The following is a 508525-nucleotide window of genomic DNA, read 5'->3' as shown; positions in this document are numbered from 1 at the left end:
CACTCTAACCTTCTTCTCTTCAACTACTTGATGATTCTAATGATAATGATACCTAGTCTCTTAAGTGTTTTGATTGTTCGTAAAATCCTGATCCATTAATGAATCTGATAGCACTTTCGTTACCAATTTGCAAAAAAGGAACTGAATACTTGTCAACAGCTGACATTACTCTCAGGAGTTCCTCTAACAACACAAATGATTTGCAAACTTCACTTGCTGACACAATATGCACAATGTAGTTTTGTTTAATTATTAGCATGTTGCATGTACCATAATTGCGTTTTCTCATTATGATGTGGAAAGAATCTATGCTACAGCTGTAGTACATATTTGCAAAGAAAAACATGGCAACATACTGCTCATCTTCATGTTGATTACCTTAAATAACTTTTTTTCTTGTATAGTGACCCGTATTCAATCCCTCTTGCTCTCTCAAACACACACATACAATATACAGGGTATTTCACAGCATCTACTACTATTTTTTATGGGTTGCAGGGATATTTTATTACATGTTTTAATAAGGAAATGTAGCATTTGAATGTGAAGTTACTCTGAAGACCAAATCACTGGATGTAAGTCCCTTATCAAAACTGTATCTACTAACATGTAACCTCCACAACTCCTAAGAGTCTGCAATGGCAATTGTGAAATACCTGGCAAATACATTCAGAAATTCTGCTATGGAATTCAAAGCTTTGTCAAGCAGATAATCTCAGATTGTGTTCGTAGTTAGTTTTATTATCTATTACATTCTTTGCATAACTGATTAGGTGGTAAAATATATTTATGAGTGAACACCTTACTCCCTTCTGTGCCACCATTCGCGCTATCAACAGAACAGCCTCTGCTAACGTTATACTACGCCTTCCACATCGCTGGCAACGGGTTCTACACGACGCTGGTGACTACTTTGAAGGACAGTAACAGGTGCAAACATGTAACTCTTTTGTATCGGTTGTGAATAAATAGTTGCCACTATTTAAGTTCCAACCCTCGTACATTCTGGATGTTCAAAAATTAGTATCATCTGCTGCATAACAGTTATGCTTATCAACAAGCTTATACAACTGCAACCACTGCCAGTAACAATAACAACAACAATAATAATAATAATAATAAGATGTTTAACTTATCTGAGAAAAGAAAGAACTGTTTTGTAGAATTCTGTTGTTATGTAAATGATGAAGTATAGTTCAGGGCAATAACGAAATAATGTGTAAGCTTTCGCGGTTCTCCATTTCACATTTTTGTGTAAGCGAGAGTTTTCTTACTTTCCCATTTTTTTGGACAAATGTACAAGATCGCTAACAGATGCATTAGTTAACGAATTCACTTCTGGGCCCAAAATTCTTACGCTGCATCCACAAAAGTTGTACTGACCGACACTTCATTGTTAAATGTTCGCTTGTAGTCACGCTTGTTTGATTTTGTCACTCTCTCAACCAAAGGATCTCGGAGGCCCTAGTTCCTTTGCGGCTAACTTTTCCTGGTAATTCTCTCTTCCCTTTCCAGAATAAGATTTTTACTCTGTAACGGAATGTGAGCTGATATGAAACTTAACACTTAAAATAGATTCAACATAGTTCACGTTTACACTGCGCACGATAGCCGATTCCCACATGGAAAACAGCCAACTCCTAACACAAAAAGCCATTTGTGGGAATGATTAAACTCAAGTAGTAATGTCTGTCGGTATGGTCACCTGACTAGAATGAAAGTGAGGCGCTGGGATCTATAATGTCCTATAGCACACTGCCGCCGATCCCACATTCCTGAATTTTCATATATACAATTTGGACCAACAACACAAATAAACCTGATCCACCATAAGATCAACAGATTTCAGAAGCATAAATAAATACACTCTCACAATCGATAGTGAGTTGCTTTAGGCCCTTAAGATTTTCAGCCCCTAAAATGGATTACTGTATGATAAAATTCGTAATTGAATAAACTACAGCTCATTCAAAAACCCACTACAGTATATAGTGAGTGAATTAGCATATCTCAGGAGTGTGCTACATCTAGCAGGATGTGTGCCGAGCGAACAGGATAAAAGTCTGCCACAGTGTGCTATCACCTGGTTGAGTGTGAACATGTGCACGTTGTTTATCAAATCCGTAAGTATTTCGTCCATAAGGCAACTACATCACGAGAGTTGCGCAAGTGGAAAAGCTCCTTAAAATGTGCACAACTGAAGGTGTACTCGTGACCCAGATGCCAAGTTTCACAAAGTCTAGAAGAGCAGTAGCACAGTAGATTTAAGTGGTATATCTTTAAGATTGCAACATTTATATTACGTTTAACAGCATTCAAAGAAAAATAACCTATAAATCTGCAAGGTGTCGAAAGTTAAGATGTTCACGTGATGATGTGCTCTTACACAGTAGCCGCCATTGCATATGACTAACAGGCTTAGTCTTGGTGTCATCTTCAGGGAATATTGATCAACTCTTTACTCGTGGTGCACTAGTTCATAATCATACTACAGCAAGCACTAGCGTCAATTACTGCAAACATGGCTGCCCTTATGGATACCAAGCATGCTTGCTATGTGGTTTGGTTTGAAGAGTTTACTTAGATGTGCTGGAAAACTTTGTAATCCAAATTGACTTTGATGACCAATAATGCAGCAAACAGTTTATACAAGTTGGTGCATTGCCTCGCTACCTCTCACGATTTACAGGATTTCTTAAATACCGATTTCCCAGGCAAGTAGATAGGCTGAGGTGCGCCAGTTGCATGGCCCCCACATTCGCTGGATCTGATATATCTTGGCTATTTCTTTTGCGAATTGTTTGTTACACTCTTACCAGCTTCTCTATCACAACTCATATACTAATTTACCTCACAGTTGAACAAGTAATGCCTGACATAATGCAACGAGTTTGGCAAGAAATCGGCTTCAAGTGTGAGGTACGACACATAACCAATGGAAATCAGTTTCAACCTATTTAGGTGTATGGTAAAAAAATTTTTTTTTTTATAAAATGATGCCAAAACCACGTCTGTAGGTTAAACGAATAAGTCAATCGTTTTCAATGTTGTAAAATTATTTTTGATACACCCGATACTATGAGACTCTGGCTAGTATGTCGACCTTGTTATAAAAAGCTATCTACATCAAGTTCTATAATTAACACATGTTATGTCTACTACATGCTTCTGTGTAAAAAGACACTATCCTCTTCAATGCTAGATAACGCTAGTATGTGATATCATGAGACATTAGTGAATGAAAATAGGAAAAGTAAGTCAAATTTTGATCGCTTCACTTCCAAATAGTCGCATTTTTCACTGTCAATTCACTACCTCATTCTCACTACCGGGTTTACCTGCGCAGATGGCATCAGTAGCGAGCATGTCTCCCAAAAACTGAGAAATTAGTGGTGAAAGCAGGCTACAGCCAGAAATGCAGCACACATCAAAACTTGAAGTTCGGGCACTTTAATAGCAGTTAAATTTGTCTGAATCCTTTTTTTTTGTTCTATTATCCCAAGAATTAATTTGGATAATATTTTGAAAAAGATGGATTGCTACTCACAGTGAAGATGACATCTTGAGTTGCAGACAGGCACAATGAAAAGACTGATAAACATTGAGTTTTCGGCCAAATCCTTCTTCAGAAGAGAAAATGCACGCATATTAACATAAGCAAGCAAACCTCACACACACACACACACACGCACACACACACACACACACTCACTCACACACACACATACACACACACACACACACACACACACACACACACACACATGCATGCACAACATACACTGGTGTCCAAAATTAAAGCAACAAACCGAAATTTTGCAAGGTTACTTTTATTTTTCCACAAAACTGTATAATCAGGTGATAATAAAGTAGAAACAGTATAAAGCATACAGAACGTAAACAACTGGAACATGCATAATTGTAGACAAAAATGTTCTTCGTTTTTTCCAACTTAACAGATTTGCACACATATTCTGAAAACTGGTTAATGCACTCAGTATGGCGTGTGACCATCTCTGGCAGCATTATGGGCCTGACAAACGATGAATCATGCTGTGAGCGAAGACATCAATTTCATATTGAGCCAGTAATGCCCATTCTTCCTGCAGTGCTGCTCATATGCCTTGGTGAGTGGTTGGTGGATGCTGACATGATGCACCCGTGTCCCTAGTGCATCTCAGACTTGCTCTATGGGATTCAACTCGAGAGAGCGAGCAGGGCACTGCAACGTCTTCCATTTCCAAGAGAACATCAGCCACATGTGCTCTATGAAGTCGAGCTTTATCTTCCAGCAATACGACATCTGGGACCACAGCACCTCACAACAATCACATATGAGATCCTAAGAGCTCGTCACGATACCTGAAGCACTTAAACCTTACCAATTTCACTGTGGAATTTCATGAAGATATGTTCTAATGGCCAACCTAACCCCTGCCACAACATTAGGGATCATCCTCAATATCAATCTCTTTCAACAATGGTTGGGGCCCGAAATCGTGTTCCATGTTCCTTCCAGATGCGAATCCTTCGGGAATCACTGTCCAGACCAAACTGAGACTCATTTGTGAAAAGAAAATTAACCCACTGTTCGACTGTCCAGGTGGCATGTTGACGGCTCCAATCTAGACATTCATCTCTGTGTAGAAGCGTCAGTGATAAACAGTAGATCTCCGACAATAGAGGCCACTCTGTTGAAGCCTTCTGTACATCGTTTGCCTCACTACAACACGCCCAGTGGATGCTGCGAGGTCAGGCTCTTATAACCAAGTAAAGGTTCCCTCCTTCTGATGTTACACGGGTCCTGCCCTGGTCTCCAGTTTCGATCTCTATAAACTGTCGTCATATCCGAAAAGAACAGAACGATTGATATTAAGCCATTGGGCCTTAACAGTTTGCGAGTGTCCTTCTTCCACTCTTCCCATGGCTCTTCTCTGCAGAGAGCCTGGTGGCCGTCTTTTCTGGGCCATAGTGTACTGTCTGTGACTGTACAGAGCAGTTGTGGATGTGGACTACCCAGCAAACAATATTCCCGTTTGATAGGTGCCCTGACGCCATCGTTGGTTGGCGTCATTGTCATCTTACAGGCAGGACATGATCGTACAGACATCTGTTGACATTTTTTATGGTTATATCGTGAATTAGACACATGATGGAGAAATAGTGTTTTGTTGCTTTAATTTTTGACACCTGTGTACATGATTGCTATCTCTGGCTGCTCCAGCCAGAATGCAACAGTCGAGTTCAACAAAAGCAGGAATCTATAGTAGGGTGGGAATGGGTGACAGATAGTAGGGTTGGGGAAGAGAAGTCAGTGCTGTCTGGTGGAGCCTGCAGGGGCTAGGTGGTGGCAAGACAAGGCTGTGAGGTGCAATGATGTGCTGGGGAGGGGGGGGGGGGGACGAGTAGCCAAAAAGAAGAGAATTGGCTAAGGGGTAAAACACTAGCAGGTACATTGGTAATGATTGACATACAATGAGGGTGAGGGATTGTCAATGGGGAGGAGGTCATAGCACACAAGGCAGAAACTATTGGTTGGGGGACTTTTGGTACTGTAGGATACTGTAAATCGAGGCTGGGATAATTTTGGAAGTAAGGAATGTGTTGTAAGAATAATTCCCATCTGTGCATTTCAGAAAAGCTGGTGTTGGAGGAGAGGATCCAGGTTGTGAAGCAGCCACTGAAATCAAGCATGTTATGTTCAGCATGTTGTGCCACAGGGTGGGCCACTTTGCCTTTGGTCCATTTGATGGTGACCATTTATCCCAGTGGGCAGCTGGTTGGTTATTACACCAGTATAAAAAGCCGCGTAATGATTCCAGCAGAGCTTGTATCTAACAAGGAGGCTTCCAAAGTATCCCATCCTCTGATGTGGTAGGAGAAACCTGTGGGAGGACTGGAATAGGAAGTGCTGGGTGGATGTATTGGGCAGGTCTTGCACCTGGGTATTCCACAAGAAAGTGATTCCTGTGGCAAGGTTTTGTGACTGTGAGTGCTATAGGGATGGACTAGGATGTTCGGTGGGCAATGGGTTACCACTTTAGGAGGCATGGGTTGGAACTTGGATAGGATATCCTTCATGACAGACCTTGACAATAGATAATCAAAGCCCTGATGAATAACATAGTTCAGTTGTTCCAGTCCATGGGCTGGGTGATGAATGGGTTGCTCCTGTGTAGAGGAAGGTGTAGTAAGATGATGAACTTAAGCTTCAGAATTTTTCCCACAGTTTAGTAAATTGTTTAAAAACCTTGAATTTAAATGTACAGTTATTCTGATCTTTTATGTTCAATAAAATAATATTTAAACGCTGTTATCTCTTCTTCATGAAAAATACTTTTTTTTAACCTAAGGGATAAGATGAAGAATGGTGATGGGCAAGCTTAGATCGACAGAGAATTTTTTTTTTTTTTAAGTTCAGAGAAAGAGATTCATTTACTAACCTGTGGAATGAAGTATGAAAGTCAAAGATGAAACACTAAATGTGAGATAAATGATTTCTCGTAATGAAATTCTGTTGTGAAACGTCAGTCACTACAAAAGTTTCGAATAATATTGATTAGGTAGGCAATATATTTTATATATAAAACTCAGTTGCATCAAAAGTTTCGAATAATATTAATTAGGTAGGCAAACTTTATATATAAAACTCGCAGTTTCCACGGTATGTCTTTCGCTTCAACACCATCTCAACCAAAACAAGCAGAATGTGTCCAAGATTTGCAAATGAAGCACTGATACCGCAATTCTTCTTTTCCACGTTCTCCACAAATAATGCAGTCTTGTTCATCTTCTAATATTATTTCAGTACCAGAGCTCTCGTCCTCCATACAAGGAGTCTCTTGTGGGCAACAGATGATGAGTAGTCCAGTTGATAGTTTTTAGTTTTCTTTACTTTCAGTTCTTCTTTACTTCGGAACACTTGGATTTCTTCGAAGTTTGTTTTCAGATTTTTTCAATCTGTCTTTTCTTCGTTCTTGTCTTCAAGAACTCGTTTCACAGAACTTTCAGAGATCTGGTAAGAAGGCAGTTTCTTCCTTGGTTTCCTGGATGTTTTTTTGCCAGCCATCAGAAACTGAGCAAGAGCTGAGCAATTGGGTAGTTGTGGAGGAAGTGTCAAGGAATTTGAGGGATGTCGAGGAACAGTTGAGGAAATGGTCGGCTGTGGAGGTGGGTTGTTTACATTGTGAAGTCTACTGAAGGGTTGAGGAAATGTGCTGCTGACCAACAGCAGGAGCAGTCTGCTGATTGTTTTCAACACTATCAATGGTGAATGAGGCTTGAAAGTCTTCAACTGTAAAAGCGTAGCTAACTAGAGGCTTAATGCCAGTAGTCTGAACCCGTTCACAGTAGTCTGGGTAGTATTCACCCTGAGTTATGCTTTGTCAAATATCCTGGCTATCTCCAGATTGTATCACAGCTCCTGGATTAGACAATAAAGAACTTTTGCAGCCTTGAAAATAGGTAGACGTCAGCGGACCATATAAAGACACATCGAGTGGCTGCAACCTATAGCCTGTATTAGCTGCAAGTCCTATTAGGCATGTCCCATTATTTATACAAAAATCAATGGATCTGAGAGTGACATGTGATGTGCGATTGTCCATTATAATTACGACTGGATTTTGTTTCCTTAGGTGAGCATGACTGGTAAAGTGGAACCATAGAAAATTGTGAGCAGTCATCCATCCTGATTCATGCGCCACTCCAGTGGTGCCAGGGAATGCCCATTAAAAAAAAAAAAAAAAAAAAAAAAAAAAAAAAAAAAAAAAAAAAAAAAAAAACTTGGGTGAGATCACTTTTGGAGTTTCGGTTGAAACTGTGGAAAATCCTATTTAACCTATGTTGTAGATATTCTGCTCCTTGAACAGATGCTTCAATCTAAGTTCTTTAAGTGTTTCACAAAATTTCTCTACATTAACTCGACTGACAGACATGAGTCAAGGTACTGATGTTGCCTCTGGCTTTTTCAGAGTCCGTTTCCAGATGTTTCGAAAATATATTATGAAGTCGTTTCCAGCTCTTGTGGTTCAGTGCGTCTTCCGGCATGTGAAAACACAGTTTCCCAAACTTTTTATTTGTTATCCCAAATGCTCTTTTGTCTTTTACATATCGTCTCAGCTCTTGTATTTGAAGGCAGTAAATTTGGTTTTAAGTTTGCCTATGTTTCGACGCTACTCCTAAGAGAAATAAAATTTTTGTCCATAACTTTAAAGATGTATTATTTTTGGGGCATTTCCTTAAAAATTTTTAGTACCTTAGCCCACAGCTGCATTTACACTGCTTCCTTATCCCTGTGTCCCCTATCACTTTCCGTGGTAGAATATTTTGGCATTATGTTTATAAAACATAAAACATTAGTAGATGAACAGCAATATAGTAGGACTTAGAAAAATCCTACATCTAAATTTCAGTTTCAAAATCAATTATTAAATAACGACAAATGGCTTCTCCATTTGCTTGTTCGTCATCCTACCCAACCTGCCATTCTACTTCTTACTGCACACCACAATTTCGATTTTGAACTTCTTTTTAGTTAGCCTAGTTTAAGATCAACTACATACAGCATACATTATTCTTTAAATTACGAGCTGTATTTTGAGAATAGTTTATGGAAGAACTGTTAAGTCCAAAAAGCTGCTTGCGAAACAATCACTCCCAAAATCCCGTTCGTCGAACCTCGTAACTCATCGCCTGAGTATTATAGACTGCTTGGAGATGTGCTGTTATGTATGAATGTGTCGGAGAAATGCCGTGATCATCCTCTTACCCACTTTGTCACCTTACTTCACCTTCCCCTTGCTGGGGGTGGTGAGAGAATTGGGGGTGTATGATGATATGTCAAAGGAAATCTGTTTGCAGACTTCTGGGGAATAGTACTTGTCTGTGTGAGACCTTCACCATACTGAGCAGTGAAGTTATTGTCATTGCAGATATACTGGTATAACTGCTGGGTGGAAATACTTCATAGGAGAGATTTTTTGGTGTAAAATGTCTGGCAGCTAATGAAATGCAGGTGTTGTTGGTGGTTGGTGGATTTAATGTGGACAGAGGTGTATATGGAGCGAACATAGAGGAGGAGGTCAACGTCCAGGAAGACAGCACACTGGAGAGAACTATTTGAAGTGGATGGGAGGGAAGGTGTTGAGGTTGTGAAGGAATAAGTATAGGGTGTCCGGGCCCTGAGTCATAGTCATGAAAATATCATCAATGAACCTAAACCAGACCATGGGTTTAGGGTTTTTGGAGCCTAGGAACGTTATTCTGGAAGGGCCATAAATGGGTTTGCATTGGGGGCAGAGGGGATGGGGTGGCATGTGGGTGCCAATGGCTCTGCCACAGATTTGTTTGTATCTCTTCCCTTCAAAGCAGAATTAGTTGTGCGCCTGCAAATTAAGTTAAAGCAACAATAAAAAGTGATAAATGTGCATGAAATTTAATGCTAAGTGTAACAGGAAGTATTTTCCCTTTACTATAAAGAACCAGTGGGAGAAACCTATGTAAATGAGGTAAATAATGTAAAAGAGACCATGTGTATAGTGTCTACGGCTACTGGCATTTTCTGTCACCTGTCAAAAGCCTTTGACTGCGTGAACCACAGCATTCTCATAAGTAAATTAGAATATTATGGTGTCACTGGCAATGCTGCGAAATGGTTTGAGTCTTATCTATCCAACAGGATACAAAGGATGTCGTTGCTAAATACCTGTGCAGTAAGGAGTCAGTCTTCATCTGACTGAGAATTAATTAGATGTAGTGTTCCTCAAGGTTCCATCTTGGGTCCATTACTTTCCCTTGTGTGCATTAATCACCTCTCATCTGTTACACGGTCAGACGCTAAGTTTGTTTTGTTTGCAGATGATACAAACATTACAGTAACTAGCAGATTTATAAATAGCTGCTAATTAAATTTTCACTGACATTAATAAGTGGTTTGAAGCTAATTCACTGTCATTAAACTTTGAGAAAAACCACTATATGCAGTTCAGAACGTGTAAGAGATTTCCTTCAAGCATGTGTATGATACTAGCCTATGTTAGATCTAGGAATGAGTACAAAAAAGCAATTGTGGAAGCCAAACAAGCACACAATCTCAGAAGTATTGAGAAATCCACCAATAAGTGCAAAGCAGCATGGACTCTAATAAATAGTGTCGCCAAAGATAAAAGAAGTGACAAAATTAGTATCTCTCCCCAGGAATTTAATGACTTTTTTATTAAATCAGTTGAGGAAGTAGGAAGTGCTATAATTAAACCTGAAATCAGCTAATCACAGTTACTGTCAAAAAATGTTGCTAGGTCATCAACAAACACAAGTACTTTCAATTTTTCTGAGATCTCACCTGGTTTTGTGTTAAGAATAGTGAAGCAGTTAAAATCATCAGACAGTGTAGACATATACGACCTGTCTTGTAACATGCTTAAGAAAGTAATAGACTGTATAGTGTACCCCCTAACGTATTGTATAAACAAGTGTATACTGGAGGGTTTTTTCCCTGATGAGCTTAAACTGTCTAGGGTAGTTCCAGTACATAAAAAAGGAGATAAAAATTGTGTCTCTAGTTACAGGCCAATATCCATAGTCCCAGTTTTCTCAAAAGTTCTAGAATGCATAATTTACCAACAATTATCTGTTTACTTTGATAACATAGGATTAATAAGTGGATCACAGTATGGCTTTAGGAAAAACCTGTCAACCATTGATGCCATAGACAATGTTGTTAAATACATCCATCAAGTATTTGAAGATAAATGCTTTGCCCAGGTGACTTTTTGTGACCTAAGCAAAGCCTTTGACTGTGTAGAACATACACTGCTACTCGAAAAAATGGACTTTTACGGTGTTAAAGGTAACAGCCTTAAGCTATTAAGATCATATTTACAAAACCGTAAGCAAGCCGTCTGTGTTGGGAAAGAAATGTCCAGTACAGAACAAGTTGAGGTAGGTGTTCCGCAGGGATCCGTGCTGGGCCCTTTCCTTTTCCTAATAATGATAAATGACCTGCCATCATTTATCAAATCCAGAACAGTACTCTATGCTGATGATACAACATTTCTGAGCAGCAGTAATGATCTTAATAGCCTTAAAACATGTGTTACAGAGACAATTGAGCAAGCTTCACTCTGGTTTAAAGCAAATGGGTTCTTGCTTAATGAAAGCAAAACCCAGCAGATGGTATTTAGTTTAAAAGACAAGTTTCCATCAGATTATCCTAGTTGTGTTAAATTTTTGGGGGTATATTTGGATGATAAACTTTCTTGGAATCCACATATTAAGTATATTAGCTGTAAATTGTCTAGGGTAATCTATTTGTTAAGGCGATTAATGCACTGTGTACCTAAAAATTATGTAAGAGTATCTTACTACACATTTTTCCAAAGCATCATATCCTATGGCATTATTTTATGGGGAAACTCCACTTGTGTGCATGATATACTACTGCTGCAAAAGAAAGCTATTAGGATAATTACAGGCTCACCATACAAGGCTCATTGTAAACCTTTGTTTACTCAACAAAAAATCATGACAGTAATAAACCTATATATTTATTATGTTTTAATCTACACAAAAAAGAACTTACCTAAAGTAAAACGCAGGGCAAATATACATTGTTACAGCACTAGGACAAACAGCTCTATCTATATGCCCTACCACAGACTGTCAAAATCAGTCAACAGTTATGAACTTATGGGCCACAAATTATTTAACAAACTTCCACAAGGTATACAAAATTTACCAGAGCAACAATACAAACAAACACTTTATGACTGGTTAGTTATAAACCCATTCTACAATGTAAAGGATTTCATGACCTGTGGTATTAAACTGTAAAGTTTTTAACAATTCTGTCCTTCTATAGCATGTACTGTACTGTATTGTATTATATGTATGACTTTGTCTATTGCTGTAATGGCTTAAAGACAATAAAATTATTATTATTATTATTATTATTATTATATGAAAACATGCAGATCGAAGAGGTTGACAGTGTTAAATTTCTGGGGTTACAACTCGATAATACGTAAATTCAGAATTGCTTAAGTGCTTAAACGAGTCTGTATTTGCAGTTAGAATGATATCATGTGTAGGAGATATAAATATAAAAAATATGCATATTTTGCTTACTTTCATTCTATTATGTCATATGGGATCATATTCTGGGGAAACTCATGAAACTGAGCAAAAGTTTTTAGGGTGCAAAAGCGTGTGATACGAATCGTTTGTGATGTAAATTCAACATCATCATGTAGAAATCTATTCAAGGAACTTTGTTTCCTAACCACTGCTTCTCAATATATTTATTCCATAAGGTCACTTGCTGGTGAATCTGCCTCAAAATTTGAATATTTTTCTGTCTTAAAGCAATATTTAGAGTTTTGTGAACAAAATGGTATTTAAATGAATCGATACTGGCATCGGAAGCATCTTTAAAAACAAATTTAAATACATGTCGGTATGCGGCAACGACCGTGTTTCCGCTGCTGTCGGATGTCAAATGGCGTCATTATTATTTTGCCACTTCGAAAAGATACGCTGTGTAATCGTTCTTTGAGTTGGCAGCCCTGTTAGCACACATGCTTTCCGATGCTCTTTTGTGTTCCTTTGTATATCTGTGGTACGTTGCTTTGTTCTTGGTGCTGTGTCATTCTTGGAAGTAGTACCGATAATGTCTTCAAAAAAGTGTGTAGGAACAGGAAAACCTAAGTTCTGTGGTAATCGGTTTACTTTGTTGGAAGGTAGAGAGTGTGTAATTACATCCACAAACTAACTGGATGTTATGTCAACTCCACCAAAGTGCCTCAAGACAGAAGCTAAAATATTTGAGTACCCAGAGTGACATTTCTATAAAATATGATCAAAACACTGTAACATAATATGTTTCCATAACTGCTGAACTGAGTGTTTTATGTTCGCTTCTAAAGAATGCTGCTGTGTGTGCGCTTTGTGGGAAAGGTGGTATTGAAATCGTTGAATATTTTTAAGGCGGGAAAAGTGTGGCTAGTAAGTTACAAGTGTTTTGTGATGTATGTGGAGTAACTAAAACTACATATTCTTCTGGATTCTGAAAAGGAAGAGTTTATAACACAAATATTAGACTTGCATATGGAATGAGGTGTATTGGGAATGGTAGAAAGGCAGCTCAAACATTTTGTGCTATTATGAATTTGCCCCCACCTACAAGATTTGAGAAGTACACACAGTTACTTCTTGAAAGTTTTGATCAAGTGAGTGCTGTGTCAATGAAGAAAGCAGTAGAAGAAACTGTGTTATGCAATGAAAGTGACACTGATATAGTTGCAGCCTTTGATGGGACATGGCAGAAGCGTGGTCACCTACCACTGAATGATGGTGTCATCACAACAACCCTAGAAAATGGGAAGGTGATTGACATAGAATATATGACAAAGCACCGCCATGGTTGCAAAGGAAATAACCAGGAGCATGTTTGTGTTCAGAATTTTTCTGGGTACAGTGGTGAAATGGAATCAGAGGCAGTTCTCAGAATATTTCAAAGGTCAGAAGAGAATTATGGTGTATGTTATGTGAAGTACCTTGGAGATGGAGACTCCAAAGGTGTGCAAATGTATTGGAAAATATGCCTTATGGAAGAACTGTAAAAATAGATAAGTCAGTGTGTGTTGGTCATGTCCAAAAGAGGATGGGCACACATTTACGTAAGCTAATAAAAAATATGAAGGGGAAAAAGCTCAGTGACGGCAAACCAATTGGTGGTCAGGGTCATCTTACCAAGAATGAGGTGGACAAACTGCAGTTGTATTACGGTTTAGCCATAAGAAGGAATAGAGACAATATTGGCGCTATGAAGAAAGCAGTATGGGCTACCTTTTTCCATAAAGCTTCTATGGATAACCACCCACAGCATGCTCTCTGCGACAGTGGTGTAGACACATGGTGTGGATACAAAAAGCAATAGCAAATCGTGAGACTTATGCACACCAGCACTCCCTGCCATTTGAGGTATTGGAAGCAATTAAGCCCATATACAGGTACCTATGTAACACCAAACTATTGGCATGGTGCATGCATGGAAAGACACAAAATGTTAATGAATGTTTCAACCAGGATGTGGAATGGGAACGCATTCCTAATACTGTGTTTGTTGGTTTCAGTACCATGAGATTAGGTGCATTAGATGCAGTTATATGATTAATGAAGGGACAGTTAGCAGATGTGATTATTTAGAGTTGTTTCAGTATGAGACAAGCACTGATGGCATTTGATTCCTTGAGCATGGCAAAAGGCGAAAAATTGGTTCTTGAGGCAACTAAAAAGGCCAGAATAGCAAATAGGATATTTTATGCAAAAAAAAGCTATTTGACCTAGAGGTGTGAAGTTTTTTGTGATATTTCAGGCTACCATATGGATAAAAGTGGATTACCGACGACAGCATACTGCCACCAGGAGCAAAAATATACCCTTATTAATTATTAAAAAATTACCTTGATTTTGATTGTCTAATTTATGTATTTATAGTATAAAAACTATTGAGTGAAATCATTTGATTGTAATCTACTTTTTAGATAACAAAATGTGTGCACAAAGTTTTAAGCATGTAAGGAAAGTAGTTAATAAGTCTATAGACATCAAACATAGACTGGCAGGAAAAATTTTAAATTACTGACCGAAATAAATGTTTATATAATAAAGTTTATATCAAAGCAATTCTTATGCCAAAATCTTCATCCTTAAAACACTTTCATTGTCCTAAAATTTCTTTGTGTTCAGTGTTCACATTATGTAGTTAGACCCTCATAAACTTTATGAAAATTCTTACTGTTTTTCCAGCCGTTCACTGGCAAGTTACCTTAATGATATTTGTTGCGAGTAACATATCTCTATTTCCAACCAATAGCTCAATACATAACATCAATACTAGGAATGAGAACAGTCTACATAAGACCTAAGTCACTTACCTCAGTCCAAAAAGGGGTCCAATATTCAGGAATACACATTTTAAATAAATAGCCAGTAACCATTAAAAACTTGGTTTCAGATAAAACACAGTTTAAACAGAGTTTGAAAAACTTTTCGATGGGCAAATTCTTCTACTGTGTAGATGAATGTCTTAACAGAGACTGTTAAGCCAGCTTAAGTCAAAATGTCTGTTAGATTTGAGTTTTGACAGCACTTGGTCACAACAGTCAAGATTAGATACTTTGTGTATGATAAATTTATTAATGGTGCATAACAATGTTTCATTCTAACAGCGTGTTAATTCAATGAATATTAGCTGTTCCAGTTTACTGCATTGTATTCACCTATTCCAACAATCTCCTGACAAATGATCAGGGTATTAAGTATTATATTCAAATGTTTTATGTTATACTTTCTGACATGTTCCACATGCACAAGAATCATCTCATTTTTTGGGTCTATGGAACAAAAACTGAATCTAATCTAATCTACATCGCAAGATCAGTTACTGCGGATGGAAGAAATAGAAACTCTCCCATTGGCCACTGTGAAAAACAAGCTGCAAAATGTGTTTCTGTGTAAAATTATATATTCATAAATACTGTACATAAAGTGATGTATAAGAAATCTGCCCGCTGTGAGAAACTGGACATAAGATGACAACGGGAACTGAAGTTATAAAATGTTGGAACAGTTTGGAAGTAAACTTGACAGATGTGCTGTTGCAGGAACTTGCTGCCATTACAGCATATGCTTAAATGTTGAATTACATGGTGCAATGTGTATCCAAAAGTTGTGAAGAGACAGAGTCTAAAATATATAACCAACGCAGTACCGCTACCGGTAACACAAAAAACTATTTAAACCATAAAAGTTCGCGAGACTAGAGTGCTTTAACACACAAAACAACATTTGTCTGGTGAAAAATAGTGAATGTTCCAGTATAATAAATAGTAATACATTTAATGACAGAAAACCCAATTTTCCAACTCATGATCGTATAAAAGAACACTTAATTCCATTTATGTGTGATGTAAACAAAAACTTCACTTCTGTGAAGAGATATGAAAGTGTGCTCATAGTGAAAAATATCCCGAAAGACCAATTAGAAGTGAAATGAGTATTAATGGAGGTAATTTAAGACTAGGCATTGTGGATAATAAAGCAATGGATGTTGGCTTCTATGTGGATAGTAATGGAAGAGGCTTAGCTGAAAGACTGCAATATCAGGAAGAACTCGAAGATATAGGTTTTGTCAAACCAAGTGCTTGTGTGAAAGAAATATTAAAAGACTGTAATTACAGATATCAGGAATTGCAAAATCAGTGCACAGTAGTATTCGGTGGTGCAAATTACGTATACGAAAATGAGCTTGTTGGAGGTACTCACATACTGAAGACAGTCTTAAACAGAATAAAAGATAAAGAAGTTGTTGTAATAGGCTTAATTCACAGGCATGATCTAACTGGGTGGTCTTGGGTTGATTAAACAAGAAAATCTAGAAGGCCAATAGGGTTTACCACAAACCTGCAGATCGAAGTTTTCTTTTTTGATACCATTGATTTGGAAAGAAAGTGATTCATGAAACATGGAATTCAATTAGAAAGAAGGGCAAATCCTATTAATGTAAAACACTTGGGGAGTTATTGAAAACTATTTACAGAAACAGTGAAATAAACAAGCCATTTCCACTGGGAACACTCAGACTGAAGAGGCTCCACTCAAGGATGCAACCAACAACTGGCTAGTGAAGATAAGCCTGCCCTCATACATGTAGCGTGGATGCCACAGAAGCAAGAGCTGCAAGTGAAGCAGCCTTAATACCACTGGCTGAAGAGGAATTACTGTCAGCATCAGTAACTACAACTACAGTACTAATAACAAGGAATGCAAAATTCATAGCAATGGCTGATCCAGTGAAGTGGAAAAAAGGAGAAGAACAATGGGGATGGGACCAGCATCATTACCACAAGCAGGACAGGAATCAACAGCTACAGTGTCACTAACATTAGTAACAGTAGCAGCAACTGTAGGAGAACTAACATGTAGCAGTATGAGTAAAAGGAGATCAGTACCTTTTTTAACAGAAGGAAGGAAGAAGAAGCACCCCAGATAAGTAACTTTAATTATTTAACACTATTTCACAAGAATATTCAGTCAATAAGAAACGCCGGCCAGAGTGGCTGAGCGGTTCTAGGCGCTCCAGTCTGGAACCACATGACTGCTGCGGTCGCAGGTTCGAATCCTGCCTCGGGCATGGATATTTGTGATGTCCCTAGGTTAGTTAGGTTTAAGTAGTTCTAAGTTCTAGGGGACTGATGACCACAGAAGTTAAGTCCCATAGTGCTCAGAGCCATTTGAACCAATAAGAAACAAAGTGCAACAATCAGAAAGTTAACTGGGAACCATAATTAGCTTGGTTGTCTGCATTACTTAACACTGGTGCTAAGACCTAATATTGAGTACATATGTTTACATTCTTATGAATTATTTTGTTACTAAAATTGAGTACATACATTTATGTTCTTATGAATTGTTACTACAGCAGAACATTAAACAGGAATGGAGGTCCACATATTTATGTTGAAAGAGGACTTCATAGTTAGAAGTGACATGATGTCTTTGAGAGAAGAAAAACATTTAGAATTCTCAGTAGTAGAGTTAAAATAGTGAAACATAATTAAAACCCTGCTTTTACTGTGATTATGATGACTCTGAAACCTTTTTTTAAATTAACACAAGTACTGTAGAAGATATGTAATTCTAAAGGACATTATTTGCGGAGAAATAAATATCAATATGATGACAGTGGATGAAATCAGCAACAGATTCTTGACTATCCTGTATAGTTATGGTATCTCACAATAGGTAACAAATGCTACAAGGATAACCACTCACTCACCATCAATTATTGACCATGTTTTAACAGATATCAGCCATAAATGTTGTAAAGTAGCTGCTGAAAACCTTGGGGTATCAAATCATTTTGGTCAAATTGCAGAACCCAAAATATCTACAAAGAAACAAACATAAGTGCTTAGCTTCAGAATTGTGTTTTTGAAATGAAAAGGGTGCAATTGGCAATGCAAATGACAGCCATACATTGTCAGACGTTTATTCAGAAACACATGTAAATGAGAAATTCAGCAAATTCATGAAAATATTCAAATTAAGATTTGTTGGAGAACCTAGTACAAATAACTGAGTAGCAAAAGGAGTCAGAAAATCCCCTGTAAATCTGAAATATCCAAGCTCTATTAAAGAAAATAAGGGTGACACAGCCTTCTTATAGGTCTTTCTCAGATACAAAAGGATGTAAAGAAAACTGCTGCAGGAAGCAAAAAGATTCCAAAGTGATAAGACCATACAGAACTCAAACAATTTAAACAAAGCAATATGCAGTATAGTAAATCATAAAAATTAGAAATAAAGATGGTTTAATAGATAATTCTAAGGACCTGACCAACTTTAAGCAACTACTTTGGTTATGTAGCAACCTAACTACAAGAATAGATTCTAAAAATATAACATTTATCTACAAATAACTAGCTTGTACCTTACACAGTGCTGCTGTTACCCACCAATGGGGAGGAAATCAGTAGGATTGTATATACATGTAAGAGTAAAATGTCCATAGGTCCAGATGAAGTTCCAATGTCTCTACTAAAAGACTGCACCAGCAGAATTATGACTCATAACAGATATTATAAATGAGTCATTTTCTCCAGGTTGCTTCCCTGATTAGCTAAAGCATGCAAAAGTTCTTAACACAGATAAAAAGGGTAATGCAGAACCTAAGCAGAGAATTACGGACCAGTTTCATTATTGTCTTACTTCTCGAAAATACAAAACTGTCATTAAAAACAGACTCAAGAATTATTTAAACAAGTACCAAGTTCTGTGCAAAGAACAATTTACCTTCATGTTTGGAAAGGGACCAAAGTTGCTGTGGCCAAATTTACAAAAGTAGTTTAGAAGCCTGAGATAAGGAAGAACAAGTAGTGGGCATTGTTCTAGACCTCAATAAAGCATTTTTCAAAGTTTGTCATAAAATAGTTCTAGGTAAACTTGCAGAACTAGGAATGACAAGCGTAGTAAGTAAATTGTTTAGATCTTAACCAGCATACAGAGTGCAGAGGGTAGAGATAGCCAAAATTTCCAGTGGTTCTAATTATACGGTGAAACATGTCTCAGATTCCATATTAATATTATGTGAACACTGGAGTCCCTCAAGAAAGTGTATTAGGCCGAACATTGTTTCTCATTTACATTAATGACTTCCCACCATGGGTCACACAAGCAGAAATTACACAATTTTCTGATGACAGCAGTATAATTATTATAGATAGGACACCAGAAATATTAGAAATAAAAGCCAAAATGGCGCTTATGGCAGTCCACAACTTGTCAAATAACAATGAAATAACTCTCGATGTAAAAACGACTAATAACATGAACTTCTACACATTTAAGAAAACCTAATATAACAAAACTTGAAGTACATAATGAAACCATAGAATGTGTAGCTGGCACAAAATTTTTAGTTATGTATGTTGATCAACAATTAAAATTAAATAAAGATATCAAGGTACCAGGAAAAATAATTAGCACAGCATGCTACTATGCCTCACAAAAATTAAGCACAGTGTGTTATAGCTCATGCCTAAAAGCCACATACTATGCACACATACATTCCATCATCAGTTACAGCATAATATTCTGTGGTGTAAATGCTCAGAATGTGGAAAATGTGGTCAAACTGCAACAGTGAGCCATCAGAATAATGATCAAGAGACTAAAAGGGCACAATGCATTGAGCTATTAAAAAAATTTGGTATTCTGACAGTTCCAAGTGAACACATATTGTGAACTGCAGTTTCTATAGAAAAAAAAATATTGAGCATTATGCAACAATGAGCTCCATACATGACCAGCACCAGACACCTGAATAGAAGGAACAGAGCAAATACACTAACCAATATGTTTTGGCAAAGAGTCAATATAAATAATAAACTTTCAAAAGAAATAAAAAACACAAGAGAATTCTATAAATTTAAGACCTATCTTAAAAAATATTTTAAAAAAATTACTCCATTAAAGACTTCGTGCAACATAAAATTATTACAAGTAATGAATTAGGTTGACCAATTACAAAGCAGGCAAAGAGGATGGTATATGCTTGTAAGCAACACAATACACTGTAATTTGTAATTTACTCCATGCAGTACAAAACCAAGATGTTTGCCTGCAAACTATTAATGAGGCTTATCAAAAGTTAAAACAAAGCACACTGGGCATATAACTGCATATGGGTGAGGGGGGTTGAAAAGAGAAAGTAAAGAACAGTGAAACACAAATGTGCACCTGTCAGCTACATCATTTAAAGTAGTTAGTGTTTAACTTCCACCCCCATTTTTCAGTCAGTATAGCAACACAGTACATTGACACTGAGGACCATCAGTGAGGAAATAAAGCAGGAAAATGTCACATATGGTGCCCCAGGTGAGGACTATTGCATGTGGGCACTACAAACTAGAACTTGCAAACTCTGGCAGTGAACTCAAGAGTAGTTTACAGTAGAGTTTCAATGAAGGAGATGCAACAGTCAACCAGTGCTAGGGTTTCATGGCCACAGTAGGACAGCAGCCAATCAGCAAGTGGTTTCTATGGAAGCAGGCACTAAGCACAGGGGCAGCCAATCAGCATGCAGGTTGATGCAGCTGACCGGGATAAACAAGACACCTCACCAAGAGCATTACAACTTGCAGCAGCAATTCAGATGACAAATTGGAATAACAACCACAGCAGCAGCAGCAGAGTAGCATCAGGAGAGTGAATAAGATAAGTTAATTCATAGCAAAAGCCATTTTATATTAAGTGATACATAATGAGTGGCCTTAACAAACAAGACAGGGTTATAGACGAGAATGGACAACAGGGAAGTGATGTGAAAATTGATTATGAAGCTGTGGAGGTTAAGTTTTTAAATGAACAGAAAGACTTAATGGGGACTGGTTCTGTAGATTATAGTGGTTATAAATCAGGCATGAATGTAACTTTGAATAATGGGGATGAAAGACCTATTGTAGATGCAATGATAAAAGTGTCATATACTTTGCATGGTGATGTGAGCAAAATGGATGAAAACAGTACTGAAGTGGATGAGATCATTAAGGTCAAGGAGGAGGAACCTAGTAATAAAAGTCAGCAAGAGCAAAAGTTTATGGCAGATGGAAATTTGGAAGTGATGTTAAGGCAAATTATGAGTAGTTTGAGTTGTTTCAGTAGTATGTGTATGCAAGAAGACATTAGTAGGGTGGAAAGTAGTATGAAAAAAGACATCAGTAGTATGAAAGAAGACATTAGCAGCATGGGAAATACTATGAAAGAAGACATTAATAGGGTGGAAAGGAAAACTGATAGCATTAGAACTGACACGGTTAGCTTAAAGGATGAACTGAAGAAAGAAATTAAAAAGCAGACTCAGGTAGTCAGCTCTTAATTTTTCAGAATTAAATAACAGGGCCGAGGCAGTAGCTAAAGATTGTGATGGAAGGATAGAGAAAGTAGTACATAACAATAATGAGAAATTAAGATTAATGAGTAGTAAATATGTAGAAGAGAGAAAGGAACTTTATGATGACTGTAGGAGGAAGGTGGAGACTGCTGTAAAACAGTGTAAAAATGAAGCCAAAGCTGCCAGGAATTTTTGTGCTCAAAACAGGGTTAAAATTGAGAATCAAATCGGTCAAATTAAAAATGATTTAGAAGCAGAGGTAGAAACCTAATTTACAGTATTGGTAGAAGAAAAACTGTAAAAGTAAATAAAAATGTAATTTAAAAATTGGCTGAAAGAGAAAAAGATGGAAAATGTACAAAATCTAGAGCACAGACTATGTAGTGTCCCAAACAGTCCTTTATTTGTTAGTTGTAAGAAATTTAATAATTTTGGACCATATGGGGAAGTTCATCTACTGGATTTCATTAGAGAATATAATGATTTGCCTGAAACAATGAATGACAAAAAGAAAATGTCATTTGTGAGAGGTTTTTTGAAAGAGGATGCTTATGGATGGACAGCTCAGGTGGCTCATAGCTGTACTTCATGGCAAAGCTTTGAGAAAGCATTTTTAGATGAATATTGGTCCAAAGAGAAGCAGCAGAGAATTTTGAATGAATTTTGAGAAGGAAAGAGATCTTAGTGAATCGATAATTATGGCTTTGGAAACTAAGTTGCCTCAGAAAATTAGAGAACTGCCCGTAGCTGCCCCTAGGGGTAATATTAGTGATTTCTTGGATTATGTTGACAAAGTGGAGAGGGTGAAGCACTCAGTGATAGATCGTAGAAGGAATTTTGATGTCAGTAATCAACCAGGGAGAGAATTTCAGGTAAATAGGATGAACAGGACTAATTACAGTAGAAATTCAAGGAATGTTTGAGTGGACAATAATCAGAATGGGCATGGAAATGGTTGGAGAAATTCAAGTAAAAGAAATGGATGAGATGATTTTAATTCTGCATCAAATCATTTAAACTAGATAATGCTCCAGTATTGGCTCACACTTGAACAGGTAGTGATGAAGAGCCATTTGTATATAAATGCGCTGTAATCACAGGTAACAGTAATGTAAATGATAGTAGTAAGACACGTGTAATTTCTAATTCTAGTGAGATGTTGACTTATCGTGTGGGTAGCAATGTTTATCCCATAAAAGGAGAGGAGGAACTTACTATGATAAAGTGAAGTGATGAAACAAATTGTGTTACTGTTGCTCAGGATGTCCAAATGTCAAAATGGATGTCAAATTTTTAAGAGAACATAAGGAGTTTGGTGTTTTTCTTTGTGGTCTAATACTGGAAACAAGGATCAACTACTTAGCCAAGTATTTGAGGACAATGAAAGTGACAGTAGGTCTGATTCTGACAGTAGTTCTAATGATGATAGCAGTGATGAATCCAGTAATGATGAGGACTAGGTTTTTGAACTTATGATTGATAATGAAGACAATGTGATAAGTAAAGAAAGAATAAAGGAAGATGATATTAGGCCTAATGAAGAGTTAGAGTTTGAGAGTGGTAACGAGGAAGAGAACCATGCTACCTGTCATTTGACCAAGTCTAGTAATTATTTTGGTAATCAGGATGATAGTTTTTCCAGGGAGAGGATTAATGAGGATTTGTTGTATGAAGGAAATCACATGGTAAGTAAAAAGGAAGTGTGGCATCCTGTAATAACAGCAAGGGTAGAAGGTATACATGTTAAGTGTTTACTGGACAGTGGTAGTGATTTGAATGGTATTTCACAGGCAGTTTTTGAATCTGTTAAGAACACAGAGGGTATAGTAGTGATGCATGTTTCTGGAATAAACATTATTGGTGCTACTGGTAAGCTGTTAAAGAGTGTGAAATAAGAGGTACTATTAACTGTAGAATTGGCAGGATAGCTGTTAGAGTGCAGTTTCTTGGTAACTAGAAATATCAGCATTGATAGGGACCAATTTCTTGTGATTATGGTGTGTAAATATTGATTCTGCTAATGGTAAGTTCAGTTTTAAGTGCAACGGAAATAGATATGAAGTATCATTTTTGGGAAGTATGGATGGGTGTGTGCAAATTGAATTAGATTTACCATTAAGAGTTTTGATACAGAGCAAGTTACTGAGGAAGAAGAGGAGGTGAGAGTAAGGTTGCAAATAATAAAGAGAGTTGAGGATATTGAAGGTATTACAAATAATCAAAGGGAGGGATTAAAAAGTATTCTCCTGAACAGCTGTAAGTCGTTTTCAGACAGGCCAGGTTTAGTAAAAGATTTTGAGTGCAAATTAAAGTATAAGGATCATGAACCATTTTTCAAGAAACCTTATATTGTTCCATTTCCAAATAAGGAAGCATTGAGAAATGAAATTCAAAAGATGGTCTCATGGAGGGTTATTGAAAGGTCAACCAGCAGGTATAATAACCCACTTGTGGTTGTAAAGAAGAAGAATGGTGGTGTCATGTTGGTTCTGGATGACAGGAAGTTGAATGTAGTTGTAATAGGTGAGAGTGAAAGACTAGCTAACATAGATGAAATTTTGCAAAAGTTCCATGAATGTAAATTTCGGACCTTTTTTTGATGTGTCTTCTGGCAATTTGAATATCAGTTTGGCCAAGGAATCTAGGCCATGTACAGCATTTTTCATGAAGGTAAGAGTTACTAATACTGTGTGGTGCCATTTGGTCTGAACTTGTTTGTAGTTGTGTTTATCAGAGCTATTGATAATGTGCTAGGTGAGATATTAACCAATGAAATAATGGTCTTTATATATGATATCCTAGTAGCGAGTGCAGAATGGTTCAAGCACTGTATGATTCTGAATGAAGTACTGAGAGCTATGTATAGCGGAGCTATGAAACTAAAATTAAGTAAATCTGGATTTGTAAAGAAGGAAATTTCATTTTTGGGTCACAGGATTAACGAAGAATATATACAGCCTGATACAGAAAAACTTGCTCCTACTGCATATTTCCCACCACCAAAGAACAAGAAGCATCTTAAAGCTACATTTGGCTTGTTTGGATTCGACCAAAAGTTCGTATCAGATCAGTTATTTAACCATCCTTGACTTGGTAATTTGTTGAAAAAGAATGTGGTGTGTAATTGGACAGAGGAGTCGAAGAGGCATTTCAGAGTTTTCAGAAAGAATTAGTGAAAAGTAAGATGTTATGACAACCCGATTTTTCACCACCTTTCTGTATGAGTACTGATGCAAGTTTTTGTGGTTTTGGGGTAGAAATTTTCCAATTAGTACCTACTGAGATAGGGGTTGAACACAGAATTATTGCTTTTGCTAGAACATTACAGTCATACAAAAAGAACAATTTCATTTCAGAATTAGACACTTTGGCAATTATTTTTGGATTTAAAAAGTTTGAGCACTATTTGCTTGGACATAAGAAAATAGTGTATACAGATCATAAGGCTTTGAGCTACCTTTGGAAGTGCAGGCTGAATTGCACAGGTTAATTAGGTGGGCTTTGTATTTGCAATAGTTTGGTTTGGAGGTAAGGTATGTAAAAGGAAAAGACAATATTGTGGCAGATGCATTATTTAGTATGCCACCAGGGAAAAAGGATGCTGACAGTAGTGAGAACTGTGAAGAACAAGTAAGATTGTTTAGTTTGCAGGGAGTTAAGGATGAGAAGCTTATTAGGAAAATTTGCAAACAAATGAGAAGGGAGCAGAATGAGGATCGAAATTTAAGGTTGGTTAAGCAGTATTACAATTCAGACAACATACCAAAGGTGAAACAGTACTTTACTATACATAAAGGATTGTTGTTTAGGAGGAAAAATTTGAATGATCGGGGCTGAAAAGTTATGCTTTCCTGACCAACATGTTGATAAATTTATTTACTACTTGCATGAGAGTTAAAGACATTATTGGACCAGAAAAATAGTAGCCAAGATACAGAAGACAGTACTATTTAACAACTTGTGGAGAAGAGTTAAGCAGAGACCAGAAAGGAGTGATAAATTTCAGGGATTAAAGACAACTGGTGTGTCATCAAAAGGCTTAATGCATTCTGTCCTTCCTAGAGCTTATAGCAGTTGACCTTCTAGGTGCATTGGCTGCATCTACTGGAGGTTGTAAATACGAAGGTTGGAACTTTAATAGTGGCAACTATTTATTTATAGCTCATGCAAAATAGATACATGTTTCAAAGTTTTGCTGGCCTTCAAAGTAGTCACCAGCATTGTGTATAACCTGTTGCCAGCAATGTGGAAGTCGCAGGATACTCTTATCAGTGTCAGTTGCGTTGACAGTTCGAGCGGCGCTGTCTATTGCCCAACGAATTTGTAGCAGTTTTCTGAAGCAAATGCCATGAAGTGTTTCCTTCAGTTTAGAAATTGAGTTGAACTCACAGGGATTAAGTCAGGGGAGTGCAGTAGGTGGTATAGTACTTAGCAGCAACATCAGCCAAACAAATCAATAACAGCTTGCACTGTATGTGCTTGAGCACTGTCCTGTAAAATGATGGTCAGGTCCTGCAGAAAGTGTCATCACTTCTGTCTCTAAGCTGGTCATAGGTTGTGTTCCAAAAATGAACAGCACAGGATGAAAAGATCAGATTGGTTAAAGAGATGATGAAAAAGAAAGCAGCGAGAAGGGAGAGAAGGCATGACAAAGGGGTGAATGCAACTAGTTTCAGAATAGGTGACCCTGTCTTTGTCAAAACCAAAGAAAAATCTAGAAAAGTAAATGATGAGATAAAGAAATTTTTGCATGTGTGTTATGGTCCTTTCAGAGTGGTACATATTGCCCATGACAACTCTTATGAATTAGCTTACACAAAGACTAAAAGGATTATTGTATTAAAGAATATTACTGACTTGAGACCCTGTGTATCACTAATTAGATGTATGAATATCAATCCATGACATTTTAAAACGTTTCTAATCTTGGGTAGTATTACTCTTGTAAGAAGAATGGAGTGTGCATTGAAGCAGAAGTGAGACTTACGAGCAAGTAGGGGGTTCAACAATCTGTGTTGGATTCATTTTGTGGTGATAATGCTTACTTCTGAAGTCTGTCTCATTTTTCGTGTTTCCTGAGGCAGTCAAACTCTTTTCCTATCCTGTCTGTAGTTTATAAGTGAATCAGAGACTTTCTACTTTGATTTGATGTGATTTTGTACAGTACGACACTTCAGTATAGGAATATTTTAGAAAATGTTTCTCCAGTGTTATCTATTTATATTATGTTGTGTTAGTTATATGTAATGGAATCATAAGAGGATGGAAGAAAGTAAATTGGTACCACAGTGAAATAATTTCGGTCAAAGAGGTAAGGTAAACAGAAAATGAAAGGTGTCAGCATATGTGGAGGATAATTAACATCTGAAGTAATCAGCTCATGTGTGAAGTTTGTGTAATTTAGTGCAGCAGCAGAGGCAATATGTGGTAAAAACCATCTTGAATAGTAGGTATTAATATTAATTGTGGTACAACAGAAGTGTCTGTGTTCAGTGCAGTCAGTATATGGTTATAACTATCTACCCATAGAAGTGTCTTGGTACAGCTTCTTCTAACATTAAGGAATTACAACATTAAACGTAATTGCCTGGAATAATAAGTGTGGAAAAAATAAGCAAGATTTGTATGTATGTCACCCTTCAGGCTAGAATCTCAAGCAATTTGGTGGAATACAGTGAAATAATAGAGTTTGTAAGTGATACTTTTGTGAAGAGTTAAGTTTGCCTTAGCATAAGGATCCGCTACTGTGGAGTGTTTTCCAGTAGATTCAGCTTTGCATTGGGTAAGCAGAGCAGGTGTTTATTTATTAATTAATGAATCAATAAGGAAATAATAAAATAATGAATAATTTTTGGGTCTTAATGGTTAGGGAGCCTGTCTCTGCAGTAGGGATATTTTTTTTTGAATGCGCTCCACTAGTTAACAAGGTAAGTAAGGTAAATAAAATAATGTAGCTGACAGACATGATTGAGTAATGAAAAAGATGACTGTATACAAACAAATGTGGTGTGACTGTACTGATGATCTAATTTTGAACTAGGCAAAATTGGGTACTGTTTATGTTGCGCAGTTCATGACACTGTAACTTGGAATGAGAACTTACCAGAAGGAGCAATATTTTAGTGAGGTGCAAGTCATATAATGCTGTATCATTGGATCAACAGGTTATCTGAAGACTTCTATTTGCGTTCTGAGCAATTATCAGTTAAAGGGGTAATACTGGGATGAACAATCATTTTGCTGATTAGCTGATAACTGTGATGCTAGGTCAATTAATTGGTAACATTTTGTGAGGATTTAATTTTCTGGTTGAATGAGGGTAGTGCTCAGAGTTGAGAAGAGAAGTGGGGCAATGATCCAGTACACCTTCCATCCCCTTAATTTTTATTTGAGTAGTGAGTAAATTATTTATGTGATGGTGACTAATTTTTTTTCATAATGTAATGATTAATAAATCTATGCTACTGCACATCTTCAGTTTTTGCTATTTTGCAAATGGGAAAGAAACCCAAATAATTCAAGTTTGGCCAGTTTCAGATAGAGTTATGACTTGAGTATGTTTTGTAGTGTAATGTGCACTTGATTTTAAATTTTTACTAGTCCACACTTTTCATAATGTTTTGTAGTATAATGTGCACTTGATTTTAAATTTTTACTAGTCCACACCTTTTGTAGAATACTCAATTTTAGTGCTAACTATTGTGATTTTATGATAACTGTGTAATGTATCTGTGGCGACCATCAACTGTGAGTAACTGCCACCTACAAAGTGCAGAGTAAACAATCTTTGGCAACTCATTGTTCTTTGGTTCAGTCTTGTGGACTTCAGTTGCAATGAGTGTGTTGTGAATTTCTGTAGTGTTTTCTTGTGTTTTTTTGTAATTGCACAAACTTAATAAAAGTGCCTGATTGTAATTGGTTGGAGTTCTCTGTGCACGATCAGTTCCTACAGCCAGAAAACCAACTTTGGTGACCCCGAGTCACGAAAATACATTGCATTTGCTCCCTATGTACCACTGGTTTCACACCAATAGACAATGTCATAACCTTCAGTTTTTCCAGCAGTGCAGGATGCTGCGACTGCAGAATGGACATTCAACTGTGAAGCGCAACACTTTACCATGTGTGTTACTAATACACCAGAAATATTCGCATCTCCAGTGTTTGCTTCAGCTGGCCAGACGACCCTAACCTCCACCAGCACACCACACCGGGCATTGTACACATCAGTGCGGACACCTTCTATGGCATTCTATGCTCGACAGAATGCTCCTCCAGCACAAGATCCCAGACCCCTTGCCTGATTTTTTACCATACAACATGGACCACACAGCTGTCCAGTTTTGGAGTCCACATACATGGCCGTACCCTCCTCAGAGTGGTCCATCGTTTAATGTGTCCCCCACCATTCCAGTTGAAGGGACACTCGTGTCAACCGTGCCAGGCCATGTATACAACTACCCATCCTGTGGCAACATGCACACCTCGAGTGGTGCACCTGCCATGGTTCCACCCTATCACTTGGTGCTCAATCACAGTTTCGTGCCTCTGCTCGAGATTTCATCTGCATCGGCCATTGAGCCTTCTGCACCTGCCGTGCTGCGCTTGTCGTGTGGCCATACAGATTTCCTGCCTATGTGGACTGGATATACGTCTGCTTGTACAACTAATGGACGTCCAATGCAACACATTGCCCATCACTGAAACACAGTTCGCATCAGTAAACACCGTGTAGAATCCCCGTATGATTAGTGCCTTTCCTACACCCCCGCAAGCACTTGTGCGTGGTCATTTTCCGAAGGTGCCACCATTACAACCGGACAACCCAGTGACATGGTTTACCTTGGTGGACAACGTGTTAGAAATACATGATATTGCTGATGACAGCACTTGTTTGTGTGTTTAGTGAACCAGCTGCATGATCACCCTTATCTCATCAGTAACTTGTTGCTGAACCCACCCAAAAGCAACAAATATGCCTGTGCCCATGCACTGCTCATCAAATGCCTTTCCTGTCTGCCTGCCGATATGATTCACAACATTATTTATGATGGGACTTTAGGTGACAGAACCCCCTCACAGCTGTGACGATGCTTGCATGCACAGGTCAGTACCAAGATCTTGCTGAACTTAGCGCTCTGGGCATTGTGACTGGTGAAACTGCCACAAGAACTTAAATTACATATGCTGCCACATACCACAGTGTCACTCAAGGGTAAACTATGGCTGGCAGATCAGGCATACGCCATTATTCGGCACTGCCACCTCCCTCTGCACAACACAATGCCTAATACTGCCAAGGTTGGTAATCCTGTGAGTACACTTCCACCATTGGGCGATAGAGGCCAGGCACATGCGTATTGCAGACAGCACATGGAACAGCAGCCATCTAGTGACCAAGATCGGGAATCACAAGCGGGCCAGCACCAGCCTCCACCCCCCCCCCCCCCCCCCCCCATCCAACCAAGCTAGTGCCTGCCCGCCCTGCTTTCCCCTCGCCTGATGCTTTGGCTGGCACTCTGCTCACCACTGCCACCCACCCTGTACATTCCCAGACACCGCATGTGGGCCGCAGTAGGTGCCAAGCCTCACAGATGCATGCAAGGGCACCCACAGACATTGCATTCTGTCAGATCCCCCACCTCATGAGGTCATCTGTACACCTTGGATTTAGGTTAGTGCCGGTATTTTCTCATTGATACCGGAGCAGACGCTGGTGTCATACCTCCCACATTTACGGTAAGGGACATGACACCTGCCAAACTGTTCCTTCAAGCAGCAAATAATTGGCCACTTTGTGTTGACGGTTTGGCTGAGTTACCTATTGAACTCATACCAGGCAAACAGTTCACTAAGTCCTTCTGTGTGGCTGACATAGAAGACCCAGTATTAGGCATTGAATTCCTTTTTCACTTTGGACTGTCTCCAGACATCCAGTCAGCTGCATTATTTATTGCACCATGCCTTGTCCACTCATATTGTGTGTTCAGTCACCTCCTTGGCCTCCCTCCCCCTCAGCTCCCTGACAATTTTGACATGGCTCTCATTGAGTGCTCTTCACTGGCAGACGGCCCCACAACTTCCATTGCCCAACTGCAGTTCGAGCGCTCTGCAGTCGACGATCTCCGCGCTCACAACACTGAACTGAACTGCGCCATATCATCAGCTATGCAAGCCCTCCCTGAGGCACGATGCCTTGTACAATGCCTGTCAATGCCACCACCCTCCGACACCAGCAAGGCACCATGTGGGACTTTGACGCTGCTTCTCCCCAAGGCCGGAGACGCACCTGGTGGAACTTTGTCACTGCCAGTGTGGACAGCTTCCCCAGCACATCAGGTTAGTGACTCTCACATGCCACTGATTCCCATTTGCAATCACCCCCAAGTGAGTTCGCCAGCCCGGCTGAATGCTATCACGAATGGCATGCCACACAAAACTGTCATAACAGATGGGCCACCAGTGCACCATAAAGTGCGCCGACTGCCGCCACATAAAATATGTCTCGCTAAGGCTGCAGTCTAGGAACTTCTGTGGGCAGGTATTGTTCATCCATCGGACAGTAACCGGTCTTCGCCCATACATTTAGTTCCCAAAAAGGACAGCACAGCGCACCTCTGCAGCGACTATCACAGTCTCAACATGCAGACTGAAGTAGACAATTATCAGATACACAACAGACATCCATTACATAGGGTTCACCTTGTCCGTTACTTACGTAATCTGACATTCCATTTGAGATAATTTCGAATAGTCACACCCAGATACTTGATGGATGTTACCACTTCCAAAGACCGGGCATTTATTTTGTGCTTGTACTTTAATGGGGATTTATGCCTTGTTATACGCAGTAGGTTCATCATCATCACTTATCTGCTATATTAGCAGGTCCTTTGCCTCTCCATTTTCTGTGATCCATTGCTTCCTTCTTAAGGCTGCTGTATGTTGTAGTGTCCATCATGTCATCCAGTATCTGGAATCTCTTCCTTCCTCGCTTCCTTTTTCCTTCTACATAACCTTCTAAACCTGTTTTTATCAGTCCGTCTTTCTTTCTTAATATATGCCCAATCCAATTTCTTTTTCTTCTCTTTATTACATCTAGTAACTGTCTTTTCTCTCCCACTCTTCTCAGTACCTCTTCATTTTTTACTCTGTCCATCCAACTTATTCTTTCCATCTTCCGCCATGTCCAGATCTCAAAAGCATCCAGCCTTTCTCTGTCTTTTTTCCTCATAGTCCATGTTTCAGCACCATATAGAAGAACACTCCATACAAGACATTTTATGAGTCTCTTTCTGAGTTCTCTGTCCAGACCGCTGCAGAAGATTCTCCTTTTCTTATAAAACACCTCTTTTGCCATTGCTATCCTTGCTTTAATTTCTGTGGTGCACTTCCAGTCGGTGTCTATCCTGCTTCCAAGATACTTAAAATTTTGCACCTGTTCTAGTGTTTCTCCATTCAGCATAATTTTTATTTCCTTTTTTCCTGTTAGTGCCAATACTTTTGTTTTATTTGTGTTAATTTTCGTTCCATATTTTTTTCCATTAGTTGCAATGGTGTCCACCAAATCCTGTAATTCTTTTTCTCCTGTGGCTAGAAGGACCATGTCATCAGCAAATCTCAAACACCCTACTGTTCTTCCTCCAATTTCTACTCCTTTGCCATCTAACGGGCATTGGTCAATCATATTTTCCAGTAGTAGGTTACACTTGCTAATATTGAGAGATAACTACCAGTTATTACACCACACATTTATTTTCTGCAAATCCTCATTGATTTGTTCACAACTTTCATGTGATACTACTTTCCTGTAGACTACAGCATCATCAGCAAACAGCTTAACACTGCTGTCAATACCATCAACCAGATCATTTATGTAAATTGTAGAAAGCAGCGGACCCACTACGCTGCCCTGAGGCACACCCGAAGTTATGCCTGTTTCTGTTGAAGTCACCCCATTCGGAATGACATACTGCTCTCTGTCTGTTAGAAAACTTTCTATCCAACCACATATTTCATCAGATAGACTGTAAGTGCCCTCTTGTTGGATCAAGCAACAATGTGGAACTGAGTCGAATGCCTTTCGAAAGTCGAGAAATAGGACATCAACCTGGGAGCCGGTATCTAGAGCCTGTTATATATCATGCCCAAAGAGGGTCAACTGTGTCTCGCATGACCACTGTTTCCTAAAACCATGCTGGTTTTTGCAGATGAGCTTCTCAGAGTCTAGAAAGGTCACTATGTCTGAACACAAAATATGTTCCATGATTCTACAACAAATGGTGTCAGTGAAATTGGCCAGTACTTATGTGCATCTGATTTTCTACCCTTTTCAGATTGCTATGACCTGGGCTTTCTTCCAGTCCCGTGGAACTTTCCACTGTTCCAATGATCTCTGATAGAGGATGGATAAGAATGGTGCTATATTTGTAGCATAGTCAACATATAATCTTACAGGGATACCATCTGGGCCAGATGCCTTCCTGGCGTCTAAGGATCTTAACTGTTTGACAATCAAAGATACACTAAACACTATGTCAGCCATCCTTGCATTTATTCAATAATTGAAAGGGGGAATGGTGCTGCAGTCCTCTACAATAAATGAGATTTGAAAGCTAGGTTTAGAATTTCAGCCTTCTGTTTATCATCATCAGTTACATTACCCGTACTGTCAGCAAGAGAAGGTATTGAATTATTTGTAGCATCCATAGATTTGATGTAAGACCAAAATTTTTTGGGGTTGTTTTTAGAATCTGCAGATAAAATATTGCTTCCAAATTCGTTGAAAGAATCCCTGATTGGGCTTTTGACAGCTGCTTTCATTTCACATAATTTCTGTTTGTCAGCAGAGCAGTGACTACATTTAAAATGACTGTGCAAAATTATCTGCTTTCTCAACAACTTCCTAATATGTTTGTTGTATCAAGGTGGATACTTTCCCTCCCCTATATTTTTGCTAGGCACATACTTCTCTAGCACGTGGTGGACAATACCATTAAATTCCGATCAAAGATGCTCAATATATACTTTTTTTTTTTTTTTTTTTTTTTTTTTGCAACTTTCACTGGTTGCTAATACTTTCTTCTAGGATAACTTCCTCAAAAAGATCCGGTCTGTTAGTCCCCAAGATATCTAATATGTTCCCATCTTGAGTTGGTTTCCTAACCAGTTGCTCAAGGTTGTGTGTAGAGAGCATTCCTAGAATAACTTCACATAAGTCTATGCTTCTACCCCCTGTGATAAACTTGTAATTTTACCAGTCAATGGATGCCAGATTAAAGTCTCCACCTATAACTAATGGATAATTTGGATATTTATTTTCTGTGTACTCAAGATGTTCCCTGAAACGTTCTGCTATGTTTGTTGTGGATACTGGTGGTCTATAAAAACATCCTAATACAATGGTCAATCCTTGTCTGATTGACAGCTTTATCCAGACTATTTCACAGTCCGACCCGGCATTGATCTCAACTGCATTTAAACAGCTTTTAACCGCAATGAACACACCACCTCCCATAGCATCAGTCCTAGCCTTCCTAAACTTGTCTAATCTGAGTTCAAAATTTCACTGCTATTTATGTCTGGTTTCAACCAGCATTCAGTACCTAATGCAATATTGGCATTGCTACTGTTCATTTAGGAGAGTAACTCGAGGATCTTGCTACAGACACCTCGACAATTTACTAACATGAGATTTAGAATATTCAAATGCTTTGGAATGACCTGTGTAGGCGAACAACAATTTTTGCAGTTGGCACACGTACATCAGTGTCATGAACTGGCAATTTTTCAGGCAAATGGTTTGTTTCCCATGGGGAGGAACCTAATCTAAAAAACCCGCATATGCACACCACAGGTACTGTGCTACCCATGTAGCTGCTTCCTGTGTGTAGTGCACCCCTGATCTATTGAGGAGTGTCCTACAACCTGCCACCTCATATCATAGATCGAAGAAGCTACAACCATTTTCATCACAGAATCAACATAGTCTCTGGTTTAGATTCTCTACTTGACTCCAAACCAAAGGACTCTAGTCCACCCTGGGTACAACGCTGCAAATTGTCAGCTTGGCTTCTGCTCCTTGAGAGATGGAGGCTGCGTTCACCAATTTAGCCAGCCATCGAAAAGACCCAAGGATTTCCTTGGAACCCCGATGACATACATCATTGGTGCCAACATGTGCAACAATCTGCAGCTGGCTGCACCCCACATGCTCAATAGCTACCGGAAGAGCCTCTTCCACATCCCAGACAAGGCCCCCCTGGGAAGCACACCGACTGAATGTTGGACTTCTTCCCCACCCCAGCTGCTATGTTCCCGAGGGGCTCCATTACCCACCTAACATTGAAGCCCCCAATAACTAACAAACCCTTACCCCCACGTGCCTGTCTGGATCTTGCTGAAGGAGTGGCCACTATCCTGGCAGAAGGTGCTTTCTGATCCGACTCAGCCTCCCCCCAGCATCAGATAGCGCACTGAATCTATTAGCAAAGTGCATGGGATTTGGCAGGAACCTGTGCCCCCCATGCAGCCTTCGCTTGGAGGCTCAAGATCTCGACACAGTCTGCCACCCACACTGAGGTGAGAGTGGGCTGGCCAGCTCAGTCGCACTTGTCTTTGGCTCAGTGACAGAGAAGACAGAGAGCTATGTCGTCCCCCCCCCCCCCCCCTCTGCACATCTAGTACAGCAGAGGCTGCCTCAGGCACCGCATCCACACCGCACCTCAAGGTGGCACTCTGGAGCTTGTTGACTGTGGCCAACAAAGCTTCCAGCTGCGTTTGGACTGTGGCCAGCTCCTCCTGCATCTGCACACAACAGACACAGTCCATATCCATCTAGCTCATACTGTGCCTCTGAGTACCATTCCTGGTGTAACTGATATTGATGAACTATAATTAGCCTGTGAACTGAATCAGGTCATTGTTAACATTTGCCGCCATTCTCTTTAGTTGCTAACTCTAACTTCATTGATAATCAAAATTGCAATATGGTAGAGAGGCGGTGCTAAGTGGAAGGATACTATGCCACATATTTATTAAAAATGTAAACCAGTGTATTAAAACACCAAAAATGATGAAAGACAATCTGAGTGGGGCAGCGGAGGTGTCCGATCCCATTCGTCAGCTCTGACCCATGACATAAGGGTTTTGTGTTGTGTGATGTCATGACGGCACGGAGTTTAGTTTATGAGTGTGTTGTGTTTGTAGATATCATCTTGTTGCAGTTGGTGGTGTCCTCTGTGGTGTATTGGGATCATTTGGGAGTTGGTGCTTGAAGTGTGCATTTATCGGTCATGACTGTTACAGAAGAATGGAAATTAGTTTCAGTGAGGTAGGAATTAAGTTTCCGTTGTGTTTATGTTATTGTGCTGTCATTTGACTTTATTGGTTTGCTGTTTGTCGCACGGTAAGTAGTTAAATTCAATTTGTGGCTTCTCTTGTTAGGTATGGATATGACTTCTTAGTTTAATAGTGCGCGTGTGCGGGCTGAAATGGGGGACAACATGTTGTCCATCATTAAGTTTCTGCAACTTTTTGGGCTTGTGATGGAGATAATGAAATGCGGAGTGTGCAAGCAGAATATGTGAGTGTGTAGCGCTGGAAATTTTTTATGGTAAGTAGTCATTTTTTTGAGTCTATTGCTCATGTGTTATGAAGTTTCTGTGGGGTTTTTATGTGTTGTTAGGTCGGTGTTATTTACTGCATGTGTTGGCGGTTGATGTTTTGGTATCGGCACTTGTGGTTGATTTATGTATCTTAGGGGAACCACATTCTCATATATGGAGACCTAAATGTAGATAAACTGAATCCTGATGCAACATGGGACTCATTACTAAGTCTTGCTCAAAGTTTCAATCTAGTTCCAATGGTTAACAGTGCAACAAGATAACAAAATACTCAAAGACAGCTGTTGATCAGGTATTAACATATTTAGGCAAAGAAAACTGTGGGGTGGTGGTAGCACAGTTAGGATTATCTGATCACTCAGGTTAATATAAAAATGGCACCAGAAGAAACAAAGAAAATGCATATTTACAGTTGAATTTTTTCTAAACAAAATAGATATGAGTTTGTCAAACAGATAGCAGGACAAACATGGGACTCAGTATACTCAGAGTTAGATGCAAATGAAAAATTCAAAAATTTCATGACATTGCTTGGATTAAATTTTGAAGAAACATTTCCTAAAGTGTTATATCCATTATCAACAGCAGGAAAAAACAAGTGGGTCACAAAAGCATCAAAAAATTGTCTGAAACACTAAAGTACCTGAGCTCCATTAAACACAGTCAAACTAATCCTGCTTTCTCACTCTTTTATAAAAGATATAGGAAAACATATAGGAAAATATTGCTTGTAGCAAAGAGAGCTCATAACTCCAAACTGGTGCTCTCTGCTGAAAACAAAAATAAGGCAGTATGGAAGATTGTAAAGCAGGAAACTGGTACCAGGAAAATGAATCTGTCAAACTTGAAAATCAAAGAGGAGGAGACTCTAATAAAAGATACAATATATTTGGCAAACTATATAAATGATTATTTTAGTAGCATAGGAATAAAATTACAGGAAAATTTCTAACAGCCCCTCAGGTCAAAAAGCCAAATAATGGTGTATCGCACTCAATGGTGTTATTCCCTACAACACAGGAAGAAGTCTACAAAACAGTCAGCAAACTGAAAAACAAAAACTCAGCTCATCTGGATGAAGTCCCCATTTTTATAATTAAGGACTGTATCAAGAGCCTACTTCCACCTTTAGCTGATATTATAAATCAATCTTTCAAGCAGGGCTACTTTCCAGACTATTTAAAATATGCTAAATTACTACCTCTCTTCAAAAAAGTTGATGCAGGAAAAATTGAAAATTACGGTCCAGTTTCTCTACTCTCATGCTTTACAAAAATATTGGAAACTATTATGAAGGATAGGCTAATGAATTATTTAAGTAAATACAACTTACTCTCTGTTAACAAGTTTGGATTTCGATCAGGGAAAAGCACAGAATCAGCAACAGAACACCTCACAAAACAGATTCTAGAAGCATTGGACAAAGGGAACTACAGAACAGGTATATTTCTTGATCTAACTAAAGTGTTTGATACAGTGGACCACAACATTATGTTAAATAAGTTGGATGAACTGGGAATAAGGGGACTTGTGAAAAAGTGGTTCCAGTCATATCTAAAAAATAGAAGACAGATAATTGAAATCTCACATATTTCAAGTTGCTCAAACTATATTTTAAAGTATACTTCAGACCCAAATTATGTAAATATAGGTGTCCCACAGGGTAGTGTCCTTGGCCCAATACTATTCCTCATTTACATAAATGACTTCCCATAGAGCAACAAACATGGACAAATAATATTGTTTGCAAATGAATCAAATGTTCCAATCAGTGACAAATCACCTTATGCACTGAAAGAAATAGCCAAACAAACATGAAACAGTGTACATGAGTGGGCATCCAATAATAAACTAACACTAAATTTAAAAAAAAAATGCTGTCAACTTCTATGTCTGCAAAAAACCACATTATAACAACTTTAAGTTAAATGATGAAACTATAGAATCTGTGGACTACACAAAATTTCTTGGTATGCATGTTGACAATCCGTTAAAGTGGGAAGAACATATTAAAATACTTAGTAACAGAATCGCTACAGCATGCTATGCTCTTAGAATTCTGACTGCAGTGTGTGATACTACATGTGTCAGATCTGTATATTTTTCATTTATCTACTCTGTTATTACCTGTGGAATAATATTTTGGGGAGTCAACAGTAAAAATATTCAAATAGTTTTCAAATTACAGAAAAGAGCAATTCATGTAATAACCAATAGTGACAGGAGGACTCACTGCCTTGAACATTTCCAAAAGCTGGAAATCCTATCTTCTTCTCTGTGAGTAAATTTTTCAAAGGAAAAATAACGTTAAAACTTGACAGAGCTTGTTGTACAATGCCGTTGAATTATATAATAAATTACCCCAAAATATAAAAGATATTGACACAATTGCACAGTTCAAAGCAAAACTAAAAAACTTTTATCAAATAAAAGTTATTACACAGTAACGGACTATCTGAATTAAAACATGTAGTGTAACTAAAGTAGCCTGCATTGTAATACATGAGGAAATCATTATAATATGAAATCCAGATTTGTACAGTACTACAAGAAAATTACATAAGGATATAAAACTAGTGTAAGATGCTTTAAAAATGTATGTAAATATTAATTTTATGTGTATAAATTGTAGGTGTATTGTATTGTATATGATTTTGCTGACAAAATCCACACACTGTAAATTGTTACATGGATTAATAAAGAAATCAACCAATCAATCCATCAAACTCGATTTCAATTTTTTTGGTATCATCAGTTGTATTTGAGTTGCATAGATCATGGGAAGTGACTGATTGCAATTTGTTATAGTAGCTATGTGTGTTTTGGTATTGTGAGCTGTTTTTGACCTATATATAATTCAAGAGGGGGGGGGGGGGGGGGGGGGGGGTGTATGAATACAATGTGTTGTAGCTATGCATTCTGATATCGTGAGTTGCTGTTGACCTGTATAGGTCAAGGTAAGTGTCCAATTCCAATTTTTGTAGTTTTAGGTGTTAGTTTTGTGGTATAGATACTAGCAGTGTGATTATAATTTTTGGAGTACTGTAGTTGGTTTTTATTTTGTGGTATCGACAATTGCGGTTGAGCTATGTAGGTGAAGGGAAGTGACCGATTCCTGTCGATATTGTAAGTGTAGCAGAACTTGGGAATTTTGAGGTGTTTTTATGTCATCATTTTGTGTGGCTTGGGATTGTGGCGTGTGTCTGTATGTGTTTATATTTAGTTTGTCCACATCCAAAAACCCAACTTCATGTGCTGGTCCTGTTAGTTTGATTGTGTTTTTGGAGAGACATTTGTGCATTGGTTTTATATGTATTTTCATGTTTGTTGTCCTGTTTATGTAGTGATGTCATAGGTGCCATATTGTAGACGTTGAGAATGGTCGTTTCCGCCATATTGGTGACGTCCCGGGTGAAAGCAGACGGGTGGTATCGGACGTTTCTGTATTCCAACCTGAGCAGCTACTCCCAGTATTAATTAAGTCAATTTTCAAAATCACAATATTGGTAGATATTACATAACTTTCAGATATCACTGAATGAAATAAACAAAATATGTTTCTTGAAACAACATTAAGGTAAAAAGAATTGATTGATGCTTAGGATAGTGGTCTAATGAGACTGTAAATCTATAAAATTAACCTGCATATTCTACATTACAAGTTTCAAAATCATATTGAAATAGATGACAGACATAAACATCAGCCATCCACTATTGTGTGACTGTTGCAGATAATTAGAAGGAAGACTACTGGTTGCAAGCAAGCAGAACAACCTGACAACATTAAATTAAAAGTATGATAAAAGCGGGAATTTCAGAGTCAAGCAATTTCACTTTCTTCACTTAAGCATGAATGGTGGTCACCACTAGAGAGATACACACTCCATCGTCAGGCCACGAGTGGTCTACCGGGACCATCCGAGCGCCGTATCATCCTCAGTTGAGGATGCGGATAGGAGGGGCGTGGGGTCAGCACACCACTCTCCTGATTGTTATGATGGTATTCTTGACTGAAGGCCCTACTATACGGTTGAGTAGCTCCTCAATTGGCATCACGAGGCTGAGTGCACCCCGAAAAATGGCAACAGTGCATGGCGGCCTGGATGGTCCCCCATCCAAGTGCCGACCACGCCTGACAGCGCTTAACTTCGGTGATCTCATGGGAACCACTGTATCCATTGTGGCAAGGCCATTGCCAGAGAGATACACACTCTCAGTGAATCCATTTGTCATACACGTGCCTCCTTAGCTGGACCCACAATACAAACAACAAGATACATCAAGCTATCCTGCAACATATGAACCACTAAATTAACAATTTATATTTACAACATTAGTAGATGCTGTAAATACACCCGAAAAAAGTGAACTTTGTGTGTGACATACCTGATTCGAAAACAAACAACAAATTTTAATTACATGTGTGTCCAAACTTAGTCAAACACCTTGAGCACCACTAACTTAGTCGCACACATTCACAGAAATGTAACTTGAGTGAGATCATTTAAAGTTTTCATGAATGAAGATTTTTACATGTCATGATGGATAACCAGGATGGGAGTTTGAGCAGCCACTGTGTGACACAACATAATCATGCACACTGTAATCAGATTCTCACCATAATTTCTTGCAAATCAAAGCATAAATTGAGAACCATTCGACCAAGGTCTGCAATTAAGTAGGTGTTGTGATGAGTTTACTAAGAATCAGGAACCAACAGATGCTATTAACCAGATACCCACTGCACCTGGTTCTTGAAACTGGCAGACAGGAGCCCAATCCATCACCAAAATGGCCACAGGCTTCTTGCAAACTCAAAACCTGTGAACAAGTCAGGTTCCATGCATTGGGCAGAGATAGCTTTTTCAATAAGCAAGTTTCATGGCCATACCTGACACTCAATCCCACTGAACCTGCAGTAACCAAAAATGCAACTTATAGTAGCCAGCCAAGGATACTATTGGCACTACACAGGGTAGCTGCTTGGACTTAGGCACCTTGTCACAGTCTGTGTGGCTCCCCCTGTCGGAGGTTTGAGTCCTCCCTCGGGGATGGGTGTGTCTGCTGCCCATAGCGTAGGTTAGTTTAAGTTAGATTAAGTAGTGTGTAGGCTTAGGGACTGATGAACTCAGCAGTTTGATCCCATAAGACATTACCACAAATTTCCAAAATACTATTGGCCATGATGTCATGGCATTTACTCCAGCCACTGTAAAACATCTGTCAGTCACCCGTCATTATGTAAGCAATTTCTGGCCATGACAATTCTTAAGTCTTGGCCCACAGACCTGCTGTCTGCAGGTGAAAAACTGCTCAAGAAGTTGCTGTGGCCAGAGAAGTTAATAATGAATGGAAACTACAGATATCAAAACGTGCCCGCCTAGCATAATTCTTCCTCCCTGAAGCATGAACGGCTGTGGCAGTGTGAGTGAATGGCCTGACTCTGTCCCAGCATCCAGATTACCCTTGGCCACTTTGAATTGTTTTATATGGGACACAATAAGTTTTTGTGAAGATGGATTCTGGATGAGGAAGCTGACCAGAGCAGTAGCCCTAATGACCTCATAAGGCCTCACAAACCTTGGAAGCATCTTAGGGATGACCTTCTGAACTCCTCAGATTTTGCACAGAAATTTCTAAAAAATACTGTACTACCAACAGGTAACAAGACCAGATGCCTCACCTAGTTATAGCGAGCAGCTTCCCTTCTGTGTGCCAGCTGAATATTCTTATTTGCAGCCTCCCGGCTTTTGTTTATGATCTGAAGATTACTGTCCTCCAAGAGCAAATCGTTGATCCCCATATGGAAGAGGGGGGAGAATTTCTGTATAAGTCAACATCAACCTTGCAGGAGTCATCTTATGTACTCCACACACCTAGTGTTCAATGCAAAATTTAACCAACTAATTGATTGATCCCACTTGGATTTTGACTGTAAGTGAAAGATGATAAGCCCAGACTTCAAACTTTGGTTCACTTGTTCAGCAAAAGATGGCTGAGGGTCCCCACTACCAAAACACAATCTCTTAAATTCTTTAGACACAGACGGCAGCACATTATCACTCACTAATCCTCTAGGAGGGCCAAACACAGCAAATACTTGAGCATAAAGCTGACTTGCGCAACATTAACCACAAAACCTAGAAAAAGAATTAACTATCACAAGGGAGTAAAGGACAAACAGCGAAGATAATCAACCAAATTCTGTCCATGGGGTATGCGGCATGGCAGGGTTTGGAATTCTGTATGCTGTGCGGGATGCAAATTACAAATTCACCTACATCAGAACAGCATCTGCTCGATGTTCCTTCACTCAGAAACATAGATACTTACAAGATTATGTAAAAGCAGCATCGATTAAAAAAAAATCTAATATCTACAATTAATGAGGCCAAACAGTTCTAGTAATGAAATAAAGTTCTGTAGAAAAACTGTCAATAGAGAATTTATTGGGTGGAAAATAATAGATTGGCTTCTGGAAAATAATGCCCAAAATTTCCACTCAAACATGTTTATTCATTCTTATAACCAAAGAAATGATACTATTTGGTCCACATTTAAACTATTGGTTATTTTCATCAAGTTCACAATTCATACACTAATTTTGCATGCACAGCAGCCAGAAATCAGTCCAAATCCAACCTGAGTTAAACAATGTTTCCACAGTCATTAATTCCACCACTGACATGAGTTATTACATTTGGTCTTTCTGGAGGATTTCAAAAAAGAAATTGCTCACCAAAAATGCTCAGTGGCTGAACACTGAAACATGCCACATGGATACTACGAAGGCCATATTTCCCCCCCTAGCATATAATTCCAACAATACAGTTCTAAAATTTCCAAATTGCACAAAACTGTCTGTAACTGCATCATCATTACTCACAAAACACATCAAATGCAAGGAACTCAATATTCCTTCATTTTGCACATTATTTTAACTTGCACTAGTAACATGACTGTCTGCATTCAAAGCTAGCGAGAGACTCCCTTCTTGTGGCCTCACCCCCCATATAACTATCAGGTAATGAGTGGAAACTGTCTCAATTGTGATTGGATAACCATACTTGCTGCCAATCAGAATGCTCGCTCATGATCATACTTGTGCCAAAACTGGCCTGCACCAGTCCTTACATACAGACGCATCTACGTCATTCTGATATACAAATATTTAATAAACAAAAACAAAAGGCAATAAATCTGTAAATATCCTTTGGATACAGATAATACTCCTGCTGACTTTCTGGCTGCTCTGTTACAATAGCGATCACACCTAGACATACATCATCAGCAAAGTGGGTAAATTCCCTATGAACATTTTCCCACGAGAGGCTTGCGTAACTCTTCCAGGTTACATAAGATGGCATATAATGCAACATTAAAGTCTGATGAAAGTCCCACATACACACTCTCATTCACTCAAATACACTCCCACAACAATCTTAGACACCAATAATAATTTTGTCTAATTTTTACATTCCATATACAGTTCCACACAGTAAATGGAATGACACCATTAATAAATATGGACTTTGATCAGAAATCGGTAGCTAAGATAGAACATTCAAAATTTCTAGGTGTATGCATTGATGAGGGGTTGAACTGAAAAAAGCATACTGAGGGTCTGCTGAAATGTTCGAGTTGAGCTACTTATGCTATTAGAGTCATTGCAAATTTTGGTGATATACATCTCTGTAAATTAGCTTACCACACCTATTTTCATTTTCTGTTTTCATATGGCATCATATTCTGGGGTAACTCATCATTGAGTAAAAGAGTTTTCATTGCACAAAAGCATGTAATCAGAATAATTGCAGGAGCTCATCCAAGATCATTCTGCAGACACTTATTTAAAGAGCTAGAGATCTTCACTCTAGCCTCACAAAATATATATATATATATATATATATATATATGTATGTATGTATATATATATATATAAATAATAGAGGGAAACATTCCACGTGGGAAAAAATATATATAAAAACAAAGATGATGTGACTTACCAAACGAAAGCGCTGGCAGGTCGATAGAAACACAAACAAACACAAACATACACACAAAATTCTAGCTTTCGCAACCAACGGTTGCCTCATCAGGAAAGAGGCAAGGAGAGGGAAAGACGAAAGGATGTGGGTTTTAAGGGATAGGGTAAGGAGTTATTCCAATCCCGGGAGCGGAAAGACTTACCTTAGGGGGAAAAAAGGATGGGTATACACTCGCACAAACACACATATGCATCCACACATACAGACACAAGCAGACATTTGTAAAGGCAGAGATGTCAGTCGAGGCAGAAGTACAGAGGCAAAGATGTTGTTGAAAGACAGGTGAGGTATGAGCGGCAGCAACTTGAAATGAGCGGAGGTTGAGGCCTGGCGGATAACGAGAAGAGAGGATATACTGAAGGGCATCTCCGGAGTTCTGACAGGTTGGTGTTAGTAGGAAGTATCCAGATAACCCGGATGATGTAACACTGTGCCAAGATGTCATGGCCGTACACCAACACATGTTTAGCCACAGGGTGATCCTCATTACCAACAAACACTGTCTGCCTGTGTCCATTCATGCGAATGGACAGTTTGTTGCTGGTCATTCCCACTTAGAAAGCTTCACATTGTAGGCAGGCCAGTTGGTAAATCACGTGGGTGCTTTCACACGTGGCTCTGCCTTTGATTGTGTACACCTTCCGGGTTACAGGACTGGAGTAGGTGGTGGTGGGAGGCTGCATGGGACAGGTTTTACACCAGGGGCGGTTACAAGGGTATGAGCCAGATGGTATGGAAGGTGGTTTGGGGATTTCATAGGGATGAACTAAGAGGTTACGAAGGTAAGGTGGACGGCGGAAAGACACTCTTGGCGGATTGGGGAGGATTTCATGAAGGATGGATCTCATTTCAGAGCAGGATTTGAGGAAGTCGTATCCCTGCTGGAGAGCCACATTAAGAGCCTGATCCAGTCCCGGAAAGTATCCTGTCACAAGTGGGGCACTTTTGTGGTTCTTCTGTGGGAGATTCTGGGCTTGAGGGGATGAGGAAGTGGCTCTGGTTATTTGCTTCTGTACTAGGTCGGGAGGGTAGTTGCGGGATGCGAAAGCTGTTTCCAGATTGTTGGTGTAATGGTTCAGGGATTCCGGACTGGAGCAGATTTGTTTGCCACAAAGACCTAGGCTGTAGGAAAGGGTGGCAGCTGTCATAATGGAGGTACTGGAGCTTGTTCGTGGGTTTGATGTGGACGGACGTGTGAAGCTGGCCATTGGACAGATGGAGGTCAACGTAAAGGAAAGTGGCATGGGATTTGGAGTAGGACCAGGTGAATCTGATGGAACCAAAGGAGTTGAGGTTGGAGAGAAAATTCTGGAGTTCTTCTTCACTGTGAGTCCAGATCATGAAGATGTCATCAATAAATCTGTACCAAACTTTTTGTTGGCAGGCCTGGGTAACCAAGAAGGCTTCCTCTAAGCGACCCATGAATAGGTTGGTGTACGAGGGGGCCATCCTGGTACCCATGGTTGTTCCCCTTAATTGTTGGTACGTCTGGCCTTCAAAAGTGAGAAGTTGTTGGTCAGGATGAAGCTGGCTAAGGTAATGAAAAAAGAGGTTTTAGGTAGGGTGGCAGGTGATTGGCGTGAAAGGAAGTGCTCCATCGCAGCGAGGCCCTGGGCGTGCGGAATATTTGTGTATAAGGAAGTGGCATCAATGGTTACAAGGATGGTTTCCGGGGGTAACACCCGTCAACTTCTATCCTTAATAAAAGTCCTGAGTCTTTCCTCTCCCACATCCACACCAGCTGTTCAGAGCATCCTCCTACAGGCCAACCGCAAATTAGAACAGCATGCCACTCTCCACCTCAAAAAACTATCCATTCTCCTGGTTTCCCACATCCGGAAAGGCAACTGACTCACCCTTCACAACCTTTCCAACAAACCTCAACCTCCTCTCATTGCACACAAACCCAGTCTCTCCCATCTACTCAATCTCCCACTTCCAGCTCCACTCCCTCCAAAACCTCAAAATTCCAATCAGCACAATCTGGAACCACAACACCCTAATTCAGTAGTTAACCTTTCCTCCAAACCTCTCTCCCAATCTGAAACCTCTGTCCTATCCAAAGGCCTCACCTTCAGCCTCACTCCTAGATTCAACCAAACAGCCCTTGTCAAAGATTTACTGTCCTACACTCATACTCTCTGCTGGAAATATCACTTTGCCACTAAGAAAAATGATCGTAATCGTACTCCTAATGATCCAAATCCCCAAGACACTATCTAAATTGAACCCTGCCTGGAACAGTTCCGTCCTCCGTCACAGCGGGACCCACCTCCTCCTCCTCAAAATCACCCTCTCCAAACCTTCCAGGAATTTCTGACTTCCAGCCTTGCGTCTCAATCCTTCTTAAAAAAACCTTAATCCTACTCCCAACATCACCACTGCTGAAGCCCAGGCTATCCGTGATCTGAAGGCTGACCGATCCATCGTCATTCTTCCGGCGGACAAGGGTTCCACGACCGTGGTAATTGATCGTTGGGAGTATGTGGCTGAGGGACTGCGTCAGCTTTCAGACAACACCACATACAAAGTTTGCCAAGGTAATCCCATTCCTGATGTCCAGGAGGAGCTTCAAGGAATCCTCAGAACCTTAGGCCCCCTACAAAACCTTTCACCTGACTCCATCAACCTCCTGACCCCACTGACACACCGCACCCATACCTTCTACCTTCTTCCTAAAATTCAGAAACCCAATCATCCCGGCTGTCCCATCGAAGCTGGTTACCAAGCCCCCACAGAACGTTTCTCTGCCTACGTAGATCAACACCTTCAACCCATTACATGCAGTCTCCCATCCTTCATCAAAGACACCAACCACTTTCTCAAATGCCTGGTATCCTTACCCAATCACTTCCTTATACACAAATATTCCACACGTCCAGGGCCTCGGTGCGATGGAGCACTTCCTTTCACGCCGATTACCTGCCACCCTACATAAAACCTCTTTCCTCATTACCTCAGCCAGCTTCATCCTGACCCACAACTTCTTCACTTTTGAAGGCCAGACATGCCAACAAATAAAGGGAACAATCATGGGTACCAGGATGGCCCCCTCGTACACCAACCTATTCATGAGTCACTTAGAGGAAGCCTTCTTGGTTACCTAGGCCTGCCAACAAAAAGTTTGGTACAGATTTATTGATGACATCTTCATGATCTGGACTCACAGTGAAGAAGAACTCCAGAATTTTCTCTCCAACCTCAACTCCTTTGGTTCCATCAGATTCACCTGGTCCTACTCCAAATCCCATGCCACTTTCCTTGACATTGACCTCCATCTGTCCAATGGCCAGCTTCACACGTCCGTCCACATCAAACCCATGAACAAGCAACAGTACCTCCATTATGACAGCTGCCACACTTTCCACATCAAACGGTCCCTTTCCTAAAGCCTAGGTCTTTGTGGCAAACAAATCTGCTCCAGTCTGGAATACCTGAACCACTACACCAACAATCTGAAAACAGCTTTCGCATCCCGCAACTACCCTCCCGACCTGGTACAGAAGCAAATAACCAGAGCCACTTCCTCATCCCCTCAAGCCCAGAACCTCCCACAGAAGAACCACAAAAGTGCCCCACTTGTGACAGGATACTTTCCGGGACTGGATCAGACTCTTAATGTGGCTCCCCAGCAGGGATACGACTTCCTCAAATCCTGCTCTGAAATGAGATCCATCCTTCATGAAATCCTCCCCACTCCACCATGAGTGTCTTTCCGCTGTCCACCTAACCTTCGTAACTTCTTAGTTCATCCCTATGAAATCCCCAAACCACCTTCCATACCCTCTGGCTCCTACCCTTGTAACCGCCCCTGGTGTAAAACCTGTCCCATGCACCCTCCCACCACCACCTACTCCAGTCCTGTAACCCGGAAGGTGTACACAATCAAAGGCAGAGCCATGTGTGAAAGCACCCACGTGATTTACCAACTGACCTGCCTACACTGTGAAGTTTTCTATGTGGGAATGACCAGCAACAAACTGTCCATTCGCATGAATGGACACAGGCAGACAGTGTTTGTTGGTAATGAGGATCACCCTGTGGCTAAAAATGCGTTGGTGTATGGCCATCACATCTTGGCACAGTGTTACACCGTCCGGGTTATCTGGACACTTCCCAGTAACACCAACCTGTCAGAACTCCGGAGATGGGAACTTGCCCTTCAGTATATCCTCTCTTCTTGTTATCTGCCAGGCCTCAATCTCCGCTCATTTCAAGTTGCCGCCGCTCATACCTCACCTGTCTTTCAACAACATCTTTGCCTCTGTACTTCTGCCTCGACTGACATCTCTGCCTTTACAAATGTCTGCTTGTGTCTGTGTATGTGTGGTTGGATATGGGTGTGTGTGCGAGTGTATACCTGTCCTTTTTTCCCCCTAAGGTAAGTCTTTCCGCTCCCGGGATTGGAATGACTCCTTACCCTCTCCCTTAAAACCCACATCCTTTCATCTTTCCCTCTCCTTCCCTCTTTCCTGATGAAGCAACCGTTGGTTGCGAAAGCTAGAATTTTGTGTGTATGTTTGTGTTTGTTTGTGCGTCTATCGATGTGCCAGCGCTTTTGTTTGGTAAGTCACATCATCTTTGTTTTTAGATATATTAACAATCCCAGAAGGGGGTAAATTATGCTGCCTTTGGTCTCTTACCTAATAGCATCAACAGTCTGACAGATAGCCATATATCATTTAAAAGAAAATTAAAAGAATTTCTTAATGACAACTCCTTCTACTTATTAGACAAATTTTTGGATATAGTAAGTGGGTAATTTCCCCCCCCCCCCCCCCCCCCCCCCCCCAAAAAAGAAGTGTCATGTAATATTTTGTGTATGTAATATGTTGTATAGACACCTTTTATTAACCTGACATGTTCCACATCATTACGAAGTGTAGTATTCATGATCTATGGAAGAAGTACTAATCTAATCTAATGAAAATTAAAAATAATTAAAGTTTTAATATGAAAATCTCAATTAATGAATTCTGCACCCTGCGAGTTCTGTTTATGTTTTTAGATAATACCAAAGGATAAACTATTATATTTCCTAATTGAATTTAGTTTCTTAAGTGTCAGTTTTTGACTTTTTTAGCAATTTTTTTCTGTCTATGAAAGTGTAATAGTTATAAAGCTGAACTTTGGATACAATCTTCTCCTGAATGTCAAAAGGTAGTGTACCAATTTTGAAAATGATTGAATAGTAAATCAATATCATTTATTTAAGTTCTTATAGGTGGTGAATGTATGTGTCCAGTAAGAGACGTTGGAGTTGTTGTCACGGCAGGTAGTGACAGATGCACGTGTGTCACCCAGTTAGGCCAGCAGATGTCAGCCCCTGAAGTTACATGCAGCTACCTACCTCAAAACAAACATTTGCTTGGAACAAACTTGCGATGCTACAGGTTTTCCTCCTGGTTTGAAGCTATTTCCCCTTTATGGGCATTCTGAATGGGTTTAGCATTGCGACTTTCTTGGCTTTGGCCGACTGACTTCCAGACTCTCCATTTAATGTAGGATGGTTAGGGGTTGTTTTATCTTTGTATTGGTCTTATATATACCCAAATTATACCCACTGAAGGACTTACGAAAATACAGGAATATGGTAGGAACCAACTCCTTGGGAACACACAACTTTCTTTGTCATTATAGCAGGTAAAGAAACAAAGTCTCCCCTTCTTAATGGAATATTCTAGGACCTCTTCACCTTCACACAGCTGCTGCTTTGTTGGAACTAACTGAGGATCTTCATCCTGTTGCTCATCCAGTTTTCCAAAAAACCCTGGAATCTCCTCTAACACTGCTTCCATACAAAAAATACTCCTTGTTACACTTGCTAGATACACCTGACTTGTCTTCAAAAAACGTGCAACTTGATGCATTGGCTATTTGATTATCCTTGCCCTTGATATAATGCACCTGAAAATAGAACACTGGAATTCATACCATCCACCTGGCTACATCTCCTGGTTTACAAGGCTGGGCTCGAACCCACGGCACTCGGTTATGTTTCCAAACAGAATAATTTATGTTCAAAATAAAGTGTGAAGTGCTCCAAACTGACTAACACCACCAATGCCTCTAATTCATACTTAGAATACTTCTTTTCTGTAGGGAACAACGATCTTGAGGCATGGCCAGTTGGCCATCTTTCTCCCTTATTTTCCTGCAAGAGGACTGCAGAAAACCCAGAATTAAAAATGTCCACACCTTCAGTGCACTGAAGAATGCTTGCCAAGATTAGCCCCAAACAAATTTCTCTCCCTTCCACCTCAGTTGATTAAGGGGACCCCCAGTTATGTGCAATGCTGCACAAATTTTCAGAAAAAGTTGGTCATCGCAACAAATCTAGCAATATCATTCTAATTTTCTTAGTACTGGAAACTGATGAATGGTTTATGTGTTCTCTTGGTCTATCATTACTCCATTGGCAGAGGATATGTGACCCATGAAGGAAATTTACTTCCTTTCAAGATTAACCTTCAATGGCTTAACTGTTAATCCTATATCCAGAAGTCAGTGTTAGACCTAACTTAAATGTCTTAAGTTGTCTTCAAAGGTCTTATTATAAGTAACAACATCATTTAGATAGTTGTAGATGCTCTTGAACTTTACGTTGCCCAAAACAGAATATAAAAGACAAAACAACAGTGCACCTCCCATGACTGAACCAGAGGTACATGGTTAGTTACAAACAAAGTCCAGTCTGTACAGAATACTGTCAAGGGCTTCAACTCCTCTGCTAGTGGTGTCTCATGGTATGTCTGATCCAGATCCAGGACTGAAAAATACTGTGTGCCTGAAAACAAGGTAATGCAATAATGTATATCAGGAAGTGGAACTGATTCTAAAATCACCTTTTGATTCAACTGATGGTAGTCAACCATGGGTAGTACCCATGATCTCCAGCCTTTGCCAGTAAAAATATCAGGAAATCATAGGGAGATACAAATGGACAAACTGCCCATCACCCAATTGCCAATCAGTTATCTTGTGAAGTTCTTTCTTTGTAGGAGGTGATAGTTGATAAGTCAACTGCTGCACTGAAATGCTATTTGTCAGCTGAATGTTGTACTCACTTTTATATGAGATATCTAATCTATCCATCAGCTCCTCTGGATACTGATCTGACACCTTGTATGAGGGTGAGTCAAATGAAATCTGAAATATTTTTTAAATATTATTTATTGTGCAGAAGTGGTACAAAGCTGTATTACTTTTCAACATAATCTCCACCATGCTCAATGCAAGTCCTCCAGCGCTTACAAAGTGCATAAATTCCTTTTAGAAAAAAATTCTTTTGGTAGTCCACACAACCACTCATGCACTGTGTGGCGCACCTCTTCATCAGAATGGAACTTCTTTCCTCTCATTGCGTCTTTGAGTGGTCCAAACATATGGAAATCATTTGGAGATGAGGAATGATGCCATTCGTTGCTCGCTCTCTTTCTGGTTGGTGGAAGTGAACCCAGGTTTTGTCCCCAGTAACGATTCTTGCAAGAAAGCCGTCACCTTCTTGTTCAAAGTGCTGAAGAAGTTCTTCACAAACATCAACACATTGTTTTCTCATTTCAGGAGTCAGCTGCCATGGCACCCATCTTGCTGACACTTTGTGAAACTGGAGCACATCATGCACAGTGTACTGTGCTGACCCATGACTAATCTGTAAACATGCTGCAAAGTCATTCAGTGTCACTCGGTGGTTTTCCTTCAATATGGCTGCTCCCAGAATCTAACATAGCATGAACAAGTTCATGACCTAGAGTGGCCTACACAAATGGCAGTGGATGGTCTAACTTTTCATGTACTTTTAATTAATTTGGGCAGACTTCTGCAGGAACTTGCATGCTTCTGGCATCAGCTCTACTTATCTTTCTCTCAGAGCACTGGACATTTATGTATAAAATTTCTTGTCTTGTTGCAGTGAAAACATGTACCTGCCTTAGGGGTCTATACTATGATGGTCTCTCCCTTTTTCAACCACTGGGCTAGGACCATTACCAGTGGCACTATGCCTCTCATTGTGGAAATGAAACTTCTCAGTTTTTGTCACTAAGCCATTCAGTTCTGAAAAGCTATGTGGCCTATCAAGAAAGAGTTCTTGAAAATAATGTTGTACATAACCTCCACTCCAGGTACGTTAAGGAACTGCAATTCTAATCTCCTCAATGTATCAGGCTAAGTGCTCCCCTTGCCCCTCGACACGGTAAACACAATGATTAACAAGTTCATAATGAAATGTGCTGGACAAACTATTTTCTAATAACCTTTGCCAGAACATCTTCAGTGACGTTCCTTCCACAATAGTGTCAGCAATCATTCTACTAAATTTAGCCTGAGCCAATGGATACATAATCTGAAAAATGACAGTATCAGCAAGTTGTAACACCATTGCCTGTTTCTGTAAGCAGACCATTAACCACAGGTCAACAATTGGCTTCTTTATGTCCATAGACAGATTAGAAATACCCTGAAATACACTCAGAAGAGGATTAGACAATTTACTAAATAAATCCCAATTATACAACATATTCCCTTCCATGGTACCAACTACTTTAGAACCCTGACCTTCCCTGGGATGAGAACCCTCTTCTTGGCTGCTTTCATTTATCAGTTCAAGAGCCTCCCTTCAAGCTGAAGCTTAATTACTTTATCCTTTAACATTTCAATCACTATTTTCTGTTTAGGGTCTGAATTAATGATACTAAGGCAACTAACACAATTAACAAGATGTTTTATCTGTACCTGAATGTGAAATAGTTGAGTGCATTGACCACCCTGCCCTGCAATAACTGGAGGCTGGCCTGCAAGCTGCCCAGGAGGCAGTCAAAAACAAAGCAAGTACCACATACCTCACCTACAGTGTCTGCGTTGACAACAATCATATGGTCCAGCATGCTGTGCCATCACAGTCATGCTGCCTTCCTGGTTTTGCCCACAGATGGCCAACTAATATTTAATGTGTTCCTATGCCAAGAAAGAAATTCAGACCACCAGTCTCAGATCCACAATCTATCTTCAATAATGTGTACATCTGTAACAGAAATGTTTAACATTGTAAACTATTCAACTCAATCTTAAACTTAAAATCCAGTTAGACAGGATCAAAACCCTGCCACTAGATCACATCAATGCTCTGCTAACATTGCTGTGGTAGGGAGCTAGACTTGAGTGAAAGGATACAGGGACACAAATTAGTTAACATATTTATTAAAAAACAAATCAATTTACTGAAACACAGAAAATGTTACAAACCTTTATTAAACTATGGCAATTGAATTTCTTACCTGAGTGACAGATGCCAGTGTAAGCCTTATTGACAACATTTTTATTGATAAGTTTTGTAGTAGTTGTAGTACTGTAAGTCAAATTCTCTATGGTCTGACTGACCACAGTGGACAGTTGCTTACTCTTAATGACACATGTTTTAACATTAAACCTAAACCAGTTTTTAGGTCTTTTAAAACAATTTGGACACACTGGAAAATTTCAACCAGCTTTTGTGGCAGACTGACTGGAGCCCAGTATGTAAGTCTCAGATGAATTCATGTCCCTGTTTGAAGCAGTATTTCACAAGAAAACTATAAAAATTAATATCCAAAATGAAACCCTGAACTGCAAAAGGGAAATTTCATGCAAGACCAAAAAAAAAGAGTTGTATACATCAGAAAGAAGTTTTGATGAGCCTGCAATAAAAGAACACTGAAGATTATATTGTAAAATCCTAAAAAGAATTATAAAGTGCTCCAAATCCTTACATATTAAATCTGAAATAGACAACTCAAACAATTAAATAAAAACCATCTGGTGTGTCGTCAAAAGAGATCTAGGGGAAAAAGATGGTAGTGTATCCAGCATAAAAAAGGTGGTAATTTGATTATAAAAATGGATGCAGTTGCAAGTATCCTTAATGAGCAATTTCTAACAGCTTCTGAGAAAACCAGCTGTGAGGGCTCATTCCACAGTGCTACGGACCTTCTGAAAGTATCTTGATTGTGAAAAATAAGTCAAATGCGCTTATCCCCTTTATGTTCAGTGAGGCTGTAGTAAGACTGCTTGCGGTGAGATAAATGTACTAACTGAGGTTGAATCAAATGAAATGAACAATACCTTACTGAAAACATAAAATCCAAAAACAACTACCACACATCTATGTCAACCTTTATAAATACTTGATGTAATTACAATGATGATTAAGGACTTTTCAAAAAAGATACATAAGTATTTGTATTTTATTTATGAAATGTATGCTCCAAAGATTATTGTGCATAAATAGATCAATACAGCGTACTAATTTCATTTGGTGCATGTTGTTAGAATTAAATCTTCATTTCTAGTTCAGTTGGCTGTATGAGTCTGAAGTGTGAGAATGGAGAATGAGTTATGTGTGTATAAAATTTGTGTTGTGAAGTCAAATGACTGAAATACATGCGCAATTCTGCAGAAAGTCCACCAGTCTTAGCATAATTCTTGAAGTAGTAACCCAGTCATCCTCTAGGCAATCATAAAAAGTTAAATCATAAGGATACAGATGTTGAGCCATCAACACACAACAAAGAAGAGCAACAAGAAACACAAGTATTATTATTAATAAAACAGGTTATTTAAATTCAACCATCACTATCACTTGATCCAGTGTGTCACTATCTCAGCATGGCAATTGCTGAGAAAATGTGACCAGCTGCCCAATTGCTAACTTACTTCAAAAATTAATAAATCAACTTTGGGCAACAAGATGGTGAGATGGTCATAGGATGGAAAGGATCATCAGTAAACTGCAACATAAAAATTGGTCTGGCTTTGATAATACAGGGTGATTCAAAAAGAATACCACAACTTTAAAAATGTGTATCTAATGAAAGAACATAATATAACCTTCTGTTATACATCATTACAAAGAGTATTTAAAAAGTTTTTTTTTCACTCAAAAACAAGTTCAGAGGTGTTCAATATGGCCCCCTCCAGACACTCGAGCAATATCAACCTGATACTCCAACTCGTTCCACACTCTCTGTAGCATATCAGGCATAACAGTTTGGATAGCTGCTGTTATTTCTCGTTTCAAATCATCAATGGTGGCTGGGAGTGGTGGCCGAAACACCATATCCTTAACATACCCCCATAAGAAAAAATCGCAGGGGGTAAGATCAGGGCTTCTTGGAGGCCAGTGATGAAGTGCTCTGTCACGGGCTGCCTGGCGGCCGATCCATCGCCTCGGGTAGTTGACGTTCAGGTAGTTACGGACAAATAAGTGCCAATGTGGTGGCGCTCCATCCTGCTGAAATATGAATTGTTGTGCTTCTTGTTCGAGCTGAGGGAACAGCCAATTCTCTAACATCTCCAGATACTGTAGTCCAGTTACAGTAGCACCTTTGAAGAAAAAGGGACCAAAAACTTTATTGGCTGAAATGGCACAGAAAACGTTCACCTTAGGCGAGTCACGTTCATACTGAGTTGTTTCCCATGGATTCTCAGTGCCCCATATACAGACATTGTGACGGTTGACTTTCCCGTTAGTGTGGAAAGTTGCTTCATCACTAAACACAATCTTTGAAACGAAAGATTCATCTGTTTGCATTTGAGCAAGGATAAAGTCACAGAAATCGATTCTTTTAATCTTATCAGCTGCAGACAGTGCTTGAACCAATTTCAGATGATAAGGTTTCATAACTAACATTTTTCGTAGAACTCTCCATACAGTTGATTGTGGAATTTGCAGCTCTCTGCTAGCTCTGCAAGTCGATTTTCCTGGGCTGCGAACAAATGCTTGCTGGATGCGTGCTACATTTTCATCACTCATTCTCGGCCGTCCAGAACTTTTCCCTTTGCACAAACACCCATCCTCTGTAAACTGTTTATACCAACGTTTAATACACCACCTATCAGGAGGTTTAACACCATACTTCGTTCGAAATGCACGCTGAACAACTGTCGTCGATTCACTTCTGCCGTACTCGATAACACAAAAAGCTTTCTGTTGAGCGGTCGCCATCTTAGCATCAACTGATGCAGACGCCTAGTCAACAGTGCCTCAAGCGAACAAATGTACAACTAAATGAAACTTTATAGCTCCCTTAATTCGCCGACAGATAGTGCTTAGCTCTGCCTTTTGTTGTTGCAGAGTTTTAAATTCCTAAAGTTGTGGTATTCTTTTTGAATCACCCTGTATTTCCACTAATGTACTTAAACTTTGTCATAAGGCCAATTGTGCAATACTTTGTCATATATTTAATGAATTCCTGAACAAGGTATTGTCCCATACTGAATAAAGTATTCTGACCACTGTTCCAGAAAGGGGTTCTTCAAACTACCACCTGATTTCACTTTTAACATGCTTTTCCAAACTTATTGGAAAACTTATATGTAGGAGAACTGTGGGACAGTTGAGCATGCACAAGGTGCTTAGTTATTGTCTATTTGGATTTCAAACAGAGCTATCAACTGATCATGCTCTATTATCCTTTACCAATAATGTTTTAGAAGCACAGAACAATAGATTGGATTCAGTTCATATATTTGGGACTTAACCAAAGCCTTAAACTGTGTGAACCATGAAATCCTCCTTTCAGAAGCAGTTTGTTACAGTTTTAGTGACACAGTGGGAATGCAGCTTAGACTGTACCTGACTGATAGAAAGCAGAGGGTATCATTGAATCATCTAGATGGCACAATAGCTTCATCTGATTGGCAAACAGTAATACAGGAGTGTTGCAAGGTTCTGTGTTCAGCCTCTTGCTCTTCATTATTTTTATTAATGACTTTTCACTTTGCACCAAAGCTACTAGTAAATTTACTATCTTTGGAGATGATGCACTTCTTTTTGTTGAAAAAACACCTGACAGTGGTATCCACAAGTGGTTCATCTGCAATGACCTGACTTTTTTTTCTTAAAAAAAAAAAAAAGATTAATGAACCAGTACATTAATTTTCATGTCTCTCAGAAAGTTCAGGGGGACATAAGACTATACTGTAATGATCATGATATATAACAACTCTATTCTCCAAAATTTTTACATCTCCACATTGAAAAGAAACTAAATTGGTCTTGTCATATTCTGGACTTTAGAAAAAGTCTTAGTTCAGCAACATATTCTCTATGTATTATAACAGCAATTGCTAATACTGATGCTACTGAGGCTGATTATTTTGGCTGTTTTCACTCATTGTTGTCCTATGGCATAATATTTTAGGATATCCAATCAGTGGCAAACGAAGTATTTGTCACTCAGAAGAGAGTAATCCAAAGGAGGAGATAACAGAAATAATTCTTGTAGAAATATTTAAAAAAAAGTAAGATATTAACAATGACCCCACAATACATGTTTTCCCTTATGTGCTTTTTAATTAAGAACCTCCATATCCACAAAACCAATAATGTTTTCATAATTAGGACACAAGATCAAAACATGAATTCCATGTTCATAGAAAAAACTTGAGTCTAATACGAAAGAGGGTACAGCACTCAAGTATAGGCCTGTTTAATGCACTTCCATTGCATGTAAAAAATCTTGCTAGTGTAATGTCAGAGTTTAAAAGTAAATTAAAGGATTGTCTTCTGAAAAACTCTTTATGCTTTCTCAATGAATTCTTTGAAGTAAACATTCCTTCATTGTAACTTAGATATGACACATTTACTTGTAATATTTGCTATTATGGCTTTATTACAAAACATGATAAGCTACATTAATGTGGAAAGTTTTGCTCATGCTAATGATGTACTTCAGTTCTATCAAATTTGTAACTTGTAATGTGGAATAATTGTAATTTATTATTTGATTGTTCACAACTGGAAATGCCTAAGCTTGTTATTACTAGCTTATTTTCTTCCTGACATATATTATAATTTGCATCTATTAACATCTATATGTACTGACCCCATGTATAAGTATCACTTGTTCCGTAACCTTCCAATTCTCTTGTGTACTGGATCAATGGAAAACAAATTAATAAGTAATAATGAACTTCATCATGGAGCAGAAAATGCAGCCAAGTTTTGTGTTAAAGTCATGTAGTCATAACTGTGTGTATAATACATACGTTTCTGATACAAGAATAAATAAAACTCAGGTATAAGACAAAATGGTATTACAAGCACAGTCTTAGCAATTAATGTATTTTGGTCTAGCAGTGGGGTGCATATAGGTTACATGAGGCTAAAATTTACAAAATTAATCACGAAACACAATACTAAACTCAGTTCTGGTGTTCTGTCAATTTATCCAGTATTAAGTATAGTATAGTACTATACAGAAACTTATATCAGTATTTGATATTCTCATATTCAGAGCACAGTATTATCTTCCACACAACAACCATCATCACAAAAATCATGTATACATAATTATTGCACTGTCATGAAAATGTGTGAGTTGCATTTTCTCTTAAAAACATGCAGTCTTTTTCAGAGTTGCGCAATATTTTCCAAAACAGCATTTCATACAAATAAGTACCAGTGTATAAGTTTCATGGACCATTCAGAACAGTCTTGCAGTATCATCATTCTCATTAACATTTTAAATTCATCATATGCAGATAAGATACACAACATTTCATATACAGGTTGGTCAGAAATCTTCATTACAGACTTCTAGGACTTGCAGAGGGGCATGATTGCATAACATTTTGAATAGGAACCCATATCCACAAATGTACTATTTCCATTCTAAGACAGTTTGACTTTGGATGTGTAATGCATCAATGTCTTCTGAATAGTAGGATGAACAGTATGATGTGTGCTAAATTAGATGGTCACCAGATATCACTTAACATATGGCTTGCGCAGTTTAATTTATGAGACTCCTGCAGAGACAGAGGAAGATCTGCTGGCACGAGTTCCAGCCACCACACTAGAAATTGAAGACACCTGAAGCAGAATGGAGAGTGTGTACCAAAACAAGCTCCATAGGCACAATGTGTGTAACAACATTGCTATTCACCACATCAAGGCACTGCCATAATGCACCATTACCATTCTGTACATACAGTATGCTGGGTTTGTTTTTGTTGGAAGTAATACAAACACATAATTTTTAAGTGTTTATACAAACAAATGTGTTTAAGTGATAAAGGGATGTTTCCTTTTGAATTTTTACCTAATAACTGTAGTGTGTCATGCGTAATTGATTTGCTCAAGTGGAAGTGGATGAGTTAAACAACTGAACTGAAAACGTCCTTGAAGACAAATGGTAAATTTCTGAACTTTGGCTCCTATTCAAATATTATGTACTCACTCCCCCCTACAAGTTCTAGAAGTTTGTAATGGGGATATCTGAACACCCTGAATGTAGTGAAATATGTGCAGTATACATGTACATCAGAGTAAAATCGAAACACATTTTATCATGTGTAAACTTATGTTAATTCTCTTTTCGCAAAGATGTAGCTCATTTGTCATAACAAACATCTCTCCTTTCCTTTGTATACCTCCACAACTGTAATAAAACTGTTGTATCCACATCTAAAATAATCCACATTTCCTTCATTAGCCTGACAGTGGAATCAGTGAGACATGGATGCATTATATATCCAAAGTGTAACTGTCTTAGAATGGAAATACTACATTTCTGGATATGGGTTCCCATTCAAAATGTCACGCAATCACTCCCCTCTGCAAGGCCCAAAACTCTGTAACGGAAATTTCTGAACACCCTGTATATGAAATGTTACATATCTTATCCGTATATAATGAATTTAAAATGTTAATGACAATGATGATACTACAAGACTATTCTGAGTGGCCCATGAAAGTTATACACTGGCACTTATTCGCATGAAATGCTGTTTTGGAAAATATTGTGTAACCCAAAAATAGACTGCATGTTATTAAGAGTAAGTGCAACGCGCACATTTTCATGACGATGAAATGATTACGTGTACTTGATTTTTGTGATGATTGTTGTGATGTGGAAGATAATACTGTGCTCTGAATGTGAGAATATCAAATACTAATATTATTTTCTCTACAGTACTATACTATACTTATACTGAATAAATTGACAGAACATCAGAACTGAGTTTAGTACTACATTTCATGATTAATTTTAAAAACTTTAGCCTCATGAAACCTATATGCAGCCCTTTTGCTAGACCAAAATACACTGTTGTTAAGATTGTGCTTGTAATATCATTTTGTCTAATAAGGGGAAAATCTTCACAAAATCCTTGATTCATATGGATGTGTAAGTTACTCATAAGCAGAATGATATACAGGGAAATTAGAATTAAAATTAAAGTTTCAAACTGCTGTAGAAGTAACACCACTGGTCAGAATGACATCAAATTGCAACGGAACATAATCGGAGAAGGAGGGAAAAAATATGCCAGAAGAAAAATAAGTTGTTACAAAACATAGCAAATAGATGGCACTGTAAGCATCATAATTTAACAGTGGCTGACTACAAATGAGAAATGAATCATACAACAATGCCTAAGGTGTACACTTCATGTTAAACAAAGTGTATTACTTGGTGTTCTTTGGTGTACAGGTTACTGTCACTTATGTAAGCCCATCCATCATGGCAAGGTCATATCACATCAGATGGGTAAAATTGGTTTTCAATTGTCCTGAGGCCAAAAACTGCACAAAAAACATGAAACACATCAGTTTTTAATTGCCCTGAGGCCAAAAACAGCAAAAAAAGCATCAATCAAAATCAAATCAGATTATTAATTTCTGTGTGATGCGCAAAACATGTTCAATATGCGGTCCACTGTTTTCTGCAAGTTGAAATCAAGAAACAGCATGTTCCACAACTGATTGAAGTGTTTCTGGGGTCACGTTCAGAATGTGTTGCACAATGCATGCCTTCAATGCAGATAAGTTTGCAATCAGAACACTGAACACAACATCCTTCAGAAAGTTCCACAGCCAGAAGTCACATGGATTAAGATCAGGTGATCGGGATGGCCAGGCTGTGGGGAAATGGTGACTGATAATTCTAGCATTTCCAAAATGGCACTTCAGCAGCTGCTTAACTGGTTTTGCAATGTGCCAAGGTGTGCCATCTTACACAAAAATGGTCCTATCCACACATCCACACTGTTGGAGGGCTGGAATGACATAGTTTCACAAAAGACACTCATAGCACTCGCCAGTGACAGTACAGGTAACAGGACCGGAACCACCTGTTCCTTCGAAAAAATATGGCCCTATGATAAATGATGCCATAAACCCACACCACATAGTAATCTTTTCAGGATGAAGTGGTAGTGGTCGATTTGCATGGGGATTTTCCATTGCCCATATCTGACAATTCTGTGTACTGACATATCCTGTCAGATGGAAGTGGGCTTCATCTGTCCAGAAAATCTTCCATGGCCACTCATTATCCACTTCCATGTGAGTGAGCAAGAAATTCTAGAGCAAAGATCTCTCTTGCTGGCAGGTCAACAGGAAGCAACTCATGCACATGGGTAATTTTGAGTGGATAGCAAAGAACAATGTTTCATAGTATTTTATGCACTGTGGTCATGGGTATGTGCAATGTTTGGGCAATTCTCCATGCACTACATGTTTGCACACCTGCACCCGTCTCCTCCTGGAGTGCTGTGGCCACTACTTCCACTGATGTCAAATCGATTCATTTCCTCCCTCTACCAGGTTGCACTCCAAAAGAAACCCATCTTTTTGAATTTCCAAATCGTTTTCTCCAGACCCACGGAAGTCATCGGTCCAACACTTTTTTTCAAACCCTTCAGTGTCTGGAACTTCTGCAGAGTGATGTGTGCACAGTCATCATTCTTGTAATACAGCTTTACAAGCAGAGTGTGATCTTGCATTGAGACAATCACAGCAAACGTCACAGACTCCATGTACCTGGTGTGTTTATACCAACTTCAATGGGTCACACGTATGACAGAGATGTTTTCGTTTATGTATTCTCAGACTTACAGTGTGATCTATCAATCAACTTTTTTTTCTTCTGCCATATGTTTTCCCCCTTCTCCAATAATGTTCCATGGCAATTTGACATCATTCTGATCAGTGGTGTTATTTCTACAGTGTTTTGAAAGCTTAACTTTAATTATAATCATAAGGCTGGTGTACTGGTCCCAAGAAAGATGAAAACATTAATATAATGTCAAGAAAACTATTGGAAGAGGAATGCTTAAAATCAAAATGGATTAAAGTGGACACTAGCAAACAGACCAGAACAGAAATTAAACAGATCAAAGTCATGATGAAGAAAGAAGTGGAATGTGAGGATGAAATGGGAAAGCTGAACAAGACAGAAAATTTACAATTGTTTCAAAAATATGTGCCATGAAATAAAGAATGAAACATATTTTGTGACATGAAGAAGTGTGGCAGAAAAGGGAAGAAAGACAGACTGGGAGCCTTGTTACAGTGGTTTTTAATAAAAACTTTGTGAGTGTAAATTATATTGCCTATTTCCAAAATGTTATTTGCGAGCAGATGCTTAGGTATAATTTGCTTGACTTCTTGTTTTCAACACTTCAAGTGCTAATGGCAACAGCAAGTACAGCCAACAACTTCATGCAGGTGCAGGACCAGGCTGCACCAGGAGTGGGGACAAGGACATTAAACGTGCACAGGTAAGGGGTGACTCAGCTTGCCCCACCAATCTGTTAGACATGGCATCACCAGGAGTGGCTCTGCACATGCATGGGCCAGCCACAAGCCACACAGCCAGCAATGAGTGGAGGAAATGACCTCCAGTGCCTATGTCTAGCTAGAGGTTGTTAGCAAACAAGACTACACATAGTGGAGTACAGGCACACAAACTGGAACTCACCCCATCATGACATACTGTGAGTGGTGTAGCATCACCCTATAACAACAGAGTTTATATGTGTAAGTAGCAGTGTGATGAAAAGTGTATTTCATGTTAAGTTTTTGTTAATTTTCCTGCTATTTTTTTTTCTTTCAACAAACAATTGAAAATAATAGAGCAGATGTAGAGCACATGAAAATAACAACCAAATGATGGACTAGACTCAATTGGGTTTGGGGTAGTAATACATTATGAGTGATAATATGACTGTTATATAATAACTGAATTGTTAGTGGAATAAAGTTTCATGTCTGACTATTTTGCTTAATGCATAATCCTACTTCACCTTTTGTCTCTTACATTACTGTTACATTAAAATCAGAGGACACTGAATAACATGTATAGGGTTGAGTTATTTAGTGTCTCTGTCTCCTTCCCTTGTGGCCTGACTGCAGACTGTGAATGCATCTGAAGAGGAGTTATGGGGTAGCAGGGTAGGGATAGGAGATGATGATGTGCTGCCTGTGAGAACATACAGGGACGTGGTGGGGACAGCATAGTCCTGCTGGTTGCAGAGTATAGAGGCTGCACTAGGGGAAAGGGGATGGGGGTGGGTAGGGGGAGGCAGAGTAGAGGACATGTGTAGTGCTGGAGGGGTGCATGGAAGGGGATAGGCAACTGGAGGACAGGAGCTAAAGAAGGTTGAGGCCATGGTGGTTATGGGAACAAAGGATATGTTGCAGTAAGAGTTCCTAGCACAGTTCAGAGAAGATGTTAGTAGGAAGGATCCAGATGCTCAGCCGGTGAAACAGTCATTGAACTGAAGCGCATTATATTGGGCAGCATTTCCTGCAAATGAATGGTCCAGCTGCCCCTTAGCTGTAGTATGGCAGTGGCCAGTCATTTGGACAGACAGCTTGTTAATTGTCATGCTCACATAAACAGCAGCACAGAGTTTGTAGCTTACTATGAAGATCAAGTGGCTGTTTGCACAGTTATCCCTGCCTTTTAGAGGGCAGGAGATCTCGGTGACAGGACTGTAGTAGGACTGGTCTTGCATCTAAGTCTATTGTGACCTATGAGGCAGGGTTTGGGAAAGATGGGCTGTGGAGAAGTGTGAATGGACAGAAATATTGTGTAGGTTTGGTCAGTACTGGAATACCACTGAGGTAGGGGTGGGGAAGATAGTTAGGATATGCCTCATTTCAGGACAGAATGAGAGGTATTAAAATCCTGGCAGAGATTGTGATTCATTTGCTCTTGTCCCAGGTGGTGTTGAGTACTGCAGAAGTGCTTCTTAATAGCAGGACAATGGGTCTGTAGGAGGTGGTACATGACTCGGGAGACAAGGTATATGAAATCTATTTCTGGACTAGGTTAGCATTGTAATTTTGGTCTGTGAAGGCCTCAGTGAGGATGTTGGCATATATGAAGAGAGACTACTCATAATTACAGATTGTGTATGGAAGTGACTTCTTGGTATGGAACAGGTTACAGCTCTCTACTTGGAGGCATTGTTGGTGGTCCAGATCATGAAAATGTCATCAACCAAACAAGTGAGGAGTTGGAATTCTTGGTGGTTAGGAAGGATTCCTCTAGAAGGCCAACGAATAGATTGGCATAGGATGGTGCCACACTGAACTCCCTCCCAGAAATTCAGCAAAATCTCCAGTTCCTTCTCTAATCCTCAAGCCCATCCCAGAACTTTTCCCCAGAGCCTATTTCTTTCCCCACTCCTACCACTCCCCACATTCCTATCTTCCACGCACTACTTTAACTCTATAAACCTAATTACCCAGGATACCCCATTGTGACTGGTTACTGTGCACCCACCAAGAGAATTGCTGACCTTGTGGACCAACACTTTCAGCCCATTACTTGTATCCTACCCTCCTATGTAAACGACAACATTTATTTTAACACCAACTCTTCACAGTATCTGTTTCTTGACCACATGGCATCCTGGTCCTCACTGCCAATGTCACCTCTCTCTAAACTAACATCCCCAATGTCCATGGCCTTGTCACAATTCATCACTAGATTTCCTAATGCTCTGCTATCTCCAAACCCACAGCCTCCTTCCTTGTCACTATGGCCAGTTATATCAGGGCCTCTCAGACATTTGTACCAGCACATGAGGCAGTGCTGAGTGCAGAAGGTAACTTTACTATGAAGATGACTGTGCAGCTCCCGAACTGTTCAACTTTGCACAACAGTGCTCTCTCTGTCTCTGTTTCCTTACACTTGTCTCACTTACTCCATCTGTCTTGACCTTTTCCAAGACTTCAACTTTGTATTCTCTGTCATTGTCCAACTTTCATGTGCAGTGGAGAAGTTAGTTCGGTGGGACAAGATTACTGATGCAAAAGTGAATTTAATAATAATAATAATAATAATAATAACTTTAATTTCATTTGAACACGAAATTGTCTCTTTTATTTTGAATTATGCTGCTAAGATCTGGAATGAGGGATCATCCGAATTCTTAGAGCATTCTTTCAGATATATTTGTACACATTCTAGTTTTCATACAATTCAAAACTGAAAAAATGTTTCACATACACATATGGAATCATACATAGAAATAATCTTCACTGTTTATCTGTGTAGCTTAGGAAAAACTTCCTTCAACAAATTGAGAGAGAGAGAGAGATAGAGAGAGAGAGAGAGAAATGAAAAATGAGACAGACGGCTGGGGTAACCATTATCTCCACATAATGAATCCACTATAGAATGTTGAATGCCCTACTTTCAATTTGCATGAGAAATTTGTCTCAAATATTACATCAATGCTAAGATTTTGAATCACCAAGAAATTGCACTCCAAGAGCTACCCTGCCAATTCCACAGTTAATCGTACCTTTTGTTTCACACTATTTGATAGCCAACCAGTAGCACGAAAAATTTTTATTAACCAGTAACACGAATAACTTTTATTCTGGAAACATGCCTCACTACTATACCCTCTCTGTTCTTAATAGATTCAAAAAAATGGCTGTGAAATGCCATTCAAATCATTACCACTGTCCAGTAAACACTTAACATGTATACCCTGTACACTTGCTGTTATTAGATGGTGCCACACTTCCTTTTTACTTACCATGTGATCTTCTTCATACAACAAATCCTCATTAATCCTTTCCCTGGAAAAACTATCATACTGATTACCAAAATGATTATCAGACACAGTCAAATGACAGATAGCATGGTCTTCTTCCTCATTGCTACTCCCAAACACTAACTCTTCTTTAGGCCTAACCTTACCCTCCTTTATTCTTTCTTTACATAACACCTTGCCATCATTATCAATTATAAATTCAGCTACCTCATCCTCAGCACTAATGGATTTGTCACTGCTATCATAACTACAACTACTAACAGAATCAGACCCACTGTCACTTTCATTGTCCTCAAATACTTGGCTAATTAGTTGATCCTTGTTTCCAGTATTAGACAATAAAGCAAAACACCTGAATTCCCTATATTCTGTTAAACAATCTACCATCCATTTTGCCACTTTGGACATCCTGAACAATAGCAACATATTCTGTTTCATCACTTAATATTATAATACACTCATCAAAAAAAGTTTTCATCACTCCAGTTACCAGAACTCCTCAAGACAGACATTGACTGTGGATATTATATCACAGACACAGACCCTTTGACTGTTCAGAGATGTCACTAAACCCACCCAAAGATGTAAACAGCCATGCGTGTCCAGAGTCTATAAGACGAAGGGGGTCCGACAGCCGATCAGTTCCCATCATTCCACCAGGAAGGCCACACACAGCTCCTGTTGTCTGTAGTTCAACAATGCCTAGACAGTCAATACCATGATTTGCTCAAATCCAAGTTGTTACTTTGTGCCAGGAAGGGCTCTCAACAAGGGAAGTGTTCAGGTGTCTCAGAGTGAACCAAAGTGATGTTTTTCAGACATGGAGTACATACAGAGAGATAGGAAGTGTCAATGACATGCCTCGCTCAGGCTGCCCAAGGGCGACTACTGCAGTGGATGACCACTACCTACATGTAATGGCTCAGAGGAACCCTGACAGCAAGGCCTCCATGTTGAATAATGCTTTTTATGCAGCCACAGGGCATCATGTTATGACTCAAACTGTGTGTAATAGGCTGCATGATGTGCAACTTCACTCACAACACACATGGCAAGGTCCATCTTTGCAACCACACCATGCAGGTTGGTGCAGATGGGCCCAACAACATGCCAAGTAGACCACTCAGGATTGGCATCACGTTCTCTTCACCGATGAGTGTCGCATATGCCTTCAATCGACAATCGTCGGAGAGGTGTTTGGAGGCAACCCGGTCAGGCTGAATGCCTTAGATACACTGTCCAGCGAGTGCAGCAAGTTGGAATTCCCTCATGTTTTGGGGTGACATTATGTGGGGCTGACATACGCTGGTGGTGGTTATGGAATGTGAAGTAATGGCTGTACAACACAAGAATGCAATCCTCTGACCGATAGTGCAACCATATCGGCAGCATATTGGTGAGGCATTCATCTTCATGGATGACAATTTGCACCCCCCTCATGCAAATCTTGTGAATGACTTCCTTCAGGATGAAGACACCTCTCGACCAGATTGGCCCGCATGTTCTCCTAACATGACCACTATGGAACATGCCCGGGATAGATTGAAAAGTGCTATTTATGGATGACGTGACCCACCAACCACTCTGAGGTATCTATGCTGAATACCTGTTGATGATTGGGACAATATGGACAAACAGTGCCTTGATGAACTTGTGGGAAGTATGCCATGACGAATAGAGGCATGCATCAATGCAAGAGGATGCACTACTGGGTATTACAGGTACAGGTGTGTACAGCAATCTGGACCACCACTCTGAAGGTCTCAAGGTATGGTGGCACAAAATGCAATGTGTGGTTTTCATGAACAATAAAAAGGGCGAAAATGATGTTTATGTTGATATCCCTTCCAATATTCTGTACAGTTTCCGGAACTTTCAGAACTGAGGTGATGAAAAACTTTTTTGATGTCTGTAGTAACTTCCTCCTCTCTTTTTACAGAATAAATATTGCTACATGCACCATCATTCAACATCTCATCAGGATTAGAACTTACACTTGTCTCACTGCTCTCATTTCCATTGCCCTTACTTGTGATTACAGCATATTTATATACACACAGCTCTTCATCATTACCTGCTCTAGTGTGAGCCAAAACTGGGGCATTATCGAATTTAAATGGTTTGATCCAGAATTACCATCATTTCCTGTATTTCTGCTTCTTGAATTTCTCCTACCATTTCCATGTCCGTTCTGTCTATCCTCCACTCAACCATTCCTTGAATTTCTACTATAATTAGTCCTGTTCATTCTGTTTACCTGAAATTCTTTCCCTGATTAATTATTGTCATGAAAATTTCTTCGACAATCTTCCACTGAGGGCTTCACCCTCTCCACTTTATCAACATAATTCAAGAAGTCACCAATATTACCCCTAGGAGCAGGTACAAGCAGTTCTCTAACTTTCTGAGGCAACTTAGATTCTAAACCAATAATTATTGATTTATTACCTAGTCCTTTGTCCAAATATTTCAGTTTGTTTATCCAAATCTGACAGAAACCTTTCACAGTACCCTTCCTAGAGTCAAATTTCTCTTCTCCCCAAAAGTCACTAAAATTCGCTGCTGCTTCTCTTTGGAAGAATATTCGTCTAAAAATGCTTTCTTAAAGCTATGCAATAATGTACTGCTATCAATTACCTGAATTTCCCATCCATTAGGATCCCCTTTCAAAAAACCGCTCACAAATGACATTTTCTCTTTGTCATTCCATGTTTCAGGCACCAAGTTAAATTCCATAACGAAATCCAGTGGATGCACTTCCTCATATGCTTCAAAATTATTAAATTTCTTACAACTTACAAATGAAGGACTTTTTGGAACACTACATGCTTATTGCTTTAGATTTTGTACATCTTTTTCTCCATTTCAACCAATTTTGGATCTCCATTTTTATTTACTTTTCCTCTACCATTACAGAAAACTTGGTTTCTACCTCCATTTCTAAATCATTTTTAGTCTGATTGATTTGGTTCTCAAGTTCAACCCTGTTTTCAACACAAAATTTCCTAGCATCTTTGACTTCATCTGTACACTGTTTCCCGAAAGCCTCCATCCTCCTACTATAGTCATCACAAAGTTCCTTTCTCTCTTCTATACATTTACTACTCATCAATGTTGATTTCTCATTAGTGTTAGGTACTACTTTCTTTATCTCTTCATCATAATCTTTAGCTACTGCCTTAACCTTCTTATTTAATTCTGAGAGATTAGAGCTGACTACCATAATCTCCTTTTCAATTTCTTTCTTCAGCTCATCCTTTAAGCTAACTATGTCAGTTATAATGCTATCAGTTTTCTTTTCCACCCTACTAATGTCTTTTTTCATACTACTTATGTCTTGTTTCGTGTTACTAATGTCTTCTTTCATACCCATATTACTAATAATTTACTTAACATCACTCCCAAATTCCTGTCTGCCATAAGCTTTTGCTCTTGCTGACTTTCACTACTAGATTCCTTCCCCTTAATCTTAATGATTTCATCCATTTCAGTACTGTTTTCGTCCATTTCACTCATATCACCACACAATGTAGGTGACGCTCTTATCATTCCATGTAGAATAGTACTTTCATCCCTATCACTCAAAGTTGTATTCATGTCTGACTTATAACCACTATCACCTACAGAACCAGTCCCCTGTTGTCCATTTTCTCTCATTACACTGTCTTGTTCGTTAAGGCCACTCTTTGTCTATCACTTAATACAAAATGGCTTTTGCTATGAAATTACCTTATTCTTATTAACTTGCCTCCTGCTGCTGCTGCTGTGGTCGTCATTGCAATTTGTCATCTGCACAGCTATGGCTGCTTCCATAGAACCCATTCATTGATTGGCTGCTGTCATACTGAGGCCATGAAACCCATGAACTGATTGGCTGTTGCACTTCCTTTGTTAAAGTCACTGTATTGTAAACCATTCTAGAGTTCACTACTTAGAGTTCCCAAGTTTTAGTTTATTGTGCCCACATACAATATTCTTCACCTGGAAGGGCACCATATGTGATGTTCACCTGCTTTATTTCTTCATTCATAGTCCTCGGTGTCAATGTACTGCATTGTTATACTGACTGAAAAATGGGGGGTGAATTTCAACACTGAGTACTGTAAATGATGTAGTCAACAGTTGCACAGTTGTGTTTCACAGTTCTTTACTTTCACTGTTCACAACAGCCCCAATATAACACAGTTATGTGGCCAGTTCATTAATGGTTAACTTTTGATAAGCCTCATTCACAGTTGGCAGGCAAACATCAGCATACTGCTATAATAGTTTATTGTTGAGTATCTATGAGCAGTAAAAACTGAACCACACAGTTCACAGTCTTTCAGATAAATTGAATAGACACTGTCTTTTTTTTTTTTTTAGAAAATGACCCACTTGTGTTTCACTTATTTCACATTTAGGCTGATGCATTGTTGTTGATCTAACCAACACAGGTACCTCATCTGAAAATTGACTGTGGAGTGACTGAATTGGGACCAAAATTTGGGCCTTTATATATTCTCACAATAATAGGCACTGAAACTATACATTGTTTGATGTTTTATTTACAGAAATTACAATTAAAATATGATTCATTCAATTAACTGAATATATCGAAAAATTCTTTCTTTTTATCAGTTTCTTCTACTACGAGGATTAAGACAAATTATTTGTTTAAATGATGGTATTAACAAATATACTTATACAAACAATACTTTTGACAAAATTGGTCATTACTCTGGAATTAATTAAGGGCTGGCTTTGCTAACATTTTCGAATAGAGCCAATAGATACTTTAAGAATACTAGTATTACTTCTTCCAAATGTTTATAATTATTAAAGAATTTATATTAGTTTATAAGTCAACAAAAGAATTAAGTCACAAAACAATTACTGATTGCACCCTATAGCAAAATTTATTAACTATGAATGATCAAAATAAATCAGGAAATTAATTACATACATAAAATTAAGCACAAAATTAGACCTGGTGCTATATTCTTTAAGACTGAGAGCAAACCTTTCTCTTTTATGAAAATGTAGATTACACTCACGTATGTTAATAGTTATTGGTTAAAAACGAAAATATTAATTTAAGGAGTCAGACACCTTAACAAGAGGGGAAGTAAAAAAAGTCCCAGCTTGCTTCGTCAGAAGTTCAATCTACAGTGTAGTAGATGTAAACCCTCTGGGAAACTATCATGCTTAGGCAATACTTTTGTTACTTTTAAATGTGCTCAAGATCAATATGTTATAATAATGTTCCCCTTGTCTGATCACAAGTAAGTGTCCTTAATATACACTAATAGAATGGGCCGTCAGTCTTAGTGGTGCCTTGGCCAGCTCAAAAATGATGATAGCTAGGTCAATGAGCAATGAAAGAATCAACAGGTTCAAGAAATCCCTTGCAGAGAGAGACTGGTTTTGCTAGAGAAATAATAGTAATCATTGTCCACCAAATAATGTGACAGCTAAGATAATTTTTGAATGTCCTTTGAACACATTTCTGCAAATATTTAATGACAGCATTCCCATTAGAAGAAGTAAGGTAACAGACAGGGGCTGGAAAAAGAAGGTGCTGATAAAGAAAAGTTCTTGGTACACTAAAACACAGTTCAATATCAAAGATAATGTAATGATACTGTTGGACAAATGAGGTCCATTCAAGAAATTCTGCAACTTTGTTCATAAAATTTTTCTACACTTACCTCTCACTTATTGTGCATGGTCTCCTTTATTATACTCTCCTCCACAATTGACACACCACTCCCAGTGCCATTTCAACTTCCACAAGCAGTCTTGGTATGCCACTTGCTGGATCATGCAACCACTGTCTGTGAATTTTCTTTTATCTTGTCTATCATTGCAAATATTTGTACTTTTAATGGAATTTTCAACTTTGGTAATAAAAAAATTCTGCAGGGGCCTGGTATGGAGAGTATGGAGGATGAGGCAGCTCAGTAACATTGTTTTTTGTACAATAGTCACTCATCAACAGGAATGAATGTGCAGGTGCATTATCAAGATGCAAGAGCCATGAATTGTCTTGCCACAGTTCAGGCTACTTCCTTCTTACATTTAGTGGTGCAATATGTACCGATAGTATTATAAATTAACAGTTTGCCCCTGTGGCATGAATTCATGATGAACTAATCCTTCAAAGCCAAAGTAAACCATCAGCATAGCTTTGACATTTGACCTGGTCCGATGCACTTTCGTTGGTCTTGAAGAACCTTCCCCAACCCACTGTGAGAACTAAACCTTGGTCTCAACATCATAACCATAGGCTCACACCTCATTGCCAGTTATGATTCTCTTAAGCAACATCACATTCACATTTGCATGATCCAAAAGCTCTTCACATATTGCGAAGTGAAGCTATTTCTGGTCTCGACACATAAGCTGTAGGACAAAGTTGGTGCCAACATAATGCATTCCAAGATGCTATGTCAGGATTTTACAACATGATCCAACTGAAATGCTACATTCTTCTGCAATATCTTGGACAGTCAGTGTTTGATTAGCATGCATAATCCTGTTGACGTTCCTGACATGAACATTGCCAGTAGACATTAAAGTGCATCCTGGATGTGATTCATCTTTAGCTTGTGCCCAACCATTTTTAAATTATGTGAACTATGAGTATGCTTTAAGCACTCATCACTGTAGGCTTCCTGCATCACTTGGAATGTATCTGTAAGGGCTTTCTTGAGATTCATGCAAAATTTAATGCAGGCACGTTGCTCCTTTGACTCTGCCATCTTGAAATTTGTGAACTGTGTGACACAATGTTCTTTTCAATACAATACTGAACAATAACTAACATGCACACAATGATGAAACTTGCAGCAGTTACACACTAAACACAGCCATGTGCCGGAATGCCAACCGCATTTCACTCGAACATACCATTTGCGTGAAATTATGAATGTTCCAGAGCTTTTTTAACAGACCGTGTATACAATAATACTAAATTTGAAATGCAAAATCCTTGTATGTAAGATGGAGAAATGATTATAAAGAAAGCAATTATTGAAACACGAAAGTCACACAATGACCAGTGCATTGGAAGTTCTAACAATAAATGCCGAGCTGCTTGGAATCTGATAAACGATATTGCCATAGAATCACATAAAGATAAAACCAACATCTCTTCACAAGAGTTTAATTGTTATTTTATTAAATCTGTTGAGAAAGTAAGAAATAGCAGCATTAAGCCCAAAGTATGACCATCAGCACTCCAAAAAATAATTATCATGGAACACCTTTGCAGGATCCCTCAATAAGTTCCCATGATCCCCAGTGAGCTCTATAGCTATTGACCAAGAGCAGTGCAAATAAGCACTGTTTTCCATTTAACTAATTCAAAAACTAAAAGAGAATCATATCTCATCAACTGCAAAGCTGATATCCTTTGATGTAAAAGATATCTACACTTCAGTACCACTTGATGATACAGTTAACATTATAAGAGAACAACTTACAGGAAACTCAGAAATATCAAAGACCACTACAACAGAACTTATAAAACCATAAAAGTGATCAGTGAGAAAATTACTTTCAGTTTAACAATTCATTCTGTTTACAAAAAGATGGCCTGCCAAGGAAAGGCCAGCCTCATGTACACTAGCAAATATCCTCACAAACCACACTAAAAATGTTATTTTTGTAGAAACAATAAAAACAAAAAGTATAAAGTAAAATACTGGTATCGATATGTGAATGACATTGTATTTGTATAGATGAGCCACAAGAATATACAAACAGTTTACACAGAGAAATAAATAACATACATCACAACATTCAACTTGCCATGAAAACAGAAACAGAAGAGGCAACACACTGTCACAACCTGAAATTCATAAAATATAACAACACACACAGCTTCAAAATTTACAGAAAGGAAACAGCAATGGACATATTTATTCCCCAGGAACAAAACCACTCACATTGTGAAAAGCTTGCAGCCATCTGACATATGGTATACAGATTACGCAGAATGCCTCTAAGCAAAACAAACTATCAAGAAGAACTAAACACGATTATTGACATAGTATGAAACAATGTATATACCAAACACAGCACTAAAACTGCATAATAGCATTAAAAAGAAAATACAGACAGAAGGCAGCAAAATTAAAAACAACGCAAACATATCAACAAATAATAATACACAATGTCCACTCTCACCAGAAAACACAGCCTTCAACAAAAAAATGGCACCCCATGACATACCATAAATATATCCCTTCTGTCACAGTTTTTAGTCCCTTTTGTATTATGCTGTTTATCTTGAAATAAATACTGATTTTTTTATGAAGATGCCATTTATTTTGCATATCATCTGGTTGCGGTATGTCAGGGTGTGCCATTTTTTGTTGAAGGTTGTGTTTTCTGGTGTGATGGACATTATGTATTATTGTTATTTGTTGGTGTGTTTGAACTGTTCCTAATTTTGCTGTCTTCTGTGTGTATTTTCTTTTTAATGGTATCATACAATTTGAGTGCTGTGTTTGTTATATCAATTGTTCATGTTATGTTAATAATTTTATCTTGATATAAAATTATTAACATAGCATGTAACAATTGATATAACAAACAAACTACAAAAGAATCATTATAAATCTCGCATCAAAATAAGTATAATTAAATTTTATATATATTATAAGCTACTCAAGATGCCTAACATGAACAGGAGGAACATGTCTAATTTCAGTTGCAGAAATGTGAAGTATATTTTTTTTTTCTTTTTTGGGTAATCAGTCTTCTGACAGATTTGATGACCCCCACCATATATTCTTCTCCTTTGCCATTCCTTTCTCTCAGAGAAACACTTGAACACTTGCAGCCTATGTACTCAATTATTTGATGGAAGTATTCTGATCTCTGTCTTCCTCTACAGTTTATACTCTTTAAAGCTGCCTGTAGTACCAAGGCAGTTATATCATGATGTCTTAACAGATACCTTGCCATCCTGTCCTTTCTTCTTATCAATGTTTTCCAAATATTCCTTTCACCACTGATTCTGTGGAGAACCTCTTCATTGCATATGTCATCAGTTTGAGGAGGAAGTTCGGGTTGGTTTCAGCAAACAACACTCCCATTTTGCAGTAGTTCATTTATTCACCTCTTTATACAAACAAGGCTTACACAGAAATGAATGGCGGAACTGCACAAAGATAATGTTTAGTTTAGTTCAAAGACGATACTTAGATCGATACTGTTGTTGATCTCATCGGCGCCACATAGCGCCCCCCCACAGTACGGAGTACTCTTGAGAGGCCGGGAGAGGGGGGGGGGGGGGGAGGTGACTATGGCGGCGGCAGGGGTGGTCCGGGGGACCCAGATCACGGTCAGCTCGACAGCATCGTTGGGGAGCTGGGTGCGTAGGTGTCGTGATGCAAGGATCCGGCCACCGAACCTGGAAGTCGCTGAAGCACACCAGGCGTCATACTGGGCATGCTGGTCGAGCGGCGACAGGTAGGCCAGTGGTTTGCAGGAGGAACGGAGCGATGACGACGATGTGTCTGGTGGGCGTGGCGAACACACAAAGCATGTCCAGATCGACGTCGGGCGAGAGGGGAACACATTTCACCAGGTGGCAGTGAATGGTGGAGATTGTGTCATGAGCACCAGATGAAGGGAAACACATAAAGAACAGTGTATCATCGTGTAGTATTATAGAGATGTCGTGGATTATGCCCGGGGGAACAGACACAAACAACTTGAGCGAGAGCATGTTCAAGATGGGGGGCTTGAGAAACCTCAACGGGGCGAGGCAGGTGAAGGGGGAGAGGAAAAAGGGACCGGCAAAGGGCCCGGCGGCGAGGGTGTGATATTAGGTAAGCTCGATGTGGGGAGCATGTGATCACTTGATGGGGTGCATGAGACCAGAGTAGAAGGCGAGGTCAGAGAAGAGCTCGGCTATTGGAGCTGGAAGTCACTCGACTGAGTGTGTAAGTCCAACGTGGAGTGAGTGGTTGGAGCGTCATGAGCGACAACAGTGAGTGGCGTGGTCGTGGCCTGAAGCGGGGTAGAAGCGGGCCTGACATGAGCAGCCTTATTTCTGTTGAGAGAGACTGTAACAGCTGAATCTTTTATCAGGATGTCATAGGTATTGGCTGAGCGCTGGAGAACTCGGTACAGGCCAGTATAAGGAGGTTGGAGGGGAGAATGGACAGTGTCATCTCAGAACATGACCTACTCGCAATTGTCCAGAGATTTTGGGATGTGAACCTTAGGGCAGGAATGGCTGGCGGGTGGAGGGATGTGGAGGTTGATGAAGTGGCATCTGACGTGGTCCACGAAGGAAGGTAAGTCAGACTGAGAGAGGCAAGCGGAAGGGCTCACAAGTTCGCCAGGGAGAACAATGTTCTGGCCGTATACAAACTCGGCAATTGTGCCTTTGAGGTCTTCCTTATAGACCGCACGAATGCCAAGTAGCACAAGGGGAAGGGCCTCTGTCCATAGAGAGTCGTGGCATCGAAAAGCCACCTTGAAAGTGCGGTGCCAGCACTCAACTAGCCCATTACTTTTCATGTGATATGCTGTGGTATGGATGCACCGGATGATGCAAATGTTACAAATCTCGTTGAACAGGACTGACTCAATTTGTCTGCCCTGGTAAGTCGTGATGATAGTTGGACATCCCAAACATGATACCCATGATTCGACGAAAGTTCGAGCAACAGTTTCTGCCGTGATGTTGGGGAGGGGGACAGGCTCGACCCAGCGAGTTGTTCAGTCGATAGACGAGAGAACATAACGAAAGCCGTTAGAGGGGGGAGAGGGCCAACAATGTCAATATGAATATGCTGGAAACGCCAAGGAGGGATCGAAAAGGCGCCGAGGAGGGGGGGGGGGGTGAAATATGCTTGTGTACTTCGTAGCATTGGTATGCAATGCAGGAGCGTGCCCATTGCTGGCAGTCCTTGTTGACATTTCTCCACACAAAGCGCACCACTACAAGGTGGGCGGACGCACGACCACTGGGGTGAGCTAAATTATGCAGAGAGTTGAAGACAGTTCGACAGAGCCTGGTTGGGATGAGGGACCGTAACGTGCCTGTACTGTCGTCGCACCAGATCTCACCAGAAATGCCAGGGAAGGTGGTGCAAACGAAGTGTAGTGAAGAGGTTGAGTCTGAAATCAGGTTTTGCTTGTCCTCGTCAGTGGGTAGGAAGTTAGGCAGTTCAGAGAGGTCTAACAGCGAATGAACGGCGTCGATTCGTGAAAGAAAATCAGCAACTATATTGTCAGCACCCTTTACGTGGCTGACATCGGTGGTGAACTGAGATATGAAGTCCATGTATCTGAAGCGGCGAGGAGGCGGGTCAGCTGGCGGGTTTGTAATGGCCACAGCCAGGGGTTTGTGGTCTGTTAAAACATAGAATGGGCGCCCCTCAACATCAGTCTTAAAATGCTTGATCGCTTCGTAGACTGCGAGCAACTCCCTGTCAAACGCAGAATATTTCCGTTGTGCATTGGTGAACTTGTGCGAGAAGAATTGCAGAGGCGAAGTTTGGCCGTCAACTGTCTGGCTAAGGATAGCGCCGATGGCAGTATCGCTCGCGTCTGTGGTGATGAAAAGCTGCGCATTGGGATGAGGATGCGCAATGGTGCATTCCTCGGCAAGAAGATTTTTGAGGGCAGTGATAGAGGCTCAAATAGCTCTGAGCACTATGGGACTTAACATCTGTGGTCTTCAGTCCCATAGAACTTAGAACTACTTAAACCTAACTAACCTAAGGACATCACACACATCCATGCCTGAGGCAGGATTTGAACCTGCGACCATAGCAGTCACGCGGTTGTGGACTGTGTGCCTAGAACCGCTAGACCACCGCGGCCGGCGCAGTGATAGAGGCAGTCATAGCAGGGGTCTATGGAATGGGCTGAGATCCAGAAGTCTTGGTGCCTGCCAAGGCGTCCGTCAGTGGAGCCTGAATCTCCGCAGCCTGAGGTAGATGTCGGCGATAATAATTAACCATCCCCAGAAAGCGCCGGAGCTCTTTGAATGACGAAGGTCTGGGTTGGTTTAGTATTGTTTGTACTTTCTCAGAGGGCGGTGAAATGCTGTCGGCAGAGACCCGAAAACCAAGAAAAGTGACAGCAGGTTGATGTAGCTGCAATTTGTCCTCTTTGGTCTCGACGCCTGCTGCCACAAGAGTTTTCATAACAGTCTGCACATGTCTAATGTTGTCCTCGACGGAGGAGCTGAACACAAGAATGTCATCAAGATATGCAAAGCAGAATTTTAGTTCGAATAGCACTTAGTTGATGAAATGTTGCCAGGTATGGGTTGCGTTTTACAGACTGAAGGGAACGAATCAAAACTGAAATAACCCAATTGGGGTAGTCGTTGCTGTCTTCTTGATGTCTTCAGGAGCCATGGTAGGCCCGTTTGCAATCAATGACAGAGAACGTGGTCGCACCTGCGAGGGAACTGGTAAAGTCAGCAATGTTGGGTATGGGGTAGGTGTCCATAATTGTTCATGCGTTTAGTCGATGGTAGTCTCTACACATGCGCCAGGACCCGTCTTTCTTGGGTGTCATATGAATGGGCGTAGACCAGCTACTGGCAGAGGGTTCAATGATGCTGGAGCTTAGAAGTTCATAAATCTGCTTTTTAAGGTCGGGGAGGCGCTCGGGTCAAAGTCGACGAGGTTTACTGGAGATTGGGGGGCCTGGCGTGAGGTGAAGCTTGTGAACAGTGCCGTTGGTGACGATGGAAACGTTGCCAGTGGCATGAAGGCGGTTTGTGTACAATGTGTAGCGGGCAGGGCAGGCGAGGCATGGTCATGGCGTTCGGAGCCAATCGGCGGCTCCGACGGGAACCGACGCAGCGAAGTGTCCCAAGAGTCAACATGACAAGATGGCCGCAGGCCCAAAGCAGTGGCACCGTGGTTGGTTGAGCTCGGTAGAGCTCGTGAAGCGTTAGTGAGTCCATTGTCGGAGGGCGCGGCCTGTGGCAGCAGGGTCGTGGGCAAAATGCTTGGCGCGAGTGCACTATTTGTGTTGTCAGTGGTGGTCACACGGTAGCGCGCAGGAGCCGAAGTTGCATTGTTTGAGGTGCTGTCCGCAAGTGGCGGGGTAGGAGCTGTCAGTTCGGGAACACGTGACACTCGTCGTGCAGGCACACTTGTGTCCGGCCGAGTGTCAAATGCTGCCGTGTTAGGAGGGTGTGGCCCTGCGGAACTGGTAGTACAGGTTATGGCAGTCTTGACTGTACAGTTGCAAGGGGCAGCGGGAGGTAAACACACGGAAGCTCGATTGCTGGGATTGCATGCAGATTCGGCGCACTTATTGACCTTGCTTTGTCCTTGCTGTAGTGTCTGTAATTCCTTTGCTTCATCAGAGAGCTGGAGCTGTGTTTCGTGGAGCCAGAGGGAGAGCTCAAAGTTTCCCTTGTGTAGGCGAGTGACGCGTTCAAGTTCGACAAGGCACTTATGTGTGGTTTCTTGTAACGTCGTCAACAGAGACAAGCATGTACAGATGAGATGACCCCAGACCGATGTGTCACGGGGTGGGTTGCTCAATGGAGCACAGGGGAAGTGAGTCTTGGACGGGTGATGAAACACGGGGTTTTGCACTAGGTCTGGTGAAAGTTTGTGGTGTCGCAAAAATTCAATGCCTAGTATAGGTTCGTCGATTTCGCACACTGAAAAAGTCCACTCGAGTTTGCAGTTTGCGGAGAGTGAGAAGACATGTGAGGTTGAACCCGAGCATTGTAGTTTAGTGGAATTCACGGCTTGCAATGAAGTATGATGAGGGCAGATGTTCGACGACGCTAAGGACGGGGGCAGCAGTGAAACTTTGGCGCCTGTGTCCACTAGGGAAAGGTGTCCTGACGAAATGTCTTTAATGTAAAGTCATCCACAATTATCTGGTCGTTCCCGGACAGAATGGAGCACTGGAGGGTGCCTGTCATGTTGTGCGCATGTGGTGGCGCCCGAACCTACCTGCGATTGGCGTTTGAGAAGTAGCAGGGTGGTCTGCAGTTCCGTGCCACCTCACCAAACCGTGTGTGGAAGTAACAGTATGGGTAGTGCGGTTGCATTTCCTGCGGAAAGTTCGTTGCCAGTGGCGGTGGCCAAGGTTCAGTGGTCGCAGCAGGTTCGGTTGCAGGAGGGGGCGTGACCGCGGGAAGAGCCGGTGACGCCCCAGTTGCTTTTTTACTGCTTTCCAGGGCGAGTGGAACATCGGCACAGTATGGCCCCGGCCGCGTCCGGCCGCAGGGCGATGAGCCTGAACCTGAGACTTGTCAGGTAGGCAGTGGCTAGCGAAATGGAGCAGTGATGCATCGTGTAGCTTGTCAGCGATCGTCATTCTTTGCTCGACAGGTTCTGGAGGCCTTTGAGCCAAAGCAAAGCGGATGTGAAGAGATAGTTTATCTGACCAGATGGCGAAGAGAGCTGTGTCAGAGAATAGATCGGCGCTGACCAGGGCTGGGAAGGTTTGTCGTTGCCTAGTTGCTCAACTTGGAGCACTTGCCGTATTGCTGCCTCAGTTGAGCGTGCAAGCCGACGTAGAACTCTCTCTTTGGCTAGAGTGTACCGGGTAGATGAGTCCCAGGCATCGACCAGGTCAGCAATCAAGCCCTCCTGGTCGTGCAGGTGGGTGATGAGGCACATAAACCTGGTTGACTCGTCGAGTTTGTAATGGTTGAACACTTCGTCCACATTGATTTTATCCATACTGGATGAGAGGTTTCATGTTTCAGTGTTGTGTTTGGCTACATGGTGTGTGGTATCAACGAAGACGCACAGGCGGTTTACAACGATAGAGGAGAGAGCCATGTGGTTAGATGTTGAACACCACAGGCGACACCATTTTAGAGTTTTTTATATTTTGACGACTATGTGGAGATGCATCTTGGAAGACACAGCTGCAACAAGGGAAGTAGCCATGATGTTTTCATTTTATTATCAATTTTATTGTGCCTGGTGCATGTTCCATTTTAGCGAGTTTTAACAGGTTACTTTACTTTTTATTATTCTGATGATGGAAGCTTGATTACCGAAACGCGTCAATCTTAGTGTTTTACACTATAAACAAGTGGTTGAGCCAATATATTTTTTAACATCGACTTTGCCCACAATTTTGAATCAGGTTGTTGCTCTGTCGGGATGAAATGGGGGCAGCGTCGGTAAGCGTTGTAGAATGTTCGGGAGAATAGGTTGAGTTGAGTTCGTTGGGGTACTGCCTGAATCGAGTTGTTGTTGCTGTAGTATTCCAGGAGAGTGTAGCAACGACGGCTGTTCAGGTGGCAGCGTGAAGGTGACACATTGTGGTTGAGTGCCATCTGTCACGATGCGGAAGGCCAATGGGGGGTGAGACACCGTAATGTGTTGATTGCTGTTTTGGAAGCTCAAGACGTTGCAGGTGTGCTCGAATTGACGTGCTGCGGAAGACTGACGCGGATGAGGCACCGAGATGTGCCGAGAATGGTAGCGGAAGCTCGAATGGAGCCGGTGCTTGGGCGACAGGTGAAAAAAACTTCAAAGTTTTAGTTTGTGGAAAGCTCAACGTTTGATCAGAGCCAGGGCCACCTGAGATGCAGGGAGGCTGTGGAGATGTGGGCTGTCCAGAAGCACAATGTGGAAAATGATGTCGAACATAGGACGGAATGTGTGAATGTTCACTGTTCATAGTCACTCCACTCAAAACGGTGTGCGGATAAGGTGAATGTTGTCTCACAAAACACTGAGGTGTAGCAGTGAGACGGAGGTGGAGGTCAATAACAAGTTACTGTTTGTGTTGCAGTCCGAGGTATCGAAGTAGGAAGGCATGTGCTGATGCTGAACCGAGGCAGGTACGGGTGTGGTCAGATGCTGAGGTTGACCTGTGAAAGAAGCAGTTCCGGCCGTGTGGCAGGTATCTGCATGTTACAACACGGATTGCAGCGTAGCAAATCGTTGTCCTGGCGGTGGTAGGTTGTCCAGCGAAGCATTTGCAGAAATCGGCATTGGTCCCGCACTGCACAGAGATCCGTAAGAGGTAACTGCACAGTCGATGAGGGAGGGCACATGTGAAGGGAACAAAGGCATTTGATAGCCGGAGTCATGCACACTCCTAACCTCACTTATTGTCGCAGGCTTGAAAACGTCCGGCGAAATCGGCGTAATCATCCAGTGAGAGGCAATGTGTTGCAGTCCTGGCAGGTGTACACCACCCACAACACGATGCATGTCGATCACAAAATCCGATGTTAAGCATTGGGCCGAAGTCATTATTCGAATGTTGTGTTGATGTAATACACATGAAAAGAACTGATGCGGAGGCTGTGGACACAGTAAAAAGGCAAAAACGGAAGACGTTACAACTCGGGGTCACCAGTGTGGAGGAAGTTTGGGTCAGTTTCACCAAACAACACTCCCATTTTACAGTAGTTCATTTATTCACCTCTTTACACAAAAAGGCTTACAGAAAACTGAATGGCAGAACTGCACAAAGATAATGTTTAGCTTAGTTCAAAGATGATACTTAGATCGATACTGGTGTCGATCTCATTGGTGCCACAAGTTCACACGATTTTCAATATTCTTCTGTAGCACAACATCTCGAATGCCTCAATTCTCTTCTGAAACATTATTCTGCAGTCCATATTTCACTACCATACAATTATGTGCTCCAAATATACAGTCTCAGAAATTTTATCCTCAAATTAAGGCCTATCAGTTAACTTCTCTTACCTGGGAATGCCCTTTCTGCCAGTACTCGCCTGCTTTTTATGTTCTCGTTCTCCATTCATCATTTGTTGTTTTGTTACCTATGTAGCAGAATTCCTTAACTTCATCTACTTTATGATCACCAATCCTGATGTTAAGTTACTCATTGTTCTCATTTCTGCTACTTCTCATTATTTCTTCAATTAACTCTCAACCCATAGACAGTTCATTCTGAAAATCCTGTAATTCTTCTCTGCTTTCAGTGAGGATAACAATATCATCAGAAAATTGTATCATTGGTATCCTTTCACCTTGAATTTTAATTTCACTCTTGAACTTTCCTTTTACTTCCGTCATTGCTTCTGTGATGCCCTTCATTTTTGGTCTTCCACTGTTATCTTTGCCTCTTGGTTCTTGTAAATATTGTATATCACTCACCTTATCCTGTTGTTTACTCTATTTTTCTCAGAATTTCGAACATCCTGCACCATTTGACACTGTCAAATGCTTTTTCCAGTTCAACAAATCCTCTGAATTGTCTTAACTTTTATTTAGTCTTGCTTCCATTGTCAACTGCATTGTCAGAACTGCCTCTGTGGTGCCTTTATCTTTCTGAAGGCCAAACTGATTGTCATCTAACGCATCCTTAATCTCCTTTTCCATTCTTTTGTGTATTATTCTTGTCAGCAACTTGGATGCATAAGCTGTTAAGCTGATTGTGTGATAATTCTCAAACTTGCCAGCTCTTGCTCTCTTTTGAATTAAGTGGACGATGTTTTTCCAAAAGTCCAATGGTTATCTTGCCGGACTCATACATTCTACACACTAATGTAGTCATTTTGTTGTCACTTCCCCCAAAGATTTTAGAAATTGTGATGGAATATTATCTATCACCTCTGCCTTATTTAATCTTAAGTCTTCCAAATCTATTTTAAATTCTGGTTCTAGTACTGGATCCTCTATCTCTTCCATATCAACTCTTGTTTCTTCTTCTATCATGTTACTGGACAAGTCTTCTACCTCACAGAAGCCTTCAATGTACTCTTTCCACTTGTCTGCTTTCTCCTATGCATTTAACAGTGGAATTCCCATTGTACTCTTAATGTTACAACCCTTCATTTTAATTTCAGCGATGGGTGTTTTGAGTTTTCTATATACTGAGACAGTCCTTCTGACAATCATTTTCTTCACATTTTCCATGGAACCATTTTACTTTAGCTTTCCTGTACTTCTGCTTGCTTCACAGATAAATTCTTTGTACCTTTGTTTTTCTTCATAGATAAATTCTTTGTACCTTTGTTTTTCTTTACAGATAAATTCTTTGTACCTTTGTTTTTCTTTCCATCTTTGGCGACTGCCCTTTTTAGAGATATCTCTTCCTCTTTGATTGAACTGCCTATTGAGTTATTCCTTATTGCAGTATGTATAAGCTTAGAGATCTTCAAGCATATCTCTTCATTCTAAAGTATTTCTGTATCCCACTTCTTTGCACACTGATTCTTCATGACTAGTCTCTTAAATTTCAGCCTACTCTTCATCAATGCTAAAATTGTCATCTGAGATTCTATCTGCTTATGGGTACATCTTAAAATCCAGTATCAGATTTCCAAATCTCTGCTTGACCATCATGTAATCTAAGTGAAATCTTCCCAAATCACTTGTTCTTTTCCAAGTAGATCTCCTCCTCTTGTTATTCTTGAATAAGGTATTCACTACTAACTGGAATTTGTTGCAGAGCCCAATTAGTCTTTCTCTTCTCTCATTCCTAGTACCAAGCCCATTTTCTCTGTGAACCTTTTTTCTACTCCTTCCCATACAACCACATTCCAGTCCCACATGGCTATTGGATTTTCATCTGCCTTTATGTACTGAATTACTCATTTAATGCACTCATACACCTTATTTCTCTCTCTTCAACTTCAGCTTCTGACATCAACATGGATACCATGTGAGGTGGCACAGTGGCTAGCCCCCTGGACTTGCACTCAGCAGGTCAATGGTTCAATCCTGCATTGGGCCATCCTGATTTAGCTTTTCTGTGATTTCCCTAAATCACTCTAGGCAAATGCCGGGATGGTTCCTTTGAAAGGGCACAGCTGACTTCCTTCCCTGTCATTCCGTAATCCGATGAGACTGATGACCTCACTGTCTGGTCTCATTCCCCAAAGAACCCAACCGATGGTTGCTGAACTATCATTGTCAGTGTTGGATTGCTGTTGATTCTGATGAGGACAACCATATCATTAAACTGCTTACATTAACTTGCTCTCTGCTCACCTTTCTATTCATAATGAACTGTGCTCCCATTACACCATTTTCTGCTGTTGTTGATTTTACCTTATTGCAAATGAAGTCTTAACTGATATCGCTGTGGACATGTCCATCCACCAAGACTACCAAACCAGCTCTATTAACAAACCATAGATTACTAACAAAGACTTAAATAACAATAACTGCGGCAAACAACATGTCTGTCCTCTGACACTGCCAAACCAGCTCTGATCTTACCAGCACTTCACTCACCACCCCATTTAGGTGCAATCCAAAGATCACCGAAGTGCTTCGTCTGCCTTCTTGTTTCACAGTTGTTTGTTATTCTGCTGGTCATTGTGAAATAATCAAATGATAGCACACTATTAGAGAAGTTTTAAATATGAAATGCAAGTAAATATGCTGTTTAATTTGTTTAATATTGATAACAGAACATTGTCATTTTGGCACACAACTTCCAAATGCAGTAGCCAATCACAGAGAAGGACCACAATTTAGGCAGTCTTTCTCATGATACCCATGCTAAACAATCCATCTGTTATCTGTAGCTCACGCCACAGCAGCTTTCTTAACTGCTCTAAAAAGAGCTTCTTGTAGCTGAATATTATGATGGTTGTAAAGCCAAAAAAATTATGGTAGCAAGTAGGCAGTGGAGTGACATACCATGAGCTCAACAAGCTTGGAGAGCATGTAATGTAGCAGAATGGAACAGTACATTAATAACAGGCTGATACTACATCAACTGAAGACAAGAGCACCACCACAGTCTGGTATGTCTATGTTTTAAACTTACTGCATTAATGTTTGTGATGTTACAAGTATGTGAGCAATTTATTCATCCACCTAGGCCTCACATTGAGGAGAGATGAATTTGTTGCATGGCTGAATGCTAGTGGGGTCAGGGCACAGCATGCACTACAGCTAGCATGGCTAGTTGACAGTTTCTGGCCAGTCATAAGCAGTGATGAGCAGTGTCACCTGAAATAGGTAAACCCAAATGCTGGGAATTTGGGTGGCTGTCACTCACATGGCCTTTTTGCAACAATTAATGCTTCAGGAAATGGTGGAGTGACAGACAATCTTAAAGATGGCTAAGCTACAGCTCTCTGTACTTCAACAATAATTCACAGTTACACATGAAAGTGGATCTGAATGCATCTGTGATCTCAAAAAAATGAGGCACATCCAATGATACAGCAACATTTCAATATCTGTACTGCAACAGAAGTTAATATTTTACTGCAAATAAACATTTAATCAATGAACCTCTAAACTAACAACTTTTAATTGTTTCATGCAATTTCAACAAACAATATCTCAGATGATAGTATTGCACCATAGCTGTCATCACCGAAAGCTACATATCTGTATCTACTTCATCTATTGATTTACTGTTTCTTTTGTATCTTTCTCATTATACAAATGTTTGTCAGAACATTCTATTCCCCACATTTACACATGAATACAGCGTGAATACCTTACATATTCTCATACTTGTGCTTTTATTTTATGAACAGTTCACCATTTTTCCAGTAACTTTATTTAAATGTTGATTGCAAGTGTTATTAAAAAGTGTGATAATTTAAAATCAAATGTGTTAACAGACACCACAACTGACAAGAGAACCAAAATATGCTTCTGTCAAGAAGGTATAAATAATTCTTTAAATTATATTTCACAGCAATTCATTGTCACTTAATATGAGTACATTTGTGGGAGAATACCGGATCATTTATTTATGAACAATACTTAATTTGAAATTGTGAATGGTCTGAGTGTGACCAAATGTTTATGACATTTCTTTGTTTAAATATTGTTGTAATACATTAGTTTAATCTGTGAAATGGTCAGTTTGAATCAGATATCTGTAGATCTTAAGGATGACAGATAATGGAAGGGATGGTCCTCAGCCAATGGAAACACAGGCAGTAGCAGAACACTACAGGAGTCAAGTGGAGACTGGAACTTTTTAAATGAATAGTTCAAGGGGGTAGTTCTAGACACTTCATTTTGAGTTCTTGAAGAAGGCAGACCTACCTGTGGCAATGTGTGTGTGATTTGGTCATATAGATGACTGATTCTGGGTTATGAACTTTTGAAGAAATGTTATATTTTGAGAGGTCTGAAAGTGCTCCAGAAGAGGACACTAACATTTGTCACTTGATCTACAGAACTGCAGACAGACAGACTATGAGTTACCATTCTTTATATCATGTGAGTTGATTTCTAAATGATTATGTTGAACTCTGAACTGTTCTGAGCTGGTGATTATTTCATGCATTGCGATTACAAAATTGACTTTGTTTTCAAATATCTTTGATGCTTATTTAGTTAAAGGACTTTGTTACCATTCTCATAATTCTCTCAACATAACTTTACTGCATTTGATAAAGGTAATTTCTGTCTGTATTTTAATTGAATGTCACTACATTACTTCACATTTATTTGAGATTTTCTCTCCTGAATAAACCTAATTCTGTGTTGCATGCATCAGTTATTCATTTAACTTTTATTTTGTATTTCTGAGGATTTTATTAACTTGCAATCCCAGTCAATGCATGAGCTATTTGACTGCAGGATCACAGCTACAGGTTATTATTTGCAGCAAATTAGGTGTGGGGCATGAAAGAAGATGTGCAAGGCTTGACCCTATGATTAAATTGAGCTATTCTTTTTAAACTGAGCTCTCATAGCCCAAGTACTTGAATTATGATTAATCAAAGGAAAGAGACAACTGGTTTGTTCATGTGGACTGCTGGTCAACCACTCAGCAGTAACTGTTAAATACTGTTGCAAATAGAGGTTCATCTGGGATATGACTCTTTAGAGTTGTGATTATAATTCCAACACATTAGAATATTCAGTGATACAGATACCAAATCTATTGCATGATGGGCAGTTTTTGTGTGGTTCTGAGCACAAGATTAAGCAGCATTTGCAACAATTGTTAGCAAAAGCTAGATGTGGGGAACTTTGCTGCAGACCTCCTAGGAAGAAGAAGATAGCCTCACAGAGGTGTGCTGAGTTCGAGTCTGCAGCAGCCAGCAACAGTGCATACCTTGATGACCACATAGCAGCAGTGGCAGCCACAGCAAAGGATGCCATGGGTGGTGACTTTGAGTTCATTAGCAGTCACACTTTGAGCAGCAGCAGTACAGCAGAAGTAGCCAGCATGACTGATAAAATAAGTGCTGCCACTGATAGTCTTAATATGTGTGAATACGCAAGGTAACAGAGCTTCCAACAACCAAGCAATGATGCAGCATGTGGGTTCAGTTAATGTTCGTGGGCCAAGTAGTCCAAAATTTGAAAGAGGCTACAGATTCCTTGATAGGGACAATATTAGTGGGGCAAATAGTCCAAAAGTAGAGAAGCAAGATGTAGTTGTGGATGATTCAGTGGCTTGGTTAAGAGAAATTCTGATGACTTTCTACTTTAAAATGTTGGTATTTTATACAGAGGCAGGTTCAATAAAACCAGAGACAGGTTCAGTAGAGACAAGTATAGGAGAAACAGTAAAGGATGAAGTGAACAAAATTAAATCAGATATAGATGAGATGATTGATTCAAAATTAGAAGCTATAAGGGCAGATGTAGGTAAAATTTCTGAGGAGGTTGGCCTGGTTAACACCAGATTCAAAAGAGTTGAAAAAGATGTTGGGGGCAAGTTGAAAGAGATACAGGATTAACTGGATGGTGATATCAATAATTGTGTGCAGAGGGAAAATGCACTTGAGGAATTAATCACTAAATTAGTTAGCAATTTGTCAGGTAGAGTACTAGAATGTGAGAAAGAGTTGCTTAAGAACAGATAACTTTTAAAAGCTCTATTAATTGAAGATGCTGTGCAGCATGAACAGCTATTTAAAGACATGAGGGCAGAATTAAATTCTTTATGAGTGAATCAGGCCACCACCGTGGTAGATGTTCTACAGGTTAATTCAGAGACACCAAAATGTCTTGAAAATTATGGAAGAAACAAACTATTTTACTTTCTGGCTGCCTGTTGAGAGATGAATGCCAGAAGAGGCAAAATCTAAGTTCTCTAGAAGACATCTTGAGGCCAATGCACAATCATGGGCAAATTTATTGAGTGCTTCATTTACTACCCATGAAGTGTTGGAGACTGTTTCCTGAACAAATTCTTGAGTGAAGTGAAGCAAACGAGACTTCAGAATGAGTTCATGAATGGACCAAGTTTCAAACACGGAAGTGGGTTGATGCAGGATTTTTGTGTGTGGGCTCACTAAGTTGCCGGATGTAAAACGTTTGCTGGGAGTGATGACTGAAATCATGTCACTCAAGAGACACTTACTGGCGTATTTACAATGAGATCTTATCTATAATCCAATACATTCCATTGATGAGTTTTTATATTTTAAGCCTGTTCAGGCATTGAAATTCAAGTCTCATATTTGGAGCAGTAGACAGGAAAATGGGTACCAGAATGGGAACAATAATTATAATGATTGCAACGTAATTATAACTGTAATAACAATTTTTAAAGGGGAATTGGAAACAGAAACTTTCAAAATGGAAGTTAAAACATGGAATGAAGATCAGAAGGGCAGGAGCCTCACAGAATCTAATGCCAGAGTATGAGGTTGCTGCATATCAGGTTTGGAGGTGGTGAAATAAACTGATGTTGAAAAGGACACGTTATTTTAAATATTATGTTGGTGTCAAAATTTGGCAAATAAACCACAAATGTTGGAGATAGAGGTTATGAGAAATAAAAATGTAATGAGGAATAATTAAAAGCAGTGCAACCAGAAAAGGTCACAAGATTTAATGTAAAATGTGTAGAGAAATATGATAATGAAGATACAGTGCTGAAAAATTTATTTTGTAGAAGGGAAGTGAAAGTTGGAATGAAGGTAGGTGTGTTGAAAGATTTTGTGACCAAAGAAGATGGAGGCAGAAGTGGATCTGAACTTGATGGAGGTGGAGTTTATTACAATTCTAATGAGGCACTAGGTCAGTAGCAACAATTATAGTAATGCAGGTGAAGGAAATGTAGATGATTTTGCATTGGAGGAAGTAGGTGAAGCTATCTATGAAGGTGGTGAAGCTGTAACCTCATCAGCTGGAGATGAATTTTGTGGTATATTGACAGAAGAATGTTAAGGTATTTGTGAAGGTGGAAGAGTGGTAGTCTTGCTGGCTGGTGATGAATTTTATTATATATTGGTACAAGTGGGCAATTTATTGTTAAAGGAAAGCAAAGGCTGAAGGTGCAAAAGTTGAGGCTACTGATTTACATATCTCGGGGGAAGGAATTTGTGCATTTATTTCTGTTGATCAAAGTGAACCAATGGCTCTTGATGGAAGTGAAAATTATGAATGGCTGTGGAAGGTTGAACATGAAAGTAATGTGTCAGGTAGTGGATCAAAATGCAAAGTGTCAGAGAAATCTGACGAGAGAGAAAATATTATGGAGACAGAGGTAGTTCCCAATTTGAAAGAACAGGAGAGTACTGTGAGTTATGATGTGGTAGGATGCAGTAATGACAGTTTGAGTGCTGAATTGGAGGAGGTTGATGAAGTTATTGGTGGTGATTTGTATAATGCACTGAAAGATGTAACAGATATTTCAAGTAATCATTCTTGTGAGTTATTGGTGGACGTTAATGGAGTTACTTGTGATAAACTCTGTAGTGACTTGGTGGAAATAAATGAGATTTTCTGGAAGGGAGGTGAAGTTTTAAGTTGTGTGGTTAATTGTGAGAATGTTGCAGCAACTGATGTAATTACTTCAGAGGAAGGGGACAGTGTATTTGATGCTTACGAGGATGATTTGGAGGGTGATTTGAAGTGTATGGATGATTTAGAGGTGGATTAGGAGAATATAGCAGTGGATGAGGGGCAAAGTATTTGCATAGAAGATGTTGTTAGTACTGAGTACAGCAACAAAGAATGTGAGTTCTCTATAGATGATTGGAACTGGTATTGGAAAATTTTGAAGTCATTACTACTTCATGGTGGCCACAGGAGAAATATATAGTAGCAAGAGATCTTGAAAGGAGCAAAGATGAGACTGGGGTGAAGGAAGTGTTCAATGAATTGTTCAATGCTGATAATGAATTTCTTATGACAGTAATGGACATGTCATGTCTATATGAAGCTTACATATACACAGAGAATACAGCAATACATACCAATTAATGTGTGATTACATGAATAATCTGTAATCAGGATTTTCTGTAATTCTCTGGTCTCCACTCAGCACTGCCAGGAAGCAGGGATAAAGTAAAGGACAACAGTATCAGCATTTTGACACAGAATATTATTTCATACATCCCAACATATTGGAAGTTATTCTATATATCGTTTCAAATTTTACAGCTTTCCTTTCCAATGTATACTGACATACTATTTAACTTTTTGTTTCAAGATATTCTTTAACACTGTAAGAACAGATATTGATCAAATGGCTTTTTAATTTTCTTTTCAAAAGAGGCATGCTTTCTATCATCTTTATACACTGTGGTAAACTGTTGTACGGTATGCCTCCAGCATTTAGAGGTCATGTGTCCATTTATTTTAGCCTACTTCCTTCTATATGATAGTCATTTTTTTCTTGTATTATCTTCATGATAATGTCCTTTTAGCAATGCAGTGCAGTTAGTTTTTAAGTAGATAATTTTTAGTTCAGTGAATTTATTTCTGCAGGAGTCTCTAGGTGATACTTTCATGATGCATTGTATTGCTCTCTTTTATAATCTTAATATTCTTTGCATGTACACATCTGCAGCATTTCCCCAAACCAGGATGCTATATGAGAGGTGTGAATGGACTAGCTCATAGCATGTTGTTCATAAAGTGTGTCTGTTTACTGACTTTGACATTTTTTTCATCAGGAATATGCTTGAACCCATTTTGCTGCAAATATTATTTTCCATACATAATTGTACCATGTCTTATACCCATCTGCTGTTACACCTAGAAATTTGTAGCTGTCTGTCTCCTTCCATTTATAAAAAGATTGCTTTTCCTGAAATAATTGTTTCTACTTTTCATATTTAGCAAACTCTTCTCTTGCAAGTTTTCTGTTGTAGAACTAGCAACATAAAATTAAGTGTCATCCGCATACATGACTACACAATCAGATCCTATTTTGGACACATCATTGACATGCAGAATGAAAAGTAGTGGACCAAGGACGGATCCTTGAGGAATTGAATATTTCACACTTTCAAAAGCCACTCGTAATATTGTTGTTCACTTTTTGCTTTATTTCTACGCATTGCTTTCTATTTTCCAAAAATGATTTAGTAATATCTACTGGTTGCCCCCTTATATCATAAAAATGAAGCTTTTCTAATAAAATATCATGGCATACACAGTATAATGATTTACATAGGTCAAGAAACATTCCACAAATTTTATTCTGTTCATAAGGTGCATTAGTTGCAAGTGTTACAATTTCAGCTATTGTTGTTTTGGCAGATTTGTCCTTTCTGAAGCCGTGTTGTTCATCATTGAGAATATTGCACAGTTGTACAAAATGAAATATTCTGTCTTTTATTGTTTTCTATTATTTTGGAAAGTACATATGTAATAGTTATTGGTCTGGACTTGCTTGGGTCTCTTTTGCAGCCCCCTTTATACATGGAAGCACCAAAGAAACTAGTATAGGCATGAGTATTCAAGTACAGAGATACATATGTAATAGTTATTGGTCTGGACTTGCTTGCGTCTCTTTTGCAGCCCCCTTTATACATGGAAGCACCAAAGAAACTAGTATAGGCATGAGTATTCAAGTACAGAGATATGTGAACAGGCAGAATATGGTGCTGCAGTCAGAAATGCCTATATAAGAGTATGCAGTTGTTAGATTTGTTACTGCTACTACAATGGCAGGTTATGAAGATGTAAGTGATTTTGAACATGGTGTTATATTCAGCGCATGAGCAATGGGATGCAGCATTTCTGAGATAGTGATGAAGTGGTGATTGTCCCATACTACCATTTACCAAGTGTACCACCATGAATATCAGAAATTGGTAAAACATCAAATCTCCAACACCGCTGCAGCCGGAAAAAGATCTCACAAGAATGGGACCAATGATGACTGAAGAGAATCTTTCAACATGACAGAAGTGCAACTCTTCCACAAATGGCTGCACATTCCAAACTGGGCCTTCCACAAATGTCAGTGGGCAAACCATTCAATGAAACATCATCAGTATGGGCTCCCAGAATCAAGGGCTCACTCATGTACCATTGATGACTGCATAACAAAAAGCTTTGCGACTTGCCTGAGCCCATCACCACCGACATTGGACTGTTGATGACTGGAAACATATTGTCTAATCAGTTGAGCCTCATTTCAAATTGTATCAAGCAGATGAACGTGTACAGTTGGAATTATATGGGACCCATGATACATCTAGATACGATTCTGACAGGTGACATGTACATAAAAATCCCTCATGGTCATCTGCATCCTTTCATGTCCATTGTACATTCTTATGAACTTGGGCAATTTCAGCTGAAAAATGCAACACCACACACACCCAGAATTGGTACAGAGTAGTTCCAGGAACACTCTTCTGAGTTTAAACGCCTCTGCTGGCCTTGAATTCCCCAGCCATGAACATTATTGAGCATATCTGGGATGCCTTGCAACATTCTGTTCAGAAGAGATCTCCACCCCTTGCACTCTTACAGAATTACTGACAGCCCTGCAAAATTCATAGTGTCATTTCCCTCCAGCACTACTTCAGACATTAGTAGTTACCACGCCACGTCTTGTTGTGGCACTTCTGTGTGCTCACGGGGGCTCTCCACAATATTAGGCAGGTGTATTAGTTTCTTTGGCTCTTAGAGTATGTAGGGACTGCTTTACTCTTATTCAGGCACATTGGAAATATTCCTTTTTCTATAGACAAGTTTATCTGGACAGGCTAATTGCTTTACTACCCACTGCAAACACCATTTAATTAGTTTATTAGGAAATTGGTAATTTCTGGAAAGGTCTTAAGGGACCATACTGCTGAGGTCATTGGTCCTTAAGCTTACACTTAATCTACCCCTACACTTCTTTTCCAAGAAACTGACTAAGAGCAAGTGCAAGTGGTCAGCATTGGACAGTGAGCTACTCGGTGTGTATGAGATGGTGAAATATTTTCGTAGTGACCTTGAGGGGTGACCCTTCACGATCTATACTGATCACAGGCCACTGGTGGACACTGTTTGTAATCTGGATACGGAACTTCTGCCCAGGTGTTTCTGCCATATGGACTACATCTGTCAGCACTCTTCTGATGCTTGCTATATCTGCAGAGCAGGGAAATTTGTGGCAGACTGCCTATCCTGCATCTGTGTGCTAACTGCGCTGCTGAATCTGGAGGAACTCGCCCCGACCACAAGCTGACGATGATGACATACAGCGAATAAAATCAGACAATGACTCATCGCTCTCTATCCAGCCCCATATACTACCTGGTTCGGCAATCCCTGTCCTTTGTGATACCTCTATGGGCACACTTCACTCCCTGGTCTTCACCACCCTTTGCCATTGGGTCTTTACTGCCTTGCATAGCTTAGCTCACCCTGGGATGCAAGCCATGACACAACTGGTTAAGGAGCACTTCATCTGGCCACGACTGTTGCACTTGGAGCTGTGCGTGCATTCCATGCCAGTGCAGCAAGGTCGCCAGGCATGTTCAACCTCCTCTGGGTACATTTGACATCCCAAAGGGGCATTTCTGGTATGTCCGTATGGATGTCATTGGTCCCTTTCACCCAATCCAAGGGCTACAGATATACCTTATGGATCATTGATAAGGTATATGTGACCATTGCCCGTTCCTTTGTCTCAGCATGGGTTGCTCACTTTGGCTGTCCCCTATCTCTCACCACTGATCAGGGATGTCAATTTGAGTCCGCACTCTTTGCATGACTATGGAAACTCTGAGGCGTCCCCCAGTTTCATACCAGAGCATACCACTCGAAGTTGAACGGCCTCATTGAGTGGTGTCACCATACACTCAAGGCCACCCTAATGTGCCATGGGGGCCTCTGGTCAGAGGCCATCCTGTGGGTCCTGCTGCGTATTTGCTTGGCTCATAAGGAAGATCTTAATGCCTTGCTCGCAGAGGTTCTGTATGGCGAGCCTCTCCTTCTCCCCCCTGAATTTGTTGAGGACTCATTTTCCCCTACATCAGAGGGTCTCCCTGCCCTTGTTGAGCATGTCCGCATGCACGTCACACAGCTCTGCACCCCCATGCCCCACCCCCACACTACCCCTCCCACCCAGTGTTCATACATAAGGACCTAGCTATGTGTGACTTTGTTATGCTGTGGGATGGCTCTGTGTGGGTAGTGCTTCAGCCACCCTATTCAGGCCCTCACCATGTGCTTCATCACGGTATCAACATGTTCGTCATCCACCTCCATGGATGGCCACAAACATTCTCAGTTAATAGATGTAAACCAGTGTGGTCCCTCATTGATGATCTACCTCCTGATGCAGCCATCCTACTTTGGCTGATTCACCTCCGCCCGCCATCACTTCTCATGTGCAGCCATTGGAAACATTGGGCTGCAGCACTGTCAACACTGCTGCCCCCACTTCCCACTTTGGCTGCTGCCTAAAACCACCGCATTGGCACCATGATTATGACTTCATCTCATGAGGATTCCCTCCGCCATGCTCCGCACTACTGGGGGGGGGGGGGGGGGGGGGCGAGGGTGGTGCCGGTGGGGGGAGGGGGAAGGGGGTCCTCTGTGGCATCTCTGGTGCAGAGTGCCCTATCGCTGGAGCAGTTACACGAGCGTCGAGAGTCGATGGAACTCATCTGCCAGTGTCCATCCACCGCTCTGGAGTCTCAAGATGACTTATGAAAGAGTTGAAACTGGTCACTTACAACAATAAAAAAATTGCAGTCACGACTGTTTTAATTTTAACAAATTTTAAGATCGCTGATTATGTTTTCAAATATTAAAAAAAAAAATTTATAGCCATCCTTTGTTATATGTACGAGTGGCCAATCAGTGTGTATTCAATATTAAGTGTGTTATCTCTCTACTAAACTTGAATGATAAACAAAAATGATTGCATTACCTATTAATGTTTCTGTATCTTTACAGCAACTTGTGGGACTATCTACTTGTAAATTAAGTCCATATGTTTTAATCTGATCTTGGAAAGTTGCATGAATAGTTTACTATTTTACTGGTAACTTTTTTTAAATGTTGATTGCAAGTGCTAATTTAAAAGTAGCCAATCACTTGTGTTAACTGACACCAGAATTGTCAAGAGAACCAAAATATGCTTCTATCAAGAAGACATAAATAATTGTTTAAATAATATACAACAATAATTTGTTTCCATTAATGTGAGTGTAATTGTGCAAGAATACTGGCTTAATTATTTATGGTCAATACTTTATTTGTAATTGCTGTGAATAATATGAATGTGACTGAATGTTCATGATATGTCTTTGTTTAAATATTGTTGTAATATATTAGTTTAGTCTGTGAAATGTTCAGTTTGAATCATATCATATCTGTAGAGTCTAAGGAAGATGTATTTTGGTAGGGATGACCTTTAGCCACTGGAAAAGTAGACAGCAGCGAACGCTATAGGAGTCAGGTGGAGACTGGTACTTTTTAAATGAAGAGCTCAAGGAGGCAATTATTGACATTTCATGTTAAATTCTTGAAGAAGGGATACCTGCCTGCAGTAACATGTATGATTTGGTCATATAGGTGACTGATTCTGGGTGATGAACAGCTGATACAATATTTCAAGTTTTGAAGAGATTTTATATTTCGAGAGGTCTGAAAGTGCTCCAGAATATGACTCTATAGGACTCTAACTTTTACCACTTGATTAACAGAACTGAAGATAGCCAGATTGTCATTTGAATCAATTTGTAAATCATTATGTTGAACTCTGGAGTGTTCTGAGCTCGTGATTATTTCATGTATTGTGATTATGAAATTGACTTTGTTTATGCATATCTTTCATGCTTATCTAATTTAAGGATCTTGCTACAATTTTCATAATGCTCTCAATGTACGGTGCTGGATTTGATTAGGGTAGTTTCCATCTGTATTTTAATTGAATATCATCAGACCATTTTCCATTTAATTGGGATATTCTCTCTTGAATGAACATTATTCATCATAATTCTCTGTTGCCTACATCAATTACAGACATAAGAATATAATCCTTATCAATAAATTATTCTTTTAACTTTTGTCTTGTATTTCTGCATTTTTTTAACTCTAAACTCTAGTCAGTGCATAGACTATTTAACTGCAGTGTCACAGCTACAGGTTATTATTTGCAGCAAATTAGCTGCAGGGCATGAAAGCAGATATGCGTGGCTCAATCTTACAACTACATTGAGCTATTAATTTTAAACTGAGCCGTGTATAGCCCAAGTAACAACAGATAAAGGTGCAACCGGATTGCTCATATGGACTGCTCATTAGAGAACAACTGCTCAACAGTAAGTGCAAAGTACTGTCACGTATTAAATGAATGTCTGAAATGTAATGAGTCAACTTACTTTGTGTATCTCAATCAGTTCACACAAATGTTGTTGTGTAAATGTCATCAGCTTAATCTGAATGTAAACAAACAACTGGACTACAGCTTTTCAAAACAGCAGACACAAGAAAAATAATAATAATTAAATTATTTATACTGATGTTACTGAAAACAAGTTAGTGCTGAAATTTATTGAGTAACTGTGATGTAATTAATAAGTAATCTGATGTAATTGTTTACAGACTTTATTTCATAAATTTTTGATGTGGAAACATATCTATATCAAATTACTGATTATCTGAGAGTTGTTTTCAAAGCAGAATTAGTAATCAGATTCATGAAGAACCATAAATTTCAACAGTAAGTATAATTATGTACAATTCAAACATTATGGAGAAAATATTCATAATTGTTGCATGTTATATAAGCACCAGTGGTGACAGCCACATTAAGTCAGCCCTAGTTCACATTTTGTGACACATAGTCCACTTATACCATGGTGCCAATAAATTTGTTAAGAAACGAGAAATGGTGAACTAATTAATAGCTGCACAAGAAGGGTGGGCCTTTCCGTGGAGAGGTAGGTGGGGGGGAATGTGTCTAGTGTGACTGCCATTTATGAGCAAATGAGCAAATCTGTGTGAGTACTGGTAGCTGGTAAACGTAGGGTGTTGTCACTTCAGTTACAGCAATTGAGCTGTTGAATTATTTAAAGACTTCCTCACTGAAACCTGCTGGTGAAGCAATACTGCCCAGTTTTTATGGCACATTCAAGGGGATTTCTCCACCGAAGGGCTCCAGTGACTCGCTGAGGGCGTGACTAGAAGCCACATTGCACAAGTTAACTGTTCTTTTTGTAGGAGTTTCATTTGCATCCCAACAGTTCTACATGATGTGGGATTTGGCCAGGTAAGGAGACCAGATAAAGCTGCAACCAGCAGCCATGAGTTTGTTGCTGTACCAACTTCTTGCACTAAGTCTACCTCCCAAAATTGTGCCATTGCCCAATGGGCAAGCCCAGGCTCACTCCATCAGCCAGTCAGACTCCTGTCCAGGGGCAGTGAATTGTATCCCATACATAGCAGGCACTGAAGTGAGCCTGCCACCATGCCACACAAGTGCTACTGGGATACTGTCATTCACCACAAAGATGGCTACCATATTAAGATTCCTGACTATCTGCATGCATTGATGATGCAAGATGTCTGTGATGTGACACTCATTGGAGTCACATGACACATACTGAGCGCAGGCATCAGCAAAGTGGGGCACACGTGTTGCAGCCAGTTGACTGGATGTTGGTTGTTATCTCATCAGTCACCCAGCTTTCCTCACATGGAGTGAGGTTATGGTTGTTACCCCACACCAATGTAGCAGAAATGTATGAGTAAAGTAAAGTGTTGAGCCTCCTGATCCTTCACCTTCTTGCTATCCCATCTCATCCCTCTGTTGCCTGTTGGTAGTGCATGCCTGAGCTATTAAAGGAGAACCTACTGTTGTGCACCTGATGGTGGAAGTGAAGAAATTTGCATCTGATTCCATCGCCAAGTCCTCTGACCCTCTAGTTGAGACACCCATCCAGAAGACCATGATCAGCCCTGGGTGCAATGATTCAAATAGGCAGTTTAGCCAGCAAGTGGTGTGCGATGCTAGTCACCTTCACCAAATCAGGCATCTGCCAAACGGAGCCAAGGTTGCCCTCAGAACTCAAGAGGCAGGCATCATTTGTGCAGACAAGTGTGTCTATATGCAGCTGGTTGCACTCAGTGTGTAATTTGCTAAACACTAGTCTACACAGTAAAATACATGGATATAGTTCACTTTTTTGTAGAAGCATGTGAAGAAAAAGGAAAAAAAATACTGTGTACCAGACAACTGCTGCTGCTGCTACTGCTGTTCAGCATCTGCTGTTACAGCTATTATAAATTCACTAAATATCAAAACATTAAGTTATTTTGGGCTGTAGCACTACATCTAGTTTTGAAACAAATATTGGTATCTACCATCAGATGGAAAGTAGAAGAGTGTAACTAACAGCTTCATGAACTTAATCCCTCTTGTTACATGTTCAAAATGTTTTTCATAGTTCAGTCATTTGGTTAAATTTTAAATGTGGTATTATCCTCTGTGCTGTCTCTGGCAAGAATTTGACAGCCACCCTTTTTCGTCTGTTCTGCAGAAATGATTAACACAGTGTTAGTGTGGAAAGGAAAAACTGGCAACTTCATAATCTTTGAGCCAATGCTCAGTTACACAAGCCAATCTACAATTTCTAAGGGATTTTCTGAGAATATTTGTTGCACAAAACTTTTGTTTATTATGCTTTGCACATTTTGGATGAAAACACAAAATTCTACTTTTTATTCAGGGTTCTGCTTTTAGTCAATATTTCTCCCACCTGTAATTACTTTTTAATGAGGTATGAGTGCCTTGTTTATTTTAATTTGATGGAAGATGGATTTGTTTGTGCTGTTACATGAGCTAAATTTGTCTTTTTGTTAGGGCAGAGTACCAAAAATTTTTAAGGCTTTGTTAGGACAGAGTACCAAAAATTTTTAAGGCTTATGTGTTTTCTGATTCTAGTAATTCTTTTACGATTCTTCTATGGTGTGGTGGGAAATGCCTCTGTTTGTGGTGCTACTACTTTTGCTGCATATGGTGGTGGAGTTTCTGTTGCAGGTTCTGTTTCGTTGCACTGCTGCTCCTACTATGTGTGGTAGAGATGTTTTATTTGGACACTTCTTGTTTTTCTTGACTTTGACTAAAAAACAATGTCGATGATGAATACGTATATCTGTCTTGCCATTCATTTTGCTGTCCCCTGCTGTATGTGTTCTTTCCTCAGTTTCTGGTATGAAAGCATTTTTTCTTGGCAGTGCTGCTACTTTTGCATTATTTTGGTAGTGTCTCCATCTCTGCTGTTGTGGTGGATGATGAACTTGCTACTACTGCTCTTATTTTAAAATAATTTTGGTATTTTCTATTTCCTCCATTAACAGGATCACAGATATTCTTCACCAAGTTGATTAGCTATAGTCAATGTTGCATTTGGAATCTACATCCTGTATTGCTTATATCGGAGCATTTCACATTTTTAAAATGTCTCCCAATTTTCTCAGACTGTGGTACACTGTACTTCTGCATTCACACAGTTGTCTCACAAGATCATTAGAACATTAGTATGTTTAAGGTGGACTATGGAGTTAAGGAATGAGGTGGTTCTCCACAGAATTGGCAAGGAAAGGAACAAATGGAAAACACTCACAAAAGAAAGGGACAGGATGATAGGACATGTGTTAGGACATAAGGGAGTAACTTCAATTGTACTACAGAAAGCTATAAAGGGTAAAAATGTAGAGGAAGACAGAGATTGCAATACATACATACAATAAACAACTGAGAACATAGGTTGTGAGCGCTAATCTGAGATGAAGAGGTTGTCACACGAGAGGAATTTGTGGTGGGCAGCATCAAACCAAGCTGAAGATCAATGACTTAAAAAAAATCTGTTTAAGTTCACATGTAGCACTGGAAGTTTCAATTTCATATACATTGTCTGAGCCCCCTAGAAGGATGGTGAAGTTTTATCATATAGATTTTTAACCTCTGTAGAAGCAATGATTTTTCTAATTTCAGCAAGAGGGGCTCCTGGTTTCATTACACTAAACAGTTTTGTATTAGTTTTCTCTTTTAGTTTATTTGCAAGTCCATGATCATGACTGTCTGAAAGCACAAGGAGTTTGCCATTATGAGAGTTCTTAGTTTCAGTATTTTCTGTGAGGCACTCTTAAGACTGTGGTTCAAGTTGCTACTGGAAAATTAGAGGTGGACTTTATCATATAAATCCACTTCTTGACTGAAATACTGTAAGAGCAGATGCACTTATTTCACTATGTGCATCTTCCTTTGTACCACCAACAGACACCTCGCAATCTGGATGGCGGTCAAACTTAAAAGCTCCTTTTGTAATTTACTATGCAGTTTGATACTCTTCTTGAATTTTTAATAAAATATATAATACTGACTCTCCATATGTGGCTTCGATGCCATAATGTCCAAACCAAGAGCTTCCAGACGTGGGTTGCTAGTTTCTAAATTATCAGTGGATTACCATTTTTATCTACAGAAAATCTGTGAACCCACCTTACATTGCCGGATAATGTAGAGGCACACTTCTTGAATTTTTAATAAAATCTCCATATCTAACTCTGATGCCATAGTGTCCAAATTGTATATTTTTAGACTTAGTGTATTATCATTCTGCTCCACATACTAACCATTCTGCAGGGCAAGTCCACGAAGCCACCTTATATTGATGGTTAATGGCTTGTGTAACTAGTTAGGAATTCAGATTCAGACACAGTCTGCAGAAGCTCGAAGCCTGTTATTAAAACTGAACATAATGTAGTACCAAAACTATGCATGTCCTGTCAGGATTTCCTTTCTGAAAAATGAACAGTCTGGCATTCCACAAAACATGGAGCCATAAGCCTTTTGTAGTACAGTGTATTATATTGTGCATACTTGGGCAAATCTATTTACTTGAACAAACAACTGCCTTCTTTCCAAATGCCACATATGAAAAAATTGTTTAGTGCTGTACAAACTTCTCCATAAACAGCATCTGAATAGCAAACAACTGTAAGTGCATCATTTTCAAAGTAACATAACTTCATACAGTTCATAAATATTACAGGTGTAAATTCAGAAAAGAAGACATGCTTGACTGCTTTTCCATAACTGAAACTATCAGTAAAGTTGGCCGTCTGTTAATATTTAAAGCAAAAGTGGATTATGACAGATACCTTTTAACTTCTCCCTGTTTCTCATATTTTGCATACTGGGATGTAGATAACAAATTCATACATCTTGAAGGTTCAAGTAATGAAAAATTTGTGAGGAAGAGTTTTCCATACATATACGAGAAAATATAGAGGGTGAGATATAAAAATGTAAGAGTTTTTAATTAATGACTTACTATCTATAACATGATATTTTAAGATATATCTAAAAACACAGATGGTGTGACTTACCGAACGAATGTGCTGGCAGGTCGATAGACACACAGACAAACACAAACATACACATGAAATTCAAGCTTTTGCAACAAACTGTTGCCTCATCAGGAAAGAGGGAAGGAGAGGGAAAGACAAAAGGATGTGGGTTTTAAGGGAGAGGGTAAGGAGTCATGGTAAAGAGGAGAAGGTGAATACAAAGTGAAACTACTTGCAAAAACAGAAAGAGAAAATAAGATGACAGGAAAGATTTCGAAATGCAACAGTGACAATAACAAACGTAATTGTTGGGTTCAAATTAATGATATGAATATAACAGAGGGAAACATTCCATGTGGGGAAAATATATTTTTCCCACATGGAATGTTTCCCTCTATTATATTCATGATATATTAAGATGTTTATTGGTAAAAAATATTGGGGTTCATGTGTCATGTAACAGCCATAGGAGAGAAATTTATATAACAATGTCAGGATTTCAAAATGACATCATCATGGACTCAAGGTATCCTGTTGAAGCAGTCAAAAATGATTATGGGTAGCAGAGATCTACTGGGGAATGTCACCTTAAAGTTCATTCTGTTTGTTTCTTTCTGTGCATCCACAGTTCAACATACTCCACAAAAAATTCATGAGATCTAGGGAATATGTGGGCATAGCAGTGCCAGCATTAGAAGAAATAAACTGAACTTGGAATTAAACCTAATAAGGACTTGTGGCATCTCTGATGTGAAGTGATACTTCTTTGATTACTCTCTTTGGTTTTGTTCTTCCTGTCTTTGTTTGCTCACACCATGTTCGAGATCCATTTCTGTATTCACAATGTTCAGTGCCAAAATAAATGTTAATTATTACTCTAAACATGTGTTGTTAAGGTTCTACGCCACATAATATCCACAGTGGTGACCCTGTCTTCAACGTTGTGCATTGTGGAATTATTTTGTGCTTATTTTCATCAGTAATGGACTCCGTGTGTCAGCCCACATTGTCTTGAAAACAATGGATCTACCCGTGTCATTTTGTGCTAGTGCATTGAATCCTAGCAATTGAGCTTGTGTTTTTAATAGTGTTCCTAATGCATAGTTGGTTAAAAGTGAACAATTTTCTGGCCCCTGCCGTGCCAGCGGCCACTTGACCATTGCCAGAACAACATGGGCACCGTCAAATGCTACTACACAGCAGGGCCTGCTGCCTGCGCAGTGCATGCCACTTACCAACATGGTGAACGATAATCATGTGAAGGACATTGTGTTTCACCCACCGGTTAAGCAGTCACCTTTCAGGTGGTTCGATGTGCAGTTGCAGTTCGAGAACTGTACTCCGATAGGTCATACATGTGGGGTCACACATGCTTACTTGTCTGACGTCATTGCACTCCCCCCTCCCACCACCACCACCCCCACATGCCATATCAGCAGCACTGGTCGAGTCAGCTGCACCGGTTGCTGCAACCATCGCTCCATCAAGATCACTTTCCACCCGTTCCCGTAGTGGCACTGGCCATTTCTTCTGCACCAATTTTGGGATCAGCTCCCCCTTGGCTGTATCGCGACCACCTTCTGCCAGCTGTTATAATGGCACCGGCCATTACTACCACACCGCATCTGCCTCTGGGCCTGCAGTTGGGACACATTGTGCCATTGGTTGCGCCGGCCCACTCTTCTTCATGTGCTGCTTATGGCCAGCCCCCCACGTAGACCTCTGGCGGTGCATCGCCCACAGCTATTGCATTCCCGGCATCCCTCAACCACCGACAGGGATCTTTGCTTGCCTGTGCTACATCAACGTGTGTTACCTGGCAGATTTCCTAAGCTGCCTGTGTTGCAAAAGGACAACCCTAAGACTTGGTTCGCCCTGGTGGATCATCTACTGGACATCTACAGGATCTTGGATGATTACGCACATTTTGTCTGCCTTGTGAGCCACCTCTACGACCACCCTGAGCTAATCAGTGATCTGCTACTCTCACTGCCCACTTCACCCAAGAATGAGAAGGTGAAAACTTAGCTTTTTGAATGCCTTTCTCACCCTCTGGCTGAGGTAATCCACCAAATCATCCATGACGAGCACCTTGACGACCGTACACCTCTGCAGCTCTGGCGGCGCCTTCGTACATTGATTGATGACCAAGCACTACCTGCGCCATGCTGTGGGTTCTGTGGATGATCAAACTACCATCAGACCTACAGCTTCACTTGCTATTGTACGTCGCCAACCCTCTTGAGGTCACCTACGCAAGGCCAATGAGGCCTATACAATCACCCATCACCAACATCGCCTGTCAAGGACGACATTACCTTCGACTTCTGTTGGCACACCGGCTTCGCCCATTCCACACGCCACTGGTAGACGTCAGAGCGTGCACCACAGTAGCTCAGTGACCTAACAGGGGCTGCCTCCTGGTGGCCTACAGCAGGTACTACCTGCACCCTCCCGACAGCAGCCGACTTTGCCCGAGCAGCAGCCCGAGTGTTCTCGAGCTACCACACAGCCAGCTGCGTCCCCCACTCACCCTGCAATGCCTCCCCTCCAAGCTTACCCACTTTAATGGTACCATGCAACCTATAAGGACATCGCTCACAACTGCTGTGAGCCTTGTGCGTACCCAAATGACTTTGGCAGGCACATTTAAGTGCCACATCCCGCCATGATCATCAGTGGCACCTACCTTCTGATGCCGCACCACTTGCACCAATGGTGCAGAGCCTCTATGTTACAGACTTGTCATCGGGCATGCTCTTTCTTGTCAACACTGGCACTGATGTCAGTGTTATCCCAGTTAAGCACTGGGCAACATGCTTTCTCCTGCTAACTTTGCACTGGTCATTGCGAATCACTCTCATATCACAGACCTCAGCTCCATCAAAATATTGCTTCATCTGTCCCTGGGTGCAACATTTCCTTGGAACTTTCACATCACCGATGTTGACGAAACTGTGATTGGGTTGGACTTTCTCACTATTACAAGTTTTCACCTGACCTATAGGCTGCAACGCTCCGTCACACGTCTGGTTCTACCATTTCCTGCTCGAACGGATGCAGCATGTCCTCACTCTCCTTGGGCTTGGCCACATTTTTCCACATGTGCTTCTCTGCTCGAAGATATTATGGCTTGCCTCTCTGATTTATCAGACGTCCACAAGCAAATTGATGAACTACGCACTCATAACGCGGAGTTATGATCTCTCATTGCTACTGCCTTCGCTGAATTGGCTCATGCATGGATTACCTTACGCTGCCTCTCTGCAGAGCCATTCCTGTCAACACAGCCTCCCTCTCCTACAGTGTCTTCTCTGTGCTCCACTCCTGTGTCGAGCTGCACCTTTCATACTGCCAGTTCCGCGCGGATGCAGCTGCACCTGTAGGATGCACAACTTCGTGGGATTCTTTGCATTGCATGGCTGTAGCACCATGCCCACTGTTGCTGTCTCCTTCTGATGCTCTGACCACGTCACTCCAGCCCGGCTCGGACGTCCATGTTCCCACTTTGCAGGATCGCTCCCTTTCGGTGGCTACCGTGCTGCATGCGCAGCCGTCGCCTACTGCTGATGCTTTGTATACACCATCTTGGCACTCCAAGGTCAGTCAACCACTACCGCTTGTACCACCCCCTCCCCTCCCCTCCCCCCTCTTGCCACACTATGCATGTCTCCCGTCGCGGGTCTCGGCAATCAGCAACGGCACCTGCCACCGAATCCGCACATCACAAAGCTCGACGTCTTAATGCATTGAAATTGTTATGAGAGAAAGAGATAGTTCAGGATTTACTGGTTTTGGCTGTGCTATGATCTGACAGCAACTGGTCCTCCCCCATCCACTGGTGCCTAAGAAAGACGGTTCACTCTGCATGTGCGGCGACTACAGGTCCATTAATGCTACGACTATTATAGACAACTATCCGATTCCTCATATACATGATTTCTGTCTTGGACTGTTTGAAGGCATATCACCAAATTCCAATGCACCCACCGGACATTCCGAAAATGGCAGTCATTACGCATTTCGTCCTTTTCAAATACTGATTCATGCCCTATGGTTTAAAAAATGCTGCACAGACATGGCAACTTTTCATTGATTTGATTTTGCTACCATTTCCTTTCACTTTTGCCTATTTGGATGACATACTTATCTTTTCCTCGTCTGAAGAGGAACACTAATTTCACCTTGACGCAGTTCATGCGGCCCTCGCGGCCAATGGCATGGTTATTAATGATGCCAAATCGCAGCTCTGTTCCACATCTGTTACTTTCCTTGGCCATATTGCCATACTTTGTGCACCGGACGCCGCCTCCGCCTGCCGCGCTGGTACGAAGATTTTTTTGTGGAGATGTGCAAGCTTCAGCCCGGCATGCTCCGCACTGCTGGCAGGGAGAGGGGGGGGGGGGGGGGAGGCTCTGTAGTGTAGTGTCTCTGATGTGAAGTGACACTTATTTGATTGCTCTCTTTTGTTTTGTTCTTCCTGTTTTTGTTTTCTCACACCATGTTTGACATCCATTTTTGTATTTGTTCTGTTCAGTGCTGAAATAAATGTTAATTCTTAATCTAAAAGTTTGTTATTATGGTTCTACGTGACATAATACCCACAGACTCATCACAATACTAGCTGTATGAGCTATTGGAATCTCATTTCATTGCAGATGAAGAGGTCAGCAGAAGGAAGTGCTAACCCACAAGAACATATTTTGAATTATTGCATGTTATATGGTAAGTTAAATTCAAAGAAAAAAACATTTACACAATAGGACAAAGCAATTTATTTAGATACCAATGCTTTCAAGCAGTAACTTACTTTCTACAAGCATGTGGTACATTAGAATATAGACCACATAATGTTAGCAGTGTTACCATTATTAAATTGAGGGCTATCACTTTCTTCTGCCAACCCCTTCATTTTAAGTGTTCTCTTCTTAGTTGGGTAACAGGAAATGTTCAAGGATTGCCAGGTTTTCCTCTGTAGTCACTACCCCTCTCTAAGTATGCCAGCTTACATATTTATTCATAACACCATGGGGTTTTATCTGCTACAAAAATATAATTTCTGATTCTTAATGTAAGAGATAAACTGAAATGAGCTTCACTGCTCACAATGAGAGTCAAGTCATCACCATCACTTGAAGCCTTTGTTCTCAAAATGTTACTTGTTTCACATAATACTGTGTCATTAGTAACTGAAATGTGCCCATTATTAAGGGTGAAAGCATAAATTATACTGATGTATTTGCATTACACTGTGGTCAGAGAGATGGGTAGTGAAGAATGCTTATTAGTTGGCTTCTATGGACTGGTCTTCATAGTGTGCATTACCTACTTAATATTTTCTGGTGTTCTGAGTATTGATAAATGACTTCTTGAGCTTCATTTTAGAGCTGAACCTATTTATTTGAAGTTTTTCACTCATAACAAAACTGTGATATGGGATGGAACACATCCCCCTGACCACACACAAGTTCTGGGAGATTGACACCAAGCTGTAATACAAGAATCACCATTTAAAAAATGATTCCACAATCAATGAATGGTGGTTACACGATCACAGCTCCATGGCTACTTGAATAGTATTGCATAGGCAGCAATATGTCACCTTACAATAATGATTATACTGAATACCAGTAACATATATGTTGTTATTAATTAAGAACTCAACTGATTTTACTGTGTCCTGTACTTTGACAAGGCTGTTAACAAATTCTTGTTCTAAGAATTCTACACAAGTATTTGGCGAAAGAAAAAATATTTAATTTATCCATTAGAAACTGGATATTGAAATACTAAGAGTGAAAATTAGCACAACAGCCAATTACCATAACTCAGAAATGGACACTTAAGAATGTGCTGCAGTTTGTCACATGTTTACATGTTATGTTCCAGTACAGGAATGAAAATATCTATTGGTATGGGATCTGATATATTTTACAAAATACTCTTATTTACAGCAATAAATGGCTTAAATATTAATTGCATTACAGTAAAGGTATTTTCAACTATATTAGTAATAGCGAAACAAAAAATCATATGCTCAGTCTGATTTCAGATCGTATGTGAATAGCAGCTGTATGTTGGATGAATGTAGAAATCTCTCACCAAAAGAAGTTTACATGTACCAGTTTTCTACCTTTGGTACCATTTGAAGTGATAAGTAACAAACTAGCATAGGTTCTGTGAAGCTGTATAAGATTTATTTACCTGCTGTGATCTACTCTTGGTTATAGCATATAAAATCTGACAATGTGCAGACATATTCTGTTGCAAAGGAAGAGTCATGTTGTCTTCAGATATGCTCTGCTTTTAATAGGAGTCAGAAGATATTATTTTCCATAATTTAAATTTCATCATAATTAAAGCAAAAAGTGAACACAGCAGTAATCTTTTTTGAAAATTTTAATCATCTCCTTTGTATTATTATAATAAGAAATCTTTTAACAAATATACAGTCAGCCACACTATAAAAATAAGGACACATTCATTCAATAACTTACATAGCTTTTTATGGAAACATTAATGACAACAACTTTCATGTATCTGGTAGTGTACTTAGAAAAACAGCTACAGTGATAAAAAGGGGAAACCTAAACTGAATTCATTCTATGACTGACAGAAATGTATTACTTACAAATTTGCTATTTACTTAAAACATCATTAAATTTGTAGTTACTGTGAACAGTATTTCCACAAAAAACTCTCTATTTAACAGTAGTAAATTCATCTCATGACATTGTACTGCATAACACTTATTATGTTGTGTCGCACACTTCAGTTGCTCAGTTAATTTAAAGAACTGATTAACCAACACAGGTAAATGGAGGAAATTCTCTGATTGGAACAACATGGCAAAATGTGATACATCAATGGAAAACAAACACAAGGAGAGATGAAAAAGCCATCAAATATTGAGCAATTTCCCAATAGTTTAGTTGTGATCAGATAAGTATAAAATAATAAACAGAACTGCAGAATATGTATCAAATGCACTTTTTGAAATATCTTTCTCTTTGAGTAGTAAGTCTTGTCAGTTATAAATTTTAATTATGGCTGTGAGGCGATGAGTTTTCCCAAAGTCTAACAGGTGATCAAAAAGTTTTAATTTGATGGTGTTCCTGCAGTGTATATACAATGTAGTTGGTATATAAGCACCAACATGTAGGCAAGGGATTGCTGAAGTGTTCATGTCTTTCTGACACATGAGGTAAATGAGGAAATGTGAACTATGGTGACATTATTAGCAAATTAGTCTAAATAGGGCCAATCTGCTGTTATTATTTTCCTGACTGATGAGGGACAAACAATGGAAGACATCCATCAGAGAATGAAGAATGTGTATGGGGCAGTATGTCTGCTGGAAACATCCGATATGGGACAGGGCTCCAAAAAGTACTGCTGTATCCTGATAACGTACATCCACATATCACAAATGTCATAACAAAGAAGCTACACCAAGTGAAATGGGAGACACTCAAGCACTCACAGTATAGTCCCTTAAAAAGTCCCTTAAAAAGGGCCTGAAGGGTCAAAGATTCCTATTGGGTGATAATGTGCAGCAGGCAGTAACGAACTTTTTCAAGCAGCAGGACACAATGGTTTATCAAACAGACATCTTCAACCAGGTGCATCAGTGGTATGATTGCCTCAGTGTTCATGGTGATTTTACTTGACTGGCATTCCCATATGGGGTGTGGACAGTAACTTTTTCGTCACACCAGTACCACCATATGAGTACACAATACCATGCAGAGAAGTTGATTTTGTGATTTTATCATCATTATATTCAGTCACATATAGTTTTCTCTAAATCCTGCCATGATGGAAAACCATCAGGGATGTTGCATAAGACAAGCCGTATCTTAAAAAGCACATGTAATGGACTCTAAAAATATATGGTTCCAGCATTTGGAATACATTACAAGAGTGTTGTAAAGCATGGAAAAATGGCATGAGTGACTCAAATCTTATATTAAGACCCAATTTCAGAAAATGATATTTCCAGGCTGTATCTGATAAATTGTTTCATTTCTAAGGAAGCAATGTATAGTGAGAGAAAATTTCATACTTAGGTTGACATTTGTGAAATATGAGTCACAAGGTCCTACTATATAGATCTGGTTGAATAAAGGAGGACCTGGATGGAACATTAAAGCACTGGTAAGCTGGCTAAATCCCAGGTGGTATGAGAACATTTAAAATGGGGGGCACAGACGATTATTGTAATGAAGATAATATTAGTTGTCAAAGTTCTTCTTGCAGACAGAAGTGAGAAAATAAAATTTAAAAATTTCATTGTTATTAATAAAACCAGAAAGGAACTTCAAGAGGAGATACATGCAGTTTTTGGTAGAACATTGAAGCCTTTCCATAAATTTAAGATCCTCAGCTTGAGTACAACAACGAAAAGCAAATGTCTGAACCATAATTCTCATGAAAACATATGGTACATGGACTCAAAATCTGTATGTAACAGATCAATAGAGGTGTTAATTTGACAAGATTTTCTGGAATTTATACCTGATATCTGCAAAGATAAAAATATTTAGCATTCAAGGTGAAAATCAAAAGGAATGAGATATTTGTTTTTTCAGTAATGTGGGTGGTAGGAATGTGTTACATAATGACTATCATCTAATTAGCAAAACATTGTAGTGTTTAGAACTTGGATAGCTTTTTTGGTCAATAGCAGAAAGAATGTCTTTGGAGTCCGTCTGATATCCATACATACATATTTTTCCATCTCCTCATCTTTCATGTTTCAAGAATGATGGATCGATTAGAGAAAATTTGCACTGTGCAAAATGCTGAAGTATTGGAAACACCGAAAATATTTTAAAAGAAAAAATAAATTCTGCAACACAAAGGAATAGAAGCAAAAAGACACAAAACAATGATTGGTTGGTAGAAGCTAGAAAAATTTAAAGTAATGAGAAGAGAAAAAGACACACGCACAGTAAAAGAAAAACAGAAAGTGATTTTCTTTCATAAAATCCTGGCTGTAAAGTGTTGAACAATGATAGAAATTCCTTTGTCTCATAATGAATAAATGTAAGACAGAGTGTTGAATAAACTGTGATACTTATAAAATTATGGTGTTATATTTTCTTTCTGCTGAATATACCAGAAATGTAAAGATCTGACGTGAGACTAGAAAAATAAATAAAATTAAGAGAGATTTTTGATAGTTGGTGGATAGGTAGTCTTGTCATAGTTTCATAAGATATCAAAACAACCATTTGTGACTTGTGAAATAAATTACTTCACAGAAGGTATTGTTTTCTTTACTGCTGTCCTTGTATCAATACAAATCTGAATCTAAATTGAAGAGCGCTTTAAATTGGTCTATGAGGTTATGAATGAATAAGCTCTCTTTAAAAATAAAGCAAGGTTGCCTTGCAAAAGATATTTTTAAATCATAATAACTGAAAGAATTATTTGATAAATGTTATGGCTTATTTGAAAATAAGATGTTGTATTGGTTTATTTACATATAGAATATTGCTTTTTTTCTGGCAATGAGTGAGTTATGATGAGTGGCACAAAAAATTCCAAGAATGATAAAATATGACAGAAAAGAAAAATTTTTAATTTTGATAGCTTATGTTTTTGTTTCTTTTCTGTCTGTCTTCATTACTATGTGACTGTTAAGGAATGTGAAACAAAAATTTAACAAAAGTCACTTATAATCTGAAGTCAGTTACTTTGATACAACATTGGGAAAATGTTTATATTATTCTATCTGTTCCATTTTCATATCTAAACAAGCTGTACAGAAATTTAATTGTAGCTTGCAAAATAATAAAGTGAAGATCAAGTGACTGAAGTTTTACAGTATATAATTGTTAAATTAAGAATTATAGTTCATACTGCTGTTGACTCAGTTTCCTTGCTGCTAGGAAATGCATTCAGCTCCCATGGATGATACTGCATGACAGCAGGAAGTTAATGTCATGTTATGCGTAACATAGAAAAAGAGATAACAGAAAAGTAGATGTTACACTGCACTATTTAAAAATACTTTCTATAACATAGGTTAAAGAGACTCTTTGGTAATTTTACAGTAAATTGTTACATCCTCCTTTATGGGGATTTGGTATAGTAACACATTTTGAGCTAATTTCAGAAGTCCTGCCTCCACAAGTTCACAACATGTGACTCTTTCATGTATTGCATTTTCATTTGTGAAAAACTTTACTTAGAGCTGTTTTGAGACTTTACAGTTTTGAGACATTCTTGAATTCAGAATTTGGTTTTTGAATTTGGTTTCTTCCTTGAATTAGAAACTAATTCACTAATTTTTTTCTTTTTTTAATGCTGCCAATAGTAAACTGTTTCAAAACTATTATATGTGTGCGTTAGAAATTAATTCAATGTTTTTCAAATTGTGGACATAGATGAGTTTCACCCATATCACTCATTTATCACATATTTTTGTTGATAAACACAATTTCTGAAGAAATGTTATAAAATGAAACAAAAATAAAGTTTCTGGCACAGAACCATACATAGTGTTGACAGTTATCTATATAGTGTACAGCTGTGGCTCCATAAGACTCACATTACATGACCACTCATAACCATGTGATCACAGAAACAATCTGATTACAGTTAGACACAGAGTATATACTTTATATGAATAGTTTGTTCTTTTACAACATTCGCATTAATAAATTATGAAAAATCTTTGCTATTAAAGACTCAATTTGAAGAAAACCTGTATCACATGTTCTTGCTTGTCACATAACTGCATCACTCACTTCTTTTAAATTTCCAATGCATAATGTTTCTATTTTCTTAATGGACTAGATATTCTGTACAGTACTTAAGGAGAGAGATCACAACAAATGGGTACCCTCTTGACTAGATAATATTTCACTTTCAACTTCTGTCTGAGCTACTCTCTCTACATGAGTTATGTGCTACATAATGGCAGTTCACTTAAGGTTTTCAAACCACTGCTAATTGTACAACACTCACTTATGTCTTATGGAAGGATCCTGAGGTCTTCTTGGTTTAGAACAGTGCCTTAATGTTAGTCGCCAAAATGCAATCCGGAAATCTGGACTGTAGAATGCATAGATGAAGGGATTAATGGCTGAATTTATCCATCCTGTAAGATGAGAAATATTCCATTAGCAACAGTAACAATATGAAATTATAATGACACACATTTCACAGAACTTATGGTTTCAAGCCAGAAATTAGGCAATCTTTAGTGAAATGTTGTGTAATTACTAATAACAGTAAAAGAATATTACATGCATAGTCCAGTGACAACAGAAATATTTTCTATTCAGTGTTTCATTTATGCAGCATCTCAGGAAATAAGACGAAAGCTGTTGCTATGGTGACCATTAGGAAAGGAAGATGGGGTTTCAATTGTCTGTTAATAATAAAGTGGTTAGGGGGGAGCACAGACTTGGAGAGGGTGGCAAAGATAAATGGAAATAAAGAACATGGAAGTCAGCCACATCATATTTAAGGGAATCATCTAAGCATCCAGTGTAATTGAACTATGGAGACCATGGTAAAGAGACCAGACCTCCAGAATGTGAGTCAAGTCCTCCAATGCCTGAATCACTGTCCCAATTTAGAAAACAACTCTGACCAATAATGCATGTTTCAGAACTGTTCTTTTATGCTTGAGTAATAGCAGTTACTTATCTCTTATGCCTTCTGGAACAGTGGTATTATGTTCTCAAGCAAAAGTCAGTAATGTGGATTTTCTTTGTTATTGTTGGATTCCACACTGCATTGATTAGTATGTATCATATTAAAATTACAAACCAGAATTGGATTTAAAGACAAATTTTTGCTTGTGGAATTTGAAAGTAACAAAGAGAAGTTAGTGGCAAGTTTAATCTCTGAGTCACATTGTGACACATGATTGGATGGCTTATTTGGTAAGAAAGGCAAGCAAAAGTCAATTTACTGGTTTAGCTCTGTTTATGTCTCTTCCTGCATAGTAATCTCTTTTACGTCTTGTATAAAATAATATCAGTTTCACACAACCTAATTTACATTTAGTAACAGCCCCATGCCCTGTAATGCCACTCATTCTAGCCTTCTGTTAACTGTTTTTATAAATGTAAATTATTTATACAGGTACAATCAGAAGTGGAAAACCAACATATTGATAAGTATAACATAGCTCACATCTTGTGAGGACAACTCTGCCACGGAAATCAGTGACATCATAGGCCATTCTCATATAGTTCTGTAGTGAGCCAATATATGGCTGTTTAGTGGCTGGCTTCCTTCCAGTTTTTTCTTTCACTAGCTGCTTTGTACGAGGTGCTTTCAAGTTCTAAGGCCTCCGAATTTTTTTCTCCGGACTGGAAAGAGATAGAAACATGCGCATTGTTTTAAAATGAGGCCGTGTTCATTGTCAATACATCCCAGAGATGGCAGCACCGTACGGTAAATGGAATTTTACCGCTAGCGGCGAGAATGAGAACTGTTTTAAGTACTTAAAATGGCGACGTTTTCCTTACTTGAACAGCGTGCAATCATTCGTTTTCTGAATTTGCGTGATGTGAAACCAATTGAAATTCATCGACAGTTGAAGGAGACATGTGGTGATGGAGTTACGGATGTGTCGAAAGTGCGTTCGTGGGTGCGACAGTTTAATGAAGGCAGAACATCGTGCGACAACAAACCGAAACAACCTCGGGCTCGCACAAGCCGGTCTGACGACATGATCGAGAAAGTGGAGAGAATTGTTTTGGGGGATTACCGAATGACTGTTGAACAGATCGCCTCCAGAGTTGGCATTTCTGTGGGTTCTGTGCACACAATCCTGCATGACGACCTGAAAATGCGAAAAGTGTCATCCAGGTGGATGCCACGAACGCTGACGGACGACCACATGGCTGCCCGTGTGGCATGTTGCCAAGCAATGTTGACGCGCAACGACAGCATGAATGTGACTTTCTTTTCGTCGGTTGTGACAATGGATGAGACGTGGATGCCATTTTTTAATCCAGAAACAAAGCGCCAGTCAGCTCAATGGAAGCATACAGATTCACCGCCACCAAAAAAATTTCGGGTAACCACCAGTGCTGAAAAAATGATGGTGACCATGTTGTGGGACAGCGAGGGCGTACTCCTTACCCATTGCGTTCCAAAGGGCACTACAGTAACAGGTGCATCCTACGAAAATGTTTTGAAGAACAAATTCCTTCCTGCACTGCAACAAAAACGTCTGGGAAGGGCTGCGCGTGTGCTGTTTCACCAAGACAATGCAACCGCACATCAAGCTAACGTTACACAACAGTTTCTTCGTGATAACAACTTTGAAGTGATTCCTCATGCTCCCTACTCACCTGACCTGGCTCCTAGTGACTTTTGGCTTTTTCCAACAATGAAAGACACTCTCCGTGGCCGCACATTCACCAGCTGTGCTGCTATTGCCTCAGCGATTTTCCAGTGGTCAAAACAGACTCCTAAAGAAGCCTTTGCCACTGCCGTGGAATCATGGCATCAGCGTTGTGAAAAATGTGTACATCTGCAGGGCGATTACGTCGAGAAGTAACGTCAGTTTCATCGATTTTGGGTGAGGAGTTAATTAGAAAAAAAAATCGGAGGCCTTAGAACTTGAATGCACCTCGTATGTGTTATATGATTCCACCTCTACAAAGTGAATTAAATTTGCCACTCTTGTGCCCCTGTGCTGAATTGAACTTGTGTTTGGATAATGTCTACCATGTTTTTCAATTAATTTGTAACTAGGCTGATGAGATTGTTAGCTGCCTCCATAAGCTGCTACAACATTTATACATAGTGTTTCTATTTTGTGAACACGTATTTTCCACCTCCGTAAGAGCTATTTGGAACTGTGCATAACATAATAACTGCAATGCCCATGCAAACTTACATCAATATCGGTCTGGAAATACAAGTATTATTGTTTCATTTTATGGACTGATCAACAGTTTAATGTTGTTTCAGAATGTTAACTCCATGCTCAACAAATGTTTGTTGGCCATAAAGTGAGCATTACAATTTAAACTCATTCTAAGCTATTCATTTTTCTGTTGAGACCTTTCTGTAGATTTACTGTTTCATCTATGTTCTATAGTACCTCCTCTCTCTACTTAGTTTTTTAAGTATTTCTGTATTACTAAATTTAAAATGATCACTGATTCTTCATTTATAATTTTTATGTGCTCCACATTTCATTTCCACAGTTCTGTGCTCCATATGTGAATTCACTAATGAGGCAATGTTTGATTGTAGAAGATAATTCTTGTTGGACATTTTCTGCATCCGTCCCACTCCATTTTTGATGCCTTTATTGCTTTAGTCTTGTATATTAAACAGCATGCTTTTATCATTTAATCTACTGTCTCTTTCACAGTTTGATACTTATCAAATTATTTCTATCTGTAATAATAAACGGCAGGAATCTCTCACCTATTCTTCGGTTGCTTCCTAACTTCTTTGAGATTATAAATTTATTTAGCTTTCTGTCTGCTTTTGAGTGTTCATAGTTTACTAATATTCTCTATTAAGTAGCATGCCAAATGCAGTTCAAATGTAGTTGTCTGTCTTTCTTGTTCCCAGTAAGAAATAAAAAGGTAGTATGGATATCTGTCACATCTTTCATTTTAGTTGCTTCCCTGATAAAAACCTTTATTACATGGCCATTATAAAATGATTTCTTGATGTTTGAGTGCCATGTCAACAGATATGACTCCAATGTCTGCTTTCACACAACAATAATGGAAATTCCTGGATGGAACAATACGTAAAACAAGAGAAAGTCAACAACTTACCTTTGGTCTACTGGTGCATGGCAAACAGAAACATGCAATTGAAAATAATTAACACTAGCTCTTGGTCTCTTTCTTGTAACAATACACACATTCACTTGCACAACCTCACAGATACCCAAAAATACACTCTACCAACGAGGTAGTGGTGAGACTGATTATTGAATACTAATTATTGAAACAGTTGTTTGGGTAGATGGAAGTGGGGAGGGGTATGGAAGGATCCACGAGGCAAGCATAGGGTAGCAGGGCAGTGTGCAGTAGATGTTTCGACTGATGACCAAGGGGGCTGCACAACAGGATGAAAAGAATTCAGAGTGTACTTTATATAGGAGACAGAGAGAAGGATAAAAGGTGGAGGTGTGTGAGTAAAGTAGTGATGAAGAGGGAGACAGAGAGGGGAGTAACTTAAGGAAGTAGGGTGTGAAAAAGTAGGAGGGGGGAAGGAGGAGATGGAGAGAGAGAGAGAGAGAGAGAGAGAGAGAGAGGGAGGGAGGGAGGGAGGGAGGGAGTTCACATTGGGGAGGGGGGGGGAGGAAAAAAAGGGGAGAAGGCTGTACAAGATCAGTATGGGGAAGGAGTTTGACAGAGGAAAGAAGGGAAGAGGTAAGGTGAGGCAGTGAGAAACAAGTTAGGCCAGGCTACTGTGAGAGTGCAGGATATGCTGGAGAGCCAATTCATACCAGTGTAGTTCAGAGAATCTTGCGCTGGAAGGGAGAATCTAAATGACCCATGCAGTGAAGCAGCTGTTTAAGTCAGTAATGTTGTGGTGCATAGCATATTTGTGAACTGTATGGTCAAGTTTGTGGTTCTCCACTTGTGGTGACCACTCATGTGAGTAGCCAGTTGGCTATTGTAATGACCACATCGAATGCTGTGTAGTAATGGCAGCATACTTGATACTGGACGTTTCTCCTAAGGGTCGTCAGCACATTTTCGATTGTGTCGCTGGTTTCAGCAGATAGCTGCCTTTTCGTTTCTGCAATATTTAACTCCAGTCATCTCAGACAAATATTGCTCACCACGTCTGTCATATGATGCCCAGTGTCACTGGAAAGCATCGGTTTGTTTCCTGTTGCAAACAAAATGATTTTTAAAGCAGAATTATATGTACACTTTCGATAGAGCGGTTCCAAATTATATTCGTTTTATTGATATGTATTAATGGGGACAGTAAAATGTGGAGAATAACCAGTGCTCCAGAAGCAAAAGCAGTGTTGACTGTTGACTGTGTTGACTGCTACCGTCAAGCAGGTTATTCATTCCTATTTTATTGTCCATATTAATAAAATTAATATTGAGCTGGATTAATTTGGAACTGCTCTATCAAATGGGCACATGAAATTACACTTTAAAGATAGTATCGTTTCCACTGGGAAACAAAACCAACACTTTCCGATGACACTGCGTGTTCCATAAAAGCAGTGGCGAGCAGTATTTGTTTGGGCTGATTCCAGCTAGACAGCACGAAAACGAAATTGAAAATATCTGCCGAAACATGAAAGAAAATGTACCTGACGGTTATTAGGAGAGACACACTGTGTAACAACGCTACCTTCACAAGTGGCCCTGTCTTTATTGTTTACGAGATGCCCATGGCAGGACTGCAGTAGGATGTGGTGGACGGATGTATGGGATATATCTTGAACTCGCTCTGACCACAAGGGAATGACCCATGTGGTGCAGGATTGGGAGCAGGATTGGAGTAGGGGTGGACAAGCGTATTCTGTAGGGTGGGTGGGATGTGCAACATTACTTTGGGTGATGTGGGTAGAATTTTGGGTAGGCTGTCCCTAATTTAAGGGGACAACAAGAGGTAGTCAAAGCCCTGATGAAGAATGAGGTTGGGATTTTCAAGGCCAGGATGATAATGTGTGATTAGAGAATACTGGTTAACGAGGTTAATGTTATCAAAGGAGGAGATGGCATAGAAGATCCGTTTAAGAATGAGATGAGCAGAAAATTGACTTTCAGTAAGGCTCTGGTAAGGTTATCAGTGCATTTCAAGAAGTCCTGCTTTCCACTGCAGATGCAATGGCTAGAGGTGATGAAGCTGTATGGAAGAGACTTTTTGACATGGAATGGGTGACAACTCTGAAAGTGGAGGTATGTTCGTGGTTGGTGCACTTGATATGAATGGATGTATTTACAGAGCCATATGAGAGGTGGAGATCAATATCTATCATTGACTAAGACTTTTGGCCTGTGGCTGTCTTCACGTTGTATATCTACAGCAGCTCCCCATTTACTCATATTACATGCACAGTAATGTTACAGGTCTACTAGCTTGTATCCATCTAGGGACACTTGTTCGATTCCTGCAACTACCAAATGATGTTCTGTTATGTACCGTTATATCCCTGAGTGGTGTCTATTCTATCAGACATATGCGACAGAAACAGACAACACCCAAATGTAAACATTTCTGAAAAAGAGGGCAACGGCTCCTCGACGTTTGCTTCAGTGTGAATGTGCAAATACCGTCCGAATTCCTATGGGAATCAAGATTTGCGAGTAGAGAATGTAATGGACAAGTTGGAAATTTGAGTCAGTCAGGGACGTGTCCAGATGGCTTGAAGTAGTTAAGCCCAGGTTCTGATTCAAAATCGTGGAACGTTTGTTTTTCTTTAACTGTGCTTTTTGAAAGGTGTCTAGAATGTTGGGACGAAAAGGTGCTGTAGTCAGTGCGTTACAAAAGTTTCTACAGCTGATTGTTCGAAGCAGTGTCACGGCCGCCCTGGGGCGCTCTCAGCCGGAGACGCCCGGCTCAAACAGAAAACTTGTCGTACCGTGACGCACGTCCACAAAATGATTTACATTGCAGTATGCCTGACTCCAGCTACACAGCACAAAAACGAAATTGAAAATATCTGCCGAAAAATGAAAGAAAATGCACCTGACGAGTCTTAGGAGAGACACTCTGTATAACAACGCAACCTTCACAAGTGGGCCTGCCTTTATTGTTTACGAGATGCCCATGGCAGGACTTCTCACATTCTCGTGAAAAAGATGGCGAACAATGTGTGCAGGCTGCCGAACGTCTCACGTCCAGCTCAGACTGACCTGCTTTTCACGCCAAGAAGAAAGTGAGAATTGCTCTCCAGGAACAATTTAAAGTTAGAGGAAGGACTGATGCACGGTCCTGGAATAGCAGACTAAATTTAAGTAACGAAAACACATTTTTTGTCAAATGTTGATCTAAATTGGTCAAAATATAATTTTTGGTCCGCCTTATTGGATTAGCCATTTTCAATTTTGAACATCTAATTTCAGAATCGTGTTCAGCGACATCAAAAATATATAGATACATATAGTTTTTATGCAAATTGAACTAATCATACTAATAAAAGTTTTCCCTAAACGTTTTCTTGAGAAACATTTTTCAAAACTGCATGCAGATAAATTAAAAACGGTTCAACCTAATAAATTCTACCTTTTACCCGAAAAGTAGGGCCTTTTCTTGTGTGCTTATACGTATAATATATGAAAGTTGTTGATATTAACTGCTTTTTGTAAAGCCATAAAGAGTGAAACAAACTCCTAAAACTCGACCTCAAAGTTTGAGTTTGCACCATATCGTTAAATTTAAGGTTACTTCATTATTGTTAGGGATTAGATCCCATAAATTTAATGTAGTGTCGACTGATGATATCCATTTTTGATTTCAAATAGCTCTTGATTTCAGATAGGTAGATTTTAGGGGCTATCTGCACGCCGTCTGCTTACTGCAGACTCGCAGACCCTTGTTGAAAGAGCACCATTTCTTTTTGTTTTGAATCAGTATGATCAATCCTAATCCCCAAAAGATCCACTGCATGTGTTTTCATCGTCTCAAAAAATTCTCCAAACTTTGCCTTTTTTCCCCTCATTTGAATGATAAATCGGCATTAAGTCAACCACCCGTGAGAAACAGTAAATCCGGGTTGAAGTCCAGGTTTGCTACAGATTTTCATCTTTCGCCACTGAATTATCACAATTCCCTGTGTGGCTAGCCGTCACGATATCCCACCGATCCTTTCCCTTTCCTTTTCTTTCCCCGTCTTATATTTAATTTTTACATGCGTGTTCTGTTAGATTGTTCAGTGTCCTGTATCTTGGTTTCTCTATTGGAGGTGTTTCCAAACTTCCCTCTGACGGAACATTTTGAGAGTCTTGGTACTCTGATGCAAGACCTTGCTTATTTTTAAGGGCCATAAAATATTTTCATGAAGTATATAAACTGTAAGAAATGCTAAATGTTATAGGTAATCACACGCAACTCAGGTTTCTTTGAGCCAACAGTAGTCGGTTGTGATATTTACATCCGTCAAAATAGTATCGTCAAAATGTTGGAAAGAAAGCGCCATATTATGAATAGTTTTTCGCCGGGACTTGCTGAACACCAGTATTCAGCGGAAGGCGTTTTGGGAAACCCTGTTCTACTGATTTCTGAAAGAGTGTCATAGTTAATCAGCATCTCTGTCTTTCAGAAACATCTATGGGTAGTATTGTTCCACAATGAATTTTACACTCTGCGGCGGAGTATGCACTGATCTGAAACTTCATGGCGGATTAAAATAGTGTGCTAGACCGGCAATCGAAACTGGGACCTTTGTCTTTCGTGGACAAGTGTTCTGTCAGTTGAGCTATCTAGTTCTTACATATCCATACCCAAAGACTGGAAAATTACACAGATCACACCAATATTCAAGAAAGGTACTAGGAGTAATCCACTAAATTACAGGCCCATATCGTTAACGTCGATATGCAGCAGGATTTTGGAACATATATTGTGTTCGAAAATTATGAATTACATCGAAAAAAATGGTCTATTGACACACAGTTAACATGGGTTTAGAAAACATCGTTCCTGTGAAACACAACTAGCTCGTTATTCACATGAATTGTTGAGTGCTATTGACATGGATTTCAGATCGATTCAGTATTTCTGGTTTTCCGAAATGCTTTTGATACTGTACCATACAAGCGGCTCGTAGTGATATTGCATGCTTATGGAATATCGTCTCAGTTATGTGACTGGATTTGTGATTTCCGGTCAGAGAGGTCACACTTTGTGGTAATTGACGGAAAGTCATTGAGTAAAACAGAAGTGATTTATGGAGTTCCCCAAGGTAGTGTTATAGGCCCTTTGCTGTTCCTTATCTATATTACCAATTTGGCAGACAATCTGAACAGCCGTGTTCGGTTGTTTGCAGATGACGCTGTCGTTTATCGACTAATAAAGTCATCAGAAGAGCAAAACAAACTGCAAAACGATTTAGAAAAGATACCTGAATGGTGCGAAAATTGGCAGTTGACCCTAAATAGCGAAAAGTCTGAGGTCATCCAGATGAGTGCTAAAAGGAACTCGTTAAACTTCGGTTACACGATAAATCAGTCTAATCTAAAAGCCGTAAATTCAGTTAAATACCTAGGTATTACAATTACGAACAACGTAAATTGAAAGGAACACGTAGAAATTGTTGTGGGGTTGGCTAACCAAAAACTGCGTTTTAGTGGCAGAACACTTAGAAAATGTAACAGACCTACTGAAGAGACTGCCTACACTACGCTTGTTCGTCCTCTTTTAGAATACTGCTGCGCGGTGTGGAGTCCTTACCAGATAGGACTGACGGAGTACATCGAAAAAGTTCAAAGAAAGGCAGCACGTTTTGTATAATCACGAAATATGGGAGAGAGTGTCACAGAAATGATACAGGATTTGCGCTGGACATCATTAAAAAAAGGCGTTTTTCGTTACGACGGAATCTTCTCACAAAATTCCAATCACTAACTTTCTCCTCCGAATGCGAAAATATTTTTTTGACACCGACCTACATAGGGAGTAACGATCACCAAGATAAAATAAGAGAAATCAGAGCTCGTACGGAAAGATACAGGTAGGTGTTCGTTCTTTCCACGCGCTATACGAGATTGGAATAATAGAGAATTGTGAAGGTGGTTCGATGAACTCTCTGCCAGGCACTTAAATGTGATTTGCAGAGTACCGATGTAGATGTAAATCTAGCATGACTAGCACTCCTGAAAGAAAGAATATTTAATGTTGCTGGAAATTAGTCGTGCAAGTAACTTACTAGAATCTGTAGACCATGTTGCATGTGACATCTCCGACCCCTGCATTCGGCTTATAAATACTTGTTATTCATAACCTAAGGTTTTTGTGGAAGTTGAGACTACTCACTCCCTAGCAGAAAGTGTCCACAGCCTCCAGAGCAGTGAAGCTGCTGGATATGTTTAGACTAAAGCTAGCAGGCTTGCAGGACGCATTCAACCTCCTGTCTCGTTCGACAACAGTCCAGTCATATACGAGTATTCTATTCCTGACGTTACTACTTCCAACTACAGCTCTCCACTCTTCTAATAAATTTCTACTCGTGCAACTCCCAGATCTGCATCAAGTTTCATGTTCAGCTGCGTTTCTCAATACTATTGAGCTATAAGGAATATTCCTACAGAGCCAAAGACTAGCCACTTTTCCATCCTAGCTGGTTAACTCATAACATTCCACTTCGAAAAAGCGTAAGTAGTCGTCTCGCTACTCTGGGGTAGTTCGTACGCTCGTCCATTGTGACTATAATTGTTTTCAGGCTGTTCAACGAAAAATGGAGGCTATGCGACTTTGTACGTTTTTATATAATAAAAAAAGCACTTACGGTACCAGAATGTAGTTTACAAAAGACAAACATATATGTGATATATGTCGAGCATCTACATATTTTCCCACGGAAGATGATGTGTATTATACGTGATTCAACTGTCACTACAGCAGAGATTGAGGTCAGGTTACAATGATTTCGCTAAACAAGTACAATGTGGACTAAATTTAGTAGCAAAATGTGGTACGGTACAGTAATTTGTCACTTTTATCCTCTCTACCTTGTGAAAAAACTCGTAAATGCGTTATTCACTGAAGAGCTACAGAAACTGGTAGGAACTCCGCGAGCACGCAGAAGTGCCGCAACATGACGTGGCATTGGACTCGACTAATGTCTGAAATAGTGCTGGAGGGAATTAACATGAATCCTGATGGCCTGTCCATAAATCCATAAGAGTGCTGGAGATCTCTTCTGAGCAGCACGTTGCAAGGCATCCAAGATATGTCAATAATGTTAATGACTGGGGAGTTTGGTGGCCAGCGGAAGTGTTTAAACTCGTAAGTGTGTTCCCGGAGTTACTCTGTAGAAATTATGGACGTGTGGGGTGCCGCATTGTCCTGCTGGAATTACCCAAGTCCGCCGGAGTGCAGCATGGCATGAATGGACGCAGATGATCAGGCAGGATGCTTATGTACGCGTCACCTTTCAGAGTCGTCTCTAGATGTATCAGGGGTCCAATATCACACCAACTGCACAAGCTCCACACTATTACAGAGCTCAGGCGAGGCGTACAGGTTTGTGTCGTGCAGTCATCAAGGGTACAAGAGTGGACCTTCTGCTCCGAAAGCCAATATCGATGATGTTTCGTTGAATGGTTCGCACGCTGCCACTTGTTGATGGCCCAGCATTAAAATCTGCAGAAATCTGCGGATGGATTGCACTTCTGTCACGTTGAATGGTGCTCTTCAGTCGTCGTTGTCCCCGTTCTTGCAAGATCTTTTTTCGGCCGCAGCGATGTCGGAGATTTGGTATTTTACCGAATTCCTGATAGTCACGGCACACTCATGAAATGGTCGTACAGCAAAATCCCCACTTCATCGCTACCTCGGAGATACTCGTGCGCCGGTTATAACACCATGTTCAAACTCACTCAAATCTTGATAACCTGCCACTGTAGCAGCAGTCACCGATCTAACAACTGCGCCATACACTTTTTGTGCTATGCAGGCGTTGCCGACCGCAGCGTCGTTTTCTGCCTGTTTACATATCTCTGCGTTTGAATATGCATGCCTACACCAGTTTCTTTGGTTCTTCAGTGAATAATTATCACAGTAGAAAATATGAAAACATTAATCATAGTTCACAACAATACTCCAGCGTTTAACTTTCTTGTCCTTGTACGATTGTTATGACTATATGACACTATATTACAGTGAATACATTTATGCTAAGGCTTCCAAAGTTGCAGATGCACTAAAATTAAACTTTTAATTGACTAGTGCTTCAACAGCTGCTTTTCAATTGCTAAATTTCAGATTTAGCTGCGTTACAGTGTTTTACCAGTACTTTAAAGCCAGTGCTGTCAACCAACAACGATAATACTGTTATTTCTTACGAACTCTTAAAGAGTACTGTAAGACTGAAACAATACTACGTGCTTACTATGGAAGAGTTCTCTACTTCTGGATAAAAAATGAGGACTTTTACAGATGGCAATAGTACGAAAACTGTTGAGATTACGTGACTGGCCTTCCTCATCGATTTCGGTTACTGTGGCGCCGACTTAATAATATAAGAAATGGAGTATGGCTTACACAAATTGCTCCAGGTACCCTTGAAAAACTTCTGTGGCCCTTGCAGTGCCAAATAGCAGCTTGGAAGGTATAGGTATAATCCAGATGGTATATTGAATATCATGAATGTGTGAGACTCTGCATCAAGGGGAAGTGAAAAGTTTGCTTCAGACAAGTCGATCTTTGAGGAGTGTTGTCTACTTGTTGGCGAGAGCATAAGTGAAAATTCCTGGCTGCCTGTGTGCTGTATGGGTCTCGAACCTGGGACCTTCGCTTTGCATGGGCAAGTTAATATGCTGGAAGCAATACCCAGGCTGTGACTGTGCAGTGTCTGCACAGTATCCTCTCTTCCATGAGTGATAGTCGTTCAAGGTTTTAGAAGAACCTCTGTGAAGTTTGGAAAGTAGAAGGAAAGGTACTGTCGGAAGTAAAGGAGTGAGAGCGGGTTGTGGGTCGTGGCTGGATAGCTGAGGTAGGGTACTTGCCAACGATGTCAAAGTTACCAGGTTTGAGTGCCGGTTCGGCATAGAGTTTTAATCTGCCAGGACGTTTCAGATCTGCGCATATTCCGCTACAGAGTGAAAATTCATTCTGGAGAAAAAATAAGTCATTGGGACATGGTAGTGGATAGGTTTCTGTTACAGTTTGGACATTGACTATTGCCTAATCGACAGAAATGTGAACAGATTCGTCTATTATAAAGCACTACGACGGTGGATGTCCAAAGAATTGATGGAATTGGGCACTGAACACCCAAGGCCACTAGCTGATCGAGCTTATTCCATGTGGTCCTAGGGCTGCCAGATCTACCGTATTTTTATGGGATCTCCCGTATTTTACCCACATTTTCTCCTGTCTCCCGTATCTTACAGGTTTCCCCATATTTTACCCATCTTTCATATTTGACATAATTGATAATGTGTTCCTTCGTATTTCATAAAGCTTTACTTATTTATTAATGCTAACATTGGCTATGATCCTATGAGAGTTGTTTTAATCAAAAATTTGTAGGTACGATGCGTAATGACGAATTCTCGCTAATTTTCAAGCTGTTTTGTAAAAGGAGTTTCAGTACGTAAGCTTTTCGGGAAAAACCAATTATTTGTGTACACTTTTGTGTACAGTTGTATATAACGGTCTACTAAATGTAAAACATGCAGATAATGCCACGACAGGAATATGTGAACGTCATTTTCAAAATCTCCCGTATTATTAATCTGGACCCCAATATAACCTAAGGTACAGGACGAGCACTTGTGAAGCGTGGAACGGCGTTTCTATGAAGTGTTAAATGCAGAAAACCCTTTTGCACAATCCATCCCTCGTTGAAAAAAGGAGGGGAAATTGTTACATATGTTGCTGATATCTTGGATGGAACCGATTTCTGATACCACACTAATAAAGTCTGTAATCGTGAAACAGAAGGCACTAAAAAAGCCCATGACAAATACGTTTGGGATATCCTGATGATTAACTGTTTGAAACAAATATGGCAGATAATGAACAAGATATGCCATACACTAAAACTGAAATTGGTGCTTCGCAATAACCAAGCAGGAGTATTGTACAAGGCAGGAGAGAGACAGAGCTAATTTTCTATTAGTCTCTATGAACAACGACGTTGATGTAGCGCTATTATCCTACCGAAATGGTACCCAACAGCTAGCAATGTGGAGGTGTACCCATAGGCCCCCCATCTTGGATCCCGTTCTGTATTGTCTGGTCATCAAACTCCATTGCTGGTGAGGATGTTGAGGTCCGTCATCTGGCGCTGTGACACACAGCGCCAATGTGCTGTACAAAGAGCTTAGCAGTGTGGGCAGGTGTCGCAGTTGTGGCGGTGGAAGCACTCTCGCCTTAGGCGCTGGTGAGGCGGGCTACTCCGTGTTGGACGAAGATGGCTCCTGTTGGTTGTAGGTAAAGGCGACCTATGTCAGATGCGATGTTGAACACAGGGGTGTGTAATTTGAAATGGCCTTGCAACATCTAGAACTTCTTCCAAGGCCGGCCGGTGTGGCCGTGCGGTTCTAGGGGCTTCAAAAAATGGTTCAAATGGCTCTGAGCACTATGGGACTTAACAGCTGAGGTCATCAGTCCCCTAGAACCTAGAACTACTTAAACCTAACTAACCCAAAGACATCACACACATCCATGCCCGATGCAGGATTCGAACCTGCGACCGTAGTGCTCTCGCAGTTCCAGACTGAAGCCCCTAGCCGGTCGGTGTGGCCGAGCGGTTCTAGGCGCTTCAGTCTGGAACCGCGTGACCGCTACGGTTGCAGGTTCGAATCATGCCTCGGGCATGGATATGTGTGATGTCCTTAGGTTAGTTAGGTTTAAGTAGTTCTAAGTTCTAGGGGACTGATGACCTCAGATGTTAAGTCCCATAGTGTTCAAAGCCATTTGAACCATTTTTGAACTTCTTCCAAGCTAGGGTCTGCAAACTTTAGTTTTAGATTTGAATTTGATGGCCAGCTGAATCTTGAACCGATGTGTTTCGTATGAGGCTCTCTGATAAGATTTAGCACAACATCTGCTCTGCAAGATAATGTACAGCACTGACCAATAACTTGGAGTTCAGTGGTAGATTGTAAGTTCGTCTATTCTGATTGTTTCACAATCATTCTGATGTCTCAACACTCGACATTCACAGCATAGGGCTAGTTTGCCCAAGAGTTCATCAAGGATGAGGGTGGAAGGATGCTGCTGGGGTAGGGGGAGGTGATCTGTATAATGTCAAATACTTCCAGTGCGCACCATGCAGGGATGTAGTCCCACACACATGCAGCATCAATATGTGCCCCGACGCAAGACGATGGCGCAGGGTTGCCGCAAACGAACTGCACTGCTCACGGTCGCTTTTGAATGTAGGGAATGAGGACAGACTGGGAAGGCTGTGGTCACTAAAAAGCGACGCGATAGGATCAACTAATGCTATAGCCCGTCGCATATTGTAGTTGTTTTGATGTTGTTCGATGATAAGTAATGCATCTTTGACACAAATCTTGCCCTTAAGAAACTGACTAGATCTAGATACTGCTCTGCACATGTCATTCTAATGGTCCCTGAAAGTTTAGCTGCTTTATGTGCACGAATCTAATACGTCGTCGCCATTTTCTGTTGAGAACTATAATAAACAGTTTTACAGTTACAGCATTTGCTGGCCATCAAACATTAAGGCAACTTAAAAACGCTGGATCCCTGTGTCCAAAGTCCACGAAAAACAAGAGAATTAGAAGAAACTGACCCTGAAGTACCGGAAGTTCATTGTATGTCACAGGATGCCATCAGTGACACTTGATAATAATGTGAACAAGTTCAGAGTGTTTCACACGGCATACGCTTTGGCAGAATACGTATAGAGAAAATGTTTGTGAGTCTATCATTTGAACTCGAACACTGCTGATATAGTCAGAATCACTTGTCAGTACAGCGGGACGAGACGACGCAATGTAGGTGATCTGCTTGAAATGGTTGCCTAAAGAGAACTGGCTTCCGCCTGCTCTGCAGCCGGTTATATTAGAATTTTGATTCTTGGCGTAGCTACCGCCATTTGAGTTAATGCACTAAACCTACGATGCCAAGGGTGTCTGCCATCGATATATTTTCTTCCAACATGGGAAAGATGTTAGATTATCTTTTACACCAAAATTTTTGTTTTTTATATTAACGTTTTAATAATTTTAATTTGCATGGATGACTTTGAATTCAAATGTGAACATCCCATTGTATTAATCGTGATGTGCCACTAGTGAAAGGCGCATGATGTCTTATTAATCTTGAATAGGAGACAGCTCCCCAGGAGAACAGCATAAAAGAGTGTACGCTGGAGAATGAGAATCTTAATTGAACGGAAATGGGCCCTTTTCCTGATATGACAACTTCCTTTGAAATTTTACTTAACGCCTCGTCCTCAGAGCGTTTGGGGTGTCGTTCATACCGAGAGGCTATAATTAAAGTGCTGCTTTTCACAGAAGTCCAGTGTGGCTGTAATTATTATATGGCAGTAAAACTTGGTAGATGTGCTAATGCGTTGATCCCGAACTGATTTTCGCTGCCAAAAATTAGTTCCAATTTTGGCCACCAGGTGCAAATCCGCTGCCGTCAACTGTCTGCATGACATTATGACATTCACGATGTCATTTGACAAGCCATAATGTGAGTGAGGAATATGGCTATAGAGAAGAGAGGCATCTTGCGCCGTTAGTGAAACCGTTCTTTGTGAACAACTGCGATTATAGTGCTGCAGTGAGAGAGTATCGCCGATCGAAAGGTCTGAGGAGAGGCCTGATGTAATTAAATGGTTGAAAGAAAATGACAATGAAATTCAAAAACAAGGGTGAACTTTGTGTGGTACCTGGAAGGAAAAGGTGTGCGATGACAGTGGAAGTTATTGACGAGGTTGCTGTTATTGTAACTGACCATTCAGTACGTGTTCCAGGTAGTGCTAGTACTCTTGCAGTGTCACGAAAATTGTCCATCCCAACAGTACGGAAAGTTCTGCGGTATATATTACACTGGTACAAGATCCAAACAGTGCAGCAACTAAAACGTCATGAACCGCAGCACCATTCTGAATTCGCTCTTTGGTTTCTGTCACGGAACGAAGACAATGACATGGGACCGGACAATATACACTATGTGATCAAAAGTATCCGGACACCCCCAAAAACATACGTTTTTCATATTAAGTGCATTGTGCTGCCACATACTGTCAGGTACTCCATATCAGCGATCTCAGTAGTCATTAGACATCGTGAGAGAGCAGAATGGGGTGCTCCGCGGAACTCACGGACTTCGAACGTGGTCAGGTGATTGGGTGTCACTTGTGTCATATGTCTGCACGCGAGATTTCCACACTCCTAAACATCCCTAGGTCCACTGTTTCCGATGTGATAGTGAAGTGGAAACGTGAAATGACACGTACAGCACAAAATCCTACAGGCCAACGTCGTCTGTCGACTGACAGTGACCGCCGACAGTTGAAGAGGGTCGTAATGTGTAATAGGTAGACATCTATCCAGACCATCACACAGGAATTCCAAACTGCATCAGGATCTACTGCAAGTACTATAACAGTTAGACAGGAGGTGAGAAAACTTGGATTTCAAGTTCGAGCGGCTGCTCAAACAACGCCTTGCTCGGTGTAAGGAGCGTAAACATTGGACGATTGAATAGTGGAAAAACGTTGTGTGGGGTGACGAATCGCGGTACACAATGTGGCTATCCGTTGGCAGGGTGTGGGTATGGTAAATACCCGGTGAACGCATCTGCCAGCGTGTGTAGTGCCAGCAGTAAAATTCGGAAGCGGTGGTGTTATGGTGTGGTCGTGTTTTCCATAGAGGAGGCTTCCACCCATTGTTGTTTTGCGTGGCACTATCAAAGCACAGGCCTACATTGAAGTTTTAAGCACATTCTTGCTTCCCAATATTGAGGAGCGATTCGGGGGTGGTGATTGCATCTTTCAAAACAATCGAGCACCTGTTTATAATGCACGGCGTGTGGTGAAGTGGTTACACGATAACATCCCTGTAATGGACTGGCCTGAATCCTATAGAACACCGTTGGGATATTTTGGAACGCCGACTTCGTGCCAGGCCTCACCGACCGATGCCTATACCTCTTCTTAGTGCAGCACTCCGTGAAGAATGGGCTGCCATTACCCAAGAAACCTTCCAGTACCTGACTGAACATATACTTGCTAGAGTGGATGCTGTCATCAAGGCTAAGGGGGGACCAACACCATACTGAATTCCAGCCTTACCGATGGGGGGCGCCACAAACTTGTAAGTCATTTTCAGCCAGGTGTCCGGACACTTTTGATCACATAGTGTATACAGTGACGAAGCACATTTTACATTATAGGACGCAGTGAATACAAAGAACTGCAGAATTTGGGGGTACTGTTAAAACGTGTCTTGTGTACGAAGAGCCATTGCAGTCGCCGTACGAGATTGTGTGGTATGGATTCACAAGCACCTTTATTCTCGGTCCAGTCTTCTTTGAATGGAAAACACCCAGAGGGCATGTCAAGTGTACCATGACATCTTGATGTCATCGAGACCTCTTTGTGCATCAAATGACTCCTGCTCTGGAAGAGCGCAACTGTGTGAACACTATTGATTTCATGGAAAATGTTACCACACATCAAGTCTCTCACCTAGTGAAAAATTTGCATAATGCAGCCTTCCACGAACGTGTTGTCTCCAGATACTTTCCAGATGCACGGCCTGCAAGGTCACCTGATCGGAATTCGTGTGAGTTGGTTCTGGAGGTATATAAAAGAACGCGTTTACCAGGCACAAGTTCGTTCTCTACTTGATCTGGAGCTCAGTATCCAGGAACAAGCTGCTCAGATTCCACCGGAACTCCTGCAGGAATTGTTGATCACGTCGTTTTACGGATGCAGCGTCTCACTGACGTCACCGGTGATCCTATTGAACCAATTGTGTAAGACGTGGTAAATAACAGTATTAACACTATGCTTTATCAGGTGTTTGACCTTTTCTGCCCACACCCCTCTCCTAATCCATTACATATGAAAATATTTCTATACGTTTTTCTTGCAGTCACAGTACCAGAGTTTTGCCTTGTGGCGAAAATTGGAAATATTTTTTTCCAGAATAAATCCGTTCCGCATTAAAGCATTAGCATATCTACCAAGTTTTGCTCCCTTACGATGATTACTGCCCAGACTGGACCTCTTTGAATAGCTGCACTTTAATTATAACCACCCGGTTCCTCATTTGCGGTTGTGGGGAGAGCCCAGTAAATCACAGCAATGTGCAGCAAGTGAGACAAAATATGTGACTTAATACTTCAAAGATATACTAGGAAGGGTTTATTGTAGGACATGAATTCATTTTCTGCACAGCCCTACTATTGAAATCAGTCTCAGTATTGTTTGCAAGACTTTTATGACCCACATGGCAGATAAAAATCTGCCACTACTCCAAAACCAATAATTCGTGCCCTGCAGGTATGCAATTGCACTTAGATATAGTTCGAGGTTTAACCAGTGGAGTTAAAAGCTGCATCGATAATAATGAAAACGAAGCCTCCGTCACTCCTCGACCGACTGATTCCGAAAATTTCCACAGAAGGAGAAAGGGATACCAGTTTAAGGCCAATAGGGAAATATAATGAGGAGTTGCAGAAATGAGAATAGTAATGAACATAACATCAAAGTTTGTGGCCACAAATTAGAGCAAGTGAAAGAGTTCTGCTTCGATGGGGACAAAATGCCGCATGACGGACGAAAAAAGGAGTGTATAGGGGAAGAGGACTTTTATGGCCAAAAGAAGTCTGCTAGTATGAAACATGGGCCTCAGTTTGGGGAATAAATTTCTAAGAATGTACGTTTGGATCACAGCATTGTTTGGATGTGAATGATAGACTATGGGAGACCAGAAAATAACATAACTGAAGCATTTGAAATATGGTTCTACATAAGTATGTTGAAAATGTGATGTACTGATAGGACTGAGAAGGTTCTCCGCAGATTCAGCGAAGAAAGGAACATGGAAAACATTGACAAGACGAAGGGACAGGATGAGACGTCATGTGTTAAGACATAAGGGATTGACATTCACAGTACTAGAAGGAGCTGTAGATGATAAGAGCTGTAGGGGAAGACAGAGAGTGGAATACATTCAACAAATACGTGGGGCGTTCAGTAAGTAATGCAAAGTATATTTTTCTGAAAGCCGGTTGGTTTTATTCAGGATTCCAGTACATTATATCATACCCTACTCTTTTGGCTACAGAACCCTATTTTTCAACATAATCTCGGTTCAATGCGAATGCCTCAGACGCATTATTGGGAGGGCTTGTATGCGCTTAAGGTATCAGCCTACTGGTACACTTCGGTGCCAACGTCTTTCTGCATCAGTAACATCCCATCATCCACTTACTGCATCCCATGGAGGGAATCCTACATTGGGCCGAACAGAGGGAAGTCAGAAGTTGTGAGGCCCAGACTGTAAGGTGGGTGAGGAAAAGCAGACCAATGAAGTTTTGTGAGTTCCTCTCGCGTGTACAGGCTTATGTAAGGCATTGTGCTGTTATGGAGAAGATGTTCGTTTGCGTTTTTGTGGCTAAAAACACGCTGTAGTCGTTTTTTCAATTTCCTGAGTGTAGCACAACACACTTCCGAGGTGGTCGTTGCACCGTAGGAAGGACATCAAACAGAATAACCCCTTCAGAGACTCAGAAAACCGTCGGCATGACTTTATCGGCTGAGGGTGCGGCTTTGAACTTTTTCCCCAGAAGATATGTGGTGTGGCTCCACTCCATGGATTGCCATTTCGTTTTCGGTTCGAAGTGGTGAACTCGTGTTTCATAGCCGGTGACCATGTTTGACAAGAAATTGTCACAATCAGACAATTCCGTCAGATGGTCCTTCGTTGCCCCTTATTGTGTTCTTTTAGGCGGCGAGGCACCTCGCGGTCACACATATTTGAGAACCGCAACTGGTGGACGAGTGTGTCATCAGCATGGACAGAGACGTCCAGTTGAGAAACGAGGTTTTGGATTGTGATCCATCGATCACTTCGAATGAGAGCACTAGTACGTTCCAACATTACAGGATTTACAGGTGCGTGTGGGCGGCTAGCACACGGGAGATCGAGTAGATTTGCAATGATGACAGACGATTCGCCCAACGACTCACCATGTTTTCGATCACTGCCAGATCTCCTTAGACATTCTGCAAGCGCCTATGAATATCTGTGAAGTTCTAATTTCCCACCAAAAGAAACTCAATGACAGCTCTCCGCTACAGACGCCATTTTGAAGGCTACTTATAGCGGCACCACCTATTGGAATTCCATGAAACTATAGGGGCTGAAGCGGGTATGTTCCATGATGTCCCATAATTAATCTCACATTTTTCAACCGAAACTGGTCGAGAAGGAAATATGTTGCGTTACTTAATGAACGCCCCTTATAACTTAGGACGTAGGGGGGCAAGAGCTACTCTGAGATGAAGAGGTTGACACAGGAGAGAAATTCGTGGTGGCCCACGTCAAACAAGTCAGAAGACTGATGGAAAGGAAGTAAGGGAAGATTAGTATTCAACGAACTGTGAATGAAGCCCGACCAACAGGCATTACATGCATTGATCAAAAATGATAGTGCATTGAGAATGACTGGTTTCTAGCTGAAATCTAGATCTGCCAATAAAATTTCAAAAGGGCGACTGATAGTTGAAATCTATTACTTACAAGTCAATAACAGTAGCTGCGTGCAACAGCCTCTGAATGGAGGGCCACCTGAGTAAGCGAAGTGTTTGTGTGTATGTAGTGGTGCGAGAGAAGGGAGGCTGGGTGAGGGGTAAAAATTGCAGCTGGGGACTAAGCGTTTACTTTCAGTATGCATATTCAACTGGACATAGGTTGCAGAGGTTATGCATAGATGAGGAGATTTGTATTGGATACTCTAGGATGGAGAGCAGTCTCGCACTGAAGACCACAACAACAACGTGAGACCATGTCGGCATCAATACAGCGTCACGTACCCAGCCAGGTGAGGAAGATCATGAGCGGCGGTGCGATGTGGACCCACGGAAGGAGGATGTAACAGATGAAGAAGGGCAGCCAGCAGGCGATGAAGCCGCCGACGACGATGGACAGCGTCTGCGCCGTCTTGCTCTCGCGCCGGAAGGAGGAGACGCGGCTGGACACGTGCGGCAGCCCCGCCTGCAGCGCGGCCGTCTCCATCGAGGGCACGTCCAGCGCCAGCGACAGCGGCCGCGACGCGCGCCCGTAGAAGCTGGAGCGCGCCGACGCTGGGCCGGCCGAGTGGGCGTGCGCGTGGTTGTGGTCGGCGTTGGCAGCGCACGTCTGCGGCGTGCAGTACAGGTAGTGGGCGCGCAGCGAGCGCGTGCCCGCCGTGCCGGCGCCGAACTCCAGCACGCCGGGGCTCATCAGGCTGCGGCAGGAGGGAAGGGCGTTAGCCGCACAGATTACGAGTGCTAGTTATTTTTGTAGCTACAAATATAGGTCACTACAACTTACAAAAGTACAAAAAGTGATCATGCGAGTAGGCCTGTAAAAGTAACACCTAAATTTTTATGGTCTGTGTTGCATGTTTGTCGAGACAGATACCAACCCGTTACTCGTTACTTTTGTTATTGACCATCATTACTGGTACAGCCATGAAACACAAAAACACTTTTGATGTACCGGGTGATCAAAAATTCAGTATAAATTTGAAAACTGAATAAATCACGGAATAATGTAGATGGAGAGGTACAAATTGACACACATGTTTGGAATAACATGGGGTTTTATTAGAATTAAAAAAAAAATGTCCGACAGATGGCGCTTCATCTGATCAAAAGAGCAATAATTAGCATAACAAAGTAAGACATAGCAAAGATGATATTCTTTACAGGAAATGCAGTGATGACAGACCATTCGTCCAACGACTCACCATGTTTTCGATCAATGCCAGATCTCCTTAGACATTCTGCAAGCGCCTATGAATATCTGCAAAGTTCTAGTTTCCCACCAAAAGAAACTCAATGACAGCTCTCCGCGACCGACGCCATTTCGAAGGCTACTTATAGCGGCGCCACCTATTGGAACTCCATGAAACTATAGGGGCTGAAGCGGGTATGTTACATGATGTCCCATAATTAATCCCACATTTTTCAACCGAAACTGGTCGAGAAGAAAATATGTTGAGTTACTTAATGAATGCCCCTTATAACTTACGACATGGGGAGCAAGAGCTACTCTGAGATGAAGCATAACAAAGTAAGACAAAGCAAAGATGATGTTCTTGACAGGAAATGCTCAATATGTCCACCATCATTCCTCAACAATAGCTGTAGTGCCGGCCGCGGTGGTCTCGCGGTTCTAGGCGCTCAGTCCGGAACCGCGCGACTGCTACGGTCGCAGGTTCGAATCCTGCCTCGGGCATGGATGTGTGTGATGTCCTTAGGTTAGTTAGGTTTAAGTAGTTCTAAGTTCTAGGGGACTGATGACCACAGATGTTAAGTCCCATAGTGCTCAGAGCCATTTGAACCAATAGCTGTAGTCGAGGAATAATGTTGTGAACAGCACTGTGAAGCATTTCCGGAGTTATGGTGAGGCATTGGCGTCGGATGTTGTCTTTCAGCATCCGTAGATATGTCGGTCGATCACGATACACTTGCGACTTCAGGTAACCCCAAAGCCAATAATCGCACGGACTGAGGTCTGGGGACCAGGGAGACCAAGCATGACGAAAGTGGCGGCTGAGCACACGATCATCACCAAACGACGCGCGCAAGAGATCTTTCACGCGCCCAGAAATATGGGCTGGAGCGCCATCCTGCATAAACATCGTACGTTCTAACAGGTGTTTATCAGCCAGGCGTGGATGATGCGATTCTGTAACATATCGGCGTACCTCTCACCCGTCACGGTAGCAGTTACAAAACCAGAATCACGTATTTCCTCGAAGAAAAAAGGCCCGATAACGGTAGATATGGTAAATGCAACCCATACCGTGACTTTCTCGTCGTGCAATGAAGTTTCCACGACAGTTCTAGGATTTTCGGTAGCCCAAATTCTGCAGTTGTGGTGGTTGACAGACCTTCGGAGCGTGAAGTGAGCTTTGTCGGTCCACAACACGTTACTCAACCAATCGTCATCTTCCGCCATGTTTTGAAAGGCCCACACCGCAAATGCCCTCCGCTTCACTAAGAGGGTACGCCTAAGTGCCAACCAAACAGTAGTGTATGGAATGCCGGTGCGACGTGCGACTGCACGAGCGCTGACTTCCCCGTGCATAGACGAACCCGCTACAGTCTCCATTTCTTCCTGAACTGTCTCAGCAGCATTACGCCTTGTGCTCGGTCGGCCACTACGGGGTCTATCGCCTAAACAGCCAGTGGCTTCGCACTTCGAAATCATTATCGCCATAGCTGCATTTGTCAATGGACCTTTACCCATTCGAATCCTCTTCCTATGGCTATAGGATCGTAATGCTGAACTGGCACATTCCACATTCTGATAATACAGCTTCACTAAAAGCGCCTTTTCAGGTAACGTCAACATGCTGCGACTGCTGGCGCATCTGATTCTCTCTCACGTTACAGCTCCTTTTATTCACGACTGTCATGCGCAGTCACTGACGTTTTGCTGTCCAGCGCCATCTGTTGGAAATTTCGTGAACTTTGTTTTATTCTTGGTTCTAATGAAACCCCGTGTCATTCCAAGCATGTGTGTCAATTTTTACCCCTCTATCTACATAATTCCGTGGTTTATTAAGTTTTCAAATTTATACCGACTTTTTGATCACTTGGTATATATGTGGACAAAACCGACGAATGAAAATTCTTACCAAAGACGCGATTTAATCCTGCTTAGTAGGCAGATGCGCTAGACACTGCGAAACAGTGACACAATGAATTCGCACATCTGCATGGATTACCCCGGCACACCTTCCTTCTCAATCTAAATACCCATTCAAGCCTCAGCTCACTTGGTATTCCTCCCCCCCCCCCCCTCCCCAAATTCAATTAGCATAGCAGAGATTCTCCAGCTATATTGGAATAACACCTCAGTGTCGAACGTTGAATCCCAGGCACAGGTGCTTTAATCATATGAAACTTTTTGGTTGCGAGTCTCAAATATCTATCATCCACACTGATCAGCCAGAACATTATGACCACCGACCTACTATCGATATAAACCCGTCTAGGCGATAGAAGCGTCACCTGGCGAGGAATGACTGCTAGCCAGACGCACTCATTATGCATGTGGTATCAGTGAGCGTGCTGTCCGTATGTAGAACGGGTAAGGTGTGTGATCTATGTGAGACTGACCGAGAGCAGATCGTGATGGCCATGTGGCTTGACACGACCATTTCGGAAGCTGCACGACTTGCCGGGTGTTTGATGAATGCTGTGGTGAGTGTCTTCAATGCGTGGCGAGAACAAAGTGAAGTCACGTCCAGACGTGATGGGGCCCTCATTACAGATGTCCTACGATATAAGCTGACGTAGCGTTTCTCAACGAGATCTGCTGCTGCGAAACACATATGGTATTACCGTGTCCTTTAACTTACCGAGTTAGTAAGCAATACAGAATTCATGACCACGGCAAACATAATTAAAAGGACTCAACTTAAATAAGAGGAGCAAACAGTAATAAAGGAATCACTAAACCAAACGATAAATGAAAGTCAATTAACAAAAGTACGCAATCACATTAATAAAACGCTCATTAAATAATAGAGAAAATAAAAATAACAACTTGAAACTGAGCAGAATGGTAAAACAGGACAGGCGGCGAACTGCGGTGGAACTAACATCAGACTTCAGTCCTGGGCAGAGTACAAGTGTGTCTGAACACACTGTGCCCCAACACTTCTAACGATGAGCTTCCACAGCCGACGACCTATGCATGTGCCAATGTTAACACCATGACATCGGCAACTACGACTGAAATGGGCACTTGACTTGCGGCACTGGACTTTGGAACACTGGCAGAGCGTTGTGTGGTCTGACGAATCCCGATACATTCTTCATGATGTCAATGGGAGAGCGCGAATCCGTCTTCTTCCAGGTGAAGAGCTCCTTGACGCCAGTACTGCGCGACAGAGACAAGCTAGCGGCGGCTCAGTCATGGTCTGGGAAACATTCACGTAGCCATCCATGGGTCCAGTGGACCACGTACAAGGCACTACGATGGCCAAGGAGTATTGTACACTGGTTTCAGAACACGCACACTCCTTCATGACGATCCTGTTTGCTGATGGCAGTATCATTTTTCAACAAGATAATGCTCCATTTCATAAGACCAGAAGTGTGTTGAAACGGTTCGAGATACACAGTGGCGCGCTCCAATTAATGTGGAGGCCTCCCAACTTGCCTGATCTGAACCTGATCAAACACACCTGGGATATAACTTTACGCGGCGTCAGAGCTCACCGCCCCCCCCCCCCCCCCCCTACATGGAATTAATGGGACTAGGTGTTATTTGTGCAGATGTGGCGCCATCTCACTCCAGCGACCTATCAAGGCCTCATTGCTTCCACGGCACGAAGTATCAGCGCTTTCATCGGATATTACTTATGGTCATAGTGTTCTGTCTGATCAGTGTATACTGTATTGAAGGCTATTTGGAAAGTAAGGTTCGACTGGGTCCGAAATGGAAACCATAGTGAAAATTTGATGAAGCTTTGCACTGTTTTGTTGGGCGCTGTCTGTAGTACGCCCATCGATTGCGTCACGTATATCTTTTCAGTTCCTGAAGACGCAAAGATCCCTATAAAATATTGTTTCCTTCCAAGTTTGAAGGCCTGATGAGGGATTCGCCTGACGTCATACATATAACATAACATAACTGTCATGCATTTCATTGTTCAGGACAATTTTCGGCCGCATTCTGTTGGGACAAGTAAGATACTCCTGCAGCGTTTTCGATAGTAAGTGTTTGATCATCCACAATACAGTCCGTAATTTATAAATCTACATTTATATTCCGCAATCCACCCAGCGGTGTGTGGCGGAGGGCACCTTACGTGCCACTGACATTAGCTTCCTTTCCTGTTCCAGTCGCGTATGGTTCGCGGGAAGAACGACTGCCGGAAAGCCTCCGTGCGCGCTCGAATCTCTCTAATTTTACATTCGTGATCTCCTCGGGAGCTATAAGTAGGGGGAAGCAATATATTCGATACCTCATCCAGAAACGCACCCTCTCGAAACCTGGACAGCAGGTTACACCGCGATGCAGAGCGCCTCTCTTGCAGAGTCTGCCACTTGAGTTTGCTAAACATCTCCGTAACGCTATCACGGTTACCAAATAACCCTGTGACGAAACGCGCCGCTCTTCTTTGGATCTTCTCTATCTCCTCTGTCAACCCGACCTGGTACAGATCCCACACTGATGAGCAATACTCAAGTATAGGTCGAACGAGTGTTTTGTTAGCCACCTCCTTTGTTGATGGACTACATTTTCTAAGGACTCTCCCAACGAATCTCAACCTGGCATCCGCCTACCAACAATTAATTTTATATGATCATTCCACTTCAAATCGTTCCGAACGCATACTCCCAGATATTTTACAGAAGTAACTGCTACCAGTGTTTGTTCCGCTATCATATAATCATACAATAAAGGATCCTTCTTTCTATGTATTCTCAATACATTACATTTGTTTGTGTTAAGAGCCAGTTGCCACTCCATGCACCAAGTGCCTATCCACTGCAGATATTCCTGCATTTCGCTACAATTTTCTAATGCTGCAGCTTCTCTGTATACTACAGCATCATCCGCGAAAAGCCGCGTGGAACTTCCGACACTATCTACTAGATCATTTACATATATTGTGAAAAGCAATGGTCCCATAACACTCCCTTGTGGCACGCCAGAGGTTACTTTGACGTCTGTAGACGTCTCTCCATTGTTAACAACATGCTGTGTTCTGTCTGCTAAAAACTTTTCAATCCAGCCACACAGTTAGTCTGATATTCCGTAGGCTCTCACTTTGTTTATCAGGCGACAGTGCGGAACTGTATCAAACGCCTTCCGGAAGTCAAGGAAAATGGCTTCTACCTGGGAGCCTGTATCTAATATTTTCTGGGTCTCATGAAAAAATAAAGCGAGTTGGATCTCACACGGTCGCTGTTTCCGATCTTAAGTCCCATAGTGCTCAGAGCCATTTGAACCATTTTATAGCGTGGATGTGGCCCGTCGTATATTCCATGCTCATCAACATTACATAGCTTTGTCGCCTATATCAGTAGTGCTACAATTAATGTCAATTATTACTAGTTTTACTACTTTTAAGGGCTTCTCCACTCTTTCGCAGTTGCCCTGTATTCCCATTTGCCAGCTCTCACGATCATGGCCGTCTTCTCCTTTCAGATTTCTCTTCTTCATCATCGTAATGACTCCGCTTTCCACATTAATCTCGACCGTCAAGCTTCCTCCTTCCCGGCGGCGACCATTCCAGGATTGCTTTTGACCATCGTCCTTGCTCCAAACACCATACATGGCCATACCATTGAAGAGATCTATTCTAAATTTCTTGCACCACTGTTTGTTCCATACTTATTATCCTCCTAATTTCCTCGTTTCTTCTCCGCTCTGTTTTGGATATCCTGGTTGCCCTTCTTATTTCATCCATGTCTACTGCCTGTGATATGCTTCTCTACCGCTCCTTCTGAGTCCATCCTTCGGCACGGTACGTTAGTATACTTTCCACTACTGTTTCCAGAATACTCTTCTTTGTTTCTTTTGATATTCCTCAGCTCCACAGAACTCCATTTAGCATTTTAATTGCTCCTCTTGCCAGCTGGATCATGCGTTCCACATCTACTTCACAGCTTCCATAGAAATGCATTATCGATCCTAAGTGTTTAAACTGCTTAATGTCATTAACAGTTCCTTGCGGCAATATATCCCTTCCATCTTCTCCCACTACTAGATATTCGATTTTGCTCATGATTATTCAAAGCCTGCATCATTCAAATGCTTACACTAACGTCTTTATCATAAATCGGACGTCCTCTCTACTTTTTGCTATCAGTATTTGATCATCGGTAAATAATAAAACGTAGGTAGTGCCATACCGGAATGAAATTCCCAGACCACCATATGATTTATTCCACCGTTCCATTATATACTGCATATATATTTTAAACAGGGTCGGCGACGTATTGCAGTGCTGTCTAAGTCCTTTCGACGTTTGGAACGTGTCACTGAATTACCTCCCTACTTTAACTACTGTTTACGAATTGTTGTATATACTCAGAATTAGGGATATTTGTTGTGCTTCTACACTTATGTACTCCATCGTTTCCCATAGTGCGTTGATACGTACAGAATCATACGCTTTTTCTAAATCCACAAATGTCAGTGTACTTCCTAACCCTTAGAATACGCCTTCTCACTTAATTGTTTAAGCCTAAAAATATGACCAATACAGGATCGTCCAGCTGTAAAACCTGCCTGTTCCTCTCGCATCTTTCCCTCAATCTCTATGCTGAAAAACAAGTTGGAGTATGAGATTGAAGGGATGTCTATTATTCCTTCATGAATTCCACCTGCACAAGAGCATGAGCATAATAAACCCTTTTCACTCGTTATTGCGTTTCGTTGGCAGGTTTTTTGAAAAACAGTAAGTGCTAAACTTACATTTGGAGCCCACAGTTACCCGTTTTTGCAGAAAGAGACACATTGGTAAAGTTATGGACGCCCTCATCGAAGCTCTATAGGAAAAAGCAAGGGGAATTTTTACATGTCAGCAAATGGAAAAACGGGGGGACCGTGATTTGAGTACCAGGTAGTGACGAAATATTCATTTTCCTATTTATTTCTTGAGATCTGTGTGGAGTATATAATTCATCCTCCCGACAAGGACAGTAGTGGATTTGCTCGATCTCCTGGTGCAACACACGGCAATAATATTAAACATTACGTAAACATCTGAGAATATTTGCCAGTCTGGAGTTGTGTTGGTTTATTCCGAAATCAGAAAAACTTGAAAAGTCTTCGACGTTGCAAAAAAAAAAAAAAAAAAAAAAAAAGTCGTTGACTCGTGTTAGAGGTTGTCCTTCACATACAAAATGTTCTCATTTCTTAGCGCTTGCAAGGGTTACGTGTGAGAGTATACATTATAGCTTATGGGAAAATAACAGTGAGACACTGAAAAACTGCTTTAACGTCATTCAAGGTGTGGTAGGTACACTGGCTGCGAATTTTCAGACGGTTGTTGAGGACAGTAAAATAACATGCGATCGATCGCATTCCATGTTAGACAGAATCGTTAATAATCATGATTAGCGTACAAAACAGTACATAATCTCGACAATGCATCTGCTGACACATTGGCTGTCGCGACTGTTGAAGTGCATCAGCTGTGCTGCAAAAATACTTCCATTCAACCATACTGTTTAACGTAGTAAACACCTTTTACTAGCTCAAATAAATTAGGAGTAGAAGAAAGAATTTTCATCAGATGAATTTCTCATTTGTCACTGAAACGAATATTATGCAATGGAAACTATTTCAACCTCTGAGGGATAAGGGAAGTTGAATCCGCTTGGATAAAACGCATTGAGACCCATGAAGAATATACTGAAAAAACGAATTAATGTTTGCACAAAAAAGTACTTTATTCTTTTTTTACTTAACGTGTGACATCACCAACATAACCAATCTCGCAAAACTTTTGGTTTAATTATTGTTTACTGAATAAATGTTTAATTGAGTCTTATCTCTAAAATACAGTCAGAGTGTGTAGTTTCCTTGAGGTGCCTAGCGACCTACAGAGATACATAGCACCCCGCTAAACTCACATTTTTTACGTAATCTTCCTTCTCTTTAATGTGCAACGAACGAAATGTTTCATTAACAAAGAGTAAAGCATTACACACAGTTGGGCTCTTGACCTGGTACGTCTCACCCGTATTGTCCCCCAGATTGCGGACAGAGGAGCCGTCAATAGCAGAGTGTAATAGTCCTGTAATGAGACGCAGTAAAGAAGGTCTGGCTAATACAATACGCACGGTGCCCTAATTATGCCAACGGCACCAATTAAAAATGCAAGAGCGGACTGCTTTGAGTAAAGAAAGAAAGCGTTCCACTCTCGTTTTGTACCTACAGGTTTCGCAAGATGTCAGGCCCATTACATGAAGCTCTTAAGTGCTCTTAAGCGCCACAGAAAACTAAGATTCTAGATCTTCGTCATAGTGAGTGATAAGGAGTTATTACGACATCTTAGCAGCTGATAAAACTTCACATTACCATTTATTTTTGTGCCGTCACATGCATCTACATTCGCTCCTTCCACTGCTCAAATTACACTGTCTGATAAAAAAACGTGAAGTACCTTTTATTGGAGAAGGGAACGAAATCAAACTTTACGGGTTGATGTTATGGCAATGATTACAAAATAAAGTCAAATTTACAAACAACTTGGCTGTATGAGCCCACTTATCAGTATGACATTGCACCCAATCTGGGCTGAATGCACGAAGTCTTTCATTTGGGAAGAGTGTCATGAATGAGGAAAGCAGGCCCACAACTGATGTGATTGAACCTTCATAACCTGGATACCGGCACTGGGATGCAGCTGACTTTCAAGCTGGTCCCACAGATATTTTTCTATCGGGGACGACAGATTTGGGGATCTCACTGGCTACGAGAGTACCTCAGCATCACACACACTATTAGTAGAGACACATACCATGTGTGGACGAGCGTTGTCCTGCTGAAAGGGGGCCCCACAATACTGTCGCATGAAACGTAACAAATGAAGATTCCTGATGGGTGGCCATGACATACCACTGTGGAGTCAGACTTCCCTCCATCACTACCAGCCATGACCTGGAACCATACTTGATGGCTCCCCACAACATGACACCAGGAATAACATCACTGTGCCTCTGTAAAACATTTGAACAATGGGACCTCTCCCCATGTCGCCGCCATACTCGGCGACGATGGTTGTCTGGGGTAGTGCAGAACCGAGATTCGCCGCTGAATACTGTGCAACGCCATTCATTAGCAGTCCACGCTTCCCAGTCAAGACACCACCCCAAGGTAAGTCGTTTGTGTTAAATTTAGCGTACACAATAGGACAGACTGGCTCCAGATAGTCTCCGACCAATTGTGCTGGATGAAATAGAATGTTGCAGTGAGTCCACTACTTGATCTCGAACGACAGGCACAGACGTGAAAGGGTTATGACGTGCTTCGTGCATATCAAGGTGATCGTCTCTTGCAGTGGTTAGGCGTGGTCGATTGGAACCTTGACGACGAAGTATGCCTATCCTCATGTTCCCATTGAGCTCAACATTGGACCATTGTCACATCTGAATGCTCCACAACTATGGATCTTGCACAATTCGACCAACCGGCCAACTGCTATTATGACGTGCTTGGTGCATATAAAGGTGATCGTCTCTTGTAGTGGTTTGGCTTGGTCGATTGGAACCTTGACGACGAGTATACCTACCCTCAGGTTCCCATCCAGCCCAACATCGGACCATTGTCCCATCTGAATGCTCCGCAAATATGGTTCTTGCACGATTCGACCAACATGCCAATTGAGAGACACACAATGAGGCCCCTCCCAATTCTTCCAGGTGCTGCCTCACATGAGTGCACGGCACGTCCATGTCTTTCACCATAACTGCTCTACATCAAACGCTGTTCATGTCCATTACATCCTTACCAGGCTCATGAACGACACTAAACACGAAACATCTGGTGGCCGTTCTGCTACAGAGGATTACAACTCCAATCATTCACATATGTGCCGAGTGTGTATATGTCGAAGTTACAGTGACGTTTGAGCATGTGTTCTGGGTGCTTTGCGTTTTTCGCCAGCTGTGTATCACCTCAAGTCATTTTCAAAGAGGCTGCCCAGCAACTCCGCCATCTTATTCTTCGTGCAGGCCACAAGAATGCACTTAAATAAACTGCTCGTCATCTGGCATTGAGATGGTCGATTTTGTTGAAGGCTATCGCAGCGTACAAACACATTTTATCGTAGAGAATCTGTTGCCTGAACAGGTAAATACCAAACGACGCCTTGCTTGGTGTAAGGAGCGTAAACATTGGAGGATTGAACAGTGGAAAAATGTTGTGTGCACTGACGAATCACGGTACACAATGTGGCGATCCGATGGCAGCGTGTGGGTATGGCGTATGCCCGGTGAGCGTCATCTGCCAGCGTGTGTAGTGCCAACATTAAAATTCGGAGGCGGTGCTGTTATGGTGTGGCAGTGTTTTTTACGGAGGGGGCTTGCACCCCTTGTTGTTTTGCGTGGCACTATTACAGCACAGGCCTACATTGCTGTTTTAAGCACCTTCTTGCTTCCCCCTGTTGAAGATCAATTCGGGGATGGCGATTGCATCTTTCAACACGATCGAGCACCTGTTCATAATGCACGGCCCGTGGCGGAGAGGTTAAACGACAATATCATCCCTATAATGGACTGGCCTGCACAGAGTCCTGACCTGAATCCTACGGAACTCATTTGGAATATTTCGGAACTCTGACTTCTTATCAGGCCTCACCGACAGACATCGATACCTCTCCTCAGTGCAGCAGTCCGTGAAGAGTGGGCTGCCATTGCCAAAGAAACATTCCAGCACCTGATTGAGCCGGCCGCGGTGGTCTCGCGGTTCTAGGCGCTCAGTCCGGAACCGCGCGGCTGCTACGTCGCCGCAGGTTCGAATCCTGCCTCGGGCATGGATGTGTGTGATGTTCTTAGGTTAGTTAGGTTTAAGTAGTTCTAAGTTCTAGGGGACTGATGAGCACAGATGTTAAGTCCCATAGTGCTCAGAGCCATTTGAACCAACCACCTTATTGAACGTATGCTTGCGAGAGTGAAAGATGTCAAGAAGGCTAAGGGTGGGCCAACACCATACTGAATTCCAACATTACCGATGGAGGGCGCCACGAACTTGTAAGTCATTTTCAGCCAGGTGTCCGGACACTTTTGATCACATAGTGTACATCTCAGGACGGATTTCATCGTTGGGAAGTAGGAGTCGGTGAAAACTCCGGCGGGAAAGGATGGATAAGACGTGGAGGTGCATGGAAGGTGGAATGTGGATGTAGCGGCGTAGCAGAGAACCTGGATTGGTGATTAGTGGATCGGAAATTGTGTGCTGGGACTGGGTTTTGCGGTTTATGTATTCGATTCGAAGGTGCTGTAGGAAGAGAAGTAGGTATGGGGAGTGGATGAGTTGGTATAGGTTGCGAGTTGGGGAAAGTATGTGGATTCGGAAGGTGAGGCGGAGTGAATTTCTTTCCAGGATTTCAATATAAACTGCAGCTGTGGTGGTAGTGTCAACGTCTGCGCTGGTGGCGCCACCGATCCCGTAGTCGCGTAAACATTGCGGCGAATGTCTCTGCCTATTTGAATCGAGAGCTCGCTTCCATACGGCGCTAAGATTATGTCCGCTGCCACGGTTGAAGTTGTTCTCACACATTCTTATTTCCCCAGCATGTAGGAGCCTGGGCAAAATTAATATTTTGTCATACAATATTTTGTGTTTGTAAGGTTTTGCTCAGCAACAATATGCCATTGATATTCTTCACAGCAGTCTGAAATTGTACGGATGGACTGACCGATGTAAAGGCTTCCTCACTCGCACGCGAAGTTATAAATCTCAACTCTCCTTAGGCCGATATTTTCCTTAACTGCGTGCAGATGGGAAGACATGGTATAAGACCTATTTTCCGACCTCCTAAGAAGATAAAGGAGATGTAACGCCCTGTTACAGACAGTTTCGGCATCAGGATTCCTGGAATTTACAACATCCCTTGTATGTGAACAAGCAAATACATCGGTCAGTTAATCCGTATGGTTTCCGACCGTTGCGAGGCTTATTAAAAATGGAGAACTAAAAAAATCTGCAGTTGTTAAGCACGGCCTTACAAACACCATACATTGTTTGACCAAACAACATTTTTGTCCCAGATTCCCACATGCTGGGATTCTGCAGTTAAAGAGGCTGTAGAAGTAAGGATGTGAGAGAAGAACTTCAACTGTGACAGAGGATGTAATCTTAGCGGTTCACGGAAGGGAGCTCTCGATGCAGAGAAGAGGTAGAGATATTCGTTGCATTGTTTACGCTACTTTGGGAGCGGTGCCGCCATTAGGGCAGACGTTGACACCATCTGTGACAGCATTAACTAATTACCGACCAATAACAAGCTATCTATGGGTAATAAAAGGCCACCACTGCAGCAGTTTAGACAGTCAGTTTCTCCAGACTAAGACGATGGAGGTAATCGTCGAAAGCTTGAAGTTTTACCGTGAAATGAGGCGGCAAGAGGTCTGAGAATGTCTTATACATACGATCATAAGCGTCTTTATTTCTTGAAACTTATATTTGGCCAACGAGTCATTCAGCCAATTAGCTTGTTTATTAAAGTTCCTGTCATGAAGTTGTAAAGATACATGCATCTTAATTGTTTTAAAGTATTAATTTACTTTATATTGAGTATTTCATTTACAATCACCGCATATTCATTAGATTTCTGTAAATATACAACAAACCGACGTTGATGAATCTTTTGAAACCCACATTCATCACTGCTGGGGACGGATTCGAACCGTGAAAACCACTTTACAAGGAATCTGCATTAGAATTTCCACTCTCAGCCATGGGCTGACTTTTGTAAGTTTCCATCAGCAAAAGGGTGAAATCAACCCGTTTCTAAACTCGCACCCAGTGGGGATCTAATCTTTTTTCGAATATATGGCAGTCCTCTTACAAATGTAATCTCACACTCCACTTAACTCCTTGTAGCAAACCGCAGCTGCTCTCTCTGGGACAGACCCAGGACTAGAGCCAAAGTTCTGTTAACGTTAAGGAATACCGCTATTTGGCGAAAGGGCCAAGTGTGAGTTCCTGCCGTACTAGTATTTGAGCTAATGGTGGGCATCCCGAGGCATTCCAAAATTGCTGTTCTCCATTCCACATGCAGATTTCCAAGCTCATTCATCCCCGTATCATGCTTGATAGCCCACAGGCCCTGGTCTCTCCTCTGTGTAGATGTTTTCGATAATTCCCTGTATGGCAAACGTGTACGTCCTTTCAATCACTGGTTAGGCGAACAACCGATCCGCAACAAACTGCTCTAGAGTATGAACTAGAGTGTTGTTATAAATTCTTATCTTGAACCAACTAATAGTTACTACTCCGTTTTCTTTTTAAAATATTTGTACTCATCATTCTTTGCACGTTGAAGAAAATCTCCATCTATTACATTCTTCGGCACTAACTTGGCGTCGAGTGAGAATTCTGTAGGCGCCTTGCGACGCGGTGTTTCGCCGCTGTACAGACTCACTCGTCTAAGTTTAAAATAGCTTTTAGCCGACGGCTTACCTCGTACACCGGATGTGGCCGTCTTCACACTCGGAGGACGCCCGCTCCATGTCCGACTCGTCCTGGTTGCTCACCAGCCGGCTGTTCCTCTGCGAACATGTGATTCAAGAATGAATGCGTCGTCAGCTCTCTACTTGCTACATGCAAATCACAAGCAGACAACAATATGATAAATGGATAATCGATTGCTTCTTCAGGAAAGGAGTACCCACAGAAAATTCAGTTTATACTTTTGTGTGTAGTGCGGCAGGAGAGTTAATCGGTGGGTTGAGGATAATTGATATTTTCTTTGATTTAATAAAAAAGCATTTTATTGTGTGGAGCTTACAGCTCTTTCGCCTAAGTTGGAAAATTATGGGACAACTGGGAAAATGCTTCTATTAGACCACAAAAAAGGCCCCTGTTTCAAAGACCCATACTGAAAAGTGGGCACCAGCTGATTCATTCCATCTTCCTCAGCATCTTTAAAATTTTGTCCATAAATTTTGGCATAAGAATATATTCGCGCTCTTTTTAACACGCAACTCACCTTCCACTTCCACAAGCTCCTCTAACTATAACTTGCTCACACCCACTAGTCCATCACTGTAAGTGGCTCTTACCCATGCACTCCCACTTGCCTGTTTTCACTCATTCATTCAGCTCAAATCATTATCACTTTGTGTCGGCCTGTCACTGTCTCTTGTCTGTCAGGCACAGTCTCTTTCGTTCTGTCCTACCACTACTGTCTCCTCTCACTGTTCGTGTCTTTCATTTGCTCTCTCTCTCTCTCTCTCTCTCTCTCTCTCTGCTGCTATCTCATTCATTCCTTCTCACTACCGCTGTTCCTCCTCGCTTTCACTATCACTCTCTTCTTCTCTAGTGTTATCATAGACTCTCTCTATCCATATCACCGGCTCTCATCCACTTCCACTTTCTCCTCCTCTTTATTCCTCTCCCATCAGCACTAAGTCCTTCGCTCATTTCCTAGCACTGTTCTATGACTGTCAACTATATTCCTCTGCCACAGTGTTCTTCTCCCTCTCTCACACTGTCTCTCTCTCGTTCGCTCTTTCTGTACGACAACCACTGTCTACTATTTTCTTCCGTCTCCATCCCATTGCGATTGTCTCTTTCTGTCTCGGCATAGAAAGCACAAATATGTTCGTATACCAAAATTTATGGGAAAAATTGTAAAAGTGTTGAGGATGGAAGAATGAGGCATCTGGTACCCATTTTTCAGTGACAGTGTTTCAAACATGAGGATATTCGCCTTTTTTTATTCCGAAGGGAGCATTCTTCCGCTGATTCCCTTCTTTTCCCTGCTGTAGCAGGGCACGTCATTCATACGAAGAGAACTTTAGGGGACAATAAAATTTTGATAGTTTATTTATGTGAAATTTAAATAACACAAACCTAATTTTACTCATCAGAGCGGATTTTGCCTGCACAAATACCTTCTATGTGCTTCAGCACTCAACAGGGTTTTCTCAGAACCGCTCTGAAACTCTTTACAGCATACTTCTCTGTGCTGCATCACATTTTCGCCTCAGACTAGACATTACGTGCGTATTTTACGCATGCAAGAAGGGTAACTTTGAAGCTCTTTACACTGGAAGTGGATGGAGATACTTGATATTCGAGATCGGGATTTTAGAAATAAATCAATCGTAAAAATTACGTCCATTTGCTGTGCATAGCCGTCTTGTAATCTGCGGCTTGGTTTTGGTTCCCATAAACTATGTTTGTGGGATGTTTCCTGATAACTGATCAAGATTTTTCAAAACAGTTGGAACTTCTAGATTAGTGTCTAGAGAATATATCGTTAAAATCTGGGCAATATGCTGTCTCCAGTTATTTAGATATGAGGTTCTGAGAAAATGGTGAAAACGCTTTTTTCGAGTTTTCTCAGGAACCGCCCATGAAGTAAATTGTGCCTCCATAATCCCGTTGAGGCTCACCGTAGACCACAGCTAATGCAGAAAGAACCAACTGATTTGCTCCGTTTTCTCCATTTGTCTAAGCTGGAGGAGGAGTGTAATATTCACATTCTGACCCTGTACTGAAGGATAGTTACAGTAAGACAATCCTTCTGCTGGATATACAAATGGTCTATAGCCCAAGGGCTATGGAAAACAGTTAACCTTACTCGTCTATCACATACCCGAGACATGAGCCCCGGAATGATACTGTTTTCATGCGCAGCGTTATGGTATGTATTGGTAGTCTATGCTGTCGCATGGATACAGATTAAGGAAATGGCTCAACAATGGTTGACTTCATATCTGGCAAGAAGGAAGAAGAGGGTTATCCGCCATCGTCAACGGAGATGGAAAATGTTTGAATACGAATGATGTGCTGACTAAAAAATTTTTCTCTTAACGGATGTCATAAGTGTTGTAGCGAAAGCCGTGAACTTTAATGTAAATGGTCTAGCTAAAAGTGTAGTCAGTAACATCAGCATATGTCTTTCAGAGTAAAGATAAACTATTACCTGCAAAATTTTATTGTGTCATTAAGATCAAACAGTCGGTAAAGTCGGCCATTCTAATTTCTTAGGATTGATGGTAGATGAAAGCCGTTTTTACAAGTACCGCGTTCATGATTTTGTGCAGACATTGAATGCCGCTATCTTCACTACAAGAATGATCTCTACTATCTAACACTGAAATGCGAAGACAAACGTACTTATCAAGAATATTCGTAGCCTAATAAAGGGTAGACTGAGAGATATGCGGCGTGTTGAAAGTCGTGTAGGCCGTTGTTCAGGTGTCTCGGAATTCTAACTCTTTCCCATTCCTATACATATATTCTACCATATGTGTTTCTTGCTGACAGTATTGAAGGATTTGAAAGAAACTGTAACAATAATTCAGTGAACACTAGACGGAAAACGAAGTCTTCATGGTTAACACAAACTTAGGAATTCTACATGAAGGTGTGAACTATTCAACGGGTGTCAGAAAATCAGCTAAAATTGAGAAACAATCCTAAATTACTCAATACAGGTCGAAACGTTTCCTTGTGGCACCGGCCGGGTGGCTAGTTTTTTTGTAAATATTCAAATCAGTAATCTGTAAACTGTGTACCGACTCGCTCCATCTCCAAGTAGCTTTGGTTTAGCCCATTGAGGCTAATAAATAAATAAAAGATGAGCCCGCTTGCACAGTTTCCTCAAGTGATACTTCCTGCCGATAACACACAGAAATACAAGTTCAAATTACGTCATCTGTAAAAATTTACAAGCTTGATCCGTAAAACTGAGGGCATTCAGCCGTAATAAAACTTTGTCTGCTGCTAATACTTGAGCTGTAAGCTGTTTAGCTACCTTTGGAGGGAGCCGGAGATAACTGAGCAGTTTATAGATCAAATATTAGCAGCAGACAGAGTTGGCTTAGGGATGAATTCCGGGAATTTTAGAGACCAAGTAATACGTCGTAAGAACATGAAGATTCACATCAAATTTATAAGATTCTTGCACTTATTCTGCAACTGATGCTTTACTGTACACACACACAGATTTCTGCAAGGCAGGGCTCAAGTAGCAAAATACTCGCCGGCATCTATGTAGACGATGCAATCAGCTGAATGTGTGACGCTTATTGACTTTTGTCAACCAGTTACAGTCACGTACAGATAGTGAGTGAGAAACAACCGACAACACCACACAATACGAGCAGACGATTTGTAGAAACGTGTAGCCAAACATTTCTTACCTGTCTCCAACACTCTGCATATTCATATACACTCCTGGAAATGGAAAAAAGAACACATTGACACCGGTGTGTCAGACCCACCATACTTGCTCCGGACACTGCGAGAGGGCTGTACAAGCAATGATCACATGCACGGCACAGCGGACACACCAGGAAACGCGGTGTCGGCCGTCGAATGGCGCTAGCTGCGCAGCATTTGTGCACCGCCGCCGTCAGTGTCAGCCAGTTTGCCGTGGCATACGGAGCTCCATCGCAGTCTTTAACACTGGTAGCATGCCGCGACAGCGTGGACGTGAACCGTATGTGCAGTTGACGGACTTTGAGCGAGGGCGTATAGTGGGCATGCGGGAGGCCGGGTGGACGTACCGCCGAATTGCTCAACACGTGGGGCGTGAGGTCTCCACAGTACATCGATGTTGTCGCCAGTGGTCGGCGGAAGGTGCACGTGCCCGTCGACCTGGGACCGGACCGCAGCGACGCACGGATGCACGCCAAGACCGTAGGATCCTACGCAGTGCCGTAGGGGACCGCACCGCCACTTCCCAGCAAATTAGGGACACTGTTGCTCCTGGGGTATCGGCGAGGACCATTCGCAACCGTCTCCATGAAGCTGGGCTACGGTCCCGCACACCGTTAGGCCGTCTTCCGCTCACGCCCCAACATCGTGCAGCCCGCCTCCAGTGGTGTCGCGACAGGCGTGAATGGAGGGACGAATGGAGACGTGTCGTCTTCAGCGATGAGAGTCGCTTCTGCCTTGGTGCCAATGATGGTCGTATGCGTGTTTGGCGCCGTGCAGGTGAGCGCCACAATCAGGACTGCATACGACCGAGGCACACAGGGCCAACACCCGGCATCATGGTGTGGGGAGCGATCTCCTACACTGGCCGTACACTACTGGTGATCGTCGAGGGGACACTGAATAGTGCACGGTACATCCAAACCGTCATCGAACCCATCGTTCTACCATTCGTAGACCGGCAAGGGAACTTGCTGTTCCAACAGGACAATGCACGTCCGCATGTATCCCGTGCCACCCAACGTGCTCTAGAAGGTGTGAGTCAACTACCCTGGCCAGCAAGATCTCCGGATCTGTCCCCCATTGAGCATGTTTGGGACTGGATGAAGCGTCGTCTCACGCGGTCTGCACGTCCAGCACGAACGCTGGTCCAACTGAGGCGCCAGGTGGAAATGGCATGGCAAGCCGTTCCACAGGACTACATCCAGCATCTCTACGATCGTCTCCATGGGAGAATAGCAGCCTGCATTGCTGCGAAAGGTGGATATACACTGTACTAGTGCCGATATTGTGCATGCTCTGTTGCCTGTGTCTATGTGCCTGTGGTTCTATCAGTGTGATCATGTGATGTATCTGACCCCAGGAATGTGTCAATAAAGTTTCCCCTTCCTGGGACAATGAATTCATGGTGTTCTTATTTCAATTTCCAGGAGTGTACATACACTCTGAGACAAAAAAAGAGCGATGCACCAGGAAAGAATTACCTGAATGGGACGGAAATTGGAAGATGTGATGTGCATGTACATCAGAAGAAGACCCTGACAGTGGTGGGATATCAACCTGATTGTCATCCGCCATACAGTCCGACAACCAGGAGTGATGGTCTAGCGTGCAATTCCCCTTCTTAGCGCGACCCCTTGTCATCCGCAGTATCCTAACGCATAGCGTTAAGTCGATGACATCCCACGCTCCATTTTGTTGTCCTGCGTAGCAAGACATCCTGGCCCTACATTTCAGCAAAATAATGCCAGCTCGCGCAGGGAGTTCCTACTGCTCGTTGTCGTGTTTTCCAAACCCTGCCTTGGCCAACAAAGACGCCGGATCTCTCCCCAAATGAAAACGTTTGAACCATTATAGGTAGGACCCTCCAACCATCTCGGCATTTGGACGATCAACGCGCCCGATATCCGTCAGGGGGACACTGGAAATTTGTGGTAAGTTCCTATGGGACCAAACTGCTGATGTCATAGGTCCCTAGGCTTACACACTACTTAATCGAACTTAAACTAACTTCACAACGGACAACATACACACCCATGCCCGAGGGAGGACTCGAACCTCTGACGGGGGGAGCCGCGCGAACCGTGGCAAGGCGCCAAGACCTCGCGGCTACCCCACACGTCTCAGGGGGACATCTAACAACTCTATGGATCAATGTCAAGACGAACAGCTGCTAGCATAAAGGCCGATGGTGGACCAATGCGTTATTGACTTGCTCAGTTTGTGAAGCTCTTTCTCTTTAATAAATCAGTCGTTTTTATTGTCTGTACGTGTTCATCACATCTACCGATTTCCGTTCCATTCGAATGATTTCTTCGTGGTGCGTCTTCTCCTTTTCTATTTCTTTTTCTTAGAGTGTATGTAAACTGCTGATGGAGAAATCAGGCATCGAAAATCATAAGCATCGTTTTAAAAATGTTCAGTAAGCACATCCTCTGTATTTTTATGGACAGATGCTTTTCTGTCTTGTGCTAATATCTAATTCAGTCTTTTCGCATACTACTTAAGTCATGATTTCACCGAATTTTTGAAAAGTTTGAAATTAATATATTCAGTAAATTGCTTTTTTTAAAAGGTTTGGTATTCGTATTTGCCTTTTTTAATTTTATTTTTGACACTCTCGTGCCTGTGGGGGTTTTATAGCAAAGCCTTTAAGCATGAGGAACTATTCCTTAGTTGCATCTTATCCATCCGTACGAAGGGCGGTACTATCGCCTCACTCTAAAAGGCACAGCCGTCTTGTAAAACAATCCAGGCTAAATAACTTTTGTATTTTATATGTGGATGGAATGTCAATAAAACCGATACTAAACATTGCGGTACTTGGGCCAGCGTCGTATCTAGCGATGTTGTGATTATATGAACCTCTCTCAATTTGCACACGAGAAGATTCTTTAACTTTGCATCAACGCGAGTCGATTAGAATGAAGATAATTTACACACCCAAACCACACATTCAGTAGCCCCCGGACTTTTTAGTGAGTGCTTGTTGTGGCCTTGGTAAGTCTATCAGACTGCTGTCTTACTCTAAACCGTAATCTGAACTATACCGCACACCACTCTCTCTCGCAACTGACGCGAACGCTGCATGGCTGCTGAGTCACTGTTGCTGCGTACACATAACTTCTGTTTCATAAATGTAAAAAATATCCGTAGTCTATGTCAAATATACGAAACTGATAAAATAAAACATACTGTCCATCGGTTGTCCATACAACTACAAAAACAAATACTGGATTAGATTGTCATATCTGAATGAAACGCATATGCTTCGTTCTTTCACGTGTCTTTTTGTTGTGCTCGCGTTTCTGAAGTACATAACATCTTTTTGTTGTGCTCGCGTTTCTGAAGTACATAACATCATTTTGTCTGGTGAATTTATCATGCGTTTCATAATTTTATTTGTTTCAGTAACTTCAAGTACTGCAGTAAGGCAGTGATGAGGGGTATCAAGCAGAGCGAGTTCATTTGAATCCTGAATTTGTTGCAAAATTTAGAGGACTCAGATCACTAAATGTTCCTTGTCTGATGTTTTCCACTGCCAGTAAACACTCGGCAGCAAGCTGTAGCATGCTGTCTTAACGAGTGTAACGACAGAATAAAAATCTCAAAAATGGTTCAAATGGCTCTGAGCACTATGGGACTCAACTTCTCAGGTCATTAGTCCCCTATAACTTAGAACTAGTTAAACTAACTAACCTAAGGACATCACACACATCCATGCCCGAGGCAGGATTCGAACCTGCGACCGTAGCGGTCTCGCGGTTCCAGACTGCAGCGCCTAGAACCGCACGGCCACTTCGGCCGGCAAGAATCTCATTGTTTTCACTTTCAGAGACGTGAAATAATGAACTGTTATCAGTAGCTGCCTACCCCCGTATTATACTATATTGCAGACGAAATGCAGGATAAACCGCTTCTTAAAACATGAGGATAGTGACATAGCCCACAATAACGTTTGCAGAGAAACCTTCCGCAGAAGTAGTCGAGGCATACGCGATATTAACGTTCTACATCTTTATTGTTCATGTCTACATATTTATATATATTGTCACCTTAGCGATGAACACATTTCTCCCAACAAAATACCAGTTTGTTAATACCGTCGCTACAGGAAGTTTGACATCGTTGACAGAGCCACAATGTCACCTCTTATTGCACCGCTTCATCACTATCAAAGTAAAGCCCTCGAAGGTTTTCTTTAAGTTTTGGAAACAGATGAAAATCGGTTGGGACCAAATCGGGACAGTATGGAGGATTTTCGATGACAGTGAATGCATGCCGTTTGATTATTGCAGATGTGGCAGCGGTCGTGTGGTCTGGCATTGCCATGCAGACGGAGAGCGTGCTCCATGTGTGGACGATTACAGTATTTTTCCTCACGCACCAACATACACTACAGAAAAAAAAAACAACCTGGTGCATCTGGAAACACAACGTCGACTTTGACCACATAACGGTATGTGCCACCTGGTGGGGGGGGGGGGGAAATAATAGACGTCCTGATAACGGTTTCAACGTCGTCCCCTAACAGATAAAGTAGTGGCATAGTTACCAGAGCACCATCTGTGTCCACCCTTAAATACGAAATGCTCACAGCCAGAGAGCTCAATGTGCTGCAGACGTGTGAAGCAAGCAGGCAACCATGACACTGGGATGCACTAGTGCTTTCTACTCACCAAATTAGCGGGTTTGAAAGGGTCAGATTGTGGCCTCCCGAGTGTCAGGATGATCCTTTCGGGGACCTGCCACGCAAGTTGGACGTGTTGTGTCAGATATGCAACGATGCTGGTATCAGTGATTCCGTGAATATTACGACAGCCGTAGGTGGCGTTCTGAAAGTCCCTGCAGCACAGAAGCCGGCCAGGATCGTCGTATCGTAAGGGCAGCAGTGGCAGACCGTACAGCTACCACAGTCCACATAAGAGGGCTTGTTAGTGCAGACGTGTCAACACAAATTGTTTCGAACTGGTTATTACCAATGGTACTACGGACACGCACACCTCTAGACCGTCTTCCACTCACGCCACTCTTCGCCGTGCACGGTTCGCCTGGAGCCGGCAGAGGCAAAATGGAATGGCGCGAGGTGTTCTTCACCGATGAACGCAGGGACCCAAATAATGGTCGCTTGCGCTTACGACGTATACCTGATGAGCGATGTCTCGTGTAGTGCATTCGTCCTTGACACACTGGCCGCATACTAGGCCTTATGCCAAATTCAGAAGAACGCAAAATCCCCAAGACCGGCAAAGTTTCACGGAAGCTCGAAATTTAGTGCGGACGTCAATGCGAGACACTTTTAACAGTATCCATAATGAAATATTGTCTCAAAATATGGTAGAAAACCCAAAGAGATTCTGGTCGTATGTAAAGTACACCAGTGGCAAGAAACAATCAATACTGTCACTGCGCGATAGCGATGGAAATGTCACCGACGATGGGACCACTAAAGCAGAGTCACTAAATACAGTTTTCCGTAATTCCGTCACGTAATAAAACAGAATTCGAAATCAGAACAGCTATTAGCATGAGTGACATAAAAGTAGATACCTTTTGTTGTTGTTGTGGTCTTCAGTCCTGAGACTGGTTTGATGCAGCTCTCCATGCTACTCTATCCTGTGCAAGCTCCTTCATCTCCCAGTACTTACTGCAACCTACGTCCTTTTGAATCTGCTTAGGTGTTGCGAAACAACTCAAATCACTTAAGAAAGGAAAGTCTTCCGGTCCAGATGGTATACCAATCATGTTCCTCTCAGAGTATGCAGCCACAATAGCGCCTTTCTTAGCAATCATATACAACCATTCACTTGACGAAAGGTCTGTTCCTAAAGACTGGAAAGTAGCACAGGTCACACCAATATTCAAGAAAGGAAATAGGAGTAACCCATTGAATTACAGACCCATATCAGTACCTAAATTTGCAGAAGGATTCTGGAGCATATACTGTAATCGACCATTATGAATCGCCTTGAAGAAAATGTCTTATTGATACATAACCAACACGGCTTCAGACAATATCGTTCTTGTGCAACACAGCTGGCTCTTTATTCCCATGAAGTAATGAGTGCTGTCGACATGGGATCTCAGATCGACTCCATATTCCTAGATTTCCAGAAGGCTTTTGATACCGTTCCTCACAAGCGACTATTAATCAAATTGCAGGCATATGGAGTATTGTCTCAGTTGTGTGACTGGATTCGTGATTTCCTCTCAGAGAGGTCACAGTTCCTAGTGATAGACGGTAAATCATCGAGTAGAACAGAAGTGATATCTGGCGTTCCGCAAGGTAGTGTCATAGGCCCTCTGCTGTTTCTGATTTATATAAATGATCTAGGTGATAATCTAAGCAGCCCCCTTAGATTGTTTGCAGAAGACGCTGTTATTTACCGTCTAGTAAAATCATCAGACGATCAATTCCAATTACAAAACGATCTAGAGAGAATTTCTGTATGGTACGAAAAGTGGCAATTAGCACTAAACAAAGAAAAGTGCGAGGTCATCCACATGGGTACTAAAAGATATCCGATAAATTTTGGGTATACGATAAATCGCACAAATCTAAGGGCTGTCAATTCGACTAAATACCTAGGAATTACAATTCAAATGGTTCAAATGGCTCTGAGCACTATGGGACTTAACATCTGAGGTCATCAGTCCCCTAGAACTTAGAACTACTTGAACCTAACTAAACTAAGGACATCACACACATCCATGCCCGAGGCAGGATTCGAACCTGCGACCGTAGCAGTCGCGCGGTTCCGGACTGCAGCGCCTAGAACCGCTCGGCACCGCGGCCGGCAGAATTACAATCACGAGCAACTTAAACTGGAAAGACCACATAGATAATATTGTGGAGAAGACGAAACAAAGAGTGCGCTTTGTTGGCAGAACACTTAGAAGATGCGACAAACCCACTAAACAGACAGCCTACATTACACTTGTCCGTCCTCTGCTGGAATACTACTGCGCGGTGTGGGATCCTTACCAGGTAGGTTTGACGGAGGACATAGAAAAGGTAAAAGAAGTGCAGTTCGTTTCATGTTATCGCGCAATAGGGGTGAAAGTGTCACTGATATGATACGCGAGTTGGGGTGGCAGTCACTGAAACAAAGGCGGTTTTCTTTGCGGCGAGATCTATTTACGAAATTTCAATCACCTACTTTCTCTTCCGAATGCGTAAATATTTTGGTGACACCCACCTACCTAGGGAGAAATGATCATCAAAATAAAATAAGAGAAATTAGAGCTCGAACGGAAAGATTAGGTGTTCCTTTTTCCCACGCGCCATTCTAGAGTGGAATGGTAGGGAAGTAGTATGAAAATGGTTCGATGAACCCTCTGCCAGGCACTGAATTGCAGAGTAACCATGTAGATGTAGATGTAGTTGCTATAACAACAGTTCGCCTTTGATGTTTCTGGATGGGACGCTAACACTAGCTCGCTACGTGCAGAATGTTGTTAGACCCTTTCTTTTGCCGTCCTAGAAGGGGAAGGTGATGTGCTGTTCCAACAGGATAATGCTCGCCCACACACTGTTCGTGAAACTCAACGTGCTCTGTAAGACGTACAGCAACTTCACTGGCCAGCGCGATGACCGAAATTGTCTCCAACCGAGCACGTGTGGGATACGATGGGACGGGAGGTGACTTGTGCTCCTTGTCACCCAACAACTCCTACAGAACTACGTGAATAAGTCACGCAGGCGTGGCATATTATATTCCAGGACAATGTTCGCCATCTGTTTGATCGATGCCAGAATCAGCACCTGCATTGCCGCCCATGGAGGCTACACCAAGTACTAATATGGGTGTTTCAGGATGGATCTATATCTGGTACCTCAGAACAGCCTATACTGTTGACCTGTAAATGTAATCATGCACTGTTGCAACAATAAATCTTGAGTGAATTCGAAACCTCTAAAAAGATGCACTAATTTTTATTTCGGCAGTGTAATTATATTGGGCACTGCCACGTTACACGTTACAATTCGGAGCCCTGTTGCGGCTGTGGGTTGCAGATATGTAGCCACGAAGAATAAAGATGTAGAATGCTAATAATGTTTGTTTTGTTCAAAAATCTTTAAGAGGTTCCAAACAATAAAAGTTCGGAGGCACTACTTTCCAGCATGCCCGCGTATTAAATCTGAAACCAAATTTTGAAGAAACACCGTAGCATGACAATCATTATTAGGTTAACGTCGCCTGATGGACTGATATCTGTACGGTGCTGGCGACCTTTACCTTCGTTACAGCACAGTACCGAGCAATTTTATTTTGTTGACATGTTTCAAGCGTAACATTAGAAGGTTTATTCCAATGTATATTTCTCGAACTCTGAAATGCGCTAATTAAGACAGTAGAGGCTTCCGTCTCATTGTGTAGATAAAGTTATATGTTAACCACACAGAGAAATACATCTTTGCTTACGGGGGACATGTGAAAACTTCTTTGATTGTGAAGAGATTTGGTTTGTATCAATAAAATGTGAAACACACATTCTGAACAAGTAATGATTGACGAGAATTTGATATTTTCAATTTAATGCCGAGCATCTGAAATCCGGTTATAGAATTACTAAAAAACGCATGTTCGCTTTACCATACGCGTTTCGTTTTTGTTCATTTGAAACAGCATCACTCGTCTGAAATCGAGCATATATACAATTTGGTTTGCTTCTCGATTTAAAAACACAGGAATACCTACAGAAAGTGTGTGCAGATGACACTTCCAGATGTAAGCGAAAATCAGACAAAAATGCTGTAAATGAAAGAGACATGTAATTGTCTTCTGAAACAAACTCTGTTAAGTCTAGATGTAAACCGAAATGGTAAATATTTTTCGTTCCAAACCACTATAGGTCTTTTAAATGAATAAAGCGGAACGCACATGGCAAAATGTTTCAAACTTTTTAGCAGTAGCAAAGATGATTTTGAAATAACTGTAACAATTGTTAAGTAAATACCGCCAATACGGCCACAGAAATGAAAAATAAAATGATTGGTACGGGTAAGGAATGTAGATAGGTGGTGCCATGAAAATCATGACAAAAATAGGTCACTCGGTAAAGTGTGAAAGAAAAACAGCTAGGAATCTGATAGGGATTTGGCGTCACAATAGCGGGTACAAATTTCCCCCACAGGAAGACGTCCACACTGTACAATTTTCTTAATATTTTAAGGCGTCACTTACATTCCTAGTGTGCAAAGAAGAGCACAGCTTGAGAGCAAAAATATTTTGACATTTTTCATCATCTTGCGAGTATTCAACGGACGGTGCCGTTTCTAGCTTCCCGTGTTCCACTTCTTGCGATCCTGCCACTCTCGTTCTTGTAATCCTCGGGCAGCCATTATTCCTCTTGGGTTGGCTACATTCTTTTGTTTCCGCTGTGGTCCACTGCCGCACTTTCTTCGGCCGTCGGCTATCGTCCACCCTTCCTAGGTGTCCACACCATTTTAGAAGTGTCATCTCTAAGGTGTTTGTTATTGATTTATCGACATCTATAGCCTCTCTAATGTTGGTATTTGGTACACAGTTCAGATTGGAGACACCACAACTACACCTGTAGAACTGCATCTCTAGTGCAAGCAGCTTACCCATGCTTCTGCTCTGTGCGTAGCGACATTTTCAAAAACCGAACGTTATATCACCTCGTTGTTTGCTATTCCAAAGGACCGAGTTCAGCTGTAGTCCTGCCCTCCTGTCCTGCACTGTTTTATAATTTGTATCATTTTCATTTTTTCCCTTTGCTGACATAACCCCCAGATACTTAAGAGACTTACATTCCGGAATCGTACTGGCTCCAACCTAAAACTAATCTATAGTATTCTCGCCCACATTAGATATTCGGTTTTTGTCAAGCTAATTGTGAGACTCCGTCTTTCATACCTGTCTTTCAACTTTAGAATCATCATCCTGGTCCCTTGCTACGATTATCTTGTCATCAGCAAAGGAAAGTGTGTCGAGATTTCATACCCCACAGGTAGTTGCAGCCGGCTGCTGTGGCCGAGCGGCTCTAGGCGCTTCAGTCGGGAACTGCGCTGCTGCTACGGTCGCAGGTTAGAATCCTGCCTCGGGCATGGGTATGTGTGATGTCCTTAGGTTGGTTAGGTTTAAGTAGTTCTAAGTCTAGGGGACTGATGACGTAATATTTTAAGTCCCATAGTGCTTAGAGCCATTTGAACCATTTGAAGGTAGTTCCATACCCCCCACATTTTATCCTCCAGGCTTTAAGTACTTCCTTGACATGGATTTGAAACAGTGTAGGTGCAATGCTACGCTCTTGGAATAGCCGTACTGTAACGGCGAACTCCGGTGACACTTAAATTCATAGTTTGACGGTACTCACTCAGACCGTACAGATTAACTACTTTGATGTAAATAATTGAGACGCCACTATTCTTCGTATTTGTCCACAGATTTTTTGGTGGTACCGTATCATGGGCCTTCTGCAAATCCATGAACACTAAATGAGTCTCTAATCCTCTGGAAATTCTCTTCTCTGTTACATTTAGCAATGTGAATGTTTCATTAATACATGAACTGTTCTTCAGATATTATACCCTCCATATCTATTCTCTGTTTTAAGATTCTCTCAAATAATCGCGCTGGTGATGGCATCATGCTTATGCCCCTGTAATTTCGACAGTCCTGTATATTCCCATTGTTATTAATTAAAGTACTAACAGACCTTTTCCATTTTTGGGCCACCTTGTCCCCTTCCAAACCCTTATAATAAAGTCGGGCTAAGATATCATACACAACCATAGGAGCTGTATTTATTAATTCCATGTTTATTCCATCTGTAAGTAGTGATGTCCCGTTTTCCATATGCTTCACAACTTTACAGATTGTTTTGCGAGGTTATATGTCGTGCAAACTGATGTTCGTCTTCTCCCGTCAAATCTGACATTCGCTGAATACATTCCTTTCTCTTCCCCATTAATAGGGCTTGGTAATACTTTGCCCACTCCCCCATGGGTATTAGAGTAATACTAGCACTACCTTTGCTTTCAAGTCTAATTTTCACTAAGCGTTAGTGTGCGTTGTCCTCGCCATAGCGATTTTCCTGCAGTCTTTGTGCCACTAAAACGCTAGGACGTACATTAATCTGGCAGCAGTTTAGGGTAATTGTTAGCGGTGGGCCGCTATGCAATAAAACCGGTCTCCGATCCAGTCTTTAATGGCGAAGTTCAAATCCGATGGCCGCCTGTGATTGTCTGGGAAGTAGTTTTGCGAACCCGAATCGGAATTTTCCGCTAGGAAATGGCACACTCTCCGTGTTCGCTCGTGCGCGGAGCCAATCAGAGGAGCGACAGCCGCAGCGCTCCCCCTCCCCCTCCCCCTCCACCCCACATGCCAATCCTGCTTACTTACTTGCGTATCTGGAACGCGAAGCAGCGGCACCCAGGGCCCCGCCCATGTCGTACAATAGCGGCAGCGTAGTACGAGCTGTTATTGACACAGCAAACTGTATGCCTCATTCCATTCAACGCTTCGATATCATGCGACTGCTTTCAGGAATCGTATTTACTGTCTTTATTTTTATGTTTGTTGCATAGGGTAAAACACGTTACATTATTGAGGAACTAAAGGAATAAACGTCACACAAAGAGAAGTTTTACTGCTGTCAAATCATTATCATCATTATCAACGATTTGACATGCACTGCTAGATAAAGTTATCCCCAAGACTTGTCCATGCATACATTACCTCTCGAAATCCAACAGCGGGGTCCGATGGTTCATCTACCATTCATTCGCATGGATACATATTAATTTCATTTTTATTACACTAATAAATACGTCTTCCACTACATTCTCTTACCTGATGGATTCGATTAGCTTACAAATTAGTTTAATTTTATTAAATAAATAGCACGCATTGTTTATATGTCCATTATTACCACTACTGATTTCGGTTCATAACTTTCACCACATTATAAACCTTTATGTATTATTTGATATCGTATTATGTCATATCAATATGACAACATTATTATTGCAGCTCCTCCAGAACGGCCGAACATCAAAAGAACAGAAACAGATGTCCATACTCAACTTACGAATAAGTTATTAATTAAAGTGATTTTAATAAAAAATACCATTCTATGTACAAATATTTAATTATTCCCGTTATATAAAAAGTAGAAAAAATAATGATCCATAGCACGACTTTACATTGCATATTTTCAAAAATCAACAATAACAATAGTTCGTATGAGTAATTCTGTTTTTTTTGTTGGTGTTTATGAGATCAGTCATCTTCAGTCACAAAATAGGTAACAAATCAGTCTTGTAAGCTACTAATCATCTCTCGCCGTAGCACATCGTTGACAGAATGTAACAATGTGTTCTTGACAATTGTACTTACGACAAACTTCGCAAACATGGGGTGCCTTACGATATCTGGAATAGAGACACTCTTGGCACCTTCTTTGCACACCTGGGACTCTGAGAGTCGATTCCTGTGAGGATTCTTCACTGAATTCTCTGATTCTGTTAAGCAAAATGCTCGCAAATCAAGGCATTTCTTTTCTGTCACTCAAGTGTTCACTTACGAGCGTACAGCCTAGTGTTCTAATAAAATTCTCCATCTACGTGATTACTCTGTAATTAGCAATTAAGTCCTGGCAGATGGTTCATCGAACTACCTTGGAGCTGCTTCTCCAGTGTTCCACACATGAAAGGGGGGGAGGGGGCTAGCAAAATATTTTCGCATTCGAAGAAGAAAATTGTTGATTGAAATCAAGTGAGAGGAACTTGGCGCAGCGAAAAATGCTTTTGTTTTAATGATTTCCATCCCAAATTTGTGTATCATATCTGTGACGCTCTCCCCATATTTCGCGATAATACAAAACGAGCTGTCCTTCATATGATGCGTATCTCACACAGCACAGCAATACTGCAGAAGAGGGTGGACAAGCGTATTGTAAGCAGCTTCTTTAGTAAACCTGTTACATTTTCGAGGTGTTTCAGCCGGCCGCTGTGACCGAGCGTTTCTAGGCGCTTCAATCCGGAACCGCGCTGCTCCTACGGTCGCAAGTTCGAATCCTGCCATGGGGATGGATGTGTGTTATGACCTTAGGTTAGTTAAGTTTAAGTAGCTCCAAGTCTAGGGAACTGATGACCTCAGATGTTAAGTCCCATAGTGGTTAGAGCCATTTTTTCTGTTTCGCCAATAAATTGCAATCTTTGTTTTGATTTCGCCACAACATTATTTATGTGATCGTTCCATTACCAAGCTATACCTTTATTGTGAGCATACAGTATTTAGATTATTTAACAGCCTTTGTACTTGCGCGATTTATCGCGTAACTGAAATTTAGCGGATTCTTATTAGTGCTCACGTCGATGACATCACACTTTTCTTGATTTAGAGTCAACCGCCACTTTTTGCACCATATAGATATCTGGTCTAAGTCATTTTGCACTTCGTTTTGATCATCTGATGACATTAAATGACGGTAAATCACAGCATCATCTGCAAACGATCTAAGAGGACTGCTCACATTGTCTCCTAAATACGAGTAGTTTATATTAATCAGGAACAACAGAGGCCCTATAACACTTCCTTGGGAAACGACAGATATTACAAGTGTTATTCGATGACTTTCCGTCAATTATTACAAACTGTGACCTTTCTGAAAGGAAATCACGAATCCAGCCAGACAGCTGAAACGACACTCCATAGGCTGGCAATTTAATTAGAGGTCGCTTGTGAGGAACGGTATCAAACGCCTTCCAGAAATTGATTTTTTTTTGGTCTTCAGTCTTCTGACTGGTTTGATGTGGCATGCCACAACTTTCTCTCCTGTGCTAACCTCTTCATCTCAGAGTAGCACTTGTAACGTACGTCCTCAATTATTTGCTGGATGTATTCCAATCTCTGTCTTCCTCTACAGTTTTTGACCTCTACTGCTCCCTCTAGTACCATGGAAGTCATTCCCTCTTGTCGTAACATGTCCTATCATCCTGTCCCTTCTCCTTATCAGTGTTTTCAACAGGTTGCTTTCTTCTCCGATTCTGCGCAGAACCTCCTCATTCCTTACCTTATCAGTCCACTTAATTTTCAACATTCGTCTCTAGCACCACATCTCAGATACTTCAATTCTCTTCTCTTCCGGTTTCCCCACAGTTCCATGTTTCACTACCGTACAATGCTGTACTCCAGAAGTACATTCTCAGAAATTTCTTCCTCAGATTAAGGCCAATATTTGATATTAGTAGACTGCTCTGGCCAGGAATGCTCTTTTTGCCATTACTAGTCTGCTTTTGATGACCTCCTTGCTCCGTCCGTCACTATTTTACTGCCTAGGAAGCAGAATTCCTTAACTTCCTCTACTTCGTGACCATCAAACCTGATGTAAGGTTTCTCGCTGTTCTCATTTCTACTACTTCTCATTACCTTCGTCTTTCTTTGATTTACTCTCAATCCATACTCTGCACTCATTGGACTGTTCGTTCCGTTCAGAAGATCATGGAATTCTTCTTCACTTTCACTCAAGGCAACAATGTCATCAGCGAATTGTACCATTGATATACTTTCACCTTGTAATTCCACCCCTGAACCTTTCATTTATTTCCCTCATTGCTTCCTCGATGTACAGATTGAACAGTAGGAGCGAAGGCCTACATCCTTGTCTTACGCCCTTTTTGATACGAGCCCTTCGTTCTTGGTCGTCCACTCTATTCATTCTTGTCTGTTGTACATATTGTCTCTCCCTATCGCTTACCCCTACTTTTTTCAGAATTTCGAACATCTTGCACCATTTTACACTGTCGAATGCTTTTTCCAGGTCGATAAATCCTATGAACGTGTCTTGACTTTTCTTTAGTCTTGCTTCAATTATTAACCGCAACGTCAGGATTGCCTCTTTCGAGACTTTACCTTTCCTAAAGGCTAACTGATAATCATCTGTATATTATTCCTGTAAGCAACTTGGATGCCTGAGCTGTTAACATGATTGTGCGATAATTCTCGCGCTTCTCAGCCCTTGCCGTATTCGGAATTTTGTGGATGATACTTTTCAGAAAGTCAGGAGGTATGTCGCTAGACTCATATGTACTACACACCAACGTGAATAGTCGTATTGTTGCCACTTCCCCCAATGATTTGAGAAATTCTGAAGAAATGTTATCTAGTCCTCCAAAGCTCTCTTAAATTCTCATTCTGATACTGGATACCCTATCTCTTCTAAATCGACTCCTGTTTCTTCTTCTATCACATCAGACAAATCTTCCCCATCATAGAGGCTTGCAATGTATTCTTTACACCTATCCGCTCTCTCCTCTGCATTTAACAGTGGGATTCCCGTAGCACTCTTAATGCATTTGCTTTTAATGTCACCGAAGGTTGTGTTGACTTTCCTGTATGCCGAGTCTGCTCTTCCGACAATAATTCCTTTTTCGATGTCTTCACATTTTTCCTGCGGCAATTTCGTCTTAGCTTCCCTGAACTTCCTGTTTATTTCATTCTTCTGCTACTTGTATTTCTGTATTCCTAAGTTTCCAGGAACATTTTTGTACTTCCTCCTTTCAACGATCAAATGAAGCATTTATTCTGTTACCCATGGTTTCTTCGCAGTTACCTTCTTTGTACCTATGTTTTCCTTCCCAACTTCTATGATGGCTCTTACTAGAGATGTACATTCCTCTTCAACTGTACTGCCTACAGAACTATTCCTTCTTGTTGTATCTATAGCCTTAGAGAAGTTCAACCGTATCTCGTCATTCCTAAGTGCTTCCGTATCCCACTTCTTTGCGTACTGATTCTTCCTGACTAATGCTTCAAACTTCAGCCTATTCTTCATTACTACTATATTGTGATCTGAGTCAGTATCTGCTCCTAGTTACAACTTACAATCCAGTATCTGATTTCTCTGTCTGATTTCTCAATCTGACCATAATGTAATCTAACTGAAATCATCCCGCATCACCCGGCCTTTTCCAAGTACACCTCCATCTCTTGTGATTCTTGAAGAGAGTATTCGCTATTACTAACTGAAACTTGTTACAAAACGCAATTAGTCTTTTTCCTCGCCGGCCGTTGTGGAAGAGCTGTTCTAGACGCTTCAGTCCGGAACCGCGCTGCTGGTACGGTCGCACGTTTGAGTCCTGCCTCGTGCATGGATGTGTGTGATGTCCTTAGGTTGGTTAGGTTTAAGTAGTTCTAAGTCTAGGGGACTGTTGACCTCAGATGTTAAGTCCAATAGTGCTCAGAGCCATTGAACCATCTTTTTCCTCTCTCAGTCCCTGTCCCAAGCGCACACTCTCCTGTAACCTTTTCATCTACTCCTTCCCCTACAACTGCATTCCAGTCCCACACGACTAGTAGATTTTCATCCCCCTTCACATAATGCATTACCATTTCGATATCCTCATACACTTTCTCTATCTCTTCATCTTCAGCTTGCGACGTTGGCGTGTATACCTGAACTCTCGTTGTCGGTGTTGGTTTGCTATCGAATCCGATAAGAACAACCTTGTCACTGAACTGTTCACAGTTACACACTCTCTGCCCTCCCTATTCATAACGAATCCTACTCCCCTAATACCATTTTCTACTGCTGTTGATATTACCGTATACTCATCTGACCAGAAATCCTTGTCTTCCTTCCGCTTCACTTCACTGACCCTCACTATATCTAGATTGAGCCTTTGCATTTCCATTTTCAGATTTTCTAGTTTCCCTACCACGTTCAAGCTCCTGACATTCCACGCCCCGACTCGTAGAACGTTATCCTTTTGTTGATTATTCAATCTCTTTCTCACGTTCACCTCCCACTTGGCAGTTTCCTCCCGGAGATCCGAATGAGGGACTATTCCGGAATCTTTTGCCAATGGAGAGGTCATCATGACACTTCTTCAATTACAGGCCACAAGTCGTTTGGATATGTGTCTTTAATACAATGGTTTCCATTGCCTTCTGCATCCTCATGCCGTTGATCATTGCTGATTCTTCCGCTTTTAGGGGCAGTTTCCCACCCTTTGGACAAGAGAGTGCCCTGAACCTCTGTGCGCTCCTCCACCCTCCTTGACAAGGGCGTTGGTAGGATGAGGGTGACATCTTATGCTGGAAGTCTTCGGCCGACAGTGCTGATTATTAATCAAAATTTAAGCAGTGGCGGGTTTCGAACTCGAGACAGAAGACATGTTTTCGATTATGAACGAAACTCGTCTAGCTTGAAGGGGGAAACCAGATGGTGCTATGGTTGGCTCGATAGACGGCACTGCCATATGTCAAACGGATATCAACTGAGTTTTTTTAAACAGGAACCCCCATTTTTTATTACATATTCGTCCAGTACGTAAAGAAATATGAATGTTTTAGTTGGACCACTTTTTTCGCTATGTGACAGATGGCGCTGTAATAGTCACAAACGTGTAACTATGTGGTACCATGTAACAATCCGCCAGTGCGGACGGTATTTGCTTCGTGATACATTACACGTACTAAAGTGGACCGTTTACCAATCGTGGAAAAGGTCGACATCGTGTTGGTGTATGGCTATTGTGATCAAAATGCCCAACGGGCGTGTGCTATGTATGCTGATCGGTATCCGGACGACATCATCCAAGTGTCCGGACCGTTCGCCGGATAGTTACGTTATTTAAGGAAACAGGAAGTGTTCAGCCAAATGTAAAACGTCAACCACGACCTGCAACAAATGATGACGCCCAAGTAGGTGTTTTAGTTGCTATCGCGGCTAATCCGCACATCAGTAGCAGACAAATTGCGCTAGAATGGGGAATCTCAAAAACGTCGGTGATGAGAATGCTACATCAACATCGATTGCAGCCGTGCCATATTTCTGTGCACCAGGAATTGCATGGCGACGACTTTGAAAGTCGTGTACAGCTCTGCCACTGGGCACAAGAGAAATTACGGGACGATGACAGATTTTTTGTACGCGTTCTATTTAGCGAAGAAGCGTCATTCACCAACAGTGGTAACGTAAACCCGCATAATAGGCACTATAAGGCAACGGAAAATCCACGATGGCTGCGCCAACTGGAACATCAGCGACCCTGGCGTGTAAATTTGGCATTGGGGGAGGAAGAGTAATTGGCCCCCGTTTTATCGATGGCTATGTAAATGGTGCATTGTATGCTGATTTCCTAAGTAATGTTCTACCGATGTTATTACAAGGTGTTTCACTGCATGACAGAATGGCGATGCACTTCCAATATGATGGATGTCCGGCATATAGCTCGCGTGCGGTTGAAGCGGTATTGAATAGCATATTTCATGACAGGTGGATTGGTCGTCGAAGCACCATACTCTGGCCCGCACGTTCAACAGATCTGACGTCCCCGGATTTCTTTCTGTGGGGAAAATCGAAGGATATTTGCTATCGTGGTCCACCGACAACGCCTGACAACATTCGTCAGCGCATTGTCAATGCATGTGCGAACATTACGGAAGGCGAACTACTCGCTGTTGAGAGGAATGTCGTTACACGTATTGCCAAATGCATTGAGGTTGACGGACATCATTTTGAGCATTTATTGCATTAATGTGGTATTTACCGGTAATCACGCTGCAACAGCATGCGTTCTCAGAAATGATAAGTTCACAAAGGTACATGTATCACGTTGGAACAACCGAAATAAAATGTTCAAACGTACCTACGTTCCGTATTTTAATTTAAAAAACCTGCCTGTTACCAACTGTTCGTCTAAAATGGTGAGCCATATGTTTGTGACTATTACAGCGCCATCCATCTCAAAGCTAAAAAAAGTAGTCCAAATAAACATTTATATTTCTTTACGTACTGCAAGAATATGTAATAAAAATGTGTGTTCTTATTGAAAAAAACGCAGTTGATATCTGTTTGACCTATGGTAGCGCCATCTAGCGGGCCATCCATAGCGCTATCTGGTTTCCTCCTTCAAGCTAGACAAGTTTCGTTCTTTGTAGTTTTTTGGTTTGACGCTTATTTCGTGAGATGTTTGGCCCGGTCACGATCAAAGGACCACCCTGTATGTTCCAAAATTCTACTACAAATAGATACTAGTGATATACGTCTGTAGTTAAGCGGATTACTTCTATTTCATTTCTTGGGAGTTGGTGTGACTTGTGCAGCTTTCCAATCTCTGGGGACGGATCTTTCTACGAACGAGCGATTGTATATGACTGCGAAATATGGAGCTATTGTACCAGCATACTCTGAAAGGAGCGTGACTGGTATACAATCCCTACTGGAAGCCCTGCTTTTCTTAAGTGTTTTAAGTTGCTTTGCTACACCAAGGATACCACTTCTAAGTTGCTTACGTTGGCAGTTGTTCTCGATTCGAATTCTGGAATTTTTACTTCGTCTTCTTTCGTGAAGGATTTCGGGAAACGTGTTCAGTAACCCCGCTTTAGTGGCACTATCATCAAAAGGGTCACCATTGTTATCTTGCAGTGAAGGTATTGATTGCTTCTTGCCACTGGTGTACTTTTCATACGACCAGAATCTCATTGTGTTTTCTACCAGATTTAGGGACAGAGTTTCACTGTGAAAACAATTAAAAGCATCTCGTATTGACGTTCGCGCTAAATTTCGAACTTCTGTTAAACTTCACGAATCTTGGGGAATTTGCATTTTTTTAAAATTTGGTATGCTTTTTTCTTCGCTTTTGAAATAATGTTCTTACCTGTTTTGTGTACCATGGGGGATCTTATTAATGTCTTTGGTATGTATATATGTCTCAACTGCCGTCGATACAATTTCTTTGAATGTAAACCACATCTGGTTTACACTTACATAGTCAGATTGGAAGGAGTGGAGACTGTCTCTTAGGAAGGTGTCAAGAGAATTTTTATCTGCTTTTTCAAATAGATGTACTTTGCGTTTATATTTGGTGGGTTTGAATGTTGCGGTATTCAGTCTAACTACAACAGCCTTGTGCTCACTAAACCGTGTATCTGTCATGATACTCCTTATTTTGTGGGGATTATTTGTTTGCTAATGTGCCAAGTATGCTTTCACAACCATTTACACTTAGAATGGGACCCTGAAGTAGCTGCTCAAAATAACTTTCTGAGAAGGCATTCAGCACAGTTACGGACGACGTTTTATGCTTACCACCGACTTTGAAGTTGTATTTAGCCAACATTTCGATGGTAGATTGAAGGCACCACCAACTATAGTCGTATGAGTGGGGTACCTATTTGAAATTGCACTCAAGTTTTCTTTGAACTTTTCAGCAATTGTATCATCTGCATTGGGGTGTCAGTAAAGGGAATCAATTATTAATTTATTCTGGTTGTCAAGTATAGCCTCTAGCTAACAGGAACGAACTGCTTCAGTTTCAATTCCACCAGAAGGTAAACTACCTCTTACAGCAATAAACACTCATCACCAACTGTGTTTACTCTTTCGTTTCTGAACACGGTTACGTTCTTTGTAAAAATTTCGGCCGAGCTTATTCAGGCTATAGCCAGCTCTCCGTACGTATCACTATTTGAAATTCAGTGTTTCCTCTTAGCGCTTGTAGCTCTAGTTCCTTTCCAACACAGTTACAACAGTTCACGACTAAAGTATTGATTCTTCCTATGTCCGCCCTCTTCCTGTGTTCGTCTTGCATCTTTTGAAACTGAAGCCCTTTCTGCACGTTCCCGAGACACTGTATCCTAAAAAAAGTGCTCAGCTCCATCCACACAGCCTCGCTACCTGTGTTTCTTGCATGTAGTAGACTCCTGACCTATTTAGCGGAACCCAGAAAGCCGCCACCTTATGGCGTAATCTGGGGTATCTGCAACTTCTATGGTCTCAGAACCGTCTAAGCCTCTGATTCAGACACTCCACTCGGCTCTGTACCAAAGAACCACAGTCGGTTCTGTCGACGACACTACAGATGGTGAGCTTCGCCTTCATCTCGCAAGCAAGACTGATAGTCTTTACCACTTCAGCTAACAGCTCGAAACCAGAGAGAGTCTCCTTTCATCCAAAGTCATACATATCGCTATTACCAATATGAGCCATCATCTGCAGTTGGCTGCACCTTGTGCTCCTCATGGCATCCGGAAGCACCTGTTCCACATCTGAAACGACTCCTCCCAGCATTCCTTCCCCTCTTTTGCAGCCATGTCCCTAATGGGGACCATTACATGCCTAACGGTGGAACTCTCAACTACTAATAACCATACCTTCTGTCAACGGTCAGTTCTTGCACGCCGAGAGGATTCCTCTGAAACGGCGTGAGCGACTTCATCTCGCTCAGGGACTTCGTTAGCCATAGACAGCGCATGAAACCTATTCGTGAGATGAACCTGGGAGGCCCTACCATCGCCCCTTGGAAAGTCCTTCGCTGCCGGCCACACCTTGGAACAACCCCCCACTCGATCATGGGTGAGAGATCAACCTCAGCGCGTTCAGTACGATGCTTGTGGGTCTTATTGCTATTTGATCGGTGAACAATATCAGCGTGCATGCCAGTAATATTCAGTATTGCATAGAACACTGTATGAGGCTATTTGTTTTGAGTTGCGGATTGCACCATAATTATGTCGCAGGCAGCTCATCTGCAACGTCTATTCTACCTTTCGTTGAAATATAAAACATGTTTATCTCTGTTTCTTTTTTTTTTTCATTTTCCGGTCCATTCAGCAACTGAAGCATCTACATCTACATCTACATCTACATCCATATTCCGCAAGCCACCTGACGGTGTGTGGCGGAGGGTACCTTGAGTACCTCCATCGGTTCTCCCTTCTGTTCCAGTTCGTGGAAAGAAAGATTGTTGGTATGCCTCTGTGTGGGCTCTAATCTCTCTGATTTTATCCTCATGGTCTCTTCGCGAGATATACGTAGGAGGGAGCAATATACTGCTTGACTCCTCGGTGAAGGTATGTTCTTGAAACTTCAACAAAAGCCCATACCGAGCTACTGATCGTCTCTCTTGCAGAGTTCCACTGGAGTTTATCTATCATCTCCGTAATGTTTTCACGATTACTAAATGATCCTGTAATGAAGCGAGGTGCTCTCCGTTGGATCTTCTCTATTTCTTCTATCAACCCTATTTACTACGGATCCCACACCAGTGAGCAGTATTCAAGCAGTGGGAGAACAAGTGTACTGTAACCTACTTCCTTTGTTTCCGGATTGCATTTCCTTAGGATTCTTCCAATGAGTTTCAGTATGGCATCTGCTTTAACGACGATTAATTTTATACGGTCATTCCATTTCAAATCACTCCTAATGCCTGCTCCCAGATAATTTATGGAATTAACTGCTTCCAGTTGCTGACCTGCTATATTGTAACTAAATGATAAAGCATCTTTCTTTCTGTTTATTCGCAGCACATTACACTTGTCTACATTGAAATTCAATTGCCATTCCCTGAACCATGCATCAATTCGTTGCAGATCCTCCTGCATTTCAGTACAATTTTCCATTGTTACAACCTCTCGATATACTACAGCATCATCCGCAAAAAGCCTCAGTGAACTTCCGATGATATCCACAAGGTCATTTATATATACTGTGAATAGCAACGGTCCTACGACATTCCCCTGCGGCACACCTGAAATCACTCTTACTTCGGAAGACTTCTCTCCATTGAGAATGACAAGGTGCGTTCTGTTATCTAGGAATTCTTCAGTCCAATCACACAATTGGTCTGATAGTCCATATGCTCTTAGTTTGTTCATTTAACGACTTGCGGAAGTCAAGAAACACGGCATCTACCTGGGAACCAGTTCAAAATGGTTCAAATGGCTCTGAGCACTATGACACTTAACTTCTGAGGTCATCAGTCCCCTAGAACTTAGAACTACTTAAACCTAACTAACCTAAGGACATCACACACATCCATGCCCGAGGCAGGATTCGAACCTGCGACCGTAGCAGTCACGCGGTTCCAAACTGAAGCGCTAAGAACCGCACGGCTACACCGGCCGGCAATGGAACCCGTGTTTATGGCCCTCTGAGTCTCGTGGAGGAATAGCGCGAGCTGGGTTTCACATGATCGTCTTTATCGAAACCCATGCTGATTCCTACAGAGTAGATTTCTAGTCTGCAGAAAAGTCATTATACTCGAACATAATACGTGTTCCAGAATTCTACAACCGTTCAACGTTAGAGACATAGGTCTACAGTTCTGCACAGCTGTTCGACGTCCCTTCTTGAAAACGGGGATGACCTGTACCCTTTTCCAATCTTTTGGAACGATACTCTCTTCTAGAGACCTACGGTACACCGCTGCAAGAAGGGCGGCAAGTTCCGTCGCGTACTCTGTGTAAAATCGAACTCCATCAGGTCCAGCGGCCTTTCCTCTTTCGAGAATTTTAATTATTTTTCTATTCCTTTGTCATCTACTTCTATATCTACCATTTTGTCATCTGTGCGACAATCTAGGAAAGGAACTACAGTGCAGTCTTACTCTGTGAAACAGCTTTCGAAAAAGACATTTACTATTTCGGCCTTTAGTCTGTCATCCTGCGTTTCAGTACCATTTTGGTCACAGAGTGTCTGTACATTTTGTTGTGATCCACCTACCGCTTTGAAATAAGACCAAAATTTCTTAGGATTATCTGCCAAGTCAGTACATAGAACTTTACTTTCGAATTCGTTGAACGCCTCTCGCATAGCCCTCCTCACACTACATTTCGCTTCGTGTAATTTTTGTTTGTCTGCAATGCTTTGGCTATGTTTATGTTTACTGTGAAGTTTAGTTTGCTTCCGTAGCAGTTTTCTAACTCGGTTGTTGTACCACGGTGGTTCTTTTCCATCTGTTACGAACTTGCTTGGTACATACTCATCTAATGCATATTGTACGATGGTTTTGAACCTTGTTCAAAAATGGTTCTAATGGCTCTAAGCACTATGGGACTTAACATCTGAGGTCATCAGTCCCTTGAACTTAGAACTAATTAAACCTAACTAACCTAAACACATCACACACATCCATGCCCGAGGCAGGATTCGAACCTGCGACCGTAGCAGTCGCGCGGTTCCGGACTGAAGCGCCTAGATGCTCTCGGCCACCGAAGCCGGCCTTGAACTTCGTCCACTGATCCTCAACACTATCTGTATTTGAGATGAAACTTTTGTGTTGAGCCGTCAAGTACTCTGAAGTCTGCTTTTGGCACTTTTGTTAAACAGAAAAATCTTACCACCCTTTTGAATATTCCTATTTCAGGCTGAAACCACCGATGCTGTAACCGCTTTATGATCGCTGATTCCCTGTTCTGCGTGAACTGTTTCAAATATTTCGGACCTGTTTGTCACCAGAAGGTCTAATATGTTATCGTCACGAGTCGGTTCTCTGTTTAACTGCTCAACTTCACTGTATGATTATTTGTCCCTGACACCATTGAAGCATTATGTTGAAGATTAGAAACGAGCGAAGCGACTTGGTACCACGAGTTTTGCGGAATTCCGGAGGGATTTGTCTCTTGTTCTTACGCACTGTTCCCACAGATGTCGGCTTGTGTTCTTTGAGCAGATGTGACTCTGGTTCATAACTCGTCAACCAATTATCAATGCTCGTGAGGCGTTTTAGGTTTTCTATTTGAGTTTCAATGATTCGTTGTCATGGAAACGATTTCAAGTCACATACGACCAGTTTTTGAAATGTGCTGTACCACATGATTCACTGCATAAAATGATTTATATCTCAGTAAATTGGTCTGTCTGGTTTCTTTCCAGCATATATATCAAGGTTGAAGGCATAAAAGTGCTTTGCGTGGAGACGGACTCATATTTTTATAGCTCGTGGTCTTGCGGTAGCGTTCTTGCTTCCCGCGGACGGGGTTCCGGGTTCGATTCCCGGCGGGGTCAGGGATTTTCGCTGCCTCGTGATGACTGGGTGTTACGTGTTCTTCATCATCATCATTGACGAACGCAAGTCGCCGAAGTGGCGTCAACTAAAAAGAACTTGCAATACGGCGGCCGAACTTCCCCTTATGGGGCCTCCCGGCCAACAATGCCATACGATCATTTAATTTCATTTCATTGTTTTTATGCCGTATTTGGCTAGCTTCGATGGCATGTATTGTACAAATTTGCATTTGCCTTTATCTATGTTGTGTGTCGTTGTAGGAAGTACGCTTGTTTGCAGTTTATAATGAGCATTTTAAATATTTGAGTATTGGCAACGAGTTGCCTAACAGTTTTCTTTCTTCACGTTTGGATTTGTCATCAAAACGAAGACAGCTTTAAAATAAAATGAAAACGCTGCCGTATCATTGTCAATGGAAATATTTCAACGCCTATCTACCGTCTGAAACCCAGAGATCATTTGTGCGCTGTTTCCTACATCGGTAAAATCCTGCAATATAGAATAAGCTTGTATAAGCATTTAGCTCATGCTCATTTTCTTCATGAAAAAGTGAATTGCAACCACTTCACAAGCTATTTTTCGTTCTACAATTTGAAAATTTGTGTAGGTCAAGATAATACGAAGCACACTTTCATTGCAAAACAGACTCCAGTGTTGAAGCTTTGACTGTACCGATGTTGCTACCATGTTCACTCCAGATACCTGTATGATGATATTTTCAGAACGGGTTCGAACTTGCTGAAGCGGATTTTTGCAACACTTAGTTTCCTCTTTGCCAAAGTAAAATGATCTGGGTACATGGCTTTCCCATCGCTCGACTTTCTCTAGTAACATTGGGTTGTGGGCAGTGTTTTACAACTCGTATAGTAATATATTGTCTTTACTGTCACAGTCGCCACTTGCGTCGTGCTCAGTATCACTAGTCAGAGTGCGCTATCATTTGTCAAAAAGTCGTCTTCACTGTCTGTTGTCTTCGCCAGCCGACGACGTATAGATCAGTCTCTCGTTTTTCATTGTCCGTTTTGATCAAATACAACGAAAAACACAAAATATTCATTAAAAATAAAAGATCAAAAAATGAAACAAAAGTGTTACGTTATGTTGTGGGAGAGCCGTAATTAACCTCTTAGCGTTCGCGCACGTCTGTCTGCTTGCACGGGCGGCGACCGACTGACTGCTGGTGCGCAAACGCAGTGTTGTTAGGAAGTCACAACAAGTAGATCACACAGACCACTACAAAAATGTCATACTACCACGGAAATATCATACATTTTCGTTTTTTAATCCCTGCTCACCTTCTACTATCTCGGCTTAAGCTGACAGTATCACTGGTCTATGTTCCATAGTTATAAAGAAACATTACAAGTAGTGAACAAAATCAAATAAAAAGAAACATTTAACGTGTAGTGTAGATGAAGAGAAAACTGTTGATAATATATTAAGCTTCATGGTATGATTGTATCACATTCGGTGATTCAGTTTACATATCTGTTCGCATGGTTTTGCAGTTATTGTCTACCGGCATATAATGACCCTCGTGAATAGATGTGGATGCTTTATCGTAACCGTTACCTTATTTTCAATCAACGTCCTTCTGTTTTACGATGGTTCAGTGATTATACCAGTGCTGTTAGGAAGTCACTGCAAATGAATCAAACAGCCCACTACAAAAATATTACACTACCATTGAAAATACCATACATTTTCATTTTTCCATCTCTGCCCACTTTCAATCTCGGCCTACACTGACAGTATTAACTAGCCTATGTTACATAAGAAAAAAAAGGAACATTAAAACTATTTAACGAAATAAAGTAAAAACAAACAATGTCATTGCTCACTGTCATTGACTTCGATGTAATTGTCTGGTAGTTGGAAAAATATGAGCGTCATCTGTAATCTAGATCTCTCGGTGGGTGAAGGTGAACATCGTCATTCTTTCAGTCACACACTTGTTCGGCTAGAATGCAGTGGAGCAGCCGCCGGACTATTTGACACACTGTGATCCCAGGAGAGTTCCATTCATTGTAGACGCAGACAACCTGTTTTTCATCTTGATTTTTCTTCTGAATACCTTGCCGAAAACAAAAATTTTAAAGCGCAATCAAATTAAAAAAAATATTGAAAAATTTGAGTTTGGTATGCCTCATCTCTCACTCTTCCTCTTTCATTAAATAATCTCAGAAGCTACCGATAAGGACGATAACAGCAAAAACCAAACAGCTTACAATCTTCTGGCAAAAATGACTTTTATCTTACTTGATTACTCGCTCGCATTTTGCTGTGGAGTGTGGAAGTCATAGTACTGCCAGGGCGAAGACCGCTGAGGCAAGATATGAATGCATACCGTCACCGGATGAGATTTGTACAAACTGAAAAAAAGCCTTGTCCTGTAATTGGGCCTGTATTTATACACATTTAAAGCATGACATAACACTTTCCCTTCATATACGGATTCAAACTAGAATTTTTTTAGAAGTTCATATTCAGGATACTATTATGAAAAGCTAAATGTACCTTGTGCCAAAATGTATTAGGTTCAGATTCTGAAGAAACGTCTGCTGGAAGCACATCCAAGGCCAAAGAGCGTCATTCATCATCCACTTTTTTGCATTGTAGGTGGTTTAACTCGAGGTACAAAATCTGTCAGTGCGGTTAACGTAGATGTGATTTCTCTCTCTGTACGATACAATGTCCTTTTCGAGTTAACACAGATAGATGTTCCACCAGAACATCATTAAATTTCAACCGCATCTGAATTCCTTAACATCGACAAATTAAGAGGTTCCGGCAAGGCCGAAATATCCATCGTCTTCTTTGCTTCGAGGCGTTCTACACCAAAGTGCATGCTGTTAATGTCCAACAAATTGGTCTCATCTGCAACCTCTACAGTTTCCACAATAATTGTATTCAGATCACAGTCCTATTTCATGCAGGTTAACAAAATGTCTTTAAAGGATTTTTGCACTTATTTCCTTAAGTGTTGCATTACAACTTCTGAAGGCTGGAAGTGAGCATTCATTGTATTGAAATTGGGCAAAATCCACTTTAGAATTTGGAAATTTAGTTTAATAAATGGATCACGGAGCTAGTTACTATCTCTTTGGACTTATTAACCTTTCCTGTCGCTCATTTATCAATATAAAATGTGTTTAACGCACCCTACTGCTCCAATTCAACATTCCTTCGGCAACAGAAGGATTGAAAGTCAGCGAGTCTGCGCTGGTTGTAGTATTTTATCTACAGTACTTTAAGCTGCATATATTGAGTTAGCTGACATTGTCGTTTGCAACTTGGAAGTGCCTTGCAACCATCATTAGCACACAAGTAAAATGAATGACAAATGTATTTTGTTATATGATTCCACGGTGAAACTCTATAGGTCGACTGGACACTGAACTGAGCTTCCCCGCCATAGCATTTGAACCATCTGAGCCACAACCAAAGACGTTTTCTAATGGAATGTTATTTTGTTCTAAGGGTTGAGTGTGTTTCCCATAAAGTTAGCAGTAGTTGCGCCAGTTACAGACACTTGTCATTATTTCAGTGAAATCGATGAGTTTGCTCCATTCTGTTACAATAACACACAACAATGCAAGAAGAAACTGCTAAAGTAATGCCGGTACTTTCACCTCTCAAAATAGAGAATTCTCCTTTTTTGAGCTTCGAAATCAGGTCATTTTTATGGGAAGGTGCAATAGCATTTCTTCTAAGAGTTGAGTTTTTGTTCCTTTTCATAATAAGATTTTGTGCTGTCTTAGAATCCGGAAACGCTATTTTTAACATAGCTGTCATATCGTCAGTGGTATTAATAAGAATATCATGAGCTGCTAGAAACGCGGAAATTTCAAACTTAGTTTGGTTCTTTCGTTTATCGAGCTTTATCATGCTTTCAGACAAAAACTTTTCAAAGTTACCATGACTTTTCAACGAGGCCGCTCGTTTTATTAATCTGCCTTTTTGATTACATGTGTTTTTTAATACAGTTAGAGTAGCAGCTACAACACCGTTACAGTGTTTGCATTTTTCCTTAGAGCAATTATTAGCGCCTTCCGCTATCTATGAACGACATGCACCTCCCATGCAATGTGATACTGCTGAAAGCTGTGCTGAGGTTTCTTAGTTTCTGGCAACTCACCTCTTTCCATCTTCTTTTTCTTTGGCGTAGAAACACCGTACATCACTTCATAATTACTTGATACTTCATCTGTTTAATAAATTACACAAATTAACACAAAAAGTTAATGTTATGCATTGCGTGAGAAGCCGTGCTACGAACCGAATTAGAGCAGGAAGAGCTGAGAATGTTTGCGTCAAGCAACTCACAGTACAGCTGCCGGTATAATCATAAATCATACACTACAGGAAGAATCTAGCCGAAATCCATTCTTAGTTAAATATGTAAGTTTGAGTCCTAACTGTGATGGATACACAGTGCTAAATGGAACCTTTTTGCACAACAAGTCACAGCGAGGCGCTTGTATCGGAAGACGTTCTTCGACTCAACTAAATGATCTTAACTTGAGGGTAGTTCATTGTTGTGCATGTGCTTCGTAATCGCTTGATGATAACCGAATAATGTATGCGAAACTGATTTGTTTCGAAATGGTTTCTCGCTCAGAAAATAAAAATCCCAAAATTATCATATTTTGACCTACAACCCTTCACTTAGGATCATACATCATACAGGACTTCACATTATGGTGTGTATATGATCTTTATCCCACACCTAAGAACCCTGATCAGAGGGGAGGGGAGTTTAATTGTTATAGCTACTGAGAACTTCAACAATGTATAACCGCGGAAAGAGAAACTGTACACGAAACAAAATGAGCGGTATCAAATGAACCCTACCACATCCGCTTCAGGATAGAAAATCTATGTTTACAGTTATAAACAGGTCTCTGGTTTGAAGTTTTTTAGACACGATGGAATTACAGACATTGACTACGAGTGGGTATTGATTTATCAATGAGGGAAGTTGAAAATTAGCGTCGGAGCGGGATTCGAACCCGCCTCCCCGGCTCCTCTGCTTACTACGCAGATACTCTCACCACTTCTATTTTTTTCCTGATCTCACTTTGTTCATTATTGTTCGTTGCGTTTGTTCGGGGCGGACGTCCCATGTCACCTGTTCAAGTTTACCGTTGATCCGTTTAATTATTTTTTTTATTACAGAGGGCAGCTAACCCTCTGACCGAAAACGCTGGCTTACCGTGCTGGCTCCATTAAGCCATCCGGACACAGCGGTCATCACAACTGCACAGACTACCCAGCACGCCTCCCGTCAGACCTAAATTCTCAACGTATCCACATACCATTAACGTAACGCCCCTTGTCCATTATCGTCATTACTCGCGGCTTTTCGCCGATTGCCATAAAAGTTCGATACTGGTGTACATTTGCACTGAAGAGATCATTGGCCGTCCTCAAAGTCCGAAATATCAGACATCTTATACTGAAGGTTAAAATTTTAATGAACTTAAATTGGGCTATATGGGACTATAAGGGCCTATATAGAATGTTCACAGAAAAAAGTTGGCCTAAAAAAGACTTTTGCAGAAAAACGCAGAATTTAAATAGATTTTCTTAATTAGAGCCAACGAAAAGCAACAATGTGATACTCACATTATAAGAAAAGACAACAGATTTATATAGTGAAGTAAAACCAAGTAAGTGTACTGTGCAATTTCGCTCGTCTCTATAACTGGACAATGCGTCAGCGCGCTGGCTATATTGGAAACGCTTGAGTATACTTATTTCTGTAGTTTGGAAGCTGTAAGAAACAGCCAGTACTGAAATAACAATGTGAATGACGCATTATCGCCGCAGTGTCACTTTGAGAATATGTCAATATGCCGCTGTGTTGGAACATACTCAGCCAGTCATTACTTAATACCATCCGACAACAGAGAAATGGGTAAAAAAAAAAAAAAAAAGAAAACAAGTCGTTGCCACTTCATTTTATGATTTTATGGCTACGAAGTAAAGTAACAAGGCGTGTTGATTCGATTGAGTAGCGGGCTTTAAGTGTAATTTTGTCACGCCTAAACAGAAATTACCAAAAATGGGTCTTTTCTGGCAGTTGATTGGGGAGAACTCCAATTTCATAACCGACGACTGCGTAACCAAGTTGTCAAAAACATATGAGTAAACACAGGATACTTTTATCATTCATTTTATGTGTAAGTCTTTTTCCCTCGGTTTATCCAATGGACATTTAAATTAGTTTACTGACATACATATGTGATTCAGATGACGTTGTCATTGTACATGATCACGTTCTTATTTCTGAGTTACAACCGTCTTCTTAGTATTCGTTAACTTTAAGTAGGGTAAGCCATGAGGAAACGCCTTTCCTTTCACCAAAAGATTCCTCAACACACATTACAAGTGTCAGTTGGAAGAAGAACAAACTGTAGATTCAGCCATTAATTTTTTCTGTGGCAAGTAGTGCACTGTATAGTTTTCCATATAAACTTTTGCGTCGGGTAATTTGCCACGGAATGTGCTATAGAACCGCACATTTAACTGCTCCCTGGGGAGTATCAGCGGCCGTAGAATATCAGATGAGTCGATTTTGTGCAAAAATTATTTGATACAGGTGTATGTAAAGGCTGTTGTTGAAGTTAAACCAGACATTGGTTATCTCTATATTTGGATTTCAGTCGACGAGAGCAATGACAGTTGTGGCAAATTTGTAACTAATGTCGTGGTGGGGAAATTAGAGACCACGGCACAAGAGGAAAAGATGAATCACAATACAGTAGTCCACACTGTCAGGGATGCCCTCCGCATCCTATCGTCAGGAGAAGAAAGGGATGAGAAATTTTTGCTGTGGGTGACCGATTAATCTATCTACATGCATGTTAAAAGCTGGAGCAACAGGGAAAGAACTTTATCCTAGTGTGATCCATTCCAACTGCCTTGACTATAGCTTGCACCGTCCAGCCGAGGAGATCAGAAATAATTTTCTGAGTTTAACAGAATCATTTCCTTTTTTAAGAAATTGTTTCTCAAAGCTCCTACACTGAATCAGTCATTTCACGAAATGGCTAAAAACATTGCCCTCCCACCTGAACTCGTACGTACACCTTGGTACATCTGCTTGATGGCATCATTATGGTATGTCGAACACTACGAAAAAGTCAAAAAAATAGCAGACACAGTCGAGTCTCATGAATCAGTATTTATTTAAAAAAAACAAGAATAGCAAGACTTTTACATCGTGGGCATATTTACAGTTAACCGCCTAGAGCCGCGTCTCTACCACTGCATGATGATGTAGACGTGATCTCTTACGTTCAGACGTATCTTGAGGAAATTCCTCCTTGAGTGGGTCGAGCATTCGTTACTAAATAAAGAAATATTATTTTGAGTAATCCCAGATATGAAGATATGACTCAAGTGTTCACCATTATTCAGGGGGACAATATCGACGGTGATTTGCACTGAGGGCCACAAGCAGTTGCGTCGCTGAAATATGTACCACTGATCTCTTTCGCTGTAGAGAGATTTATCTTAGGCTACAAAAATATACTGGTACACAATAAAAAAAGTTTCACTCTATAAAACGTAGAAATGTGGTTAATTTTGTACCGCAATACCGAAACATAATATAAAATATCTTGTTAGTTGTTGCGTTAGGCCATGGATTGAAGTCATACATACGTACACGTCTTAAGTGTGTTTTCGTGTGTCTCACAAATGAAAAGAATTTTTCATTAAAACATTATAAAAAGAATAATTAGTTGTAGCAATGGTAAAGATCTGAACTGTTCATGCATTTTTCGGAGTGCTGATATAAGGAATAGTTAACTTTTTACTGTCCACAAAGAAAATGTTCGGTATTAATATTAGTGTTCATCATATTTTTCATTGAAAGTTTCTAAAAAGACTAAAATCGTTTGTTTAAACCTATAAAAGGCTATTCCAAGGAAATAAAGATCTAAATTCCGTTTTACAAAAACGTAAATGTCCAGACCCTAATTATAAAAGACTTAACTGCGTTTGAGATCTGATACACCACCTCTTGAGTACAGACACCTATTTGTTCAGCAGTTCTGACGGGGCTGTATTAATAATGTTGGGACACTATACATAAACAATACATAAACGTGTATAATGCAGTGAACATCATTAACCGAAACTGGTAATGGTAATAATGGACATATAAACAACTCAGTGTCATGTATTTCATAAAATTGACAGTTGTCGGCAATCACCTTCTAAAAGCATTTAAAAGTAATGTTAACCATTGGTTGAAAATTTAAGTTACCTGATTTTATTATTATTATTATTATTATTAGTCGTAAAGCTCCCAACATGGAAGACGCTAAGTAAATATGGTTCACTTCTGGGGCTTCTTATTCTTCTTGTTTGCCCACCAGGTCTTCATTCTTTGCGAGAATTCAGCTTTTCTTTCTTCGCTCCATTTTGTTCCAGTTCTCGGCGCTTTTGTCTCTGGTTTGACCTCCCATTTGTCAACTTTAAGTTTGAAATTGTTTCTTTTGTTCATGTCTTCAGTAGTAATGTTGGCTAATTCCAGATCTTTCTTTACATTTTTGATCCATTCTCCTCCATTAACAAGGGATGCTACGTATCTTACTATTTTTTTTGTAAGTCTGTGATCGGGAAGTCTCATTATGTGGCCATAGAATTTTAGACGCCTCTTCCTCATGTCTATCTCTATGTTAGAATATTCTTCAATTTTAGAATTTTTCTGTAATCTATACACCTCTTTGGTCCATCTTGGTCCCAGAATTTTCCTAATGATTTTCCTTTCCTCTTTCTTCAGGTTTTCCATATCTGTTTTCCTTTTAACTGTCAAGGTTTCGCTGGCATATAGCATTATTGGTTTAATTACCGACTTACAATGTTTAATTTTTGTATTTATAGATAGACATTTTTTATTGTAAATGTTTTGGACCAGCCCTAGACCCCTACGAGCTTTTAATATTCCTTCTTGTTGTGAGTATTTTTCAGAAATTATCTCTCCTAAATATTTAAAGTATGGTACCCTCTTAATTTCTCCATATTTGGTTTGTAACTTAGAAATTTCTAGATTTGTTGTTGTAAACACCGTTTTCTCAAAAGATATTTGTAGGTCAACTTTTCCTGCACACTCTTTTAAGGTTTCTATCTGTTTGACTGCCAATTCACTAGAATCTGCCATTATTGCAAGATCGTCTGCGTAGGCTAAGTAGGGGATTTTTAGGTCATCTTTTTTGGTTCCCAGTGATATTGGTTTCCAGTACTTTTCTTTTTTGAGTTCTTTTTCCCATTCTGCCATGACTCTATCCAGAACTAAGTTAAATAACAGAAGTGATAATCCATCACCTTGTCTAACCCTGATTTTATATTGAAAACTTTGAATGGAAACTTTTCCTTTACTAGCGTTTATTCTGACTCACAACGTCTGCAGATTCCCATGGATTGGCGAATTTATTTTATTTTAACGTGTTTTTATTAGGTCACGTTCTTTTCTATTAGTTTACTCTTATTTGAGCTCGAAGGGGTGATTGTAGTGGTTACTGAGGAGAAGAAGAACTTCTTAGTCGAGATCGCTACAAAGAAGGCTTTATTGCTGTTTACCGGATTCGGTAAAACTAAGTTACCATCTTCAGATCTTCATTAAAGTTATTACAAATAACTTTTGTCAGCTACATACAAAATCTTTCCATTAAATTTCCAGGTACATAAAAAATGAGGTGAGCGATACAGTGGCACGGGAAAATTAAAAGACTGGTTATTCAACACAAATGTTACAGTTGATCTAAAACCCCTCTGAACTAGAGATTTGCAGCTAAAAAAAAAATAGCTCATATCTCAGAACTGGATGACAACACAACACTGTCTCCCTTTCTTGTTAGCCAGTTCGGTAGGGGTAGGGGCGAAAAGTTTAGCAACGCTTGACGTCTCAGATATTCTGTAGGACCTGAGTATAGTGAGTAGTACCAAATCACCGTCCAGCTGAAAGGTAAGGCTGAGAAGACACAGGAGTGGGAGGGTGAGAGGGAAGGAATAGTGTGCAATATATGTGATGTACGCGTTCTCGAGTGAAGCCACAGGTTCCAAACTAGTTTGTATAAGAATATTTATTTAAGGGAAAATATATTCTCATCAAAATGTTCAAAATCCATTGCAAAATTGCGCATACACAAGAATAAACCACAAAAAATAACTATTGAAATAAAAGTACATTTTTAAAATAACACTTTTTAAAATGAACTACAAAACATAAAATAACATCTCCCATCTCCATACAAATAGTCCTGCAATTTGTGCTTGTGAATTATTAATACATATGTCAATACTTGTAATATTATAACGAAAAATGTTGGGAACTTGCAGAAGGTAATAGTAGATGAGATATTTATATATAAATTATATATATCATGTGGTCTACGTTTTTCATTATAAATCTTTAAGTGTTGTCACAGCTGTTAAAAACTGACAAGCACAATTTGCAGGACTCTCTGTGTAGCGTCAAGAATGTGTACAGGACTACACGAAATTGTTTTATATATTTTAGTTCGATTTAAGAAAGTGTTACACTGAAAATTTATTTTTATTTGACTACTTATCGATCTGTGTGGGTGGATAAAAATGGCTCTGAGCACTATGGGACTTGACTTCTGAGGTCATCAGTCCCCTAGAACTTAGAACTACTTAAACCTAACTAACCTAAGGGCATCACACACATACATGCCCGAGGCAGGATTCGAACCTGCCACCGTAGCGGTCGCGCGGTTCCAGACTGTAGCGCCTAGAACCGCTCGGCCACCCCGGCCGGCTGTGTGGGGCGATACCCTTCCTGTCTCCACACTCCTAAGGTGATGTGCTCCATCTGTCACTGAACCTTGTAAACTTTTCCGTATGTGTTCTCGTATTTCAGTATTTGTGTATCGTATTTTCTGAGGTAGAGACTGTGCACTTGCCCAGCATTTGTCTAAACATATATGAAACACTGCCTAAAAACACAACCGGGCTTGCAGATGTACGAGACCTATGGTCATTAATCTGATATGTGCTTTCGATAGAGGTCTGCTTCTGGCTCATCTCCTTTGCTTGGTAACCAGCGTCCTGCACGTTATGCTACAAGGGGCTTTCAATAAGAAACACAACACTTTTTTTTCTCGGCCAATTTCTGTTGTAACACTGCGGAATTTGTTGTGGGACAACTTGGAATATTCGCGATTCAGCTCATTTAGTTTCCTGAAGTTCCGTTAGGTGGCGGAGTTATATGTAGGTGCGTTCCAACCACGGAGCTCTCATTAAGTTCGTTTTGGCGACAAACCAGAGCATTGCAGATAATCACAGGAGCTGGCAGGAAACAAAAGCATGGTGAGCCGTTGGTCTAGCCGTCTGTCAGCATCACAACAAGGTCATGCAAACTTATCCGCTTTCCCGTTTGCTGGGTGGCAGCATTCCTGCACTGTTGGAACGAGCCGATACTCTCATTGGAGGTGATCGACGGATCACAAATATCTCGCTGCACTACTTCACTACTTGACGTCTCTGTTGGTTGCGCTGACACACTCTTCCATCCGCTGGTGTGTTTGGAGGTTTGTGGCCGCTGGGTACCTTGACGATTTTCAGAAGACAATAAAGAGCAACGAAGGATCATATACGCAGAACTTTTCGAGTGTTACGGAGCTAATTGAGACAATTTTTCGTCGAACATTGTCAGAGGCGAAGAAACATTGGTTCATCAGTTCCATCCAGAAACAAAACGGCAATCTTTGGAGTCGCGCAACACTACCTCTCCTCCGAAGAAAAAGTTCAAAGCCACACCCTCTTTCACAGAAGTCATGGCTACGGTCTTCTGAGACTCTGAAAGGGTTATTCTGTTTTATGACGTCCCTCACCGTTCAATGGTCAACTGGGAAGTGTATTGTGCTACCCTCAGGAAAAAAATGACTTCAGCGTGTTCGCCGCTACGAAACTGCAAACGAACTTCTCCGGCGTCATCACAATGCAAGGTCTCACACAAGTTGGCGCACTCGAGAGGAGCTCACCAGACTTCATTCGACTGGTCTTCCAAATCCATCCTGGAGCCCTGATATTGCACCTTCCGACTTCCATCTGTTGTGCACAATGAAGGATGCATTCCACGCGAAGCAGTATGTGGATAACGGGGAAGATATTTAAGCAGGACGACCTTAGTCCTGACGTGGACCAGCAGAGTGGTATCATGCGGGCGTACAGTCCCCCCCCCCCCCCCCGATAAGTTGGCCTGAGACTGTCACATTGAAGGAGATCAAGCTGAAAAATAGGGTTTTTCAGCCAGAAGAATGGGGAATGACATGTTGGAAGGAATCCTGACTAAAACTAACCTGATTTTATAAAAAAAAAAAAAAGTGTTTGCATTATTTACGGAACGCCCCGATATAAGAGAAGGTCGAAAGAAAACTATTATTATTAACAGGAAAATAAAGAATTTTGCACTTGTGTGTGAGGAATATAAGAGCAAAATTTGTATCAGAATTTCTCCTACACTTCTTATTGTCACTGTATGAAAACGAGGGCTGTTTCTTTTTTAACCTCCGATGTCTAAAACTAAAACCTTAGTGGAAACACAGCGAAGCTTTGCAAAGATGTGCTGTACAGAGTCTCTAGTATGCCCACCTATGGTACATCACATTTCTCAGTTCTGACCAAACAGTGAGCATAGAACGGTAGTGTCTCCCACAGAGGCTTTTGCCTGATTTCATGCAGCCCACATAACGTAACTGCCAGACGTTTCCTACTTCATGATAACTTTCGGCCGCACACTCAAGGTGCAACAAAGACGCTACTGCAACATTTTCGGTGGGAGGCGTTTGATCAGCTATTATGCAGACCAGTCTTGGTTTTCTCTGATTTTTATCTGTTTGCTCTCATTTGCAGCTCGTTATGAGGGCAGAATTTTAGCACAGACAACGAAGTGTAGGGAGCGTAGGTAATTGGCGGAAATCTTCTCTGATGAGGCTACTGGAAAGTTGGTGTTGTACGACGCTACGACAAATGACTGAGTCATAGCGTAGAGAAGTAGCTGGAAGGTACATTTAAATGTTGCAAATAAAACATTTTTTGTTCTCGCTGTGGTTTCCACTATGCGACCGATCGGAGGTTCAGGAAGAAAAGGTAGTCCTCGTACTTACCACGGATGGTTCGCTAGTTCCTTGGGAACAGCGTTTCCACTGCAGTCATGCAATTTTGATAGCCCTCAGCTCTTTAGTAATAAAAAATTGTTGAGTCTTTCGTGACGACTGTTGACAAATTGTTTGTGGCTTTTGCCCCAAGATTCTCGGTCGACACATTTCTTTAAAGAATTTTCTGACTCTTCTCAAGCACGAGTTGCTGACATTGTCAAAGTTTCACTCCACCAGCGGTGGTGGCAGATTCTTTGACAATACCAGCTACTCGTACCTGTGAAACGATAGAAAATTCGTTAAAGAAATATCGGCCGGGAACGCCGAGGCAAAAGCGACAGGGAATATGTCAACAGTGGTCACGAAAGCCTTCTTTTGCCGACGTTGCTGATGACACGGCACGTGGTTATTGATATTTCTAATGGGTTCCAATTTTCTGCGGAAAATTTCAAATACCTTCTCTGTACCTGACTGAGTGAATAAAGGAACAGAGAAAAACGTGCGTTTAGTCTTGCGTCTACTTCATATCTTGTTGCCAAGGGTAAATAAACGAGGTGCCTGCATCTTGTGAAATGAATCCTCCCAGCGTTTATGTAAAACTATTATTGAGGAGTCCACAAGAAACCCAAATCTGCTTATATGTACTTCTGTAGAGATAAATGAGGTCACTGCTGATGCATCGAATTGGGACAAAAAGCCCGGTGTTCCACTTGGCGCTATTCGAGAGTAGAGTGCATCGGGATAGACATCCCATTCTTCCATTTTGTGTGTTACTCATATAACAGCAACACCACATCGCATGGCAGTTGACAGGTGGGCTTCAGTTCAAGCCGAGCATATATCCAATTCGTAACTTCGTCACTAACTGATGGATACATACACACATATATTGATTTAACGTTCCTGACTGAGTGGCTGTTGTCATACCTTGATTGTAAGGCAAATTCCGTAACTGGAAACACCTCACAATTAGTCTCTGGTAATGATTTACCACGGCTTCGCGAGTGTAGCGCTACGCATGTACGGCCAGACGAGTTGTCTGGCGTTGCGATATGGTAATAAATTATAGAGGGTGGTCAGAAACAGTCTGAAAAACTGGTAAGGATGTTGCACGGTAGGTCGTGGTCAGAAACAGTATGAAAAGCTTGTAAGGGTGTTACAGGCAGGTGCTGAGATGTAATTGTTAATTAGTAAATTCGATAAGTCATGGCGTTTCCGAGCTAATAAGCTTTCAAATTACCCAGCCAGGCCTTTGTGAGCGCAAATTCAAGCGGTCTGTCAGTCGTAAATGTGTCAGCTGTTCTGGAGCACGAGACTGCTCAGCCTTTGGCTCGCATTAAATCATTACTACGCCCCATGTCGAAATTTTTTGTCGCTCTCTTGTTTGTTTTCAGTAAACCATACAAAGAACATGTTTGGCGACACCGCCTCTGACGCACCGGCTGAATTTTCACGCCTAACGGCTTGACTGCCAAACTTCAGTGTCAATTAACTTGGAAACGGCGCTACGTATTGAATTTATTTCTCAAAAATTATTTCTCAGTACAACCGACCCACAACACCATTACAAGCTTTTCATACTGATTCCGACTATCTTTTATAGACAAAACTTCCTCGTGAATCAGTCTCTTATCGAAAACAATACAAAACAGCTTAGATTAGTTACTGAGATTAGCATTCATAAAAATATAGAAAAACTCGGCACGAGACTTTAGTTTAGTGTTTTTTTGTAGCTTGGGGATTCACAAATAAGACCTGGCGAACAGTATCCGAGTTTTTACAACGGGGGTTGTGGGGGGAATGCATGGGGCAGGTTTTGCAGCGGGGTCGGTTACAGGGGTAGGAACCGCTGGGTAGAGAAGGTGGTCTGGGAACATTGTAGGGTTTGACAAGGATGTTACGGAGGTTAGGGGGGCGACGAAAGGTAACTCTGGGTGGTGTGGGGAGAATGTTGTCAAGGGATTATTTGGTAGAATATCTTTGGCTTCCCTCTGACAACCATGCCTCCATTCTTGCTACCCTCCCTGTTTACCTTTCCCTGTTGCTTAATAACCTGGGTTGTGAGTAACTAAATCCACTTTCACTTCTTCCCCTTTTTTTCGCTCTCTCCTCCCTGATGAAGGAACAAAGTTCCGAAAGATAGGAATGTAAATTTTCTGTTCTGTTTTGTGTTATCTATCGGCTGTACTGAACTGAGGTAAGTACTGGCCAGCCCCTCTATCTCTTTGTTAGTATTTGTTTCACACCTTTATATGAGATTTTCCCTTAATCATTTAGAATACCAGGTGAGAGTCTCAGTGAACATGTAGGCTGGAATGTCACCATAGGGGCTCTCATATTTTACAAGTTAGTTTTAATGGTGCATAGTATTTTATCTTTCTGAAAAATACCTTGCCGGAAATTCTGAACGATGTTGCCTTGCAGCTGCGCACTAGTTTTTGGTTTCAGAATGATGGTGCTCCAGCTCACTTTGATCGTCGGACCAGGGCACATCACACAGACGGAGAGAAATTGGAAGCGGATGCCCAGTCCCTTGGCCTGTGCGCTCCGCTGGCCTCACCCCTCTTCACTTTTTCCTCTGGGTTGTGTAAAGTCCCTTGTGTACTCAACAGCAGCAGGAACGGTACCAGAGATTACTGCATTCATCTTTACAGCGTTTTATACCATCTGAGGGGAGCGCGAAATCTTACGGAGAATCAGATAAAACACTTTCCGTTGTAGCACATTATGTAACGAAGGCGATGGTCGTCTCATTGAACGGATACTCTGGTAGTGAAGCCACAGATTAGGTTTACAGTATTTGACTGTATTCTACTGTCAACAAAAGTTTTCCAAACTACAGGATTCCGGTCCTTCATTTAGCCTACAAAATGTGTAGAAAGTTCATTGTGCCGCAGAAACTTTATTTTTGGCTATAGGTTTCTCATACCAAAATGTTCTAAATTCCATCCCCTACAGTCTCCCAACTTTTTAAAACGTCATTCTGCTACACCCTGTATATCCATATCGTTAGAAATTGTTTCTATTTGCACAAACATAACGACTGAACCAAGTTTATGTGGGACAGAGGGTTATCAGACCACGGTTATGAAATGTAATCTACATTTTCTGTATTTGTTTACATTTATATAATTGCAAGACTTCTCATTATTTAATTTTTGCTATATTATGTATTCTTTCTGCATCGGGGAAATGATTTTACTACTTCAGAGCTTTCCGAATAGACACTCGTGCCTCCCTTTAGTTAGTGTTGTAAGGTTTTCCAGCTTGGACAATCAAATCTCCTCTTCGCAGCCTCATAATAGAGGGTCCGTCTATCCTAGGCCACAAATAAATATTTTGGGCAGATTCCTGTTATGTATTTGTTTAGGAAAGCTACTCGTGTTATTTCTTCTCATTATCTGATAGAGAAACCTATAGCTTCTCCATTCGTTTCACTTTCAGAATCTGTTGACTTTGCTTGCGCGCTAAACGCCCGAAAGGATTCCCGGTTGGAAGAATTATTTTAAAGTGACCCTGACGTTGCCAGCCACGATGTATTTTTCTACAGGACATATGTTTAATACTGTATTAAAACTGTAATTTCAATTGACAGTGCCTAAGAGTAATGTGTGAGCTGTGAAACTCTCGTTCCTTGTAACCCTTAAAGTCGCTTTCCTTTCTTCCGTTTTACGCACTGTGTGGTAAAGATATACGTCTGTTTCCTAGAAACAGTCCCCATTCGTAAGTTTAACGTGCCTCAGATTTAATGTACGAGTTTGCCTGAACGGATTTACCTCATTACATTATCGAATTCTCACCACCAGAGGACAATAACTTCATCCTCAGTTACAATCACTGAAAGATCGACGTATAATACAGACTGCCGTGTAAGACCCTTTCCGGTTTCACGATATCAACTGCGCAATGGAAACCGATTTATCTGCGGCCCTGTTTGAAATTTTGTTTCAAAACTTTCATATAGACAGGGTAACTAGAAACAAAAATCAGATTTGAACGTAGTATAATACTAGAAACCGACACTGTAGTCATTTCTTCTCGTAGAGTACCGAAATAAAACATTACAAATTTTGAAATTTCAGCTTGCATTTTCCCTATGTTGATGGGCGATGGTTTGAACTCAGTTTACAACAGTGCGAGGGAAAAGATTCTGTGTTAACAAGATAGAGGGTTCATACTAGCTTTCCATGCATGATGAATTCTGATGACCACTCCGAAGGCAACGAGCATTACGTGATAGTTTCAGCGATGTAGGAATACAGGTTTTTGGATTAATCTACGGGATATTTCAGTGAAATGGGAAGCAACAAATCTGCAACGCACGGATATGGGGTGCAGCAATCCAGTAGAATACGATAGAGCTACTGCAGAAAAGGGGTATTAGATGCTGTTTGGGTAACGAAAGTGTTCGGGCGTCACCATTTATTTATTTTTGTTATGATTAAATGTTGCCTCACTAAGTTTCAGTCGTCATTGGTTTCGTTAAGCTAACACACTCAGCCTTGATTCGGTTATTTCCAACAAATGACTCAACGCTCTCCGGATAGCCCCACAGTCTGCCTGTCTCAGGGTTTGTGAATTTTATTGTAGTATTTATTTATAACGATAAAGCTTATCTGACAGTACTGAGACCAATGCTGGAAGGTGTTTTGGGAACGAGTTCCTGCTGCGTTCATCGCTTTTGATGTGGTCACTGTAACGTTACATGTATTTAGGCGAGCTAATCGGCCACCCAGTACCGGTTTGAGGTAAGATGAATTTGTTGTAGGGCTGAACGCTAGCGGCGATGGTCTGAGGGCGCGCTGCGCTTCCAGCTGGGTGGCCGGTACTAGCGAGTCCAGGTACAAAGACTAAGAGTGTCGCCAAAAATGGGGAGAGTCCCGAAGCCGAGAATTTGGATGGCTGTTACTTGCATGGCCTTTGTGCAAGAGGAAACTCCAAGAAATGGTGGAGTGCCAGACAAGCTGAAAGATAGTTCCTTACAGCTCTATGAGAGTCTATAAAGAAACACATAAAATATTAATAGAAATCTGTATCCATCGGCGACCTCAGATAAACTAAGTACATCCACTGATATGACGAAATTTCAGTAATTTTAAAACTGCAGAATATTTCTCAATAAATAAACATTTAATCTATGAACCTCTGAATTAATAACTTTTAATTGCTTCATACGATTTCAATACACGATATCACAGATGGTAGAATTGCACTACACCTATCATCTCTGAATGGTAGGTATTTCTATCTATTTTATTTATTGATTTGTGATGTCTTTTATCTGCTTCAGTATGCAAGTTATGTCAGGACATCGTATGCTCCACAGTTACACAGTAAATTAATACAGCATCAGTACATCATATTTTGTAATACCTATGTTTTTATTTAATGGGTGAAAAGTTTACTGTTTTGCACTAACTTTATTTAAACGGTGATTTCAAGCGTTATTAAAAAACCTGTGCACATTTAAAAGTGGTCAGTCGCATGTGTTAGTGGACACCACAATTGAAACGAGAATCGAAACACGCTTCTGTCAAGAAGCCTTAAATAACTGTTTAAACCATATTTACGGACAATCTGATGTCATTTATCATGAGCTCAGTTGCGCAAGAACACTGATTTATTTATTTATGAGCCACCTATCACTTACAGGATTAGTTTAGTCTGGAATGTAGTCAAATTTAGGCCTTAAAGAGAATGTATTTTTGGTGGGAATGGGCTTTAGCCAATGGAAAAGCAGATAGTAGCGCGTCACTGTGGAAGTCAAGGGGAGACCTTAACTTCTCGAGTGGATAGCCCAAGGGAGAGATTCTGGTCACTTTGGCGGCGAGTTCTGGAAGAAGGCAGACATATCTACAGTAACGTGAGCGATTCGATAGTAAAGGTGATTGTTTCTGGGCAGTGAACAGCCGTTACAATACTGTAACTATTATAGGGGCTTTGTATTTCGAGGGTACTGTACGTGCTCCAGAGTAGAACTCTAACTTTCGCCACTTGATTTGAGAAAATTAGAATAGACAGAGCATGAGATACTATTATCCATGTCACATGTGTTAATTTGTGAATCATCATGTTGAACTTCGAACAATTTGTAGCTGGTGAATCTTTTGTTTAGCCGGAAGGAGTGGCCGTGCGGTTCTAGGCGCTACAGTCCGGAACCGAGCGACCGCTACGGTCGCAGGTTCGAATCCTGCCTCGGCCATGGATGTATGTGATGTCCTTAGGTTAGGTTTAATTAGTTCTAAGTCCTAGGCTACTGATGACCTTAGAAGTTAAGTCGCATAGTGCTCAGAGCCATTTGAATCTTTTGTTTGCTTTGCTCATGAAATGTACTTAATTTTCAGAAGTCTTAGATGTGAAATAGTTTGAATATTTTGCTACCATTCTCGTATCGCTCTCCACGTAACTTTACTGCAGTTGATAAGGGTATTTTCCGTCTGCATATTAACTGTCATAGGACCACTTCCCATTCATTTGAGATGTCCTTCCTTGTACATCTATATTACGTGGCTAAATTGTACATTTGCTCTCCTTATTATATTGTTTAACTTATTATGACATGCAAATCATTTTGTGAGAGACAAGTGTGTTACTCATATGCAGCTAGACATTGCTACTACAAGCTGAGTGATAGAATGTTAATTTTATTGCATAATAATCAGATGTTTTCAGGTTCAAATTATGGATGGACAAAGGAAAGAATGCTATATTTGCATATATGTGAGTAATTATTAATGTAATAATGTCTCTGAACGCAGGCAATAACGTTGTCAGTATCTATTTAGTCGCTTTAATAGATGCCGTGTATAATATGTCCTGTTAATTCTGTCCTCACAATAGTTGCCACATCTAAAGATCTTGGCATCTAGGAAGTTACGGGCTGCAATTATTTTTCTTAAGCAATTACTGAATAGAGTAGTTATTTATTCTCCGTATTTCGAAATGAATTCCAAACAGTGGCGTTTGATAACATTCATTTTGCACAATGACTCAGCGATTCGGGGCACTGACGTTTTTGCCACCTTGCTTGGCTGTTGGCGTCAGTGCTGGTGTTGGTGCTACCATCTGCCATGGAAGGGTGCACTTGCAGCAGAAATATTGCCGCTAGCAACGCCACACCAAGGTATGAAGCAGTGTGCTGTCACTGGGAAGGGCAATCGGGTGGATGGTAGTGAAACGGCATCAACTTGGGGGCCATGGTCAGAGACAGACTCGAGCATATGTTCAGTACCAGGCCATGCATAGCGTGCCAACTTTCTTTATGTACCGGTGCGGCTGGCCCAGAGGATTAGCCTGTGACACTTGTTCTTTGTAGATGGAGGACGGGCTAGCTGCTGTGGTCATCAGAGATGGATTCTCGATGGGATGGAGCATGCTGGAAGACAGTCAGCTAGGAGACAACACAGCTAGTAACTTCCAAGGAGAGCAACTGGTTGGATGTAGCTGTGGAGTAAGACATGGAACAAAGCAGTGAACTAGCCTTTCGCACATGCACCTGGGGCTGGCAGCAGCTTGCGGTCAACATGGGCCAACATTTTCGTCTGGAGCAGTGGATGGTGCTTGGCTTCATGGAGCCATGAAACACGGCGGACCACGAATGTAGCATTAGCTGCAGTGCGTTCTCACTTACGACATTTAAAGGAAAGCGTGCCAGTTGTGACCAGTGCAGTCTTGTGATGCAGATTACTACGTCTGAGTTGACTAAATTAAGTAACAAGTGATCAGTTTTCAACAATGGCGAGGCAGCTGTAAAGCATAGTGTTTGAAAGTGGAGAATTTTATCGTGTTTTTGTTGTATTCAGTGAAATTTTAATAGCCGGCCAGAGTGGCCGAGCGGTTCTAAGCGCTACAGTCTGGAACCGCGCGACCGATACGGTCGCAGGTTCGAATCCTGCCTCGGGCATGGATGTGTGTGATGTCCTAAGGTTAGTTAGGTTTAAGCAGTTCTTAGGTCTAGGGGACTGATGACCTCAGCAGTTAAGTTCCATAGTGCTCAGAGCCATTTGAACCATTTGAAATTTTAATATCTCCTTGCTGTTGCATCTGCTGTTTTATTTTTTCTCATTTATTGTATCTAGCAGAGAGTAATTTGGACTGTTGTAATATATTACTGATTTTGACTATCTTTTTAATTTCTTTCTTTAGTGTTAGGTACGTTGCCGCCTTTTTTGGGTACATTTTAGGCTTTCGTATTCTCCGATGAGAGTAATTATTGTGTATTTATTTGTTCTCATTTTGGCTTTGTGTTATTATTTTTTGATGTAGCATTTCTTGCCTCCTTTATTTTAGATTTGGCGGGACACATTATTTTGTGGTCTGCTGTCCTAGATATTCGGTTTTACATTTTGGTATATTGAATAATACACTTGTGTCATGCTGTGTATATGCTCAGAGCTGTTGAAACTGACTAACAAATGAACATCAAAGTTAATAAGAATTTACGCCCACACAACCATCAGACATTTTCCACTCCGACCACGTCCTGCACCACAACTGATAGTTGAGTGTGGATGTATGTGTGTGTTTTAGCATTATGTTAGAAGATAAGGTAATATTATATTACTGTGTCATGTAATCTTTTGTTGAAATGTTGCAGAAATGGCAACTGTGGATATCCCAGTCATAAAGTGGTTGAGAAAGGACGACTTGGCCTGTGGAGTTGCTATCTGTGGACAGATCTCCACCGGTACAGTGCCTGGTCAACGCAGCAGCTTTGTCAAGTGGTGGGCGAGTTCATGTGGTTAACATCAGAGGAGCAGTAGGCTGGTTCAAATGGCTCTGAGCACTACGGGACTTAACAGCCATGGTCATCAGTCCCCTAGAACTTAGAACTACTTAAACCTAACTAACCTAAGGACAGCACACAACACCCAGTCATCACGAGGCAGAGAAAATCCCTGACCCCGCCGGGAATCGAACCCGGGAACCCGGGCGTGGGAAGCGAGAACGCTACCGCACGACCACGAGCGAGCAGTAGGACATCAACAGTGGATTTGCTATGATACAGACAGATTTGACTCAAACTGAGTTGTTCATCAGATTTTTGGAAGCTGAGGTGCCTGCCCACCCACAGATATAAATATTGCAGACTGGGTAACTCATTACTTGAATTGGATGACTGATCTCATGACAAACTGCGACATGCCAGGATTACAGGAAAAATCTGTGCAAGTAAAACTTACACTATATCGTAGGCTGCCAGCTACTTCGGCGCACGACAGTACTATGAATTTGGAAATAGTGCGTAAAGATGGCAGCTTCCAGACGCAGGAGTTAATGGTCTCTAGTGTAGAGATTAGATTAGATCAGATGGGTAGATCATGTAACTAATGAGGAGGTACTGAATAGAATTGGGGAGATGAGGAATTTGTGGCACGACTTGTATAGAGGAAGGGATCGATTGGTAGGACATGTTCTGAGGCATCAGGGGATCACTAATTTAGTATTGGAGGGCAACGTAGAGGATAAAAATCGTAGAGGGACAACAAGAGATGAATATACTAAGCAGATTCAGAAGGATTTAGGGTGCGGTAGATACTTGGAAATGAAGAAGCTTGCACAGCATAGAGTAACATGGAGAGCTGCATCAAACCAGTCTCTGGACTGAAGACCACAACAACAACAAACAGTGTTGAGGTGGTGCCTTGTGGTAAACAATTTGCTTGGTTACCACTATTCAGGCTAATGATAGAGTGATATTTTTCAGTTGATATTATACTGGATTCCATAGAGTTTGTACTAATGTTTGCAGAGAAAGAGTGCCAGGTCCATGTGTCACACGTAAGACGGTATTCACCACTAGGATGAAAAGTTTTTATTCTTTGCCTAGAGTTCAGATAGTTGTGAATTTTTTCTGAGTGTTGTAACCTGTGTATTCACTGTAATCGTTTTTCTAATTCCATACGGTTTGTACTATTGTCTACAGAATTAGACTGCCCTGCCCACGTTCCCCATTCAAGCCGACACTCACTCCTCTAGGATGTAATGATTTCATTGTTTGCTTACACTGCAGAAAGTTATGATTTCTCCAGAGTGTTATAACCTGTATTTTCGCTTTAGTTGCTTACAAATCTCATATTTGGGTGGTGTAATTTTCAGTTTTGTGGGGAGGGGCGGAGGTGAGTTTGTGCCAAGAATTAGCAATTCACAGAATTGTCGAATTCCCACCTTGCATGGCCGTTGGTACCAGTGCTGTAGTTGCTTTCCGCCACAGTAGGGTGGCAAAAAAAAAAAAAAAAAAAAAAAAAAAAAAATTAATTACTTGAAGAACTATGAAAAACATGGAGAGGAGTTTTACTAGGGCGTTTATTTTCTGGATGCATGACTGTTGAACTGATTTTGCGATAATTCCCGCACTTACCGGATCTTGCTATCTATGGAATTGTGTGGATAATGTTTTTCCAAAAGTCTGATGGAATATAACCAGTCTCGTACATTCTCCGTCCCGACATCAATAGTGGCTTTGCTGGCACTTCCCACAATGATTTTAGAAATTTCGATGACATTTCATCTATGACTTCTGCCGTATTTGATCTTAAGTAGTCACAAACTCTTGTAGACTCTAATTCTGATATTGTATCCCCTATCTCTTCCCTGTCGACTCCTGTTTCTTCTTCTATCACGTCTTCAGACGTCCCCCTCCCCCCCACCCCCATAGAGGCCTGTAGTGTACTCTTTCCACCTAACCGCTTTTTCCTCTGCATTTAACAGTGGGATTACCCTTGCACTGTTAATGTTACCAGTCTTGCTTTTAATTTCACCAAAAGCTGTTTTACTTTTTCTGTATGCTGAGTCCGTCCTTCTGACAATCATTTCTTTTTCGATTTCTTCACATTTTTCATGCAGCCTTTTCACCTCAACTTCCCCCCCCCCACCCCCCACTTCCAATTTTCATCATTCTCAAGTGACTTGTATTTCTTAGTTCCTTCATTTCCCTGCATAGTTTTCTGCTTTCTTCTTCCGTCGATCAAGTGAAGTATTTTTTCTGTTATCCATGGTTCCGTCGCAGTTACCTTCCTTGTAGCTACAGTTTTCTTTCCGACTTCTGTGACTGCCATTTTTAGAGACGTCCATTCCTCTTTAACTGCTCTCTGAGCTATTCATTATCGCAGTATCTACAGCCTCAGAAAACTTCAGGCATGTCTCTTCATTACATAGTACTTTCGTACGTCATTTTTCTTCACACTGATTCTTCCTTACTAGTCTCTTAAACTTCAACCTACTCTTCAACATTATTAAATTGTGATCTGAATCTATATCTGCTCTTGGGTAAGCTTTACAATCCTGTATCGGGTTTAGAAATCTCTGCCTGACCATGATGGAATCTAACTGAAATTTCCCAGCCTTTTCTCCTCTCTCGTTCCTACGAGCAATCCCATATTTTCCCGTAATCCTTTCTTCGTTTCCCTCCATCACAACCGCATTCCAATCCCCAACGCTTATTATTCATCTCCCTTTACGTTCTACTACACGTTTAATATCCTCATATACTTCCCCTACCTCTCTCCTTCTGAATTACAGCAGTCGGCTTCGGTTTTCTGTGGATTCTGATGGCAACAGCCCTATCACTGAACTGTTCACAGTAACTCACTCTTTGCTTTACCTTCTTATTCATAACGAATCGTAATCCTGTTACACCATTTTTTGCTGCTGTTGATATTACCTTATACTCATCTGACCAGAAATCCTTGTCTTCTTTACATTTTACTTCACTGAAGCCCACTGTATTTATACTGAGCCTTAGCACTTCTTTTTCGGAATTTATAGCCTCGCTACCACGATCAAAGTTTTGGTTTTCCACACCCAACTCGTAGGAAATTACCCTTTCATTGGTTATTCAATTTTTTCTCATAGTCATCTCCCCCTTGGCAGTCCCATCCTGGAGATCTGAATGAAGGACTAGTTGGGAATCTTTTGCCAATGGAGAGACCATCACGATACGTTTTTCTATTACAAGTCACCTGTCTTGTGGATACACATTATGTGTCTTTAACGTAGTGGCTTTCGTTGCCTTCTGCATCATCATGCCGTTGTTCGTTGCTGATACTTCCGCCTTTTAGGGCAGTTTCCTACCCAAAGGGCAGGAGAGTGCCTTGAAGCTCTGTCCGTTCATCTGCCCTCAGGCTGTTGGCAGAAAAAGGTGACTGCTTGTGGCCGCATTGCTGGTGATATTTATTGAAAATTTAAACAGTGGTGAGGTTCTAATTCAGGCCCGAGGTAGTATTGATTACTAATCAAAGATGCTACCCCCCCGATCATGGTTTTACAGGATAGAAACGGGAACATCCACCCGGAACCAGTGGTGGAAGTACCGTATTCGGTGGGCGATTTCAAATTCTGTGTTGGACAACACATGGCGTAACGATCGTGAATGGTCCAGAGGGCCAGTCCATGACAGCAGGGCTATGGAGATGGAAGACGGGAGAGCCGCTGTCGTTGAAGAGGACCGAGTTAGAAGATGCCCGTATAGAAGACAACAAGCTAACAACTTCCAAGGAGAGAAGCTTACTAGACTTAGCGAAGCATGAAGAAGTGAAGGAAAGCAGCCACGTAGCCTGGTGGACTAGCAGTTGGGCCTGGTAGCGGCATGTTCTCGACATGAGCCACCTTTCCAGCCTTGAGCAGTGGACTGGGCTTGGATTCATGGATCCAGAAAAATGTAGCATTTCCAGGAGTCTAGTGCTGTTAGCTTCAGTGTGTTTTCGGCTACCACAATTATGGGAAATTGTGCCAGCTGTGATCAGTCCACAGTGCAGATGAATGTGCTTGGGTTTTCCAAATTAGGTACCAAGGTATCACAGTTTTCTACTACGGCGAGGCAGCTTTAGGACATAGGTATTAAAATGTGAAAATTTTTTTCATTGTTGTTGTTGTCAGTGAAATTTAATACCTCTTTGTTGCTGGCATCCACTATTGTATTGTTCCCATTTAATCTGTCCAGCAGAGAGTAACTTGGGCTGTTGTAAGCTGTTACTGATTTTTGCTTCCTTGTTAAACGCTTTCTTTTTCGTGTTAGTTAGGGTGTTGGCTTTTTGTGTATATGTTCCGCTTTTATATTCTGGGCTAAGACTGATTACTATGTGTTTCCTTGTTCTCCTTCTGCGCTTGTGTTATTATTTTTATTAATATATTTCTTGTCCCCTTCCTTGCAAAGTTGGTGCATTTCAGAGGGGCACGTTATTTTACCATGTGTTGTACTGCGTTAGACATTACGTGTTTGTGTTTTATTATATTAAACGCTGACTCTTTTACTTGTGTCATGTTGTGTGTATGCTTGAAGTTGTTGAAATCGAGTAATAAATATATTTAAACCTTGTTAAAGATTTATGCCCACAAACCCCAGGGATTTCCACTCTCACTGTTTCCTGTGCCACAATTGGTAGCAGAGTGTGGTCGTGTTTTTGGTTTGATGTAATGTTAGTACGTAAGGTAGTATTATTATATTACTGTGTCTTTCACTCTTTTGTTGCACTGTTGCAGGAATGGCGGCTAGGGACATTCCTGGTAATAACTGGTTGAGGAAGGACGAGTTGGACTATGAAACTGCCATTTAAAGACACGCCTCACAGGTGTGGAGTTTGGTTGACCCAACAGGATCGACAGGTAGTGAGAAAGTTAACATCAGGGGAGCAGCAGAACGTGGGTAGCGTATTTGCTTCGATCCAGTCAGTTTTAACTGAAACTCAATTCTTTATCCGATTTTTGGAAGGGTAGGCGTCATTTCACTCATAGCCTTCGTCGAGTCAACTTTTAAATTCTACCCTGTACAGGTGAAGCTCCTTTTCACAGTTCTCACAATTACGGCGGGATACACGTAATCAAACTGCGGTAAAGTCTATCGTAGTCCAATAAATGTTTAATGGGAAGGTTATTATTTTCTTTTAAAATTCTGATGTTAAACTGGAACTTCAATAATGAACCTCACATCTTTACTTGTGCATTATTACTCCCCAAGGTGTTTCGCACAAGGTAACTGCATGGGTATGCATTAGTAATCCCTGAGAATCACTCTCATTCACTAAGCGAAGCGACGCTGTTGCCAAGGTGTTAGAGTCGCTTACAGGAGAATCAGCAGTTAGACGCATGTGCAGCCATCCAGACCATCGTTTTACACGGTTTCTTTAATCCTCTAATTCGATTAAAGCAAGCATCATTTTGGTCTTTTGAAAATGACAGGGTCTACTTCTTCCTGCACCCAGTGGCGTCTCCTGTGACGGGCGTGCACCTCAAGTGCCAACGTGGGGGAAAAAAAACAGGTTCTGAAATCATTCTTAATCAGTGAATACATTGTCTTTGTAATTTTGTTGATAACGCTTCAACTCAACTGTTTGCTACAAGTTTAGCCCCTGGCAGTATGAAATGCGCTAAACTTGAGTCAAAGCTTCGCCGCAAAATCCCCCGCTGTGACAGTGTCACTGCGCGTGCGTCAGCTACGTCCACTGATCAGCCGCACCACAGCCAGGACTTTGTCAACGACTCGGCGCTTTGCTGTTGTATTGTGTTGCGTTGCTTACGTCTTGCGTTTCTTGCGAATGTGAAGATCATGGTACTTTTGAAATGTTAGTGAAATCATTGTGCGAAAACTATTACACAGTCCTATTTCATTACAATATTGCACAGAGAAGAGACGAATTATTGACAATTGCAGGCCACGTCCTAACTTAATGGTATCAACTTGTGTAACGGCGTAATATGGTTCACTGGAAAGGAATCTGATAAGCATTTTCGTAAAGTGTTGTACGAAGTTATGTGATATGACTAACCGATTTTATTGTTGGATCTGTAAGCTAATTTCTACAAAGAAAACTATTTGGAATAAGCAAGGGAATTGTGATTTAAATCATCTTAATACTGCAATGGAGAAACATGGTGAATCTGAAATTCTTTTCTGCACACATCGAAAAAAGTTATTCATCACCCCGGTTCCCAGAACTCCTGATGATAGACGTTGACTGTATATATTGTATCACAGGCAGAGTCTTTTTACTGTTCACAGATGTCACTAAACCCGCCCAAAGATGTAAACAACCATGACTGAGCAGCGCCTATTAGACGGAAGGGTTCCGACAGTCGATCAGTTCCAATCATTCTACCTGGAAGAAGGAATACGGCTCGTGTTGTCTGTAGTTCAATCATGCCTAGACTGTCAAAACCGCGGTTCGTTCGCGTCCGCATTGTTACGCTGTACCAGCAAGGGCTCTCAACAACGGAAGTGTCCAGGCATCTCGGAGTGAACCAAAGCGATGTTGTTCGGACATGGAGAAGATACAGAGAGATAGGAACTGTCGATGATATCCCACGCTCAGGCCGCCCAAGGGCTACTACTGCTGTGGATGACCGCTACCTACGGATTATGGCTCGGAGGAACCCTGACAACAACGCCACCACGTTGAATAATGCCCTCAACCGGACAATCGTCGCAGACGTGTCTGGAGGCAACACAGTAAGGCTGAACGTCTTAGACACACTGTCCGGCGGGTGCAGCAAGTTGGAGGTTCTCTCCTGTATGGGGTGTCATTATGTGGCACCGACGTACGCCGCTTTAGGTCATGGAAGACGCCGTAACGGCTGTACGATACGTGAATGCCATCATCCGACCGATAGTGCGGCGGAAAAGACGCAGCTCTCAACACCTCACTGAGTTTCAACGAGGTCGTTTAGTAAAGCTACTAGAAGTGATTTTACAAAAAGTCTTGGCGAGGCATTCGTCTTCGTGGACGACAATTCATGCCGCCGCCTTGTACATCTTGTGAATGACTTCCTCCATACACGAACCCTATCAGACATGCCTGGGCTACACTGAAAATGGCTGTTTATGGACGACCCACCAACCACTCTGAAGGATCTACTCCGAATCGCCGTTGAGTAGTGGGGCAATCTGGACCAACATTGCCTTGATGAACTTGTGGATAGTGTGCCACTACGAGTACAGACATTCATCAATGCAAGAATAGGTGCTAGGGGGTTTTAGAGGTACCGGTGTGTACAGCAATCTGGACCATCGCTTCTGAAGGTTTCGCTGTATGGTGGTACAAGATGGAATGTATGGTTTTCAGCCAGCCGGAGCGGCCGTGCGGTTCTAGGCGCTACAGCTGGAACCGCGAGACCGCTACGGTCGTAGGTTCGAATCCTGCCTCGGGCATGGATGTGTGTGATGTCCTTAGGTTAGTTAGGTTTAAGTAGTTCTAAGTTCTAGGGGACTGATGACCTCAGAAGTTGAGTCCCACAGTGCTCAGAGCCATTTGAACCATTTTTTTTGGTGGTTTTCATGAGTAATAAAACGGGCGGAAATGATGATTATGTTGATCTCTATTCCAATTTTCTACACAGGTTCCGGAACTCTCGGACCGGGTTGAGCAAAACTTTTTTTGATGTGTGTATTTTTTTAACTCACAACGAATTGATTGGCGGCCCTGCTAGAATTGATGAACTTTTGAGTTCTCAACGAAGAGTAGAAATACGACTGTACAGTGAGAAAGTAAGAAGGAACAGGGAAATACTGAACGGATTAATTAATGCAATTTGCTGTTTAGGCCACGAGAAAAATTCAGAATGTGCGAACAAAGGAAATCACATGAAATTTCTTCTTTCAAATGCTGAGTTTGATCCTCCGTTGAAAGAACATTCAGTAACTTCCATGGTTTTCCGCAGCACTTCAGAAAGCATTCAAAATGATTTTATAAATGCAGTAGCTGATGTTTTGAGAGATGAATTCTGTAATGAAATTAAGAAGACTGATATTGTGGTAATTATGGTTGATGAAACATCAGATATAAGCAATAAATCAGTTATCAACTGTATTCAGTTACTTTTCAGTTTCACAGAAAAAAGTAGTGGAACGATTTCTTGGGTTTCGCTATGTCAGCGTGACAGAACTGCAATAGCTCTTTTTAATCACGTCGATGAAATAATGGGACAATGTAACTGTGGGCATAAACTAATGCCCAAAGCTATGGTGGCGCTGCCGTGATGAGCAGCCATCTCAGTGGGCTCTAAAATAAAGTTCTGGAAAAATATCCTAAGGCTGTTTAAGCACTGATGTGCTCATGTAATGAAACTGGTACTTCTCCAATCGATAGAATGTAACAAGGACATCAAAGTACTTTTTTCTGGTCAATGCATCCGCCAGAGAGGGTGACGCACATCCTGTAGTCGGTGTGGTATCCAGCACCAGAGTGAGATTCTAGTGACGTTCACTTCAGCCAGCACTAACTGCGGAGACAGACACACGCTCAGCACTTAAGTAGGCGCCCCTCCTTGGAGCGAGTGAAAAAGATTTATGTACGCCATTTCGTTGTCTTCATAAATGCAGCAACGGTACTCCTAATGAATAGATGGGCACGACCTAATAGGGACGCCAACTGACCGGAAGTAGTTCATCGTAGGCATTCCTGAAACCTGTGTACGTAGCTGTCGCTGTGGGGAAGAGTACGACACTAAGAGGCGCCAACTCGCACACTCATCGCCGACATCTCGTTAAACCCTGCGGCACAGGTGCCGGAGTTTCCTCGTCTCGCCGCTTCGCCTTCAAATGAATAAGGTGACTGCTTCTATATATTATATCATATGTACACTTGTTTGCAGAGCCAAGAATTTACATTTATCAAACAACGTCATATCTGTGTCTTCAGTTCATTTAAATAAGTGTCAGTTACGTGAAAATTATCTTTCTTTAAACAATAATTTGTTTGGAATTCAACTGTTTTCAATATTCATTTGTCACAAGAGAGAGAGACAGAGAGAGAGAGAGAGAGAGAGAGAGAGAGAGAGAGAAATTTTATTTGCCGTAAGAGTGTGCCTTGGATATATATTATTCGACTGTAATTTAGTAGGTCGGATAAGTTTTCAGGAAGCTCATCCTGTAGGTTCAGCTGTCCTTCAAACCGTTTCGTCTTTGTTTTGTTTCAATAATTATACAGTCGACCTGGAAAAAGCGTTCGACAATATAAAATGGTGCACGCTGTTCGAGATTCTGAAAAAAGTAGGGGTAAGCTATAGGGAGAGACGGGTCATATACAATATGTACAACAACCAAGAGGGAATAATAAGAGTGGACGATCATGAACGAAGTGCTCGTATTAAGAAGGGTGTAAGACAAGGCTGTAGCCTTTCGCCCCTACTCTTGAATCTGTACATAGAGGAAGAAATGATGGAAATAAAAGAAAGGTTCAGGAGTTAAATTAAAACACAAGGTGAAAGGATATCAATGATACGATTCGCTGATGACATTGCTATCCTGAGTGAAAGTGAAGAAGAATTAAATGATCTGCTGAACGGAATGAACAGTCTAATGAGTACACAGTATGGTTTGAGAGTAAATCGGAGAAAGACCAAGGTAATGAGAAGTAGTAGAAATGAGAACAGCGAGAAACTTAACATCAGGATTGATGGTCACGAAGTCAATGAAGTTAAGGAATTCTGCCACCTAGGCACTAAAATAACTAATGACGGACGGAGCAAGGAGGACATCAAAAGCAGACTCGCTATGGCAAAAAAGGCATTTTTGGCCAAGAGAAGTCTACTAATATCAAATACCGGCCTTAAATTGAGGAAGAAATTTCTGAGGATGTACGTCTGGAGTACAGCATTGTATGGTAGTGAAACATCGACTGTGGGAAAACCGGAACAGAAGAGAATCGAAGCATTTGAGATGTGGTGCTATAGACGAATGTTGAAAATTAGGTGGACTGATAAGGTAAGGAATGAGGAGGTTCTACGCAGAATGGGAGAGGAAAGGAATATGTGGAAAACACTGATAAGGAGAAGGGACAGGATGATAGGACATCTGCTAATACATGAGGGAATGACTTCCATGGTACTAGAGGGAGCTGTAGAGGGCAAAAACTGTAGAAGAAGACAGAGATTGGAATACGTCAAGCAAATAATTGAGGACGTAGGTTGCAAGTGCTACTCTGAGATGAAGAGGTTAGCACAGGAAAGGAATTCGTGGCGGGCCGCATCAAACCAGTCAGTAGACTGATGACCGAAAAAAAAAAACGATTCAATTACGTTCTCATCAACTTATCATTTCTCTCTCTGATGGGAACTCTTAAACAAAAATCTTCTTAATCGCATTGCATCAGAGTTAAACACACACATACTTACTAATTCTAAGCCACTCCTACAAGAAACATATGGCATAAAACTAATCGCAAAGGACTGCAATACTGATTAATGTTTTCTCTCGTGGATGTGATCTGTTTCCAATTTCAAGCAGTGCCACTAAACTTTGACATTAAAGGATAACCATTATAAAGTGAATCAAAGGAGTTATATATGTATATCGCAGTGTAATTTTGAAAGTTTCGCAAGCTGTTTGTGCGTGTCAAATCCACTTTGTGATGAGTTTTTACGTCCATTGACTGTGAAAGGGTCCTATTGCTATATACACGTTCACATATATGTCCGGTGGCGATAACGTGATTTTATTCCTGCAGTTTAGGAATGCCAAAGAGTTTAGGTTTCATTACTAAATTTTTAAATATTCAACACCGTTTTAGTATGTTCCAAATTATTAACTATACTGGAAAACTTGAGGATGCGTATTCTTATGCTCTCGTACGCAAGCCCTGCTTTTGATGTTTTTAATATAGTGATTCCAAAGATGTGAATTTTCTCTTACTACCTAATCCTGAGATTGTTGTGGTGGCTGCTGACCTTAATAGCGCTGAAAAAACCTCTGAATTACAACAAATGGGTGTATCACACGTTTGTAGCAGGGTCATACACTCTAGCAGAAGCTGTGTGTTAATGATGAAGAAAGCATTTCCATTATACATTACAGAACCTTTAATTCTATTAAAGGATTCAGTAGATTGATTTTTTTGATAGACTGATCTGTAACGTAGCCAGATGTCTAGTTTGATTTGGAAAGTGAAATTTTGTTTGTGAGACAGCGAAGCTCAAAATGAGAATACAAAACCTTGGTTGTGGTAACTGCCTGCTCTATAGTTGAAACTTAAGTTAATGTATTTTCATATTACACAGCAGGAAGTCAGCGAGAAAATGATATTGGCAACCATTGGTGAGCTAACTAGAGGACGTCCGTATTGCGGTATCTACGAACATTTTTCAATGTGTTGGAGATCCTTCACTTCTAGAGTGCCTCTTAGCAGGTGACGTCTATTACACTAGAAAATACGAACTGCTAATACTCTTCCCGCACGTTTTTCGAAAATATGCATTCTTTGCATTCACTTTCTGAGCTCGTCTCATGCTTAGGTATGTTATTGACATCTATGTAGTGCTTTCGCCCTGGCTTGTTACGATGAAGCAGTTGTCAATTAGAATTTTCCTATAGTGCTTGGGATAGACTCACATATAGTGTAGTTCGTGGTCTAGATTAGTATGGAAAGTAATGATTTCACTCCGTGGTGATGAAGCTAAGGAGTGAGAATACAAATCCCTGGGTGCGTTAACGGTGTAATCTCTGATGGAACCTAACCTAAGGTCTACGTTTTAGATCAGAGACAAGGGAAGCAAATAGCGTGAAAAACAACCAAATCAGGATTTGCTTATATTCTCCCAGCTCTTAGCTTTTGGAACTTTGCATGCTGAGAAACACAAATTACTCGCACTGCGTGGACGGTGGGCCGTCACTCTGCGCTTGCTCCATTTTGACGCTTTTGTTACCGGTAAACCTCTGCAGTTGCCTGTCATTTGGAAACTAGTATTGACTGTCTAGTCCAATGTACAATATTTGGAGACAATCTGACCGCTTATATTTAGTGTCTTCATGTTACAAAGTAAAATTTCATCCATGCGTGATCGAAAGAAACGAAATCGTTCCGTCACTTAATTCTACTAATCATTTGCGAAAGACGTTACTAGCACAAACTTCATTATAATCAGGGCCTAAGTGCGAAGGCACCCTCTATTAAAACATTTCATAGCTCGAGGTCTAGGCTAGAATGGGAGGTTGAACCTCCTGTCATGAGTTGGAGAAGCCACCCAATCTGAATACGAAGTAAAATTTATGATAACAGATTGATCCGTAGCGTTACCAACTGAAATGTCTGCACTTCATTCATTCACGCATTGAAAGTCAATGGCCTTAAAATTGGGGACCCATTGCTAGTAGTATATTCTGGGCCACCTACAGATCAAAACTTGTGCCACGATTGCTTGCATATCCAAACACAATCTCTTACGACACTATTATTGACACGCTTAGTGCTAGAATACTTTGTACAGCGTGGCTGTCCGTTCTAGTTATGCTGTGTGTGTTTATTGAGCTCTAGATATGTCGGATTCCATCCTCATATGCTCGTTTACGACGTACTCCAGTAGATTTTACCCTTTCAGTGGACATTATTGTTTCCCATGTAACAGTGTACAGTACAATGAACCGTCACTTCCACAGTCAGTATATTTACCTCGTTTCTGCCGTCTGCAGTTTTAATCCTAAGCAACTAACCCTCCACCAACAGTCGTTTCTGTTTTTGTGTTAACGGCAGCCTATAAATAGGACGGTGAAGCCCCTATTCCGGCTGCTGCTAATATCCGACGATTGGTCGGATAATATAGAAAGCTGAAGGTTGTCCATTGCTTGTCCTTGGTGCACCATATTCCTATCGTCCTTGTGTGGCAGACGTGTTCGACCGGGACCTTAGTGACGAGTATCCTATCTGCCCGTTCGCATGCATTCAACATCGGGTCAGTGTCACAACCGAAAAAGCCATCAAATATATATATCAGCCGGCTAAGAGGAGACCCACAAAGAGGCCCCTTTCAAACTCTATGAGGGGCTAAAAATGCCGTCTCGCATTTGTATGTGAAATCTCTGTATCCCTCACAGTCATCACTCACGATCTGAAGTCGTTCACGCCCTTATATAAACTACGAGACCTGGTTACAACACTAAACACGGACAACACTAATACACTCTGGTAAAATTTACACCTGTCAGAGAGAATTGCAAATCTTAATCATCTATATACCTGCCAGTAGTGTGCATGTATACCGAGTTATGACAGCCAACCATTTTTTCTGGGCGCTTCATATATTTTCTCACGAAGTGTGTTTAGGGCAGTGAAAACTGCTGTGTGGGACGTTATATGTTCACCGAATAGCTGTGAGTTTCTCGGAAGACCCAGTAATTTCACTAAAGAATTTTTAATTTTGAGTCTGAATTCACGATAGGCTGGCGGATTAGTTTTCAGGTCTTCCCGTCCAAGCTGGGCGCTTTGTTGTATATAAACTAATTTTGTTCAATTTTTGTACTTTGTTAACTAAATTTGTGCGTTGGAGTTCGTTAATATTTTCCGTCCCTAGTATTTGGGAGTTTGGAGCTTAAAGACTAAGAGAAAATATTCCCATGAGAATCATGTATGCCTCTGTGTCGGTCTAGATCTATTAAAGTTACATCACCGACACTAGTCCGCCCCCGGTAGCTGAGCGGTCAGCGCGACTGAATGTCAATCCTAAATTCCCGGCTGGGTCAGAGACTTCCTCCGCTCAGGGACTGGGTGTTGTGTTGCCCTCATCATAATCATTTCAACCCCATCGACGCGCAAGTCGCCGAAGTGGCGTCAAATCGAAAGACTTGCACCAGGCGAGCGGTCTACCCGACGGCAGGCCCTCGTCACAGGACGACCGACACTAGACTACGCAACTACAGGCCGGTTGTGTATACTGGCGACGTTAAAATACTCACAAATTCAGACGAAAAATTTTTAGTAAATCTTAAGTTTTTAATTTGGTGTTTCGCTTCTACAACACCGGAGATTGTTGTCATGCCTGCACAACTTCCTTCTGGACGGTGGTCAGCTGGAGTAGTTGACGTGACATCCTCGTCACTCTCTTCAAGTACAACTTGTATTGTTACCATCCAAAGTTCCAGTTCTACTGACGTATTTCAGTGCCAATGCTCCATTTCAGAATGATTAATATCCGCACACACTTTCATCCGATGGTTCAAATGGTTCAAATGGCTCTGAGCACTATGGGGCTTAACATCTGAGGTCATCAGTCCCCTAGAACTTACAACTACTGAAACCTAACTAACCTAAGGACATCACACACATCCATGCCCGAAGCAGGATTCGAACCTGCGAACGTAGCGGTCGCGCGGTTCCAGACTGAAGCGCCTAGAATCGCTCGGCCACTCCGGCAGGCCTTTCATGCAATCTTCTGCAGTTAGTACAGCTAATTACTTGACGGAACGCTGAGCCAGTTTTTTTTTTTTTTTTCAAAGCTTTGACTGATCATTGTCTACATTTCATTCTCAAATATTTTTTTAATTATTTAGCAAATCAGTTCGGCTGGATTAAGGTCACAGTGGGAAGGAGGTAACCGCATTACAGAAAACTCCTACTCCTTTAAAATCTTGCCCGCAGAGTACACATGCTTCTGTTTATTTGCGTTTACAGTTTCGAATGCTCTCGCTTGGTCTTTTTTTATTGAGGCATTGTTTTTCTCAGACTTGAAATATACCTCCATCCTTTACGGAAAGCAATGGTGGAAACATCACCTCCTTGGGCTACTTCGTCTTGTTGGTCCGTGTAATATAGAGCAGTGCAAAGTAAAATAATGCATCTGGCACTTGCATTTGGAATCACTGATGTAAATTATACAGCTCAGCTCCACAGCGGATCGCAGCTCACATCGAAAAGAATGATATGAAAATCAACAGATATTTCATTTAGGAACGTTGTGAATTTTATTTTTTGTGATTTATAAATATCGAATGAATTTTAAACCACGTTCTTCTGATGGGAATCCTAAAACTCTGATGCTCAAGAATAGAGGTCCTAATCGCTGCGCTACCCACTATCACAAAGTCTTGTCACCGGTTTGAAATATATTTACCATGGCAGATTTAACTCATGATGGTAGTAGTATTTTCGGATGGGACTTTAAACTCTTTCTTTCTTGATTTTGGGATGTAACTGCTGTGGGTTCCTCACGCTGACCGGATTCTAGCATAGTCGTAACGTATTCTGAGTCCACTGCATACAGCGTTGGTTCACCGGACTCAGAACAGTTACTATTCAGCTCAATGCAATGCTTATCAGTTGGGTGACAAAGACACAAGCAATACGGTTCAGACAGAGACACTTCAGAATGAAATGAAACAAGAGGATACAGACGTACCTCAAAATCTGTGAGAAAATGGCATACCAGACCGTGTACTTCCACTAACATATGATCCGGAAGATCCACTTGGAGTATGTGATAGGGAACACAAAACAAGGAAACACGACAGATACAATGACTGCTCCGTAGTTGCACCGAAGATGCAGCAATATACAAAAGACTTTCACACTGCCATTGTATCAGTTCGGGACTGCCTCTAAGGGCCGGCCGGAGTGGCCGAGCGGTTAAAGGCGCTACAGTCTGGCACCGTACGACCGCTACGGTCGCAGGTTCGAATCCTGCCTCTGGCATGGATGTGTGTGATGTCCTTAGGTTAGTTAGGTTTAAGTAGTTCTAAGTTCTAGGGGACTTATGACCACAGCAGTTGAGTCCCATAGTGCTCAGAGCCATTTGAACCATTTTTTTGCCTCTACGGGAAGTATGCTTAAGAGCGTAGGAAATCGAATTTTGTATGACAGGAGATCACTACGCAGTTTGACAGGCCTCCACTACCGGACATCCAAAATGATGTCTACCGAATTATAAAGTCATAACCATCAAAAAATATTCCGACTGAATACTGAGACGGATTAGGACAAGATACACAGTCCAATCACATTAATGTGACCACCCGAAAAATCCCCGAATAACTACCTTTTTTGCACGTTACATCGAAGGCAGGCGATGGTCATATTAATGTGACTGGCCCGTGTGTAATGAGAAACCGAAGACCAAACGTGGAGGTCCTACTAAAGACGAAGCCTTCAATGTACAAGCCGCTAGTGTATAAAGATATTTATCCAGGGTATACAGTGGCACAAAACGCAGCAATAATCTCCTCCGTGATAGCCCCTACTATGGACCCAGTCACCATAAATGAAGACGTCTTTGTGGAATGAGAAACCAAACTTTCAAATCTCACGCTGGAACTCAGCCTCCCTCCCCGGCCACTCCAACTTAAACCTAGATCGGTAATTGCTCTGTTGAAATAGGAGCTGTCAGTGTGTTCACCAGTACACAGAGCCTTTTGCATAAGCAAGCTGTTATCCCTCGGCGTATTTCAAATTCTGAATTTCTGTAACGGCTGTCAACTGCAAATTTTATTTCACAACTACGTGTTACGTTTCCACTTAGAGTCAACCTTATCTATTTCAAAATAACGAAATGATTGACAGTTGAGCTGAGTCAGATATAAAGGATGCAACTATGAGTGTTCGCCGTTGCCCCTGTCTGCCGCACATCTGCGACAGCTGCTGCACGGTTTTGTTTTCAACTCGATCTCCTCAGTTTGTTCATTTTTAGCATTTCAACAGCGTAATACCTTTTGTGTGTACCGCTAGTGTTAGCTTCAGACAGTCTGACTGGTAAACTGTACTCACTGCAGGAAGTACGAATACAGTCAACTGAAAATAACCGCAAATATGTTACAGAGAAAAAGGTCGTCGGCAATGTCATTTGGACTGACTGTCGTAATCATCACCTTAGGTAACAAAGCTATAGACAAAGTTCAGCAGAACGGAAGGCATGACTTTGGTTGGTTTTCGTTAGTTTATTGGTATTTGGTATTTTATTTGTATATTAATTGCTTTATTACTCCGAAGTACCCTTACAGTTGTAGCATAATTATACAACAAAATACTCCATGAATTATGTCATGTATATTTGAAAATTTTGCTTCTACACTGGTCTTACAGAACATTATGACCACATACCTAGTAAGCGATTTGTCCATCGTTGGCACGGATGACAGCGGCGACGCGACTTGGAATGGAATCAATGAAGGCTTGGTAGGTCACTGGAGGGAATTGGCACCATCTATGCACACATAAATCACCTAACTCCCGTAAGTTCCGAGAGGGGATGATGAGTTCTGACGTTACGTTCGATAACTTCTCAGACGTTTTGTATCGGTTTCAGTCTGGCGAGTTAGGCGGCCAGAACGTCAGCTGGAACTCACCGCTGTGTTCCTCGAATCACACCATCACACTCCTGGCCTTATGATAATGGAACATAATCTTGTTGAAAAACATCACTCCCATCGGGCAACATGATCTTCGTGAAGGGGTGTACGTGGTTTGCAGCGGTACCCCTTGGCCATCATGGTGCCTTGCACGAGCTCTACTGTACCCATGGATGCCCATGTGAATGTTCCCGAGAGCATAATGGAGCAGCCGCAAGCTTGTCTCTATCCCGCAGCACTGATGTGAAGGAGATGTTCCACTGTAAGGGGCGGATTCACGCCCTCCCATCGGCATGATGGTGAAGGTATCGGGATTCATCAGGGCATGAAATGTCGTGGCGTTGACGTTGGCACAAACATGGGTCGTCGGCTGTGGAGGCCTATCGTTAGGAGTGTTCGATGCACTGTCAGTTCAGACACACTTGTACTCTGCGAGTAATAAAGTCTGCTGTTAGTTCTCCCACTGTTCTCCGCCTGTCATGCTTTATCATCTTTCGAGTGTATGACGTTCGACATCTGCAAAGAGGGGTGACTGTCCAGCTCCACGACGTCTGGACGTGGTTTCACGTCAGTTTCGCCACATGTTGAAGATACTCACCACAGCACTCCTCGAACGCCAGGCAAGCCGTTCAGTTTCCGAAATGCTCGTGCCGAGCCCCCGAGCCTTCACAATTGTCCTCGGTCAAACTCAGACTGATCGCGCGTCTCCACCGTTCTACACACAGATAGCACACTCGTTGATACTTCATGCACCGTGCGTGTGTCTAAGTAATTCCTTACCAGGTGACGCTGCTATCACCTCGACGGGTTACGTCTCTAGTATGTCCGTGGGAATAATGTTACTGCATAATACTTCGTTTTATGGAAGAACTATTGGTGCGTAAACTGACAAAATGTCCTCGGAGGAGACCCTCAAACACCTGTAAAAAAGATTTTCGATTATCCGTCCAGACTGCTTTAATTTTGTACACAATGTCAAGTTTCCGTTCGACATGAAACACCTCGGAATTGATTGTATCGCTTACAAGATTAACCAGTCCAACAACTAGATCTGAGGATAGTTCATGTTGAACTGTAATCGTCATTTAAAAAAAAATTAAAGCAATCTCGACGAATAGAAAAAAATTGGCGATGAAGAGAAATAAAAAAAATGTAATCAATTTTGTCCGAGGAGTGCAATGTCATTAATCACAAAGGGGTCCTCCTCCCTAGAAGAGAGGGAAAGGGAAATAGTTAAATATAAAACAGAATAAAAAATACCCCGTAGTTTTCTCAAACACTTGAGATATGAAACGTTTGGTCTACGTGTAGATGATGATTATTCTGATGAAACAATTAGAAAATTCGTTTATTTTACGTACTTCCATTCACTGCTGTCTCATGGAATTATATGCTTGAGGGTTATTCTACACATACATACAAACCTATCATTGCAGAGGATAATGCTAGGTCCATCATTGAACTACCGTTCCAAAATTTAAGCACTAAATTATATATACTCACATTATACATACTCTTTTATGAACCAGACAAAATTTGAAAATAATAGTAGCATTAATAAATACAATACTCGCCAGAAGAACAGTCACTATTACTTGTAAGGAAAACAGTTACTATTACCCACAACGTAAAATTACTCCTGCGCAGAAAGTAGCAACCTATGCAGACATAAATGTAATTAACCTCCTCCATCGTGACGAAAATTTTAAAAACAAATTTAAATAACTCCTACTTAACAACTCCTCTTACTCCGTAGATGAAGTTAAGGGTGGTTCGTATTTAAGTGGTAGCACTACATCTACTAAATATTGCGTAGTTTAAGATATTAAAAATTCGCTTATTTAAATGGCCAACATGTAGCCGCGTTTTCACAGAGGACATGTATCATATTTGTGAGCCTAATGACAAGCCCTACATCATGGCGGTTTCTCATGAGAATGATGCGTGGAACATACAAAAACTAAACGAAACCAAGCACAAACAACTTTAGGTTACCATCATGACACGTTCACGAAATATTATATAGTTTCTATGATTTCACCTCACTATACATCATAGAACCACGTTTGCTACTATTTCTCTTTCCGTTCGTAAGTAACGTATTGATACAATAAGTATTCGAACCCATGTATGATTAAACAGGTATGAATTCAAATGCCCCTCACTGTGATTCAGATGGATCGCTGATTCTTTCAAAAGGTTTCAAACGAAGCGACAAATGGCTTTCCGTTTGCCTCCACGTTCCAGCATAGGTGAAAGAGTTATAACGATTACGTGGAAATATTCAAGCATTGACGACACTTGGAGCGAGAGTAACGCTTTTACCGATTTAACGTTTTTCTGTCAACTGTCCTATAGACAGCAAAATCGACAAGTTGCTGGGTCGTCTGAAAAATGAAGCTAATTTCCCCATCATTCACAAAACTGCTCTATTTACAGTGCACATTTGCCAAGTTTTGAATTAAACGGAGCTATCAAAAAAATTATTTAATGATCATTGGCCGGCATTCATGTTGATACTATTGTGGAGTATTGAGGCAATAGTTTAAAAATTTTTCAGTCATACATCAGACTGGAGAAAAAGTACTTAGTCGAGCATAATTTCTGTTAGGATGTTACATTTTCAAAACTTGCATATATGAACACTTCTAAAATGCGCAGTAACAAGGACAAACACAAACTGTCATTGAAATAGACAGAAACTCATAAACGAGAACTGCAGATAACTTAACCGGTCTATTAAAATCTACGAGTGTCACACAAAGGGCCTATTGAAAGTGACACAGAGTAGAAAGAGTTCTCTTATTCTGCGTTGCTGTAGTCTTCTGTCCGAAGACTGGCTGGACGCTGCTCTCTGTGCTAGTCAGTCGTTCGCAGGCCTCTTCATCTCTGGATAGCTGTCACACCTACATCCATTTGAATCTCCTTACCGTATTCATCTCTTGATATTCCTCTACAATTTTCATCCCCACACTTACCTCTATTGCCAAACTGAAGATTCTTTGATGCCTCAGGATGTGTCCTACAAACAGAAGGATTCTTTCAGTCAAGTAATGCCATAAACACCCGTTTTTCCCAATTAGATTCAGTACTTCCTCACTAGTTACTTTATCCACCCGTTTAATCTTAGCAGTCTTCTGTAGCAAGACATTTTACAATCTTGTATTCTCTTCTTTTCCCAAGAGCTTATCGTTTACTTTTTACTCACGTACAACGAACGGCACACTCTAGAACTCCAGAAAAGACTTCTTAAACAGATTCCTCTTTTTCAGAAATGTATTTCTTGCTGTAGGCAGTCTGCATTCTCTACTGCGGCCATCATCGGTTATTTTGCTTCCTAAATAAGAAAACTTTTGTGTCTCGTAGTTGACTCTACATCCCCCAGTATCACCTGAAGTGCTTCAGTACATTACATTGCCCTTGTTTTACTTTTGTTGCTGATCATCTTATAAACTCTTTACAAGACAGTATCCATTCTGCTCAAATGCTCTTGCTAGTGTTTTGCAGTCTCTAATAGAATTTCAATATCTTCGGCAAGTATCTTAGTTTTTTAATTGTTCTTTCTGAACTATAGTCCCATTTCAAAATTTCTCCTTTTTTCCTTAACTGCTTTGTCAATTTTCGAATCTTATTACAAGACTGTGTACAAGTTGTAAATACCTTTCGCTCGCTGTGTTTTATCCTGACTACCTCCGAAACTTCAACGAAGGTAGGGGGTGGGAACGCAGTCGTACCTTAAATTAGTTACATTATTTATATGTATTACTCTTTTTGCGGAGTTTTAAAAGTCTGATTATGATCGTAACAATAAGGAAACCAGTCACCTGCTTAATAAATTTTAATTTTTAGCAACTACATACGATCCTAGAATATTTTTATTTAAAAATTTTTATTCAACCAGTCTATTCGAGTCAACAATGTCAAAAGCTTCCTGTAAATCTGAAAATGCTATAAACGTAGGAATGCTTCTCTTTAACATTTCCTCTAAGAAACGTCAAAGGGTCAGAATTACTTGTGCATTGTTACGTCGGTTCTTACAAGTTTTCCTATTCTTCTGTAAATTATTCGTGTCAGCAACTTGCTACCATGACTTATTAAACTGATGCTTCAGTGTCTTCATGTCTTTCAGCGTTTGACTTTTTTTGGAACTGGAAGTATTACTTTTCAAGTATCATTTGTTTCTTGAAGTCTGAGGGTATATCGTCTGCCTCATACATCTTGCACAGGAGGTGGAAAAGTTCTCATGGCTTGCTTTCCCAAGGACTCAGTAATTGAGGGAATGTCGTTTACCATAGGGTCCTTTTTAACGCAGTATCATATCCTTCACTCCACCTTCATTTACTTTCTTTTCCATTTCTGTAATATTGTCTTCATTACCAGTATACGTCGCTTTTACATTAGTGCCTTAGGTGGCAGCGTTGTCGTATCATGACCTTGACCAAGATTTCGACTGCTATTGGTTGTAAATGTAGTAAAATACTCCATACTGATGGAGATGACTTCTAAATGTCCAAAATCAACACACTACGATGCCTTTCATACACCTTCAAAACACACCGACGGAAAAAGTCGCAACACAAAAAAATAATGGAGAGTAATGGAATTTCAAGAATATATTTGTCTAGGTAGCAGGTAAATAATTAACAATGCAGGATCAAAGGTTAATGTAAATGTAAAATGTTGTTACATTAATAACTGGTGCAATCGCCAGAATGTTGAATGCAAGCATTCAAACGTACGTAAACTGCGTTGTACAGGTGACGGATGTCAGTTTGTGGAATGGAGTTCCATGCCTGTTGCACATGATCGGTCAATACAGGAACCGTTAATGCTGGCTGTAGATGTCGCTGGAGTTGTCGTCCGTTGATTTCCCATATGTGCTCGATTGGAGACAGATTTGGAGATCGAGCAGACCAAAAGACAACATGTCGGCACTCTGCAGAGCCGTTATGTTGGGTTACAACAGCGGTGTGTGGGTGAGCGTTACCCCTGTTGGAGAACACCCCCTGGTATACGTTCATGAATGGCAGCTCAACAGGCTGAATCACCAGATTGACGTACATATTTGGTTTCAGGGTAGTACAAGAGTGCACCTGCTGTCATACGAAACCGCGCCCCAGACCGTAACTTCAGGAGCAGGTTCAGTGTCTCTAGCACGCTGGCAGGCTGGTTGCGATCCCACTACTAGTCTCCTCATAACCAACACAGGGCCGCCGCTGGCATCGAGGCAGAATCATCTCTCATGAAATGAAATACTCGTGTGGCATTTTTAGCTAGGAGGCCCATCCGGGGAAGTTCGGCAGCCGAATGCAAGTCTTATTTCAGTAGACGCCACATTGGGCGATTTGCGTGCCGGCGATGAAGATGAAATGACGATGACAGCACAACACCCAGTCCACGAGCGGAGAAAATCTCCAGCCCGGCCGGGAGTCGAAACCGGGCCCGCTGCACGGGAGAAGAAATCAGAACAGACCTTCACTCTGCCCTCCAATGAGCTCTCGTTGACACCAATGAAGTCGTCAGTAACGGTGCTTCGGCGTCAGTGCAGTGCACGCTACAGGGCACCTGGCTCGGCGCTGTCCTTGAAGTAACCCATTTGTAACAGTTCTTCGTATCACTGTTGTGCCAACGGCTGCTCAAATTGTTCTTCCACGTGAAGTACAAAGCGCCAGGTCTATACAGCGAACACGATGGTTTCCGTCCCGGTAGTCTCACATGGCCATCCGGAGCCCTGTGTTCCTGCGACCGTACATTTTTGGCAACCAAAGCTACCAACAATGAGGTACAGTGGCTGCATTCCTGCCAAGTCTTTGTGCAGTATCGCAGAGGGAACATTCAGCTTCTGGTAGCACTGTTACATGACATCGCTCACGATCAGCGACGTCTTGATAATGGCATCTTTGTCTCCTTAAGGACATTTTAGATTAACAGCTCACCACGTCCAATCTCAAAAGTAGTTAACGCTCAGGGCCATTCTTGAGAAACTGGCGCGAAATAGAATAGAAATCGTCTTTCAGATGCAGTAACACGCCTGCAAACTTTTGTTCTCGTCACACAATTCCTTTATGTTGCGATATTTTACGGCAGTGTCTGTAAACTAACAACCACCACACACCGAATTGACTAAATATGACACAACTGTGTGCCTGATCAGGAACACCTGCGTTGCTAGTGCAGTGCGTTACCAACTCGGCTGTCCGAGACCGCCTGATGGACACATTCAGAGTTCGTAAAAGATTGAGGAGAACCCTGCAACAAGCTGAAGCTTGGTACTCGCGTCATTGAGTGTGCTGGAATAGCCCATTTGCTACGGTCCTTAGCCCCAGAAGTGTATCATCTATGTTCGCGTCTCAGTTTGGTAGACATTATTAACTTGTCTTATGTAAACTATATTATAAAAACTACGGATTATGGAAGTAGTTAAACAAGAAAAAGAGGTGTTTCATATACAGCATCTATAGTAATACTGAATTTGGCAATACGTCAAAGACTGCCTGGATTAAAGTAGCTACCCAGCTCATATTAAATCAGAAATTTCTAACTGTTTAAAAATGTAGTCACCACTCACGCCACAACACATAAATTTTCTCCTTTCAGTTGGCTCAAAAGTTTTCTCACAGTTTGAAAATCACGTGCTTGGACAGCAGCCAATCGATAAACTTCTCTGCTAATGAACTGCAAGGCATTTTGGCTCCATGCGGTAGTAGAACAGTTCGGAGAGACAGAGATTTGTCCTCGGCGGAAAACTTAGGGATACAGCTTGAGAATACGAGACGCTAAACGAAGTTCGCAACTTCTATTTTAAATTGTTATTAGTATTGCTATAAAAGCCATACAGTATTTATCTTTTAGGTAAATCGATTGTACTTCATAGCGAATTATCAAGCACTAAAAATAGAAGTAGATATGCAGATCACTGTTTCCCTAACAGTAGCTATGAAGAGCAACCGTATTCATTACATTTGTCCATTAATACTATGCAAAGGCTGCAAAATAATTTTTAATATCCTCTTGCATTCCTTCACAAAAAGCTGTGCTGGAGGTAGTTTAAAATATTCACATATAAAAGCTACCCAGTTCGACAGGTGCGGTTTCTCATATAACAAGGGCAGAAAGGGTTTGTATAAGTACGGTGAAGCCGCATCTGCTGCACTACTGAGCGGTGACAACAAAGGCTGGACCTGGAAGTTGGGATGACTAGTAAAGATGGTTCAAAAATGTACTGAAAATAAAACCTTGCAAAATATCACGAAATTAAGTTTAGACCCGCCACGACTAGTCATACAAGAACATAGTAACGAACGAAACTGAACTTCATAAAGAAAGTAATTTGGTAACAAACAATACTAGAAAGACTGGGCATAGAAACAAAGAATAGAAATCAAATATTTCAACTTGACATAGGATAGGTTCCTAAGCATTTCCTAAAACTAAGGCAAAACTACAACCTAGAAAATAGTCTCAGTTAACCAATTTCTTGTAGCTACTAAAACAAATGCTACGCTAAAAAATTGATGTAGTCCATCGAAATATTGCTTTAATGTCGGTATACGACAGACGTAGTAAGAAACATGTAGTGTAATGGACGAAGACGATTTGTTACTATAAAAGACTTCAAACGTTACAGTCGCATTGAGACAATACAAACGAAAATTTTGATTAAAAAGTCCTTCCCAGGATTTTGCAGGATTTTTGTTGCAAAAAAGAAAGAGTTCTTTACTTTACGTAATAGTTTATATTATCCGTTGCTCCAGTAGGTGAAAAAGGAAGTGAACAGCTCCATATACCGTCCATCAAGTACTCAGTGCAATGCGACGAATAAATGTAGTGAACTGCATGTGAAGTGCTAAGAGTGGTTACCAGTTTCAGCGGATCTTCCATGATTAGTGCTGACTTCTGACAGGATTCATCACTACGATTAGATGGACTGCGAGTTGTTAGCTCACTAAAATCATTGTAAATAAGACTCGTCGGTTTTTGGAATTTTCGAAACAGAGACGTACAAAATCAAAGTTTGAAACGAATTATAAATAAAACGTCAAAATTACGTATAATAATTTTAGTAAATAATAAATAATAAATAATAATAATTTTTTAAATAATAATAATGAAAAAATAATAATTTTAATAAAAAATAATTAAAAAATAATAATTTTAATAAAGAGATCACCAATTTAGTATTGGAGGGCAGCGTGGAGGGTAAAAATCGTAGAGGGAGACCAAGAGATGAATACACTAAGCAGATTTAGAAGGATGTAGGTTGCAGTAGGTAATGGGAGATGAAGAGGCTTGCACAGGATAGAGTAGCATGGAGAGCTGCATCAAAACAGCCTCAGGACTGAAGACCACAACAACAACAACAACAACAACAACAACAACAATTTTATAATAATTATTCTTCGTAATTTTGACATTCTATTTAGTAACAAACACATCTTTCTACACATAATTCTCCCGAATTATACCTGATTGGCCAACGCTGACATCAAACCGTCAGCCGTACTGCTCTCTCCAGCAGCTGACAAGCGCCATTCAGTGGCTCCTGCTCCATGCACAACTATTGTCCATCAGTGTGGGCATAATTATGCTACGTAATTTTATAACTAATTTTAAGTTCTATTTATCTATCCCTCAAATTTATGTACTGTATTATATTACAGTTTTGATCTACACCGTTTTCTAATTAATCTCAAATATTACGTTATGATCACTGATTTCTGATGTTTAAAAAAATGAATGAAAAGAATGACTGAAGTGGCGTAAATTGAATTACTGTGTTTAACAGCGTTTATTTGGTCATTGTGATCAAACTGTTTCAAGCATTCCGAGAATCTCTGTAGTGAATAACATATGGGTACCATCCGCTCCGTCTGTTATCAACGTCAAGAATTTCCACAGAACGGATTCCTATTCTTTAGGGTGAGTTACAGTATCTGCTAAGAAACATCGGGTCACTTTAAATGTCTCCTTTCGTTAGTTGCAGTTAGAATATGAAAATTTTCTTTGAGTAAAGTGCGAATGTGCCACAACTTCTACAAAACAATTTAATCTTCACTGTATTACATATTACAATATTAAGATCATTTTGGGAAATTTCTGTACCAAAGTTGGACAGGAAGGCACTTATAGGCCACTAGTTGGCAAGGAGAGTGTACAAAATGGTCCTGGACTTCCCCAGATGCTAATTCAATCAATCGGATTGACCATATAGCTATAGATGAAGGGAACAGAAGTATATGACAGATATTAGATCTTACAGAGGAGCTGCTGCGGACACAGACCTTTACCTGGTGACCGGCAAACAACAACTATAGCTGTGTTATGAAAGAAAGAGGAACAACATGGTCAAGAGACAGTTTGATGTTGAGAAATCTAAGGATACAGAGTTGTGGCACCAATACACTATCAGAGTGCATAACAACTCTGAAGTCCTGGCTTCAGATTACAGTAACAAAAGAAATGTTAATGATCGGCCGGCCGCTGTGGCCGAGCGGTTCTAGGCCCTTCAGTCCGGAACCGCGCTGCTGCTATGGTCGCAGGTTCGAATTCTGCTTACATGGATGTGTGTGATGTCCTTAGGTTAGTTAGATTTAAGTAGTTCTAAGTACTAGGGCACTGATGACCTCAGATGTTAGGTCCCATAGTGCTCAGAGCCATTTGAACCATTTGTTAGTGATCAATATGGTAAGATACACTGACGAACCAAAACACTATGACCACTGCCCAACGCGACGTTGGAAGCCGCCTAGTAGCACCGTTCATCGTACATTGTTGACCATGGAGGTCTGCGGCAGACACCCCTACGTGTTCACATGTTGACTCAACGACATCGACAATTACGACTGCAGTGGGTACGACACGGTCGATATCCGACTGTCGATCAATGGAAACATGTCAGCTCATCGGCTGATTCACATTTTTGCTACACTAGGTCGATGGTCGTCTCCACAAACGCCGTTATCTGGATGGACAGTGGCTCGAAACGTATAGCGCGCCATGGGTGGAGGCTGGTGGGAGTCGTATCATGGTATGGGATACATTTACCTGAGGTAGTAATCGAAGACGTGCTGACAGCTGCGAACCACCTGCATCCCTTCCTGCTTAATGTCTTCCCTGACGGCGATGACATAGCAGTACAACTCTCCTCGTCTCAGAGCCAGAACCGTGCTACAGCGGTCTGAGGAGGTTTCTACTGACCTCACGTTGATGTCTCAGCGACGAAATTCGCCGATATAAATCCTACAGAACCCATCTCGGTCGCTATCGGGCGTCATCACGGCCTAAACAAATCAGGGGCCCGTTATTTATGCGGAATACATGATTGTACGTAGACATCTAATCTTCGTATCTCCACAAACCTACCAACAAACTGTCGAATCCCTGACAGGCAGAATCATTGATGTATTTCGTTCCAAAGACAGACAAGCAAGCTATTAAGCAGGTGGTCACAATGATTTGGCTGATCAGTGTATAAGGATCGCTGTAACTGAGGCGGCAAAGGAAATTCTAGGAGAAAAAAAGCCAACAACTAAGACGAAATGGTTCAGTGATAAATGTGAACAAGCTGTGAAGGCCAAGAAGAGAGCTCAAGAAACACTCATGCTGGAAAGAAACTGTGCAGAAAAACAGGGAGGAGTCAAGAATACAAAAAGAGTAACAAAGAGGATTCTGAGGACAAAGAAAAGAAAATTCATGAGAAACATGATTAATTAAATAAAAGGGCAAGTACAACATTTGACAGCATAAAAATGGTTCTGATTTTGAAACATGCGAGGAACGGACAAAAAAAGAGAGGCATTAGTTATTAATAAGGAAACAGATATGCTAACGGACAAGCAAAGAATTCTGGGTAGGAGAAGGGAATAGTTTGGGCAGATGCTGAATGCTTCCCAAGAGGAAGAATTCCAGAGGGTGTAGAGGAAGAGGAAATTGAAGTAACTCAACGTACTATAATTGGAACAGTTAAGAAACTGAATAATAAAAAGCACCAGGAGAAGACAGAATAGCTGCAAAAGTGTTAAAGGCATGAGGCAGAACTCTTGAAAAAGAGATATACCGTCTCACAAGTGAAGTATGGAGAAAGAAGAAGAAAAAAGATTGGAAGTAAGCTACCACTATCCCACTGCACAAAAAGAATAATAAAAGGAACTATAGTAGTTATACAGGTATTTCTCTAGTGACTGTAACATGCAAAGTTTAATCATTAATATTTCTTGAAATGCTGTAGCGTTTTACTGAAGATATTGTCAGAGGGTATCAGGCAGGTTTTCCTACAGGAAGATCAACCATGGATCAAATTTTTCTCCTTGAGACAAATCTGGGAGAGGCGCTGGTAATTCAACAATCGGTTCCTGGTGAATTTTGTAGATTTCTCAAAGACGTATGGTACTACAACAGATTAAGTACATAAAACATCCTGGGGTAATCTGGCATTCCAAGAAAGTTAATTAACTTGGAGAAAGTGGACGCAGCAGAAACAAAAGCCCTTGTTAAATATCATGGGGAGATAGCCAAGGAATTCTGATGCTGAATTCAGAACAGACGTGTGACAAGGTGGTGCAATTTCACCGTTGCTTTTTGATTTGTTCCTGGAGAATGTAATCCTGGAAATGAAAAGATACGGTAGAGTCGTGAAGCTTATTGCAAGAAAGGAGTTACTGGGATATGCAAACAACATTAGAGGCCTAGCGGAGTCAGAGAAAGAGATGACAGAAACCACAGCGGAATTAGCAAAGAATTCCAGTAAGATTGGACTGAGGGCTAATATGGAGAAGACTGAAGTGATAAAACTATTCAGTGAGGCCCATAATAACGCTCCATCATAGGCTGGAATGTTGAATATAAGCTGAGTGAAAAATTTTAAGTACCTTGGCACTTGGTTCAACGGGCGTAATAATCCAAAACACGAAATTAATCAATGTATTGTCAAAGATCCTAAAACTTATTTCAGTTGCAAGTTGGTAATGTCATCAAAAAATCTGTTGGTTAAGACCGAACTTACCGCCTATAACACACTGACGATACCGGTGTTGTTGTGGTCTTCAGTCCAGAGAATGGTTTGAAGCACCTCTCCGTGCTACTCTATCCTGTGCAAGCTTCTTCATCTCCCAGTACCTACTGCAATCTACATCCTTCTGAATCTGCTCTGTGTATTCATCTCTTGGTCTCCCTCTACGACTTTTACCCTACACGCTGCCCTCCAATACTAAATTGGTGACCCCTTGATGTCTCAGAACATGTCCTACCAACCGATCCCTTCTTCTTGTCAAGGTGTGCCACAAATTTCTCTTCTCCCTAATTCTATTCATTACGTCCTCATTAGTTATGTGATCTACTTTAAGCACGGCAAAAAATATGGAGAGAACCTGTTGAACTTTGAACGGAAAATCGCTAGAAAGATCTTTGAACCAATCCAGAGAGAAAAGAGATGGAGACATGGAAAGAACCAGGGACTGTATGAAACAACCCTAAAGAGTGCAAAAAAAGAAAGCGCGGAGAATAAGCCTGGAAGGCACATTCCCAGGTAGCCAGAGACTTACCGGACCAAAATTGTGCTTTCTGGAAAACCTGATGGAGTTCGCCCAATTGGAAGACCTAGGAAGCGATGGGAGGACGACATGCAGAAGGACCTTCAGCGGCTGGGTATCCAAGAGAACTGGATCCAAAAATCGCCATATATGGAGGAACATTTTAAGGTTGTCGCATGATCTTCAGGGTTCGTGATAGCCGATATACACATGCGTGGGAAGTGAAGTAAATATTGGTGAAATTTTAAGTAGAGATACAAGAAGTTAAGGATGAGTTACTATTATCACTTCATTTTTCTTCTTTAGTTATGGTTGTATTCATTTTGTTAAACATAAAATAACACATATCCCCTAAGGAATTCGGCTCTTCTACCATCTCAGTGCCGTATTTCGAGCAAATGGAGGTTTCCTAAAGAAAGAGAAACCCCTATAAATTTGGACCCCATCAATGGCGAATGCAGATCACCATTTGTCCAAAATTTGGATCTATAGTTACCATCTTGTAAAGAAAATTAGTATGAAACATTTAGTCTCCCACCCTTCTCCCGACAAAATCCGTCTTGATAACTTACTACTGTTGGTTGCCGGAAACGAACACGTACCGCTTCTTTAGGCAGTTTTTCTAGTAACATAAATCATGTGCTTACTTTATTGCTCTAGGCCTCTTTGTAATGGCCTTGTCGTCCACATGAAGTTTCATTCCGGTATCTGTTATTTATCTGGCGTAGTACCATAGTGTTTACATTTATTTTTGGATTACTACTACTGCTATTCGCTAGACACCCACAGAGAATAGAATATTTAAAAGCTTCATCCTTTCTGCTGGATAAAGAGAGCTACAAATTTACAAACAGAAAACTAATCTCATACGAATGTTTTTATAACCCCCAGATAATAAAGGTATGCAAATAGCTGTCTGTATATGTCTCCGGCGTATCCACAAACATGGAGTGATTTAATTTAAAACTGTCCCAAGAGAAGCACACCTGGCTGTGTTAACCGGTCCAGGAATAATATGGTTTCCTGGAACCTTTATTTTTGGATTTCATTGCTGTTTCTTGTCAATAACCGAATAATTGCCGCCATATGTTAATACATGCAGCTTTTCTGACCCAAAAGGCTGTTTGAATTTAATTCAGTACATCTCAGCAAGTTTGATAGAAACTGTTATTGTATAGTAAGTGACAGAAAAGAAATGTGTTGTAGTAAACTCTCTAGGTGGAATTCAGACACGATATGCCACCTCAGCGATCAATGTCTCCATGCTAAGAATAATAAAATATTCCGTAGTTCGTTCTAGGTACAAATATTGCATTACTTTGTTGGGTTACGTTTCAACGTCACAGGTCACAGGTTTCTTGTTTTTATTTTTTTATTATTCATCCAAGCAGTTTCACATTTTAATGATCGTACATGGATAAACTACAACCGTCTACAATTTTAAGTTATATCATTCGGTCGTCGTAGCAAATAGTCTTCATAGGACACGAGAATTAGTTTTTCACCATCTGGTTTTATTCATTGCGCTGGAGAAACCTATTTCGCCAAGGAAAAATTGCGTTGTGCCACCAAGAACTAAACCTACGATCTCTGCTTTAAAGCTGTTCGTATTGTCAACGTAACTAATCAAATATAATCAGTTTTACTGCCAAAATGTTAAGGTAAGAATTTTCTAACACAAGAGGACCACAGTCTGCGTCATGAGCGTCGTGTGACATGTCGATTCAGTGTTGAGACTGCCTCACTTAATGCGTCCACGACGGTGTGATTGTCATCATCTACTGTTCCTGTCAACAGTTCTCTATTTTAAGATCTAATCGTCATGGAATATCCTTTAACATGTTCAGTCAACCTCCTCGTTCTCCGTGGGTCCGCAACATTCTCTGGCTTGAAGCTGATGGAAATGACGAATTTAATGTCGGCGGGTGTCATAATACTATTAGCTAATGCTTTTTCCACCAGATGGTACCACCTGTTACTAAAAATTGTAGACACATCAAAAAAAGTTTTGCATCCCTCGGTTCCGAGAGTTCCGGAACCTGTACAGAAAATTGGAATAGAGAACGACATAAACATCATTTCCGCCCTTTTTATTGCTCATAAAAACCACACAAAGCATGTTGTACCACCAAACAGCGAGACCTTCAGATGTGGTGGTCCAGAATGCCGTACACACCGGTACCCCTAATACCCAGTAGCACGTCCTCTTGCATTGATGCATGCCTGTATTCATTGTGGCATACTATCCACAAGTTGATCAAGGCACTGTTGGTCCAGCTTGTCCTACTCCTCAACGGCGATTCGACGTAGATCCATCAGAGTGGTTGGTGGGTCACGTCGTCCATAAACAGTCCTTTTCAATCTACCCCAGGCATGTCCGATGGGGTTCATGTCTGGAGAACATGCTGGCCACTCTGGTCGAGCGATATCGTTATCCTGAAGGAAGTCATTCACAGGATGTGTACGATGGGAGCGCGAATTGTCGTCCATGAAGACGAATGCCTCGCCAATATGCAGCCGATATGGTTGCACTATCGGTTGGAGGATGACATTCACGTATCGTACAGTCGTTACGACTCCTTCCATGACCACCATCGGCGTACGTCGGCCCACATAATGCCACCCCAAAACATCAGGGAATCTTCACCTTGCTGCACGAGCTTGACAATGTGTTTAAAGTGTTCAGTCTGACCGGCTGTTGAAAGCATATGCGATACTCATCGGTGAAGAGAACGTGATGCCAATCCTGAGCGATCATTCGGCATGTTGTTGGGCCCATCTGCACCGCGCTGCATGGTGTCGTGGCTGCAAATTTTTACGTCACCGTGGACGTCGGGAGTGAAGTTATGCATCATGCAGCCTATTGCGAACAGTTTGAGTGTAACAAGTCGTCCTGTGTCTGCACGAGCCATAATCCGTAGGTAGCGGTCATCCACTGCAGTAGTAGCCCTTGGGGTGCCTGAGCGAGGCATGTCATCGACGGTTCCTGTCTCTCTGTTCCTCCTCCTTGGCCGAACAACATCTCTTTTTGGTTCACTCCGAGAAGCCTGGACACGTCCCTTGTTGAGAGCCCTTCCTGTCACGAAGTAACAATGCAGACGCGATCGAACCGCGGTATTGACCATCTAGGCATGGTTGGAAAACACAGAACACGAGCCGTGTACCTCCTTCCTGGTGGAATGACTGGAAATGATCGGCTGTCGGACCCCCTCCGTCTAATAGGCGCTGCTCATGCATGGTTGTTTACATCTTTGGGTGGGTTTCGTGACCTCTCTAAACAGTTAAAGGGACTGTGTATGTGATAAAATATCCACAGTCAACGTCTATCTTTAGGAGTTCTGGGAACCGGGGTGATGCAAAACTTTTTTGATGAGTGTATTTTATGAATAGTGTGGAAGCTGTCGCAGATATACAGTGTATCAAGGTTATAAGTTCAGATGGTTCTATTAGTGACTGAGAACAGTGCAATGAACATTATATTCATTTGGAGGCTAATCATTATAGCGATTACGAATAGAATGTTTTTAGTTTGGTTACTATCTACAAGTACGTATGGTATATGCAAACCGTTAATGATCATTTTCCACCGAGCAGCGGGTCAGACGTTTAAAAGTGTATACGTGGCAGCCAAACGGATATTCTATACTGACAGGTGTAGTCCACTTCGTAGCGCAGTTACGACTGTGACATCAGGCATTAAACTATGTGATATGTCTGATGGATGACTGTTAAATGCAGGTAAGAACCAACCGACAAATTCAAGCAGGTACATATCAAGGTACCGATTATCACAACATCTGAACGTATAGCCCTAACATAAGACCGTATATGTGGCTTCACTGTCAACACATGTAAGGATACATATTACGGCAGTCGTTATCCTGAAAAGAAAATATCTCTTCGAATTGCTTTGGACCTTGCTCTTGACTGGCTCAGAAAGGGTTGTTGTTACCTCGATAACAGGTACACTAGTCCTGATATGGTTAATCAGATAACGAATAAGAACATCGATGTTCTCAGGCAAAGCAGCAAAACGGAATGGAGTTTTGTGACTTCGTGAAAAATGAGAAACTGAAGAAGGGAAGAAGGGCGAATATGGAATGGCGTACAGAAACAAGCAGATACTCTTGAAATGGAAGCACAAGACAAACGTCGTGATGGTTACCACATTCCACGACGATGCATTTCAAAAATGGTTCAAATGGCACTGAGCACTATGTGACTTAACATCTGTGGTCATCAGTCCCCTAGAACGTAGAACTACTTAAACCTAACTAACCTAAGGACATCACACACATCCATGCCCGAGGCAGGATTCGAACCTGCGACCGTAGCAGTCGCGCGGTTCCGGACTGAGCGCCTAGAACCGCTAGACTACCGCGGACGGCAATGCATTTCAGAAAGTCGACTCAAAAAATGGCATCGTGTAAAAGCAAAGTGTTGTCGTGGATTGCAGTAGGAACATGGGATAACAATTTTTTCCAATTGCAAAGGTGCAAATCGTCAGCAGCGAAACTGAAAAAAAAAAAAAAAATGAAAAATCGTTTCCACTCGTCCATACTGATACTGAGAAAAGCTATGGAAACCATTATATAAAGGTTTCTCCTACTTCGATGCAGTCGGCAGTAATGAGATCATTTACAGTTGCGAATGACAATTTTCCGGAATTACGCAACTAGCAAAATCAACGGTTTCACTGCAAAAGGACAAGAGGACGGTATTAATCCTTGTAATTTTTTTATATTCTTTCGTAGATATAACTGGATATTTGCAAAACTTGTTGCATGTAGTACTTCATTATAGATAACAGTGTCACTAACTCAAAGTCTGACACTACAATTAATATTGTTCGCCAGGTCATAAATGTACAATAGCAACAGCAAGGGTCCCAAAACTGTTTCCTGACCAAGGCCTGAAATTACATCTTTCGACGTATAACATGCTCGGTCCTCCTTAGAAAGAAAATCTCAATTTAGTCAGAAATTGCGTTTTGTACCCAACAATACCATTCTTTCGTTAATAAGTACTGCTTTGATAGGAAGTTAAATGTGAGGCTTCTTACAATTTACTAACATATTTGCAGCGTTATCCCTTCTAATTACAGAAGTGGCAAGCATTCTGTACTTTATATTTGTGATCCCGAGAACGTTCATTAAGTTCGTGTAAAAATTCTGGGAATGGCTGATTACAAGTCCTGCCCATTTACGATTACACAAACCGCTCCACAGAGCGCACTAATGTCGTTGCCACGGTACGATTGCTCTTGGTTGACCAGGTACTTGGTTCAGATGCTTCTGAGCACTGTGGGACTTAGCATCTATGGTCATCAGTTCCCTAGAACGTAGAACTACTTAAACCTAACTAACCTAAGGACATCACACAACACCCAGTCATCAAGAGGCAGAGAAATGACCAGGTACACACTACGACATATGTGTAAACATATTTTATTATAATGTCTTATAAATTTCACATGAAGATACCAAACCTGAAGAACAGTTGAGAATATATCTCAAAAGACACTTGTAACTTCTGAATGTTAGCAACGTACAAGAGCTATCCAGAGAGCGGTTCACATTTTGGATTTTTTTTTAAGTGTAGGGAAAATGTTATTTGATTCACTTGAGAGCGACACTTAAATACTATTTTCAGCGTAGTCTTCATGCAAATTTAGGCGCTTGTAATAGCGGCGAACGAGCTCTGAAGTTCCACTGTCATTAAATTCTGCCCCGCCCACCCGCCCACCCGCAGTTCCGCGTCGTCGTCAAAACGCTGCGTTGTGAGCCAAGTTTTCATAGTGGAAAGATATGGTAGTCACTGTGTGCAAGATCCGGGCTGTACGTTGGATGAGGGAACACCTCTCACTTAAAAGCGTCGAGTACATCTCGAGTGCTATTGGCCGTGTGTGGTCGAGTGTAGTTGTGCAATAGCAAAATGTTTGATCTCAACCTCTCTCCGCCCTTATAGTTCTTAAGTTTTCCAAGTCTGACAATGGCTCGTGGTGTTTACGGTTATGCCATGCTCAAGAAAAATCGACAAGGAGCACACCTTTCCTATTCCACAAAACAGTCGTCATAATCTTTCTTGACAACCACGTTTGCAAGCATTTTCTTTTTTTCTTTGTTTTTGGGAGAAATTTGTGCACCTTATTTCCATAGACTGCAATCTAGTCTCGCAGTTCACGTGTCTGACCCAAATCTCTTCTCCAGTTACAATTCAATCAAGCACTCTTTTTGATAAGATTCCAGAAATGTCCGTGATGCATCCACGCTCTGGTTCTTGTGGCCTTTTTCAAGACTTTTGGTACCAATCTTGCGCAAAATTTGTGATAGGCTAGTTTCTGTGCAACAATCTGATGCAACAAACTTCGTGAAATTCTTGGGAAACCAAACTAGAGCTCCATAATTGTGGATCGGCGGTTTTCTCCAGTCTTCTCACTAACTTTTGCGACCAGTTCATCAATCATCCACCTCGTTCTTCTTCGTGAATCGTCCTTCGCACACTTTTAAAGCTAATGCACCATTGGCGCACTCCAACTTAAGTGTATACGTTGCCAGTAAATTTTAAACTGTTAGTGGTTTTGGGTAAGAAAAACCTTGTTACTGATGCACTTCACTACCCGCAGGTTTTTCAATTGTGGCACACACTTAAAACTTTTATTGTGAAACGACGGGAAACGACACGAACGTCAGGCTGGGACGGCTGGACGCCAACTAAAAGAACAAACGCTCAGACAACAATACGGCCACTCTAGCCCAGTTCATTGTTGCTACAGGCAAATACATAATTTACTTTCTGTGTAGCTCCCGACCAAGATTCTCCTCCTTCCCCTTAAAAAGAAGGAAGCAACAACGTCGAAATTCTACACGTGAGTCTATGTAATCGGCAATGTTTTACAACTGTTTAAGAAAATTCGGCACTAGAAAAAAAAACTACTGTACAGTTCAAAATTCATTGAAATATTTGTTCTCCAGGAACCGTTACTTATTAAGTTGTGCTATCGTCTAAGTTCTGCTACGGGTACCGATATCATAACCGGGCGAGTGGACATGATGATAAGACACTGCCTCGTATTAGGGAGACCAGCCGTCCAATCGTCATGTGGTCGTCCATATTTACGTTCTCTGTGATTTCTCTAAGCAGTTTAAAGCAAATTCCGGGATGGTTCCTATGGAAGAACGGTAGATTTCCTCAATGCTCTTTCATAAATCCGAGTCTCCAGTGACTTCGTTTTTATCCTAATCTTTCTTTTTTCTTTTTTCAAATATTCTATATGCCTCAGTTAAGTTTTAGTTCGGACCACATGTGACTTCTACTATTTCATTAAAATATTTTATCTGCTGTAGCAGTCGAGTGAGACACTTATCATAATCGTCATACAGTCTTATGCATCTACATCTACGCTCCGCAAGCCATCTTACGGTGGGTGGCAGAAGATACCTCTACTCTGCTTACGCATGTTATTAATATGTTTGCCTTAGAAAGTCCTGTGTGGCATACTGGAATCCGCGACATGCTCTACATACGAGACGTGGCCAGTATTTAAGTAATGACAGATGTGATGCTGTGGCTTTAACTGTTTTAACCGTAATCCATGAAGATGGTCTGTGACTGAAACCAGTCAATATTTGGATTGACGTACAACAATACAAATTTTGCTTGAGAACAGTTCGGAAAGAGACCTAGGTTTGGCAACAAAAGCGGGGAGGGGGGGGGGGCAGACTTCGGTGATCACATGGCTGGCGCTGCTGCTCTCCCGTAGTATTGCGAAATACTCGCGATCACCACACGACTGAAACGGCGATCGAATCCGAGCATCATTACTAGACCGTGCCCGAAGGAGCCAAGCGTTAAACCTTAGCGCAGCAGGGCGGAGCTTACCTACAGACAAGGCGCGGTCGCGTGCGTGAAGGCACCTGGCGGACCTTCCGAGAAGACGTTGTAGAATACCCGGAGCGGCGATGCATAGGAGTTTTGTTAGTTGGTCGGCACCTCGCGCTAGTGTGCCCATGGCTGCAAAAAATAGTTCAGGGGCCAACTTACTGGGTTGTCAAGTGGTTAGCTGTCGCCTGCTGGCCCATAGAGCTGTTCGCTCCCTTTTTTACCCAGATGTTTCCGACGTGGCACAGCCTCTGCCGTTGAAATAACGGCAGCCGAAATTTGTTTACAGATTTTGTTTCATCTGTGTGTAGAGAATCATTATACTAATTCATTGTTGAATTTTTAGACACTTCGAAATAAAACTGACGTGCAAATTATGCACACAGCAGCGGTTTATTCCTCATTACAAGGCCACGAATCTGTCACCTAATGTAACATTCATTAAATACTAATCGACCCACCCTTTGTTTCCGGTCCTGGGCGACCGTCATCGTGCTCGTCACGGCACATGGCGTTCTTGGGAGAGTTCGTAACATTAAGTGTTACAGTTTGTTGAGCATCTCCGAAGGCTCTCGAACCGACTAAACGACGCCTTGGCGAAACATACGGTTCTTCGTTGGCTATTCGCTGTCTCTTCTATTAACACTACATGATAAAGGTCCTAGACGATGAACAATACTCAAGACTCGTCCGAACAATTGTTCTGAAAGTGAATTGTTTACCTAAGACTATTCCTATTAATCTCAGCCTCGCATCTGATTTTTCTAAAATTAACCTCATGTGGTAATTTCACTTTAGGTCACTTCGGACAGTCACTTCGGACGGTCACTTCTAGGTATTTTACGGAGTTATTACTATCAACAAGTTTTCGACAATAGCGTAATCGAACAGTAATCGATCGTTTGTCTGACCTGGGAAATAGCATGATCATTGGCTATCGGGCAAATAATGGAAGCATTTCCGAAGCGTCTAAGTATGTAACTGTTCGCGTGACGCCGTGATTAAAGTATACCCTGCACGGCAAGATGGCACTATCGAAAACTGACGCTGAGACAACTGTGGCTCACCACAGACTATAGACCTATATCTCTGACGTCGATGAGTTGTAGAAATTTGGAACACGTATTACGTTCGAGTATAATGACTTTTCTGGAGACTTGAAATCTATAGCAATCAGCATGGGTTTCGAAAAAGACGATCGTGTGAAACCCAGCTCGCGCTATTCGTCCACGAGACTCGGCGGGCCATAGACACGGTTTCCCAGGTAGATGCCGTGTTTCTTGACTTCCGCAAGGCGTTTGATACAGTTCCCCACAGTCTTTTAACGAACAAAGTAAGAGCATATGGACTATCCGACCAATTGTGTGATTGGCTGGAAGAGTTCCTAGATAACAGCATGCAGCATGTCATTCTCTTCCGAAGTAAGAGTGATTTCAGGTGTGACGCAGGAGAGTGTCGTAGGACCGTTGCTATTGACAATATATATAATATATATAAATTACCTTGTGGATATCATCGGAAGTTCACTGAGGCTTTTTGCGTATTTGAAAAATTGTACTGAAATGCAGGAGGATCTGCAACGAATTGACGCATGGTGCATGGAATGGCAATTGAATCTCAGTGTAGACAAGTGTAATGTGCTGCGAATACATAAAAGAAAGATCCTTTATCATTTAGCTACAATATAGCAGGTCAGCAACTACAAGCACTTAATTCCGTAAATTATCTGGGAGTAGGCATTAGGAGTGATTTATAATAGAATGCCCATATAAAATTAATCGTCGGTGAAGCAGATGCCAGACTGAGATTCATTGAAAGAATACTAAGGAAGCGCAATCCGAAAACAAAGGAAGTAGGTTACAGTACATTTGTTCGCCCACTGCTTGAATACTGCTCACCGGTGTGGGATCCGTAGCAGATAGGGTTAATAGAAGAGATAGAGGAGATCCAACGGAAAGCGGCGCGCTTCGTTACAGGATCAGTTAGTAATCGCGAAAACATCACGGAGATGACAGATAAACTCCAGTGGAAGACTCTGCAAGAGAGACGCCCAGTAGCTCGGTACGGCCTTTTGTTGAAGTTGCGAGAACATACCTTCACCGAGAAGTCAAGCAGTATATTGCTCACTCCTACGTATATCTCGTGAAAATCGGAGAAATTAGAGCCCACACAGAGGCATACCAACAATCTTTCTTTCCACGAACTGGAATAGAAGGGAGAACCGATGGAGGTACTCAAGGTACCCTCCGCCACACACCGTCAGGTGGCTTGCGGAGTATGGAAGTAGATATAGATGTAGATAGATGACAGAGGTAGACGACGGCTGCGGAGATGCGTTCGGGCGAATAGACGTGTAACTCTTAAGCAACTGCACTCGCAGGTGAACCAAGGGGCTACCAACAGTGTCTCATCAACGATCGTTCAGCGAACGTTGCTGGGCACGGGCTTCCACAGCAGGCGCCTGGTTCATGCCCCAAAGCTGACTGCTGTTCCTGGACGATGAGGACTGGAATTTGCACGCCAGTACCCGAGACTGGACGCCCACTGAACGACGACAGTTGGTCTTTTCATTAGAATCACGTTTTATGCACCAGTGGACAGATGGACTTTGGCACGCACAGCGCAAAACGACTGAAAGCAAATACCTTGCAGCAATCGTTGAAAAGGCCCAGGCCGGAGAAGGGAGATTTATGTTCTGGGGACATATTTGGTGACATTCCCATTGTGACATCGTCATTCTGTAATCCACAGTGGATCAACACAAATACGCATCTATCCTCGGTGACCATGTCGTTTTTCTTCTGCATGATGTTATCTACTAGGTGAACAATGCAACGTGTCACACCGCCCCTAATGTACGTGCGCGATTCGAAGAGCACAAGGATGAGTTTACCTTCCTCACTTGACCACCAAACTTATCGAGTTAAAACCCAGTCGAGAGTTGTGGGACAACTTCGATCAGGCTGTTCGAGCCATGGATCTCAACCGAGAAACCCAGCACAGCTGGCCGCGGCTTTCGAGTAAGCATTACTCCGAAACCTTATCGCTACCTTCCGGAACCTCAATGACCCTCTTCCTGCAAGTCTCGCAGCGGTCGACACTGTAAAAGGTAGTTATCCTGCCTTTCGATATGTGCTCATATTAATGCCAGTCCCTGCACCAGCCACTGATACTCTTCAGTTCTTTCTGTATTTCACTACAGACTTTTGGCGTAGCAGCCTTCCTATACACAACGGCGTTGTGTGCAAAATGTTTCACAGAGCTTCCGATGTTATCCATGAAATCATTGTCGATATTGTAAACCGTAGTGGTCGTGTAACGGATCTCTGGGCTACTCCAGAAATTACCTTTGGACTTTGTTCATTTAAGAATAGTCAACTGCGTAATATCTCTTAGATAGTCATGTACCTAATTACAAATGTGGTCCGATAGTCAGTAAGGTGGTATTTGGTTCACGTAACGACAGTGCGGAGCCGTGCCGAATATCTTCCTGAAGTCTAGGAACACGGCAGCAGCCTAGATTCAGTTCTCGTACGAAACACTGGAGTTCACGGATGAACACAACGAGATGTCTTTCGCAAGATCTTTCTTTGCAGAATCCAAGTTGGTTTCTACAGAGGTTTTCGTTCTCCAGAAACATTATAATGCGCGAGTACAGAACATGTCCATAATTCTACAATAGAGTGACGTCAGCAATCAGCGATATGGTCTTCCTACACGATCATATTTATTGCTTCGTACTGCTAATTTAGGACGTATTCCTGGTTATCCCTGATTAAGTGAGAGCTCATTTTCCTTTGAGGTGAATCCAACCACAAAACAGAGAGACAAATGAAAAGAATGAGCAAAAACAGAGCGTAACTTAGATGTACGTTATTTCTTGTGTGGTGCTTCGTTTCGGCGATATTTCTGCCAAATGCAACAACCATTAGCACTGTACAAAAGCGCCAACTACAAATTAAGCCAGCCAGCTACACCTCACATGTACCTCTCACCTACGAGTTACTTGCAGCATACAATCTCATTCTTTCACAAACTATCTTTATCCTCACATTACGCCCAATGGTTCAGTCTGTGAAAGTGTAAGGACTTTCCTTAGAGTTAGAAAACTGCAACAAGTATTCCACCAGAGAGACTGTCACTTGCTTCATTGAGATCAGCGCGGCGTGGCGGGCTACCAGTATAATACAACACATTAAAATTTCGTAGAACTGTAACAAATTATATTTCATACCAGTAAGGGGGGCTAAACTCTAGGACCGTTTTGCTTCCTTTGGTTGTGCTAAGAAAATGTGAACAGTAGTTTACATTTTATAGTGTGTTTAGCTGTAAGGGCGATTGGAAAGACTAAGTACTGATAAGTACTATTATTTCTATGTATGACAAGAGACGACAAATCTATATCTACATCTACATCATACCCCGCAAGCCACCTAATGATGTGTGGGGGAGGTTGATTTCAGTACCCCTATCTAATCTCACCAACTCACCAACCCTGTTCCACTCGTGAATAGTGCATGGGAAGAATGATTGACGGTAAGCCTTGTTAGGGCTTCCGAATGTCTTTTAGAGGCACTGAATTGTAGATATAATTCGTCACAGGAAAAGTTAACATAAAGTGAAACTTAATTTGACTCTTAAGAAACATTTTAATTTTTACGTAGTGCGTGTTTGATACCATAATTTCTCGAATTTTCTCCTCGTGGTCAATACGCGAAATGTATGTGGGGGGAAGTAATATGTTCTCTGGCTCCTCCTGAAAAGTGCTGTCCCGAAATTTCAGTAGTAAATCTCTCCGTGATGCACAACGTCTCTCTTGTAACGTCAGCCAGTGGAGTTTGTTTAGCATCTCCGTAACACCCTCTCGTGCCAGCTAAACGATCCCGTGACGAAACGCGCCGCTCTTCGTCGGATCTTCTCTACCTCCTCCATCAGTCCTAGCTGACAGGGATCCCAGATAGATGAACAATACTCAAGAATCGGGCAAAGAAGCGCCTTATAAGCCACTTCTTTCGTGGGATACGGGAAAATGTGAACAGTGCCATCTTCTTGCAACAAGCTTTAGTAAAATGGACCATGAGAAACATCGTATATCGAATCAGATGTAAACACAGAAGCCAGAAATACAGCGCCTTCTGCAGGTGAAGAAATTAGATCTTTAAAAGCTGTATTTTACTAGTGTATAGTAGCTCCCGATCTGGGGATGTATATTTTAAACAAATGTGTCTTCAGCTTATTTTTAGTTCATTAAGACCTTCTGGATAAATCAGAGGTCGTCAAACCTTTTTGTTCGAGTAAACATTGACACCGTGGATCGGCACATCGAGACGCAAATTACCGATCTTCTTATTAACTGGTAAGCCAAATGAATTAGTTTGTAGTGAGCTCCAAACACACTAGATAGATTAAGGACGCGATAAGTTCCCCGCCGGCCCCAAAGTACTGATCGTTTAAAGTTGGTACGATTCCGAACATGCTGTGTCGACTGTTCTCTGCTTCCGACTGCTGTCACGCTCGGCGACTTCAAAGTGGTGACACTGTAGTTGCCCGACGAAGTGTTATTTTGTTGCCTATGAGAGCAGATGATTAATTAATTAGTAACAGTAACTGTATATTTTATATATTGAAATGCATTATGCAATATGAGACACGATCTCAAATGTTTACTAAGTGTTTTGAATGTCGTTTTTCTTCTTCTCATTGCGTTGTATTACAACAACCTTTATTTAATTTCATAATGTTTGTTACAAAAATGTACCACTTTTGAAGATTACCGTTTCTGTATCGTGCATTCACTAACTATGTTACTTCCGGTTGATATATATGTCATAGCAACTGATAGTACGACACACGCAAGCCCATCAGTTGTCAACAGTCGAAGATTAACAAGAAACTAATCCTATCACGTCTCCCCTCCTCAACACACACACACACACACACACACACACACACACACACAAAACCACATATCTATCTGCCCCTGCAACCAATTTTCCTTGACTGACGAACTTTTCGCACGCCTACTGTAATTCCTCCAGAAAGCAGATGCTCACGGTAGTAAATATTACCGACTATCAGGTTAATAAGTCATGGCTGAAGAATACTGATAGAAACTCTTCACGGAAAAATGGAAAAATCGGTAGTAGTCAACCACAGGGAACACGCGAGGCAATACTGACTCTACGACTTACCTTAGAAGACAGGTTAAGAAAAGGCAAACCTACGTTTATAGCGCTTGTAGACTTAGAGAAAGATTTTGATAATGTTGACTAGAGTACTTTCACTGAAAGTCTGAATGTAGGATGAGTAAAATACAGCGAACGAAAAACTATTTCCAACTTGTGCAGACACCAAACGGCAGTTGTAAGTGTCGATGGACATGAAGCGGAAGCAGTAATTAAGAAGGGAGTGAGACAGGGTTGCAACCTGTCCTATATTATTTAATCTCTACATTGAGCAAGCAGTAGAGGAAACCATAGAAAAATTTGGCGTGCGAATTAAAATTCAGGGAGGAGAAATAAAAACTCCGAGGTAAGCTGATTACACTTTTTAACTGAAATAACTCTTTCCCAGAAGTGACTGTGAAAATAATATTACTCTCTGTGAGTGCTTTTGTTTATTACTGTTCAGTAAAACTATTTACTTAAGAAGTTTTTCACGTTCGTTGCTAGATTCGTATTATTATAAAATGCGCCTGAGAACCGCGGGCCGCTAAAATACGTAATTCGGGTCTTATGCGCCCCACGCACCTCAGTTTGACGACTGTTGCGCTAGATAATGGAATTGTAATTACGGCTAGTTGTTTATTGTAATTATTTTTGTGAAGACCCACCAATTTATAAATTTTTTACAGTATATCAGTGAGATGAACTTGCATTTTTAACGAAAATTCAGTCTCAATTTATTGTAATTTGCTGTTGTAGAATGTAAATGTTACAATGCGACCCAAGATAATTCTGTGTGCAAAGATAGTTCTAGTTTTGAACTTTATTTTGTAAGAAGAAATAGTTAATTTTCAGCATTTTTTCTGTCAAAGAGGCCTATTTCATAATGTTGCATCGTTTATTTTGTGATCCACTTTGCTGAATGAGTTTCTAGGTCGTTCAACTGTACGTTCTTTCACAAAGCAATCGTTTTTAATTATTAAACTCAACTGTCCTTATTTTTACTTTTTATGTTCACAACTTTTTTATCGATTTCAGAGTTACAGAACATCGTCAGACATCCATATGGCCCTCCAGTCAAAATGCCAGGAACGTGCGTGTTAATTGTAAGCAATGAACAGTAGCAGGTGGCGTATATTTGGCTTTTAATGGAGATCGTATCCTTTCTGATGGTTACTTTCGCATTTTTCACGTTAAAAAAAAGAAAACAAAAAAAAAACAACGAACTGCAGGCAAACCTAATTACATCTGTATTAACTGTATTACATGCGATGAGAATTTTCATTGTTTGTTCTCAATGAATGTATCTAGATCTTCACAGTAGATTCAGTACTTTAGCAGTGAGGACTATGGCAGTGAGTACTTTTGCAGTGTGTCCCCATTTGTTGACTCAGGGATCGAGACGTGGCTGCACGATCCGTTACAGTCACGCGGATATGATGCCTGTCATCTCGACTGCTACCCAAACGAGGTCGTTGGGATCCAGCACGGCGTTCCGTATTACCCTCCTGAACCCACCGGTTCCATATTCTGCTAACAGTCATTGGATCTCGAGCAACGCGAGCAGCAATGTCGCGATACGATAAACCGCAATCGCGATAGACAACAATCCGACCTTCACGAGTATCGGCTCGTTAAAGGATTTCGGAGAGGTTCTCTTTAGGCACCGGGGTTGATGAACATTATTCGAAAGTTCGAATTAACTGGCGATTTTGGAGTTGCCTCTGAGAAGGGCGGACGATCAACCGAGCCACAAATTGCTGGAGAAATTAGCGCTGCCATGGTTGAGAACGCTGGACGCAGCGTACGATGTTCAACCAGGGTACGTGCTGTGTCACGACGTCTGAACATTCCATGGTCCACCGTTCAAAAAGTGCTACGATCGTAACACTATCGGCACTACTTGAAATGTATTTAAATTATCCGTCTCTTTGCATATCGATCACTCTTCTCATACTTACCTTATCAGCTTTCTTCGTTTGTTTACAGTTTTCGTATTTGGTTTCCCTACTATAAAATACCGGTAAACGGCCACCAACGATTCTTTAAGGATTCGAAATCTTCTGTATAAAAAGTCATTTATTCTGAAATGTGTGTCGCACAATATAATTTTGCAGGTTCACTCGGTGGATCTTGCCTGCAAAACATGTTGCCAATAGACTTAGCAGTAAAGAGGTAATTAATTAAAACGTCATACCCGATGGTGTAGTTTTACTACATATCAGAGAAAGCGCAATAAGCGTTTTTACTTTCGTCATTTTAGCTGCGGGTATGGAGATAAAGTTTCGTACAGGTTTGGAATTGTGTGTGTAGGGTTTATTGATAGCCACTAAGTACTCTAATTCTCACATAACGGATGAATATAATCTAGATAATTTACGAGATATTGAAAATCAATTTTTGTTGTCCCTAGAGGCAGTTAGATAGACAACCTGCAATTGTGACTTTTCCCCGAGTTACCCATTTAATAGCACAGATCCCCAGTTTTACTAATTGGGATCCACCTCTTATTAGTAGTGACACACAAAGTTTTCAGGGTTATGACTTCCGCGAACTAACCCTTGAAAGCCTGTGTGAAATATTTCACCCTTTTTTAGGACAGCCTTTTACAGCAACTGACTCTTTCAGTGAAACACTATGTCAAAATAATTCGATTATGATAATTAGTTTTACTTAAAAGGCAATATTTTAATTACTATTCATTAATTAAATATCGATAAACATACATCGAAAATTCTTGCAATACAAACACAATGCCATTTACATTCCTCTCATCAAACGGAATCTTTTGGTGTACCTCACAATAACATTTTGTTTTATTTATATTTTGACATTTTTCCTAGGATTTTTATTTTTGTATTGTGTGTGTAGGGTTTATTGGAAGCCACTAAGTACTCTAATTCTAACATAAGGGATGAATATAATCTAGATAATTTACGAGATACTGAAAATCAATTGTTGTGGCCCCTAGAAGGAGTTGCATAGACAACCTGTAATTCCCTTTGAACCTGGTTTAATCGATAAACACGATTTGCGTGCTAACAAAACCGGAATTTGTTAGGGCTTCCGAATGTCTTTTAGAGGCACTGAATTGTAGATATAATTCGTCACAGGAAAAGTTAACATAAAGTGAAACTTAATTTGACTCTTAAGAAACATTTTGGGCGCTGTTGACCCCGCTGTTTAGCGCCCGTAAACCTCAAACACACACACACACACACACACACACACACACACAAGAAACATTTTAATTCTTACGTAGTGCGTGTTTGATACCATAAAAATGACCTCATACACCACCAAAATAATAGAAATGACCGTAACTAAAGATGAGCGCTAGTGTAAATTGCGGGGAGTCACGGTACAGACGGCTATAGCAGGCGTACACTTTGACAGTTACGCTGATGCATTATTTTACAGCTAGTTGATTTTACCTCGTGAGAAGATGGAAACACTGCTGCAAGGACATACTTCAGTGCAACTCACCGTTTTTGTGCTCAACAGTAATAAACAAACATTTCTCTAATTTTTGTTTGTTATTTGTAAAGTGAAGAACGCTTCAGATATAAAATACAGTGCCTGACCTAAGAAGTGCATCCAGAAGATACGGTTGGGTGCAAATGTAACATCGTTTACGTAGAAAATTTCTGCAGGTCCCTAAATGGTTAGAGTTGTAATTTGCTGTGTTAGGCAGACAGAGTTCGTGTCTAGTGTCGTTTCCAGGTTTTTTAGGGTATATAATGGGCGGGAATACCGTCAGATGCTGAGCAGTTTCTGTGAAAGAAACGGAGATGCTTCGCACTCACATGAGACCGATTATCGGTGCCTGACAAAGCTGTGGGTCTGCATTTGAATCGTGAACTATCAATATTTTCTGGGCATTCGGATAGTGACAGTGGCCCGATGCTGGACAACATGGGAATGTGAGGGGAGGCATACTCATAGTCAGGTTTCCGGTCGACCACGTCTGACAACGACAAGGACGGACCGCTGTACTGTGCACCAAGCACACTGTAACGCCTTCACATCTGCGGCCGCCACCCGAGAATAAGACTCCTTGCAGCATTCTGTGTTATGCCGCATCAATCGTAAGAGATTACTAGTAACCGGACCAGAGACTTACCGTCCCATGCGTTGGCTGCAGTTAACATTAAAACACAAACAGCTGCGTGAACGAGAAATATTGACTGCTGATGAGTGGAGTCGCATTGTGCTGAGCGATTCAGCACTGCCCACGGGCCAGCCGGAGTGTCCGAGCGGTTCTAGTCGCTTCAGTCTGGAACCGCGTGACCGCTACGGTCGCAGGTTCGAATCCTGCCTCGGCCATGGATGTGTGTGATGTTCTTAGGTTAGTTAGGTTTAAGTAATCTAAGTTCTGAGGACTGATGACCTCAGATGTTAAGTCCCAGTCTGTTACCGAAGCATGCCGGAGTGTGAGGCTAGTCGTGACTTATTATTAATACGGAAGATAAGTACACGATATTGCAAAAAGATGGTTCAAATGGCTCTGAGCACTATGGGACTTAACTTCTAAGGTCATCAGTCCCCTAGAACTTAGAACTACGTAAGCCTAACTAACCTAAGGACGTCACACACACCCATGCCCAAGGCAGGATTCGAACCTGTTCAGAGCCATTTGAACCATTTTGAACAGCGAGAAGGCGGGATCTGGGAAGAATCTCATTCTTCTTGTGTTTTTAGACAGGCGCAATGATGTTGCTCCTGACGTCATCGGGTATGACTTCCAGTCACGGCTGTTTGTGATTTAGGTACTCCGACAGCACAGCGGTACGTCACAGACATCTGCGTTCTCATGTGTTACCTCTCATGCGACAGTTTTATGGTGCCGGTTTTCAATGCTCTTTCACACACGGCATTTGCAGAAAAGTAAGCATGAAACTGAAGTACTCCAGGGCCAGCAAGATAGCCGCCCTGTCTCCCTTGTGCGACCTGGTCAGATGTCCATTCTGACCCAGTGGAAGGGTATGAAGGACCAATTACAATAGCTGTGGGCCGACTTGCTTCAGGAGATGGTACAACTGATTTACGGCGCCCTGCCCAATTCGACCGGTGCATCCATCCAGGTGAGAGAGTGTGCAACGTCACAACGACAAGTGGACTGACACTAGACATCAGAAATGGAACGGGTACGAGTCGTTTGTTGCGGGCTGCAACAAATCAAGTTGCCGCCGTTACATCAGTACAAACGGGCCTCCTTCGTACGCTCTGTAGTCTGTGGTCGCTTCTAGCTCATCGACTCGTTCTCTCTTACCGAAGCATGCCGGAGTGTAAGGCTAGTCGTGACTTATTATTAATACGGACGATAAGTACACGATATTGAAAAAAAATGGTTCAAATGGATCTGAGCACTATGGGACTTAACTTCTAAGGTCATCAGTCCCCTAGAACTTAGAACTACGTAAACCTAACTAACCTAAGGACGTCACACACATCCATGCCCAAGGCAGGATTCGAGCCTGCGACCGTAGCGGTCACGCGGTTCCAGACTGTAGCGCCTAGAACCGCACGGCCACCCCGGCCGGCCACGATATTGCAGTTGTAAAGAGGCACCGACCACGCGAATTCACCGATTGTTGGGATCAGATAGACGTTATTTGAGGCCGTGTTTTTTGAGACTGTGGTGAGTGTAAGACGTAAACTCGTTGATGCAAAGTACACAACTGCAAAATGTATTCCATTAGAATAGGAGTGATACATGGAATAAGTTTTTGGTAGCTCACGCTTCAGACAAAAAACATACAAAATTTGCTCAGAGCAAGCTAAATTCATCCTCATATCATGTTTTCTGGTAGTGTCTTTCAGACTTGGTAACGCCTCGAAAGTGTTCATACGTCAACGTTATTGCTAGACTTTCTGTGAATAGAAGTTAAATATTAAAACAAATTGAGAGCAGTCTCTGAAAAAATTATTTGTATATAAATGTACTTAGAAACACGGCTGTATTCACTGCTAACCGGTCAGTCCTTATTCATATCAATCGTCATGACCAATGGTTGCTACTGTCATTCAGGCATTTCGGACATTTTGTGACATTACAACTTGCACTTCGTAATGGCTATAAAGCCAAAATCATGACGGTGTGATAGAAATGGATAGTAATTTTATAATTTAATGTCGGACATTTCTTTCAAAATGGGTGCGTATGCAGCAGGAATGCCACGAGTCTGCAGTTAAATACTTGCGAACTCGTGTAGTCGTTCTCTTTCCTGAGTGAGCCGAGTCCACTTGTACTCGACAACAAACTCATGCGAGAAGTGGGTAGTGGCGGAGACTCGCGAGTGAAGTCTACGGTCACACGGAGACATTGGGTTGGGAGCCGAAGTCGCACGTCTCGCTGTTGAGTGTACGGAGCTCTCTTTTGATGTCTAGCTGACACTGCCAAGCTCTTCGTAATAGTGACTCGACTTTGTTATCAGTGAAATAACATCACATATTCTCTCAGTCCGTCATGTCTCATTTCGTTTCCTACACGCCTTCTGGATGCTTCGTTATTATTATGATTATTATTATTTTCGGGCAGTGTGGATCCGTGGACCTGCAATCCTGGAAAATCAGCATCTACAAGATAGAAATATTCACTGGAGGGGGGGGGGGGGAGGGTGTATTTGGGGTGCTGCGTCTTTAGTGGGGGGCTGTTTTAATGTCATTTCACACATACGCAGCTAGATGTGAAGCGTGTGTGAGGGCAGAAGGGTCCGACTGACCTGGTGCTGCGCATCCACGCCGCCCGTCAGCTGGCTGTGGCGGCGCGCGATGACGCACGAGATGCGAGCGTACACGTACAGCATGACGGCCAGCGGCAGGTAGAACGAGCCGGTCGCCGAGAAGATGACGTAGCCCTGGTTGCGGCTGTAGCGGCACTCCGTCTCCTTGCTCTGCGTCTTGTCGTACCTGCGAAAGCGGCAGACAGTTAACGCGTAAGTGCGTGTCCAGTGCTGAATCTCGCTTTTATCCTACTAACTGAATGGGTGTCTTGTGAACGGATACCAGTCAATATCCGTCAGTATCTGATGTGTTGCTATCTACAGTGTTTCCCACACCTGGTAATGGATGCGTGGAGTGAACATAACAGTCGAAGCATTCAATTACGGTGCATATTTCTAAATATTAAGAGCTCAGGTGGTAAAGAAGGCCGTGCTGATAGGTGGAAGAAGGGTATTGAAATCTTACTATCCATTCAAGAACCAAGAGGGAAGAATAAGATTGTAAGACAAAGAATGAGGTTCTCGGATTAAAAAGAGTGCAAGACAGGGACGTAGTCTTTCGCCCCTACTGTCCATTCTATACACGGAAGAAGAAATGACGGAAATGAACGAAGCGTTCAAGAGTGGAATTTAAATTCAATGTGATATCAGTCAAAGTTTCGCTGAAGACACTGCTATCCTCAGTGAATGTGAAAGAAAATTACAGGCTCTGTAGGATGGAGTGAACAGTCTAGTGAGGACAGTATATGGTCTGAGGGAAAAGCGGCAAAAGACAAAGATAATGAAATGTAGCATGAATGAGAACAACGAGAAACTTAACATCAAAATTGGTATTCACGAAGCAGACGAAGTAAAGGAATTCAGCTAAATTGAAAGCAAAGTTACTCGTCACGGTCGGAGCAGGGAAGAAACTAAAAGCAGACTAAGCGCAGAGAAAGAAGGCAGTCCTGGGAAAGAGGACTCTACTAGACTCAAACATTGGCCTTAGTTTTAGGAAGAAATTTCTGAAAATGTACGTTCGTAGCACAACACTGTATGGTAGTGAATCACGGAGAACAGGAAAACCGGAAAGGAAGACAACGGAAGCGTTTGATATGTGCAGTCAGGTGGACTGATAAATCTATGCGGAATCGGCGAAGGAACTTATGGACGACGCTGACAAAAAGGAGGGGCAGCATGTTTTTTTTTTTTAATCGTCCGTTTTCCCACTGGTTTGATGCGGCCTCTCCTGCGCTAATCTTTTTATGTCAGAGTAGCAACTACATCCCGTATGCTCAATTATTTGCTGAATGTATTCCATGCTCTGTCTTCCTCTGCTGTTTTCAGACTGTAGCACTCACAAAATGACATATTAGGGCATCCGTGGTATTAGAGAGAACTGTAGAAGATAAAAAGAGGTTGAAATAAATCCAAGAAATAATCGAGGACATAGGTTGCAAGTACTACTCTTAAGTGATGAGGGAGGCGCAGGAGAGGAATTCGTGGCAAGCCGCATCAAACCATTCAGAAGACTGATGGAATAAAGAGTTATCCACTTAACATTACTGTCAGAGATGTGAGCTGTGGGCTTTATATGTTGATTTGTACATACATTTACCTAGAATCTGGATAAAACAGTCACCCCTTTTACCAGAAGTAGCGCCGCTTACGTTTCACTACAAAAAGATAGCTGAAAGGATTTATCTTGATGTTCGACACCACAATGGCAACGATTATGTGCACAATTATTGCGGGCTGTCACCATATTTTTTATTCAGTACAGATTTTGATCAGTCTTGTTTAAAGAGAGAAACCATGATCGTAACGCCGCTCGGTCTAGGTCGCCTTACCAAGGTTCGCGCGGCTTCCCTCGCAGGAGGTTCGAGTCCTCTCTCGGACATGTGTGTGCGTGTTGTCTTAAGCGTAAGTTAGTTTCAGTTAGAGTAAGTAGTGTGTAAGCCTAGAGACCGATGACCGTAGCAGTTTGGTCCCATTGTATTGTATTGTATTGAACTGGGGGCCTAGAAACGACGGAGAGGCTTCGTCCCCGCCATAGCCTGCAGTGGTACACAATCCCACAACAGCTACAGCAGTCCACTCACCCCACCACCGCCCCACACCGAACCCAGGGTTACGGTGCGGATCGGCCCCCAGTGGACCCCCACCGGGAACGACGGATCGGCTGATGTCATTTGAAGTTTTCCATCAAGTATTAGACTTCAGATACATATTTTAATGATTATTGGTGTTAATATTTACTGTAAAGTTAATTTATTAGTGGACTTTCACCCATCTCAGCCTTCTCTTCGTGTTCTTGATTCGAGTATGTGTTATAAGTGAGTGTGCTTACCGTGTTCATAGAAGTCTCAGCAGCGTGTTTGCATCTTGCGGCGTGCAGTTGCAGCTGTAGCGGTTCTAAAACTACGCACTGACGAAGGTGTTTGTGCACTGTATTCGAATATTAAATTTAGTAGCTTTCAATCGTTCATACAAGTATTAGCTGTGTGTTTACATCTCGAAGCGTGCAGTTGTAGCTGTAGTCGCTCTTAAGTACTGACAAAGTTGTTTGTGCACTGTAATTCGGTTATTAATCTTAGTAGTTTTCAACGGTGTCTCATGGTGTTTCTCGTGAAAAATGTGTGAAATCTTACGGGACTTAACTGCTAAGGTCATCAGTCCCTAAGCTTACACACTACTTAAGCTAAATTATCCTAAGGACAAATACACACACCCATACCCGAGGGAGGACTCGAACCTCCGCCGGGACCAGCCGCACAGTCCATGACTGCAGCGCCCTTAGACCGCTCGGCTATTCCCGCGCGGCGTTAATCGTGAAATAATGGTTTAATAAACTTTCGGAAACTTTCGCTCACCTTGTTTTATGAAGTTGTTAGTGCACTCTAGTCATTTTTTTAAATTTATTACGGTAGTTTCCAGCCGCCGTTTCTTACTGTTTCAAGTGAAATATTTCGGTAGAAACTTGCTGTCACTGTGTTTAATTTTGTTGTGTTCCAGTGGACGCCCGAATTTCTGTTTTTAGATAAGAAATTGTGTGAATTTTTTTAAATGTTGGTATTAGTTGTGGTTTAGTAGTATTAATACAAATAGTCCCTTTCGTAGTAGAGAGCGAAATTCGAGATCTCTATTGTGAGTACTTTAAATCATTCTACCGTTGTAATTGAACTTGTAGGAGGCAAGACGTTCGTTCCGGTACGTGCTCTCCCAGCCCACAGAGGCCACGCACTAACTTACGGGACGGCCACACGATACCTGCAGGAGCAGTCACGTACTTCCTATCATGTTTGGAGTACCCGATGCCTTCCTCATTCCCACACCCGGCGCACGGATACCCTTTGTCGTTGAACACGAACTGCTTCCAGAGTTGCTGCATCTAGTGTTGCGAAATATTGTCATATACATAACTTGAAGATGTCACAGGAAGTAAATACATCACTGCACAAAGAGAGAGAGAGAGAGAGAGAGAGAGCTTTGAAGATGATGCGAGAATATTTAAACAATTACACGTTTTATTCCGAGGAATACTACCACCGCCATGAACACGGACAGCTTCAGGAGTTACTAAATCCAGTTTAATATGTCCCTAAATCCACTTTCAAAAAGATCACTGCACAATAGTTTGCCTCAGTTTTGCTGTGTATACCACCATACTTAAACACAAACACTAAAAAAATTGTGACGCACTTGTGAAACCTCTCAGTCTTCGTCCTCTAATCCGAAACATTTGCATGGATAAACAAATTCGTTGTAGTGTTTAACGCCTCAATACATTTGAAACTGTTGCTTTAAAAAATTTGTATCAAATACACTGGCACTCAACACATTGCGCTGTCTTCCCAGGTGCACGTGAAATGGAAATATATTACGGTAGAATACACTCACAAAAATACATCGCTAAAATAAATGATCGCAGATACACCGCGTCGAAACTCTGAAGACGATCCTCCGTCATGTAAAAGAAAAATAGTGTTAAATACACAATCACAGTAGTTTGCACAGTCGTAACTGGGGTACCCACACAGCGGCGGCGAGTCCATTAGCGGCCGCAGTCACTATACATGGTGGTCCATTGATCGCGACCGGGCCAAGTATCTCACGAAATAAGCGTCAAACGAAAAAACTACAAAGAACGAAACTTGTCTTGGTTGAAGGGGGAAACCAGATGGCGCTATGGTTGGCCCGCTAGATGGCGCCGCCATAGGTCAAACGGATATCAACAACGTTTTTTAAAATATGAACCCCCATTTTTTATTACATATTCGTTTAGTACGTAAAGAAATATGAATGTTTGTTGGACCACTTTTTTACCTTTGTCATAGATGGCGCTGTAATAGTCACAAACATATGGCTCACCATTTTAGACGAACAGTTGGTACCAGGTAGGTTTTTTAAATTGAAATACAGAACGTAGGTACGTTTGAACATTATATTTCGGTTGTTCCAATGTGATACGTGTATCTTTATGAACTTATCATTTCTGAGAACGCATGCTGTTACAGCGCGATTACCTGTAACCACCACATTAATGCAATAAATGCTCAAAATGATGTCCGTCAACCTCAATGCATTTGGCAATACGTGTAACGACATTCCACTCAACAGCGAGTAGTTCGCCTTCCGGAATGCTCGCACATGCATTGACAATGCGCTGATGCATGTTTTCAGGCGTTGTCGGTGGATCACGATAGCAAATATCCTTCAACTTCCCCCACTGTCCGGGAACGTGAGATCCGGTGAACGTGCGGGCCATGGTATCGTGGTTCGACGACCAATCCACCTGTCGTGAAATATGCTGTTCAATACCGCTTGTAACGGAACTGAAATGATGGTGGGCTGACAGTAATTTGGAGCCCGCGCGTCGGAAACGGGCGCGCTGGTGTGAGACTGCCAGGGAGTGCACCCTGATGCCATCTATTGGCGAAACTGGGAATTAGCGCTGCCTGTCAGACAATGCACTAAGCTCTCGGAGTCAAATGTATTCTTTTTCTTGGTAATTATAAGTTATTACTGTGTGATTTAATGTTATAAAGCGCTAGTAGTAAATTATTATGACTGGTATGAACTCCAGGGTAATAAATATAAATATTCTTAAATACTAAATGATTTCGGTGAAAAGGTGGTAGGGGAACGCTCCCACTCTTGGTGATACGAGCGTAGCTAGAGGTAGCTAGAGACACAGGGACTGAACAATGGAATGGCCTGGGGAGTGTTGACGTGACCGGACGTGCGTAACTGTGCTCACGCAAAAGTGATTGTGCCACAGCGAAGAGGCGAATATCGTCGCCGTTTGTGGAGTAGAACGCGACGAATGGTTGTCGAAGCTGTCTCTATGCCACTGGGGCTGATTGTAAGAGTTCCTGCGCCCAGATTTTATGGCGGACGTGCAGTAGCTTATACGAGTGCTACAGCTCGTAGTTCCAGCCGCCATTGAGGGCATGAGGCGTGAAGAGCTGCGTTAGCCACATGCATCTCACCACCAGCACCGACACGTCTACCCAAGGCAAGACTGCTTGCAGTTGTTAAGTCGAACTTTGTATACATGTAAAAGGAGAATACCAGTTTTCTTTTGTGCAAGTGCAGAAGGCAGAATATAGTAATGAGTAAAATTACGACGCATGTTGTTCATTGTAAAGTGTAGTAACCTGAAACATAGTGTAGTGAAATCAGACTGAGGCCACCATCGCCTCTTTCATTTACAATTCTTTTGGGTGTAGAATACTTTAGCGTGTAAGAATGTTGAAAAGAGCAATGGTCACACCAGAATGAGTCGCCTATTTATAGTTACTTAAATTTTTCTGAGTAACCTTTCAAGTAAAGTCACTTAACTAATTCTATATCAATTGTCCAAAGAGTAATATCCAAAATCATTAAATAAGTTGAAGGATAGAATTTTGTTAACCTAAGTTGCATAAGTTGTCTTGGTGGTAATTACCAAGCCAACTCACAGAAATTGAGAGAGTATTTGCTTTGTAGAATCACCTAGAATGATCAGAAATAGTAATATTCAAAATTAAGTTTAAATTCAACTCAAGCCATTTCACTTTGAAACGAGCCAAAAAACTGATTTATTCTTTTGCTCCTTCAGAGCTGGCGACCGTAGTTATAAGTATTTTCAGGAGGATTCGACGGTAAGTCTGCTGCTCTCGTCGTGCTGATAGGATTACCCACTGCTGCTAGCAGTGGTGATTGGATACAGAAGCTCACTACCAAGTTAAGTGGGTCAGGTAGGCAGTGTTACCGTGTGAACTGTAGGGCACTGTAGGCCGTGGATCGAACCCGTTCAATCATTCTTTGGGAAATAGTCCGGTTAGGAGTGTACTAATCATTAGGTAAATACTGGCGAGTAACGGTCAAAAATGTATACGCAAGTGAATTTAGCAAGGTCCCTGTAGCACCTAATTAATGTGGTGCAATGGCGAGGGTAGGAGTGGAGTAAAAGTGAGCTGAGCTTGTGGCAGCTGTGCTGTCTTCAAAGATTAATAACGTGAATTCACTACTACCTCTTACCATTAGGGCTGAGCTATTTACGGTTAAAATACGTAGCAGTAAGCGCAAAGGCGTGACAGCTACAAGTCCCTATTGGCTTTATACATACGGAAGTAGGAAGCGGGTCATTCCGTCAGTGGAGGGGTTAAAACAACCGAGTCAGTTGAGAACATACCCCATTTACTGATGGAAAGATTCGGCGGTTCGGTCGCACGCTTCAACCGCACGCGAGCTATGTGCCGGACAACCATTATGTTGGAAGTACAACGCCATTCTGTCATGCAGTGAAACACCTTGTAGTAACATCGGTAGAACATAATGTAGGAAATCAGCATACATTGACCCATTTAGATTGCCATCGATAAAATGGGGGCCAATTATCCTTCCTCCCATAATACAGCACCATACATTAACGCGCTAAGGTCGCTGATGTTCCACTTGTCACAGCCATCGTGGATTTTCCGTTGCCCAATAGTGCATATTATGCCGGTTTACATTACCGCTGTTGGTGAATGACGCTTCGTCGCTAAATAGAACGCGTGCAAAAATCTGTCATCGTCCCGTAATTTCTCTTGTGCCGAGTGGCAGAACTGTACACGACGTTCAACAAAGTCGTCGCCATGCAATTCCTGGTGCGTAGAAATATGGCACGGGTGCAATCGATGTTGATGTAGCATTCTCATCACCGACGTTTTTGAGATTCCCGATTCTCGCCCAATTTGTCTGCTACTGATGTGCGGATTAGCCGCGGCAGCAGCTAAAACACCTACTTGGGCATGATCATTTGTTGCAGGTCGTGGTTGACGTTTCACATGTGGCTGAACACCCCCTGTTTCCTTAAATAACGTAACTATCCGGCTAACAGTCCGGACATTTGGATGATGTCGTCAGGGGTATCGATCAGCATACATAGCACACGCCCGTTGGGCATTTTCATCACAATAGCCATACATCAACACGATATCGACCTTTTCCGTAATTGGTAAACGGTCCATTTTAACACGGGTAATGTATCACGAAGCAAATACCGTCCGCACTGGCGGAATATTACGTGATACCACGTACAGTACTTATACATTTGTAACTATTACAGTGTCATCTATCACAAAGCAAAAAAAGTGGTCCAACTAAAACATTCATATTTTATACGTACTGCACGAATATGTAATAAAAAATGGGGGTTCCAATTTTGAAAAACGATGTTGATATCCGTTCGACCTATGGCCGCGCCATCTAGCGGGCCAGCCATCTGGTTTCGCCCTTCCACTAGACGAGTTTCGTTCTTCGTAGGTTTTTCGTTTGATGCTTATTTCGTGAGATATTTGGCCCGGTCACTATCAGTGGACCACCCTGTAGAGTGTTGAGCAGACCGGAAGCAGGGTTTTTCCAGCTGGATCCACGAGCGCGCGAAAACCGTGGCCGGTCAGACCAGCACCAACTTGTGCCGCCCGCTCAGACCAGCATTCATCTGCAGGTGTGGCAGAATGCCGCACTACTATTGACTCCTTAGATAAAACAGCGGATGGAAGGTGTAGATGGTATATAAACCCTTGTCGTGGGACAGTCGATTTCATTCTGCCTTCGTCAATTCACCTGTGTGCTTGATTGTATGCTTCTCAGTGTTCCTAGTCTTCCTTTGTTGGCTAGTGTGCCACTCACTTGCAATACAAGATGAAACTTTCGGCCAGTGACAGCATCAGCAGCGGTAGCAGCAAACGCCATCGCCAGGACGGTCTAACCAGTAAGTTAATTGTTCTGTTCATTCAGTCTACCTATGTATGCCCCGTAATTTTAGTACCTATCACAGCACTTGTTTAGGTCATTGTCGGTAGAGCCAAACCTCCATACTACTGAGCTTTTGAAAGGCTCATTGCTGCAACTTCAGCGTGTGACGAATTTTTATTGCATAGCTGTTATTACAACCTTTCTTTTTTTCTTGTTGTTGTAGCCTTCATTCCTGAGACGTTTGCTAATCTAGGTCGGCAGCTGGAGGTTGAGAGACTATTGCAACAACAGTCTCCAGCAATTTTAACTGAGTCGGCGCTGCAAGAACGTAAGTGAATGTATTTTCTATTTTCTTTAACATGTGGCCGTTAGAGTAAATATTTTTTTGTTCGTGTAATGTGTTGTGGTTGTAATGATAAAGCTGAACAAGATGCATTCAGTTGCCTGAGAAATATTCTTTGCTTTTCTACGTGTTTCTATGGAAGTAGACGCAGGACCATGTGAAGAGGTCTAGAGCCAGGAAGGATCGATTCAGTCTTGTAAGTAGCAGAGTACACTTTTCAAATTCAATATACTTCACTTATAAGTAATCTCAGTGAGCTCGAGAGTACGATTTTCCGTTTATATTTCAGTGAGTTAATGAAAACGATTTTACAGTACGTTCTTCAGTGTTTATGTCTCTTACATTTTCAAGAAATAACTATGTTCAATATCTTAGCGAGGGTGAAATACCAGAGTGTGTGCATGAGGTGGCGGCTGCTGCAGAGGAAACTAAAAGGCAGCGCCAGTTTGCCCTTTCGAGGGAGGATGATGAGATTCTGGGTTGGGTGGGAGAGCTACTCAAAATGTTCAAATATGTGTGAATTCCAAAGGGACCAAACTACATAGGTCATCGGTCCCTAGACTTACACACTCCTTAAACTGAGTTAAACTAACTTATGCTAATTGCAACACACACATCCATGCCCGAGGGAGGACTTGAACCTCCGGCGGGAGTGGCCGCGAAGCCCGTGACAGGACGCCTCAAACAGCGCGACCACTCCGCGCGGCGGAGAGCTACTGGAAATCCAGACTTAACTGCACAATTCTTGGACCCAGAGAAGAAAAGGTGACTGTAATGCAACCGTTGTCACTACAGCTTATAATTGTTATTATTCTGAAATGTTATTGTAATTTGTTTACAGCATTTTTTTTTTCAAAACTCTTGAGCGTTGAACTTATTTTTTTTTCCACTGCAGCCCCGGCCCCCGCTCCATCGCATAACCTCTGGCGTCCACGGATGGTACAATCGAAAGTAGCAGAAGAAAAAGAAGAAGAAGATCAGTAACAATCTCGCCCCCCCCCCCCCCCCGCACAATCTGGCTTTGGTGAAGGCCCCGGCATGCAGCAGCTGCATCGCTGGACACCAGTGCCGCAACCAGCATGTTCCCTCTGGCCCTCACTGACGCCACTTCATCCTACTGTACCTCTGGCAGGTCATCCTCGTCGGCAACAGAAGTTACGTGTGCCTCAGCGTGTACCCCTGTGCACCTCGCCGACTCCACCGTCTACAGGATGGACATCGTGCGGCTGGTGCCGGCGGAGGTTCGAGTCCTCCTTCGGGCATGGGTATGTGTGTGTTTGTCCTTAGGATAATTTAGGTTAAGTAGTGTGTAAGCTTTGGGACTGATAACCTTAGCAGTTAAGTCCCATAAGATTTCACGCACTCTTGAACATTTGGTAGACATCATCATCCTGAGATAGTAGTAGCAGTAATGTAAAAGATCCTGTGGCTAGTGGCACTTCCGTCTCCCGTCCTTTTTGCGAAGGACATCAGTTCATTGATACAATACAGCAGTTAGAACACTCAGTGATTGCAGACGCCTTTGATGAGCAAACCTTGTTCACTGCGACCCTGTTGGGTTTCTAAGGGCATGCCTTCCTGTCCTGGAAACGGAGCCTTGCAAATTATCCAGCCATGAAATGTAGTGCGGTGTTCTGCGTCGGACTATCGCACCCGCCCAAAGTTGCCTCAGGCATTAAAGAGAGAAGCCTTCATTATCTTTGGGGAGGAAAATGGCGTGATAACGCGGAGCACGTCAATCGTCGAGGGATTTCGTGAATCCACCTCCACTGCTATACTGGCCCAGTTTTCTAGGATAGAAGTGAGAGGGTCAGCTAAAGTACTCACCTGAATACTTCACCTGGCCATCCGTACACATGTCAGCTATACCAAGCTCCCTATGAATATAACTAATAAGCTGGCATGCGTTAATGTCGAAAATAGAAAGGATCAGGCTTGTTTTGCATGGTCTAACCCGGCTTGCGAGAGAAATTACAATCGTAGGTGTCATCCTGAGCGTCCCGGTACATACCCTGTAGGTGATAATATTTGTGGGTGTTATTACTTCTGAGATGGCCGCTGTGGCCGAGCGGTTCTAGGCACTTCAGTCCGGAACCGCGCGACTGCTACGGTCGCAGGTTCGAATCCTGCCTCGGGCATGTGTGATATCCATCACACACATCCATGCCCGAGGCGGGATTCGAACCTGCGACCGTAGCGGTCACGCGGTTCCAGACTGAAGTGTCTAGAACCGCACGGCCACACCAGTCGGCTGTGTGATGTTCTTAGGTTAGTTAGATTTAAGTAGTTCTAAGTTTAAGGGACTGATGACCTCAGATGTTAAGTCCCATAGCGCTTAGAGCCATTTGAACCATTTTTGTTTTAACTTTAATGGTATCTACTTCCCCGTCAAAATCCAGGACATACCAAAATTTGAGGCATAGAAAACCGGAATATCGGTTCAAGTTTGTGGTCTGGAGAAGAAAGGCAAGCCAGATGAATAGGACAAGCATACTGTCGTCGGCCCCCTCTATTTCTCAACATTTGCCAATGAGCTCGAGATGTACGTAAACTTACTGCTCTTCTCTGAGGGTGATAATTATCATGATGTTTGGGTCAAAGACATGTCCCGACTCCTTTTCTGCCAACTAGAAACCAATTATCATAAAAGCATATTTGCTTAAGGTGCTTGAATTATTTTTCCTCGTACAAATTATTAGCGGCACATCTATTAGATTCCGCTTCCAAGCACCCGGTACGTGTTATTATGCCTACTGAGAAAGATAAAGTGATAAAGTTTAAAATTGCTTGTCTCCAGTATCGATGCCCGTTAGTTGTGTATGCCGATTTTGAATGCCTCCTCGCCCCTGTGACCCACTGTGAAGGTGACCCCACGATCTTACATACCACCTTTGCAGAAAAACACGTACCATTTGTGGCAGCGTACTAAGTTGTATCGTCCCATGATTCGAGTCTTAACAGCTATATTCTCTGCCTCGTGATGACTGGGTGTTGTGTGCTGTCTTTAGGTTAGTTAGGTTTAAGTAGTTCTACGTTCTAGGGGACTGATGACAATAGATGTTAAGCCCCATAGTGCTCAGAGCCATATGAACCATCTTAACAGCCGTAAATATTATGTCGTGGATAATCCCGCGGTTTGGCTGCTCAAGAAACTTTCAAGGGGGTTGATAAGCTTTACAGCGATAATGACTAAATCGAAGGAGAATGAAGATTTGTACAATAACGAGGCTGACTGCCGTATCTGTGAGCTACCATTAGACAGAAAAATGGAGACTCCAAGTAGGGACACTATTACCTTACGAGTAAGTTCCGTGGCGCAGCTCACAATATGTGCAATTTGAACCACCAGTTACCAAGGCACAAACCGAGTTACTTCCATAATTTAAGTGGGTGTGACACTCACTTTCTACCTGAGCACTTGGCTGACTTCGGTTGCGAGAAAAATGAGGTCAGTGTCCTACCTGATCGAAAATACATTTCATTCTCCAAACGAACGACGCTAAGAATTACTATAGAAAATGGTTCAAGTGGCTCTAAGCACTATGGGACTTAACATCCTAGGTCATCAGTCTCCTAGACTTACAACTACTTAAACCTAACTAACATAAGGACATCACACACATCCATGCCCGAGGCAGGATTCGATCCCGCGACCGTAGCAGCAGCGCGGTTCCGGACTGAAGCGCCTAGAACCGCTCGGCCACAGCGGCCGGCTCCTCCAGTTACAGCACATACGTTTATCAGCATGAGTTTTGAACTTAGCAACATCCTACTCCATCTTCATTACTTGATGAAGCTTATTCATCTTCACCAAATGTCATTACTATTGTCACAGTCCTCAGATGCACGATTACAGCTAATACACCCATTAAACTTCGCCTTCTACTGCACAGACATCCATTGAACGTTGTAAACAATTATGTCTTGGTGACATTAAAAGAAACGGTGGTAACATTAAGAGTGCAACGGGAATTCCACTGTTGAATGCAGAGGAGAGAGCAGATAGGTGGAAAGAATACATTGAAAACCTCTATGAGCGTGAAGATTTGTCTGATGTGATAGAAGAAGAAACAGGCGTCGATTTAGAAGAGATAGGGGATCCAGTATTAGAATCGGAATTTAAAAGAGCTTTGGAGGACTTACGGTCAAATAAGGCAGAAGGGATACATCACATTCCATCAGAATTTCTAAAATCAATTGGGAAAGTGGCAAAAGAACGACTATTCACGTCGGTGTGTAGAATATATGAGTCTGGAGATATACCATCTGACTTTCGGAAAAGCATCATCCACACAATTCCGAAGACGGCAAGGGCTGACAAGTGCGCGAATTATCGCACAATCAGCTTAACAGCTCATACATCGAAGCTGCTTACAAGAATGATATAAAGAAGAATGGAAAAGGAAATTGAGAATGCGCTAGGTGACGATCAGTTTGGCTTTAGGAAAAGCAAAGGGACGAGAGAGGCAATTCTGACGTTACGGCTAATAATGGGAGCAAGGCTAAAGAAAAATCAAGACACTTTCATAGGATTTGTCGACCTGGAAAAAGCGTTCGACAATATAAAATGGTGCAAGCTGTTCGAGATTCTGAAAAAAGTAGGGGTAAGCTATAGGGAGAGACGGGTCATATACAATATGTAAAACAACCAAAAGGGAATAATAAGAGTGGACGATCAAGAACGAAGTGCTCGTATTAAGAAGGGTGTAAGACAAGGCTGTAGCCTTTCGCCCCTACTCTTCAATCTGTACATCGAGGAGGCAATGATGAAAATAAAAGAAAGGTTCAGGAGTGGAATTAAAATACAAGGTGAAAGGATATCAATGATACGATTCGCTGATGACATTGCTATCCTGAGTGAAAGTGAAGAAGAATTAAATGATCTGCTGAACGGAATGAACAGTCTAATGAGTATACAGTATGGTTTGAGAGTAAATCGGAGAAAGATGAAGGTAATGAGAAGTAGTAGAAATGAGAACAGCGAGAAACTTAACATCAGGATTGATGGTCACGAAGTCAATAAAGTTAAGGAATTCTGCTACCTAGGCTGTAAAATAACCAATGACGGACGGAGCAAGGAGGACATCAAAAGCAGACTCGCTATGGCAAAAAAGGCATTTCTGGCCAAGAGAAGTCTACTAATATCAAATACCGGCCTTAATTTGAGGAAGAAACTTCTGAAGATGTACGTGTGGAGTACAGCATTGTATGGTAGTGAAACATGGACTGTGGGAAAACCGGAACAGAAGAGAATCGAAGCATTTGAGATGTGGTGCTATAGACGAATGTTGAAAATTAGGTGGACTGATAAGGTAAGGAATGAGGAGGTTCTACGCAGAAACGGAGAGGAAAGAATATGTGGAAAACACTGATAAGGAGAAGGGACAGGATGATAGGACATCTGCTAAGACATGAGGGAATGACTTCCATGGTAGTAGAGGGAGCTGTAGAGGGCAAAAACTGTAGAGGAAGACAGAGCTTGAAATACGTCAAGCAAATAATTGAGGACGTAGGTGCTACTCTGAGATGAAGAGGTTAGCGGAATTCGTGGCGGGCCGCATCAAACCAGTCTGTAGACTGATGACAAAAAAAAAAAAAAAAAAGAAGGCTGTCCTCCCAGTACAGCAGCTGCACACAGACTGAGTCCTTTTCCTGCCATTTTCCAGATGGAGAAGGGGAAGGGATGGGAGGTGTGGGAGAGTTATGTTAGTGGAAGCAGCACAATTGACCTACTTTCCCACAAAAATTTGAACTTCCCACCAAATCAGGCAGTAGTAGCCCACTAAGACAGGTGCAGCAACAGGGAAGTAACTACTTTTGTGACATTTACGAGTTCCTAACCAGGAGCGAATTTTCTTATGCCATTTGTGTGCTTTAATAGTTTAGTTTCTTGAGTTTCTGCGTGTAAATCTAGTAGCCACAGTTCTCGCGTTTTCGTTTGCGTCGGAAAGTAAACCGATTTTTTGACATATTACAAGTTACAAGTTACTTTCAACTCAGCGCTTCGGTAGTCAGGTTTTTGAATAATTGCGTATTGTCAGACACAGTTCCTACGATTTCGTCAGGGTCTACAGTAGAGTTGCGCAGCACGTTTCGATAATCCGATTATCTGCATAGTTTAGTTTTCCATCGACTTTAGTGTGGACAGGGACTGCGATTGTTGTCTACGGAAGCGAGCCGAGTTGGGGACGATTCGATCTCAGCTTCAGGTTGTGATGGCTTCGGTTATACAGCTTGAGGCTGTAGTGGATGGGCACTACTGTTGTGGGCCGCCGGTCTGTGTGGCCGAGCGGTTCTAGGCGCTTCAGTCTGGAACCGCGCGACCGCTACGGTCGCTGGTTCGAATCCTGCCTCGGGCATGGTTGTGTGTAATGTCCTTAGGTTAGTTAGGTTTAAGTACTTCTAAGTTCTAGGGGACTGATGACTTCAGGAGTTAGGTCCCATAGTGCTCAGAGCCATTTGTTGTGGGCCGGCCGTGGGGGTCCAACGGACGTCCAGCACGTCCGAGTCCTCCGATCGGTCCTCACCGGTGACCAACCCAGTTACTGCTCGCACTGAGGTTGGCCCCTAACCTGTGGTCGAGTGGGAGGTCGCCCCGGAGTGAAGCAGGCGGCGAAAGACTACCCAGGCGGCCGTACGTAAGGCCTCCCTGGCTTTTCTGACAGACAGGTTCCAGGTGCTGTCTGTGGCTGACACTGTCGCTGAGCCAGATGCTGTCGCCTGTCCTGTTTCACAGGAAACCACTCAGTTTGCAAGATGTGGGCAATCACAGAGGGTGGGATTATTGGTAGTTTGGAGCTCCAACGTTAGGCCCGTTATGCGGCCTCTTAGGAATTTGGCTGAAAAAAAGGGAAAGGAAACCAATGTGCACTCCGTTTGCAAACCGGATGGAGTCATTCCAGATGTGGAAAGGGTCCTCCCGGGTGCCATGAAGAGTACAGGGTGCAACCAACTGCAAGTGGTTGCTTACTTCGGTACCAATGATGTGTGTCACTTTGGATCAGAAGAGATTCTCTCTGGTTTCGAGCGGCTAACAGAAGTGGTAAAGGCTGCCAGTCTTGCTTGCAAGATGAAAGCAGAGTTGACCATTTGCAGCCTAGCCGACAGGACCGACTGCAGACCTCTGGTACAGAGCCGAGTGGAGGGTCTGAATCAGAGGTTCAGATGATTCTGCGACCGTGTAAGCTGCAGATTCATCGACTTGTGCCAAAGGGTGATTAGGTTTCGAGTTCCGCTGAGTAGGTCAGGTGTCCACTATACGCAGGAGACGGCTACACGGGTAGCAGGGGCTGTGTGGCGTGGACTGGGTGGTTTTTTAGGTTAGAGGGTCTCGGGAAAACTCAAGAAGGGCTTCAGTCACAAAGGGTGCTGGCTGAACACAGGAAGAACGTAGAGACAGGAACCATTGGTATAACATTTGTAAATTGTCGTACCTGTGTTGGGAAAGTACCAGAGCTCCAAGCGCTAATAGGAAGCACTGATGCTAAAATCGTTATAGGCACTGAAAGCTCAGAGGAAATTTTTGCGAAGACCCTAACGGTGTTCCGAAAGGATAGGCTAAACACGGTTCGCGGTGGCGTCTTTGTTGCTGTTAGAAGTAGTTTAACTTGTCGAGAAATTGAAGTAGATAATTCCTGTGAATTAGTATGGCAGAGGTCATTGTTGGCAACCGAAATAAATTAATAATATGATCCTTTTACCGATCTCCCATTTTAAATGATACAATTGCTGAAAGGTTCAAAGAAAACTTAAGATTGATTTCAAACACGTACCCAACTCATACGATAATACTTGGTGGTGACTTTAATTTACCCTCGATGTTGTTGTTGTTGTGGTCTTCAGTCCTGAGACTGGTTTGATGCAGCTCTCCATGCTACGCTATCCTGTGCAAGCTTTTTCATCTCCCAGTACCTATTGCAACCTACATCCTTCTGAATCTGCTTAGTGTATTCATCTCTTGGTCTCCCTCTACGATCTTTACCCTCTACGCTGCCCTCCAATACTAAATTGGTGATCCCTTGATGCCTCAGAACATGTCCTACCAACCGATCCCTTCTTCTGGTCAAGTTGTGCCACAAACTTCTCTTCTCCCCAATCCTATTCAATACTTCCGCATTAGTTATATGATCTACCCATCTAATCTTCAGCATTCTTCTGTAGCACCACATTTCGAAAGCTTCTATTCTCTTCTTGTCCAAACTATTTATAGTCCATGTTTCACTTCCATACATGGCTACACTCCATACGAATACTTTCAGAAATGACTTCCTAACACGTAAATCAATACTGGATGTTAACAAATTTCTCTTCTTCAGAAACGCTTTCCTTGCCATTGCAAGCCTACATTTTATATCCTCTCTACTTCCTCTCTACTTCGACCATCATCAGTTATTTTGCTCCCCAAATAGCAAAACTCCTTTACTACTGTAAATGTCTCATTTCCTAATCTAATTCCCTCAGCATCACCCGACTTAATTAGACTACATTCCATTATCCTTGTTTTGCTTTTGTTGATGTTCATCTTATATCCTCCTTTCAAGACACTGTCCATTTCGTTCAACTGTTCTTCCAAGTCCTTTGCTGTCTCTGACAGAATTACAATGTCATCGGCGAACCTCAAAGTTTTTATTTCTTCTCCATGAATTTTAATACCTACTCCGAATTTTTCTTTTGTTTCCTTTACTGCTTGCTCAATATACAGATTGAACAACATCGGGGAGAGGCGACAACCCTGTCTTACTCCCTTCCCAACCACTGCTTCCCTTTCATGACCCTCGACTCTTATAACTGCCATCTGTTTTCTGTACAAATTGTAAATAGCCTTTCGCTCCCTGTATTTTACCCCTTCCACCTTTAGAATTTGAAAGAGAGTATTCCAGTCAACATTGTCAAAAGCTTTCTCTAAGTCTACAAATGCTAGAAACCTCCATATGTTGGCGAAAATACATGTTTAATTCCGGATGCACGCATAAAGTATCATGTGAAATTAAGCTAAACGCATTTTTTGAAAATTATTTCGTGCAATTAGTTCATGATCTCATGAGAATAGTTAATGGTTGTGAAAACATACTTGAACCCGCAGCAAGAAATAACCCTGAGTTAATAACGAGCATAAAAACCGATACAGGGATTAGTGAACACAGTATTGTCGTAGCGAGACTGAGTATTGTAATCCCAAAATCTTCCAAAAATAAGCGAAAAATATACCTATTAAAAAAAAACAGATGAAAATTCACTTGACACCTTCCTGAGAGACAATCTTTACTAATTCCAAATTAATAATATAAGTGTAGGCCAGATGTTGCTTGAATTCAGAGAAACACTATCGGCAGCAATTGAGAGATTTATATCAAATAAATAACAAACGACGGAGCTGATACTCGTTGGTACACAAAACTGGTTAGAAGGCTGTTGCGGAAACAACGAAACAAACATGCCAAATTTAAATAGACGCAAAATCCCCAAGATTGGCTATCTTTTACAGAAGCTCGAAATTTAGCGCGGACTTCAATGCGAGATGCTTATAACAGTTTCCGCAACGAAACTTAGCCTCGAAACCTGGCAGAAAATCCAAAGAGATTTTGGTCGTTATGTGAAGTATGTTAGCGGCAAGAAGAAATCAATGCCTTCTCTGGGCGATAGCAATGGAGATACTATCGAAGTCAGTGCTGCCAAAGCAGAGTTACTAAACACAGCCTTCCGAAATGCCTTCACAAAAGAAGACGAAGTAAATATTCCAGAATTCGAATCGAGAACAGCGGCCAACATGAATAACGTAGAAGTAAATGCCCTAGGAGTCGTAAAGCAACTTAAATCACTTAATAAAATCAGGTCTTCTGGCCCAGACTGTGTACCAACCAGGTTCCTTACGGAGAATGCTGATGCATTAGCTCCATACTTAACAATCATATACAAACGTTCGCTCGACGAAACTTCCATACCCAAAGACTGGAAAGTTGCACTGGTCGCACCAATATTCCACAAAGGTAGTAGGAGTAATTCCACTAAATTACAATCCCATATCGTTAACGTCGATAGGCAGGAGGTTTTTAGAACATATATTGTGCACGAACATTATGAATTACCTCGCAGAAAACTGTCCATTGACTGACAGTCAACGTTGGATTAGAAAACATCGTTCCTGTGAAACACAACTAGCTCTTTATTCACATGAAGTGTTGAGTGCTGTTGACAAGGGATTTGAGATGGATTCCGTATTTCTGTATTACCGGAAGCTTTTGACACTGTACCACACAAGTGGCTTGAATTGAATTTGCATGCTTATGAAATATCGTCTCAGTTATGTGACTGGATTTGTGATTTCCTGTCAGAGAGGTCACAGTTCATTGTAATTGACGGAAAGTCATCGAATAAAACAAAAGTGATTTCTGGCGTTTCCCATGGTAGTGTTATAGGCCCTTTGGTGTTCCTTATCTCTACGAACGATTTAGGAGACAATCTTAGCACCCGTCCTCGGTTGTTTGCAGATGACGCTGGCGTTTATCGACTAATAAAGTCATCAGAAGATCAAAACAAACTGCAAAACGATTTAGAAGAAATATTTGAACGGTGCGAAAAGTGGCAGTTGACCCTAAATAATGAAAAGGGTGAGGTCGTCCATATGAGTGCTAAAAGGAACTCGTTAACCTACGGTTACACGATAAATCAGACTAATCTAAAAACCGTAAATTCAACTAAGTACCTTGGTATTACAATTACGAACGACTTAACTTGGAAGGAAAACATAGAAAATGTTGTGGGGAACGCTAACCAAAGACTACGTTTTAATGGCAGGACACATAGGAAAAATGTAACAGATCTACTATGGAGACGGCCTACACTACGCTTGTCCGTCCACTTTTAGAATACTGCTGCGCGTTGTGGGATCCTTAACAGATAAGACTGAAGGAGTACATCGCAAAAATTCAAAGAAGTCCAGCACGTTTTGTATTATCGCGACATATGGGAGAGAGTGTCACAGAAATGATAGAGGATTTGGGCTGGACATCATTAAAAGAAATGCGTTTTTCGTTGCGACGGAATCTTCTCACGAAAGTCCAGTCACCAACTTCCTCCTCCGAATGCGAAAATATTGTGTTGACACCGGCCTACATAGGGAGAAATGATTACCACGATAAAATAAGGGAAATCAGAGCTCGTACAGAAAGATATAGGTGTTCGTTCTTTCCGCCCGCTATACGAGATTGCAATAATAGAGAATTGTGAAGGTGGTTCGATGAACCTTCTGCCAGGCACTTAAATGTTATCTGCAGAGTATCCATGTAGATGATGTCACTGCGACATTTGCCACATCTATGGCCGCCATTTTGGATCCTCCAATTTGAATAAATTCGGTAACAATGCAGAGTGGGGCCGTACAATCTTTGCCCTATTACTGGTGATGCTCCATACGTGCTCCATTGGGCACAGATCTGTTAATCGAGCAGTAAAAGGTAGTGCGTCGACACTCTTTAGATCATGTTGGATTACAACAGTGTTATGTGGGCAAGTGTTATCCTTTTTAAAAACTCCTTCTGGAATGCTGTTCATGAATGGCAGGGCGGCAGCCCGAACCACCTGTTTGACATACAAATTTCCGGTCAGGGTGAGTGGGAATACGATGAGAATGACCCACCTGTTATACGAAATCGCTCTGTGGGCCATAACTCCAGTTATAGGTCCAGTGTGTCCAGCATACAGACATGTTGGCTGCCGGTTCTCAACTGGTCTCCTCGTGACTACCACACGGCCATCACTGGCACCGAAGAAGAATTGGCTTTCATCACAAAACACAGCAGTCTTCCATCATGCCTTCGACTGAGCTCTCGTTTGACACCACTGAAGTTGTACATTCCTACCTAGTCTTTCTTCAGTATCTCAGAAGGAACTTACAGTCTCTCGTAGCCCTGTTACACGACCTCGTTCAAACTCAGTGAGGTGTTGATGATGGTATCTTTGTCCCCTTAAAGACATTCTTGAGTAACATAAACTTACCACCTCCAGTCCCAGTGGTAACTAATGCTCACGACCATTACAACGTGTATTTGATTCGCATCCTCATAGTGGCACTATTAGCGCCACTCGTATGGGACTGGCGCTAAATGTGGACACACATTATCCTTCAGATGCAGAAGCACACCTCTCAACTTTCGTTTATGTCGTACAAGTGCTTCTTGGTGTTGCGGCTTTTTTTCCAGCAGTGTACTTACGGCATAAGTTTCATCGAGCTATGTTACCTTACACTGACACAACATGTAAGTTACGTTAGTCTTTTGAGTTTGAAAACCCGTGTGGTATCGTTTACATACGTTCGGTTCGTACTAGCAGCTACACAGCGCATATTTCGTAACAAGAACTATGAGTCTGAAAGGCAAATTTATAAAAGGTCTGTTACATTATAAACAAATCGGAAAAGAAGGGACTGAAGGTAGAACTTGGGCGGCACTGTGTAGCTCCTATACATATGATACATTTGTGAAGTATATTTTAACGCAGAATCCACATGATGATCTTTTTTTTTGTACTATTTGTGTTTTAAACATTTCTGTCAATAACAAGACACAAAGACAGGAAGTATGCAGTAACGCACTTTTTTAATCCACGAAATCCGAAACAGTTTTCTTTAATTATCTGTCTGTCGACTGGTTTGAAATTTTTCTCTACATATTCGAATTATCTTCACTAAAAAGACACAAGGGTGGGTATAGTTGACATTTATGGTTAAGGACGAGGAGCGAGCGACGTTTGATACTAGTTGCATGCACACTGCACTTTATGCTCGAGTGACATGTTAACGAAGTTGCCAAACGAAACCGCAAACGGCTAACAGATTTCGCCTGTGGGAGGCAGGCGGTTCGTTAGCTGTACAAATATGCCCACCCGCCCAGTGTTAACAGCCGGTCCGGCAACCTGCTGTTCACTTGCGCAGCCCACAGCATGCGTGGCGCGCTGCGGCGGCCTCTGAATAATGGAAGAAGCTGTTATCACCGGCACTGCGTGGCCGCCCGCGCCATCAGCCCGGACCATCCACTGCGACCGCACGGGGGTCACTGCGGCGGCTGCCGTCGTTTAACGCGCTGTCTGCTCCACTCTGCCCTTCTGTCTCTGCAGTGTAGTATTTCGGGCGAATCTCGAATCCGCAGTGTTTCACAGCCCGCTAGCTCTGGGGCTTAAAGAAAACCAAGGATTTACCGGTGTGGAGGCTCAACTATGGGAAGTAGGGAAAGGAGGGTTACATACAATACGTACAAGAACCAAGAGGGAAAATAGGAACGGATGACAAACAACAGAGACTTCAGTTCAGAAAGGGTATGAGATGCAGTCTTCCTTCTCTACTGCAGAATATATCCATCGAAGAAACAATAACGGAAATACAAGAAATCTGGGGTTAAAATTCACGGTGAAAGGATATCAATTACATGAAAGTGAAGCAGAAGTACAGTATCTGTTCTTTGGAATTATATCTACCACTTTGCACACAACCATATGGAAAGGTGGGGTATAGAGTGGGGTGGCAAAGTCTTTGTTGGAAATCTTGACAGGAGCACAAATAACTAGCGAACAATTTAACACAACAAAATGAAGACTTATTTAACTTGTCTTTCTCCAAGCGAACGAAGGCTCGTTGCAAATATTGCAGTAAGAAATAAAGTTCATCTCTGAACGTCAACAAAGATGAGACTCTCTGAACTAATCATGAACGACATTGTCAGAGCAATGACTAGCTGTGTCTGCGTAGCTTCACTTAGCGAAGTGGCTCCCAGCGCTACTTGGGCGAGTGGCTGCCGCTGACCTTCCTACATAGCGGCGGCAGAGGACGCTGGTGGTACCGCGCCGCTGGAGGGATACTCAGTGGGCATGTACCATTGGATCTTCAAGATTCCGTACGACCGCTCTCGATGTCTGATGGAAACTTGTGGTTCCATAGACAACTTTGAACTCCTTGGGGTGGTATCGATACATGATACCACAGAAATGAACAGTCTAATGAGCGCCCTCTATGGATGACAGTAAACCGAAGATCTCTGTCTTCCTCTACAGTTTTTGACTTAAGCAGCTCCCTCTAGTACCATGGAAGTCATTTCCTGATGTCTTAACAGATATCTGTCATCCTGTCCGTCCTCCTTGTCAGTGTTTTGCACATATTCCTTTCCTCTCCGATTCTGCACAGAGCCTTCTCATTTCTTACCTTATCAGTCCACCTAATTTTCAACATTCGCCTGTAGCACCACATCTAAAATGCTGCGATTCTCTTCCGTTCCGATTTTACCACAGTCCATGTTTCACCACCATACAATGCTGTGCTCCAATCGTATAATCTCAGAAATTTCTTCCTCAAATTAAAGCCTATGTTTCATAGCAGTATACTTCTCTTGGCCGGGAATGCCATTTTTTCCAGTTGCACTCTGCTTTTGATGTCCGTCTTGCTCCGTTGGTCATGGTTCATTTTGATACCTAGATAGCAGAATCCCTCTCCTTCGTCTACTTCGCAACTATCAATTCTGATGTCAAGATTAGCCGGATGCGCGGGATTAGCCCAGCGGTCTTGGGAGCTGCAGTCATGGACTGTGCGGCTGGTCCCGGCGGAGGTTCGAGTCCTCCCTCGGGCATTGGTGAGTGTGTTTGTCCTTAGGATAATTTAGGTTAAGTAGTGTGTAAGCTTAGGGACTGATGGCCTTAGCAGTTAAGTCCCATAAGATTTCACACACATTTGAACATCTTTTTTGGTCAAGTTCCTCGCTGTTGTAATTTCTGCTACTCCTCACTACTTTCGTCTTCCTTCTATTCACTCTCAATTCATATTCTGTACTCACTAGCCTGTTCATTCCATTCAGAAGATCATTAAATCTTCTTCACTTTCACTCAGGATAGGAATATCATCAGCGAATAGTATCGCTGATATCCTTTCACGTTGAATTTTACTTCTACTTATGAATCTTTCTTTTATTTCCATCTTTGCTTCTTCGATATCCAGGCTGAAAAGTAGGGGCGACAGTCTACATCCTTGTCTTACAACCTTTTCAATCCGAACACTTCGTTCTTGGACGGCCAGTCTTATTACTCAATATTGGCTGATTACTAACCAAAATTGAGAAGTGTCATTTTCGAACCCGCGACCAAGGACGTTTTGATTACTAAACAAAGACGTTACACCTAGACCACTGATACAGCACAGACTAACATAGGCAAAGAGATCATACCTTGCCAAAGAAATATAAAGGGTCCGAAAAGGCATTGGAATCACCAACGGGGCTGACTGGTCTCTCTCTCTGTCATCTTCAGCCTATAGGCGTCACTGAATGTAGTTATGAAGGGGCAAGTAGTCAACACACCTCTCTCCCAGTAAGTGTCAGCTTTCGTGACCGGAACCGCTGCTTCTCGAAAAAGTAGCCGTTGCTTCTGATCGCTGCATGCAAGGGATGAGTGCACCCCTTTTGGAAACATCGCTCTGCGGAGCTGGATGGTCACCCACATACGTTCCAGCCAAGCCTACAGGACTTAACTTCTGAGACAAAAAGGAAAAATGTGTTACCACTGTGGCGAGGCCGTTGGCGGCGAACGAAATCTGAGAAAGGATGTCTGGAGCAAAGCATTGCTTGGCAGTGAATCATGAACTGTGGGAAAACAGGAGTAGAAGAGGACCGAAGCGTTTGAGATGTAATGCTACAGAACGATGTTGAAAATTAGGACTAATAAGACAGTGAGTGGGCAGCTTTACGGGGATTCGGTGACGAGAGGGACGTGTGGAGAATCGCAACAGAATATCAGGACATGCGTTAAGTCATCGAAGATTAACTTACACGATACTGGCAGAAGCTGCAAAGGATAAAACCTCAAACAGAAGACAGAGACTGAAACATGCCCAACAAATAATTTAGGACATTGGTTGCAAGTGCTACTGGAGACGAAGAGATTGGCACAGGGGACGAAGTTGTTGCGGGCTGCATCAAACAAGTCAGAAGAGACTTCAACGTGTGGAAATGTTTACAAGGGAACTCCTGCCACGATCGAATCTCAGGGGGCATAAATAAATCCAGAGTGCCAATGCTACCGTTGAGAGTCGAATTTTCTCTCTCTGGGCTGTTCACGACTGAAGCTATGTGCAGGGTGATACCATTATTGGAAAATTATAGCAACATAAGGGGAAATGGCTAGATGGTCAATACTTTTCTTTCTACCATGGGATTTGACATTTTGACCGTGTGATCTGAACACACAACTATTAAAAATGGAGGCCCCTACCTCGAGCATACAAGTCATCGTATCACGCAGTTAGACAGTCAGTTAGTTAGTTACATGCTCCATAGATAATCTGAATGATTATTTTATCGAAATTATTAGTCCTACTCGTGCTACAACAGTAATTTTTTTATTTAATTTTTACTGGCTACCGGTTTTAAGTAAATATTCGTCACTGGAAATGACTTTAAATTAGATTTAAAGCTTGGTTCGCTACCTGTCAGACATTTTTTGTTGGTTGGGCAAATGATCAGAAATTAGTGTTCCTGCTGAATTCCTTTTCCTTTCTGAGCCACTGAGACTGAGCAGTAAAGGCCATTTTTCCCTCTGGTGTAATAGGTATGGACATCACTGTTTTTCTCAAATTGAGATGGATTATTTATGGCGAATTTCATTAGCTAATACATGTATCGTGAACGGGCATTGAAAATGGCCAGCTCATTGAGGAGATACCTACATGACGTCCGGGGGTGAACGCTACATATTATTTTTACTGTTAGCTATTGTGTAATCAACACTTTTTTTCTAAAGTGATGAGTTACATCAGAAAATTATTCTGTAGGATATTACTGTGTGGAAATATACAAGTCGCGCGGGATTAGCCGAGCGGTCTTGGGCGCTGCAATCACGGACTGTGTGGCTGGTCCCGGCGGAGATCCGAGTCCTCCCTCGGGCATGGGTGTGTGTGTTTGTCCTTAGGATAATTTAGGTTAAGTAGTGTCTAAGCTTAGGGACTGATGACCTTAGCAGTTAAGTCCCATAAGATTTCACACACATTTGAACATTTTTTGAAATATACAAAAAATGTCAGGAGGTTGATATGTTTGATTCCAAAATTAGCAATTATACGAAGAGCAAAAATAAATAATCTTAACTATTTCATAAATTCAGTCATGTGCTTCTTGCAGTTCATGTTTTCAGCATTTGGAGCATTCTGTCGCATTTCATGACTCCTCAAATACACTCCTGGAAATGGAAAAAAGAACACATTGACACCGGTGTGTCAGACCCACCATACTTGCTCCGGACACTGCGAGAGGGCTGTACAAGCAATGATCACACGCACGGCACAGCGGACACACCAGGAACCGCGGTGTTGGCCGTCGAATGGCGCTAGCTGCGCAGCATTTGTGCACCGCCGCCGTCAGTGTCAGCCAGTTTGCCGTGGCATACGGAGCTCCATCGCAGTCTTTAACACTGGTAGCATGCCGCGACAGCGTGGACGTGAACCGTATGTGCAGTTCACGGACTTTGAGCGAGGGCGTATAGTGGGCATGCGGGAGGCCGGGTGGACGTACCGCCGAATTGCTCAACACGTGGGGCGTGAGGTCTCCACAGTACATCGATGTTGTCGCCAGTGGTCGGCGGAAGGTGCACGTGCCCGTCGACCTGGGACCGGACCGCAGCGACGCACGGATGCACGCCAAGACCGTAGGATCCTACGCAGTGCCGTAGGGGACCGCACCGCCACTTCCCAGCAAATTAGGGACACCGTTGCTCCTGGGGTATCGGCGAGGACCATTCGCAACCGTCTCCATGAAGCTGGGCTACGGTCCCGCACACCGTTAGGCCGTCTTCCGCTCACGCCCCAACATCGTGCAGCCCGCCTCCAGTGGTGTCGCGACAGGCGTGAATGGAGGGACGAATGGAGACGTGTCGTCTTCAGCGATGAGAGTCGCTTCTGCCTTGGTGCCAATGATGGTCGTATGCGTGTTTGGCGCCGTGCAGGTGAGCGCCACAATCAGGACTGCATACGACCGAGGCACACAGGGCCAACACCCGGCATCATGGTGTGGGGAGCGATCTCCTACACTGGCCGTACACCACTGGTGATCGTCGAGGGGACACTGGATAGTGCACGGTACATCCAAACCGTCATCGAACCCATCGTTCTACCATTCCTAGACCGGCAAGGGAACTTGCTGTTCCAACAGGACAATGCACGTCCGCATGTATCCCGTGCCACCCAACGTGCTCTAGAAGGTGTAAGTCAACTACCCTGGCCAGCAAGATCTCCGGATCTGTCCCCCATTGAGCATGTTTGGGACTGGATGAAGCGTCGTCTCACGCGGTCTGCACGTCCAGCACGAACGCTGGTCCAACTGAGGCGCCAGGTGGAAATGGTATGGCAAGCCGTTCCACAGGACTTCATCCAGCATCTCTACGATCGTCTCCATGGGAGAATAGCAGCCTGCATTGCTGCGAAACGTGGATATACACTGTACTAGTGCCGACATTGTGCATGCTCTGTTGCCTGTGTCTATGTGCCTGTGGTTCTGTCAGTGTGATCATGTGATGTATCTGACCCCAGGAATGTGTCAATAAAGTTTCCCCTTCCTGGGACAATGAATTCACGGTGTTCTTATTTCAATTTCCAGGAGTGTAGTTCAAATGGTTCTGAGCACTATGGGACTTAACATCTGAGGTCATCAGTCCCCTTAAACCTAACTAACCTAAGGACATCACATACATCCACGCCCGAGGCAGGATTCGAACCTGCGACCGTAGCAGTCGCGCGGTTGCGGGCTGAGGCGCCTAGGACCTCTCGGCCAACGCAGCCGGCAATGACTCCTCCTCATGGGCTATATCAATTGCTGGTATGAGTCTATTTGTTGTACAAATGCAACGTGTTTTTTCAAAATTTAGGGATAGGTCATTTTCCGAGAGCCACTTACAATTTTTTGGAAAATATCATTTACTAAGGTTTCTGTTGCTTACTCTCTAAAGGGGTCTATTATGAAACTAACAACGCCTGCATTTTAATATAAAATTTTACTTTCTGAATGTTAAGTGGAAGGTCATTAACATAAATGAGGAAGAAAACTGAATCCTGTGGGACGCCCTTTCTACATTCATTTTTCCCACTCACTAAAATTTTCTACTTTTGCGACATTGCCTGCATTATCCAGCATAACCTTTTGCATTCTGTTTGTTAAGTAAGATTTGAGCCTGCTACGTGTAGAGCCGTCACGTCCATAAAACTTCAGTTTTTGTAAGTGAGGATGATGATACTTCACTCTCGTGGCAAACAGCTAAGGTCATTTCCTTTTTCGGAAAGGCTGAGAGGCTGAATAATTTTGAAAAATTATCCATACGTAACTTCCACATATTCGTCAAACTTAGTCGAGAATAATGTACACCAGAACGTAAAAATGACAGAAGATAGATGAAAAGTAAAGCATGGTCGATACATTACATTTACTATCTTTCCCTTTAAGTAAATCACAGAAAAATGCCGAGGATTTTTTTGAGTCATCAGTCTTCTGACTGGTGTGATGCACAAATTCCTCTCCTGTGCCAATCTCTTCATCTCAGAATAACACTTGCAACCTACTTCCTCCATTACTTCCTGGATGTATTGTAATCTCTGTCTTCCTCTAGAGCTTTTGCTCTCTACTGCTCCATCTAGTACGGTCGAAATCATTCGCTGATGTCTTAATAGATGTCCTATCATCCTGTAACTTCTCCTTGTCACTGTTTTACGTATGTTCGTTTCCTCACCGATTCTGTGCACAGCCTCCAGTTCACAACTTTTTCAAGATTCATTTGGAGCATCACATCTCAAATGCTTCAATTCTCTTCTGTTACGGTTTTCTTACAGTCCATGTTTCAGCTCCATACAATACTGTGTTCCAATCGTACTTTGCCAGAAATTTATTCCTCAGATTAAGGCCTATGTTTGATACTAGTAGACTTCTCTTCTCCAGGGACGCCCTTTTTGCCAGTTCTAGTCTGCTTTTGATGTCTTCCTTGCTCCGTCCGTCATTCTTTATTTTGCTGCTTAGGTAGCAAATTCATTCACTTTATCTACTTCGTGACCACCAATTATGATGTTAAGTTTCTCGCTGTTCTTATTTCTGCTGCTTCTCATTATTTTCGTCTTTCTTCGATTCCTCTCAATCCGTAATCCGTACTCGTTAGACTATTTACTCCATTCAGCAGACCATGTAATTCTTCTACTCTTCCAGTCAGGATAGCAATGTCATCAGCGAATCGAATCATTGATATTCTTTCACCTTCAATTTTAATTCCACTCCCCAACCTTTCTTTTCTTTCCATCATTGCTTCTTCAGTGTACAATTTGAACAACAGGGGTGAAAGACTAGATCCCTGTCTTGCACCCTTTTCAATCCAACATATCGGTCTTGGTCGTCCACTCGTATTATTCACTCTTGGACCTTGTAAATATTGTATTTAACCCTACTCTCTCTATAGCCTAACTCTATTTGCCGTTGATCACAGCTGATTCTTTCGTCTTGAGAAGCAGTTTCCCACCCAAACGACAAGATAGCTGCCTGAACCTCTGTCCACTCCTCCGGCCTATTTGACAACGCCGTTGGCAGACGGAGAGTGTCTTGTTAAGACGGAAGTCTTCGGCCGCCGGTACATCAGAATGACTTCGTACTATCATGACACTTCAGTAGACCACAGTAAAATCATCATGTAAGTAAATACGCAAATGGCAGAAAAATTTTAATTATAATAACAGAATATTAAATTAAAGGAGAAAGGAAAAACCCCGAAAACATAGCTGACAAGCTACCACCAAGCTCTCGTGATATGTTTTAACAATGTTTTTATACAGTTTCTTATATTTCTGTATTTCTTTTTATTTTGTGCTTTTTATATTCCATTTTTTTCATTTTTTGCTTTTATATAGAATCATAAAGCCAGAAGGACAACGAAATCAGATTATATTATAAGTAACTAACTAAGAAAATCCCAATTTGACTGCAAGGATTGTATACGCTCTCGCGTATATATACTTTTCTATACACATCTTACAATAGAACTGGAGCGACGCTGAGTCGAAACACAGAAAAAAACGAACAGGGAAACTGCGAGAGAAACAAGCTGAAGCAAATCAGAAGGGAACATACATAACAAAGAAAAACAGCTACCATATGAAAAATGATATTAACCAACACCTTGCCAACGGAAAACAAGGTTCAACATGTTGTCGAAGAGGTCTCGATATCGAGTCATTCGCAAGCATGTCCAATATGCAGTGATCATGTACGGAAACTTCCTGGCAGATTAAAACTATATGCCTGACCGAGACTCGAACTCGGGACCTTTGCCTTTCGCGAGCAAGTGGTCTACCATCTGAGATACCCAATCACGACTCACGCCTCATCCTCACAACTTTACTTCTGCCGGTATCTCGTGTCCTACCTTCCAAACTTTACAGAAGTTCTTCTGCGAACCTTGCAGAACTAGCACTCCTGAAAGAAAGGATATTGCGGAGACATGGCTTAGCCACAGCCTGGGGGATGTTTCCAGAACGAGATTTTCACTCTGCAGCGGAGTGTGCGCTGATATAAAACTTCCTGGCAGATTAAAACTGTGTGCCGGACCGAGACTCGAACTCGGGACCTTTAACTTTCTCGGGCAAGTGCTCTACCATCTGAGCTACCCAAGCACGACTCACACCCCGTCCTCACAACTTTACTTCTGCTAGTGTCTCCTCTCCTACCTTCCAAACTTTACAGAAGTTCTCTTGCGTACCTTGAAGAACTAGCATTCCTGGAAATATCCCCCAGGCACACAGTTTTAATCTGCCAGGAAATTTCATATCAGTGCACACTCCGCTGCAAAGTGAAAATGTCATTCTGGGATCATGTACTGCATGAAGTTCACGTGATCTTCCCCCTAGTCTTCTACAACGTAATAAACGAAGTGTCCCAGCAACTACATAACGGTATGGGTTTTCGACCGTGGAAAGAAGGAAGAATCTGGACACAATACGATGTCCGTAGTGAATACAGTCTCAGAAGATCGAGTAATTAAGCTCAACTGTGTCCTAATCCAAGAGCAATTTCCCATATGAGCTCCACAAGTAAAGCGATTACGTATAGTATCTGCAGACATACAACGACTACATAAATCCTTGTCGCTGAGCCCATTTCGGAAATGTCGCCCGTTAGCTGGAATCAAGTTATTTACTAGCTTACACAACGACCACTACGCGCATCGGCAAAATAGGAAGACTGATACTGCACCTAACTGTTGTCCTGTTCTTTGCGGCGATCCTCTTTCAACGAGATTCGAACAAGGGTCTGCTCTCCAACGAGTCTGTAGGAATTACATGGTGAGGACGGGTCTCCACAAAATGTCAGCCCCTGAATAGCTCACCGCGAGACAGAATTCACGAATGTGTTTTAACTTATAATTAATGAGAGCAACATCAATAGGGGGTTCTAGATTTGCAGGGCAGGCACAGAGAAATAATCGAGACGTGAATGTGTGAGTTTGTTGAGTCATCATCAAAACAGTACGTCGCACATATCTTCTGCGTCTTCCTTTGTACGTCAGCCAGGCTCAACCTCCGAAAGGAACGAGGCTTCGTGACCACCTCATATCGTAAGCGAAAGATACGTCTTTTCCATAAGAAACGACCAGAAAACTGCTGTAGTTTCTTCGCCATCAGTGAGGGAAGCGGATAAACTTCGGGCACGTAATAAGCTTTGCATAAGGCGTATGTATCCAGTATTCGGATTTTCTGGAGCAGAGTAAGAGGACGCCTTTCATTTTCTAGTATCGCTCCCTGAATTTTTTCCGTAACAGACTTCCATTTGAGCGTCACCATTTTGAGTGGAGAACTACCAATGATGATACCGAGAGAAGTACGCCGATCCACTGCAGTAGCCCATGGAACAACAGCGTCATCAAATCCTTACAAAGTAAGAAGCCTACATTTACCTTCATTAAGCAGTGTACCTAAACGCCGGCAATAATCATCGATTACAGCCTTCAGTCGGGGTATTTCCGCAAAATTGCGGAGTAGAACCATCACGTCATCCGCGTATTCACGAACAGCTATAGATCCTCCGGAAAGTGTCCATCCTTTCAGCTGGGATGCTGGCATCGGAAGTAGGTGCTCCATAGACAACACAAAGTCTTAGACAGCGGGCTTCCTTGAGGCACCCCCGCCCCACCTCCCCCGACGGATATTTATCGGGGGCGTCAGTTGGCCATTAACAACCACCGAAGCTGAAATACCTGTAAACAGATTTAGGAGCACTCGTCATGTGTCAACAGCAAAACCGACTGCCTCCAGAATCCGAATCAAGAAGTCGTGATTAACAAGCTCAAATGCCTTTTCAAAGTCTAGGAAAGCAAGAGCACGAGGGACAGACGTTACAGCAGCAACCGAAACCACGTCACGATACTCGACTATGGGGGTAAGAAAGGTACGATCAGGTACGCAGCTTTGATGTTTTACAACAGTCATCTCCACCAGAACCGACATCCTACTATTGACTGCCCTCGACACAGTCTTATAATCAATGTTTAATAATGTAATTGGGCGAAAGCTATTAGGGGAAGCCGGTCCAGGGCGTTTCGGGATTAAAACAATTTGTCCCACTTGGAACGTGGTCGGCAGAACTCCATTCTGTAACACTTCATTCAAGAGAGACATAAAGGTGGCACCCAACAACGGCCTTGGGAAGTCCTTCCAGACCCAGAGACTTTTGAGAAGGCGATCCCACAATAGGCTTGTAAACTTCCTCAGGGCTGAAATGCTACTAAGTGCGTTTCATTATGTTCAGGTGTAAGTGCCGTATCCAAGATGCTGACTAGTGAGTCGTAAACTGTTGCACTGGAATCATGGATGTCGTAGATGTCTACACAGTACTGGTGTAAGACACGCACTATATCAGCTTGTTCCGATACGATACGTCCGTTATTTGTCATAAGAGAATGAATACAAGCGCGTCTGCGACGGGTCTGATGCCGCAGCAAATTATAAAAGGAAGTCAGTTCTTCCTTCACCAATGATAGTGGCTTGAATCGCATTTTCAACCCTTCCATTTGTATTTTTTTCAAGGTCAACAACTTTGCCTTAACACGCCTAACATCCGCAATTCGCAGAGGGGCGTGATCCGCATCGTCATTAAGTTCAAGTAGGATGGAACCGTAATACTCGTAAGTTCTCCGAAAGACTCGCGCTTTGGAAACAGAGAAAAGTATCAAAGTTTGCCTGAGCCTCGGTTTTGCCAGCTGTGCCCACTAGTCAAGAACAGTACGTCCCCACACGGCTCGCATCACGTCATCGAGAGAGGGGTCAGCTAGGTGAGCGACGTTCAACATCCACGGAGTGTGAAACAATTTTACTGGCTGCCATTCTAGATTGAGGGTTGTAGTCACAGCACAGTGATCCCTGAAGGAAGCTGGGATTACTTCAACATTAAGAAGACAATCACGCAGGCATTCTCATAAGTAAAACCTATCTAACCAGCTACTAGAAATCGCAGTAAAGTGGGTAATTTTTACTAACGTCGGTTATTTACACATCCAGACGTGTTGCAGCCATAAGGAGCGGACCGATTCAACTAATTCGCGAGAGAAATTAAAATTTGGAGATTGATCTGCAGGACGCAACACACAGTTAAAATCACCACCCAGCGTAATACCCGGAGGACTTTTATGCAACAGATAAACAATATCCTCTATATAAAACCGAGAGCGACCTACTGCGCGACCAGTGCCAGAAGGAACACATAAAAGAAACAAGGTAAGATTAAGAAGTTGACACCCTATGCCCTGGCAGAATCCAACATTTACATCGCAGCAACCGGAATGCCTTCGAGAAAAAATAAGGCGGTCCCCGTAGAAAATTCGGGTGCTACATTAAAAATCACTCGAAAACAAGGCAAAGAGAAATGCCTAAATAGCACCCTCTGTAAGTCAATCGCAATTCTGAGTCCAAGCGATGGAATGTGTAGACTTGGATCACTGATCACAGCTGTACATGGCTGTACGGGAGGTGTCCGAACAGAATTAGGTAGACAGCTGAGAGTCAAGGTCCATTGCGGAATCCACAGAGGAATCAGACATCAGGGGACCAGAATTCCCGTCATCGAAACCTTTTTTGTTAGATTTGTGAGGTATCACCGCACTGTCAGGTTGTATACGCTGTTTCTGTCGACTACGTGGTATAGCGACCTCTGCAGACGGAGATGTGGTAGGGGTAAGATGCACAGCTTCCTGCCCCTCAGAATATAGGACATGTAATGCAGTTCCAGTCACTAAGACAGAAGCATTCTGTGGAACTGCCAACGCAACAGGTGACACTTGGTCGCTAATTTAATTCTCCTCGGGAGTTGCTGTAGGCGGTAAATACAGGAAACCTTCCGTGGCTGAAGACGAAGGAGCAGGAGGATATTGCATCGTCTGGGACTGTAACGGAGGACACAAAGACGAGGGAGGGGGATCCGCCCCCTTCCCACACACAGGCAGCTCAGAAGGAGCCACTTCGCGAGCAGGAGGGATGCTGGAGATAACGTCTTCGCCATTCACCGTTCTATGGGCGGGAGGTGTCTTAGCATCGAGAGCAGCAAGGGACACAATCGATGCGGAGGAGGTTGGCGCAGAAAGGACAGCCAAATCCTCACCGTCTTGAGTATGTCACAGGGTCTGCTCTAGGGGAAATAGGATTCTGAACCTGTCGATGAGGTAATGGCGGAAATTCATTGACACGATTTTCAGAATCAACTTTTTGTTCATTATGATCCGAAGCAGTAGTAGGTCCGACGACGGGAGTGGAAGGAACAAGATCAGCAACCGTCAATTTGCGACGCTGCATCAATGATGGCTTTAATACAAAAACCGTACGCGAGCAATTAGACCGAATGTGACCACTTTCATTACATAGGAAGCAGTTTCCCTCTTGACCAATATACATGACACGTATGCGGTTGTAAATGTGATGGAATATTGCATTTGACATGCATTTCCACAGAACGAATTTGACTATAACGCTGTAATCTGTGTTGAGTAGACCAACGTTCACGTCGTACGTTTTTCAAATTACCGACGGAATTATCGCTATGCCTGAACGGGACTTAAGAACCATGTTGTGACAGTAATCTTTCAACGTGAAGGGGATCCATAAATTTCACCTAAAACACGTAATCGTCCGCGTCAAAATAAGCGGTGTAGACCTGATCAGAGTTGGCTCTGGCTCTGAGCACTATGGGACTTAACATCTGAGGTCATCAGTCCCCTAGAACTTAGAACTACTTAAACCTAACTAACCTAAGGACAGCACACACATCCACGCCCGAGGCAGGATTCGAACCTGCGACCGTAGCAGTCGCGCGGTTCCGGAATGAAGCGCCTAGAACCGCTCGGCCACCGCGGCCGGCCCTGATCAGAGTTCATTTAAAGTGCACCGACAAGCCAATCGTGAATTTCGTGTCGCGTTGTTTTATCGAAAGTAAAGTTGACAGTACCTTTTCGTAGAATACACGTGAAAACCATGGTAGCCATAGCCGCTGAAATAGTCGAACACACAATAGACAGTAAAGCGGAGCGGGGGCGCTCCGACTCACTCGGCAGGCAGGACAACACTAACGAGGTAAACTTCACACAAGCGACACTGCGGCAAGTGAAATAAACTAGAACCTTCCGGCTCGGCGCTCGAAGCAGAACTGTGCTAGACGAGCTCTACAAAGGCCAAGTCTTCAAATTAGAAACTCATACCACATTTACAGATATAAAGCAAAGAGCTTTTGATAAGCTCAACATAAGTTAACAGTATGTATAATCTCATTCGAGTTTTAAAAAGCATGTGTAGAACAGTGTGCATATTTCCTAAAACAAAAAGAATGTATAGAACAGGGTACATAGTTCTCAAAACAGAAATGGCTCAAATGTATTAAGTTGAACCCGACACACGGAGCACGACAAGGTGTTTTAAACATGTACAATGGCTCTATCATAAAAGAATAGAAGACAGATATAAAGCCTGAAATAAACTACATTGATTGTCAAGAAGGAACGACAGAAGACGACCTCAATACAAATTACAAAGACCGCAAAAGAAGACAAACTAGAAATAAAAGTACCATCAGATTAATGGCTTTCAAAGGCAAATATGTTACGTGATCAAAGTCATGGTTTATTGACACTCTTGTTGAACAACTTTCTTCTTAGAGACTAACACAATTTACGGCAGGAGGAAAGATGCAGAAGTAGAAGTAAAACGATTAGAACACACACTCACACGTACACACAAACACACATTTCTACAAACAGGATCAAAAGCTGATCAAAGTTTTATGGGATAGATTAAAAGGAATGGCTCTGAGCACTGTGGGACTTAACATCTGTGGTCATCAGTCCCCTAGAACTTAGAACTACTTAAACCTAACGAACCTAAGGACATCACACACATTCACGCCCGAGGCAGGATTCGAACCTGCGACCGTAGCGGTTACGCGGTTCCAAACTGAAGCGCCTATAACCGCACGGCCACACCGGCCGGCTTAATGGGATAGATCACCATTAGTTAAGAACAGAATTAAATGTCACTGAAATTGGAACAAAAATAGAAGAAAATTCGAAGAAATGGGTCTAAAGACGACTTATCAAGTTGATACAAGAAGATGTAGAACTGACGGTTGAAGAGACGATATAAAATCTCGGAAAAGGTGGGAAGAACTCTGCATGTAACCAGAACAGGCACTATACTTTTACCGTGAAGTGAAGAATGACCACGTGACCATGTAACCAACACCAGATAATGTCGTTATACTACCAAACGCAGATATTTTCGACTCAAAGATAAAATTTAATTGTCATCTTGTGTAACAGGAGATCCAGATATGTAGTTATTTGGATCTTTTATTTTATCACTAAAGGTGGCTCATATTGTTAAGGTACATTTTTTAACCTACAAATTTAGAGCGGGTTTTGTACCAATTAACTCTGCTTTTTGAGTCCGAAGCCAAGAAGTTTGGCTGAAGTAATCTCAAGCACGTAATGTGTGACCCTTCTGGTGGCTGTGCAGGCGTCCGAAGCCTGCGATTGGGATGAGCTTCTTCATGTTGTACATTCTTAGTCAAATATAAAAATACTAAATTTCTTTCAAACAGACGTGGATTGGCAAACATAACATTGATACTTAATATTACCGTAATTATGTTCTACCGTGGACGTTATCATTCGTTCAAATGCACACAGGGGCCCTCGTTTATGAGAGGTACACGCGAAATGTTTATCTATTGCCTGGACTAATTACAAAACGTTGTAAGCGTTACCACCGATTATCTGTTTGTCAGTAATATTTCAAACAGTTTGTTTGCGTTTGAAAGAAATTCCCACAGTCGGTCCGTTCACCGTTCCCATATGGTTTTAGCTGTCGGAAACGACACAACTGAGGATAAGAGCAATGTAGAAGCGCTGTAGCTGTAAGTATTTTCTTTCATCTTTTAGAATATTCTATGCAACCAGCTTATTACATAAACAGCACATCTCATGATTAAAATGAAACACGTAGAATCCGACATAACGTCATAACTCCTTATGGTAACTGGCAACCCACAGTTCCTTCAGATCACTGACTGGTAACCTTTAGTGACCCGCGGGACGGATTCACATACTTAACCTCGCGGACCACCTCGTCACGTGACGCGACAGCAGCGCTCTTAGAGTATGAAATCAAAACTGTAGCGCCCTCTGATGTTAGTGTTTATGGGGAAAGCACCCATGTGAGTGGGGCCTCTTTGCCGAAACACCATGGCAACGAACTGTGCCTCAGAACTGGTATTCTCTGAAGTACGTTTATTTTATATTCTCCTCAACTTCAGATGTTTACATTTAATTACCCACCCTGAAGATTATTCCTTTATCTACGACGTTTTACAATAGCTGCCTTTAAAACTTCCGTTGCCTAATTCTGCAGCGCCTTGCTTCCTCTCCCATGAATTTCTTTCGCAGGCCGGGTAGAAACCAAATCGGGGCAGATCCGGCCCGAAGGCCGCGGGTTACCTACCCTGCTTCAGATTATTGAGTATAACGGAAGGTAAAGAATGGTAAAAATACGGTGATGTGATATGAAGTGATACCGAGTTACAATCTTCTCGTTATTCGAGAGTTTCCTTGACGCACTATCCTGATACAATATTATCACCTTACATAGTACACAGTCCATGTACATAGGCAATTCACACGCACTTAGTATGTTGTAAGAGAAGGCGAAGTGATCATATCACAACTGGGACCTCCGGTCTGGAAACGGATAGTTTAACCACTGTGGAATATCGAAATTATGAGAAAGATTGCGTCAACTTGTCTTCGGATTTAAAAATAAAAGTGACTGTATTCGACCAAAAGCTGCTGTGCTGTTTGCTTTATTTGTTGTAACCGGTTTCTCTCACATTATAACGTTCTTTAAATATACTGATAGAAAGAAGTCGTAGCACAAAAAAATAATTACTGTAGAGTAACATAGCAAGACTACAGGCTACTGCAAGCGCGAAAAAAGCCATTACTGATGTAGATGCTGTTGCATTTAACTGGTGTAACCGTCAGGATGTTGAGTGCAAGCATGCAGACGTGCACGCATTGTATTGCGTAGGTGTCGGATTTCAGTCTGTGGGAGATATGTGTCTGTTGCACTTGTTCGGTCAATACGGTTAGCGCTGTTGTGAATGACGCTGGAGTTTTTGTCCGATAACGTCCCATACATGCGCGACTGGAGACAGATCTGGCAATCGAACAGGCCTAGGTAACACGTCGACACTCTTTAGAGCATATCGGGTTACAACAGCGTTATGTGGGCAAGTGTTATTCTTTTCAAAAACACTGTGTGGAATATTTACTAAGGTGGTATCTGTTCTTTCGGACATGTCCGAAAGAACAGATGCCAACGGTGACCAAGCAGCTCGTTAGAATGAAATTACAATGAACTGTACGCCCTTAGCTATTTACAGGCGTTAACATACGTCAACGGGGACAGATGAAAATGTGTGCCCCGACCGGGACTCGAAACCGGGATCTCCCTCTTACATGGCAGACGCTCCATCCTTCTGAGCCACAGAGGATAGCGCGACTGCAGGGATTTATCTTCATCTTAGTAAATATATAGTTAAGGCTCACTGGCCACTTAACCATCTTTTTCTTCTGTGCGAATGCACCAACAGTGCCCGAACTCTTACGGGAATCGGCAACGCGCCGCGAGTAATGAGTATAATGGGCGGGGGCACTACGAATGTAGTGCGGGACAATACGTTGAGAATGTGGGTTTCGCGGGAGGCGTGCCAGAGATAAATCCCTGCAGTCGCGCTATCCTCTATGTCCTCTCCGTGGCTCAGAAGGATAGAGCGTCTGCCATGTAAGCAGGAGATCACGGGTTCGAGTCCCGGTCGGGGCACACATTTTCATCTGTCCCCGTTGACGTATGTCAACGCCTGTAAGCAGCTAAGGGTGTTCATTTCATTGTAATTTCACTGTGTGGAATGCTGTTGACGAATGGCAACATAGCAGGTCGGATCCCTATACTGAGGTACAAATTTGTGGTCAGGGTGCATGGGATAACCTCGAGAGTGCTTCATCTTTCATACGAAATCGCACCCCTGACCGTAATTCCAAGTATAGGTCCGGTGTGTCTGGCACGCAGATCTCTACCATGCTCTCGCATGAGGTCTCGCTTGACACCGCTGAAGTCGCAGATGGCAGTGCCTTGCGATTAGTGTAATGCACGCTACAGAGCGTCTGGCTCAGAGCTGTCCTTGAAGTAACCGCTTTGTAACAGTTCTTTATGTCACTGTGTGTTTCTCGGTAGTGTCACAAGGCCGTCTGGAGTCCGGTTTTCTTGCGACTGAACATTCTCGTGACCACCGCTGCCAGCAGTCATGCACAGTGGCTTAATTACTGCCACGACTTTCTGAAATATCACTTCTAGTAGCTTTATTACACGACTTCGTTGAAACTCAGTGAGGTGTTGATAATGGCGTATTTTCCCCCGCACTATCGGTTGGAGGATGGCATTCATGTATCGAACTGCCGTTACGGCGCCTTCCATGACCACCAGTGGCGTACGTCGGCCCCACATAATGCTACCCCAAAACATCAGGGAACCTCCACCTTGCTGCACTCGCTGGACAGTGTGTCTAAGGCGCCCAGCCTGACCGGGTTGCCTCCAAACACGTCTCCGACGATTCTCTGATTGAAAGCATATTCGACACTCATCGGCGAAGATAATGTGACGCCAATCCTGAGCGGCCCATTCGGCATGTTGTGGGGCTCATCTGCATAGCGCTGCATGGTGTCGTGGTTGCAAAGATGGACCTCGCCATGGACGTCGGGAGTGAAATTGCACATCATGCAGCCTATTGTGCACAGTTTTAGTTCTAACACGACGTCCTGTGGCTGCACGAAAAGCATTATTCAACATGGTGGCGTAGCTATCAGGGTTCCTCCCAGCCATTGCTTTAGTAGCCCTTGGGCGGCCTGAGCTTGGCATGTCTTCGACAGTTCCTGTCTCTCTGTATCTGCTCCATGGCCGAACAAAATCGCTTTGGTTCACTCCGAGACGCCTGGACACATCCCTTGCTGAGAGCCCTTCTTGGCACAAAGTAACAATGCAGACGCGATCGAACCGCGGTATTGACAGTCTGTGGATGGTTGAACTACAGACAAGCCATGTAGCTCTTTCCTGGTGGAATGACTGGAACCGACCGGCTGTCGGACCCCCTCCGTCTATTTAGCGCTGGTCATGCATGGCCGAGTGGGTAGCGCAGTGGTTAGCACACTGGACTCGCATTTGGGAGGATGACGGTTCAAACCCGTGTCCGACCATCCTGATTTAGGTTTTCTGTTACTTCCCTAAATCGTTTCATGCAAATGCCGGGATGGTTCCTTTGCAAGGGCACGGCAGATTTCCTTTCCTGTCCCTCCCTAATCCGAGCTTGTGCTCCGTCTCTAATGACCTCGCTGTCGCGGGATGTTAAACACTAATCTCCTTCTCTCCTCCTCCTCATGCATGGTTATTCACATCTTTGGGCGGGTTTAATGACATCTCTGAAGAGTCAAAGGGACTGGGTCTGTGATACAATATCCACAGTCATCGTCTACCTCAGGAGTTCTGGGACTCGGGGTGATGCAAAACTTTCTTTGATGGTGTATATTCGTTACTGTATCTATATTAACGACGGCATTCATAACTGGTCTCTTATAGTGGAGACCATTGGAAATACCGTCATACGAGTCAATATCGACACCATCATTTTCTCAGCAGAGTAGCGCTGTAGTCAGTGGGAGAAAGAGCTGCAGCATATTCAGAAAATGCCAGAAGTATGGTACAGAAGCGAAGAGTTCTTGTAAACGACCGTCTTATTGTGGCGCTAACAGTTAATTTCTGCAGGCTTATGGTTAAATAGTCTCTTTTAATGGTGACAGTTATAATGTGGGTAAGTAGTATGTTTCCTCGTCCGTCTTTTAAAATGGGGTTTGTAACTTTTCGAGCTTTAGCGAATTGTATTTGAGCGGTGTTGCCGCTCGATTTGGTTCTGGCACCGATCAGAGATACTTGATTCCACTGCTGCACATTTGTTTTCCCCGGTCGCCGCGTGGACACGGGGGCGTGACAGTGAGTGTGTATATAGTACGGTCGCCCCTGCGCAGTGGGAGAGTCGGCCGCTTCCCGTTTAGGACACCGGGACGGCAACTGCTGGATGGAAACACAGCTGGACAGGAACACAGGTCTAGAAGCACCACTTCAGTGAGTCTTCTTCAAAAGTGCCAGCGAACAGTATTTGATCTCTTCTTGTAATTGCGCGCAATATGTCACGAGCGTTTACGTTAAGAGTTAACTGACAGTCCTCGACCATTGCAATAACCCAGGTTTCTCTGCATTTCCGTACAGCCTTCTGCCGTTAGCACTTTCTCGTAGACAACATCGTTTCCAAACAGCCTCATGAAGTTTCGCATTATCGACTGGATAATTTTTACGTACACTGCTGTCCGAAACTGAAGGAGGTCCATCGGGCCAAAATGGAGTGGAGTATCGTGTACTAAGGAGGGTAGTAACTTTCCCGTGACATGTCAAGTAATATAACTGGATAAAACCCTGGCCATACATACTGCAGAAAGAAATGCTGCAGTATAGTACAGAAGGTGACAAGGAAATACACAATGAGACCGACAGAAATGACATTCTATTCAAATTCAACAATTACATCGAAGTCACCGTGATACACGATGGTTTCCTGAACATATGTGTTGTGCCGAACAAAAATACTCTCGCCCGGCTCTCATCTGCCGAGAGGTGGGTACACGTAATACATCCAAGAAAATTTCCGATCATGACCGTTTTGGTGGTCAAGGAGTTACGTTGAGTCGAGGCATAATATTGCATGAGTGTACTGATGTATAAATCTTTGAACACTGCACCTACATCGGTAAGCATTACTGTAACATTGTACTCCTTCCCCATGTGCGTCTTTTAAAGGAACATTTTGCCCTGATTTCATTTTTGAGCTCGCGGAACGAGCGGATTATTCGGCTAATGGACGGCCAGACCTCGATCTTAATCCCATCGAGCACCGGTGGGTTGAGTTGGGGAGACGTGTTGAACCAAGTCTATTTGCACCTGCGAGCGTCCAGTAGTTGCCAACCGCTCGGCTGGACGAATAGAGCGCCCTGCCACAGGACTCGGTACCAACCTTGTGGCCAGCATGGGAGCACACTGTAGAGCATGCGCTGTTGTTCGTGGTGATCCCACACTCTATTAAGAACCATGTCCTGTCTTTTGTAATATCCGGGGAACCATAAATCGCAGTGACTTCAATGTAATTATTGTCTTTGAATAAAAGTGTTGTTTAAGTTCGCCTCACTGCAAATTTATTTTAGTTGCCGTCTGTACTATATTGCAGCAGTTCCTGCTGTGTATGGTCCAAATTTCATCGACATTTATAACGTGGCAGTGACACATAACGGAAAATTTGCTTTCTTCCTTACGTTTTTGACACCAGTTTCTTACAGTAGCGGCCCTATGACATTCACTTGGAGTACTCCGGAACACTGTTTAGTACCGTCTTCATGATTATTAGAAAAAATGGAAAATGTGGAATTATGAGTTCGAGAGAAATGGAGACCTGCGACACAGTGGACTTTAAAACTGCAGAAGGATGCTCGAAAAAGACTCTTTTATCTAGAAAGCAAGATTTCAGATGCTGACTTATGTAAAGAGAAAGGGGGGCATCACAATCTGTTTAGCATCAGCAATGAAATCGTTCCTCATAGAAGACCTCTATCATGTTCACTTACTGGTAAGGTTGTAGGAAAATGTTTGTGGAACTGCGTAGTATAGCACTGGAGTGATGTGAAAAATGGAAAGAATGTAACCCACAGAAGAACAAGCCTAACGTACGAAATGAAGAGATGGAAAAGAACATGCGAGAACTGAAGTCTTTGGAACGGTATCTATTAGAAGATTGAAGTGGTTAATGCAACGCTTGACACAGGATACAGGATTAATCAACATCGCTATGGCGGAAAGAAACATTTTAGAATTCGACGAGGACATCAATAACGCAGTAATGAAGGGATTATTATCAAATCGCATGAGATGAAGAACGGTATCAAATCACCCTGCAAGAAGAAGCTGTAAACAATTTCTGCGTACATCAGTCCCTGCCTACCTTTGTGCGTATGTGTTTGTGTGTATGTGTTCACGCATGCGTGCGCCTGTTTGGTTAGGGTTGGACGTTTTGTGTGTGTATGAGTAGCCAGCTGACGCGGAATGGAAAATACGCTCCATTGTAACTACGGTTTGCAGTTGAAAAGAAGCTGTAAACATTACAGAGATAAAGAAAAGAAGCTGCTGAGCTAAAAAACAAGAGCGTTTCATATCTGGGAACGAACGTAGATCTGCGAGAAAATGTCGGCAGCGTGAAGGCTACTTCCGCTCTCTGCGTATAGAGAACAAAAAGCCTCGAGAGGAGATTTCAAGCAGCGCACGGTAAACAAATCTGCTCCGCAGGAAATGATTCCACTTTGGTGCTCAGAAGTAGGTTAATGAGTCTTACACCAGAATAAAAATCCCCTTTGAAAAGAGGCCGACAAGAATGTTTTGCCGTTCAAGAACAATGAAGGGAAAAACACATTTTGTAATACCAACTGAAGTGAACCACATTTAGTGAGATTTTTTAAAGAGCGTAGAAACGGAGAGGCAAGGATTATGTGGAACACTGATAATGAGAAGGGACAGGATGATAACACATCTGTTACGACATGAGGGAATGACTTCCATGGTACTAGAGGGAGCAGTAGAGGGTAAAAACTGTAGAGGAAGACAGAGATTGGAATACGTCGAACAAATAATTGAGGACCTAGGTTGCAAGTGCTACTCTGAGATGAAGAGGTTAGCAGAGGAGAGGAATTCGTGGCGGGCCGCATCAAACCAGCAAAGAGAGAGGGAGAGAGAGAGAGAAAGAAAAGTCTCAATAGCAACTAGAATGACCATGTAGTAATGAAACAATTACGAAGAATTCTTTTTTCGAAGTATCTTTAGTAAACTTGGCTACATAAGTAATAAAACCTGCAATGTGGCTCGAGAATATTTGAGCAAAAACGACATTCATATAAACACGTAATAAATAAATAAAGGGGGAGAGAAAAGAAATGAAAAGAATGAATTGAACGGAAAATTAAAGTGAGAAATAAAAATTCATTGATAGAGAAAAAAGTCAGTTCTCGTTACTGCAGATTTAAGAAATAATTTTTTTTCCATTTTCATTCTCACACTATCTACCTTTTCTCGTTTACATAACTGTCAGCTGTGTGTGCTTTACCGTAGTAGGCACAGAGGCAATAAGATGAGACACCGTCGAATGTACCGTTCTCAAACGATGGATGCCGAACAATGTCTTCAGATTGGTTGTGTACATAATGGACGACGTCATGTTGAACGAAAATCGTACTCCATTCGGATGGTGCCGCTGTTGTACAGGGTTTGACACTGGGCCTGTTGAGCAGGCTAAGCGCCGTCAGCATACACTGTGGTGACAAAAGTCATGGGATACCCACCGTTATCGTGTCATATCTCCTCTTTTCCGGCATAGTGCAGCAATTCGATGTGGTATGGACTCAAATACTCGTCGCAAACCCCTGCAGAAATCTCTATAGCCGTCCATAATTGCGAAAGCGTTGCTGGTGCAGGACTTTGTGCACGAACTAACCTCGATTATGTCTCACACATGATTGATGAGACTCATCTCTGGCGATGTGGGTGACCAAACTCAAATTTTCCAGCCTGTTCTTAGAACCAATCGCGGACAACTACGGAACGGCAACAAGGCGCATTGTCATCCACAAAAACTCCATCGTTGTTTGGGAACATGAAGTCCACGAAAGGCTGCAAATTTTCTCCAAGTAGCTGAACGCAACAATGTACAGTCGGTGATCGGTTCAATTAGTTGCAAGGACCCTGTCAGTTCCACGTAAACACAGCCCACACGACGATGGACCCACTAGCAGCTTGCTCAGTGCCTTGTTGACTACTTGGGTCCACGGCTTCGTGGGGGTCTGTGCCACACCCAAACCCTTCCATCAACTCTTACAAATTGCAGGTTGGACTAGGCTGACCAGGCCACGATCTTCCAGTCGTCTAGGGTCCTACCGCTATGGTCATGAGTCCAGGAGAGGGACTACAGGCGATGTCGTGCTGTTAGCAAAGGCACACCTATCGTCTCCTGCTGGCATATTCCATTAACGCCGGTTCCTAGATAACAGAACGCAGCACGTCATTCTCAATGGAGAGAAGTCTTCCGAAGTAAGAGTGATTTCAGGTGTGCCGCAGGGGAGTGTCGTAGGACCGTTGCTATCCACAATATATATAAATGACCTTGTGGATAACATCGGAAGTTCACTAAGGCTTTTTGCGGATGATGCTGTAGTATATCGAGAGGTTGTAACAATGGAAAATTGTACTGAAATGCAGGAGGATCTGCAGCGAATTGATACATGGTGCAGGGAATGGCAACTGAATCTCAATGTAGATAAGTGCGGATACATAGAAAGATAGATCCCTTACCACTTAGCTACAATATAGCAGGTCAGCAACTGGAAGCAGTTAATTCCATAAATTATCTGGGAGTAGCCATTAGGAGTGATTTAAAATGGAATGACCATATAAAATTAATCGTAGGTAAAACAGATGCCAGACTGAGATTCATTGGAAGAATCCTAAGGAAATGCACTCCGAAAACAAAGGAAGTAGGTTACAGTACACTTGTTTGCCCATTGCTTGAATACTGCTCACCGGTGTGGGATCCGTAGCAGATAGGGTTGATAGAAGAGATAGAGAAGATCCAACGGAGAGCAGCGCGCTTTGTTACAGGATCGTTTACTAATCGCGAAAGCGTTATGGAGATGATAGGTAACCTCCAGTGGAACTCTGCAAGAGAGACGATCAGTAGCTCGGTACGGGCTTTTGTTGAAGTTTCTAGAATATACCTTCACCGAGGAGTCAAGCAGTATATTGCTCCCTCCAACGTATATCTCGCGAAGAGACCATGAGGATAAAATCGGAGAGATTAGAGCCCACACAGAGCCATACTGTCAATCTTTCTTCCCACGAACAATACGAGACTGAAATGGGAGGGAGAACTGATAGAGGTACTCAAGGTACCCTCCGACACACACCTTCAGGTGGCTTGCCGTATATGGATGTAGATTTAGATGTAGATGCAGATTTTCCTTGTTCATTGGATTTAACGTCCGATGATCGAGCTGAGAAAGAATGTTGCCGCATACCTTTGACAAAAAGTATTTACAACATACGCTTTGTATCGGTGAATGTAATCGAGAAGGAAGACAGACGAATGTACTATTAGATAGAGTCCTATTGATTGATTTCATACAGAAACAGCTAGGAAACACCAATATTCAGCAAGACAATGCCCCACCGCGACTTCCTGCATCCTGGAGTAGCTGTGGGTCAGCTATCTCTGTTAATCACTATATCGAAATCCAGTCCAGAGTTGCAGATTTTGCTATTTTTGTTACTCGATGACTAGTTTCGGGCCGACATCCATTTTGAAATCATTCCACAGGGCAGGAAACCAAATTTACACTCATGTGTAATAGACGTATTACCAGTTTTTAAAATTTTTCTAAGCATACGCCAAAAATACAGAATATCTTTGAAGTCTTACGCAACATAGTCAAAAATTGTATTTCCGAAGATGTTTGCACATTTTTGACATAGATTTCACATCTTCGGAAATACCATTTTTGACTACGTATGTTTTGTATTTTTAGCATATGCTTAAAAAACTGATAGTACTTGTATTATTTACGAGTGTAAATTTGGTTCTCTGCCCTGTAGGATGGTTCGAAAATGGATCTCTGCCCGAAACTAGTCATCGAGTCAATAAAAAAAGTACAATTTGTAAATATGGACTCGTTTTTCGTTGTACTGAATGCATTACTGCCTTGCTCCGCGATATTGTCACTGTAATTACATGTTTAATGCGGCTCAGATACGGTAAGTTTGGGAAAATACTGAGGCAGAGCAAAACTTGTGACGGGACTGTTCCTCCACAGATCGGAGCGTGTGTTAGGCACAACATCTTGTTAGGCCACGTCTTTGAGGATTTCTCGGCGTGATTGTTTTACAGTTTCTATCAGGCTTTTAAAAAGTTAGCTTTTGATGACTATAATCATGAAATGAAATACGAAGAGACCAGCATCGTGATGCAAACACCAAGTTCTGGGCAGCGCAAGTGAAGAGCCTATCGAAACAAAGATGTCGAAAGATATAATGAACCGGTAAGATTTGAAATTTGACTTATAGTTTATTAAAATCTTTCCTGATATCTCTTCCTTCAGAACCGGTAAATGCGGAGAGAATGTGCGTTTCACGGAACAACGGTGCGGGCCCCAGGAAACAAACGAGCAACAAACGACAGAAACTGGCTTACCGGGAGCTGGGAGTCGAACTTGGCTATATACCGGGTGAGTCACCTAACATTACCACATTAACACCTCCCAAACCACAACAAACACTGAATAACCAATTCCGCAAACCAAACGTGAGGAGGGGGGCTTTTGTAATTGCTTAATATAAACCACTGAGAAATGCACGGAAGTCTGATTTTATGTTGTTTTTTTTTTTTTTTTTTTTTAAATGGAAACCTGTTATTATTTGCAGCACAACTGAAAATAGAAAAAAATACTTAATAAACGCCGTTTCTTACACTGTAAAATGTTAAGTACATCCAGAGTAACCTTTCATAACTGAGATTCACAGTCAAGTGAAATTTCTTGAAAAGCTTTATCCGAACAGATTCAAGAGAAAGAGCGTTACAAATTTAGCAAGTCAATAACGATTTGGTCTACATCTGGCCCTTATGAAAGCAGTTACTGAGCTTGGCAAAGACTGATAGATTTATCCGATGTCCTCCCGAGGGATATCGTGACAAATTCTACCCAACTGACGCAACAGATCGTCAAAATCCCGAGATGGTTCGAAGGCCCTACCCATAATGCTCCAAACGTTCTCAACGGGGAGAGATCGGGTGATGTTTCTGGCCAAGGTAGGGTTTAGCAAGCTCAAAGACAGTCGGCAGAAACACTCGTCGTGTGCGAGTGGGAATGATCTTGCTGAAATGTAAGTCCGGGAAGACTTGCGATTAAGGACCACGAAACGCCGCGTAGAATATCGTCGACGTACCGCTGTGCTGCAAATGTGCCACAAATAACAACCAAATGGGTCCTGATATGAAAAGAACTTTCACCCCAGACTATTGCCCGGGGTTGTCGGACCGTATGGCGGTCGGCGTTTAGGTTCGTACCCCATCGCTGTCCGAGGCGTCTACAGACACTTCTTCGGCCTGGAATGCCATTGACTGGAGTAGAATTGTCGATGAGTCCCGTTTCGAACTGAGCCCCAATGGCCAGTGAAGCCCTGGATATTTTTTGCTGTTCAAGAAATTACTAGTTCTTCTCAAGAAATAATGATATAGAATGTCATTCTCTATGAAAAATGGAAAATAGTTTATTTAAAAAATGTCACTTTTCCTTTTGGCCACATACTCGCATCTCCTGATATTACAAATCTCTCCAATAACATTCTTATAGACGAAATGGTCCACATTATTGAAGACAGTTTCACTAAGTACAAGCAACTGATTTCAAATGAAATGAAGGAATTTATAAGATTTTTGAGGATTATTGTAAGGTAGAAGTACTTCAGTTTAAACGGTAAGCTATGTCAACAATATGAAGGCCTTGCTATGGGGAACTTCATTGCTGGATTTCGACGTGACATCTTCTTTAACAATTCTGAAATACATTTTCTTAATTCGCACCCCACTTTAGCCAATAGCCTTTCTTTCTACAGATGATGGGTTGATAACACTATCACCGTGTTAAAAGGAGATGTGAAGGCTTTCCAATGACTTAGTGAGTCACTGAACTGCTTCCACCGTAAAATTAAATTTTCAGTTTTCTGGACCTTAAACCATGTTTAGTAGATGGTGAAATTAACTATGATGTTTACAGGAAACCCACCACAACAGAAGACATCATTCATGTCTCTTCCTGTTACCCCTTCAGGCAAAAATTTGCATTCTTTCACGCTATGATAGACCATATTGTTGAGGTGCCTCTACCCCTTTTGCTGTTGCTACAGAACTTAATAACTTAAAGTAAACAACAGTCAAAAATGGATACCTAACAAACTTTGTACAAAAACTTTGTAATAATAATATTATAATAATACCAACAAGTATATAAACTCCTCTATACTGAATGGCCTTACTGTTGAGAAATACACTACAATCCCATTTATAGGGGACGTTTCATACTGTACAGCTAATTTATTCAAAAATATGACATAACTTTGTCGTTTACCACCAATAATGTCACCAAGTTGCACTTTGTACATAGTGAGAAACCTCCAACCGACAAATTTATCGAATCTGGAGTATATAAAACACAATATAATGTATGTCCGAATTTTTGTATAGGACAGACAGCGAGGGCATTTAAGACCCTGTTTCGTAAGCACTTGCTCAACTAAGATGATAGTTCATATAAGTCAAACGTTGCAAAGCGTCTCGAAATAGAGAAACACGCTCTTCCTCCTCCAACCAAGCTTAACGTGAAAGTTTTGCATATAGTTGATAAGGGCTGCAAAATGAACCTTATAGAAGAGTTTGTAATTTATAGATATTCAAATATAAATTCAAAAGATTTATTGAACGATCGACTTTTTAAAAAAAATAGACACTATTTTGATTGCATATCATCTCTCATAAAACGTGAAAATTAGCGCATTCCTTTTAAATACTTTTTCAAATGTATAAAATAACATTTCTCTACATACCTTGGTTATATTTTTGTACGCTTCCATAAATGTTCCGTGCTCTTGGCACAATAGCTTAACATACACATGGATGTGATTCAGTTGCAGTAAATTGTCAATCTGTGTTTGCACTAATTACATACAATATGTACATTTATGTCATTATGCTTCTGTGAAGAAGATACTCAAATCTGCTAAACCAATACCAAGTAAGTTTCTGTAATATACTTCTTATACTTCACATAATTGTACAGACAATGTCTAAAGATTTATAATATCCTTAATGTCATAGGCTTCTGAGGATGACAAATTAATATGTCGAATCTGGTAAGGCGTAATAAAAATATATTTACAACTAAAGACTAAATTATATTCTGAAAAATATATACTACAGTTGCTGAAAAAGCACTGAATAAATAAATAAATAAATATATATATATATATATATATATATATATATATATATATATATCTTTGTTACACTAAGAAAGGAACTAATTTCCCTAAAATTTCACTAATCAGAAGCGCAGAGTTCAAATGGAGAGTAAAGGCTTCTTGTTCTGTTGATGGAACCAAAAATAATTTAAAGCAAGGAGTGAAGAAAGATCATTTAACATTCCATGAACGCATTAACTGGTAGAGAAGAAGTAAAGGTTTATAACAACGTCCATGAAGGGAATTGTCTGGGAGTTTATTTAAGGAGCTGTCTAGCTCTTAGTATGAAAGGATCCATGAGTATGAAAGAAAACTGCCGAACGCCACCTCGTTTGATCTTAAGTATCGTGTCTACGAATATTCTTGCTGATTTGTGAGCAACATCATTTTGTTAAAGCTTTATCATAAGCAACTCAATTACCTGATCGTCTACCAGTAGTCACCTTTTAGTCATTGTTACGGCACAAGTAATAGCCTTGCTGTCACAACCGATTTGCTTTAATTGGAACGTGTTTCATGTGTCGTGCGAATTGTAGCTGTCGGAATTGCTCTGACTAACGTTACGGACAGTGCATCAAATTACGGACACGTTTCTAATTTTATCTCTCAGGTTATCCTTTTTGGACCTTGCTAATTACCAACGACGGAATGACAGGGGAAAAGTAATTCTGTGTCTATGTCTGCTGATTACAACAGCTATTTTCTTTATGCCGCTTCCGGTAGAGCCATACGTAAAAAAGAGTGAGTATATCAGAAACGGGTTTACACACAGTTGCTTCATACGTGTACTGACTACTCTTCAACTAGACGATGATGGCGACTGAGATATTGGCAATTGTACACCAGCTTTCCTACCTTCACCATAGAAATTAGTGGATCGTATCTGTCGAACACTGTTTTCAACGTACCTTGTAGCTGCTCATTACACGTGAGACCTCGTCCGCCAAGTCTTCATCTCCATAAAGAAACGTGGAGAGCACATGATGCCAGTTTGAACTCTTTGAAGTAAATGAATCGATGGCAGCAGAATGCGACTGGGTAACAACGTTCAGTACATCGGCTACTGGCAAACACATGCCTCTTCCTGTACTTTGGTTGCATTTGAGTAACTTTCACGATGTCTGACGACATACAACGAAAGAATGAAGCCTTCGAAATTCCATAGACGACAAGTACAAGCTGTGAAAGAAGCCATCACTGAACTGGCCCGTAATTGATTTTTTGAAAACAAATTTGAGTGCCCGGGTTGAAATTTTAAATCAATCTTCCCGAATGTGAGATCAATGTCTAACGCTGCCCCAATTCTCTCGGTGTCACAATGAGCAGTCGCACTAATTGTTACCCCGGCGGCTTTAGCTTCATCGCATTGGGGCTTTCCCGGGCTCCTTACCGATATGGCTCGATAAACGAAAACAAACTAGAATGAAATCCCTTTTGTGCGCAAGTGCTCTTCAGACTGAACTACCCAAGCACGACTCACGATCCGTCCTCACAGCTGTATTTCCTCCAGTACCTCGTCTCCTACCTTCCAAATTTCATAGAAGCTGACCTGCGCAGCAGAGCTTCTGCGGTGTTTGGAAGGTAGGAGACGAGGTACTCGAGGGTGGATAGTGAGTTGTGCTTGGGTAACTCTGTCGGTAGAGCAGTTGCCTGCGAAAGGGAAAGGTCCAGAGTTCGAGGCTCGGTCCGGCACAAAGTTTTAATCGTCCAGGACCTTTCAAGAGCAGACTACTCTTTAGAGGTGATAGTAAAGCTATTCCGTACGTATACCTATATCCACTGACACACTTCCACTGCACAGATCACGTCAGTAGGTCCTTTATAGTACTGCCAGCCATTTCTTTTCCTGCTCCACGCGAGCAATGATCGGGAGAAAATTGTATACATGGTTGCCTCTGTGTTAATCTCTTTTATCTTGTCCTTACCGTCCTCACGAAAGACGAACGCTAGTTAAAATAAACGTAAATGAGGTCCATAAGGCTGTTATCCCATGTTTATTTAATCGTGAGATTAGCTAATTTCGACTAAGGGTCATTGTCAAGCACATTTGTAGGATCTGTATTTAAAGTTGTTTTCAACTCACTCTTAATTATAAGTAAAAAGAACAATATTCCGTCATTTTACGAAAGGATCCACACTACAGTGATATCTTTTAAACTGAAATGATCTGCAGCGTGTCAGACCTTCACAGCGTGCTAGCATAATATTTCACGGTCGTCATCATATTCAGTACAGCACTGCGACAAAATACGTCACGAAGAAGAAGACCATCTACATCTACATAGTTTCCCTGCCATTTTCACGCTTGCCAGAGGGTTTATGGTACCATATCCAGACTATTTTTCTACCGTTCCATTCTAGAATAAGACAAGAAAAATGGACCCTTAAATCACTTAGTGCAAGCTCTGAGAGCTCTTATCTTATCATTGTGGTAATCTCTCACCACGAAGGTGAGGGTAAACAAAGTATTTCGGTATTCTGAGGAGAAATTGATAGAAGGGCGTCTCATTTTATATTAATACGAAATAGGAGAGTGTCATATATGTGATAAGCGAGTTGGAATGGCAATAATTAAAACGCTGAAGCATTGTACCGGTAATGTATCTGCAGCGGCAATTTGAGGAGCTGCTGGCACCACAGTGACACAACGAACTGTTACAAATTCTTTAATTCAAGAACAGTGCCAAGGCAGACATCACAGCGTGCATTCCATTGGCAGTATGCAACTTCAGTGGTGTCAAGCGAGAACTCATTGTAGAGTAGGATGCAGGTCTCTTTTGTGTTTTCTGATGAAAGCTGGTTCTGTCTCGGTACCAGGGACGGCTGTGTGTGGGTTAGAGAGAGGCCAATTGGGGGGCCTGCAACCAACCTGTCAGCGTACTAGACACACTGGACGTGCACCTGGATTTATGGTCAGCATAGCAGGGCTGTTTTCAACGGGATAACGCTCGACCACATACCCCTATTGTAAGCCACCATGCTGTACAAAGTGTCGACATATTGCCTTGGTCTGCTCTATCACCAGATCCGTCTCCAATCGAGCACATATAGGACATCATTGGACGACAACAAAATGGTTCAAATGGCTCTGAGCACTATGGCACTTAACATCTGAGGTCATCAGTCCCCTAGAACTTAGAACTACTTAAACCTAACTAACCTAAGAACTTCACACACATCCATGCCCGAGGCAGGATTCGAACCTGCGACCGTAGCAGTCGCGTGGTTCCGGACTGAAGCGCCTAGAACTGCTGGGGACGACAACACCAATGCCGTCCACAGCCTGCATTAAGCATCCCTGTATTGATCAGCCTAGTGCAGCAAGCATAGAACTTCCTCCCAAAACCATCTCCGGCACCTGTACAACACAATGCATGCTCGTTTCCATGCTTGAATTCGACACTCTGGTGGTTACACCGGTTATTAATATACCAGCAGCTCATATTTGCAATGGTTTATTTCGTGCTTACTGTGACCTTTCATCTTGCAATGTTAATCACTTACATACGTTACCTAGACAAATATATTGCCGAAATTTCATGATTCTACATTAATTACTTTTTGGGATTTTCCGTCAGTGTAGTTTTTGTTCAGTATAATTGTGCTACACACAAATTTTCCCAGCCTAATATGACAGTCAAATACCACTTGTAACATTTTTCTGACTAACTCGTTACCGACGATGAGGCTGCTGTCATAGTGGGCTCGCAGTACTGCACGCTGACGTAGACTAACTTCCGTGCAGCGACGGTGTGAAAAAAATGGTTCAAATGGCTCTGAGCACTATGGGACTTAACTTCAGAGGTCATCAGTCCCCTATAACTTAGAAATATTTAAACCTAACTAACTTAAGGACATCACACACATCCATGCCCTAGGCAGGATTCGAACCTGCGACCGTGGCAGTAGCGCGGTTCCGGACTGAAGCGCCTAGAACAGCTCGGCCGCAGCGGCCGGCGCTGACGGAACACACCCGTAACAAATCTCTTGGCACGACTCTGAATTCCTTCGCTGTTTCCTTTTAATCTAACCAACTTTACGAACTCTTGACCGATATTCAATAAATCGGTCGAGAAAGAGCTCTGTTCTTCTATATGCTAAGATGTACAGGCAACCCAAGAGTGCTGAAGCACGGTATAACACTGTAATCGAGCACTACAGTAAGATTTCTCCTGCCCATCCCGTTAACTTTGATTTAACAACAGCTAAAGCTCTGTTATTCAGTGTATCAAAATTCTGTCGAAGTAATCCTGAACGTCTAAGTCACTCAACGAAGACGCAGCTACACAGTAGTGTCCTCAGCAGACTGCTACCCACTGCATCCAACAGATCGTTTTGTTGACGGAAAAGGAGAGCGCTCGTATCACACTACCCTGAGCATTTCCTTCCACTGTATCTTCACAAATAGAAAATCGGAAGTATTGTCCACTTTAATTCTCGTACCACTGCAAAGACGAGTAATACAGATAGTAGTGTCGGTGCCGTTGAGAAACAGCCGACATCGTTGAAACTGAACAAAACCGCAGCGCTCACTGTAGTTCCTGTCAGATTCTACATGAATCAACTGCTGAGTTATCAGCTCTTTTTGTTATAATATACCAAAGATCTCTCTAACAAAAAACTGTGAAAATATTACGAAGAAAGGTAGATATAATATGTAGTGACGTAACAAGACTGTTACGCCACTTGAGGTAGCCGGTAGGATAGGCACGCGTACACACACGCCGACGGGCGTCAAGTCTGGAACAGGCTACGTAATTAATGCTATGAAGAAAAGTACGTAGCTGGATTAATACTTATCTTTAATCAATCATTGTGGTACATCGCTCTTGACGATACACAGGAGACTTTAATTACAATCACTGTAAGGCTAATGGCACCTTGCTAGTTGGTAGCCATTAACTTAGCTGAAGGCTATTCTGTCTCTCGGCTAATGAGAGAGAAAGGCTTCGTACATCTAGTCGCTAGCTAGGTCGTCCGTACAACTGGGGCGAGTGCTTGTTCGTATCACGAGACCTGCCTTGTGGTCGCGCTAGGTCTGCGATCACACAGTGGCGACACGCGGGTCCGACATGTACTAAATGGACCGCGGCCGATTTAATCTACCACCTAGCAAGTGTGGTGTCTGGCGGTGACACCACATAATATTTCTTGACTTCCTAAAAGCTTTTGGCGCAGTACCATACCAGCCCGTTTACGTGGCTGGTTTGGTCTTGTTTTTTTTTTTTTAAGTAAGGTTCCAGCACGTTATCTTGGACATCGACAGTTGTAGAAGCACAAGGAGTCTGCCTGGGAAGTGTGTTCATGTTATATATTAATGACGGAAAGACGATACCAGCCTAAAAATCAAATGGCTCGGAGCACTATGGGACTTAACTTCTGAGGTCATCAGCCCCCTAGAACTTAGAACTACTTAAACCTAACTAACCTAAGGACGTCACACACATCCATGCCCGAGGCAGGATTCGAACCTGTGACCGTAGCGGTCGCGCGGTTCCAAACTGCAGCAGCTAGAACCGCTCGGTCACTCCGGCCGGCGATACCAGCCTAACATTTTTCAGATGATGTAGGTATCTGTAATGAAATGTCTGAAAAAATTGCACAAACATTCAATCATAGTTTTCTAAGGTTGGTTTGTTTTAAATTCTCATAAATGTAAAACTTCATGTTTCACAAACAGCAAAAATCTGGTATACTATGACTGCAATGGCAATAAGTCTCACACAAATACCTAGAACAACCGCAGAATCGGTGAGGACAGGAACTCATGAAAAAAATCAGTTATTGAGATTATTAATGTAATGATAACATAGGATAGGTGAAGCAGATGATATACTTTGGTTCGTTGATAGAATACTGGGAAAAAGAGACCATTTTACAAGGAAGATTTTCGAATAAATATTCGTGTAAACCAACTTAGAGTATTGGCGTTATGATACAACGGGTGGCCTCAGCCATGCACTTCACACAAGTGTGTGTAATATACATGTTGACGTGGACTTGTTTAAATTTCAGGTCCTATCCTTATTTGTGTAATGTTGCCACAGGCTGGGTCAATACGATGTTTCATATCCTCTGAGGTTGTAGGCACATCACGGTACACGTTCTCCTTTAACGTACCCGACGGAAAGAAGTTTTAAAGATGTACGATTGGGAGAACAGGCTGGACAATTTATGCGTCAGCCACGTCCTATGAATCGCCGGTCGAACATTCTATCAAGGGTCAGTCTAGTGTTCATTGCAGAATGTGCAGTAGCACCATCATGTTGATACCACATACGTCTACGGTTTGCAGCGGGACATTTTCTAACAATGTTGACGGATTATTTTGTAGAAACTCGATGTACTTTGCAGCTGTTAAGGTGTCTTCAATGAAATGAGGACCAATGAGATGGTCAAGAATTACTCAGAACCATACATTTACATTCCACGATCGCTGTAGCTCTACCTGTCGAAGCCAGCGAAGATTGTCCACGGACCAGAAATGCACGTTTCGTAAATTCATTGCACCGTAGTTGGCGAAACCTGCTTCATCGGTAAACAGATAGAACTGCAAAGCACTCTCTGTTAATGCCTATTGCAGAAATTAACTCGACTGGTAAAGTCATCTCCATGTAATTGCTGATGCAGCGACACAAGATACGGGTGAAATTTGTGACTTTGAAGTATGCGCATTACACTACTTTGACCAATTGCACTGCCTCTAGCGATGTCACGTAAACTCATATGTGGGTTCACGGTAACATCAGCTAACACACCAACTGCACCTGCTTCTCCTTTGGTGGGTTTGTTACGGCCCCGTTTGCGTGTTACGACCATACCTGTAGCATACAATAGTTTGTAGATGTTTCAAAACGTGCAGTGCGTTGGATGTTCTCTGTCCGGGTACCTTTGTGCATACGACATGTAGGCTGCAGCTGCATATTGTCTATACTTGCCATAGATGAGTATTATCTCTGCCTTTTCAGTGTTAGAATAAATCATTTTTACATTTCTTACAACACTGTGCACACGTTGTACATGCGACCTTCTCACGTTCCTACTGTACGTACTTCTTACTTGTGTACAGTACACTATCACAGACGTCAGGTAACATAGTGTACTACGGTTATTCTGAGTACAAGAACTAATTCAGCAAGCGCTACATGCAGACACTGGGACAGCCAAACTCGTAAACAGTGTAGTCTTCGTAAACAACACGCGACTAAACTACAGAGGTTTCAAGCATCAACTTTTATTTACAAATTACTCTGGATGTTTCTTGAAAGACATCATGTTTAAGCCAGTGACAAGGCCGCTGGCTGAATGAGGGTGACTTCTTATGCCGGAAGTCTTCGTCCGCCAATGCTGATTATTCATCAAAATTTAAGCAGTGGCGCAATTCGAACCTGGGATTGAGGACGTTTTTACAATAAATCAAAGATGCTACCTCTAGACTTACACAGTACTTAAATTACTTATGCTACGAACATCACACACACCCACGACGAGGAAGACTCGAACCTCCGGCGGGAGGGGCCGCGCAAATCGTGCCATGGCGCCTCTAGCCACGCGGCCAGTCCGCGAGGCACACCAAGTGATCCAGCACACGTTGCGCACGGATTCCAAACAGCATTGTTACTCGTGGACAATTACACAAAAGGCGTTCCAGGGGTGAACGTGCAGCAGTATGGTATGGAAGCGAAGTTAGAGCTGCGAAGATCTTAAAAGCCTGACGCATCATGAAGAGCTGAAGTAATGTATTGTAGAGTAGCTTCACACCTTTGTAAATATAAAATTTTAACAAAATGTCAGTTTGGTTTCCAGAAGGGTTTCTCAGCGGAAAATGCTGTATATACTTTCAATAATGAAATATTAAATGCTGTGAGTAACCGGAAGTCACCCGTTGGGATTTTTTGTGATCTATCAAAGGCCTTTGATTGTGTAAATCATGGAATACTTCTAGTTGAGCTCAAGTACTGTGGTATGAATAGGACAGTGCTCAAATGGTTTAAATCATACCTAACTGGAAGAGTGCAGAAAGTTGAAATAAACAGTTCACGTAATATGCAAAAAACTGGTGATTTCTCAAACTGGGGAACAATCAAGAATGGGGTGCCCCAAGGTTCAGTCTTGGGTCCTCTGCTGTTCTTAATATATATAAATGACTTGCCATTCTATATTCACGAAGATGCAAAGCAGGTACTTTTTGCCAATGATACAAGTATAGGTATCACACCCGACAGACAAGAATTAACTAGGTAAATTGTAAATGATGTTTTTCAGAAAACCATTAAGTGGTTCTCTGCAAATGGGCTCTCATTAAACTTTGACAAAACACAGTGTATACAGTTCCACACAGTAAATGGAATGACCTCATTAATAAATATAGACTTCGATCAGAAATCGGTAGCTAAGGTAGAATATTCAAAATTTCTAGGTGTATGCATTGATGAGGGATTGGACTGGAAAAAACACACTGAGGATCTGCTGAAGCGTTTGATTTCAGCTACGTATGCTATTAGGGTCATTGAAAATTTTGGCGATATACATCTGACTAAATTAGCTTACCACGCCTATTTTCATTCTCTACTTTTTTATTGCATCATATTCTGGGGTAACTCATCATTGAGTAAAACAGTGTTCATTGCACAAAAGCGTTTAATCAGAATAATTGCTGGAGCTCATCCAAGATCATCCTGCAGACACTTATTTAAAGAGCTAGAAACCTTCACTGTAGCCTCACAATATATATATTAATTTATGAAATTTGTTATCAACAATTTGAACGAATTCAAAAGTAATAGCAGTGTACATGGCTATAACACAACTCAAGGTTAAATCTAACTTTGACTCAGAAGGGGTAAATTATGCTGCCACAAAAGTCTTTGGTCACATACCTAATAGCATCAAAAGTCAGACTGATAGCCATATAGCCTTCAAAACGAAATTAAAAGAATTTCTTAATGACAACTCCTTCTACTCATTAGATGAATTTTTGGATATAGTAAGTGGTTAATTTCCCAATCCCACAAAAAAATATAAAAAAAGTATTTAAAAATTAAAAATATTGAGTGTCATGTAATATTTTGTCTAATGTAATATCTTGCATAGACATTTTTTATTAACCTGACACGTTCAACATCATTACGAAGTGTCGTATTCGTGATCTATGGAACAAGTACTAATCTAAATTATTTCTAATCTAGTGGTGAGTGACGGCTTCCCAGCTCCGGCTTGGACTTGGAACGGAGCTGGTCATGTAAGCACCCGCGGCCAGCCTAATCCCCTCATGGTGTGTGGTGACAGTAACCTTCAGTTAGGAAGACCTCAGTGACCATACACTGTGCACCCATACTCTAGCGGCGCAAGCACGAAAGCCCTATAAACTGGAGCAGCCGCGCTATGTCTACTCCCAGATATTCAGTGCCTTCTCTTAGGTGTGGTAACCACTACACTCTGGAGTCGAAAGTGTGTCCCAGAAACCCCACTGTGTCTTCAAAATGTAGGATGGTATCCCTCACGTGAAAGTCAGGTAAATTAAAAATACAACGTGAGCGATTAAAATGAACATCCACAATCACTTTTCTGCAGAAAACTAGAAATCCTTCACCGGCCGGTGTGACCAAGCGGTTCTAGGCGCTTCAGTCTGGAACCGCGCTGCTGCTACGGTCGCAGGTTCGAATCCTGCCTCGGGCATAGATGTGTGTGATGTCCTTAGGTTAGTTGGGTTTAAGTAGTTCTAAATTCTAGGGGGACTGATAACTTCAGATGTTAGGTCCAATAGTGCTCAGAGCCATTTAGAAATCCTTCTTTGCTGCCCACTACTCTAACTTCCACACAGTAAGCCGCAACTGAAGAGTCGCTGTCGCAACACTGGAGGAGGAACAGAAAATAGCAAAGTCGTCCACGAATAAGGATCACCGTAAATACCTACATACCGTACGTGATACTGTTTATGGCTATGTCATAGAGAGTAAGACTTGAAACGCTTCCCTGGGGAATACCAACTCGGGACCTAAAAAACCACTGACACAGAAAAGACCATATGAAGATGGGAAGGTGGCCACGAAAGCCCCATTACGTTGCGCGAGGGTACTGTGTTTATTTATTTATTTATTTATTGTTCCGTGGGACCACATTAAGGAGAAGTCTCCATGGTCATGGAACGAGTCAATACATGAAATTATAACACGATTATAGAAACAGATAAAATGAAATACAGTATAAGAAACATATTCAGGCTACAAGTCGTAAATTTAAATAAAGAAAACCAACAATGTAACACTGGAATTTGCTTAATTTTTTAGCTCTTCCAGGAGCTCCTCGACAGAATAGAAGGAGTGAGCCATGAGGAAACTCTTCAGTTTAGACTTAAAAGTGTTTGGGCTACTGCTAAGATTTTTGAGTTCTTGTGGGTAGCTTATTGAAAATGGATGCAGCAGAATACTGCACTCCTTTCTGCACAAGAGTCAAGGCGGTGCATTCCACATGCAGATTTGATTTCTGCCTAGTATTAACTAAGTGAAAGCTGCTAACTCTTGGGAATAAGCTTGTATTGCTAACAACAAACGACATTAAAGAAAATATATACTGTGAGGGCAATGTCAAAATTCCCAGACTATTGAATAGGGGTCGACAAGAGGTTCTCGAAATTACACCACACATAGCTCGAACAGCCTGTTTTTGAGCCAAAAATACCCTTTCTGAATCAGAAGAATTACCCCAAAAAATAATACCATATGACATAAGCGTATGAAAATATGCGAAGTAGACTACTTTTAGTGTTGAAATGTCACTTTTTTCAGATACTGTTCTAATGGTAAATAAAGCAGCATTTAGTTTCTGAACAAGATCCTGAACATGGGCTTTCCACAACAGCTTACTATCTATCCGAACACCTAGGAACTTGAACTGTTCCGTCTCGCTTATAATATGCCCATTCTGTCTGATCAAAATATCGGTTCTTGTTGAATTGTGAGTTAGAAACTGTAAAAACTGAGTCTTACTGTGATTTAGCATCAAATTATTTTCCACAAGCCACGAACTTATTTCATGAACTACATTATTTGATAATGTTTCAATATTACACACAAGATCCTTCACTACCAAGCTGGTGTCATCAGCAAACAGAAATATTTTTGAATCACCTGTAATACTAGAAGGCATATCATTTATATAAATAAGAAACAGCAGTGCCCCAGCACCGACCCTTGGTTAATGCCCCACTTAACAGTGGCCCATTGGGACTGAACGTCACTACCACTCTCAATATTGTGGAGAATTACCTTCTGCTTTCTGTTCCTAAAGTAAGAGGCAAACCAATTGTAAGCTACTCCCCTTACTCCATAATGGTCCAACTTCTGTAGTAATATTTTGTGGTCAACACAGTCAAAAGCCTTCGTTAAATTAAAGAAAACACCTAACGTTCGCAACCTTTTATTTAATCCGTCCAAAACCTCACAGAGAAAAGAGAATATAACATTTTCAGTTGTTAAGCCATTTCTAAAACCAAACTGTACATTTGACAGCAAATTATGTGAATTTAAATGCTCTAGTAACCCTGTATATACAACCCTCTTGACAACTTTAGCAAACACCGATGGCATAGAAATAGGTCTATAATTGTCAACATTATCCCTGTCTCCCTTTTTATAAAGTGGCTTCACTACCGAGTACTTTAATCGGTCAGGAAACCGACCACTCCTAAAGGAAAAGTTACAGATATGGCTAAGTACTGGGCTAACATACATAGAACAATACTTCAGTATTCTGCTAGATACCCCGTCATATCCATGAGAGTTCTTTGTCTTTAGTGATTTAATTATTAACTCAATCTCCCTCTTGTCAGTATCATGGAGGAGCATTTCAGGTAACAGTCTCGGAACACTTTTTTCTACGAGCGCTATTTGATTCCCTGTTGGGACTAGGTTTCTATTTAGTTCACCTGCTATATTCAGAAAGTGATTATTAAATATTGCAAATATATGCAACTTATCAGTAACACGGACATTCCCACTACGCACTGATTCTATATCCTCGACCTGTCTCTGCAGACCAGCCACTTCCTTTACGACTGACCATATGGTTTTAATTTTATCCTGAGACTTAGGTATTCTATCTGCATACCACATACTTTTTGCCTTCGTAATAACTTTTTAAGCACCTTACAATACTGTTTGTAATGGGCTGCTGCATTTAGATTGTGACTGTTTCTAACGTTTTGATGCAATTGCCACTTTGTCCTGCAAGATATTCTTATCCCTTTAGTCAGCCACCCAGGCTGCCTGCTTGTGCTAGTACCCTGTTTTGAACGTTCTAACGGAAAGCAACTTTCAAAGAGCACGAGAAAAGTCTTGAGGAAAGCATTATATTTATCGTCTACTGTATCAGCCACTCTTGTTCCTCGATAAGGTTTACAAAGGTCTCTACAGCAACTGGATCAGCTTTCCTAAAAAGTTGATAACTATATTTAACATGTGTTGCAGCACAAAAATCTTTTAGAGTAAAAACTTGTGCATCACGATCTGAAAGGCCATTCAACTTTCTGCTAACAGAATGCCCTTCTAGTAATGAGGAATGAACAAAAATATTGTCTATGGTTGTTCTACTGTTACCTTGCACTCTCGTCGGAAAGAATACAGTTTCCATAAGATTATATGAATTAAGGAGGTCTACCAGCATCCTTTTCCTTACACAATCACTTATACAATTAATATTGAAGTCACCACATATAACTAACTTTTTGTATTTCCTATAAAGTGAACCAAGAACCTCCTCTAGCTTTAGCAAAAATGTTGTGAAATCGGAGTCTGGGGATCTATAAATAACAACAGTAAGAATCTTAGCTCCACTAAATTTAACCACACCTGCGCAACATTCAAACACCTTTTCAGTGCAGTACTTTGAAACATCAATTGACTCAAATGGGATACCGTTTGTCACATACATGGCTACTCCCCCACACCGCAAAGAGCTCCTAGAAAAGCTGCCAGCCAACCTGTATCCCGGTAAAGGAAGCCTTTGAATTATCTCCTTATTTAAGAAGTGTTCAGATATACCAATAATTTCAGAGTCAACAACTATAAGCAGTTCACTAAATTTATCTCTAATACCTTGTATATTTTGATGAAATATACTAATTCCCTCATTAATCGGATACCTAAGCTTTGTCGAAAGTGGTTTCTTTGTTAGAGAGACTTCCCTTAAGCAGGAATACCTATCAGCTGACTTCAGTCTAAAAAAGGTACAGCTCTAACACCCATAACTACCGTAATTTTCCCATGAGTGGTCCCACCACCCCCACCTACGCTGTCACCTATAAGCTTTGCCAACCTCCCTTTTCCATACCTGTTGAGGTGTCTCCAAGTAGTATCGTGCGCCTTACTGATATCAGAAAATATGCCGAGATAGTGATGTTTACGTATGGAAGCCCGCTGAACAGCCGCCCCTAGCAGCGTCAGCATGTCGACAGCGGACCGAAATCTCTGAAATCCAAATTGAGAGCGATTAAGGAGCTGCCTAGTCTCTAACAACCAGAACTGAGCCGCGCGTGGCTCCTGTTCCCGCCATTATGTATTTCTCACCCTATTTTTAACGTACTCCCACCTCACTATGTTGACTGATGACCTCAGAAGTTAAGTCGCATAGTGCTCAGAGCCACCTCACTATGTTAATTTAAATTCCTACTGTCACCGAGTTGCTGCTTTGCTTGACCGTGAGCGGCATTAGCAGCGCGTATCGATATATCCCCTCTCGTAGTATCTTTGCTTGACTGCTATTACTTCCCGGTCGTTGTCTGTCATAGACAGTTCCACGTCAGGAGTTCGGGCGGCCAGTCAGTTGGAGCTCATCTGGAGCGCAGTCCGGACCTGCCAGTCAAGCAGTTGCAATGCGGCACTAGCGCAGTCGGGTTGGAGCAGCAGTGAGGCCTGCGTCGTCATGGCTCGCCCGACCATTGCCGCCATGCATCACTTGAGCCGGGCCACGCTCTTGGTGGATCGTCGGTCGGACGTCCAACCAGATGACGCGTTTTGGGCTCGCCGATCGTTCATGAGTCGGCTGTGTGTATATGCATCGACTCCCGATTTGTGTTCGCACGTGTTTAGTTACTGTTGGGTATCGTTCAGGTCTTTGTGCAGTTTTTGTCAGGTTGTGTGTGTAGTTGGCGCTATGTCGTTTGACAAGTTATTTTAAATGTTGTCGGCATTCTGAGAGAAGTCGGTCGGTTGTTGCTGACGAGGGAAGTTATCTCCGCTCAGTGCAGTCGGCTTGGTTCAAATGGTTCAAATGGCTCTGAGCACTATGGGACTCAACTTCTTAGGTCATCAGTCCCGTAGAACTTAGAACAACTTAAACCTCACTAACCTAAGGACATCACACACATCTATGCCCGAGGCAGGATTCGAACCTGCGACCGTAGCAGCAACGCGCTTGCGGACTGAAGCGCCCAGAGCCGTTCGGCCACAGCGGCCGGCTAGACCCAAATATCGACCGGTTTTAGTCATAGATCACCTTCATGGATAAGCGTTAAAATGGTTTAAACCACAACATTACATTTGTCATTACTTAAATAATGTGTAGAGCATGTCATCAATGTCAGTATACGACACAGCACAGAAGCAAACATATTAATACCAAGTGAACATATTAATACCAAGTGTACACAGAGCAGTACTGAAGAGAAGATCAGGACTATAAGTCAGTCCTGATCCTCTCTCTCTTCTAATTTTTATCAAATTTTCAGGAGGACATACGAGAAATAAAGAAGCAAATAACTGTCAGACACTTGCAGATAGACATGAACTATCCCACGAAAATTAACTATGTTTCTAGAACCTATGTTGAGCGAGAAGTTTAGGAATACACAGCAACCCCTTACGTAACGTTCAGGCAGGGATCTCGATGACAAATGTAGACTGATATCAGCGCACGTAGAGGAATTTGAGCAATTCCACAAGTACATTCTGTCATGATCTTCAGAGTGAACTGTACAGAACATATGTCGATTCATATAGGTTTACACTGTGTAACCAAAAAAAGGCACCCAGAAGATACTGTCTGATGCCAGTGTGGCTACGTACAAGTGCACACCATCTCTGGGCATGTTTATGATTTCAACTGCAATTCTCTGGGACAGGTAGAACGGCAGCAAGAGTGAATTAGAATTTTTTGTTAATAGCGTTGTTACCGAGTATGCAGGGTACTTAAGGGGCCTGAACATCTTCAGAATTAAAGTGATCATTGTAAAGGACGCGAAGATGCCCCGTACTCGTGTGGGACAGAGTTATAAGCACTTCTCATAGTTTGAAGGGGGCCTCATTGTAGGTCTCCATTTAGCCGGTTGATCGATTCTTGCAATACTCAGATTTGTGAGACATTCGGATGTGACAGTGGCCCGATGCTGCGCTTCAAGCGAAAGTGGGGAATTGCGGTCAACCATGACTGATCACCGCGAGGGAGGATCAGCTTGCTGAGCTTCACATACGTAGTAATCAGTTCACATCCGCGGCTGTCATACGAGAATAAATGATGGACTCCCTCTACATTCTGTTTCATCCTGCGCCATTAGTCGGAGACTAGCAGCAACTAGAGGAATAAACCCTTATCCTCCTCCTTTCCTTCTGCCACTCAGACTAGCTGCGGCTTCCGTCGTGGAAAGAAACGGCTGGCAGTGCTGTTTCGTTAGTTTAGGGCAGTAGAATCGTAAAAAGGCACAGCTGGACGCTGACATTGTTGTTATAAATGCGCCTAAAACCGATACCTAAGTACAGAATTATAAAGTGTGTACTTCTCTACTGGTGGCCTTTGGAGAGAAAGTTTTCGGTTTGGCGACAATGCCAAAGATCCAAAAAAGTTTAAGGATATATTTCTATTCGAATTTCATCTATTGTAGCGAGTAAGTGGCTTTCATCATCGTTTCTCCTTTAAAGCGTTTCCTGTCGTCAGGACGACAAGGACCGGTATTTCTGTCTCATGATTGCTCTACAGTCGACATAATCACACAAACGCTAAAATCGAGTTTCTTTCTCTGTTTTCGAACTCAACTGACAAGACATTCTGCACTTTTATGTTGATAATTTAGAAAGGCGTATTCTGTTACTATGACTGAAAACGGTGGTAAAAAGCCAACAATGCAGTATTCACTAGGCGCTCTTGCATCCAGGGCTGTTACGACTTGGACTAGGGAATTACCTACCCATCTATAGGCTACCGTTAACACCACAGCACAGACGGATGGCTTTGGAGCGGGGACGTGACAAGGAAGCATGGGATGCTGACGAATGGCGTCGCCCTGCGTTCAGCGGTGAATCGTGATTCTCCACTTCACTGAATGACTGTTGTCGGTGATTACGGCAATCTGGGCAGAGATTCCATTCTTCCAATGTTTCAGAGAGCCAGCGGTATTGGAAGCCAGCGGGTATTTCAGCTCAGGTCTGGTAGTGATTGTGGGAACACTGACGACACATCGGCAGGTCACAAACGTCCTGTGACCTAATATGTTACCTCTAAAGCAACAGTGTCGTGGTGCCAGTTTTGAACATGGAAATGAAAATGAGCGTCTGGCATCATCGGCTGCGAGACCCCTTGCGGGGCAGGTCCGGCCGCCTTGGTACAGGTCTTATTACATTCGACGCCACATTGAGCGACCTGCGCGCCGGATGGATATGAAATGATGATGACGACAACACCCAGTCCCGGAGTGGAGAAAATCTCCGACCCAGACGGGAATCGAACCCGGGCCTGTAGGACGGCAATCCGTCACGCTGACCACTCAGCTATCGGGGCGGACACTTTTGAACATGACAGTGCTCTTCCACACATGGCACTCGTCTACATGAAGTGTCTGCGTAATAACTGAGGTACTCCTATGGACAGAAAGATCTTCAGATCTGTCACCAATACAACATGGGTGTGACTAATTCAGACATCAACTCCTTACAAGTACCAATATCCTGGACCAGTTACAGCAGTGTGGGTCAGCTTGCTTCAGGAGAGAATTTTTTTTTAATTTTTTGAGTCAGCAGTCTTCTGACTGGTTTGATGTGGCCCTCTGACTACTTCTTCATCTCGGAGTAGCACTTGCAGACTATGTCCTTAATTATCTGCAGGATGAATTCCAAAATCTGCCTTCCTCTACAGTTTTTGTCCTCTACAGCTCCCTCTAGTACCATGGAAGTCAGTCTCTGATGTCTTAACAGATGCCCTGTCTTCCTGTCCCTTCTCCTTGCAAATACTTTCCACATATCCCTTTCCTCTCCGATTCTGCGCAAAAGCCCCTCATTCCTTACCTTATCAAACAATGTGTGTGAAATCTTATGGGACTTAACTGCTAAAGTCATCAGTCCCTAAGCTTATACACTAATTAACCTAAATTATCCTAAGGACAAACACACACACCCATGCCCGAGGAAGGACTTGAACCTCCGCCGGGACCAGCCGCACAGTCCATGACTGTAGCGCCTAAGACCGCTCGGCTAATTCCGTGCGGCTTACCTTATCATCATCATCATCATCAGTTATCTGCTATATTAGCAGGTCCTTTGCCTCTCCATTTTCTGCGATCCATTGCTTCCTTCTTAAGGCTGCTGTATGTTGTACCGTCCATCATGTCATCCAGTATCTGGAATCTCTTCCTTCCTCGCTTCCTGTTCCCTTCTACATAACCTTCTAAAACTGTTTTTATCAGTCCGTCATTCTTTCTTAATATATGCCCAATCCAATTTCTTTTTCTTCTCTTTATTACATTTAGTAACTGCCTTTTCTCTCCCACTCTTCTCAGTACTTCTTCATTTTTTACTCTGTCCATCCAACTTTCCATCTTCCGCCATGTCGAGATCTCAAAAGCCTCCAGCCTTTCTCTGTCTTTTTTCCTCATAGTCCATGTTTCAGCGCCATATAGAAGAACACTCCATACAAGACATTTTATGAGTCTCTTTCTGAGTTCTCTGTCCAGACCGCTGCAGAAGATTCCCATTTTCTTATAAAACGCCTCTTTCGCCATTGCTATCCTTGTTTTAATTTCTGTGGTGCACTTCCAGTCGGTGTCTATCCTGCTTCCAAGATACTTAAAATTTTGCACCTGTTCTAGTGTTTCTCCATTCAGCACAATTTTTATTTCCTTATTTCCTCCTATTGCCAATACTTTTGTTTTATTTGTGTTAATTTTCATTCCATATTTTTTTCCGTTAGTTGCAATGGTGTCCACCAAATCCTGTAATTCTTTTTCCCCTATGGCTAGAAGGACCATGTCATCAGCAAATCTCAAGCACCCTACTCTTCTTCCTCCAATTTCTACTCCTTTGTCATCTAATGAGCATTGGTCAATCATATTTTCCAAGTACAGGTTGAAAAAAGTAGGTGATAAACAGCATCCTTGTCTTACTCCTTTCCCTAGTCTGATCCAGTTTGTACTTTCTCCTCTCACTTTAACTGAAACTTTTTGATTAAGGTACAATGAGTTTATAAGTCTTCTGGTTTTCCAGTCCACTCTCTTTTCCCTCATAATAGTCGCCAGCTTGTCCCAAACCACATTGTCAAATTCCTTTTCTAAATCGATGAAGCACATATATAGATCTCTTCCTTTTTCAATAAACCTTTCTCCCAAGATTCGTAGGAGCCCTATTGCATCTCTGGTGCCCGTATTCCGTCTAAAGCCAAACTGCTCCTCGCCGAGATTCTCCTCTATTACTTTTTCAAGTCTTTTATTAATTATTCTTAACATTACTTTGGCTGCATGTGAAATGAGGCTGATTGTCCTGTGCACGCTGCATTTCTTGGTTCCATGTTTTTTCGGTAATGGAATCATTACTGTTGTCAAAAAGTCCTCAGGCCATTCACCACTGTCATATATTTTATTACATAACCTCAATATTTCTCTTATTCCATTGTGGTTCAAGCATTTTAGTATTTCTCCCGGTATTGTATCTGTACCTACTGCTTTGCCATTTTTCATTGCAGCAATGGCAGACTTTACTTCTTCCATTATGATGGTCGGTCCTTTCTCTTCATCACTTACACTGTTGTGTGATTCAAGTTCCAGAGTTTCTGGTTTGCTATTTGTGTCATATAGCTCTTTTATATATTCTTCCCATCTCTGGAGGTCATCGTCACGATCTTTGTACACTACCTCTTCGTCTTTACTCAAAATTTCCATAGTAGCACTTCCTGCTCTGTTTTGTACTCATGTCATAGTCTTTACTCTGTTGTATAGTAAGTCGTATCTTCCCTTCCTGTCCAGTTCTTCAATTTCATCACATTCCTCATTTAGCCATATTTTCCTAGCCTGCTCTGTTTCTCTTCGCAGTTCATTATTTAACCTTCGGTATATCTTTCTTGCATCTTCAGTGTTCTTGTTTTTCAATTTTCTTCTCTCCTCCATCTTGGAAATCATTTCTTGTGTGACCCATGGTTTTTTTGGCCTTTTCCCTTTTACATATCCTATGTTTTGCTGTCCTCCTTTAATGATTCCTTCTTTCAGCATATTCCAGTACTCGTTGGCATTATCAGGTGCTTCTTTGTCTCGTAATGTGTTTAGAAAGTCCCGAGACAGCATTTCTGTAATTTGATCTTTGTTGGACCTTATCTTCTCTAGATCCCACTTCTTCACCATTGTCACCTTTTTCAGTTTTTTCATTCTTATTTCTATTTCTGCCATAAGTAGTGGTCACTATTAATATCTGCACCTGGTAATGTGTGCACCTTCTTCATTCCATTCCTGTATCTTTCTTCTACCAGTATAAAACCAATTTGGTTTCTATATTTATCCCCTGGTGATCTCCAAGTGTAGAGCCTCCTCTTGTGGTTCTTGAACCATGTGTTTGCCGCTATCAGCTGCCTTTCCCTGCAGAAGTCAATTAACCATTCACCTCTGTCATTTCTCTTTCCAAGTCCATTACTGCCTACTATGTTTCCCTCTTTCCCTTCTCCCACAATGGCGTTCCCGTCTCCCATTACTATTTTGCAGCATTTTTTATTTTCGTCCATTATTCTCTCTATTACATTGTACGTTTCCTCTACAATTTGGTCATCATGCTCTGAAGTTGGCATATACACCTGGACAATCAGTAAATCTTTTTGTGCTCCTTTCAGCCTTACACCAATAACCCGGTCATTTGCATGGTCTACATATTCCACACATTTAGCCAATTCCTTTGTCATAACCATTTCTACTCCATTAATTCCATTTACTTCTCCTCCTGAGTAGTAGAATACATATTCATCTGACTGCAACTCTCCATGTCCATTCCATCTTACCTCAGCAACTCCTACGAGGTCCATATGATTCTTTTCCATCTCTCTTTTAAGGTTTTCTAGTTTTCCTGCTTGTAGCAGAGTTCTGACATTCCAGGTACCAATTCTCGTTTTGATTTTTTGCCTCTTTTCAAGTTGTCCCCTCCGGAGATCCGAATGGGGGACTATTTTACCTCCGGACACTGATTTAACATGAGAGGAAGCCATTTTTTTGCATAAAATGGAGACTGCATTATGCAGGGAAGATAATCTGCGGTGGTATTCCGTTGCCTTCCGCAGTTCTGGAGGCCGCCCCTAACATGGGATACAGACGCCTTCTGCAGCCGCCCGCTCCGGGTCAGACGCTGCATGAGAAGTGTAGGTAGGAAAATAAAAGACCCCTAGCCCTCGAAACCTAATAGCGTCAGGGTCGGAAAAGAACAAGAGCTGGCCGAGGGTGGCCAGATAGGAAAGATAAAAGTCAGGAGCCTGGCATAAATAAGTGGAAGCAATGCCAGGACTCAGCTCGGGTCCCCGTGGTCACTAGGTGTGACTACCTTATCAGTCCACCTAATTTTCAACATTCGTCTGTGACACCACATCTCAGTACTTCGATTCTATTTTGTTCCGTTTTTCCTATAGTCCATGTTCCACTAAGATACAATGCTGTGCTGCAAACGTATACTCTCACAAATTTCTTCCTCAAATTAAGGCCTATGTTCGATACTAGTAGACTTCTCTTGGCCATGAATGCCCTTTCTTGCCAGAGCTCGTCAGCTTCTGATGTTGTCCTTGCTCTGTCCGTCATTGGTTATTTTGCTGCCTAGGTAGCAAAATCCCCTTACTTCATCCACTTTGTGGCCATCAAACCAGACTTGAAGTTTCCCGCTGTTTTCATTTCTGCTACTTCTCAATTCTTTCGTCTATCTTCGCTTTAGTCTCAATCCATATTCTGTACTCATTAGACCGAGCTGGCCGAGGGTGGCCAGATAGGAAAGATAAAAGTCAGGAGCCTGGCATAAGTAAGCGGAAGCAATGCCAGGACTCAGCTCGTGGCCCCGTGGTCGCTAGGTGTGACTACCTTATCAGTCCACCTAATTTTCAACATTTCACTTTCACTGAGGATAGCAATGTCATTAGCGAATCATTGATATCCTTTCACCTTGAACTTTAATTCCACTACTGAATCTTTCTTTTATTTCCATCATTGCATTTATACATTCATTTTAATCCGAGCACTTCTTTCTCGGTCGTCTCCTCTTGTTACTCCCTCACGGCTCTTTTGCACATTGAGTATTACCCGTCTTTCACTATAGCTTACCCGTATTTTTCTCAGAGTTTCGAACATCTTGCACCATTTTACATTGTCGAACGCTTTTTCTAGGTAGACGAATCCTACGGACGTGTCGTAATTTTCCTTTAGTCTTACTTCCATTAGCGCCCGCAATGTCAGAATTGCCTCTCTGGTGCCTTTATCTTTCCTAAAGTCAAACTGATCGTCATCTAACACATCCTCAATTTTCTTTTCCATCGCAGGAGAGTATACAATGGCTTTATGATACCCTTCACAACCGAAGCAGTATATACATCCAAGCCAGACGGGGTGAAGTATCACATTGATAAATAGGCACATACTTCAAAGTACTTTGTAAATTTGACTCGATTCTATAATCACTGAAATACCGTCACGTATCTTCTCAACTGTTTAAGTTTCATTTCGTTTCCTCTTCACCTTCTGGGTGCTTCAATTCCTTTGTCAGGCAACATATATAATCAAATATGTTGTGTAACAGCATTAAGAGTTTTAAGAAATTGCGAAAGGTGTTGAACATTTAAGAATATTATTATTTATAAGCAGTATTAAAAATGAATCGTAATTGGCTGCATGCATTATATACGAGGGTTGGAACTTTCATAGTGGCAACTATTTATTTACAGCACGCACAAAATAGATACGTGTTTCAAAGTTTTACTGACCATCAAAGTAGTCACCAGCATTGTGTATATCCCGTTGCCAGCGATGTGGAAGTTGTAGGATACTCTTAGCAGTGCCAGTTGTGTTGACAGTTCGAGCGGCGCCCGACGATTTTGTAGCAGTCCTGAAGCGAATGCCGTGAAGTGTTTCCTTCAGTTTAGAAATCGATTTGAACTCACGAGGGCTTAAGTCATGGGAGTGCGGTAGGTGGTATAGCACTTAGCAGCTCCATCAGTTAAAGAAATCAGTAACAGCTTGCACTGTACGTGCTTGAGCATTGTCCTGCAAAATGATGGTCAGGTCCTGCAGAAAGTGTCATCACTTCTGTTTCTATGCTGTTCATTTTTGGAACACAACTTACGACCAGCTTAGAGACAGAATTGATGACACTTTCTGCAGGACCTGACCATCATTTTGCAGGGCAATGCTCAAGCACGTGCAGTGCAAGCTGTTATTGATTTGTTTGACTGATGGGGCTGCTAAGTGCTATACCACCTACTGCACTCACCAGACTTAAGCCCTCGTGAGTTCAACTCGATTTCTAAACTGAAGGAAACACTTCACGGCATTCGCTTCAGAACTACTACAAATTCGTCGGGTAATAGACTGCGCCGCTCAAACTGTCAACACAACTGGCACTGCTAAGAGTATCCTAACACTTCCACATCGCTGGCATCGGGTTATACACAATGCTGGTGACTACTTTGATGGTCAGTTAAACTTTGAAACACGTATCTATTTTGTATGAGCTGTACATAAATAGTTGCCACTATTAAAGTTCAAACCCTCGTATTTTCTGTACTTCATGTGTTTCCGAGCTTTAGCGCATTATAGTAATGGACAAGTCTCGCTGAAACTTCTAGCTAAACGAAGTACAGTTTTTGCATTAAGCCCTTATGGTTTTCTGTCGGCAGGTTATAATTGGGATCCAAAAAGAAATACTGCAATAGAAAACGGTTGACAATTCAGACGTTTAGGTATTGCCAAACCTCGAAAATTCTGAGTTAGTGTTCAAGATAAAGTGTACCTTAATACCAAATATATGTGATAATATGCTTAAAATAAACCGCCATTTGACTGTATATTACCGTATTTTCCTTCTATACTATCTAGATTGCGGCTTTTATGCCATTGTCGAGCACTGTGCTGAAAGTTCTTAGACCATTAACTCGTCATATCTCGTAAGTTAGTCCTAATTGGGTAAACAAAGCTAGTCTGCTGCAAGTTACACAGTGATTTTCGCTGAACATCTTTGACGTGAGAAAATGTCTAGCGATAATACGAAGAGTCAGAAACGCAACTGAATAGGAAGCTAATTCCTTCCTTTCATTTTCAGACAAACAGAATATTTACTGCTAATAGTGCGGCTAATAGGATGAACAGAAGAAACAAATGGAAAAAAACTGATTATCATAAATTAACATATCGTTTTAGAATCAGTGACGACTTAGTTTCTAACAAGTGATCGTCACAGTCAACAATATCTTTACAACTTAACAGACATCTGATATGCACTGTTAGCCAAGGGGCTCCTACAGACTACTCCGTGGACTGCAGTATACACCTGTGGTTTAACTTCACGTTTTCCAGTGTTATCTATCCACCTCTCATTGGGTATTGTCGTATCTCTCGGACTAAGTAGCACCACAGTATAGCCCGAGTCTTTTCCTGGAGCGGTTCACGCTATAAGGACCTCTGGGGTTGATAGTGTATATTCTTTATGGAGGGTTCGATTAACTAAATTAATATCTTCGAACTTCATTTTTTTTAAATGCAACGTTGCTAATATCTTTCTTATGTACGAGTTACTTGCCCCGCTTTTGACGTTTAAGACGGGTAAGAAATCTGATATCACTTTTTTCTGCTTTAGGCAGCGTTACATTAGTTTCTGCAATTTGTCTATACACGGGGAGTCCGAGATAAAGTATTTTTCTTCATAACCTACAGAATAATAACTGAAAGAAATATTTGTTTAGATAGGTAAACGTATGAATCTAACTTTCTATCCAGCCATGAACGAAGTTTATTTAGTTATTTTCGGGAGCGTTATTGCTATGAGTTTAATTTTTTCAATAGAGCATTATTTTCTTCTGTCATGTAGTTGATATGTTAAAACAAGCTGTTAACACATCTGTTTGAATGAAATTACTCCCAATTTTAGTCTGTGAACTAGGCTGCGTTCAGAAAGATTTTCTGGTGGCAGAATGTTCATTTACGTTAGATGTTCAAACGAGTGCCCATTTTCATGAATGTACAACTCAGTGCGCTTTGTAAACTCAGCACGGCCGAGATACGAAGTTGGTATCATGAAGCGACAACCTTCGTAAACGGTTTTTTTGAAGTCACTTTCGGTCAGATTGTAGAACGCCATACACACTGCCATACACAAAGGACAGCCGCGCGGGATTAGCCGAGCGGTCTAAGGCGCTGCAGTCATGGACTTTGCTGCTGGTTCCGGCGGAGGTTCGAGTCCTCCGTCGGGCATGGGTGTGTGTGTTTGTCCTTAGGATAATTTAGGTTAAGTTGTGTGTAAGCTTAGGGACTGATGACGTTAGCAGTTAAGACCCATAAGATTTCACATACACACAAAGGACATTTGAGAGTACATACTCCTATTCCCCCTCTTTGCAGGCCATCGTCCGTTATTAATTATTTTTGGGATTCGTTGTTCTGCAAACGAGAACGCAGCTATGCTTTATTCATTGTCATGATGTTGCATCAGCAACGTGTCTACATAATCTTTGGAAGTGTATGCCATCTTTATTGCATATTACTATCCGTAGCAACCCGATCATCAGTCTGTGCGTTCCTGCCAGCCTTGAATACCAAAGATTAAGGATACAGTCTGAAACCCAACTGAACGTGACTTAAATCGACGAATCTTGTCGCCCGTGACACCACCAACCTTACATGTCTCCCACGTGACGCTTAGGAGGCTCAATGATTTGTGGATTCAGAAAAATGGGCACTTATTTGAAAAACCTCAAACAAATCAACATCCCGTCACCAGAACACCCTTAGGAAAACAGCCAATTACGTACAGCGTGTTGCAGCCACCCTTAAAACTGCGACTCTTTCCAGCCGCCTCACTAAAACAGATAGAAATTTGTTCTATATACAGTTGATTAAACTACAGCCCATAAACGATAGAAATAAACAGCGTTATATTTAAAAAATTATAACTTCTGGATAATGAATAAACTATCCAGAAAGAACTTACACTCGGCAGCGGAGTGTGTGCTGACATGGAACTTCATGACAGATTACGACTCTGTACTGGACTGGGACTCGAACACAAGACGTTTGCCTTTCGAGAGCAAATGCTCACTAATTGTGCAGCGGGAACACGACACGTTGTCACAGCACCTTGTATGAAACATTCTTTATGTGATTCCATGTAATGAGTTTTCTATCATAGTCAGCTGACAGGGCCAGCTGTTAAAGTTCTTAATTGTATACGACTGCACCTGTTAACTTTTCTATAGATCCAATACGCCATTTTACGAACTTTCATTTCCAATGCCTGTCACAGTACCAGATCGTTTGCAGGTAAACGGAATATGCATGACCGTGAAGCGGTGTCCACCACGGAAACTCTGGTTGCTCGCCATAGCACCTCATTTTGCGTAGCATTTTGCACTCGTTGCACGACTAGAAACGAGCTCTTGAGGCGATCATCCATTCGGTGGTTCGTTCACCAGTATCCACTAGACGCAGACGACTCACATGCGAAGCTGTATTCTTTGGTTATGACCATGTCTCAGTTTTCGGTAGCGCATAGGACTTTGAACATTACCTAAACGCCGCATGCTTTAGTGGCTCATCACACATATGCAGGTAACAAAAGTAACTGAATACCTCCTAATATCGTGTCTGATCTCTTTTTGCCCGGCATAGTGCTGCAATTCGACGTGGTATGGACTCAACAAGTGGTTGAAGGCCCCGGCAGAAATACTGAGACAACCTGCCTCTATAGCCGTCCATAATAGCGGAAGTGTATGCCCCATAATGATCGATGGGATTCATGTTGGGTCATGTGGGTGGCCAAATCATTCGCTCAAGATGTCCAGATGTGCTTCAAACCAATCGCGAATAGTTGAGGCCCGGACACATGGCGCATTTTCATCCGTAAACAGTCTACAGTTATTTGAAAACATGAAGTCCATGAATGGCTGAAAACGGCATTGAGGTAGCCGAAAATAACTGTTTCCTGTCAACCATCGGTTCAATCGGAACAGAGGACCCTGCACGCAGCTTGCACAGTGCCTTGTTGACAAATTGAGTCCATGGCTTTGTGAGGTCTGCGTCAGGCTCGAGCTCTACCGCCAGGTCTTACAAACTCATCTAATCAGGCCACTTTTCCAGTCGTCTAGCGTTCAAACGATACGGTCACGAGCCCAGGAGAGGCACTGCAGGCGATGTCGTGCTGCTAGCAAAGGCGCTCGCGTCAGTCTTCTGCTTCCATAACTCGTTAACGTCAAATTTCACGCACTCTCCTAGCAGATGAGTTCGTCGTACGTCCTACATTGATTTCTGTGGTTATTTCACGCAGTGTTAATTCCCTGTTAGCACCGGCCTCTGTCTCGGTCGTTACGTGAAGGCCGTCGGCGACTGCGTTTTCCCTTGTGAGAGGTAACGCCTGAAATTTGTTATTTTCGGCACACTCTTGACACTGTGGTTCTCGGAATATTCATTTCGTTAACGATTTGCGAAATAGGTTCTCCATTGCGTCTGTCTCCACTTTACAATAGTTCAAAGTCTGTTAACTGCCGTCGCGCCACCATAATCACATCGGAAACCTTTTCACATGAATCACCTGAGTACAAATGAAAGCTCTGCCAATCCACTGCTCTTTTACACCTTGTGTAAATGATACTACCGCCAACCATATATGTGCATATAGCTATCGCATGACTTTTATCGACTCAGTGAAATGGACAACGGGTCCAAGTGAAGACATATCATCAGCAATTAAGAACAATATTGTGAAAAGTCAGATAAACGAGAGAATTGTACAATCAGCTTAACAGCTCATGCATCCAAGCAGCGAATAATAATGAGCGTATGGCATTGGTGGCCGGGAGACCCCTCGCGGGGCGGTTCGGCCACCGCTCCACAAGTTCTATAACGCCACTACGGCGACTGGCGAGTGAATGAGGATGATGAAAGACACACAACACCCAGTCATCTCCAGGCAGAGAAAATCCCTGACCCGGCCGGGAATCGAACCCGGGACTCCGTGTGCGGGAAGCGAGAACGCTACCGCAACACCACGAGCCGCGGACTTGCAGTCAAGTGACTGACAAGAATAAAATATAGAAGAAAGGATCAGAAATCTGTGGAAATGTTAGAAGACGAAAAGTTTAGCTCTAGGAGAGGTAAAGGCATCTGTTTTTGAAATAAAGGCATCACTTGAGAAACATCATCACTCTGTCATCATTATCTATAGAGTGTCGGCCTAGAAAAAGCGTTCTGCAAAGTAAAATGATTAAGATATTTTAAATCCCAGAAAAATAGGTGTGAGGGATGCGAAAAGAAGAGTGATATACAGTATGTGAAAGAACAAAAAAGAACGACAAGACTGGAAGACATAGACAATTGCTCGGGTTAAAAAAGGGTTTAATGAAAAGGTGAGGTTTTTTCCTCTTACTGTTCAACCTATACATGCAAGAATTAACGACAAAAATAAAAGATAAACGAATTATGCAGTAAACTGCAGAGAACCGTTCGGTTTGCAGTATTACTTTTCTTTATCATTTGATGACTAGTTTTGAGCTTAAGTTCATTAGCAAGTGATCCCATAAGCTATGGATGAGTTAGGAGCTTAGGCTGGAAACTAGTAATCAAGTAATAAATAAACGTAATACTGAAACCTGGACAGTTGTCTGAAATTTATTGCATAATTTGGTAAACCATACAGTTTGTGACTTTCAGGACTTGGGTTAAAATTAAGGATAAAAGAATCTCAGTGAAAAGATTCGTTAATGATATTAGTATCCTCAGGACTTGTCGAGTGGAATGAACCGTCTAATGACGACAGAGTGGATTGACGTAAAACGAAGGAAGAAGAAAGTAGTGGTGCGTGCCTAAATTAAATTAGCAAAACGTTTAACATCGAACCTGGGGACCGGTAGCATAGAAAATGAAAGAATCTTGCAAAATAGGGTATAAGAAGCAGACTAGCATAGGCTAAGGGGGAGTTCTTCGCTGAAAGACTTCTGTTAGTATGAAATATGGAACTTAATTTCGGAAGAAAATGTCTGTGAAAGTAGTCGTTTGAGATGTGCTTTTAGGGAAAGATTACGATTGTTAAGTGAACCGAAAACATAAAATGTAGGACCTTCACAGAATCGACGAGGAAAGGAATGTGTGGGAAACGCTGAGTGGAGGAATAAACTGGACTTGTAGTACGACAGCAGAGAATGAAGAGGAAATCTTAGAGTGCTATAGCTGTTCGAGACGGTAGACAATGGAAAAAATTAACATCCATAGAGACTGATAGCCACACCTGCCTTCCAGAACCCCTCCCTGCCCTCCCTCCCCACAGAAAAACGGCGTTCACTTTTACAACAACTTCACCACTGAATTGATTCCACATCCATCCAGTAAGTGTTCGCTGTAGAATATAATTTCCCTGAATTAATTATTAAAAATAATAGTTCCTCCTTTTTGATGTGTCTTTGCCCCGCATCGGTACAGGTTCGGCATGGCCACTGAAGCAAAACATTTTATTTTATCGATAATAGTGCCACCATTACACAGTGCAATATTCCTGTTAGTCTCTTAATTACATATGTAATTCTGATTCTTTTGTGTTAAAAAATAAGATATTTGATACTGAGTAGTTTTTTCTTCTTTTCGATCTCCTACGCAAGAGGGTTGTATCATTTTGTGATGTAAATTCCCTTGTAAAATAATAACAAATTTTAACTCATTTAAAACTTGATTTGATAATAGACTGCTCAATTTTAATAAAATCTCCTGTAAATATTTTTCAGCCTTTTAAATCAGAAGTCATTGGTTTGGTCTCGCAACGATCGCACGCCATAAGCGTGCTAGCGTTTCCGTATCAAAAAATTTTCAATCGATCCTGTCATCTATTTTTTTAACGAAGTCCGACAATAATTACTATTAGTAAACAAACTATTTCGTTGCATGGTTAATTAACAATAACACGGTCTTGCGTGGCCAGACTTGGCGCTTTCCAACGACGAGTTCTGGACCTACAGTCAGATTCATCTGAATAAAGAAAGAATCTAGATAAACAACAACGTAAATGTTCGTTTGTTCACAATCGTATACCTCCGAAAATTCTTCACCGATTGAGATGAAATTCTGATACAATTTTGTACTCGAATACATACGTGTTTTTGTAAGCCAGTTTTTAATATATTAATATATAAATAAATATGTAAAATATAAAGGGAAACGTTATTACCAAAGATCTCTAAACGTTCTTTAGCGATTTACTTTAGATTTTTACGCAGTACTCTAATGAACAATCGCACAGATGTATATGAAACGTTGTCAGCAGACAGGAAATTTGTATTTATGGCGCAACGATTTTTTTAATAATGTGTCTTTTGATTGGTTAGATACGGCCCACCAGGAATTCTTCTCCTGTTCCAAACTTTCCATCTCAGAGTAGCACTTGCAATATTGCTCTTTCTAGGACCATTGGAGTTAGTCCCTGAAGTCAATGTTTTCCATACATTCCTTCTCTCGTTGAATCTCCGGAGAACCTCCTCGTTCCTTTCCTTACAAGACTACCTAATTTTCAACACTCTTCTATAGCATTACATCTCAGATGCTTCGATTCTCTTCTGATCCGGTCTTCCCACAGATCATGTTTCACTACCACACAAAGCTGTGCTCCAAACTTATATTGTCAGAAATTTCTTCCTCAAATCAAGACCTAAGTTTGATACTAGCAGACTTCTATTGGCCTCGAATGACCTTTTTGACCGTGCTAGTCTGCTTTTTATATCATCTTTGACTTGTTCATCATCAGTTATTTTGATTTGTAGGCATCAGAATTCCTTAATTTCGTACACTCTGTTATCCCTATTTATGACGTTAAGCATCTCGCTGTTCTCATTTCTGCTTCTGAACAACAGCAGCGGAAGACTATATCCCTGTCTTACACCCTGTTCAGTTCGAGCACTTAGTTCTTGGTCTTTTAGTGTTATAGTTTCGTTTTGGTTCTTGTACATATTGTATACCACCCGTCTTTCCCTGTAGCTTACCCCTATCGTTCACATAATTTCGAACAGCTTGTACCGTTTTTTCATGTCGAAATATCTCATGAACGTGTTTTTATTTTTCTTCAGTCTTACTTCCATTATCAACCGTAAAATCAGAACTGCCTCTCCAATGTCTATACTGCCTGTATCTTCCCTAAAGCCGAAGTAATCGCCATCTAACAGATCGTCAATATTTTTACCATTCTTTGTAAATAATGTATGGGCTTACAATCGGAATACTACTACAGAATCTGAAAATGCAATAACAATAAACAAGTCTCATAATCAGAGAGAGGGGTCAAGAGGAGATGGACAAAGAGGTGGGAGAAAATGGGGATGGAAAGTAGAAAGGAAGGGATGAACAAAAAGAGACTGGGCAGGAGAAGATAGAGAGAGGGAACATAAGATGGAAATAATGAGGGGGAAGGAGATGATGAACAGAGAGAATGTGAGAGAGAGGAGCAGCAGGAGATGGAGAGAAATTTTTGAGGCGAAGATGGACAGGGTCAGTTAGAAGGAGGAAGAGAGTGACAGAGGGAAGAAGAGATGAACAGAGACAGGGGAGAGAGCGAGGTTAGGACGTATATCCAACTCCCATACGCATGCCCGGGAATAGCTACTTCCTTATAAAGTCAGTTCACGCAGCAACAAAGTTATGGAAAGTTCAAGCATCATTTTCAAAATTTTATAGCTGTATGGGTTCCTTCTCTTGTTGGTAATGTGATGTGTCTTTCCTTGCCAAAATTTTAGTTTCTTATTTAAAAGTAAATCAACACAGTAAGAACGTAGGGCACATTACATTATTAATGGATTTGGTATAATTACTTTAACGGGTGGCGGGATGCTCTTCCCGCCGCTACTCTTTTACTTCCCGTGACGGAATATATGTGAGTAATCCAGGATGACGTGTGTAGTGTTCCAACTATTTAATCAGGCGTCGTCTATTTCAACACTGCCTGTACAGGTTTAGGCCAATATACAGCTAGTTAGATTTTGCTTTTCCATGGTTTACCTAAATAACTGAAGGTAAATGCCGAATCAGTTCCTATATAAAGGACTCAGCCAGTTTCCTTCCACATATTTCCAAATTCGAGACTCCACTCCGTCTGAAATGAGCTCGTCGTCGACGGGACATTAAACCCTTATCTCCCTTCTCTCCTTCAGCAACCCAGAGTAACAGAGATTTCCATCGAGGAAAGAAATACCTGGCAGTTGTGTTTCGGTAGTTTACGGCAGTAGAAGGGTAAAAGACAAATCCGACGCTGATGTTGTTGTTGGAAATGCCTCTTAAACGGATACTTGAGTGCAGAGTTCCCAGTGTACCTCTCTTGTGGAGGCCTTTAGGTGGAGGCACGCAAGTGGTGGAATTGGCGTCGAATAGAAGGACATACACTAGGCGGTCGATCTCCTCCAGATGGGATTTACCATCCAATAATGCCACACAGTAGTTTCATTTTTATCTGCATAGTGACACAATCACGAGGAAACAATACTGCCAAAATGGCAAATAATTATACTTCCTTAGTTTCTGGTTTATGTGAACGAGTAAGAACGCTTGTAATACGTCCTCCCTGATCTTTTAGGCACTTACGAAAGCCAAATGAGGAAACTTTCAGATCCATCTCTTTCCAAACCATACGTTGTCATTTCTCTGGCAGTGCCACACCGCGTATCTTTTTAAGACTTCTTGCCTCTGTCAATATTTTAAAAACTTCCTTTTTGAGTCATTTTCTTTTTTTAGAAACTTGTGGTCCATAATATACCATCTCCAGACATCATAAGGTGTTAGCTTTAATAGGCCTATTATGCTCTCTGGTAGAGAGGAAAATTACATCTTACCTCCACCTTTACCGCAGTGAATAGTTCGTATTTAGTGGTCAGCTACAACACATTCTACACACGACATCTAATTGACTGTTTGGCTACGGCATATATAGCTGCAGTCATTGATAGAACTTTGGAGTATGATCAGTCACTCAAATTACCCGCTGGCTGATTAAGTGACGGCAGTTCCACGCAGTAATTGAAAGAGCGGTTTTCGCCGACGTAATTCCACGGAAATCTATTAACTGACTGCGGTAGTATGTGATGTATTCCCTGTCACTAGGATCCCAATTAGCGCATTCTGCTAATCAGTCTCTTTCATCTGTACTGCCACGCAGACTAATCGTATATCGCATGTATGGCACAGATCAGAAATTATCTAGTGGCGTAAGGAAATGTACGCAGGAGGAAACCAATAAAACTAGAGAAATTCGAATAAATCGTTACTGAGATATATTATACTATTGTATGAAGTGTAGTGAAGCATTTTTCCATGCACCTTATACCTAACCACAGCGGCATGCGATCAGTTTACAAATTAGCCGTTTCGGAATTGTTTCTTCCTTGAACCAACGATTAGGCGCTCTTTGACGTCAGATAAATAGCGCCGCTCGAAAGCGACTGCGCTGTTTTCCACATCCTTCACTGGGTATATAACCTTCACTGCCAGTGCCGCCAACTTTCCTCTGTGAGTGTTTATTGCACGTTGACCTCGAATATCGGTGGTGGTTACAGTGAAGCGACTATACTATTTATGCCCGCCAAAGGAGTGATATGAGCAGTGCACTGCTTAATGCACCATAGATGCTGTGAAAGCAGCCTGGCTCGATGTGGGAATTTGCGAGAGGAGTACGTACAACTATTTCTTCATAAAGTTTCTCGAAATATACTGGAACCTATCGGGGTCGGTATGCACCAAAGTCGCTCCAACTAACGGCACTGTACGCTGCTCATGTTGTCGTTCTGGTGGAATATTTGGATGACAAAATGACAGATGAAGAAAGGTGTTTGGTGATGCATAGACACTTTCCTGCTCACTTTGAGAGCACACTCGTCGGACGCTGTCGAGAGAACCGTTCCTCGACAGTTCACAGTCGTTGGACGACATCGAATTGTAAGCAGCATCCAAAGCTTGAAAAATGGGGCTCCGGAACCGTTAGTGTGGCACAACGACATATGATTTGTGTCAGTACCGTCGGAAGGAGGACGAAAGGAATAGGTGGGAATACGAAAACACCGTGGGTCACGACAGACAGAGCAAGGCTGCAATGAAACATCGGGCCAGGGACGCCATACCATACCAAGAGTCACCTAATGAGACATGGGGCAAATATGGAATGTGTACGCCACGGCTAAACCTCATGTAAGGTAGAGGCGCTGGAGATCGTGGGAATTCAAGACCAAAGACAGTAAGGTTTTGTAAGGCACTGTTCGTTAGGGAAGAGATGTCACAGTATGCGGTATTGACGATCCCAAGCATGAGACGAACTTGACCAGTATTTTGGTGACGGCACAGAGATGCATCGATGTCCCATCGTAGGAATCAAGACCATTTCATGCTTGGTTTCTGGTTCGCAAGTGACGGCACTGCCCAAGTCTTTTTACTGAAAACTGGACAGTGGCTGTAAATTAGTATAGATATCAGTTGAAGAGGTGTGACTATCCTTGCCTTTGGGAACAACAAAAGAGCGGCTAGTAAATCAGCCGTAGTCGAAGCCGCAAACATCGTGGTTCAGTTATTTAAAGATTCAGTCTTATGGGGAGGGTGTAAGGAAAGCATTTAACACTTTAGTAGCTATGGACACGTATGTATCCACGCATCCCCTTCAGGTAGAACAGCCAGGCGGCTACGGACATTCATTTACGCACACCAGGTAGGAAGGCCTAACGGCTATGGGAATACTTGTAGGCCTGGGCGATGGGGCAGATGCAGTGAGGTGATGCATCCTAGTATCTTGTCGGACCTTCTTCTGCCCCGAGTAGTGTAGCAACTCGACATGGTGCGCGCTAAACAAGCCGTTGGAAGTCTCCTGCAGTAATACTGAGTCATGACTCTATATCCACCCATAATTGAAAAACTTTGCCATTACAGGATTTAGTTTACGAACGGACCTCTCGTTTATGACCCATAAAAGTTCGACGGGATTCTTGTCAGCGATCTGCATGGCCAAATCATTCACGCAATTCTCCAGAATATTCTTCAAACGCCGGCAGGTGTGGCCGAGTGGTTCTAGACGCTTCAGTCTGGAGCCGAGTGACTTCTACGGACGCAAGTTCGAATCCCGCCTCGGGAATGGATGTGTGTGATGTCCCTAGGTTAGTTAGGTTTAAGAAGTTCTAAGTTCTAGGGGACTGATGACCTCAGATGTTAAGTCCCATAGTGCTCAGGGTCATTTGAATCAATTTTGTTTAGGAAACCCTTAGCATTCCAAACAGCTTCCAGTCGTCTTGGAATTTATAAACACAGGCACTGTATAGTTTTCAAGGGACTGTTATGCCTTTACTCCTGCTAAACAGTGTCAAGTTCAGGTAACGACGCTGGAGGTATACAGCGATCATGCATCCTTCTCTTCGAAGTAGCCGGCCGGTGTGGCCGAGCGGTTCTAGGCGCTTCAGTCTGGACCGCGCGACCGCTACGGTCGCAGGTTCGAATCCTGCCTCGTGCATGGATGTGTGTGATGTCCTTAGGTTAGTTGGGTTTAATTAGTTCTAATTTCTAGGGGACTGATGACCTCAGATGTTATGTCCCATAGTGCTCAAAGCCATTTGAAGCATTTACTCTTCAAACCAATGTCGAAAAGTTTTGGCCCTGTGATATGACATCGTTGTTTGGGAAAATGAAGTGCATGAATGACTGCAAATAGTTTCCAAGTAGCCGAACATAACTATTTTCAGTCAACGATCGGTTCATTTGGACCAGAGAAGCCAGCCCATTCCGAGTAAACACGGCCCACACCAGCAGCTTGCACTGTGCCTTGTGGACAACTTGGCTTCATGGCTACGTGGGGTCTGCGTCACACTCTAACCCTAGGTCTAACCGATATAGTCACGAGCCCAGGCACCGTAGGTGATGTGCTGTTAGTAAGGGACTCGTGTCGGTCGTCTGCCTCCACACCTCATTAACTTCAAATTTCGCCGCACTGTCCTCACGGATACGTTAGTCGTACCCCCCACATTGATTTGTGCGATTATTTGACGCAGTGTTGCTTCTCCTTTAACACTGACAACTCTACGCAGACGCCGCTGCTCTCTGTCGTTGAATGAAGGCCGTCGGTCACTGCGTTGTCAATCGTGAGGTGTAAGTCTGAGATTTAGTATTCTCGGCACACTCTTAACACTGTGAATGTCGGAATACTGAATTCCCCAAAAATTTCCGAAATGGACTGTCCCATACACCTCGCTCCAACTTTCAATCTGCGTTCAAAGTCCGTAAATTCCCATCGTATGGACATAGTCAGGTTGGAAACGTTCTCACACGAATCAGCTGAGTACAAATGACAGCTCCGCCAATGCACTGCCCTTTTATACCTCGTGTACGCAATACTACCGCCATCTGTATATGTCCATATCGCTATACCATGACTGCTAAGTGCAAACGTGCACTGTAGTATGGCGACCCGAAGTTGCCCGCTTTCAACATTCCTACCAGCGCTGTCATTACGTTCTCGGAAGGTGCTACAGCATTCACTTACTGCTGGTTTTCATCTTACGAGTCGCTGTATTAGATGCAATCTCATTTTTCAGCCTACACAAGACGAAAGACGCAAACATAATAATCTGATGGCGTGAATTTTACTAACGAACTGACGTATCAAATGTCGCAAAAGGTGAACAGTGCAGAAAAACGTGTGCTGTTTCTCGGCAACACGCACTAACGCGTGGAACACGAACGGCGCGCACTGGCAAACAAATGAAATTTAATTTCCTAACCTAAAAGCACACACGGTACATACGTGTGTAATCCGTAAGGGCATGAATTGTTCCACAGAAATAATGTACCAGATGTTACCATATGTTTCAATGGTGAAAAGTGCAGCAAAATATAATCAGTTTCTCAGAAACATGCCACCTGGAACAGCAAACGGTGCGCATTGGCAAATAAATGTTATTTGATTTCCTTAACTGAAAAGTGCATATGATACAAAAATATATAATATGAAAGGATATAAACTGTCCTACAGAAATGACGTACTGGACTTATGATTAGAGTTCCGAGTGTTTCGCTAGGAACCGCTCACTTGTCTTGCAATGTATTTGTACGATGTTAATGCAGTTTTAGTAGAGTATAAGAATATACAGGGTGTTCAGAAAATGTGTGAAACGCTTGTTGTGATTTTGTAGGGCAGATTGTACTGAGACATAAATGATAAGAAAAAATGCGATACGTTGCGCCATTTCCGGGTTATTTAGCACTGAAATTAGCGAATCAGATCGTCGCGCGAGTAAATTTAAGTTTTAGCTAACGAGACAAAGCACTCGTTGGGCAACACCGCCCCTGGCAGGCCGCTTGAGTATGAGCGCGCGACGCCCCGATTGGATAAATTCTACGCTAAATAACACGGAAACGGAGCAACGTATCGAATTTTTTTCTTAACATTTATGTCTCAGAAGAACCTGCCCTGTAACATTCATATATTGGTCGTGTAAGTCTCAAGTTACTGGATTTTCCATTCACAAATAAAAAATTTCTCTTCTTTTCTAAAATAATTTTTCCTCAATCTAATAGGAGCTTATAACAGAAAGCTCTCTTTCCTGATTATCATACACTGCATTCACTCTGACTGTAGAATGTAGTACTAATACTAAATAGAATATTTCCGAAGAATGGTTTTATGTGTGCTAGAAAGTGCGATTAGCCTATAATCGCCGTGTCCGCAACTCGTGGTCTCGCGGTCGTATTCTCGCTTCCCGAGAACGGGGTCAGGGATTTTCACCTGCCTCTAGATGACTGGGTGTTTGTGTTGTCCTCATCATGTCATCATTGTCATAAAAATGGCGAGATTGGGCTGAGCAAAGGTTCGGAATTTGTACGGGCGCTGATAACCGCGTAGTTGAGCGCCCCACAAGCCAAACATCATCATCATTATCATTATAATCGCCGTTGCCTTCAGTGATAATCTGGATGTGTAAGGCATCTGTCGGCTAGACGCACAGTAGGTTCGTCCCCAAGAGCTGGTCGGGCAGGCACGACATTCGGCTCTAGCAGCCGAAAAATGGTTAACTTGCTAACGCGTTATGGGGGGGGGGGGGGGGGGGCACTCAAATTCAAATTTTTGTAGATGGGCAACGGGAAGTGAAAGGTAGTTTATTGGTTTGAAGAGGTGGTTCCAGACGGGGTCAGTTTATCATCCGCGGGTCACGATATTCGTTCCACGCACTAACCAGACGACGGTGAGTGCGACACACTTGTAGCGGCTGCTTCCGGGTCAAAGGGTCTCCAACATGAGCTTATTGGTTTTAGAGAGCGAGAGGCCATATTAATGAGTTAATGAGGTACTCCACTCCACCCATTCGAATACGCAAGTCACTAACGAAGAAAAGAATACTGGTACACTGAGTGAGTCTGCGGCGAACTATGCATGCAAAAATAAGTTAAAGGTTGGACATGAAGTTCCAATAGTAAAATAGACGTGGCAGAAAATGTGATAGGGATCATAATGTGGCAAAGAGACACTTTGAGGTGTGCTACGAGAGTATAGGTTACGCCCACCTACCACCAGCAGAAAAGTAATTTTTTTCCTTCCTCGAAAGAAAGAACTGCAAATGGTTAGATGGTTGTCGGAGGACCATGAGGTTTTCCAAGCGTCGAAATGGCCAAAGGGGCCTCGGGTACATCATTCCGACGCGAGTGATTAATTTGAAGCATTGTAAACTCCAGATACGTTTTTTGGTACGTGTTGCATGTCATAGTGACTAGTACATATTTCTTATGATTAGGGAGTTATTTATATGCACGAGGACTATTGTATGGATGCGAAGAGGGAAGTGTCCATCGCATGAGGGAGTCCATGTAGCACTGTGCTGACAGCAGGCAGCATATACTTTAGGTTATTTCTCTTTAAGCATAACGTTAATAATCCAATGTTTCTCTGTATTTTTGTATGATGTCTAAAGTTGCAACAACTTGCAGCAGGCTCTTGGCACACATACTGTGTTCCACATGATGAAATAGCTCGAACAAAACGTATCTATTGAGCCGAAAACAAGACTGGTTCAGATAATGTAGTTTGAAACACAACTAAGTTTTTATTCACACTAAGTAATGACTGCTATTGACAGGGCATCACAAATTGATTCCACATTTCTAGATGCCCTGAAGGGTTCTGACATCGTTCCTCGGAAATGCTTCTAATCAGATTGCGTATCAATGGAGTATTGTGCGTAAATAGTCAGTGGGACAAGTTATTATACGATTATACGACTGCGTAACAGTCACAGGAAGCAGGCAAATTCATACAATTTCTGGACGTTGGTTAACGATCAGTTTAAAGTGGAACGACCACATCAGACTATAAGAGAGATTCTAGACTGAGTAATGACTAGAAGAATCCTCAGGAAATGTAATCCACCCACAAATTAGGTAGCATACAAAACCCTCATTTGACCAATACGTGAATAATGCTCGTCTGTATGGGATCCGCACAAGACAGAGCTGCTAGAGGAAACAGATAATATCCAAAGAAGAACAGCGCCTATCGTTACAGGGTTATTTAGTCACGGAGGTACACTGCCAACTCCAGTGGCAGATGCTCCAAGAGAGACGTTCCACATCACAAGATATTGCTTCCTCTTAAGTATGTATCACGCAAAGACTAGAAATAAATTACAAAGAGGCTTACCAACAATCATAAATACTAGAAAGATTATTAGTCAAAAACAGTGAATTACTGTGGCCTTCACTGATGACAGTGTTTTACAGGATAAACTAAAACACACACACACACATTTTGAAATACGGAGTTCATAGAGTAATACGCGATACGTGGGGCAGAAAATAAATCGGACAAACAGACCGTGATTTACGTGAACACACAGTAGGTACAGCTATCAATAATTCGTTATTTGGGCAGCATATAATACAGAATTAACACTCTTACGGATTCGCTGAATATAATCTTGAAATTTTACCCAATTCCCTACAGGCCTACTACTAGATACATTAGAAGAAATCGAAGTTTTCTTGAAGCGCAAGAAAGGTAGGTTAGTATTATTCAATGGAGGTATAGATTTCAAGGAACGATATTTTTCCGACCTGTTTAGTGACTTGTAAAGAAAGTGTTTCTCGCTCATTTTATATTTCACTACTTACTGATCATCAAGAATTTCATAAAATATTGTTAGACTCGTACATTAAGCTACATCCTACACAGGGTGAAGCACCTAAAACTTGCAGCTCAAATATTGCGGAAATACAAAGTGCTGTTGATATGCGGTTTTCACAGAAGGGGTTGGCAGTCAGGGGCTCGTATTGTTACCCAGTCAGCAACTGTATTAAAACTTAGAATTTCTATTTTTTAAAACTGAACAGTGCACATTTACTTTGACATACTAAATGTAGGGTAAAGTAGAATGTCAGTGGTGTTTGTTGCACTATTCTGGCGCGAGTCGTTTGCGAGATATCGTATTTTGAAAAGTTTTCACACCGACACTTTTACGACACCTGTGAAAGAATACAATAAATAACAACACAAGTGGAACCACTAGTTATGTGGATTCTAACCAGTAACGAGATAGCTGACCATCACAGGTTGAGTTAAAAGTGACCACAAGAAATAGAAATTCATGCTTCCAGCCTGGTATGGAACGACTGTTGCACACGTGCTAGCATTTCATCAGAGACGTCCGAGCAGGCTGCAGTAATTGCGTCATTGTGTATAATCATTGTAGTCGGTATGTAGACAGCGTCTTTCAGCTTTACCCACAGAAAAATGTTGCAGGTATCAAATCCAGGGGAGTGGGTCGGCCAAGGTACAGGTCCTTTAACTCCAAACCAACGATTACTGAAGAGTTTCTTGAATACATGCTGTAGTTCAAATGGTTCAAATGGCTCTGAGCACTATGGGACTTAACAGCTGTGGTCATCAGTCCCCTAGAACTTAGAACTACTTAAACCTAACTAACCTAAGGACATCAAACACATCCATGCCCGAAGCAGGATTCGAACCTGCGACCGTAGCAGTCGCACGGTTCCGGACTGCGCGCCTAGAACCGCGAGACCATCGCGGCCGGCCATGCTGTAGTACTTCGTTTACTGTGGACTGGGCAGCCGACAGTCTGCAGGGGAACGTATTCTAGCACCCATGGAAGTTGGTACATTAGGAGGCTGCATACTTGTAGGCGTTCGCTGCTCCGTCTATGAAACACGAACACGAGCCTATGATCTGATGGTTCACTATGCCACATTAACTTTTACCCTCCACGGACGCTGACGTTTCACTTGACGAAGCCAACGGGACTGTCAACAGGGGCTGTCAAAAGACCAATAGCGCATGTTTCGGTGTTTTACCTGACCATGATTGGTAAATATGGCTTCATCGCCACACAAGACAAGTGATACATCTGGAGTATCCTGTCTTAATGCCCATGTCAGAAGTTAACACGATTCTCATTGTCGTTTCTGTGTGGCTGTAGATGGAGGGAGATGTGATATGGATGGAACCCTTGTCGATGGATAATGTGTAGGACACTTGCCTGACCCATGTCTCTTCCTCGTGCGACTGCGCTGGAGCTGCAGTGCGGACCAACTGCACAGCAGCAAGAACTTTAATTTCCGCCTCTTCTATCGTCACTTGTTTCCTTCTGTTACGTTGTCTAAGTATTACACTACCACTTTCATGTAACTGGTTCAATAGGTAGATAAATAACGCCGACATGGTTGACGTCTATTGGGATATCTTGTCGCATACACCGTACAAGAACCAACTGCAGTCTTACTACACTCTCCCTGCACCGTGGGCAGGTCGAATTTTTCTGCATTGGTAAATCCCATCGTCGAACCACGCACTACTGCTCGGACTGTCACACACTGACTACCAAGTTGCAATGCACTCAAGGGACGCACAAGCACACTGTAAGCAAAGATAGCCACGTCGTACCTAGCAACTACGCAAGGTGAATGGCACAGACGAGTGTCGGTGCGGAAACCATTCAAAATACGATATCTCGTAAAATACTCGTACTAGAAATTCAGCAACAAGCGCCCCTGACATTCTGATTTACCTTACTTTTAGTCTGTTAATGCAAAAAGGGATTGTTTCGTTTAAAAACGTGTATATTTACTCGAAAAATACACTTTATAATTATTATTCCAGTCTGTTTATTGGATAACAGTACGACCCCCTGAATACCAATTCATTCTGTCAAAACAGCACGTCAATAGCACTTTCCTTTTCCGCTATATTTGCCGTGCAAATTTTAGGTGATTCAGCCTGTGTATTTCAGTTCGAAAGCAGTAAATTGTTTGATGTAGCTATTTGTAATTAAATTAAAAACAGTGACCACACAGTGTTCTGTGCGTATTATTAAGGTGTCCATAACAGTGGCAATGCTGTTCGGTGGCTGCACTTCTCTCCACAGTCTATAACACGGCCTGCAATGTGAGTCTCGACGTTGAAGGCCGAGTTACAACCAATGCAAATACGAGACCTTACGGGACCGAATCGAATGTAGTACGAAAGCGGCATAGCATCTTCGTTCCCTATCGACAAATCGTGACGTCGCTAGGCAACCAGCGTCGTCTTGCAGCCCATCTTTGGTGTACGCAGAGTCCAGCAGCGCGCAGTCCACTGACGTTTTAACTGATTCCACTGGCTGGTCAGTCATATTTTTTCACATTAGAGTATATTACGCAAAACTTCAACTATAACACATTGTTATTTCGAAATAACTTACTATAATTCACAGTATACTGCGAAGGTATGTATTCATGCTGCCTGACATATTTCGCACGTTGTATCCTATTGGCTAAAGTTGACATAACGGGACAGACAACGGGCTGGCATCTGCTACTTAACTCCATGACACCGCCACATATGCAGTCAGCAGTCGACATCAGTGGGTGGTATCCACATTTCCTGTTCAGTGCCGTCTTCTCCATACGTCATCACTGGGTATAGCGTCTATAGTTTATTTTTAACTTAGTGTTTATTACGTTACAAGTTTCACTCTATTCTGTTGCACTCTAAATTACAGAGCGTGGCTCGAAGATGATCCACATCGGGTCGAAACCTGTCAACATTTACGAATAAAATTTTTATATTATCAAGACCGTTCTGTATAATGTTTTATTAGTGTTCATTGTGATCGTTACTGCGGTATCGGTTGCTATTCTGTCGGCCTGGTTTTCAAATACGCGCACCGGCAGTTAGGCCACCACGTTTCTTACAGCTGCCACTGCGACACGAGGACGCTGTCACGGACGATTATGCCGCTGCAAAGGAGATGCAAACATCCCCTCTCTAGAGCTCCAGCGGCCAGTGTACTTCATTTAGAACATTCATGCACAAAACCCCTTTTTGTCTGATCATACGATGTAACCTTTCACGACTCGTAGTGACGTCACTTAAAACTTCCGAGCTATTAGGCTGTGATCGATGCATAAAACTTTCTCCTAATGTTTCCTCTCCGACTGCAGGAGACATCTTCAGAGGTAAAATGGCAGACTGGCAGTTTGCCATTTTACCCCTGAAGATGTTCCCGCAGTCGGAGAGGAAACGTTAGGAGAAAGTTTTATACATCGACCACGGCCTAATAGCTCGGAAGTTTTAAGTGATCACCTCTTTGTTTGCTTTCCAGTTGAATAACAGCCACAGATTTCCACAGTGAGCAGCGCTCGACGTCTTCTGAATAGATATTGTACTGAAGCATGACAGATTTATAAATCTTTTGTATGTATTTCTACATCCAAATCTACTGTTAACAATTTACACTAAAAGTACAGCTACAAAATTTTGTACTATTTGTGCTATTTGATATTAGACATAGAGGAAATTAATATCTGAATTCTCTATTCATGAACTTTATCTGTTCGTCGCTCCTGTATCTGCAAAAGAACCACACAGCATGCAAAGGTAAACAGCTGCTACACCGTCAATCTTTCTTCTCGGGAATCACTCGCTGTTGGAAGAGGATGAAGTGGCAGTGGTAGACACAGCATCTGCTGCCGCACACCGGAAAATAGTTTCCGGCGTAAGACGTAGAGGTAGATGTCGTTAGTGTGGATGAAGAATGCCACCCACGCACGAAAATCTTATGGGCTTCCTGTTGTGGTCTACGATGGTACGGCATGAATGCCATATTTACCGGAGTCCTCCCAGTATGAGTAATGAGCACCTTGTGTGTGATGACCACAGGTGTAATGATGTTATTGGAATCACCAAATTTTCTTGTATGATTTGGCATTGTAGGAACACACGTACTTAAAAGTTCAAAAATGGCTCTGAGCACTATGCGACTTAACTTCTGAGGTCATCAATCGCCTAGAACTTAGAACTAATTAAACCTAACTAACCTAAGGACATCACACACATCCATGCCCGAGGCAGGATTCGAACCTGCTACCATAGCGGTCGCTCGGCTCCAGACTGTAGCGCCTAGAACCACGCGGCCACTCTGGCCGGCCACACGTACTTAAAAGAAACTTACGATTCATGTTATAGTCCATATAACCATCCCATCTTATCCCACCTAGCGTATGTAAGTCTAAGATGTGTATCATACATTACTGGACATTAAAATTGCTACACCACGAGGATGACGTGCTACAGACGCGAAATTTAACCGACAGGAAGAAGATGCTGTGATATGCAAATGATTACCTTTTCAGAGCATTACACAAGGTTGGCGCCGGTGGTGACACCTACAACGTGCTGACACGAGGAAAGATTCCAACCGATTTCTCATACACAAACAGCAATCGACCAGCGTTGCCTGGTGAAACGTTGTTGTGGTGCCTCGTGTAAGGAGGAGAAATGCGTATCATCACGTTTCCGACTTTGATAATGGTCGGATTGTGGCCTATAGAGATTGTGGTTTATCGCATCGTGACATTGCTGCTCGCGTTGGTCAAGATCCAATGACTGTTAGCAGAATATGGAATCGGTGGGTTCAGGAGGGTAATACGGAACGCCGTGCTGGATCCCAACGGCCTCGTATCACTAGCAGTCGAGATGACAGGCATCCTATCCGCATGGCTGTAACGGATCGTGCAGCCACGTCTCGATGCCTGAGTCAACAGCTGGGGACGTTTGCAAGACAACAACCATCTGCACGAACAGTTCGACGACGATTGTAGCAGCATGGTCTATCAGCTCGGAGACCATGACGGCGGTTACCCTTGACGCTGCATCACAGACAGGAGCGCCTGCGGTGGTGTACTCAACGACGAACCTGGGAGCACGAATGGCAAAACGTCATTTTCTCGGATGAATCCAGGTTCTGTTTACAGCATCATGATGGTCGTATCCGTGTTTGGCGACATCGCGGTGAACGCACATTGGAAGCGTGTATTCGTCATGAACATACTGGCGTGTCATCCGGCGTGATTGTATGGGGTGTAATTGGTTACACGTCTCGGTCACCTCTTGTTCGCATTGACTGTACTTTGAACAGTGGACGTTACATCTCAGATGTGTAACGACCCATGGCTCTACCCTTCATTCGATCCCTGCGAAACCCTACATTTCAGCAGGATAATGCACGACCGCATGTTGCAGGTCCTGTACTGGTCCTTTTGGATACAGAAAATGTTCGACTGCTGCCCTGGCCAGCACATTTTCCAGATCTCTCACCAACTGGAAACGTCTGGTCAATGGTGGCCGAGCAACTGGCTCGTCACAATACGGCAGTCATTACTCTTGATGAACTTTGGTATCGTGTTGAAACTGCATGGGCAGCTGTACCTGTACACGCCATCCAAGCTCTGTGTGACTCAATGCCCAGGCGTATCAAGGCCGTTATTACGGCCAGTGGTGGTTGTTCTGGGTACTGATTTCTCAGGATCTATGTAGACAAACTGCGTGAAAATGTAATCACACGTCAGTTCTAGTATAATATATTTGTCCAATGAATACCCGTTTATTATCTGCATTTATTCTTGGTGTAGCAATTTTGATGGTCAGTAGTGTAAATACAGGGTCTGTGCAAAAATATGTAAACACCAAAAACACAACAAATTACCATGCCTGTGAGGGAGTAGGATTCCCGTTGTTTGTCGAAAAAGTTTTCAGTCGTCTCGTGGTCAAAAAGAACAGGCCCTGTGTGATTTTCAAAGATACCTTCTTCCTGCAGAATAGTAGCAATGATGAAGGAGGTGGATAGCGATCACGCATCGTTTTGTCCAAAGTAGATCACAAAGGCTGAGTAATATTGCGATCTGGTGCCGGTGCTGGCCAGGGGAGATGCAACAATTCATCCTCAGACAAACCTGTCCTGGACAACGCAAACACTGTGAACAGTGGTGCTGTCCCCTGTCGCCTTCTAACACAACATTGCCATTCGGAAACAAACATTGTAGCATGGGGAGGACCTGACCAGCCAGAATAGTCACACAGTCCTTGGCAGAAATGCGACATTACGGAGGAACTACTGGACGCAAGGAATACCACGATACGGCTGCCCAAATCATCACCGAAGCCCCCGGTATGTTTCACTCTTTGGACGTAAACGACCAGCAGTAGTCAAAGTCTCATCCGACCAAATGACTTTCTTCCATTGCTCCATAGGCCAAGTTTTACGGGTTCGTCACCATGCTTGCCCGTTACGGGCCTTTGCATCACTGATGAGCGGTTTTGGAATTACAGTTCTCCATACAATTTCTTGCTTATGGAGGCTCCTTTGCCTACTTTTAGTGCTGACAAGTTACCCAAGTGCGATATTCAGTTCTGAAATGACATTTTCAACTGTAGTCCTCTTATTTTTCTTCACAATCCTCTTCAATCACCGTCTGTCGCTATCACTCAGCACACACTTTCATCCGCGTTGTGATTTAGCGGATGATTTCTTTCCGCCTATCCTGTATGTAGCGTAAACCTTCGATAGGGCGTGCCTTTTTAAACAGCAAACCTTCGGCTACCTTGGTTATGGAAACCCACGTCCGAACTCACTTAGCTCCAACGTAATGCACTTACAACTGCAAAACACACTGTTCTGGCCATGACTGACATTTGTAACGTACTGAGATCATTGTACAGGTACCGTGGGAGGTAAAATATAACAGCGCAACTTGTAGGCTTGGCTAACGCTCAGTGTTTCTATAATATACTGTTTATTCTTCTCATATAAAAGAGCTACACACATCTTGATTATATGTACGTTGTGTGCATTTGTCTGGTTTTGTCTTAATGACAGGACAATCCTATGGAACTAAATTTATCTTCATGGTGTGCTATTTACGTGCGGTTTATCTTTGTGTGTTTTATGTCACATAATCGTTAGCATTGAATTATTAAGGGCATTCATTGTCCTAATTGTTGACCGGGCCTGAGACGCTTTGGGTCACTTACAGCAATACCACCTTCCCACAAAGCCCGTTAAGCTTGCGAGTGAAATGCAGTATAATTTTTATTAGGATTTGAAGACTTTTTATTAGTAGAAAGTGAATGCGGCACGTCTAGCGACGATAGATGGGACGCAGTACAACGTCTCTCAACTTTCTGTACAGAAAGCTTAAGTGATAGTAAGGAACAATATAATATGCAACACAAACCAGCTCCACTTAAGCCGCACTTGGACACAAGGAGACTTGCCTGAGAGCTACAGTACACAAGCTAGTATGGTTCGAATGAAGTGTTTGCTTCATTCTGACACTATTGTGCTGACGGCAGAACCCGGTCCCAGAGCTCCAAAAACCTTGGAGCACATGATCAGAGGATTATAGGTATGACAAACTTTCAATCGTGGGTTGAAGCTTTCTTGACAACTCAGGAATGTAGACAGACACTTGTAGAAATTATGGACCGTATTCACGAGAGAGGTCGTTTACCATTCACTACAGAAGATGGGCCACAACGAGAAACACCATTGTATGAAACTGGAAGGGATCGTTACGCCGTGTTGATCCTTCGTTGAATGAGATCGAAAATAGATCATACAATGACGGGACTGCTTCGTTCAAAGCGTTATAGCTGTAGGCTCGTTTGAGTAAAAATCACAGCCGGTCATGATAACGCAAATGCATTCGGTCGAGATATTTTCCCACGCTGTTCCAGTGTTGACCAAGGATGCTCATTATGAGCCTCGACTGGTCACAAGAATTTCTTTTGGCCATTCCGAAGTGTTCAATAACCTTGCTCCAAAGCGATAAGCCCGTACATGTGCGCACCTTTTTGTCTCGTAGCCCACTACTAGGAGGAGGAGGAGGAGGAGATAAGTGTTTAACGTTCCGTCGAGAAAGAGGTCACTAGAGACGGAGCACAAGCTCCGATTAGGGAAGGACAGAGAACGAAATCGGCTGTGTACTTCGAAGGAACAATCCTAGCATTTACCTTAAGCGCTTTAGGGAAATCACGGGAAACCTAAAAAAGGATGGCTGGACGCGGGTTTGAACCGTCGTCTTCCCAAATGCGAATCCAGTGTGCTGACCACTACGATATCTCGCTCGGTCAACAGCTACTAGATTGCTGGTAGCCTTTTAAAGGGACCTTGCGAAAATGTAACACATCTTGGTGCAATTTTGTTCTTTAAAGAAATTTTTCAGCCTAAATGTGTTGTTTATATGAATCGTAGGGTATGGAAATCAAAAGGATCTCACTGTTCACTCTCAAAATGAATTACTTTTCTCTCGTGTATACAACGGTAGGTTCACAACATCTGACATTTGTGGTTGGCAAACTACACGTTTTGTTGTAAATGACATGCACAGATTAACTTGGCTCACTTTTTTGTTGGAAATTTGTGGTAAGGTCTTATGGTATCAAATTGCTGAGATCATCGGTCCCTAAGCTTACACTCTACTTAATCTAACTTAAGATAACTTACGCTAAGGGCAACACACACACTCATACTGGGAGCCGCGCGAACTGTGATAAGACGCAGCTAACCAGCGCGACTTGCCTCACTTCAGAGGGCGGTGGCATAGCTAGAAATATGCATGTAATACCGTTACAAATACACTGATGATCCAAAAAATTATAACCAACTGCATAATAGCTTGTTTGTCGGTCTCTGGAACGAAACACATCACTGACCCTCCGTATCAGATGTCTACGCACAAGTCATGTAACACGCATAAGTAACGGGCTGCTGATCTGCGTGCGCTGTGATGCCACCCGACAGCAACACAGCTGTGTTCCATATTATTTACACCACTCCTATTCGGTCACCAAGGCGTCAGCGCGAGTTAACTATAAAGCTCCTCAAACCACTGTAACACGGTTCTGGCTCCGAAACACGGACAGTGATACTACTGAAAGGTGACTTCGTCGAAATGGAAGAGATCAACATGAAAAGATGCAGGTGGATTGCAGCTGTCAGCGTTTTTTCGATTACTGCCACAGGTCCCACGCAAGCGCAAGATCATGTCTCCCATAGCATAATACTGCTGCCACCGGTCTGCGTCTGTGGCGGAATGCACGTTCCGAGCCGTTCACCTTGATGACGGGGTTTGTGGTAAGGACCAGCGGCCTAGTGTAGCAAAAATGTGATTCACCCCAAGAGAGGAAGCGTTTGCACTGATCGACAGTCGAATCCCAATGGTCTCGTGCCCACTGCAATCGTAACTGACGAGGTCGTTGGGTCAACATGTGAACACGTAGGGGTGGTCTACTGCCGAGCTCCAAGTTGAGAATTGTATGATGAACCGTGTGCTCCGCTTTTCTCAATGGATTTCCCCATTTGCAGCCCTTATCTTCGATAGTGTGATCACCGTCCATGTCTGCTACGGTTACATACTTTTGCTAGCACGTCACGCGCCCACAATACCACCGATTACTGCCACAGGTCCCACGCAAGCGCAAGATCATGTCTCCCATAGCATAATACTGCTGCCACCGGTCTGCGTCTGTGGCGGAATGCACGTTCCGAGCCGTTCACCTTGATGACGGGGTTTGTGGTAAGGACCAGCGGCCAACGTCCCGGTGGGCAGTGGTCATAATCTTTTGGCATATTAGTGTGTACTGGTGAAATTCACCTGCATACGTAGATTCATAACCACTTTTCGCAATGACCAGACAAACCACCACCTGATCAAAACGTTTGGATATGTAAATGTGCTCTTTTAGTATCTAGTTGCGAAACAACAGAAGTGCTCACAAAAATGAAGTACTTGCTAACCGTTGTGCTCTGAATTATAATTACACTGCTACTGATTTATCTGCTATAAGAGGCCGGCCAGTTCACTAAGAAATCTTTGAAAGAAATGCAGGTGTCAATGTACTTGTGAACAGCATACGAGGTTATGGTCCTGGCCACATAAACTGATACTACATTAGCTCCATTTAAAATAAATTTATTGACACTAGGATAGAACAGTTGTTCGGCAATATAATTAATGACAAAAGCACTACCTATAAGCTTGTACAGTTAACAATTTGCAGACACCTCTACCAAATTCACCAGTGGTAAATTTTTGGGCATATTAGGAGATAATTAGTACCAATCAGCAACGAAGTATCATATTACCAATATCAAACAAACAATGTTATCAGATTTGTCAGATTATGCATATAATAGAAAATGTAAAATAGGTAAGATTTACTGAGAAAAATGGTAAGTGACGGGAATAACTGAAAAATTTTTCATTTAACATTTTGTATCGCTGCTGCTCGTAGCGTTAGATAATAGCCCCAAGAAGTATCGACGCAAATGGGAAGTCATCTTAACCTACTGTCGACTCAGTTTTCAGACTTTTGAGTTGCAACCATGGATTCATTTCACTTTGTGATATCCTCGGTTCATTCATTTTACCCATTGCTGTCAGTGTTCCCAGTACATGCGGGATGAACTATCTTACAGGCTGCAGCTAGAGTTGCTAGAATATGGATGTCGTCTCCTACCTCAGTTTTGAAATATTACGCCAACAACGCCTACGCAAGATAATCGCAGCAGGTAACTGACACTGTGTGTTTCGACAGGAACCCACGTCAGCTGGTGGGCAGCACTCTACCCGGAGCCCGAATAAGCAGGAAGTGCGCGGAGTTAAGCCGCTCAGGGCATTGCCTCAAAGCAGCGGTAAGGGGAAGATTTAGCAGCTCGCTTTCACCACAGCCGTAAAATAGCATCGAATCCTGCCTCGGGCATGGATGTGTGTGATGTGCTTAGGTTAGTTAGGTTTAAGTAGTTGTAAGTTCTAGGGGACTGATGACCATAGATGTTACGTCCCATAGTGCTCAGATCCATTTGAAGTATTTGAAGTTCTATGTTCTAGGTGACTGATGACTTCAGATGTTAAGTCCCATAGTGCTCAGAGCCATTTGAACCATTTTGAACCGCACAACATCAGAGGACACTAACATGTTGCCGACATGTTGCGATGGCATGAAAGGGAAGTAATTATAATTTATTATTTAATTTCCCCTTTTACTTGCGTATACACAGAAGAGCCAAGGAAACTGGTACATCTACCTAATATCCTGTAGGGCCACCGCGAGAACGCAGAAGTGCCGAAACACGACGTAGCATGGGCTCGACTAATGTCTGAAGTAGTGCTCGAGGGAATGGACACCATGAATCCAACAGGACTGTCCACAAATCCGTAAGAGTATGAGGGGGTGGAGATATCTTCGGAACAACACCTTTGCAAGGCATCCCAGATATGCTCATCAGTGTTCATGTCTGGTGAATTTGGTGGCCAGCGGACGTGTTTTAAACTCAGAAGAGTGTTCCTGGAGCCACTATGTAGCAATTCTGGACGTGTGCTGTGTCGCATTGATCTTTTAGAATTGCCCAAGTCCGTCGCAATGGACATGAATGGATGCAGGTGATCAGACAGGATGCTTGCGTAAGTGTCACCTATATAGACGTATCAGGCGTCCCATATCACTCCAACTTCACGCGCCCCATAATATTATATAGCCTCTATTAGCTTCAACACTCCCCTGCCGTCATGCAGGGTCTATGGATTCATGAGGTTGTCTCCATACCCGTACACGTCCATCCGCTCGATGTAATTTGAAACGATACTCGTTTGACCAGGCAACATGTTTTCAGTCATCAACAGTCCGATGTCGGTGTTGACGGATCCAAACGGGGCGTGAAGCTCTGTGTCGTGCTGTCACCAATGGTACACGAGTGGCCTTCGGGTCGGAAAGCCGATATCGATGATGTTTCGTTGAATAGTTCACACGCTGACACTTGTTGATGGTCCAGCATTGAACTCTGCATAAATTTTCTGAACAGATGCACTTTTTCACATTGAACGATTCTCTTCAGTCGTCATTGCTCCCCTTCTTGCAGGACCTTTTTCCAGCCACAGCAATATCGGAGATTTAATCTTTTACCGGATTCCTGATATTCACGGTACACTCATGAAATGGTGGTACAGGAAAATACCCATTTCATCGTTCTCTGCTGTGTTCCATCGCTCGTGCACCGACTACAACACCACGTTGAAACTCATTTAAATCTTAGTAATCTGCCATTATAACAGCAGCAACCGATTGTAGCCGCACCACCGTTTAGGATAGGGAAACTTAGTTTTATGCAATATTCTGAGCACAAGTTATAGGCAGGTGTGGGCCTGTTTGCAGTGAATTACGCATAGCAACAGTTGCGAAGTAGAATAGAGGCCACAGGGTGATCAAATTGCTGAAAGAGTATACGTAGCGGTTTTGCATGTCGCAAATCACAGGCAGAAGGGGCCCACTGGCCAACCTAGCGTGTTATGAGTACGTAACGCGAAGCGGCACTTATGGCAAAACAGAAGCGCACAGCCGCATACAAATAGGTGCGGGTTTCTAACGAGATTCATTCAAGTGTGGCAGCTCTCCTGGACGGCGAGGCATGTCACAGCACCAGCTACACGCTGCAGCAGATGCGGCGCAAGCATTCCAGTCCAAGGCGGGTTACTGGTTCGACCTTCTGAGCCTGACGTGAGGTCCAGAGCCAACCAGTGGCGGACCACTCCATGGCTCGCTACCACGGGCAGTCATCCTGGCTTCCAACACACACCGGAGGCATCCCGAGGCGAGGGCTGCAGATTCGATCTTCAGATCGCGGGCACTTGTTGTCACTGCGATCTTAGACATGCCGGCGAGTAGTACGCAGCTGGCCGCCTGCGGCTCACACTGATCGGCGATGAGTCGGAAGGGACGCAGACTGCCTACTCAACTTCCAGCATCCTAACGACGCCGCAACTCCGCTGCCGTACAAGGTCGACACACAGCAGGGCGTGCACAGGTTGCTGAGGTAGCCACTCAACACCAAGCCATTTCGCAGACAGTGAAGTAGTGTCCTCAGCATTGTGGGACCCAGTGACGCAGATAGAGGGGGACAGGGGCACTATAGTTGGAAACAATAATTCACTTGGAAAGCTCGGACAAGACTTAATATGGTGCCTTCTACCAGTTCCCACTGCATTCGATGTTGCTGTTACATTCGTTGGGAGAAGTTGTCACTACATGATGTAACAACTGCGCTTGACACTTGTTGTCTTACATAGGCATTGCCGACCACAGTGCCGCATTTTGCCTATTTACATATCTCTGTATCTGAATAGACATACCTGTACCAGTTTCTTTGGTGCTTCGGTGTATATTCCTAGGTTGAAAAGGGTCCATCCGTTTATGAATCTCTGCTGGAGTTTTTCTCATGTAGTGATAAAATAATTCCAGTGTAATAAATAAACGTTTTGTTCACTTCTTACAGTAAACAATGGTCTGTCTGTCCTTTGTACAAATCAGTTAGCAGCTTGCTAAGATTTGCTCATCAGTAATGACAGCAAACCATCACCAACAACAAGAGTTCAGATATACATGCTGACATCGCAGGTGGAGGATAAACTGATAGAGAAAGTAATTATATGAGTATATTTAAAGACAATGCAGTGCATGAACAGAGATGAAGATCAAATACTAAATGGAGACTGGAATGCGGTTGAAGGGGAAAGACTAGAAGGAAAGTTTATAGGAGAACATGGGTTTCGTAGTAGGAATGAGAGAGGAGAAAGACCGATTAAGCTCTGCAGAAAGTTTCAGTTACTAATAGCGAATATTCTGTTCAATAACCACAGGAGGTGGAGGAGGTACACTTTGAAAACATCAGGATATAACGGAAGATTTCAGTTAGATTACATTGTGATCAAGCTGAGATTCCGAAATCAGATATTGAATCGTAAGTCATACCCAGGAGCAGATATAGACTCAGCTTACAATTTAGTAACGATGAAGACTAAGTTGAAGTTTAGTAGGTCGGAAGAATCATTGCGCAAGGAAGTGGGATATGGAAGTACAAAGGAAATATGCCCCCCATGAACCATGGACCTTGCCGTTAGTGGGGAGGCTTGCGTGCCTCAGCGATACAGATAGCCGTACCGTAGGTGCAACCACAACGGAGGGGTATGTGTTGAGAGGCCAGACAAACATGTGGTTCCTGAAGAGGGGCAGCAGCCTTTTCAGTAGTTGCACGGGCAACAGTCTGGATGATTGACTGATCTGGCCTTGTAACACTAACCAAAACGGCCTTGCTGTGCTGGTACTGCGAACGGCTGAAAGCAAGGGGAAACTACGGCAGTAATTTTTCCAGAGGGCATGCAGCTTTACTGTATGGTTAAATGATGATGGCATCCTCTTGGGTAAAACATTCTGGAGGTAAAATAGTCCCCCATTCGGATCTCCGGGCGGGGACTACTCAAGAGGACGTCGTTATCAGGAGAAAGAAAACTGGCGTTCTACGGATCGGAGCGTGGAATGTCAGGTCCCTTAATCGGGCAGGTAGGTTAGAAAATTTAAAAAGGGAAATGGATAGGTTAAAGTTAGATATAGTGGGAATTAGTGAAGTTCGGTGGCAGTATGAACAAGACTTCATGTCAGGTGACTACGGGGTTATAAAACAAATAGGGGTAATGCAGGAGTAGGTTTAATAATGAATAGGAAAATAGGAATGCGGGTAAGCTACTACAAACAGCTAGTGATCGCATTATTGTGACCAAGATAGATACGAAGCCCACGCCTACCACAGTAGCACAAGTCTATATGCATACTAGCTCTGCAGATGACGAAGAAACTGAAGAAATGTATGACGAAATAAAAGAAACTATTCAGATAGTGAAGGGAGACGAAAATTTAATAGTCATGGGTGACTGGAATTCGTCAGTAGGAAAAGGGAGAGAAGGAAATGTAGTAGGTGAATATGGATTTGGGGTAAGAAACGGAAGAGGAAGCCGCCTGGTAGAATTTTGCACAGAGCACAACTTAATCATAGCTAACACTTGGTTCAAGAATCATAAAAGAAGATTGTATACATGGAAGAAGCCTGTAGATACTGACAGGTTTCAGATAATTTATATAATGGTAAGACAGAGATTTAGGAACCAGGTTTTAAATTGTAAGACAGTTCCAGGGGCAGATGTGGACTCTGACCACAATCTATTGGTTATGAACTGTAGATTAAAACTGAAGAAACTGCAAAAAGGTGGGAAATTAAGGAGATGGGACCTGGATAAATTGAAAGAACCAGAGGTTGTACACAGTTTCAGGGAGAGCGTAAGGGAACCATTGACAAGAATGGGGGAAAGAAATACAGTAGAAGAAGAATTGGTAGCTTTGAGGGATGAAGTAGTGAAGGAAGCAGAGGATCAAATAGATAAAAAGACGAGGGCTAGTAGAAATCCTTGGGTAACAGAAGAAATATTGAATTTAATTGATGAGAGGAGAAAATTGAAAAATGCAGTAAATGAAGCAGGCAAAAAGGAATACAAACGTCTCAAAAATGAGATCGACAGGAAGTGCAAAATGGCTAAGCAGGGATGGCTAGAGGACAAATGTAAGGATGTAGAGGCTTATCTCACTAGAAGTAAGATAGATACTGCCTACAGGAAAATTAAAGAGACCCTTGGAGAAAAGAGAACCACTTGTATGAATATCAAGAGCTCAGATGGAAACCCAGTTCTAAGCAAAGAAGGGAAAGCAGAAAGGTAGAAGGAGTATATAGAGGGTCTATACAAGGGCGATGTACTTGAGGACAATATTATGGAAATGGAAGAGGATGCAGATGAAGTTGAAATGGGAGATATACTGCGTGAAGAGTTTGACAGAGCACTGAAGGATCTGAGTCAAAACAAAGCTCCGGGAGTAGACAACATTCCATTAGAACTACTGACAGCCTTGGGAGAGCCAGTCCTGACAAGACTCTACCATCTGATGAGCAAGATGTATGAGACAGGCGAAATACCCTCAGACTTCAAGAAGAATATAATAATTCCAATCCCAAAGAAAGCAGGTGTTGACAGATGTGAAAATTACCGAACTATCAGTTTAATAAGTCACGGCGGCAAAATACTAACGCGAATTCTTTACAGACGAATGGAAAAACTAGTAGAAGCCGACCTCGGGGAAGATCAGTTTGGATTTCGTAGAAATATCGGGACACATGAGGCAATACTGACCCTACGACTTACGTTAGAAGCTAGATTAAGGAAAGGCAAACCTACGTTTCTAGCATTGGTAGACTTGGAGAAAGCTTTTGACAGTGTTGACTGGAATACTCTCTTTCAAATTCCAAAGGTGGCAGGGGTTGTATCCTCTCCCCGATGTTATCCAATCTCTACATTGAGCAAGCAGTGAAGGAAACAAAAGAAAAATTCGGAGTAGGCATTAAAATCCATGGAGAAGCAATAAAAACTTTGAGGTTTAAATGGATACAACCCTGTCTCACTCCCTTCCTAACCACAGCTTCCCTTTCATGTCCCTCGACTCTTATAACTGCCATCTGGTTTCTGTACAAATTGTAAATAGCTTTCCGCTCCCTGTATTTTACCCCTGCCACCTTCGGAATTTGAAAGAGAAGTATCAGAAATGAGAACAGCAGGAAACTTAGCATCAGAACTGGGGATCACGCAACAGGCAAGAATAAGTAATTGTGCTACCGAGGCGGAGAGATAACCCGTGATGGACGGAGAGAGGAAGACGTAGAAACAATTTAGCACAGGCAATAAGGACAATATTGTACGAAATAAGTCTACTAGTATCAAACATAGACATAATATGAGGAAGAAATTTCTGAACCGCAGAAAATTTGGGTGTAATAGTAGTTAATGCTTAACCCTACAAACATCAGACTAAACAATTTGAAATTGTCTGACTTTAGTGTGACTGAAAAAGAGTGGAGTAAAACATCCAAGTGACTTGGTCGGTTGTCAATGTAACTTAGTACATTTACACACGCCATCTACGTTCAAATGGTTCAAATGGCTCTGAGCACTATGCGACTTAACTTCTGAGGTCATCAGTCGCCTAGAACTTAGAACTAATTAAACCTAACTAACCTAAGGACATCACACACATCCATGCCCGAGGCAGGATTCGAACCTGCGACCGTAGCGGTCGCTCGGTTCCAGACTGTAGCGCCTAGAACCGCCTGACCATTCCGGCTGGCCACCATCTACGTGTATATGTATATGACTAAAAGTGTAATTCTCTCTGAGGGTTGGAATGGCCACTAGAGAGCATAAGAGTTGTTCGTTATTATAGTTGTTGCTAGGCCTCTTACTTGTGTAGCATGGTCAACGTCATAAGCTGAATGATATTGACTGATCACCGTGAAGAACAATGGTGATAGCACGTCCTAATGTGAGACATTGTTATCAGCACTTGATAGAATTTGAAAAGGGCCTCATTGTCGGTCTCCCTTTGGCCGGTTGGCCAAATTGTGCAGTATTCAGATTTATGAGGCACTTAGATAAGACAGTGATCAGATGTTGCAGTACATGGGAACCTGAGGGCAGGCAAAGTCGTCATGAAAACTGTAGTAGCCCGCGTCTGACCAATACGAGAGAATCGCCGTGTTACTCACCTACCCCTTTGAAACACTCTCACAACTGTGCCTGTCATCTTAGAACAAGTAATGGATTCCCTGCAACACTTTGTTACCCCACAACATTTCTTGGAGGCTAGCAGCAGCAGTAGTAGTAAAGAAATACTGCTCCATGTTTAGGCAACTATTAACAGCATAACACAAACGACTACTATAGCGTCCCCAGTGAAATAATACAAAAGACTTAAAAACAGTATTTGTAAAGAAGAGACATTTAAAAATTGAATAATATACATTTTTCTCATGTACCCGTAAAATAATAATTTCTTTGTGTAAGTTTCAAGGCAAAGAAATATAGCAAAATGATCTAAAGAGACGACAAGATATGCTCTTTTGTTAATTTTTTAGTCGTCTTCACTTCTTCTCTTGTCTTGATTGCGTGTAGACGGACATCTTGCGAGTGCTGGCAAATGAAAGCATATTTGTACTAATTGAGCAAATAATATATTGATCTTGTGGTGTCACCGCCAGACACCACACTTGCTAGGTGGTAGCCTTTAAATCGGCCGCGGTCCGTTAGTATACGTTGGACCCGCGTGTCACCACTATCAGTCATTGCAGACCGAGCGCCGCCACGCGGCAGGTCTAGAGAGACGTCCTAGCACTCGCCCCAGTTGTACAGCTGACTTTGCTAGCGATGGTTCACTGACAAATTACGCTCTCATTTGCCGAGACGATAGTTAGCATAGCCTTCAGCTACGTCATTTGCTACGACCTAGCAAGGCGCCATTATCAATTGCTATTTATCTTGTGATGCATGTACCGTCAGACCGAAGTTCACCAATTATGAATTAAAGTTAAGTATTCCAGCAGCTACGTGCTTTATTTGCTAGTCCCAATTACTTTAACTGTTCCAGACCTCACGCTAGCCTGCGTGAGTTTAAACGCGTGCCTTTCTGCTACCTCCTAGTGGCTTGGCTGTCTTGCCAAGTCACAAAAGATCTAATATTACTGTACACTTTTAATTTGTAAGAGGTGATCCCGATTTCATGTCCGCCTTCTTTGAATTAACCTGCATTCGAGTAATTTGCAGTTCAACAATCGCAGCGGCCGATGCAGCCAACGACGCCATTAAGTGGCGATATTAACTTATAAAAAATTTGGCGGAAGCGAAAAACTCGCCCACTCTTAACATAATATACATTTTTCTCCACAGCTGCCCGACGCTGCAGAAAATACGTAGCTTTAAGATTCTTATTTTCAGTACCACAGCCGAGAGCCAGAGCCAGGACTCCAACTAAAATGCAGTGGTTAACGGAGGTAAGGAGAAATACTCTCGCGCGTGTGTGGGCCGCAATTGTAATTAATAAGTAAAGATTTTTTGCTTTAAAGTGAACTGACTAGCCGAGGAAATTAATGTTGTTGTTGTGGTCTTCAGTCCTGAGACTGGTTTGATGCAGCTCTCCATGCTACTCTATCCTGTGCAAGCTGCTTCATCTCCCAGTACCTACTGCAACCTACATCCTTCTGAATCTGCTTAGTGTATTGATCTCTTGGTCTCCCTCTACGATTTTTACCCTCCACGCTGCCCTCCAATGCTAAATTTGTGATCGCTTGATGCCTCAAAACATGTCCTACCAACCGATCCCTTCTTCTAGTCAAGTTGTGCCACAAACTTCTCTTCTCCCCAATCCTATTCAATACCTCCTCATTAGTTACGTGATCTACCCACCTTATCTTCAGTATTCTTCTGTAGCACCACATTTCGAAAGCTTCTATACTCTTCTTGTCCAAACTGGTTATCGTCCATGTTTCACTTCCATACATGGCTACACTCCATAAAAATACTTTCAGAAACGACTTCCTGACACTTAAATCTATACTCGATGTTAACAAATTTCTCTTCTTCAGAAATGCTTTCCTTGCCATTGCCAGTCTACATTTTATATCCTCTCTACTTCGACCATCATCAGTTATTTTACTCCCTAAATAGCAAAACTCCTTTACTACTTTAAGTGTCTCATTTCCTAATCTAATCCCCTCAGCATCACCCGATTTAATTTGACTACATTCCATTGTCCTTGTTTTGCTTTTGTTGATGTTCATCTTATATCCTCCTTTCAAGACACTGTCCATTCCGTTCAACTGCTCTTCCAAGTCCTTTGCTGTCTCTGACAGAATTAAAATGTCATCGGCGAACCTCAAAGTTTTTACTTCTTCTCCATGAATTTTAATACCTACTCCGAATTTTTCTTTTGTTTCCTTTACTGCTTGCTCAATATACAGATTGAATAACATCGGGGAGAGGCTACAACCCTGTCTCACTCCTTTCCCAACCACTGCTTCCCTTTCATGCCCCTCGACTCTTATAACTGCCATCTGGTTTCTGTACAAATTGTAAATAGCCTTTCGCTCCCTGTATTTTACCCCTGCCACCTTCAGAATTTGAAAGAGAGTATTCCAGTTAACGTTGTCAAAAGCTTTCTCTAAGTCTACAAATGCTAGAAACGTAGGTTTGCCTTTTCTTAATCTTTCTTCTAAGATAAGTCGTAAGGTTAGTATTGCCTCACGTGTTCCAACATTTCTACGGAATCCAAACTGATCTTCCCCGAGGTCCGCTTCTACCAGTTTTTCCATTCGTCTGTAAAGAATTCGCGTTAGTATTTTGCCGCCGTGACTTATTAAACTGATAGTTCGGTAATTTTCACATCTGTCAACACCTGCTTTCTTTGGGATTGGAATTATTATATTCTTCTTGAAGTCTGTGGGTATTTCGCCTGTCTCATACATCTTGCTCACCAGATGGTAGAGTTTTGTCATGACTGGCTCTTCCAAGGCCATCAGTAGTTCTAATGGGATGTTGTCTACTCCCGGGGCCTTGTTTCGACTCAGGTCTTTCAGTGCTCTGTCAAACTCTTCACGCAGTATCTTATCTCCCATTTCATCTTCATCTACATCCTCTTCCATTTCCATAATATTGTCCTCAAGTACGTCGCCCTTGTATAAACCCTCTATATACTGATTCCACCTTTCTGCCTTCCCTTCTTTGCTTAGAACTGGGTTGCCATCTGAGCTCTTGATATTCATACAAGTGGTTCTCTTCTCTCCAAAGGTCTCTTTAATTTTCCTGTAGGCAGTATCTATCTTACCCCTAGTGAGACAAGCCTCTACATCCTTACATTTGTCCTCTAGCCATCCCTGCTTAGCCATTTTGCACTTCTTGTCGATCTCATTTTTGAGACGTTTGTATTCTTTTTTGCCTGCTTCATTTACTGCATTTTTCAATTTTCTCCTTTCATCAATTAAATTCAATATTTCTTCTGTTACCCAAGGATTTCTATTAGCCCTCGTCTATTTACCTACTTGATCGTTTGCTGCCTTCACTACTTCATCCCTCAGAGCTACCCATTCTTCTTCTACTGTATTTCTTTCCCCCATTCCTGTCAATTGTTCCCTTATGCCCTCCCTGAAACTCTCTACAACCTCTGGTTCTTTCAATTTATCCAGGTACCATCTCCTTAAATTCCCGCCTTTTTGCAGTTTCTTCAGTTTCAATCTGCAGTTCATAACCAATAGATTGTGGTCAGAATCCACATCTGCTCCTGCAAATGTCTTACAATTTAAAACCTGGTTGCTAAATCTCTGTCTTACCATTATGTAATCTATCTGATACCTTTTAGTATCTCCAGGATTCTTCCAGGTATACAACCTTCTTTCATGATTCTTGAACCAAGTGTTAGCTATGATTAAGTTATTCTCTGTGCAAAATTCTACGAGGCGGCTTCCTCTTTCATTTCTTCCCCCCAATCCATATTCACCTACTATGTTTCCTTCTCTCCCTTTTCCTACTGACGAATTCCAGTCACCCATGACTATAAAATTTTCGTCTCCCTTCGCTACCTGAATAATTTCTTTTATCTCGTCATACATTTCATCAATTTCTTCATCATCTGCAGAGCTAGTTGGCATATAAACTTCTACTACTGTAGTAGGCATGGGCTTTGTCTATCTTGGCCACATAAATGCTTTCACAATGCTGTTTGTAGTAGCTAACCCGCACTCCTATTTTCCTATTCATTATTAAACCTACTCCTGCATTACCCCCATTAGATTTTGTATTTATAACCCTGTAATCACCTGGCCAAAAGTCTTGTTCCTCCTGCCACCGAACATCACTAATTCCCACTATATCTAACTTTAACCTATCCATTTCCCTTTTTAAATTTTCTAACCTACCTGCCCGATTAAGGGATCTGACATTCCACGCTCCGATCCGTAGAATGCCAGTTTTCTTTCTCCTGATATCGATGTCCTCTTGAGTAGTCCCCGCCCGGAGATCCGAATGGGGGACTATTTTACCTCCGGAATATTTTACCCAAGAGGACGCCATCATCATTTAATCATACAGTAAAGCTGCATATCCTCGGGAAAAATTACGGCTGTAGTTTCCCCTTGCTTTCAGCCGTTCGCAGTACCGGAACAGCAAGGCCGTTTTGGTTTATGTTACAAGGCCAGATCAGTCAATCATCCAGACTGTTGCCCCTGCAACTACTGAAAAGGCTGCTGCCCCTTTTCAGGAACTACATGTTTGTCTGGCCTCTCAACAGATACCCCTCCGTTGTGGTTGCACCTACGGTACGGCCATCTGTATCGCTGAGGCACGCAAGCCTCCCCACTAACGGCAAGGTCCATGGTTCATGAGGGGGAGGAAATTAATATGAAACGTTTATTCCATTGTTCAACTTATATGCTCATGTCTTAAGGTTCAGCGAGTCTAACATTCATTAACGTAACAAATAATTTAAGATTGATATTGTTAAAAAGATGAACTTCACAAAATCATTTAATTGTAAATCAAAATTGAATCAAATATTTTGATTAAGGCCCACCATGTAAGTCGGCAACAATCCACGTAACCAACAAATAATATGTATTAAATTACGACAACCGACGGACGCGAGATTGGCAGGGCAACTTTGGGGCCCGCTGAAAGAAAATGCGAGATTTAATACTTTTCTATTGTAATGAATGTAATTATATATGTGCCTAATTGTTGTGAAATGTTAATGCCTATATGAATTCTTTTACATGTACAACAACAAAACCACACCCTGAGGAGATCTGGAGAAGAAAAAGTGTAGAAAAGAAAAAGTATTACGTGAAAGAGAAATAACTAAGGTAAGGCCTATTGTGCAAGCGTCCTGTGTAGCTCTGTGCGGAATATCGAACCCAAATGCACATGAGATACGTTCGGTAAAAGAAATTAGTAAGTAAAGTGCAAATTAAATTGCGTGTATTTGTGTATTTATGTGTTTATTTTTCGAGGGGTTAATTATTCGTGTGTGTATCAGTGTTAAAGATTTGTCAGTGGCTTAAAGTGAATTTATTATGGGTGACATAGAACAACCTAAAGCATGCGTATCAGATGAACAAAATTCTGTTAACGTGGAAAGTGAGGATCAATTGCAATACGTAAACGAATTCCAAGCCACCGCTTCGGATAACATAATTTCCGGAGCGGGGGGCGAGGATCTGTGGACGGTGAAAGACGCTCCACAGCAGAATGGGAGTAGAATAACAACTCCACTGCATGGGCAGGGGGGGGGGGGGGGGAGCAATCGAGTGCTAGATTAAGCGAGCCACCAGTATACTCACCGATTGCAGACCCATTTGCAGAATTTCTGCGCGGGTTAGAAGAAAGAGATAGGGAGAGGGATCAGAAATTTGCTCAGATGCTCTATGAGCAAGAGCAACAAAGAGAACAAAAAGAAAGGGAAAAAGAAAGAATGTCAGAACAGAGGGAAAAAGAAAGTCAAAGAACTGGCTCAGATGCTACATGAGCAGGAGAAAAAACTAATGCAAAATCTCAGTGAGCAAGAGCAGTGCAGTGAATTGAAACTAGACAGTATCCAAAGCGAACTTGTCGAGATGCGGAACGCTTGCAAAGAAAAACCCGATATTGTGCAAAGCTAAGCCGGCGAGATGCAAAAATTACAGATATCGCAGGCTAGGCTTGAAGACAATGTCCAGACTTTAATCAACCGCGTGGATAATGTGGAAATAGATGCACGGAAAAGTATTGATACATATTTGGAAGTGCAAGCTCAAAAAGTCGAAAAAGAATTTAATGAATTGCTAGAAGTAAAGGATCGCGAGATATCTCCAAAGATTGAAAGCGATGTAAAAACAGCTGTAGAACAAGCGACTGCGGCCGCGAGTGTAAATATTGACGCTAGCGCTGCCGCACTACACGCCGAATTAACACAGACCAAATCCCGTGTGACAGCGGAGTTGCCGAATTGGCAACAGGAGGTCGCGCGGAGACTGTCTGCGTTGGAAAGCAATGTAAACAGTGCCGGACAGATAATGAATCCGACTCCGCGTACTGATTACTATAATAACGCTGACGGTATGCAGGGTGCGAATGCGCAACCGCAACCTAATGTGAATTACGGGCACGAACAATAGGTGATACCGTGCAGCGCACATCACGAAGTAATGAATGTCACAGAAGGTAGCAATCAGATGTGCAAAAAGGAGGACAATGTGATAAAACACAGGACGTTCCAACAATTCAATAGCGAAAAACGAAATGTTCACCCTGTGGTATTCATTAAGAGCTTCAGGAATGTGTTTCCCAGGACATGGGCGGAAAGACAAAGAATACAGTTCGTGGTCTCCTTTATTCAAGATGACGCGGCACTGTGGGCCACCGACGTGTCCGAAAAATGTCTAACGATGCAACAGTTTGAAGGTGTTTTCTTGCAAAAATTCTGGTCCGATAGCGTCCAAGAAAGACTACGCAAGGAGTAACACAGTCCGGAAATGAACAATCCTAAGGTGAGAACGTTACGCAAATATTTTGAAAAGTATATAAACAAAACCAGGTACTGGGACGAGCCCATGTCCGACCGTGACATAATCAGATTAATAAAAATGAAATTTCCCAGTGAAATTAAAAGATAGTTCATCAATGTGCCGGAATATGATATAGAACAATCCATGGAAATAGTGGATTCTGTTGGCTTATTGATCGAAGACATGAAAACCGAAAACAAGTGGAACCATGCAGGCTGTAACCAACAAAAAGCCGATTACAATGGCAGCCACAGTAACGGTAGTAACTTAGTACCAAATGGTAACGGGAATAGGCAAGAGCACCGGCAACAGAATCGAGGCACAAACAATGGCAATGGTTATAACGGCAACGGTTATAATCGTCAAAAGCGGAAGAGACATCATGATGGACGCATGGGTATAAGGGTAACGGCTATCCGCAATGGCGGAACAACCGAAACCAGTGGCGTGGCTGTAATGAACCGATACCACAGTGGCAAGAAAACACAGCGTCACAATGGAACGGCAACCCAGGTCCATCACAGAACACGTCAGGAAGTTACAACCGACCACTGCAAAACCAGAGCCACACACAGTACCAAAATACACCATCGGGGAGGCAGGACGGCGACCTCAACAGTAGCAACAACAACATCCAGAACCACAATGTGAAGTTAGTGGAAGGGACAGACAACTGTCAGCCCACTAATGCTCATCCGTTAAACTAAAGACAGCCACAAAACGCTCTCCGTTGTTGGCTGTAGGATTGTGTAGTGAGGGCACATTCACGGATTACAGCCATTAACTTTGTATGCTGAGATACAATGAGGGAATAATAATAGAAAAGGGACTTGTAGACATACCGCAGAAATGTAACCGAACCGACAAAAGTGTTGTGCAGGCTATATTGCAAGCAGATATGCACGGAGCACCAATACAGATAATAGTCGATACCAGTGCGTCAACCAATGTCATGAGTGCAAGTTTTTACTAGTACTTGAGTACAATATGTAAGCATATTTATACTAATTAAGCAAATAATATATTGATCTAATATTATTGTACACTTTTAATTTGTAAGAGGTGATCCCGATTTCATGTTCGCCTTCCTTTAATTAACCTGCATTCGAGTAATTTACAGTTCAACAATCGCAGCGTCCGATGCAGCCAACGACGCCATTACGTGGCGATATTAACTTATAAAAAATTTAGCGGAAGCAAAAAGCTCGCCCGCTATTGACATAATATACATTTTTCTCCACAGCCGCCCGACGCTGCAGAAAATACGTAGCTTTAAGATTCTTATTTTCAGTACCACAGTCGAGAGCCAGAGCCAGGACTCCGACTACAATGCAACGGTTAACGGAGGTAAGAAGAAATACTCTCGCGCGTGTGTGGGCCGCAATTGTAATTAATAACTAAAGATTTTGTACTTTAAAGTCAACTGACTAGGAAATTAATATGAAAAGTTTATTCCATTGTTCATTTTATTTGCTCATGTTTTAAGACTCAGCGAGTCTAACATTCATTAACGTAACAAATAATTTAAGATTAATATTGTTAAAAAGGAGAACTGCACAAAAGCATTTAATTGAAAATCAAAATTGAATGAAATATTTTGATTATGGCCCACCACGTAAGTCGGCAACAATCCACGTGACCAACAAATAATACATATTAAATTACGACGGCCGACGGACGCGAGACTACCTAAGTGTCGTGGCGTGACCGGGAAGTACGAGCCGGTGATGAAAAGCATAACGTTATGTTCAGCGATGAATCACAGTTTAACTCCACCCCAGGTAACCATAGTCTGCAAGTATGGCGGTGACTGGGTTGGAGGTCAGAGTCTTCCAAAGTTTGGGAGAAGCGCAGTAGCGGTGTTGCTGGATTATGGTGTGATGACCCACCAGGTATGACTTCAGGTCTTGGCTGGTAGTGAGTGGGGAAACACTGACGGCGCAACGTATGTCACGGAAATTCTACGTCCTCGTGTGTTATCTCTAATGCGACGGTATTGTGGTGCCATTTTACAACAGAACAATCCTCGTTCACACATGACGCGTGTCCATATAAACAGGTTGCTTGATTTTAAGGTGTTCCCGTGGAAGATTCTCAGATGTCCCCGGTAGAACATGTAACCGATCTCCTTCATAGGTGGACTACATTTCCTAAGAATTCTTCCGATAAATTTTTGTCACGTTCCTTATCTGATTTAGTTTGATGTGGTCTGTCCACTTTAAATCGCTCCGTACGCATACTACTAGATAATTATGGATGTTACTGCTGCCAGTGTTTGTTTTGCAGTCGCGTAATCATGCAGTAATGGGTCTTCATGCCCACATTTATTTGTGTAGAGGGTCTATTGGCAATATCTGCATGTAGGATCTGTCCTCAGGTCGTCCAGCATTTCACTACAGTCTTTTAGCATTGCGACGTCTTTGTATGCAGCAACATCATTCGGAAAAATCCTCATGAACGTCCGACGTTATCTACTATGGCATGTAATTTTCAAGTGAAAAATCTGTGACTTCGCCCAAGGGAGTGTCAAAGGGTGATTACTTATCACTTATATATACATACATGTCACATCTAGTACTAGTTTTATGTAGTGAGAAGTAATAGTCCTTTGACATCGTCTTGGGGTGCAGCCGATGATCTTTCTCTTGGGAATGACATGTAGCATTCTCTTCTTCTGGAAACTATTGAATCCAGTCATACAGATGGTGTGATGTTCCCTACGCTATTGATGTGTTCATTAGGCAGCATTGTGAAAGTGTTTCCAATGCCTTCCAGGAGCCAACAAACGGCATCACCCTTGGTAGCTACTGATTTCTGGTCCTCGTGGTCGAATTGGGCGAGGTAGGTTTCTCACGGCTGTTGCTTTCAGAACTTACGTTGATTTATACAGACGAAATTTTCACTCTTGAGAAACATAATAGGGGAGCATAAAACGCAGGGTGTACCACAAAGAGCCGGCCGTTGTGGCCGAGCGGTTCTAGCGCTACAGTCTGGAACCGTGCGACCGCTACGGTCGCAGATTTTAATCCTGCCTCGGGCATGGATGTGTGTGATGTCCTTAGGTTAGTTAGGTTTAAGTAGTTCTAAGTTCTTGGGGACTGACGACCTCAGCAGTTAAGTCCCATAGTGCTGAGAGCCATTTGAACCATTTTTTGTAGCAGAAAGGTATATCCAAACTCTCAGGAAATATTCCTTACACATAAAGGAATGAAATGTGGTGTATGGACATGGGTGCGAAAAGGCTTTTTTCCGTCTCTGAGTCAGGTTTCTCTTTCTGTTAATAGTCCCTTTATCATGGGAAACACATGGAACACTATCAGGAGCTGATTTCCCTACGCGGTTTCATTTCGGCGATTGGTTTATTCGACGATATGTGAACCATCACTTTAGTAGAAACCTACTGCTCTCGGATGAAGCTTCTTTTCAACGAGGTATTTTTGTAAATTTTCACATTCAGTGTATGTGTGCTGTCGACAAACGCTCACGAAATCGTGCAGTCATTTCATCAACAAAGATTATCTGTCAAGGTTTGAGCCAGCATTGTTAGCGAGTGTTTGTTGGATCCCCATATCCTTTCACCAAGGTTGAACAGAAATGCTTACCGTGATTTCATAGAGAGTACCATTTCCTTCGTGAACGTGTAGCTTCACGAATGGTACAAAACATGTGATTCATGTGCAGTAGAGTTCCTCCTCATTCCAAAGTTGATGATCATATGCCTTCTAAGTAACAGATTCAGTGACAGATGGATAGGTTAGAGATGGACCAATTCCTTGGGCCTCGCACTTTCCGAATCTAAACTCATTAAACTTTTATTTGTGCCAGAATTTGAATGCTCTTGTGTACGGAATCGCAGTAGAAAATGTAGAGTTTTCATACCCTCATTGTGGAAGGCTGTGAAACTATACGAAGTTCTCCAGGGCTACGTTAGGCCATTAGGATTCTCTGGGACGTCGGCTTGTGTGTCCTTGCTAAAGGAGGGTATTTTGAACTTTTTATTTAGGAAAGATTTCACATTGTACTGATATGTTCTTTTCTTGTCTGTTCCCCTGATTAATGTGATTATGAAGAGAAGTAGAAAATGAGCTCTAACATGTAGATAAAGCGTTTGAGTACCTACGTCCACATAACAAATTTTCTTCCCCTACGTGTGAGGAATGTGAGCAGCGCGTGCCTCGTGTTCCCGCCATCATGTATGTAACACGCCATTTTAACACCTTAGTACGTTAATTTAAATTACTACTGTCACTGAGTTACTGCTCTGACTGACCGTGACAGGCGCTAGCAGCCTCTATCGATATATTCCCTTTCGTAGTATCTTTGCTCGACTGCTATTACTTCCCGGTCGTTGTCTGTCGTAGAGAGATCCGCGTCGGGAGTTCGGGCGGCTAGTCAGTTGGAACGCATCTCTAGCGTAGTCTGGACCTGCCAGTCGGGGAGTCGCAATGCGGCACTAGCGCAGTCGGGTTGGAGCGGTGAGGTCTGTGTCCACATGGCTCACCCGACCATTGCCGCCACGCATCACTTGAGCCGGGCCACGATCTCGGTGGATCGTCGGTCGGTCGTCCTACCGGACGACGCGTTTTGGCTAGCCGATCGCTCATGATTCGGCTGTGTGTGTGTGTGTGTGTGTGTGTGTGTGTGTGTGTGTGTGTGTGCGTGTGTGCGTGTGTGCGTGTGCATCGACTCCCTATTTGACTTCATGCGTGGATAGTTATTGTTCCGTATCGTTCAGGTTTTCGTGCAAGTGTTTGTCAGGTTGTGTGTGTAGTTGGTGTTATTTTCACTGACGACTATTTTAGATGTTGTCGGCATTCTGGGGGAGTCGGTCGGTTGCTGCGGACCAGGGAAGTTACCTCCGCGCGGTGCAGTCGGCTGGGTCCGCTGGCAGTCCCTGTGCAGTGTCAGAGCATGTGTGGAGCTGTCCGATCGCTACGAGCTTCATGGTTCACCGACCTAGGACGTCAAAGTTGACTAGTGGATTCAAGTACCCAAGCCACGTCCATTCATGTTGTGTGGTTCGTTTCGGTGGTTCGCTGTTGTGGATGTCTTCCTGTGAGCAACACCGAGTGTTTCTATTGCTAAAATTTAGAAGCCATGCGGTGCAATTAACTATATTGGTTGACTACAATTCGAATGCACCAGCGGAATTTTCTGCCTTGTGGCCGTTACTGTTCTAGTTACCTGCCCCAGGCACTGATGTAAATTCAGGCAGTGTTCCTTTTGGGTGAGTTAACTATATTACTGTATTTCAAATTCAAGTGTAACAGCGGAATTTTCTGCCTTGTTGCTATTAGTGACCGGTTACCTGCCCTGGCCACTAACGCAATTTCAGGCAGCGTCCTTTTCCTCACCTGTTGTTGCTGTCCAACATGGCGTGTAGTTTTGACAGCTAATACGTATTTCATTGTGGATAATCACGTTCGTAACTTTGGTGTTTGAGTTCTCATGTACCGATTGGTGGCAAGCAAGTCGTTGCGTCAGTCGGTCCGTGGCTGTCCCCTGGTTGCTTTCCGACTGACCAAGTGTAATTGGTCTCACCACCTGTCTCACCTAAGTGAACGATGGCAGACCGACCTCCCTGGAGGCATCTGAGTGCCGTTTTCTTTATTGTTCGTGTTTAATTGTTTGCTTATAATCTATCTTAGCCTATGGTTTAAAGATTCTTGTTTTTATTGGACTTGATGTATTATGGAAAATCATTGTGAACCTTAAGCCGCTTAAAACCTTATTCTTGAAACTACCCTTTAAGCAAAAACATTGCGGCCTTCTGCCTTAAAAGATTATGGTAACATATTTTAAAAATTTTAAAATTTAATTGTGGCCCTCAGCCGCTTGTATTGCACCTTGTATATGTTTGTTCTATCTACTTTCGCCTTGAGGCTTTCCAACCTCGCTGTGACATCACACATATTTTAATTATTTTATTTGCTATTTTAGCTGCATTTTCATTTTGTTGACTTTGAAGATTTCTTCTTTGGAGGCCCTCAGCCATGAAATAATTGCCTTTCAGAAACTCGTAGTTCTAAAGTTTCGGCTATGTGCCGTTTTGGTTTAGAGGTGTTATTAAATTATAATAAATTACAATTTTGAGTGAACCTGACAGACACCTTATTTGGTCCTTGCACAATCCGGATCACCTGTTCTGCCCTGCGGGTTTAGCGAGCGTCTCAGAACGTTGCCTGAAAATTTGACCATACCTTTTCATTACACCCCGTATGATTTTTAGAATTATAGAACAGGCCGACTTTAGATATATAGGTCTATAGCTTTCCGCGTCTGTTCGACGACCATTCCTGAAAATGACACTGACCAGTGTTATTTGTCCAATCATTAAAAACGCTTCGCTCCACGAGAGAACCACCGTTAACTGCTACTCGAAGAGGAAAGTGTTGTTTCGCATGCTATGCGTACACTGCGCAACAGAATTAAAGGACTCCTTTTTTGAAACCCCGTAACTGCCTCCCATTACGACGCGTATGTTTAAAATATGACTCAAAACTATGTACAACTTTCTTGCAATGGTGCGAAAGTGTGGAGCCCTGCGACGTTCCCTCGCGCTCAGCGACGCATCAGACGGCAAGATGTCGACACACACAGATAAAGGGCCACAGCACAGAAGTTCATCCGAACTGTAAGGTAGGTTAATGATGACACATTGCTACCAAATTTCACCACAAGTAGGCAAACCGTACCGAAGGAGTATCGAAAGTGTTGCCTAAACCTCAGGCGCTGTAGCAGCCACCAGGCTGATTTTATGTCGAAATTTCTGAAGATACATTTCAAATAAAGTGTTTGGGTGGCACTGATGGTTTTGCCGAATATGGAAGGAGGGAGGGTCCTTAGAGACTAAAGCACACATCTTCTGCATGGAATTCCACTGACTGGAATAGAATTTTCTTCAGGGACGAGTCCCGTTTCGAGCTTACTTACGCTAAGGACAACACACACACCCATTCCCGAGGGAGGACTCGAACCTCCGACGGGAGGGAGCCCCGTGTCTGGAGAGGCTCCAGACAGCGGTGGGACATCGCCTGGAATACGGCCCGACGACCAGAAGTGAGGGTCTGGGGTGAGATTTTTTTCCATAACACGATCGCTTTGGTTGTTAACTGCGGTACGTCGATAATATTTTATGCTCCGTATTGTTGCCCTCCATGGCCAGCCGTCCTGGGCTTACATTTCAGAAAGATACTACCCGCACGCACACGGCGAAAGTTTCTACTACTTGTCTTCGTGCTCGCCAAACCCTGGCCTGGCCAGCTAGGTCGCCCGATCGCTCCCAGACTGAGAACGTTTGCAGCATTATGGCAAGGGAATTCCAACAAGCTCGGAATTTTGTCGATATAATATGTCAGTGGCACAGAATGTGGCACGATATTCGTCAGGAGGGCATCCAACAACTCTCTCAATCAATGCCAAACCGAATAACTGCTTGCATAATGGCCAGAGGTGGACCAATTGTTATTGACTTGCCCCCTTTGTAAAGCTTTTTCTGTGAATAAATCATTCATTTTTCCTAAAATTACAGTCATATTTGTCTCTACATTTACATAACATCTACCGATTTCCATACCATTCCGGAAATATCTTCGTTGTGCGTCGTTTTATAGTCTTAGAGTGTATATAAAAAGTAGATGGCTTTCCTTCTACTTTGTGCAGTTGTTTTGAAATGCTAGTAATTTGCATATGTAAGTATGTGTGGCAGTTTTCATGGAAAGCTGTGTATTGAGACAAAACAGAAATTGGTGGCGTGTCTGTCGAAGTGAAATGAGCTCATATAGGTAGCAGTCGATCTGTGAGTAACTCTCACAGTCGAGAACGTCTAACAGATTTCCCGATTCGCTTTGTATGGTTTTGCAGGTGGATAGAGATGTGAATGTGATTACATACGTAACAGCAGACTGTTTTATGATGTTAAAGACAAATGCTTAAAACAGCTTGTAAGTGTACTACGTATGTTTTTTAATCGAACAGGGAAGTCATAAATGGAACCACCAATTTTTTTTACTTGAATGGTGGTGGGGCGTATCTTGGTTAGACGCCCTCGTTCGTTATTAACCACATAAGATCTGAAAATACCGCAGATCACCCAAAATAAACAGTGGCCAAATATCGACTGGTTATCGATACATAAATATAAGCCGGCCGTTGTGGCCGAGTGGTTCTAGGCGCTTCAGTCCGGAACCACGCTGCTGCTAGTGTGTGATGTCCCTAGGTTAGTTATGGTTCAAATGGTTCAAATGGCTCTGAGCAGTATGGGACTCAACATCTGTGGTCATCACTCCCCTAGAACTTAGAACTACTTAAACCTAACTAACCTAAGGACATTACACACATCCATGCCCGAGGCAGGATTGGAACCTGCGACCGTAGCGGTCACGCGGTTCCAAACTGACGCGCCTAGAACCGCACGGCCACACCGGCCGGCGGTTAGCTATGTTTAAGTAGTTCTAAGTCTAGGGGAATGATGACCTCAGATGTTAAGTCCCATAGTGCTCAGAGCCATCTGAACCATAAATATAATTTTCGGACATGGATCTGGTATTCTCATTATGTTATTAACTGCCTTCTTCCAAATATCATCTTCATGAGTGTATCTGTATGATTACTCTCACGAGTCACACTAACGTATCTGGCAGAGAATTTATCGAACTACTTTTGGACTATTTCTCTATCGCACCACTCTCGAACTGTGAGCGGGAAAAAGAACACTTATGGTAAATCTTTCCGCGCGGGTTCTGATTTCTCTTACACGATAATCATTTCTCCCTGTGGAGTTGGGCGTCGGAGGAGGACGTTGTCGATTGAAATTTCTTGAAGAGGTATCACCCCAACAAAAAACGTCTTTGTCTTCATGATTGGAACGCCAAGTCGGGTATCACATCTGTGACATTCACTCCTCCGTTTTACGATGTTACAAAACTAGCTGCCCTTCTTTTAACTTAATATCCTCTATCAGGGTTATCTGGTACAGATGTCATATCACGCAGCAATACTCCAGAAGCGTCGTGTATGCATTCTCTTCCGTAGATCTGTTGCATCATCTAAGTGTTCTGAAAATAAAATGCAGACTTTAGTTCGCTTTCCCAAACATCAATATCTACGTGATCGTTCAACAATGAGTTGTTTGTAATTGTAATTCTTAGGTATTTATCTGAACTGATAGGCTTCAGAGTTTTGTGATTTATCGTGTTACTGAAATTTAACGGGTTTCTTTTAGTATTCGTGTGTATGAACCTTGTCATTTTTAGAGTCGTTTGCCACGTTTCGTACTACACAGATATCTTGACCAAATCATTTTGTACTGGATTTTGAGCTTCTCATGGCTGTACTACAAGATAAAAAGTCAGCATAATCTGCAAACAGTCTAACAGGACTGCTCATATTGCCTCCTGAATCGTTTGTATACGTAGATCAGAAAAAAACTGAGGGCCTATGAGAAATACAAGTGGAATAGGACAACTAACTGTGAAAACATCGCGATTACCAGATCAGAACAAAATAAATTAGTTACAACAAGTTACGAAAGGTGGACGAGCGGATAATTACATGAAAAACCGTTTGTCCTTGTCTATAAACCTGTACGTTTGCTTACCATTCCATTGCATGGACACACCAGCGGCGACCCACCAGTCCTCGGCTTTTCAAGATTTTTTGTTGTTGGTTTTAACGCCCGCTGCTTTAAAGCCGTTACAGAGGGCCATTATGTAGAAAATGATTTATGATTACACTGTCCAGTGTCACCTGCAGGCGATATCCTTTCCTGTTCCCATGCTGAAAAATTCTTCGAACCAAAATATAACAAAAATGTACTGAACGTGACAATTCATAATTTTTACAAACAAGGTGTGACGCACGACAGCCAGTAATGTACTTACCCAGTGAAAAGTTGCTCCTCTGTTTTGGATGCGGGCAGTGCTAAACACCTGTTTCGACTGCATCTGAATTTCTGGTCTGCAGCTGACACTACTTTTTTGACGCTAACAGAAGCATGAATTTTTCGAGGTAAACATTTCAAGTGCCAGTTCATTTACCTATGAAATTGCAGTATTTTGTTTTCTCCTACTTCAGAGATCAGGATCGCAAATATAAGCAGTTCTTTCGGAAATCTTCCAAAATAAATTTATCCTACAATGGCTACAAGAGAGGACTAGAACATTATTCATAAAGAAGTATTACATTTTAACATTTCCATTATATGAGGTTGCTTTTGTGCAGTAATGGTGGTGGCAAATTCTCGTAGCGTGGCTGTGCTATACGAAACTGATCAGAGCTAAATAAAGTGTGTGGATAGGACATTGTATGGAAGTAAATCACAAACTTAGGAACAAGCGGACTGGAAGGATCCAGACCTCTGAGAAGACTGTTACTAGAAGAAAAAAAAGTGTCTTCGTAGGATCGGTAAGAACTGGAAGGAATGTGTGAATGAGTAACTAGAAAAAAGAAGAGTCAAGATTATAGATAAGTGTTAAAATAAGGACGAATAATTTCCATAATACAGTAAGGACCGATAGAGGAGAGACGTTGTAAGAGAAGACAGAGATTTCAAAACGAGGAATGTTCAAATTCTAACAGCTGTGATATTCATTTTAACAGAACATTCACACAAGGAACTGCTAATTTATGTCAGCTCTCAATGTAATCTCACTGAAGTTGTATAATTTTCTCAATGCAGACGCCATTATTCCATGACAGCGGCGAACGGCTCTTAAGGAATCACTGCTACGCTATCGCTGTCCCAAAACATGACCACCATAACTGAAATTTTTTGGTGGCGGAAAGACTGTGCTTCCACTGAGCTGAATGGCGCTTTGTTTAGAGTTTCAAAACGTCACCCATATTACATCCACTGTTACAATCGTTCATAACAATGTCACACTCATGCTGTCATCATCTGTCAACTTCGCCTTGCGAATATCCACATTTATCTCGAAAACGGTCTCCATTTGCATGACCATGTTGTCACACCGATTGGGGTGTGACTGAGAGTGTTTTGAGTCGTCACACGGGCTGGAGTGAGATTGAGATTGTGTCGAGCCGTTGTCACAACCGAGGTTCGACCTTATTTGTGCTGTCGCGCCATTAACGCACGTTCATGTTCATGACATCATCATCCGTTTGACTCAACTGGCGATGTATTTCAAAGGGTGTCTCATTAGGCAAATGGATAAAGCAAACGGTTACACTCTCTCCTAGTATTGGAAACGCCACCATTTCGAGTATCAGTCACTCCTCATTCTCGCTGCAGTCCCTCTGTTAGCGTGCAGTGTTGCCACCTGTGCACGCATAAGCAAAGAGTGTCCACATATTTAAAGCGAAGCCGCATGTTTCTGCCTGCACAGACCTGGGAAAGGATTCAGAAATCATAGAACGCTTCATACACGCAATGAATAAGTACGAACTTCAGGTGCAACTACTACCCCGAGACAAATATATTGGCACAAGAGAGGAAATTGTGGTGGATGACTTCACAGTAGTCAAACGGCTGATAACGTGAAATGATGATTTTTATCTGCAGTTTGAGGACTGGTTTGATGCAACTGTCCACGCGAGTCTGTTCTGTGCTAGCGTCTTCACCTCTGCATAGTTGCTTGCACCCATACCTGTTTGAATCATCTTACTGTACTCGAGTCTCGGCCACCTTCTGCAATTTTTACCCATCCCCTAAACTTCAGTACCAAAATTACTACTCCTTGATGCCCATCAACCGATCTCTTAGTCAAATTAACTTTACCTCAGTTCGATTCAGTACCTACTCATTAGTTATTCTATCTACACATTCAATTTTCAGCATTCTTTCATTCCACCGCTTTTAATACGCTTCTATCCTTCATTGTCTCCACAGTTAGTCGCCCACATTGCACTTCTGTACAAGGCTACACGCGATACAAATTCCTTCACCAAAACCTACCCAACATTTAAATTTATATCCGCTGTTAAGAATTTAGCTTTTCCAGAAACACTTTCCTTGCTATTTGCCAGTCTGTGTTTTACATCATCTCTACTTCGACTTTCATCAGTTATTTTTATGCCCAAATGGCAAAACTCATTATTACATTTAGTGATCAATTTCCTGCTCTATTAATTAACATCGCCTGATTTAAACAGGCCATGTTTCACTAACTTTGTTTTTATTTTGTTTAACTTACAATCTCTTTTCGAGGTATTATCCATTTCATTCGCCTGATCTTCCAAGTCTTGCTGTCTCTGACGGAACTGCAGTGTAATCCGCAAACATAATTTATTTTGCTCTTTCTAGAACTGTAATTCCCACTCCAGATTTCTCTTTCGTTTGCCTTACAGGTTCTACAATGTCAGATTGAATAATTATTACAACTGCAATCTAGTTTCTGCGCAAGTTGTCAGTAACATATTACTCCCTGCTACATTAAAAATTTCAAGGACGGTAGTCCAGTCAACACTTTTAAAACTTTCTCTAACTCTACAAATACTGTAAACATGGGTATGTCTTTCTTTAAACTGTCTTCTAAGGTAAGTTGTAGGGACAGTTTTTCTTTGCGTTTTCCTACATTTTTTTGGATTCCAAAGTGATATTATACAAAGTCAACTTCTACCAGTTTTTCCACTTTTCTGTAAATAATTCGTGTCAGTTTTTTTGCAAGCACTACTTATCAAACAAAAACAATAATGAGAAATCGTTTGCTGTAATCACAGTTTTGTTGCCTAGACTTACTTTAGACATTAACAATGGTTCTTTAGGTTAGATTGTAAAAGTCAGTGTCTTGGCCATACAAAAATTTACTATCGTAGTTATTCATTACCTATTTCGGCTTCACAGCCATCATGACATCTAAAAGTGAGAAACTATAAACTAAAACATATTAATAGGTTAACAAAACAAATAGTGAACATAATATGTAGAGATTAAATGAATCAGTTGAAGCGGTGCTGAAAGTACGCTCCATTTAAATATTTCCAAGCAGTTTTGAATGATAATAATTTTGGTAGCATAATGGCAAGCTGCAAAGCATACTTCATTACACGGTGGACAACAGAATGAGAAAAGTCTGCGAACAGCGTTTTAATTTATTTCTTTCATTGCACTTTCTTCATTGAATCCTCTCCTTCCTGGCAGGTGTATGAATGAATGAAAGCATGTGTGCAGACAACTAGCAGACGACTAACGAAAGACACGTAGAAGGTGGTGATTTACGAAGACAGAGTAGAAGGGAATGTTGAGCAAAGAGGCCACCAGAGGCTTCGGGCTGTATCGATAGCCTAGGAGGAGTTAGGCCACTAAGCCAATGAGGGCTATCCTCCGCCCTCAGTTTCTGAAAAAGGGATACGTTGGCGGTCAGGTGGGCTTGTTCGTCACTCTGTCGCCGAGAGCTAGTGTGTTCAGTCGTCTAGCCGGCCGGTGTGGCCGAGTGGTTCTAGGCACTTCAGTCTGGAACCGCGGAACCGCTACGGTCGCAGGTTCGAATCCTGCCTCGGGCATGGATGTGTGTGATGTCCTTAGGTTAGTTAGGTTTAAGTAGTTCTAAGTTCTAGGGGACTGATGACCTCAGATGTTAAGTCCCATAGTGCTCAGAGCCATTTGAACCATTTTTTGTGCAGTCGTCTCCACACAGGTTGTCGTTTTGATAAGACAATACTATAGCAAAATGAGCTACATCATCGTCGATCAGGCTAGAAACGTGTTTATTAAATTCAATGTTGACAGGGAAGCATCAGAAGATGGTTTCATTTTCTTAATTTTGGTCGTTTAGCTAGTTAGGACTTGGTAACTTAATGTGGTGCAGGTCCTCAGCCTGGAATCTTTGTGTGTTTGTAAAGCTAAGCTGAATGTTCAATAAGTAAACGCGGGAGTAAAATGTTTCATTGTGACATATGGTTATGTGTTTTTTTTAATCAAAATTAACAATTTTTTCTTTGTGTAGCAACAAACCGAAATTTTGCAAGTTTGCGTTAATTTTGCCACAAAACAGTGTAATCAGATGATGGTAAAGTAGAAAGAAGATAAAGATTACAGGACGTAAAAAGCTGCAACATGCATAACGGTAGAAAAAAATATTCTTCGCTTTTTCAAGTCAACAGATTTCCACACACATTCCAACAACTGATTAATGCGCTCAGTATGTGATATGACCGCCTTTCGCACCAATACAGGTCTGGCAAACAACGGGGCATGCTGAGAATGTCATCAATTTCATGTTGAGGAAAAAGCGTCCGTTAACTTACAGCGATGCTCGGCAGTCTTGGAGGATGGTTGATAGATGCCGACGTGATGCAACCCGTGTCCCTAGTGCAACACAGACGTGTTCTACGGGATTCAAATCGGGAGAGCGAGCAGACCACGTCATGCGTGCAATACCTTCTGTTTCCAAGAAAGCGTGTGCTGTATGAGGTCGTGCATCGTCCAGCAAAACGAAGTCTGGGCCCAAAGAAACTACCAACAGCCGCACATGAGGTCCCAAGATCTCGTCAGGATACAGCACCTGACAGCAGTTAATACTTGCAGGTTTAGCCATACAATTTCATTGAAAGGTGTTCGAATGGTCAATATAATCCCTGCCCACACCATTGCCTCCAGATGCGAATCTGTCGATAATCACTGTCCAGACTAAATCGGGGCTCATTCGTGGAAAGAACATTGGCCCACTGTTCGACCGTCCAGAGTTGACAAGTTGACTGCTCCACTCTAGACCCCTTCTGTGAAGACGCATCAGACGTATACATACAGCAGGTCTCCGGCAGTAAAGGCCACTCTGCCGAAGCCCTCTGTACACAATTTGTCTCGATACAACATGACCAATGGAAGCTACGAGGTAAGATGTCAGTTGCCGTGCAGTACTAAGGCGGTACCTTGTGCCCTTACAGCCAAATAAATGTTCTCTCTTTCTGATGTTTCACGTGATCTGCATCGCGCTCGTCTTCAGGATACAGTTTCGATCTGAATAAACTTTCGTCACATCCGAAAAACAGCAGAACGATCCACATTAAGCCATCAGGCCACATCAGTTTGCGACTGTCCGGTTTCCATTCTTCCCATGGCCCTCCAACGCAGAAATCATGGCAGGAGTCTTCTCTGTGCCATACAGTGCCGTCTGTCACTGTGCACACACTAGTTGAGGATAGGGGACAACCAGGCGAACGCTATTCCGTTTGATAAGTACCCTGACGTCATCGTTGGCGTGGTTGTCGATTGACCAGAACGCCATCTTACACGCAGGACGCGATCGTACGGACATCTGTCGACAGTTTGTATTATTATGTCGTGAATTAGGCACAGGACGGGGAAACAGTAGTTTGCTTTAATTTTGGATATCATTGTAGTTACTGGCTTAACAAATGTGTACTCAGTGTGAGGAAACTATGTCAAAGTCGCGATTCAGGGTAAAATTTTATATTTTTGCATGTTTCTTTGTGCTGAGGTGTTGTTCAACGTACGGCAGCATTGAACTTAGGTATTATTTCAGATGAAGTTGAATTAAACGCCATATTATGTGTTTTCGTGAGCTCAGAGTCATGTGGCACAATTTTGAAGACTTTTGTTTGGATTTAGAGGTACATGTCTTTGTGGAGCGAGGATTTGTTCATTTCGCACCAACTGCGGTAGACACGGTTCACTGTAGTTCGTGCTCATTAAAATGCTTGTTACCTATTGTGTAATGTGTAACAGGAAGTGGATGCGTAATGGGAGTGATTTTGAACATTTTATGTGTTTCTAGATAGGTTTTCTTTGTGATAGGTTTTGATACCACGTGCGACTAACTTAGTGATCTTGCCAGAATAAGTGGGAACAGGAATCATATTTGGTGCAAAATGATAAATTTTAGTGCATTTCCGATTTTTCTCCATAAATTATGGTTTGATTTAGGGGTTGCAGTTGTAGCCAGGTAGATGTAGATTATTCCAAATCTATGGTAGCTTGCTTCATAGCTACCTTAGCGAGTGTTGGAAAGAAACACAAATGCTGAGTATATCTGATTATTTTTGGTTTAAAATTCGAGTTTAGCTATGAGTTACAAAAAATGATAGGTTGTGTGGTATTACTAAGGATCATAAGCCATATCAGGTAGGTTTCAGTATGGCATTTAAATAATTAACATAAATTAACTTCGACCATCTTTTGAAAGAAACAGTAAATCTCTATATTATAAGACGCTACAGTGCAAGTAAATGGTAGTCTCATTTGTTTGGCATCTCACTAAGAAACGTTTAAGCGATAGGCGTAATGAAGAGCGTGCTGTGGATGATAATACGTAACGAAAGATAGTTTTGTTATTTTGCTGCCATTCCTTTCTACCGCATCCGAACAGTGTGTCACAAGTAAATTTAGTTTAGGAGGCCAATTAAAGTCAGTACTGGTAGTTAACAAGATGTTTTGTGTTGCATATTTGTGTAAAAACTGAGCCTAAACTATTTTAGTGAATGTAATAAAAATCTGTTTCATCATTAAAAGTGTTCAACCCTTGTTTGATTCACAGGAGTATTTTTCATTATTGAGAAAGCTCCAACCTCTAATGTCCAACAATAAGGGTAAGGAAAGAATAATCGAACAGTTAAAAATTATTAAGAAAGAAGGTAAATGATATCAGATGGGAGGAACGGTACGGAAGAAAAGTTAGTTAAATATCGGTCATAACGCAAAGAAAGTCCTCGCCTCACCACCCCATCGCGCATAGAATAAATAACAATGCAAAACAATAGCGAGTATTGGTGACAGATCGGCTTTAGGTTTAACAGAATACAGAAAAAAGAGCTTTAGTTGCTACTACTACAAGCTGAAGGTAAGTTTGCCTTGACATTCAGCAGTAACACGTAGGCGTATAGTCAGAACATAAAAGAACAAGAGTAGGATGTGCATAAAGTTTACGATTTTAGGCGCTAGTGGTGCTGGTAGAATACTAGTTACAGACAACTGAAACCATATGTATATAAAAATATTATGTGTAGTAGAAGATGTATATTTCTAACATATGGTGTAAACAATATAATTAAAAACTTATACTATGTTTAATTTACGTAAAATCTATTGAAGAGCTCCCTTCACAGTTGATAAAAGAACTTAATACAATACGTAGCGTAAGCAGGCCGGAGTGGCCGAGCGGTTCTAGGCGCTACAGTCCGGAACCGCGCGACCGCTACGGTCGCAGGTTCGAATCCTGCCTCGGGCATGGATGTGTGTGATGTCCTTAGGTTAGTTAGGTTTAAGTAGTTCTAAGTTATAGGGGACTGATGACCACCGATGTTAAGTCCCATAGTGCTCAGAGCCATTTGAACCATTTGAAATACGTAGCGTAAACACTAAAACCATAAAAACAGTTTAAAATGCCAATAAGGATATATCTTTATAGCTGGATCAGAAGGGCTTTGTATGGAAAGAGGTACATTGTAAAACAGCTGCCACAACTTTGTACGTGATACCATAGTGTTAGGATGTTGTAATGACGATAAAAACGGTGCAAACAATCTTAAAAGCATGACACATGAAGGTAATGTGATTTAAATATAAATTTGAAGAAAATGTAGTGGTATAAAGATATAACAGAAATACAACTCTATATGAGTGACGTCAGGAATCGGACTAGCCCAGGTAGTCTGTACGCGACAGTAGCGGAGGCGTCGTCGTAGGCAGTCCATGTACGGACCGCGACGTTGCTATTGAAGCACAGTCTTCGTAATAAACGTGGAGGCAATTAGCTGGGTAAGTTTTGCACTTTATTAGTAGATGTAATGTCTATTTTTTGTTTGGTAAAACCATGGATAGGGTTTTCTTCGTATTTTCTCATTTCTAGATCGGATAATGCATACAAAGCCGAAACATTTTCATTTTTTCCATATCATTCGGCGCCACCGCGTTGGAGAAAAATTCACTCAACAATAAAGTTAATGTAGTTCATACGTGCCAAACTTAGTTACAAATTAAAATCCGTGCAATAGGCATATTCAATCGCCTATTCTGCTTCTGAAAGGAAATTGCTGGAGGGTCCCTCTAGACTCGATTTGGACAAATCCTCCACTATGTGTCAATTTGTTTACAACTCGGTTCCGAAGTCACATTTATGGTATGGTACCTACTCCCATTTATGGAGGGCGCCGGCCTTCCTGCCATGGCCATTGCGTATTCGGTTCAACGTAATCAACACTTCGCGTGATTGGTTGAAACCAGGAGGGTCCTGTGTGACAGTGAAACTTTAACGTTGTGGTGGAAAGTTCCAGGTATTGAGAACGTCAAAGTTTATCACATCTTTGGTAGCGACTAGCGCTGCTTTTCTTGATGTTAGTCTCAGAATGGCAGGTAATACATTACATGTGGATAGTTGAGAATTATTGTTAATCTAGTGATTCTCTCTAAAAAGGGAACTTCTACGCTTTATCTCCACTGCTGGTATATGGTTCAAGGAGAGTAGCAATGCAATAGGGATGGCTTTTAATGTGCCGTCGGTAGCGGGCATAGTGCCATTCAGTACCACATCAATGTAGTTCATGTGCAAGCTGTTTAATCCCTACAGGGGCACAGCTTTTCGTCACTGAATGGACGAGCGCAACTGCAGATTTACGAAACGTACGCTGGGGTAGTAGGAGGTGCCGTACAGTTTATAGTTGATATTAGCGCTTGTCCTCATTTTAGGAGCAGTATATGTCACGTACAGCTTCTAATAGAGCGTACTATCCAGTGTGACTCTTTGATATTTAAGGGTAGTTGTTATGACTGAGACGTTTAACTTCAAAATTGACAACTAAGCTCTCGTCTTGCTGAACGGTTCAAAACAGTAAGCGTGATAGTTTTATCATGCTGTGATGAACAGTTTTAATCAAATATTATGTGGCCAAGATATTGACTTTTACACTGTCCTGTCACATTAATGGACGACCTGTCAAATGCCTGAATAACCGTCTTTGCAGCGTAATCCGCTCCGCGATGTACAGAAAGAGAGTCAATGAGGTTTCGGGGCCATGATGAGCCCGGTGCCATGGCCAGCGGTGCTGTGTTTCTTGGCTGGGGATCTATGTCTCGAACAGCTCGATCGAGGTGGTTCCACAGATTCTCGATTGTGCGTAAATCCGGGGAGTGTGGTGTCCAGTAGAGTGAGGTACACTCATCACTCATCCTGGTGCTCTTGGGACCACGCATGTATATTGCGAGCTGTATATCAGTTTGCATTATCCTGCTGGAAGCTGACATTGTGCTGAGGAAAAACGTACTGAATGTAGGGGCCGATCTGGTGCACCTGGATAGAAGTATTGTTGAGGTGATCCATTGTGCTTTGAAGAATCACCCAGGGAATGCCACGAAAACAATTTCCACATCATAACGCGCTCTCCTTCGTCCTTGACCTATCCGTCGGTTGTTTCAGTGTCTTTTTCTGTCAGCGTTTCATGTTGATAGACCAGAAAACGAGATTCGTCTGAACAGGCCACCTGTCGCTACTCAGTGGAAGTCCAATTTCTGTACTGGAGTGCAAATTCCAGCCTTCGTCGCCAGCGTAGGTGCATGCGGCAATCACCAGCTGTGGAGACCCATACGCAGCAACATTCGCGGAACTGTCGTTGAGGAAACGCTGTTGGTAGTTCTTCAGTTCACCTGGGCGGGATCCACGTTTATTCGTCCGTACAAATCTAAGCAGGCGTTGTTGACCCCTGTTATATATGATCCTTGGTGCACCACTGTTGCCTCAGCGGCGGTTTTGGATAGTCATTTTGCCATTCTCGGTACGCTTTAACCACAGCGGCACACGAACAGTTTACAGACAGCCGTTTCAGAGATCGTTCCTCTCTTGGCCCGAAAGCCAATGATCATGCCCTTTTGGCATTATTACAACGACTACACTGTTTTCTGCATCTTCCGAACATGTTTTACATACTGAGGTGACCAAAGTCATGGGGTTCACTCCTAATATCGTGTCGGACATCCTTTTGCGGTTCTAATACTGCAACTCGACGTGTCAGCGACTCAGAAAGTAATTGTAAGTCCCCCTGCAGAAATTTTGAGCCCTGCTGCCATCTGCAATAGCGAAAGTGTACCAGGTGCAGGATCTTGTGCACGAACTGACCCCTCGTTTATGTCCGATAAATGTACGATGGAATTCATGTTGGGTGACCTGGGTGGCCAAACCTGTAGCTCTAATTCTCCAGAATGTTCTTCAAACGAATCGCGAACAATTGTGGCAAGGCCTCATGACTCATTGTCATCCATTAGAATTCCATCATTGTTTGGAAATGGCTGCAAATGATCTTCATGCTACCGAACATAAACATTTTCGGTCAGTTATCGGTTCAATTGAGCCAGGGGGTCTAGTTGATTCCACGTAAACACGTTACTCTGACTCCACCGTGTGTAATCTAATCCGATTCAAGGGTAAACAGTCTCCTCAGGAGCTGCAAATGACTTCATTTAGAATATGCTTTTTGATTGATCACTGAATACGTCCTCCTGTCGGAATACTCGAGAAATTCCTAAGTGAACGTACAGTGTTAGCAGAGGTTAGAGGACAAGCGCGTTAAGCGAGCCTCAGCGTCCCGTTGAAGCGACGGTAACGGCTGCAGACACTCAGCGGTGAGCGGGCTGTTTGCCGGAGTTGTGAGGAGCCCGCCATCGGATGTTTACCGGTCCGCCCCCTCCCGCCTCGCCGCGCCACAGCGCGTACGCCCACGGCGAGCCTCTGGGCGTGGCTGCGTTCGCGCTATGCTGATGAAGATGGATCCGCACAGGCAGCTGCCACGGCAGCGAACGGCATTAAGCGGGCTTAGTTCACAGTGTGAATGAAAACTGCGGCTGCTGTTTGCAGTGATCCCACTGGCCAGGAAGTACGCCGCCCTCTCACAGCGAATGTTATTTAGCTTATTTCTACCAGAATGCAATTCGCTTTTATCCTTGCGCGAAGCACAATACATCGACTGCGTTAACTTGCTTTAAGCATCCCTGTAACAGAATATTTAAGGTAGTTTCTCATCGACGTGATGTACTGTTTATAAATGGACAACAATCGCCAGCTAGTTCATATTAGTGGGCGTGGCGGCAGTGGAACAGGTTAGTGTCCCGTCTCAGTGACCATACCAAGCGGTAGCTGACCAGCGTCGGTGGACCAGAGCCTCCGACTCCTGGCCCGGTCACGGACTTTGCGGCAGCAGCATCGTAGAACGGTGGCAACAGTGTGTTACCATAACGCACCCCAAGTGATGATTCCCATGACAGGTGTCTGCCTATAGACAGCATCGGCGTCACACTGTCGCCCCTCAGACGTCGACCTGCATCACGATGGTGTCTATTACATGACTGAGATGCCAGTGTTGACTCCGAAATGGTGACTCTGAGCACTATGGGACTCAACTTCTGAGGTCATTAGTCCCCTAGAACTTAGAACTAGTTAAACCTAACTAACCTAAGGACATCACAAACATCCATGCCCGAGGCAGGATTCGAACCCTCGACCGTAGCGGTCTTGCTGTTACAGACTGCAGCGCCTTTAACCGCACGGCCACTTCGGCCGGCCTGACTCCGAAATGGTGGCTGCTCTAAGTGACACACGATCTGCGTCACTCCAACGCCTCACGACAGACGATGATGACGAACTGGTTAACGGTCTTTAAATACGGCTTTCTGCCGCTGATGTCTGCTGTTTTTCTTCTCCAGTAGGTCTGTGGAATATTCTGGTGTTGCTTGACTGGCATAACTGACCCGATTACCGCCCTTGATGTTGACACCCCGGCGTGCGACGAGCTGCTTCTTGTCACTTCCTCTGCTGGGCGATGACATAATATTCTAGCCGGCCGGTGTGGCCGTGCGGTTCTAGGCGCTTCAGTCTGGAACCGCGTGACTGCTACGGTCACAGGTTCGAATCCTGCCTCGGGCATGGATGTGTGTGCTGTCCTTAGGTTAGTTAGGTTTAAGTAGATCTAAATTCTATGGGACTGATGACCACAGATGTTAAGTCCCATAGTGCTCAGAGCCATTTGACCATTTGAACACAATATTCTCCTTTGTGCTGCTTAACTCGGCGCTCCACCAAATGTAACACACATACGGCTTTTGGCTCCCAATATTCCTTCACATTTTAACTAACTTCATTACAGTAAAACTGCTGTCTTTGACTAACTTAATCGCTCTAATCATTCGACCCTCTACAAACCGGTGGCCATCACTCCTACCACCACGCCCCCTCCCTCCCTCACAAAAAGGAATTAAAAAATGTGTGTGGTCATGACAGGTTAGGTGTGAGGCACACATTTTTAGCCACATTCATTATGTTCTACTTAAATAAATATCGGTACGACGCAATCACCATTGGACATCTTTCGGTTGCGGGTTGTGTTTATATCTTGATATCCCTGACGTCAATTTGCAGAAGGATTTTGGAGCATATACTGTGTTGGAATACTATGAGTTTATCTCATAGAAAACGATTTATTGACAAATAACCAGCACGCACTTACAAAGAACGTGGTTATGAAGTACAAAAATCTGTTTATTTCCAGGAAGTAATCATTAAGTCCATGTTTCTAGATTTCCAGAAAGCTTTTGACACCGTCCCTGACAAGAGACTTGTACTCATATTTCGTACCTGAGGAATATCGCTTGAGTTATGCGACTGGGTTCATGATTTCCTTTCAGAAAGTCACAGTACCTAGTAATCGGTGGAAAATCATCAACAGAAGTGTTTCCGGCGTTCCTCAAGATAGTGTTATAAGCTCTCTCCCGTTTTTAATCTGTATAAACGATTTATGACACAATCTGGACAGTACTTTTAGGCTTTTTGCAGGTAATGCTGCTATCTACCTTCTAGTAAGGTCATCAGAAGATCAAACGCAACTGCAAAATACCTTAGCCACGATATCTGCATGGTGCAAAAAGGAAAAAGTGAGATCTTTCAATCGAGTGGGAAAGAAATCCGTCAAATTACGGTTACACGATAAATGACACAAGTTTTATGCTACCATTTCAACTTAATTCATAGAAACTACAACGTCGAGTAACTTAAACTGGAATGATCGCATGGAAAATATTGTGCGGGAGTGAAAACAAAGACGTCGCTTTATTGACAGAACACTTAGAAGATGCAAAAACGCTACTAGAGAGATTGCATATACCTGGCTTCTTCGTCCATTGCTAGAGTATTGCTGCGTGGTAAGGGGTCCCTACCAAAAAGGGCTGACGGAGAACAGAAGGGCAAATCGTTCTGTATTACCGCAAAATAGGAGAGAGAGTGTCATGAATATGACAAGCGACATTGTGTGGCAACTATTAAAACAAGGACGTTTTTCGTTGCGGCGAGATCTAGTAACGAAATTTCAGTCACCAACTTTCTCCATTGCATGTGAAAATACGTTATTGTCGCCAACCTGGATAGGAAGAAATTACCATCGTAATAAAATACGAGAAATAAGGGCTCGCACAGAAATTTTTAAATGTTTATTTTCCCACGCGCTGTTAGAGATAGGAACAGTGGGGAAACAGTCTGAAGGTGGTTCGTAATCAATTAGCAAATAAGCTTGCTAGTTATCTGTTTTGCGTCACACTTGCCGCTTCAGTGATCCGGTACTGGCTGAACCTCTCGTTCTTAATGCTAAGTCACTTTCCAAAAGTTCGAGTTCCAAGTTGTTATCGGTTATCAAACCGTGGCCTGTAACCTGTCTTACTCAAGAGGAATATTTTATATTAAAGGCTAGTCTATTTTTAGTTGAGTTGTGAAAAGAAAGTCCGCAGCTCGTGGTCGTGCGGTAGCGTTCTCGCTTCCTACGCCCGGGTTCTCGGGTTCGATTCACGGCGAGGTCAGGGATTTTCTCTGCCTCGTGATGACTGGGTGTTTTGTGATGTCCTTAGGTGAGTTAGGTTTAAGTAGTTCTAAGTTCTAGGGGACTGATGACCATAGATGTTAAGTCCCATAGTGCTCAGAGCCATTTGAACCATTTTGTGATAAGAAATTTATTTTAATAATTGAGCACAACAGCTGCTTTTCCTCATTTGTTCCAAGAAGCTTTAAATTGTCTCTACTATCTCAAAGTTACTTCTGTGTATTTGTTGCTATTCTCACTAGTAGTTTTAAAATAAGTGTCAGCAATTTATTATTTACTTACAAGCAAAGAAATTCAGAACAGTTTTCTCCTTATTTACGGAGATCTATACATATACGTATGTATATATTTGCAGGTTGCTTTATTGCTAGTGAATTCTTACAGGCTACCCCTTATGCACATGCAGGTTATGGTGCGTCGCTTGGTTATGCATTCATCTAGATGGTGAATCATCCTTATTATCAGCTGTATAAAAACTAACTGGTGATGTGTATACGTTATAGAATTGAACTGTAATTTGGTTTGTGGCTGTTCTGCCTTGGCATTAGTTTGGGGGTCCTAGTTGGGCTGTCCGTTGGCCCACGCCGGCACCTCCGTTGCGTGGGTGTAGTCTGGTGGTTACACCGGACGGTTTGGCCCTCAACTATGAGGGTTGTCCGTTAAATGAACGCTTGTGGACACACAGTTAAGCACCACAATTATGTTATTCACTTCTATTGCTGTATTACTGTAGTCTTAACGTTTTGCTTGAGTAATTACTACTTTAGCTACTGTAGTTTTGTTGTTTTGATGTCCGACGGTTGTCCCATTTTATGTTTTCACTTTGATCTACGGCCTTGTCCCGAATGTAAAAGTGGCTCCGATCATCAGGAAACGGTTCTCTGGTTCCTGGTCCTAGTATGGAATTGTTTTACTGTTTTAATTCAAACTGTTGCCTAATTTCCTTTTTCTCTTTAATACTTGCAGTCGTTAAAACAAGAATTGTACTAGTTATATCAGTTTAGAAGAATTGTTTTAACAAAATGTCATGGTAAATGATGTTCAATTAAACCATCTTGGCCAATCCTTCCTTGAATCCTACTGCTCAGGCAAAACCATTGCTGGTTCCTGGTGAGGTGTTAATTACTATTGGATGTTGTATATTTTGGTTTGCATGCCTCTCTAGGAATGCGGTACCATGGCGATTCCAAAAACTTTCGGGTTTTCTGTTAAACCCGACTGCGATGAATAAAACGCAACAGCATATTGTTGTGTATGCAGATTTTTAAATAAATTCTTTATTAGGAGAAAGAATATATATAGAAAAAACAGTTAGTCTAATGGATTAAATTGCCTGGTATCGTACTTAAAACTGTTCCCGAGAAAGAAAAGTAAACAGCACATTTTCCCAGCAAAGCGTTTTTTGGCACAGTCTTTTTTAACTGAAAAACTGCACAGTGTTGCTTACAAAATATATGGCATATTTCGGGCTGAATGTTAATTAGAGTATTGTGCAAATATTTGAAATAAATAGACCAACAAACTTCTGAGAACTGTGCCAATTATGTTTTCTATTGTATGTTGTATAAATTTATGTAATAAATATATCTAAAATTAAATAGTCTTCATGGTTGTCCAACTTTTATTACCGTATTGTATGAAAATTTGAAGTTAATAGGTAGAGAACTTCTCGACATTTACGCCAACAACGTTTCTCCTTATATGTTACATACATATTTTCTGAGTGTGTATATAAAAATATGTATCTCTTTCTGTACGAACCTGAAGTATGGTGTAAACATTTGAAATACATCGGTCACGAACTTTTCGAGATTTTTGGTGACAGTGCTTCCCCTCCATGTGAAGTACAGAACTATATACCATATATATTAAAAACTGTAGTCTCTGTCCTTTCGAATATTTATTACTTTATTGTGTAAAATATGAAGGAATTAGTGAAGAACTTTTCGTGATATTTGCTAACAACCTTCCATTTATTTTCCATGATTTTGGTAACAACGTTAAACTACCACTTGTCTTTATATAGTAGTGTAAATTTTCTTCTAGTTTTGACCAATTCTGTCTCGCGTAAGACTATGACACTTTCTTCTAAACAACTTGCATTTACAAGAGACTAAGAGACAGAAATAGCTTATTGATGCCGTTAACATTAGGACCATGCTACAAGTTGTTCATTATATTGAAGTCAGCACCTATCTTTGGGGAAAGGGTGCCTTGAATTTAAATGGAACAGTACCATGGAGCACACACGTGGACACACATTTTATTGAAAACAAATAAAGAACCCACTGCTGATATACAGCTAGTCACACCAAAGTGTAATTTGACAAGTAAATAATCAGAATTTGGAGGATGTAGTAGGTTGAAAGTAAAGCAGTGGTGAGACGGGCTTACCTCTTGGAAAAACTCTTCCCATATGGCGCGGCAGCGTCAATCGAGGAGGAGTGAGAGCGACTGGTTATCTGAACTTTTAACGAGACCCGGAAGGCTTTACAGCTTGGCCGTTCAAATTTGTCCGCTGAGAGGCTGTCCCACCACCTTACTCAGAATACCAACTCGGTCGGGGGCGACCTGGAGGGTCCATCCCTGGCTCCTGCTTTGAACCGTCCAACTGCAAGCATCTCCCAGAGTTGCCAAGACTTGGTCATATAGTGCCGAAAAGAGCAGATGCGCCTTATGTGCCGTGCTCTTGACGCGGGGCTGTTGAGGAACCTAGTATCCCCATTTATAATGCACACAAGTGACGACCTTTTCGTCTCATCAAGATTTTCGAAGAAGCTTTCCTTCCCGTATCTACAACTTCACTGTTAATTTAAAAAAGTGTGTACCCTCGGTGTCGCACTAAATGGGTCAAAATTAGAAGTGGGATACAGTTTAATAAGATGACTAGCTGTTCTGGCAGTTTACAATTACTGCATTGTCCAGTTTGGTACCCCAAGAATAAACGATTTGTAATTGACTATACACGAACGGCTTTGTTACACGACACGCAATCAAATCCTGCAGTTGGCATTTAGTTACAGATTAGTGTATTTACTTTATGATTTTTAAAGAGCGGAAAGCAGCTGCAGACTTTTGCACTCGTTTTGGAAACGAGGTGCTACAAGACTACCTCCAGATTCTTTTTAGGCGTGTATCGTCTTGTAGTAGGTAGTCAATTTGTGTAACCGCAGTTGCATTTACAGAATCGGTGACGTCACGTTTTAGTGAATGACATTTTGAGATAGGTCGACTTTTGTCGAGAGGAAGTAAACTAGTTATCTGTTAAGCTTATTCAGTTTTAAGTAAACTGTATACATTAAACTTTACTCTTTTTTCTCGGTTATCTACTGCAGTTGCGCGTTGCTGTCTTCAGAGAACTAAAATGACTTAAGGTAAAATGTTCAAGGGACTAGACATTAGTTCGGATTGAGCCACCGACATTAATCTATTTCATGGCTTCCCTAAATCGGTTAAGGCACACATTCCGGAAAATGAGCGAGAAAACAGCCTTCACCGCGCGGTCTGGGGCGCTGCAGTCATTGACCATGCGGCTGGTCCTGGCGGAGGTTCGAGTCCTCCCTCGGGCATGGGTGTGTGTGTGTGTTTGTCCTCAGGATAATTTAGATTAAGTAGTGTGCAAGCTTAGGGACTGATGACCTTAGCAGATAAGTCCCATAAGATTTCACACATATTTGAACTTTTTTTTTTTTTTTTTTTTTTTGAAAACAGCCTTTTATAAGTGAACACGACCGTCTTTCGACAGCGTCCAGCTACAGGGTCTCAGCATATGCATCGAATCGTAGAGCTTTGAAGAAGTTTAAAGAAGAATGTGATGCGGCCCAACGACTAAGAACATTTTATCATAAATATTCTCTTCATTTTACCAGTTTGGGGTCAGGTTCTGTCAATAGTAACACCTAGCAGTTGAAAAAACAGTAAACCCTTTGCAACAAAATTTTTGTGATGGCGTTCATACAGCAACAACAGGCCGCGTTAGCGACGCAGTTTTACGATCATTGTGAAGTGGAGCGATTGGTATGAAGCTGAAAATATTAATGCCACTTCCGGTGTTACAGTACATTTCGGATCTTCTGCTGGCTGGAATATCGGAATGTACCAAGAAAAATGATGAAATTTTATCTGCCCCCATGTATTTTGTTTTAGTTTTGCACGACCCCAATCGTCATACATATGACTGGATAGTTTCATCGCGAGAAGAGACCAGTTTGAAGGCGGCGAAGTCATGTGTTGAGGCATATTGACGGATAGCTCGTACAGAAGTTGACATATTTGTTGGTCGTGTCACGCATGGTGTTAATTCCCGAAAACTTTAGACATGATGTATTGCGTACACGCCGTCAGTAAGCTGAGAGAGCGAAACATTCCGTACTTTCGTTCACGGTAAATTATTACAAGATTATAGTGCAGTTAGTAAAATATCACTCCAGTTGGTAACAGGAACTTCCTTAATTCGACGACCGCTTCCGGGCTCTGTATTAGACGACTTTCAAGTAGACCTTGTGTTGATTTTCTAAACCTCAGTTTTCAGGTCTACTTGAAAATGCCGTTATGTAAATACTTAATCCGTTGTCCAGTCACATTAACTTGTCCTCCTGTCCAAACCCTGAGTAACAACCTTTTTCCGCGCGGACAACTGCATGACGTGCAGGAAGAGAGTCAGTAAGGTTCTGGACAGTACCGATATGGATCCATGCAACTATACCCGCTCCAGTGCCATGGCCAGCTCTGTTAGGGCTCTCGGTTGAAAATCCATGGCGCGAACAGACAGGACCAGGTGGTGCCACAGATTATCTACACTACTGGCCATTAAAATTACTACACCAAGAAAAAAATGCAGGTGATAAACGGGTATTCATTGGACAAATATATTATACTAGAACTGACATGTGATTACTTTTTCACGCAATTTGGGTGCATGGATCCTGACAAATCAGTACCCAGAACAACCACCTCTGGCCGTAGTGACGGCCTCGATACGCCTGGGCATTGAGTCAAACAGAACTTGGGTGGCGTGTACAGGTACAGCTGCCCATGCAGCTTCAACACTATACCACAGTTCATCAAGAGTAGTGACTGGCGTATTGTGACGAGCCAGTTGCTGGGCCACCATTGACCAGACGTTTTCAATTGGTGATAGATCTGGAGAATGTGCTGGACAGGGCAGCAGTCGAACATTTTCTGTATCCAGAAAGGCCCGTACAGGACCTGCAACATGCGGTCGTGCATTATCCTGCTGAAATGTAGGGTTTCGCAGGGATCGAATGAAGGGTAGAGCCATGGGTCGTTACACATCTGAGGTGTAACGTCTACTGTTCAAAGTACAGTCAATGCGAACAAGAGGTGACCGAGACGTGTAACCAATGGCACACCATACCATTACGCCGGGTGATACGCCACTATGGCGATGACGAATACATGCCTTCCAAAGTGCGTTCACCGCGATGTCGCCAAACACGGATGCGACCATCATGATGCTGTAAACAGAACCTGGATTCATCCGAAAAAATGTCGTTTTGCCATTCGTGCACCCAGGTTCGTCGTTGAGTACACCATCGCAGGCGCTCCTGCCTGTGATGCAGCGTCGAGGGTATCCGCAGCCATGGTCTCCGAGCTAATAGTCCATGCTGCTGCAAACATCGTCGAACTGTTCGCGCAGATGGTTGTCGTCTTGCAAACGTCCCTATCTGTTGACTCAGGGATCGAGACGTGGCTGCACGATCCGTTACAGCCATGGGGATTGATGAGATGTCTATCATCTCGACTGCTAGTGATACGAGGCCGTTGGGATCCAGCACGGCGTTCCGTATTACCCTCCTGAACCCACAGATTCCATATTCTGCTAAGAGTCATTGGATCTCGACCAACGCGAGCAGCAATGTCGCCATACGATAAACCGCAATCGCGATAGGCTACAATCCGACCTTTATCAAAGTCGGAAACGTGATGGTACGCATTTCTCCTCCTTACACGGGGCATCACAACAACGTTTCACCAGGCAACGCCGGTCAACTGCTGTTTGTGTATGAGAAATCGGCGCCAACCTTGTGTGAATGCTCTGAAAAGCTAATCATTTGCATATCACAGCATCTTCTTCTTGTCGGTTAAATTTCGCTGGCGTGAGGTCAGTCGCTTGACGGCGCATTTCGGCGCGGGCCCGCCCGTCGCCGGCGCGCCGTAAGTCACGGAAGCTCTCACTGGGGCGTATCGCTTTCCAGTCGGGTGTGCGGCGGCAGTCCTCACAGGGGAAGTGATGCGTCTCTCATAGCCTCTCCTTCCCAAGTGGTTCTTTCCGCCTTCCCGTGGTGCCAGACGTTAAGCTCGGCATTCTGCCTTGCGACAAAAGGGAGAGCTGCGACCCAACCCGATGCGAAAGCGAAGGGTGCGTGGCACAGGGGGAGCTGTGTCAAGGGACCGAACATCAGTCCCTTTCTGTTCGCAGGGCACAGTCCAGCAGGTGCTCTGCATGCCGGCGATCTCGTTGGTCGGCGTGGGATCGCGGCGCGAGTCGGCAAGGGTGCTTCGCCGCGCCCCTGGGTAACCTGGGCGTGTTCCGCCAAACCCAGGAGGTGGTGACATCGCCTGGGCCAGGTTAGATGGGTCCAGACCGCCGAACGTCTGGGGGGCCGGCCCGCCACTTGAGTAGGAGTGGGTCTTCGGCCGAGAGGTGGAAACTCGGGCAAGTAGGCGGCAAAGGACGAGAGGTGCATCCGCCTCTCCGGAGTGCGGGGTGCAGTTGCCGAGGAGCGTCGCGTGAAATCGTCGATGACGGAGTCACCGAGGGGGACCAGTGCACTGGTGACGGTGCGCTGAACCCAGCAGCTCTGAAGTGCGCTTGACCTAGGGGCGAGGTCGGTGGGCGAGCTGCAAGAGTCCCCCCCTCCCCCCCCCCCCATGCCAGAGGAGCCGGTCCGGGGTAAGAGACGGGCTCCCACTTCTTCTCATCACTCGTACATCATGGCGACATCAGAGACAAGTGATATTAGTGCGCCTTCGAGAGCTTCTTTTGCGCCTGATCCCTCTCCACAGGACGAGGCGGGACAGGCAGAGGAGGACTTTTCAGTAATGCAGAGGCATTCCAAAATTACGTTGCTCCTGGAACAAAGCATCAAAAATGGGAAAATAAGCCAGGCAGCAATCTTACAGATAAAAAACGAATTGGCTGCATGGGCAATTGCTCATGCTAAATTGGAAGGAAGAGTAGAGGAGCTGGAGAAAGAAAACGCCCGGATGAGACAACAACAACAACCAAGTAAGACCTGGGCGGCGGTGGCTGCACAAGCCCCCACCAGACAAAATAATACAAAAGAGGCAATAGACAGGGTGACAAAGAAACAGGAGATGGCAGTCTTTCTTAGGACTTTGCCTGGAAAAGATACGAGCGTCAAAAGGATCCAGGAACTTTTGACCACTACAGTTGACCCAGTAAAAGATAAAATAAAGATAAAACGTGTCAAACCAAGCCGCAACTCGGTGATTGTCGAAGTTGCGTCTGAAGAGGATAAGAACAAACTTCATGAAAATCCTAAATTGAACGCAGAAGTAAAATGCGAACCCCCAAAAAAGAGGAACCCCTTGGTCATATTGTATGACGTTCCTACTGTTATGACAAATGAGGAACTGTCTGAGGCAATCAGAAAACAAAATTTTGAGGATATAAATGAAAATGAATTCCAAAACAGTTTTAAACTAAGATTTAAGACGGGTCCTCGGGACCGTGATGTCGTACATCACGTCTCCGAGGTCTCCGCAACAATGTGGAGAAAAATAACAGTACTGGGCAGACTATACGTGGGATTCCACGCCATAAATACTAAAGATTACATCGTGGTACCTCGTTGCCATAATTGCGGCGACTTAGACCACATCCTGAGGCACTGCACCAGGGGGTCGGCCTGCTCAAAATGCGGTGATAACCGACACACCCGGAAAGACTGTAAGGCCACAGGTGTCTGCATCCCGTGCAAGAGTCGTGGCAAGAAGTCCTGTGGAGCCACAGGACGAAACTGCCCTACCTGCAGGATGCTCGAACAAAGACTTATATCTCGAATCGACTATGGCTGAAAACGGCATACCGTGCAGGATGCCAAAGCATAAATCCCCGAGCAAAAGGAGGAGGGATGCTATGAGAGCGAGTAGATTCAGGAATTTCCTGAAGTCACTTATCAGCGCCGACGTACCAACAGTCGATAAATCCATACAAACTGAGTCCCCCACCAGGGACATCGGCATTCAAACTGAGCTCCCCTCAGAGGTTAGAGCACCCTCCTCCCAATGCCGGGACACGCTGTCGATTAAAAATCTACAACGGCAAGAGCATCCGGTGGTAGAGACAGATATAGCTGCAAAACCCGTCCAGGAAAGCACGATAACGAGCTCCACCGCCAATTCCAACACCAAAGATAGCCCGGTGGTTGGGTTGCCACCCGTTTACCCGGTGAGGGTGTACCCAAACCTTGAGCACACCATGCAATTAGCTAGACTAGAGCAGCCGACTACCCTGACAACTGCCTTACGTCATGTGGTCCGAGTAGGACATGAGTACGGACGTAGGGTAACCTTCTCGGTGATGGAGGCTGTGGACAGAATACAATTAAAGTCGGTGAACCTCCGCACTGACTTCGGAGCACTGCGGGACCTACTCAAAAAAGTGTTTGAAAGACGAGGAGAGAAATTTGACCTGGTTGACATTTATCGTCAATCAGTGATAGCACACGGACGATTGGCATATGACTGGAATAAAACCTGGCCACATGACCACGTACATACCTATTTTCCATGACGACCAGAATAAAAACCGGACAACTCAACACTCATAACAGTCGACTAGTGATGCAGGAGCGCCGAAAGGAAGTGGTGGGAAAGAGACTGGACATACTCTGTTTACAGGAGCCGTACTCTCTGGCTGGAAAAGTTGCGTTCACTGCCGCAACATGGCAAACTGTTAGCAGTGGGGACATCCCCAGAGCGGCCATTCTGATAACTAACGCTGCACTGCGTGCAACACCCTTGTCACAGTTCTCCAACAGTCACTGCAACGTCGTTGAGATACAATCTCCTGCTGGGATTGTTATCATTATTAACATGTACTTTCAGTATGGTGATAGAATCGAACAACACATAGATCATCTAGTGAGTGTGGTCACGGCGTTGCGGGGGCGCAAAATCATTATAACTGCTGACATTAACGCCAAATCCCCTCTATGGTACAGTGGCACAAGGGATGAAAATGGTGCAAAAGCAGAAGAAATGATAATGGCTCTTCAACTAGTGGTGGCAAACAGACCAGGCAATCCCCCAACCTACGTAGCTGGAGGAGGACAGGGCACCAACGTTGACGTGACTTTGCTCACGCCAAACACAGTGAACATACTCCAAGAGTGGAGAGTGGAAGACAATGCCACCACTAGCGACCACAATCTAATCACCTTTATTGTTGGAGACGGAGAGTGCCGCTGGGCCATGGGGTGGAAGGTGCAATGGAATTTTAGAAAAACAGATTGGGAACGCCTAGCCAGAGAGTGCGACATTCCTCCATTACCAGAAGGAGACGAACGACAGGACTTCAACGTGGACGACAGAGCCGAAGGGCTGGTACATGCAATAACAAGGGCGATTAAGGCGGCCGTACCAACCAGGAGAAGAGCCGTGGTGGCCACACCGGCACCATGGTCAGCCGAACTACAAGAACTACGACAGTCTCTCGGGAGACTGAGGAAGCACTACCAGCGCAGTGTCGTCTGGTGGGAAAAGCAAAGACGGCTGCAGTTATACCGGAAGGCAAAAGACTACTTCCAAAAAGAATTACAAAAGACCAGAATAACTAGTTGGGTAAATTTTGTAACCAATCAGCTGGCCCTTGATCCTTGGGGCGTCCCATATAGATTGGTAAGGGAGAAGATCCGCTCCCCAACAATGATATCATCGCTCAGGCACGGGGACGGGATGACGGAATCCTGGCTGGAAACTGCTGAGGTCCTCCTCCGGTCGCTGTTGCCTTACGATGATAGAAATGACGACACCGAAGAGCAGCGCCAACTACGAGATGAAGACCTTCATAGGTATGCAAATGACGTGGCGGTCCTCCCCTTCTCTGAGGAGGAAGTTGCTGCTCATATCAAGACTTTAAAGAAAGGAAAAGCCCCTGGGCCAGACGGCATTGTGGCGGAGGTAGTGCAGTTCTTAGCCCCACAGCTAGTTGCACCACTTACACATATTTTCAACGCATGCCTCAGGCAAGGCAAATTTCCAAAAATATGGAAAGCTGCAAACGTGGTGATTATCAAGAAAGGCCCCGAGAAGGACCCTGCGGAGGCCAAATCCTACAGGCCCATCTGCCTGCTGGACGGCTTTGGCAAAATTCTGGAAAAGTTATTAGCGGATAGACTAACTGCTCACCGCATGCTGCACGGGGTGAGCGATAGACAATTCGGTTTTAGGTCGGGGCGATCGGCATCTGATGCAATAGCCCTGGCGGCCGAGGTCTGTGGCTCAGTCCCGTGTAAGATTGTTGTTGGCATCATGGTGGATATCAGTGGCGCCTTCGACAACCTGTGCTGGCCTTCGCTCTTCTCCTGCCTTCGGGAGAAGGAGTGCCCAGGGCTGCTATATGGGTGTTTGAGGAGCTATTGTGAAGATCGAGAGGTACAGCTATCATCCCCTAGCGGATATGTCCGGAAAACTATCACCAAGGGTTGCCCCCAGGGCTCCGTGTTGGGTCCCCTACTTTGGGACATCCACATGGAGCCTCTTCTGGATAGCCTGCAACAGAGCGAAGATGTGCTAGAGGTGATAGCCTACGCTGACGACCTCCTCCTGCTGGTCGGCGGCCGAAGTCGCGAGGACATAGAACCGAAAATAGAGGGAGCAATAAACAAATTACAACTATGGTGCCGAAAGACCAAAATGACTATCTCACCATCCAAGTCGACCTACCTACTACTTAAAGGACAGTTAATAAGAAACCCGACTGTGAGAATTGACGGTACGCCCGTTCTTCGGAGACGAGAAACACGCTACTTGGGAATCATCATCGATGAAAGGTGGAATTTTGCAAAGCACATAGAAACCGTGACCCAGAAAGCACTACAATTACTAAACAATCTAATTTCCATAGGACATAAGAGATTCCATCTCCCGCCTCATTTAATCAAACTCTACCATAACAGCATACTGACGTCAATAGTGGGTTACGGCTCGGGAGTCTGGGCTCACAGGCTCACGAGGGTGGTGCCTGCTGTGACGGTGAGAAAAGTACAAAGGAACATGATATTAAGGTCCGTGGGAGCATACAGAACATCTCCAGGGGGAGCCCTGTTAATCATAATGGGGCTCTGTCCCCTAGATATAAAGATCAGGGAACAGGCTGCGTGGTACTGGTCCAAAAAGGGTGTTATCACCAAGGCAGAGGAAATTATGGGGGTACCAGTCAGGGAAAAAGGGGAGATTAGGGAAAGAGGGGTGATTATTGTAGTCAGTTTTTAACATCTTCTTATTGTAGTAGCGGAACTTAGATAAAGTTGTTTTCTTGTTTCAATAATTGTAAAATTTTACCATGAGTGAGAAGTGTGGGCTTTGCCGTAGGTTCGTGAGTAGTGGATTGCGGTGTGAGACTTGTTCGAAGTATTTTCACTGGGGGGAATGCAGCGGGGAAGCCAGTGGGCATTCTGGTGAGATCCTCTCCTGGAACTGCAGGTTATGTAGCAAGAGTAAGTTGATAGAGGAGCAGGAGCGTAAGATCTGTGCCCTTCAGGTGCAGTTGAAAAACGCACAGGAGGAGCTAGATAGGATGAGGAGGGAGAAGGGGGTTGGGGAATGGGAGCTGGCTGTTGGCAAAAGATCTGCTAGGAGAAGGAGATTTTCAGATAGTTTTACTATTGGTGTTTGTAATAGATATGACCAACTGTCAGAGTCTAGTGGAGAGGAATCTCTAGTAGCTGTAGATGTAGGAAGTATGCAGCAGACCTCAGCAGTTACGGTGGCTAGGACAGTTGCAAAGTCTAAGAGAAAGAAGAAGGTTCTGCTGTTAGGTAGTTCTCATGGTAGAGGTGTAGGCCAGCAGTTGCAGGAAGTTTTGGGGAGTGAGTACCAGGTCACCAGCATTGTGAAGCCTAATGCAGGATTGGCTCAGGTGACTTTTAACATAGGGGGGTTATGTAGGGATTTTACTAAAGAGGATCAGGTAGTGATTGTGGGTGGGGCTGGTAATAGTATTGATAGGGATGGGGAGTATGACATAGATGGTGACCTGGAAAAGATAGCCACTCAGACTGGCAACACGAATGTGCATTTCGTGGAACTGTTTCAGCGTCACGATCGGCCTCATCTTAATACAGCCGTCAGGCGTAATAACATGAGACTTGGGGGTGCGCTGATGACAGAAGGCATGAGTCACATTTCAGTGGTGTCGGTGGAGTCTATCAGTAGGACGGGTTTCACTAGACATGGCCTGCACCTCAACAGGTATGGGAAGGGGAGGTTGGCAAAACTTATAGGTGACAGCATAGGTGGGGGTGATGGGATCACTCACGGGAAAATTCCGGTAGTTGTGGGTGTTAGAGCTGTACCTTTTTTAGATTGAAGTCAGCTGATAGGTATTCCTGCTTAAGGGAAGTCTCTCTAACAAAGAAACCACTTTCTACAAAGCTTGGGTATCCGATTAATGAGGGAATTAGTATATTTCATCAAAATATACAAGGTATTAGAGATAAAGTTAGTGAAATGCTTATAGATGTTGACTCTGAAATTATTGGTATATCTGAACACTTCTTAAATAAGGAGATAAATCAGAGGCTTCCTTTACCAGGATACAGGTTGGCTGGCAGCTTTTCTAGGAGCTCTTTGCGGTGTGGGGGAGTAGCCATGTATGTGAAAAACGGTATCCCATTTGAGTCAATTGATGTTTCAAAGTACTGCACTGAAAAGGTGTTTGAATGTTGTGCAGGTGTGGTTAAATTTAGTGGAGCTAAACTTCTTACTGTTGTTATTTATAGATCCCCAGACTCCGATTTCACAACATTTTTGCTAAAGCTAGAGGAGGTTCTTGGTTCACTTTATAGGAAATACAAAAAGTTAGTTATATGTGGTGACTTCAATATTAATTGTATAAGTGATTGTGCAAGGAAAAGGATGCTGGTAGACCTCCTTAATTCATATAATCTTATGCAAACCGTATTCTTTCCAACGAGAGTGCAAGGCAACAGTAGAACAACCATAGACAATATTTTTGTTCATTCGTCATTATTAGAAGGGCATTCTGTTACCAAAAAGGTGAATGGCCTTTCAGATCATGATGCACAAATTTTAAGTCTAAAAGATTTTTGTCCTGCAACACATGTTAAATATAGTTACCAACTTTTTAGGAAAGCTGATCCAGTTGCTGTACAGACTTTTGTAAACCTTATCAAGGAACAAGAGTGGCAAGATGTTTATAGTGCTGATACAGTAGACGATAAATATAATGCTTTCCTCAAGACTTTTCTCGTGCTCTTTGAAAGTTGCTTTCCGTTAGAACGTTCAAAACAGGGTACTAGCACAAACAGGCAGCCTGGGTGGCTGACTAAAGGGATAAGAATATCTTGTAGAACAAAGTGGCAATTATATCAAAACGTTAGAAACAGTCAAAATCCAAATGCAGCAGCCCATTACAAACAGTATTGTAAGGTGCTTAAAAAAGTTATTTGGAAGGCAAAAAGTATGTGGTATGCAGATAGAATAGCTAAGTCTCAGGATAAAATTAAAACCATATGGTCAGTCGTAAAGGAAGTGGCTGGTCTGCAGAGACAGGTCGAGAATATAGAATCAGTGCGTAGTGGGAATGTCCGTGTTACTGATAAGTCGCATATATGTACAGTACTTAATAATCACTTTCTGAATATAGCAGGTGAACTAAATAGAAACCTAGTCCCCACAGGGAATCATATAGCGCTCTTAGAAAAAAGTGTTCCGAGACTGTTACCTGAAATGCTCCTCCATGATACTGACAAGAGGGAGATTGAGTTAATAATTAAATCACTAAAGACCAAGAACTCTCATGGATATGACGGGGTATCTAGCAGAATACTGAAGTATTGTTCCACGTATGTTAGCTCAGTACTTAGCCATATCTGTAACTTTTCCTTTAGGAGTGGTCGGTTTCCTGACCGATTAAAGTACTCGGTAGTGAAGCCACTTTATAAAAAGGGAGACAGGGATAATGTTGACAATTATAGACCTATTTCTATGCCATCGGTGTTTGCTAAAGTTATCGAGAGGGTTGTATATGCAAGGTTACTGCAGCATTTAAATTCACATAATTTGCTGTCAAATGTACAGTTTGGTTTTAGAAATGGCTTAACAACTGAAAATGCTATAGTCTCTTTTCTCTGTGAGGTTTTGGACGGATTAAATAAAAGGTTGCGAACGTTAGGTGTTTTCTTTGATTTAACGAAGGCTTTTGAGTGTGTTGACCACAAAATATTACTGCAGAAGTTGGAACATTATGGAGTAAGGGGAGCAGCTTACAATTGGTTCGCCTCCTACTTTAAGAACAGAAAGCAGAAGGTAATCCTCCGCAATATTGAGAGTGGTAATGATGTTCAGTCCCAATGGGGCACTGTTACATGGGGCGTTCCCCAAGGGTCGGTGCTGGGGCCACTGCTGTTTCTTATTTACATAAATGATATGCCTTCTAGTATTACAGGTGATTCAAAAATATTTCTGTTTGCTGATGACACCACCTTGGTAGTAAAGGATCTTGTGTGTAATATTGAAACCTTATCAAATAATGTAGTTCATGATATAAGTTCGTGGCTTGTGGAAAATAATTTGATGCTAAATCACAGTAAGACTCAGTTTTTACAGTTTCTAACCCACAATTCAACAAGAACTGACATTTTAATCAGACAGAATGGGCATGTTATAAGCGAGACGGAACAGTTCAAGTTCCTAGGCGTACGGATAGATAGTAAGCTGTTGTGGAAAGCCCATGTTCAGGATCTAGTTCAGAAACTAAATGCCGCTTTATTTACCATTAGAACAGTATCTGAAATAAGTGACATTTCAACACGAAAAGTAGTATACTTCGCATATTTTCATACGCTTATGTCATATGGTATTATTTTTTGGGGTAATTCTTCTGGTTCAAAAAGGGTATTTTTGGCTCAAAAACGGGCTGTTCGAGCTATGTATGGTGTAAGTTCGAAAACCTCTTGTCGACCACTATTCAATAGTCTGGGAATTTTGACATTGCCCTCACAGTATGTATTTTCTTTAATGTCGTTTGTTGTTAGCAATATTAGCTTATTCCCAAGAGTTAGCAGCTTTCACTCAATTAATACTAGGCAGAAATCAAATCTGCATGTGGAATGCACTTCCTTGACTCTTGTGCAGAAAGGAGTGCAGTATTCTGCTGCATCCATTTTCAATAAGCTACCACAAGAACTCAAAAATCTTAGCAGTAGCCCAAACACTTTTAAGTCTAAATTGAAGAGTTTCCTCATGGCTCACTCCTTCTATTCTGTCGAGGAGCTCCTGGAAGAGCTAAAAAATTAAGCAAATTCCAGTGTTACATTCTTGATTTTCTTTATTTAAACTAACGACTTGTCGCCTGAATATGTTTCTTATGTTTCATTTTATCTGTTTCTACAATCGTGTTATAATTTCATGTATTGACTCGTTCCATGACCATGGAGACTTCTCCTAAATGTGGTTCCACGGAACAATAAATAAATAAATAAATAAATAAATAAATAAATAAATAAATCTGTGGCAGGAAATTTGGGAGTCGGATGAAACTGGTAGAAAAACCTTTCAGTTCCTACCAGTTGTAAAGGACAGACTGAAAATGAAGTACTTCGAGCCAACTCGGGGATTTTCCATTTTATCACCGGTCATGGCCCCTATCCGACTTATCTTGATCGGTTTGGGAAAAGGGCGACGCCTGCGTGCGACTGTGGCGCACCGGAGGGTACTCCCGACCATGTGGTTTACGAGTGCCCCCTTTTCGATGATGTAGCCGGGACATTGAGACGACAACTACCAAGCACAAACACCCATGACCTTTTAAGACGGGAAGAGACATTTCAGACACTAAATAAGCTAGCAAACGAGGTATCACGAAAAGTATTGACAACTTTTCTGAGAGACCTTCAAGCTTAAATAAATAGACAACACCGAACGCGACCACTGCCCCAATCCCGTACCGCCCGTTCGTGGATAGGTCGACTTTACAGTTGGAATCCGCCACGACCGGGACCAGGGGGACTGGGGCGATCCCTAATAAAGAAAACGCAACGATTATGACATAGAATAAGAATTAGATTTAGTTAATTAGAATAGGATAGTAAGTTAGGAACCTGCAGCGAAAAATTAACCCTTGCCTGCCCTGTGCCAGGGGCTTGCTCATAGGGATTAGCTCGATGAGCAAGGCATCTAAGTAGGTTTATATTATCAAAACTGGCACACTTGTAACGCTGCAGGCAGTTAGTATTAACCAATCGTAGTAACTAGAAATTATGTTAGCTAGTAAACTGGAAGTAGTCTGCCTAGTAGAGATCGTAGAACTGTCTGTAGTTAAGAAATACATTAAAGCTGCTATTGTAAATTTAGAAATATAGGACCCACTAATCACTAAGGTGGTGGGTCATGATTGTATAATTATTATGATATGAAATAAAGAATTAAAAAAAAAACAGAACCTGGATTCATCCGAAAAAATGTCGTTTTGCCATTCGTGCACCCAGGTTCGTCGTTGAGTACACCATCGCAGGCGCTCCTGCCTGTGATGCAGCGTCGAGGGTATCCGCAGCCATGGTCTCCGAGCTGATAGTCCATGCTGCTGCAAACATCGTCGAACTGTTCGCGCAGTTGGTTGTTGTCTTGCAAACGTCCCCATCTGTTGACTCAGGGATCGAGACGTGACTGCACGATCCGTTACAGCCATGGGGATTGATGAGATGTCTATCATCTCGACTGCTAGTGATACGAGGCCGTTGGGATCCAGCACGGCGTTCCGTATTACCCTCCTGAACCCACAGATTCCATATTCTGCTAAGAGTCATTGGATCTCGACCAACGCGAGCAGCTATGTCGCGATACGGTAAACCGCAATCGCGATAGGCTACAATCCGACCTTTATCAAAGTCGGAAACGTGATGGTACGCATTTCTGCTCCTTACACGGGGCATCACAACAACGTTTCACCAGGCAACGCCTGTCAACTGCTGTTTGTGTGTGAGAAATCGGCGCCAACCTTGTGTGAATGCTCTGAAAAGCTAATAATTTGCATATCACAGCATCTTCTTCTTGTCGGTTAAATTTCGCGTCTGTAGCACGTCATATTCGTGCAGTAGCAATTTTAATGGCCAGTAGTGTATTAGGATTGATATAGAGGATTTGGTGGACAGGGGAGTTGTCTTCGAACTACGCACGTACACTGCAAGCTGTCTGACACGTTACATTATCCATTTGATAGCTATTATAGTGCCGAGGTGAAACAAGCTGCATGTAGGCATGGATATGGTCGCCAAGGATAGATACGTACTTGTGTTGATCTATTGCGCTTCTAGAATGTCGAAATCACCCAGGATAAACCACGAAAATATTGATCGGACGATAAAGCTGCCTACTCTGGCCTGGACCCTTCTGATGAATCTTCCAGGGTGATTGTTTTCTGTCGTTTCAGGCCGTGCAGGCCAACGGCCATTTGTCTGACTGAGCATAAAACGTGATTCACCTGAAAAGGGCGCAAGTCACCACTCAAAGGACCTCTAGTTGCGGTATTAGCGTGCAAATTCCAGCCCTCGTCGTCGATGAAAAGCAGTCAGCATGGTTGCATGAACCAGCGCTTCCTTTTGAAGTCCATATGCAGCAACGTTCGCTGAAAGGCCATCGAGGAGAACCTGTCAGTTGCTGAACAGTTCCACTTCTGTTCACCCGTACTGATTTTCGCAGCTTTTGTTCACCCCCGTCATCAATGACCCGCGTACCACAGTTTCCTCAGGCTGGTGTTGGATAGAGCAATTTTGCCATGCACAGTATTCTTCTACCACAAGGCACGCGAACAGTTTACAGACGTAGCCGTTTCAAAACCCTTTCACCTTTGACTCGAAATCCAATGCTCATGCCCCTTTGGACGCCAGTGAAATGGGTCAGTTTTCACATTACGACAACGACGGCACTGTTTTCCGCGTCTCCTGACATACTTTATTGACCCTCCATAGATCGTGCTACCATCTGACGTTGTGAAAGGTTGTTGCACGTTGACGTAGATCATAGGCGGTAATCACTTTATTGTGAGTGCACTGTATAGCTATTATTAAAAGTTTGAGCTGTACTTCATTAACTAATATTGAAAGATTTATACAACTTTCACTATCTCTCTCTCTCTTGCTGTGTCTGTAATACTGTCCTAGGTCATGAAATGATGAAGTGGCATACTGTTACCTCATTTGGTCGGTAGTGTGGTCATCAGTCTTCAGATTGGTTTAATGCGGCCCTCTACGCCAGTGACAAACCTTTACACTTCTTCTCTTCGACTGTTTGTTGGATGTATTAAAGTTTTCAACTTCAACAATTTTTTTGCCCTGTGCAGGTCCCTCTAGTTCTATGAAACTAATGTTCTATTGTCGTGTCCCTTCTTCTACAATCTGTTTTTCACGTATTCTCTCCTCGTCGATTCTGCGAAGAACATTGTCCTTTCTTACCTTATTAATTCACTTACTTTCCAGAATCCTTCTGCAACAACGTTTTTCAAACGTTTAGGTTCTCCTTTGTCGGTTTTCCCACTGCCCATAATTCAATTCCACCCAATACTTTTCTCCAGAAGAACATTTTCGGAAATTTCTTCGATAAAATTACAGCTCTCTCTCTCAACGCACACGCCTGACAAACTACCACGTGGCTTTGTGTTGGTTTGAAAACCCATGCAGTCATTATGTTTTAGGCCTTCTGTTCATCATAATGCCGAAATAGTTTCTTATAAAGGCCGCTCCCAGGTCCATCTCACACTCTGGACTAACACGTTGATTCGTATTTAACAACCAAGTCATTGACACGTCAGTGACACGCATTTTGCATTTACGTGCATTTTAATTACACCAGAATAAAGGGGAATAGTAGGCTTTTAAACTAGAAGGGTAACGCTTCCACGGCGACTAGTCAATCACACCTTCCGTTTCCACCGCTACTCGCAATACTGGCTCGCAGATTTTCAGCAGTGCTGACCTGAGGCCATCTCCGCAGGTCATCGGGAGTCAGTTCGAAGCGGGACTCATCACTGAAAACAATTCTACTACAGCGATTGAGGTTCCAGGTCGAAGACGGGACTTAACATCTGTGCTCATCAGTCCCCTAGAACTTAGAACTACTTAAACCTAACTAACCGAAGGACATCACACACATCCATGCCTGAAGCAGGATTCGAACCTGCGACCGTAGCAGTCGCGTGGTTCCGGACTGAGCGCCTAGAACCGCTAGACCACCGCGGCCGGCTGTTGGATAACAACTTGAATATCGCCCGCCATACGGGCAGAGAGGTACAGTTTCTTTTCATAGCAGGACGCCTTCGCTTGTCAGCCGTGGCACCATTACAGCACAGCGGTACACCAACGATACTGTACGCCCTTTGCGTTTCCCTTAATGGCGAGCTATCGTGGAATTACATTTCATCGCAATACGCCCGTCCGCACACGGCAAGCGTGTCTACTGCTCCTCTTCGTGCTCGGTATCGGTGGTAAGCCCGTGATAGCAACTATGACTACGGGTTTAATAAGGAATGTTAAGAAAGGTAGCAAGATATTTTTGACTAAACAGAGTGACAGGATACTGATTAAAGTATCTGAGAAGCCAGCATCAGATTTTCAGTGATGCGGACGATGATACGGAACAAAAACAAGAAAAATTTATAACCAACATTGAAAACTATGTTCTGAGCAATCTGATCAAGATATTAGGTGATGAGATAGACCTACCGTGGTTTATTAACCGTGTTCCAGAACTGCTCCGTGAACGAAGAGAGCTTCATCTCAAATACAAGAGAAGACGAAACCTAGCTGACAAACAAAAGCTGAACGAATCGAAAATGAATGTAAGGAGAACAATGAGAGAAGCATTCAATAATTTTGAAAGCAAAATTTAGTCAACCCTTTTGAGTGAAATGCCTGTGTTGGTCTTAGGTAAAATCAGCAACAATTGCGAAATAGTTTATTCATTCACTCGAGACTATACTGGCACCGAATCGGAAGATAACAGAGAGAAGGCCGAAATAGTGAATCCGGTCATCCTAAATGGTTTCACCGCGGAAGATTGTTAACATAATGCCTCCTTTCAATCATGGTATGAACGTCGCATCGGCAGATACTGAGATGACTGACAATGGATTAGAAAAGCAACTACAATTGTATAGATGGAGCAACGAAGCGTACCTAGCAACTAGAAAAAGTTGCAGGTAATTCCCGTTTTCAAGAAGGGCCGCAGGACAGACGCAAGCATTTATAGACCTACATCGTTGAAGTCGATGTTGTAGAAATATGGAAAATGTTTTATGCTCAAGAATTACTAAGTTTTGGAGAGTAAAAATCTGCTCTATAAAAATCAACGTGTATCCCGCAAACTCATCTCGCTCTGTTCCTCACTGAGATCCCTAGCTCCGTAGACAACGGTGCCCGGGTTAACGCCGGGTTCCTTGAATTCAGGAAGGCTTTTGACACGGCCACGCACTGCCTTTAGTGAGGGGAAAAAAAGCGTATAGAGTATCGGACCAGATTTTCAACTCGATTCCAGACTTCCTGGTAAGCAGAGGTCAACAACGACGCTCTTAACGGGTGAAAATCGTCACATGTAAAAGTAATTTGCGGAGTACCCCAAGGAAATATGGCAGGACCGTTACCGTTTACAAGGTACATAAAAGATCTAGTACAAAGCGGTGGATGTTCTTTAAAACTGTTCGCAGTTAATGCGGTTGTCTATAACAAAGTAATAACGACAGAAGACAAAACGACGTATGGAGGATTAATGAATAATGCAGTCTCTGGAGTTTACCCTGAACTTTAAAAAAATGGAACATATTGCACATACAGAGGAAGGAAATCCACTGCTGTGCAACTATCTGCCGTAAAACACATAAGAGCAACTATCCAGAATGACGTTAAGTGACTGACCACATAAAGCAAATAGTAGAAAAAGCATATGCCAGACTGAGTTTCATAGGAAGAGTCTTAAGGAGATGTAACTCATCCGCAAAGGAAGTGACTTACAAGGCGCTTCTTCAAGCGAGTCTTGAATATTGTTTATGAATATAATATCCTTAGCAAGTAGGACTGATAGAAGAAATAGAGAAGATCCAACGAATAATTGGTGCGTATAGTTATAGCATAGTTTGATCGGCGCTATAGCGTTACAGAGATGCTAAACAAATACTTGTGGCCGACGTTGCAAAAGAGACGTTATGCCTCAAGGATAGGTTTACTACTGAAATTTGGAGAGAGAGCTTCCCTACCACATACATCTCGCGTAATGATCTCGACGAGAAAATTCAGGAAATTAGAGTTAATACACAGGCTTACGACTCTAATTTTTCCCAGGCGCCATTCGCAAGTGGAAAAGGGTGGGCGGTGGGGGAAATCAGTTAGAAGCACCAGAAGTACGCCCCCCCCCCCCCCGCCACACCACACACAATTAAGTGGCTTGCTGAGTGTGATGTAGATGTAGAAGTACAAGTCTCTGGTCACTTACCTAGTGATAAATCAATTTAAAAACACGCTACTTCAGACATCTACAGGAGATACATAAAATAAAATTTGCACAGGTGATAAGCGAGACGAGTGTTCAACGTCCATTTGATTCACTGTATACTCCAAGGGCTACAAAATGAGTACTACCTCTTTGCACAGCTGTAGCATTTATTCGTTCTTGTAGACGTGATTATTACCAATCAAAATATTATTAGTACCACAGCAGGTCGGTGACGTCATTAGAAAGCATTTACCAGTGCATCCAACCAAGTAACACTACACGTGTTGTTTTGTGCATAGAAGCAAAGTTCGGTTGAATCCTTCCTTTAGCTGACGTGGCGCTGACGGAGCGATACTATACTCTGACTGGCTACTTTATGAATGATTTGTTAAATAAGGGTCCCTCAGCAATGTAGTCATTAGGAAGCACTAATGAAAACATCTTAAATATAGGAAAAATTATGAACAGCCCTAGTCACATTGTGCATTGTCATGATGTCACGAACCATGCTTCACCAAAGCGATTCGCGCTGCCTGTGAAGTGAGTTGCAATCTTTGCGGCCGCCTATGAAGTTGTATTTGTGGATTAGGTAGTTTGTGTTCAAGGCACACGGCCGATTAGGAAAGTTTTATATTTTCTTCATTTGTGTGTGAAATGTATATCAAGTATATATATGGAATATTTTGTGGTATGGATTTCTAGATCGCCTATCGAAATGAGTGCACTACATGGCGAAGACTGTCGATATGTTATTTTAAACAACATTAACATCGAGAGTGAGATAACTGATATCCCCTTCGAAATCTGGACTGTATCACTTAGTAGTCTTCCTGTGCCAGAATATTTGAGTCACATACAGCAGCAGTCCATTGCAGACTGTAGTGTCAGACGAAGATCCAGCACCACGCCTTTTACTGCGCTGGAACAACTACTTGGAGTGAAGACGCCAGATCAGTAACGAATTTAGCAGTCTTTTCTGATTCTTTAAGATCCAGTTCCGACCTCCATACTGACTAGAGTCGCAGAACTAATGAGGCTAGTACGAGAGTACAGTGGCAATATCTATAGGCTGAAGATTATGCTGAAATAACTATGAAATCACAGTAAAACACATGAGGTGACAATTCAGTTGAGTTCAGTTATTGTCATAAATTTAAGACATGTCGCGTGGATAATGTAACCAAGTCGTTACATTCAGTAATTTAAATCTAACTCAAGTAAATAGCTGATACATTATGTTACTACATCTGGTATGAGCAGCATCGGAAAAGGTCGAGGTTTGTCTACCACCTACGGCTGTCGAAACGTAGGACTTTTGTTGCTATAGCGTTCTAAATTGCCGCCACTAATATCTGAGTGCGTTGGAAATTCTAGAGTCCACACATAACAATGTCGGTGGCCACAGTACTTTTACAGGGTTTTATAGTTTCTCTTAATTATATTTTAGCCGTGCCTATTCTTGTCTATTACAGAGGTAACAATTCTTGTTGGTGTTCTACATCGTTCTTCTGATATGTTGACGTTACTTCGATATTCAGAGCATCCACTGAAAGTGAAGCAGTTCTTTATTAGATATTCGTTGTGCAGTTACATTAAACGTAGTCCTTCAATTTCAGTCATTTACCATTGTGCGCAAACCGCAATCCAACTGATAGCATTCTCTCTCTACCTGGAAAAATGGAAAACTATCCTCTCCATTCTCACATACTTTTATGATCCTGTGCCCAAATCGACGTGGATGTTTCTCTTATGGACCATGACCTACTAAAAGGTAAACCATGGGTTGGGTAGGTTGGGAAGGGCTAATTATACGTCAGCTGAGCCTATTCTTAGCAACATGCTGTATCCACGCCTTGCATTGCTTCTAGGATCAAAAGCACACAGTCATTCGTCCAACCTCCATGCTACTAAATGTCATTTATTAGATATACGAGCGCTTCTGATCTGGCACAATGAATCGTTTTGTTAATGCCCCAACCAATGCAACGCCGCCCTGTAACGTACCATGATGTTAAACGGACATATTCTGAGAATCACCACTAAACCCTCGTCAGTGCTGAACCTTTGCAGAATGCTCTACTGTCTTCTCAAACTCTTATTATGTAAATGTAAAGAAGGCAGCCGACTTTTATCATAAGCGGAGAACAGAGGCAGCTTGCCATTCTGTTGTTTTCCTACTTTTGCCGCAGTGCAATAGTTTGACTAACTGTCCCATCAAAGAGTGTGCCTTGTGAGACCCTCTCAGAGGCTTTGCCGCTAATATCAGTTAGAGAAAAGCGTGATCTGGCCAATACACCACAATGGGTTAATATTCGCTCTCTTAAGACAGCTGGTCTGCTGTTTCATTGTGTTGTCACACATATCTGGGGGACATGTTCTTAGTTTAAACCGCACTTTCCATGCGGATTCACTTCACGCTTTATGAAAGACGTATTAATCAAGAGGAGTAACTTGTCGTATCGTGCGACTATTTAATTACTAATGGAATACTAATAATGCTAGCAATATCCAATTGCGCTCCTCACGTTCTTGACCCTTCATGGCCCTCGATAGCTCTCTCTCTTAACTCCCCCCCCCCCCCCCCCCCGCTGTCCTCTCTCTCTCTCTCTCTCTCTCTCTCTCTCTCTCCCTCTACTATTAGTAAACAGATTGCTTTGGTTGTAGTATTTCTGGATCGTTCTAAAACAAGGGATCAGGTAGGTGCAATGCAATTCCTGAGCCGGTTCTTAACCGCCAATGAAGGGCTGCCTTCACTGTAGTTAAAGTAAGAATCTTTCCAAAAGTTCAGTATTTCTCTTTTTATTATAGACTCTGAGTCAAAAAAAGCCTCACCACGAAGGAATTATCCAAATGGGACGAAGTCGGTAGACAACGAAGTACACTTACAGACAAATTATTACAATTTCAGAAAACAAATGGATAATTTATTCAAGAAGACGAGCTACACAAATAGAGCAAATCAAAAACACGTTGGTCTACCTGTGGCAATTAAGGAAGCAGTTCTTAGGGATGGCATTGATTGATACGGTTGTTGGATATCCTCCTGAGGGATATCATACCAAATTATGTCCAATTGGCGCTTTAGAGAGTGAAAATCCGAACGTTCTCAATTGGGGAGAAATCCGGCAGTCTTGCTTGCCGCGGTAGCGTTTGGCTAGAACGAGGACAAGCAGTAGGGGTGCCAAGAAAGTCAACCAAATGGTCCCTGCTGTGATAAGAAATGGCACTGCCGACCATCATTCCTGACTGTCGGGCCGTTGTCGGGCAGTACGGTGGGCGACAGCCACATCGACATCACACTGCTGTCCAGGGGGTCTCCAGATACGTCTTTGGCCTGGAATCTCATTGACTGCAGTATAATTGTCTTCATCGATGAATCAAGCTTCGAACTGAGCCCCGATGACCGGTGAAGACGATGACCGTCGAAGACTTGTCTGTAGACGTCCCGGGCAGAGGTGGGATGCCAACCTGTCAGACCCCAATCAGCCCAACAAGCAGGAGCGATAGTGTGAGCTGCCATTTCATTCCATAGCAGGACGCCTTCGTCATCCGCGGCACCCTTCCAGCACAACGGTACGTCGAAGATATTCTATGCCCCATTGTGTTGACCCTCGTGGCCAAGCACCTTGGGCTTACATTTCAGCATGATAATGACCGCCCAGTGTTAGTTTCTACTGCTTGTCTTCGTGATTGCCAAACCCAGCCGTGGCCAGCAAAGTCGCTGGATTTCTATCCAAATGAGAACGTTTGGAGCATTGTGGGCAGGGCCCTCCAATCATTTTGGGAATTTCACGATCTACGGCGTCAGGTGGACATAATTTGGTATGACATCCTACAGAAGGACATTCAGTGACTATCAGTCAATGCCAAGCCGAATAACTGCTTGCATATGGGCCAACAGTGGATCAATGTATTACTAACTTGATGCATTGGTGAAAAGCTTTCCCGTGATTAAGTCGTCCAGTTTTTCTGAAATTGTAATGATTTGTATGTCTGTACACGTATATCACATCTACCTATTTCCATGCAATTCGGATAATTCCATCGTGATTTGTTATTTTTTTTTCTTGTTTGTGTCTTAGCGCGTATTAAAATCTCTCTTTATCTATTTATGAAACCATTTGGTTATACTCATTCCCTACTAGTGCTTATCATTTGATGTAATTACATTTTCCTGGAGATACAACATTTTCGGTTCCACGATAAGTACTGGAGATGCAGTTTGTGAGATGATGAAGTCTTGCACAGGCAGCAACGCCTTCAGATCCGTATTATATGTAATTTCGTCAATATTAATTAGACTTCGAAAGTTTGTTGTCTTGGATACTTCTCTACATTTTGTGCAGATGGTAAATAAATTTACGTCAGACGAGTGTTCATCTATGAGATGGAACTCAGTACGCGAAAGGATCATTAGCTCTGTAGTATTCTTGTTGACTAATGTTTTCTTCAGAATCAAATAAAAGAAGTTGCGTTTGCGAAAGTTTACCTCTTGTAATTGAATATATCGATTCAGACAGCGTTATCACAGAGTCTAGCCTCAATAATAGTGATAAATCAGTTTAAAAGTTGGTTCTAATTTCAAAGCTCTTCAGTCAAAGGAGATGCGCCCAGATGCTAGCTCCACAGACCACTACAGTAATGAAGGTACAGTACTTTACAAAATTGGAAAAACGACAATATCACAGCAAATTATCATACCTGATATGCTTTAGAAATTCGTTAGCATTCGAAAAAGCTTCCAGTTGTCTTGGAATGGATAAATAGAGGCACTGTGTAGCTTTGAAGGGACCGTTATGCCATTAGTCCTGGTAAGTAGTGTCAAGTTCAGGTAACGATGCTGGAGGTGCACAGCGATCATGCACCCTTCTCTTCGAAGTAGTGGACAAAGACTCGATAATAATGAGAACTGGACGCACTGGTAGCCCTGGGAAACACAACAAATCAGCCAAGTGAGCTGTGTGAATAGGGAATCTGCAGTCGTAGAAGAAAGCATCACTACGGGGGAACAAACCATGTACCAGTGAATTAACCTAATGAGCCAAAAGGGTGCATAAACATTGGCAGTAATGCTACCTTGCCAAAGCGGCCTGGGGTCAATGGAATGCGACTATGATGCTGCCCAAATCATCACCGAAACCACGTGTTGTGTCACTCTTGGGACGCACCCTCGGAAACAAGTTGACAGTAGTGTGAAACAAGGCTCCTCCGACCAAACGGCTTTCTTTTAGTGCCCCATAGTTCAAGTTGTTTGCCTTCGTCACGACGACTTCCTGTTATGGGCATTTGTGCTTCTGATAATACATCTCGCCCTGCAATTCCCTGGTTCTGGAACTCCCTTCACGATGTTTCGTTGTTGATAGTGTTCGCTTGTGTGAAACTGATGTCCGCTTCCATTTCGTTGCAGTCGTCTTCAACGACCGTCTGCCACGATAACTCAACACACCTTCACCTGCCTTGTCACTGAGCGGATGATGTTTTTCCGCTCATCGTGTACGCAGTATAAATCTTCGATATGGTGCCTCTTGAAACACCAAACATTTCAACTCCCTAGGTTACGAAGGCACACACCACCCGAGTGCCAACGATTTTCCCACTTTCGAATTCAGTTAACTCCGTCAAAGTGCACTATTCTGACCACGACTGACACTTGCAACGCAATGAGAACAGTGCACAAGTGCCGACGTTCAAATACGGGGTGGTGATAATTAAACTCTCGCTGCTTGAGAGGGGTCCCCATCAAAAACGAGTGATCGTAGGATAATGAAACTTTGTGGATACGTTTGTAAGAACTTCCGGAAGAGAAATAAAGAATAAGCAATTGAAAGAAATACATTTTAATTTCCTCACAAGCGCCGTCACTTTTCTCGAAATTTGTTAAGGAGTGACCCAGTGACCTATTGCGCAATGTGACGCGGAGCTGCATAGTGCATCAAAACAATTAAGTCCGAAGCACCTCTCTCCTGTAGGTCAGGGATCACATGTTGGCGAAGCAGATCAGTGACGTGTGCCGTTCATGCTGCATGTACTTCGTCCTTGGGGCTCGAGTTCATACAAGAAAAATGGACCATTCATAAACTGTACCGTGAAACCACAACACACAATGATGCGTTGACTCTGGGGGGGAAACGTCATGAACGTTTGTTGGCAACGATATCCTGAAAAACAACACTGCCCCAGTGTGTGTAAAATGTGCTTCAACACTCCGCGAAACGATCCAATGCCACATGTCGTCAATTTCACCCTTACAAGAAATTTAAGAGAAGAGAAAATTCTACTCCAATGTCTGCTGCAGGTAGCAAAACTTGTTGAGCAATGTGAAGTTTGTACGGATACCATTTGATAATTGTTTGCAGCGTTTTCAGAATGGTGGACCATGGAATGTTCAGTTGTCGTGACACAGCTCACGCCCTGCTTCAAGATCTCACATTGCGTCCAGGGTTCGCAGCCAAACAGTAACTTGAGAGGTTGCATGCCTTCTTTTGCATGTCGCCTCTCATTTTCATCAATTTTATTAATGTTCTATGTCATTGCACAGTAGTTACAGACCGAATAAGGTTATTGTAATGAGAGTATTTGTACTGAGAGCTTAAAAAATACTTATCACTTGATTCCTAAACATGTTGTTTTACTTCCCTGGGTGGCCTGTACGAGGCGAGCATCGGAGGACGCGGCACTCTGCCTTTCCGGTTGGGGGCTCCACTTACCTGAATTCTGAGGGGTTCGCACAATAGGCTTAAGCGCCTGGCGGAACGACTGACGTCGGTCGATTTTCGCCTATTGTATGCAGGGCGAACCGACCTGCGAGACGTCTTAGTGTCACCGCAGTATATGTGTTTACCGTTCCAGCGCGTCTGGAACGAAGATTCCTGACACCGACAGACTGCATTGTCCTCTTGCGTCTGAGAATACTTTTGGACTGTGCCCTGCTGGGTGCGAGCGTCTCGCGCCGGATGACCGGTGGTCTAGGCAGGTTGTTTTTGTAGCCAGTCAAACGGCAAGTTCAGTGCCCTCAGCTGAATAGCAGAGGTATGATCGGTCAACATAAACTGAGGCTAGTTGACGTCATAAAACCCTGCTCGAAATTGGAGGGAACGGTCGCTATTGGCGCGAATGACGTTCCGAGACAATGTGGGGGAATTTTGGAATCAGCACTGAATGCTGATTCGCGGTTTTCGAGGAGAGTAGGGAGTTGAGCAATTCTGACTTCGCTGCTTGCATCGCATCACAGAGGTGGATTCGAGATCTGATCTTCGTCGGAGTCGGACGTTCTTGCGACTTGGTCACTCTTTTTCAGATGAACTTAGAATCCTCGGACAGACTTCGAGACCAGGGGTTGACACAGAGTTGCTGCACTGCAGAAGTCGGCGCCTGCATCATCAAGACGCTGCCTACCGACGACGTGCTCCAGATTTCAGTACGCTCGCTTTGATAAAAGTCCACCTTGCTTGTTTCTCCATGTGATCCCATTTCAGCCCTCACTACTAATTGCGATACTGCTATATAGTCGGAAGATTAATATTTGATTCATTAGGACCTCTAGTCACTATCGTTAATCATTTGCATCACAGAGAGTAGGACGCCTTGTTCTCGAGCGTACTCTTATTCTCATAATATTTCAGTATACCCTGTCCTTTAACCCACTGTTTGTGTCGATAATCATGTACATATATGTTCTGATGTATAATGAATCTCATTTTAATATTTAATCCGCATATCATTTCGTAGATATATGCAGAATCCCATTTCCTGTTGTTTATTATGATAAAGTTCTCTTTTTTTCTGAGTAGATTACTATTTTTGTTAAATTATTGTGAGTGTGCACTCCTTAGTTTACCAACAGGAAGGGTCCACCATCATTTTCTTCCGTTACCGTTGCGAACATAATCAATTAGGTGGTATGTAAGGAGTGTAGCCATGTATGGAAGTGAAACATGGACGATAAATAGTTTGGACAAGAAGAAAATAGGAGCTTTCGAAATGTGGTGCTACAGAAGAATGCTGAAGATTAGATGGGTAGATCACATAACTAATGAGGAGGTATTGAATAGAATTGGAGAGGAGTTTGTGGCACAACTTGGCAAGAAGAAGCGACCGGTTGGTAGGACATGTTCTGAGGCGTCAGGAGATCACAAATTTAGCATTGGAGGGCAGTGTGGAGGGTAAAAATCTTAGAGGGAGACCAAGAAATGAATACAGTAAGCAGATTCCGAAGGATGTAGGTTGCATTAAGTACTGGGAGATGAAGAAGTTTGCACAGCATAGAGTAGCATGGAGAGCTGTATCAAACCAGTCTCAGTACTGAAGACCACAACAACAACAACAACGAGGGGGTCGAGTGCATGTCCAGTTCTCATGCAAAATTCGTCTGAATTAAAGAGGTACAAACTCCTCTCCACCCTGGCACCTCGCAAACTTCTTCAACAATTTGTGGCGCAATAGGACGTCGGCCTCTCCGTTGGCCGACCATTCCAAACAGCATAACTACTAAGATCATCAGGTTTCAACCCCCTTTTTAATATTAAAATTTGTTTCATTCACTGGTCGATTCGCTAGTTGTCTTCAGCACATCGTTACAAATGTTTCCACAATATGTCACTGTCATACGATTACTTGTTTTTAACGTGGACATCGCAAACAGCGGAGGATTACAGTAATTATAACTACCTTGTACAACAGCATAACTTACAGACTTGTGTGCATCTGCATTTATGTTCAAGTATGCGTTTCTCGCGGAGTCTCCGTATCTCTGTTCAAGCTATGTAGCTTAATGATATGAGGTGGCGTGAAGGCATAGCGAATAGATAGTTGGTTGACAGGTACGAGTGGTGCCTTGGCGTAGTGACGCGAGCAGCGGGCAGCGGGTGGAGGCTGCGATACTGACCAGCCGAGGATGGGCGGGCACGTGATGGCGACGGCCAGCACCCAGACGACGAGGATCATGAGCAGCGCCAGCTTCTTGGAGCGGCGCCGCCGCGAGTAGTTGAGCGGCTGCGTGACGGCCAGGTAGCGGTCCACGCTGATGGCGCACAGCGACAGGATGGACGCCGTGCAGAGCAGCACGTCCAGCGAGATCCACACCTGGCAGATCTGCCAGCCGAAGTGCCACTTGCCTGCGCACACACGCGTAAGCATTCGTCATACACAGAGCGCGCACGTCCCAGAGAAGCGAAATCACTGTCACGTGACACTTTAGTACATTTTACTATAATACACTGACGGGAAAAATTTGCAACACCAAGAAGGAGTTGTGCGACATAAACGAAAGTTGTTTGGCTTGTTTCTACATCTGCTCTCTATTTAAATTTCGCGTCAGTCGCGTAACATGATGGCGCTAGCAGCACCACTATGAGAATGCTAATCAGGTTGTAATGGTTCCTCATTTACGTGACCATTACGGCATTCCAACCCCAGTTCTAGAAACCAGTAATATCGTACTACTTTTCACACTTGGTTTTATTAATGTATAGGTACTCCGATGTATCGATGTATGGTAGCTAACTCTAAATATAGATAAATGTAAATTAATGCAGATGAACAGGAAAAGGAATCCTGTAATGTTTGAATACTCCATTAGTAGTGTAGCGCTTGACATAGTCACGTCAATTAAATATTTGGGCGTAACACTGCAGAGCGATATGAAGTGGGACAAGCATGTAATGGCAGTTGTGGGGAAGGCGGATGGTCGTGTTCGGTTCATTGGTAGAATTTTGGGAAGATGTGGTTCATCTGGAAAGGAGACCGCTTGTAGAACGCTGGTTCGACCTATTCTTGAGTACTGCTCTAGCGTTTGGGATCCCTATTAGGTCGGATTGTGGGAGGACATAGAAGCAATTCAGAGGCGGGCTGCTAGATTTGTTACTGGTAGGTTTGATCATCACGCGAGTGCTTACGGAAATGGTTCAGGAACTCGGGTGGGAGTCTCTAGAGGAAAGGAGGCGTTCTTTTCGTGAATCGCTACTGAGGAAATTTAGAGAACCAGCATTTGCGGCTGACTGCAATACAATTTTACTGCCGCCAACTTACATTTCACGGAAAGACCACAAAGATAAGAGAGATTAGGGCTCGTACAGAGGCATATAGGCAGTCATTTTTCCCTCGTTCTGTTTGAGAGTGGAACAGAGAGAGAAGATGCTAATTGTGGTACGAGGTACCCTCCGCCACGCACCGTATGGTAGATTACGGATTATGTTTGTTGATGTAGATGTATTACAGTGATATGGTTCTTGTGTGTATTCATTTATGTGAGACTGTCATAATCTTTGACTTACTTGTAACCGTTTTGGCGCGAATGCGCACAGAACAGTCTTTGTGTCACTTTGCAGAAGTTAAGTTGTTATTTCGCTTTGTAAAAAACAGTCAAGTCATGTGTTTGGTTAAAGTGGAAATTAAATACATGAAGATTGATACAAAACTGTTTTCTTGATGATGTGACAATTAAGAAGAAGTATATGTGAATTTACACGAAGTTTAATAAAAATGTGGATCGTGAACACCAAGTCAAAAATTATTTCTACCATACCATTGTTCTGATCTGCGATTGTTTGATCATTAAGAACTTCCTGAAAAACGCATTTTTTAGGTCTTCAAATATTGCTAAAATCAGATCTGGACCTTCTAGCAGTCACAGTGGAATCACCCTAGAATCAACAAGATGAGCCGTAACAACTTCCACGAAATCTACGTGGGAATCCATTCAAGATAAGTGCCAAAATTAATGACTTTTTTCCAGTGACTTCATTATTTACATTCTGACGATACCATCCACAGTCAATAATTTTGTTTTTGCCCGATAAAGCGAACATATCCTGCGTGAGCAACATTATTAATCTGCTTTCTAAACTACTTTGCAAGTGATGGTATTTTTAGAAGGTTTCTTTATATACACGCTACAACTGTCGTGAGTGTTACTTGCCTTTGAGTTTGGACATGGTGAGTATGTATTAGTCAAGAATGTCTGTAAGGCGACAAACGCACCATTATCGACACCTAATTGAATTTGAACGAGGTCGTGTAGTAGGGCTACAAGAAACTGGATGTTCCTTCTGCTATGCTGCAGAAAGACTTGGTAGGTATGCAGCCAGTGTACATGAGTGATGGCAGCGGTGGTCATGAGAATGTACAGTCGCAAGAAGACCAGGCTCCGGACGGCCACGTGGCAACACCGAGAGCGAAGGCCACAGTGCTGGGCGTATGGCTCTGGCACCACAGTGGCACAGCCAGCTGCTGAAATTCGTTTACTTCTTGGACAGCTCCGAGCCAGACGCCCTGTAGCGTGTATTCCGCTGGCCAAAAACCACCGCCATTTCCGGTTTCAATTGTGTCAAGCTGTAGCTCAGTGGAGGGTAAGGTGGAGGTATGTTGTGTTTTCTGATGGAAGCAGGTTCTGCCTCACTACCAGTGTTGACAGTGTGTTTCTAAGAAGGAGGCCAGTTGAGGGCCTGCAACCAACCTGCCTGGGTGTTAGACACACTGAACCTACACCTGGAACTATCGTATGGGATGCGATTTCTTATGAAAGCTGCAGTACTCTCTTTGTTATCTCACACTTTTTTTCTTTATTGAATTTCAGTTCCCAATAAGGGGTGGGCTGGCAGCAGCATATGCGCTGCTCATCAGCCAAAAGACAATAATGACACAACAGAAGATATTTAAAATTATAAGGGAGAAAATATGGCGGAAAAAATATAAAAAAGGGAACATAATGGAAGAGAACAGACAAAAAGGAGGCGACTGTAAAATGGAGACAAAAACCTTAAAAATTATTGAGCACAAAAAACCGCACACACTGGGACAAGTAAAAGAACACGAGATGAAGTATGGCTGCAGCTTAAAAGTATCGATGGACGGCATAGCATATAATGATCACGGACAGTAGGACTATGTACAAGTCCAGCACACAATTAAAAGCACAGCTCTCGACACACAGGAGAATAGCACCAAACACAACACTGACGTAGCATGCTGATGATGATGAGCAACCCACAGTGTCTGCCAGGGGCCTGGAGATGAGGGAGAAGGGAAGAAGGGTGGGTGGGGGCGTAGAGGGGGGGGGGGGGGGGACGGGCAGGGGCGCGACGAAGAGGGCTGGGGAGGGAAGGATGTGGGATAGACACCGTTGAGAAAGCGGTGCAAGGACTCAGAGGGGGAGGGGAAGGAGGAAAGTCGATCTGAGAGAAGGAGGGGAGAGGAAAAGGGGGGGACCTGGGGAGGAAAGAAGACAGGTTACAGTTGGAAGGAAAGGTAGATGTCAAGGCGAAGTTCAACGTCCGGTAGAGGGAGGTGCTGGAAATTGCCCTGATGAAGGAGATGGAGGGTGTAGAGGTGGAGAGAGGGAGGGATATAGCGATAGAGGAAGGAGGAAACCAGGGGCGTGGGGGGATCATGCCTCCGGACAGTGTAAAGGATGCAGAGATGTTGGAGGAAAAGGAGGAGGTGGGGGGAACGGGATGAGGTCGTACTGGAGCTGTGTGGGGGAAGGAAGGTGGATACGGAAGGCTAATTGTCCCATGCACCTTGACTGCCAATCTATACGTCAATCTGGTCATTCGACCTGTTGCGCTGCTGTTCATGACCAGCATTCCAGGGAGCGTTTCCCACCACCAGGATAAAGCTCGGCCACACTGTTGCTGTTGTAACCTAGCACGCTGTACAAAGAGTCGACATGTTGCCTTGACCTGCTCGATCATCAGACTTGTCTCCAATCGAGAGCGTATGGGACATCATCAGACATTTCCAGCGCGGTCTACAACCTGCATTAAGAATCCTGTATTGACCGAACTAGTGCAGCAGTCATTGAACTCTAACCCACAAACTGACACCCGAGACCTGTAAAATACAATACATGCACGTTTGCATGCTTGAAGTCAACATTCTAGTGCTTAAACTGATTGTTAATGTACTAGCACTTTAGATTTGCTATTATGTATCTTGCGCTTTAACCCGTGACCCTGCTATATTGATGACTTAAATATGTTCTCTAAACAAATGTATCCCAGAAATTTCATTACTGTACATTAATTACTTTTAGTGTTGGGACTCTTTCCGTCAGTGTATTACTGTGCTCGTCATACGATATAAACTAAATGGCAATATAAGATGCAAATGAGAAAGCACACAAAGTCAAGGAGCCACAGTCAATGCACACACCTACATAGAACCATCAAAGAAATAAAAATGCCAGAAAAGTGTGTCATCTACAACAACTGAACATGAGAAACTAATGCACCATTCCAGAAAAATGACCACTTTCCTTACCATAAAACAAAATGATAAATGGGAACAATAAATTAAGTTAAAAAAAAGCAGTCGCATTAACACTGCAGTAAAGTAGCATCTAAAGCATGACCTGAATGAAGTTGGACAAAGCAGCAAAAGACTGATGGGCTAAAACTTTGTGTACGTGCAAGACTGCCGACAAGTCTTTACATGAAGACGCACATCAGTATCATGCAGTGACACTCCACCGTACAGTGTCCAGTGTTTGATCAAAAGGAAGAGACACCAGATTAATATTATAGCTACAGTTTAATAATATAGCTACAGAGGTACTTACACTAGCTGACAATGAATTTGATGCCTACACAAAATATAAAGCGCATAAATTAAGAGGTTCCATGCCCTCTTTTGCATGTCTCCTCTCATTTTCATCAATTTTATGAACGTTCTGTGTGATTTCACGGTAGTAACAGACCGAATAAGGTTATTGTAATGAGAGTATTTGTACTGAGAGCTCAAAAAATACTCGTGTTTTACTTCCCTAGGTGGCCTGTGCGAGGCGAGCATCGGAGGACGTGGCACACTGCGTTTCCGATGAGGGGCTGCAATTCCCTGAATTCTGAGGGTTCGCACAAAATGCTTAAGCGCCTGGCGGAACGACTGACGTCGGCCGATTTTCGCCTATTGTATGCAGGACGAAACGACCTGCGAGACGTCTGAGTGTCGACGTAGTTTATGTGTCTACCGTTCCGGCGCGTCCTGAATGAAGATTCCTGGCACCGACTGACTACATTGTCCTCTTGATTCAGAGAAAACTTGTGGACTGTGCCCTGCTGGGTGCGACTGTTTGGCGCCAGATGGCCGGTGGTTGTTTTCGTAGCGGGTGGTTGTTTTCGTAGCCCGTCAAACGGCAAGTTCAGTGCCATCAGCTGAATAGCAGAGGCATCACCGGTCAACTTAAACTGAGGCTAGTTGACGTCATAAAGGCCTGCTCGAAATTAGAGGGAACGATCGATATTGGCGCGAATGATGTTTTGAGACAGTGTGGGGGAATTTTGGAATCAGAACTGAACGCTGATTCGCAGTTTTCGAGGAGAGTAGGGAGGAGAGCAATGGTGGCTTCGCTCTTGCGTTGCGCCTACAGGGAATTCGGGATCTGATCTTTGTCAGAGTCGGACAGTCTTTCGACTTGGTCGCTCTTTTTCGGAAGAACTTAGAATTCTCGGACAGCCTTCGAGGCCAGGGGTTGACACACAGTTGCTGCACAGTAGAAGTCGGCGCCTACGTCATCAGATCGCTGCCTACCGACGACGTGCTGCAGATTTCAGTACTGGTGCAGTATTTTGCTGCTCCGGCATTGTAGAACCTTATTAATTTTATACTGAATCCCACAGCAGCACGCGCGCTCGCTTTGCTAAAAGTCCACCGTGCTTGTTTCTCCATGTGATCCCATTTGAGCCCTCACTACTAATTGCGATACTGCTATATAGTCGGAAGATTAATATGTGATTCATTAGCACCTCTACTCACTATCGTTAATCATTTGCATCACAGAGAGTAGGACGCCTTGTTCTCCAGCCAACTCTTGTTCGCATAATAGTTCGATGTACCCTATCCTTTAACCTACTGTATGTGTCGACAATCATGTGCATTTATGTTCTGATGTATAATAAATCTAATTGTAATATTTAATCCGCATAACATTTCGTAGATATATGCAGAATCCTATTTTCTGTTGTTTTTTATGATAAAGTTCTCTTTTTTTCTGAGCAGATTACGATTTTCATTAAATTATTGTGAGTGTGCACTCCTTTTTTACCTACTAGCAGGATCCACCATCATTTTCTTAAGTTACCGTTGAGCGCATAATAATTAGGTGGTAGATAAAGAGGGGGTCGAGTGCATGTCTCGTTCTCATGCAAAATTCGTCTGGATTAAAGAGGTACAAACTCTTCTCCACCCTGGCACCTCGCAAAATTACATGATCTTAAGGGAATATAAATATGTTTGCTCATCAATGATGGAATTTTCGAAGCTCATCTGGAACCTTTAACAAAAGACTTTGCAGTTTTTAACTAAGCTACTTCTTCTGGAGGACACAGTTTAATGAAACAGAGCTTCCTTGTAATAATCAGGCAAATCTTCCCATCAGCACAGTGGGTTATACACAACGTGGTCCTTCAGATAAGCCTATTGCTATTTCAAATACCAATATAATAAATCTAGATAATTCATCGTGCTTACAAGGAATTTCTAAGTGCATTGTTAATTTCTGGAATAATACCTAAAATTATGTAGACACTAATCTATCTACAAAATATTTTCTGCATATTTTATCACCTTAGTTGGTTTAATTTTTCAAGCAATTAATGTTCACTTAAAACTCTTACTTAAAATCGCAAGATATTGTATGATAATATTTTTGTCTAATCGTGATTTTTAATTATACCCTTTTCTTTTAAAACGTGAAACATCTGTAGGTTCTGTTTACACTCCTTTAAATATTACTTTTTCAGAACGTTGTATATAGCCTCACAGGTTTTGCGTATGATGTGGCTCAAACGTTGTTTCGAATTAATAATTGTAAATTTAAGATCCTTATAGCTCCTGCCAGTCGCTAAAAATCTTAACGTTGCGTTGAGTCTGTCGTGGGGTCTTATAGCGGCCCTCATTTCACTATCTTCTTTCCCCTTTCTGGGGTTAAAAGAGTTAACAGTTTATAGTACGTTTCTATGTCCACACATAAGTAACTGCGAAAATCTTCTGGTTCCTGCTGTGGTTCTGGGAGAAAATTCACATGAGAGAATGCCACTCTCTTCAGTAACCAATTCTGGGACTGTCGTGAACGACGTGCAGACTTTGCTATTTTCTCAGCTTAAAAGCACATAACGCAGTCGTCGTCCCTAAAAAGAAAAAGTTCCCCCTCCATGACGATTTTGGAATTACTGAGGGAAAGCCCAAACAAAAGACTGAGCGGAAGTTCGAATAGTGTAGCTGCGCGAGGTGTGTCACTCTTGCATGATCAGACTATTATGTATAACTGTCTTTTCTCTAATAGAAACTACATGGAAACAATTACTCCTAGCATTCTCTGACTCAGCCAAAAAGCATTTCTGGGCTTATAACGTCTGCTTTCCTTTGTTTGTTCTCTACATCTTGACCACACTCCCAGTTCCGCCAATATGACAGCTGAGTACATAAGTGAGGACGTACATCTGCATAGGAAAATTCTAGTATCAAGTACAGCAATTAAACAATTTCCGCGAGCACTGCATGCAGTATAGTTAATAGTTACAGCTGAATGTTATCCTAATTTCGATCTACGGATAAAATGTAGACGTTCACGCCATCTTGAGCTTGCATGTTACTTAGTGCAAAATATAAGGAAGTAAGTCAGAAACATATATGAAAAGTGAACAACCGCACCATTTATAAACGGTGTCCCAGGACGAATGGTCAGTATTCAGGAACGTGAAGGGAACGCTCATCCTAACAGAAAAGAGTTTAGTAAACATTGGCTGTAAATGCATATCTTAAGAGCTATGAGCTGCTTTTCAGGAGAAGAGATGTGTTTCGCAGTAGCGAAGACGGACAAGGGCTCATAGCTCTTAAAGTGTGCATTTAGAGCACATGTTTACTCGACATATTTTTCTTGTTTTGGTCCTTACTAACTCTCAATATACGGAAAGCAAAGAGCTTGCAGTGGAAGAGATTTGTTTCGACAGTATCGAAGATGAAGAAGTTCTCGCAGCTCTTACGGTATGCATTTTAGAGCCCATGTTTACGAGATATTTTTGCTTCGAGTGAGCATTACTGTAATATTCCTGGATACCAAACATTCCTTCTGGGACAACCTGTATACGCAGTGGTATTTTACATAATTATTGGCCGCCTACAACCACCAAGTCTTCTTGACTCTTTATCTCTACAGATATCATCTGTTGTCTTTTATGCAAGGCGCCTGTAATTCCAGCATATCAATTCTTCCTAAGACTACCTGTTTTTAGCTGTCCTATAACTCTCAACTCCCAACCTTTCTGAGGTTTTCTGTTGCCTTCGAACGTTTTAAATAGCAATAACATTCCACTTATTTCCTTCCAGTTCACTGTACTATGTTGTATTTATTTCCTCGTTTGCTAGATACCCTCTTCAATTAACTTCCATTAATCTCGCCATTGCTGTGGTTCTTCGATATCTTCCCCACTTCATAATTTTCATTTTCAAAGAGTCTTTTATTTTCTTTGTTTTTATTCACTCTTCTGCTCCGTATAAAACAGTTTTTTCATAGCAGACTTGAACAGTCACTTCTACCTGCTTACCAGACACTATCATTCTATTACACAGGATCTAGCGTTTAACTGTGACTACTACTTTCCTTTGTTTGTTCTCTACATCATAATCACACTACCTATTCCGCCAATCTGAGACCTGAGCACATAAGTGACGATGTAAATCAGCATAGGAAAATTTTAGTATTAAGTATATGAGCGGAAACACAAAAAATATCATGGGAGACTTAGGACAGAGAAAATAATAATCATTATGCTTATGTACTGTTTAACCTAAGATAGTAAAAAATCAGAACAACACGCAAGTACGTAAGCGAAAAGCAAATCGAAATTTTTCCCATCACGAAGGGGATGAAAGTACATATAACTAGATTCGGAATAATGTAGTATTAACGAGAACAAGTTGTGTCAAGCAGCAACCAATAGCCCTTCTGCTGACTCTAAGGTAACGTGAAATACACACTTAACCAAGTTAATTACGTATTGTATTTGACATTGAGTCAGCCGTCGAGGGTGATCTGAAAGTTATATTATCCTTGAATAATCAAGTTTGCCGAGGTCACCAGAAATTCTTCTTATTGCGATCTTCAGCATGCAGTAGCGGCAAGTATGTGAATGTGATATATCGAATAAAACCAGCCACTAGCTTCGGAAGGTAGCAGTCAAAAGCTCTTGACCTAGCATTCAACTCATGCAAACGGGCCTCCTTCAAATGGTTCAAATGGCTCTGAGCACTATGGGACTTAGCATCTTAGGTCGTCAGTCACCTAGAACTTAGAACTACTTAACTCTAACTAACCTAAGGACATCACACACATCCAAGCCCGAGGCAGGATTCGAACCTGCGACCGTAGCGGTCGCGCGGTTCCAGATTGAAGAGGCTAGAAACGCTCTGCCACAGCGGCCGGCAGGTCTCCTTCAGAAGTGTTAATTTACGACAGATCTGAGCTGTGATCATCGGATCTTGTAACACTATTAGATGTGGAATCACTATCGATCTTGGAAGACTTGATTCTTTAATAATAATATTAATTATGTATATAGGTAGTTAATCTATTATGGAAATCGACAAAGCCTATGATTTTTGCCTGTGATCGATAACGATACTGCCAAGATAGCGCTCAGGGAATTCCTAGAACTTCGAGAATGACAAAAAGTATTTTTTGTGTGATATAATTACAAATTAACAATTTTCGGATATTTTTCTTTGCTTGTACAGTGAAATCATGCTTCTTGTCTAATTTTATGATTCGGGATGATGCGAGTATCAAAATATATGGTATAAATTGCCGTATCTTTTGACTGCACTGACTTAGAAACTTCAGTTTCATACACCTCCAAAGGACTACAAGCCTTAGCAGACGACATAACTTTTAACATGATATGTCTACCCGTTCCTGAGAAAAAATAGGTCTTAACAGACGAACGGACAGACAGTCAGATAAAAAGTGACAGAAAATTTTTTTCGTGTGATATAATTACAAATTAACAGTTTTTTGAGTTTTCTTTTAGTTGTACTGTGATAACATTCTTCTTGTCAAATTTCATGATTCTTTACCAACGGGAAGTATTCTACATGTTTTTGATGAATGAGGTTGTGAAATTTGTGACATAAATGGCCATACCTATTCATTGCACTGTCTTAGAAGCTTCATTTTTTACGCCGCCAAGGGAACATAGATTCTTGCATGTGACCTAAATTTAAACATGTTAGGTCTATCAGTTATCGAGAAAATGGGATTTTAATAGTCAGACAGACAGACTGACAGCAAACTGATTCTGTAAGGGTTCCGTTTTTACTGATTGATGTAACGAACCATTAAAAGTAAATAAACACTTTGTTATTTAAAAGTAATCTCCACAACTATTAATACAGTTATCCCACTGAATGACGAGATGGACAATGGCTTCACGGAAAAATGTTTGCGGTTGCCTACGGAAGCGTCATTGTTGGAAGGCATTTACCTCTTCGTTCGAAGCAAATAGCCACGAATGCCCTTTGACAGGACTTCAAAGATATGGAAATCGTATGCCGAAAGATCGGGGCTGTGTAGAGGAGGCGAAAATTTCTGCAGCGTAGTCGAAACAAGTTGGCAGCATGTGGGACCGGCCACTGCGCTGCGCCTTGGAGATACTCCTACTTCAACGAGTCTGCCTATACACGCCACTCCTTATTCATTAAAGCAGTTTCTCAGATGTGTCCTAGAAAGTAAAGTGCCGCCTTATTGTGCCTCCCCACGCAAGAAAAAGTTAATGGAGCCAGCGAAATCTATAGAAGCATCACCTACTACCAAACCACGGTGTTGGCCAGTATAATACTGAAATTGAAAGTGTAAGTGAACTCTTGACGGGATTCGTTAAATCGGTGAAGGTACCGACAATCAAGAAAAGCCAAGACAGACACCTCTACGATCAAAAGTATCCGGACACCTGGCTGAAAATGACCTACAAGTTCGTGGCGACCTCCATCGGTAATACTGGTATAGTGTTGGCTCACCCTTAGGCTGAGAGCAGCTTCCACTAACGCAGGCATAAGTTCAATCAGGTGCTGGAAGGTTTCTTGGGGAATGGCAGCCCATCCTTCATGGGGTGCTGCACTGAGGAGAGGTATCGATGACAGTCGGTGAGGCCTGGCACGAAGTCGGAGTTCCAAAACATCCCAAAGGTGTTCTGTAGGATTCAAGTCCGGACTCTATGCTGGCCAGTCCATTACAGGGATGTTAATGTCGTATATACACTCCGCCACAGGCCGTGCGTTATGAACAGGTGCTCAATTGTGTTGAAAGATGCAATCGCCATCCCCGAATTTCTGTTCAACAATGGGAAGCAAAAACGTGCTTAAAACATCAATGTAGTCCTGTGCTGTGATAATACCACGACAAAACAACAAGGTGTGTAAGACCCCTCCATGAAAAACACGACCACAACATTACATGACCGCCTCCGAATTTTACTGTTGACACTAAACACATTAGCACACGACTTTCACCGGCATTCGCAGTATCACACCCTGCCATCGGATCTCCACATTGTGTACCGTGATTCGTTACTCCACACAACATTTTCCCACTGTTCAATAGTCCAATATTTACGCTCCGTACACCAAGCAAGGCGTCGTTTAGTACTCGTATTTACCGGCGTGATGTACTTATAAGCAGCCGCTCGTCCATGAAATCCAAGTTTTCTCACCTTCCGCCTAACTGTCATAGTTCTTGCAGTGGATCCTCACGCAGTTTCGAATTCCTGTGTGATGGTCTGGATAGATGTCTGCCTATTACACATTACGACTGTCTTCAACTGTCGGCGGTCTCTGCCAGTCAACAGACGAGGTCGACCAGTAAGCTTTTGCCGTGTATGCGTCTCTTCAAGTTTCCAGTTCACTATCACATCGGAAACAGTGGACCTAGGGAAGTTTAGGAGTGTGGAAATCTCTCGTACAGACGTATGACACAAGTGACACCCAATCACCTGACCACGTTCGAAGTCCGTGAGGTCCACAGAGCGCCCTTCTGCTCTTTCACGATGTCGCTGATATGGACTACCTGGCAGTAGGTGGCAGCACAATACGCCTATTACGAAAAACCTTTTATTTTGGAGGTGTTAGGATACTTTTGATCACATAGTGTAAATGACGGTGAAAAATGACTAATATACCGTAAGATATAATCGAAGACAAAGAATAGCTATACGAAAATATAGCTGCTGTAGTTTTCTGAAGGTGAGGTTGAAAGCAGCCGTATTATTAATTTAATATGCAATGATAATGGAAATAAACGGAGTTAGCACAAACTATCACTTCCTGTGAAGTACTACAGACATATATAATAATAACACATTTCTTCCTAGTTCAATGTTCGGAGCGTTTGCCTTCGTGCAGTTGAGAATTAAACTAATCTGCTGTAACTGCTGCATATTTGAAGATGAGTCTAGAAGCGTGATAAATACCAAGTTAAAATTGAAAATATTTCAGTCAGAGACAAAATAATTCTTGTAACTTCCTGGCAGATTAAAACTGTGTGCCCGACCGAGACTCGAACTCGGGACCTTTGCCTTTCGCGGGCAAGTGCTCTACCAACTGAGCTACCGAAGCACGACTCACGCCCGGTACTCACAGCTTTAATTCTGCCAGTACCTCGTCTCCTACCTTCCAAACTTTATAGAAGCTCTCCTGCGAACCTTGCAGAACTAGCACTCCTGAAAGAAAGGATATTGCGGAGACATGGCTTAGCCGCAGCCTGGGGGATGTTTCCAGAATGAGATTTTCACTCTGCAGCGGAGTGTGCGCTGATATGAAACTTCCTGGGAGATTAAAACTGTGTGCACGACCGAGACTCGAACTCGGGACCTTTGCCTTTCGCGGGCAAGAGTGTGTGCGGCAAGAGTGTGTGCGGCAAGAGTGTGTGCTCCCACCGGTCGTCCAAAGAATTCTCAGAAGAAAGTTGCGAGCAGTGTTTGATCAGGTGTTGGAAGAGTTCGGCAGCATACACGTACGAGGCTATGCATTCCTAAATATTTGCTTGTGTTGTACACCCGGCTCGTTCTACTGAGTGTAGTTGAGCGTAAATTTAACTTAGATCTGGACAACGAAGGGATAATGAACTTTCTGATTGTGATCTTGTTTGATTTCTGTAAGGATTTCTATGCAGAAAATATTTGTTTAAAGGAATATTTAAAAAAGGTGCAACCAGATGGATGAAAATACAAACAAGTTAGAATAACAAGGATCGTATGTAAGCAGAGTTCTTAAAGCTTGCTTAAGCTTTCGCATTAGGTGCGTCCTCCGTTAATTAATTTCTTGAACAAATCACAGAGAGAGGGACGGTTTCCTCAGGAGTCAAACGCCTGTAGAATGAAAATGAATCAGAATATCATACATCTGGCCAATTAACGTATGAAACATGAAACATTTTAGCATAAACCACACTGAAGACACAAAGAAACTGGTGCACCTGTCCAATGTCGTGTAGGGCCGCCGCGTGCACGCAGAAGTGCCACAATATGACGAGGCATTGACTCGATTAACGGCTGAAGTAGTGCTGGAGGGAACTAACACCACGAATCCTGCAGGCCTATCCATAAATCCGTAAGAGTACGAGGGAATGTAGATTTCTTCTGAACAGCTCGTTGGAAGGTATCCCAGATATGCTCAATAATGTTCATGTTGGGGGCGTCTGGTGGGCAGGAGAAGTGTTTAAACTCAGAAGAGTGATCCTGGAGCCACTCTGTAGCAATTCTGGACGTGTCGGGTGTCAGATTGTAATGCTAGAATTGCCCAAGTCCGTCGAAATGCACTATAGACATGAATGGACGCAGGTGATCTGACAGGATGCTTACGAACGTGTCACCTGTGAGAGTCGTGTCTAGATGTATCAGGGGTCCCATGTAATTCCAACTGCACACGCTCCACACCAATACGGAACCTCCACCAGCTTGAACAGTCCTCTGGTGACGCGCAGGGTCCAATTTGAAACGAGACTCGTCCGACCAGGTGACATGTTTTCAGTCACCAGCAGCCCAGTGTCGGTGTTGACGGGCCCAGGCGAGGCGTAAAGCTTCGTCTTGTGCAATCATCGAGGGTACATGAGTGGGCTTCCGGCTCTGAAAGCCCATATCGTTGATGTTTCTTCGTATGGTTCGCACGTTGACACTTGTTGATGGACCAGCACTGAAATCTGCAGAAATTTGCGGAAGTGTTACACTTCCGTCACGTCGAACGATTCTCTTCAGTCATCGTTGGTCCCATTATTGCAGTATCTTTTTCCAACTGCAGCGATGTCAGAGGTTTGATGTTTTACCGGATTCCTGATATTCACGGTACTCTCGTGAAATGAGAGTACGGGAAAATACCCACTTCATCGCCACCTCGGAGATGCTATGTCTCATCGCTCGTGCGCCGGCTATCACATCACGTTCAAACTCACTTAGATCTTGATAACCTGCCATTGCAGCAGCAGTAGCTCATCTAATAACTGTGCGAGACACTTGTTGTCTTATGTAGGCGTTGCCGACCGCAGCGTCGTATTCTGCCTTTTTACATATCTCTGCATTTGAGTACGCATGCCTATGCCAGCTTCTTTGGCGCTTCAGTGTACGTATGCAGTCTGTTGCCGTGTACAGTACGCTAGAAAGTAAAACAACATGTACACAACAAATTACTATACATATTACCTACTATATATGAATTAGAAGGCATAATGAAAAAAAAGTAAAGTATTTGATGCCTAGACATTTTATATAAGCGGTTTCCGGGACAACGGGCTATATTGTTAAACCAATAATTGAATCAATTTATATTTATTAATCACAGTAGGTGAAGATAGAACTAAAGCTCGGAAACACATTACGAACTACAAACATAAATTATAGTGTGTTGTTACGCGCTGCTTTCGTTGATTTTTCAGTAACACAAATTTTGAGAAGTGTTGAGTTTCTAGTAACGAAAAGTGAATTAAAAACTATACTAAGAAATATACAGGTTTGACAGATTCAGTATGTCTCTGTAGTGGTAAATATACACTGTCTTAGTTTAAATTTTTAATTGGAAATTACAAAATTAAGTATAAAACATCATACCGAACGCGATCTAACACGGTATGGGACAATGATTATAATCTGAAATACTTAAGTGAAGCAAGAAAAGAAGCTTTTCTCCTTCACATAATATGTGAGTGACTGGCTATCATGGAAAAATGGACGGGATGAAAAGATGAAAAGGAAAGAAGTTCTTGTGCTTCAAAAGATCCGTGATCTTGACACTGTGGAGAAAGAATGATATCACTGAAGCGTTCATTTATTTATTGATTTTTATCACTTATATTTTTAGACAATACGATTTCAGTATCATTATTAGTTTAATTTCTTCGCTTACTCAAATTGCGTGTTACTTAAAATGCAATGAATAAAAATTTTACCCAACCGATATGAGGAGGTTGCCCCCCCCCCCTCCCCCAAAAAGAAGAACGGAATAACATTGCCGTGGGTGGAGTTTTAGTAGTATGCATTTCTGTGGGTAAGTCTGTACAGCGCGACTGATTGCCAGTGCGATGCCGCCTGTGATATCGACTGAGCTTGTTCTGTTAATCTACAGTGATTGTTTTGCTAGCGCTGTTTTGTTCTTGTCTCGTTTTTTATGATGGTAGGTTTAAGTAAACAACGTGCAGCTGTGAAATTTTGTTTTCTCCTAGGTAAATATGTTGCTGAAACTGTTTTAATGTTGAAAAGAGCTTGCCAAGACGACGCAATGAGAAAACCCAAGCGTAGGAGCGGTTTTCTCGATTTAAAAATGACGTCATGTCGATCGATGACAAGCCTCGCTCTGTACGTCCATCAAAAGCCCGAATCAACGAACATAATGAAAAAATTCGAGAGCTTGTGATCACAGACTGTCGACTGACAACTGATCGAGTGTCAGAGATTAATGGGTTACCTTGGAGCTCGGTTCAGACCTGATTTGTGGCAGACAGGAGGCTGGTTCTTCTACCAGGACAAACCGCTTGTAGGTACAGCCATCTCTGTTAGACAGTTTTTAGCTGAAATGGCATGGTTCTGCTGCTCCACTGCTCCACGCACCTTACTAGCCTGACCTGGCTCCCTGCGAGTGTTTCTTATTCCTACACAAGAAAAGGGGCATGAAAGGACACCGAGTTAACAACATTGAAGAAGTAAAAAAAAAAAAAAAAAGAAAAAGAAAAAGAAAAAGAAAAAAGACCGTGGGAGGAGCTGTCAGCAATTTCCAAAGATGCTTCGGACTGTGGAAGCACCGGTGAAACAAATTTATTAGTTGCAATGGAGAGTATTTTGAAGGGGAAAAGGTTGTTTTGTTAACAATATGAAAATATATAGCTTTTAAAAAAGAATTCCAGCTTTTTGTGGGCACCCCATCGTACAAGACAGTACTTAGCAAGGTTCACAAATTCTATTCGTGCCATTCGAGTAATTTTTCTTGGTGATGAGACCGATCAGGTAAAATAGAAACATTATTTTCTGTTTAAATATTGCCTTGACCATTCATAATTATAACTGGCTACTGCTGTAAGAGATTATGTAATTTGAAATTATTCTCCAGATTTTAAAGTTATTTCTTTTCCTTTCTTGTCTTCTTCTTTTGTGTAATCTGTTCATCTCAGAATAGCACTTACAACTAGAGACTGAAGCTAAAGTGGTACTTAGGCGGAGCCCAGAGAAGTAAACGAGGCACAGCCACCATCAGCCAGCAGTGGTCACTGAACTGCGTGAACGTGAGCCATCTTTTCTCCATGTCTGTTCCACGTCGTTTAGTGCAACAAATATACAAGACCACCACTGCAAAGAAAGCAGGGAGCAGCAGAATTTAAACGTGACTGAACCAACTTGTCATTACTGAACCGCTGAAGCACTTACGTGACGTCCAGTCTGTGACAAACAGCACTGTGCCGATGACGTAGCCGTCCTGTTGCTGTTGGACGTCGAATCCTTGTCTGTAACCTGAGCATTAGAATGCCCGGGCGATTTAGCACTTTGCTGCCGTCTTGCCCGTCGATGATGATGTATGGTGATGATGATGATGTTTGGTTTGTGGGGCGCTCAACTGCGCGGTTATCAGCGCCCGTACAAATTCCCCGTCTTTTCTCAGTCCAATCTCGCCACTTACATGAATGATGATGAAATTATGAGGACAACACAAACACCCAGTCATCAAGAGGCAGGTGAAAATCCGTGACCCCGCCGGGAATTGAACCCGGGACCCCGTGCTCGAGAAGCGACAACGCGACCGTGACACTACGAGCTGCGGACATACACTTCGACAGAGGACTTAAGCGCTCTGGAAAACTGGAGGACGACGTAGCAAGACGTACACACAGCTACCGCCGCCAGGACGCCCTTATTGCGACAGAATACGAACTTCTTGCTGTGAAGCAGCAGCGGCAGTGTCACACACGGCCGGCAGCTAGATTGAGTCGTACTGGGGGATATTGTGACGAAGACCTCCTTCTATTGCACCCTGTATTCATATTCGGCCGAGTTCTGACGCTCACATCCAGTCATTTATAATTGGTGCCAGAAGGACTGCTGAAGATAAAAATGAAGACGGAGAACCAGAAAACACGAGCTTTTTCCACTGTTCTGCTGCAGGTACGTTCTGCATAGCAGTATGAATACGAGCCGATTTTACAGTCCTCTTGGGCCTGTATTCCTTCTTCTGCCTTTTCATTTTGTTTTGATTATACTTTATACCTGTCTTGGCAGTAAGTGCGCCATATGGAGAAGCACGTTTCACCTCAGAGTGGAATTCACCAACTCGTAAATCACGTTGCTCAGTAGCAGGCGGAATCAGAGCAAGTAAGCGCGGAAAGGAGGAGCAGTCACCTCCTGTCGCACCTATCACTGATAATAACACTGCTTCGTTGGTCACCTTATTTTATGGGAAATTAGGATAAGATTTCTTTGTGCATTTCTTTTTTTTTTTATAATTTGGATAAGCCAATAGGTTGGGAAATCGGAATAATGAGCAAATACTGAGTGTTTGCTAAACTAAAGCTAGCAGGAGACACTAGAATTGTGCTTAAGAGAAGCACGAGTCTGGGGAACGGTTGGAAAATAGATGTAGGATTAAGAATACAGCGAGATACTATCGTCAACAGATTAACAGAATATCCCACAAACGCGTGGAATCAACAGAGAGTATTCATTAAATAAATATCAATACATATGAGCTGATAATAAGGCCAATTAAAAGTGCTCAGAGAGCACTGGATGCGTATCTGTTGAGTTGATAATCAGAAATATCACACAGAGCTCACGTGGAATTTCGAAACGCTCTGAATGAAGGAGTAGAAACCACGGATGCACTAACTGAAATTTGTGTGGTCAACAAACCATGGGAAAAGAAGGCAATATTTAATACAGGTATCAAATGTTTCGGATGTGGTCACACAGATCATATGAAGCGTAACTGTAAAGAACACCAGTGATGGGCTTGTACGCCTTTTGGGTTTTTCCTAACGGAATTCACGAGGCATGGAAAATGGTCACAGGTTGGACCTGTTTCCCCCACTCTTAAATGGGGCAGGGGCCGGTGTGTGTACTCTACAACGCTTCCTCTAAGGGTTAGCACAAGTCACCTCTATCAGAAATCAGTGGCATATTTTTTTTCTGGCCAGTTCTGTTAAAGAAATGTTGTCTAAATCATTATCAGATAGTGGATTTCAGGTATCAGTGACAGTTAAGAGTACACCTATTAAATAAGAATTAAACCTGTCACACTGGACATTACGCGGCGCAGATCGATTCGGTTCAATCGTGATAAGTTTACGACTCAGAGGGGGTAACTTTCGGCTGGCAGTGGCTACAAACTCTCTTTAGACTGCCTGATTGCACATTACGCCAAAGTTGAATTGATTGGACACCTTTTAATCTTTGTTTTGTGACCGACCGTTAATGTTGCAAGTAACACCAAAGACGTTGGGTGGGCCAGTGAAACTACATACAGGGCCTCTTAATGTTAACCCATTATCATACCGAAGGTACCCGAAAGTTAATCTGAGTTGATATAGGAGCTGAACTGTTGGTGAATTCATGTGCTGTTGTGCCTTTGTCTGAAAATGAGTAGTTCGATAAAGTACAGCGGATTGCATGGAATAGTTTATCCTACAGATGCAAAATTTATGAAAGCAGCAATGTGACTGTCAGTATTGATAAATTTAGCTCTGAAGAAGTACAGCTATTGTTGTGTACATAGTTCCGCGTAGTCAGCGCGTACACAACTTTCCCACTAGAGCGCGCCCCTCTAAGCACAACAGCGCAAGCGCAGTGCTCGTCCGTCTCCGCTCTGCGAGATCGCACTACCATAAAGACGGACCAAATTCTGCTTCCGCCGGTCCGCGAATTGATATGTAACGCAGCCAATGAGACTGCTGCTAACGTAGAACCTTTTCTCCTCGCGGATCACACTCGCGAAGTGATACCTGAACGCGTGAGGTATTATAACGAGTGTACAGACCTCCGATTAGTCAGTCTGCATTTGTCTGCACCAGTCCGTACTAGTCTGCATTAGTCTGTACCAGTCTATGGTCAAGTTTCAGTCTGCACCTAATAATTTTATCATATTCCTGTACGTAGCCATGAAGAGAAATGTATAGACACTTTGTCAAGCATCAGAGATATGTGAGAATAAGATTAACGTACCAAGACCAAAGGAACTTCAGATGGTCAATTGTAAATAGCATCCAGAATCAAGTTACGTAGGGTTTATGCATGTTACTATTTAAATGTGTGTGAAAATTAATCCAGTTCTGTTTAAAGTTGGTCACCGTCAATCTGCTACTCTAAGCGTGCAAGTGGCATTTCTATCGTCTGACCTAACGGTAGAAGATAAACACTCCACGATAAGACCACGACACATATTGCTGACACTCGGCTACTTCGTTAGAGCGACAGGTGAAATAATCTGATGATGTGTGTACCGAAGGTCTTACAGTACGCAAACCACAGCTATAAAGCGGTATTCTAATAGCTAATTCAGAAGTACTAGATAAGGACGTATAGGACAATGATTTTACATCAGAGTATGCAGTACTAGGAGGCTCTACCTGCTTCACCGCTCTGAGGAAGTACCACGTCTAGAGTGATAGTGGAAGGGTGACATGGAAAGACCGCTTGAACAGTACATAGGGGTATTAGGTCCCCCAGAATCATTGACCGCCACACACTAATCTGCCACCGTATTCCACCTAGGAATGAAGCGCCTGTCTGTGAGAAACTATATAGAGTCCCACATCATTTACAACCTGTTGTGGAAGTATTCATAAACTAGCAACTTCAAGATGGGGTCGCAGAAGCAAGGAATATTCTCTGGTCTGCACCCAGTGTCATCATCAAAAACAAAACAAAGAAATCACCAGATGGCACCAAAGCATATATGGTATTTTGCGGCTACCGTTATTTAAACCAGCAGAGTATTTCGGATATTAGCCTTATACCAAATGCACAGAAACCCTTGATAATCTGGGCCAATGTCGTTATTCTGCAGCTGTAGACCTGCGAAGAGGGCACCTTCAATTAAAAATAGCTCCTGAAGAACATCCAAAAATAGCATTTTCAACCCCCTCCGGTTGCCTGCCTTTTGTACCGAAAAGCGAGCCACCTACTTTGCAACTACTATTAGATGATGTACTGTGGGGATTAAAACTGATGCAATGCACGGGCTACTTGGATGATTGCATTTTATCCTCCAAGGATATCCAAGAGAATATTGTGGGTTTATGCGAAGTTTCCGATATTTTATTGCGGCTCAGTGCTTTTATGCAAAGTTCTTGTGCGGCTCAGTTAACGCTTAGCCTGTGAAAAGTGTCCTTTTATTTTCAAGAAGCCATAAGCTCAGCCACAACGGTGTACCACACCAATATGCGACTTGCTAATGTCATCAAAAATCTTCTGACACCCACTACAGTAAACGAATTGCAGTTATATTTAGGTCTCACTAATTTTTATGGAAGATTTGTTCCAAAAATGCGCTGATATTGCAACACCCCTCAGGCAGTTACTTAGAAAGGGAGTAAAATTTCAGATGTCTCCAGACTATGAAACAGCATTTGAAAAACAGGAAGAATTATTGAGCACCAGTCCAGTAATAATTTTTCCAGTTTACGAGAAATAATATATACTGTCATTTGATGCTAGCAAATATGCATTAGATTGCATTTTAAGTCATGAGATAGAGGGTAAAATCATCCCATACATTTAAGCATCTGTTGTTGTTGTGGTCTTCAGTCCCGAGACTGGTTTGATGCAGCTCTCCATGCTACTCTATCATGTGCAAGCCTCTTCATCTCCAGTACCTACTGCAGCCTACATCCTTCTGAATCTGCTAAGTGTATTCATCTCTTGGTCTCCCTCTACGATTTTTACCCTCCACGCTGCCCTCCAGTACTAAATTGGTGGTCCCTTGATGCCTCAGAACATGTCTCCCCAGTTCTATTCAATACCTCCTCATTAGTTATGTGATCTGCCCATGTAATCTTCAGCATTCTTCTGTAGCACCACATTTCAAAAGCTTCTATTCTCTTCTTGTCTAAACTATTTATTGTCCATGTTTCACTTCCATACATGGCTACACTCCATAAAAATACTTTCAGAAACGACTTCCTGACACTTAAATCTATACTCGATGTTAAGAAATTTCTCTTCTTCAGAAACGCTTTCCTTGCCATTGCCAGTCTACATTTTATATCCTCTCTACTTCGACCATCATCAGTTACTTTACTTCCCAAATAGCAAAACTCCTTTACTAGTTGAAGTGTCTCATTTCCTAATCCCATTCCTCAGCATCACCCGACTTCATTCGACTACATTCCATTATCCTCGTTTTGCTTTTGTTGATGTTCATCTTATATCCTCCTTTCAAGACACTGTCCATTCCGTTCAACTGCTCTTCCAAGTCCTTTGCTGTCTCTGACAGAATTACAATGTCATCGGCGAACCTCAAAGTTTTTATTTCTTCTCCATGGATTTTAATACCTACTCCGATTCCTTTACTGCTTGCTCAATATACAGATTGAATAGCATCGGGGAGAGGCTAGAACCCTGTCTCACTCCCTTCCGAACCACTGCTTCCCTTTCATGTCCCTCAACTCTTATAACTGCCGTCTGGTTTCTGTACAAATAGTAAATAGCCTTTCGCTCCCTGTATTTTACCCGTGCCACCTTCAGAATTTGAAAGAGAGTATTCCAGTCAACATTGTCAAAAGCTTTCTCTAACTCTACAGATGCTAGAAACGTAGGTTTGCCTTCCCTTAATCTTTCTTCTAAGATAAGTCGTAGGGTCAATATTGCCTCACGTGTTCCAACATTTCTACGGAATACAAATTGATCTTCCCCGAGGTCGGCTTCTACCAGTTTTTCCATTCGTCTGTAAGGAATTCGCGTTAGTATTTTGCAGCTGTGATAGTTCGGTAATTTTCACATCTGTCAACACCTGCTTTCTTTGGGATTGGAATTATTATATTCTTCTTGAAGTCTGAGGGAATTTCGCCTGCCTCATACATGTTGCTCACCAGATGGTAGAGTTTTGTCAGGACTGGCTCCCACAATTCTGTCAGTAGTTCTAACTGAATGTTGTCTACTCCCGGGGCCTTGTTTCGACTTAGGTCTTTCAGTGCTGTGTCAAACTCTTCACGCAGTATCATATCTCCCGTTTCATCTTCATCTAGCTCCTCTTCCATTTCCATAGTATTGTCCTCAAGAACATCGCCCCTGTATAGACCCTCTATATCCTCCTTCCACATTTCTGCTTTTCCTTCTTTGCTTAGAACTGGGTTTCCATCTGAGCTCTTGATATTCATACAAGTGATTCTCTTTTCTCCAAAAGTCTCTTTAATTTTCCTGTAGGGAGGATCTATCTTACCCCTCATGAGATAAGCCTCTACATCCTTACATGTGTCCTCTAGCCATCCCTGCTGAGCCAGTTTGCACTTCTTGTCGATCTCATTTTTGAGACGTTTGTATTCCTTTTTGCCTGCTTCACTTGCTGCATTTTTGTATTTTCTCCTTTCATCAATTAAATTCAGTACCTCTTCTGTTACCCAAGGACTTTTACTACCCCTCCAATTTTTACCTACTTGATCCTCTGCTGCCTTCACTATTTCATTCCTCAAAGCTACCCATTCTTCTTCTACTGTATTTCTTTCCCCAATTCCTGTCAATTGTTCCCCTATGCTCTCCCTGAAACTCTGTACAACCTCTGCTTTAGTCAGTTTATCCAGGTCCCATCTCCTTGAATTCCCACCTTTTTGCAGTTTCTTCAGTTTTAATCTACAGTTCATAACCAATAGATTTTGGTCAGAGTCCACATCTGCTCCTGCAAATGTCTTACAATTTAAAATCTGGTTCCTAAATCTCTGTGTTACCATTATATAATCTATCTGATACCTTTTAGTATCTCCAGGGTTCTTCCATGTATACAACCATCTTTCATGATACTTGAATCAAGTGTTAACTATGATTAAGTTTTGCTCTGTGCAAACTTCTACCAGGCGGCTTCCTCTTTCATTTCTTAGCCCCAATCCATATTCACCTACTACGTTTCCTTCTCTTCCTTTTCCTACTATCGAATTCCAGTCACCCATGACTATTAAATTTTCATCTCCCTTCACTACCTGAATGATACATTTCAGCAACTTCTTTATCATCTGCAGAGCTATTTGGCATATAAACTTGTACTACTGTAGTAGGCGTGGGCTTCGTGTCTACCTTGGCCACAATAATGCGTTCACTATGCTGTTTGTAGTAGCTTACCTCCACTTCTATTTTTTTATTCATTATTAAACCTACTCCTGCAATACCCCTATTTTATTTTGTATTTATACCCCTGTATTCACCTGATCAAAAGTCTTGTTCCTCCTGCCACCGAACTTCACTAATTCCCACTATATCTAACTTTAATAGCAAGGCCGATTTGGTTGGCGTTGCAGGGCCAGATCAGCCAACCATCCAGACTGTTGCCCCTGCAACTACTGAAAAGGCTGCTGCCCCTCTTTAGGAACCACACGTTTATCTGGCCTCCGTTGTGGTTACACCTACGGTACGGCTATCTGTATCGTTGAGGCACATTTAAGCATCTACGCAGCTTAATAAATAAGAAAAACATTATATAACCGCTCAGAAAGAAATGCTAGCGCTAGTTTTCGGAGTAACTTATTTACTCAAATTGTTATAAGGACTTAAATATCCAACTAGTACGTTAACTATATGAGTTTTAAATCTGAATGAGTTCGATTTCAAAGTAATGCATCATACACGCAAATTGTGTGCAAATAAAGTCTGAGTAACAAAATACAGCCGGCCGGTGTGGCCGACCGGTTGTAGGCGTTTCAGTCTGGAACCGCGCGACCGCTACGGTCGCAGGTTCAAATCCTGCCTCGGACATGGATGTGTGCGAAGTCCTTAGGTTAGTTAGGTTTAAGTAGTTCTACGTTCTAGGGGACTGATGACCTCAGATGTTAAGTCCCATAGTGCTCAGAGACATTTGAACTATTTGAACAAAATACACACCACAGAACGCTTGGGTATGAATGTGGAAGGAGATGCAAAGCAATGACCTAGATTGTCAGCGTTTCATTAAGGAACTAAAACAGAGCACAGAAGATGGAATGCTGTACAGAAAGAAGAGATGATTGTCAACGTTTCCTTGAGCAACCACAATTCAGCACAGAAGACAGCATGCTGTACAGAAAGATAAGATGTGAGTTAAATATATTAGCAGCAGAAAAATGATGAAACAAATTGTTGTGCCAAGCCCAAGATTCATTTCAAGTCGGACACAGTGTCCACAAAGCCATAGTTACTGGTGGATCGTTATGAAGAAAAATGTTGCCCATGCACTCACAGGGCTGTATTCAGTCAAGAAAAGATTACTTTGAACATGTTATCAGAGACAGATAAACTGTTTCAAATGACTGGCGTAGATTTACTCAGACATTTGATGGAACACCAGCAGGAAATCATAGTAGACTTGTATAATAATAATCGATCATTTTTTCGTTTCGTTTCTATCTTAGCCGTACCTAACCAGAAGGCACAAACAGTGGCTCACGCACTGGTGAACCATTGGATACGGAACACCAGATACAGTAATAACAGATAAAAGAACCAATTTTATGTCCGATTTAATAGCGCAGTTAAGACGGTTATTGTGCATTAATGGACTTAAGACCAGTGCACTACAACCAAAGGAAAATGGATATAACGAAAGAATCCACCGAACTATTGCAAAAATGTGAAGTTACAACCTTCAATCTCATAGCAGTGACTCGGACACCACAACTGCATATGCCGTGAGAGCACACAGTTTAGAAGACCGTAAGACCATAGGGTTACGTTTGTTTTTGATCAGAAAATGCCTTCTTTTGATCTGCCCCCTCCGCTTCTCTTCACCCTCACCAGTGGAGCATATATCGTCAGATTACTTTTTCCAGATTAAAAAGATGCGCACAAAAGCTTTAAAGCGGAAGAAACAACACATAATATGAAAGCGGTGACAAAACAAAATGGTCACCTTTTCAAATGATCGAAAGGACTTCACCTGTAATCGTAAAGTTACAGCTTTCATCTCGCATCACGGTTTTTTAATTCGTGCCCAACCTTTCTGAAAGGAATCCCAGAGGAACTACCTCAATTTCTGGCAGCATCATCAGAAGGGGCTGGCAGAGTGAAGTGCACGGGAAAAAAGTCCATAAGGCTAAAATTAAGCAAGATAAACAGGACAGTCGTACAGTTATTCCGACACGTCGCTGTGCACTTACGCCACGAACAAGAATATTAAACTAACTACAGGATTTCCTCTTCTTTTAGGGCATTGTGCGTTTCCACCTCTCGGCGGGAGGGAGCGGTTCGAGCACCGGAAGTCGAGTCCAAGATGAAACATCGAGAAACCTCAATATAATAAGCCTGCTATGCTCTTGAAAAATGTTCGTGATTCTGTGAAAAATAGGGTAAGCTACAGGAAAAGACGGGTAATGTATAGTATGTACAGGAAACAAGAGGAAAGAATAAGACTAGAAGACCAAGAACGATGCGCTCAAATTAGAAAGGGTGCAAGAGTGGGACACAGTCTTTTGCCACTACTGTTCAGTCTGTACATCGAAGGAGCTGTGACGGAAATAAAAGAAAGAAGAGAGAGGTTGAAATTCGGGTTCGCTGATTAGATTGCTATCGTCAGTGAATATGAAGAAGAATTACAAGATTTTTGGATGGAATGAATATTCTAATGAGTGCAGAATATGGACGGAGTAAACCGGAGAAAGACAAATGAGATGTGAGTAGTAGAAATGTGATTATCAAGAAACTCTACATCGAAATTCTGTTGCCATGGAAGCAAAATTTACCCATGACGAATGAAGCAAGAAGTTCATAAAAAGCAGAGAAGCACAAACAATGATGGCATTCTTGGAAAAAAAAGTTCTACTGGTATCAAACTTCGGCTGTAATTTGAGGATGAAATTTCTGAAAATGTACGCTAGCAGCACAGAATTGTAAGGTAGTGAATAACGGGCAGTGGGAAAACAAGAACAAAAGAAAACAGAATCGTTCGAGCTGTGAAAAATTAGGTGGACTGACAACATAAAGAATGAGGAGGTTCTCTGCAGAATCGGTGAAGGGAAGTACATATGGAAAACACTGACTAAAAGAAGGGGCAGGATGATAGGAAATGTGTTAAGACATAAGGGTATAACATGTAAGGTACTAGAAGGAGGTGTAGAGAGTAAAAACTGTGGGGGGAGACAGCAATCTGAACACATCCAGCAAATAACTGAGGACGTAGGTTGCAAGTGCTGATCTGAAATAAACATGCAAGTGCAGAAGAGACTTTCGTGGAGGGTCGTATCAAATCAATCAGAACACAGACGACTAAAAGGAACATAAAAAGATGCTCTTGTTGGATGGCAGAAACCCTCCAGGTACGTCCTCTAACAAGTGTCACATTGTTTACCTGTCATCTGGATGTATTATCAGCTCACCAGTGGAGCCTAATGATTGATAGTAAGGTCGACAAAATAAAATTTAGCAGTTCGAAGATACTTTGGACAATTCTCTACTGGTTTCGGTCAATGACCATTATGAAGATTAGCCTAAAATGAATATATCAAATCACTAGGGATTACACAGTTGAAAGGGAAATGTATGATTAAATACTGTATCACGTACTAGGATAGACAGCAGGAAAATTGTACTATATTTTGAACAAAAGTAATTTGCTCTCTTACGCCCACCATAGCACGTAAAAATTTTCCACAGTAATGACTGTATACAATAACTTTCGTCAAGTAGCAAGTCCACATCCACAGCTAGTAACACACTGGCATATGTTTTTAGGCCAAACAATCAAGGATACAATCAAAGACAATACAATGTGAGAGACAACAATTGCATTACCTTCTAGCAAAGCAATATACAGACGAGACCTACAAGAATATTGGAAGCCTGGAAGATATTTACCAGTGTAACTACAATTAAATGCTACGACTGCTGCTACAGTCTGACACCGATCGATGTACACGTAATGTCTCCTCTTGACGAATGTGCTTCTGGAACGAAACTCAGTATCTATAGCGCCCATAAGTTTCCACGTAAAAAATCTCTATCTTACCTTCGCAGTTATCGATGTGCTGAATCTGCAAAATACAGGCTCGTGTGCAGAGCGGTTTTCCCCACCATCCCCCCCCCCCCCCACTACCATCTTGGATTACATCACACATGGGATGACTGCACCTTCTGGTCGCAGTAATGTGTACCAGGTCAGTTGGAGTCTAGATCTGGTGGCGCAGACACTGCATGCAAAATAAAGGCTCATTTCCAGTACATAATTACCTCACGAAAAGGACGACAGCGCGCTCTGCTGGTGGTACTGAGTACTATACCTCATGGTGAACAAACTGTTTGAAGCCATCTTGGATAACCGTACTTGCATCATCAGCTGATTTCATGGGTGCCATCTTGGACGACAGCGCCCTCTGGTGCCTGTACTGTGTACTAGGTTGGTTGGAGTGCTTACCTCCTGGCGAACACACTGGATGGTGGTGCTGTCTCTAATTGTTTAAATAAAGACAGGTGCATGATTTCGGCAGTTGACAATTAGCAAGCATGTTTGCAGAGTTTTTCAGATGGATTACTATTTTGACAATTTTGGAGTTGTTTGGTTCTCTGGATGTAAATGTATTGCATTATTTAGGAGTAGTTTGCATGTCTGTGGGCTGTGCAATGCGGTATTTTGACTGTTTGCAATTAGCAGGAGTGTGTGTAGAGCACTACACATGGGTTATTTAGGAGTAGTCTGTATGCTGTGTGGCATGTCAGAGCGTGTGTTCTCTATCAATGTGATAAAATATACTCCATCCGAAACTAAATTGTTCAAAAATAAATAAAGTACACTTCCTTCCTCTCTCCAGCAGGCCTGTGCAGGCTGATTCAATTTCCCACGAATCCCTAGGGAGAGTTCGCGGTTGGATGACTGAGGTTAGTCGAAGTGTTTTTTCTTTGCATCAATTTTCGCGTGGTGGTAGCGAAAAGGCAAGTGAACTTTCTTTTTTGCCAAAATTCAAACTTGGCACCAGTTCATAGGAAGAGGTGCTGTCGGGTGACTTAGGTTAGTGGAGGTAGGCCAAGTGAGGTATCTTTCCGAGATTTTCTTTGCTTATTAGAGGTAACTGGGGTGTGATGCATTATCCTGTTGGAATTTGATCTTCCCACCATTTTTTTCTGGGGGATGGGGTCCAAAATCCTCCATTTTGAATGATGTCATCGCCACCATCTAGGATGACGTCATGCGCTGTTGTCAAGTGTACACGACGCCATCTTGGATGACATCGTCGCCGCCATCTTGGATACTTCTGGCAAAAATGCAGAATGGCCCAGAATTGGTGTTGTCCCAATACTAACTAACAGATGGTACCAGAATTACAGTCGGGTAGCATACCATTCAGTTGACGAAGTTAGATCGAAATGTGCTGAATAAACCAAGGCAGTACAGGAATTAACCATCGAACTAGCACAATGTACGGGAGATATGATGCGAACTATAAAGAGCGACTTAGAGGTAATACAAAATCGGCTGAATGTACTAAATGGAAGATGGCTGTACTAGATTACTCCGAGCATTGACAGACACTTTGAAGGTGGCAAGAATGGGATTAGCTACATTACAAGAAGCAATATCTCATGCAGTCCACGGGCAATTAAGCTCTACTTTGTTGCCTCCACAGGAATTCCTAGCCAGGCTACGTAGAACATGGAAGTAATTCTCAACTCAGTTACCACACGTAGCTGAACCTACAGAGAGAAGCTTTCCATTGTTCCACCATGTGTCAACCACAAATGAGTACTGGTGGAGCAATGTTTCATGTGCGAATTCGATTCCCAATAGCGGGCATGAACCCACCGATATCAGTGCTTTACAGTACACTCCTACCCGGTGAAATACGAAACTGTACTGAAATGGATAGGGGTACTACACAGGGAATAATTGTTTATTTTGGATCTGGGGAATGCTTACATTATGATGTCACTGGAAGACTTATAGGGATGTCAGAGAGAATTTATTTCGATATGCGCGACTAGAATGATTCAAACTGGCGGGCTGGCATCCGCAACACAATTATTGTTTTGGGAAAATCCAAAGCAGCCCAATGTCTTTGGAAGGGTTAACCCCGCATCCTCATTTCCGTTTCTTCACCGGGGATAGTTGTCGTAACTTTCTACGTAAAGAGGGAACCTAAGGGTATGATTAGAATGGTATTGCAGAGCAGCGGAGTGTTGATAAATATTATAACTGGTGACATGGCAAGCATGACGTTTCTTCTCCCAGCTACGGTCTCCACTACAACTACAGTTACATGAACGCAAGCTATGTTGTATTGACAGGAGAAACCGCTAGAGGTGCTGCCAACACAAAACCTAGTCTTCCTGAATAAAAACTTAAGTGCGATGATATTATATTCGCTAGATGAACTTGTAGCGACACAAGGAGGATGAATTACAGCAGAGCAAATGTTCCAGAACGTGCAGGAATATCGTAATAGACAACGTCACAGCTCATCGACTGTAAATGTTACAACTTTCAGTGCCTTAGAGGTTGTGAGGGCGATATCTGTAGCCTGCTTTTCTTTACACCAAGATCTGTATACCGCTCACAGTCACCTTAAAATACCCGTTGACTGGTTTGTTAATGGAGCTAATGATTAATATGTGATCTTCTCTTCAACTAACAATCAAACTGGTAAATGTAAGATTGTGATAGCGTGTAAGTAATCACTTCGATGAAATTTAAGAGGATTAACCTCATGCAATGAATACAGATTGCAATGTTGTAATATTAACCATAGTCAAGTGATTCATCTCTGTCCTTGTGGAAGGCTGAATAAATTGTACAGTATGTAATTATTAAAAAAAATGGCTCTGAGCACTATGGGACTTAACTTCTGAGGTCATCAGTCCCCTAGAACTACTTAACTAACCTAAGGACATCACACACATCCATGCCCGAGGCAGGATTCGAACCTGTGACCGTAACGGTCGCGCGGTTCCAAACTGTAGCGCCTAGAACCGCTTGGCCACGCCGGCCGGCCATGTAATTATTCATCATATATATATATATATATATATATATATATATATATATATATATATATTCAGTTCCCGCCGCAGCAGAAAAGACCGTCTGAAAAGCAATATTGAGAAACCTTGAGGTTACCAAGATAGCTGACAAACGGGAAAACTAGGATGCTTGGTGTTATTGCTACCTCGTATTACCAGAACAAAAGTGCGTGCCCGGCAGAAATACTACTCCTGCCCAGGTAGATTTCTGCTCAGCTGCAGCGTCATTTCGAGAGGGGAGGCTTATGTCAGTTGACCCTTTACTCGCCTATTCGCCATCAAACTTCCCTGGGGCACTAAATCCTGTTTGAGAGGCTTAGCTGCTGTGAACTGCAGCACTGCTATCAAGTTAACACTGATGGGGTACTATGGCCTGACCAGGAGTATCTATGAGAGACCATCATCCATCATCTTGAGGATGAGCCAATGTTGCGTCTCACCCTGGTTCCTGCAGCAGACACCGGAGCTACCAGCCACTAACTGGAGGCCAAGGCCTTCCTCTATATAGCTGCACGCACTCCAAGCAAGATGGGAAGGCGCCTCTCCAGGGCTTTAATTTTCGACGCCAATCAGAACTCTCTGGAGACCAGTTAGCAGAGTTGTCAACAACCGTAGTGCGCTGGCTGTGTTGCTGGCGCTACCGCGGTCGTCGTCCTCCGATAACGTAGCAGTCTGCTACGAGAGCCATCATTGCCACTCCGAGACTGCAAAGCGAGCACGCGTCAGCAACCGTTGGTCTGGCATGTGCTCCACCAGCGCGCTAAGGCTGCCGGCATCCTAGTAAAACAACTCTGCTCTTCTGATTAATAAGTATATAACTGACACTAACGTTCTCTTAATGCATTCGTGTGTCCAACAGGACAAAAATCAGTGATTTTGGCACAAAAGTTGAATGATTTCCACACAAAATTTACTGATTTCAAAACAAAACTTATTTCTGCATGTACCAAAATATCTCCCTTAGTAATCGTTAGTTACAGGATGACAGCATATATAATGAATTGACTATGAGAGAAGTAAATTTCTATATTCGTACTTTGATGATTCGAAAAATATACAGTGAACATGTGTACACCCACAGCTTCATATGTCTCCACAGGAATTGCGTTGGAGTGATCCAGAGCTGCAGGTACGCAAACTTGTCACCGTGCTCGGCGATGCTTTGCGGCCGGTGCTTGCCAGCTGAAAAATCTAACAGGCCTGCCGCGACCGCATCCGCATCCCTTAGTGAGAAAGCTGAATAGCGCATATGGAAAGGCCAAGCGCTGCGGTTCATCATTCAATGTTAGTAATAAAAATTCCCCAGTACGGTGCAAACGTAATTGTCAACCAGTAATTTCGCTGGGTGGACCTACAAATATCTCTTGTATCACCATCAAATGGTGAGGGAGCGCCCTCATGTGTTTTGTGTGCACCCTAACGTCATAAAGGCAATCATTTTGGATTTTTGCAACATAGGTCTGGTCAGAAATATGGGAGCTCCCACTTCTAAAATAATTCTTATTTATTCCTCAGGCTCAGTTGCACACTTTTAATTGCATGGCAGGGTTCGATCTCTATCGATCTTCTTCGTATCTAAAAGAAAGTAAACTACATGAATACCAGCTAATATTTTACAATACGTAGATAAAAACTGTACATAAAAGCAGAATTTACGTAAGTCGTTGCGTCAGCAACCCGTCTTGTCTGTGTCAGAATCTGTACTCTGAGTAATGTGTTTCGCAAGTGTAGTTAGTGTTTCAAATTGGTATCTGGTGGAGATAGAGAAGAGTGAAAGAGGAAAAGGGAAGGGGGTGGGGGAAGGGACAAAATGGAGCGACGTTTATTGGGGGTGGGGAAAGGAAGCAAGGAGTGAGAGTGGTATGTCTGTCATGAGTTTAAAAAGAGGGGTGTTACGCTAAAATTATAAAAGTGATAATTAAATAAAATTTCTTGTTAAAATATTAATACAGTAAAACAATGGGTGTGTAAACCGTAAATTGCACAAAATAATAGAATTAAATCTGGAATGACAGATTTTGAGAGGGGGGAAGAAGGCATGGACGTGTGTAGGAGGGAAATTGGTAAGGGTTTTATGGGATTAGGGAAAGAGGATCTAGCAGTAAAATTTAGGAAAATCAATTACGTAAAAGATTTCCTTAAGAATATTAAAAGTATGGGCCAATGAATATGTACAACTTTGAAAGGCATAAAACGGTAAATCATTAAAGTGGAAATGCAGTGACTAAAACTGAATTACTGCTATAAAGTATTGAAAGTCTTAAACATTTTAGTTATTTTATTTGTATGTGGAGTGGGGGAGGTGGACGTGGCAACCATGCAGGCTGGCCTTGTGTCCCCAACCAATAACACAACACAAGCAATATTTCCCATATAAGCCAACTGACCTCAAGGGCGGGGGTTGGACAGGATGCCTTTGGAGATGGGGAGGGGTATAGACCTGGCAATAATGCATAAATGTCTCCTATCGGCAAAACCACTCATTTTTATCTCCGCCTCCCCTCTCCCCCCCCCCCCCCCCCCCCAATTTCCTATTTATGTTATTCCCGATTGCCTTACATTGCTGAATCGTATATCTACCTTTCTTGAATAGTGTCTTATGCTGAAAACCACGCTTTCTTCTTTCGTCCATTGATTGAAGTATTTCCTTCGTTATCCGGGTTTCTTCACAATTACCTTTGCGTTTGTCTGTTCAGCTCGTATTATTGTCCTTTAGAGAGAGATGTCCGCCGGCCGGAATGGCCGAGCGGTTCTAGGCGCTACAGTCTGGAACCGCGTGACCGCTACGGTCGCAGGTTCGAATCCTGCCTCAGGCATGGATGTTTGTAATGTCCTTAGGTTAGTTAGGTTTAAGTAGTTCTAAGTTCTAGGGGACTGATGACCTCAGAAGTTAAGTCCCATAGTGCTCAGAGCCATTTTTGAGAGATGTCCATTCTTCTTCAACTGTACCACTACTGTTGTATTAATTAACGCAGCACCTATGGCCGTAAAGTACTTCTGTGTTTCACTTCTTTACACTGATGCTTCGGATGATTTTCTTAAGCTTAAGTCTGCTCTTCATCATCACTAAATTGTGATTTGCCGCGCGGAGTGGCCGCGAGGTTAGTGGCGCCATGTCACTGACTGTGCGGCCTCTAACGCCGGAGTTTCGAGTCCTCTCTCGGGCGTGGGTATGTGTGTCTGTATGTTCTTAGCATAAGTTAGTTTAAGAAGTGTGTAAGTCTAAGGACCGATGACCTCTTCAGTTTGGTCCCTTAGGAATTCACACACACACACACACACACACACACACACACACACACACACATTGTGATCTGAAGTGATATGAATTTGTGTCAGTAATTGAGTAGACTTTAAAATCCACTGTTTAATTCCAGAACCGCTATATCGCGACAATGTAATCCATTCGGAATCTTCTCGTGGCCTTAGGCTGTATACTTATTTCTATCGAGATTGTCGAACGTTATATTCGCTATTAAGAGCTAAAATTTATTACAGATCTCAATTAATCTTTCTTCTCTTTCATTCCAACGACAGAGCTCATAGTCTCTAGGAACCCTGTCTCGAATTCCCTTCCCCTCTACAGTCCGCGATCATCAAAATACACTCCTGGAAATTGAAATAAGAACACCGTGAATTCATTGTCCCAGGAAGGGGAAACTTTATTGACACATTCCTGGGGTCAGATACATCACATGATCACACTGACAGAACCACAGGCACATAGACACAGGCAACAGAGCATGCACAATGTCGGCACTAGTACAGTGTATATCCACCTTTCGCAGCGATGCAGGCTGCTATTCTCCCATGGAGACGATCGTAGAGATGTTGGATGTAGTCCTGTGGAACGGCTTGCCATGCCATTTCCACCTGGCGCCTCAGTTGGACCAGCGTTCGTGCTGGACGTGCAGACCGCGTGAGACGATGCTTCATCCAGTCCCAAACATGCTCAATGGGGGACAGATCCGGAGATCTTGCTGGCCAGGGTAGTTGACTTACACCTTCTAGAGCACGTTGGGTAGCACGGGATACATGCAGACGTGCATTGTCCTGTTGGAACAGCAAGTTTCCTTGCCGGTCTAGGAATGGTAGAACGATGGGTTCGATGACGGTTTGGATGTACCGTGCACTATTCAGTGTCCCCTCGACGATCACCAGTGGTGTACGGCCAGTGTAGGAGATCGCTCCCCACACCATGATGCCGGGTGTTGGCCCTGTGTGCCTCGGTCGTATGCAGTCCTGATTGTGGCGCTCACCTGCACGGCGGCAAACACGCATACGACCATCATTGGCACCAAGGCAGAAGCGACTCTCATCGCTGAAGACGACACGTCTCCATTCGTCCCTCCATTCACGCCTGTCGCGACACCACTGGAGGCGGGCTGCACGATGTTGGGGCGTGAGCGGAAGACGGCCTAATGGTGTGCGGGACCGTAGCCCAGCTTCATGGAGACGGTTGCGAATGGTCCTCGCCGATACCCCAGGAGCAACAGTGTCCCTAATTTGCTGGGAAGTTGCGGTGCGGTCCCCTACGGCACTGCGTAGGATCCCACGGTCTTGGCGTGCATCCGTGCGTCGCTGCGGTCCGGTCCCAGGTCGACGGGCACGTGCACCTTCCGCCGACCACTGGCGACAACATCGATGTACTGTGGAGACCTCACGCCCCACGTGTTGAGCAATTCGGCGGTACGTCCACCCGGCCTCCCGCATGCCCACTATACGCCCTCGCTCAAAGTCCGTCAACTGCACATACGGTTCACGTCCACGCTGTCGCGGCATGCTACCAGTGTTAAAGACTGCGATGGAGCTCCGTATGCCACGGCAAACTGGCTGACACTGACGGCGGCGGTGCACAAATGCTGCGCAGCTAGCGCCATTCGACGGCCAACACCGCGGTTCCTGGTGTGTCCGCTGTGCCGTGCGTGTGATCATTGCTTGTACAGCCCTCTCGCAGTGTCCGGAGCAAGTATGGTGGGTCTGACACACCGGTGTCAATGTGTTCTTTTTTCCATTTCCAGGAGTGTATTTTCAAGCCCATTTACATTCTATATTACCCATTCAAAGTGCTCATATACTTTCTCGTTGTCTTCATCTGACTGTGACATCGGCATGCGTGCCTGAATAATTGTTGTTGCGATTAGTATGCTGTAAATTCAGATGATGAAAATCGTCATCCTGAACAGTTTGCGGTGACTGACTTTCCTTTCCATGACATCTTTTTCTACTGGTGCTCAAATGGTCCTACTTTAGTCTGGCCAGAAATCTTTATCTTCTTTCCATTTGGCATCACTGACTTCCAGTATCCGTGTTAAGCCTCTGAATTTCTCTTTTTGAGATGTTGTAGTTTCTCTATCACTTTCAGATTTCTGACCTCCTACTCGTAGTATATTATCCTCTCCCCGGATATTCAATCTTTGTCTTGTTGCTACTTCCCCCATGGCAGGCTTTTCTCGAAGATCAGGAAGAAGGCAATAGAGAGAGGGTCATGAAATTCTTTCAGTTACAAGACACATATTTTGTGTGCTTAATGCTGTGGTTTCCATTGCCTGCTGCAACCTCATGTCGTTGATTGTTGCTGATTCTTTCGGCTTTCATGAGTATTTTTCCATCCCAAGGGCAGGAAGGTTCCCCCGAGCTCTTTCCTCTCGTTCGCCTTCTTTGAAAAGACCATTTGCAGAACGACAGTGATTACGTGTACGGCAAGTCTTCTGGCACCACTGCCGATGGTTTTGATCAGAAGTTAAGCGGTGGGTGTGATCGAACATAAGACACACAATTTTTTGATTAGTTGCCAAAGACGCTATCCGTAGAGCCCAGAGTATAATTTTGTATGTTTTCTAGAAATCTACTTGGTAAATTTCCAATGCTGATAAAGTATTCTCTCGATTGAGTCAAAGCAGTGATCTGTATAAATCGCTTCTCTTGTGGATGAGTTATGTTTCTTTAAGATTCTGCCAATTACTCCCAGACTGGCATCTGGTTTTCCTAATCTGCAGGATGATTCTAAGCGTACGCAACTTTAGAGGGCCCGCTACGACGATAAAATATTGTAGAAACGTTTGTAAGGACTTGAGGAAGAGAAATAACGAGTAATTCATTGAAACACATTTTAATTCCCACATAGGAAGTTAACAATGATTAGTTGCTTACGGCTCCGGACTAACGAAAAGCCGCTGATGACCGCCCAGTTAAGCGCCCCACAAACCAAACAAACTAAGGACAAGCGCCGGCACGAAGATGAACAACGCAAGAGCAGAGGAGGCTGTGAGACGACGTCAGCCAATACCCCACTGACAAGGACCGCAACAAGACATGAGCGGCCTCTAGCCGAAGAGAATATAAGCCTCGCTCCTGCCAGCCTCGGTCGGACAGTAGTGGTGAAGACAGTCGAAGACGGACACTAGTGGAGCTGTTATTAGTGAACCTTATACATTGCTTGTATGGACATTGTATATAGAGGACGCTGACTGTTTGCATGTCGCCAATCGTTTGCGACACATTCTTGTAAACCAAAGTTAAGTACTGTCTATCTACTTTATAGTAGCAAAAACCATTAATGTGATCTGCTTGAATTGTTGTATAGCTATCCGAGGAAGCAGCATCATTTAGGTACCCTATAAGGGATGAGTGGGCAGGACCCCACATTTACTATGTTTCCTACCCAGGTTACAGGCGTTGTTCAATGTGACGAACATCTGCATCCACGACGGCCTGAAACCGCACTACAGATTGTTGTACTGTTGCGTAATACAACGGTGGGCCATGGAATATTCAGCTTTCATGATGCATTTCGTGGACTGCTTGAAGACCGCACATTGAGTCATACCTTTCTCAGCCCTAGGAACGGTAACTTGTTCAACAATTTGTGGCGCAATTGACGTTTGCCTGTCTCAGGAGTAATCCCAAAATCGCCATTTACTTCTAACTTCGGAATCAGTTTTTTCTTTTTTCTAAATTTTATTTGGCCTTCAGCAGTATAACACTACTTAGCCACCGAATCATGTTAAACACCGTTGTGGAAAGAGCACCTCTCCGTAATCCTGCAGTTCGTCGATACTGGCGAAGAGCAGCAGCACTCTCCCTGCTGTTTTGATAAAACAGCTTTCGAGTTTAGCTGTACTCTCCTGTCCCAGACCCAGGATGAATATCTGCAACTGTAATGCACACTTACGTTTGTGTCTGAATCCTACGTCTCCGCCTAACGGCAAATCATGACACTAACATTACTGACAACTCAAAGCTTGCAGCACACAGTCCGGACAACATCCCCATCAAGTTGAATAACCGTACGGTAAATTGTTTTGCATCTACTTACATTGGCTCATATAGCGGAAGTTTAATTATAACTACCCTGCATATATTATGCGGTGATTCCACTTTAGCCACTTACTCCCGTGTATTTTATGGGAGTCGCTCTTTCAAGTAATTTCTCACCAATAGTGTAGTCGAACAGTAATAGCTCTCTTCGTCTGTTTATACCCAATACATTACATTATCTACGTCTAGCGAAAACTGTAGCCCCTGCACAAATTGTCGAATTTCTACACCTCTTTCTTGATTTCTCTACGTATGTCTGACGCTGCAACCATCCTATAGACAACTACATCGTGTGCGAATGTCGCCGTGGAGCTTCCAACGTTATCCACTACATCACCGATATAAACTGTAAACAGTAACGGCCCAGTACACCCCCTTCTTCCACTAATTTTGTTGCGTTAAGAAGGAAGTTTTGATTTCTGTCTATACGGAGGTTCTGAATGCAGTCGCTAATTGGGACCGATACTGGCTGAGTTTGCATTTTGTTCGCTGAATGTCCTTTGATAATCGTCTTCTATTCAGAGATGCTGGCCACCTTTTTGTACAGTGAATGTGCTTAAGAGACAACAGTCTATGTCTGTTGCCTAACTTTACCCGCCTGACCTCGTTTCGATGCGCAGCTGCTGTTTGTAACTGAGGTCCTTCCGTACTGGACCCATCTCGGCAGGTAATGGGGTGTCTGCCCACACTATGAGGTGTGAGATGCCATTGCGATCAATAGCAGCTGACGCCCTATCCGCGTTGTTCCAATAGCTTCGCAGGACATCAGCGCCAAATAGCTACGGAAGGGGGCCACGCTGGCACCTAACATTCCTGATACATTTCTACACTGTCCTCTTGTAGGGGAAGCAACTTCATTACCGCCGCAGAAATTGGTATAATATCTACTGCGCACTCCTTCGGAAGACTACAATGAAACGAGTCTACCACCAATACATATATTTAGTACGCTTTTTCTCACACTTATGTCTCATTTTCACATTTAGTTAAAGTAACATATATATCTTAGTCCTTCGATCGCAGATCCGGGATTGGTCTACCAACAGAATGGTGATCAAATGAATGAAAACGAACTAAAGTTAAACATTGTACGACACGGAGCGTGGAATACTACAAATAAGAGTGTGATAGGTAAGCTAGAAAATCTATGAAGGAAAAGGCAAAGGCTGAAACTAAAATTAGTAGAGGGAAGTAAACTGAATTGGAAATAAGATGAAGATAATTGTTCAGACGAATGTAAGTAGCATCAAAAGCAATCCAACATAGAATAACAATGTCATCAGCGGATCTCATCACTAACATCCATTCACTCTGAAATTTAATCCCACTTCTGAAGCTTCCTTTTATTTCCATCACTGCCCCATAGATACGCAGATTCCAAAGTAAAGGAGAAATACTGCTTTCCTGTCGTAAGCCCTTCCCCCACCACCCTTTTCTCTTTAATCCGCGCAGGTGTTCTCCCATTCCTATCTCTCTTTTCTGACATATATGTGCGTACTGTGTACTAAGTTTAGATAAGTAAATCCAAGATTTTTAAAGTCTCGCTTCTATTATAAAGGGTAACATTAGGACCTAATTGATTATCTAACAGATCCTCAAATTACCCTTCCGTTCTTTAGCACTTTATTCTACAGCTAAGATGTAGGAGATACCAAGGTCAGTTTGCAATAATTCTGGTCCTTATATACATTTGCTACTTTAAGATTGTGTGGAAGACAGTCTTGCAAACATCGAATAGTATGTGTCGGGACTCATAGATTCTATAAACTTATTTCAATTGTTTGGTTGCCAATTACTACAACAATTTTTAGAAATTCCACACGAGTATCATCTATGTTTCCCGTCTCATTTAAATAAAACATTACCACAACTGACAAACTCTGATTACCAGGTGAAGTCAATATATCTTCGGAATCGACAACCATTTCTTCTTTTGTCACTGCATCAAGCAGCTCCCCCTCCTCGTAGAAGTGCTCAGTGGAATCTTCAACCTATGCGCTTTTTTCTCTTCTTTTAATTATAGAATTCCTCATCGACTTTTTATGTTGACACATTTGGTTTCAATTTCACTTAAACTTATTATGACTGTTCAATACGCTGAATCCGACCTTCCGATGTTCATTTCATTTTCGATTTCTTCAAATTTTTGATGTAGACAATTCACCTCAGTTCCCCTGCACTTTTTATTGATTTCGTTTCTAAATGTCGTATATTGCTTTCTAGCCCTGAACATATTTTCTATTTCCTTTCCTTGTCGATAATTTAAGCACTTATTCTGTTACCCACGATCTTTTCATTTTAGTTGATTTAACTGTCCATATACTACGATTAAAGTTTCGAGCGAAGTGTACCCATTGTGGTATTCACTACTGAAAAATTCGGAACCTTAGGGACGTTAGAAAGCACCTCATTACCCAATACTCATCTCACTTCGATGTATGTAGAATTTCGTGACGTTTCCTTAAACTTTTCATCATTTTCTAAGCATTGTCTATGTCTACATATACTAGGTGCACCTTCAACTATTTCGTCTTATTTGATTTCGGAATCTTTGTCTGACCATTATTTCTTCCTGTATTTACTCGTCTTTTGTAATTATATCCGGACCTCTTCTGGATTTTGATGTATTAGCTGTTACTAGAAGATATTCACTAATAATTTCCAGGATCTTATTTTTCTCTCATTCGTAATGTCGAGTTAACATACCTTTGTTACTCCGCTTGTTGTTCCTTCTCATACAGGCCCGATCACTCATCACTATTAGATTTTCATCTTCCTTTATATACCTAATTACCTAAGAAAACCCTTATACACTTGTATTGGTACGTAGGAAAAGCCAAGAATAACCGCTGTAAGCGCCCGCAAAAGATGTATTTTACTACGCCGGAAGGCGAGAACAAATGATAAAGACCTCATTCAATTTTTTGTCGCCCTATGTCTTGAGTTCTCGGGGAGAGAGGACGTATTAAGATATGAGATGCGTGTAGCACCTTTCACGATATCTGAATAATAATTTTTCTCAGTGCAAAAATTTGTGCCCTTTTTATTTTCTTCCGCTCATCACGAAAAGGACATGTCATCTCCTGCTGCCTGCAAAAAAGGTGAAGAAGTGCGATAAATGAAAATTACATTACCATTACCGACACGGTCACGAAGAATACGTTTTGCGGTGTCGGAAGAAGAAGCACCTAAGTGGAGTTTGTGGATGTATACTACAAGGAAGTAAGTTCACATTAAAATGGAGTCAAAGGAGGCAAAATATACAAATCTAGAATTTGGGCATCAATTGAAAATAATTGATTTATATTAATCTCTTATTTATGTACCCTTTCTTCTTCTTATATATATATATATATATATATATATATATATATATATATATATATATATATATATATATTTGCATAAGTATCACTTCCTCCAAACCACGCAACTGTATCCCATTTCTACCCATAAGCCTGAAATGTGCCTGCAGTCTTCCTCCGTAATGGTGCAAAAGTGAGGCGCCCTACGATGTCGCCGTCAGGTTCGGCGACGCTTCTGGCAGGAAGGTGTCGACACACGCAAAAAAGTGGTCAGAGCTTGGAAGTGCGTGTGTGGTGTAAGATGGGTTAATGATGCCACGTTGGCACCAAATTTAACCACACTTGTGTCCCTCGCCTTGGTGGACATGGGAGGTTTGTTTCATGTGACAGCTCTACGATGGATGTTAGAACAACGACACCCCGCCTTGAGATCACACGGTTTCCTTATGGGTGTTGAAGGAAACATTTCAGACACAACTACCGCTCAGAATCAATTCAAAAAGCTCTCAGGAGATGCCAAAAAGAGCATCAACGAAACCAGGCATTCCCTCGTCGCGTTGACACCCACAAATTTTGCTGTCGAAAACGACAGTTCGCTGTGTTATGAGCAACAGGACGAGGTTCTTGACAACGTTAGACAATGCTGACATCCTCCCCCCCCCCCCCCCCCAACCTCCTAGCCGCGGATCCCGGATGATATGTCCCTACTCTTCCGACATGGTGGGGCTGGAACCCCACTGAACGGGATCAGATCCATTTGGAGTGTAGTACAACTTCAATTGTTGCTCTGGTACACAGCGTGGTACCACTGGGGACCGATGAAAAGAGTTCAGCGAAATCTGAATGTGATCCGAATCAGCAAACGGTGTTTGTGCTTTTTCAACACTCCTGTTTCGCACCCTCCTGTGGCATCCGGCAACACCATCGGTGCTACCCAAGCATCTTTCTTGAATGCGTTAAAATGTACGTATCAAAAACTTCAGTAGTGATGACGAAGGGGAGAAATGCCTTCGGGTACCCATTCAGATAAGACGTTGCGTCAGAGCTGCTTTAGTGCAAGCCCTTCTTCACTCCTTAGGTGAGGCTGCCTGCCCTCAGGTGCTAGAGCAGCAACAAGGCACACCTCGCAGCTGAAAGGGTATCGAAGTCTCTGACAGGCACATGTTTAATGACTTCAACAAAGGTGCTAGGGTGGCACCGAGGGTGTTGCCAAACTGGGATGTCGTAGAGCGACCCTTTGCTGTTTTACTCACTCACATGTCAGTATTGCATCCCAGTGTGGCCACGTTCGTAGGAGGGTGCGTAGCAGCAAGGCTGAAAAAGTATAAATACTCTTTGCTGCTTTGGATAACCTTTAATTTTCATTGAATGGTTTTGAAAGGGCGGTAGTGGTTCCACCTTGCATATCAGACTACAAATCGCACTGCGGACTGTCGTTTCCGACCGTGAAATGGATGGGCATAAACATCTGGTTCCACTGACGCCCCGCCATTAATGCTACTTCCTGGAGCCTTTTCGTGTCGATTCTGAGCGTCAGTGTGTCTGAAGTGGTTTCCTCGGCCACCTATAACAGCGTAAATTCTACGCTGTGTGTCACAGTTCTGACTTCTATCGCAAAGGCGTGAGAAGAAGGGGTGAAATGTGGGAAAAAGGTGTGAGACGATCTTCTCATTGTCCCAGTGTGCGAAATGTTCACGATGACGTCGGTTAGAATTGTGGTGAAATTTGGTGTCAATGTGACATCGTTAACCGACCTCAAACCTCACATGAGGTTCTGAGTTGCCCTATTTTTTCGACTGTGTCGACGCCTTGGTGTCTGAAGCATGTTCGCGCTCGAGGGTGACGTCGCATGCAGCCATGCTTTTGCGATATTACAGAGGAAGGTGGTAGGTAGTGTTTATCCAAATTTCAGACCCTTACGTCACAATCGAGACAATTACGGGGTTTCGAAAAAGTGATGCATTTTTGTAATGTTTAATGTCTCTCTCACTCATTTGGAAATCTAGATTAATTCTTTGAAGTGACAGAGGCAGCCCTTGAACGGATTAAATATATGTGCAATAGTTTGTAGATTTTGTCGTTTATTTACATTTATTTTGTACAGTTACGAAATTCATACATGCAAGCTGCACACGCCAAAAAAATAAATACTACGCTGGGAACGCTGGAGGCTGCGCTTACCCATGACGTGGTAAGCGACGGCGAGCGGCATGACGAAGAGGCCGACGAGCCAGTCAGCGACGGCCAGCGACATGACGAAGCAGTTGGTGACGGTGCGCAGCCGGCGCGTCGTCACCACGGCCGCGATGATCAGCGTGTTTCCAGCCTGAGAATGCAAAGCAGAAAGCACACCGTTTACATGCGCGCACATCACAGGCAGTGATTCACAGTGACTCACGTGTCCACCTAACCCAAGTACTCTGCCTCTGAAGTAGTTTATACACCCATGCTCGAAAATTAAGGATAACTGCAGAATGTGGTGCCACACAACGTGGCACTACACAAAACTGGCGCTAATAGCATAGGCACATAGGGAACACACACGACACATGTCTGCAAGTCCACGGTATTGGTGATAAGTTGAGAAAACTGTCCCGACACAAATGTGCTACAAAACGCCACTGTTTCCTGCTCATGTACCCCGACATCAAAATGGGATATGATCGCCGAGAACACGTACAGAGGCTGCACAACTGGTTGGCATACCCTGGATCCGGTGGTCGAGCAGCTGCTGGGGTATAGCCTCTCATTCTTGCACCAGTGCCTGTCGGAGCTCCTGAAGTGTCCTAGGGGTGTGAAGACGTGCAGCGATACGTCGACCGAGAGCATTCCAGACGTGCTCGGTGGGGTTTAGGTCTGGATAACAGGCAGACCACTCCATTCGCCTGATATCTTCTGTTTCAGGATACTCCTCCACGGTGGCAGCCCGGTCGGGCCGTGCGTTATCATCCATCAGGAGGAAGGTGGGACCCACTGAAGCGCTGAAAAGGCGGACATACTGGTGCAAAATGACGTCCAGATACACCTTACCTGTTACAGTTCCTCTGTCAAAGACATGCAGGGGTGTACGTGCACAAATCATACCCCAACCCACACCGTCAAACCACGACCTCCATACAGGTCCCTTTCAAGGAGATTAAGGGATGGTATCTGGTTCCTGGTTCACGCCAGATGAAAACCCGACGAGAATCGCTGTCCAGACTATACCTGGACTCGTGCGTGCACATAACCTGGGACCACTGTTCCAATGACCATGTGCTGTGTTCATGACACCAGGCTTTGCCGGCTCTCCTGCGACCAGCGGTCAGTGGAATGCACCTTTCAGGCCTCCGGGTGAATAAACCATGTCAGTTCAGTCGTCTGTAGACTATGTATCTGAAGACAACTGTTCCAGTGGCTGCGGTAAGGTCCCAGGCAAAGTTACCTGCAGTACTCCGAGGCCGTCTGCGGGCACTGATGGCGAGATATAGGTCTTCTTGCGGTGTTGTACACTGTGGACGTCCCGTACTTTACCGCCTGGACACGTTTCCTGTCTGCTGAAATCGTTGCCATAATCTTGAGATCAACTTTGTGGTACACGGAGGGCCCGTGCTACTACCTGCTGTGTTTGACCAGCCTCCAGTTGCCCTATTATTCCACCCTCATAACGTCATCAATAAGAGTTCTTTGAGCCATTTTCAACACACAATCACCATTAGCACGTCTAAAAACGTCTGCACACTTACTCGCTGCACCGTACTCTGAAATGCACCAACACACCTCTGAGTACTGTATGTGGAGTGCTGCCACCGCCACCGTGCGACGACCGCAGGTCAAATGCACCGCATGGTCATACCCCGAGGTGATTTAAACCCGCAAACCGCCCACCAGAGCGATGTTTCACCATGTATCAGCATTATTCTTAATTTATGAGCATGAGTGTAGAATAATGTTTTGCAATGCTCGTACAGAATGAGCTGTCCAGCGATGGCTCACGGTGCAACCTTGCACCATAACTTCTTCCAGTACCTATCTACTACTTTCCCGATTTCGTTGCACACGAAAGGCAACGTAAGTAAGGTCGGTCCTGCACTCAGTTTTAACCCTGGCAGTATCACGGGGAGGGGAGGGAGGAGACGAGGATACATTATGTCCACCTTTTGAAAACAATGTAATATAGTCAGTTACTTTGTATTTCAAAACCGTGAACACAATATTTATACCTGTATTATTAGCCCTTCTGCCAGGCTCCATAAATGATTTAAATTTTTCAATTAAACTCTACACCAAAATTGAAGTCTCGTGGTAGATGTCACTTTCCTGAAAGTCCTATTCAACTTTTCCAGGTTCAGAACCCTACTCACACAGTATCTCTTTAAACAGCATGTTGAGAGTAAAAGTCAACAACAGTGAACGACATTAGCGATTGTAATATTTTGTTGTGTTGTTACTGAAAGTGCGTTGATACTGTAGAGAGTGTGTTCAAAGGTATTTTCAGTTTATGGATCCTACTTACAAATCGATACCTCTTAAAAATATATTGTTAACACAATTCACCACCATTTAAAGAATTTCAATTTTTAATTTCTTTTTGTGTGGGCATAGAGTAAACCCCCCGCCCCCTCTTCGTAACACACTTTATGGAAAATGTGTTACTCTACAGAAAGTTTCGAAACAACATAGGCTCCGACGTAAAACAGAAATTTTGACTCTCACAAGTCTTCCTTGGGCTTTAGGTAACCCATTTCACCGCAAAATACTGTCTTCGAGGAGTGCTAGTCACGCAAGATGTGCAGGACAACTTCAGTGATGTTTCGAAGGTATGAGACGTCGTAGTTGGAGATCTCAGTCAGTAGGAGTGTTGCTCGGCGGAAGGCAAAGATCCTTGTCCGAATTACGGTCCGGCACACAGTTTAAATCTACCAGAAATATTCTAAGAAGCGGACACGACAGCATAGCGAAAGATATACAGGGTGTTACAAAAAGGTACGGCCAAACTTTCAGGAAACATTCCTCACACACAAAGAAAGAAAATTTGTTATGTGGACATGTGTCCGGAAACGCTTACCTTCCGTGTTAGAGCTCATTTTATTACTTCTCTTCAAATCACATTAATCGTGGAATGGAAAGACACAGCAACAGAACGTACCAGCGTGACTTCAAACACTTTGTTACAGGAAATTTTCAAAATGTCCTACGTTAGCGAGGATACATGCATCCACCCTCCGTCGTATGGAATCCCTGACGCGCTGATGCAGCCCTCGAGAATGGCGTATTGTATCACAGCCGTCCACAACACGAGCACGAAGAGTCTCTACATTTGGTACCGGGGTTGCGTACACAAGAGCTTTCAAATGCCCCCTTAAATGAAAGTCAAGAGGGTTGAGGTCAGGAGAGCGTGGAGGCCATGGAATTGGTCCGCCTCTACCAATCCATCGGTCACCGAATCTGTTGTTGAGAAGCGTACGAACACTTTGACTGAAATGTGCAGGAGCTCCATCGTGCATGAACCACATGTTGTGTCGTACTTGTAAAGGCACATGTTCTAGCAGCACAGGTAGAGTATCCCGTATGAAATAATGATAACGTGTTCCACTGAGCGTAGGTGGACGAAACTAAAATGAGCTCTAACATGGAAATTAAGCGTTTCCGGACACATGTCCACATAACATCTTTTCTTTATTTGTGTGTGAGAATGTTTCCTGAAAGTTTGGCCGTACCTTTTTGTAACACCCTGTAGTATGGGATTTTGACCAGTCTCAGAATTGAGGGAATGGTTCAACAATTCTGAGAATTCAGAATGAAAGTAAATAAATGATAAGAATCGCTGAAGACACCGCTATTCTAAGTGAAAGTAGAGAAGAACTGCAGGAAGTGTTGAATGGAATGAACAGTGTAATGAGTATAGAAATGTATTGTGAGGAAATCGAAGCAGAAATGAAATAGGCCAAAAAAAAAAAAAAGATTTGGGGATAACGAAGTATATTGAACCGTGGATTATTTAGGACTTAATTTCAAAGAATATTCTTAAAATTTTATTTTATTTACTAGCGATTCATCAAGAACATTAACACATTTAATCACACTATGTGAGCGTGGAAGTAGTTGCCAGGGAGTAACTGATGAAATCATAACTAAATTGCTTTTAACAAATGGGAATTTTATTCCTAAAAGCATTTAAAAAAAAAAAAAAGAAACAGATTTAAAATTATAAGCAGAAAGCACCCTCTAAATATCAAATTACAATTTATTCAGAGGCATAAAGAAACAAATTTTTGAGTGTATGAGCTTTCGGGCTGAGAACCTTGCCGCTCCCTTTTGACACGGCCGTAGTCATGACCGTTCACAACAACCTCTGAAAGACTACACTGGTGCAAATCTGCAACACACCAGATTACTTTAAACTAAAAGTTTAAACAGTTCACACAAGCACCCAAACCATGCACCCCGTAGGAGGGATGGAAATGGTACAAAACACTAAAATCAAAAGATTAACTTGCTACCGAAGGTGCAACTTGATTTTAACTTCTAAGAAAAGTCTTACGTTGGAAGGGTGGCAACTTTATAAATAAAATGACCATTTAAATAAAAGCCCGCGAAATGCAATCTTGTATAAAATTATAAAAGGTTGGCCAAACGAGTTAACATGCTCTACAGTACACATATACCGCCTCTCAAGATAATAGGCAAGATAAAAACATATTTCAGGAATTAGGCCGTTACACTCCAAGCAATGAATTCGTTAACACACCTAATCCGACAAACATGACAGAGGCAGCTACTAACGTACGGCAGATTGATAGGGAGATTACCGAACAACCCAAATGCAGGTTGCTCTAACCCGCCCCTACTCCACAAGGGAAAAACGGACCACCCAGTTCATAAATAACCACCTTCCCGCGGGTGGGCAAACGGAGAAGAATGGTGGGACGACTCCAAAACAAAGCGACTTGTGACCTCACCAAGAAAACAAGTACAATTTAACAAGTAAATGAAGCAACATATGACCAATCACTTAACTTCTAATAAACTGCGATTTCTGGAGAACACCTGGCGCAGCACCCCCAACTCGCCCTCCCGAACCGTCCGCTGCCAGTCGCTTCAACGGACGCAGGAAGGCGCGCCGATCTCCCGTCTCACGGCGCCGCAGCTCGCACCGGCCAGACCGATGTCGTGGGTTGACTCCTTTTGCTCTCGTGTCGGCCGTGAAGCCACTACTCCTCGCTATACGGCGCGGCCCACTGGACTCACGTGGCGACCTCTCATGCGCCGACTCTCAAGGCGGACAAGTCATCTTGTGTGTCAGTGCGCGACCGAACAACCGATCGATCCAACCGCCAACGACCATTGCCTGAGCAACTCGAGCAGCCTGGCGGCCTAACGCGCAGACTCAGATGCAGGAAGTATGCCCCGACCGGGCGACCACTCGCTGAGTTCTCTTACTGGCGGAGTGGAAAGACTGTCATTTTGCCAGCTTACAAGTTGATCCGAACGACAGACAGACACTACCTGCCTAACAAATTCGGACGAGAGACAGACTAGCAATCTGGGGACGAGAGACTGACCCCAGACTGACTCCAGACTCACCCAGACTCATAGTGCCCCTTAAATGCACGTGAACAGGCAACCTTTCCCTTTCTCACCAGAGGGAGACACCAAAGCTGCGATTGCCACAGCGGCGCCACCGCCAGAAACGGAGGGCGACTGCTTCACACTACGCGCTCTTGAAAACAGCAATTTTTACCACGGCTCATATATAAAATTCAGAAATTATGATATCTCGGAGGCACAATAACACGACATGGACGAAGCAAGGAGTATATAGAAAGCAGAATAGCATAGGCAAAGAGGGCACTATGGTACGACAAGTCTACTATCAAACAAACATCGTAATTTGAGGATAAAGTTCATGAGAATGTATGTTTGGTGCACAACATGGTACGGTAGTAAGTCGTAGACGTGGGAAAATCAGAAAAGAAGAAAATCGAAACGTCTGAGATTTAGTGCTATAGAAGGATATTTAAAACTCGGCAGACTGTTAGACAGGGAATGAGACGATTCTCTGCAAAATCGCCGAGGAGAGGAACATATGGTAAACACTGTGAACAATAACGTACATGTGTTAAGACATCAGTGATTAGCTTCCTTGGTACTAGAGGGAATGATACATAGTAAACACTGTTGGAGAAGACAGCGACTGGAATAGGAATACGTCCAGCAAATAACTGAGGGCGTAGAGTGCAAGTGGTATTGTGACATTGTTCTGCATGTCTTGTCCGGAAATCACCTTAAGCAGATAGAGAACCAACTCGAGGGGGTAGCGTCTTACACCTCCTGGCAACAAACAGACCTGAACTTATCGAATCAGTTAAGGTAGAGGAAGATATCAATGATCATAAGGTTGTGACGGCATCTATGTCGACGGGTCCTAAAAGGTATATTAAGAAAAGTAGGAAGCTATATTTGTTCAGCGAGGGTGACAGGATACAAATTTCAGAATACCTCAGCAGTCAGAATCAAATATTCGGTGATGAGTACGAACATGTGGAGAAGAAATGGAAAAGAATTCAGAGGCATCGTTCAATATGCCCTGCATAAGTATGTTCCGAGTACTATTTTAAGGGATGGAAAAGACCCACATCTACATCTACAGCCATACTCTGCAAACCACCTGACGGTGTGTGGCGGAGGGTACCTTGAGTACCTCTATCTGTTCTTCCTTCTATTCTAGTCTCGTATTGTTCGTGGAAAGAAAGATTGTCGGTATGCCTCTGTGTGGGCTCTAATCTCTATGATTTTATCTCTTCACGAGATTTGCTTAGGAGGGAGCAATATAGTGCTTGACACCTCGGTGAAGGTATGTGTTGTGTCGGTAGCTGGGCCGACACCGTGAAGTTGAGATGGCTGAAAAGGCAAGCTAGACTAACGCAGACGGGCGTGATGTACTGGAACAGGATACGTAATTAATGTTAGGAAGAAAAGTACGGAGCAGGATTAATACTTATCTTTAATATCATTGTGGTACATCGATCTTGACGATACACGGGAGACTTTAAGTTCAATCACTGTATGGCTAATGGCGCCTTGCTAGTTCGTAGCCATTAACTTAGCTGATGGCTATTCTGTCTCTCGGCTAATGAGAGAGAAAGGCTTCGTACAACTGGGCGGTAGCTAGGTTCTCGTACAACTGGGGCGAGTGCTCTCTCGTATCACGAGACCTGCCTTGGTGGTGGCGCTAGGTCTGCGATTACACAGTGGCGACACGCGGGTCCGGCATGTACTAAATGGACCGCGGCCGATTTAAGCTACCACCTAGCAAGTGTGGTGTCTGGCGGTGACACCACAGTATGTTCTCGAAACTTCAACAAAAGCCCGTACCGAGCTACTGACCGTGTCTCTAGCAGAGTCTTCCACTGGAGTTTATCTAGCATCTCCGAAACGCTTTAGCGTTTTCTAAATGATGCTGTAACGAAACGCGCTGCCCCCCGTTGGATCTTCTCTATCTCTTCTATCAACCCTATCTGGTACGGATACCAAAGCGGTGAGCAGTATTCAAGCAGGGGGCGAACATGTGTACTGTAACCTACTTCCTTTATTTTCGGACTGCACCTCCTTAGGATTCATCCAGTGAATCTCAGTTTGGCATCTGCTTTACCGATGATTAATTTTATATGGTCATTCCATTTTAAATCCTAATGCCTACTCCCAGATAATTTATGGAATTAACTGCTTCCAGTTACTGACCTGCTATATTGTAACTAAATGATAAAAGATCTTTCTTTCTGTGTATTCGCAGCACATTACACTAGTCTACACTGAGATTAAATTGCCATTCCCTGCACCATGCGTCATTTCGTTGCAGATCCTCCAGCATTTCAGTACAATTTTCCATTGTTACAACCTCTCCATATACTACAGAATCATCTGCAAAAAGTCTCTGTGAACTTCTGATGTTATCCACAACGTAATTTATATTTATATATTGTGATTAGTAACGGTCCTACGACCCTCCCCTGCGGCACACCTGAAATCCCTCTTACTTCGGAAGACTTCTCTCCGTTGAGAATGGTTTAATAGCCATGTTAGGAAAGCGCTACGTAAACAAAGAGCACTTCATATCATTTTTAAGAGAAGTAAAAACCTAGCTAACAAACAAAAGATGAACGAAGCGAAAATGAGTGTAAGGAGATCAATGAGAGATGCGTTCAATGATTTTGAAAGTAAGACGTTGTCAACCGACCTGAGAAAAAACCGTATGAGATTTTGGTCGCATGTAAAATCAGTAAGGGTGTCAAAATCATGTATTCATTCTCTCAGCGACCAAACCGGCACCGAAACTGAAGATAACAGAGAAAAGGCCTAAATACTGAATTTGGTCTTCCGGAGTTGTTTCGCCGCGAAAGTTCGTAACACTGTCCTTCCCTTAAATCGTCGTGCGAACGTCGAAATGGCAAATATTGACGTAACCGGTCGCGATATTGAAAAGCACCTACAATCGCTTAATAGTGGAAAGGATTCAGGACTAGATGAGATACCTATAAGATTCTATAAAGATTATGCGAAAGAACTTGCTCCGCTCCTGGCAGTAATTTATCGTAGATCGCTTGAGCAACAAAAGGCACTTGATTGGAAAAAGCGCAGGTCAGTCCCGTTTTTATGAAAGGCCGTAAGACAGATCCACACAATTATAGACCTATATCGTTGACGTAAAACTGTTGTAGAATTATGGAACATGTTTTATGCTCAAGAATTATTACGTTTTTTGGAAAATGGCCATCTCCTCTATAAAAATCAACAAGCATTCCGCAAACAGAGATCCTGCGAAACTCAGCTCGCTCTGTTCCTCCTTGAGATCCACAGCGCAGTGGACAACGGCGCTCAGGCTGATGCCATGTTCCTTGATTTCAATAAGGCGTTTGACACCGTCCCGCATTGCCGTTTGATGAAAAAAATACGAGCTTACGGAGTATCGGAATAAACTTGCGATTGGGTTCAAGACTTTCTTGCAGACAGAACACAATACGTCCCTCTTAACGAAATAAAATGGACAGAGATAAAAGTGTCATCCTGAGTACCCCAGAGAAGTGTGATAGGACCGTTGCTGCTTACAAAATATACAATATGATCTAATAGAAAGCTTGGAATGCTCTTTAAGGCTATTCGCAGGTGATTCAATTGTCTATACCAAAGTAGCAACGCCATAGGATAGTAAGAATTTGCAGAACGACCTACAGAGAATTAATGATTGGTGCAGGCTCTGGCAGTTGACCCTGAACGTAAATAAATGTAGCTATTGCGCATACATAGGAAAAGAAATCCACTACTGGACAGCTACACTATTGATAACAAACAAATGGAACAGCGTCAGCCGTAAACTTCTGGACAGCTACACTATTGATAACAAACAACTGGAACAGCGTCAGCCGTAAAATATCTACGCGTAACTATCCAATAAAACAGATAGTGGGAAAAGCAGACGTCTCACATTCATCGGAGGAATGTTAAGGAAATGTAACTCATCGAGGAAAGAAAGTGGCTTATAAGGCGCTTTTTCGCCAGATTCTTGAGTATTGTTCATCTATGTGGGATCTCTATCAAGTAGGACTGATAGAGGAGATAGAGAAGATCCAACGAAGAGAGACGCGTTTCGTCACGGTATCGTTTAGCTGGCGAGAGAGCGTTAAGGAGATGCTAAACAAACTCAATTGGCAGACGTTACAAGAGAGGCGTTGCGCGTCACGAAGTTACTATTGAAATTTAGGGACAGCGCTTTTGAGGAGGAGTCGGACAACATATATCTCGCGTAATGATCACGAAGAGAATATTCGAGAAATTAGAGCCAATACAGAGGCTCACCGACAATCATTCTTTCCACGCACTATTCGCGGGCGGAACAGGGCTGGAGGGATCAGATAGTGGTACAGAATGTACCCTCCGCCATAGACCATTAGGTGGCTTGCGGAGTATGATGCAGATGTAGATGTGAGATGAAGAGGTTGGAGCATCAGAGGAATGCGTGACGATTCTCTTCAAACTAGTCGGAAGACTGGCAAAATAGCATGGTAGTAGGCGATCTCTAATGTACAGCAAATCAGTCTCAGCCTGTCGTATTTACCAACAGAATTTTCTGGTTCCCAGTGCTGTCCTGCGGTACCCTGAGTTCAGCGTAACGAATGTCAGATAAGAAATTAATGTGTGTCTGACACAGACTGAAAAGATGATGCGAAGAAGACTTTCAGTCGGACGGCCATCTGCAAGACAGTTAACCATTATATGAATGATAATAAACTTTATCTTTTAATCCCATTTTATCTAGAAATGAATGCAATTTGTGTGTGTCTGTAAACAACTGGAAATACGAATTGTGTTTCTAGTTTCCTTTTTAGGTCCAAAGGTAATAGCATCACATTTCTTTAATGCATGATGAGATACTGACGTTTCCTTGCAACTTTTACCTTTATATTCAGCCAGGTTTTGATTTACGGCTAATATTACCACAAATCTCTTCGCCGACACAGGAAGCTTTGTTTTTGCCCCATATAGGAACAAAGTTTGGGTGATCACCGAAACTGAAGAGACAAGAATGGCCATTCAGGAGTGACTGGATTGCACAATGATTGCTAGATGAGTGCTCGCAAGGTATCGTATTACAGCACAACGTAAACATTCGTTCATTAAACGTTATCGCTCGCGAATGCATTGTCGTGTGCGTTCCGTGCTGGGAATGGACACCTCCATTGATTTGTCACATGTAATAATTGTAATATAACCCACGTCTCTGTGCTACATTTCATTATTCGTCAATACCGAATACAAGCTGACTCGCGGGACTGCAGAGCGCGTGGTGAAATGACGTCTGATTTGTCACTTGATCAGTTGCTATATTGTAGCCAAATTCCACATAGTAGAGCTGCTTAAAGGTAGTAGAGAATACATAATCACGAAATGTTGTGCAGACAAGGCGTAAAAATTTTGTGCTACTCGGCTCGGAATTGACGTGAGTCCTCATATAGCTCATAATGAAGAAAGTTTCCAATGAAAGGCAAACGACCTTACCAAATGACATTTTGAAGTTTTCTACCTCAGAGGTTTTTCACAAATATTCATTTTATTACATCTTGCACGTAATGAACTGAATACTCGTGAGAAACAGTCGAGGTGAAAAACTCCAAACGACCATCAACAAATATACGGCTGTGGCAGCCCTCATGAAGAGAATGACGGCCTTACGTCCATGTCCGGTACAATGAAGTGAAGTCACCTGGCGTTGTTGCAACCATTGCGCAATACTCCCCTCGGAAATAGATCTAGATGATATCAGTGCAAACAACACAAAACGAGATCAGCAATTAAGCTAGTAGTATAGATACCAGATTACCAAAGACGAGTTTTGGATGGGGAATTCAGAACACATTCTTTGAAAGTGGAAATGGTTCTGTTAATGCCAAATTTAACTGAATAAAAAAACTGTTCAAGTGTAATTGAGAGGCAGTGCACGTTATTTGTGCAAATAGTAGTTGCTTCCTCCGTACCATACTTTTGGATTGTCCTCTAGTCGAAATGGCCTCCGAGTCTGAAAATATTCACAATGCATATGCTAAATGGAGAACAAGAGAAGTTAATGGACTACACTAAATATCAAATTCCTTTTTTGTTTCGTTTCATTCTGTAAGTACTTCAGGTTCAAATTAAAGGAAGTAAGTAAATGATTCACTCACTTTTTCTCAAAATCGACAATTCATTCACTTGTAAAGTGAAGAAACTAGATGCGCGGGAAAGCAATACGTTCTCCAAACACGTGAACCAATTGAAGTCGTGGCTTTCAATTAATATCCTGTAAGACGATAACAACACAACGTATTTTCACACAGTTTACGCAAGTTCAGTCAATGGGTTAGATGAAGGTTTTCTCATTACGGGAGAGGTTTATGATCCAATGATTGGAACATAATGAGACTGCGAGAGAGGTACAGAAATGAGCGGTAATAACCGGGCTATCAGCCATTCCGTTTGAAGTACAGTTGGAGACCGATTCGTTAAAAGGCAGTTATTTCATTACTGGTTTCGTTCCTCTGCTCGTATCTTCATAGTATAGCGTTTAATTAGCTGTCCCTCTCATCTCATTCAGACTGATCTCTTTGGAGACAGGTTGCATCAAGTCTAGACGTATCAAGACATTTATCACTGTAATCGGAGATCTTTCAAAACAAGTGAAATAGTAAGTTGGAAGAGATGCTGTAATGGCAACATGGTTTTTCCCTTTATCAACAAATATAAGTGAAAGTGATGCAATGCGGCACGAAATTGAATTACTGTTGAGAAGCTGTACTTGCGAAATATACATATTACTTTAGGAAACTCATCCCACATTCATAGAAAGCCAATTTACTTAGTCGTACATGTTTATAGAACAATTGTTTGAATGCCACATAAGCTGATCGAGGGCGTTGTGCATTTGACGAGGAAATGTGCTCTTCATTATTCAGAGGATCATGGGAAAACTCCAGTAATACGTTGTGAGTAATAAACACAGCTGGTAGTGAAAGACAGTTATATCTCCTTATTGAGGAGGTATTCATGAATTGCTATATTGCAAATGTTTACTGAATTCTGGGACTGTGAAACCAATATTCTGTCCAATTTTGATGCGGAAGCATATAAAAGATACCAAATCGAAAGCAGTTGTACGTTAACGTGACAACGTTACAAATCGTATCACAATTTTACTGTCAGATAAAATCGCATTTATCTGTTCATAGTCGACTGATTTCGAATATTAGGGTTCATTTTCAGATATGAACCGGCCATCTGTGTGGCTTGCGGCAAAAATATTATTAAAACGTTGCAATAAAGTTGTGAGTTTCTGCCTTGACAAAGGGTGTTTCCTCAGGATGCTGCATTTGCTGGCAACTGTTGACGTCTCCCGAAATCCTTCGACTTTCTTTCGTACTGTCGGAATAAAAATGTATAGCGTTTCCAAACATTCTACTCGTTGCAAAAGAATAGGAACAGGAACATTGTCATTGGCTAAGTGAATATAGAGTGGCTGCAGTTTAGAATGTCTGGAAATTGAAGGCAAATCGAACTCGAGCAAACAGGAGCAAGCTGTCTGACGTTCGTCTTTCTCTTGTTCATGAAATATGAAAATTTCTAATCTCAACTTTTATAGTCAAAAGATTTGATCCAGGACAGCCAATTTCTAAGACGTCCACAAAAGATCTGCACCCGATAATAAGCATCAGGAACATAAATGACTCGGTTTACAGATCGCTTTTACTGCGCGTTGATACCTCCTAGATTTTAATGTGGAAACCTTCTTGAAGATATCACGTCTGTGAGGCATACACGCTTGGGAGAATGATGTTGGAGGGGAGGGGGATTTACGACTCTCACAGTCTCCGCTTGGATTGTATACCTGAGAACAGATCTACCTTTATTTATCGAGGTGTATGATCTCATTATCAGATACCTAATAAAAATCAAGAAACGGTTGTTTTACGTGTGTAAATCTATATGCAAATATGAAACATCTTTTGAACGAAGGTACTTATGTTTTTATTCGCTAAGCCACCAAAAATCCTAAAACCTGTCCTACATGTGTCGGTTTTGGGAGGGAAGGGGGTTACCTAGAAAAGTAGTTGAAATTAGGTAGCAAAATTATGGTAAGTTTCTCTTCGTACCTACATGAGGGTTGTAAATATCAAGAAGAAATAAATAAATGACTTTTTTCATAATGTATTAAATCTTCCTTAAAAGTAATATTACGTATAGCTACCCCGGCATAACAGGATTGTTGTTACTAAGAAATCAACAACTTTACTCTCGAAGCCACTGTGACTACATCTTTCACTTCACTCTTTATTGACACATGAAGACTGACTGATATTACCACTTTGTGTGTGTGTGTGTGTGTGTGTGTGTGTGTGTGTGTGTGAGGGCACGCGATCGAGACAGGTCTCGCCGTAGGATAGAGGCACCAGCGGCAGTAACATTGGAGACTCAAGCGTGAGAACTCACTCTTGGTGAGTAACATTTACTCTCCAGCTACAAATCCTTTATATAAAAAAATAAATAAAAAGAAATTCATTAATTGGACGGGGATGGAACGGGAAGAAAAGAACAAATTTTGGTAGGACGTATTATTTTTCTATTTACCCGGTTACAAATGTTTACTATCATTCACTTTTGCAATATTTAGTGAATAATTGCTTGCTATACGCCTTAACTTCGGCTTCAGCCCTTTTCAGGCCTACAAGATGCGCAAGGTGCTCAGATATTGCATCCGCAAAATCCTCACCTACTGATATTACATTTCCAAGTTCAGCACTACATTTTTTGGCACTGGATGAATATTGGCATTTGTACACTGTTATAACTGTGTTATATTTACACTATGCTTCCGCAAATACTCTACAGAAGAAGAGGGTCAATGAGAATAAGAGCAAGAATCGCTGACACCAGCGTCAGAATTACTCGAATACTGATACCATCGCATCTGACTTCTTGTACCAAGACCATGACTTCACTCCGGCAACTCAGCCATCATCACCTTACTGCGCTGTGAAGGCCGCCCCACTCCGCGATCCCCTGGCCCTGTACCCCCGGTGCCACCTATTCCTACATTCCAGTCCCCCTACCACCTATGCCTCCCCCCCTCCCCCCCCCCCCCCCCCATGGTCGCAGAATTAATTTGCATGCGGTGCAGTTTTACTGATGCCGTTTCTGTATTGTGAAGAAGATGCCAGCTGTCGAAGCCTGAAATTTTGACCTGTCGAGAATAACTTAATATAATATTTATAACCGCATAATGCTGGTGTTGTCTATGCCTCATGTGTTCAATTGATGAGAGATGTATGATGAAAACTTTAACAAGTATATTTTGTCGTAACCGTCTATCAGAGAAATGTACTCACAGCTTTCTGCGTCAAGAATGGAAAGGCACGATAGCGGAGGACCATATGACTGTAGACAGGAGGAATATTGTCCAACAAATAATGGCAATGCAACAAGATACGAAGAAGACACATTATCTGATTGGGTCCTTAAATGCAATGGGTGTTGCATATGCTGGAATTGTATACCATTTATAGAATGTATATCCGGTCTCCCACACAGCAAGAAGCGGTAGCGACAGAATTCTAACAATCCACTACCAGGTAGAACTCTCACTACAATTACTGGAGACCCATCACACAGTGTTCATCCATCTATAATGATTATTATTATTCTTATGTCTGTATGACGTTCAACACCGAAGAGCCAAAGAAACTAGTGTAGGCACGCGTATTCAAATACAAGGATATAAAAACAGGCAGAATACGTAGTTGCGGTAGGCAACGTCTATATAAGACAGCAAGTATCTGGCGCAGTTGTTAGATCGGTTGCTGCTGCTATAATGGTAGGTTATCAAGATTTAAGTGAGTCTGAACGTGGTCTTATAGCCGGCGCACGAGCGGTGGCACAAAGCATCTCAGAGGGAAGATGAAGTGAGGATTTTTCCGTGCGACCATCTCAAGAGTGTACCGTGAATATCAGAAATCCGGTGAAACATCAAATCTCTGACGTCACTGCGGCCGGAAAAAGATCCTACAAGAACGGAACCAAATACGACTCAAGAGAATCGTTCGACTTGTCAGCCGGCCGATGTGGCAGTGCGGTTCTAGGCGCTTCAATCTGGAACCGCGTGACCACTACGGTCGCAGGTTCGAATCCAGCCTCGGGCATGGATGTGTGTGATGTCCTTAGGTTAGTTAGGTTTAAGTAGTTCTAAGTTCTACGGGACTGATGACCACAGATGTTAAGTCCCATAGTGATTAGAGCCATTTGAACCATTTGTTCGACTTGACAGAATAGCTGCCCTTCCGCAAATTGCTGCGGATTTCAATGTTGGCCCATCAACAAGTGTCAGCGTGCGAACCATTCAACGAAGCGTCATCGATATGGGCTTTCTGAGCTGAAGGCCCACAAGTGTACCATTCATGACTGCACGACTTACGAATTTAACGCCGCGCCTGGGCTCGTCAACACTGACATTGGACTGTTGATGACTGGAAACATGTTGCCTGGTCGGACGAGTCTCGTTTCAAATTGTATAGAGCGGTTGGAAGTGGAAGGCTATGGAGACAACCTCATGAATCCTGGACTCTGCGTGTCAGCAGGGGACTCTTCAAGGTGGTGGAGGTTCTGTAATGGTGTGGGACGTTTACAGTTGGAGTGATATGGGACCCCTGATACATACAGATACGACCCTGACAGGTTACACGTTCGTAAGCATCCTGTCTGATCACCTGCATCCATTCACGTCCATTGTGCATTCCGACGGACTTGGACAATTCCAGCAGGTCAATGCGACACGCCACGCGTCCAGAATTGCTACAGAGTGTGGCTCCAGGAACACTCTTCTGAGTTTAAACACTTCCGCTCGCCACCCAACGCCCCAGACTTGAACATTATTAAGCATGTCCGGGATTCCTTGCAACGTGCTGTTCAGAAGAGATCTCCACACGCTCATACTCTTACGGCTTTATGGACAGCCCTGCAGGATTCATGGTGTCAATTCCCTCCAGCACTACTTCAAACATTAGTCGAGTCCATGCCACATTGTGTTGCTGCACTTCTCCGTTCTCGCAGGTACACTACACAATATTAGGCAAGTGTCCCAGTTTGTTTAACTCTTCAGTGTACTTAGGTTATTGCTATTATATCAGTACTAGCAGAACTATAGTTGGATCTGGACATAAAGGTAATCTACACTAGAGATGAGGTAAGAGCTCTGTATATTCGCTTCAAACTCGCCAGCGAGTTCTGCGACGTCGTCTCCGAAACCGCCACCTACGTGTGCTCATGGACTTGCGTCGTTAAGTCTCCGCCGCTGCCCAGTAGCCATCTGTTGTATGGCACAAGTGGACTCGACTCACTCAGAAAAAGAAGCCAGTACACGAGTTCGGAAGTGTAACCACGGGCTCGCGGCATTCCTGCTACGTACTCATATGTTTTGGAAGAGATTTCCACCATTAAACTGTAAATTAATGTTCATCTTTTTCACACAACCATGATTTCACCTTTATAGTTATTTTCAAGTGCAGATTGAAGTGTCACAAAATGTCCAACTTCTCTAAAAGAGAGAAGCAATATTAGGCATGACAATTATTATTACCAATATAATGATTGAACGGGTAGCAGTGATACTGTTCTGTTTATACCGGGTGGTTACGATTAAAGTGCAACTACTCAGAGAAGCCCAGTGTGGGCCGTAAGTATCGTATTGTAGTGAAACTTGGTAGGTGTTCTAATGTGTTAACGCGGAACGCATGAACTCTGAAAAAATGTAGTTACAATTTTGGCGAGGTGCGAATCTGGCACGGTGTATACAAGAAAGACGTATAGAAATGGGTTCATATGTAACGGATTAGGATTGGGATGTGGACAGGAAAGGTGAAATGAGTGAGAAAGGGATAATGTTGATTCTATTATTAACCATCACTTATACATTTTTTTTTCAATATGGGCACGGGAGACGTTGACGATATGCTGCATGGTTAAAACGACGTATTCAACAGTTACTCGCAGCTCTTCTGGTGGAGTCTGAGAAGCGTGTTGCTCTATACTGGTCTTCAGATCAGGTAGAGAAGGAACGTGTCCCTAGTAAAAACGTTGTTTTAGATATTCAAGGAGCCAAAAGTCACATGGATTCAGATCAGGTGATCTTGCAGGCCATGCACCTCGGAAACCTCCGGAGGTAACATAATCGTGGAAGATTGCAGTAAGCACAGCTTTCACTTGGCGAGTGACATGAGGTGTTGAGCCATCTTGCATCAAAACAATAGTTTCCATGCAGTTGCCACCTTCCAACGCAGTAATCACATACAGTACCAGAAAACGTGACATGAGGATAAGGTGAAATTTCTAAATGGTAATTATTTTTTAAAATAAATTAGAGACATGTTTCATAAGCTACACAACCCACTGTTATCCCATAGAACCACTTTGCCATCACCAAATGAATACCGACATAACGTGCTTTCTTGCCGCAGGGGTGTAACAGTGATGTTGTTCTGTGCCCAGTTTTCGGTTGACTCAACACACGTTTTCTCCTGTTGGACAATATTTTTTTGTTTTCCGTCTGAAGCGTAGACTACAGCATGAAACTCATGCCAGATTTTGCTCCTATTTTGATAGAACAAATTTGCAATTGAACACGTTGAATCAATTTATTTTAATCTTACCTATTCCACGTCTTACAAAACATAGCATTATTGCAGGCCATCTGTTCACGATAATCAATCATTTCTCCTTGTCATGGCTACTTTACAACAGCAAAATTTGTACTCATCTTCCATACTAGGAATAAGTCATGATTAGCCTTACACTCCTGCATGCCTTAGTAACAGTGGTGACCTGATCTGAAAAGTAAACAATCCGCAATACTGCACTCGTTTCTGATCTCTATTCTACACATCACAAAAACCACCACATTCTGCAGTGCAATGAGGCACTCAGGTGTTTCACACAACGCAGCAGCAGCAGTTAAAGTCCACAAATGTGCATAGCAATTAGGAAGAATATTATAATATAATTGATACGTAAATATATATATTCTACAGTACATTTTTTAATTTTTATTTTCATCCCAGTCAATCATTAGCAGCCCACACGCTCGTGATTTACAGCAAACCAACATTTGAACTGTTTGTAAGCACACGAAAGTCTTGCTATTGATTGTAGTACAACATGTGTGTTCACTTATACATACGAGTAATGCTAGAAGCACAGTGTCATGCCTGTGGTGACGTAATAACTTTATCTGACATGCAAACACGGTCCCAAGCAGATGGTTTGCATTGCGAACTATGCGAATGCGTAATTTTTGAGTCTGCGACATTGTGGCTACTGCTAAGCACTTGTAAGCCACAAGGCACGACGTACAGTATTCAGTGCGCATCTAACTTCTCAGTAACGGATGCAGCTGCGGCTTCAGAATCTCACTTCAGCACACAAAAGTCACCTGGAATACCTTCCTGTCCTACAAAAATCACTCACACATAGACATGTTTTGCGATTTATTCACGAGAAACTAGCTCCAGAATATCAGTGTTCCGAATTAATGACTGTATTCGAAGATATACAAGTTGACATCAAAAAAGGTTTGCGTCACCTCGGTTCCCAGAAATCCTGAAGATACACGTTCACTGTGGATACTGTATTACTGACACAGTCCCTTTGACTGTTCAGAGATGTCACCAAACTCGCCCAAATATGTAAACAAGCATGAATGACCAGCTGGAACTAGTCTGACAGCTGATCACTTCCAGTCAGTTCACGAGGAAGGCCGCCCAAGGGCTACTACTGCATTGGATGACCACTACCAACAGATTATGGCTAGGAGGAACCCTGACAGCAACGCCACCATGTTGAATAATGCTTTTCGTGCAGCCACAGGACGTTGTATTACGACCCAAACTGTGCCCAATAGGCTGCATGATGCGCAATTTCACTCCCGTCGTACATGGCGTGGTCCATCTTTGCAACCACGACACGATGCAGCGCAGTACAGATAGGCCCAAAACATGCCAATGGACCGCACACGATTGACATCACGTTCTCTTCACAGCTGAGTGTCGCGTATGCCTTCAACCACACAATCATCGGAGACGTGTTTGAAGGCAACCCGGGCAGGCTGAACGCCATAGACACACTGTCCAGCGAGTGCCGCGAGGTGGAGGTTCCCTGCTGTTTTGGGGTGGCATTATGTGGGGCCGACGTACGCCGCTGGTGATCACGGAAAGCGCCATATGGCAGTACAATACGTGAATGTCATCCTCCAACCGATAGTGCAACCATATCGGCAGCATATTGGCGAGGCGTTCGTTTTCATGGAGGCCAATTCGCGTCCTAGTCTTGCACATCTTGTGAATGACTTCCTTCAGGATAACGACATCGCTCGACTAGAGTGGCCAGGATGTTCTCCAGATATGAACCCTATCGAACATGCCTCGGGTACATTGAAAAGGACTGTTTATGGACGACGTGACCCACCAACCACTCTGAGGGATCTACGCCGAATCACCGGTGAGGAGTGGGACAATATGGACCAACAGTGGCTTCATTAACTTGTGGATAGTATGCCACGATGGATACAGCCATGCACTAATGCAAGAGGACGTGCTACTGGATATTAGAAGTACCGGTGTGTACAGCAGTCTGGACCACCAAGTCTGGAGGTCTCACTGTATTGTGGTACAACGTGCAATGTGTGGTTTTCGTGAGCAACAAAGAGGGCGGAAATGATTTTTATGTCGCTCTCTATTCCAATTTTCTGTACAGGTTCCGGAACTCTCGGAACCGAGGGGATGCAAAACTTTTTTGGATGTGTGTAGTATCTAAGATAGTAATAACCTCACTCATGTTCATGGTGATGATGAACTAGCCATAAATGTCAGCGTATTCGTTTTTTTAAATGTCGTGAATAGTATATGTACTACAATCGATAAGTAGTTCTCCCTCTTGTGAAAGAACCCTGAAAGGGTAATGACGTATATCAACACTCCCTGCCAGGAATTAATGTAAGTCTTATCGCTGATGATGATGAATATGAATGAAGACTAAAAAGCAAATATTCTTGAAGGTGAGGTGAAGTTATTGCAGCAGAAGCCTTCTGACTTGGAAATAATGATGTTCAATCATGTAATCATGTAAGTGTCTTTATGATGCCAAATAGGGAGTTCTACCGAGTGGTAGTATTGGAAAGCGTTCAAATTAGTGACATGCAAGTAACACTGTTCGTGAATGAATGGTGTTGACTATGTGAGGTATCAATGCAAATTTAAGCCTTTTTACTGGGAAACTTTCTCTCTTCGTCTGTAATAGCGAGTAATCATGCAATTTTCGCAGGGAAATTCCCTGCAACAGTTAAAATATTTAACAACAGGTAGTGGATAGATCTAAAGGAGCAAATTATGAGAGTGTAATGTATACCAGCTACGTAATACAGTATGATACAGAGCGTCAATTAAGGTGGAAGCCATCAAGCCACCTTATGTTGTGTGCAGGATGATACTTTTCGTACCACTAACTGAGCCCTCCAACCCTATTCCACTCGCGAATAGCGCGTGCGAAGAATGATTGTCGGTAAAACTCTGTATTGGCTCCAATTTCTAGAATTTTCTCCTAGTTGTCATTACGCGAGATGTATGTGGGAGAAGTAATGTTCTATCCGAATCTTCCCGGAAAGTGCTCTCTCGAAATTTCTGTAGTAAATCTCTCCGTGATGCACGACGCCACTCCTGTAACGTCTGCCAAAGGAGTTCGTTGAGCATCTTTGTAACGCTCTCGCACCGGCCTACACCAGTCATCAGATCTCTGGAGGTCGCTCTGCAGATCGTTACAGATAATAACGTTGTTATTTTTTGTAGACAACCCCATCATCTGCGAACAGCCTTGAAGAGCATTCGATACTTTCTAGTAGATCATTTATACACGTTGTAAACACTAGCGGCCCTATCAGCTTCCTTGGGGTATCCCGGAAATTACTTTTGCATCTGTCAATTTTGTTCCGTTAAGAGCGACGTGTTGAGTTCTGTCTGCAAGGAAGTCTTGAATCCAGTCGTAAATCTGCTCCGATGCTGGATAAGTTCGCATTTTCTTCACTAAACGACAGTGCGGGACGGTGTCAGATACCTTTCTGAAATCAAGGAACACGACCTAAACCTGAGTTCCTTGTCTACGGCATCGTGGATTTCATGGAGGAACAGAGCGAACCGAATTTCACAGGATCTCTGTTCGTGGAATTCATGTTGATATTTATGAAGCAGATTTTCATTTTCCAAAAACGTCATAAGTCTTGAGATTAAGACATGTTCCATATTTCTGCAAGAGGTAGGTCTATTACTGTGAGCATCTGTCCTACGGCCCTTCTGAAAAATAGGAGTGACCTGCGCTTTCTTCCAGTCGCCAGGTACCCTTCGTTGCTCAAGCTATCTACAATAAATTACTGCTAGATGCGCAGCAAGTACTTCCGCATCATCTTTGTACAATCTTATAGGTATCTCATCCGCGCTGACGCCTTTCCACAACTTACCGATTGTTTTTGTTTTTCTGTTCCGCGATCAGTTACTTCAATACCTGCCATTTTGACGTCCGTACGGCGATTGAAAGGAGGGACCGTGTTACGACCTTCGGCGGTGAAACGATTTCGTGAGGCCCAAGTTATCTTCTGTTTCGGTGCCAGTGAGGTCACTGTGTGCATGAATAGATGATTTCGATCAACTTTCTTATTTTACATACTACCAAAATCTCTTAGGATTTTTATTCAGGGCGGTTCACAAAGGTTTATTTTCAAAGTCTTTGAACTATTCTCTTATTACTGTCCTTCCGCTCACTTTCGCTTCTTTCAAGTTTAGTTTGTCACCTAGGTTTTTGCTTCTCTTGAATCTGAGATGAAGTTCTCTTTGTTTACGTAGTAGTTTTCTAACACGGCACTTAAACCCTGGCGAGTCTTTCCTATTCTTTAAGACCTTACTCAGAAGATACTTGTCGAAAGCATATTGTACCAAGTCTGTGAATTTTTTTCCGTTTGTTCTCCACATCTTTGTCCTCATCACCGAATATTTTATGCTCACTGCTCGATACTCTGAAGTTCGCATCTTCTAAACAAAAATATCTTCCCATCTTTCTTAACATTCTTCGTAATCACCATTGTCATAGATGCTACCACAGCCTTATGATAACAAATACTTTCATCGACGTCTACTAATTCGATAAGTTCAGGTCGGTTTTTGCCAAGAGGTCAAAGACGTCATCCCCACGAGTTGGTTCTCAAACCATCTGCTCAAAGTATTTCTGGAAAAACGTCCAAGATATCCAGACATCACACTAATCTCTATCTCTGGCACCAGTTTTGATAGCATAACACTCCCAGTCTATAACTGGCAAGTTGAAGTAACCCCTATTACAATGGGATGATCAGGAAAATCATTCTGGAAGCGCTCTGCCAGTATAGCTTCTGATCCAGGCGGTCTATAGAAGCATGCGATTTCAATGTTGACCAGTCTTTGAAACTTTACTTCATACAGATTAATTAACAATCGGAAGCAGTGATAACTTCGGTAGATTTAATCGAATTCTTTACTACAATAAATGTGCCGCCGCCAATGGCGATTACCCTATTCTTACGATAAGTATTCCAATCTGAACTACCTATTTCGTTGCCATTAATGTCCCATTTCAACCAATTCTCTGTTCCAAGAACTGTCTGTGCATTGTAACCTTCAGTAAGCGATACTAATTCTGGATTCTTTCCTTGGATGAGGTATGCAGGAGAGCCTCTGTGATGTTTGGAAGGTAGAAGCCGACGTACTGACAGAATTAAAAGCTGTGAGGCAGGGTCGTGAGCCGTGCTAGGGTAGGTCATGTGTTTAACTGAGAATGTTATACAAGTTGGTAATAAGGAGTCCTAGAGACCACCTGGTTTGTTTGAGATAATATTTTTAAAAATTTGAGTGTCAAAAAGTAAATTTCTGCTGTTGTTTTAGCACTAGGGCGGCAGCAGCTGGATGGTGAAAGTCAACAGCAGCAGCAAGTCGAAAAGATTATGCTAACATCATGTAAGTACATTTCCAAATTCTGTATGATAGTACACATGTTCATAAAACAGCTCTTGATGTATTCAAATCGTAACAAGTGTTTATAAAATTTTTGATCTTGCTGTTGCAACATTAGACCGGCAGCTGATTGTCTTCTAGCAGCTGCTGGAGCCTGAAATAGAACAGCAGAAACGTAAGTATGTTTGCAATATATTGCTGTTATGCTATTCATTTCGTCGTTTGTAGTTGTTGAGGCACATATTCTTCATTGTTGTAGATGTTGCTATGTAGCAAGAAAAAGATGAGAATCTAGCAGGGGTAAGCATCTAGTATGAATTTCTTTTTATTTTATTTCTTTTTTAATCACACATCACCCCGTTTCCCAGAAATCCTGAAGATACACGTTGACTGTGGATATTGTTTCACAGACACAGTCCCTTTGACTGTTCAGAGATGTCACTAAACCCGCCCAAAGATGTAAAAAACCATGCATGAGCAGCGCCTGTTAGATGAAGAGGGTCCGACAGCCGATCAGTTCCTTCCATTCCACCAGGATGGAGGTACACGGCTGCTGTTGTCCGTAGTTCAACCATGCCTCGACGGTCAATACCACGGTTTGATCCCGCCCGCACTGTTACTTTGTGCCAGGAAGCGCTCTCAACATGGGAAGTGTCCAGGCGTCTCAGAGTGAACCAAAGCGATGTTATTCGGACATGGAGGAGATACAAAGAGACAGGAACTGTCGATGACATGTCTCTCTTTAGGCCGCCCGAGGGCGGTCAAAGGGACATTGGGTGACCGCTATCTACGGATTGTGGCTAGCAACACCACCATGTTGAGTAATGCTTTTCGCGTAACCACAGGACGTTGTATTACGACTCAAACTGTGCCAAATAGGCTGCATGATGCGCAACTTCACTCCCGACGTCCATGGCGAGGTCAATCACTGCAACCACGTCACCATGTATCGCGTTACAGATGGGCCCAACAACATGCCGAATGGACCGCTCAGGATTGGCATCACGTTCTCTTCAAAGATGAGTGTCGCATATGCCTTCAACCAGACAATAGTCGGAGATTTGTTTTCATACAAGCCGGTCAGGATGAAGGCCTTGGACATCCTGTCCAACGAGTGCTGCACAGTGGAGGTTCCCTGCTGTTTTGGGGTGGCATTATGTGGGGCTGTCGTACGCCGCTGGTGGTCATGGAAGGCGCCGTAACAGCTGTACGATACGTGGACGACAATTCGCGCCGCCACCTTATACATCTTCTGAATGACTTCATACAGGATGACGACATCGCTCGACTAAAGTGGCCAGCAAGTTCTCCAGACATGAACCCTATCGAACATGCCTGGGATATATTGGAAAGGGCTGTTTATGGATGACGTGTCCCACCAACCACTCTGAGGGATCTACGCCGAATTGCCGTTGAGGAGTGGGACAATATGGACCTACAGTTCCTTGATGAACTTGTGGATTGTATGCCACGACCAATACAATCATGCATCAATGCAAGACGTGCTGCTGGGTATTAGAGGTACCGGTGTGTACAGCATTCTGGATCACCACCTCTGAAGATCTCGCTGTATGTTGGTACGACATGCAATGTGTGGTTTTTATGGGCTATAAAAAGAGCAGAAATGAAGTTTATTTTCATCTCTATTCCAATTTTCTATACAGTTTCCAGAACTCTTGGAATCGAGGCGATGTAAACCTTTTTTTGATATGTGTACTTATGTATAATCGGTATCTCGCCTTAGAAAAATTCATTACAGATTTATGTTGTTGTTGTTTCTTATAATCACTATCGTGCTGTAGATTTCCATGAGATGGATCAATGAGTCATCAACAATAATTCCAACGAGACTGAAATGCAGGAGTGGGCACATGAGATGATGGTTGCAGAAAGGAAGTGCCAGCTAGGCCGTTTGGATGAGGAGGAGGAGGATATAATTGGTTGGATGGGGCAGAAAGCTCGAGTAATCTGCTCATGCCAGGGACCCAGAGTGTAAAAGGTGATTATAATGCAACCGCCGTCGTTACGACACATAATTATTATTCTGGGATGTTGATGTACGTAATTGTTTTTATTTCTTTACAACATGAGTTAAAAAAGTCTTGATCTTTGTACCTATATTTTTTTCTTTTATTGATATGCTACAGAGGTGTCACCAATACCACCACAACAACAGATCGCTGTGACTCACGCATCTATAGTGGTGGCTGTGGGGGCAGGCATTAAACTGGCACCCAAGCGATGTGGACCACTATACAAAGCGCCGCTCGTGGCTATGCGAGAGGTGGCAGAAGCAACTGTGGCCAATACACGTCCAGCGCCCACACCATCACATACCCTCTGGCATCCGTGGGTGGATCACTCAGAGAACGATCTCGCAACCCCCAGGCTGGCAGTGGTGTAGCTGCATGAACGAACCCCCTCTCCATAGCCTGGGTGGTCCAACAGGAGCTCACTATTGCCACCTCCTCCTACTCCGGCTCGATGCGTATCCCTTACTCGAGAAGGCGCATACTCCACAACGTTACCATCCACTCTGTGGATACAGTCGTCTCCTAGTTGTGGTGTTAATAATAATGAACCTGTGGCTGGTGGTAGTGCTCTATCGCATCTTGATAGTGAAAGACTTCAGCTTAGCGGTGCCATCACTCCTTTAGAATACTTGGATGTTGCTAGGGCTTTTGAGGGGCGTATCTCATTCACCATAATTTAAAATCGAGCCATGGGGTATCATGACCCAGTTTCCTAGAAGCATTCCTCCCAGTGTAGGAGGCAGAGCTCTTCAAAGACCTAGATGATCCCAGATGTAATGCCATTAACTGTAACACAGTACTCTGTTGCTAGTTGAATAACCCTCCCAAACAAAAGGGTGCTACCGAGGAGAAAATCCTACACTACACTGGGGTGATTGTGGCGTTATATCACAGAGTACATCAATCACTTAGTGGTATAGTGAATCCAGCTTAGGTGAGATACTGACCCAGTGTTCCAAGATGGAAGTAAGATGATTAGCTAAAGCACTCAGTCAAATACCACACCTCGACATCCATATTCACGTCTATGATCCGTTAAATGAAGGGTCCAGTTATATCAAACCCTGAGAATATTAAGGACATGCAGGCTTGTATTAACGTTCAAAATGAAAAGGATAACCCTTGTTTTGCTTGGTCAATCCTGGCCTGTGAGAGAATTTACCATTACAGTTACCATATCAAGTGGACAACAATATACACTGTAGAAAAGAATAATATCGACGTAGATCATAATTTTGATGGTATCGAGTTTCCCGTAAAGATTCAGGAGATAAAAAATTTGAGACAAAAAATCCGGGAATATCGATTCACTTTTATGGCTTGAAGAAGTCGAAAAGCAAGCTAGATGAGTAGGACAAGCGTACTATAGATGGACCACTCCATTTTTCGAAATATGCAGGTGAGCGTGATCGTTAAGTAATTATGCTGTTCTGACTGTGATAATCAGCATAGCACATGGATCAAAGAAATGTACCACCTCCTTTACAGACAACTGTCGAAATATGAATATTAAAAAAACATTTGCTTAAGGTGTATAAATACCTACAGGAGAAATGTATTCAAAAAGGGATCTCGAGGACTGTGACTTCAAGGAAAGGGTATGCGTTGTTTTGCTTACAGAAGAAGTTCATGAAATTCAAGAATGCACACCACCAGGAACGATGTCCATTTTTTGTATGCACTGACTTCGATTATCTCCTTGCCCCTAACAAGCAGTGCGAAGGGAGTCCTCACATACCACCTTCACACGAAACCGCGTACCGTAGGCGGCAGCTTACCAACTTGCATGGACATATGATTCAAGTCTTAACTAATTTGAATCTTATGTTGGCGACAATCCTGAGGTTTGATTGCTTACTGAGCTTGAAAAACTCTTGGAATGTCGATAGGCTTTACAGCATTAACGTCCTCATGACCAAATCGGAGTGGGATAAAAAATTATGAAATGAAACAGTTAATTGTGATATTTGAGGGCTGTCGTTAGACAGAAAATCTGAACTCCCCGTACGTACCTCTGTCATGTCACAGGAAAGCACCGCAGTGCAGCACACAATGCATGCAATTTGAAGTATCAGTTTCCAAGGCACATACCTGTTTCCTTCCATAAGTCTAGTTGAGGGATTAACTGATTTCCGCTGGGAGAAAAATCAGGTCAGTGCCCTACCAGAAAGAATTTGGAAATATATTTCATTCTCTAAACGAATGACGCCAAAAATTACGCTCCGCTACCTTGACACGCTACATTTCATCCAGGCACCACTCCAGAAACTCGTTGAAACTCCACCTTCAGAGAATATGCATATCACGTGATCTGCATACCCTGATGAGGAAAAATTTCAGCTTGTGAGCAGGAAAGGAGTTTTCCCTTATGAGTATCTGGATAGTAAAGAGAAATATGACGAAACCAGACTACCCAACATATCTGCATTTACCTATACTCTCGAAGACGATACCATAACTAGTGCAGGGTATGAACATGTCGTGAATGTCTGGCGGGAATTTAACATTCCCAATCTGGATGAATACACAAGAGTACCCATGGGCACTAACGTGTACTTGCTGCAGGAAGTTTTTGAAAAGAATGAGATTCTCACTCTGCAGCGGAGTGTGCGCTGATGTGAAACATCCTGACAGATTAAAACTGTGTGCCGGACGGAGACTCGAACACGGGACCTTTGCCTTTCGCGGGCAAGTGCTCTACCACCTGAGCTACCTAAGCACGACTGTTTCATTATTGCTAGTTCTGCATGGTTCGCAGGAGAGCTCTGTAAAGTTTGGAAGGTAGGAGACGAGGTACTGGCAGAAATAAAGCTGTGAGGACGGGGCGTGAGTCATGCTTGGGTAACTCAGATGGCAGAGCACTTGCCCGCAAAAGGTCCCGAGTTCGAGTCTCGGTCAGGCACACAGTTTTAATGTGCCAGGGAGTTTTAATCCTTATGGTATTGTTTGTCATAACAAGAAGGTTATCAGCTTAATGAAAGATGAGGCTGTTGGATTGCCGATGGTGGAGTTCGGGTCTAAGGTCCAAAATGTATGGATACCGTAAGACCGATGGACCACCCTGAGACGGTCTAATGGTTTGCAACATACAGCATCACATGACTTCAATGGCGAAGACTACTTGCACTGCCCGTTCAGTGGTGTTTGCAGTGCTCTGCCACACCCTCTGTATATGGTACAGGGAACTGTTATTTTATCGAGAGGCGATGAGGTGTACACAGTGCTGTAATCAAAAGTCGGATTGTTCTCTCATGACGATAAAAGAGCCATTTATAATGATGGAATTGACATCCTCCTGTAGACAAAAACATTAACATAAAGCACAAGAGAGGGCGTGGGACTCCAACAGTGAGAACGAGAGAGAGTGAATGTCTGGCTGAGTGAGAGCTTGTGGCGAACATTATGGCTCTTATATCACAGTGTAAATATTGGATGTGAGTGATGTATGGTGTGCCAGCATGTGTGATAGTTTATGTCTCTTTGTGTAAGCTTGTGAGTGTGTTTGAGTGTGGATGCCTGGGTAAATGTGTATGCCTGTGTGTAAATACATTCTGTTTATTTTTATTCTTAATAAGTATCACGCTATTTATGCAAGAATATATACGCATCATGTAATGGTTCAAATGGCTCTGATCACTATGGGACTCAACTTCTGAGGTCATTAGTCCCCTAGAACTTAAATCTAGTTAAACCTAACTAACCTAAGGACAGCACACACATCCATGCCCGAGGCAGGATTCGTACCTGCGACCGTAGCGGTCTCGCGGTTCCAGACTGCAGCGCCTAGAACCGCACGGTCACTTCGGCCGGCGCATCATGTGATCAAAATAAATTAAAAATAATTTAAAAATTAAAAATTTGCAATATATTTACGTAAATAATAAGTTTAAAATTGGAGTAAAATCGTCAAAAAAGTTAAAAAAATTTAAATGAAGAAGACAATTTACTGTACTTTCTCTCTTTTGCAGTTCATGTGCATGTATGATTGTGAGTCCATATGTAAAAAAGAACAGTTTTTAAGTTTCACCTGCCACTAGTTGTCCAGGTTGTACCAGTTTTTGGTGCGAGTTCCACCCAGTTCAATTTAATGTTGCTGTTTTGGATGGAAATTTAGGGCCAAACATTTCATTGTATCATCAAATTATTTCAGCAGCTTGAGGTGGCAAACATTTAAAGCCACTCTGTTCAACATATAAATTATGTCTTCTGTTTGGTTGGAATTTCAGTAATAATATTAATAGCGTTAGTGTAAGAGGAACTGTACCTCTGTAATAGCTGCAATCAGTACTGCTATGTAAACAAAAAAAAAAAAAAATTCAACCAGTACTATAATTTATAAAATTATTAACTGTGAATAAGAAGAATTCAGACAATACCAATAACTGTACAGACCAGTCAAATGTAATATTTCACAATGCATTACCAGATCTTTAGGCGAAAGATTTACAGTTCTTGTGGCTCTTAGGAAAATAAGATTCAGTAGACCAGATGTTCTTTGAAATTCCCTATTCCCATCTGCATCGTTTTTACATTTAAAGTTATAGTCTGCATGCCTAACATTTATACTTTTTCACCACTGACAAGTAAATGTTTTGTCTCTAGTAGCATCGTTGTGATGGTTCATGAAGCAGGCAATAGTATCATCATCGTCATGGACTTTCGCTGAGAGTTCGTCGAGAGATTCAGTCGCTGGTTCAAGGGTTTTTCGCAGTGTCTGCTACCTTTTTAATTGCCCTGACCTCAGCAACCATAACTTCTCTTGAATGAACTTTCATGCATCGATGGCTTTATGTTTAGCCAACATATCGCTGTATATCAATCGGAATTCTGTGCAGCATGAGGTTTTATACAGGGAGAGTCACCTAACATTACCGCTGGATATATTTCGTAAACCACATCAAAAACAGACGAATCGATTCCACAGACCGAACGTGAGGAGAGGGGCTAGTGTAATTGGTTAATACAAACCATAAAAAAATGCACGGAAGTATGTTTTTTAACACAAACCTACGTTTTTTTAAATGGAATCCCGTTTGTTTTGTTAGCACATCTGAACATATAAACAAATACGTTATCAGTGCCGTTTGTTGCATTGTAAAATGTTAATTACATCCGGAGATATTGTAACCTAAAGAGTACCACTCCTCCGCTGTTCGATCGTGTGTATCGGAGAGCACTGAATTACGTAAGGATCCAAATGGAACGGTGATGGACCTTAGTTACAGAAGAGACTGGAACAGCACATTACGTCCACATGCTAACACCTTTTTATTGGTCTTTTTCACTGACGCACATGTACATTACCATGAGGGGTGAGGTACACGTACACACGTGGTTTCCGTTTTCAATTACGGAGTGGAATAGAGTGTGTCCCGACATGTCAGGTCAATAGATGTTCAATGTGGTGGCCATCATTTGCTGCACACAATTGCAATCACTGGCGTAATGAATGTCGTACACGCCGCAGTACATCTGATGTAATGTCACCGTAGGCTGCCAGAATACGTTGTTTCATATCCTCTGGGGTTGTAGGCACATCACGGTACACGTTCTCCTTTAACGTACCCCACTGAGGTGTAAGATCAGGAGAACGGGCTGGTCAATTTATGCGTCCTCCACGTCCTATGAAACGCCCGTCGAACATCCTGTCAAGGGTCAGCCTAGTGTTGATTGCGGAATGTGCAGGTGCACCATCATGCTTACACCACATACGTCGACGCGTTTCCAGTGGGACATTTTCGAGCAACGTTTGCAGATCATTCTGTAGAAACGCGATGTATGTTACAGCTCTTTGGGCCCCTGCAATGAAGTGAGGGCCAATGAGGTGGTCGCCAATGATTCCGCACCATACATTTACAGTCCACGGTCGCTGTCGCTCTAGATGAGTATCATCTCCGCCTTTTCAGAGTTCGAATACACCATGGTCACAGTTCCTACAACAGTACACTATCACAGACGTCTGGTAACACGGTGTGGTCTGCGTGCGGAGACGAATGCAGAATAACAATAGCAGCAAGCGCTACATGCGGACACTGCGACAGCTAGACCAAACCACAACAGTGCACTACAGCCACACTCGTAAAAACGGTCGTCATCGTAAACATGTCCCTGCAGATGCTGCTCGCCGACCGTGGCCCGTGTTTGTTACAACACGCAACTGAACGTCGGAGGTTTCAAGCGTCAACTTTAGGTTACAATACCTCCGGATGTAATTAATATTTTACAATGCAAAAAACGGCACTGATTACGTATTTGTTTATATGTTCAGATGTGCTAACAAAACTAACGTGGTTCCATTTAAAAAAACGTAGATTTGTGTTAAAAAACATACTTCCGTGCATTTTTGTATGATTTGTATTAAACAATTACACTAGCTCCTCTACTCACGTTCGGTCTGTGGAATCGGTTCGTCAGTATTTGATGTGGTTTACGAAATATATATAGCGGTAGTGTTATGTGACTCACCCTGTATATCCAATCGTCTTCTTCTCATGCTGCTCCTTTTTCTTGATAACAGCCATTTTCCCTTCAGTTAAGGCGCCTATTTTCTTTCCAATTGCCGGCCGGTGTGGCCGAGCGGTTCTAGGCGCTTCAGTCTGGAACCGCGCGACCGCTACGGTCGCAGGTTCGAATCCTGCCTCGGGCATGGATGTGTGTGATGTCCTTAGGTTAGTTAGGTTTAAGTAGTTCTAAGTTATAGGGGACTGATGACCTCAGATGTTAAGTCCCATAGTGCTCAGAGCCATATGAACCATTTTTTTCTTTCCAATTGCATTAACACATTCATACAATATCCCATAGTCAAAAGCAGCTATTTCACCTTCAGTTAAGTCATTTACTTTCTTTTTCCTAACAGACTGACCCTGTGGAATGCATGCAATTTATTCATAGTGATGTGTATACTGGTGTACTCATCTCTTTCCACGGCTCCATACACACAACAAAAAAGTTTTGCATCACCTCAGTTCAGGGAGTTTTGGCACCTCTACAGAAAACTGGAATAGAGATAAACATAAATATCATTTCCGTCCTCTTTACTGCTCATGAAAATCACACAATGCATGTTGTACCACCATACCCCGGGACCTTCAGAGGTGGTGGTCCAGACTGCTGTACACACTGGTGCTTCTAATACCTAGTAGCATGTCCTCTTGCTTTAGTGCATGGCTGTATTCGTTGTGGAATACCATCCACAAGTTCATCAAGGCGCTGTTGAACCAGATTGTCCCACTCCTCAACAGCGATTCGGCGTGGATCCCTCAGACTGGTTGGTGGGTCACGTCGTCCATAAACAGCCCTTTTCAATATATCCCAGGCATGTTCGATAGGGTTCATGTCTGGAGAACTTGCTGGCCACTCTAGTCGAGCGATGTTGTTATCCTGAACGAAGTCATTCAGTAGATGTGCAAGGTGGCGGCGCGAATGGTCGTCCACGAAGACGAATGTCTCTCCAATATGCTGTCAATATGGTTGCACTACTAGTCGGAGGATGGTGTTCACGTATCGTGCAGCTATTACGGCGCCTTCCATGAGCACCAGCAGCATACGTCGGCCCAACATAATGTCACCCCAAAACATGAGGAAACCTCCACTTTGCAGCACTTTCTGTGTGTCTATGGCATTCAGCCTGACCGGGTTGCCTCCTAACTTCTCTCCGACGATTGTCTGTTTGAAGGCATATGCGACACTCTTCGGTGAATAGAACGTGATGCCAATCCTGTGCTGTCCATTTGGCATGTTGTGGGACCCATCTATTGTACACTGCATGGTGTCGTGGTTTCAAAGATGAATCTTCTCATGGACGCCGGGAGTGAAGTTGCGCATCATGCAGCCAAGTGCGCACATTTTAAGTAGTAACATGACGTCAGGTGGCGTTGCTGTCAGAGTTGCTCCGAGTCATAATCCGTAAGTAATGGTTATCCTCTGGAGTAGCAGCCCTTGTGCGGCCTGTGAGAGGCATGTCATAGACAGATCTTGTCTCTCTGTATCTCCTCTATGTCTGAAAAACATCGCCTTGGTTCACTTCGGGACGCCTGCACACTTCCCTTGTTGAGAGTCCTTCTAGACACAAAGTAACTATGTGGACGCGATCGAAATGCGGTAGTCACCGTCTAGGCATGGTTGAACTACGGACAGCACGAGTTGTGTACCTACTTTATGGTGGAATGACTGGAAATGATCGGCTGTCGGACTTCTTACGTCTAACAGGCGCTTCTCATTCACGGTTGTTAACATCTTTGGGCGGGTTTAGTGACCTCTCTGAACAGTCAAAGGGCTGTGTCTGTGATACAATATCCACAGTCAACGCCTGTCTTCAGGAGTTCTTGAACCGGGGTGGTGCTAAACTTTTTTTTGAATTGTGTATACAGGAAGTCCTAGAAGTTCTGCCTATACCTGCCATCATTCCGTTTTCTTGTTTATCAATAAAGGGAAACCCATAGTGTGAGTGATTGCAGCAATCTAAGAAATACATCAACAGTAATATGGCGACAAAAACAGAAATATTGTCGAATCTGATCTTGGTTTTACACAGTGACGTCATCAAACATGAATGTGCCGTGCGTGGCTCGTGTTCCTGCCATCATGTATTTTACACCTTGTTTTTAACATACTTCCATCTCACTACGTTAATTTAAATTCCTACTGTCACTGAGCTGCTGTTTTGCCTGACCGTGAGCGGCGTTAGCAGCGCGTATCGATATATCCCCTCTCGTAGTATCTTTGCTCGACTGCTATTACTTCCCTTTGGTTGTCTGTCGTAGGCTAGTTCGCGTAGGGATACGCCCGCTAAACTGGCTGGGCAGAACAGGTAATAGGATTGTGGAATAGGCCAATGGGTTGAAGTCAGTTTCTACTTCTAATTGTCATTTATTGTAATTTAGCAACTCTTCACGGCTGAAGGCCTCCAACAAGAAATCTTTATAAGATAAATATCCAATTAATATAGCAATAAAATAATTCAAAGAACAACATACGCAATGTGCAATACAAATGGCTGAGGGCCACAATAAATTTCCAAAGTTTTAGAATATATTACCAAAGACCTTTAAAGGCAGAAAGCCAATAATAAATATTTAAAAAAATCAAAAATTCAATTAAGATAGCAATAAAATAATTTAAAACCCAAAGGCAACATATACAGAGTGAAACACAAATGGCTGAGGGGCACAATTAAATTTCAAAGCTTCGGAATATATTACCATAGACCTTTAAAGGCAGAAGTCCAGCATGTTTGACAACAAGAAATCTTAAAAATCAACAAGATAAAAATCCAATTAATACAGCAATAAAATAATTTAAGGAAACAACATATGCAAGGTGCAATACCAATGGGCTGAGAGCCACAATCAAACTTCAAAATTTCAAAATATATTACCATAATCTTTAAAGGCAGAATTCCGCATTGTTTAAGCTTGAAAGATAAATTTAAAAATTAATTTACAAAATTTTAAGAGACAAACAATAACCATAAGCATAAAATTTGAAATAGCTGACAACAGGTAATTAAACTCCGGTGGCACTGAGAAGGCGTCCAGGGAGGTCAGTCTGACCTCGTTCACTTAAGTGAGACAGGTGGTGAGCCCAACTGTACTTGATCCGTCGGAAACCAACCAGGGGGCAGCCACATACCGACCGACACAACAACTTGCTTCCCATCAATAAGTATATGAGAACCCCAACCAGGAATGTTACAAACGTGATACTCCACAATGGAGTATGTATTGGCTGTCAAAATTACACACCATGTTGGACAGCGACAACAGGTGAGGAAAGGACGCTGCCTGAAATTACGTTAGTGGCCAGGGCAAGTAACCGGAACACTAACGGCCAGTAGGCAGAAAATTCTGCTGATACACTTGAATAGTTAACTTCACTCAAAGAACACTGTCAGAATTTAGGTCAGTGCCCAGGGCAGGTAACCAGAACACTAACGGCCACAAGACAGGAAATTCCACTGATGCACTGAAATTGTAGTCGACCAAAATAGTTAATTGCACCGCATGGCGGTTAAATTTCAGCAGTAGAAACACCCGGTGTTGCTCACAGGAAAACCTCCCAAACAGCAAACCACCGAAACGAACCACCACAGCATGAATGGACGTGGCTTGGGTAGTTGAAACCACTACTCAACTTTGACGAACTGGGTCGGTGAACCACGAAGCTCCCCTGCCAACTGCACGCGTGGAGATAGCTTCCCTCGTCCACAACAACCGACCGACTCTCTGCTGATCCGTCCGCGACCGCTGCTCCGTCGCGACTGCACTGCTGGTGGGTCTCCCACTCACTTCCAGACACACGACGGCGGAAATACTGGCTCGGACCCAACCATGCAGAGGAAACACGCCCACTGGCTAAATGACATCCCTGCACCAGGAAAGGAACGACACAAGTTCCACAATATAGTAATTGAAGGGGCCCAGAAGCGCTCAGAGAACGAATGTATAGATGGTGAGAGACTTTATAGCAAGTGAATATGTTCTTTTTTAGCATTTACAAAGATAGTGCTAAGACAGGTAAAGCCCAGCATACAGGTCTTAATCGCTCGTCACATTGTAGCTAAGTCGTGTTAGCCGGCCGAAGTGGCCGTGCGGTTAAAGGCGCTGCAGTCTGGAACCGCAAGACCGTTACGGTTGCAGGTTCGAATCCTGCCTCGGGCATGGATGTTTGTGATGTCCTTAGGTTAGTTAGGTTTAACTAGTTCTAAGTTCTAGGGGACTAATGACCTCAGCAGTTGAGTCCCATAGTGCTCAGAGCCATTTTTTTTAAGTCGTGTTATGAACAGCTTTCTGTGTGCGTATCCCTGACGTCCTTATATGAATAAAGGTAAATTATAATATGTAGTTGTGTAAGGCGCTAATGGATAATGTCTGTGCCTCAGATACTTTTACTTTGTAACTGTCTTACTTTATAGTGACTGTAGTATGTACAGGAAATGTATGCGCAAATGTGGGCTTTGCATGGGTATGTGACAAGCAGTTATAGTAAAGTTGTGTTTTAGTAGTAATGGGTGGCTATACCGTGGGACTATGTATGCGCTGCTGGGACAGCGCTATCTGGTGGCCCGTTGTGAACCGCTAGAATTACAGCAGGTAAGCTAGAGCGGAATAGAGCAGTGATAATGCCGACCGGTATTAGGCGAGCAGTGGTAGTTTCATCTGGTGACTTTAGTGCTATATTTTATGGAAAGAACGATTATGAGAGGAGTTTTTTATATTTTTATTGGTTGTGACAATGATTTTATCAGATGGTCTGCCTCATATGCCATGTTTTCCATGTGGTTTTGTAAATGTTAATCCACGTTTCAGGTATGTGGTTCTGTAATAATTGTAAGGTATATAGTTAACTCAAGTAAGCCCTTCCTCAAACCTGTTACGTTATGCCTTCACAGATCTGATGTGGCACCTTCAAAGTGCTGAAACCGGTCATCTAATAAACGACTGAAGCGATCGTGGCTTTTCAATTATTTTTGCTGTTTGTGATCTCAGTAATTTAACGAAATTATTGACGAAATGATATAAAAATAGCGGAAATTATACCGAAGTAGTTTTTTAAAAGTGACGAAATCACGAAAAAAATTTCACCAGGAACAGGTGTCTCTACAGATAGCTAGATGACGTGTTACAGACTGACAATGTCAAAGCTCTTTGAATTTTTTCAACAATTTGACAAGTTCTCCAGAAAACAATCAAGGGCGAGAGTTGTGACTGCTTCAGCTGTCGGAAATTGAATAAATGCCTCTCCATATGAAGGTCTCACATGACGAAACTAGAAATCAGTGGTCCAACAGCCAAGCGCAAGAGCAGGTGGCCTTTATTGAGTTGTGGATCGCTGCATATTCATGAAGATACGAAGTGAGCCAGCGGTGCGGGCGTATCAGCTCGGTGACGCCCGAGAATTGCCTGTCGCGGTACGACACGGGAGCGTTTGGCCTGTGGGCCAGGTAGAGTACGGTGGAAGGGGGAGAGGGATGAGGGATAGGGGAGGGGGAGAGCGAAGCATGGGCGCGGAGAACCGCATCCGCCAGGCACGATCGTGTCCACACTACCTGATAACTGTACTCAATAACGGCGAAACGCTACTGCCACGAGGCTCCACTGAACAATGGCCGATGCACGCTCTCTTGACGGCTGGGCCTTTCGACTCTATCTAGTAGACTGAGTAGCTGCCGCTTCTGACACGCGCGCAACCAGCGTCGCACTGGCGTTTGAGTGCATGCATTGTCGACCCGCACCCTGTGACGTACTCGTAGTCTAAAAGCTATATGCACTGTCATACATACTTATTAACTTCGTATTGACCTTCGTTTGCCCGCTTTTGTGCAGCAACTCGATGTGTCATGGATACCACAAGTCGTTGGCGGTCCCCTACAGAAATTTTGAACCATGATGCCTCTAGCCGTCCATAATTGCGAGTGCTGACAGCACATGATTTTTTGCACGCACTGATCTTTTGATTATGTCCCATAAAAGTTGGATGGGCTTCATGTTGGGAGATACGGGTTACCAAAACATTCGCTCGAATCGGCCAGAATGTTCTTCAGACCCATCATGAACAATTTTGGCCTCGTGACATGGCGCATTGTCCAGAATGTTCTTCAGACCCATCATGAACAATTTTGGCCTGGTGACATGGCGCATTGTCATCCTAAAAATTCAATCCTTGTTTGAGAACATGAAGTCCATGAGTGCTGCAGATGGTCTCCAAGTAGCCGAACATAATCATTTACAATCAGTGATCGATGTTAACACAGCGCGCACCATTATGGAGCCACTACCAGCATGCACAGTGCCTTATTGACAACTGGGTAGACAGTTTCGTGGGATCTGCTCGAACCCTACCATCAGCTCTTACCAACTGAAACAGGGACTCATCTGACCAGGCCACGGTTTTCGAGACGTATAGGGCCCAATCGATGTGACCACGAGACCAGGAGAGGCGCTTCAGGCGATGTCGTACTGCTAGCAAAGGCACTCGAGCCAGTCGTCTGCATTAATTTCAAAGTTCGCCGCACCTGCTTAACAGATATGTTCACCGTATGTCCCACATTGATCTCTGATGCTATTTCACGCAGTATTGCTTGTCTGTTAGCACTGACATCTCTATGCATACGCCGCTCTCGGTCGTTAAGTATAGGCCGTAGGCCACCGCGTTGTCCGTAGTGAAAGGAAATACCTGAAAATTGATATTCACGGCATGCTTTTGACACTGTGGATCTCAGAGTAGTGCATTTCCTAACGATTTCAGACTAGCATTTCGCATTCGAAGCCTTAATTCCCGTCGTGCGGCTATAATCACGTCGGAAACTTTTCACATGAGTTACTTGTATACACAGGACGGTTTCGCCAATGGACTGCCCTTTTATAACTTGAGTACACGATACTACTGTCATCTATATATATGCATATCGCTGTCCTATGACCTGTCATATCATTGTATAAAGGTGAAGAGTAAACTACGAGAGACTTCAAAAGTCAGCTACACATGTCTAATAAATTCTACTACGTTGCAACGCAGCGGTGAGATACAGTGTGATTGTGGAATGGGTCAGCGACTGGTAACGTTCCACAAAGTTGAGGTACGTTATGACAGTACCATTCATGTCGACAAATGTCAAAATCATGTGTTACTTCTCTTCCAGTGTTGTCTGCTAACATTTAACTTCTTTGGTGATAATACTCAGTAAATGCCTGAAGATGGCCTTGTAAGCCGAAAACCGGTTAGCAATAAAAATAATATTGTAGAACAAAAGCAAACTGGTGCTTTTCATTTATTATTAAATGTCAAAATATTTCCACAAATAAGCCAGCAAATTTTTGCATAATATGCATTAAATACAATGCCTGCCGGTTCGTGCGTATTCAAATTACAGTGTGTATTAATCCCTAAGAGGCCCCAGTAAAGCTATACCTTGATTTATTTAATGTTGTTTTAATTATTATGTAATTATCCTTTTAAATGACTTTGTACATATTTCCTTGTTATTGCTAAAAAGGCTAACTTGCAATGTTTATGAGAGGGTCGCTCCTTTGCTGAACTTCGAATAGTTGGTATCATTGAAAATAATCTTTAATTTCCCGTTTAAGTATTGCTGTGTATGTTAATTTCCATCAAACTTGTTTGTTATTTGTTGTTTGGTATATTTCGACAGCCTTGTATCGGCAGATGTTGAGGCGTTGCTGTTCTGCTGGTCCGGGGCAGGGACACGTTTTCCTTCTGCTTCGGCGGCTTTCCCATCTTCGCCCGAGGGGGGTAACACGCGTTTCTGCGGGACTCCCGTTCCAGCCGCAAGTTGAGTAGTTTATTGCCATTCTTTTGGTATCGTGCCGCGGCGGGGTGTCGCTGGATTAGTACCTGGCTTTAGCAATTGTGGGGGAGTAATTTACTCAGTCATTCTATTAAAGCAAAGTTCTCGTGGGCGTGTGAAGAGAGCCATTGGGCAAGATGAGCTCTGAGTTTCTTGATTTCTTAGAAAATAATAAGGGTTTAGTTGTCATAATCATTTTAATAGTCTTTTAGGGCCCCGGTAGTTTACGTACTTAACTCGATTTATGTGTAACATCCTTGTGGCCAGTCAGTGAAGTATTACTGTTTACTTAGGTTTTTACTCGTGGGTAGAGTTGGGTCACCTTGGCCGTATCTTGTCAACGTGGGAGCAGAATAGCATTGTTTTACGACACCAAAGTGTCGTCATTTGTCTTACACTTCCTAGTGTTGCTAGTGAAAGGAAAATTTAACGTCATTGTGTACCTCCTAGTGGTGAGGTGTCAAATGGACTTTGGATACCAACATTACATGTACCTGTGTCTAATGTCTTGCCTTGGACTAGGTCTGGAGTTTACTGTTGCAGTGGAGAGGTATGCATTCTAATGTCTTTTATAACATTTGTTGAACTTTTAGTCAAGTTCTGTTGTGGGGTTAGCCCACAGTTCTGATGTCAGTCGGGTGGATAGAGTGCCGCAACAGGTTTCTTTAAGGGGAGTTGGAACGCCCTATTCAGACAATGCTAAATTTAGTGAATTGGCTTCCATGTATTTCAGGAACCACTTTAACCATTGACATGAAACTTTTACGGGACATTATACTGTATGTTCTGAATCTATTGAACTACAATAATTGCATTTCAGTCACTAATTTCGGAAATACAATTTTTAATTACACAGTTAAAATTTTGTGTACTTTTTTGTACGTTATCCTAAATAGTTTTAATTATACGTAACATTATGTTCTTCTTTTAGTTCAGTAAACTCAAGATATGTATGTTAGTACTACCCGAAGATTTTAATACTGTACTGGAAGTGGTTTCTGAGATTTAGGGAAAAATGCAACAGAAAATGTAAATTTTCAGGAACGGCTTCTAAAGTTTCAGAAGACACCTATTCAATATATGCTTAATTTTTTATTTTTAGTCACCCAGAAGCACCCTGCACCGTACTGTACATCATCCTCTTGATCCTTTTCCAAGTTTTTTCTTCTTTACTTCTTTGTAGACTCGTTAGTGGCCAACTGTGCTGCATACTCTGCTTTATCAATGCGAACCTTGTCCATCCGTTCAAATTCTCTAATGCAGTTTGCTCCAGGATTAATTTCCATATGCTGTAGCATTTTAAACCTACAAATGTTGCCATCATTAAAAGCAATAACAACATCACTGATCCCCACTTCAGTGTCTTCATTCCATATTTTGGTAAGTCAGTCCACATAAGATTATTGAACAATTCATTGGGATTTAGAGTCTGACCATGCAGACATTTCTTCAGTAATTCAGGATTTGCCAGGTCTCTGTAAACAGATTTTATGATATCCATGACTGCTGCTGGGATGGAATATTTATGTCTGTATGAACTGTTTGAGTACTGTGCATTGCGCTAATTGCACCATGAATCAGGTCCAGTAGGGCAAAGGTGGTGTACTGGTTTTTCATCAGTTGACAGTCTGTGGAAGAAGGTAGCCCATACTGCCTGCCTCATTTTCAAAAAATCCTCAGCATTATTTCTAATGGGCATCCCATAACACTGCTGTAGTTCATCAGTCATCTTGTCTGTCAACCTGCCTCTTATGGTTTTACCATCATAAAGTTTCTTGTAGCCTAAACAATTGTTTCAATTTGCTCAACTTGGTGCCTATCCCCTTCTGGACATGACCAACACATTCCAGTTTTGTGATAATCTTCTCACAATAAGGCTGAGCGGCTACTACACTGTTATATGCTTTCGAGTCTCCATTACCTAAGAATTTAGTGTAACACAGGCCCCTTTCGTTCACAGATCGACTAAAAATGCAATAGATATTGTTTCTGCTGCAGTGAGTCCTTGGCCAGTAGCTCTCAATCCATAAAACAACCTAACATTACTTGAAAATATATATCTTTATACTTATAATATAATTATAATAATTACCTTTATACTTATCAGAATCCCAAAATGAATGAATACGTTTACAACTGGTACGATTAATGATAAGTTTCCTGGCTAGTTCATTTGATACCTCACTGTGTTCATGTAAACTAACTGGCACTCCAAATATTTTCCAACACATACATGTTAGGAAGCGTAAACCAATTACAATATAACCTAACCTAACATTTACACCACTTTCTCTTTGAGAAAACTGTGTATCGCAACATTTTTTTTTAATCTTCGACGAAATAAAGGGTGTTTCTCTAGTTACTGACGAATTTGCCTGTATTTCATCGTCTTAACTTCACACGCCAGATGTTGAACACAGTGTTTCCTATTATTTGAAAATCCATTACCATGAAAGCCACGTTTCTTAAAAACACTTCGTTTTGGAGTCATACTTTACTTTTTGAGATATTTACCAATATATTCATCACTTTTCGTCGAAAAAACGTTAGCATTTCCATACACAACGCATGTTTATACTGTGAAACGATACGACACTGTTTTTGACAGTGCTACCAATAGAAACACGTAATTTAACCTTTATAACACAGGAATCCACAGCCTCCTATGTAAAAAATTATCGATTTTATTAGATCTTGAAGTAATGAACGTAAAAATTTTAATGTTTTCAACCAGTGTAGATTATATTCAAAGAAATAAAATAAAATACTTCCCATGCGAGTATATATATATATATATATATATATATATATATATATATATATATATATATATATATATATATATAACTCCGCTGTACCGGTCCCAAGCCCGGGGCCTCATTATGCAAGTGATGAGGAAGGAGGAGGAGGAGGAGTAACAACCTCGTTTAAAAAACCAGAGTTCACCTGGCCCGGGTGATAGTACTCTGTCAGGGCCCCTTTGCTAGGGTTACAGCGAAGACCTCAACGGTAGTGAAGGCGGAGAGAACGAATCTCGGTACGGTGGAACTAGCGGAAGAGGCACATAATACAATAAATGCACCTTGCGTCTGACTTGTAACAAGCGGCACTGTGGTCGGCGTCTGTTCACCAGAGGTGCGGCCGTAATACAAATTCTGGAACTGACCACTCCAGTCTTAACCACTGAGCTTTTCTGAGCTCAACCCTTTGATTCTAAGTACTATTATGGAGCGTTTTAGTAATTACAAAATTACCCCAGGTGGTAACAAATCCTCCGCCATCAGTGGCGCAACTAGTCTATCGGATTCTGGGGAGAGTAGGCTGAAACGCTATATCCCAAACCAGAGGAAATCGAAGTCTTTTGACCGACTCATGCCCAAGGTCGAAACATTTTTTGGAACTATCAATATTAACTCTCTCTTGACACCAGGAAAACTCTATAAATTAGGAGACACACTAAAAGAACAAAATATCAAAATTTTAGCACTGCAAGAAACAAGGTTGCCTGATGAGAATACCATGGATTTTGGAAACTACCGATTGTTTAAAAGTAAAACAGACAAAAGAATTCTTAAAAACACTCCGCATCTGGGTGTTGCATTCGGAATTTCGCAAGACATTCTTGGCTCCGTAATCGAAGTAAATCCAGTAAACAACAGACTAATGACAATTTCCATGAAATGTGCAAATAAAATGTACTGTTTAATTAACGCACACATGCCTATCAACCAGGAGAATAAAACAAATCCAGAAAAAGTAAATAAGTCATGGGAAGTGTTAGAGAATACAGTCTCCAAAATTCCTCAAAATTATGTAAAGATTTTAATGGGTGATTTTAATGCACAGTTAGGGAAAGAGAGAAAATTTAGAAAAACGGTCGGTGCATTCCCTGCACATAAATGGACCAATCAAAATGGAAAGAGGCTGGTAGAATTTTGCAGAAATTTCAATCTCAAAATTATGTCAAGTCATTTTAAGAAAAAACCTTCAAAACAAAAGACATGGCGATCACCTAACAAGGACATAGGTGAATTCCAAATTGACCATATTGCAATCTCGTATCCATGTCACAAAGAAATTTTAAATGTTCAAGTTCGTAAAGGCGCCAATATTGACTCAGACCATTACTTAACCCGTGTGAAACTAAAGCTAAAACCCCAAAATTTCAACAAAAGGACACCATTAATCCCCAAATTTGACACCAGTAAAATCCAACCATCATTATTAGCAGACGAATTTGACAAAACAAGTGCACAAAATTGGGAACAACTCAAACACAAGATTATCAAAACAGCTCAAGATCAAATTCCTTTACGAAAACACAAGAAACATGCTTGGTGGAATGAAAACTGTGATCATGCAATCAAAGCCAGACAAGAGACATTTAAAGCATGGAATAGCAACAAGACAGAAGACACATATGATACATTCCTGACAACTAGAAAAGACACTTCAAAACTAATTAGACAAACAAAAAGACAATACGAGAATAGTGAACTCTTAGAAATTGAAGAAGATTTTCAGAAATACAATACCAGAAATTTTTATAAAACTTTTAAAACCAAAATAAAGGGGTACCAACCCCAGAATCTTTGCTTCAAGAAGGAAAATGGACAGTTGGCTCTTAACAACCAAGAAAATTGCAAAGAACTTTCTAAATATTTTAAGAATCTTCTAAATTGCCCCGAGCCCACAGAAAGATTTCCACCAAAAATTCCCCAACAATGCAATCCAGTTTCACTTGCACCAAATGAAGAGGAAATCATTAAAGAAATTCATAGGTTGGAAAACAACAAAGCATCTGGTGAAGATGGAATTGTTGCAGAACTTTTAAAGGCAGCTGGTCCAAAAACCGTTAAAGAAATTACTTCAATCATGCAAAACATTTGGCAAACTGAAAAAATTCCTGATGAATGGAAAACCGCCTTGATTCACCCACTTCATAAGAAGGGAGACAAAACTGATGTTAATAATTACAGAGGAATTTCTCTTCTTCCAGTCACATACAAAATCCTCTCTCAATGTCTTCTGAACCGAGCACAACAACAACTTGAATGGAAAATTGGCGAATATCAAGCAGGTTTCAGGCCAAATAGATCTTGCCCAGAACAGATTTTAGTCCTCAAACTAATTCTCAGACATCAAAAAATTTACAATAAAAAACTAGTTTGTACCTTTGTAGATTTTAGAAAGGCTTATGACTCAGTGGATCGTGCATCTCTTTTCCAAATTGTGAAAGAACAAGGCCTGGATCCTAAAACCACGGCAATTATCAGAGACACGCTAACTGGTACAAAATCAAAAGTAAAGTTCAGAGGAGAAATTTCCGAATCCTTTGAAGTAAAAACAGGCGTGAGGCAAGGTGATGGACTCTCTCCGTTGCTATTTAACTGCGTTCTAGAAAAAGTAATACAAGAGTGGCGCGAACGAAAATTGGAGTTCAAAATTGACCAACCAGTGAAATTAGGACGAACAAATATTCGAATAGACTGTTTGGCCTTTGCAGACGACTTGGTTATTCTAACGCAGGACATCCAAATTGCTCAGAAACAAATAGAAATTCTTAAAGAAACAGCAGAAAGAGTAGGTCTCCAAATCTCATTTGAAAAAACACAGTATATGACTAGCAACAAACTGGCACCCAAACGTTTGGAAACTAAGTATGGAAAAATCAAAAGAGTTTCGCAATTCAAATATTTAGGTGAAACAATCTCAGAGACTGGTCTAGAAAAAATTGGAAATGAAATTCGTTGTCAAAAGATGGAGACAGCTTTTAGACTTACAAAAGACATCTACAACAAAAAATGTCTCTCGAGGTACTCCAAATTGAGACATTACAACACGGTCATAAAACCAGAGTGCCTTTATGGGGCTGAAACGCTAATTTTAAACAGAAAAAAGGACATTCAAGAAATCCAAAAAAGAGAAAGAAAAGTAATCAGAAAAATTCTAGGTCCAAAATATACTGAAGAAGGAACATACAGGCTAAGAGCAAATAGTGAAATTCAACAATACACCAGCATATATTCGGATATGAAAAAACGCAGATTAAAATTTTATGGGCATATTAAAAGAATGGATGCTACCAGACTAACTAAACAAGTAGTGGAATTCTACGAAAATCGAAGTAAAGCTAAATTTGAGACAATAAAATGGATTGCTGCTATAAAAGAGGACATGAAAGAGG

General features: G+C 42.1%; 1 protein-coding gene across 1 annotated transcript; it reads right to left on the bottom strand.

Moving 5' to 3' along the window:
- Window positions 1-250312: 250312 nt before the first annotated feature.
- On the bottom strand, window positions 250313-494554 carry LOC124788845 (octopamine receptor-like). Its single transcript, XM_047256129.1, has 5 exons — window positions 494499-494554; window positions 474188-474236; window positions 462605-462749; window positions 419054-419282; window positions 250313-250541 (listed from the first exon to the last, which is right to left on the bottom strand). Exons 1-5 carry the CDS (start codon window positions 494552-494554, stop codon window positions 250313-250315), a joined length of 708 nt encoding a protein of 235 aa, XP_047112085.1.
- Between the last annotated feature and the right edge of the window lie 13971 nt (window positions 494555-508525).

Source organism: Schistocerca piceifrons, chromosome 3, assembly GCF_021461385.2.
Source record: "Schistocerca piceifrons isolate TAMUIC-IGC-003096 chromosome 3, iqSchPice1.1, whole genome shotgun sequence".
NCBI classification, from domain to species: domain Eukaryota; kingdom Metazoa; phylum Arthropoda; class Insecta; order Orthoptera; family Acrididae; genus Schistocerca; species Schistocerca piceifrons.
Note: the sequence above shows the minus strand (reverse complement) of the source record. Positions and strands in the feature narration are given on the sequence as shown.

What these genes read in the sequence shown, in the direction of transcription:
- LOC124788845 (XM_047256129.1), bottom strand. Translation starts at nt 494,554, where the DNA reads ATGGCTGTTATCAAGAAAAAGGAGCAGCATGAGAAGAAGACGATTGGA. An exon ending in AAGACGATTGGATATACAGG is followed by an intron (nt 474,237 to 494,498) that starts GTGAGTCACATA and finishes ATCGTCTTACAG; the next exon opens with GATATTAATTGAAAGCCACG. An exon ending in CGTCGCTTACCACGTCATGG is followed by an intron (nt 419,283 to 462,604) that starts GTAAGCGCAGCC and finishes GTGTGTGCGCAG; the next exon opens with GCAAGTGGCACTTCGGCTGG.